At 48.5% G+C, this 450,775-nt stretch overlaps 8 protein-coding genes, 1 long non-coding RNA gene, 3 other non-coding genes and 3 pseudogenes across 42 annotated transcripts; 6 read left to right on the forward strand and 9 right to left on the reverse strand.

Annotated features, from left to right (window-relative positions):
- Positions 1 to 10,268: 10,268 nt before the first annotated feature.
- Positions 10,269 to 11,093, reverse strand: LOC112134421 (general transcription factor II-I repeat domain-containing protein 1-like). Its single transcript, XM_054560347.1, has 2 exons — positions 10,721 to 11,093; positions 10,269 to 10,506 (listed from the first exon to the last, which is right to left on the reverse strand). Exons 1-2 carry the CDS (start codon positions 10,917 to 10,919, stop codon positions 10,400 to 10,402), a joined length of 306 nt encoding a protein of 101 aa, XP_054416322.1. The 5' UTR covers positions 10,920 to 11,093; the 3' UTR covers positions 10,269 to 10,399.
- Positions 11,094 to 28,296: 17,203 nt separating this feature from the next.
- On the forward strand, positions 28,297 to 29,565 carry LOC100450595 (guanine nucleotide-binding protein subunit alpha-11-like; annotated as a pseudogene).
- Positions 29,566 to 34,099: 4,534 nt separating this feature from the next.
- Positions 34,100 to 143,652, forward strand: LOC112134402 (uncharacterized). 2 transcript variants are annotated; one of them, XR_008527404.2, is made up of 26 exons: positions 34,100 to 34,506; positions 37,636 to 38,968; positions 40,889 to 41,010; positions 41,113 to 41,329; positions 41,620 to 41,771; positions 42,249 to 42,426; positions 49,297 to 49,644; positions 50,603 to 50,720; positions 51,725 to 51,783; positions 57,260 to 57,347; positions 59,091 to 59,155; positions 73,224 to 73,418; positions 75,446 to 78,950; positions 91,888 to 92,054; positions 101,073 to 101,310; positions 101,436 to 101,514; positions 109,476 to 109,671; positions 109,840 to 109,944; positions 111,066 to 111,169; positions 113,778 to 113,886; positions 114,938 to 115,015; positions 118,192 to 118,256; positions 118,727 to 118,816; positions 126,148 to 126,337; positions 134,531 to 140,524; positions 142,143 to 143,652. It is a non-coding gene; the product is annotated as an uncharacterized LOC112134402 (long non-coding RNA). The 2 variants fall into 2 exon arrangements; XR_010140647.1 differs by lacking the exons at positions 34,100 to 34,506; positions 37,636 to 38,968; positions 40,889 to 41,010; ... (7 more) ...; positions 134,531 to 140,524; positions 142,143 to 143,652 and adding exons at positions 49,938 to 50,478; positions 111,275 to 111,406; positions 128,297 to 128,420 and having other exon boundaries at positions 50,584 to 50,720.
- Positions 96,877 to 96,975, reverse strand: LOC112134530 (small nucleolar RNA U13). Its single transcript, XR_002915940.1, has one exon. It is a non-coding gene; the product is annotated as a small nucleolar RNA U13 (small nucleolar RNA).
- Positions 115,599 to 115,702, reverse strand: LOC112134449 (U6 spliceosomal RNA). The gene has a single exon (XR_002915877.1). It is a non-coding gene; the product is annotated as a U6 spliceosomal RNA (small nuclear RNA).
- MDH2 (malate dehydrogenase 2) lies at positions 133,942 to 152,062 on the reverse strand. The gene is given in 9 exon segments (NM_001134205.1): positions 133,942 to 134,252; positions 135,576 to 135,727; positions 136,092 to 136,191; positions 136,942 to 137,019; positions 139,490 to 139,615; positions 141,900 to 142,009; positions 142,482 to 142,565; positions 145,098 to 145,266; positions 151,887 to 152,062. Coding segments are annotated over 9 exon segments (1,017 nt in total). The 5' UTR covers positions 151,953 to 152,062; the 3' UTR covers positions 133,942 to 134,120.
- Positions 152,063 to 152,124: 62 nt separating this feature from the next.
- STYXL1 (serine/threonine/tyrosine interacting like 1) lies at positions 152,125 to 211,818 on the forward strand. Of its 26 annotated transcripts, none has more exons than XM_054560352.1 (10): positions 152,125 to 152,301; positions 171,032 to 171,138; positions 172,859 to 172,920; positions 178,968 to 179,109; positions 186,993 to 187,138; positions 197,945 to 198,090; positions 199,499 to 199,596; positions 202,346 to 202,458; positions 207,674 to 207,828; positions 211,700 to 211,818. In XM_054560352.1, the coding sequence occupies exons 2-9, from the start codon at positions 171,036 to 171,038 to the stop codon at positions 207,803 to 207,805; spliced, it is 942 nt and encodes a 313-aa protein (XP_054416327.1). In that variant the 5' UTR covers positions 152,125 to 152,301; positions 171,032 to 171,035; the 3' UTR covers positions 207,806 to 207,828; positions 211,700 to 211,818. The 26 variants fall into 26 exon arrangements, with proteins under 26 accessions (XP_054416327.1, XP_063581729.1, XP_063581730.1 ...); XM_063725659.1 differs by lacking the exon at positions 211,700 to 211,818 and adding an exon at positions 207,962 to 208,444; XM_063725660.1 differs by lacking the exon at positions 211,700 to 211,818 and adding an exon at positions 207,962 to 208,444 and having other exon boundaries at positions 171,035 to 171,138; positions 202,394 to 202,458.
- On the forward strand, positions 208,967 to 216,715 carry TMEM120A (transmembrane protein 120A). Of its 2 annotated transcripts, XM_002817822.4 has the most exons (12): positions 208,967 to 209,768; positions 211,700 to 211,818; positions 211,997 to 212,113; positions 214,957 to 215,016; positions 215,158 to 215,253; positions 215,333 to 215,422; positions 215,526 to 215,591; positions 215,690 to 215,751; positions 215,896 to 215,988; positions 216,104 to 216,168; positions 216,274 to 216,342; positions 216,417 to 216,715. In XM_002817822.4, the coding sequence occupies exons 1-12, from the start codon at positions 209,688 to 209,690 to the stop codon at positions 216,528 to 216,530; spliced, it is 1,032 nt and encodes a 343-aa protein (XP_002817868.2). In that variant the 5' UTR covers positions 208,967 to 209,687; the 3' UTR covers positions 216,531 to 216,715. The 2 variants fall into 2 exon arrangements, with proteins under 2 accessions (XP_002817868.2, XP_054416326.1); XM_054560351.2 differs by lacking the exon at positions 216,104 to 216,168 and having other exon boundaries at positions 209,070 to 209,768; positions 215,333 to 215,591.
- A 125-nt stretch (positions 216,716 to 216,840) lies between these two features.
- Positions 216,841 to 288,934, reverse strand: LOC100452085 (NADPH--cytochrome P450 reductase). 2 transcript variants are annotated; one of them, XM_024249625.3, is made up of 16 exons: positions 288,839 to 288,934; positions 249,827 to 250,018; positions 231,029 to 231,077; positions 223,966 to 224,094; positions 223,074 to 223,223; positions 222,383 to 222,507; positions 221,994 to 222,083; positions 221,265 to 221,363; positions 219,991 to 220,107; positions 219,762 to 219,880; positions 218,716 to 218,897; positions 218,468 to 218,617; positions 217,836 to 218,106; positions 217,617 to 217,762; positions 217,449 to 217,531; positions 216,841 to 217,357 (listed from the first exon to the last, which is right to left on the reverse strand). In XM_024249625.3, exons 2-16 carry the CDS (start codon positions 250,012 to 250,014, stop codon positions 217,213 to 217,215), a joined length of 2,043 nt encoding a protein of 680 aa, XP_024105393.1. In that variant the 5' UTR covers positions 250,015 to 250,018; positions 288,839 to 288,934; the 3' UTR covers positions 216,841 to 217,212. The 2 variants fall into 2 exon arrangements, with proteins under 2 accessions (XP_024105393.1, XP_054416323.1); XM_054560348.2 differs by lacking the exons at positions 249,827 to 250,018; positions 288,839 to 288,934 and adding an exon at positions 235,367 to 235,688.
- LOC112134487 (small nucleolar RNA SNORA14) lies at positions 259,281 to 259,416 on the reverse strand. Its single transcript, XR_002915909.2, has one exon. It is a non-coding gene; the product is annotated as a small nucleolar RNA SNORA14 (small nucleolar RNA).
- Positions 278,980 to 281,848, reverse strand: LOC129060604 (ribosomal protein uL30-like; annotated as a pseudogene).
- Positions 288,935 to 315,640: 26,706 nt separating the features above from the next.
- RHBDD2 (rhomboid domain containing 2) lies at positions 315,641 to 325,323 on the reverse strand. 3 transcript variants are annotated; one of them, XM_002817824.6, is made up of 4 exons: positions 325,025 to 325,323; positions 322,051 to 322,458; positions 320,737 to 320,887; positions 315,641 to 316,575 (listed from the first exon to the last, which is right to left on the reverse strand). In XM_002817824.6, the coding sequence occupies exons 1-4, from the start codon at positions 325,200 to 325,202 to the stop codon at positions 316,218 to 316,220; spliced, it is 1,095 nt and encodes a 364-aa protein (XP_002817870.2). In that variant the 5' UTR covers positions 325,203 to 325,323; the 3' UTR covers positions 315,641 to 316,217. The 3 variants fall into 3 exon arrangements, with proteins under 3 accessions (XP_002817870.2, XP_054416324.1, XP_054416325.1); XM_054560349.1 differs by lacking the exon at positions 325,025 to 325,323 and adding an exon at positions 322,797 to 322,918; XM_054560350.1 differs by lacking the exon at positions 325,025 to 325,323 and adding an exon at positions 322,793 to 322,918.
- Positions 325,324 to 370,468: 45,145 nt separating this feature from the next.
- LOC100453937 (THO complex subunit 4-like) lies at positions 370,469 to 371,824 on the reverse strand (annotated as a pseudogene).
- A 20,061-nt stretch (positions 371,825 to 391,885) lies between these two features.
- Positions 391,886 to 394,880, forward strand: CCL24 (C-C motif chemokine ligand 24). Its single transcript, XM_024250211.2, has 3 exons — positions 391,886 to 392,049; positions 392,269 to 392,386; positions 393,732 to 394,880. Exons 1-3 carry the CDS (start codon positions 391,977 to 391,979, stop codon positions 393,898 to 393,900), a joined length of 360 nt encoding a protein of 119 aa, XP_024105979.1. The 5' UTR covers positions 391,886 to 391,976; the 3' UTR covers positions 393,901 to 394,880.
- A 28,973-nt stretch (positions 394,881 to 423,853) lies between these two features.
- On the forward strand, positions 423,854 to 426,346 carry CCL26 (C-C motif chemokine ligand 26). The gene is made up of 3 exons (XM_024250283.2): positions 423,854 to 423,926; positions 424,028 to 424,142; positions 426,250 to 426,346. Exons 1-3 carry the CDS (start codon positions 423,854 to 423,856, stop codon positions 426,344 to 426,346), a joined length of 285 nt encoding a protein of 94 aa, XP_024106051.1.
- Positions 426,347 to 450,775: the final 24,429 nt, after the last annotated feature.

A 450,775-nucleotide genomic window follows, 5' to 3' on the forward strand; every position in this document is an offset into this window, starting at 1 on the left:
CTTGCTCTGTCACTGTCACCCAGGCTGGAGTGCATTGGCACAATCTTGGCTCACTGCAACCTCCACCTCCTGGGTTCAAGCAATTCTCCTGCCTCAGCCTCCCAAGTAGCTGGGATTACAGGCATGCGCCACCACGCCCCACTAATTTTTGTATTTTTAGTAGAGACGGGGTTTTGCCATGTTGGCCAGGCTGACCTCAAGTGATTCACCGTCCTTGGCCTCCCAAAGTGCGGGGATTACAGGTGTGAGCCACCGTGCCTGGCCCCTCTTCTCTTCTTATAAGGACACCAGTCACATTGGATTAGGGGCCCACGCCACTCCAGCATGACCTCATCTTAACAAATGACATCTGCAAAGACCCTGTTTCCAAATAAGGCCATATTCTAAGGAATTGGGGGTTAGGACTTCAATATATGACTTTTTAGGGACAAAATTCAACCCATCCCACTAAATATATGGAGTAAAAAGTTGACAGTACACAATACACATTCCAAAGTCAATTTCCATCTCCATTCTAGAAGTTTGTCTTTCAAGACCTTTTTCTATTCGTTGATTCATTTATTTATTTGAGACAGGATCTTGCTCTGTTGCCCAGGCTGGAGTGCAGTGGCTCTATCATAGCTCCCTGCAGCCCCAGCTCCTCAGCTCAAGTGATCCTCCCATCTTAGCCTCCCAAGTAGCTGGGACTACAGGCACACACCACCACACCTGGCAAAATTTTTTTAGTTTTGGTAGAGACGAGGTCTCACTATGTTGACCAGGCTGGTTTTGAACTCCTGGGCTCAAGCAATCTTCCTGCCTTGGCCTCCCAAAGTACTGGGATTACAGGCATGAGCCACCGTGCCCAGCCTCTATGCTTTTATATTCAACTGCAAATACATTTTACCCCCATACATGGAATCCTACAATACACATCTGTTGTCATCTAATAGGCTGGGGAGAGGCTTTGGAGGCAGATCAGCACTTCGTTTATTAGCTTTGGCCTTGGGGAGAGAATAGGGAATAGTGAACCCACTGGGAAACCACTCCAAAGCCCGGCATTGGGACCCTCCCCTTGGGCCAAAGCTTGGTTGGGGAGGGGGCAGCTCTGTGGGTGTGTGCTGGGGGTCATAACCTTATTCTCAGGCCCCTTGATCTCCTGCTCCTCTGCAGGGAGGATGCTGGGTTTTTTGTTTGTTTGTTTTCGTTTTTGAGACAGAGTCTCACTCTGTCGCCCAGGCTAGAGTGCAATGGTGCAATCTCGGTTCACTGCAACCTGCATCTCCCGGGTTGAAGCAATTCTCCTGCCTCAGCCTCCTGAGTAGCTGGGACTACAGGTGCACGCCACCACGCCCGGCTAATTTTTTTTTTGTATTTTTAGTAAAGATGGGGTTTCACCATGTTAGCCAGGATGGTCTCGATCTCCTGACCTCGCGATCTGCCCACCTCGGTCTTCCAAAGTGCTGGGATTACAGGTGTGAGCCACGGCGCCCGGCCTACTGTGCTATTAAAATAATTACTCACTAGGCCAGGTAAGGTGGCTCATGTCTGTAATCCCAGCACTTTGGTAGGCTGAGATGGGTGGATCACCTGAGGTCAGGAGTTCGAGGCCAGCCTGGCCAACAATGTGAAACCCCATCTCTACTAAAAATACAAAAAATAGCGTGGTGTGGGCGCATCCCTGTAATCCCAGCCACTCCGGAGGCCGAGGCAGGAGAATCACTTGAACCCGGGAGGCAGAGGTTGCAGTGAGCCGAGATCGCGCCACTGTACTCCAGCCTGGGCGACAGAGCAAGATCCTGTCTCAAATAAATAAATGAATCAATGAATAGAAAAAGGTCTCGAAGTACAAACTTCTAGAATGAAGATGGAAATTGCCTTTGGAATGTGTATTGTGTGTAGGGTGCTCTCAACTTTTTACTCCATATATTTAGTGGGATGGGTTGAATTTTGTTCCTAAAAATTCATGTATTGAAGTCCCAAGTCCCAGTTTCTCAGAATATGGCCTTATTTGGAAACAAGGCCTTTGCAGATGTCATTTGTTAAGATTACTCTTCCATGGATGGGGTGGGGTTGGGGGGGCGCCCAGGGTGTCCCAGGGGAGGGGCCGCAGACTGGGGCCACCACTGTTGATGAGTCAGTTCAGACATTTCCCCATCTCACAACCATATCTGCTGTACTGGTACAAACCAGCCCCAGATCAGCCCACCTGGTCCTATCTCTCAGCATCTTGTTCTGCCTGACCCAGGGTGACCCCCTTAGACTCTGCGAGGAAACTTAAGCAACTAGAAGGAAATGAAGAGGAGGAAAAGAACTCATTTCTGGCTGGCCAGCTCTGGCTGATGCAGGAAGTTCACCCCAAATTGTGAGTCCGTGGGGGCCAGGGCGCAGGCAGGGGCGGGATATGGGCGGCCTCTGCGAGTGGGGAAATAGGAATTCCATCTCAAGCCCTAGGAGATTAGGAACTGGGACCCACAGAGGCAAGCACCGGGAGACCTGGGCCCAGCCCCCTGTAGGCTACAGCCTGCCAACGCCTGGATGGGGATTTTTATTTATTTATTTATTTATTTATTTATTTATTTATTTATTTTTTATTTTTTTTGAGATGGAGTCTCGCTCTGTCACCCAGGCTGGAGTGCAGTGGTGCGATCTCGGCTCACTGCAAGCTCCGCCTCCCGGATTCATGCCATTCTCCTGCCTCAGCCTCTCTAGTAGCTGGGACTACAGGCGCCCGCCACCACGCCCCGCTAATTTTTTTGTATTTTTAGTAGAGACGGGATTTCACCGTGTTAGCCAGGATGGTCTCGATCTCCTGACCTCGTGATCCTCCCACTTCGGCCTCCCAAAGTGCTGGGATTACAGGCGTGAGCCACTGTGCCTGGCCTATTTTTATTTTTGAAACAGAGTCTTGCTCTGTCTCCAGGCCCCCTGCAGTGTCATGAGCTTGGCTTACTGCAACCTCCACCTCCCGGGTTCAAGCAATTCTCCTGCCTCAGCCTCCCGAGTAGCTGGGACTACAGACACATGCCACCATGCCTGGCTAATTTTTTGTGCTTTTAGTAGAGATGGGGTTTCACACTGTTGGCCAGGATGGTCTCGATCTCTTGACCTCGTGATCCACCTGCCTCAGCCTCCCAAAGTGCTGGGATTACAGGCGTAGGCCACCATGCCCGGCCTCTGGATGGAGATTACTGCAGACATCCATAGTGGCTGCAGGGCAGGCTCCAGCTCTCCCTCCTTGTCCCCAGCAGCTTCCTCCCACCCTGAGTTTGGAGTAATTGATCCCTAACCCCTGGGCATGTCAGGCAGGAATGTCCTGTCCCTACTGTCCCCACAGGGCAGTGGAGCCAGAAGGGAGTCAAGGTTACCTGGTTAATGGAAGTTTCCCTGACAATTCATCTTGTGGGGCACTGCCTTGCTCCTCTCTCTCTTTTTAAAATTTAAGACAGGATCTGGCTTTTTGGCCAGGCTGGAGTGCAGTGGCATGATCATAACTCATTGCAGCCTCCATCTCCTGGGCTCAGGCAATCCTCCTGCCTCAGCCTCCCAAGTAGCTGGGTATATGGGTGACATGCACCACCATCCCCGGCTAATTTTTAAATTTTTTGTAGAGACATGGGAGGTGGGGGGCAGTCTCACTATGTTGCCCAGGCTGGTCTTGAACTGGGCTAAAGGGATCTTCCCACTTCGGCCTCCCAAAGCGCTGAGATTACAGGCGTGAGCCACCGTGCTTGGTCTTTGCCTTGCTTCTCTTGGGCAAGGTTGACAGCGTCTGCACTTCCTGCACTGATACTGTGTCTCCGGTTTCCACCGCCCTCCTGGATCCACTCCCACCTCCCTTCTCGCTGTCTGAAGGCGGCTGTCCCTCCTGCCTAGATGGGCAGAGACCAGACAGAGCCGGAAGCTGGATTTGGCTCTGGAATGCTAATGCGCACTCTGCCGACCGTGACCTCGTGGGGCTGGAGCAGGACTGGTGCAGCCTCAGCCTCTGGCTCCCTCTGCAGGCAGCAGGTGGGAACTGCAGGGGAGCTGTGGCCTGCGGGAGACCAGGTCCTCCTCGTGGAGGTCAGGGTTGTTCTAGGTTACGCTATTCATCCCGTCCGCGATCGCAGACGAGACTCGAGACTTGCTTTCCTTATAATTACCCAGCGTGGCTGGGTGGCCCCAGGACTTAACAGCAGCTTCTTTGCCGGATGGACTCTTCTGCTGTCTAATTACCTTCGCCCTGGGCGCCCCCAGCTCCCACACTCTGTTATTTAAAGACTGGTTCTCCACCTGGTGGGTGGCTTGTGCCTGTAATCCCAGCACTTTGGGAGACTGAGGTGGGAGGAATCCAGGAGTTGGAGACCAGCCTGAGCAACATAGAGCGACCCCGACTCTACAAAAAAAAAAATTACAAAAATTAGCCAGGTGTGGTAGCATATGCCTGTAGTCCCAGCCACTCAGGAGGCTGAGGCAGGAGGATCACTTGGGCCTGGAAGATGGAGGCTGAGTGAGCTATGATTGTACCACTGCACTCCAGCCTGGGAAACAGAGGGAGACCTGATCTCAAAAACAAAACAAAGGCTGGCCGCTGTGGCTCACACCTGTGATCCCAGCACTTTGGGAGGCTGAGGCGGATGGATCACCTGAGGTCAGGAGTTCAAGACCAGCCTGGCCAATATGGTGAAACCCCGTCTCTCCTAAAAATACAAAAATTAGCCGGGCGTGGTGGCATCCGCCATCACGCCCGGCTAATTTTTTTTGTATTTTTAGGAGAGACGGGGTTTCACCATGTTGGCCAGGCTGGTCTCGAACTCTTGATCTCGTGATCTGCCTGCCTCGGCCTCCCAAAGTGCTGGGATTATAGGCATGAGCTACCACACCCGGCCCTAGAGCCATTCTTAACAGGGTTTGTCGCCCTGGAAAGTACCCGAAGCCTCACCCTTGCAGGAATTCCCTGCTGAGTGCCACAGTCATCTCTTCACCACTCGGTTTCCACTCTCCCATCCTTGCACTGAGATCCCACTGTTAGGCCTTTTTCAAGCACGGACCTTCTCATGCTCAGTCTCTCTGTGGTGTGGAAGTGTCTACTGGGTGGGCCTCACAGAAGGTTCCAGGCCCTGGTGCAAGCCCAAGGGAAACGATGATCCAAAATGGACTCAGATAAAGTTTCTGCCACTCTGCACTGGGGGCTTTTGGTAGGAGTCCAGTTCAATTTTAGAAAAATAAAAATACATGTCTCGGACTTCTGAGTTTGCAGACTAAGGTCCATTCTGTATTTGCAAACGAGGACAAAAAGAAAGGTGGCTGGGTGCGGTGGCTCATGCCTGTAATCCCAGAACTTTGGGAGGTCAAGATGGGCGGATCACTCGAGGCTGGCCAGGAGTTGGAGACCAGCCTGGCCAACCAGCCTGGCCTTTCACCATGTTAGGGTGCCTAAAAATACAAAAATTAGCCGGATGCTGTGGCACATGCCTATAATCCCAGCTACTCAGGAGGCTGAGGCAGGAGAATCATTTGAACCTGGGAGGCGGAGGTTGCAGTGAGCCGAGATCACGCCATTGCACTCTAGCCTGGACAATAAGAGCTAAACTTCAACTTAAAAAAAAAAAGAAAAAAGGCAATTGGGGGAAAACAGTCCTTCCAGCTCACCTAGCACTGCCCATCTTTTTCCATATTCAGATCACATGGCGAGGCAGGTGTGCTTGTCCATCTTAGCGGTAAGGAAGTGAAGGCTCAGATTCCCACGGCTAGTCAGGCGGGTACAGGGACTTGAACAAGATGGCAGTTTCCCGTGGCCCACACACTGCCTGGGACCCTGAAGGCTGACTCCTGGGCACTGTCCCCGGCCACCTGCCTCTCTGCAACTATCTGCCACCCCCCACCTGCCCTGGAACAACTGCCTCCAGATGAAGGGGCCTGCTATTTCCTCTGCCTCCCCCAGCAGACCCCAGCTTCCACTCCGATTCACCTTGGAACTGCCGGTGCTGGCCCAGGCCTGGCTTTGGGAACTGTGTGAGGGAGAGTTTGAGAAAAGCCCATTCTGGTGCAGGAGTAGCACTCAGCGACCTCTGGTGAACCCTCGGAGACTCCCAGGAGCCTGGACATGTTCCCAGCCCAGCATGACTAGTGGCATGAGTAAGTGTGGAGCTGGTTCTCCAGGCAGATACCTGGCTTGGGTGCCAATGCCTGGAAAGGGGCTGGCAGGTCCATCCCTGAGGGCTGGGGCCACGGCCACCTGCTAGTCCTGGGACACAGAGTATTAATACATCACTCACACTGAGCCTCAGTTTCCCCCTCTGTAAGGTGGGCTCTAGCATCTACCTCCTAGCTATGAAGACTAAATGAGATGCCTCCTCTGTCTGCACTCTGCTGTAACCCTAGTTCCTAGAACACCGCCTTGCCCCAGCAGGACTCCCGAAATACATGTGAAAGGCACCCGCATGAAGCACCAGTGCAGGGCCAGAAACCCAGTGACCTCTCAGCCGGGTGTCCACCGGAGCCACACTCACCGCACTGTGGGGCTGCAGCTTCCACTGTCTCCACCTTTCCAACATCATCTGACCACTCTGCCCCTCCGAGAGCTCCGGAAACACACTTCTGGCATCCAGTGACCCCCCCAACCCCTGCCATTCACCCCACCAAACACAACCCACCCTCCTCTCTGCCTCTCAAAATCCCGTCTTCCCCTAAGGCCCAAGCAGGGCCTTCCTTACTCCAGGAAACCCTCTCCAACTACCCCTCACCCTCCTGATCCCCCTTCTGGGGGTTCCCGTGGCCTGTTGGCAGCTGCCACACCACTGTACCCTAAGTACTTTTTTTTTTTTGAGACAGAGTCTCGCCCTGTCACCCAGGCTGGAGTGCAGTGGTGCGATCTTGGCTCACTGCAACCTCTGCCTCCCGGGTTCAAGTGATTCTCCTGCCTCGGCCTCCCAAGTAGCTGGGATTACAGCTGCGTACCACCACGCCTGGCTAGTTTTTGAATTTTAAGTAGACATGGAGTTTTACCATGTTGGTCAGGCTGGTCTCGAACTCCTGACCTCAAGTGATTCTCCTGCCTTGGCTTCCCAAAGTGCTGGGATTACAGGTGTGAGCCACCATGCCTGGCCCACCCTGGAGGCTCTGGCCAGCCTTTAGGGCTCACCACGTGGCATGTCACCCTGCAGGGACAGCCCCTGCAAATCTGGTTTGGGAGGCTAGGACACAGCCCATGGTGGAGATGGAGGTGGATGGGTGGCTTAAAAAGGGTCAGGAGGCCAGGCATGGTGGCTCTTGCCTGTCATCCCAGCACTTTGGGAGGACGAGGCAGGAGGATCACTTGAGGCCAGGAGTTTGAGACCAGCCTAGCCAATATGGTGAAACCCCATCTCCACTAGAAATACAAAAATTAGCCGGGCGTGGTGGCATGCGCCTATAATCCCAGCTACTCAGGAGGCTGAGGCACGAGAATAGCTTGAACCTGGGAGGTGGAGGTTGCAGTGAGCAGAGATCGTGCCACTGCACTCCAGCCTGGGCAACAAAGTTAGACTTGGTCTCTCTCTCTCTCTCTGTCTCTCTGTCTCTCTCTCTCTCTCTATATATATATATATAATTTTTAAAAAAGGGTCAGGAGAGGCTCTGCACTGTTTAAGGCAGGGTAGGTACCCCCCACATCTTACCAACAGGCTTGTGGCTCCCATGCAGACACCCCTCCTTCTGTGATTAGGAACCCACTCGCCTCCAACCTCATCTATTCACTGAGGTCAACCAGACCCCCTTTATCAGGAGAAGGGGGGTGCACTGACCCGGCTTGGCCCCTCCCTCCTGAACCCAGACTGGGTAAAACCTAGAAGTCACTGGCACCACCACCCCTTTCTCTGCCCCAGGATGTGGGGCCACATTCACGCCTAGCCTTCCTCCATCTACCTGAGGCAGGTGCCCAGGTGAGGTGGCTAAACAGAAGGGCAGGAGCCTAGGCCGGGCACGGTGGCTCACGCCTGTAATCCCAATACTTTGGGAGGCCGAGGTGGGCGGATCACTTGAGGTCAGGAGCTTGAGACCAGCCTGGCCAACATGGTGAAACCCCATCTCTACTAAAAATACAAAAAATAGCCAGGTGTGGTGGCAGTTGCCTGTAATCCCAGCTACTCAGGAGGCTGAGGCAGGAGAATGGCTTGAACCCAGGAAGTGGAGGTCGCAGTGAGCTGAGATCGCACCACTGCACTCCAGCCTGGGTGACAGAAAAGGACTCTGCCTCAGAAAAAAAAACAAAGAAAGGCAGGGGCCTGGCTTCTGTTCCCAGACCCCAGAACCTGTGCCCCACAGCAGGCTTAGCTCCAGCCCCAGCACCATGACCAGGCCCTATTCCCAGTGACCCCTCCACAGCCAGTGCCTCTTACCAGGCTTTGGGATGAGTCCTTGGAAAGGCCTAGAAGAGAAACAGAGGCAAGGGTGTCAGGGGGAGGGCCTGGGGGATGAGGAAGACATCCCTGGGATGCAGTGGCCTCGGTCTCCCCTGGGAGTACCCCAGACCTACGGCAGCAGAATCTGCATTTTAACAAGCTGCCCTGGGGTTTTGTGTGCGCAGGACACTGAGACGATGTGGCAGGGTGCTGGCATTGGCAGTGTCGCTCTGCAGGACGCAGACCTGGGCCTTGGGCAGGCTCTGCCCTGGCTGGCCCTGAGACCTTGAGCTAATCCCTCTGATGGGGGCTAAAGGCCTTTCCTGGGGGCTGGGGGTGCAGTGAGCAGGTGTGGCTGAACAGGTTGAAGATGCCCTCAAAGGCTGCCCTTGCCATGGGGGGGTGACCAGTCCCACTTCTGAAGGGCTCCCTGCACTCGGGCTGGCCTGCAGTCCCTTTCCGGCCACCCCCAGGACCCAGGATGGTGCCAGGAGAGCCACCTTGTCCAGGGGGGAGGGCAATACCTAGGGAAAGGCTAAGGATTCGCAGGTGCAAGCCCCCATCTGAGTTAGTCCTGCCTCTTCACCCTCACCCTTCCCGCTGAGTACCTGGTGACTGTGAACTTGATCTTGTCGGCCACAGCAAGAATCCTCTCCAGGTTCTGGGAGCCGAAGGTGCAGGGCTTTCGGAACGGGATTCCTGGGGGCAGCTCCTCGATGATCACAGAGCCGGGGTTACTGTTGATCTACTTGTAGGGGACCTCGACTGGGTACTTGATCCCAAGGCTTCCCCTGTGGGTGAGAGGCAGGGTCCTGCCCATCAGGAGTGAGAGGCAGCGTGGGGTGTGTGTATGTGGGATTGCGGGGGTGTGATGGAAAGACATGCGTGCAGGAGAGTGAATGGTATGAGAAAGCTCTTATGTAGCACTGTGGAAAGGTATAGACATTACAATCTGAGCTATTTGATCAGAACATTAAAAAAAAAAGGCCAGCATGGTGGCTTATGCCCGTAATCCCAGCATTTTGGGGGGCCAAGGTAGGAGGATCACTTAAGTCTAAGAGTTTGAGATCAGCCTGGGCAACATAGCAAGATCCTGTCTCTACTAAAAATTTCTAAAAAATAGCTGGACATGGTAGTGCATGCCTGTAGTTCCAGCCACTCAGGAGGCTGAGGCAGGATTGCTTGAGCCCAGGAGTTTGAGGCTGTAGTGAACCATGATCACGCCACTGTACTCCAGCATGGGTGACAGAGTGAGACCCTGTCTCAAAAAAAAAAAAAAAGAAAAGAAAGAAAAAGCCACACCAATATGCTCCCATGTTGTATGCTCCCTTTTTTTTTTTTTTTTTTTTTTTGAGACAGAGTTTCGCTTTTGTTGCCCAGGCTGGAGTGGAATGGCACGATCTCAGCTCACTGCAATCTCCACCTCCCAGGCTCAAGCGATTCTCCTGCCTCAGCCTCCTGAGTAGCTGGGACCACAGGTGTGCACCACTGCACCTGGCTAATTTCTTTTTTGTATTTTTGGTAGAGATGGGGTTTCGCCATGTTGCCCAGGCTGGCCTTGAACTCCTGAGCTCAAGCCTCCAAAAGTGCTGGGATTACAGGTGTGAGCCACTGCACTCGGCCTCTGATTTCTTTTCTTAAAAATAGACATAGAGATGGGTTTTATGTTGCTCAGGCTGGTCTCGAACTCCTGGCCTCAAGCGAGACTCCCGCCTTGACCTCCTCAAGTGCTGGGATTATGGGCGTGAGGTGCCGCGCCTGGCTCTTATTCTGATTTCAAAGCACTAAGACCACAGCTGATTGCTGAATAAGGAGTGGGCGTGTCAGCTACCTTCCCGGAGGGGGGTAGGCAGGTCCTGGGCCCTGTACCCTCCCACCCCCCAATTCCCCCCACCGTCCACTTGTAGGCACTCCCTCTCCCCTGGAGTCTCTAACACAGAGCTGGCAGGATACAGCCGGGCCTGGGCTGCCAACCTGGCTTGCCTGGTCCCTTAGGCCCTGAAGTTGGGGGCCAGCTCCTCCCCACTTCCAGCCTGGCCCTCCAGACCCAAACCAGGTCAAGGTCCTGGTGCTGGGACAACAGACCTCCCCCTCAACTCAACCTTACCTTGAAAGCCCTGTCTCTTCAGGCTCTCGTCCACCAGAGGGTCCCCGGAATCCCTCTCTGGGGGCAGGGCAGGGGGAGAGAAGCCAAGTGAGGAGGCAGTTCCTGGGACCCAAGATGGCATCGTTAGGGGAAACCCAATGTGGGGGTGTGGGGAGAATGCCAGGGCCAGGATGGGAGCAGGACAGAGGCAGCAGGAGGAGGGGCTGGTGGCAGAGGCCTGGGGCCCTCCCTTGCCCGCCCACACCATGGCCCACGGCCCCGTGCTGGGTACCTTGACTATCCACGATGGGCTCTTTGACTCCCTCAGTGAGCAGCTCGGGCCCGGAAAACACAAGCGGGGCTATCACAGAGGTCCCTCCAAGCATCTCTGGGACTGCCCAGCCCTCCCCTCTGGGCCTCGGTCTGCACATCCCTACAATGGACCCTCCTGGCTCCACACAGTTAGGCCTGGAGTCCCTGCTGCCCCACATGTGGAATCTTGGGGGCTGCGCTGGGCTTGAAGGATCCAGCTGGGAGTGAGACCCGCCCAGTCCTGAACAGGTCTATCTGATATCTCACTCCTGCTCCAGAGACATTGCATGATTGTCACTGCCTGGGATTGGAGCAGGCGGCCTCAGGGGGCCTCCCGTGGAGCTGGTTTAAAGTGTAGAAACAAGGTCTGGTGCAGTAGCTCACGCCTGTAATCCCAGCACTTTCGAAGGCCGAGGAGGGCGGACCACTTGAGGTCAGGAGTCTGAGACCAGCCTGGCCAACATGGTGAAACCTGTCTCTATTAAAAATACAAAAATTAGCTGGATGTGGTGGCAGGCGCCTATAATCCCAGCTACTTGGGAGGCTGAGGGAGGGGAATAGCTTGAACCCAGGAGGCAGAGGTTGCAGTGAGCTGAGATAGCACCACTGCACTCCAGTCTGGGTGACTGAGTAAGACTCTGTCTCAAAATGAAAGAAAAGAAAAGAAAAGAGTAGAAACAGTTGGGGCCCACTACGTAGCAAGAACTCCAAGCTTCTGGAAAAGTCTGAGATCTATGGCTCACATCTGAAAGCTGCTGTGTCACTGCAGTCGGAAGCACCAGTGACCAAGCCCAGCTTTGTATTATACTGTCTTTAGCTCCACAGACTCCAGAAAGCCCTGCTCAGACATGAGTCAACCTTCTTTATTATACAGCACTGCTTCTGAAGTCTCCGTCTTTAGCACAGCTTGTCCTGTTAGAGCAAGCCTGTTGTGGGGTTGGGGTTTGCGGTGGGTAGAGGACACTGGGAAAATCATGCTGGCCAGAGGGCAGCTGTCAGGGGATGGCAGGGTGGGCCATGGAGCGGAGAGGTAATGAGCTCTCTGGAGAGGTAATAGGCCTGGAGAGGTAATGAGCTCTCTGTCACAGGGGTAATCAAGCAGCAGCACCGAGGAGTCTCTGCCCGGGAGTGAGCCCAAAGGCCAAACTCTCAGGGAGGGTACCCCCTGGGTCCCCAGTAGATGAGGATTTGGTGCCCGCTCTGGCAGTGGGCCTCTCTTAGACTTTTGTACAGTGCCAGGCACAGAGCTGGGGTCATGGGGCCAGGGCTGGGAGCGGGAAGCATAGCCCTGCCTTGAACCACAGTCTCAGGAGCTAGAAAAGGCTTTGGATTGGCCGGGCGTGGTGGCTCATGCCTGTAATCTCAGCACTTTGGGAGGCCGAGGTGGGCGGATCACGAGGTCAGGAGATCGAGACCATCCTGGCTAACAGGGTGAAACCCCGTCTCTACTAAAAAGTACAAAAAATTAGCCAGGCGTGGTGGCAGGCGCCTGTAGTCCCAGCTACTGGGGAGGCTGAGGCAGGAGAATGGCGTGAACCTGGGAGGCAGAGCTTGCAGTGAGCTGAGATCTTGCCACTGCACTCCAGCCTGGGCGACAGAGCAAGACTCCGTCTCAAATAAAAAAAAAAAGAAAGAAAAGAAAAGGCTTCGGACTGCATTTAGGCCCCTCCTCTTTATGGGAGAACTCAGGTTCTGAAAGGGGAAGTGACTTCTCAGCAGTAACCTTAGAGAAGCAGAAGCTGGGCAGAGCCCCTGAGTCCCAGGCCAGAGTAGCGATAGTGCTTCCCCTTAAATAGCACAGCCGGCTGCCAAGGCCACAGGGAGTAACAGGAGGAGCTGGCCTCAAGCCCGCCAGACGGCCTTTCCCGTCGGCCACTGCGCTAACCTGCCTCCCTTTCCAAATGACAGGTGGAGAAAGCTATCGTGACTTTAAAAAATGCTCAAGGCTGGGCGCAGTGGCTCAACCTGTAATCACAGCACTTTGAGAGGCTGAGGCAGGGGGATCGCTTTGAGCCCAGGCGTTTGAGACCAGCTTGGGCAAGATAGCGAGACCCCTTCTCTACAAAAAATGTAAAAATTAGCCAGGTGTGGTGGCATGCCCTTCAGTCCCAGCTACTCAGGAGGCTGAAGCAGGATTGCTTGAGCCCAGGAGTTTAAGGCTGCAGTGAGTTATGATTGTGCCACTAAACTCCAGCCTGGGCTACAGAAAGACTTGTCTCTTAACGCAAATGCTCATGGCCAGGCATGGTGGCTCACGCCTGTAATCCCAGCTACTTGGGAGGCTGAGGCAGGAGAATCGCTTAAACCTGGAAGGTGGAGGCTACAGTGAGCTAAGATAGCACGACTGTACTCCAGCCTGGGTGACAGAGCGAGACTCTGTCTCAAAAAAAACCCACAAAAGGCCAGGCATGGTGGCTCACGCCTCTAATCCCAGCACTTTGGGAGGCCAAGGTAGACGGATCACTTGAGGCCAGCCTGGTCAACATGGTGAAACCCCGTCTCTACTGAAAATACAAAATTTAGGCAGGCGTAGTGACATGTGTCTGTTATCCTAGCTACTCAGGAGGCTGAGGCCGGGGAATCGCTTGAACCCGGGAGGCGGAGGTTGTAGTGAGCCGAGATCGCGCCACTGTACTCCAGCCTGGGCAATAGAGTGAGTGAGACTTTGTCTCAAAAAATAGAAAAAAAAAAAAAAGCAACCACAAAAACAAAAAACCAATGCTCATGAGCATGAGGTATCTCTGCACAAAACCATAAAAAATGTCATTCATGAGGACTTGCTTTGAATTGGCACCTAACCTCAAGCTGCCTGGGTGACCCTGGTTTATGGTTTGAGGGAGTGGGTGTTGAAAGCAAAAACAAAAACAAAAACAAACCAGAATGAGAGCCTGTCTCTAGGAATTTCTTAAAAATAAAATAAAATTCAAACTCTTTAAGCTGGCCCCAAACCCATGTGATCTGGCTCCTGCTACCTTTTTATTTTTCTTTTTTGATATTTTTTTGTTTTGTGTTGGAGACGGAGTTTTGCTCTTGTCGGCCAGGCTGGAGTGCAGTGGCGCGATCTCAGCTCACTGCAACCTCTGCCTCCCAGGTTCAAGCAATTCTCCTGCCTCGGTCTCCCGAATAGCTGGGATTACAGGGCCCCCCCACCCCACGCCTGGCTAATTTTTGTATTTTTAGAGACGGGGTTTCACCATGTTGGGCAGGCTGGTCTCGAACTTCTGACTTCAGGTGATCCACCCTCCTCAACCTCCCAAAGTGCTGGGATTACAGGCATGAGCCACCACTCCTGGCCTATTTTTCTTTTTTATAGAGATAGGGTCTCACCATGTTGCCTAGGCTGGCCTCAAATTCCTGAGCTCAAGCAATCCTCCTGCCTCAACCTCCCAAAGTGCTAGGATTACAGGTGTGGGCCACACGCCTGGTCCCCTGCTACCTCTTGGGCCTCAACCTCACCATCTTTCCCTCACTCACCCTGTACCAGCTACAAGGGCACCTTGTGAGCCTTCAAACACCCAAGCACATTCTTGCCTCAGGGACTTTGCATGACTTTTTCTCTGTCCCAACAGTTTTTTTCTTTTTCTTTTTCTTTTTTTTTTTTTTTTGAGACAGAGTCTCCCTCTGTCACCCAGGCTAGAGTGCAATGGCACGATCTTGGCTCACTGCAACCTCCACCTCCCAAGTTCAAGTGATTCTCCTGCCTCAGCCTCCTGAGTAGTTGGGATTACAGGCACATGCCACCACACCCGGCTAATTTTTGTATTTTTAGTAGAGACGGGGTTTCACCATGTTGGTCAGGCTAGTCTCGAACTCCTGACCTCAGGTGATCCACCCTCCTCGACCTCCCAAAGTGCTGGAATTACAGGCGTGAGCCACCGCTCCTGGCCTATTTTTCCTTTTTACAGAGGTGGTTCTCACTATGTTGCCTAGGCTGGTCTCAAACCTGAGCTCAAGCAATCCTCCTGCCTTAGCCTCCCAAAGTGCTGGGATTACAGGTGTGAGCCACCGCGCCTGGCCTGCTCCCACACTCTTTATGCACCTGGCTGGCCCTCTCCCTTCATTGGGTCACTGCTTCAATATCACCTCCTTATCCAGGTTCCTCCTGTCCCTCTCTCCCCCTCACTCTGCGTTATATCCTGTCACAGCAGTTATCTCTACCTGACATGATATTTTGATTTTGTCTGGGTGACATTGGCAACTCCAGGGCAGGACTTGGTGGCATTTACTGCTGGGCTGTAAGCCCAGGACCTGGCAGGCGCCCAGGATTGTTTTTTAGTTTGTTTGTCTCTTTGTGTTTTATTTATTTATATATTTATTTATTTATTTATTTATTTTGAGAAGGAGTCTTGCTCTGTCACCCAGGCTGGAGTGCAGTGATGTGATCTCAGCTCACTGCAACCTCCACCTCCCAGGTTCAAGTGATTCTTGAGCCTCAGCCTCCCAAGGAGCTGAAACTACAGGTATGTACCACGACGCCCAGCTAATTTTTGGTACTTTTAGTAGAGATGGGACTTCACCATGTTGGCCAGGCTGGTTTCGAACTCTTGACCTCAAGTGATCCATCTGCCTCGGCCTCCCAAAGTGCTGGGATTATAAGCATGAGCCACCACGCCCGGCCTGTCTTTGTATTTTTAAAGGGACGAGGTCTTGCTCTGTCACCCAGGCTGGAGTGCAGTGATACCATCATAGCTCACTACAGCCTGGACCTTCTGTGCTTAGGCGATTCTTCCGCCTTCCACCTCAGCCTCCCAAGTATCTGGGACTACAGGCACATACCAATCCACCTGGCTAATTTTTTAATTTTAAAAATCAAGGCCAGGCACGGTGGCTCAGGCCTGTAATCCCAGCACTTTGGGAGGCCGAGGCGGGTGGATCACGAGGTCAGGAGATTGAGACCATCCTGGCTAACACGGTGAGACCCAGTCTCTACTAAAAATACAAAAAATTAGCTGGAGTGTTGGCAGGTGCCTATAGTCCCAGCTACTCGGGAGGCTGAGGCAGGAGAATGGTGTGAACCCGGGAGGTGGAGCTTGCAGTGAGCCGAGATCGCGCCACTGCACTCCAGCCTGAGTGACAGAGCAAGACTCTGTCTCAAAAATAAATAAATAAATAAAAATAAATAAATAAATAAATAAAATAATAATAGTAATCAAATAGAGATGGGGTTGCTATGTTGACCAGGCTGGTCTGGAACTCCTGGCCTCAAGCGACCCTCCTGTTTTGTCCTCCCAAAGTGTTGGGATTACAGGTATGAGAATTTTAAAAATTTTTTGTAGAGATGGGGTCTCGATACAGTGCCCAGGCTAATCTCAAACTCCTGGGCTCAGGCGATCCTCCTGTCTGGGCCTCCCAAGGTGTTGGGATTACAGGCATGAGCCATCACGCCCGGCCAGAATGTATTTACATTTTTTTTTTTTTTTTGAGACAGGGTCTTACTCTGTCACCCAGACTGGAATGCAGTGGTGCGTTCATGGCTCATTGCAGCCTCGACCTCCTGGCTCAAGTGATCCTCCCACCTGAGCCTCCTGAGTAGCTGGGACTATAGGTGCTCACCACCAAGCCTGGCTAATTTTTTTTTTTACCCCTAGACATGGGGTTTCACCACATTGCTCAGGCTGGGAATTTGTTGAACGAAGCTCTCCTTCAATCAGTACAGTACTATACATGTATACAGTAGAGCCAATTACTATACTATAATTATACATAATCTCTTGTGATTCTTTATTTCTGTATGTTTTCACACATCTGATGGGCTATATGTCTATCATGAGTTTATCCTTAAACCACCTAAACGTGATCTTCCCTTTTTATTTTATTTATTTTTTTGAGACAAGAGTGTTACTCTGTCCACCAGGCTGAAATGCAGGGGTGCGATCTTGGCTCACTGCAACCTCCACCTCTCGGGTTCAAGTGATTCTCCTGTCTTCGCCTCTTGAGTAGCTGGGATTACAGGTGCATGCCACCATGCCTGGCTCATTTTTTTTTTTTTGAGATGGTGCTTTGCTCTTGTTGCCCAGGCTGGAATGCAATGGCATGATCTTGGCAACTTGTGCCTCCTGGGTTCAAGCAATTCTCCCGCCTCAGCCTCCCGAGTAGCTGGGATTACAGACACCCACCACCACACCTGGCTAATTTTGTATTTTTTAGTAGACACGGGGTTTCTCCATATTGGTCAGGCTGGTCTCGAACTCCCGACCTCAGGTGATCCGCCCGCCTCAGCCTTTCAAAGCGCTGGGATTACAGGTGTGAGCCACCGCGCCCGGGCTTAATTTTTGTATTTTCAGTAGTCCTGATCTCAAGTGATCTGCCCACCTCAGCCTACCAAAGTGCTGGGATTACAGGCATGAGCCACCATGCCGGCTCAATCTTCCTTTTTAATATGGCTAGACACACTGGGCATGTGACTGCATTTCATCCTGGCCTGCTGAAGCCTTTGATTCTACTGCACGAGTCACTACTCTTGCTCTCCAGCCCTGTTGTGTAGCTTTTTGCTATCTGCAGCAGACTCCCCCTGCCATAGAGCAGGCCCTGCATAGAAGAGCTCCCTGTCCCAGCAGATCTCCTCACCACTGTGTGCAAAAATGAAGCTGTGAGTCTCCCAGTTTGAGAACCATCTATTCCCCTGGAGGAACAAACCCTTAAGAGTTTCTTCTTTCTTGCCACTTTCAACCAAACCAAGCCTAATTTTTTTTTTTTTTTTTTTTTTTAAGACAGAGTCTTGCTCTGTCGCCCAGGCTGGAGTATAGTGGCACGATCTCAGCTCAATGCAACCTCCGCCTCCCGGGTTCAAGTGATTCTCGTGCTTCAGTCTCCTGATGACAGGGAGATTACAGCTGGGATTACAGGCGTGAGCCACCACGCTTGGCTAATTTGTGTATTTTTAGTAGAGATGGGATTTCGCCATGTTGGCCAGGCTGGTCTCGAACTCCTGACCTCAAGTGATCTGCCTGCCTTGGCCTCCCAAAGTGCTGGGATTACAGGTGTGAGCCATCGTGCCCAGCCGTAAACCAAGCCTAAATGTATGCTATTACAGTAACACAGAAGTAACAAACACAAAATGGAAATATGATACTCCCATTCCCTGTTTTGTTTTTTATTTTTTTGAGGAAGAGTCTTGCTCTGTTACACAGGCTGGGGTGCAGTGGTGCAATCATAGCTCACTGGAGCCTCCAAACCCCTCCTGGGCTTAAGTGATCCTCCCACCTCAGCCTCCTGAGTAGCTGAGATTACAGGTGTGCACCACCATGCCCAGCTAATTTAAAATTTTTTATGTTGAGATGGGGTCTCGTTATGTTGCCCGTGCTGGTCTTGAACTCCTGGCCTCAAGTGATCCTTCTGCTTCAGCCTCCTGAGTAGCTGAGACTACAGGCATGTGCTGCCACACCAGAGCTTAAAAAAAAAAATTTTGTAGTGACAGAGTCTTGCTATGTTGCCCAGGCTGATCTTGAACTCCTGGGCTCAAGCAATCCTCCCACCTCAGCTTCCCAAAGTGCTGGGATTATAGGCGTGACCCACTGTTCCTGAAATCCCCAACCACATTTTTACTCAATAACTGCCACCACCTTCTCCAAAGGGACTTTTTATCCTAGCTGGGCACACAGGGTGTATCCACGGGTGCTGCCCCGGGCCCTTGCTGGCAAAAACACAACATGCGCAAAGAAACAGAAAGAGCCTGGAGAGGCCGCTGCCGGACTTTCCCATCCTGGGACGATGGGGCATTGCCCCCAGCCCCTGGCCCAGGACACCAACACGCCAGCCTGGAGAACCCGTGAGCTGATGGGACGTTCCCATTCTGCATCTGGGCAAACTGAACACTGCTCTCCTGAGACTGCGAGAGGGGTCAGCTTGGTGGCTTTGGGTCTGGCAGGCCCGGGGAGCCTCATGTCTGCCAACTGCAGCCAAACCCCATCTAACACCTTGCTGTCAAAGAAAAAAAAAAAAAAAAGAAAACGGAGAAAAGAAAGGAGGCCTGGTGGGGTGGCTCATGCCTGTAATCCCAGCACTTTGGGAGGCTGAGGTGGCCGGATCACTCGAGGTCAGTAGTTCAAGACCAGCCTGGCCAACATGGTGAAACCCCCATCTCTGCAAAAAACACAAAAATTAGCCGGGCATGGTGGCAGGAACCTGTAGTCTCAGCTACTCGAGAGGCTGAGTCAGGAGAATCGCTTGAACCCAGGAGGCTGTGGTTGCAGTGAGCCAAGATTGCACTACTGCACTCCAGCCTGGGAGACAGAGTGAGACTCTGTCTAAAGAAAAAAAAAGAAAAGAAATAGTGGCCAGGCACGGTGGCTCACGCCTGTAATCACTTTGGGAGGCCCAGGCGGGAAATGATTTGAGTCCAGGAGTTTGAAAACAGTCTGGGCAATATGGCCAGACCTTATTTCTAAAAAAATAAAATCAATCAATCAATCAATCAAAAAATTAGCTGGGCATGGTGGCACACACCTGTGGTCCCAGCTATTCGGGTGGCTGAGGCACAAGAATCGCTTGATGGCAATTTGGTGCTACGCCGGCCCCTGGGTGCTGAGCAGGCCTGGTGCTGTCTCCTGTGGACCTGGTCGGGCCTTACCTCTTGATGACAAACTGGATGCTGTTGCTGGCCTCCAGAATCTTCTAGAGCTTGGCGATCCCGAAGCAATTGGGCCTGCGGAGAGAGATGCCATCAGGCAGCCCCACAATAAACAGCTCCTCTGGGTGCATCAGAAACTTGGAGTACGGCACCTTGATGGGCTCCAAGATGCCAATGACCTTGGCTGCAGAGACATGGCTGCTGTACGGCCACCTGGTGCCACATGGCCAGGAATCTCAACCCCTGTGTCTCATGCCTGTGTAGGGGGCAAAGCTGCCAGAGCCCTTTTGAGGGCCTTCCTGGGAGCTGAGCCAGGCGTGAGCCACCTTGCCCTGCCTATATTACTTATTTGCTTACTGTTTATCTCTCCACACGAGGATGTGTACCCTAGGAGGTGGGGACATCTGTTTGGTCCACTGCTTTTTCCCCAGCCCCTTGCACAGGACCTAATACACAGTAGGTGCCCAATAAATATTTGTTGAGGCAGGGTGCGTTGGCTCATGCCTGTAATCCCAGCTCTTTGGGAGGCTGAGGCAGGAGGATCATTTGAGGTCAGAAGTTCGAGACCTGCCTGGCCATCATGGTGAAACCCCGTCTCTACTAAAAATGCAAAAAATTCAGCCAGGCATGGTGGCGGGCACCTATAATCCCAGCTACTCAGGAGGTTGAGGCAGGAGAAGTGCTTGAACCTGGGAGGTGGAGGTTGCAGTGAGCTGAGATCATGCCACTGCACTCCAGCCTGGGCGACAGAGTGAGGCTCCATCTCAAAAAATTTAAGAGATGGGTCTCTCTATGTTGCCCAGGCTGATCTTGAACTCCTGGCCTCAAATAATCCCCTCGCCTTGGCTTCCCAAAGTGTTGGGATTACAGGCATGAGCCACCTTAGCCTGCCTATTTTACTTATTTGTTTACTATCTATCTATCTCTTCACAGGAGGATGTGCACCCCAGGAGGTGGGGACTTCTGCTTAGTTCACTGCTTTGTCTCCAGCCCCTTACACAGGACCTGGTACACAATAGATGCTCAATAAATAGTTGTTGGATAAATGGACAAATTAATCCCAACAGGTGGCTCCTGGGAAGCATGCTGGGCCTTGTTAGAAATGGGGCCTATATTCGGGCGTGGTGGCTCACGCCTGCAATCCCAGCATTTTGGGAGGCTGAGGCAGGTGGATCACCTGAGGTCTGGAGTTCGAGACCAGCCTGACCAACATGGCGAAAGCCTGTCTCTACTAAAAATGCAAAATTAGCCAGGGATGACGGCACGTGCCTGTAATCCCAGCTACTCAGGAGGCTGAGGCGGGAAAATCGTTTGAACTTGGGAGGCGGAGGTTGCAATGAGCTGAGATTGCTCCAAGGTCTCTAAATAAATAAATAGAGCCTACTTGAGGTTTCCAAAAGGAACCCAGCCTTGGATTGGGGTCAGGCGTATATTGGGTTTCCTCTACTAGAGGTGGTCAAAATCAAGAAAAGCCTGGGGCCTGCCCGGCCCACCCCTTTCCGTTTGCTCCCTGGGGAGATGAGTCCCAAGCACCACCAGCCCTGGTCCATTTCTTACCTGTCAGCATCTCCATCCCGTAACCAGAATCCTCCGATGGCAGGTGCCCAGGCATTGAGTCTGTCATTTCCTCAGAGGTTGGCAAGGCGTCTGAAGACAAAACTCCAAATGACACGGGTGTCTTCTGCCTGTCGTACTCCTGTCACAGTCCCTCAGGGCCCACCCAGCCCAGTCTCCCCACAGGCAAGGGTCTTTTTCTTTCTCTCTCTCTTTTTTTTTTTTGTTCGAGATGGAGTCTCACACTGTCGCCCAGGCTGGAGTGCAGTGGCGCCATCTTGGCTCACTGCAACCTCTGCCTCCTGGGTTCAAGCAATTCTCCTGCCTCAGCCTCCCGAGTAGCTGGAACTACAGGCATGAGCCACCACGCCTGGCTAATTTTTGTGTTTTTAGTGGAGATGGGGTTTCACCATGTTGGCCAGGCTGGTCTCAAACTCCTGACCTCTGGTGATCCGCCCGCCTCCGCCTCCCAAAGTGCTGGGATTACAGATGTGAGCCACTGCGCCCAGTCATTTTTTTTTTTTTTTTTTGAGATAGGGTCTCGCTCTGTTGCCCAGGCTGGAGTGCAGTGGTGTGATCACAGCTCACTGCAGCCTCCAACTCCTGGTCTCAAGTGATCCTCCTGCCTCAGCCTCCTGAGAAGCTACACTGACAGGCACACACCACCACATCTGGTTAATTTTTTGTATTTTTAGTAGAGATGGGGGTCTTGTTATGTTGCCCAGTCTGGTCTTGAACTCCTGGCCTCACGCAATCCTCCCATGTCAGCCACCCAAAATGCCGGGATTACAAGCATGAGCCACTGTGCCCGGCACCCTCTTGGCTTCTGACAGTCACCCCATACTGAAGCTCCAGTGCCCAAATCTACCCTCTCCTCTGAAGAAGTGGAAAATGAGGCTCGGCAGGGGGTAGGGTCCAACTCATGAGCCTCTCACAGTCATGCCTTTTTCTTCTGCCAGCCTCACAAATCCCAGGGAAGCCAAGCCAGGGAGGTGAAGTTTGAGGGGACCTTCTGGAACGTCAGAGCTAAGAAGACTGATTCACAACGCAGGGGACGGATGTGGCCAGAAAAAGCATTCAAAATACCCTGATGTTTCTCAGAATCCACGGAGAGAAACAGTGGCTTGGAGGCCTCTTCTTCACCAGGGCAGACCCTCAGGAGGCTAATGGTACGGCCCTGATTTCTGCAGGGGGTGGTCAGACGCCCATCCCTTACCTGGGACGGTGACCTGAATGATGTCCAGAACCTCTGGCTCAATTTTGATCGGCCTCAGCCCGCCCAGCTCCCCGGAGGTTCATGCAAGGAGGAAAAGAAGGATCCGGTCAAGTCTGGCACGAGCCTGACTGGGCAGAGTGAGTCTTTCCAGAACATTCTGGTGTCTGTAACTTGTTATTGAGGCCCTACCTAGGACAAGTCATGTCAGTCCCCTGGCTCCTGCCCAGACCAGAACTGGAGGTCAGGGGGGCCCTCAGGCCAGGCTTAGAGGCTCCAATTTACAGACCCAGTGACTAAGGCCCTGTAGAGGGGGGGCTGCTGGTCCAAGATCCTGGAGCCTGGGTCTGGGCATCGACAGGAGGCAGTGGTGATGCCAGCACCCAGCTCTCCATGTCCCCGACCCCAGTAAGCTCCCAGCATGCCTTGCACCCTGGCACTGCAAGGCCTAGGGGAGGCAGGTGGGCAGAGGAGGCTCGTTAGCACTCCAGGCTCATGGGCTGAGTTGAGCTCCTCCCCAAGTCTGCCGGGTAGGGCTGGTGGTTGCCCTCCCAGCCCACGACACACACAGTGGGCCCTGTTCCTTCTCACCTGGCCCGCAGTCTTCAGACATGCTGCCCTTGTCTGATCTCTGAAGGGAAGCAGGAAATGACACCTGTCAGCCAAGTCCAGGGCCACCCTGCCCCAGCCTTGCCCCTCCAGGTGGTCGGGGCCCACCGCGGGTGCCACTGCAGAAGGCATCCCTGTCTGCATCAGCCCCTGGCCCTCCAGGATGGTGCTCCCCACCTCTATCAGGAAGACAGATTCCCCATGCGCCGTCTCCAGGGACCACAATTTCCAGGGGTGGCCGAGCCAGGCACCTGCTCACTGTCCTGGGGTGAACCATCTGGGGATCTCCCTTCTTAACCATCTGGGAGCTCTACGGCTCCTGGGCTTGACACAGTGGGGTTTTGATCACTGCTTGTGGGAGACTGAGACCTGCAGGGCCTGGAAAGGGTCCAGAATCTGGGGAGGGGACTGGGAAATGAAAGTGGCAGGAACCCTGGGACGGATGATTTGGTTAATTCCCTCCCTCCCAGGGAACTGCAGGGAGAGGCCTGATATGATGTGGGGATTCTGGGATAAACGGCCCACCCCTACCCCTAAGAGGTCAGAATGTGCTTGGGGGGTGTTGGTGGATGGTAGCCAAGCTGAGTGCTGGGGGCAGGGTCTGGTGGGCACTCAGGACAGGCATCAGACCTGGTGTTGGTATGTATGTATGCATGTAGTATGTATGTATATGTATATATGAATCCATGTAATTTTTTTTGAGACAGAGTCTTGCTCTGTTGCCCAGGCTGGAGTGCAGTGGCACAAATATTGGCTCACTGCAACCTCCGCTTCCGGGGTTCAAGTGATTCTCCTGCCTCAACCTCCTGAGTGGCTGGGACTATAGGCATGCACCACCACACCCGGCTAATTATTTTTAGTATTTTTAGTAGAGACGGGGTTTACAATGTTGGCCAGGTTGGTTTCAAACTCCTGACCTCAGGTGATCTGCCTGCCTCAGCCTCCCAAAGTCCTGGGATTACAGGCATTAGCCATCATGCCTGGCCTCATGTTTGTATTTTTGAGACAAGGTGTTACTCTGTTGTCCAGGCTGGAGTGCAGTGGTGCAATCACAGCTCACTGCAGGCTTGACCTCCTAGGCTCAAGCAATCCTCCCAAGTAGCTGGGACCACAGGTACCAGCCACCATGCCCAGCTAACTTTTTATTTTTTGTAGAGACAAGGGTCTCACTATGTTGCCCAGGCTGGTCTCAAACTCCAGGGGTCAAGAGATCCACCCAGCTTGGCCTCCCAAAGTGCTGGAATTACAGGAGTAAGCCACCAAGCCCGGCCTGGCATGGGCGTGTATTTATTTTGAGACAGAGTCTCGCTCTGTCACCCAGGCTGGAGTGCAGCGGCACAATCTCAGCTCACTGCAACCTCTGCCTTTCGGGTTCCAGCGATTCTCCTGCCTCAGCCTCCTGAGTAGCTGGGATTACAGGTGCCTGCCACCACGCCCAGCTAATTTCTTGTATTTTTAGTAGAGACGGGGTTTCACCATGTTGGTCAGGCTGGTCTCAAACTCCTGAACTCAGGTAATCCACCCGCCTCAGACTCCCAAAGGGCTGGGATTACAGGTGTAAGCCACCGCTCCTGGCCTTTCTTTTCTTTTCTTTTCTTTTTGAGACGAAGTCTCATTCTGTCATCCAGGCTGGAGTGCAGTGGCATGATCTCGGCTCACTGCAAGATCTGCCTCCCGGGTTCACGCCATTCTCCTGCCTCAGCCTCCCAAGTAGCTGGAACTACAGACGCCCGCCACCACGCCTGGCTACTTTGTACTTTTAGTAGAGACGGGGTTTCACCATGTTGGCCAAGATGGTCTCGATCTCTTGACCTCGTGATCCGCCCGCCTCGGCCTCCCAAAGTGCTGGGATTACAGGTGTGAGCCACCGTGCCTGGCCTATTTTCTTTTAATGAGAACCTCAGCCAGGCACAGTGGCTCAGCCCTGTTATCCCAGTCCTTTGGGAGGCCGAGGCAGGAGGATCACTTGAGGCCAGGAGTTCAAGACCATCCTGGACAACATAGTAAGACCTCCATCTCTGTTAAAAAAAAAAAAAGAGGGGACCTTACTGAGGGTATATAGGAAATAAAACTAAGGTATAATATATTTTGGCTTTGTAAATCAATGTTTTCACATATTGGTTTTGTTAGATTTATTTTTCCATCGGTGAAAAACATTTTTTGAACACAAATTCCTTTTCCAATTAAATAATTTGTAAGTAAAGTTTATTCAAGTGTATGTTAAAACATTTCATATTTGTCTCCTGAAGTTTGTCTTTATGTGCATCAAGATATTGGTTGTCTTGTTTTAAATGTATCATTGGATATCACATATTCTATTCGTTGTTTAATAAGGGTAATGCCCATCTAGGAATGAATAGTTTTTTAAAATCAAAAACAAGAAGACAAATGACAAACTCCAAGTGGCAGATAAAAGGTTAATGAGCTTCACATATAAAGAACTTCTTCAAATAAATGAAAAAAAAACATTTAGGCCGGGCACATTGGCTCACGCCTGTAATCCCAGCACTTTGGGAGGCCGAGACGGGCAGAGGTCAAGCGATCAAGACCATCCTGGCTAACACGGCGAAACCCTGTCTCTACTAAAAATACAAAAAATTAGCCAGGCGTGGTGGCAGGTGCCTGTAGTCCCAGCTACTCGGGAAGCTGAGGCAGGAGAATGGCGTGAACCTGGGAGGTGGAGCTTGCATTGAGCCGAGATTACGCCACTGCACTCCAGCCTGGGCAACAGAGCGAGACTCCGCCTCAAAAAAAAAAAAAAAAAAAAGAAAAGAAAAGAAAAAACATTTAAAACATTAAATAATGCACCAAGGACATGAATGAACAATTCACCATTTAGACATACAAAGGGCCAACAAGGGATGACAAATATTCATCTTCATTAGTAATACATGTCATCTGAGATTCGTCAAGTTGTCAAAAATGAAAAATTTAGTTTTGGGTTTTTTTTTTTTTTGGACTGGGGTCTCACTATGTTTCCCGGTCTGGTCTCAAACTCCTGAGCTCAAACGATCCTCCCACCTTGGCCTCCCAAAGTGCTGGGATTATAGGTGTGAGCCACCACACGGGGCCAAGATAAAAATTTAGGATTGTATTTTATGCCTATGAGTGTACAGAAAAATGTACCTCCCTGATAAGCAAAAATTGTAACATTTCCAGAAAGCACTTCAGTACAGTGTGTCACAAGCTTTAAAAATCTTTTTAGGCTGGGAGTGGTGGTGGTTCATGCCTGTAATCCCAGCACTTTGGGAGGCTGAGGCAGGAGGACCACTTGAGCTCAGGAGTTCAAGACCAGCCTGGGCAATATGGTGAGACCTCATCTCTACAAAAAGTTTTAAAAAATATTATTTGGGCATGGTGGTACACGCCTGTAGTTCCAGCTACTCAGGAGGCTGAGGTTGGAGGATTGCTTGCACAGCCCAGAAGATTGAAGCTACAGTGAGCTGTGGTCACACCACCACACTCCAGTCTGAGTGACAGAGTGACTGTGCCTCAAAAAAAAAAAAAGGAAAAAAATTTACTTTTTGGCACACTAACTCCATTTCTAGACATCTATCCTAAGATAATAATCAACAACATATAAAAAATGCACATACAAATATTGACTATAGGAATAAAAAATTTCAGTGTCTAAGTTGTACAGGTGAATGTTTAAATTATTGTACACCCATTTGTGTTATTTATTTTTAAAAATTTTTTGAAGTATAACTATGTAGAAAACTGTGCTAGCATAATGTTAAGCATTGTTCCCAATGTGTTTTAAAATCTGATGCAAAGCAAACAGAAGGCAGGCAGGTGGGAAGGAAGGATGGGGGAAAGAAAGGAAAGAAAGCAAGGAACAATGAAAAGGAGAAAAAGGAAGGAAGAGACAGAAAGAATGAAAAGAGAGAAAGAAAGAATGAAAAGAGAGAAAGAAAGAATGAAAAAAGAGAAAGAAAAAAGAAAGAAAAAGGAGGAAGGAAGAAAGGGAGGGAAGAGGGAGGAAGGAAGGGAGGGAGGCAGAGAGGGAGGGAGGGAAGAAAGAAAAAGAAGAAAGGAAGGCAAAAGGAAAGGAAAAAGAAAGAAAAATGAAAGAAAGGAAGCAGAGAAGGTAGGAAGGAGAGAAAAGGAAAGAAATAGGAAGGTAGGTAGGTAGGGAGGGAGGAAGGAAGGAAAGAAAAGAGAAAATGGGAAAAAAAGACAGCAAAATCTTAACAGTAGTTACCATTGGATTTGAGGGTTACAGGTGGTTTTAATTTTTCTTTTTAATATTTTCTAAATTTGCTATAGGGGTAGAATCACCCCCTCTTGGCAGGTTCCGAGACTTGTCCCTCCTTAATAGAATAATAAGTTGGGCCGGATGCAGTGGCCCATGCCTGTAATCCTAGAACTTGGGGTGGCTGAGGCAGGCGGATCACAAGGTCAGGAGATCGAGACTATCCTGGCTAACATGGTGAAACCCCATCTCTACTAAAAATACAAAAAAAATTTAGCTGGACGTAGTGGGATGTGCCTGTAGTCCCAGCTACTCGGGAGGCTGAGGCAGGAGAATTGCTGAAACCTGAGAGATAGAGGCTGCAGTGAGCCGGCATTGCACCACTGCACTCCAGCCAGGGTGACAGAGCCAGACTCCATCTCAAAATAAATAAATAAATAAATAAATAAATAAAATAAAATAAAAGTGAGTTGTCTGCGGGGTAGGTGTCTGGTTTACATTTCCTCTACAGAACTGCGCATCTGCAGAACGCTTTCACTGCCAGAGAAAATTGCTTGCTCCCTTAATAAAAAGTCAATGCAGCTGAAAGAAATCTACTTCTTGGATTTGGGGTGGAAGCCAGAAGACTGGTAAGCATTCTTAAATACCGAGGAAACTCACCCGGGCACTGAGAGGGGATGGTTGTCAGGATGGACCTGAAATTCTCATGACATTTGCTGTGGGGGCGGTGGGGCAGGGCCTCTAGTCACTGCCTCCTTATTTGAAAAGTTAGAGGAGTGAATGAATGCACAGGACCATGATTTCAAGTGGAAATGTTATCACTTTGTAAATAATAGCAACTCATCCTGAACTCACAACCTTGTCTGTGTGAATGTAGATGAATCCATCAGCGGGGGGCTGGGCTAGATGCACTTCCTTTCACACCGCATTAATTCTGTGCCCTAAGGCCAGGCACGGTGGCTTACACCTGTAATCCCAGCACTTTGGGAGGCCGAGGCGGGCGGATCACGAGGTCAGGAGATCGAGACCATCCTGGCTAACACGGTGAAACGCTGTCTCTCCTAAACATACAAAAAAATGAGCCAGGTGTGGTGGCCGGCGGCTGTAATCCCAGTTACTTGGGAGGCTGAGGCAGGAGAATTGCTGGAACCCAGGAGGCAGAGATTGCAGTGAGCCGAGATCGCGCCACTGCACTCCAGCCTGGGCAACAGAGTGAGTGAGACTCCGTCTCAAAAAAAAAACAAAAACAAAAACAAAAAAAAACCAAGTCGGGTGCTGTCGCTCGGTTGCAGTGGCTACGGTTGGCGGGGGCTACGGGGGCGGCGCAGGCTAAGCGGCCGGGCGGGAGTCCGCGACTGGCGCTGCCGCAGCGGGGACCTGGCGGCTCGCATGCAGCGGCCGAGGCGGGGCGGGGTGGGCCGGCCGGCGGCCGAGTGCCCGGGGCTGAGGCCTGAGGGCCGAGGCGGGCGGCGGCCAAGGCGGCTCCCGCCAGAGCCGGGCCGGGGGCCGGTGGGTGGCGGCCGGGTCCGGGACGACGACTCTGGAGTCCATGATGGCGTGTTGCCTGAGCGATGAGGTGAAGGAGTCCAAGCGGATCAACGCGGAGATCCAGAAGCAGCTGCGGGGGACAAGCGCGACTCCCGGCGCCAGCTCAAGCTACTGCTGCTCCGCACAGGCGAGAGCGGGAAGAGCACCTTCATCCAGCACATGCGCATCATCCATGGCGCCAGCTACTCGGAGGAGGACAAGCGGGGCTTCACCAAGCTCCTCTACCAGAACATTTTCACCTCCATGCAGGCCATGATCCGGGCCATGGAGACGCTGAAGATCCTCTACAAGTAGGAGCAGAACAAGGCCATTGCGCTCCTGATCCGAGAGGTGGACGTGGAGAAGGTGGCCACCTTTGAGCATCGGTACGTCAGCGCCATCAAGACCCTGTGGGACGACCCCGGCATCCAGGAGTGCTACGACCGCAGGCGCGAGTACCAGCTCTCGGACTCGGCCAAGTACTGCGTGACCGACGCGGACTGCATCGCCACCTCGAGCTGCCTGCCCACCCGGCAGGACGTGCTGCGGGTCCTCGTGCCCACCACCGGCATCTTTCGACCTGGAGAACATCCTCTTCAGGATGGTGGATGTTGGGGGACAGCGGTCGGCGCAGAGGAAGTGGATCCACTGCTTTGAGAACCTGACGTCCATCCTGTTTCTCGTCGTCCTCAGTGAATATGACCAAGTCCTGGTGGAGTCGGACAGCGAGAACCGGATGGAGGAGAGCAAAGCCCTGTTCCGGACCATCATCGACTACCCCTGGTTCCAGAACTCCTCCGTCATCCTCTTCCTCAACAAAAAGGACCTGCTGGAGGACAATATCCTGTACTCGCACCTGGTGGACTACTTCGCCGAGTTCGACGGGCCCCAGCAGGACGCCCAGGCGGCGCGCGAGTTCATCCTGAAGATGTTCGTGGACCTGAACTCCGACAGCGACAAGATCATCGACTCCCACTTCGCGTGCGCCACCGACACGAGGAACATCCGCTTCGTATTCGTGGCCGTGAAGGACACCATCCTGCGGCTCAGCCTCAAGGAGTACAACCTGGTCTGAAAGAGCCCAGGCCCAGGGAGACGGGACGGAGACAAGGGCCGGGACAAACCTTCCTTCACACCCAGCCCGCGGCTGCCAGCCAGGCGGCGCTGCTGAGCCCGGGCGGGGGCCTCTGCCCGCGGAGGATTTTTTTTTTTGTTTTTTTAAAACAAATAGTTTTTATTTCACAGTTATCAGGGGATGTATATTTATCCGCACACTTCGCGCACCTTCTCACCTTTTGTCAACGTCAAAGGCAGCCTTTTTCTGGCCTTGACTTATGGTTCGCTTTTTTCTAAAAAAAAAAAAGGAAAAAAAACCCAACGAAACCTAAAACACACGTGTGCCCCGTGTCCCCAGCGACTCTGGGCCTCACGGAGCCCCTTGCCAGCCAGCATGGGGGTCCCCACCCCGCAGCCTCCCGCGGCTGTCCTTCCAATCCCCCATGCTTTTTCTTTCTCTTCCCTGCTTCTTTTCTTCTTCATCACGAAAGGCATGGAGACTTGGGGACTGACATTTCCCCCCCTTTTTTAAGTTATTGACGCCCAGTGCGCCTCTCCTCTTCTCAACTCAATGCTGTGTTTTGCCCACTGGACTCCTGAAGAGTGGGTGGGGCACTCCCTCAGTCTCCCACTCTGGGAAGTGCCGAAACTTTTTTTTTTTTTTTTTTTTTTTTTTTTTTTAGTAAAAAGAACGCCTCACTGCACAGGTTGAAGAAATGCCCAGGGTCCTGTCTTATGGCCGGGTACCCTGTCCCTCTGCAGAGGCTGGGAAGGGTCCCTGGGCTGGAGTTATGGGGGCTCGAGGCTCCTCCGGGCTGTGCATCCAGGGGCAACATTGGCCGCTTGGGGCTGCCCGGGGGCTCCAGAGGGCTGCACAGCCACCCTGTCCCGGCTGGAGTGCACCCCACTGGAGCTCACGTGGGCTTGGCGGCTGGAGGGACGGTCCCCCAGTAACACCCAGCGAAAGGCCACTTGGATGGGGGCATTTCTTTTCGTTTTGTTCTGCTTTGTGTTGTCCCCAATTTGGAAACAGTGAGGGTGGGGTGGAGACTTTTACAGAATATTCTCAGGTGTGTACCTGAGAGATAGAGAGAAGGGACGTGGCAGGCAGCTCTGTGCGTGGCCTTGTCCCATGCACTTGTGCCCGCCCCCGAGGAGCGGGAAGCCAGCACTCGCACTTGGGCCAGGGGCTCCTGGAAGGTGGTGGCAGGCATCGGCCCTGGCAGCTTCCAGGCCTGGCTGGCCATGGCCACAGTCTGAGAGGGAGCCCGCCAGGCCACGGCCGTGCACTGAGCCACAGCCCCAGGGACTGCCTCCCGGGGCCTCTTTAGGCACTGAGGTACCCAGACTGGTTCTCCCCGAGAGACTCGAAAGGTGGGGAACGAGGGGACTCTTTCTGGGGAGGTGGCTTTTTCGTCTGCTGTTGACTGAACACTGTGGCGCTCTGTGGGTCTGGGCTTCTCATAGCTGTCCCAGGGATGGATCGCCCGTGCTGCCCTTGCCCGCTGCCATTCCGGGACCCTGCACGGCTGCTTCTGGCCTTGACGGATCACAAAAGAAACAGCCTCCAAATAAGACCACCCGGATCAGCAGTTCCCGCCTGCCACTGTCAGGCCTGCCCCGGCCTCCTCGTGCACAGGGGCTGTCTGCTGGCTTCTGGAGGGAGAAGAGGGGGAGCCCCGTGGAGGGGGCAGGCGAGACGCGTGCAGGTCAGGGCAGGTACATTTCTGGTGATCAGCCCCACTGCGAAACGGGGCGGTGCCCCCCCTCCCCTCGCTTCCCGACGCCACTTTTCCTCTTTTGTCTCTCCTGGAAGCGTCCCTTTTTTTGTGCCAAGTGTCTACTTAAGACGGTTGGCACCAGAAGCCCCCCATGGTGAGTGCTGGGGCCCGGCGGTGCCCTGGGGGAGCACATGGTGCCACCCCTGGCGGGGCCGGTGCATCCATTGCTGGCAGCGGACCCCTCTAGGGGGCCTGGACTTGTGGCATCTCTGAGGGCCCAGATCGCACAAGGGGACCTGAACCTGGCCGGAGGATGGAATTGCCCAGCATGCAGGCTGGGGTGCCGCCGGGCTAAGTATTAGCCCTTCCAGGGGAGGGGGCCATGCCAAGCATCCCAGAGCCAGGCTGAGGCCACCAAACCATCTTGGCCTGGGTCCTCTGGGTCTGAATGCCTGATCCCTTGACCCCTCAAAAAAGCAGAGGTGGGTGTTGCAGGCCCGGGGCAGGGGTGCCTGTCCCAGTAGAGTCCCAGGCAGTGGTTCTTGTGCCAGTGACACCCTCATGTCGGGTAAGGGGCAGCCGACCCCCATCCTTGTCATGTGTGGGGTGTGTGTTTTTACCTTGGTGAATCTCACCTGCCAATGCTTTCTCGTTAGTGCCGACCACCTTCTCTGACCATGTCACGCCCAGGCAAGCAGCAGCCCCTGGCCACCGCAAGACCCACGCCCTGGGTCCCCCCGGCTCCCATAGAAGAGCATTCCTGTGCCAATGTCCCCCAGTGGTGGCAGCAGATCCTGCAGCTGGCCTGGCAGACAGGACCCAGTGATAGTTATATATTACACTGTCCTGATTTCAGACAATTTCAACCTTATTTAAGAAAGAATCTTCTATACCATACTGTTTTTACACCTTTTACCATTTGAAATGCATGTGTCGTGCGTGTTGGGGGATGGGAGGGGCTGAGGAGTGACTCAGTGTCAATTCCCGTGGCCACTGGCCTTGACCCTTAATCCAGACACCGATGGAAGTTGAGTTTTCATATCTTTCTCCTGAAATGAACTGTTTTAAATTGGAACATATTTTGTTAAAAAAAAAGACCCCCAAACCCCAAAAACAAAAACGAAAAACAAAATACCCACTAAGAGATCCTTCTATAGAGTCACCCAAAATCCTAAAGCTGAAAGCACTAACAATGCCAAAGATTAGGAGGATGTGGTATAACAGAAATTCATACAGCTCTAATGGGAGTTTACATTGGGTGTACCCACTTTGGAAAACTGTTTGGTAGTGTGTGGTGGTGTTGGTAACACACTCAGATCTCCCTATTTTATTTTTTTGAGGCAGAGTCTCACTCTGTTGCCCAGGCTGGAATGTAGTGGTGTGATCTCGGCTCACTGCAACCTTCGCTTCCTGGGCTCGAGTGATTCTCCTGCCTCAGCCTCCTGAGTAGCTGGGATTAAAAGTGCTCACGACCACGCCTGGCTGATTTTGTATTTTTAGTACTTATGGGATTTCACCATGTTGACCAGGCCAGTCTCAAACTCCTGAGCTCAGGCAATCTGCTCACCTCAGCCTCCCAAAATGCTAGGATTACAGGCATGAGCCACTGCGCCCAGCCAGTTCACTCTTTAGTAAAATTTTTATAGCAATTTCTCATTCCAGGGTGATTTCAGTCACTCTCAACAAATTCAGTTATAGTTATCAGTATTTGAACTTTTGCAGGTGTTGTCATAGATAAGAAATTTGGCCAAATGGACTCTTGATTATTGCAGTAAAAATCCTCCTCAAATTAGGTAACAGGCATTTGAAGTTTTAAAATTATGCAAACTGTGTTCCAAAAATTTAACTTCTAGGGATTTAAGAAACAGTCATGATTGTACAAATAAATGTGCTGCAGGGATGTTCATTTAACAAAATGTATAAAACAGGGAAAACCTGTAAACAACCTCAGTGTCCTATAATAGAATTCATTAAATAAGTTATGACACATACATATGATGAAATGTATGCAACCATTAAAAAAAGTTATGAGGGGCTAAGTGTGGTGGCTCATGCCTGTAATCCCAGCACTTTGGGAGGCTGAGGTGGGTGATCACTTGAGGTCCAGAGTCTGAGACTAGCCTAGTCAACATGGTGAAACCCTGTCTCTACTAAAAATACAAAAAAATTAGCTTGGCCGGGCGCGGTGGCTCATGCTTGTAATCCCAGCACTTTGGGAGGCCGAGGCGGGTGGATCACAAGGTCAGGAGATCGAGACCATCCTGGCTAACACGGTGAAACCCCGTCTCTACTAAAAAATACAAAAAATTAGCCGGGCGTGGTGGCAGGCGCCTGTAGTCCCAGCTACTTGGGAGGCTGAGGCAGGAGAATGGGGTGAACCCAGGAGGCGGAGCTTGCTGTGAGCCGAGATCGCACCACTGCACTCCAGCCTGGCTGACAGAGCGAGACTCCGTCTTAAAAAAAAAAAAAAAATTAGCTCGACTTGGTGGCTCATGCTTGTAATCCCAGCTACTAGGGAGGCTGAGGCAGGAGAATCGCTTCAACCCGTGAGGCAGAGGTTGCAGTGAGCAGAGATCGCACCATTGCACTCTAGCCTGGGTGACAAGAACGAAGTTCCATCTCAATTAAAAAAAAAAAAAAAAGGAAAGAATATTTGACATGAAAGGTATTTTTTATAATACATACATTAAGTGAAACAGCAGATTACACCACAGTATATATAGTGTATTTATATTTTGAGAAAATATATATTTTGAATATTGGAATTATATACATCCAACTAGTAATGTTATCCATTGATTCATGGAATTACAAGTGACTTTTTTTTTTGCTTGTCCCTAGTTTCCAATTTTTCTACAGTGACCGTACTTGCAATAATTAAACACAGTATGGTCATTTAAAATATGTCCCCAAATTCTCTGATACTCTCTTCAAAAGGCGGAGCCCAGTTCCTATCCCTTTTAGTGTGGGCTGGGTTACATGATTCCCTTCTGACAGATAGGAAAAAGCAAAAGTGATGGCTTGCAACTTTACAAACTACATCATAAAAGGTACTGTGGCTTCCTCCTTGGTCACTCTTTGATTACTCACTTGGGAAAGCCAGCTGTCACACCATGACACCTAAGCAGCCTGTAGAGAGGCTCATGTGACAGGAACTGAGGCCTCTGGTCAGCAGTCACATGAGTGAGCCATCTTGGAAACAGGCTTTAGATGACTGCAGTCTCAGTGGACAGCTTGACTGCAATGTCATGAGACACCCTGAGGCCAAATGACGCAGCTATGCCACTCCTGAATTCCTGACCCACATAAATGGAGATCCTAAGTAAGTATTTTATTTATTTATTTATTTATTTATTTATTTTTGAGACAGAGTCTCACTCTGTCACCCAGGCTGGAGTGTGGTGGTGTGATCTTGACTCACTATAACCTCTCCCTCCCGGGCTCAAGTGATTCTCCCACATCAGCCTCCTGAGTAGCTGGGACCACAAGTGTGAACCACCACGCCTGGCTAATGTTTGCATTTTCTGTAGAGATGGAGTCTCACTATGTTGCCCAGGCTGATCTTAAACTGCTGGACTCAAGCGATCTTCCCACCTCGGCCTCCCAAAGTGTTGGAATTACAGGCATGAGCCACTGTGCCTGGCCCTAAGTATTTATTTTAAGTCACTAGGTCTGGAGTGATTTGCTACATAGCAGCAGATAAATAATACACATATTTTCTATAGCGATCACATTTATAATTTAAATTGAATTAAAAAGGCTGGGAGCAGTGGCTCATGCCTGTAATCCCAGCACTTTAGGAGGCTGAAGCTGATCGCTTGAGCCCATGAGTTTGAGACCAGCCTGGGCAATATGGCAAAACACTTTCTCTACAAAATACAAAAAAAACATTAGCTGGGTGTGGGCCGGGCGCGGTGGCTCATGCCTGTAATCCCAGTACTTTGGGAGGCTGAGGCGGGCGGATCACGAGGTCAGGAGATCCAGACCATTCTGGCTAATAAGGTGAAACCTCGTCTCTATTAAAAATACAAAAAATTTAGCCGGACATGGCAGTCGCCAGTAGTCCCAGCTACTCAGGAGGTGGAGGCAGGAGAATGGCATGAACCCAGGAGGCAGAGCTTGCAGTGAGCCGAGATTGCACCACTGCACTCCAGCCTGGGCAACAGAGTGAGACTCTATCTCAAAAGACAAAACAAACAAAAATTAGCCGGGCGTGGTGGCATGCACCTGTAGTCCCAGATACTTGGAGACTATGGTGGGAGAATCACCTGAGTCAAGGAAGTCGAGGCTGCAGTGAGCTGTGACTGTGCCACTGTACTCCAGCCTGCATGACAGAGTGAGATTTTGCCTCAAAAAAAAATTTTTTTTTGGCCGGGCGCAGTGGCTCATCCATTTTGGGAGGCCAAGGCAGGCGGATCACAAGGTCAAGAGATCAAGACCATCCTGGCCAACATGGTGAAACCCTGTCTCTACTAAAAATACAAAAATTAGCTGGGCGTGGTGGCATGCGCCTGTAGTCCCAGCTACTCGAGAGGCTGAGGCAGGAGAATCGCTTGAACCCAGGAGGCGGAGGTAGCAGTGAGCCGAGATCATGCCACTGCACTCCAGCTCAAAAAAAAAAAAAAAAAATTTTTTTTTTAAATTAACAAGTTCTAGTATCTAAAAGGAGCAAAATCGTCACGTGTGGTGGATCACACCTGTAATCCCAGCACTTTGGGATGCCAAGGCACGTGGATCATCTGAGGTCAGGAGTTCAAGACCAGGCTGCAGTGAGCCAAGATTGTACCACTGCACTCCAGCCGGGGAGACAGAGTGAGACTCCATGTCAAAAAAAAAAAAAAAAAAGTAAATATGCATTTGAAAAGAACAGCATCAGCCAGGTACAGTGGCTCACGCCTGTAATCCCAGCACTTTGGGAGGCCGAGGGTTGAGGATAGCTGAGCCCAGGAGTTTGAGACCACCCTGGGCAACATGGTGAAACCCTGTCTCTACAAAAAATACAAAAATTAGCCAACTATGGTAGCACACACCTGTAGTCTCAGCTACTTAGGAGGCTGGGGAAAGGATTGCTTGAGTCTGGGAGGTCGAGGCTGCAGTGAGCCATGATTGCGCCACCTCACTCCAGCCTGGGCAACAGAGCAAGACCCTCTCTCAAAAAAGAAAAAAAAAACACGCAAAAAGAAAACAAAACAGAACAGCATCATTTCCTTATCATTAGTTTGGAGGAAGGGAATCACTGGTAAAAGTTTCCATTTTCTTTCTTTTTTTTTTTTGAGATGGAGTCTCACTCTGTCGCCCAGGCTGGAGTGCAGTGGCACGATCTTGGCTCACTGCAAGCTCCACCTCCCAGGTTCACACCATTCTCCTGCCTCAGCCTCCCAAGTAGCTGGGACTACAGGCACCCGCCACCACGCCTGGCCAATTTTTTGTATTTTTTAGTAGAGACGGGATTTCACCACGTTAGCCAGATGGTCTCAAGCCTCCCAAGGTGCTGGGATTACAGGTGAGAGTCACTGCGCCTGGCCAAAAGTTTTCATTTTCAAAAAAAGCATTAAAATATAGTGTGAGGCCAGCCATGATGACTCATTCCTGTAATCCCAGCACTTTCGGAAGCTGAAATGGATTGCCTGAGCCCAGGAGGTTGAGGCTGCAGTGAGCCATGTTTGTGTCACTGCACACCAGCAGCCTGGGCAACAGAAGAAGACCCTGTCTCAAAACAAAACAACAAAACATGGTTTACCATAACCAACAGGAAAAGTCTGGATAAAGCTATTTATGAAATATTTACTGCTGTGCTCAACACAGTAGTAAATATTTAGTAGTAAATATTTAGAGTAAATAATTAGTAGTGTAGAGGTCAAGGGCAAAAGTCCTGGGGTCAGTCGCCTAGTCTGCTGTGTAATTAGCTGTGTCATCTTTGGAAAGGTACTTGAACTCTCTGTGCCTTAGAATTCATTTTCTAAAATGTGGGCAGGATGCAGTGGCTCATGCTTGTAATCCCAGCACTTTGGGAGGCCGCGGGTGGATCATCTGAGGTCAGGAGTTCGAGACCAGCCTGGTAAAACAAGGTGAAGCCTGGTCTCTATTAAAAACACAAAAATTAGCCAGGTGTGGTAGTGGGCACCTGTAATCCCAGCTACTGGGGAGGCTGAGGTTGGAGAATTGCTTGAACCCAGGAGGCAGAGGTTGCAGTGAGCCGAGATCACGCCACTGCACTCCAGCCTGGATGACAGGGCAAGACTCTGTCTCAAAAACAAACTAACAAAAAAGTGGATAGCAGTATCTACCTTGAAGAATTGTTACGGGATCAACAGTGCAGAGAACCTAGCAAGTATAAAATAAAAAAAAGTTTCATAAATTCTATAAATTTATCATGCCAAGAGGGAAGTTACACTGACTGAGTCACATAGCATGTTTGCAACTTCTGCTTCTGTTTTTTTTTTTTTTTTAGACGGAGTCACGGTCTGTCGCCCAGGCTGGAGTGCAGTGGCGCGATCTCGGCTAACTGCAGCCTCCGCCTCCCAGGTTCAAGCAATTCTCTGCCTCTGCCTCAGCCTCCCGAATAGCTGGTATTACATGTGCCCGCCACCACGCCCGGCTAATTTTTGTATTTTTAGTATAGACGGGATTCACCATGCTGGCCAGGATGGTCTTGAATTTCCGACCTCGTGATCCACCTGTCTCGGCCTCCCAAAGTGCTGGGATTAAAGGCGTGAGCCACCGCGCCCGGCCCGATCGCTTATGTTTTTAAAAAGATGTTTTCTTGGTTTCCTAGCCCCTCGTACCCCCTACAAAGTTCCAAAGGCTTTGATGTTGTTGCAACGGCCATCAGAGGTCAAGCCGAGGGGTGCAGCTCCCTAATGCGGTGCAGTCTCAGACGGGGCCGATCCTGCCCAGGATGAGCGGCGCCGGGCGGTGGGGGACGCTGCCGGTGTCCCCGGGACCTGGCTGGGGGAAGAGTTGGGGGGCGCACCTACACAGGCTCAGGTGACGCGAGTGTGCGGCAAGGGCTGTAGCCGGAGCTAGCGGGCTTGTGGTGGCCACTGAGGAGCTTCTGCTCGACGGTGCCCCCAGGCCACAGCCGCTTGGTGCGCAGCGCCTACTCGCTCAGCGTCAGGCCCTTGCTGCGCCCTACGCCGCAGGCTGGAAAGTCGCGCAGGTAGCAGTAGTACAGGCAGTGGTAAAGCTCGTCCTTGTAGCTTACTGGTGTCGGCTGCCGGGTCGGAGCCTGCGGACACTTACCCGCCCCCTGCTGACACTGACCGACAGTCTGCGGCCGCGCGTCTGCGCATGCGCTCTCCTGGAATACCCAGCCGCCGTGCCTCGAGTTCCGATTGGTTCTACAGAAGGGGCGGGCCTCTTATGTCACAGGGGGCGCGCCTCCGCTGACGTCACAGGCGCGGGCCTTCCGGCGTCGTAATAGCGCCGGCCTTCGGCGACGTCACAGTGACGCTACAGTGCCTGGAGCTGAGCTGTTTTCTTCTCAGTTTGGAACTTGGTAACCGCGACTTCCCCGCCATGTTCTGTGTGTTGCTGGCTGGAGAAGGGTAGTTGACAAACTCCGACCCAGCACAGTGTTTCTGTGGGTCAAAACTAGAAATCTATGTCTGGGCTCGGCCGAGGCGGAAGAATCCCTTCAGGCCAGGAGTTAAAGAGCAGCCTGGGCAACATGGCGCGACCCCATCTCTGTAGTCCCACCTCAGCTTCCCAGATACTTGAACCCCAAGGTTCAAGGCTGCAATGAGCTGTGATCCCATCACAGCACTCCATCCTGCGAGACTGAGGTAAACCTTGTCTAAAAAAATAAACTATCCAAGTGTGCAACAGAGAGGGACCGCTTAAAGATAACATGATAATTGTATGTTCGAATACTTTTAACAAGTGTAAAATGTATAGGCTTAAATAAATAGGGCTGGCCGGGCGCGTTGGCTCACGCCTGTAATTCCAACATTTTGTGTGCCCGAGGCATTCCGATCACTTGAAGTCAGGAACTCGAGACCAGCCTGGCCAATGTGGTGAAACCCCATCTCTACTAAAAATATAAAAATTAGGCCAGGCACCTTGCATCGTTTCAGGGGGCTCGCACCTCCCTAAGGGCCCGGTAATTGAACCCTTCGGACCTGAGGGTGAGAAACCTTGGCTTAGTTCTTCCCAGGGTGATCAGCCCAGGGGTAAGAGAGGAGAGGCCAGAAAGCAGGACCCATGAGAAGGGCCACCTCTTGGAGTTTGAGGCCCATTTCTTCCTGCCCCTGCGTCTCCTCTGTCCAGGATTCCTCCCTGCTCTGCCCCACTCCTGGGGCCATGGCCGTGGGGGGGCTGCTTTTGGGTACAGGCCCCAGCGGCAACCCTGGGCCCAAAGTGGGCAGGCTCACCTGGAGGGGATCGGAATAAAATGGCAAGAAGCGAGGGGAAAAGCCGCCCTGGAAGCGCGCCTCTCTGCCCCCTGACGTCAGTGGGTGCACTCTTCCCTCGCCTCACTCAGGCAGCGGCATGAGTTACCTGGGAGCACTGTCCTGCTCCCTCTGCTGCCTCTTTTTAGTCTTGGGGCTACCATAACACTTTCCCTTCCCCAGCCCTGCCAACCTGGTGGGAATTTGGGCTTCCCTCTTACAGGGTCCTGGGGACAGGCGGGTCCTGGGGATAGGCCTGTCCTGTATCATCCCTGCAGCGAGACCCTTTTTTTTTTTCCAGGACCTGGGGAGCAGCCAGGCTTCATGAGTTAAATGCAGATCTGAACCATACCAAGTTGGGATTGGGGTACACACTCTTCTCCTCTGAAAACTAGCTAGGGGTTCCAACTTGGTGAGAGGGAGAGTGGGACAAAGCCAGACCAGACAAGAACTAATCACCTGGAAAAACCTGCCATCAAAGACCTTGACGAGTGTTGGCTGCCGTGGCTCACTCCTGTAATCCCAGCACTTTGGGAGGCTGAGACAGGTGGATCACTTGAGGCCAGGAGTTCAAGTCCAGCCTGGGCAACATGGCAAAACCCTGTCTCTGCTAAAAATACAAAAATTAGCTAGGTGTGCTACGCTCCTGTAATCCCAACTACTCAGGAGGTTGAGGCAGGAGAATCATTTGAACTGGGGAGGCAGAGGTTGAAGTGAGCCGAGATCGTGCCACTGCACTCCAGTCTAGGAGACAGAGTGAAACTGTGTCTCAAAAAAAAAAAAAAAAAAGGAAAAAGAAAATGGCTTTGGCAGAGGGGCTGGCCCGGCAGTGCCTTCCCTTGGGTTTCTCCTGGGTAGGCCTCTGCCATGAGGAGGCGCTTCCTTCTGTCTGTCCATGGCCCACAGCAAAGGAATGTCTGCTTCTAGGGGTTGGGTGGGGGACTGCTGGCAGAACTGGAAACCTTCTTCAGGTGGGGTTTTTTTTTTTTTTTGAGATGGAATCTCACTCTATCACCCAGGCTGGAGGGCAGTGGCGCAATCTCAGCTCACTGCAACCTTCACCCCCCCTCCCCCCCTCCCCCCCCCTCCTCCCCCTCCCCTCCCCCCTCCCCCTCCCCCCTCCCCCTCCCCCTCCCCTCCCCCCTCCCCCTCCCCTCCCCCCTCCCCCTCCCCCCTCCCCCTCCCCCTCCCCCTCCCCCTCCCCCCTCCCCCCGCGGCCCTGCCGGGTTCAAGCGATTCCCCTGTCAGCCTCCTGAGTAGCTGAGATTACAGGCATGCGCCACCACACCTGGCTAATTTTTGTATTTTTTGTAGAGATGGGGTTTTACCATGTTGGCCAGGCTGGTCTGGAACTCCTGACCTGAAGTGATCTGCCCACCTCGGCTTCCCGAAGTGCTGGGATTGCAGGCATGAGCCACTGCGCCTGGCCCCTTCAGGTGGGTTTTGAGGCTTCACTACAATACTAGTTCCCCGTTGCTGCTGCAACAAATTACCACACACGTAGTGGCTTAAAACAGCACGGAGATATTCCCTTCCAGTTCTGAAGGCCAGAATTCTAAAGTCAGTCCCACTGAGTCAAGGTGGGAGCAGGCTCAGTGCCTTCCCAGGCTCTGCGGGAGAATCGGTTTCCTGGCCCTGGAGGCGGCCTGTACTCCTCAGCTTGTGCTGCCCTTCTCGAATGACTCGAGTTTCCTGCTTTCATCACTACATCTCCCACCACTCTCCATCACCTGCTCTGCTCTTATAAGGATCCAGGTGAGTACATAAACCCTGTGGGGACAAGCTGGCCAAAGACTCTCAACTTCATTATACGTGCAAAGCCCCTTTTGCCATATAAGGTCATGTTCATCGGATTATGATGTGGGCATCTTGGGGGCATCAGCCTACTACAGCTAGGCTGCAAAACTATTACACACTCCTGGTGTTTCAATGATTGGGAGAAAAAGGGTTGGGATTTTTTGCTTTGGGGTCCCTGTTAAACTTGTATCTGTAAGGTCTGGGGTTCCTCTTAACCTTGTGTTTTTGTTTTTTCTTTTTTGAGACAGAGTCTTGTTCTGTCATCCAGGCTGGCAGTGGCGCAGTCTCAGCCCACTGCAACATCCGCCTCCTGGGTTCAAGGAATTCTCCTGCCTCAGCCTCCCGAGTAGCTGAGACTACGGGCGCCTGCCACTACGCCTGGCTAAGTTTTGTATTTTTGGTAGAGACGGGGGCGGGACTGGGGGGTGGGGGAGGGGAGGGGATTTTCCACTATGTTGCGCTTAGCTCAAAGCGATCTGCCCAGCCTCTGCTCCCGAAGTGCTAGGATTATAGGCCTGTACCACCGCCACTGTAAAATCTTATTTCCATACAGCTGAGACATGTTTTAGGAAGTTTGCTAAAAGACCCCTGGAGACCTCCTCATTGTGGCCTCCCTGTTGTCATGTTTAATTTGATTGATCTTTTCTGCCCTCCTGCTTTTCATAAATTAAAAGGCTAAAAAGAGGTACTAAACTTTAAAACTTCTCTTATAGTCTCCCATTAAACTAATTCTAAGAACCACCAAAAAGGGGAAAATTTTTTTTGAAAGCAGTAAAATGATATGGTCTGTTAGAATGTAAAATACAGGAAATAAGTCATTATATGTTATTGCTGCTGTGATATAGAGATGTATTATTGAGAATCAACTTCTGGTCAGTTTTCAGAGAAATGGAATAGTCGTATCACTGATCTACGTAAACAGGTTGAAGAATTGTCTGAAAGAAAATATGGTGTGTCTAAACTGGAAAAGTCCTGTAATAGTTTGTTCATGAGCATTTACACAGTGGAGTTGCTGTTTCATCATGGGGGTACTGTGGACAAGCCCAGGGCTGCTGGTGAGTCATGCCATCCTTACACGTCTTTCCATGTAAGGTACTTTGTAGTGTCTGTCTAAATATTAGAAACTTTCTTTGTTTCTAGATCACTAGAAAGCTAAGGAAAAGTTGTATTTCTCTAATTGTCAATTAGCATTCCTTTTATACTTTCAGGGTGGATATTTGGGATTTCTTTATATATTTATTGCAAAGCCCTGGATCTTAGGGATTTGATTGAAAAAATATATATATACATATATATATATGTATATATATATATATTTTTTTGAGATGGAGTCTCGCTCTGTCACCGCGGCTGAAGTGCAGTGGCATGATCTCAGTTCACTGCAACGTCTGTCTGCCAGGTTCAAGCAATTCTCTGCCTCAGCCTACCGAGCAGGTGGGATTACAGGTGCCCACCACCATGCCTCACTAATTTTTGTATTTTTAGGTGAGCCAAGGTTTCACGATCTTGGCCAGGCTGGTCTTAAACTCTAGACATTGTGATCCACCCACCTCGGCCTCCCAAAGTGCTGGGATTATAGGCGTGAGCCACCGTGCCCGGCCAAATAATATTTTTTTAAACTAATTGTTTCTCTCAATCTGCTATGTTAAATTCGTTATTCGGCTGGGCGCAGTGGCTCACACCTGTAATCCCAGCACTTTGGGAGGTCGAGGCAGGCAGATCACCTGAGGTGGGAGTTCGAGACCAGCCTGACCTACTAAAAATGCAAAATTATCCGGGCGTGGTGGCACATGCCTTTAGTCCCAGCTACTTGGGAGGCTGAGGCGGGAGCACTGCATGAACCTGGGAGGCGGAGGTTGCAGTGAGGCAAGATGGTGCCACTGCATTCTAGCCTGGGCAACGAGCAAAATTCTGTCTGAAGAAAAAATTCGGTATTCACCAAGATGCCTCTATTGTTTCTGCCTTTGTCTTGATGCATCGCTGAATTGACGTTAGATTTCAAATTCTTCTTTTCCCTTATCCTATTCTATCCTAAAGCCACCTTTATATAATGATGAAAGAAATTAGCAATTTGTTATTATCATCTCTCTAATGGTATATAGTAAATGCTCACCTAAAAATAGCAACAACCAGTGAAAAACATCATGTGTTTTGCCGTTTTTATTTGGATGACTATTTATTTTGCAATCTATTAGCAAGCTATAGAATTGTATGACATGCAGAATTTTAACTGAAGTGATTTAAGTGAATATTAAACGTGATAAACCATATTGATGGTGTTTATGTTAATATACTTGAACACTTTTTCTTCATCGTGAGTAATATAACCTACCCCTCAATGAAAGTCTAGAATTAGAGTAAATTTACTAATGAATTAAATAAGTTTTCCATAATATTTTTAGTTATGAGCTTAAGGTTCTTTTAGTGTTTCTTCCACTTTTTAATAGCGTATGCCTTTTTTGCCTTTGTTTTTTATTGGTTCATTTTAAAGCAAAAACCTCATAACATGTGCTATTTGGAAGCACTGTAACCTAGTGGTAACGTCTTAGGCTCTGGGGACACAGCCTGGCCACATCTCTTCTCCTTTCTGAGCCTTAATATCCTCTTTTGTGTTCATGAGAACTGAAGATCTATCCCGAAGATTTGATAAGATAGTAAAGTGCTTCACATAATACCAGGCATATAAATACATAGTAAATGTTTCCTTCTTATGTTTTTATTGGTTGATTGATTGAGACAGAATCTCGCTCTGTCACCCAGGCTGGAGTGCAGTGGTACTATCTCGGCTCACTGCAACCTCTGCTTCCCGGGTTCAAGAAATTTTGCTGCTTTAGCCTCCAAAGTAGCTGGGATTACAGGCGTGCACCACCACGCCCAGCTAATTTTTGTATTTTTAGTAGAGACAGAGTTTTTTGTCTTGTAGGCCAGGCTGGTCTCGAACTCCTGACCTCAAGTGATCCACCTGCCTCCCAAAGTGCTGGGATTACAGGCGTGAGCCACCATACCTGGCCTATGTTTTTATTATAGTTAGTACTATTCTGAGTAAAAATAATTTGCTATTAAAGTTTTATAAATTGACTATGACCATTTTATAAATGTCAGTGCTTTTTATAAGGTGAAACAGATTATGTTGTGGGGCTTTTATTGTGATGGTGATTTATTAGATTATTTTGTTTAAAGACAATAATGTTCACTGTTGTGAAATTATAAAAACAATCTTCACATTTCATAATTTTAATGCAATATTAATGGTAATTACCTTAGGGAAAGATAGTTTTGTTGTGATATATAATACTGAAGTTTAGTGTACAGCAAAGGATATTAAACCTAAGTCAGCACTAATGTGTTATATGGTACACTTGAAACTTTAGTACAAATATCAATGTTTAGCAAATAGACATTAACACAATGATAGCAAAAAAATGGAGCTGTTCTGATTGGAGACCATTGATTATGTTTGATTTTAATACTTCCCATACTCTTGACTTTTTTTTTCTTTGAGAGAGTCTTGCTCTGTCACCCAGGCTGGAGTGCAGTGGCACCATCTCAGCTCACTGCAACCTCCACCTCTCAGGTTCAAGCAATCCTCTCGCCTCAGCCTCCCCAGTAGCTGGAACTACAGGTGAGTGCCACCTCGCCCTGCTAATTTTTGTATTTTTAGTAGATACGGGGTTTCACCATGTTGGTCATGCTGGTCTGGAACTCCTGACCTCAGGTGATCAACCTTCCTCAGCCTCACAAAGTGCTGGGGTTACAGGCGTGAGCCACCGCGCCTGGCCAGCTCTTGACTTTTTATAGCTGTTGTATTATTTTAATTTTGAGTAAATAAATGCTTGCTGAAATGTTGCAGTTCACAAGAATCTTCAGCTTCTGTTGTGTAAAAAATTATTTGTAAAAGTCCAATAAGGTTACACTAATGTTTATGTTTTGAAAATATTACCTCTTCCATTTAGTACTATATGTATTAAATAAAATTAGATGGTGATTTTTTTTGGCTTTATAATGTGGTTCAGATTTTTGTAGAAAGTCTGGGTGTGTCTACATTGCCTTAAAGCAATGGGATATTTCTTTCTTTTTTGAGCTAGAGTTTCACTCTTATTGCCCATTGTGGAGTGCAATGGTATGATCTCGGCTTACTGAACATCTGCCTCCCAGGTTTAAGCAATTCTCCTAGCTCAGCCTCCTGAGTAGCTGTGATTACAGGCACCCACCACCACGCCTGCCTAATTTTTGTATTTTTAGTAGAGGTGGGGTTTCACCATGTTGGCCAGGGGGGTCTCAAACTCCTGACCTCAGGTGATCCTCCTGCTTCAGCCTCCCAAAGTGCTGGGATTACAGGCGTGAACCACCTCGCCCCGCCAGGAATCTTTTTTAAGAAGGCTATCTACTTATGGAATTCCTTGCAAAGGAAAGGATTCATTTTGTGATTAAAAAGTAAGACTCTTGGGTTCTTGTTGGACTCCTATCTCTGTTCTTAGTAATATATCTTTGTTATTGTTGACAAATATTCATTCACCACTAGGGTTATATTTAATTGTTTGAGTTATTTTATGTTTTTTTGTTGTTGTTTTGAGACGGAGTGTTGCTCTGTAGCCCAGGCTGGAGGGCAGTGGCGCAATCTTGGCTCACTGCAACCTCCACCTCCCAGCTTTAAGCAATTCTCCTGCCTCAGCCTCCCGAGTAGCTGGGAGTACAGGTGCCTACCAACATGCCCAGCTGATTTTTGTATTTTTAGCAGAGACGGGGTTTTACCATTATTGGCTAGGCTGGTCTTGACCTCCTGAGCTTGTGATCCACACGCCTCGGACTCCCAAAGTGCTGGGATTACAGACTTGAGCCACCACGCCCGGCATATTATATGTATTTTTATCTACCATTTTTTAATTTGTTTGGGTCCAGCATTGAGTCAGTCATGCCAGTGTTAGCTTTTGAAACATGAACACTGCCCGCACCTGACTGGCATGCAACTGACATTTTCTTTCACAATTTTCTGCTACTTATTGCTAAAAATAATAGTATCCATGTCTTGCTTTTAGACCTGAGATTTTTATAGCATATATGGGAATATATGATTGTTTTTCTAGATGTGTAGAGGAAGATAGTGTTGAATGCAATGTGATATTAAAGGATCCCATTTAAGATTTTTGTAATATGCTTCAAAGACCTGTAGGTTGTAAAGTAGGTCACTTGTGAGAACACATGCTCCATGAAGCACCTTGTGAGATAGTTTACAATTATTATTTTGTTTTGTTACTCTGTAGAAACCTCAAATGAAGTTTTAGTGGTGCTCAAGCATCCAGATTGTCTTTTCTTTTCTTAATTTTTTTTCCCCCGAGATGGAGTCTTGCTCTGTCACCCAGGTTGGAGTGCAGTGGCATGACCTTGGCTCACTGCAGCCTCCACCTCCTGGGTTCAAGCAATTCTCTTGCTTCAGCCTCCTGAGTAGTTGGGATTACAGGCACCTGCCACCACGCACAGCTAATTTTTGTATTTTTAGTAGAGACAATGTTTCACCACGTTGGCCAGGCTGGTCTAGAACTCCTGACCTTGTGATCTGCCAGTCTCGGCCTCCCGAAGCGCTGGGATTACAGGTGTGAGCGATCGTGCCCAGCCTGTCTTGTCTTTTCAAAACCACCCTTGGTGATTCAGTGTTAAATATGTATTAGTGGATGTTACTTTGCTGAATATTGCCTAGTGAATATTAAGTAGTCTCACCTTTCAGACATGAACTTATGAATTTAAGACATGAAGATTTACAGCTTGATAAACCAGCTTCAGGAGGTAGGTCTTCAGTCTTAAGTCAGATTAGAAGATTATGTGCAGGCCGGCCGTGGTGGCTCACACCTGTAATCCCAGCACTCTGGGAGGCCGAGGTGGGTGGATCATGAGGTCAGGAGATCGAGACAATCCTGACTAACTGGATGAAACCCCATCTCTACTAAAAGTACAAAAACTTAGACGGGCATGGTGGTGGGCGCCTATAGTCCCAGCTACTCGGGAGGCTAAGGCAGGAGAATGGCATGAGCCTGGGAGGCGGAGCTTACAGTGAGCCGAGATCCCGCCACTGCACTCCAGCCTGGGCGACAGAGTGAGACTCCATCTCAAAAAAAAAAAAAAAAAAAAAGATTATGTGCAATAATTATTTAATGCTTGACATTGTTTTTTTAAAATGGTACCTTCCACATGAAATAATATGCTTGTAACTATTAATTATGTTCCAGGACAGGAGAATTGATGTTGTCAAAATTCTTTTTTTTTTTTTAATTTTTTTTTTTTATTTTTGAGACGGAGTTTTGCTCTTGTTGCCCAGGCTAGAGTGCAATGGCACAATCTCGGCTCACTGCAACCTCTGCCTCCTGGGTTCAAGCAATTCTGCTGCCTCAGCTTACTGAGTAGCTGAGATTACAGGCATGCGCTACCACACCCGGATAATTTTGTATTTTTAATAGAGGTGGGGTTTCTCCATGTTTGTCAGGCTAGTCTCAAACTCCCAACCTCAGATGATCCACCCATGTCGGCCTCCGCAAGTGCTGGGATTACAGGCCAGAGCTACCCCGCCCGGCCTCATTTGTCAAAATTCTAATACTTTCTAAAACAGTGAACTCATTTTCTTTTTTTAATCCATTATAAATACATGTAAATGTTGCATTTATGGGTAGACAGAACTAAAAGAACAAAATTTGGCCTACTTTTGAGATGCAAGATTTATCTGGCATAGTGCATTGAACAGGTTATTACTGAAGTCTACATCAGTCACCTGAACAAGCATTCATGAAATGTCCATGAAACCCAGGACACAAGAATGTTTCCTTTTAGAGTATAGAGCCATGCATATCATCTCTTAATTGTTTAGATGTGTTTTGAAAGAAATAGAAATAGAATTGGTTTTCTTGCTTGTTTTGCCCCTGGAGTGAAGTGGGGACAAAACAGAATGGAATCACACTGTTAAGATTTACTAAAACGGAAGGATTGCCGCAAGATCATATCCCTAGTCTCCCCATAGCAAATGGCACCTGCTAGCTTTTCTTTTCTTTTCTTTTTTTTTTTGAGATGGAGTCTTGCTCTGTCGCCCACGCTGGAGTGCAGTGGCGTGATCTCGGCTCACTGCAACATCCATCTCCCAGGTTCAGGCAATGCTCCCTGGCTCAGCCTCCCAAGTAGCTGGCATCACAGGCACCTGCCACCAGGTCTGCCTAATTTTTGCATTTGTAGTAGAGTTGGGGTTTCACCGTGTTGGCCAGGCTGGTCTCAAACTCCTGACCTCAGGTGAGCCTCCCACCTTGGCCTCCCAAAGTGTTGGGATTACAGGCGTGAGCCACTGCGCCCGGTCATATGTTTTTTGTAATGTTGTTTTATTTTAGGAAAGTAAATACAATGAGCAGGACTCAGCTCCATCAGCTCCACAATTCTCTTACTTTTTTTTTTTTTTTTTGAGATAGAGTTTTGCTTTTGTTGCCTAGGCTGGAGTACAATGCTGTGATCTCAGCTCACTGCAGCCTCTGCCTCCTGGGTTCAAGAGATTCTCCTGCCTCAGCCTCCCGAGTAGCTGGGATTACAGGTGCCTGCCACCTTGCCCGGCTACGTTTTTATTTTTAGTAGAGACGTGGATTCACCATGTTTGCCAGGCTGGTCTCGAACTCCTGACCTCAGTTGATTCACCTTTCTTGGGCTCCCAAAGTGCTGGGATTACATGTGTGAGTCACTGCACCTATCTGTAATGGGATATTTCACTGCAGACTTTGATGAACAGAACATTAGCATTTTTGGTGGTGTTTTTATTTTACTCATAATATTTTTCTTTGGACTCAGTTACAGTAACAAGTAAAGATCAAATTATAAAAATTAAAGAGCAATACAGATTCAGTAATTATTCTTTTCTACATGTTGTGTTTAAATGATACCCTTTTTTCTTTTTGTCTTTATAGCTCAAGCTGTAAAAGCCAAAGGTCCACCCGTTTTTTCCAGTCTCAAGCTGAAGATCTTTATGTAGAAGGCCTTCCCCACAGGATTTTTTTTTTTTTTTTTTTTTGCGACGGAGTTTTTACTCTTGTTGCCCAGGCTGGAGTGCAATGGCATGATCTAGGCTGGAGTACAATGCTGTGATCTCAGCTCGCTGCAGCCTCTGCCTCCTGGGTTCAAGCGATTCTCCTGCCTCAGTCTCCTGAGTACCTGGGATTACAGGCTCCCGCCACTACACCAGGCTAATTTTGTATTTTTAATAGAGATGGGGTTTCACCATGTTGGCCAGGCTGGTCTGGAACTGCTGAACTCAGGTGATCCTCCTGCCTCAGCCTCCCAGAGTGCTGGGATTACAGGCATGAACCACTACGCCAGGCCAGGAATTTTTGTTGTTGTTGTTTTTGTTTTTGTTTTTGAGACACAGTCTTGCTCTGTGCCCAGACTGGAGTGCAGTGGAGCAATCTCGGCTCACCGCAACCTCCGCCTCTTGGGTTCAAGTGATTCACTTGCCTCAGTGTCCTGAGTAGCTGGGACTACAGGTGCAAGTCACCATGCCCGGTTAATTTTTTTGTATTTTTAGTAAAGATGGGGTTTCTTTTTTTTTTTTTTTTTTTTTTTTTGAGATGGAGTCTCGCTCTGTCGCCCAGGCTGGAGTGCAGTGGCATGATCTTGGCTCACTGCAAGCTGCACTTCCTGGGTTCATGCCATTCTCCTGCCTCAGCCTCCCAAGTAGCTGGGACAATAGGCGCCCGCCACCACGCCTGGCTAATTTTTTGTACTTTTAGTAGACATGGGGTTTCACCGTGTTAGCCAGCATGGTCTCGATCTCTTGACCTCGTGATCCACCCACCTCGGCCTCCCAAAGTGCTGGGATTACAGGTGTGAGCCACCGTGCCTGGGCAAGACAGGGTTTCACTATGTTGGCCAGGCTTGTCTGGTAATCCTGACTTCATCATCCACCCGCCTTGGCCCCCCAGATTGCTGGGATTACAGACGTGAGCCACTTTGCCCCACCAGAAATTTTTTTTAGGAAGGCTATTCACTTACAGAATTCCTGGCCTTGAGAGGATATTACTTGCAATGGAAAGGATTTGTTTTGTGATTAAAAAGTAAGACTCCTGGATTCTTATTTGACTCTTATCTCTCTTGTGAGTAATACATCTTTTTTATTGTTGACAAATATTTACCACTACGGTTATATTTACTGAAGTTTGACTTATATTATGGGTTTTTTTTTTTTTTTTCGGATGGAGTTTCTCTCTGGTTGCCCAGGCTAAAGTGCAATGGTGTGATCTCGGCTCACTGCAACCTCTGCCTCCCAGGTTCAAGTGATTCTCCTGCCTCAGCCTCCTGAGTAGCTGGGATTACAGGCATGTCCCACCAAGCCCAGGTAATTTTGTATTTTTACTAGAGACAGGGTTTCTCCATGTTGGTCAGGTCTCAAACTCCTGACCTCAGGTGATCCACCTACCTCAGCCTCCCAATGTGCTGGGATTACAGATGTGAGCCACTGCACCTGGCCTATTTTAAGTATTATCATCTTCCACTTTTTAATATATGTGGGTCCAACATTGAGTCAGTCATGCCAGTGTTAGCTTTTGAAACGTGAACACTGCCCACACCTGACTAGCATGCAACTGACATTTTCTTTCACAGTTTTCTGCTACTTTTGCTAAAGAAAATAGTATCCGTGTCTTGTTTTTAGGCCTGAGATTTTTGTGGCATATGTGGGAATATATGATTGTTTTTCTAGTTGTGTGGAGGAAGATAGTCTTGAATGCAATGTGATATTAAAGGATCCCATTTAAGATTTTTGTAATATGCTTCAAAGACCTGTGGGTTGCAAAGTTACCACTTTACTTGTGAGGACACATGCTCCATGAAGCAGCTTATGAGACAATTTACCATATTATTTTGTTTCGTTACTCTGTAGAAACCTCAAATGAAGACTTAGTTGTGCTCAATCATCTAGATTGTCTTTTCTTAATTTTTTTTTTTTCCAAGATGGAGTCTCTTTCTATTACCCAGGCTGGAGTGCAGTGGCATGATTTCGACTCACTGCAGCTTCCACCTCCTGGGTTCAGGCAATTATCCTGCCTCAGCCTCCCGAGTAGCTGGGATTACAGGCACCTGCCACCATGCCCGGCTGAGTTTTGTAATTTTAGTAGAGATGGGGTGCCACCATGTTGGCCAGGCTTGTCTCAAACTGCTGACCTCGTGATCTGCGTGCCTCTGCCTTCCAAAGTGTTGGGATTACAGGCGTAAGCCACCGTGCCCAGCCTGCCTTGTATTTTCAAAACCACCCTTGGTGATTAAATGTGAAATATATACTAGTGGATATTACTTTGCTGAATATTGCCTAGTGAATATTAAGTGTTTATTCTTACCTTTCAGATATGAACTTATGAATTCAACACATGAAGATTTACAGCTTGACAAACCAGCTTCAGGAGGTAGGCATTCAGTCTTAAGTCGGATTAGAAGATTATGTGCAATAATTACCTAATGCTTAACATTTTTTAATGATACCTTCCATATTAAATAATATGCCTGTAACTATTAATTATGTGCTAGGACAGGAGAATTCATGTTTTCAAAATTCTAATACTCTCTAGAACAGTAAACTCATTTTATGTTTATTAACCCATTATAAATACATGTAAATATTGCATTTATGGGTAGACAGAACTAAAAGAACAATGTTTGTCCTACTTTTGAGATGCAAGATTTATCTGGCATAATGCATTGAACGGGTTATTACTGAAGTCTACACCAGTCACCTGAACAAGCATTCATCAAATGTCTATGATACCCAGGACATAAGAAGTTTTTCTTTTACAGTATGGAGCTGTGCATATCATCTCTTATTGTTAGATGTGTTTTGAAAGAAATAGAAATAGAATTGATTTTCTTACTAGTTTTGGCTCTGGAGTGGAGTGGGGATAAAACAGAATGGAATCACACTGTTTAGATTTACTAAAATGGAAGGATTGCAGCAAGATCATATCCCTAGTCTCCCCATAGCCAATGGTACCTGCTAGCTGTTTTTTTTTTTGAGATGGAGTCTTGCTCTGTCACCCACACTGGAGTGCACTGGCATCATCTCAGCTCACTGCAACCTCCTCCTCCCGGGTTCGAGCAATTCTCCCTGGCTCAGCCTCCCAAGTAGCTGGGATTACAGGCAGCTGCCACCAGGCCTGCGTAATTTTTGTATTTTTAGTAGAGATGGGGTTTCACCATGTTGGTCAGGCTGGTCTCGAACTCCTGATCTCAGGTGATCCGCCTGCCTCGGCCCATCGAAGTGCTGGGATTATAGTCGTGAGCTGCCATGCCCGGCCGTCTTACCGTTTTTAATATGCACTGATTATTAAAGTTTTAATCCTACGTAAGAGGAGAGAGTCAGGTAATGGAAGCCCATATGCTTTTTACTGAGTACATTTTTCTGTACAGTCAAGGATTTTATGCAGGAGGAGTGACACTGTTGGGAATCCTTTTTATTGGGCTGTACTTGTGGCTGGGTGCCGCTCTGTGGTAACAGAGAGAGCTTTGACAGCAGCCACCGCAGCATTTGAAGATGAAGCCTCAGCGAAGCTCTCTTTTCTATCTTGCTCCTTAGACACTTCATCAACACCTCAAATACTTAGTTTTGGTATTTCCTACAACATGTTCTGCCTCCCAAAGTCGCTCTCTGCCCCACTTTTATTCTGCTTCTCAGCAGAATTCTAGGTGGTTGTCACCTGCTCCCCAATACTCTTTTAAAAACTATTTTTATGGAAATTTTCAAACCTTGTGGGCTCTTGCTTGGCTCCTCCCTGTCTCATTTTCAGTCTCTTGAGGCCCCTGCCCTTATCCTCTCTACACTGGGGAGTGCCAGCCAGCAGCTTCACCCTGAGCCCTCTTTCTTTTTTCTTACTGTGTCTTCTTTACAGACAATCCCACCCTGCCCACTTCTTAAAAATATTATATTGTCTGTGTCATTGAGACCCTCATTTCTGGCCCTGAAGATGCCCCTCATACTAGACCTTTGTATTTGCCTACCTGTTTGAGTCCTCCTCAGACTTCATGTGTCCCAGGCAGTCTCCATTCCCCTTTTCAGGAGCTCCTCTCAGGGTCTACCAGCTGCCCAAGCCAGATGCCCAGGAGTTACGCTGAGGTATGATTTCCTCCCTTCCCACATCCAGCCTAGCAAGGCCTCCTGACTCCGCCCTGAACAGAAAGCTCAGATCCTACCCTATCCTCCTTCACTGCCCTCCAGTGCTCAGTGGGAGTCATGCCACAGCGCAGCCAGGTCAGTCTCATTGAAAGTAGGAGGTGGAGCCTGTCATTCTCTGGACTGTCATCTGTAGTGGCTTTCACTATACTTGGAGTAAACCTCACAGCCCCTGATGGGCTCTGCAGGGGCATGGGGGAGCTGCTTCCTGCCATTTCTCTGCTTTCCTGCATCCCCTCTGTGGATCACTTGCTGTGTGCCAGCCACCATGGTCATTTGTGTGCCCTTCTTCCTCTCAGATCACAGCCTCCTGGCACTGTTGGGCTGAGGCCTGGTGTTTGTGGAACGCTCTTACTTGAGGGCTTTCTGTGCCTCTCATTTCTATTTGTGTCACAGTTTAAATGTCACCATGTTGGAGAGGTCTTCAGTGAGCACTGTCTCACCTCAGCCGTGAGGCTCACTGACTCATCCTCCTTTCATTTCTCACAAAGCGCTGCTGGCTGACTTTTTCCTCCCACTGCAATACAGTAGCACTGACAGCACAGATCATGCCTGTCCTGTTCACTTCTCAAGCAGGTGCTCAACAAATACTCACAGAGTGAATCCATGGCAATAAACTGTTCTCTAAGCTGGCAGAAATGTCTGTGGCTTTTGGTCAGGTAGCATGCACTGTGACACTTTAAGGGTGCAGGAGGGACTGCAGGCACCACATCTGGAAGGGCCACAGGCTGTCCCGAGCAAGGAAGGCTGCAGTGGGGATCCATGTTCCCTTGACCCTGGGGCCCTCATCTTCTCCTGAAACAGACCCTTTGAGTTGTAGTGCACAGAAGCCAAGTCTCCTGGGTTAGGAGTCCTGCCCTCCCTATGGATTTGAAGCGGGGTGCATGGCACTCACTGAGTCTTCAGAGACCAGCTTCTAGGTGCTACTCAGTTGGCAACTACAAACTTAGGTCACTAATTGTATGTTATTTGCAGAATTTGTGTACTTAGTTTTTGAACTACTTATCCTATTTTACGTCTCTAAGAACTTAATGTATTGAACAAAGTCAAAATGTTAAGTTTCTTCTTCTCATCAGCATTTTTTGTGATATTTTATCTCCCCTTATATCTGATTATAAATCAGCCAGTGATCAATAAACTAAATAGTCTTTCCCACTCTTTAAGTCATATGTTTCCAAGTGATGTAATAAAATAGATGAGGTGGTGAAAATTGTTTATCATTAGCGATGCCACCATAATGTTACTGGGATTCATGACACCTGAGAAGGAGGAGGATGTCACTAGGAGATGACGCCTGGAAGGAGGATCTGCATGAGAGGCCCCACCTCTGCCCTCCTGTGTTTTTTGGAAATTGAGCATGGTAAAAGAATCGGCTAAACTTGACCAGGCACAATGGCTCATGCCTGGAATTCCAGCACTTTGAGAGGCTGAGGCAGGAAGATGGCTTTAGGCCAGGAGTTTGAGACCCGCCTGGGCAACAGAGGGAGACCCCATCTCTGCAAAACAATTTAGCAGTTAGCCAGGTGTGGTGGCATGTACCTGTAGTCTCAGCTACTCAGGAGGCTGAGGTAGGAGGACTGCCTGAGCCCAGGAGGTGGAGGTTACTACACTTTGCCCTGGGGCATCGACAATGACCCTGCAATGTGTGGAAAATCCCAAAGGTTGACCACTGTGAATAGGAACTACCCTAGATGTGTCAGGAGCACCGCAGGCACACTCACTCCTCCGTTTGCTGGAGCCGTGTAGGGTGGAAGGAAACCCAAATCAAGACCATTTGCTGCTTCAGTTCTTTTATTGCATGTGACAGTCCAATGTGTCTCCATTTAAATTCAGATTTTTTGATGAATGGTCAGACCAGCTGCAGGCAGGCCCTTTGGGCCAGAAGTCTTGATCTCGCCAACTGTTCATTTTCCTGAGGGGACTGCCTTACTTCAGGCATTTGTGTGTAGCTGGTCTTTTGTGGAGTTCAGAGGGGTATAGAGCCCTCTCTTTTTGGGACAGTCAGTTCTCCCCATGCAGCATGTCCTGAAGCTGGCCTGTCTCTATCCTGTTTCTAAGTGTGTGAGGTCTTTTATTAAGCAGGGTAAAGTGAGAGAGGACTCCTAAAGAGAGAAAAACTCCTCCAGCATTTGCTGAAACATGTTTGTGAACTGATCAAGATGTGATTGGGATGGCATGAAAACAACTAAAATTTATTTAATTTCTTGCCATCTGGTTTGTGATATATGGTGCCCCAAATTGAGTTTAGAAGGAACTTTGATCATAGGTCAAGAAGGTGTTTTTTATATATATGTGTATATATATGTGTGTGTATATGTGTGCGTGTGTGTATGTATATACACATATATATACACACACATACACACACACACACACACACACACACACACACACACATATATCTTTTTTTTTTTGAGACGGAGTTTTGTTGTCATCCAGGCTGGAGTGCAGTGGTGTGATCTTGGTTCACTGGAACCTTTGCCTCCTGAGTTCAAGTGATTTTCCTGATTCACTTGAACTTCAACGATTCTCCTGCCTCAGCCTCCCGGGTAGCTGGGCTCATAGGCGCCCACCACCACGCCAGGCTAATTTTTGTATTTTTAGTAGAGACAGGGTTTCACCATGTTGGCCGTGCTGGTCTTGAACTCCTGACCTAAGGTGATCTGCCTGCCTTGGCCTCCCACAGTGGTGGGATTACAGGCATGAGCCACTGCACCCAGCCGAAGGTGTCATATTTAATTCTCCCTGTGGCTTGTCTTACAATACCAATCATGCATGAAGCCCATGGGTTTGCTGCATCTAGTTTTACTCAAGCAAAGGCTCTGGACTTTCTTAGTTTACACTGAAGTATTCTAGTTTGCATCTGAAATGTACTCTGAGGATGCTGACTTCCAGATAGCCATTTTTGGGTCAAGGATAGTTCAGGTCTCTGAGTATAGTAGCCATACCTCCCAGAGAGCTTCCTTTTGGTTTGGTTACAAAATTTATTTTAGCTTAGTTTTCTTACATTAGGTGGGCAAAATAAGAAAGAGCAGAAGGCCAGATGTGGTGGCTCATGCCTGTAATCCCAGCACTTTGGGAGGCTGAGTCAGGTGGATCACCTGAGGTCAGGAGTTCAAGACCACTCTGGCCAACATGTGGAAACCCCATCTCTACTAAAAATGCAAAAATCATCTGGGTGTGGTGGTGTGTACCTGTAATCCCAACTACTTGGGAGGCTGAGATGTGAGAATCGCTTGAACCCAGGAGGTGGAGGTTGCAGTGAGCCGAGATTGCATCACTACACTCTAGCCTGGGGGATAGAGCAAGACTCTGTCTCCAAAAGCAAACAAACAAAACAAAGAAACAAAAAACCAGAAAAGTTTAGGGACACTCAACCAAACTATAAGGCCTAGAATTGGAAACTGGGAATTACTGTTTGTAGATGATTTCTTTTCAGGATGGGCTAGTGGAGTTTCTGAGCAGCAGCTATGTTCTCCTTTCACGTCTTCAGGTTTTATTAGGTTACCTTTCACCCTCTGAGTGATCATATCTGCCTCACAGTCACTCATGGGAGCCCTTGATCTCGACAAAATGGACCTTGAGTAGCTGAGTTCAAAGAACTCAGGTGGCAAGAGGAGATCTCCTTCTTGGTTCTTATATATTTTTTTAAATGAAAGAGCTAGAGAAGCAATCTCAAGGTCAGGATAACTCACCCTGATGTTCTTCTCACTTGTCAGGGATTGTGCTGCATTCGAACATAGGTTCTGCCATCAAACACAGAATGCTCTGATCCTTAGAGGCAGAGGCAGCTCTTCAGCCTATGGGGTAAGTAACCAGGGAATGGAATTCTCACCAATTTTTATTAGACAATAAGTTTTACTTTAAGATTTGGGCCTACTTTTTTTTTTTGAAATGGAGTTTCACTCTTGTTGCCCAGGCTGGAGTGCAGTGGCACTACCTCAGCTCACTGCAACTTCCGCCTACCGGGTTCAAGCAATTCTCCTACCTCAGCTTCCCAAGTAGCTGAGATTACAGGCATGCGCCACCACGTCTGGCAATTTTTAAAAAATTTTTAGTAGAGATGACGTTTCACCATGTTGGCCAGGCTGGTCTCCAACTCCTGACCTTGGGTGATCCACCCGCCTTGGCCTCGCGAAGTGCTGGGATTACAGGCATGAGCCATTGGGCCCGGCCTAGGCCTGCTTCTTTCTTTCTCTCTTTCTCTCTCTCTCTTTTTTTTTTTTTCTAGTAGCAGTTTAAAGTTGGTGCCTCATTTAGACAAAAGCAAAAGGATATCAGCCCAGCTTTGGAAATAGGTGTGAGCCCACACATGATTTTCCTAGTTTTTCCTCTCCCTTCACTTTTTGCTCTCTTGGTAGTATGTTAATTGTATTCTCTCTCTGAATCTTTTTTCCCCATTTCTTTGGCACACATTTTTACTTGTCTTGGATGAGTAGGTGAAGAGCTGTTTTTAGGACTCTTTGAAAGGATGGATGACAGTCTTGGCTAATGGTAACCAGTTCCAGGGAGCTAGGGTCAGCGTGAGCTGGAATGAGTTCAAATTAGAAAGCACTGGCACTCAGTGGCAGGACTACAAGTGACCGCAAAGTGTTAAACACATCTTGAAAGGGATAGTGACATCATTCTCAGAATCTGTTGGGAATACACATATCCTGTAGTCTCATTCCTGTTTGACTCTATAAAGATATTTTAAAGAGTAATACCCTGAGTGGTTTTCTGGCCAGCTTGCCTGCTCATTTATCTTTGAGGACAACATCCCTCGTGGAGCTCCACAGGCCCCAGGGGTGTATGGATTCTACATTTGAAAATGCTGATGCTGAGAGACTGGGTCTTGGCGGACCTCAAGGAGTCTGCTTTTCCTCTACTTATTGTCCCCACTTTTCCTGGCAGCTGGCATTGCTGTTTAAATGGGTTGTTCTTTGCTGTTTAAGTTGTTTGGTAGTGGTGTGTCAGGATGCAGGTTTCCTGAATACTTTTTCAGCTGGTTACTTGAGTGGTGGTTAGGGAGGAGCTGTCCTAGGGCTGTTCTGGAGCTGTTGAGGTCGGTTGTCTGTCTGGATACTCACAGCTCATCTGTTGAGGAGAATGCAGTTCTCATTGTGCTGCCTTTGGTGGTGCTGTGTGTGGCTTTTTAGATGTGGGTGGAGGTGAGTTTGGGGAGTTAATGAGATGTTTTTTAGGTGCTTTTGATAGTCTGCGCTAGAGGATTCATTGTGACTTTTTCCCTTAACCTGCACATACTTCTCTGCTCACCCTTGCTGTCTTTCTCATGTCTTTGATTTTCCAATCTCCTCTTGGTTGAATTTACATAAAGGCTCTGCTATGGTTTAAATGTGTCCCCCAAAGTTTATGTGCTGGAAACTCAATCCTCAATGCAACAGTTGAGATGTGGGGCCTAATAAGAGAGCCCTAATGAATGAATTAAAGTTGTTATTGTGGTAATAGATTAGTAACACAAGAGTGGGCTTATTGTAAAAGAGAGTTCAGCCCCTCTTGCCCTCTTGCTTTCTCGCACTCTCTTGTCCTTCTGCCTTCTGCCATGGGAAGATGCAGCAAGAAGACCCTCACCAGATGCAGGCCCCTCAAACTTGGACTTCCAAGCCTCCAGAACTGTAAGAAATATATTTTTTCTCTTCCCTTTCCCTTCCCCTTCCTTTTCCCCTTTTCTTCCCTTCCCCTTCTCTTCCCCTTCCCCTTCCCTTCCTCTTCCCTTCCCTTCCCCTTCCCTTTTCTTTCCCTTCCCTTTTTCTTCCCCTTCCCTTCCTTTCCCCTTCCCTTCTCTTCCCTTTTTTCCCTTCCCTTCCTTTCCCCTTCCCTTCTCTTCCCTTTTTTCCCTTCCCTTCCTGTTCTCCTTCCCTTCCCCTTCCTTTTGCCCCTCCCTTCTTTTTCCCTTCCCCTTCCCATCCCCTTCCCTTTTCCTTTTTCCCTTCCCTTTCCCCTCCCTCCCTTCCTTCCTCCCTCCCTCCCTTCCCCTCCCTCCCTTTACCTCCTCCCTCCCCTCCCCTCCCTTCCCCTCCCCTCCCCTCCCCTCCCCTCCCCTCCCTTCCCTTCCAAGTTATGCAGTCTGTGGCATTCTTTTATAGCAGCATGAAATGGACAAAGACAGGCTCCATTTTCAAGAGCAAGCCCTTTTGTAGTTTCCGAGCCAATTATGACTGCAAAGGAAGTTCTATAGATAGATAGCCTCAGATCCACCACCTAGGAAACCTGCTACCAAGCAGACCTAGGATCTAGAATTCTAGATGAAGTGCTGGGCAACATGATACCACTGCAATTTAGTACCTCCCTATATACCTCCAGTTGGCTCAGCCCATCAGGGCTAAAACTACCCCTCATATCCTAGTGTCTTTTGTAGGCAGAAACCTTGCCTAAACCCTAAGCTGCTTAGCTTACATTGTCTTGTACTTTTTTTGGAGGGGGTTCAAATATACCCAAAAGAAATAAATGAACCTCCATGTACCCAACCCCCAGATTAAGCAGTTGTCTCCATTTTGCCAGACTTGTTTCATCTGTTTCAGTCTCCGTAAACATTTATGTTTGTACAGGAAAAACTGGATAAATACATGATTCTCCACCCCACCTCCCATTTTAAGTCACTTTTCAGAATAATGAGTCAGTGACCTAGTAACTTATACACTTCAGTGACCAATAGTTTTTTTTTTTTCTAAATATCATCATGAACTCATAGATTATTGTTTGCATTTGATGTATTTCAGGCCATTGCAGTCATTATTTATTAATTGTTTTGGATACTTACATTGTCTCATCTAGGTTAATAATTATCTCTTCAAGTTGACTCTCATGTCTTCTTGATATGATCCTGCTGGACTTTGATGGCTTCCTTGCTTTCTGACAAAAAAGATGTTCCAGGATCTATATACTGCACTATGTGTGGAGTCAGCCATTTCTCCAGGGGGCCTTGATTCCTTTTAGTAGAGAACACAGTTTGGGCTCTTGGACTGAATCACTTTTGTGAACCTCCTCGCCTGCATCCCTGCTTACAGCCAGTATGCTCTTGCTGGGCATCAGCAGATCTCCTAAAAGTGCCATGTAGTTCTGCCTCACTCTTACAAAGACTCATCTCTTGAGAGTTTTGTGCTCTACCCCAGATGTGGTCTTTCTGGTTCTGAAGCTTTTGCTCCAGTCACCCTGAATTTTGCCAGCCCTATGCATGTCATACCTTGGATTGCCAACCCACCCTCACTGGAGCCAGTTTCTCCGGTTAGAATAGTTGCCCCTATTCTAATACTCTAATAAACAAGTTACCTTGTAGAGTATTAGTTGCCTAATACTTTAGTAAACAAGGTTCTACCTGGGTTTAGTTAACTTTTGCTCCTTTGGGCCCTGTGTTCTACCAGCATTCCATTTATCTGAAACCCTTCCTCACCTCATCAAGATCTTATCTGTTCTTTAATGATTTACTGCTGCTTCCTGGGTTCTAAAGAACCCAGTTCAGAAGTTTCTGTTTTAGTTTGAGATCTTATAGGCCTGTCCATCAGGTTGCTATCATTCCAGCTAGGATTAGGCAGAATTGGGTGGGGGTTGTAGTGCATTTTTGGCACAGCATGTACCTGGCTGACTAATTCTCTGTCTTTTCTTTCCTATTGTAATTCATGGGTCTCAGCATTTTCTGAATGCTGTTTAGCAGGTCATCCTGTTGATTTCCTGCTAGGGAGTAGCGTACTCTGGCTCTGTACCATTGGCAAAGGGACTTAAGGATAGATGATGGGCAGCAGTTTTGTTAAATGGAACAATATGAAGAGATGGCATTATTAAAAAGGCTTGGCAGCAGGGCCCATTTGAATGGTTGGTCCTTGGCTCCCATGTTGATATAGGCGGATCCTTGGTGGGAATTTGGAATGATCCCAAATATTGTAGATCACTGGTGCATCAAGTCATCATCAGGGTTGTCTGTGTAACAATCTTGAGTGAAGTTTTGTGAATCTCTGGAGATTCTCTGTATAGGATTTAATCATTTAATTATTCTAGTTGAACCTGTTTAGTTTCTTTGCAAGGAGATAAGAAATGTGAAAGAGATGCAGACACTAGGGAAAAAGCCAGGAGCCTTGTTTCCCACCCACTTCTTGGGTTCTGGAACTGAACTTATAGTTGAGTAGTGAGGAGTAGGCTCAAGTGCATTAATCCTGGATCTAGCTCTGCTTTGCGCTCGCTCCAGTTCTTGTGTCAAATTCACTTCAAGCCACTCAGAGTAGTATGTAGAGGGGTCATGCAGGACTGTGCTTATACTTCATTATATCAAACGGGAGATCCAGTAATTTATAGCCTATTATTTCTGGAGTCTGGAGATGGCTCCACATAAGCTTTGCTGAAGCAGATTTTGTTACATTAGAAGAGAACCTAGCTGGCTGCATTCAACACTGGTAGCTTTTAGATGCTAATAAGGAGGTCATGTAATAAAGGTCACAGAGTGACTCTGGAACCCATTTCTCCAACCCAAGAAAGAATAATGACATTCTAGGTTGGCCTCTTTTCATTTCCCTTTGATTTTGAGTAATAACTTCCCTCCTTACTTCCCAGCTGAAGAATTTGGGAGTCTGTATTCCCTAGAAAGACTCTGTTCACATACCCATCAGATTAAATTAGGTGAGAACTCTTTGGCCTTAATGAATGTTGAAGGATTTCAAAGGGCTAATGGAAATTCTTCCAGAAGTAACAATTCCCATTCTATTGGTGAGACCATTCTGAAGAAATTTCCTGAATCTCTTAGATTATTTTATACAGCAAAACAGCCAGCATTGCGTTCTCTTTGCTAATAGATGACAAGGAGAATGTAGACACTTGGAATCTATGGAGAATCCCTAAGTTGCATTTTAGGCTGCATGTTAGGTCTCCTTTCCTAACCCTTTTACAAGTCAATCAGTGTGAAACAGCATGATAGATTTGCGTGACTTCTCTCCCTGCCTCCTCCCTCCATTCTTTTTTTTTTTTTTTTTTTTTTGAGATGGAGTCTCGCTCTGTCGCCCAGGCTGGAGTGCATGGCGCGATCTCGGCTCAGGGCAATCTCTGCCTCCTGGGTTCACGCCATTCTTCTGGCTCAGCCTCCCCAGTAGCTGGGACTACAGGCGCCCGCCACCAGGCCCGGCTAATTTTTTATATTTTTAGTAGAGACGGTGTTTCACTGTGTTAGCCAGGATGGTCTTGATCTCCTGACCTCGTGATCCACCCGCCTGGGCCTCCCAAAGTGCTGGGATTACAGGCATGAGCCACCGCGCCCGGCCCCTCCATTCTTATGGAAAGTAGTGAGTGACTGCCTGCCAGGTAAAATCTTGGTGACAAAATCCAAAGTCAGATTCAGAGTTATAAACATAGCCCCCACCCAAATAACTTCCAAAGAAAAGAAAGAGGCCGGGTGTGGTGGCTCACACCTGTAATCCCAGCACTTTGCGAGGCTGAGGCAGGCGGATCACGAGGTCGGGAGTTCGAGACCAGCCCTGCCAACATGGTGAAACCCCATCTGTACTAAAAATACAAAAATTAGCCAGGTGTGGTGGTGCTTGCCTATAATCCCAGCTACTCGGGAGGCTGAGGCAGGAGAATTGCTTGAATCCAGGAGGTGGAGGTTTCAGTGAGTGGAAATCATGCCACTGTACTCCAGCCTGGGCAACAGAACAAGACTGTGCCTCAGTGGGGGAAAAAAAAGAAAGGAAAGAGTTGTGCAAAATCTTGCTTCATTGCTTTTAAATTGGGTACTTAACTGAGTTACTGCATTAGATTTGTGCATTGTGCTAGTTGTTGTACTAATGTTGATTGATTTCATTCTCCATTTATGGAACACCAACAGTGTTCCGGTACTGTGCTGACCACTTGAGATAAAAAGATAAACAGGAGTTGGTCCTTGCCACTTAGAGCTCACAGTCTACTACTGGGAGAGTGTGGGAAGGTGTGATAAGAACTGTAGTGATCTTGCCACATAATTTGCGTTTGTATCTTAAAGCCAGTGGGGAGCCATGGAAATACTTTAAGCAGGAGAGTGACATGATTCAGTGATTCATTTGTATTTTATTTTTTCTTTTGAGATGGAGTCTCGCTGTGTCACCCAGGCTTCCAGGCTGGAGTGCAGTGACAGGATCTCAGCTTACTGCGAACTCTGCCTCCCGAGTTCAAGTGATTCTCTTGTCTCAGCCTCCTGAGTATCTGGGATTACAGGCATGCGCCACCACACCTAGCTAATTTTTGTATTTTTGGTAGAGATGAGGATTCACCCACGTTGGCCAGGCTGGTCTTGAACTCCTGATGTCAGGTGATCCATCCACCTCGGCCTCCCAAAGTGTTGGGATTACAGGCATGAGTCACTGTTACTAGCCCACTTTTTCTAGTTTTTGAGACAGAGTCTTGTTCTGTTGCCCAGGCTTGAATGCAGTGGTGCAATCATAGCTCATTGTAACCTCAGACTCCTGGGCTCAGTGATCCTCTTGCCTCAGCCACTCAAGTAGTAGGGTCTACAGGTGTGCACCACCATACAGTACAATTTTTTTTTTTTTTTTTTTTAAGACAGGGTCTCCCTCTGTATCCCAGGCTGGGGTGCAGTGGTGTGATCATGGCTCACTGCAGCCTCCTGGGTTCACGTGATCCTCTCACTTCAGTCTCCCAAGGTGCTGCGATTACAGGCGTGAGCCAACGTATTTGGCCCCATTTGTATTTTTGAAAGATCACTAGTGGTAATGAGGATACCAGTGAGTTGGAGGGAGTGAGACTAGAGGCAATAACAGTTTAGATAACAGATATTTTTTGAGCCCCTGCTAAGTGCCAGGCACAGATCTAGGTGCTGGGAACTTGGGGGAGAATGAGTAAGACAGTCTCTGTTCTTGGGGAGCTTCTGTTCTAGTGGTGGTGTGCTGGTGGGGAAGCAGACTATATACGTGCCACAAATGATATTTTTTCAGATGGTGATAAGTAATTTGAAGAAAATAAATAGAGCTATGGGAGTTGGAATGTTTGGGCTTTGGGATGGGCACTGACCTATTGGGGTGGGCAGTGAAGACCTCTCTGAGGAGGTGACATTTGAGATGAGGCAGCTCAAAGAAGATCTGGGCAGAGTGGTTTGTGATGGGTAGGACATCAGGTGCAGGGACCTGAGATGTGAACGGACTTGGCACGGTGTTTAAGCACCGTAAAGATGGTCAGGGTGGCTGGAGCATAGTGGAGCCTGGAGGAGCAAGTAATACTCAGATGAGGATGGAGCGCCTTCTAGGCCATGGAAAGGATTCTGGATTAATTCCAATGGAGTAAGAAGCATTGCGATTAAATCAGGTGTTGGCAAACTGTGGCCCATGGGTCAAATCTGGCCTGGTGCCTATTTTTATGAATAAACCATATTGGAACACAGTATCACCCATGGATGTACATATTGTCCATGGCTGTTTTTAATGTTACAAGAGCAGACTTGAGTAGTTTCAACAGAGCACATATGGCCCAGAAGCCTAAAATATTTACTATCTGGTTTGTATAGAAAAAGTGTACTGACCCCTGAATTAAATGATCTAATTTAAATTTTGAGGAGGTATGGTTTAGGGAATGAATGATAAGAGACATGGCTCATGCCTGTAATCCTAACACTTTGGGAGGGTGAGGTGGGTGGATCACGAGGTCAGCAGTTCGAGACCAGCCTGGCCACCATGGTGAAATCCCGTCTTTACTAAAAATACAAAAATTAACCAGGTGTGGTGGTGCGTAGCTGTAATCCCAGCTACTTGGGAGGCTGAGGCAGGAGAATTGCTTGAATCTGGGAGGCGGAAGTTGCAGTGAGCTGAGATCGCGCCACTGTACTCCAGCCTGGGCGACAGAGCAACACTCCATCTCAGGAAAAAAAAAAAGAAAGAAAGAAAAAAATAAGTAATTGTTGAGCCACCAGAAAACAAAGATCACACTGTTTTTGTTCTGTTTTAAAACAGAATAAATGCTTTATACTCATTAAATATTGTTGAATGAGTGATGAGATGCTGAAAAAGGGGTGCCAGTGAATATGAAAGGGAAGTGAGGTTTTGAGAGGTATTTAGGAGATAAAATATCAAGGACAGCTTATTGTTGACACGGTGAATAGAAATAGTAGTAGGGCAGAAGGAGGACTGTAGGATGCCCTTCAGGTTTCTGGTTCAGGTATCTTGGTGCATGGCAGTGCCATTTATTGAGACAGGGAAAGTGGAGATACAGAGAACACACGTTGCCAGGGAGAAGGAATTCACCTTTGGACACACGATGCTCAGGACATCCAGGCAGAGATGTCTAAAAGGTAGTTGGAAAGACAGAGCTCAGCGACGTCATATCCAGACTCATGGTAACCAGAATTCCAGAGTCATCAGCTAGTGTGGGCTCTCCTAAAAAGCGTGTATGATGAGGAGGGCAGGGATAGGTCTCATATGGCATTCACTTCCAATACATTTTGGCTCAAGAGAGGAGGCAAAGATAAACTAGCTGTATGGACAGTTTGCATCAGTCAGTCAGGTCATCCCATGACCATGGAATATTTTTTCTGCAGAAGCTGATGGTCTCAAATGAAGGCTTGCCTTACCTGTTCCTCTGGCTGCCAACCTCTTTCTCTTAGTTGGGTTGACTGGGACAGACGTGGAGGCTTCTTCCCTCCTAGACTCCCTGCTAACATTGGAACATTTGTGGCCTTTTAACTCTGTAGGTGATTCAAATTTGCATTTATCTTTTTATTTTATTTTATTTATTTATTTTTTTTTGAGATGGAGTCTTGCTCTGTCACCCAGACTGGAGTGCAGTGCTGCGATCTCAGCTCACCGCAAGCTCCACCTCCCAGGTTCATGCCATTCTCCTGCCTCAGCCTCCCGAGTAGCTGGGACTATAGGTGCCCGCCACCACGCCCGGCTAATTTTTTGTATTTTTAGTAGAGATGGGGTTTCACTGTGTTAGCCAGGATGGTCGTGATCCACCCGCCTCGGCCTCCCAAAGTGCTGGGATTACAGGCGTGAGCCACCATGCCTGGCCTATCTTTTTAAGAGACAAGGTCTCATCCTGTTTTCTGGGCTGGAGTCAAGTGGCAGAATTGTAGCTCACTGCAGCCTCAACCCTCTAGGCTCAAGTGATCCTCCCACCTCAGCCTCCCAAGTAAGTGTGGGATCACAAGTCTATGCCACCAAGCCCAGCTAATTTTTTATTTTTTTGTAGAGACAGCGTCTCCCCCATGTTGTCCAGGCTGGTCTCGAACTCCCGGACTCAAGTGATCTTCTTACCTTGGCTTTCCAAAGTGCTGGGATTGCCAAATACGGTGGCTCATGCCTATAATCCCAGCACTTTGGGAGGCCAAGGCAGGTGGATCACTTGAGCTCAGAGTTCGACACCAGCCTGGGCAACATGGTGAAACCCTGTCTCTACTAAAAATACAAAAAATTAGCCGGGCGTGTTGGCATGTGCCTGCAGTCCCAGCTACTCAGGAGATTGAGGCAGGAGAATTGCTTGAACCTGGAGGCGGAGGTTGCAGTGAACTGGGATTACACCACTGCACTCCAGCCTGGGTGACAGAATGAGACTCCGACTCAAAAAAAAAAAGAAAAAACAAAGTGCCGGGATTACAGGCATGAGCCAACATGTTTGCATTTATCTAGTTGAAGCTGCGAGGAGGTAGGAGGGCCTAGTTGTCCTTGGTGTTTTGATGTAAGGGCTAGACGGTGGATTAATTTTATTAAATATTGCTGAATATTAATAAATTTATTAAATCCATTAAAGATTGTTAAATATTAATACATTTATTAAATTTATTAAATATTAAGTATTATTAAATTAATTATTACAGGTTCTTTTACACCACAAAGCTAGATAAACCCTTTACCGGCCCTGAATAATGGCTTCCCCTTTCTTTTTTCCTTTTTTCTTTTTGTCTGGGGCAACGGGACCACAGAAGTATTTAATAAAATAGCACTTGTGGCCAGGTGCGGTGGCTCACGCCTATAATCCCAGCACTTTGGGAGGCTGAGTTGGGCGGATCACCTGAGGTCAGGAGTTGGAGACCAGCCTGGCCAACATGGTGAAACCCCATCTCTACTAAAAATACAAAAGATTAGCCAGGCGTTGTGGCGGATCCTGTAGTTCCAACTACTTGGGAAGCTGAGGCAGGAGAATCGCTTGAACCGGGAGGTGGAGGTTGCATTGAGCCGAGATCATGCCATTGCACTCAGCCTGCGTGACACAGTGAGACTCCGTCTCAAAAATTAAAAAAAAAAAAAGCACTTGTGCGGAATATGGTCTTAAAATAGTTGCAATCCAGGCCGGGCACAGTGGCTCATGCTTGTAATCCCAGTGCTTTGGGAGGCCGAGGCAGGCAGATCACTTGAGGTTAGGGGTGACTAGCCTGGCCAACATGGTGAAATCTTGTCTCCACAAAAAATACAAAAATTAGCTAGTCGTGGTGGCAGGTGCCTGTAATACTGGGGAGGCTGTGGCAGGAGAATCACTTAAGCCCGGGAGGCGGAGGTTGCAGTGAGCCGAGACTGCACCGCTACATTCCAGCCTGGGTGACAGGGTGAGACTCTGTCTCAACAAAGAAACAAATAAACACTTATAGTTGTAATCCTAGACCTAGATGCATATCTACCCTCTTTCCATTATGAAAAGCCAGGGATGAAATCAAAATGAGAGCAGGGAAGGAGGACCACTATCTTGCTCTCACTCCCCTTATGTATTTTTTAGCGTATTCTCACACCTCTGCTCTTTGTACATTTTTTATATGTTTTAAAGATATTTTAACCCAGTCTTGCATTTAAATGTTCAAATTTTAGGGGCCCACATGTTTTATCAGTTTTTCTTTGTTTTTTGTTTTTGTTTTGTTTTTTGAGACGGAGTCTCGCTCTGTTGCCCAGGCTGAAGTTCAGTGGCACGATCTCAGCTCTCTGCAACCTCTGCCGCCTGGATTTCAGCCATTCTTCTGCCTCAGCCTACTGGGTAGCTGGGATTACAGGCCCGCGCCACCATGCCTGGCTAATTTTGTATTTCTTTCTTTCTTTTTTTTTTTGAGACGGAGTCTCGCTCTGTCACTCAAGCTGGAGTGCAGTGGCACTACCTCGGCTCACTGCAAGCTCTGCCTCCTAGGTTCACACCATTCTCCTGCCTCAGCCTCCTGAGTAGCTGGGACTACAGGTCCCTGTCACCATGTCGACTAATTTTTTTGAATTTTTATTTTTTTATTATTATTATTTTTTTCTTTAGAGAATGTTTTAATGGGGTGTTTTTTTTTTTAATAAATCTTTTATTTTAATGAAGTTTACTTAACACCGAAAACTTCAGTCCAGAGATGTGAAATCTTACATTATAAAGAGTTATGGCAAATAGAAACACTAACAAACTGAGCCTTTAGCTGTCATATCTGAAATACTATACATACACATATTCATGGATGCTAACATGCTGTAACATAATTTTACATATTAAAATAGGCTCAATTTTCTTTTTTTTCTCTTGGCAATACATTTTTATTTTATTATTATTTTTTTCTTTTATTATTATTATTATTATTATTATTATTATACTTTAGGTTTTATGGTACATGTGCGCAATGTGCAGGTAAGTTACATATGTATACATGTGCCATGCTGGTGTGCTCCACCCACTAACTCGTCATCTAGCATTAGGTATATCTCCCAATGCTATCCCTCCCCCCTCCCCCGACCCCACAACAGTCCCCGAAGTGTGATGTTCCCCTTCCTGTGTCCATGTGTTCTCATTGTTCAATTCCCACCTATGAGTGAGAATATGCGGTGTTTGGTTTTTTGTTCTTGCGATAGTTTACTGAGAATGATGATTTCCAATTTCATCCATGTCCCTACAAAGGACATGAACTCATCATTTTTTATGGCTGCATAGTATTCCATGGAGTATATGTGCCACATTTTCTTAATCCAGTCTATCATTGTTGGACATTTGGGTTGGTTCCAAGTCTTTGCTATTGTGAATAATGCGGCAATAAACATACGTGTGCATGTGTCTTTATAGCAGCATGATTTATAGTCCTTTGGGTATATACCCAGTAATGGGATGGCTGGGTCGAATGGAATTTCTAGTTCTAGATCCCTGAGGAATTGCCACACTGACTTCCACAAGGGTTGAACTAGTTTACAGTCCCACCAACAGTGTAAAAGTGTTCCTATTTCTCCACATCCTCTCCAGCACCTGTTGTTTCCTGACTTTTTAATGATTGCCATTCTAACTGGTGTGAGATGGTATCTCATTGTGGTTTTGATTTGCATTTCTCTGATGGCCAGTGACGGTGAGCATTTTTTCATGTGTTTTTTGGCTGCATAAATGTCTTCTTTTGAGAAGTGTCTGTTCATGTCCTTCGCCCACTTTTTGATGGGGTTGTTTGTTTTTTTCTTGTAAATTTGTTGGAGTTCACTGTAGATTCTGGATATTAGCCCTTTGTCAGATGAGTAGGTTGTGAAAATTTTCTCCCATTTTGTAGGTTGCCTGTTCACTCTGATGGTAGTTTCCTTTGCTGTGCAGAAGCTCTTTAGTTTAATTAGATCCCATTTGTCAATTTTGGCTTTTGTTGCCATTGCTTTTGGTGTTTTAGACATGAAGTCCTTGCCCATGCCTATGTCCTGAATGGTAATGCCTAGGTTTTCTTCTAGGGTTTTTATGGTTTTAGGTCTAACATTTAAGTCTTTAATCCATCTTGAATTGATTTTTGTATAAGGTGTAAGGAAGGGATCCAGTTTCAGCTTTCTACATATGGCTAGCCAGTTTTCCCAGCACCATTTATTAAATAGGGAATCCTTTCCCCATTGCTTGTTTTTGTCAGGTTTGTCAAAGATCAGATAGTTGTAGATATGTGGCATTATTTCTGAGGGCTCTGTTCTGTTCCATTGATCTATATCTCTGTTTTGGTACCAGTACCATGCTATTTTGGTTACTGTAGCCTTGTAGTATAGTTTGAAGTCAGGTAGTGTGATGCCTCCAGCTTTGTTCTTTTGGCTTAGGATTGACTTGGCGATGCGGGCTCTTTTTTGGTTCCATATGAACTTTAAAGTAGTTTTTTCCAGTTCTGTGAAGAAAGTAATTGGTAGCTTGATGGGGATGGCATTGAATCTGTAAATTACCTTGGGAAGGATGGCCATTTTCATGATATTGATTCTTCCTACCCATGAGCATGGAATGTTCTTCCATTTGTTTGTATCCTCTTTTATTTCCTTGAGCAGTGGTTTGTAGTTCTCCTTGAAGAGGTCCTTCACATCCCTTGTAAGTTGGATTCCTAGGTATTTTATTCTCTTTGAAGCAATTGTGAATGGGAGTTCACTCATGATTTGGCTCTCTGTCTGTTATTGATGTATAAGAATGCTTGTGATTTTTGTACATTGATTTTGTATCCTGAGACTTTGCTGAAGTTGCTTATCAGCTTAAGGAGATTTTGGGCTGAGACAATGGGGTTTTCTAGATATACTATCATGTCATCTGCAAACAGGGACAATTTGACTGCCTCTTTTCCTAATTGAATACCCTTGATTTCCTTCTCCTGCCTAATTGCCCTGGCCAGAACTTCCAACACTATGTTGAATAGAAGTGGTGAGAGAGGGCATCCCTGTCTTGTGCCAGTTTTCAAAGGGAATGCTTCCAGTTTTTGCCCATTCAGTATGATATTGGCTGTGGGTTTGTCATAAACAGCTCTTATTGTTTTGAGATATGTCCCATCAGTACCTAATTTATTGAGAGTTTTTAGCATGAAGGGTTGTTGAATTTTGTCAAAGGCCTATTCTACATCTATTGAGATAATCATGTGGTTTTTGTCCTTGGTTCTGTTTATATGCTGGATTACATTTATTGATTTGCATATATTGAACCAGCCTTGCATCCCAGGGATGAAGCCCACTTGATCATGGTGGATAAGCTTTTTGATGTGCTGCTGGATTCTGTTTGCCAGTATTTTATTGAGGATTTTTGCATCAATGTTCATCAAGGATATTGGTCTAAAATTCTCTTTTTTTGTTGTGTCTCTGCCAGGCTTTGGTATCAGGAAGATGCTGGCCTCATAAAATGAGTTAGGGAGGATTCCCTCTTTTTCTATTGATTGGAATAGTTTCAGAAGGAATGGTACCAGCTCCTCCTTGTACCTCTGGTAGAATTCGGCTGTGAACCCATCTGGTCCTGGACTTTTTTTGGTTGGTAAGCTATTGATTATTGCCACAATTTCAGCTCCTGTTATTGGTCTATTCAGAGATTCAACTTCTTCCTGGTTCAGTCTTGGGAGGGTGTATGTGTCGAGGAATTTATCCATTTCTTCTAGATTTTCTAGTTTATTTGCGTAGAGGTGTTTGTAATATTCTCTGATGGTAGTTTGTATTTCTGTGGGATCGGTGGTGATATCCCCTTTATCATTTTTTATTGCATCTATTTGATTCTTCTCTCTTTTTTTCTTTATTAATCTTGCTAGCGGTCTATCAATTTTGTTGATCCTTTCAAAAGACCAGCTCCTGGATTCATTGATTTTTTGAAGGGTTTTTTTGTGTCTCTATTTCCTTCAGTTCTGCTCTGATTTTAGTTATTTCTTGCCTTCTGCTAGCTTTTGAATGTGTTTGCTCTTGCTTTTCTAGTTCTTTTAATTGTGATGTTAGGGTGTCAATTTTGGATCTTTCCTGCTTTCTCTTGTGGGCATTTAGTGCTATAAATTTCCCTCTACACACTGCTTTGAATGCATCCCAGAGATTCTGGTATGTCGTGTCTTGGTTCTCGTTGGTTTCAAAGAACATCTTTATTTCTGCCTTCATTTCGTTATGTACCCAGTAGTCATTCAGGAGCAGGTTGTTCAGTTTCCACGTAGTTGAGCGGTTTTGAGTGATTCTTAATCCTGAGTTCTAGCTTGATTGCACTGTGATCTGAGAGATAGTTTGTTATAATTTCTGTTCTTTTACATTTATTGAGGAGAGCTTTACTTCCAAGTATATGGTCAATTTTGGAATAGGTGTGGTGTGGTGCTGAAAAAAATGTATATTATGTTGATTTGGGGTGGAGAGTTCTGTAGATGTCTATTAGGTCCGCTTGGTGCAGAGCTGAGTTCAATTCCTGGGTATCCTGGTTGACTTTCTGTCTCGTTGATCTGTCTAATGTTGACAGTGGGGTGTTAAAGTCTCCCATTATTAATGTGTGGGAGTCTAAGTCTCTTTGTAGGTCACTCAGGACTTGCTTTATGAATCTGGGTGCTCCTGTATTGGGTGCATATATATTTAGGATAGTTAGCTCTTCTTGTTGAATTAATCCCTTTACCATTATGTAATGGCCTTCTTTGTCTCTTTTGATCTTTGTTGGTTTAAAGTCTGTTTTATCAGAGACTAGGATTGCAACCCCTGCCTTTTTTTGTTTTCCATTTTTTTGTATTTTTAATAGAGACAGAGTTTCAGCGTGTTAGCTAGGATGGTCTTGATCTTCTGACCTCATGATCCCTCCCCCTGAGCCTCCCAAAGTGCTGGGATTACAGGCATTAGCCACCATGCCTGGCCCTAATTTTGTATTTCTAGTACAGACGGGGTTTCGTTATGTTGCACAGGCTGGTCTCGATCTCCTGACCTCGTGATCTGCCTGCCTCGGCCTCCCAAAGTTCTGGAATTACAGGTGTGAACCACCTAAGAAAGCCTAGAAATTGCTTTCTTGAGTTCTCCTCAGCAATTTTTCCCACACTTTTTGTTCCCAAAGGGCTCATATTTTCTTTCTTTTGTCCAGAAAACTGTGGATTTAGTTACTCCACTCTGCCATGTCCTTCCACCACCGCCTGCACATTTGAGACCAAGGATAGAGATTGGCAAAAATCGATAGTTCTCCTGACTCAGAATTTGGCTCCTGCACTCTGATTTCAGCCATAACTGCAGACAAAGCACACGATTGCTGGGCACTGTGGCTCAAGAGAAGGGGGAGATGGTAAGTGGGGGGATCCCCATATTCTCTCTGGCTGTTAAGAGTTCCTTTTCGCATGCCTGGAGCCGGAACTAGAGGAGCTTTCTCTGTGCTGTGGGGCCCATTTCCAGTTTGGCTAGTGGTATTGGATGGGAGAAAGTGGTAATCTGTTAGACAGCTGGGTGATACTTTCAATTCTGGTCTTCCCCACTTCTCCATTTTGCTTTTCAGAATCCTCAAAAGTAGTGCACATTGCATACTGTCAGGTTTGATAGCTGGTGACTTTCCATCTGGACTCGGTAGCTTTGAGTTTTAAAAATCCATCATGATTTGACTTTACACCTAACTTCTTTAGTTTACCTTCTGTCTATACTATATCATTCATATTTTACATTTGCCTTCCTGCTTCTGAGCTTTTTGTGAAAGGCATTCTTCCTGTCCAGAATATCCTTCCTCTTTCTGTCATCTTTCCAAGACCCTTTCAACACAAGGCTCTTTAAGGTCTATCACCAGCATCCCCAAGTGGTCTCTCTATACTCCCTAGGTCAGAATTTGTATGTGTGTTACTCCCCAACAGTTTCCTAACACTTTTTCTTTTTCCGTGTTTTTCATTCTGCCTGTACTTTTGGTTATGAGCTTCGTGAGGGCAAGGACGTGTTCTATCAGTTGCATCACCAGTGCCATCTAGCTCAGTTCTCTGCACACAGTTGGCACTTAGTAAATGTTTGAGTTAAATTAATGAGACCTCCAAGATATAGGGCCTAATTTTATCTGCACATGTGAGTCTCTTGAGTGAATGCTGTAGAGTGCTGCTTTTTTACTGTGCTTGTTTGGCAGTTTGTTATTGTGGAGAAGAATGAGGACCATGTGGTTTCAGTTTGAAAGGAAATTGTTGCATAGCGATTTACCATACAGCTGTGAGACTATGAACCAGTGAGTTTAAATATACAGTAGAAAAGAAAACTGACTTTGGAAATTATGATATTATTTCAATTTTTTTCTCTTCTCTTCTTTCTGGACAAGGCCTTGCTCTGTCACCCAGGCTGGAGTGCAGTGATGTGATCATAGCTCACTGCAGCCGCCACCTCCTAGAGAGGCTATCCTCCTGTCTCAGCCTCCTGAGTAGCTGGGACTACAGGCATACACCATCACACCCCACTAGTTTTTGTATTTTTTTGTAGAGATGGGGTCTTGCTGTGTTGCCCAGGCTGGTCCTGAACTCCTAACCTCAAGTGATCCTCCCACCTTGGCCTCCCAAAGTGGCATGAGCCACTGTGCCCATCCTGGGTTTGTTTTTTTTTTTTACAGTAGCCATCCTAATGGGTATGAAGTGATATCTCATTGTGGTTTTGATTTGCATTTCTGTGATGATTAGTGATGTTGAGCATTTTTTCACATGTTTGTTGGCTGTTGGTATATCTTTGGAGAATTGTCTATTGAAGTCCTTTCCCATTCGTTAACCGGATTATTATTATTATTTTTTTGTTATTGACTTGTAGGAGTTCCTTTATATTCTGGATATTAACCCCTTATTAGATATGTGGTTTGCAGATATGTTCTCTCATTCTGTGTGTTGTTCCTTTTTACTCTGTCGGTTGGTTCCTGTGTTGTGCAGACATTTTAAATCTTGATGTAATTAATGTATTTGTCTGATTTCGCTTTTGTTTCCTGTGCTTTTGGTGTCATATCCTAGAAGTCATTGCAAAATCCAGTGTCGGGAAGCTTTTCCTCTTAAGTTTTCTAGTTTCCGGGCTTTACATTTAGGTATTTAATCCAATGTTAGCCCTTTCTTAATGGGTTCTGTGTATTTTCGGCAGGGAATAAGTCTTTAATATGACTGTTTCAGGAATTTACCATAGTTAACTTTTCTTTTTTCCTTCTTCCTTCCTCCCCTCTTTCCCTCCCTCATTCCCTCCCTCCTTCATTCCCTTCTTCCCTCTCTTACAGCTTGAAGATAATGGAATCACTCACTTTTTGTTCATAATTGGTAAGATTTTAGTTAGTAGAATGATAATTCCTTTTCAACAGCACTTTGTTTGTTCATTGGTTAGCAGGAAGAAGATGAGCCTTAAGTCTGAACGCTGAGGAATTCATGTGCATCAGTCAGACCTCCTGTGCAAGAAAGGATGTGGTTACTACGGCAACCCTGTCTGGCAGGGTTTCTGCTCCAAGTGCTGGAGGGAAGAATACCGCAAAGCCAGGCAGAAGGAGATTCAGGAGGACTGGGAGCTCATGGAGCGGTAAAAGGACTTAACTAGGGGTAGTTGAACAGTGACGTGACTGGATACGTACTTTTGTCACCGTCCAGATAAGTTTTTTAAAATTTCTGCTTTGACCTATCAGCAAGTCAGTTTAAAATTAAGGAAAAGGATGTTTTCTCCCCTTCTTCTCAGTCAACCTTTAATGAACAGCTTTCAATAGTTTCTTCATTTTGTGTATGTCTTAACTTCTGATTATATTCTTTGGGTTGTGTTAGTCTTAGTTCTCAAATTTAGACAATAAGCTCCCTGGAGTGGAAGAATGGAGATAGGCATATTTCCTGGTGAAGATTAAATGAGCTAATAAATATGATGTACCCAGTGCAGGGCTTGCAAATGGCACTCATCAAGCATTATTTCGCTTGTTCTTTTAATATATTCAGCGTGGCACTAGCTCAGTGATAAAACACAGTAGTAGAAATCTGTTGACTTGTATACATAGTCCTTGCATTATAGAAATTTAACTTTTCCTTAAAAATTAGGTTAGTCAAAGGCAGTTTATATTATCTGGAAATACAGTGATGTTAAAAATTAAATAATGAGCCAGGCGCAGTGGCTCATGCCTGTAATCCTAGCACTTTGGGAGGCTGAGGCGGGAGGATCACCTGAGGTCAGGACTTTGAGACCAGCCTGACCAACATGGTGAAACCCCATCTCTACTAAAAATATTTAAAAAGTTAGCCAGGCGTGGTGGTGCGCACTTGTTAGTGACTCAGGAGACTGAGGCAAGAGAATTGCTTGAACCCAGGTGTCGGAGGTTGCAGTGAGCCGAGATCGTGCCACTGCACTCCAGCCTGGGTGACAGGGTGACACTGTGTCTCAAAAAAAAAAATAAATAAATAAATGATGGGATGGCTAGTGAGCATAGGAACTAATAAAATGCCATGAATAATGTTAATTCTTTGCCAGAGCATTTTAGAAATTCTAAAACTGCTTCAACAGAAGAAAGTCAAATGGAATTCTGCCAACTCTTCTTGCTAGTTTTTTTGTTTTTTCATCCAGTCAGCCAATATTTGTTGAGTGACTACTTTGCTGGCATCTGTGGTGAACTCAGAGAATTAGAAATTACACATTGCTTTCAGTGACTGTGGTCAATCAAAGAGAAAATTTTAGCCGAGAACATGAATGATCTCCTCAGGGTTTCCACTGCATGCCTGATGTTGTCAGTAGCAGATCCTGTTTCAGAAACAGAGTAGAGGCCACTGGGCACGAACTGCCTCAGGTTCTTCCCCTCGCCACATAAAAATGTCCTAATACCTTTATATTAACTTCTTGTCTGTCCCAGAGAAAGAGGTGTCCTGATTCCATCCTCAGGCTTAGCACCTCCACCTGTGATTTTTGTTTCTATTTCTTACTGCTTTTAATTGTGACCCTGCTAAATCTCTTGGAAAGCTTGTAAAAGCAGTGATTGCTGGACCTTACCCTTAGAGTCTCTGATTTTAGTCATTTGGGAGTAAGACTAGAGAATTTGCATTTCTAACAAGTTGTCTGGTGATGCTGCGGCTGCTGTCTGGGGAATCACACTTGGAGAACCACTGTCTTATAGATAGTGCTTGAGTTTTTTGTTTTGTTTTGTTTTGTTTTGAGACAGGGTCTTGCTCTGTCACCCCAGCTGTAGTATAGTGGTGCAGACTCAACTCACTGCATCCTCTGCTTCCTTGGCTCAAGTGATCCTCCTGCTTCAGCCTCCCAAGTAGCTAGGACTACAGGAACATGCCACCATGCCCAGCTAATTTTTGTATTTTATGTAGAGACAGGGTTTCACCATGTTGCCCAGGCTGGTCTCAAACTCCTGAGCTCAAGTAATTCGGCTGCCTTGGCCTCCCAGCATGCTGGGATTACAGGCGTGAGCCTCCGCACCCGGCCTGTGTTTGTTATTTATTACAGATGGTTCACATGCAGCTAATCCAAAGCCAAATTTATTGCTTTTATTTATTATTCTCCCCATTCTGAACATTTTCCTCCTAACCCTTCTCCTGAGTCAATTAATGGCATCATTGTTTACCAAGTTAGCTAAAAAACCTTGGTTTCACTCTTGATTTCTCTTTAACCTCCCTTGGCACCTACAATTTGACCAAGTTCTGTTTGTTCCAACTCAGAAAAGTCTTTTGAATTTTACCTTTTCTACTCCTCTTTTCCAGGTATTTATTTTCTTTTACTTAAACCTTTATAATATACTCTTAATTCCTGTCCGTGTCTCTGGTTTCTCTATCCTTCAGGTTGTTCGTACAGCTACCTGCATGATCTTTCTGAAGCACAGATCTGAAAACAATAACTTCTTGGATTTACAGTCTTTCTTGCTTCCCCACCACATGATGAAATCCAGAATAGGCTTAGCAATGAGCTTAGCAATCAAGATTCCTTACCCTCTGGTGCCTTCCTGTGTAGCCAGCATCACAGTTCATCGCACCCCCAGTGCTCTGGCTACATTCAGCTTGTTGTGAAGCAGACCACAGGCTTGCAGATTTGTAGTTCCTTCTTCCCGGAATATCCTTTCACTTAGAATCCTAATCATCCTTATCAGTCAGGCGTGGTGGTGTGTGCCTGTAGTCTCAATAACTTGGGAGGCTGAGGGATGAGAATTGCTTGAACTTGGGAGGCAGAGGTTGTAGTGAGCTGAGATCGTGCCATTACACTCCAGGCTGGGTGATGGAGTGACACATTGTCTCAAAAAAAAAAAAACAGAGACAAAAAAAGGATCCTGTTTGTCCTTTAAGACAGCACTGTTGTAAAGCCTCATCAGACTCCTCCAGCAGATTGTGTTGTTCTTTCCTGTGTTCTCACAGCACTCCATTTTTACTCTCTGATGTAGCAGCTGTCCCATTATATAGCAGTTGTTTACTTACCTTTTTGTTTGTTCCAACCTTGAGCTTGTTAGGGAAAAGGACTAGACTTGATTTCTTTCATGTAACCCTAGAGCAGTTGCTGAATGAGCATGAGAAGATCCCATTTGAAATCTGTAGTGCATGAAGAGCCGTCCATCCTGTAGCTATGTGAGACCTCAGACTGATTTGGCATATTTAGTCTCTAGTTCTAAAATCTTTAGATCCTCCTGAATAAATGGAGTAATAACCTTCAGCTACAGAGAAATCTTGGAAAATATCTAGATCATTCTAATCCTCTCTTGAATTGCAGACTTCAGCAGGAGGAAGAGGCCTTTGCCAGCAGTCAGAGCAGCCAAGGGGCCCAATCCCTCACATTCTCCAAGTTTGAAGAAAAGAAAACCAACGAGAAGACCTGCAAGGTTACCACAGTGAAGAAATCTTCAGTGCGTCTTCCAGGGTCGTATCAAAGAAGGGTAATGTTCTGATACTCTTTTTTTTCTTCTCTGCCTGAGTGAGACACAGAGTAGATCCACAATGCTTATAGGCTCAGCTTTGTAATTTCTGTCAGCTTTTTGAGAATATCAGCTCAGATTTGAGACTGAAATTGGGTTTGAGGGTCAGACAATATATGAAACCCATACTCTATTTGGTTGAAAGACATTGTGTTTTAGAGAAATTTGTTTACTCTGTAGGAGGAATCAGGAGAATTGAAATAGGTAGTTTTGTTTATGAAATTCATCCCTATCCAAGCGACTGTCTCTTTGGATGTTTTGTTTTTTGTGCCTTTATTTGTGGATCTTGGTTTGTTCTGTGGCATAATACCCTCACTGTTCATAGCTTGTCAGAAGTGGTGATTTCTAGGCTTGAAAGTCATCTGAGAGAGAGATTTTCTGCCCGAGAGCTTATTTGAGAGACAGCTTGTGTCTTGAGGAAGTGTATTGAGAGCATATAGGAAAAAGCCCACGTTGGGCTCTTGGGGGGATGAAAGTGAGCCATAGTAGCTATTTTCCAGTGCATGGATTTGTATGTAGGTGATCATATTCACCCGGCTTCTTAAAGTGCCATATAACTAGCAAGAAGATTGTCACATAAGTCACAGGTGTTCTACAATTGAGGAGACAAGCCAGTTGAAATGGCCCAACATGAAGCAAGAAAGAATCTTTGTCATTAGGCCTCAGTCTCTGAAAATTTATGTTGGTACTCAGAGTTATGCAGTCAATGTGAAATAATGAGGGAGACTGGGAACCAACACCGATGCTGTCGGAAGACCTGTTCTCTGGGAGGCCCCCCTCTTGCTCCCCAGTTCCTATCCTGGGGTAATTGTAATGAGGTCTCCCCTGGAGGCAGGGGAATGAATAATAAGACAGTGTTACCCCTTAAGACCCTTGCCAGTCTTCTAGGTTTTGTGACTTTTGCTGTTTCCTTTTGTTTTATTATAAGGAAATAAAAGGAAATGTTGCTTACCAAAAACACGCTTCTCCTTAAGACATGGATACCAGGTGCGGTGGCTCATGCCTATAACCTCAGCACTTTGGGAGGCCACGATGAATGGATCACCTGAGCTTGGGAGTTTGAGACCAGCCTGGGCAACATGGTGAAACCCCATGTCTACAAAAAATACAAAAATTATCCGGGCACAGTGGCATGATTACATGATTAATTTGAAGTTGTTTCTTGGTTGGCTGCCAGTTGTAGCTATTTTGTCTCTACTAAAAAGGGGAAAAAAATTAGCACCTGCCAGAGATTAAATAAGAATGTATTCGGCTCATGATTTATTTATTAGGAGGTGAAATTTCCAGGTGGTTAGTAAGGTGACTTTGGAGTCACTCCTGGTTTGAGTCCTAGCTTTGTCATTTACCACCTTTATGACCCTGGGCGGACTAACAACTCCAAGTCTTGTCCACACTGAGGGACAGTAATACCTATCAGAGACATGTGATGAGGATTCGATGAGTTGACATATGTAAAGAGCTTAGCATGGTGCCCGACACACACGTGAGATCTCCAGTAAGTGTTAGCTTTTTTAAAATGCAAGTTATTCTTCTGATAGAATAATCTTGCAGGGAGCTCAAGGCCATTTATTATTAAGATTCTTCATTTCTATTTAGCTTAAAGTCTGTTTCTTGATGATATGTAGTGAAATGGTAAGTATTTATAACAGATGAAATAGTAAAAAAATTATAAAATTATCAGCTCTAATAGCCTCATTTTGCAGATGACAATATGAAAGTCCATAAAGGTTAACTGATTTACCCAAGGTTGCACAATGAGTTTGTGCATGAGAACTCAGGTCTCCTAACTCCTGGGTCAATATTTTTCCATTATATTCCTTTATTCAATGTGTATACTTCAGAAACCCAGGTTATTTAATGTGTATAATAAATAGTAAATATATATATAATTAAGTTTCTGTTACTTAAGTACGTAATTGTCATTTATATTCGCTGACTCTCCTTGGTGGTTTTAAAAACCTATGTCCCAAAAGCCTCTGTACAGTGTGCATGATACTATGGAAAGAAGATTTACAATTTAGTGCAGAGTCTGTACTTTAAAAAGAAACAATTCTGGAGCTGGGTGCCGTGGCTTCTACCTACCTATAATCCCAGCTACTTGGAAGACTAAGGTAGAAGGGTTACATGAGCCCAGGAGTTAGTGGCTCCAGTGAGCTGTGATTGTGCCATTGTATTCCAGCCTGGGCAGCAGAGTGAGACACCATCTCTAAAATAATTAATTAAAAAAAGAAACAATCCAAGTGACTTTTATTTTAAAAATATGTATGCAGAACGGTTTTTACCTTTGTTCTTGTTTCCCCCCGCCCCCCATCTTTTTGAATGGTAGATTTGTATTTCCTATTTTTTGTTCTTTAGTTGCTTTTTGTCAGTAGAAAGCTTTTGGGGATAAAGACCTTAAAGCATTTAAAAATTTATGTTAGAAAAGAAGATTCCATTATGTTTTTGTTTCACAGATCACTTAATATAACTTAGCCAGGTAAATTTTGCATTTCACACTGATTACTTGTTTGGCCATTGTGTTTGGATAAGGTTAGCCTAAGTGCAGTTTTAATGTATTGGGTCTAGACTAGAAACAGACTTTTTGGATTCTGTATTCTTTATCTTCTTTAGTCCATGATGCCCTTGCTCTTGGTATTTTACTTGTTTCTATTAGTAGCATAAAGGAAAGCTTTTACGCCATACATAGCAGCTTGGAAGCAGACAAAATACAAATAAACTTCTATGGAATTTGAAGAATATTTTCACATTCTTTTAGAGTTGGATATGCCTTCAGAGAAAGTAAATGGATTATCTTGACTGTAAAGACTCAGTTAAAGTGTTTTAGTCTCCACAGTCTGGGTGAGTGAGGAAGTCATGGTGGTTGGCCAAGCTGAGATACTTGCTTATACATTCCAAAGTGCTCTTTTCTTTCAGAACTCCTGTAATCTTGTCATCCCAGGTAGAATCTTGTGTACCTCTTTCACAAACGGATCTGAAGACAGTGATCCTACAAAGCATATCTTTTCTTTTTTAGAGTTAAAATACCAATACCACCCAGACCTTAGACTCTAAACACTTTATTCGTTAAAGTAAACCAGGGCTTCTTAGAGAAATGACTAATTCTGGGGCTGGGGCAGGGAGAAAAAGGCCCCTTCAATATTTCGGGGACATTTCAGAAGATCTAGAAGCCGGCTTGGAGGGGTTTCCACTGGCCAAGTCTGGGATAATTTGAGTGTCAAAATAAATAAGGACAATAAGGCCGGGCACAGTGGCTCACAACTGTCATCCCAGCACTTTGGGAGGCCGAGGTGGGCAGATCACTTAAGGTCGGGAGTTCAAGGCCAGCCTGGCCAACATGGCGCAACCCCGTCTCTACTAAAAATACCAAATCAGTCAGGTGTGGAGGTGCGTGCCTGTTATCCCAGCTACTTGGGAGGCAGAGTCAGGAGAATTGCTTGAACCCAGGAGGTGGAGTTTGCAGTGAGCTGAGATTGTGCCACTGCACTCCAGCCTGGGCAACAAAGTGAGACTCCGTCTTAAAAAAAATAAAATAAAGTGAAGAAATCAATAAATAAGGACAATAAATGAAGTATAACTGATTGAACAAAATCATAATCCATGTGTTAATTTAACTAGTAAAATAAGAAATACGGCCGGCACAGGGGCTCACGCCTGTAATCCTAGCACTCTGGGAGGCCGAGGCAGGCGGATCACCTTAGGTTGGGAGTTTGAGACCAGCCTGACCAACATGGAGAAACCTGTCTCTACTAAAAAAAATACAGAATTAGCCGGGTGTGGTGGCACATGCCTGCAATCCCAGCTACTGGGAGTCTGAGGCAGGAGACTCTCTTGAACCTGGGAGGCAGGGGTTGGGATGAGCTGAGATCATGCCATTGCACTCCAGCTGGGGCAACGAGCAAGACTCCGTCTCAAAAATAAAAAAAAGATAAAAAAATAAAATAGAGAAATACATAAATGAGAGGTTACAGTCATGTTAGTAGTAAAAATTGACTCAGGTAAAGTTTATCTGGGTGCTAAATCTGGGATGAGGGGGGCGAGTTTCCTAGGAAACAAGTTATGAACATGATCTCAAATTCACTGCCTATGAATTATTTATGTATTTATTTATTTTTCTTTTTTTCCTTTTTTTTTGTGGAGACGGGAGGTGGGTCTTACTATGTTGCCCAGGCTGGTCTTGAACTCCTGGCCTCAAGTGATCCCACCACTGCAGCCTCAAAGTGCTGGGATTTCAGGCACGAGCCACCATGCCCAGCCAGATTATTTATTAATTATAAATAGAGAAATGGTAACTATAAAATGGGGATGTATGAGGCAAGGATAGATGTTATGTGCTTCCAGACACAACACTTTGAGAACACAACATCATTTATGAAATATGTAAGCCGAAAATTTTTAACAACCTGAATCCAGTCATGAGGACACCCAGTCTAAATGACATTCAACAAGATACCTGGCCTGTGTTCTTCAGAAATGTCATGCCGAGAGAAACAAAGGCTGGGAAAATTGTGAACTGCTCATTGTGAACAATTGAGAAAATTGGAATATGGATTTTCAATTGAGTAAAAGTATTGTATCAATGTAAATTTTCCTGAATTTGGTAACTATCCTGTAAGGTACATAAAACAATGACTTAATCCCTTTGCATTGCTACAGAAGAATACCTGAGGCTGGGTCACTTACAAAGGAAAGAGGTCCATTTGGCTCACGGTTCTGCAGGCTGTGGAAGAAGCAGGGAGACGGCCAGGTGCAGAGGCTCATGCCCCTAATCCCAACACTTTGGGAGGCTGAGACGGGCAGATCACTTGAGGCCAGGAGTTGGAGACCAGCCTGGCCAACATGGCAAAACCCTATCTCTGTTGAAAATACAAAAATTGGCCAGGCATAGTGGCCCATGCCTGTAATCCCAGCTATTCGGGAGGCTGAGGCAGGAGTATCACTTGAACCTGGAAGGCAGAGGTTGCAGTGAGCCGAGATTGCGCCGGTGTACTCCCGCCTGGGCTGCAGAGTGTAAGACTCCTTCTCCAAAAAAAAAAAAAAAAAAAAGAGAGAGAAAAATTGGGCAATGGAAGGCTTGATAATCATGGTCTACTTGCTATTCCTGAAATACAAGCTTTGTTTCTGTATTAAAAACATAAAGTGCAGCCTGGTCCAGCGGCTCATGCTTGTAATCCCAGCATTTTGGAGACTGAGGCAGGAGGATTGCTTGATCCCAAGAGTTTAAGACCAGCCTGGGTAACATAGTGGGATCCCGTCTCTTAAAAATAATAATAGTAATTAGCCCGGCTAGTGCCTGTAGCCCATCTACTCTGGAGGCTGAGGTTGGAGGATCATTTGAGCCAGGGAGTTTGAGGCTGCAGTGAGCTGTGATCGTGCCACTGTACTCCAGCCTGGATGACAGAGGGAGACCCTGATTAAAAAAAAACAAAAACAAAAACAAAAACGCAAGGTGACTTTAAGTTGAAGAGCAAGCACTTGCCATTTGAGCCCTAGGCAAAACTATAAACTGTAATGTGGGTGAGGTTGTTCTTTTCCCTATTTCCTTCTTCTTCACTTCTTTCACCTTACACACTGAATCCCTATTGGCTGTTCAAACATAACTCACCTCCTCCCTGTGTACCAAACACCTGAACTGTCTCTCACTTTCCCCTCTCTAATCCAAACTTCTGGCCTCTTAGTAGGGGTTGATTTTTAGGAAGCTTAGAGAAAAACAACAAAGTGTTGATTTTAGTAACTTGTATGATCATAACTAGCTAATAGAATTAATCTTCATTTACATTTTAAAAGGAGTTTTTTTCTTTTTTAAGCAAAAGTGTCTCTTTGGAAAAGTATGTGTGGGAGGGAAGCATGTTATAAGCAAAGCAATAAAGGAAATGAGTAGGGTTTTCCTGTCTTTGACTGGTGTACAGACCTCTAAAGTCAGAGGGATTGGTGTTATTCTAAGAGTCTTCAGTCCTCTCTTTGGCTTACTGAGGTAGTTGTAGCATAGTCAACAGCTCAGGCTTTGGATTTAAGCGCACAGACCTGCGTTCGAATTCCAGTCTTTATAAGTGACTGCAACATTATTCAAGTTACTTAACATATTCAAGCCTCGGCTTCCTCATTTGTAAATATCATAAGTGTACTACCTGATAGACTTGTGAGGATTATACAAAATAGCATTGTAAAAGTACCTAGTGCATAATAGGCATTACCTATATGTAAGTTTATACTACCATTATTATTTTGTCAGATGGAATATGTATTATGTTTTTATTGGGTTGAGTGTTCTATCAATGTCAGGTAGGTCAAGTTGGTTGATAATATCAGGCCTCTGAGCCCAGGCCAGGCCATCGCATCCCCTGTGACTTGCACGTATATACCCAGATGGCCTGAAGTAACTGAAGATCCACAAAAGAAGTAAAAATAGCCTTAACTGATGACATTCCACCATTGTGATTTGTTCCTGCGCCACCCTAACTGATCAATGTACTTTGTAATCTCCCCCACCCTTAAGAAGGTTCTTTGTAATTCTCCCCACCCTTGAGAATGTACTTTGTAGGATCCACCCCTTCCTGCAAAACATTGCTTTTAACTTCACCACCTAACCCCAAACCTATAAAAACTAATGATAATCCATCTCCCTTCGCTGACTCTCTTTTCCGACTCAGCCCATTTGCACCCAGGTGAAATAAACAGCCATGTTGCTGACGCAAAGCCTGTTTGGTGGTCTCTTCACACGGACACGCATGAAAGATAACATCATTCAAGTTTTCTGTCTTTACTGACTTTTTAAAAATCATCTCTCTGTCAATTACTAAGCGAGGAGTATTGAAATCTCCAAATATCATTGTGAATTTGTTTCTCCTTTCAGTTCTACCAAATTTTGTTTTATGTGTTTTGAAGCAGTGTTATTAGTATATACAAATTTAGGATTGCTGTGTTTTCTTGAAGAATTAATCCCTTTTTTATGATGAGATACCTCTCTGTGTTCTTGATAATATGGTCCATGTTCTTTTTTTTTTTTTTTTTTTAATACTTTAAGTTTTAGGGTACATGTGCACAATGTGCAGGTTAGTTACATATGTATACATGTGCCATGCTGGTGTGCTGCACCCATTAACTCGCCATTTAGCATTAGGTATATCTCCTAATGCTACCCCTTGCCCCTCCCCCCACCCCACAACAGTCCCCAGAGTGTGATGTTCCTATTCCTGTGTCCATGTGTTCTCATTGTTCAATTCCCATCTATGAGTGAGAACATGCAGTGTTTGGTTTTTTGTCCTTGCGATAGTTTACTGAGAATGATGATTTCCAATTTCATCCATGTCCCTACAAATTACATGAACTCATCATTTTTTATGGCTGCATAGTATTCCATGGTGTATGTGTGCCACATTTTCTTAATCCAGTCTATCATTGTTGGACATTTGGGTTGCTTCCAAGTCTTTGCTATTGTGAAAAGTGCCGCAATAAACATGCGTGTGCATGTGTCTTTATAGCAGCATGATTTATAGTCCTTTGGGTATATACCCAGTAATGGGATGGCTGGGTCAAATGGTATTTCTAGTTCTAGATCCCTGAGGAATCGCCACACTGACTTCCACAAGGGTTGAACTAGTTTACAGTCCCACCAACAGTGTAAAAGTGTTCCTATTTCTCCACATCTTCTCCAGCACCTGTTGTTTCCTGACTTTTTAATGATTGCCATTCTAACTGGTGTGAGATGGTATCTCATTGTGGTTTTGATTTGCATTTCTCTGATGGCCAGTGATGATGAGCATTTTTTCATGTGTCTTTTGGCTGCATAAATGTCTTCTTTTGAGAAGTGTCTGTTCATATCCTTCGCCCACTTTTTGATGGGGTTTGTTTTTTTCTTGTAAATTTGCTTGAGTTCATTGTAGATTCTGGATATTAGCCCTTTGTCAGATGAGTAGGTTGTGAAAATTTTCTCCCATTTTGTAGGTTGCCTGTTCACTCTGATGGTAGTTTTGCTGTGCAGAAGCTCTTTAGTTTAATTAGATCCCATTTGTCAATTTTGGCTTTTGTTGCCATTGCTTTTGGTGTTTTAGACATGAAGTCCTTGCCCATGCCTATGTCCTGAATGGTAATGCCTAGGTTTTCTTCTAGGGTTTTTATGGTTTTAGGTCTAACGTTTAAGTCTTTAATCCATCTTGAATTAATTTTCGTATAAGGTGTAAGGAAGGGATCCAGTTTCAGCTTTCTACATATGGCTAGCCAGTTTTCCCAGCACCATTTATTAAATAGGGAATCCTTTCCCCATTGCTTGTTTTTGTCAGGTTTGTCAAAGATCAGACAGTTGTAGATATGCGGCATTATTTCTGAGGGCTCTGTTCTGTTCCATTGATCTGTATCTCTGTTTTGGTACCAGTACCATGCTATTTTGGTTACTGTAGCCTTGTAGTATAGTTTGAAGTCAGGTAGTGTGATGCCTCCAGCTTTGTTCTTTTGGCTTAGGATTGACTTGGCGATGCGGGCTCTTTTTTGGTTCCATATGAACTTTAAAGTAGTTTTTTCCAATTCTGTGAAGAAAGTCATTGGTAGCTTGATGGGGATGGCATTGAATCTATAAATTACCTGGGGCAGTATGGCCATTTTCATGATATTGATTCTTCCTACCCATGAGCATGGGATGTTCTTCCATTTGTTTGTATCCTCTTTTATTTCATTGAGCAGTGGTTTATAGTTCTCCTTGTTCTTAAGTTTACTTTGTCTAACATTGGTATAACCACTTAAGCTCTATTTCATTGTTTCAGAGTATCCTCTTCCTTTCATTAGTTTTTAACATATTTGTATCTTTATATTTAAAGTAAATTTCTTACAGACAACATGAAGTGAGGTCTTGTTTTTTAATCTAATCTGATAATCTCTGACATTTAATCAGACTGTTTATAGCACTTATATTTAATGTGATTTTTGGTAAGGGAAGTTTTACCCCTGTCATCTTGCTCTTTGTGTTTATCTCATCTTGTCTTAGTTCCTTTTCTCCTCTTTTCTTGCCTTCTTTATGACCACACCTTTATCTCCACTATCAGCTTGTTAGCTACACCTCTTTGTTCTGTTTGTTTGGTTTTGTTTGGTTTTTGTTACTGGTTGTTCTGGGGTTTACAGAATACATCTTTAACTTACTTGCCTTCAAATAATATTTATACCACTTTACAGAAAAAAATTTTTTTAATAATAGTATTATACGACTTTACATATAAGAATCTTAAACAAGATTCTTATATTTCTTCCTCCTGTCCTTTGTGCTGTGGTTCTACATGTTACTTGGTGGTTCCTTCTCTCATCTTGGGTAGTTTCCTCATACGCATGTGCAGTACTCAGCCACACTCAAGGGAACCCTCTGCAGATACCTGGAGCTTTTTCTGTGTAGCCCTCTCCCCTCCATAGCGTTTGCATGATATTTTGCCAGCAAATTCTGGTCACATTGGCCTGCCTGAACTCCAAATGCTATCTGCTCAATTCAGCAAGTCAGCTAGGCTCTGTTTGAGTGGTCTCTCCCTGTGCCATGACTTTAAAACTCTCCCAGCAGTGAGCTGGGACACTCTAGGACAGGCTGTGTTTGTTTCCCTTCTTTCAGGAGTTAATCTGCTGTTTGCTTGTCATCCAATGTCTGAAAACCTTTTGTTCATACATTTGTCTGACCTTCCAATTGTTAAGATAGTAGGGTGAACCTGATGTCATCAGAGTATTCCATCATGACTAGAAGCGGAATTATCAGACAGAGAAGGATTTTTGATAAAGAATTTTTTCCTAATCATACAGATGTCAGCACAATCTTTGGTTTTTTATTTACATAAAAAAATTTTAGAAAATATGTTGCCCTTTTTGTTTTGAATTAGAGTGTACCTGATTTATTTATGTGCTTAAAAAAATAGGTAGTATATCCAAATGACTCAAACATAACAGGTATGGTTAGAAGTTTCCTTTCTACTTTGTCTCTTGCCCATCTAGTTCCTAAGTACCACTGCTATTGTTCCCTTACTTTCTTTTTTTTTGAGACAGAGTCTCACTCTGTCGCCCAGGCTGGAGTGCAGTGGCACGATCTCGGCTCACTGCAAGCTCTGCCTCCTGGGTTCACGCCATTCTCTTGCCTCAGCCTCCCGAGTAGCTGGGACCACAGGTGCCTGCCACCACGCCCAGCTAATTTTTTGTATGTTTAGTAGAGACGGGGTTTCACCGTGTTAGCCAGGATGGTCTCGATCTCCTGACCTCGTGATCTGCCTGCCTCGGCCTCCCAGTGTGCTGGGATTACAGGCATGAGCCACCGCGCCCGGCCTATTGCTCCCCTGCTTTCACAGAACTTTTGTTATTAGTTTCTTGTGTATCCTTCTGTGCTTTTATTCTAATTTATAAACGCATATATTCTTACCCCACTACCCCCTGTTTTATATAAAACAGCACAGTGTACATACCTTACCTTACTTTTTTTTTTTGAGACCAGGTCTCACTCTGTCACCCAGGCTGGAGTGCAGTCAGACTCCTGGGCTCAAGCAGTCAGACTCCTGGGCTCAAGCGATCCTTCTGCCTCAGCCCCTCCAAATAGCTGCCACTATAGGTACACACTACCATGCCGGGCTAATGTTTTTACTTTTTGTAGAGAGAGCATCTCACTATGTTGCTAATTTATGTTTTTGCTTCAGTACATTTATGAGCTCCTTACATATCAGTACATAAGAAGCATACTTTTTAATTTTAAAACTCTATGGCATTTTATTTTATGGATTAAAGGATAATTTATTTAGTCCGTCAGTGATGGCCAGTTATTTCCAGTCTTTTGCTATTACAAGTAATGCTAAAATGTACATATTTCATTTGGTACATGTAAAATTTTATTAGTAGAAAATTTTGGAGAAATAGAAATGTTAGGCCAGGCACAGTAACTCACACCTGTAATCCCAGCACTTTAGGAGGCTGAGGCAGGCGGATCACCTGAGGTCGGGAGTTCAAGACCAGCCTGACCAACATGGAGAAACCCCTTCTCTATGAAATATACACAGTTAGCCAGGTGTGGTGGCACATGCCTGTAGTCCCAGCTACTTGGTAGGCTGAGGCAGGAGAATTGCTTGATCCCAGGAGGTGGAGGTTGTTAACCGAGATCGCGCCATTGCACTCCAGCATAGGCAGCAAGAGTGAAACTCCGTCTCAAAAAAAAAAAGTCCTGAAGATCAAAGATTATAAGGAATTACTCTGAGAGCCAGACGTGGTGTTTCGTACCTATAATTCCAGCACTTTGGGAGGCTGAGATAAGAGGATCACCTGAGGTCAGGAGTTTGAGACCAGCCTGGTCAACATGGTGAAACCCTGTCTCTATTAAAATACAGAATTAGCTGGGCGTGGGGGGGCATGCCTGTAATCCTAGCTACTTGAGAGTGAGGCAGGAGAATCATTTGAACCTGGGAGGCGGATGTTGCAGTGAGCCGAGATCCACTGCGCTCCAGCGTGGGCGACAGAGTGAGACTCCGTCTCAAAAAAAAAAAAAAAAAATAGAAATTACTCTAAGAAACTGTAGAATAGGCAGGTTAATATCTTTAAAACATACTTTTTCTGGCCAGATGCAGTGGCTCATGCCTGTAATCTCAGCATTTTGGGAGGCCGAGGTGGGTGGATCACCTGAGGTCAGGCGTTCGAGACCAGCCTGACCAACATGGCAAAACACCATCTCTACTAAAAATACAAAAAATAGCTGGGCATGATGGCATCATACCTGTACTCGCAGCTACTTGGGAGGCTGAGGCAGGAGAATCGCTTGAATCCAAGAGGAGGAGGTTGCAGTGAGCCGACATCACACCACTGCACTCTAGCCTGGCGACAGAGTGAGACTCCATCTCAAAAAAAGAAAAAAAAATACAAAAATTAGCTGGGTGTGGTGACACTCACATGTAATTGCAGCTAGTTGGAGACTGAGCCAGGAGAATTGCTTGAACCTAGGAGAGAGAGGTTGGAGTGAGCTGAGTTCTTGCCACTGCACTCCGGCTTGGGCAACAGAGCAGTATTCTGTCTCAAAAAAAAAAAAAAAAAATCAAATAAAACATACCTTTTTAAAAAATTATTTTTAGGAAATCATTGGGATATGGGGAACTTAAATTCCTTATAAACATTGGAGAGCATAGTTCAAAATCAGGAGGCTTAGAATGTGGTCAAAGACCAAGTGGTAGTTCATACTTTCTGAAAGCGCTTACTGCCTGTTACAACATCCTTACCTCTCTTGTGTAAATGTCCCATTTTCCTTTCAGTGTGTTTATCTGAAGAGGGGAAAGAATTGTCTGCCCAGCCGGTGGGATAGTGTAGTGCATGTTTCCCTTGTCTCTTCATTGTATGCTTTGTTGTCTTCATCATGCTATTAATACTTTGGATGCATTCTTTCACTTTGATCAGTATGACTCACCAACGAAATGGTGGGTAAATAATTGTGAGTCTTCACATAAACACATTAACCTTTGCCTTTTTGTCAAGTAAAATGGGATTTGGAAAGGTTGTCTAACATTTATAAGTCATCTAACATTTCAGTGCTTCTATTGATTGTTATTCTATTTGTTGACTAGTTTTATAAACTCCAGCAGTCTTTGAGAAGCCTAGTGGTGCCATTTCAGTGTTCATGATTGAATATATAGATCAAAGCATGGTAGATTTTGGCAAAGAAAATACTAATAGAACAACTTTTATTTCAGTAGGAATATCTTTTAGATAATGTAGTTTTGTCTACTCATACTTCCTACTTGTAAAACAGATTTAGTTTACTTTAAGGAAAGTTGTCCAATCATTCAAACATCAAATGATTTAAATTCAAGTTTAACCTTGATGAAACATAATTTAAATAACCTTAGGTAAGATACTTAAAGTAATTCCATGCATGGATCTTTTATGTCATGAAACTTTCTATGTTTAATTTTCCCAGCAGAAATTCAGGAAGCAAAAGCCAGTCCTTCCATAAACCGGTGAACTAGCATTGAAACGGATAGAGTGTCTAAGGAGTTCATAGACTTTCTCAAGACCTTCCACAAGACAGGCCAAGAAATCTATAAACAGACCAAGGTGTTTTTGGAAGGGATGCATTACAAAAGGGTAGGTTGAGAATAACCACATAGAAACATAGAGTTTTGGTTTGAGAAAAGGTCTTAGAGATAATATAGTGCAACCTTGTCATTTTATACTGGAGAAAATCAAGACCAAGAGATGTTAAATTACGTACCTAAGAAAAGCCTCTGAATCAAGCTAAAACCCAACTCTCAGGTTAGTACTTATCCACTGCAACTCAGTGGTGTTTGGATCATCTTTGTGTAGAAATTCTGACCTTGAAGCCACTTGAATTATGTGCTTTTAGTAACAGGCCTTTTTGACTTGTGACCTTGTAAATAGTATAAACTGCCATAGTAGACCTTTAACTCTGTGTGACCATTGTTAGGCCAGTGGCAGTAATTTTAAGGGTTGTTGTTGTTGAATTCTGTTTTGTTCTTTGTATTTTGATTTTGAATTTTTTCATTCAGTTAGAGAAAGGACAGAATTTAGACAATGAAAGGGACTTTAGCAACTATGGAGTTTCAGTCCCTTTATTTTATAGATGAGGAAGTTGAGAGCCAAAGAGAATAAGTGACTTGTCCAAGGTTACACAGCTAGATTTTGCCAGTGTCAAGTAGTTGTGACTTCCACACCTGTTTCTTTTATCCATAATTTCTGACCCATAATTTCAGTGGCAATAATTCATAAGACTGCCTGTAAAGGAATTCATTTTGTAAATAGGGATTAATTCTGTTGTAACATTCTATAACCATTAAACTCAGAATTAGCTCCAAAAGTTCCTTCTATGCAGTAAGGAAGTCTTAGAAAGAAAAAGGAAATTAGAAAAGCAGCAGGGTGTTTAACTGTTTAGCTATATTCTAGCTGGGGTCAGTAATCACTAGGCTAATAAGCAGTGGACTTGTGTTGAAATAATTTTTAGATATTGAATTCAGTTTGTAAAGGAGAAAAGCTTGCTTTCTCGCCCTTCAGAAATGTAATTAGACTGTGTAAGTAACTAGCTGTCTTTCTCTAGGTATTTTTTCTCTCTAGAGTAAAACATTTGGGGTTAAAACAAGTGAGCTGTTATTGATTTTTTTTTTTAAGTTAGGAACCATGATAGATATCCTTAATATGGAAAAATTCAGAGTTCATGTGACATACGTCTTTCATTTTTATCAGAACTAAAAACTGAGGTTTTGTATTTATTCTTGAGTCCACATGAAATGTTGACGGGATAGCTATACTAACTTAGAATATGTATATTGTAGTACTTAAGCATATATGCTGTATAATAATATGTTTTAGAAAATTGCTTAACTTGGATTTGATGTTTTTCTTTTGCTCAGAATTGTGATGTGTTCTTGTTCTGTAGTAATGTAGTAGACTTCTAAATTAGTGTACTAAAGTAAAGAGGTAATTAACTAGTACAAATATCACCATGCCTATTTGTAAGGCATCACTAGTTTGTATCAGAGACCTGGATATGGCCTCAGATTTCTCCTGTTTGAAGAGCCACTAAGCCACCTATTTTCCATTTCTACACTATGTGTTTCATGGTTAGGTGGCCAAGTCCTGTGCATGTATCTCAGGTATCTTTAGTGTCCAGCATGAAGTCTGCACATACTGTATATGAAAGAGATGTTTTAAACTGAATGTCCCTGGAGAAGCCCTTTTGGCCTTTGGCTGCAAGTTAACGTCCTTTCAAATAAGAAAATAAACCCTCTTTACACCTGAACCAGCCTAACTAACTTCAGATCGGTAATCATATAAATTTCTTGGGGCAGTTCCGCTGACGTTGCGAAGAATGTGGTAGTATAAAATAGCCTTTGTACTCAATTTATCACAACTGCTTAAAAACTTTAAATTCATGTTATTCCCACCAACTAAACTTTCTAGATGGTATCCTAAGGGCTTGTGCAATATGAGAATTCATTCTTACCTGTTTAAAAACTGCCCAGGCAGCCTTGCCATAAATGGATAATTGTTCCTACTGCATCCCACAGTATTATACTTTCTAAAATTTCTGAGATCCAGAAGAGTGATCCGCTCTTGCCCACATCTTTTCCCACATCATTTCTGTTTTCTCCAATCCCTGTATATGCTGGCAGTGAGCAGCCTTTTCAGCATATGGGTCAACTCCAGAAAAATCTTTTCCGAACTGCATTAAATTTTTTTTTTTTTGAGACGGAGTCTCGCTCTGTTGCCCAGGCTGGAGTGCAGTGGCGTGATCTCAGCTCACTGCAAGCTCCGCCTCCCAGGTTCACGCCATTGTCCTGCCTCAGCCTCCCGAGTAGCTGGGACTACAGGCACCCGCTACCACGCCTGGCTAATTTTTTTGTATTTTTAGTAGAGATGGGGTTTCACCATGTTAGCCAGGATGGTCTCCATCTCCTGGCGTTGTGATCCGCCCACCTCGGCCACCCAAAGTGCTGGGATTACAGGCGTGAGCCGCCGCGCCCGGCCTGCCTTAAAATTTTTAAGCCATTTTATCTTTATCAAGAAACACTTTATCTACACTTAGATGTTTTCTGTTTTTAGAATTTAAATTTCAGCACCTACATAATTTTCATACCCACTACGGTATTTCCGTGTAATGCTTTACTATGCAACACATCTCTCTTTTTTTCTTTCCTTTCCTTCCTTCCTTTCTTTTTTTGAAGCAGGGTGTTACTCTGTCTCCTAGACTGGAGCCCAGTGGCACAGTCACAGCTCACCACAGGCTTGACCTCCCAGACTCAAGTGATCCTCCTGCCTTAGTCTCCTGAGTAGCTGGGACTATAGGCGCACACCACCATGTCTGGCTGATTTTTTTAGTTTTTGTAGAGATGGGATCTCCCTATGTTGCCCAGGCTAGTCTTGAACTCCTGAATTACAAGTGATCCTCCCAACTTGGCCTCCCAAAGAGCTGAGATTACAGGTGTGAGCCACTGCACCCAGTGCTATTCAGCAAATATTGTTGTTTGCTAATACTTTTCTGAAGCTTGTTTATTTTGCTCTGTTTTCTTTCTTGCTATTCTTAGTAGCTATTTAATGTTAAAACATGTATACTCTTATAGTACCTCTATAGGTCCTTTAAACAAGATATTTCCATTGCAAATGAGACAGGCAGCTATGTCATTAACACAAAATCCTTTTATGTTGAACATATGATTGTCACCAGCTACTTTTCTGTTCTTACAAATCATCATAGCAAGAATTTAAATTGATGAGCCAAATTAATAAAGCTTAATTTTTAAATTTTTAAATTTTAAAACCTAATATGTACAACATAACTTGAATAATAATAATTATTATTATTAAAATGGGCTGGAGTGCCCATTTTTTGGGTTTCTCTTATTTTTATTTTTTTAATTTTTATTAATCCCTTAATACTCCCTTCAGGGCAATCAATTCAGTTTCTACAACAAGACTTCTTAGTAGTCATTCTGAATAAGCTCTTTTTTCTCAGGAAGCAGTTAAGCACAACATAACACCTTTTGCTTGTTTCATTGTTCTTTTTCTAGCCAGTCCTTCTGTAAAAATCTGATACTGAGCTTGGCACGGTGGCTCATGCCTGTAATCCTAGCACTTTGGGAGGCCAAGGTGGGTGGATCGCCTGAGGTCAGGAGTTCGAGACCAGCCTTGCCAGAATTGTGAAACCCTGTCTCTACTAAAAATACAAAAAATTAGCTGGGTGTGGTGGCAGGCGCCTGTCATCCTAGCTACTAGGCAGGCTGAGGCAGGAGAATCACTTGAACCTGGGAGGCGAAGGTTGCAGGTAGCCGAGATTGCGCCATTGCACTCCAGCCTTGGCAACAGGAGCAAAAAAACTCTGTCTCAAAAAAAAAAAAAGTGATACTGATTATATATTATGTACTTAAAGCCTTGTACCTGAATGAGGACAAAAAATATACAGTTTAAGACATGACTGTATCTTCATTTCCATGATCTTTCCCAGAATAAGTAGAAAGATAAGTGTCCTTCTATATTTTAAAATGACTTCATTATTCTAAACTATATATTTATGCAAGGAGTAATTTGCCCTGCTGTGTAATTAATGTAAGAAGAACAGAAGTATGTATCCAAAACAAAGCAACTTTAACCAGCAAATAGGCTTTAATTATTGTGAGAACTTCAGCAGGGGTAGCAACCCAGGACCTAATTTTAAAACTAGAAGCAGTGAGGATGAGAGGTGAGGCAGTGGAAATATCTCTGAGCTCTCAGAATCTGTAAGTCATAAGGAAAAAAAGTAGATAAAAGATGTATTTGCTAATTATGCTGAAGGAATAAAAATAATTAAAAACATTTCATAGAAGCATATAGTGATAGGCGAGGGGAAACTTAAATCATCATCCCGGGGCAGCCACGGCGGCTCTATGCGTGAGGCTGGTGCCACGCGGTCTCCCGGTGTTGGCATTGTCTCCAGGCCTTCTCCTCAGTTCTGCACACAGCTACAAAACAAAAGAACAGTTGCCAGCACTTGGAAGAGGATGTGGATCCAAACCAAATGGGGGACAGATACTCCCTCTATGGACGAGATACTCATGGAAGAAGTCAAGTTAGAAGAGCAGCTGAAGGAGGCTGTGGAAGAAGATAAGCAAGCACTGGGAGATACTGAGGGCTCGCAGCAGATCAGCCAAAAATTGGTGGAGGAGGGAAATATGTATAGCATTCAGGGCTTCTGCAAGGACTCGTTAGAGGTTGCAGATGTTTTGGAGAAGGCAACACAGTGTGTTCCAGAAGAAGAAATTAAAGACAATAACCCTCACCTGAAGAACCTCTCTCTGTGAGACTCTCACAATGAGTGAAGTCCGGATTCAGGAAGTGTTCAGCAAGCACTGCCAAGATGAACTCTGTCACAGCAAGTTCCACCCTTATGAGCGTGAGGGTCTTTTTTTGTCTTTGTTCACATCCGACGGGCAATGTGCCAGTGTTGTAACAAGGTTTGAGTGAGGCATATCTCACATGTGAAAACCTAGTCATCACACTCCCAGTGCTTTGGGAGGCTGAGGCAGGCGGATCACTTGAGGTCAAGAGTTACAGACCAGCCTGGCCCACATGGCGAAACTCTTTGTCTACTAAAGATACAAAAATTAGCCAGGCGTGGTGGCGTACGCCTGTAGTCCCAGCTACTCAGGAGACTGAGGCAGGGGAATTGCTTTAACCTGGGAGGCGGAGGTTTCAGTGAGCCAAGTTTGCACCACTGCACTCCAGCCTGGGCAACAGAGTGAGACTCCGTCTCAAAAAAAAAAAAAAGAAATACTTTGCAGGTCAGTATAAACACTTAAAATATCATTTGAATTACAGTGTTACATTATTTATTATAGAAAAACAAGGAAACAAATATACCATATGATTTTTTTGTGAGGGGGTAAAAAGCAAGAATTTGTGAAGCGGGGATGTTTCTAAATCCAGCAGAGTTTTTAATACATTCTAAAATGAAAGTCATCACACCTAGATGAGATTTGGGTAAAAAATGAAAATACAGAACAGTGATATCAGCCAGAGATTTCAGAAATAGATTTAATTTATCAGGAGCAAGTTACATGACACCTGGGAGGACGAGGGGGAACAAGGTTGTGCTTTACTAACTGCTGATGGTAATGACAGATACACTTGTATAGAGTTTTCGTTCTGTGTTTCATACCATGCACCTTACATTCCAGCCAAATTAAAGAGCTTGACATGAAAAAATTGAGAAGAAAGTAGATTAGGATATGAGCTGGGTATGGTGGCTCATGCCTATAATCCCATCACTTTGGGAGGCCGAGGCAGCCAGATGAGTTGAGGCTAGGAGTTCCAGACCAGCCTGGTCAACATGGGGAAACTCCATCACTACTAAAAATACAAAAGTTATCTGAGCATTGTAGCAGGTGCCTGTAATCCCAGCTACTCAGGAGGCTGAGGCAGGAGAATCACTTGAACTGGGAGGTGGAGGTTGCACTGAACCAAGATCACACCATTGTACTCCAGCCTGAGTGACAGAGCGAGACTGTCTCAAAAAAAAAAAAAAAAAAAAATAGCTGGGCATGATGGTTCATGCCTGTAATTCCAGCTACTTGGGAGGCCGAGGCAGGAGAATCGCTTGAACCAGGGAGGCAGAGGTTACAATGAGATCACACCACTGCAGCCTGCGTGAGAGAGCGAGACTCCGTCTTGGGGGAAAAAAAAAGAAAAGAAAAGAAAAAAAAAATATATATATATATATATATATGAACAGTACCTTTGGATAAGTATTTCAGCTGTAGAGAGGAGCAAAAATTGAACTATCAAAAAATTGTTTTACCTGGGCATAGTGGCTCACACCTGTAATCCCAGCACTTCTAGAGGTCAAGGCAGGAGGACCAGTTAAGCCCAGGAGTTTGAGACAAGACTGGGCAACATAGTGAGACCTTGTTTCTATATATTAAAAAACAAATAAAATAAAAAGAGAAATAAAATTAAAAACTTACAAAAAATTTGTTTGTTTGTTTGTTTTGTTTGTTTGTTTTTGGGACAGAGTATTGCTCTGCCACCCAGGCTGGAGTGCAATGGCGTGATCTTGGCTGACTGCAACCTCCACCTCCCGGGTTCAAGCGATTCTCCTGCCTCAGCCTCCCGAGTAGCTGGATTACAGGTGTGCAGTAGCACGCCCAGCTAATTTTTGTATTTTTAGTAGAGACGAGGTTTTGCCATGTTGGCCAGGCTGGTCTTGAACTCCTGACCTAAGGTGATCCACCCGCCTCGGCCTCCCAAAGTGCTGGGATTACAGGTGTGAGGCACTGCGCCTGGCCAAAAGAATTGTTTTTAATGACCAGATAAAAGGCTTAATAGTATTAACTTTTTAAAAATCTGTGCAATAAAAAACATGGGAAGTCATGAATATAAATAAGAGCTTAGTACAGTGAAATATCTAAACTTTACTAAAGGTAAAAGGGATCAATTTTAATTCAACCAAATGGCATGTATATGGGTAACTAGTTGACAGTGATTAGGGCTGCAGTCAAGGTGATCACAAAGTGCCATGAGTGCTTGGCCATTTTCACTGAGGGAATGAGGTGACTGCCTCTGACCCCATATCCTGCCATCCTTTTAGAGTTAAGCCAGACGGTCAGACTGCTGTGGGCTTCCACAGGATGTATCGGCGCTTGGCGTGTGATGTCAATGGCCTGTGTAGATGAGGTCTGTGACAGCCAGTCCTGGGGGTTTGTTCTCAGCCTTATTCGTGCTCTTCTACTGTGACATCCTTGTGAGAACCCTTGAGAGAAATTTCTGATTTTGGTGTCAGAATTTCACCTGAAGAATTTGTTTGCTTTCATCTTTTGAACCCTGAATTATGTAACTGTTTTCATCTTAGTGACGGTTGCTAAAAAGTTTAGTTAGAGACAGATGTATGGGCTGACTCTTGACTAATTTAGACATATTCCAGGAGAACATTTCTGTCTTGTCATCTGTGGCTCTGCTTTAGGCCTCTCTCCATGTGTGATTTTTTTTTTTTGATATGGAGTCTCACTCTGTCGCCCAGGCTGGAGTGCAGTGGTGCAGTCTTGGCTCACTGCAAGCTCCGCCTCCCAGGTTCACACCATTCTCCTGCCTCAGCCTCCTGAGTAGCTCGGACTACAGGCGCCCGCCACCACGCCCAGATAATTTTGTTTTTGTATTTTTAGTGTAGACGGAGTTTCACCATGTTAGCCAGGATGGTCTCCATCTCCTGACCTCGTGATCTGCCCGCCTTGGCTTCCCAAAGTGTTGGGATTACAGCGTGAGCCACCATGCCCAGCCTAAAATTTTTTAAAAAATTTTAAAATATCATAATCTGTCTATCTATATATATATCTCTATATCTATCTATCTATCTATCTTTACTGGAGGTGGGTTCTCACTATGTTGCCCAGGCTGGTCTTAAACTCCTAGGCTCAGTCGATCCTCTAGCTGCATCCTCCCAGAGCACTGGGATTACAGTTATTTGTTATTCTTTTTATTTTCTAGTCTGTTGTGCTGAACTGCATTTATCTTTTAAATAGACTTTAAATATTCTTTGGCAGAAAGTGGGGAATAAATACGTATATTCTGCGTGTAAAATCAGTAAAATCAAATACAAATTATCAAGCCCAATGTTGTAAGGGCCATAGGGAAATAAGCGCATACACATGGTTAATGACAGTGTGCACTGAGTTTCTGAGGAGTGTGGCTAGCAATAGATACTTAGCACTATAACGTTGTTTATTATTATTAAGTGGTTAATGCCACTTTTGGAAATGTATCACAGAGAAGTCACCCAAAAGAAGATAGTCCTTACAAAATTATTTATAGCTATGACGCACAACAGTGAAAGAGTGGAAGCAACCCAAATGCACAGTGGCAGAGGAGAGTGGAATAAGTCAGTTAATATAATGGAATGTTATAAAGCCACCAGAAATGTTCAGTGGTTTAGATAAATAGAAGTGTCTGTAAAATACGTAAATTATCAAAACATGCATTAAATCTATTTAAGAATATGTAGATATAGCAAAAAGAATGAGATGGTCATGGTGAGACTGCTAGGTAGGAAAGGGTCCCTGGAAAAACTGCAACCGGCCTGTGTAGTGGGGTGGAGCTCCCCGGAAAAACTCCAACCGGCCTGTGCACTGGGGTGGAACTTCAGGAAGTTTGCGCCATTGATAGCGGGGAGGAGCCTGGCACCTCTTCTTACTGTGTAAAACCCAGGATCCTAGCTGCTGGCGGAAAGCACTGTAGCAGGGACTCTGGCCTTGTGAGAGTCCCAATAAAACCCTGTCTTACTCACTATTCAAACCGTCTGCGAGCCTAAGTTTTTGTGGCCTTGAGACGAACAAGGACCCCGTCTTTAGCTGAGCTAAGGAAAAATCCTGCAACACTGGATATTGGAAATAATATTAATGGATAGGTTTTACTCTCCTGAAGGATTAATATAATTTATGAGTACTTTTAGGCTTACTGCCAGTACAAGGAGTGGCTTACTTACTACCAGTACAAGGAGTATATATACTCTCTTGAGCTTTTCTGTCTGTTTGGCTATTTCATTGCCTCCAGAAAGAGTTGAGAAGATAATGGATCAGATTGAAAAGTACATCATGACTCATCTCTATAAATACGTGTTCTGTCCAGAACCCCAGTGAGCCTGGAAGACTGGGTGCTATGGGAAATGTCATCAATCCAATGCTAGTGAAAGACGTGACTGGAGAATGCTGCAAAATGCGCACCCCTGGGAGGAATGAGGAAAGATGACATCCACTGACTTGTTATTTTTTTGAGAGGGAGTCTTGCTCTGTTGCCCAGGCTGGAGTGTGGTGGCACGATCTCGGCTCACTGATGATGAGAAGAAAGATCTTGCCAAGAGGATCAGGTAGTTACTTATTTTGTTTTGCTTTATACTTACTACCTACTAATGGAAGAACACATTGGGGGAAATAAGGCACCTGAGTTTCAAACCTTAAGAGAAAGCAACAGCTCATGTTTCTGCTTCCTTAGAGTGGAAGCTGCTCTGTGGTGTCAGAAAGACGAGGAATGTGGTGACCTCACCAATCCATCTCCCTCAAGGCAGCTTTTGGTAAGTTGTGTTTGGTGTTTGAGATTGTTTTCAATTTCTGAAATCTCCAAGGAATAGGGGGACTGTGTTCTTGGTCCATTAACATTTCCTCAAGCAGGAAGCTGTGAATATCTGTATCAAGGCAGGGGATGTCGGCTGGGCCTGGTGGCTCACACCTGTAATCCCAGCACTTTGGGAGGCTGAGGTGGGTGGATCACTTGAGGCTAGGAGTTCAAGAGTAGCCTGGGCAACATGGTAAAACCCCATCTCTACTAAAAATACAAAAATTATCCAGGCGTGTTGGCGCACGCTTGTGATCCCAGCTGTTTGGGAGGCTAAGGCACGAGAATGGCTTGAATCCAGGAGGCGGAGGTTGCAGTGAGCCGAGATCGTGCCACTACACTCCAGCCTGGGCAACAGAGCAAGTCTCCTTCTCAAAAAAATAACAAGTCAGTGGATGTCATCTTTCCTTATTCCTCTCAGGGGTGCGCATTTTTCAGCATTCCCCAGTCACATCTTTCACTAGCGTTGGATTGATGACATTTCCCACAGCACCCAGTCTTCCAGGCTCGCTGGGGTGAGCCCCAGCACTCTGTAGTCCAGTTGCAGTGGACACTGAGGAAGAGACCACCCAAGTGTGGGAACAGGGCCAAGGCTGAGCTGATGAGTTGTTTTAAGAGGAGAGGGGACTCGGAGTCCCAGGTTCCAGCAAGGGGCTGGTACTTGCTAGATCTGTATTGGAAGTTTCACAGCTGAAGTGAGGAGTTGATACTGGGCAGGTTGGAGATGTGGAGCCCAAGGTCAGGAGCCAGAAGTAACCAGAGGGGTGCTGGACCAAGATGCAGAATGAAAGCAGTAACCAAGCAAGAGGGGAGGCCTGCAGCAGGGTACTTGGAGTGCAGTTAGGGTGGGACCAGGAAACACACAGTGATTCAGCCATGGTGATCCTGCCCGTGGCTTCTTACACAAGCTGCAGTGTGCCTCAGAAATTGAGGGCTGAGGCCAGGTGTGGTGGTACACGCCTGTAATCCCAGCACTTTGGGAGGCCAAGGCAGGCAGATTACCTGAGGTCAGGAGTTCAAGACCAGCCTGGCCAACAGGGTGAAACCCCGTCTCTAGTAAAAGTACAAAAATTAGCTGAGCTTGATTGTGGACGTCTGTAGTCCTGGCTACTCGGGAGGCTGAGGTAGGAGAATTGCTTCAGCCTGTGAGGCAGAGGCTGCAGTGAGCCAAGATCGTGCCACTGTACTCCATCCTGCGCAACAGAGTGAGACTCCATCCCCCACAAAAAAAGAAGTTGAGGACTGAGTGTAAAAGGACATTAACACAGTAGACAGTGAGAGGACAGGCAGCAGCCAATTCTCAAATGGTCACTTTCAAATACTGAGTGCATTTCAGTCTTGGTAGCACTGCATAACGTCACTTCAGTCAGCAAGATGACCTTCCATTCTTGTGATAAGTACAGAAGAGAAGTCTCATTTTAGGATCCTAGCTGCTTTGTCACGTCATTTGACCTTCTAGTACTTGGAAGGGTGATGTGTGTGGGCCTGGGATTGTCTGAGTGGTCAATGATGCCTCAAGCTTTCCCTAAACTGAAGGAGGTGACAAAACGAATGGTCACAGTTCGTCCTTGGAGTGCTTGTTTACTGTCTCTCTCCCTTTAGAGCCCTGCACTGGGTTACGTCTCAGATGTTGTGTGTCCCTGTTAATGAAGACATCCCAGAAGTGTCTGATATGGTGGCGAAGGCTATCATAGGTCAGTGAAACCAAGAGCCTTTTTATTGGGATGTTTTCCCCTTAAAATTAACATTTCACTGTAATATTAGTCTATACCTTTGTAAAATGCAGATTGTTGAGGATACATTGGAATGTAGTAAAAGTGATTTGTAAGATTGTTAGTTTTATGAATTTCATGGCATTCAGAAGAGCAAGTTAACTCTTTTCCCCCTTTATTTTCAGGGATTATGGTCTCGTTTCTTGGGCATTGAATTAAACTAAGGTCAAGGACAGATAGAATAATTTTTTTTATTTTTTTATGTAGTTTTTTTATTCAGCTGACTGTTCCCATGATAGAACAAATTTCTTAAGACTCAGTTGCATTTATATATTCAAAATAATTTTGGAGAGAGGAAGGGAACTGGTAAGGCAAGGTAATCCCCATGCTGGAGTAACATGTTAAAATGATGCCTCTGACTGGTTGTTAGAGAAGCGCTGTGAGTTATTTTTCTGGCTTAATCAGGAAATAAATGAAGTGCCCCAGGTTGATGTGGCGCTGCCATTCTAGACAGGTCCAGCCTCTTAATAAGGTTTGTTTCTCAACCTTATTGGGTCAAACCCAATTAAGAGGTCCAGCCTCTTAATAAGGTTTGACCCAGCAAGAGTGCAACACAACGTTTCAATTAAAAAAATCTTAACAGAGAGATGTTCAACTTTGGCCAGTGTCTCCTTTATTAGAAAGAGGCCTTGGAAAGGCTTGTTCATGTAGACATTGTTAATGAAATTCTACTGGAAAGGAAGTGGGTTAACTGATACTAGTAGTGTTGGAGGCTGGCCATCGAGTAGGCTCCTTTTGTTACAGGAACCAGAGACTCACTCAAGCTACAGGAAGAAATGGAGATTTGCTTAAGGTAGTATCAGGGTTATAAAGAATCTGGTGGAGTCTTTCAGGACCCTAGCCCCACGGGTCTTCTAGGGAGTGGGCTATCTTACTGCCTCTACACAGAAGAAGGTCTGCTCCAGGCGTTCTGTGCTGATGTGATTTTTCCACTGTCTCGGGTTCTGCTTCTTTATATATCTTCCCATGTCAGCTCCTGTTGTTAAGTAAATTACTGGTTTCTGTAATTTCCTGTGCAAGTTCTGGAGGTAGAATCCAAGTGGCCCAGGTCAATACTATTGTGTTTTCTTCTTGGAAGCTTTTCTGCTAGGCTATGGCATAGGTCGTGACTACTCTGCCCCCCGCACCTTTTGCTCGGGGACCCTCATAAGAGATTGAAGCTGGAGGCCTTCTAAAAGCCTGAATATGGACCTGGGACTTATTTTTTCCTGACTCTTACTAGAAAGTTCAAGATTGGCTGGTTTACGTTTAGGGTTCCATGGGAGTTTTGTCCCAGCCAATGTAGCCTTTACGACCTGTTGGTAATAGGGAAGTCCCCGGCCTTCCTGGCCTCTTTCACCCAGGTAGGGCATGGTTCACTGGGGCGTCAGCTGGTGGCAAGTGTTTGTGTGACCCATCAGTGGTGAAAGTGGAGGTGGGTGGCCCAAGGGATCAGGAAAGCGTAGCTGTGTTCCAAAAATAGTGAGGCTCAATAGGAGAGGCTGCCTGTCAAGTTACGCAGTGTGGGTCACATTCTTCTAGGGCTGAGAACTCATGTTCTGGGCTGACAAGTAACAAATATGAGGTCTGTTGAAGAGAACTGCATAAAATTTTGAGAGTCATCAAGTCCTCTGCCCTGAGGTCAAACACTCTTCAGGACTTCTGAAAGGAAGAGTGTGTTACCCCAGGAAGGGGACTAGAGAGTCCATCATCAGCATCTCTTAGCTCCAAGAGTTTAGGACAAGGAGAGTGTCAGGGCCTGTGGCTGATGGTGGAAGTTTCCCTTTCTCTCTGTTTTGTTTTTTTAATTTTTAATTTTTGTGTGTACATAATAGGTGTATATATTTATGAGTTCCATGCGCTATTGTGATCAAGGCAGGTAATGAGTCGTAATCACCTTAGGGGAAATGGGGTTCATCCTCTGAAGCATTTAGCTTTTATGTTACAGACAATCCAGTTATATCCTCTTAATTACTTTTAAATGTACAATTAAATTACTTTTGACTACAGTTTCCCCTCTGTGCTAGCAAATACTAGGTCTTATTCATTCTTTCTAACTTTTCTGGTGCCCCTTGGCCATCCGCACTATCCCCCCATGCACCTCACTACCTTTCCTAGCCTCTGGTAACCATCCTTCTGGTAAAACATCCTTCAGTTGTGTTAATTTTTTAGCTCTCACCAGTGAGTGAGAACATGCGATGGTTATCTTTCTGTGCTTGGCTTATTTCACTTAACATAATATCCTCCTGTTTCATCCATGTTGTTGCAGATGAGCTCAGGAGTTCAAGACCAGCCTGGGCAATATAGTGAGACCTCATCTCTACACATTTTTTTTTTTTTAAATTATTTGGGCATGGTGGTACACACCTGTAGTTCCAGCTACTCAGGAGGCTGAGGTTAGAGGATTGCTTGCACAGCCCAGAAAGTTGAAGCTACAGTGAGCTGTGGTCACACCACTGCACTCCAGTCTGAGTGACAGAGTGACTCTGTCTCAAAAAAAAAAAATTTACTTTTTGGCACACTAACTGAATTTCTAGACATCTATCCTAAGATAATATTCAACAACATATAAAATGCTCCATCCTGCTGAAGCATAAGACATGTCTCCATCCAATTATAAGTAAACAAAATGCAGCATGAGCCCTGCCTGCACCCACAGTCAGGAAAAGCAAGAGGCTTGTTTTGAATCCTCGCAGAATTTTGCATAAGTCTCTTGGTTTTAAAAACGATGACTTTTAAAATAATAAAGTAAAATAAAGCACAAACTCTGAGGCCAAAGTGATAGGATTTAAATCAGTGCTCTGCCACTTAGAAAAATTAAATTCTCTATTGTTTAGGTTGCACACCTGTAAAATGGGAGGAAGAAAATAATATTTGACTCATGTTTTTTAAAATTTGAGATGTTATTTATTTAATAAACAGCTGCTATCATTTGAGAACACTTGCTATTTAGGCACTTAGGAATTTTTCATTAGAAGGGATGTAAAGAAAGATGATGGGCATTTGTAATGCATTTAACATTCATCATTTGACTGCCTGACTGACCCCCAGAGCTGTGATTTTACTAATGAATTTTTCAGAAGTACCTTAGCTAGCAATGAGCCTAACCAGCCTCTCACTCTCACCATTCATTGCTCTTGTTCTTATCTGTTTCTCTACAAACTTGGTTACTCTCACAAAGTAATAAAAACTTGCATTTCTTTTCTTTCCTTTTTAGAGACAGGATCTTACTCTGTCACTCAGGCTGCAATGCAGTGGTGTGATCATGGCTCGCTGTGGCTTCAAACTCCTGGGCTCAAGCAATACTCCCGCCTCAGCCTCCCAAGTAGCTTGGACTACAGACGTACACCACCATGCAAAGCTAAATTTTTTATTTTTTTGTTGTAGAGATGGGATTGTGCTATGCTGCCCAGGATGATCTCAAACTCCTGTCCTCAAGTGATCCTCCTGCCTCAGCCTCCCAAAGTGCTGGGATTATAGGCAGCCATGGGCCACCTGTGTCCAGTCCGCTATTTTCTTTTTTTTATATAACAACTTTATTGAAATGTAGTTCACATACCATGCAATTTATTTATCAAAGTATGCAATTCAGTGGTTTTTAGAATATTCATGGAGCTGTGATCTATCACCACAATCCATTTTAGAAGCTTTCATTACCCTATAGAGAAATCCACTGTTCTTAGCCACTAGCTAAGAACATGGTGGGGAGTAAGCCACTAGCTTACTCCCCGCCATGCTTCTGTGTTCCCAGTAGGCAACCACTGATCTATTTTCTGTCACTATAGATGTGCCTAATCTGGACCTTCTATATAAATAGGATTGTGCAATATGTGATCGTTTGTGGCTGGCTTTTTTTTCCCTCTTAGCACAGTGTTTTCAGAGTTCCTTCCTGTCATAGCATGTGTCAGTATTTCGTTCCTTCTATGGCTTAGTAGTATTCCACGGTAGAGACACACCACATTTTGTTTATTCTTCAGTTGATGAACATTTGGGTTGTTTCCATGTATTGGCTATTATGAATAATGCTGCTATGAAGATTCATGTACAAGTATTTGTGTGGACATACATTTTTATTTCTCTGGGATATATATCTAGGAGAGAAATTGTTGCATTCTATGATACTGTACATTTAGCCTTTTGAGAAACTGTTTTCCAAAGTGGTTACACCAGTCAGGTGCAGTGACTCACACCTGTAATCCCAGCTACATGAGAGGCTGAGGTGGGAGGATCGCTTGAGCCTACGAGTAAAGGGAGACCAGCTTGGGCAAGATAGCAAGACCCTGTCTCGGTTTTTGAAAAATCAAATTAAAATGACAAGACAGATGCGGTGGCTCACGTCTGTAATCCCAGCACTTCGAAAGGCCGAGGCGGGTGGATAACTTGAGGTCAGGAGTTCAAAACCAGCCTGGCTGGCCATGGTGGCAGATGCCTGAAATCCCAGCTACTCGGGAGATTGAGGCAAGGAGAATTTTTTGAACCCAGGAAGTGGAGGTTGCAGTGAGTCAGGATCACACCACTGCATTCCAGCCAGGGCAAAAGAGTGAGACTCTGTCAGACAAAAAAAGTAAAAATATAAATAAATAAATAAAATGACAAGAAAAGAAACACCCAAAGTAGTTAAACCATTTTGTGTTCCCACCAGTAATGTATGTGGGTTCCAATTTCTCCACATTTTCACCAACATTTCTTTTTTTGAGACATGATCTCTCTGTGTCACTTAGGCAGGAGTGCAGTGGTGTGAACATGGCTCACTGCAGCCTCGAACCCCCAGACACTCATGATCCTTTTATTTCAGCCTCTTGAGAAGTTGGGACTACAGTCAAACTCCACCACACTCAGCTAATTGCTTTTATTTTTAGTAGAGACAGGGTTTCACTATGTCGCCCAGGCTGGTTTCTAACTCCTGGACCCAAGTGATCCACCTGCCTTGGCCTCCCACACTGCTGGGATTATAGGTGGGAACCACCATGCCTGGTCCTCTCTCTCTTTTCTCTCTTCCCTTTCTTTCTTGGTAGAGGGAAATATGTCATGTACCAGCTATCCATCCAATGACTGCCCATCAGTTCCAAATTCACCCTTCACTGCCTGATCTGCAAACATAGAGGTGGGTTCCTTAAATGCTTGCTCTGTCAGCTGGTACATGATTAAATGTTGTCAGTACATAGTACTAGAGGGACCTTGTAAGAGGCTTTTCTTTCTGGTTGTTGTGTGCAAATCTCCACAGGCACTGAGCTTCTCCAGCACCGGGCTGCTGCCCTGCACGGTGCTCAGCAGCACCCAGTGACCAGCAGTTTCTCTGCACCTGCCTGGGTGGATTTGTAGTGAGACAACTGTTCATTAATAGCTTAATCTAGCACCCCAGAGGGTGAATTTTCAGCACATTCCAGAGGGCAGATTGCTAGCATGTTCGACCATGTGGTAATGCAGCAATTCTGCTATTGAATTACCTGTGACTGTGCCTTCTCCAAGGGGGTGCTGGATCTCAGCCCTAGTGGGGAGTCTTTTCCTTGATCACGGTATCTCAGCGTTGGGACAGTAGGGACAGTTACTGCTTGTTATATCAGCTGGTCCTATACTCTTTTTTTTTTGGAGGCAGGGTCTCCCTCTGTTGCCCAAGCTAAAGTGCAGTGGCGTAATCATGGTTCACTGCAGCCTTGACCGCCTGGCTAGAGCAATCCTCCCACCTCAGTCTCCTAAGTACCTAGGACTATAGGTGTGTGCCACCACACCCAAATTTTTTTTTTTTATTAGTTTGTTTGTTTGTTTGGGTAGAGACAGGGTCTCACTGTGTTTCCCAGGCTGGTCTCAAACTCTTGGCCTCAAGGAATCTTCCTGCCTTGGCTTCCCAAATTGCTGAAATTATAAACATGTGCGACCATGCCTGGCCTCTGCTAGTCCTGTATTCTCTAGCGTTCTCTTTACTTTTTGGTAGCCAATCTCTGCTTATGCTGTTGCCCTGTTATAATTAATAATTTTTTATTTTAAATTTAACACTTTAAACTTTTGAGTGGTTTATGTCTCTTGTTAGAACTCTGAAAATACAGAATTGATGCTAGGAAGGGTCCCGGGAGATAGACCCAGACAACTGGGATTTGGGCATAGGTTTGGTTTTCCAAGGGGCAGTGCTGAGCTCCTTGCCAATGGGACATGGGATGCTGTTGATTTCCAGGACCTCACAATGACTCAAGCTACCACTTACTGTTGATTGTGATGAAATGCCAGCTGAGGCACATGCCTTGGGAGCTAAGTGGCTGCTGCACTTGACCACTATGAAGGCTGGTGTGGGAAGAATCCTTTTGGATGCACTTGAGCAGGGGCCTCTAATCCCTGGGTCACAGGCCTATACTGGGGCCACATGGCAGGAGGTGAGTAGAGGGTGTGCGAGTGAAGCTTCATCTGTATTTACAGCCGCTCCCCACGTTACCACCTGATCTCTGCCTCCTGTGAGATCAGTGGCAACATCAGATTCTCATGTGAGCACAAACCCTGTTGTGAACTGTGCATGCAAGGGATCTGTCCTGCTCTGTCCTTAGGAGAATCTAATGCCTGATGGTCTGTCACTGTCTCCCATCGCCCCCAGATGGGACCATCTAGTTGCAGGAAAAGAAGGTCAAGACTCCCACTCATTCTACATTATGGTGAGTTATATAATTATTTCATTATATGCTACCATGTAATAATAATAGAAATAAAGTGCACAATAAACATAATGTGCTTTATATATCCCAAAAGTGACCTTCGCTGCCCCCAGTCTATGGAAAAACTGTCTTTCACAAAACTTGTCCCTGCTCCCCCAAAAATTGGGGACCGCTGCACTTGAGCACTTACAGAGAGAAAAACAAAAAGCTCAAGTCTTTACCTCTCAGCGTAAGTCATGGTCTAAGATCCAGAGAGTGTCCATGATAGCCCAAACACAATTCCTTATTTCTTGTATCCACAGAGCTGATATTATTGGAAATCAAACACAAACTTAAATGTGTTGGTTGCTGAATTACAATGACAGTTGAATTCACTGTGTCACCAAGGTTCTCATGAGACTGTTAGGGCACTAATAAGTGAAGAATGGGATTTTTTTCTTTTTTTCTTTTTTTCTTTTTTTTTTTTTTTTTTGAGGCAGTCTCCCTGTGTTGCCCAGGCTGGAGCACAGTGGTTTGATCTTGGCTCACTGCAGTCTCAACCTCTCAGGCTCAAGCTATGCTTCCTCCTCAGCCTCTGGGGTAGCTGGGACCACAGGTACGAGCCACCATGCCCAGCTAATTTTTGTGTTTTGTAGAGATGTGGTTTCATCACATTGCTCTGGCTGGTCTCAAACTCCTGGGCTCAAGCCATCCACCCACCTTGGACTTCTAAAGTTTTGAGATTACAGGCAGGAGCCACCATGCCCGGCCCTATTCTCTTTTACACTGGTTTATTGTGAGGGCCTCCAATTGTCTTCCTGACTATTAGGCTTGCTCACTTCGGCCTATTCACTGAAGCCAGAGGAATTCTCCTAAAAGGCAGATTTGGGTCAAAATAGTTCTTGATTAAAACCTGCTGGTGACTGCCCATTGCCTTTAAGTCCAAACTAATTTGGCCACAGAGCCTGGTAAGAGCTGGTCTCCGCTCACCTTCCCAGTTTTATCCTGCACCACCCTCCCCAAATCCCTACCCTCCAGCCACAAGGAATGTTAGTTTCCTTGGGGGACTTTACTGGTCCTTCAGGAGACCCTCTCCCTACCTCCATCATCACTCTTTCACTCTCATCTTTGCTCATTTTTAGCCTCAGCCAAGATGTCTCACCCCACTCTCTATGATGCAACAAGAAGCCCCTGGAGAACGTTTCAGTCCCACTCTGTACTTCTGTCATGTGCTCATCGTAGTCTGGTAAGTGTTGGCCTGTGATTCCTAGATTAGTCCATTTTGCATTGCTATAAGGAAACACCTCAGGCTGGGTAATTTATAAAGAAAAACAGTTTATTTGGCTCACAGTTCTGCAGACTATACAAGTAGCATGGTGCCAGGCTGGGAGCAGTGGCCCACACCTGTAATCCCAGCACTTTGGGACGCTGAAGCAGGAGGATTGCTTGAGCCCAGAAGTTTGAAACCAGCCTGGGAAACATGGTAAGATCTTGTCTCTGCTCAAAAAAAAAAAAAAAAAAAAAAAAATAGCCATGTATGGTGGTGCACTGATGCATGCCTGTGGTTTCAGCTACTTGGGAGGCTAAGGTAAAAAGACCTCTTTAGCCCAGGATGTCAGGGTTGCAGTGAGCCATAATTACACCACTGCTCTCTAGCCTGAGTGTCAGAGTGAGACCCTGTCTCAGAAAAAAAAAAAAAAAAAAGCATAGTACCAGCATCCGCTGGTGAGGACCTCAGGAGGCTTCCACCCATGGCGGAAGGTGAAGGAGGAGCCGGCATGTCACTTGTTGAGAAGAGCAAGGGAGAGGGGAGGAGGTGCCAGGCTCTTTAAACAACCAGCTCTCACGTGAACTAGTAGAGAGAGAACTCACTCATTACCTTGGGGAGGGCACCAAGCCATTCATGAGGGGTCTGCCCCCATGACCCACACACCTCCCACCAGGCACCACCTCCAACATTAGGGATTCAATTTCAGCATGAGATTTGGAGGAGACAGACTTTCAAACTCTATCAATTTCCTGCTACTCTATAAGCTCTGTGAGGGCAGAAACTTTTTTTTTTTGGATACGGAGTTTCACTCTCATTGCCCAGGCTGGAGTGCAGTGCCACGACCTCAGCTCATTGCAACCTCCGTCTCCTGGGTTCAAGTGATTCTCCTGCCTCAGCCTCCCGAGTAGCTGTAGCTGGGATTACAGACATGCACAACCATGCCCCGCTAATTTTTGTACTTTTAATAGAGACAGGGTTTCACTGTGTTCGTCAGGCTGGTCTCAAACTCCTGACTTCAGGTGATTCACTGGCCTCAGCTTCCCAAAGTGCTGGGATTACAGGCGTGAGCCACCACGCCCGGCCAAGGGCAGAAACTCTTATACCTTGTTCACTGCTGTTTCCTGGGCACCTATTATAGTGCCTGGTATATAGTAGAAGCTCAAGAAGTGTTTATTAGGGCCTGATGTGTTGGTGCAAGCCTGTAATCCCAGCTCTTTGGGAGGTGGGGGCCAGAGGATTGCTTGTGCCCAGGAGTTCAAGGCCAGCCTGGGCAACATAGTGAGGCCCTGTCTCTAGAAAAAATAATAAACTGGCCAGGCATGGTGGCTCACACCTGTAATCCCACCACTTTGGGAGGCCGACGTGGGCAGATCATCTGAGGTCAGGAGTTCAAGACCAGCCTAGCGAACATGGTAAAACCCCGTCTCTACTAAAAATATAAAAATTAGTTGGGCATGATGGCAAGCACCTGTAATCCCAGCTACTTGGGAGGCTGAGGAAAGAGAATTGCTTGAACCCAGGAGACAGAGGTTGCAGTGAGCCGAGATCATGCCACTGCACTCCAGTCTGGGTGACAGAGCGAGACTCCGTCTGAAAAAAAAAAAAAAAAAGAAAAGAAAAAATAATCTTGAGCCCAGGTGATGGAAGCTGCAGTGAGCCATAATCATCCGGCTGTACTTCAGCCTGTGTGACAGAAGGGGACTCTGTCTCAAAAAAAGTAAAAAAAAAAAGAAAAAGAAATATTCATTGGGAAAATAAAAAAAGAGTGAACAAGCAAAGTTTCAGGAGAGTACTGTGAATGTGGGTCGTGTCAGTAGAGTGTAGGGAGTTGGGCAGGAGCGGCTGGACTTGAAGAGCAGGTTGGTGGAGACCAGGTCATTTATCGTAAGCAGTTTGCCCTGTAGCATGTAGATCAAATATCCCACATTGGCTGCTGGCGACTGAACTGGGCTTCCTGTTTCTGTGTTTGGTTTGACCATCGCAGTGTTGAAGAATTATTGAAGTGAATACCTTGCAGTTTGCTACAGTTCCCCCTGGTCTCCCACATTACTCTGGCCTCATTCCCTCCTGTAGGTTGCCTGACCCTCTGAGACCTGTGTTTGCTATCCCTGCAGATGGGTGGGTAGGAGGTGATTTAAGGAGGAAGAGTTAATATATGAGTTATAGAAAGATAAATAGACTGGGCACAGTGGCTAAAGCCTATAATCCTAGCACTTTGGGAGGCAAAGGCGGGAGGATTAGTTTGACCCGGGAGTTCAAGACCAGTCTGGGCCACATAGTGAGACCCCGTCTCTACAAAAAATTAAAAAATTAGCCAGGCATGGTGGCATGCACCTGTAATCCCAGCTACTCAGGAGACTGAAGTGGGAGGATAGCTTGACCCCAGGAGTTGAAAGCTGCATTAAGCAGTGATCTTGCCACTGCACTCCAGTCTGAGTGACAGAGTGAGACCCTATCTCAGAAAAAAAAAAAAAGCAAGAGAGAGATAAATAGATCTAGCATTGGTGGGAGTGTGCTTTTGAGTGCTCTTTAGGAGAAAATTTTATTTTAATTTTTTTTCTTCTTTAAATTTTTTATATTCCAGCAGGCTGGGTCCATTCTCTCCCCTTTAATTTCTCAAACACAAAGCGCCCTGCCAGAATCTCAAGTTGGATCTGCAGTAGATCACCATTAACATAGCAGCCTGATATGTTGTAAGTCCTTATGCCAGGAACTGTGCGGGATACAAAATGTAAGAGAAGGCTGGAATAGAGCATCTCCGGGGGAAACGAGCCAGAGATACGGCAGTGTCCCATGGAGACAGCCAGCTGATGTTTGGTAGTGCTTTGTGGAAAGGCTGTACTTTGGTAAGGTCTCCACATCTGCAATGTGGCCTTCAATATTATAGGTCCCCGAACTCCAGGTTTTTACATTCCCTGCATAGGTCAGAGTTGTAGGGAGTGATTCACCCTAGCAGAACTCCCTGGTTTTTAAGGCAGGTGTTCCATTTATTAATTGACAAAGGATGCATATTTCTCCTTTGGTAACCTGATGAGTTAGGTCTTTTCCCCAGGGACTCCCTTTCCACCTGAAGTTTCTTGGAAAACTAAGCAGAGGATGAGGGAAAGGCTGTGAACAAGCCTGCTGGTCCCTCCCTGTCCTAAAAAAGAGCATACCTCTTCTGTAACCAGAAGACCCTTTTCACTAGTCAAGGCTGGGCAGACTGAGATGAGGTGTGTGTGTGTGTGTGTGTGTGTGTGTGTGTGTGTGTGTGTGAAGGCTGGGCAGACTGAGATGAGGGGTGTGTGTGTGAAGGCTGGGCAGACTGAGATGGGTGTGTGTGTGTGTGTGTGTGTGTGTGTGTGTTTTCTCACTCTGTCACCCAGGCTGGAGTGCAGTGGGATCAGAGCTCACTGCAGCTTCTACTTCTGCAGCTTCCACTTTGATCCTCCCACTCCAGCCTCCAAAGTAGCTGGGACTATAGGAATGTGCCCCCGCACCCAGCTCATTTTCTAATTTTTTGTAGAGATGAGGTTTCACTGTGTTGCCCAGGCTGGTCTTAAACTTCTGGCCTCACGGGATATCCTCCTGCCTTAGTCTCCCAGTGGCCTGGGATTATAGGTGTGAGCCATCTCACCTGACCTGCGATGAGTTTTCAACAATGTGATTCCTCTTTTACAGAACCACCTAAGCTAAATATTCTTTTGAGAACAAGGGCTAGCCTGTAGTTTCATGGCCTTTTTTTCCATTTGTGGTTTTTGCCAGGTGGAATTTAAATGATCTCTTATCAAGATGGATAAACCCAAGTTTCCCAGTGCTGGAATTTAGAAAATGGATGGACAAGTAAGTCCCACTCAGCACCCATAGCCCAGACATGGGGACCTCAACACACCTGGGCCCCAGACATCACCTTTCATTGTGAGTAGCTCAGAGATGACACTTTTGGTTAAGTGCCCCCTGGCAATAGTTTCTATAACAGCAAGTGAAGGAATAAATAGTCACCAAAACATTTTCTGTTCCCAATTCCAACATTAATTGGATGAGATATTTTATGAAGAATTTTCATATGGCACAGTCCTGGCCATATCTTCAAGTCAACAGAAAAATTCTATTAAACCGTCAACCTTCTGTCTCACTCTGTTGCCCAGACTGGAGTGCAGTGGTGCAATTATGTCTCACTGCAGCCACAACTTCCTGGGCTCAAGCAATCCTCCCACCTCAGCCTCCCAAAGTGCTGGAATTATAAGCAGACAGCCACCATGCCTGAAAGCTCAACGATTTACATCAAGTGTAATAAGAATGCTCACGCCCTGTGACTCACAGTACTCTCACTTCTGGAAATACCATCTTTGGATATAATTCAACCTAAACAAAAGGTCATATGCACACAGTGAAAATCCGGATATAATTTTTTTCTCTTTTTAAAAAAAATATGGAATGATTCACAAACTTGCATGTCGTTCTTGCACAGAGGCCATGCCAATCTCCCTATTGTTCCAACTTTAGTATATGTGCTACCGAAGCAAGCATGAGTAATTTAAGATAAAGTGGTTAAGTGGAATAAGGAAGAGTTATGGGGAATTAAAAAATTTATGGTATTTATAGGCACCTAGTAACAGCTCAGTAAATATTAGCTGCTACTTTTATTATTTTTATGGTAATTCCACTCAATTAAAAACTGTCATTAAAAATTACCATTGTCACGGAACATAATGTATCCTACAGTATAATTGTAAAAACAGGTACAATTTGTCTCTTGGTATATGGGGGGGGATTAGTTCCAGCTCCCCCATTTCTGTGTACACCAAAATCCACCCATACTCACTGTTTCCTAGACTTTTCAGGCTCAAGGGATCTTCCCACCCCAGACTCCAAAGTAGCTGGAACTATAGGTGTGCACCACCACCACACCTGTTTAATTTTTTTTCTTTTTTTGGTAGACACAGGGTCTCACTATGTTGCCCAGGCTGGTCTCCAACTCCAGTCCTCAAGCGATCCTCCTGCCTAGGCTTCCCAAATTGCTGGGATTACAGGCATGAGCCACCATGCCTGGCCTCTGCTAGTTTTGTATTCTCTAGAGTTGTCTTTCATTTGTGCTAGTGTGTCACTAATTACGCCGATCCTCTGTTACAATTAATACTTTTTATATTAAATTTACATATATATTTTTTTACTTTTTTTTGTTTTTTATTGATACTGGGTCTCACTTGATCACCTAGGCTAAAGTGCAGTGGCACGATCTCTGCTCACGGCTACCTCCACTTCCCAGGCTCAAGCAATTCTCCTTCCTCAGCCTCCCGAGTAGCTGGGATTACAGATATGTGCCACCATGCCTGGCTAATTTTTGTGTTTTTTGTAGAGACGGCGTTTCGCCATGTTTCCCAGGCTGGTCTCAAACTCCTGAGCTCAAAGCGATCACCCGCCTTGGCCTCCCAAAGTGCTGGGATTACAGGTGTGAGCCACTGTGCCCATTTTAGTTTAAACTTCTGAGTGGTTTATATCTCCTGATTGGACTCCTAGAAATACAGAATTGATGCTAGGAAGGGTACCAGGAGATGGACACACACAGATGGGATTTGGGCATAGGTTTGGTTATCCAAGGAGCAGAGCTGAGCTATTTGCCAATGTGACATGGGATGCTGGTGATTTCTAGAAAGTGACCTCACAATGACTCAAGCTACCACTTACTGTTGATTGTGATGAAATGCCAGCCGAGGCATATGCCATTCAAGCTAAGGGGTGCTACACTTGACCACTGCGGCAGTATAGATGAGTCTGAAGAATGGTATGGGATGGATACTTTCGAATGCACTCCAGCAGGGGTCTCCATCCACAGGGCCACAGAACCGGAGGTGAGCAGCGGGCAAGTGAGGGGAAACTTCATCTGTATTTATAGCCCATCCCCATCGCTCACATGACCACCTGAGCGCCATGTCTTGTCAGATCAGCGGCAGCATTAGATTCTTATAGGAGCATGAACCCTGTTGTGAAGTGTGCAGGTAAGGGATCTAGGTTGCGCGCTCCTTATGAGAATCTAATGCCTGTTTCTCCCATCGCCCCAGATGGACAGTCTAGTTGCAGGAAAATAAGTTCAGAGATCCCACTGATTGTACATTATCATGAGTTGTAGAATTATTTCATTGTATATTACAATGCAATAATAATAGAAATAAAGTGCACAATATATGTAATGCACTTGAATCATCCTGAAGTCATTCCCTCCACCCCCAGTCTGTGGAAAAAATTGCCTTTCACAAATTCACTCTGTTTTTTTGCATAGAGACAGAGTCTTAATGTGTTGCCCAGGCTGATCTCAAACTGCTGGGCTCGAGTAATCCACCCCTCTCAGCCTCCCAAAGTGTTGAGATTACAGGCGTAAGCCACCACGCTCAACCAAGACTGAGTTTCTTAAATAAAAATTAGGGGGGATTACTTGAGCCCAGGAGGTCGAGGCTGCAGTGAGCCCTGATTGCACCACTGCATTCCAGCATAGGTAACAGAATGAGACTCAGTCTCAAAAAATAAGATAAAATAAAATAAAAATTAGACTGGGCATGGTGGCTCACGCCTGTAGTCCCAGCACTTTGGGAGGCCGAGGCAGGCAGATGACGAGGTCAGGAGATTGAGACCATCCTGGCTAACACGGTGAAACCCCATTTGTACTAAAAGTACAAAAAATTAGCCAGGTGTGGTGGCAGGTGCCTGTAGTCCCAGCTACTCGGGAGGCTAAGGCAGGAGAATGGTGTGAACCCAGGAGGCAGAGCTTGTAGTGAGCCGAGATTGCGCCACTGCACTCCAGCCGGGGCAACAGAGCAAGACTCTGTCTCAAAAAAAAAAAAAAAAAATTAACCGTTTATGAAGTTCCCAGTAATTCTTTCCTTCCTAAGTGTTCCCCATAAGCCTTTGAATTTTGTTTGCTTTTCACATACCATTTAAAATGTTTAAGAACTTGTGTCTGTCTGTGTCATCCTTTTTTTTTTTTTTTTTTTTTTTAAAGAATATCTTTTTGTCACTTCCAGCTGGATCTACCATGAAAGACTTCAGAGTCCAGGAAGAGAGACTGATTGGGCAACATGTTATTCAGGTACAAAAAGACTTGGACTATGACTCAAAAATGATCAAATAATAGTGCATGTATCATATGCAATAAGAAGCACTTCTGGAGGGTGAGAGAAGCATCCAGTTAAGGTGACATTGAAGCTGGGTCCTGAAAGATGAGGAAGAATTGTATGAGAGTGGGCAGAGAAGGGAGAGGTAGAGGGATGGGGAATGGGCTGGGATGGAGTGAGCTGCTCAAGCAGGGAAACCAGCACTGTAAAGACCTGGTCAATAAAGATGGCACATTTTATTCAGGGAATGGTGAATTAATTGTGGCAGGAATGCTTTGGAGAGATAGTAATTTGCTTGTATGGAATTTTGCCCGAGAGACCTCATTACAGTTTCTAATCTTTTGATGTTATCATCTATTACTGTCCTTGTCAAATAGTTTGGAATAGGTATAATGATCACAATAACATCAAGCATAATATTTCATTAATTCTCACAAAATCACAGGTAGGTGCTACAGTTATCCCCATTTTGTGAATGAAGTGATGAAGACTTAGGAATGACGAGTGATTGCCCAAGCTCACCTGGATATTAAGAGTGAGTCAAATGTCGGGTCTGGTCTGACTTTAATGTTTGCTTTGTTCATGAGCACCACGTGTTGCCTCTCCTATGCAGTTAAGCAGGTAGACAGGTGAAAGAAAAGCCCGTGTGTGTCTCTACTCACACACTTCTGACTGAATGTGTGTGTGGAATTTCCACACCAAGTTCTCCAATGCTCTGGATATTAACTCGGTATCCCACAATTTTATTCTGACACTTCTTGGAGTTGGCGTAGACCCCACAGGTTACGGGCTCAGTCCCACGAGACCACCCTCGCTTCACATGCCAATGGCAAGTCCTAGGTTGTCACCTGTACTTTTGACCAACCTGTTACAAATCAGGGGTTCCCATGACCCCCTTCTTGGGGTTTAAACATTTGCTAGAACAGCTTACAGAACTCAGAAAAACAGTTTGTTTCCTTTTTTTCTGAGAGACAGGGTCTCATTTTGTTGCCCAGGCTGGTGTGTATTGGTGCAGTCGCAGCTCACTGCAGCCTTGACTGCCTGGGATCAAGTGGTCCTGACCACCTCAGCCTCCCTAGTAGCTGAGACTACACGCTTGCACCACTATTTCTGGCTAATTTATTTTTTGTAGAGATGGGGTCTTGTTATGTTGCACAGGTTGGCCACAAATTCCTGGGCCCAAGTGATCCTCCCACCTCAGCCTCTTTGAAGCACTGGGATTACAGATGTGAGCCACCACATCGGGCCAGTTCATTTCCTATTACTGGTTCCTTGTAAATGATACATTGCAGATCCAGTGGTGTAAAGGATACATCCTTGTAAAGGATACATCGCAGATACATTATCCAGCTAATGAAAGAGATGTACATGCCAGATACAGTGGCTCATGCTGTAATCCCAGCACTTTGGGAGGCCGAGGTGGGAGGATTGCTTAAACTCAGGAGTTTGAGACCAGCCTGGGCAACATGGTGAAACCCTGTCTCTAAAAAATTTTTAAAAAGCTGAGCACGGTGGCTCAAGCCTGTAATCCCAGCACTTTGGGAGGCCAAGGTGGGCGAATCACGAGGTCAGGAGTTCGAGACCAGTCTGACCAACATGGTGAAACGCCGTCTCTACTAAAAATGCAAAAATTAGCCAGGTGTGGTGGCACGCTCCTATAATCCTAGCTTCTCAGGAGGCTGAGGCAGGAGATTCACTGGAACCCGGAAGGTGGAGGTTGCAGTGAGCTGAGATCACACCACTGCACTTTAGTCTGGGCGACAGAACTAGACTCTGTCTCAATAAATAAACTGAGTGTGGTGATGTGCACCTGTAGTTCCAGTTACTACAGAACTAGACTCCGTCTAAATAAATAAATAAATAAGCGCAGTGGCATGCACCTGTGGTTCCAGTTACTAGGGAAGCTGAGGTGGGAGGATGTTTTGATCTGCGGACTGGGGAGGCTTAGGTTGCAGTGAGGTAAGATTGTGCCATTGCACTCTAGCCTGGATAAAAGAGCCAGACACTTTCTCAAAAAAAAAAAAAAAAAAAAAAAATGCCCGGGGCAAGGTAAGTGGGGAGGGGCATAGAGCTCCCATGCACTTTGTTGAACATGCTACCCTCCCAGCATCTCCTATGTTCAGCAACCCAGAAGCTCTGCAATCCCTGTTGTTCAGGGTGTTTATGGAGGCTTTATTTTTTTTTTTTTTTTTTTTTTTTTTTTACTGAGCAGGTATTTCTTTTTATTCTTAGGTACTTATTTAACTTTCTTTTTTTTTTTTTTAATTTCTGAAGTATTTATTGATCATTCTTGGGTGTTTCTCGGAGAGGGGGATATGGCAGGGTCATAGGATAATAGTGGAGAGAAGGTCAGGAGATAAACACATGAACAAAGGTCTCTGGTTTTCCTAGGCAGAGGACCCTGCGGCCTTCTGCAGTGTTTGTGCCCCTGAGTACTTGAGATTAGGGAGTGGTGATGACTCTTAAAGAGCATGCTGCCTTCACGCATCTGTTTAACAAAGCACATCTTGCACCGCCCTTAATCCATTTAACCCTGAGTTGACACAGCACATGTTTCAGAGAGCAGGGGGCTGGGGGAAAGGCCATAGATCAACAGCATCCCAAGGCAGAAGAATTTCTCCTAGTCAGAACAAAATGGAGTCTTATGGAGGCTTTATTATGCAAGCACAACTGATAAAATCCTTGGCCACTGGTGATTAAGTTAATCTCCAGCCCGTCTTGCCTCCTGGAGTTAAGTGGGTGAGGCTGAAAGTTCCAAGCCTCTAATCATGTAGTTGCTTTTTCTGGCAATCAGCCCTCCTCCTAAAGAAATCTAGGAGCTTGCAGCCACTCATCATCTCAACAATACCCTCAAATGCATTCTTATCATGCTGGAGATCCCAAAGTTCTTAAAGGCTCTTGTGTTAGAAATCTGGGACAAAGACCAAATATTAAAACAAAAGATGCTCCTATCACCTCTAACACTGAGGTCTTTATAAGAGCTTTAGAAGCTCTGTGCTAGGAACCAGGGACAGAGACCAAATATATTTTTCTTTTCTTTTTTTGAGACAAAATCTCCCCGTGTCATCCAGGCTGGAGTGCAGTGATGTGATCATAGCTCACTATAGCTTTGACCTCCTGAGCTCAAGCGATCCTCCCACAGCAGCCTCTCAAGTAGCTGGGACTACACATGCATGTCACCCATGCCCAGCTCATTTTTGTAGAGATGAAATTTAGTTATGTTGCCCAGGCTGATCTCAAACTCCTGGGCTAAAGTGATCATCTCACCTCAGCCTCTCAAGTAGCTGGGAGTACAGGCACACACCACCATGTCTGGCTAATATTCATTTTTATTTTTTTGTAGAGGTGGGGGCTCACTATGTTGTCCCAGCTAGTTTCAAACTCTGAGCCTCAAGTGTTCCTCCTGCTTTGACCTCCCAAAATGTTGGGATTATGGGTGGCAGCCACCATGCCCAGCAATTACAAGGATTTTTTTTTTTTTTGAGACGGAGTTTTGCTCTTGTTGCCCAGGCTGGAGTGCAATAGCACGATCTTGGCTCACCGCAACCTCTGCCTCCTGGGTTCAAGCAGTTCTCCTGCCTCAGCCTCCAGAGTGGCTGGGAATACAGGCGTGCGCCACTATGCCCGGCTAATTTTTGTATTTTTAGTGGAGACGGGGTTTCTCCCTGTTGGTCAGGCTGGTCTCGAACTCCTGACCTCAGGTGCATCACAATGATCTTTATAAAAGAAAGAGGGTAGGAGAGTCAGAACGGGAGCAGGAGATGTGGTGATGGAAGCCGAGGTCAGAGAGGGAGATTTGAAGATGCTTCACTTCTGGCTTTGAAGATGGAGTAAGGGGCCGTGATCCAAGGAATGGGGGTGGCTTCTAGAAGCTGGAAAAGCCAAGAGAACACATTAGAGCCTTCAGAAGGAATGCAGCCCTGCTGACAGCCTGACTTTAGCTTTAATAGACCTAGTTGGGGCTTCAAGGCCCCAAGAATTGTAAGATGGTCTATTTGTGGTGTTTTTAGCCACTAAATGTAGGAAAGTTTGTTGCAGCCACAAGAAGAAATGAACATAAAGCCAGGCATGGTGGCTCATGCTAGTAATCCCAGCACTTTAGGAATCCAGGCAGGAGGATCACTCAAGGCCAGGAGTTCAAGACTAGCCTGGGCAACATAGTGAGACCCTGTCTCTACAAAAAAATTTAAAAAATGGCTGGGCGCGGTGGCTTGCGCCTGTAATTTCAGCACTTTGGGTGGCTGAGGCAGGCAGATCACCTGAAGTCAGGAGTTCGAGAACAGCCTGGCCAACATGGCAAAACCCCATATCTACTGAAAATACAAAAGTTAGCTGGGTATGGTGGCATGCGCCTGTAATCCCAGTTACTGGGAAGGCTGAGGCAGGAGACACCCTTGAAACTGGGAGGTGGAGGTTGTAGTGAGTCAGGATCGCACCATTGCACTCCAGCTTGGGCGAGAAGAGTGAAACTCCATCTTAAATAAGATAAAATAAAATAATAAAAGAAATCAGCCAGGCATGATGACATGCACCTGTAGTCCCAGCTACTAGGGAGGCTGAGGTGGGAGGATTGCTTGAGCCTGGGAATTAGAGGTTGCAGTGAGCTATGATTGCACCACTGTGCTCCAGCTTTGGTGGCAGAGTGAGATCTTGTCTCCACAAAAAAAAAAAAAAAGAATAAATGAGCATGGTGGGCAAGGGGACAGATGGCAATAGAATAGTCAGGGGTGGCCTCCTAAGTAAAAATTAAGCAAAGACTTGAAGGAGGGGAAGGAGTTGGCCAAGGTGCTGAGGGAAGAGCATTGTAGGCAGAAACAACAGAATAAGGTGTCTGAGGTGTGTCTGAGGCTCTGGAAGGAGGCTAGTGGAGCAGAAGGAGAGAGGGAGAAAATTAGGGCAGCAGGCCAGAGATTTGCTGGGCAGGGATCGGTACAGACTGTGTAAGCCCTGGGAGGTTATTGCTGGGCTAGATGGGAAATTCAGGAGGGTTCTGAGCAGAGAGGCGACATGATCTGTCTGCCTATTTAAAAGCATTCTCTGGCTGCTGAGTTGAGAAAGGCTGTGGGAAGATGTGGGTAGAAGGATGGGGGCCAAGCTGTGGCAACATCCAGGCGGGATATGATAGTGGTCCTGACCAGGGTCTTGGTGGTGTTGAGAGATGGTCAGAGGAGAGAAGTAGGGGAGGAGGCCAGGGAGTTGCTGGGTGGGGATCTTCAGTACATGTTGAAGACAGTCAACAGGATTTCCTGACAGACTGGATGGTGGGGTGTGAGAGAAGGCAGGGGTCAAGGTTGTGTTAGATTCTTACTGAATTATTAAGTAATTTTAAAAAACACTACTGCCTTTCCCAGTCCTATTAAGTATGGGATACTAGATTAAAGAAATCTCTTCAGGCTCAGTGCAGTGGCTCATGCCTGTAGTCCCAGCTGTTTGGGAGGCAGAGATGGGAGTATCTTTTAAGGGCAGTAATTCGAAACCAGCCTGGGCAACATAGCAAGACCTACTCTCAATAAAAATATTTTTCAAAATTTAATAAAATGAAATGTAGCTAGGCATGGTGATGCGTACTTGTAGTCCCAGCTACTCAGGAGGCTGAGGTGGGCAGATCTCTTGAGGTCAGGTGTTTGAGGCCAGCTTGGGCAACATAGCAAGACCCCTCACTCTACAAAAAAAATTAAAAAATAGCCAGGTATGGTGGCACTCAACTGTGGTACCAGCCAGTGGGGAGCTGAGGCAGGAAGATGGCTTAAATTCAGAAGGTTGAGGCTTCAGTGAGCTATAAGTGCACAACTGCTCTCCAGCCTGGGCGACAGAGCAGGACCCTGTCTCACAATACAAATAAAGTAATGAAATCATAAGTTAGAGCCTTTTGGCTCTGTAGCCCTTGCAACCCTGGAGCCGTGCAGTGGGGTTTGCATCGCTGGGAATGAGGAGACCCCTCCCCAGTATTGTTGCCTGACTAATCAGTGTTTTAAAAATATGAATCTGTTGGGAGGCTGAGGCGGGCAGATCACGAGGTCAGGAGATCTAGACCATCCTGGCTAACACGGTGAAACCCTATCTCTACTAAAAATACAAAAAAATGAGCCAGGCGTGGCAGTGGGCACCTGTAGTCCCAGCTGCTGGGGAGGCTGAGGCAGGAGAATGGCGTGAACCTGGGAGATGGAGCTTGCAGTGAGCCAAGATTGTGCCACTGCACTCCAGCCTGGGGAACAGAGCGAGACTCCGTCTCAAAAAAAAAAAAATATATATATATATAATATATATAAAAATATATGTGTGTACATATATATTTACATAAATATATAGTTACATAGTTATATAAATATATATGTACACACATACATATATATTAATATATATATTAGCATGAGCGCAATGGCTCACGCCTGTAATCCCAACACTTTGGGAGACCAAGGTGATCACCTGAGGTCAGGATTTTGAGACCAGCCTGGCCAACATGGCAAAACCACATCTGTACTAAAGAAAACACAAAAATTAGCCAGGCATGGTGTTGGGTGCCTGTAATCCCAGCTACTTGGGAAGCTGAGCCAGGAGAATTGCTTGAACCCAGGTGGTGGAGGTTGCAGTGAGTCAAGATCGTGCCACTTCACTCCAGCGTGGGTGAAAGAGTCAAAACTGTTTCCCAAAAAAAAAAAAAAGTATTACTTACGTCAACTTGTAATGGTTTTATTATTCATGTGTAATGAATATGTATTTTAAAAATTTGTTCTGTATTATATCAACATGAAATGGTTTTATTATTAATATGTAATGAATATTTTAAAATTTTTGTCTTATTTTCTAATTTTAATATAATTATTTATATAAAGAAAAAGTCTTAAGAGGTCTTCAATAGAGTTAAAAAATGTAAAGGGATGCTAGACCCGAAAAGACTGAGAACATGGTAGTTTAGACATATTCAGAGTAAGCCACATACAACTTGCTACTTTACCTATTTTCGTTCTTTCTTTCTTTCTTTCTTTTGTTTTGTTTTGTTTTAGGAGATGGGGTCTCCTCTGCAACCCAGGCTAGAGTACAGTGGTGCAATCACAGCTCACCGTAGCTTTGAACTCCTAGGCTAAGGCTCCTCCTGCCTCAGCCTCCTTAGTAGTTAGGACTGTAGTTATACATGATGACACCTGGCTATTCTTTAAATTGTTTTGTAGACATGGGGTCTCACTTTGTTGGCCAGGCTGGTGTCACACTCCTGGCCTCAAGTGACCCTTCCACCCCTGCCTCCCATCCTAGAGGTATGAGCCACCACAGCAAGCACTTGTTCGATTTTCTAAAAATAAGCAAATTTCCGAATTAAGGCTGTGGGTTGATGGCCGGAAGATAAAAGTAGAAAAACAGAAGAATAAGTTCTAATGACTTACACATATTTTTTTGAAAGCAAGAAGAACTTTTAGTAAATACATTCCTTACAAACAGAAGGCAAATAAACAATGTTGTACAGGAACTTCAACACACACTGTACAATATTCCCACTTTGCTGATGTCAGTTATGGAAATTCTTCGTGGTTTACTTGACTATCGCTATCAGTATTTAGCATCTCTCATCATTTTTGTCAACTTCCTCATCTGCTAACTTCTCTCCAAGGTATGTCATATTATGACATACTCCTGCTGCATGAACATGGCTAGTGTCATCCTATTTAACACGTAGAATCCTTCCCTAATTTGTTTTTTTACCCTCTGTCTCTTTGTTTTGCATTTTTCTTACCTTTATTGTCAGAAACTCCAGAAAGTCAGTCGTAGTGATTTATCACCAATTGCTTCAGTAATTTATACTTTGCTTATAGGGAATTTTGCCCAACAGACGTCATTACAATTTCTAACCTTTTTTCTTTTTTTCTGAGACAGGGTCTTGCTCTGTTGTCCAGGCTGAAGTGTGGTAGTGCTATCACAGCTGACTGCATCCTCGACCTCTCAGGCTCAAGCAGTCCTCCCACCTCAGCCTCCCAGGTGGCTGAGACTGTATGTGCTTGCCACAATGCCCAACTAATATTTGGAATTTTCCTATACGTGGGTTCCATAGGGCTGACTGTGAAATGTGAGTATGCATGGATTTTGGTATATGCAGAGATGGGGGGCTGGAACGAATCCTCTCTGTATACCGAGGGATGACCGTATGTTTTTACAGTTATGCTGTAGGACACATATTGTTCCATAGCCTTGAAAATGATAATTTTTAATGACAAATAATTTTGAATTTAGTGGTATAATATAAAAATAGCGGCTGATCAGGTGTGGTGGCTCACACCGGTAATCACAACACTTTGGGAGGCTGAAGCAGGAGGATGGCTCGAGGCCAAGAGTTTGAGACAGGCCTCAGAAATCAAGGGAGTCACCATCCCTACAGAAATATACATGAATTAGCCTAGTGTGATGGCATGTTCCTGTAGTCCCAGCTACTTGGGAGGCTGAGGTGGGAGGATCACTTGAGCACTGGGAGGCTTAGACTGCAGTGAGTCATGATCAGGACTCTGCACTCCAGCCTGAGTGACAGAGTGACCCTGTCTCAAAACAACAAAAAAGTAGCAGCTAAGATTAACTGACCTTCTACCAGGTGCCTATAAATACCATAGATAGTTTAATTTCTTATAACTGTTTCTTATTTCGCTTAACCACTCTGTCTTCAGTTACTCCCAGATTTTCACTGTGTTTGTGCAGATGACTTTTTGTTTAGGTTCAGTTGTCTTCCAAGGTATTTCCAGAAGAAAGATTACTGTGAGTCATGGTGAATGGACATTCTCATTGTCCTTGATGTAAATTGACAAGGTTTTGGGTGCCTCCCAGGTATAATCCCAGCACTTTGGGAGGCCAAGGCAGGAGGATTGCTTGACCCCAGGAGTTGGAGGAGACAGTATGGTGAGACAGTGTCTCTATTATTAAAAATAATTGCCAGTCAGGCGTGGTGGCTCATGCCTGTAATCCCTACACTTTGGGAGGCTGAGGTGGGGTGAATCACCTGAGTTCTGGAGTGCGATACCAGTCTGACCAACATGGAGAAACCCCGTCTCTACTAAAAATACAAAATCAGCTGGGTGTGGTGGCACACACATGTGATCCCAGCTACTCAGAGGCTGAGGCAGGAGAATCGCTTGAACCCAGGAGGTGGAGGTTGCAGTGAGCCGAGATCACACCATTGCACTCCAGCCTGAGCAACGAGAGTGAAACTCCATCTCAAAAAATAAATAAATAAATAAATAATTGGAAGCTTTACCCTGAAAGGCTTATATACAGTTTAAACACCCCTCATTGTATAAGAAAGTGCCCATTTCACTGCATCTTTGCCAGCACAGGGTATTATAATTTAATAAGTTATTTTTTGTTTGATGATTTTAAATGGATAAAAGCCCTCATATTACTTTGTCACATTTCAACATCTTTCCTTATACCTTATTAACTTTATTTCTTTTCTGTCTGTAAATTGTTATTGTTGTTTTGTTCTTTGAGACAGGGTCTTGCTCTGTCACCCAGGCTTGACTATAGTGCCATAATCATGACTCACTGCAGCCTTGACCTCACAGGCTCAAACTACCCTCCCACTTCAGCTTCCCAAGTAGCTGGGATTATGAGTATGCACCACCACACCCAGCTAATTTTTTTCTTTTTTTGGATAGAGACAGGGTCTCACTGTGTTGCCCAGGCCGGTCTCTAGCTCCTGGCCTCAAGCAATCCTCCTGCGTTGGCTTCTTAAAATGCTGGCATGAGCCACCATGCCTGACTTTGGCTAGTCCTATATTCTCTAGGATTCTCTTTACTTTGTGCTAGCCAGTCTCTCATTATGCTGTTCCCCTGTTGTAATGAATAATTGTCTGTATTAAATTTTAGGACTTTGGACTTTTGAGTGGTTTATATCTCCTGATTGGACCCTAATACAGAGTTGATGCTGGGAAGGGTCCCAGGAGACAGACCCACACAAATGGGATTTGGGCATAGGTTTGGTTATCCAAGGGGCCGTGCTGAGCTCCTTGCCAATGGGACATGGGATGCTGTTGATTTCCAGGAATTGACCTCACAGTGACTCAAGCTACCACTTACTGTTGATTGTGATGAAATGCCAGCTGTGGCACATGCCTTGGGTGCTAAGTGGCTGCTGCACTTGAACACAATAAAGACTGGTGTGGGAAGGGTCCTATTGGATGTACTTGAGCAGGGTCCCCAATGCCAGAGCCATGACGACGGCCTCTCCCGGCCCAGCTGTGGCCTCATGTTGGCCTCCCCAGGCCACGTTTCCGCTTGCCTCGGCAGGCCCAGCTCCTGCCTCCCGACAGCCTTCTTAGGCTCATCTCGTGCCTCACCGCGGCCTCCCCCAGGCCAGGCTCCTGCCTTTCGGCAGCCTCCGCAGGCCCAGCTCCTGCGTCCCGATTGGCCTCTTTAGGCCCGGCTCGTCCCTCACCAACAGCCTCTGTTTCATAGGCCTGGCTTTTCCCTCGTGGCGGCCTCTGCAGGCCCAAGTCGGCAGGCCACCCCCATGGCCCGGTGGCTGCCTCCCGGCCTCCTCTCCAGGCCCAGCGCTCTCTTCGCGGCTGCGCCTCCATGCCCAGCCCCTGCCTGCAGACAGTCGCTTTGGACTCGGCTCGTGTCCAGCTCCCGGCGACCTTCGTAGGCCTGAAACCTCCTCCAGCCCAGCTCTCTGGGCCCACATGTGGCCTCGCAGCGGCCTCCCACGGCCCAGCTCTTGCCTCACAGCTGCCTTCCCCGGCCGTGTTTCTGCCGGCCTCCCGGCGGCCTAAACAAGCCCAGCACCTGCCTCACACTGGGCTCTTGAGGCCCAGCTCACGCCTTACGGTGGCCTCTCCAAGCCCAGCTCCCGCCCGCCCCGATGGCGTCTCCCGGCTCAAGGCTTTCTCCAGTGGGCCCCTCCAGGGCCCAGCTCCTGCCCCGCCGCCGATGGCTTGTGCGGGCCCAAAGCGTCCTGAAGTCGGCCTCGCCAGGCCCTGCTACTGCCCGTTGTAGGCCCCTAGACTAGAGGCACGGCCTCTGCCTCCTCACAGTGGACCCCCGCCAGGCCCAGCTGTTGCCTCAGTGTGTCCGCCTCAGGCCAGTCTCGTGCCCTGCCTGTGGGCAGCCTCCACGGGCCCAGCTCTTGCCTCTCGCCGTCCTCTCCAGGCCCAGAACTGTTTCCAGCCGGCCTCTCCAGGCAATGTTTGTTTTTTTTTTTTTTTTTTTTTTGACAGAGTCTGACTCTGTTGCCCAGGCTGGAGTGCAGTGGCACAATCTCAGCTGCGTGCAACCTCTGCCTCCCAGGTTCAAGCGATTCTCCTGCCTCAGCCTCCCAAGTAGCTGCGATTACAGGCGTGTGCCACCATGCCCAGCTAATTTTTTGTTTTTTTTTTAGTAGAGACGGGGTTTCACTGTGTTAGCCAGGATGGTCTCGATCTCCTGACCTTGTGATCCGCCCACCTTGGCCCCCCAAAGTGCTAGGATTACAGGCATGAGCCACCGCGTCCCTCAGGAAATGTTATTACTTTTCTATGTCTTTTCATAAGCAAGTTCCTCTTTTTCTTTATTCTCAGTAGTTTTACCTGTTTAGAAGAGTTAAGTTGTTAGCCAATCAGGTTCGGTTTAAATTGTAATTTCTAGCTCCAGTCAATGGAGACAAGACACAGTAGCAAGGACAAGCTGCATAAAGGATAAAAATTGTTTCCCTCTTTACTGCAGAAAGTAAAATTACCTTATTGAGAAAACTTCTTTGTCTAAATGCTGATTTTTCCTTGCAGTACTGGGTAACAAGCATTTTGTTTCTGAATAAACATTTTACTCATAACACAGAGGCTGCAGTGAGCCGAGAGCGTGCCACTGCTCCCCAGCCTGGGCGACAGAGCGAGTCTCCGTCTCAACAAAATAAAAAACAAAGACTAGTTCTTGGCTTCCCGTGACAAAGGCCTCGGCCACCTCATTTTGGTCCTTAACACCATACATGCAGCCACTGGTCTTTTTTTCCTCACAGAGGAGGACAGTAGTTCTGTGTGAGGAGGTGGCCAGAAGGATGGGAGGACGGATAATTGGAGCTTGGAAGTAGAGGTGTGGTGGGTTTCATCCACACTGACAACTGCCTGATGGAGTTCTGGGTGGCAGAAATGGGGCTGGGAGATGCTGTTTCTCCTCCATGTCCCTATCATCCCCCCTCCTACTCACCGCCACCCCATCTCTGGTCTTTAGCATCCGAGTGGTCCCTGCCTTCACGTCACTCCTACTTTGTGTGCACCTGCAGCTCAGGCATTGCTGGGAAGCTGACTAGAAAATGCAGAATCTGGGCCAGGTGCGGTGGCTCACGCCTGTAATCCCAGCACTTTGGCAGGGCGAGGCGGGCAGATTACTTGAGGTTAGGAGTTTGAGACCAGCTTGACCAACATGGAGAAACCCCATCTCTACTAAAAATACAAAAATTAGCTGGCTGTGGTGGTGGTACGCATGTAGTCCCAGCTACTCGGGAGGCTGAGGCAGGAGAATTGCTTGATCCTGGGCCACAGAGGTTGCAGTGAGCCGAGATCACACCACTGCACTCCAGCTTGGGCGACAGAGCAAGACTCCGTCTCAAAAAAAAAAATTTAAATTAAAAAAATCAGAATCTGGGCCCAGCAGCAGGCTCCAGGGTCAGTGAGACCCCCCCGCGCCAATCCACCCTTGGTGGAGTGTGAGCAGCCTTGGCCACCGTGTCACCATCCTGCTCAGCTCCTGGGACGCCCTGTTCCTGCCATCCACAAGCTTTTCAGCCTGTCTTCTCCAGCAGCTGCCTATGACTCCCATCCCACCCTCCCTGCTGGTTGAAATCCTGCCCAGCCTGAAGAGCCAGAGCGTATGCCATCTCCTCCTCCTCCTTTTCCCTCCTCCTAGAGATCTTGATAGGGGCAGTCCTCCTTGACGCTCTGCCAAGACATGAAATAATCTTGCCCTCCTCTGGAGTCCCACGGTACTTCCTCTGCATTTGTCTTGTGGGTTCTCAGTACCTGACTCTTCTGTAAGCCCTGGAAGACAGGAGCTAGAGGGTGAATAGCCCAGGGACGGCCAGTATCTCCAGGCCCCTTCATCATCATCTGAAAGAATCTAGGATATTCTGTGTTTCAGGTCTTCCCTTTAGGATGCTAGAGCTGAATTTCTGAGATGGAACCAGAAATGGGCTTCTTTTTTTTTTTTTTTTTTTTTTTTGATACAGGTCTCGCTCTGTCTCCCAGGCTGGAGTGCAGTGGCACAGTCACAGCTCACAGCAACCTCAAGCTCCTGGACTTAAGCAGTCCTCCCACCTTAGTGGGAGTATCCTGAGTGAACTCTGGGAGGTTCTTAAGGGGTACCCCTGGTTTATGGAGAGAGGTAGTGACCACCCTCAACCAAGACACAACCTGACTTACCTTGAGTCCCAGGTCCTGTCAGGGTTGTTGCAAGGATCCCATAAAATGGCAAATGCACCCCCAAATACAGCCAGCATAGTGCTCTGCATATAGAACCACCAGGAGGAAACAATGCTAAAGTACCACGCTCAGAGTTCTGCTCTCTACAGCAGTGAAAAACGAAAACACTGAGTTATCTACCCTCAAGGTTATCTAGCTGTGAAAAGAATGGCAGGGCACAGTGGCTCATGCCTGTAATCCCAGCACTTTGGGAGGCTGAGGTGGGAGGATTGATTGAGGCCAGGAGGACCAGCCTGGGCAACAGAGCAAGTCCTCCCACCCTGATCTCTTTTTTTTTTTTTTTTTTTTTTGAGATGGAGTCTGGCTCTGTCGCCCAGGCTGGAGTGCAGTGGCACGATCTCAGCTCACTGAAAGCTTCGCCCTTCAGGTTCATGCCATTCTCCTGCCTCAACCTCTTGAGGAGCTGGGACTACAGGCACCCGCCACCACGCCCGGCTAATTTTTTGTATTTTTAGTAGAGATGGGGTTTCACCATGTTAGCCGGGATGGTCTCGATCTCCTGACCTCGTGATCTGCCTGCCTCGGCCTTTCAAAGTGCTGGGATTACAGGCGTGAGCCACCACCCCCGGCCACCCCCACCGCAATCTCTACAAAAAATTATAAAATTAGCCAGGCGTGGTGGCAGGCACCCATAGTCCCAGCTACTGGGGAGGCTGAGGTGGGAGGATCACTTGAGCCCAGGGATTGGAGGCTGCAGTGAGCCATGATCACACCACTGCACTCCAGCCTGGGCGACAGAGACCCTGTCTCTAAAGAAAAATTTAGAAAAGTGACAAGGGCAAATACACACAGTGAAAGAAGTAGGGGGCAGCTCATCTCCATAAATGGCCACCAGTCAGGTATCCCGCAGCCACACCCTTGTGTGGTTCCTGCTCACGTCAGTGGGGGCCTTGTAACTTACTGTAACCTAGACAGTGCAGCACAAGTGAAGCTGGGCCAGTTCTCAGCCCAAGCCTTAGAGCCTGGCAGCTTCTCCTTTTGCTTGTGGGAACTGAGTCATTCAACAAACCTGTGGACCTTGCTGTAGAGGCGTTGCGAAGAATGAGAGGCCCAAGACCTCGGGGAAAAGGCCAGCTCTCCGGGCATCTCCCAAACACCAGCCTCGCATGCTCCAGTCCAGCCAAGCCTCCAGTGACTGCAGTGGGAGCTGTGGGCATGTAACCACCCAGCTGAGCCCTGTCAACCCCCAGCGTCGAGAGATAGGAACAGAAATAGCCTAAAAGCCACCAGAGTGGAGAGGGCTGGGATTGTTACAGTAGCAGATAACCTGCAGAGCAGGCTTCATTCTCTCAACCTATGAAATATGCGAGAGAGGACAAGTATTACCAGTAGTTCCTTTCCCGCTTTATTTTTTAGCTGCTTTTTGGGTTTTATACAATGAACATGTATTACTTGTAGAAAAAAACGATGTCATCCTTTATGATAAAACCCATTTCCATTTTAGCTTTTTTAAAAAAACAAAAAGCTGTCGTGGACAGATGAACGTCCAAGTACTGGGCACACCTCCAGCCCTCCCTCTTCCACTGAAGGCCATTGCCTGTTGCTAGAAAGTTCTTTCCCAGGTATGCAGCTTTCAGTTTCCACTTCAGAGGCCACAGTGTCTGGGGAACGGACTGCCCCCAATACTAAAGGGAGTCAAATCTCTTTAATTCCCCACTCCTCAATACAACAAAGTCCCTTCTTTAGGCCACTGATGGAAACCTGGAACCCCCTTTTGATGGCGGCACGGCGTCCTTGGCCTTGACACAGCGGCTGGGGTTTGGGCTGTCCCAAACCCAATACCCCAACCCTGGTCTCCCCACAGTTCTGGCCATGGGCTGTCTCTGCCACTGAACATCAGGGTTCGGTCAGAAGATGAAATCCCAAGGGGCACAGAGGTCAGCAGAGGAAGCTCAATGAGAAAGGTGCTGTTTGCTCAGCCAGAAAACGGCTGCCCGGCATTCACCGCTGAACTATGACCCCGTGGGGGTGAACCACCCCCAGGAGGAATCAGGCCCGGGCGATGCAAGGGTGCCAACAGGAGGGACAGGAGGAGCATGTACGGGTAAACTGAATACTGTGTCCAATTCCATAAATTAACAATTTAGACTTTCTTGAAGCTACTGATGAAAGCATCACGCTTCAGTCTAGCAGTTAAACATCATCTAATTCTGATTGGTAATGAAGAGGTAGCAGACACTCTAAAGTTGGCTCTCATGGGGAAGAAAGCACAGCATTTACAGAAGGGACCTTGAAAAATAAAATCAAGGACGGCTTTTATTGATGCGCCCACAGAGCCACCCACAATTTGGAAGGGATGATGATGTTAATACAGTAATCATCACCAAAGCAAATTAAAATACAAAGTTTATCTGCAACGGCTCTGCAGTGACATGATGCCTTCATGAATTAAGGAAACTGGCCACCCGTCACAGCGGCTCACTTCAGGGTCTTCACGAAATCTTCCCCCTTCTTGATGGAGGCCTTCAGCTCGGGGATGGCATCCGAGATCATCTTCTCCTCAAAAGAGGAGACTTTGCCGATGCCCAGGTTCTTCTCAATGCCCTTTTTCTGAGGGAAATGGGAACATGTTAAAATGAAGTTTCCAGGAAAGTGCTTGTTAGAGAAACCCCGACCTGTCGCTCCATCAGCCTCGCCGAGGAGTCTGTCTATACATGCGGGTTCTGGGTGCCTTGCTGGGGGCGCCTTGCTGACCAGGTGGGTGGGACTGAGCTGCGGTCAGGAGTGCGAGGCTCAGAGTCAGAGGGTGCCAGGCAGGGGTCCCAGCACTGTGATTGTCTAGGCAGGTACCCTGGACAATGACTGACCTTCCAAATGTGTTTCCTTAGCTATAAAACAAGCACCATCCACCTTCGTGCACACGAGGACAATGCAACAAGCACCTGGACGCCAGGCACTCAATCATCAGGAACACTTCACCGTATTCTCCCCAACAGAGCCTGTTTCTGGGTTCTTGTCTCTCCCCTCAAGTTGGTAAAGGACTGAAAACATTGTCACAGTCACCTGAATCAGGTGTCACTAAGTAGGTAAATGTCTGACATTGGCAAAAACAGGCATCTCTGCCACCGTCTCACCTGCAGAAACTGAGCACGGTTTGTGTGGCAACAGCCTCAGTCCTCACCTCGACTGAATTCCCTCCTACTGCTTCCCCTGGCTCGAGGGCCTGTAAGAACCGGGTGCGTCTCACCTGCAGGCCCTGCCATTCCACACACCTGCACCGACGCGGGGACAGAACTACACCGTCGAGTGCCTGTCTCTTACCAAGGCCTGGGGCCATAGCTGAAGGATCTTTCTGTATCGGAGCATCTCTGAGAAAGGTCCTGGGGTGGCCCAGCGAAGCCATATTACTTTCTGGCCACGTGATGAAGGCAACCACACATCTGCCTGATTTCTGCCCACAGGTGAGAAATGGAAACTCGGCTTGAGGGGGTATGAGTAAGACCTAAGGGTTTCTGTTTGCTGAAGACTCAGGCTGTCTGGATGCGGCACACTCTGGAAGAGGAATTGGGCCTGGCCGCCCCCGCAGTCCGAACAAGACGAATAAGGAGCGACAGGGAGGTGTTCAGGCGGGGTAGGGAGGCCTCCCTGGGCTGCCTGGAGATGGAGCGTCTTATCAGTCAATACTCCTGCAGCTACTGGGCACCCGCTGTCAAACTGCAGGGAAGGAGACCCACTTGCTGGGAGGTTCACCCTTCACAGTCTGATCCTCCCAGCTCTTTTTTCTCGGGTGTGCGTCCACCCTTGAAAACAACAGCACTCGCCAGGCAGGCACATGAGCTTACTGCACAAAGGGCCGGGGAGAGCTCCTGAGGCTTAAGCAGAAGGAACGCCCCCTTCTTGCACAGTCAGAAGGACCCACGCCCGGATACGTACCCCAAGCAGCAGCGGTGTGGAGAAGTAGGTACATTCCGTTTCCTGTGACTTAACGAAGGAACATTCCACAACACCTTCCTTTCCATTCATTGCATCCACAAGGGAGAAGACGAAGCGGGCACCGGCATACGCCATGGAGAGGGTGGCAGAGCCTAGGGGGGCACAGGCAGGTCAGCCTGGCTGGTGCCACAACCGTGACGCCCAGGTGAGCCGGCCCTGCCAGCCAAGACACCTGCACACCTTCCAGCCTAACAGTCGAGAATTTCAGTCGGCACCCCTGATTTCTTTTTACTTATACATGAATGGTGTGGAATTGACTCTGCCAGCCTCAAAAATGACTCTCAACCCCACAAAGCAGGCCGAGCTGCCCTCTCACACAGGGATTTCCCACCAGGCAAATGCAAATCAACACTGAAAAGGATCATCCATGCTCAGGGACAAGCAGCATTTCTCCCCAACCCTGAGCTCTCGCAGGGCCTCACTGGCACCCAGCCCCGGGGCTGCCTGAGACTCTACCTGCTCCGGCTTTAGCCTTGACCACCTCCGTGCCGGCCTCCTGGATCCGCCCAGTGAGTGCTGTCAGCTGGTCCTGGGGAAAGTCCACCTTGGGGGTGCACTGCAAGCCAAGCCGTGGGATCAGTGAGTGGCTTCCGGCCCACGACCCCAGACCCACTGCCTCCCACCCCCACTACTCCCGACCTCTCCTCTCCCTCCCATCACCAGGGCATGGGAAAGGTTTTCTATAAAGAAGAAAAAACCTTTATAGAAAAATGACATGCTACTCTGGGCACACTGCCTATGGGGCAGCCCTGCTCCACAAGAAGCAGCAAAAAAATAATAATAAAAAGATTAAAAAAAAAAAGACGAAGTCAAATCAACTCTGTTAGGAAGTGTGGTAAGTCCTCTACTCATTTGTTTTTTGAGGCCAGGGTCTGGCTCTGTCGCCCAGGCTTCAGTGGTGCAGTGGTGCATCACAGCTCGCTGCAGCCTCAACCTCCCAGGCTCAAGCAATCCTCCCGCTTCGGCCTCCCAAATGCTGGGATTACAGGTATGAGCCACTGTGTCCAGCGCTGGACTCATTTTTGAAAAAAGCACCTCACCTGCTCCGGCCTAACCAGTAACCCGGTGGGGTTCCCAATAGTGGTTCTCCTTGCGTGCTGGAGCTGCGCCCTGAGCAGCTTCCACCCACATTCGCTCCAGGACTGACACCGCCCTGCAGCAGAGGGGCGGGGCTGTCTACAACGGGAGCCCTTCCAAAACCTGGCACATGGCCAGGCCTTCTCCAGTCTACCGGGATCACCTCAAAGCAGGGCCTGGTAAAGGGAATCCTGACCTCGAAGCCCCTCACAAGGTCATATGCACGTACCTGAGAGATCAGGGGGATGATGGTCTTCCCGGCATGGCCACCAATGACAGGGACGTTGACTCGAGCTGGATCCAAACCCTGGTGACCAAAGTATGAAGCTGGATGAGTTAACAAGCTCTTTCAGTGTAAAACATGTCACAGCCGCCCACAGCCCCAACACTGGAAAAGCTCCCAGAACTCAGGGTGGAACAGAGCCAGCTGGGAGGAAGCCCTGTCCAGCCCCTGCTGCGCTTGATCTCCTGCCACGGTGCCCCAAAAGGCTGAGCATGAGCGCCAGCAGGTGCCGTGAGGGTTCGCTGCTGTCTGGCAAGGCCACCGCAAGTCCTTCCTTCACAGTGAGTATTTGTGCCCACTGCGGATGGGCACGGGAGGATGCTGCCTCCTGTGGAGGCCCCCCCCGGGCCTGGCATCCTCTTTCCCAGAGCCGGCTTCACTCCCCATGCACAAGCCCAGACTCCTCCGTACACACAACAATCCAAGTTCCCTTTTCTTCAGGCCCCACAGAACAAAATTCAAATCCATTCCAGGATACCCATGAGTGAGAAGTCTGGCACCTCAAACAGTGATTGGGACAGAAAGAACAAACTGACTCCTATGGCTCCAAACACCACAGTTCAAGGCCGCCTCATTTCTTAAACTGGAGGTACTACACCCCCAAGAATCTGTGAACCAGGTTTTTGTTTTGTTTTTTGAGACAGGGTCTCTATCCCCCAGGCTGGAGTGTAGTGGCACAATCTTGGCTGGCTGCAACCTCTGCCTCCTGGACTCAATGATCCTCCCACCTCAGCCTCCCAAGTAGCACACACCTCCACACCCAACTTATGTTTTTTAAATGTTTTGTAGAGATGGGGTGTTGCCATGTTGCCCAGGCTGGTCCCGAACTCCCGGGCTCAAGCCATCCTCCTGCGTTGGCTTCCCAAAGTGCTGGGATTCCAGGCATGCACCACTGCGCCCGGCTGAACCAAGTATTTCTTAAAACGGACAATAACCTGGTGGGAGTAATGGTAGCGAGGGAACAGCCATCTGCCCCGATGGCCATGGCCACTGAAAAGCCCAGTCCTAGGTTGGGAAATGAGCCTGGTCTGGGAGAGGGAGGATCAGCCTCACGCACGGGAAAAGCAGGATCAGCTTCATGGAGCCAGGAGCCAAAGATCCGAGAGGCTTAGCTTGGCGGTGTGTAAGCACACACGTGCGGGCCCTGCACGGTCACCAGGGACGCAGGGCTGAAGGTACACAGCCTTGCTTTCCAGAGGCTTGCCCTCAAATAGAAGACTCCTAGAAACGTATGTTCCAATGGTGCATGCTAAGACAGGGGACAAGGCGACTTTGCAGCAAACGGGAACATGGCATTGGCCTGGGAGGTCCTGGAGCCACGTTGAAAGGGAATATGGTGGGTGAGAGGATGAGGGAGGAACCAGCCATCGGAAGTTTAAGGATTGATATGCATTCTTGATATGATCCAGGAAACTTCCAGAATGTCAGGCAGCCAGGGGTAATGATAGTCCACTTCACTGTTGGAGGTGGGGGACAGGGGCTCTCCCAAGGGCCAAGGTACCCTGTCCCCAACTCTAACAGTGAAGCTTCAAGGCTGAGACAGGACTGCCTAACAGGACTTTCTCTGAGGACAGAGGAGCCATATGTGGCCATGGAGCATCTTAAATGTGGTTTGTGTGGCAGAGGGATATAGTTTTAATGTTATTTAACCATAAATAGCCAAATGTAGCTAGTGGCAGCTATGGTGCAGGGCAGGACTAGGGCCTGGGGTGTGCCCAGCCCTGAGAGCCCACGAGAATGAACTGTTGCCTCCAGGACGCCAGGGGCTGCGCCTCTGGAGGTGGGAGGTGGGAGGTGGGATCCTGCCTGGTGTGTCCACTTCCATACTGCAGCAATCCCGGGGGCCTCTGGACATACCTGCGCTCACCTGCTCACTCAAACTGGTTTTTTTGTTTTGTTTTGTTTTTTGTTGTTTTTTTTTTTTTTAAAGAGACAGGGTCTTGCTCTGTCACCCAGGCTGGAGGGCAGTGGCGCAATCACAGCTCACTGCAGTCTTGAACTCCTGGGTTCACACAACCGTCCCACCTCAGCCTCCCAAAGTGCTGGGATGACAGCCGTGAGCCACCGTGCCAGGCTTAAACTGTCTCTTCGATTCAAGTGTCTCTCCCATTCCATGGAACTCTAAGGCCTGGGGCCATGGCTTTTGAAGCTCTGTGACCCCCACACCCGTAACAGAGTCCCACTACCAGGCCCTCGGGTACATGCTGCCGTGTCTGTTACAGTGGGGCGTGAACCCACAGTGCTCTTGGCGAGAAGGAAGACAGCGAGAGCTGGGAGACAGACACTGGCCAGAGTAGACGCCTATTGGGCCGGGTGCCTGAACCCACAGGAAACACGGGCTGCTTCCATCAAGAAGGCGAGCTCTAAAAACATTTAAAACCCCCAAGTGACACGTGACCTGGGCATGCCCTCGTGTCTTCCATGCCCGTAAATGAGCACGGGTGGCGGGAGAAGTTCAGAAAGGTCACCTGAGCAACACCCACGCCGCCCTTACCTTCAGCTCTGCAACAAAGGTGTTGGCTCTGACGATGTCCAGGGTCGTCACGCCGAAGATCTTGTTGGGGTTGTACACTCCGTGCTTCTTGAAAACTTCTGCTGTGATGGGGATGGTGGAATTAACCTAGGACATCCAACAGACAGGCGTGGCTTGCCCTGGGTTCCGAGAGCAGGGCCCAAGCCACAGAAGGAAAAGGGCTTTTTGTCAGACCTTCCCAAAGGTCTAACTAGTCAAAGACGCCACATTAAACTGCCCTGTCTGATAACTCCGTACTGGCAAGCCACCCGCCACAAAGGACAGGCCACACCATGTGAACAAAGAAACCCTTTGCTGTAGAGGATGCTTCTTCCCTTGGTGGCCCTTCAGCTATCAACTGAAATGTGTGATGATGCCTCCATGGGTCACCTTCTGCTAGGCCGGGACTCACAGCTGCAGGGCCACTCCTGATGGGACAGCAGTGCACAGCGGCTGTGTGCTCCAAGGAAGCAGGTCCACTGGCAGCTTGGTCCCTCTGTGCTACGACCCTGGGCAGGTCACCCTAACTCCCTGGGACCCGTTTTTTTCTTCTGTAAGTGGGGGAAACGACAACCTCATGAAGTGATAAATACTAAATGACTTCACACAGGGCGAATGCTGAACACGTCACCCGGGACACCAGAAGATGACAGAACGGCCAGGTTTCTATTAGGCACTGGTTAGCTCCCCAACAAAGGGAATAGCAGCTCTCTATTTGTGACCCACTACCCTGAGGAGCTTTTGGGGAAGGCAGGACCCTCAGAGGCCAGGAGCACGAGCTCTGCATGCCTGCTGGCATCCGTGCCTCTCAGTGACATCATGGTCCCTGCCCCTTCACCCCAGTCGATCCTCATCCTCAGACACCAGGACACAGGCTCCACCAGGAAGGAGCAGTGAGGGGGCTGCTGTTAAATGAGCACAAGGCCCTGCAGGTCAAGCTGGGGAACCATGGCCGCCCTCTCAGTGAGGGCGCGGCACTCAACGTTTCTGAGAGTAAGCAGCTACCTGCAAAAACCAGTGAGTGGGGCCTGGGGTGGCTGTGTGTGAATGAGGAGATGGGGACAACAGGGGACCAGGAATGGAAATCCTGAGTAGAATGCAGATAGTCCCACCTTATCCATGGTTTCACTTTCTGCTGTGTTAATTACCAGCAGTCAAATGAGGTCTGAAATTATTACACGGAACATTTCAGAAATAAAGAATTCATGGGTTTTAAACTGGCTGGGCGCAGTGGCTCATGCCTGTAATCCCAGCACTCTGGGAGGCTGAGGCGGGAGGATCACCTGAGGTTGGTTGTTTGAGACCAGCCTCGCCAACATGGCGAAACCCTGTCTCTACTAAAAATACAAAAATTAGCTGGGCATAGTGGCATGCACCTGTAATCCCAGCTACTCAGGAGGCTGAGGCAGGAGAATCGCTTGAACCTGGGAGGCAGAGGTTGCAGTGAGCCAAGGTCGCGCCATTGCACTCTGGCCTGGGCGACAGAGCCAAAAAAAAAAAAAAAAAACCACAAACAAAAAAACTGCATGCCATCTGAGTAGCAGGATGAACTCTGGCTCCATCCCGCTCAGGACAGGGGTCAACCCTTTGCCCAGCATACCCATGCGTCCACACCACCTGCCTGAGTCACTTAGGAGCCATTTTGGTTATCAGATCAGCTGTTGAGGGATCACGATGCTTGTGTTCCAGTCGCCTTATTTTACTTTACAATGGCCCCAAAGCGCAAGAGTAGTGATGCTGGCAATTTGGAGACACAGAAACCAGAGAAGCCATTAAGTACTTCCCTTAAGCGAGAAGGCGGAAGTTCTGACTAAAGGGAAAGAAATAACTTTTATTATAGTATCTTGTTATGATTGTTTTACTATTAGTTGTTGTTGTTAATCTCTTACTGTGCCTAGTTTATGAATTAACTTATCACAGGTGTGCATGCCTAGGAAAACACATGGTATATACAGGGTTCCGTATACACACGGTATATACAGGGTTCAGGGTTCAGGCACCTACTGGGCTCTTGGAATGTACTTCCCTGGCTAAGTAGGAGCTACTGTGTCAAAAAGGGAATGGAGGCCACCACAATCATGGCTGAAAGGAGCCTTGAGAATGGACTTCTCTTCAGGTGGGGAAACTAAAGCAGAGAGAGACGTGGTCTGCCCACAGCATGAGGCTGGCTGGGACAACGCTCATTCAGTTCATGCCAGAAGGAGTCCTTAGGAAATGCACGGACGGGCCTCTGCTTAGTGTGCCCGACCTCTCCATTTCAGCCCCTTCATCTGTGTACCCCCCCATCCCCCCAACACATCAGCAGCCTTTGCTGCAAATCGTGAGCTTTTCACGCACTGTCAGCACCTAAACACCTGCCATAGCTGCAAGAGCTAGGTGCTGCCACACTCACCGGATTGGCAATGACGCAGATCATGGCTTCCGGGCAGTGCTGGGCACAGGCAGAGGTCAGGGTGGCCACAATCGTGGCATTGGTGTTGAACAGGTCGTCCCGGGTCATGCCTGGAAATGATCCAATATGAGATGTTAACAGAGAACACCACAAATTTCCAGACAGGCGGCATGTGCTGAGCGCCAGCTGTTACAGGAAATTTAGCCACTCAAGATCCCCGTTTCAAGTCAGTCTCTCTTGCAGGGTAAATGATCCAGCATGATGAGTGCCAGAAGCGAGGTCTGTATGGGTGGAGCAGGAGAGGACAACATCTGAGAAGGACCGTCGAGGTTTAATAAGAACCCCAAGGTAGAGTGGGGCTGAGGAGAGGGAAGGGCGTCTGCACAGAGGCACAGGGGAATGGCAAGACGACTTTGACCCCAGGCCAACAAAGAGATGTGACCTTTACCCCACAGGCAAGGGGAGCTGGTGGCATTTTTCCTACAACAAAGCAACCAGATTAAATCCATTTTTAATAGGAAATGGGTTTAATCCCCACATCTTCACGTGGGGAGGTACCAGACAAGGCTTTCAAACACAAACCTGGCTTTCTGGGTACTCCGGCCGGAATAACTACCACATCACAACCTTTCAGGCAGTCAGGCAGCTGTTCAGGTCCGAGGTAGCCTAGAACAAACACCCCAAAAGAGAAATGTCACCGTTTCTGATTCAGAGAGGCCTGGAAAGTTCAGCCCTGGCCTTAAGGCCAACTAATGGCCTCGTAAAGGCTAGAAGCCCTGCCTGTAACGTGATTCCTTCTGTTGACGACTACTGCCCTGCGAGCTGACAATCCCCGTGGCAGGAACCCTCCCCTTCTACCCTGCTTTCCCCAGCCTCTCCTTGCCCAGGCCCCAGCTAGAATGGGTCAGCCCTCCAGGTTTCCACAAAAGCAAACTGAGCCACTGCTTGTCTTCATCCTACTTGTGAGCATTGTAAGTCACTCTTGGCCTCCAGTTAGAATGAGAGGAGCTGCTCATTCCCCATCACCACAATCCTGATGAAAACTCCTTTTTTTTTTTTTCTTGAGAGGGAGTCTTGCTCTGTCACCCAGGCTGGAGTGGGATCTTGGCTCACTGCAACCTCCACCTCCCGGCTTCATGTGATTCTCCTGTTCCAGCCTCCTGAGTAGCTGGGATTACAGGCATGGACCACCACATTTGGCTAATTTTTGTATTTTTAGTAGAGAAGGGGTTTCACCAGGTTGGCAAGGCTGGTTTTGAACTCTTGAACTCAAGTGATCCACCCACCTTGGCCTCCCAGAGTACTGGGATTACAGGAGTGAGCCACTGTGCCAGCCCAAACTCCTTGATCAGAAGGCACTGAAGGCCAGGAAAGAAAATGTCCTGTGCTGAAAGACTCTAAATATTACTATTTCGTTTACTCCTATCATCTGAAGGAAAAAATATGTTTTCAAAGATTTCAGGGAAATTTGCTACAATATCCAAAATCTGCTTTGATCTTGACTTTTTCCTTAATGCAAGAGCCTTCTTAACCTGAATGTATAGCCCAAAAGAAAACGGGCAACCCATTCAGAGAACTCGAAGGTGCATGAACATAAAATTTGCCAGGCAGCCTCCCCAGCTGTTCACACCAACTTAAGACTCATGTAAACACCATCAGACACCGTATCGCATACGCTGTCGGAGGGGAAAGAAATCAGTAGAATCTTTCTGGACAGCAATTTGGAATTTTATAGTAAAAGCTTTGAAATATTCATACCTCCTAATTCTGTGTTTAGAACTCTAAGATTTAAACAAGATGTAAAGATAAAGATACGTACTGCAACTTATATTAATATATTTATATTTACAGAAGCAAACAGGAAACAGCCAATGGTCAACAGCAGAGCTATCATAAACGATAAATTACAGCTTTAAAAATAATTTTAACAAGATGTAAAGATAAAGATACGTACTGCAACTTATATTAATATATTTATATTTACAGAAGCAAACAGGAAACAGCCAATGGTCAACAGCAGAGCTATCATAAACGATAAATTACAGCTTTAAAAATAATTTTATCAAGAATTCGGGCTGGGCGCAGTCGCTCATGCCTGTAATCCCAGCACTTTGGGAGGCCAAGGTAGGTGGATCACTTGAGGTCAGGAGTTCTAGACCAGCCTGGCCAACATGGTGAAACCCCAACTCTACTAAAAACACAAAAATTAGCTGGGCATGGTGGTGCACATCTGTGGTCCCAGCTACTCGGGAGGTTGAGGCAGGAGAATCACTTGAACCCAGGATGGGGAGGTTGCAGTAAGCCAAGATTGTGCCACTGTATTCCATCCGGGAGACAGAGGAAAACACGGTCTCAAAAAAAAAAAAAAAAATTCAGTGACATGGAAACATGTTGATACATTGTGAAGGTTAAATAAGCAGCATATATAAATATGTATATTTATGAATTTTTTTTTTTTGGAAACAGGGTCTCACTCTCACCTAGGCTGAAGTACAGTGGTGCAATCAGGGCTCACTGTAGTCTCAACCTCCTGAGCTCAAGTAATCCTCCCACGTCAGCCTCCCAAGTAGCTGGGACCACAGGTGTGCACTATCATGCCCGGCTAATTTTTGGACTTTTTGTTGAGATAGGGGTCTCGCCATGTTGCCTGGGCTGGTCTTGAACTCCTGGACTCAAGCAATCCTCCTGACCTGGCCTCCCAAAGTGCTGGGATTACAGGCATAAGCCACTGCACTGAGTCCAGTGAATCATTTCCCAGACAACATTTACTGAATATCCGACACTGCCTTCCACAGACGGGCAGGTTTCCCAAAGAGGCCGTGCTTTTTGAGAAGCTGGCAAGATAACCCTGGGGTAGAGGGAAGGTGGCCCGCAGCTGAGAACACCATCTTACTGTCCCCACATCCTCACCAGAGGTTGCCGACACTTCCCTCTTCCCCATCCTCATACTACTTTTCAAATTAGAAAAAGTAGAAAATGGGATGATTAGACTACCTCACATTTCTAAAAGACGCCGCTGTTTCAGTTTTTATAGACGCAAGTCTAAAAGGGTGTAATCACTTGTAAAATTTAAATTTAAAACAAACAGAGAAACCCCAGTCTCTAAACATTTAGTTTCATCTAAGAATCTTACTCAAAACTCGGATCCTGGCCTACTGGGGACAGGAAGCAAGTCTCTAGGGTCAGCGCGCCCAGTACCTTTCACAGCGGCTTTGGTCTCGATGTGGCTCAGATCTGCAGCCACTCCAGGTGTGTGCGCGATATCATAGAGGGTCAGGCGGCTCACCAAGGGGCTGTTCTTCAGGAGAAGTGAAAGTGGCTGCCCGATGCCTCCAGAGGCCCCTAGCACAGCTACTTTAGCATTGTTCTAAAAAGAGGCACAGAGAAAGGACTCTTAGGACGAAATGAACATGAAATAGATTCACATGGTATCCTGTAAAAAATATTGCATTGGGCCTCTTTTTACTGCAGTTGCCAAAGCAAGATACAATCATTGTATTTATATCAGTCTCATTCTGGAAGAATTCAGGACCTTCATTCCAAAGGTCCACTTTCAAATGGGGAGAATTTATGTCTGTAGAGGCTGTGATACTCAGGGTACTTCAAAACCCTCCTGAAAGATGAAGAGCAAGCTGGACTCCATCAGACAGCTGGACTGGTAACAGCAGCCTTCCCTTCAACCTGCAGCTTTGAAACTATAAACACACACTGAGTGCCTAGCAACAGGCCCTCCCGGTAACTGAGGATGCAGGAAGATCCCTGCTGGCTCTGTAGGAGACAGGTAGTGAAATGCATTAGGAGCGGAGAGAACACTGTCACAGAAGCCCCTTGTGCAAGAGGGCAGACGGGGGTGCGGCAATCAACTCCCTGCGGGGGTGGGGAATCGGGGAAGATTCATCCAGGCAGCAAACTTGTGGCTGGAGCCTCAGGCAGGACGAGGAGCTGCCTAACGAGGTGGAAGGGCTTATGTACGTTGCGAAAGACTCCAACCCTCCTGGTGAGTCAGATCTGTCATCTCGGGCTCCAGTACCTCACACTGGTTCTCCAGCCTAGGTGTGTATCAGAGCCACCTGCTGAGCTAATGAAGCCCACTCAGGACTAGGCTCCTGGAAGCGGGATGGGGCTTAGGCCTTGGCATTTTTGCCATTTTCCCCAGATGATTTTGATACCAAACAGTTTGAGAATCACTGTTTCATACCAGGCTAATCAGAAGAACAGGCAGCAAAGTAGCAGCTGGCCCTGGGCATTTCAGCTTGGAACAGTTAGGAAAGTGATGGGGTGAAAGTGACCCGGCCCCGCATCCGGCAATCATTCCCGTTATTCGAAGGTACTCTTCCCCTCTAGGTCTCACTCAAGGTCTGACCAAAATTCCAGCCACACCCAGGGAGCTTGTTTCTGATCTAAACTCACAAATGAGAAGCAGAGCCGATTCCTGGCAGGCAGGCAGGCAGGCAGGCAACTGCCAGTGAGGGAAGAGGCAAACAAAGTGGCCGACACAGGAACTCTCAGCACCGTGTGTGGTCATCTGGGGCCTGACAGCATCACTGCACAGTCTTCTACAGTAGCTGAGGCCAGCTAGTAACAGGCTTTGGTTATCAGAAACCAAAACAAAACAAACCAAAATCCGAACCAAGACGCTTACACAGTGGGTTTCTGCTCAGGAAATTAAACTGTGGAAGCATACACAACCAACATTTGAATTCAAACAGGTTTTTGAGTTTCAAGTTGGTGCTTTAAAGGTGAACCCCTGGCTGCCTGGAAACTTGAACCTGTCAGACCCACTCAGAACCTGAGATCGGGCTGCCTCAGCCTCACCCACTTCTGGATTTTCAACTCTCACTCCCACATCTTGTGTGAGTCTCAGGGACTCCCAAATCCCAGCTCTGCATTCCCAGTTCTGTTAGCCGTTGCGTGGGTTCCACAAACCCAACTGTCCATTTATCCTGCCCCCCTCCCTCCATCCCTGGTCCCAAATGGCACTTGTGTTCACTAAACGTAAACTTCTAGAACCATCTTCTGCCACCTCCTTCTTATCAGAGACATCAAGTCAGGACATGAAGAACTTAGCAGCTCAACCACCCTCCCGACCCGCTCCTCCTCTTCTTTCTGTTCCATTATCTAAATTAGGTACTCAGCAACACCTCCAAAGCATGCTTTCCCAAAATCAAAGTCTTAATCATTTCACTCTCATGCTCAAGCTGGCATGGTGGTATGCACCTGTAGTCCCAGCTACTCAGAAGGCTGAGGTGGGAGGATCACATGAGCCCAGGAGTTGAGGCTGCCGTGAGCCATGATGGTGCCATTGCACTCCAGCGTGGGAAACAGAGCAAGATTCCATCTCTTTAAAAAAATATCTTCTGGGCTGGGCGTGGTGGCTCACACCTGTAATCCCAGCACTCTGAGAGGCCGAGGTGGATCACCTTAAGTCAGGAGTTCGAGACCAGCTTGGCCAACATGGCAAAACCCCATCTCTACTAATAATAAAAAAATTAGCCGGACATGGTGGCACGCACCGGTAATCCTAGCTACTCAGAAGGCTGAGACAGGAGAATCGCTTGAACCCAGAAGGAGATCACACCACTGCACTCCAGCCTGGGTGAAAGAGCAACAGTCTGTCTCAAAAAAAAAAGAAAAAAAAAAAATCTTCCAAAGCTTTCATGCGTCCATCATTCAGCCAGGGCAGTGGTTCCACAGGGGAGTGGCCAAGACAGTCCCACCAGGGTGGAGGATGAAACTGCTGCAATGAGTGTATCTTTTTTTTTTTTGAGATAGGGTCTCCCTCTCTCACCCAGGCTGGAGTGCAGTGGTGCGATCTTGGCTCACTGCAACCTCTGCCTTTTCGGTTCAAGCCATCCTCCCCACCTTAGCTGTAGCTGGGACTACAGGTACACACCACTCATTTTGTAGAAATGAGGTTTTGCCACATTGCCCAGGCTGGTCTCAAACTTCTGAGCTCAAGTGATTCTCCCACCACAGCCTCCCAAAGTGCTGGGATTGTAGGTGTAAGCTACCACGCCCGGACTGTCTCTATCTTTATCTAACAAAGAATTAATCTCTACCAAGAAATGGACCGACCTGTGCCCTCACTAGGGTGCTTAAATGGATCGGTCCCACGTGTACATAAGGTGAACACAACATGGGGGAGGGAGGGGAAGAAGACTGCCTGACTGGTTTCTTTGCTTTCACTTTGTCAAGGTGATGTCACTGTTTGTATATTACAGGATGTCATCAACTTAATTTTTACAAAACCACGATCCTTAAGTAGTATAATCTTTACCACGCTTAGCAATGAGATGAAAATCTTTGGTGGCCCGGAGGTTAGATCATGATCTCCTTGTCAAAGAGCTGTCTTCCAGACCCGCTGACCTTTGCTGGGTGGCAGAGTGGCTATCAACAGCACACTGCTTGGCAACTGTGTTGAAAACTGTGTTGAAACGGACATACAGTAACACTGCCTTCATTTATAAGTTTTAACACTTTACAACGTGTTATGGTTTGTTTTAAAATTTCTACTTGAGTTTATATTGTAATGTATATATTAGTACATATATCTATAAGTAAATACATTGGGGCTATATGCTTCCTACACTTTTACTGTTAAAGATACAGGATCCAGCTAGGCGTGGTGGCTCACGCCTGTAATCCCAGCACTTTGGGAGGCTGAGACGGGCGCATCACCTGAGGTCGGGAGTTTGAGACCAGCCTGACCAACATGGAGAAACCCTGTCTGTACTAAAAATACAAAATTAGCCAGGCATGGTGGCACATGCCTGTAATCCCAGCTACTCGGAAGACTGAGGCAGGAGAATGGCTTGAACCTGGGAGGCGGAGGTTGCGGTGAGCTGAGATCACACCATTGCACTCCAGCCTGGGCAACAACAGCGGAACTTCGTCTCAAAAAAAAAAAAAAAAATCCAAAGTCTGGAGACCACTGCACCATGGGCTCAAGCCCATCTTTCTTTCTGCTTTCATCAGCTGCCTTCTCAACAACGTCGCTTGTATGCCCAACAGGCATTTTAAATTGAACATATCAAAAACAGAGATCCTGACCGGGTATGGTGGCTCACGCCTATAATCCCAGTAATTTGGGAGGCTGAGACAGGTGGATCACCTGAGGTCAGGAGTTTGAGACCAGCCTGGCCAACATGGCGAAACCCCATCTCTACTGAAAATACACAAAAATTAGTTGGGCGTGGTGGCAGCACCTGTAATCCCAGCTACTCAGGAGGCTGAGGTGAGAGAATCACTTGAACCCAGGAGGAGGAGGCTGCAGTGAGCCGAGATCCCGCCACTGTACTCCAGCCTGGGCGACAGAGCAAGACTCTGTCTCAATAAATAAATAAATAAATAAAAACTGAACTCCTGATATCTTCTCCCTGCCTAACTAAACCCACTGTCTTCTATAAGTCTTGCCTATTTCAGCCCAACTCCAAGGCCCAAAACCTTGGTGTCATCCCTGACCCCTTATCTAATCACACATCAGCAAATCCTTCTGGTACCATCAACAAATACCCAGAATTCAACCATTTCTTACCAACTGCACCTAGATAACCACAATGAACTCCTAACCCACCTTTCTCTCACTCCTAAGACCATTTTGTTAAAATGGAAAGAAGAGCAAATCATTACGCAGCTGAAAACCCTCAACTGGCCACCCCATTTCTGAGAAAATACCAAAGTTTTACGAGGCCTGTTCTGTTACCTCCACTGCCTTCTCTGGAACTACCCTAGCCTCATGTTCTCAAACCTTCAAGGCATGCCCTATGCTTCTCCAAGGGCTCTCAGCTACATCCTGAGACATATCCCCTACCTGGAATACTCTTTCCATATGATGTGATCTCTGCTTCCTTCGGACTTTACTCAAACATCTCACTCTGGGTGAGGCCTACCCTGGCTGATGTAAAACTGCTACCCTCGGCTGGGAGTGGTGGCTCATGCCTGTAATCCCAGCACTTTGGGAGGCCAAGGAGGGTGGATCACTTCAGGCCAGGAGTTTGAGACCAGCCTGGCCAACATGGTGAAACCCCATCTCTACTAAAAATACAAAAATTAGCCGGCTGTCGTAGCCCTTAACTGTGATCCCAGCTACTCGGAAGGATGAAGCAGGAGGATAGCTTGAGCCCAAGAGTTGGCTGCAGTGAGCCAAGATGGCGCCAGTGCACTCCAGCCTGGGCAACAGAGTGAGACTCTGTCGGGTCCATCCTGCAACATGGTGAAACGCTATCTCTACTAAAAACACAAAAATTAGCTGGGCATGGTGGTGCGCGCCTGTAGTCCCAGCTACTCGGGAGGCTGAGGCAGGAGAATCACTCCAACCTGGGAGGTGGAGGCTGCAGTGAGCCGAGATTGCGCCACTGCACTCCAGCCTGGCGACAGAGCGAGACACTGCCTCAAAAAAAAAAAAAAAGTAAATAAAATTGGTACCCTCTTCCCTAACACAAGCACCCTACAATCCCCATTTTTCTTGCATATTCATCACTATTTTAAGATACTTTATAATGAGTGGGGCAATAAGTAAAATATCTAGTAATTTCCGTGAGAGCAGGGACTTCTGTGTTTTGTTCACCACTGTATTTCCAGTACCTAGCTCAATAAATATGTCGAATATCTGAAGGTCCTACCAAAACTCAACCTCTCCCTGGACACCCCTGTCCTATCTTTGGTCGGCTGCCCCTCCCCCACACCTCATCTCCTCCTATCCTGTTTACTCATTCACTAAGACCTTCATCGCCTCCACCTGTCCTAAGTTTACTCATTCCCTAACACCTTCATCGCCTCTACCTGTCCTGAGTTTACTCATTTCTGTCCCATCTCAAGTGCCACTTCTCACTTCTCTTGGTATCCCCTGCAGCACCCAGCATAGTTGCTGGCAAGCACAGGTACTTAATGTACTTATCTGTATACAGCTGGGCCCCACTTTACCGTAGCGCAAAAGTATTTGGTACATTCAACTTACGATGGGGCTGCCTGTGGGAATCCATTGCAAGTTGAAAATACAAAGTTAAACTCGCCTTTTGACTTAGGATATTACCAACTTGCGATGGGTATGGGAAGTAGCCATCAATCCAGGAGCATTTGTATTTATTTTTCAAATAAACTGGATGTACAGGAAACTGGAGAACTTCAATGATACATTTGGATTCCCCTTTAAAATTACCTCCCTCTTGGGCGTCGTAATTAAAATGCAATGCGGGCACCTCCTGGGTTCTCAAAATTAGGTTTAATTAGATTCACTTGGTAAAAATGCGGAAACTCCAGTCTTAAGCTTCTTCAATGAGCCCAGGCCTCTGTTTTTTATTAGCTTTCTGGTGATTCTGACACACAGCAGAGTTTAAGAACCACCATTCTAGAAGATGGCTAAAAATAGCCCAGGCTTAAGTGGTCGCGGGCCAAGTCAAGCACTGTTAAGACACCTGGCGGCAGGCTCAGTCCACCCACAGCAGGAGAGATCCTCCAAAAAGGTTAAGAGAAAGCCGTCTTCAGGTCAGAAGCGCTGAATTCTAATCCTCTGGCCAAATGAGTGTGTAACCCTGGCCCAGTTCTCTAGCCTCGGTTTGTCCATACTATGCAATTAGGAAGTATACAATTTCTTTTATACACGGATGCTGCAAGGAGATTAGCTACGTCAAAGCAATGGAAAGCTGCAGAAAACGTAAGTTTACTTTCAGATGCAGAGCCCTGGTTTCCCAACCTTGAAGGCGTGCAAGCCAAGAGCAGGTCCTCTGGGGAATCTGGGAGACCTGGGGGAGCCCTGCCAAATGGACCGGCCCTGGAGCGGGACTACCTCGCCCCCTTCTCCCCGGCTATCTCCCCCGCACCTCCAGGCCAGTGTCAGGGCCTGCCCCGGGCGCCACAGTCTCCAGCCAGTGCCGGGCAGCCCTGCGGTCCAGGCTGGCCTGGAGAGGGTCAGAGCTGCCCGCGAACCGGGGACGCACGTGGCCCGGGCTGGGGGGCCTCCGCCTGCAGGCCGCCCCTCGTCGGGCCTACCTGGGCCGAGGTGCTGAAGCTGCGGCGGAGAACAGCGCTGGCAGGCCGGGCGAGGGCGGAGAGCATGGCTGAAGCGGGAGGGGCGCCGACTGACAGGCACAGGAGCTGGTGACGGGGAAGTGACTCCAACGACCTCCACACTGCGCAGCGCCTGCTCCCTGGGGCCTCGCGAGAGTGAGCGGACTTCCGGTTGCGCTCGCCTCCGGGATATCGTGAGATCACGGCCACTTCCGGGAGTCGGAAAGGAAGGCTCCGGGACGCACCTGGAAACCGTGGTGTTTGGCTGGGTTCCAGCGTGGCCGTCTGTGTGGCCGGTGGGGGACCTGCGGTCGGAGTGGGAGGGACAGTCTGCACCCAAGAGGTAGAAGAGGACGGGCGTTAGGCTGGAAGCGCCTTAGAGGAGCCATTTTTCCAGGTGGGGCCCCAGGCAGAGGCTCCGACAAGGAGCCTGGCCATAGTCGCGCAGCTGGGGAGGTGGAGTGCGTCCCAGACCCGAGCTCCCGACCTCAGCCAAACCCATTCCTTCCACCCTGGGAGGCCAGAGGGGACTCTGAGCTCCGGAAAGGCGGGGTCAGGCAGGCTGAGAGTCCTTAGGCGGGGTGGGAGGAAGGGGCCATCTCCTCAGATCCGGGCCGTCGTTTCCCAAGTTGCAGAGACCCTTGGGTTCAGGTTTAGTGACGCCACTGCTGATAATGGCGACCCCCAGCCCTGCGAGCTTTAGAGGACCAGTATTCTGTGTTCCGGATGAGCAAATAGGTTGTAGGGACAACAACTTCCGTGGTCATACAGTTCCTACCTTTTCTCGCTCGCCGGGCAGTGTTCTGACGGTCCCACTGTTGCTGCTTTACGAATAAAGACCCCGTGGCTGAGGCCAAGTGGATTTGCAGAGTTTACGCAGACAGAAAGTCGAGTAGAATTCCTTGCTTACAATGAGTTTGTCACTTAAATGTATGAATTTATTTATTTTTTTGAGACGGAGTCTCACTCTGTAGCCCAGGCTGGAGTGCAGTGGCGCGATCTCCGCTCACTGCAACCTCCTCCTCCCGGGCTCAAACGATTGTCCTGCCTCACCCTCCTGAATAGCCGGGACTACAGGCGTGCGCCACCACGCCCGGCTAATTTTTATATTTTTAGTGGAGACGGGGTTTCACCATGTTGGCCAGGCTGGTCTCAAACTCCTTACCTCAGGTGATCCGCCCACCTGTGCCTCCGAAAGTGCTGGGATTACAGGCGTGAGCCATTGCGCCCGGCCTAAATCTGTAAATTAGGAGCTTTATTTTCCCCCCCCCTCTATTTTCTGGGCATACAGAGATTTCTCAGACACAGACCTTGCCCTGAAAAAGTTTCACAGTTGAGTGGAGCCCATAGATGTGCCACAGGTTGCCACCCTGATAGAGGAATGTGTAAATCCAGGGGGGACCAATGACTAAGGCAGCCTGGGGGCAGTGGTTGGGAAAACAGTGGCAATAACAGCAGAAGTGCTAAAGAAGGTGTCAATACGGCCGAGAGCGGTGGCTCAAGCCTGTAATCAGAGCACTTTGGGAGGCCGAGGTGGGTGGATCACCTGAGGTCGCGAGTTCGAGAACAGCCTGACCAACATGGAGAAACCCGGTCTCTACTAAAAATACAAAAAAAATTGGCTGGGCGTGGTGGCCCACGCTTGTAATCCCAGCTACTCGGGAGGCTGAGGCAGGAGAATCACTTGAACCCGGGAGGCGGAGGCCAAGATCATGCCAGTGCACTCCAGCCTGGGCAACAAGAGCGAAACTCTGTCTTGAAAAAAAAAAAAAAAGGTATCAATACAAGAGAGTTCATGGCGACTGCTGCACTCTGCTTCCTCTCTTCCACTTCTTTATTGAACTGCTAAGATATGCCAGCCTGGCTGGGGTCAGTGGCTCACGCCTATAATCCCAACATAGCAAGACCCAATCTCTATATTTCATTTTTAAGAGAAAATTTTTCGAAAAAGACATGCCACCCCAATTTGGGAGCTGAGTATTCAACTGTGAACAGGATCTACACATTCTTTGCCTTCAGGGAGCTCAGAGTCTAGTGGGAGAGACAGGTAAATTGCAAGCAGCACAAATGAACAATAGAAGTGTGAAGTGCTGTGGGGATGCAAAGGAGGTACATTTAACACAGGATTGGAATGGGGGTAGGCACTGTGTGAGAGAGGACCTTCCAAAGCTGAGATGTGGCCAGATATGGTGGGTCATGCCTGTAATCCCAGCACTTTGGGAGGCCAAGGCGGGAGGATCGCTTGAGGCCACAAGTGTGAGACTAACCTGGGCAACATAGCGAGATCCCTATCTCTCTCTATAGTTAGATTGATTGAATTTTTTTTTAAATTTTTATTTATTTTTGAGACAGAGTCTTGCTCTGTCCTCCAGGCTGGAGTGCAGTGGCGCGATCTTTGCTCACTGCAACCTCTGCCTCCCAGGTTCAAGTGGTTCTCCTGCCTCATTCTCCTGAGTAGCTGGGATTAGCACACCACCACACCTGGCTAATTTTTTATATTTTTTTTAGTAGAGACAGGGTTTCCCCATGTTGGTCAGGCTGGTCTCGAACTCCTGACCTCGTGATCCACCCGCCTCGGCCTCCCAAAGTGCTGAGATTACAGGCGTGAGCCACTGTTCCCGGCCTGATATATATTTTTAAAATTAAAAAACAAAAACACCCGCAGGCAAGGTGGCTCATGCCTGTAATCCCAACACTTTGGGAGGCTGAGGCGGGCGGATCACTTGAGGCCAGGAGTTCATGACCAGCCTGGCTAACATGGTGAAACCCCATCTCTACTAAAAATACAAAAATTAGCCTAGCGTGGTGGTGTACACCTGTAGCCCTAACTACTCCGGAGGCTGAGGCAGGAGAATCGCTTGAACCCGGGAGGTGGAGGGAGGTTGCAGTGAGCTGAGATAACCCCACTGTACTCCAGCTTGGGCGACGGAGAAAGACTCTGTCTCCAAAAAAAAAAAAAAAAAAAAAAAAAACCGGGTGTGGTGGCTTATGCCTGTAATCCCAGCACTTTGGGAGGTCGAGGTGGGCAGATCACCTGAGGTCAGGAGTTTGAGACCAGACTGGCCAATGTGGCGAAACCCCATCTCTACTAAATATACAAAAATTAGCCGGGCATGGTGGCGTGTGCCTGTAGTTCCAGCTACTCCGGAGGCTGAGGCAGGAGAATCCCTTGAACCCAGGAGGTGGAGGTTACTGTGAGCCAAGATTGTGCCATTGTACTCCATCCTGGGTGATAAGAGCTAAACTCTGTCTCAAAAGTGCGCGCGCGTGCTCGCGCACACACACACACCTGGGTGATAAGAGCTAAACTCCGTCTCAAAAGTATACACACACACACACACGCTGAGAAGGTATTTCACACACACACACACACACACACACACACACACACACACACACACGCGCACACGCTGAGAAGGTATTTCTCAATGGAACATTCAACTCCAGAGGAGGAAAAGATCCCTTGCCTTGGAATCAGAATTCTCAAAGGAGGTGCACTAGGGCCTGGGAATTTAACAATGGGAAATGTTTAGACAGGAAAGGAGGAGAAAAAAGGCCAAATAAAATCCTAGCGGGAAAAAATAAGCATAAGCCAGTATTCAGGGGACAGTGAATAGATCATTTATTTTGAAGTGGGGAGATTAGGGCAAGCAGTGTCCTTTATCTTATCACCTACTGCATCCTCTGGTAATTATTTACTCCTCTGTCTTGTCATTAGAACTGAGAGCACCTCACAGCCAGGTACTAAGTCTTGCCAGGTACTGAGTCTGTCATCTGTTTTTTTTGTCCAACATGCGACTGGGCTGAAAGGGCCTCAGTGAATCTGTGGAGAGTTGAGTGGTTTTAGGTACAGCTGGAAACAGCAGGTTGGGAAAAACTAGATTGTGCCGGTCCCATGAATGTTAGCTGAGAAGTTTGTATTTCATTTCTTGGGAAGCAAGTGTTTATCAAAGGTTATTTATTTATTTGAGATGGAGCCTCGCTCTGTTGCCCGGGCTGGAGTGCAGGAGCGCGATCTTGGCTCACTGCAACCTCCACCTCTGGGTTCACGCAGTTCTCCTGCCTCAGCCTCCCGAGTACCTGGGATTACAGGCGTGCACCACCACACCTGGCTAATTTTTGTATTTTTAGCAGAGACAGGGATTTGTCATGTTGGCCAGGCTGTTCTTGAACTCCTAACCTCAAATGATCTGCCCGAGTCATCCTCTCACAGTGCTAGGATTATAGGCATGAGCCACTGCACCCAGCCAATCAGGCTTTTGTGACACCGCTGGAACTGTGTTTGAGGAAGATTAGACTGACCTTGTATGCTAAGAATTCCCAGGAAAAAAAATGGAGATTGTTTAGGAATCTATTCAGGGAGATTGTTTAGGAATCTATTTTATGGGTGACAAAGGTCTGAATTACGGTGGTGGCCATAGAAATGGAGTGGGTAGGGCCAGTGTGGGAGAAGTCTCATGGGAAGGATGGGTAAGAGTCTGTGCTCATCTGGGTTTGAGGAGTGAAAGAAAGAGGTGTGGAAAATGCATAAAGAGGGAAGTCGGGTTATACCAAAGGAGAGGAGGAAAATAAAGGAGGTTATACCAAAGGAGAGGAGGAAAAATAAAGAGTTCCGTTTTAGATGGGCTTAATTGGGAGTTATGCTGAGTTGTCCATATAGAACTATCAGTGGTCTGGGCCAGGTTCATGCCTGTAATCCCAGCACTTTGAGCAGCCAAGGCGGACGATCACTTGAGCTCAGGAATTCAGGACCAGCCTGGGTAACATGGCTAAACCGTCTCTACAAAAAGTACGAAAATTCTCTGGGCATGATGGTGTGTGCTTGTAGTCCCAACTACCCAAGAGGCTGACATGAAACGATCGCCTGAGCTCAGGCGATCAGGGGAGGTCAAGGCTGTAGTGAGCCATGATTGTGCCACTGCATTCTGACATGGGTGACAGAGCAAGATATGTCTCATTTGAGGGGGGAAAAAAAGGAACTGTGGGATTGAAACTCAGAGAGGCCAGGGCGGAAGTCACCTCCTGTAGAGGGGGAGAGTTGAGACCATGAGCAATAAACTGGAATCACAGATTGTCAGGCTCGCTCCCACATCTGGAATTCAGTTTCCTCCACATCCCTCCCAAGTCCTCATCTCCACAGAAGAGGAACTTGCTACCTCCCAAGCCTTCTATTTGGGCCATCCCAAACAACTTGACTGCTAGAAAAGCCTCACATTTGGCCCAGTGCGGTGGCTCATGCCTGTAATTCCACCACTCCGGAAGGCCAAGGTGGGAGGATCGCTTGAGCCCAGGAGTTCAAGACCAGCCTGGGCAACACAGGGAGACCCTGTCTACAAATAATAAAAATTAGACAGGCATGGTGTTATGTGCCGGTGGTCCCAGTTACTCAGGAAGCTGAGGCAGGAGAATTGAGCCTGGGAGTTTGAGGCTGCAGTGAGCTGTGTTTGCACCACTGCACCCCGGTCTGGGTGACAGAATGAGACCCTATCTCAAAGGAAAAAAACATAAAAAGCCTCACACTCAGCTCCTATCTGCCTCTCTCTAAGGAAATACCAAGGTAATTAACGACAGTCTTATTGGCTGCTGTATCAAGCACTGTGTGGTAGGCATTGATTTTACTTGGTGTTTTGCAAGTGAAACTTATATTGAACAAGCAGGGTTTCCACAGTCAAGAAGTAGAATCCAATCATGCAACAGCTTTCGGTCTTTAAATCTTTGCTTGCCCTTGGATTGCGTCTGGTTACCAGGACAGACTTACTGTCCAGTTCACGTTAATAATCAAAACTAGGAATTTAATTCAAAGGTAAAGCTGCTTCTCTTCCCCTCTCAAGCTTTCTTTGGGCTCCCACATTTGAAGACAGTAGTTGACTTCTGTTTCTTTATTTTGTTTCCTCTTCCATCCCACCCCAGCCCAGGCCAACTATGGCTTCTGAGGCATCCTGTGTTGGTGGAGGGGGTTGTAAGAGAGTAGAGATGGGGCAAGAAAAGCCCCTTCGACATCTGACCTTGTTACTGTCTCAGCTTGATGGGAATTTGTAACTGACTTTCCCATGGAGCGCAGAAATTCTGGGGTCTTTCTTACCTCCAGTTCCCATGATGAGGTGGTCATCTCAGTCTTGCTGCTTCAATTCCTCCCTCAGCCCCTGGCTTCTGGAATCCTCCACCACATGCCATTGGTCCATTTTCCCTCTAGGTGGCCCTCTTGGGCAAAGTTCCTTTAAAATGGCTTCTCGGCTGGGCGCGGTGACTCACGCCTGTAATCCCAGCACTTTGGGAGGCCAAGGTGGGTGGATCACCTGAGGTCAGGAGTTTGAGACCAGCCTGCCCAACATGGTGAAACCCCATCTCTATAAATACAAAAAATTAGTTGGGCATGGTGGCGGGCGCCTGTAATCCCAGCTACTGGAGAGCCTGAGACAGGAGAATCTCTTGAACCTGGGAGGCGGAGGTTGCAGCGAGCCGAGATCGTGCCACTGCACTCCAGCCTGGGCGACAGAGCGAGACTCCATCTCAAAAAAGCAATACTAATAAAAATAAATGAGTAAAATAGCTACTAGTTGGCCTTCTCCCCTGCCTGGTCCATATCTGATCTACAGGAAACAGGTATCCTTTGCCCCAACAATTTCTTGGGGTGCAGGCCATTTCAAATGCAGCTACCTCTTCTTGCTTTGCCAACAGCTCGCCAGCCTCATGCCAGCCTCAGATTTCCAGCCCAAGGCCTATTATCAGCCTCTGTGCCTGCACAAGCTTCAGAGGGCACAGGCCAAGCTACCCTAGGGGCTGGCTTCTGGTTTCATGAATTGTTCCAAGAAAGCAGAGACTTGTGAATATTTGGAATCAGAAAGATGCCAATAGGGAGAGCTTTGAGATTCTGAAAGGAGAACAAGGGAGATTAGGTGAAATTGTATGAGATCAGAGGGTGCTTATCCCTTGGACTGTGGAGAAAAGCACATAAGGGCCTGGTGCGGTGGCTCATGACTGTAACCCCAGCACTTTGGGAGGCCGAGGCAGATGGATCACCTGAGGTCAGGAGTTCGAGACCAGCCTGGCCAACATGGTGAAACCCTGTCTCTACTAAAAATACAAAAAATTGGCCGGGAGCGGTGGTGCATGCCTGTAGTCCCAGCTACTCGCAAGGCTGAGGCAGGAAAATTGCTTGAACCCTGGAGATCGTGCCACTGCACTCCAGCCTGGGTGACAGAATGAGACTCCGTCTCAAAAAAAAAAAAAAAAAAGCACATAAGGGCACCCGGGGAGCAGTTGGTGGAGGAGGGCGACTCACAGCCAGTGGCCTTAACTTTCCCGGGCAAGAATAGAAAATTAGAGAAGTTGCTCCCAAAGAGGATTTGGTTTGGATAACAGTTGTGATCACTAGGAAAATGCTGGTCAAATGTGGAAAAACAAGAGCGGGATTAGCTAGTGGCTGTGAGGGCCAAGCTGAAGTTCTGTAATGTGTACTTGCTGTGTGCCCAAGTCCACATAGTTTTCTACAGCCCAGACCCCATACCAAGGTCACAGACATATACACAGACTCACACACATGCATACATGCACACACATGCACCTGCAGATTCCCATCCTGGAACACTTAAACACATCAATCTCGACAAGGGAATTATTATTTTATATTGATCTATGGTTTTCATACAATGAAGTATATAGGTCTTAAGTGTTCCGTTTGGTTTTGACAAATTCCACCCTTGTAACAACCACCCAAAACAAACTATAAAACATTGCCATTATTCCAGAAAGTTCTCTCATGCTCCTTTCCATTCATCTGCTAAGACACCTATTTCCTGATTTCTATGATCGTAAAGTTGCTTTGCCTATTTGTCATCGGATAGGAAAATATACAAATACATTGACAGCCTGTCTTAGTCTCTTTTCTGTTACTATCACAGAATGCTTGAGGCTGGGTAATTTATATAGCAAAGAAGTTTATTTAGCTTACTGTTCTGGAGGCTGGGAAGTTCCAGATTCAGCAGCTGCATCTGGTCGGCTTCTGGTGAGGGCTGCATCTGCATCATAACATAGTGGTGGAGACAGGAAATTAGGTGTGGAAAAGGGAAAATGCAAGAGGCAACCTCGCTTTATAACAACCTGCTCTCAAGAACTAGTCTGTTCCCTGGAGAAGACATTCATCCATCTTAATAGCCAAATCACCTCTTAAAGGCACCACCTCCCAATACTACCACATTGGGGACCAAGCCTCAGCATGAGTTTTGGCGGGGACAAACCATATTCAAACCATAACACACCCTCCTCACCCCACCCCTACACACCCACATGTACTGATCATTTTGCACCTTACAGTGGGCTTAGATCACAATCATGTGCTATCAGATTTTGGTATTAGGTGCATACATTATATACTAACCTACCTTCTCTTCAATCCTAAAGTCATAGATCAAGTGAAGTATTTTACTATTTTAATTTAATTTTTTTTTTTTTTTTTTTTTTTTGGAGATTGGTGGGGGGGAGGGGGTTCTCACTATATTGCTCGGGCTGGTCTTGAATTCCTGGCCTCAAGTGATTCTCCCAGCTCAGCCTCCCAAAGTGCTGGGATTACAAGTGTGAGCCACTATGCCTAGCCAAGTGAAGTATTTTAAACCTCTCCTTTTGGATCCCTGGAGCTAAAACAAAGGGTTAGAAAGGTGGTTATCATCCTGCCTTGCCTGGGAGTTTTACTCATTTATCTGTAGCTGCTCTAGGATATTGGAAGTTGGGGACATGTATTTTTAAAACAGAACCATATTTAGATAAATACCTTTTTTTCTTTTTCATTTTCTTTTTTTGAGATGGAGTCTTGCTGTGTTGCCCAGACTGAAGTGCAATGGCACGATTTCAGCTCACTGCAACTTCCGTCTCCCAGGTTCAAGCGATTCTCCTGCCTCAGCCTCTGGAGTAGCTGGGATTACAGGTGTGCGCCACCATGCCTGGCTAATTCTGTATTTTTAGTAGAGACCAGGTTTTACCATGTTAGTCAGGCTGGTCTTGAACTCCTGACTTTGCAAACCTCCTGCCTCGGTCTCCCAAAGTGCTGGGATTGCAGGCGTGAGCCACCGTGCCCAGCCTTAGATAAATAGCTTTAACTTTTACTTGGGCCTCCTACCTGCTGGAAGTCAAAGGAGTTGGCTTTCCAGGATAGATCCCAGCAGAACAACCGGGAGGTGTTGGACTGGCCACAGCAGAGCCACCAAGGGGCTTCCAAGAGCTGAGAGTCACTGATTGTGGCAGATCTGAGTCTGCAGTGAAGCCTTCTGTCAGGCAGACCAGCCTGAGGCCTGAGAAGGGAGAGCAAAGCCAGGTCACAGCCTGGTCAGGGCCATGAACTCATGTCAGAGAAGTGGAAGGTGGGGCCTGAGCCCAATCAGGGAGCAGAGGAAAAGCAGGCCCCAGAGACAGAGTCAGAGGAATTGGGCCAGAGGTGGTGGTCACAGTCTTTGGAGACTGTGTTGTAGTTCCCAGACCCCACCACCCACTCCCGACAGCCTAGTTGCCATATGAGTAGACCTGTTACCCTCACAGGACCACTAGGGCACCTCTCAGGGGTCTAGCGGGCTTAGGTTTGGGGACATGGAATTGATAGCAAGATCTAAGGCAAGGAGCAGGGATGTGGACGGCTGGATCTAGGCCTCTGATCCATACCTGCTGTCTCTAAAATATAGAGGTACTAGCGATGGAGGCCAGGCACTGTGGCTAACGCCTGTTATCCCAGCACTTTGGGAAGCTAAGGCAGGTGGATCACCTGAGGTCGGGAGTTTGAGACCAAGCTGGCCAACATGGTGAAACCCCGTCTCTATAAAAATACAAAAATTAGCCTGTCATGGTGGTGTACGCCTGTAGTCCCTGCTACTGGGGAGGCTGGGGCAGGAGAATTGCTTGAACCTGGGAGGTGAAGGTTGCAGTGAGGTGAGATCACACCACTGCATCCCAACCTCGGCAACAGAGACACTGTCACAAAAAGAAAAAAAAGGTGATAGTAGATACTAGTGATGATCAAGGCAAAGTTAGGAGGTTATGATGGCCCTGGCCTCCTCCTCCTCCTCCTTCCTCTTTCTTCTGTGCCAGTGGGACCTGGTGTCCCTCTGAGCTAAGAGACAGATTTCAGGCCCACTTCTGCAGCCTCCACAGCTCTGGGGGTGTCGTGGCCTGGGACTGTATTATCCAGCTTTGTCAAGGTTCAGGCCACAGAGAATGTGTCAAGCTGGGATTGAGGAAAGACTGTACAAATCCCTTAAGATCCTGACCCTTGGCTGGGCACAGTGGCTCACGCTTGTAATCCCACCACTTTAGGAGACTGAGGCGGGAAAATCACTTGAGCCCAGGAGTTCGAGACCAGCCTGGAAAACATAGTGGGACCCCGACTCTACAGAAACTAAAAAAAATTAGTTGGCCGGGTGCGGTGGCTCACGCCTGTAATCCCAGCACTTGGGGATGCCAAGGTGAGCGGATCACGAGGTCAGGAGCTCGAGACCAGCCTGGCCAACATGGTGAAACCCCGTCTCTACTAAAAATACAAAAGTTAGCTGGGAATGGTGGCGCACGCCTGTAGTCCCAGCTACTTGGTAGGAGAATTGCTTGAACCTGGGAGGCGGAGGTTGTGGTGAGCCGAGATCGCACCACTGCACTACAGCCTAGGCAACAGGGCAAGATTCTGTCTCAAAAAAAAAAAAAAAAAAAAAAAAAAACTGGGCATGATGGTGCACACTTGTAGTCCCAGCTACTTGGAAGGCTGAGGTGGGAGGCTTACTTAAGCCCAGGAGTTTGAGGCTGCGGTGAGTGAGGATCGCGCCACTGCACTCCAGCCTGGGCAACGGAGTGAGACGCTGTCTCTAAGAGAAAACAGCAAAACAAAATGTAACCCAAATATGACAAGAGTTAATTAGCTCGCCTTGAGGCCATTCTCAAGAATGTCGTTCAACGGCGGCTCACGCCTGTAATCCCAGCACTTTGGGAGGCCGAGGCAGGTGGATCATGAGGTCCGAGGCAGGTGGATCATGAGGTCAGGAGATCGAGACGATCCTGGCTAACACGGTGAAACCCCGTCTCTACTAAAAAAATACGAAAAAGCCAGGTGTGGTGGCCGGGTGCTTGTAGTCCCAGCTACTCGGGAGGCTGAGGCAGGAGAATGGCGGGAACCCAGGAGGAGGAGCTTGCAGTGAGCTGAGATCGCGCCACTGCACTCCAGCCTGGGTGACAGAGCAAGACTCCGTCTCAGAAAAAAAAAAAGAATGTCATTCAATTCCCAAACATAAAGCGGGTCCTGACGGTCTTGAAGTCACATAACGAGTAGGGAGGTTTTTCTGGGACAACAGAGGAGAGGCTCATGTCATCCCACAGAACCAAACACCCCCACATTCCTTCAGACCGCTCTGTTCTTCCCCATTGTTCTCTTCCGGAAGCGAGACCCTGTCTCTACAAAAAAATTAAAACTTAGCTAGGTGTGGTGGCATGTACCTGTAGCCTCAAGCTACTCAGGAGGCTGAGGTGGGAGGATCGCTTGAGCCCAGGAGCTTGAGGCTGCAGTGGGCCATGATTGTGCCACTGCATGCCAGCCTGGGCAACAGAGTGAGCCCCTGTTTCAGGGAAAGAAAGTGAGAGGGTAGGAGTAAAGGAATTTCCTAAGCTACTGCCATGTGTCAGGCCCACTGCTAGGCAATTTATATCATTTAGCTCTTGAATGATCCTATAGCTTTGCCAGTGTGTATTATCTCAGCTTACAGGTGAGGGCATTGATGCATGTCACTATGTTTAAGCCTTGGTCATGCTGGCACAGCCTGAGCTTCCCACTGTGAACCAGAACAGTGGTGGGGATTGGCTGTGGACCCTGACCCTTACCTGTGCTGGTCAGCCTGAGCCAAGGTCCCAAAGTGAAGCTCATGGTCTGGCTTCTCCAGGATCATCAAGTGTTGTCTCTTCTCCACCAGAAGCAAATGCCCATCAATTGTGTCCACCTGGACTGTCTGGGGGGGTTCGGATGGCTTGGCAGTTGAGCGCTGGGTCAAGCCTGCGGTGTCCTGGAACTCCTACAAGAAGCCTATGGTCAGGCCCAGCCTCTGACACCTCCACTGTCAGTCAGGATGGAAGTCCCCTGGGTGTTGGGCAGACACAGGGAGGCAGGGAGATGAGCTGGATCTGGCTGGGTCCCTGCTTAGTCACAGGCTCTGGCAACCTCTAATGAAACATCCCTTCCCAGTTGGCTGTTTTCCCCAAATATAGACACGTGCTGTCACTAGAGGGGAGCTTCCCAGCCCAACTGCTTCTGGACCACGCTGGGCTGACTCGGGGAGAGAGCCACCCACGAACCCCTGGTTTGAAGGCCAGACTAGGTCATCATATGGAAGGTGACAGACCTTCCCCCTGGTGGGTGTACTGTGTGCAGGGACAAGGCCTGTGCTAGCACCCTGCTGTCTTGACAGTAAGTGTCTTTGGGCTAGGCATGGTGGCTTATGCCTGTAATCCCAGCACTTTGGGAGGCTGAGGCGGGCAGATCACCTGAGGTCGGGAGTTCCTTCTGCCTTGGACACCCAAAATGCAGGGATTACAGGTGTGAGCTACCACACTCCACCAAGGGTCTCTTAAGAAGAGCTGGCCGGGCGCGGTGGCTCACGCCTGTAATCCCAGCACTTTGGGAGGCCAAGGCGGGCAGATCACAAGGTCAGGAGATCGAGACCATCCTGGCTAACACGGTGAAACCCCATCTCTACTAAAAATACAAAAAATTAGCCGGGTGTGGTGGCGGGCGCCTGTAGTCCCAGCTACTCGGGAGGCTGAGGCAGGAGAATGGCATGAACCCGGGAGGCAGAGCTTGCAGTGAACAGAGATCGCACCACTGCACTCCAGCCTGGGTGACAGAGCGAGACTACATCTCAAAAAAAAAAAACAAAACAAAACTATACTGTGTTGAAAGAGTCCTGTATAAAGGAGGATATCTTAAATTTGCCATTTTGACTCTGTTTTGAATAGGTCACCAGGAAAATGAGACTTGGTAGCCTGGTGAGGTGGCTCAAAAAAAAAAAATCACATGTAAAAGACTTGATCTTGGGATAAATAAATTTAATCAAAATTGAAAGTGGAAAAAAATGGAAACTGGCTAATTGTGACATACAGAAAATCGAGGAATTAAAGTGGCTTAATGGATTCACAAAGGAAAATACTTCTGGCAAAAACTCATCTATATTACTTTAGTATTTTTATGTAAATGCACAATATATCAGAATATCCTTGAGGGCTCAAATGGTGGAGCTAAAGACAGCTAAGCTCTTCAGGGACCAGGCACGGTGGCTCACGCCTGTAATCCCAGCACGCTGGGAGGCCAAGGCAGGCAGATCACCCGAGGTCAGGAGTTCGAGGCCAGCCTGGCCAACATGGTGAAACCCCATCACTACTAAAAATACAAAAATTAGCTGGATGTGGTGGTGGGCGCCTGTAATCCCAGCTACTCAGGAGGCTGAGGTGAGAGAATCGCTTGAACCCAGGAGGTGGAGGTTACAGTGAGCTGAGATCATCCCACTGCACTCCAGCCTGGGGGACAGAGCAAGACTCTGTCTCAAGAAAATAAGTAAATAAATAAACTCTTCAGGGTTCAGAATAGCACCAAATGGGATGGTTACTCGTGCTCAGTCCTCAACTTACCCAAGGCTAGAGGTGCCCTAATTTCAGTTCACAGGGATGCATCTTCTCTTGGAATCATGCTGTTAGGTTCAGGGACCGCTCTCATCCTTCCAGCACTTTACCAGTGGGTGAGGGGCAGTTCCTGCTTGACCAGGTAGAGTCCTTTGAGAAGGAGAAGGATCTGCAGAAGGAGATCCTTGGGGCTGGGTTTTTATCTATAGGACCAGAGATGATTCTTTGGCTAGTGAATAAGGAGATAGAGTTAGCAATGGGGGAGAGTACGTAGGAGCTGAGGATGGGCTATGAGCCATAGACCAGATGGGTTAGGAGCCAGCTTTTAGTTTTGCTTAATGAGGTTGTAGGACTAGACACAAAGCCCACCTCTCTCCTCTATATTTACCACTGCCAAAGTGGCCTGGCTTTCAGAGGCAGAGGATGTGGAACCTGAGTTGGGGGGTGGGAGTAAGGAGGTCCTTAAGAGGAGTCCACACGTGGAAAAAGTATGACGGCAGTGTTGGGAAAGGCCATAATGGTAACTGACAATAATGTATTCGTTCCACATGTGTTCATTGACTATTACTTTGCAGTACATAAATCTGAGGTATTGGGTGAGGACCTAGCAGTGGACAAGACAGGCAAGACCTTTCCTGAGAAACCAGGAGACAATAAACAAGCAAATAAGCGTAATAACTTCAGGTGATAGTGAGGTGAAGACAAGGCCCTACTCAGATTTTAAAGATTTCCCAGACTACTATGTGAAGGTGAAACTGGAGGGAGGAAGGAGGAAGCAAGAAATCCAGTTGGGCAGTACTGCCTCATCAGGAGAGAGATAGTAGTGTCTTGGACCAAGACGGCACCCCTGGAGATGGAGAGAAGTGGATGGACTTGGAATAAATGAAGGAGGCATAGCTCAGAGACTGGATGTGAGGGAAAGGGGAATGAGGTCATTGGGCCCAAGCAACTGGGTGGATCATGGTGCTGTTGATTGAGACTGAGAAGGCTAAATGAGGAGCAGGTACTGGAGGTGTGGGCACGAGAGCATTGAAGTTGTATTTCGGCCATGCTGTATTTACGATGTCTACCAGGCACCCTGGTAGAGTCTGCAGCTCAGTAGACAGGTGAAGGTGGGATAAAATTTGGGAATCATTGGTATGTGTGTGGTATTCAGGGAACTGGATGAATCACTGTGACTCTAGGTCTTAGAGTGTTGGTCCTCAGCTAGGGGTGATCTTGCCCCCTTCTTCCAGGGGACCCTTGGCGATGTCTGGAGATATTTTCTGTTACTGGTGATGGGAAGAGGTACAGTTTGCTTCCGGCATCCACTAGGTGGAGACCAGGGATGCCACTCAACATAGCAGTGCACAGGCCAGCTCCCCACACATAGAGTTACCTGGCCCCGGATGTCAGTGGTGTCAAGGTTGAGAAACCCCCTACCCTAGAGTGAGTGTGTAGATAAAGCAGAAAAAAAGGAAAGTAAGCCCGGGGGCATTCTTCCATGCAGAGCTGGAGAGGAGCGGTCTGCGAGGAAGAAAGGAAGCTTGGAGAGTGCGGTTTCCTGGGAGAGGAGAGTGTCTGGGGAAGAAACCGTGCTCAACCGTGTTACATGCTCCTAAGAGGCTGAGGCGTTTGAGCACAGAGAGAAGTGACCAATGACTTAGGCAAGATGGACATTGTTGATGACTTTGATACAGAGCAGTCTTTGTGGTTTGGTAGGGTTGGAAGCTCCAGGGGAACCAGCCTGGGCAACATAGTGAGACCCCATCTCTTAAAAAAAAATCAGCCGGCCATGGTGGCATGTGCCTGTAGTTCCAATTACTCAGGAGTCTGAGGTAGGATCACTTGAGCCCAGGAGGTTGAGGCTGCAGCAAGCTATGATAGTGCCACTGCACTCCAACATGGGCAACAGAGCAAGACCTTGTCTCAAAAAAAGGCAGCAGCTCCAAAGAGTAGGTTATGCCAATGGCCAATACTCACTGAGTATTTCCTCCCTGCTTAGAATGCCTGACAAATGTGACTTCATGAATCCACACACACCAGGCAGGTGCTGTCACTCTCATTATATAGAAGTGGCAATATTATTCTCACCCCCATTTTACAGAGGTGGGGACTGAGGCACAGAGAGGCTAACCACTCCTTAGGGCCAGGCAGCTGATAGTAAATGGCAGAGCCAGGATTCAGACCTAAAAGAGTTTGACTCCAGGGTCAGCGTAATTGGAGGTGAGGAAGTGGAGGTGGTAAATGAAACCACACTTTTGAGAGGTGGTGTTTCTCTTTCCACACTTCTGCTGGAAAGAAGAACAGAGATAGGTACAAGAGGATGTATGCATGTCAACAGGAAGGACCCATGTGGAGGCTGAAACTGATGATGCTGTGGAGCGGGTGCTGAGAACTGAAGTCTTTGAGGAGGTGAGAAGGATCTGAGGTTTAAGTTGAGGTGCTGGCATTTCCCAGGAGCATCGTCTGGTAACTCTGAAGTGGAGCCTAACCATTTAGAGCAAGATTACCCCTGGACTCAACTTCTCCCCTTCGCTGTCTCCCACTGGTCTCCAGAGGCTCCACTCTGCTGTCCTTCTAGCCTTCTTGCTAAAAGATAGCTGGCCAGGTGCAGTGGCTCATACCTGTCATGCCAGCACTTTGGGAGGCCGAGGCGGGAGGATCACTTGTGGACAGGGGTTTGAGACCAGACTGGGCAACATAGTGTGAGACCCCCATCTCCACAAAATTCAAAACTTAGCCGGGCATGATGGCATACACTTGTAGTCCCAGCTACTCGGGAGGCTGAGGCCAGAGGATTGCTTGAGCCTGGGAGTTTGCAGCCACAGTCAGCCATGATCACACCACTGTACTCAAGCCTGGATGACAGAAAAAGACCCTGTCTCAAAAACAAATAAAATAAAAGCCTTCCTGCAGGAAGCTGCTGCACAGGCCTGACCCTTCCAGAAACAATTGGGCCCAGGAGCCAGTGTCCCAAGAGCAGCTCTGCCAACTGGAGCCCAAGCCTAGCTCTGTACACATCAGTGATTCTCTACCCAACATGACTGTCGGGATCCTTAACATAGAGGCCACCTGTGTTGGCCTGTGCAGTGTCTTATCAAGCTTTTAGTGGAGCCACACCAGGCTCCTTTGAACTCTCTTAGGTACTGCACTTGCCCCTGCTCCTGGCAGAATGTTCTTACCCTTTGTTTCGTCGTCTCTCCCTCCTCCTCTTGCCCAACCTCCTGCCTCAGTTTAGCAGTTACATCCTCAGACAACCCTTGTCCCATTCCCCCAACTAGGTGAGAACGTCCTGTTAGGTACTCTGTCACAATGGATCCCAGTTTTTTTTTTTGTTTTTTGTTTTTTTTTTTTGAGACAAAGTTGCTCTGTCACCCAGGCTGGAGTGCAGTACTACAGTCTGGGCTCACTGCAACCTCTGCCTCCTGGGTTCAAGAAATTCTCCTGCCTCAGCCTCCCGAGTAGCTGGGACTACAGGCATGCACCACCACACCCAGCTAATTTTTGTATTTTTAGTAGAGATGGAGTTTTGCCGTGTTGGCCAGGCTGGTCTTGAACTCCTGACCAAAGGTGATCTGCCTGCCTGAGCCTCGAAAAGTGCTGGGATTACAGGTGTGAGCCACCACACCCAGCTGATCCTCCTCCTCCTTTTTTTTTCAAGACAGGGTCTCACTCTGTTGCCCAGGCGGGATTGTGGTGGTGTGATCATGGCTTACTCAGCCCCACCTCCCAGGCTCAAGTGATTCTCCCACCTCAGCCTCCTGAGTTGCTGGGGCCACAGGCATGTGCCACCACAGCTGGCTAGTTGAAAAAAAATTTTTTTTTTAGAGATGGGTTCTCACTATGTTGTCCAGGCTGGTCTTGAGCCCCCGGCCTCAAGCAATCCCCTCTACCTTGGCCTCCTGAATAGCTGAGACTATAGGTGTATACCACCATGCCCAGCTAATTTGTATTACAGGGTCTTGCTATGTGGTCCAGGCTGGTCTTGAATTCCTGGGATCAAGTGATCCTCCTACCTAGGCCTCCCCAAGTGCTGAGATTGCAGGCATGAGTCACTATGCATGGCCCCAAGATCTTTTATAGTGCTCTTGCATCTTGCAATTCTTTCTGCAAGTGTCTGCATTCCATGCTAGACTATAACCTTCGTGAAGGCAGGTTTTGTTTACCACAGTTATTTCCAGTGCCTGGGACATAGTAGGTGCTCAGTAATTATTTGCTAAATAAGCAAATGAACTGGTAACTGTTTTACAGCCCATGTGGTATGTATATGGCTCAGATAACGTTGTATTCAAGATTTTATTTTCTGCCCACATTTCACTACACATTTTTTTTTTTTTTGAGATGGAGTCTTATTCTGTAGCCCAGGCTGGAGTGCAGTGGTGCAATCTTGGCTCACTTCAGCCTCCGCCTCCCGGGTTCAAGTGATTCTCCTGCCTCAGCCTCCCAAGTAGCCGGGATTACAGGCACCTGCCACCATTCCCAGGTGATTTTTGTATTTTTAGTAGAGATGGGGTTTCACCATGTTGGCCAGGCTGGTCTCAAACTCCTGACCTCAGGTGATCCACCTACCTCGGCCTCCCAAAGTGTTGGGATTACAGGCGTGAGCTACTGCGCCCAGCCAACTACACATTTTTTGAAGCCCTCCTGATCACTTCCTTGATTACTCTCATCTTTGTCTGAAGTTCAATATATTACTTTTTTTTTTTTTTTTTTTTTTTGGAGACAGAGTCTCACTCTGTCCCCCAGGCTGGAGTGCAGTGGCATGATCTTGGCTCACTGCAACCTCTGCCTCCCAGGTTCAGGTGATTCTTTTGCCTCAGCTCCCGAGTAGCTGGGATTACAGGTGTGCACCACCATGCCTGGCTAATTATTATTATTTTTTTAGACAGAGTCTCACTCTGTCACCCAGGCTGGAGTGCAATGGCATGATTTCGGCTCACTGCAGCCTCCGCCTCCTGGGTTCAAGCGACTCTCCTACCTCAGCTCCCTGAGTAGCTGGGACTATAGATGTGCACCACCATGCCTGACTAATTTTTGTATTTTTAGTAGAGACAGGGTTTCACCATGTTGGCCAGGCTTCTCTTGAACTCCTGAGCTCAGGTGATCCACCTGCCTCAGCCTCCTAAAGTGCTGGGAGTACAGGTGTGAGCTACCACGCCTGGCCAATTTTTTTTTTTTTTTTTTTTTTTTTTTTTAGTTGAGATGGGGTCTTGCCATGTTGGCCAGGCTGGTCTTGAACTCCTGGCCTCAAGTGATCCACCCGCCTCAGCCTCCCAAAGTCCTGGGATTACAGGCGTGAGCCACCACGCCTGGCTAGATATGTGTATTTAAGATTTTATTCTCCTCTGTGCACTATATTTCACTATACAGTTTTGAAGAATTCCTGATAACTTACATGATTACTGTCATCTTTGTTTGAAGGTATGTTAAAAAAGAGTTTAATTCATTATATTACTTTGTGGTCATTCATCTAAAATAGAGGTGTGTTACCCTTGTGTGTTATTAATTCTTCCCAGCAGGATGCCTGGTTTGCTTCTGTGTGAACCGACAGAGCTTTACAACATCCTGAATCAGGCCACAAAACTCTCCAGATTAACAGAACCCAACTATCTCTGTTTGTTGGGTAAGTACTTGGAAAAAAGCGGAGGAAGTCGAACACAGTGTCCTTCAAACATTATTTTTGATGAGTTAACAAACTTTTGGGAGATAGGGATGAATGACTTTAGAACAGGGGTCCCTGGGCCGGGTGTGGTGGCACACGCCTGTAATCCCAGCACTTTGGAAGGCCAAAGTGGGCGAATCACTTGAAGCCAGGAGTTCAAGACCAGCCGGGCCAACAGGGCAAAACCCCATCTCTACTAAAAATACAAAAAAAATTAGCTGCAGTGGTGCACGCCTGTAATCCCAGCTACTCAGGAGGCTGAGACATGAGAATTGCTTGAACCTGGAAGGTGGAGGTTGGAGTGAGCCAAGATTTGGGCCACTGCATTCCAGCCTGGGTGACAGAGTGAGACCCTGTCTCAAAAAAGAAAAAAAAAAACAAAAAAAACAGAAGTCCGCAACCCCCAACCCCCTGTACCAATCTGTGGTCTGTTAGGAACCAGGCGGCACAGCAGGAGGTGAGCAGCAGGCAAGCAAACGAAGCTTCATCTGTATTTACAGCCACTCCCCATCGCTTGCATTACCGCCTGAGCTCCACCTGCTGTCAGATCAGCAGCAGCATTAGACTCTCACAGGAGCACAAACCCTACTGTGAACTGTGCGTTCAAGGGATCTAAGTTGTGCTCTCCTTATGAGAATCTAACGCCTGATGATCTGTCTCTATCTCCTCTCACCCCCAGCAGGGACTGTCTAGTCGCAGGAAAACAAGCTCAGGGTTCCCACTGATTGTACATGATGGTAGAGTTATTTCATTATATATTACAATGTAATAATAATAGAAATAAAATGCACAAAAAATGTAATGCACTTGAGTCATCCCCAAACCATCCCTGCCCCCCAGCCCACTGCCCTGTTCCGTGGAAAAATTGTCTTCCATGAAACCAGTCCCTGGTGCCAAAAAGGTTGGGGATTGCTGCTTTAGAAAGCTGTTAAGAGGCCAGGTGTGGTGGCTCGCACCTGTAATCCCAGTGTTTTGGGAGGCCGAGGTGGGCGGATCAACTGAGGTCAGGAGTTCGAGACCAGCCTGGCCAACATGGTGAAACCCTGTCTCTACTAAAAATACGAAAATTAGCCAGGCGTGGTGGCATGTGCCTGTGGTCCCAGCTACTAGGGAGGCTGAGGCAGGAAAATTGCTTGAACCCAGGAGACGGAGATTGCAGTAAGCCGAGATCATGCCACTGCATTCCAGCCTGGATGGGGATTTAGTGTGAGCTCACTTCAAATTTGATTTCTTCCTTCCCCTTCCTGTTTTTATTTATTTATGAAACAGAATCTTGTTCTGTTGCCCAGGCTGGAGTGCAATGGTGTGATCTTGGCTCGCTGCAAGCTCCACCTCCAGATTTAAGTGATTGTCTTTCTTCAGCCCCCTGAGTAGCTGGGACTACAGGTGTTGCCACCACACCCGGCTAATTTTTGTATTTTTAGTAGAGATGGGATTTTGCCGTGTTGGCCAGGCCGGTCTTGAACTTCTGGCCTCAAGTGATCCACCTGCCTCGGCCTCCCAAAATGCTGGGATTACAGGTGCACGCCACCACGCCCAGCCCCACATCTCAAGTTTTAAACTGACAATGACTATCCCTTAACTGCCAAACAAATAGACGTTGATGACGACGTAAGTCCTCTAAGTAGTTTGGTCATATGTTCCTTTGCAAATTCAGTTCTTAAATACTTTTCCTTTCCAGATGTCCGTTCCAAATGGGAGTATGATGAAAGCCATGTGATCACTGCCCTTCGAGTGAAGAAGGTACATGGGCAGCGTCGGGATCTGGGGCAGGCTGGCTACCTTGCAGTGGGGTGGGGAAGAGTGGGAGGTTTCACCCTCAATCCAGGGGGCAACAGAGGCAGGACTGTTTTCTCTGTACCCACTGTGGTGGTCTTCCACACCTCTCACCCTCACACATTTTCTCAGGTGTCCTCCCATCCCCCAAGAATGGTCAACAACTCCATTAGACAAATATTGATTTATTTTATTTTTCGAGACTGGGTCTCGCTCTGTCATCCAGGCTGGAGTGCAGTGGCGCAGTCATAGCTCACTGCAACCTTAAACTCCTGGGCTTGGCTAGGCGTGGTGGTTCATGCCTGCAGTCCCAGCACTTTGTGAGGCTGAGACAGGCAGATCACCTGAGGTCAGGAGTTCGAGACCAGACTGGCCAACATGGTGAAACCCCATCTCTATTAAAAATACAAAAATTAGCTGGGTGTGGTGGCTCACACCTGAATCCCAGCTACTTGGGAGGCTGAGACATGAGAATCGCTTGGACCTGGGAGGTGGAGGTTGCAGTGTGCTGAGATCACGCCACTGTACTCTAGCCTGGGCAACAGAGTGAGACTTGGTCCTAAAAAAAAAAAAAAAAAATCCTGGGCTCGAGCAGTCCTACCCCGCTCAGCCTCCAGAGTAGCTGAGACTACAATGGGGAATGCCACCAGGCCTGGCTAATTTTTGTATTTTTTGTAGAAATGGGGTTGCACTGTGTTGCCCAGGCTGCTCTTGAACTCCTGGACTCAAGCCATCCTCCCGCCTTGGCCTCCCAAAGTGCTGGGATTACACATGTGAGCCGCCTAAGCCTGGCCAAATATTGATTTAATTCCTTGATATGCCAGGTACCGTTCCAGACCCTGGGGATACAACAGAATACAACAGCCTGAGTTCATTGTCCCTGCCCTCATGGAGCTTTCTTTTTTTGTTGTTTTTAATTATTTTTTCTGTTTTTATTTTATTTGTTGTTTTTATATATTTTTTTTTTCATTTTTATCTTTATTTTTGGAGCTTTATTTTTAAAATTTTTAGGGACAGGGTCTTGTTCTGTCACCTGGGCAGGAGTGCAGTGGCACAATCATGGCTTGAACTCCTGGGTTCAATCAGCCTTCCTACCTCAGCCTCCTGAGTAGCTGGGACTGCAGACTTGTGCCAACATGCTATTTTTTTTTTTTTTTTTTGTATCTTTAGTAGAGACAGGGTTTCACCATGTTGGACAGGCTGGTCTGGAACTCCTGACCTCGTGATCTGCCTGCCTTGGCCACCCAAAGTGCTGGGATTACAGGCGTGAGCCACTGTGCCTGGGCCCCCTGGTTTATTTTCTATCTCATTGGTTCACCTTCATTTTCTCCTTTTGCTGCCTGAATGTAACTACTGGTCTGTCCTTGATCTCCGTATCTGTCAGGGTACTTTCTTGACAGAGATTTCACTGGAGCTTACAGCTGCAATGACATATCCACATGCAATTAGCAGTCCTGGCAAATTTACATCTAAAATTTTGGGCGGGGCATGGCGGCTTACTCCTGTAATCCTAGCACTTTGGGTGGCCGAAGCAGGAGGATTGCTTGAGTCCAGGAGTTCAAGACCAGCCTGGGCAACATAGCAAGACCCCTGTCTCTACAAAAAAATTGAAAAATTAACTCAACGTGGTGATGCACCTCTGTAGTACCAGCTACTCGGGAGGCCGAGGTGGAAGGATCACTTGAGTCCAGGAGGCCAATTGCACCACTGCACTCCAGCCTGGGCGATAGAGCAAGACCCTGTCTCAAAAGTAATAAAATAAAACTTTGTCTTCTAAAATTCCCCTTTCCTCCCCATTCCCGCTGTACTTGTCCACATCCCGTCTCTGCTGCTTTTTTTTTTTTTTTTTTTTTTTTTTTTTAAGATGGAGTCTCGCTCTGTCCTCCAGGCTGGAGTGCAGTGGCGCGATCTCGGCTCACTGCAAGCTCCGCCTCCCAGGTTCATGCCATTCTCCTGCCTCAGCCTCCCGAGTAGCTGGGACTATAGGCGCCCGCCACCATGCCTGGCTAATTTTTTGTATTTTTAGTAGAGGCGGGGTTTCACCGTGTTAGCCAGGATGGTCTCCATCTCCTGACCTCGTGATCCGCCCACCTCAGCCTCCCAAAGTGCTGGGATTACAGGCGTGAGCCACCACGCCTGGCCTCTCTGTTTCTTTTTCTGCACATAACTTGATAACTCAGCAGGGAGCATGGGCAGGCTGTATTTTTCCAGGATATTTCCCCATACAAATCCATCATTATTGTCTTTTTGTCTTTTTTTGTTTTTGAGACAGAATCTCGCTCTGCCTGCCTGCCCAGGCTGGAGTGCAGTGGTGCAATCTCAGCTCACTGCAACCTCCATCTCCCAAGTTCAAGGGATTCTCCTGCCTCAGCCTCCCTAGTAGCTGGGGTTACAGGCACCTGCTACCACGCTTGGCTAATTTTTATATTTTTAGTAGAGATGGAGTTTTGCCGTGTTGGCCAGGCTGGTCTTGAACTCCTGACCTGAGGTGATCCACCCGCCTTGACCTTCCAAAGTGCTGGGATTACAGGCATGAGCCACCACGCCCGGCCCATAATCTTACTCTTAATCCCCATTGCAGGCCTTTTGCTGCAACGGGTTCAGAGCCCCTCATGATGTATGCGCCTCTGTTCCCACTCAGCTTTCAAGTCTGTGCATTTCTTTGATTCTGGCAGCACCTCCTGCTCTGGGCCTCTGCCCCTCAGCACCTCCAATTCAGACTGATAGCTTTTTTTTTTTTTTTTTTTTTTTTTGAGACAAAGTCTCGCTCTTGTTGCCCAGGCTGGAGTGCAGTGGCGCAATCTTGGCTCTTGCCTTCCCTCTCTAGCTTCCCAGTTAGCAGATTGAGGCCTTCAGGGCATTCCCAGCCCCAGCAGGACAGAAAGGCTCCCAGCCTGCCCCCCAGCCCCGTTCTCAGCCTTCTTGGATCTGACCACCTCTGTCTCCAGCCTCATTCCCAGTTCTCTTCCACTCTCACCTGACACCTTAGCAGCACCGTGCTGCCATGTTTCCTTCTATGATGCACATGTATCCCATACTGTAACTTTTTTTTTTTGAAAACAGAATATGTCCTACTGTTGATTTTTTTTTTTTGAAACAGAGTCTCACTCTGTCGCCCAGGCTGGAGTGCAGTGGTACGAGGCTCACTGCAACCTCCGCTTCCCAGGTTCAGGCAATTCTTCTGCCTCAGCCTCTCGAATAGCTGGGACTACAGGCGTGTACTACCACACCTGGCTAATTTTTGCATTTTTAGTAGAGATGGAGTTTCACCATATTGGCCAGGCTGGTCTCAAACTCCTGACCTCGTGATCCGCCTGCCTCGGCCTCCCAAAGTGCTGGGATTACAGGCGTGAGCCACCGCACCTGGCCGATTTGTATGGCTTTGTTTTTTTTGTTTTGTTTTGTTTTGAGACAGGGTCTCACTCTTATCGCTCAGGCTGGAGTACAATGGCACCATCACAGCTCACTGCAGCCTTGAACTCCCAGGATCAAGCAGTCCTCCTACCTCACCCTTCCCAGTAGCTGGGACCATAGGCGTGCACCACCACACCCAGCTAACTTGTATTTTTTGTAGCGATGGGGTCTCGCTATGTTACCCAGGCTGGTCTTGAACGCCTGGGCTCAAGCAGTCCTCCCTCCTCAGCCTCCCAAAGTGCTGGGATGACAGGTGTGAGCCACCAGGCCTGGCCTGTTTTGTACTTTTAATATGGTAGTGTCTTTTTCCCTAAAAGTGGGTGTGGTGAATTTCGGTGGTTTTTCTGCCCAACACCTCCCCGTTTTTGAGGGGAACGTCTCCTCTCTCTGCTCAAACCATGGGTTTCTAGTGGTGCTCTCTAAAGTAATATTCTGGCCAGGCGCGGTGGCTTATGTCTGTAATCCCAACACTTTGGGAGGCCGAGGTGGGGAGTTTGCTTGAGCCCAAGAGTTTGAGACCAGCCTGAACAGCACAGTGGGACCTGAGAAGGCATCTGTTTACTGCCTTCTTTTTGAGTGGTGGTGGTGTTCTTGTTGTTGTTTTGAGACAGTTTCACTCTGTTGGCCAGGCTTGAGTGCAGTGACATGATCTCGGCTCACTGCAACCTCTGCCTCCCGGGTTCAAGCCATTCTCCTGCCTCAGCCTCTTTGGTAGCTGGTACTGTAGGCGTGTGCCACCACGCCTGGCTAATTTTTGTATTTTTAGTAGAGATGGGGTTTCACCATGTTGGCCAGGCTGATCTCAAACTCCTGACCTCAGGTGATCTGCCCGCCTTGGCCTCCCGAAGTGCTGGGATTACAGACATGAGCCTCCGCCCCTGGCCTTGTTGTTGTTTTGAGACAAGTCTTGCTCTGTCACCCAGGCTGGAGTGCAGTGATGCAATCATAGCTCACTGCAGCCTCCACCTCCCAAACTCAAGTGATCTCTCACCTCAGCCTCCCGAGTAGCTGGGACTACACGTGCACCCCCCACACCGGGCTTTTTTTGTCTCTACAAATATATCTATATATAGAGATATAAATATATAAATTAGCCAAGTGTGGTGGTGCATGCCCGTGGTCCCAGCTACTCAGGAGGCTGAAGTGCGAAGATCATTTGAGCCCAGGAATTCAAGGCTGCAGTGAGCTATGACTGCACCAGTGCAGTCCAGCCTGGGCAACAGAGTGAGACCCTGTCTCTAAAATAAAATAATATCCAGAACCCTGGCCACAGTGATTGGTCATGGGTCTGGCATGAAAGCTGAGCCAATCAGAATTGGAATTAGAGAAAGGTGTCTCTGTCCAGCCTGGTGGTGGAATTGGGAAGATGGGACTCTGAGCATTGCTGGGGTTTGTGGCTCAAGCCTCTGGAGGAAGCCATCTGAGAAGGGGAAGTCAGTGTGGAGGGATGGAGGGGGAAGCAGAGAGGAGGAGAGCCCGAAGGAGGTCTGGGCTTTAGGGTCTCTGGGTCCTAGAGCCAGCTGCTTTAGGTTTGGAAACCGGCTGCATCTTTGCCTTGCCTGGAATGTTATCTGCCAATAAGTCGCTCTTTTGTGCACACTCCTGGTTAAATTGGTAGTACATCTTATAATCCATGAGGTTTTTTGTTTGTTTTGTTTTGTTTTTGTTTTTTTGGGACATAGTCTCACCCTGTTACTCAGGCTGGAGTGCAGTGGTGCAGTCATAGCTCACTGCAGCTTTGAACTCCAGGGCTCAAGCGGTCCTCCCACCTCAGCCTCCCAGGTAGCTGGGATTATAGGCATGAGCCACCATGACCAGCCACATTTGATCTTCTAGTCCATCTCATTCCTTCTGCTCACTCATGACTTCTGCTTCTACACACTGTCTACTTACTGCCGCCTTTTTGAGTGTTTTTTGTTCTGTTTTGTTGTTGTTTTGGGACAGGGTCTTGCTCTGTCACCTAGACTGGAGTGCAGTGACACAATCACAGCTCACTGTAGCCTCCACCTCCTGGGCTCAAGTGATCCTTTCACTTCAGCCTCCTGAGTAGTTGGGACTACGGGCACATGCCACTATGCCTGGCATTTTTGTATTTTTTTTTCATAGAGATGAGGGTCTTGCAATGTTGCCCAGGCTGGTCTCGAACTCCTGGCCTCAAGCAATCCTCCTGCCTTGGCCTCTTGAAGTGTTGGGATTACAGGTGCAAACCACTGCATCCAGTCTGGTGTTTCTGGATTCAGTCTCCACTGCCAAACACTCTCCCCATGAGAAAGGATGTCACTAATTCAATTGACCATGGTTTCTCTGACACCAGGGTACCTAATAGGCTGTGGATCAGTCAGACCAGCTGTTCTTTGGTCAGGCACTTCTCTCTGGTCCAGTCAGCTGTGGTCAGCTTTTCTCAGAAGGGAACATAGATGCAGAGGATCCTTGGGATTTAACAGACTCTCCATCCACTGTCTCAGTGCTTCTGGGCCTGTATGTATAGTCAGGGGAGAGAGTGCAGTCTTAGCTCCTCCCAGTGCTGCTATGCAGGGAGTCTCTGCTCAACCGAACCTGCCCACCAACAGGCCTCTCTTGTGTGTTGTTTTTTTTTTAAGAAAAATAATGAATATCTTCTCCCGGAGTCTGTGGACCTGGAGTGTGTGAAGTACTGCGTGGTGTATGATAACAACACCAGCACCCTGGAGATATTCTTAAAAGATGATGATGATGATTCAGACTCTGATGGTGATGGCAAAGGTGGGTTTTATGCAACAGTAGCAAGAATAATAGTTAACGGCTATTGAACAAATTTGTTATAGGACCAACAGGTTCATATGCCCATGGCATGGGAACAGGCCAATGACACTGAGACAGCAGGGTTTGCATCAGAGAAAGAGCTTCGTGATCACTGGATACCAAGCAAGGAGATGGGAAGAGGCCCTCAAATACATCTCCCCAAGGAGTTTGGAATGGGGTTTTTAAGGGGATTGGGGAGGGTGAGGGACTGGAAAATTGGGATCATTGATTGGTGGAGGAAAGGGGGATGAAATAATCAGGACGTGGAAACTGCATTCTTTGGTGAGTCAGCTCCTGTGGGGCCCTTCAGATCAGCTGATGTCAGTGGTTTCATCAGTATGCAGGACCTGAAAGAATATCTCAAAGAGAAAACAGTGTTCCTTGACGTTCAAGTTGTCACCTACAGAGCAGTTAAGGGAAACTGTGTTCTTGGCCGGGCACGGTGGCTCATGCCTGTAATCCCAGCACTTTGGGAGGCCGAGGCGGGCGGATCACGAGGTCAGGAGATCGAGACCATCCTGGCTAACACGGTGAAACCCCATCTCTACTAAAAATACAAAAAATTAGCCGGGCGTGGTGGCGGGCGCCTGTAGTCCCTACTACTTGAGAGGCTGAGGCAGGAGAATGGCGTGAACCCAGGAGGCAGAGCTTGTAGTGAGCGGAGATCATGCCACTGCACTCCAGCCTGGGTGACAGAGCGAGAGACGACTCCTCAAAAAATAAAATTCTTGTAACAGGGTCTATGTGATTCTAGGACAATACACATCAAACAGCTGTGAGCAAGCAGGTTGGAGAGCAAGCAAGGTGACTTAGTGATGAATGCTGAATGTGCTGCAAGCTTGCTTTATTTTCATTTGTTCCCCTCCCTTCTTTGCTGATTAATTTCACAAAGTTTATGGGGACAGTTCCATGTGTGCCATGCACCAGGAACCAAGGGCTTTACTTGGATCTGCAGAACAACTTACAAGGATGCTAACTAACATCAAGAGCTGTGAGGAAGCCAGGCCCAGTGACTCACACCTGTAGTCCCAGCACTTTGGGAGGCTGAGGCAGGAGGATCACTTGAGCCCAGGAGTTCAAGACCAGCCTGGGTGATATGGCAAGATAAGGTACCCAGCTCATTTATTTACTTTTTGTAAAGACAGGGTCTTGCTGTGTTGCCTGAGACTTCAGCTTTTAAAAGTGTTGTGGACATATTTTTAAACCACCACACCTGTAAGTGGTGGGGCCAGGATTCAAACCCAGGCCTTTTGGCTCTGTCCTGTCCCCCAGGGATTGGGTAGTGGCACGAGAGCATGCAGCCCCAAGTCAGAACATTAAAGCGTGGTCAGTTCCAATGTGCTCCATCGAACCTCTGAGGCTCTGCTGTGTTCTTCATGAGCCCCTAGTTTTGGGCTGACCACCCCTTGCCATTGGCACTGGGAGCTCTGCTTCTAGGAATCAGAACTGCACCTGTGGGTGCAGTTCCAGAAGCTGGGGGCACTCACACCAACTGCCACTGGGTGGCGCTATGCTCCCACCTTTCATAAAACCAGCTGTCTGGACTTTTGTCCTAGGAGGTCCTTGGCCAGGAAATTGTCCCTTCTTCCCTAAGCTCATTCTGTTGGGCTCTGGTCTGCAATCCTAGGACTGTAGGCTAGGCCTTGAAACCCTAGGAGATGGTGCTTAACACGGATAATCCCCTTTACATTCTGTAACTGACCTTACTTTGCTATGGGGCCCCCATTCACAGGAAACCACAACCACACAACTTGTGCATTCAAGGCAACTTTTCTTGTTTCAAATGGCATCTTTCAGGTCAATGAAAAGTCTTTGGGTGTACAAGACCATCTCAAGGCTTCTCTCAACACCCTCTTCTTTCCTTTTTTTTTTTTTGAGTCAGGGTCTCGCTCTGTTGCCCAGGCTGGTCTCGAACTCTTGGCTTCAAGCAATTCTCTTGCACTGGCTTCCCAAAGTGCATGGATTACAGGCATGAGCCACCATGCCTGGCCTGAACTCTCTGACTTCTGAGCCAGGCCCTGTGGGGTGAGCTTTGGCTCCTGTCTTGACAGCTGCAGATTCTCTCTCAGCCTGGCTGCAGATTCCAGATTCTTCCTGCCAGTGCCATCTCTCAGATAGGTCCCAGCCACTTATATCCTCCACAGCCCCTTCTGGAATTGTCTTTGTCTCCCTGAACAAAAATTCAATATGGAAGCAGAGTTAGCCAGGCACGGTGCCTCACACTCTTAATTCCAGCACTTTGTAAGGCTGAGGCAGGAGGGTTGCTTGAAGCCAGGAGTTTGAGATCACCCTGGTCAACATAGCAAGGCCCCGTCTCTACCAAAAATACAAAAAAAAAAAAATTTAGCCAGGCGTGGTGGTGCATGCCTGTAGCACCAGCTACTCAGGAGGCTGAGGCAGGAGGATCACTTGAGCCCAGGTGGTCAAGGCTGCAGTGAGCTATGACTGTACCACTGTGTTCCAGCCTGGGTGACAGCGTAAGACCCTGTCTCAAAAAATAAAAAAACTTTTTTTTTTTTTTTTTAAAAGGAAGTTAGAGTCCATGCTCTTTTCTTTCTCCTTTTATCTGGCTCTCTGAAGTCTGCCACACACTATTTCTCTTTCTGGGCCAGAACCTGGCCTCAGGATATCTTGGTTTAAGGATGTCTTGGCTTAGCCCTAATTATGCAAACTTCCTGTCACATATATCTAATTTACATACAGTCTGATTGTGATTCTGCAGATCAGTGAAGGTGTTTAAGATTAAATTGATGTCAAAACCACAATGAGATATTATTCACACCCACTGGGATGGTCATAATCAAAGAGACAGATGATAATAAGTGTTGGTGAGAACATGGAGAAATTGGAAGCCTTTCGTACACTGCGAACCAGAAAGTAAAATGGTGCAGTCACTGGAAAACAGTGTGGTGTTTCTTCAGAAGGTTAAGATATAGACTCTGAAGTAATGAAAACACATCCACACCAAAGCTTTTACGTGAATATTCATAGCAGCGTTATTCATAATAGCCAAAAAGCACAAACAACCTAAGTGTCTATCAGCAGCTAAACAGGTAGAACAGAATGTGGTCTGTCCACACAATGGAATATTACTCAACTATAAAAAGGAATGGGGCTGGGCGCTGTGGCTAATGCCTGTAATCCCAGCACTTTGGAAGGCCAAGGCGGGAAGATCACCTGAGGTCAGGAGTTCAAGACCAGCCTGGCCAACGTGGTGAAACCCCATCTCTATTAAAAATAAGCTGGGCATGGTGGCACGTGCCTGTAATCCCAGCTACCAGGGAGGCTGAGGTAGGAGAATCACTTGAACCTGGGAGGCAGAGGTTGCAGTGAGCCAAGTTTGTGCTATTGTACTCTAGCCCGGACAACAGAGTGAAACTCGCTCTCAAAAAAAAAAAAAAGTACTGACATGTGCTATAATGTAGATGCACACTAAAGAGGTCCTGGTAAGTGATAGAAGTCAGATGCAAAACATCACGTATTAGTCCATCTATATGAAAAGTCCAGAATAGGCAAATCCATAGAAATGAGTGGTTAAGTGGAGCTGGGAGTTTGGGGAAAAACGGATGTGGCTGTTTAGTGGTACAGGGTCCTTTGTAGGGGTGATGAAAATGTTCTAAAATTAGGCCAGGCACTGTGGCTCACACCTGTAATCCCAGCACTTTGAGGAGCCAACGTGGGAGGATTGCTTGAGCCCAGGAGTCGAGACCAGTCTGGGCAACATAGTGAGACTCTGTCTCAAATACATACTAAAAATAGAAGAAAACATTCTAAAATTGATTGTGGGGGATGGTTGCATAATTCTGAATATACTAAAAGTCACTGAATTGTATATTGAACCCATCACCCAGGTAGTGAGCATAGAACCCAATAGGTAGTTTTTCTTTTTTCTTTTTCTTTTGGCTTGTCTTTTTTTTTTTTTCTTTTTTTGAGATGGAGTTTTGCTCTTGTTGCCCAGGTTGGGGTGCAGTGGTGTGATCTTGGCTCACTGCAGTCTCTGCTTCCCCTCAGCCTCCCAAGTAGCTGGGATTACAGGTGCGCACCACCCCACCTGGCTATTTTTTGTATTTTCAGTACAGACGGGGTTTCGCCATCTTGGCCAGGCTGGTCTCAAACTCCTGGCCTCAGATGATACGCCTGCCTTGGCCTCCCAAGGTGTTGGGATTACAGGTGTGAGCCATCGCGCCCAGCCCCAGTAGGTAGTTTTTCCAACCCCTGTCCCTCTCTCTGTCCTCCTCCTCATATTCTTCACGGTCTGTTGTTCGCGTCTTTATTTTTATATGCACCTGATGTTTAGCTTGCACTTATAAATGAGAACATGTGGTATCTGGTTTTCTATATCTGTGTTAGTTCGTTTAGGATAATGGCCTCCAGCTCCATCCATGGTGCTGCAGAGGATATGATTTTGTTCTTTTTTTATAGCTGTGTAGTATTCTGTGGTATATGTGTACCACATTTAAAAAATCCAATCTGGGGCCAGGCACGGTGGCTCATGCCTGTAATCCTAGCACTTTGGGAGGCCAAGGCGGGTGGATCACTTGAGGTCAGCAGTTTGAGACCAGCCTGGCTAACATAGTGAAACCCCATCTCTACTAAAAATACAAAAATTAGCCGGGCATGGTGGTGCATGCCTGTAATCCCAGCTACTCGAGAGGCTGAGGCAGGAAGATTAATTGAACCCAGGGAGGTGGAGGTTGCAGTGCGCCAAGATCGTGCTATTGCACTCCAGCCTGGGCGACAAGAGCGAGACTCCATCTAAAAAAAATTAAATAAATAAATAAATAAATACAATCCGTTGTTGATGGGCCCTTGAGTTGATTCTATGTCTTTGCTGTTGTGAATAGTGCTGCCGTGAATATATGGGTGCAGGTATCCTTTTGGTGTAACAATGTATTTTCTTTTGGATGTGTACGTACTAATGGGATTGCTGGGTTGAATGGTAGTTCTATTTCTGGTTCTTTGACAAATAAATCTCAAACTCCTTTCCACAGGGGCTGAACTACTTTACATTCCCACCAACAGTATGTAAGTGTTCCTTTTCTCCATAGCCTTGTCAACATCTATTATTTTTTGGCTTTCTAATAAAAGCCATTCTGACTGGTATGAGAAGGTTATCTCATTGTGGTTTTGATTTGCATTTCTCTGATGATTAGTGATGTCAAGCATTTTTTCATGTTTGTTGGCTGCTTGTATGTCTTTTGAAAAGTGTCTGTTTATGTCGTTTGCCCACTTTTTAATAGAGTTGTGTATTAGAGTTCTCTAGAGGGACAGAACTAATAGGAGATATATATATCTATGTGTGTGTGTATATATATATACACATATATGTGTGTGTATATATACACGTATATATGTATATATATATGCATATATATGTGTATAGATATATGTATATATACACACACGTATAGGTATACATATATACACACATACGTATAGATGTATGTATATATACACACATATAGATATACGTATATAGATATACGTATATATACACACACGTATAGATACACACGTATAGATATACATATATATACATATGTATAGATATACATATATACATATGTATATGCACATGTATATACACATGTGTACATATATACATGTATATACATATATACACACACGTGTATATATATATATATATATGGGAGTTTGTTAAGGAGTATTAACTCATGTGATCACAAGGTCCCACAATAGGCTGTCTGCAAGCTGAGGAGCAAGGAAGCCAGTCTGAGTCCCAAAGCTGAAGAACTTGGAGTCCGATGTTTGAGGAGAGGAAGCATCCAGCAGGGGAGAAAGATGTAGGCTGGGAGGCTAGGCCAGTGTAGTCTTTTCATGTATTTCTGCTTGCTTTATGTTCTAGCTGTACTGGCAGTTGATTAGCTGGTGCCCACTCAGATTGAGGGTGGGTCTGCCTCTCCCAGTCCACTGACTCAAATGTTAATCTCCTTTGGCAACACCCTCACAGATGCACCCAGGATCAGTACTTTGCATCCTTCAACTCAATCAAGTTGACACTCAGTATTAACCATCAGAGGTTGTTTGTTTTTCGCTTCTTGATTTCAGTTCCTTATAGATTTTGGATATTGGATATTTGTTGGATGCATAGCTTGTGGATACTTTCTCCCATTCTGCAGGCTATTTGTTTACTCTGGTAGTTTCTCTGCTGTGCAGAAGCACTTTCATGTCCTTAGGTCCCACTTGTCAATTTTTGTTTTGTTGCAATTGCTTTGGAGGACTTAGCCAAAAATTTTTTGCCAAGGCCAATGTCACGAAGGATATTTCCTAGATTTTCTTCTAGGATTTCTATAGTTTTGAGGTGTTACATTTAAGTTTTTAATCCATCTTGAGTTGATTTTTGTATATGGTGATAGGGGTCCAGTTTCATTCTTCTGCATATGGATAGCCAGTTATCTTAGTAGCATTTATTGACCAATAAATGGAAGTCCTTTCCCCGTTCCTGTTCTTTGAGACAGGGTCTTGCTCTCTCTCCAAGGCTATAGTGCAGTGGCACGACCATTGCTCACTACAGCCTCAACCGCCCTGGCTCAGGTGATCCTCCTGCCTTAGCCTCTCTAGTAGCTGGAACTGCAGGTGCCCGCCACCACACTCAACTAATTTTTTGAATTTTATTTGTGGAGGCGGGGTCTTGCCATGTTGCCTAGGCTGGTCTCAAACTCCTGGGCTCAGGCAATCCTCCTGCCTCTGCCTCCCAAGGTTCTGGGATTATAGATGTAAGCCACCATCCATCCCCAGCCTCCATTGCTTATTTTTGTCAACTTTGTTGAAGATGAGATGGTTATAGGTGTGTGGCTTTATTTCTGGGTTATCTATTTTGTTCTATTGGTCTATATGTTTTGAATTGTACACTTTAAATGGGTGAATTGTATGATATACAACATATAGTTTACATATATATGGTATAAATATATATAATATATACATGTATATAATATGTAAGCCATATGTATACATATGAGTGGTTAACTGGAGCTGGCAGTTTCTGTAAACTCTGAGATATGTGTATTGTATGACATCATACAATACACATATCTCAGAGTTTGCAGAAAAGAAGATTAACTTAGGCTGAGCACACCTGTAATCTCAGCACTTTGGGAGGCTGAGGCAGGTAGATTGCTTGAGCTCAGGAATTCAAGACCAGCCTGGGCAAAAAAGTGAGACCCTGTCTCTACAAAACAATACAAAATTTAGCCAGGTGTGGTGGTGCGCACCTACAGTCCCAGCTACTTGGGAGGCTGAGGTGGGAGGATGGTGTGAGCCCAGGAGGTGGGGGTTGCAGTGAGCCGAGATTGTACCACTGCACTCCAGCCAGATGGAGTGAAGCTCAATCTCAAAAACAAAAACAAAAAACAAACCTGGTGGTAAGCTACTTTTAAAATTTTAATATAATGCATCTCTATACTTGCTTCAGCTTCCTAAATAATTGCATTTCAGGCCGGGCATGGTGGCTCACGCCTGTAATCCCAGCACTTTGGGAGGCCGAGGCTGGAGGATCACCTGAGCTCAGGAGTTCAAGACCAGGCTGGCAAACATGGTGAAACCCTGTCTGTACTAAAAATAAAAAATTAGCCGGGCATGGTGGGCGCCTGTAGTCCCAGCTACTTGGGAGGCTGAGGCAGGAGAATCGCTTGAACCCAGGAGGCAGAGGTTACAGTGAGCCAAGATCATACCACTGCACTCTAGCCTGGGCAACAGAGTGAGACTCCGTCTCAAAAAATAAATAAAATAATTGCATTTCAGAAGAAAGTGGTCATCTATCCCAGCTCTAGACCAATGGCAGATACACAGGAGACATTCATGTCTTTGGTCTCCACTCTCAGATCTGGTGCCTCAGGCAGCTATTGAGTATGGCAGGATCCTGACCCGCCTCACCCACCACCCCGTCTACATCCTGAAAGGGGGCTATGAACGCTTCTCAGGCACGTACCACTTCCTCCGGACACAGAAGATCATCTGGATGCCTCAGGTAGGGCCAAATGCTGAGCACAGGCAGGCCCAGATGGGAAGGATGGGCCTAGAAACTGACTTGTGGGTGACTGAGTGGGAGAAACAGGAGGATGGGATAGAAGATATAGAGAAAGTAGAGGAGATACTGTCTATACTAAAAACACAAAAATTAGCTGGGTGTGGTGGTACGTGCCTATAGTCCTAGCTACTAGGGAAGCTAAGGCAGAAGAATCGCTTGAACCCAAGAGGCAGAGGTTGCAGTGAGCCAAGATCATGCCACTGTACTCCAGCCTGGATGACAGAATGAGACTGTCTCAAAAAAAAAAAAAAAAAAAAAAAAACTAGATCTGGAATCCTGGCAGCCTTAAAGTTCATGTCTGCAGCCCAGTCTCCCTCATCTCCTCCGCTCCTCTGCTTTCTGTGTTTTTTTTTTTTTTTTTTTTTTGGAGACGGAGTCTCTCTCTGTCGCCCAGGCTGGAGTGCAGTGATACCATCTTGGCTCACTGCAAGCTCCGCCTCCCGGGTTCACGCCATTCTCCTGCCTCAGCCTCCCAAGTAGCTGGGACTACAGGCGCCCACCAGCACGCCTGGCTAATTTTTTGTATTTTTAGTAGAGACAGGGTTTCACCCTGTTAGCCAGGATGGTCTCGATCTCCTGATCTCAAGTGATCCACCTGCCTTGGCTTTCCAAAGTGCTGGGATTACAGGTGTGAGCCACCCTGCCTGGCCACAGTTCTTTATAAGGAACTGATGGCTGTCTGGTTGAAACAGTGAGCAAAGGTGGACCCATTCAGAGGGCAGGCTGGATGGTGGACCGATACCAAGGTCAGAAAGGCAGGGGCATGGCGGCTCAAGACCACCTCTTTTTTCTTGGCTGTCTGGTTCCACAAATCCTAGCTGGATCCAGAGGATACAAAAATACACAAAAGTGGGAAGGATTGGTCAGGCACAGTGGCTCACACCTATAAGCCTAGCACTTGGGGAGGCCAAGGCAGGAGGATTGCTTGAGCCCAGTACTTTGAGACCGGCCTGGGCAACATAGTGAGACCTTGTCTCTACAAAAAAATCAGTAAATGGAGCTGGCTGTGGTGGCTCACACCTATAATCCCAGCACTTTTGGAGGCCAAGCTGGATGGATCACTTGAGCTCAGGAGTTTGAGCCCAGCCTAAGCAACATGGCAAAACCCTGACTACCAAAAATACAGAAATTCACCAGGCATAGTGGCCCACCTGTCCTGTAGTCCCAGTTACTCAGGAGGGTGAGGCAGGAGAATTACTTGAACCCAGGAGGCAGAGGTTGCAGGGAGCCAAGATCACGCCACTGCACTCCAGCCTGTGTGACAGAGTGAGACCCTGGCTCAAAAAAATAATTTAGAAAAGAGATGGGTGGATTGCTTGAGCCCAGGAGGTCGAGGCTGCAGTGAGCTGTTGCCATGCCACTGCACTCCAGCCTGGTTGACAAAGCAAGACGCTGTCTCCAAAAAAAAAAAAAGGAAAAGAAAATCAGCCAGGTGTGGCAACTCACACCTCTAGTTCTAGCACTCTGGGAGGCCAAGGCAGGAGGATTGCTTGATCTCAGGAGTTCAAGACCAGCCTGGGCAGTATAGTGAGACCCCCATCTCTGTTATAATTATTTTTCAGTAGAGACAGGGTTTCACCATGTTGGTCAGGCTGGTCTCCAACTCCTGACCTCAAGTGATCCACCTGCCTCGGCCTCCCAAATTGCTGGGATTACAGGCCTGAGCCACTGCACTCAGCCTATTACAATTTTTTTTAATACAAAAAGAGAATCAGATATTAAACCCCTTTTGTCCATCACCTAGCTCCAAACATTGTCAACTCATGGTCAGTTTTGTCATAACAAAACAATTTTGAGATACCAGTTCCTGCTGATGACTGGTCCTGTCTGTAGGGAAGGCAGTGGCTGGAAAGCTGGACTGTGTCAAGGGACGCCCCAGGTATCTGGAGCCCAGAGAAGGGGCACTTGAGCTTCCCAGAGCCAAATCTGAAGAAGGAGGAGATTTTGAGGAAGAGAACTGGGTGGAGTTGTCTAAGGCTAGCACCAGACTATGCAGAGATTTGCAGGCAGGGCCTGGTCCCTGGAGAGTGCCGTGTACAGATGTCTGGCTTATTGAAGCATCTGAACATAATGGAATGTAAACAGAAAGTGGTTTTAACTTTTTCTAACAGTTGCCTTCAGCTGTGTTCCCCTTCCTGCCCTTAGCAACATTGTGAGCAGATTCCATACTTTCTGGCCACTTTCGGTTACAAAAAACTTCAATCGAAGTCATAGTATAGAATGACTGGGCAAATGTGCCTATTCACAGGATGTTTGATTGTGTTTAGGAATTGTTGCTTTTTGAAGGTTGTAGTGACATTGTTATGGTTTTTATAAAGTACAAGTCCTTATCTTTTAGAAATACAGAACAAAATATTTACAGGTGAAATGACATGATGTCTGGAATTTCCTTTCAAATAATCTGGGGTGAGGTGAGAAGGCAGTGAGGGTATAGAGGAAACAAAATTGGCCAATGAGTTGTTAATGTTTGAAGTTGTGTGATGTATGTTTTAGAGACAGGGTCTCACTCTGTTGCCCAGGCTGGAGTGCAGTGGTGCAATCACAGCTCACTGCAGCCTGCACGTCCTGGGCTCAGTATCCTCCAGCCTCAGCCTCTTGAGTAGGTGGGACTACAGATGCATGCCACCACAGTCGGCTAAGTTTTAAAATTTTTTGCAGAGACAGGGTCTTGCTATGTTCCCCAGGCTGGTCCGAAACTCCTGACCTTAAGCAATCCTCCTGCCTTGGCCGATCTCAAAGTACTGGAATTATAGGCATGAACCACAGCACCTGGCCAACTAGTGTATAGTTTTGAAATAATGTTAAAGGAAGTAAAAAGACAGTCTAGTAGAAGCTAGGGCGGTTTAATGTCCCAACCTCAAATCTGAATCAAGTCTCATCTCTTCCCATGCCCCAGAGCTGGGCAGCCTAGGATTTGCTGGGGGCACTCAAAGTAGGGAGGGATGGGGGTTAGCTTTAAGGACAGCTGCCCTCTTCCCCTCTTCTGGGCAGAGTACCTTTAGCAGTAGGGCCCAGAGTGGACCTGTCTGTGTGCCTGGCTGCGTCTTAGTGGTGGGAAAGTGCCTGCTCTCTGGCCCCATCTGGCTCTGTGAGCTGCTGGTGGTCTCTGCTGCTGGGTTTCTCGGGACCCAGCTCAGCCTCACCCTGGCTCCTTCTGGAGCTGAGGATCTCCCAGAGAGCGTAGCCAGCAGTGACTCCCTTCAACCCCTGCCAGGCATCTCCTCCAACTTCCTCTCCTTAACTTGGAAGCCCATGACCCGTCCCCTGCCCCGCAGGCCCACATTCCTTCACCGGAATCGCAGAAGGCAGGGACTCGTGCCTGAGGTCAGACATGTTCCCAGATCCAGGGTAGGCATGTCTGGCTCCCAAAGACATCCCTTTCTTCCACTGAGATAACAGCACTGTGAATTTCAGCTCAACAGGTGTACAGTCAGTTAAATAAAGGAAGTAAAGACCATCAGTCTGGTATAAGCCAGGGCAGTTTAATGTTCCAACCTCAAATCTGAATCAAGTCTTATCTTGATTGGAACTCCTCCTTGCTCTTGGAGGACCCTTTCCTGGCTTTGCAGGGTGCAGAGAGATTAATTTCTTCTCTGCAAACCCTACACTGCTGATAACTCATCACCGCCACCCCCTCATTTCTGAAACTTTAGTAAGGTGTAATTGACATGATGAACTGCACATATTTAAAAGGCCCGGTATGGTCCGTTTTGACAGATGCATATTCCTGAAACTTGCCTTTGCTCCTGGTCTAGTCACATTGGGAAGAAGGCGCAGGGTTGTGGCTGGGGTAGCTATGAGGGTTGGATTGGGTTACTTGTTTGCGGCTGTCTTTAGAATGTAGGTGACTGGCCAGCTGTGGTGGCTCAAGCTTGGAATCCTAGCACTTTGCGAGATCAAAGAGGAGGTGGAAGGATCACTTGAGTCCAGGAGTTTGAGACTAGCCTGGGCAAAATAGTGAGACCTTGTTTGCACAAAATTTTTTTTAAAAGGTTGGACTTGGAGGCTCATGCCTGTAATCCCAGCATTTTGGGAGACCAAGGCAGGCAGATCACGAGGTCAAGAGATCAAGACCATCCTGGCCAGCATGGTGAAACCCCATCTCTACTAAAAATAAAAAATTAGCTGGGTGTGGTGGCACATGCCTGTAATCCCAGTTACTCAGGAGGCTGAGGCAGGAAAATCAATTGAACTCAGGAGGCGGAGGTTGCAGTGAGCTGAATCACACCACTGTACTCCAGCCTGGGTGACAGAGTGAGACTCCATCTCAAAAAAGAAAAAAGAAGAAGAAAGAAAGATTTAGGAGGTAGCACTGATCAGACATGAGGGCATAGGAGAGAGAGGGGGCTGGGATGATGCCCTGGTTTTAGGCGTGGGTGACGGGGGCTGTGATGTGGTTCATTCTGGGGAACACTCGGGAGGGGGCGGGGTGGGGGAAGGAGGAGGTGGTTTTGGGGGAAGGCAGTGTACCCAGTTTGGGCATATTCATTTGAGATACTGGTTTCCTTTGCATTGTGTCACTGAGCATTTACACACATTTTACAGTACAGTGTGTTTTTATCCACGTCACACCCTCTTCGCAGCCAAACCCACACAACCGCAGAAAAGGAAGCTGGTTTCAAAACAGCAGGAAGAGGGGTTGATAGATTTGCTATGGGATTTTTGTGAGGTTTTTTTTTTTTTTTTTTTTTTTTGAGACAGCATCTCTGTTGCTCAGGCTGGAGTGCAGTGGCACGATCTGGGCTTACTGCAACCTCCGCCTCCTGGGTTCAAGTGATTGTCCTGCCTCAGCCTCCAGAGTAGCTGGGATTACAGGCATGTGCCACCACGCCTAATTTTTATATTTTTAGTAGAGATGGGGTTTCACTGTGTTGGCCAGGCTGGTCTTGAACTCCTGACCTCAGGTGATCCACCTGCCTCAGCTTCCCAAAGTGCTAGGATTACAAGCATCACTCACCATGCCTGGCCTTTTAGTGAGATTTTTCAAGTGGGAATTGAAAGGGGGATTTCATTTGGCACCAGCAAGCTGAGCATCCGTCCGGGTTAGGGGCAGCCCACATGCTGGAGTAAATTGGGCCTGCCCACAGGCAGTGGGGTCATGCATCTCCATGTCACAGGCTGGAGAACTGGCTCAGCTTGGTTGTCTGTTCTTTGCTAGTGGCTTTCCAAGCTGGTAGCTTGGGAAGGATGTGGGCTTGCAGAGGGTTCACTGCCGTGGGGAAGGGAGTGAGATGTGCTGAGTTCAGGTGGCTCTGAAGGACCCACACGCCTGAGGTCCTTAAAATGTTATTTCTGAGTCGGACTTAGAGGCAGGGGACTTTCGGAACTGATTGATCTTTGGCAAAGGTCAGCATTTTCTATGGTGTAATAATGGAGAAAGTGGTCTCTAATCAGAGCCTCATGGAAACATCAAGTTATCCAGTGGGAGTGGATTTCTCTACTGCAGAGCTTCTTTGAGATTTTTTTTTTTTTTTTTTTTTTGAGATGGAGTTTTGCTCTTGTTGCCCAGGCTGGAGTGCAATGGCGCGATCTCAGCTCACTGCAGCCTCCGCCTCCTGGGTTCAAGTGATTCTCCTGCTCCAGCATCCCGAGTAGCTGGGATTACAGATGTGCACTGCCACACCTGGCTAATTTTTGTATTTTTAGTAGAGACAGGGTTTCACCATGTTGGTCAGGCTGGTCTCAAACTCCTGACCTCAAGTGATCCACCCACCTCAGCCTCCCAAAGTGCTGGGATTATAAGCATGAGGCACCGCGCCTGGCTTGCTTTCTCTTTTTTTTTTTTTTTTGAGAGACAGGCTGGAGTGCAGTGATGTGGTCATAACTCACTGTAACCTCAAACTCCTGTGGGATCCTCCCACTTCAGCTTCCTGCGTAGCTGGGAGTACAGCCATGTGCCACCATGCCTGGCGAATTTTTTATTTTTTGTAGAGACAAGGGTCTTGCTGTGTTACCCAGGCTCGTCTCGAACTCCTGGGTTCAAGTGATCCTCCCACCTTGGCCTCCCAAAGTGCTGATATCACAGGCATGAGCAGCCACTGTGCCCAACTTCTTTGAACCTTTGATTGCTAACGTACACCTTGTTTCCGAGAGAGGAATCATAGATACAGCTGTCCGTTTGTACAGTTGTCCTTCAGTATCCATGGAGATTGGTTCCAGGGCCCCCAATAGATACCAAATCCTTGGATCTTCAACTCCCTGATATAAGATGGTGTCGTATTTGCATCTAACCTAAGCGTATTCTCTTGTAAACTTTATTTATTTGAGACAGAGTCTCACTCTGTTGCCAGGCTGGGGTGCAGTGGCATGATCTCGGCTCACTGCAACCTCCATGTCCCAGGATCAAGTGATTCTCCTGCCTCAGCTTCCCGAGTAGCTGGGACTACAGGCATGCACCATCATGCCTGGCTAATTTTTGTGTTTTTAGTGGAGACGGGGTTTCACTTGTTGGCCAGGTTGGTCTCAAGCTCCTCACCTCAGGTGATCCGCCTGCCTCGGCCTCCCAAAGTGATGGGGTTACAGATGTGAGCCACCTCACCTGGCTCCTCTTGTATACTTTAAATCATCTCTAGATTATTTATAATACCTAATACAATGTACATGCTATCTAAATAATTGTTATACTGTATCGTTTAGGGAATAATGACAAGAAAAAAAGTCTATACATGTTCTGTACAGATGCAACCATGAATTATTTTTCTGGATATTTTTCATCCAAGGTTGCTTGAATATATGGATGTGGAACACACAGATATGGGGGCAGATTGCATTTGGTTATCTGAACTCCTGAACCCTTTTCTCATAGTGCCTTATGGGGGACTAGTGTTTCTTAGAACACACTTTGGGAAATGTAGAGATAATGCTTGTCTGTGTTTCAAATAAACGAAAGTTTTTTTTTGTTTGTTTTTTTTTTTTTTTGAGACGGAGTCTCATTCTGTCGCCCAGGCTGGAGTGTAGTGGCACAATCTCGGCTCACTGCAAGCTCCGCCTCCCAGGTTCATGCCATTCTCCTGCCTCAGCCTCCCGAGTAGCTGGGATTACAGGCGCCCGCCACCACGCCCGGCTAATTTTTTGTATTTTTTAGTAGAGAGGAGGTTTCACCGTGTTAGCCAGGATGGTCTCAATCTCCTGACCTCGTGATCCGCCCGCCTCAGCCTCCCAAAGTGCTGGGATTACAGGCTTGAGCCACTGCGCCCAGCAAACGAAAGTTTTAATGATAACTTTGGACCTGGAACTCAGGAAGCTCCCATTTAAGTAGGTGTCTTGTTCTCTCTACCCCTCTGCACATACGCTGGCTTCATTTCTGGGCATGCAGGTGGCTCACATGTGTATCCCAACAGTTTGGGAGGCTGAGGCAGGAGGATCACTACAGGCCAGGAGTTCCAGGCCAGCTTGGGCAACATAGTGAGACCCCATCTCTACAAAAGATAAAAGTATCAAAATCAGCTGAGTATGGTCGTGTGCACCTGTAGTCCCAGCTACCTGGGAGGCTGAGGCAGGAGAATCATTTGAGCCCAGGAGGATAAGACTGCAGCAAGCTATGACTGAGCCACTTGCACTCCAGCATGGGTGACAGAGTGAGAGACCCTGTATCTTTAAAAAAAAAAAAAGAAAAGAAAAGAAAAAGATGTATTGAGCACAGTGGCTCACGCCTGTAATCCTAGCACTTTGGGCGGCCGAGACAGGTGGATCACCTGAGGTCAGGAGTTCAAGACCAGCCTGGCCAACATGACGAAACCTCCTCTCTCCTCCTCCTCCTCCTCCTCTCTCCTCCTCCTCTCTCCTCCTCCTCTCTCCTCCTCCTCTCTCCTCCTCCTCTCTCCTCCTCCTCTCTCCTCTCTCCTCCTCCTCCTCTCCTCCTCCTCTCTCCTCCTCCTCCTCCTCCTCTCTCCTCCTCCTCCTCTCCTCTCCTCCTCTCTCCTCCTCCTCTCTCCTCCTCCTCTCTCCTCCTCTCTCTTCCTCCTCTCTCCTCCTCCTCCTCCTCTCTCCTTTCTCCTCCTCCTCTCTCCTCCTCTCTCCTCCTCTCTCCTCCTCTCTCCTCCTCTCTCCTCCTCTCTCCTCCTCTCTCCTCCTCCTCTCCTCCTCCTCTCCTCCTCCTCTCTCCTCTCTCCTCCTCTCTCCTCCTCCTCCTCTCTCCTCCTCCTCCTCTCTCCTCCTCCTCTCTCCTCCTCCGCTCTCCTCCTCCTCTCTCCTCCTCTCTCCTCCTCTCTCCTCCTCCTCTCTCCTCCTCTCTCCTCCTCTCTCCTCCTCTCTCCTCCTCTCTCCTCCTCCTCCTCCTCTCTCCTCCTCTCTCCTCCTCCTCCTCTCTCCTCTTCCTCCTCTCTCCTCTCTCCTCCTCCTCCTCTCTCCTCCTCTCTCCTCCTCTTTCCTCCTCTCTCCTCCTCTCTCCTCCTCTCTCCTCCTCTCTCCTCCTCTCTCCTCCTCTCTCCTCCTCTCTCCTCCTCTCTCCTCTCTCCTCCTCCTCCTCTCCTCTCCTCCTCTCTCCTCCTCCTCTCTCCTCCTCCTCTCTCCTCCTCTCTCTTCCTCCTCTCTCCTCCTCCTCCTCCTCTCTCCTTTCTCCTCCTCCTCTCTCCTCCTCTCTCCTCCTCTCTCCTCCTCTCTCCTCCTCTCTCCTCCTCTCTCCTCCTCTCTCCTCCTCCTCTCCTCCTCCTCTCCTCCTCCTCTCTCCTCTCTCCTCCTCTCTCCTCCTCCTCCTCTCTCCTCCTCCTCCTCTCTCCTCCTCCTCTCTCCTCCTCCGCTCTCCTCCTCCTCTCTCCTCCTCTCTCCTCCTCTCTCCTCCTCCTCTCTCCTCCTCTCTCCTCCTCTCTCCTCCTCTCTCCTCCTCTCTCCTCCTCCTCCTCCTCTCTCCTCCTCTCTCCTCCTCCTCCTCTCTCCTCTTCCTCCTCTCTCCTCTCTCCTCCTCCTCCTCTCTCCTCCTCTCTCCTCCTCTTTCCTCCTCTCTCCTCCTCTCTCCTCCTCTCTCCTCCTCTCTCCTCCTCTCTCCTCCTCTCTCCTCCTCTCTCCTCCTCTCTCCTCCTCCTCTCTCCTCTCTCCTCTCTCCTCCTCTCTCCTCCTCCTCTCTCCTCCTCCTCTCTCCTCCTCCTCTCTCCTCCTCCTCTCTCCTCTCTCCTCCTCCTCTCCTCCTCCTCTCCTCCTCTTCTCCTCCTCCTCTCCTCCTCCTCTCCTCCTCCTCTCTCCTCTCTCCTCCTCCTCTCTCCTCTCTCCTCCTCCTCTCTCCTCTCTCCTCCTCCTCTCTCCTCCTCCTCTCTCCTCCTCCTCTCTCCTCCTCCTCTCTCCTTTCTCCTCCTCCTCCTCCTCTCTCCTCCTCTCTCCTCCTCCTGCTCTCTCCTCCTCCTCTCTCCTCCTCCTCTCTCCTCCTCCTCTCTCCTCCTCCTCCCCTCTCCTCCTCCTCCCCTCTCCTCCTCCTCTCTCCTCCTCCCTCCTCCTCCCCCCTCCTCCTCCCCCCTCCTCCTCCCCCTCCTCCTCGTCCTCCCTCCTCCTCCTCCCTCCTCCCTCCTCCTCCCTCCTCCCTCCTCCTCCCTCCTCCTCCCCCCTCCTCCTCCTCCCTCCTCCTCCCTCCTCCTCTCCCCCCTCCTCTCCCCCCTCCTCTCCCCCCTCCTCTCCCCCCTCCTCCTCCCCCTCCTCTCCCCCCTCCTCTCCCCCTCCTCTCCCCCCTCCTCTCCCCCCTCCTCCTCCCCCCTCCTCCTCCCCCCTCCTCCTCCCCCCTCCTCCTCCTCTCCTCCTCTCTCCTCCTCCTCTCCTCCTCTCCTCCTCTCCTCCTCTCTCCTCCTCTCTCCTCCTCTCTCCTCCTCCTCTCCTCCTCTCTCCTCCTCCTCTCCTCCTCCTCCTCTCTCCTCCTCCTCTCTCCTCCTCCTCTCTCCTCCTCCTCCTCCTCTCTCCTCCCTCCTCCTCCTCTCTCTCTCTCTCTCCTCCTCCTCTCTCTCTCTCTCCTCCTCTCTCCTCTCTCCTCTCTCCTCCTCTCTCCTCCTCTCCTTCTCTCTCCTCCTCTCTCCTCCTCCTCTCCTCCTCTCCTCCTCTCTCCTCCTCCTCTCCTCCTCTCCTCCTCTCTCCTCCTCCTCTCCTCCTCCTCTCTCCTCCTCCTCTCCTCCTCTCTCCTCCTCTCTCCTCCTCTCTCCTCCTCTCTCCTCCTCCTCTCCTCCTCCTCTCCTCCTCCTCTCCTCCTCTCTCCTCCTCCTCTCTCCTCCTCTCTCCTCCTCCTCTCTCCTCCTCTCCTCCTCTCTCCTCCTCCTCTCCTCCTCCTCTCCTCCTCCTCTCTCCTCCTCCTCTCTCCTCCTCCTCTCTCCTCCTCCTCTCTCCTCCTCCTCTCTCCTCCTCCTCCTCCTCCTTCTCTCTCTCTCTCTCTCATTGCTTAAATTCTGATGCTCTGCAGGTGTAATAAGAGAGCTGTCCCTCTCCATCCTCCTGAGCCCCCAGTACATACTGGGTCGTTACAGTTCTGGGCCACAGCATCCTCACTGCAACCTTTGTGCACCTGGCCAAGTGTAAAGAGGTTCCACGGAGGGAATGGACACCAGTGCTGAGACCCAGTGCTCTGCACCGTGAGGCTCAGTCCTTTCGTCATGACTCGCCCTGTGCCACCCCATGCAAGTTACCGTGCGCCAATCTCTTTCAAAGTCTGGATCTGCGTCACATTCACTGTCCTGGAACTGCCCTCTTCCGCTCGTTTGCTGAGCTGTGTTTCAAGAGATAGACATGCCTCTTCCCTGAGGAATATGCTCATAGCTGCTTTCTCCCTCCACACTTCAGGAACTGGATGCATTTCAGCCATACCCCATTGAAATCGTGCCAGGGAAGATCTTCATCGGCAATTTCAATCAAGCCTGTGACCCCAAGATTCAGAAGGACTTGAAAATCAAAGCCCATGTCAATGTCTCCATGGATACAGGGCCCTTGTAAGTAAAGAGAAACTACTGATTTATATTTCATTTTATTATTTATATTATAATTAAATTTATTTTATTTTATTATTTTATTATTATATTTTAAGTTTTAGGGTACATGTGCACAATGTGCAGGTTTGTTACATAGGTATACATGTGCCATGTTGGTGTGCTGCACCCATTAACTCGTCATTTAGCATTAGGTATATCTCCTAATGCTATCCCTCCCCTTTATTTTTTATTTTATTATTATTATTATTTTTTGAGACAGAGTCTCACTCTGTCGCCCAGACTGGAGTGCAGTGGCGCAATCTCGGCTCACTGCAAGCTCCGCCTCCTGGGTTCACGCCATTCTCCTGCCTCAGCCTCCCCAGTAGCTGGGACTACAGGTGCCCGCCACCACGCCTGGCTAGTTTTTTGTATTTTTAGTAGAGACGGGGTTTCACTGTGTTAGCCAGGATGGTCTCGATCACCTGACCTTGTGATCCTCCCGCCTTGGCCTCCCAAAGTGCTGGGATGACAGGCATGAGCCACTGCACCTGGCCTATTTTATTATTTTTTGAGATGGGGTCTTGCTCTGTCATACAGGCTGGAGTGCAGTGGCACAATCTTGGCTCACTGCAACCTCCGCCTCCAGGGTTCAAGTGATTCTCCTGCCTCAGCCTCCCGAGTAGCTGGGACTAAAGGTGTGTGCCATCATACCTGGCTAATTTTTGTATTTTTTAGTAGAGACAGGGTTTCCAAATGTTGCCTGGGCTGGTCTCGAACTCCTGACCTCAAGTGATCTGCCTGCCTTGGCCTCCCAAAGTGCTGGGATTACAGATGTGAGCCACCATGGCTGACCAAGGTAGGTACTTAAAAAAATTTTTTTGGCTGGGTGTGGTGGCTCACACCTGTAATCCCTGCACTTTGGGAGGCCAAGGCGGGTACATAAGCTGAGGTTGGGAGTTCGATGACCAGCCTGGCCAAAATGGTGAAACCCCATCTCTACTAAAAATATAAACATTAGCCGGATGTGGTGGCACATGCCTATAATCCCAGCTACTTGGGAGGCTGAGGCAGGAGAATCGCTTGAACCTGGGAGGTAGAGGTTGCAGTGAGCCGAGAACATGCCACTGCACTCCAGCCTGGGCAGCAGAGCGAGACTCTGTCTCAAAAAAAAAAAAAAAAAAAAAAAAAAACGCGAGGGTCTTGCTATGTGATCCTCCCATCTCTGTTTCCCAAATTACTGGGCTTAGTAATGAGCCACCACACCCAGCCTGGATGTTTTTTTCCAGGAGAGGTTGAGTTACCTGTGCACATTCCCCCTTACACAAGCTCAGCGTCCTCCCTGTGGCCCTTCTGCTGTGATGAAAACCCCACAATGGGGCTGCCTGCATTCTGCGTTCCACCCGATGACCTGTGTGGTCCTTCCGTGTAGTTTTGCAGGCGATGCTGACAAGCTTCTGCACATCCGGATAGAAGATTCCCCGGAAGCCCAGATTCTTCCCTTCCTACGCCACATGTGTCACTTCATTGGTAAGGGGCGTTCCTTGGCTGGGTAGCAACTGGCCTGTGTCTGGGAAGCAGAGGGGCAGTGGAGCCTCCTTCACAGGCTTATTCTGGACCGTGACTCCCCATGCTCTAGAGAGAAAGGGCCCAGCTCGGCATATGCCCCACCTGAGTGGGACGAGCTCCAGGACACGTCCAACTTCTGGGGAGCCCTCAGTGAAACGAGCAACTGTGGTGTTTACCTCGGGGGCAGTGGGGCCCAAGGCTCTGGCCCTGGCTAGATGGCTGTGCCCTTCTGGGCTTGTTGTAAAATGAGGGTGATGGCTACCCACAAGCGCACATGCTCATAGAGGCTCTGGGCTGAGCTCTGGGGACCAGTAGTAAATCTCTCTCCATCCCCGCCTTCATCCTTGGTCTGTGGGATGCGGGTGGAATGGAAGGAAGACTACAAAGCTCTTTTCAGTTCTGACTTCGAAGATTTTGTTTTTGTTGGTTGGTTGGTTGGTTGGTTGGTGGAGTTGGGGTCTTGCTATGTTGCCTAGGCAGGTCTTGAACTCCTGGCCTCAAGCGATCTTCCTACCTCAGCCTCTCAAGGTGCTGGGATTATAGGCATGAGCCACCACACCCAAGTGATGCCCACCAGTTACTTAACTCATCAAGAGTAGATTTTTTACTCATTCCTGGGGCTCCAGATTGCCCGAGGAGAGTAAGATCTGTAGAGAGAGCAGGGCTGAGTCAGGTCAGAGTCCCCACCCCATGCCTGCCTGTCTGGCACCAACAGCTCCTGGCCTGAGCCACTGCACCAGGGGCTGGAGCGTGGCATTTTGGCCCAACCATCCCTTATTTTAAATTTTATTTTTTTGAGACAGGGTTTGGCTTGTTCACCCAGGCTGGAGTGTAGTGGCACAATCTTGGCTCACTGCATTCTCTACTTCCTGGGCTCAAGCAATCCTGCTACCTCAGCCTCCCAAGTAGCTGGGACTACAGGCATGCACCACCACGCCCAACTAATTTTTGCATTTTTAGTAGAGATGGGGTTTTGCCATGTTGCCCAAACTGGTCTTGAACTCCTGAGCTCAAGCAATCCACCCGCCTCAGCCTCCCAAAGTACTGGGATTACAGGCGTGAGCCACTGCACCCAGCCCCAACCATCCTTTATTTGCCCAGATGTCAGATGTCGCTCGACCAGGGCCTGAGGCTGAGACTTCCCATGTGTCCCACCTCAAGATGGCAGAGCCTTGTAGCCCAAGGAGGGCCCCCATCGAGTCTGCCTCCCTGGGTAGCACTGAGCCAGTCAATGAATTAAACTGCATGCTCAGTTCCTTTATTCAGATGGTGAGGAAGGTGACCGTCATCATCTCTGCGTCCTCCTTCAGCCCCGGCAATCTGTGATTTTTGCACTTGGTATGCTTATCTTCAGTTCCTGAGGGTTGCCAGACCAGCCTCGGGTGCCAGCTTAGATTTCCTCTCCCTGGGCAGGACTCACAGCTTCAGGGGTGCTGTGATTAGAGCTGATATTTCTGTGGCAGGCACTGGGCTCAGCACAGAACAAAACCAAACTGTATGGAGTAGGTAATACACTGTGATCCCGTTTGCCAGGTGAGGACACCGTGGCTTCAAGTAACTTACCCTCCAGCCCGGGCAACATTGTAAGACCCCATCTGTACAAAAAAGTTAGCTGGACATGGTGGCGCATGCCTGTGGTCCCAGCTACTCAGAAGGCTAAGGCGGGAGGGTTACTTGAGCCCAGGAGTTCAAGGTTGCAGTGAGCTGTGATTACACCACTGTGTTCCAGCCTGGGCAACAGAGCAAGACTCAGTCTCTAAAATAAAATAAATAAAAATAGGCTGGGCACAGTAGTTCTTAGCTGTAATTCCAGTACTTTGAGAGGCCAAGGTGGGCAGATCACCCGAGGTCAGGAGTTCAAGACCAGCCTGAACAACATAGTGAGACTGCATGTCTATATTAAAAAAAAAAAAAAAAAAAGTCGGGAGCAGTGGCTCATGCCTATAATCCCAGCACTTTGGGAGGCCAAGGCGGGCAGATCACCTGAGGTCTGGAGTTGGAGACCAGCCTGGCCAACATGGTGAAACCCCATCTCTATTAAAAGTACAAAAAATTAGCTGGGCGTGGTGGCAGGTGCTTGTAATCCCAGGTACTCGGGAGGCTAAGCCAGGAGAATCACTTGAACCCAGGAGGCGGAGGTTACAGTGAACTGAGATCGTGCCACTGCCCTCCAGCCTGGGCAACAAGAGTGAAACTCTGTCTCAACAAAGAAAGAAGGAAAGGAGAGGAGAGGAGTAGAGAGGAGAAGGGGAAAGGAGAGGAGAGGAGGAGGGGACAGAAAGGAAAGGAAGTAACTTGCCCAAGCCCCATGGCCAGTGAGTGGCAGTCAGGATTGGCACTTAGGCTACACTGGCTCTGTCAGCTCCTGACTGTTTTTGGGATGATGATGGTCCTGTCTGCCCCATACTGGGAGGCCAGTTGGTAGAAGAGCTTCCTGGGCTAGAAGCCTGGAGTTCAGGAGAAGGTCTTTGCCTGGTGATGCTGGTTGCCCAGGCATGATTCTCTGGAACTTCCAGCCAGGTCTGAGGGTTGCCCACTTGCTAGACAATGAAATGGGCTCCCAGAGAAATCATGGGACTTGCCGAGGTCATGTGGGCTGGTCTTGAACTCATGCTTGGACCACGGGCCCATGGAGGCCAGTGTCTGACAGCAACCCAGGCCCACAGGGAGGAGGGCCAGGCATGACCCAGCCCCCCACTTCTTTTTGCAGAAATTCACCTTTACCTTGGCTCTGTCATTCTGATCTTTTCCACCCAAGGTATCAGCCGCAGTTGTGCCGCCATCATAGCCTACCTCATGCATAGTAACGAGCAGACCTTGCAGGTACGCGTTCCGCGGGCCAGGCTCGCACCACGGCCACCCCGTGGGAGGTGGGTTCAGAGTGCAACCTGGGAGGAGTGGGGCCCCGGCACTGCTTTGGGAGGAAGAATCCCAGATAACTCCAAGTCTAGGGTGCTCCCCAGCCTGCGTCACCCAAGGGTAAGGCCCCAGTGTTGCAGGCTTGAGGCCTGAGGCTGGATACGCAGGGCTGGCCCAGGGACTCAGGCCAGGTCAGCCTGTCCTGCAGCCCCCTCGGCGTGGCCCCCACTGCTGTCAGGCTGTCCACCTGTGTCTGTTTGGTGTTGCCCAAGGGAGAACTGCTTGGAGTCCCAGAGCTGCAGCACAGGCGCCCACCCACTCCCGTCTATCTCCCTGTACCTTGGGCGCAGGGTCCAGAGAAGAGAGGGAAGCAGGGACCCATCGCAGCAAACCCAGGCGGAACTCGGGGCTCCTAACTCACAGCACCTTTCTCGGGGGCTGCCCTGCCTGTCACAGCCTGTTCGTGATCCTCAGAGGGCTTGATAGGACCTACAAAGCCCCAACATTTGCCCAGGGATGTTTTTGGGGGAAGGAGAGGGACAAAGAATAAAACTCATTGGCCAGTGGCTTCGGTTGTCACCCCCGTGTGCACTTTGGGGGTGAAGTTGTAGGCTACAAAGTCCTTTTTTTGAGATGGAATCTTGTTCTGTTGCCCAGGCTGGAGTGCAGTGGTGCAATCTCCACCTCCTGGGTTCAAGTGATTCTTGAACCTCCACTGCAACCTCTGCGTCCTGGGTTCAAGCGATTCTCCTGTCTCAGCCTCCCTAGTAGCTGGGATTACAGGTCCGTGTCACCACGCCCGGCTAATTTTTGTATTTTTAGTAGAGACAGGGTTTCACCATCTTGGCCAGGCTGGTCTTGAACTCCTGACCTCAGGTGATCCACCCGCCTTGGTCTCCTGGGATTATAGGCTTGAGCCTCTATGCCTGGCCTAGAAAGAGTCTTGGAGATCCAGGAATTCTGCTCCTGGGTGTGTGCCCAAAAGAAGTGGAAGCAGGCTGGGCGTGGTGGCTCACACCTGTAATCCCAGCACTTAGGGAGGCTGAGGTGGGTGGGTCACTTGAGCTCAGGAGTTTGAGATCAGCCTGGGCAACATGGCAAAATCCTGTCTCTACAAATAATACCAAAATTAGCTGGGTGTGGTGGTGCATACCCGTAGTTCCAGCTACTTGGGAGGCTGAGATAGGAGAATGGCTTGAACCTGGGAGGTGAAGGCTGCAGTGGGCTGTGATCATACCACCGCACTCCAGCCTGAGCAACAAAGCTAGACGCTGTCTCAAAGAAAAAGAAAAAAATCAATTTCAATGCCTTTAAACTTCTAGGAGTACCTTTGTCTTTTAAAGACCTTCAAATAATAACAAAACTCCAGAGGCACTATAATAACTAACATTGACTCCTACCTGCCTGGTAAGTGTTTCTATGTCATTAAAACACCTTCACAATGACCCGGTGGCATAGCTATTGCTATTATCCCCATTTTTTTGGAGGCCTGGAGAGGACAGGTACTTTGCCCTGAGCCCCAGAGCTGTAAATGGCAAAGCTGGAATCCAAAGCCGGATGGCCCAGCTGGAGAGTCTGGGCTTTCAACAGGGCCTTGAGGCGGCAGGGAGAATGCTGGCCTTGCAGCCTGAAGGGTGTGGCCTGGGCACTGCCCCTTAGTACATGTGACCTGAGAACACCCCTTCACCCTTCTGTCTCTTCAGTGGGTAGAATGAGGTCGACAGCACCTGTCTCTCCTGCCTGCTGCATTTGCTGTGAGAGTCCCAACAGATGCTTTGTGGGCTGGAAGGGGGATGTGTGGAGTGGCGGTGGGGGATGGGTGGTTTATGATTCTTCCTCCAGGGCCTGTTCTGACCCAGCGAGGACATAGTAAACCTTACAACTGCACAGCTCTGCCCCTCACACCACTTAAAAAAAATTGTGGTTTCTCACGCCTGTAATCCCAGCATTGTGGGAGGCCAAGGTGGGCAGATCACCTGAGGTCAGGAGTTCAAGACCAGCCTGGCCAACATAGTTGAAACCCCCTCTACTAAAAATACAAAAATTAGCCGGGCACAGTGGTGCGTGCCTGTAATCCCAGCTACTCCAGAGGCTGAGGCAGGAGAATCGCTAGAAGCTGGGAGGCAGAGGCAGCAGTGAGCCGAGATTGCACCATTGTACTCCAGCTTGGGTGACAAGAGCAAAACTCTGTCTCAAAAAAAAAAAAATATATATATATGTATATATATATATATATATACACACACACACACACACACATATACATACACAACAAAAAATTTACCATCTTAACTATTTTAAAATGTATAGCTTAGGAGCATTAAGTACATTCACATTATTGTGCAACTAATCTCCCAAACTTTTCCATCTTGCAAACCTGAAACAGCAACTCTTTACTTTCCCCTCTTCATTGCCCCATGGGAACCACCATTCTACTTTCTGTCTCTGTGAATTTGACTACTCTAGGTACCTTATATAAGTTACTTCCTTTTAAGGCTGAATAATATTCCATTATATGTGGAATTCACCAATAAACCCATCTAGGCTGGGTGCTTTCTGTTTTGGAAGGTCACTAATTATTGATTCAATTTATTATTGTTATTTTATTTATTTATTTTTGAGATGGAGTCTCGCTCTGTCACCCAGGCTGGAGTGCAGTGGCATGATCTTGACTCACTGCAAGCTCTGCCTCCTGGGTTCATGCCATTCTCCTGTCTCAGCCTCCCGAGTAACTGGGACTACAGGCACCCGCCACCACTCAATTTCTTTAATATATGTAGGCCTATTCAGATTGTCTGTTTCTTCTTGTGTGAGTTTTGGCAGATTGTGTCTTTCAAGGAATTGATCAGTCACATTTGTGGATAGGAATATTCTTTTTAATGTCTGTGGGATCTGTAGCAATGTCTTCTCTTTCACTTCTGATGTTAGTAATTTGTGTCTTCTCTTTAAGTTAGCCTGGCTAGAGGTGTATCGATTGTATTGATCTTTTCAAAGAACCGGCTTTTGGTTTTTTTTATTTTCTCTATTGATTTCCTGTTTTCAATTTCATTCTTTTGCATAGCATATCTAGTTTTCCTAGCACCATTTGTTGAAATAACTGTCCTTTCCCCCCATTGAATGGTCTTGGCATACTATCAAAAATTCCTTGACAGGCCCGGTGCAGTGGCTCACACCTGTAATCCCAGCAGGTTGGGAGGCAGAGGTGGGCGGATCACCTGAGGTCAGGAGTTTGAGACTAGCCTGGCCGACATGGTAAAACCTCATCTCTACTAAAAATACAAAAATGAGCCAGGCGTGGTGGCACATGCCTGTAATCCCAGCTACTTGGGAGGCTGAGGCACAAGGATCACCCAGGAGGCGGAAGTTGCAGTAAGCTGAGATTGCACAATTGCACTCCAGCCTGGGCAACAGAGTGAGACTCAGTCTCAAAAAAAAAAAAAAAAAAAAAAAAAAAAAAAAAAAAAAAATGCTTGACCATATATGTAAGGGTTTATTTCTAGGCTAGGCTGGCTATTCTATTCCACTGGTCTCTTTGTCTTCATGTCCATACCATACTGTTTTGATTACTGTAGCTTTGTTAGACTAAGGTTTGAAATCAGGAAGTGTGAGACCTACAACTTTGTTCTTTTTAAATATTTTTTATGGGGTCCTTTGAGATTCCATATGAATTTTAGGATGGATTTTTCTATTTCTACAAAAAATGTTGTTGGGATTTTGATAGGAATTGCCTTAAACCTGTGGATTGCTTTGAGTTGTATTGGCATCTTAATATTAAGCTTTCCAACCCATGAACACAGGATGTTTTTTCATTTGTTTGTGCCTTTAATTTCTTTCAGCACTGTTTTGCAGTTTTCAGTGTACAAGTCTTTTGCCTCCTTGGTTAAATATTTTCTTTTTGATGCTACTGTAAATGGAATTGTTTTCTTAATTTCCTTTTTGAATTGTTTATTGTTAGTATATAGACATGCAACTAATTTTTGCATGTTGGTTTTGTATCCTGCAACCTTGCTGAATTTATTAGCAGTGTGTGTGTGTGTCTTGTGTGTGTGTGTAATCTTTAGGGTTTTCTACATATGAAAGCATGTCATCTTCAAACCAGAGGTAAGGTTACTTCTTCTTATCCAATGTAGATGCCTTTTATTTCTTTTTCTTGCCTCATTGTTCTGGCTAGGACTTCTAGGACTATGTTGAACAGAAGTGATGAAAGCAAGCACCCTTGCCTTGTTCCTGATCTTAGAGGAAAAACTTTATCTTTCGCCATTGAGTGTGATGTTAGCTGTGGGCTTCTCATATATGGCCTTTATCAGGTTGACATCACTTCCTTCCTTTTTTTTTTTTTTTTGAGACAGAGTCTTGCTCTGTCACCCAGGCTGGAGTGCAGTGGTGCAATCTCGGCTTGCTGCAACCTCCGCCTCCCAGGTTCAAGCGATTTTCCTGCCTCAGCCACCCAAGTAGCTGGGATTACAGGCATGTGCCACCATACCTGGCTAATTTTTGTATTTTTTTAATAGAGACGGGGTTTCGCCACATTGGCCAGGCTAGTCTCGAACTCCTGACCTCAGGTGATCCACCCGTCTCTGCCCCCCAAAGTGCCAGGATTACAGGCATGAGCCACCGTGCCTGGCCATTTCCTTCTGTTCCTAGTTTCAGGCACCATTCTTGCCTTTCCCTTTTTCCTTTGTCCTCAATCCAGATGGAGACCAGGTGCTCACCATCCTTCATGCAGCAACCCTTCCTGTACTTTAAGGTGGATGCCTGAAGGGGAGCGGGGGGCAGCTTGAATTTTCCTTCTTCAGAGAATTTGCCCGCAATTCTCTTCCTGATTCCATTAATTTGTCCAGTCACAATGCAAACCTTTGTTGAGACTGCGCTAGGCTTGGCATAGTGTTTGCCATCCACAGGTGGTTTCATGTATGTTGTCTTAATCTTCCCAGAAGCTGTTTGAAATGGGAAATTGTCACCAGATTTAGAAGCAGAGGGGCTTGCCCAAGGCAGAGTCAGCTCCCATGACTCCCAGCACTGATGCATTCATGCCAGGCTGCCCTGTTTCTGCGTCCAGCCCTTAAGCCGTGTTGCTGGCACTGTGCAAGTGCCTCCTGTCTCTGAAAGCTGTCTCTGATCCAAGTGGAAAGGGCCCAGGACCAATCCTGAAGTTCACTTTCTGTCTTTGTATTCATAGAGGTCCTGGGCCTATGTCAAGAAGTGCAAAAACAACATGTGTCCAAATCGGGGATTGGTGAGTCAGCTGCTGGAATGGGAGAAGACTATCCTTGGAGATTCCATCACAAACATCATGGATCCGCTCTACTGAACTTCTCCGTGGCCCACTGAAGGGTACTGAAGAGCCTCGCCTGGGGGCATTTTGTGGGTGGAGGGCCAGAGTGTGTATACCCAGGCTTGTCTGGAAGGAGAAGGCCTTTGCTGCCTGAAAGTCTCATGTCAGCCTCCTGTACTGATTCTTCCCAAGTGCCTGTTCACACCACCTAGCTGATGCGCCCTGCTCAGGCTCACCAAGAACCCGCATCCCTGAGGTATCGTGGGCCATCCCAACTGCACCCCTGAGGCTGCCTCTGGAAGAGCATCTGGCTGCTAGAGCAGCTGCCCTGCATCCCCCTGGTGACTTAGACCCTTTGGAGGCTGCCTGGGGGTACCCAGAGGTTGCCTGTGTTGGTTCACAGAGGATGTCACAATAGCCACCAATAGGCAGTCCCCTAGTCCCAGAGATACCAAGCCCAGCCTTGTCTAGCCCCCAGGCTCCTAGAATGGGATCACACCCTTGCCTCATCCCCAGTGCTTCCTGCCATCCACCGCCTGAAACAGATTTTCTTTCCCTGCTCCCCACTCATTTCTGCCTGGCTGTGTTCACCAAGGAGAGATGCTCACCCCCTCCCCCATCTCCCTATCCACGTTTCTAGAAATTCTTAAGGTCTTAAAAGTTTTCCTTTTTTTACCCCCTTTCCTTTTTTTCGGAGGCACGGTCTTGCTGTGTCTCTCAGGCTGGAGTGCAGTGGCACAATCATGGCTCATTGCAGCCTCAACTTCCCTGGGCTCAAGTGATCCTCCCACCTCAACCTCCTGAGTGAGTAGCTGGGAATGCAAGCATGCACCATCACACCTGGCTAACTTATTTTTACTTTTGTAGAAACAGGGTCTTGCTCTGTTGCCTAGGCTGGTCTCGAACTCCTGGGCTCAAGTGATCCTCCAGCCTCGGCCTCCCCAAAGTGCTGGGATTACAGATGTGGGCCACGGCACCCAGTTGGAAGTTGTTTTCCGAATGCACTTCTCCAAAGCTGGCAGCACCCACAGAACAAACTGGGTATCAGGAGACGGCACAGACTAGGGGACTGGTAGGGGATTAGGATGTCCATCCATGCAGGGTCTTCCCCAAGTCCATTCGGCAACCATTCCCAGCCACCACGTGGGTGGGGCTGGGAACAGAGAGATGAATGCCGTCCCACCACCTAGCGCGCTCTGTGGAGGGATGGGGGTGGGGGGGGTGGGGGATTCCCCTCAACAGAAGGGCAGGCCTTCAAGGAGGAGTGGGGTTTTGCCAGAGGGGGAACGGCTTTACACGCAGCCCTGGCTTTCCTCAGGGTTTGAGTTGGGACAGAGCCCGGGATGGCTGCAGAGCTCCAATTAGGGACCTCCTGGTAGGCAGGACACAGCCGTTGGAAAGTTTTAAGCATGAACATGATGGGTAATCAGCCTTGTGTTTTGGGAAGGGCAGTCCGGTGGCCGCGAGAAGGGACAGTGGAAGTGAGGCAGGGAGAAAGGAGGCCGCTGTAAAAATCCAAGCGAGAAGCAGCTCTAACTCCCTTCCCCAAAGAGGCTCAGCTTCCCAAGGACGAAAATGTTGCAGGCAGGTGTCACCTCCCTGGACCTTGGTTTGCTCTCAGCATGACGGGCGAGAGCCCTGTTGGCTGCACCACGCGGCTGGCACAGTCAGTGCAGTCCAGCCCCGGGGGCTGTAGCCGTCCGAGTCCCGGTCCAGGCCGTGAGTCCCGGGGATAGCAACCGCCCTTGCATGCAGCCCCGCCCCTACCCCGGATTGGCTGGGGTGGGGGGCGTGGCATTTTCCCATTGGTGCCCGTGTCGGCGCGAGCCCGGAAGCGGACGGGGGCGGTGGCGGAGGAGCCTCGGATGTGCCGGGGTTGCTGCGCCGTCCTCCACTACTGGCTCCTGGCGCTGCAGCCATGCAGCCCCCGCCCCCGGGCCCGCTGGGCGACTGCCTGCGGGACTGGGAGGATCTACAGCAGGACTTCCAGAACATCCAGGTTAGCGCCGCTGCGGACGCCCCGGTCGCCCCCGAGCCGCGTCTCGCTGGCTCAGGGTCAAGGGTCGGGCAGCCCTGGGTCAGGCAGCGGGGAGCTAAGGGTCAGGGGTCGGAGCCCTGGCGTCACTGCCGAGGGGGGCGAGGCCCCGGGTCCTGGTGTCCACTGCCACCACCTCCAGTGTCCGGGAACCCCGGCGGGACCCCACCACGCTGGGCGACCTCGGCTTCCAATGAGGGCATTGGAAAGGGGCCCAGACCCCGACCCCGTCCCTTCCCAGAAGAGAGCGGCCGCCTGAGTCACACACGGGCGGGCCCAGCCTTGGGTCAGCCACTCAGCAGACGCGCAGCGGGCAGCGCCCGAGAGGCAGCCCAGGTCGGGGGAGCAGCGTTTAGGGGGAGTCCTCGGCCTGGATGGGGGGCGCCGCAGGCAGAGGGATACCGCGCGCCGCTGAGGCCTTTAGAAGGAAAGAGGGGACTTGACAGGCCCATGTGGCTGCATCAAGGAGAACTAGGGGAGGGGTGGGAGGGGTGGGAGGGGTGGTGGGCGGGGCCAGGCCCCGCCGGGACGCCCTGGCCTGGCAGAGATCAGAGTCCCTCCGAGGCCAGTGGAAAGCTACGGCAGGAATTGTCTGGACTGAGCTCCCCGGGGCCACTGTGGCTGTTCTGTCCAGAGGCCAGGGAGGAGGAGGCTGTTGGCCTCATCCAGGCAGGGAAGAGGGTGGTGGCTGTGGGTGGGCAGAAGTGGCACGTGCTGGGGCCCGAGGGGGCGTGGTGACCCCTCTTGGGCATGAGAAACAAGATCCAGAGAGAATAGAGCCCTGGCCAGCCGATGGCTTGGTTAGCCCTTCGCCTCTCCTGGACCGGTTCCAACCGCTTCCTGTGGGAAACCCAGCTGCCCCTGGCCCTGCCGAGCCCCCTGCCATTGGTGCTTCTCCCCAGAGACTGAGCAGACCCAGTCTCCCCGCCTGGCTGCCGCTGTCCTGGCCACAGCCCCTGCTTGGCTCTTCTCAGACTACTCCTTGCCCCATCTCTAGGCTGCGCCTTCTTGAGACTCACCTACCAGGGCAAAGTGCTCGGGGAAGCCTTGGGCCAAAGGTGCTGGGGGAAGGGAGTGGGGCTGGCCTTAGGGCAGGAGGCTCTAGGGCTGAAACCTGATGACCTTTAACCTGGGAAGAAGATGTCAGGGATTCCTGAGAACCTGAGTTCCTCCTGTACTGGAAGGCTAAATAGGCAGGAGGAGCTGAGAGGATAGAGGGGTGGCTCTGGGCTGCCTGCTTGGTCCAGAAGGTGGCCCTGGGGGCCTAAGCTCCAGACTCAAGGTAGGAAAAAGAGAGTCTGTCCTTGTAGGGTGGGGACAACTAGCAGATGGGCTGAGACTAAGAAAACCTTGGCTGGGCGTGGTGGTTTATGCCTGTAATCCCAGCACTTTGGGAGGCCGAGGCAGGCGGATCACCTGAAGTCAGGAGTTCAAGACCAGCCTGGCCAACATGGTGAAACCCTGTCTCTACAAAAATATAAAAATTAGCTGGGCATGATGGCGGGTGCCTGTAATCCCTTGGGAGGCTGAGGCAGAAGAATGGTTTGAACCCGGGAGCCGGAGGTTGGAGTGAGCTGAGATCGTGCCGTTGCACTTCAGCCTGGGTGACAGAACAAGACTGTCTCAAAAAAAAACACACAAAAAACAAAAACACCTAGTCTGTTTCTGGGGGAGGGGTGCTGTGGGGGTCTCTGGGCTCGCAGGAGGACACCCAGGTCCTTGCCTGCCTTGGGGAGACAGCCACCTCATCCCTGGGCAGGCACAGTTCTACCTCCTTTCCCGCTGAGCGAGACCCTCCCAGCAGCCCTGGGGGAGCCGGAGCCCCACGTCTTGCCTGCAGGCTCTGGCTCAGTGGCTCCCTAACTGGCCTGAGCTTTCTCCCCTCCGGCCCCCAGGAGACCCATCGGCTATACCGCCTGAAGCTGGAGGAGCTGACCAAACTTCAGAACAACTGCACCAGCTCCATCACGCGGCAGAAGAAGCGGCTCCAGGAGCTGGCCCTCGCCCTGAAGAAGTTAGGACCCCCTACCCCACCCGCCATGGGCTGAGTGTGGGGTGCGAGGGCTGGCGCTGTGAGGCCCTGGGCACCGCTCCTCCCCTCTCTGGGCCGTGTTTGCCCTTCTGCCCCTGTGGGAGTCAGGGAGGACACTCGGGAGTCCTCTTGCCCTGACTGTTCCTGGCCTTACCCGCAGATGCAAACCCTCCCTCCCAGCAGAGGCCGAGGGGGCCACACAGGAGCTGGAGAACCAGATGAAAGAGCGCCAAGGCCTCTTCTTTGACATGGAGGCCTATTTGCCGAAGAAGAACGGGTAAGGGCCCCCACCGCCGCCCCCAGCTCAGTTCCCAGCCACTCCTGAAGCCGGCTGCTGCCTCCTCTCGGTTATTATAGTCAGCACATGTTCTCTGGGCCCAGTACAGGCTGAGCAATGAGGCCCAGTGCTGACTTCAGGGGAGACACCTGGCTGAGAGTGACATTTCACTGTCATAGGTGCTTCGTAGCATGGGGAATGTGGTGGCACAGTGAGGGACACCTGACCCAGTCCAGGAGGTCGCAGAAGGCTTCCTGGATTAGGGGATGGGTGGGCTGAGTCTTACAGAATAAAGAGAGTGGGCTGGGCGCGGTGGCTCTCACCTGTAATCTCAGCACTCTGGGAGATGGAGGTGGGAGGATCACTTGACCTCAGTTCAAGACCAGTCTGGGTGACATACTGAGACCCTACATCTCTATTTATTGAAAAAGAACAAATAGGCTGGGTGCGGTGGCTCATGCCTGTAATCCCAGCACTTTTTTGGGAAGCCAAGACAGATCGCTTGAGTTCAGGAGTTCAAGACCCGCCTGGGTAACATGGTAAAACCCATCTCTACTAAAAATACAAAAATTAGCCGGGCATTGTGGCATGCGCCTGTAATCCCAGCTACTCGGGAGGCTGAGACAGGAGAATCACTTGAACCCGGGAGGCGGAGGCTGCAGTGAGCCGAGATCGCTCCACTGCACTGTAGCCTGGGCAACAGAGTGAGACTCTGTCTTGAAAAATAAATAAGTAAATAAATAAAAATGAGGCAGACACATGGACTGAGGGCGAGAGGTAGCAGCAGGTGGACAGGCCATGAGCAGAACTTGTAGTGGCCAGAGCTCGGGGAGGGAGGTGAGAGGGAGCGAAGAGACCAGAGGCTTTGCTGGGCTGCAGCACTTGCCTTGAGCCCAGTAGGCGGGCGGGGGCGGTGGAATGTGCACTTGGAAAGGCCAGCAGCTGTCACCCAGGAGGACGGACACCCCCCGCTGAGCAAAAAATCTCAGCAGAGGCTGCAGGCAGGGAGATAGCTGGAAGAGGGTGTGGCCCAGAAGGCAGGGAGAAAAGAGTGTCAGTAGCCTGGGGTCAGTCCTGTGATAAGGAAGGGGATGCGCTTCCTGGAAGTCGGGTCATCTTGGCAGAACCATTTGGTGGAACAGGGTGGATGTTGATCTTGGGGATGATAGAAGAGCCAAGGAAGGGAGACAGCCAAGTCTAGGAGACTTTTTTTTTTTTTTTTTTTTTTGAGACAGAGTCTCACTCTGTCGCCAGGCTGGAGTGCAGTCGCGTGATCTCGGCTCACTGCAACCTCTGTCTCCGTGGTTCAAGCGATTCTCCTGCCTCAGCCTCCGGAGTAGCTGGGTGGGCACCCGCCACCACACCCAGCTAATTTTTGTATTTTTAGTAGAGATGGGGTTTCACCATGTTGGTCAGGCTGGTCTCGATCTTCTGACCTCATGATCCAACCACCTCGGCCTCCCAAAGTGCTGGGACTACAGGTTTGAGCCACCGCGCCCAGCCCTTTGGGAGACTTTTTAGAGCTTGGCTGTGAGTGGAGGGAGAGAATTAGGAACTAGGAACTGGAAATTAGCACCGGGTTGAGAGGCAGCTACTGCCTGTTTGCAGGGTTACTTTGCCTCTGGGAAGACTCGAGCACATCCACCTGCTGAGAAGAGGGGCCGAGAGGGGAAAGACCCAGGAGAAGGGCAGGGGGTGATGGAGGGAAGCCCCGGGACAGCGAGAAGGGCTAGTGGGGGATGGAGGGCGCAGAGACGAGGGTGAGGAGTGCTCCCGGCTCAGTGCTCCCCACAGAGCAGAAGTTAGGCTGTCTTCTCTGCAATGTTGCAGGTGGGGCCTGAGGTGGGAGGAGACAGGATAGAGGGTTTCAGGGAGAGGCTGTGGAGAGGCCAGTGCTGGGAACCAGACGGGAGCTGAGTGGGGACACATCCGCAGCCTCGTGGGTTGGCAGTGGAGGCTGGAGCTGGCCTGCTTGGGGAGCACTGTGCCGGGAGCACTCTGTAGAGGGAGAAGCATGGCTGCCCCGGAAGCTCTTAGTGGCCTTGGGCAAATTGCCTAACCATGCTAAGCTTCTTGACTGGGAGCAAGAGCCCATGTGTCTGGGGCAGGTGCTGAGAAAGTGACCGTGACTTTGCTGTCACCTCTTTGAGTGTCTCTGGCAGAGAAGGGCAAGATGATCTCAGTTGGTAGGTGTGGAGGCTGGACATGAAGGGGATTGGCAAAAAAGTGGTGGAGTTGGCGGGTGGCCTGAGGACTCAGCAAGCTCCGATGAGATCTGGGACTGGAGAGCGTGGCGGCCTCGGTGAGGGATAAGGGGGGTTGTGGTGGGAAGAAACGCCCCAGGAGGCTGAGCACTTGGGGTCAGCCCACAGTCAGAGCTCTGAGTTTCTGTTCTGGCCAGATGTGGCCAGGCGTGTGGGTCTCTGAAGTGGAATCCAGTACTGCAGGTTCTGGAGGGGGAGGTGGCAGGGAGCGGGGGAGTAGGTGGTGGCCATTGCACAGGGGAGCAATTGGGGGCAGGGGGACGGCCCTAGCGGGGAGGGAGAGCCGGGTTCTCTTGGTGCCCCGAGGTGGGGAGTTTCAGGCAAGACTCCGGAGATGGGTGAGGGGAAACACTGTTTCCCCCAGGGGTCAGGATTCTGGAGCAGGCGGCGAGGAAAGCTGGGCATGGCAGGGAGTGGGTCTGCAGCCCCCAAGGTCAGAACCCGACGCCAAGGCCCTGAGGAAAGCAGCGGGTGAGGGGGTGGAGTGGTGGCCCAGGCTCTGGCCTGGCAAGCTTGGCTGAGTACCGGTGGCTTCTCTGTCACTCGGGCTTCTCCTCACCCTGCCATCCCCTTCCCTAGATTGTACCTGAGCCTGGTTCTGGGGAACGTCAACGTCACGCTCCTGAGCAAGCAGGCTAAGTAATCAGGCCGGGCCTTCACCCCGCAACCTCCACCCCTCCACCCGGCCTTCCCCCCAACCCAGCCTTCCCCTCCACCCCCCCACCCCACCTGGCCTTCCCCTCCACCCCCCTACCCATCTCACCGGCCTGCGCCCCCCAGGTTTGCCTACAAGGACGAGTATGAGAAGTTCAAGCTCTACCTCACCATCATCCTCATCCTCATCTCCTTCACTTGCCGCTTCCTGCTCAACTCCAGGTGGGCGTCCCACCCCGGCCGAGGACCCACCCCATCCCCAGTCACTGCAGTACCAACCCTCGGTCCCCTCCCTCCATAGGGTGACAGACGCTGCCTTCAACTTCCTGCTGGTCTGGTACTACTGCACCCTGACCATCCGGGAGAGCATCCTCATCAACAACGGCTCCCGGTGGGCAGGGCGGGCCCTGAGGGAGGGGAGCATGGAATGGGGCGCCAGGACCCTCTGGGAAGCAGGAACAGGCCCTGGGGGTGATGGTTTCTCTCTGCTCCAGGATCAAAGGCTGGTGGGTGTTCCATCACTATGTGTCTACCTTCCTGTCGGGAGTCATGCTGACGTGGTGAGTGGCTGGGCCCCGGCAGGGGCAGGAGCTGGGACAAGGAGGGGATACACGGCGTCCCCAAGGGTCCCCACACTGCCCTCCACTTTCTGTCTTAGGCCCGATGGTCTCATGTACCAGAAATTCCGGAACCAATTCCTCTCCTTTTCCATGTACCAGAGTGAGTGTCCCAGATGTCCGTGCTGAGCCCTGGAGGCACCCGTGGTGGGGGGTGGGGGCAGGGAACCCCCCTGGGCTGGGGGGTCGGGGCAGGGAACTCCCCTTCCGGGCTCAGCCCTGCTCCTCTGTCCTCCGCCCGGCCCAGGCTTCGTGCAGTTTCTCCAGTACTACTACCAGAGCGGCTGCCTCTACCGCCTGCGGGCGCTGGGCGAGCGGCACACCATGGACCTCACTGTGGGTGAGTCGGGCATGGCCCTGGCATCTGGACATTCTCCTTTCCTCCCATCCCGGGTCTGAGTGGTGGCGTCCCCTCTGTCCCTGGCCGTCCTGTGCCCTGACCTTCCTCCCCGCAGAGGGCTTCCAGTCCTGGATGTGGCGGGGCCTCACCTTCCTGCTGCCTTTTCTTTTCTTTGGACACGTAAGTCGTGCCTCTGTGTCCCTGCCTGTCTGTCCGTCCTCTGCGCCGGTTTCGGGCTCGAGCAGGGACTGGGTCTTCTGAGTAAAACGCCTCCTCCCTGCTCAGTTCTGGCAGCTTTTTAACGCGCTGACGTTGTTCAACCTGGCCCGGGACCCTCAGTGCAAGGAGTGGCAGGTGAGCCGGGGTCCCTGGAGAGGATGGATGGGGGGCCAGGCCCAGGTCCAGCCCTCACCCTATTCCTCCGGCAGGTGCTTATGTGCGGCTTTCCCTTCCTCCTCCTCTTCCTCGGCAATTTCTTCACCACCCTGAGGGTTGTGCACCAGAAGTTTCACAGTCAGCGGCATGGCAGCAAGAAGGATTGAGGCTGGGCCTTCCCCTGCTGGCCCAGAGGGGCTTCTGTCCTGTGTTGTGGGAGGGGATGGGAGGTGCCCCTCGAGTGTGCGTGTATCAGGGGGTCTCTTCTATTCTCCCTTGGGTTTTATGGGCTCTGTGGGCCCTGAAGGAAGACCTGGGCCCAGTGCCCTCAATAAAGAGAGGCCCAGAGGTGGCCTGAGTGTGTGTGTTCTCCTGGGGGAGGGCAGGGCTGGGTGGCTCCACCACATGGGTTCCTGGGGTCTGAGTTAAGTTGATCCAGGTGGAGGCCCCAGATCTACTCTCACAATACCAGGCAAATACAGAAAACAGAACTTTATTCCAAGGGCCAGAGGTTATTTAAAATTATTTACACTCATTGGAAATCACATGGAGGGGCTGGGCCCAGCTCAGCAGAGAGAAAGAGCCCTTCTGTGCAGCCACCGAGAGCTAGAGGCCTCCAGAGGCGTGGAGCCTGGCACCCCTGTGCTGTGCTGCCTGGGGCCGGTGGACCTCACCTAGCCTGGGGGGGCTGAGGAGGGTGCACCCCAGGCCCGGAGGAGTCTTTGTCACTGGGCCTGCGCCCATGCCAAGGCCAAGCCAAACACGCCCAGGAGACTGCGGGAGGGAGCCAGGAGAGTTGATTACAGGCCGGAGTCTGTGGGGTGGGGTGGGGTGGGGGCAGGCAGGCCCCTAGCTCCACACGTCCAGGGAGTAGCGGCCCTTGGTCATCAGTTTCTTGATGTAGTCCACTGCCTGCGCGTGCTCCATGGCCCCGAGCTCAGCCACGATGTCGTAGAAGGTGTTCTGCACATCCCTGGCCATGTTCCGTGCATCCCTGGGCAGGAAGAAGGGGTGCTGGGGGCTGGGCCAACTGCGGCAGGCCAGGCCTTGTCCTCCCTACCCCCTAGTCCAGTGACCCCACTCACCCACAGACGTAGATGTGGGCGCCGCCTTCGATCAACTTCCACAGGTGCTCTCGGTCTCGCTTTAACAGGTGCTGGACGTAGACCTGGGGCCAAGGGTGGTGCTGTCAGAGGGGGCATTGTGGCCCTGCCAGCCTCATGCCCGCCTTCGTGGGTGCCCGCCCGTCTCACCTTGTGGGACTGCTCCCGGGAGAAGGCCACGTTGAGCTGGGTGAGCGCACCGTCCCTGTGGAACTGCGCCAGCTCCTCCCGGTACAGGTAGTCCTCATCTGAGCGGCGGCAGCCGTAGTACAGCAGCGTCTCCCCCACCTCCTTGCCTGCGTGGCAGGGGCCGGGGTGAGCGTGGGACTCCCAGTCGTCACCCCCTCTCCCTCGCGGGACCCCACTCACCCTGCTGTCTCAGCCAGGCCCGCTCCTGGATGAAGCCTATGAAGGGTGCCACCCCGGTGCCGGGGCCCACCATGATGACAGGCGTAGTGGCCTTGAAGGGCAGGCGGAACTGGGACTTGCGCACGAACATGGGCACCAGCGCACGGCCGCCGTTCTCCCCAGCAGGCTCCTTGGCCCGCAGCCAGTTGGTGGCCACACCCTTGTTGATGCGGCCGGCCTTGGTCTCGTACTCCACAACCACTGCACATATGTGCACGGAGTTGGGGTGGACCTGTGGGGAGGGCCATGTGAGCTCCGCCGCCAAGCCAAGGCCCCTGCCGAGCCCCGACCCCGAGTCCCGTTCTGCAGGCCAGCCCCACTCACCCAGGGCCTCTTCCAGCCCACCTGGCACCCAAACCTCAGAGGCCCCCTCCCCAGCGGCTTCCCCGACTGGCTCTGGGGACCGGGGCTGGACAGATGCTGGGAATCTCACAAGCCAGCCCCACTGAGTCCACAGCCTGGGGAGGCATCTGGGGCTGGAACTGTGGCTCAGGGCTCAGCTCTCAGAGCTCCTGAGCCGGCCTTGCACTCTGCGTGCTGTGAGCAGGGCTGGGCCTCCAGCGTGTGGCTGGCAGGGCAGGGCCGGCCCTCACTTTGGAGGATGAGGCGATGGAGTAGTAGCGGGCCTGCAGGCGCGGCAGCAGCTCACACAGGTGGTCGATGGGGGGCCGCAGGGACGGGCAGTCCTGCAGAATGGCCAGGATGTGCCTCCGGGCCTCCACCACCCAGCTCAGGTACAGCTCCTAGGAGACACGGGGGTGAGATGGGGCTGATTGGGGCCCACGGAGCTCGGAGAACGGCGGGGTGAAGGGGCGGAGGTCGCAGGGCCAAGGGGGCGCACCTTGCCCTCGCCGGAGGAGGAGGCCATCTTGCGCAGCAGCTCCTGCTCCGAGGGCTCCGAGGCGTACTGCGCCAGCTCGTACAGCACGTTGGTGCGCGGCGGGTTGGTGATGTCCAGGTAGTAGGTGAGGGCCGTGCGGTAGGACGTGGGGCACGGGAATGGGTGCTTCTTGTTGGACTCCTCTGCGGGGAAGAGACAGGCAGGACTTGGGGTAGGCGGCCGGCTCTGCGGGAACAGGCGCCCCAGCTGGTGCTGGAAACAAGGTCTGCGCTCTCTGATGCCTCCCTGGCCCTGGGGCCAAGTCTGGGGCCTCCAGCCAGACAGGAAGTCCTCATCAGAGGCAGGACCCTGCTAGGGGAGGTGCGGGGGAGCCCCTGCACGCTAACGCACGCGCTGTGCTTTCAGCGCACACAACACTGACACAGCCCCGCCCAGGCTTCCCTCACAGGCGGGTTGCGGAAGCCGATAGTAAGGGCAGCCCTGGAGTGGCGGCTGAGGACCGGCAAGCAGGGGTGGGGCGAGGTGGGCTCGGCCCAGGTCGGTGACCAGTGGGGTCCGGGGGCCTCACAGCGGGAGGCTCAGGCTGGGCAGCCCCACCAGGCCCAGGCAGCCCCGCGCAATGGCTACTGCCACTCGGCACCACTGAGCACCCTTTGGGGGCCTGGGAGGGCTGACTCCTGACTTCAGTGAGGAGGTGGGGGCAGCCCCAGGCCCGCGGAAGTGGGTTGTGGAGCCAGGCCCTCCTTCCCAGCAGGACACAGTGGCCATGGGGGAGCCAGGGCTGCCTCTGCCTCCAGGCCTCAGCACCTCACTCCCTTAAAGGACTATGACAGTGACGGGGTAGGGGGAACCCCGACAGAGAGGGCTAGACCCCTACAGCCACTCCGCCTCCCGTTTGCTTGGGATCCTGTAACCGTGGAGTCTCGGTGCAAGGGCCTCCCAGGCACCAGGGCTTCAGGCCTAAGCAGAAGCTCAACCCAGGGCCTTCCTATAGGCCCAATCCTGCGGCTGCCTGAGCCCGGCAGGGCGCCCTGACTGGCACTCACCATCCAGGTTGTTCAGGGACATGATGACGTCCAGGTCGGCACCCAGGATTTTGCCCAGCTGGTTGACGAGAGCAGAGTCGTTGGCTGGGTATACAGCCACGTGGTCCCCAGATTCATACCTGAAGGGAGATGTGAGGCTCGGGAGGGGCGGAAGGCTGGCCCTGCCCGGGGTCAGGAGGCCCAGAGTGAGGGTTCAGGGGGTGATGGCGGCGATGGCGGCAGCTGGTACCTGATTTTGGAGTCCGAGATGTCCAATTCCAGGTGCATGAGGTGGCGCTCGGTTCCCTGGTTCAGCTTCCGGTTGGTGGTGACTGCAGCCAGGAACGGATTCTTGGCATCAAAGGGGCTGGGTGAGGAGGAGAGAAGCGCAGTGAGTAGCCAGGGCTTTGATCTGAGTCTCCATCTCCAAGGACCCTTCTGGTTGCACAAAGCACAGGGAATCTCAGAGATCTCCATGAGGAAATCTCACCAGTTACATCAAGGGCTCTCCCAGCCCGGTCCAATGCAGTTCTCTTTTTTTTTTTGAGACAGAGTTTCGCTCTGCCACCCAGGCTGGAGTGCAGCAGGGCGATCTCGGCTCACTGCAACCTCCGCCTCCCAGGTTCAAGCAATTCTCCTGCCTCAGCCTCCTGAGCAGCTGGAATTACAGGCGTGTGCCACCATGCCTGGCTAATTTTTATATTTTTACTAGAGACGGGGTTTCACCATGTTGGCCAGGCTGGTCTTGAACTTCTGACCTCAGGTGATTCACCCACCTCGGCCTCCCAAAGTGCTGGGATTACAGCTGTGAGCCACCTCGCCCAGCCCCAATGCGGTTCTCTCTATAGTCCCACCACGTGGGCAGAGCTGGGTCATCAGTGTCTGTTTACAGATGTGGAAACTGAGGCTAGCCCCTAAAAGACCTGTGAGGCCCAAGCTGATGGCCCCACAGGCTGGAAGGTGGCTGGTCCCCAAATGAGGAGCACAGCTCCCCCACCCCCACCGTGGACAAGAGAGAAACTTGCACTCCGGAAAGCCACTGACATGCGGGGCTTCTCGCTCCAGCCAGGCTGGGACAGGCCTACAGCAAGCAGGACAGCTGGTCTTGGATGCAGTGGCACGAGGACTTCCCTGGGTGGCTCGGGCAGGAATCTGGGCAGCAACCAGGGGCCAGCAAGGGTACAGAGAGGAACGCCAGGTTTCTCCCCCAAGTCTACCTATGGAGATAGATTCTAAGAAAATGAACCCTTCTGCCAAAGAGGAGCCTAGCCACAGATGCCAATGCGCTGTCCTTGTCGAGAAGTGGGACGTGTCCTGCTGCCCCAGGCAGTGCAGAGTAAGGTGGCTAAGTAAGCTCAGTACAAACTGGGCGAGTGCCAGTCTCCCGCCCCACTCACACCCACTCGTGGCACGGGGTCTGGTGAGAAGGGCCCTGTGGGGATATGGGGATACACAGCAGACTGAGCCTGGGGTGCACCAGTGGCCATAGAGCCGTCTGCCCCAAGCCACACTCCCTCCACTCACGGCTTCTGGTTCTCGTAGCTCTTCAGCCGGCCCATCTCCCCCATGTACACCTTGGCCGCGTCTATGTCCGTGTGGACCACGAGCTCGTACTGGCGAATGCTGGAAAGTGGAGAGCAAGGGTGAGGCCGGGAAGCGGCAGGGGTCAGTCCCAAGAGGGAGGGATCGGACTGCAGGGGAGACCATGCGTGGCCTTTGGGGCGAGGGCCCAGGTACATACAACAAGAAGCAGGGGAGCCCCTGCTGCAGATGCGCAAGGAGGGCAGGCAAGGGAGCAAGGAGGGAGGCAGCGTGGAGCTGCCGGGGGCCAAAGGCCCAGAGGCCCAGAAGCCGGGGCAGGGCTGGGCAGGCTTCCAGGAGATTCTGGGAGAAGGTAAGGAAGCCCGGGCAGCACCCAGGGGCCACCAAGGGCACCGAGAGGAACATTATGTTTTCGGCCGAGTCTGTGGAGGCAGATTTTAAGGAAATGAGCCCTTTTGCCAAAGTTGAACCTAGCCACAGAGCCCGACGGCTGTGTCCTTGTCGAGAGGCGGGATGTACCCCGTTGCCCCAGGGCAGTGCAGAGCAAGGTGGCAGAGTGAGTGCTTGGCTGGGACCAAGGTCCCTCCTCGACCCTATGACGGAGTGTCTTCTAACCTCGCTGCGACCCACTGCCAGCCCTCATTCCAGGGTAGCTGCCCTCGGCACAGGACTCACCCAGGCCACCCACTGCACCTGCGGGCACTCGCTCACCTGGACTCCTCGCCAGTGGCTTCCACCCCAAAGTGCTCGCACACGGCCGGCCAGAACTGCTCTCGCCAGGTGATGAAGTCCTCCTCCAAGCTGGGCCAAGGAGAGGAGATGGGGAGCGGCTCAGGGGAGGCCGATGTGGCAACAGTACCTGGTGCCAGGCACGCCCCGACCCCACCCCATCCCCAAAGCTCAGGACTGTGCACCCTGGGGTGCCCAGCGACATAAACCCAGAGCATCAGGAAGGCTCCAGGGAGTTGGGCAAGCCGAAAAACAGAACTGGCAGGGGCAGGGCAGAGGCTCAGCTGACACAATGGTGTGCGCGCCCCTCACGTTCCACGGCCCCTGCCTAAGCCCGCAGCACTGATCATGGTGGCAGGGTGGGCACTCACTTCCCGTCGTCGTCGCCCAACCCCAGCTCAAAGATGCGCTGGGCGCCGAGCTGCTCCAGCCGCTTGTCCACGTACTTGCCCATGGCATTGAAGTGCTCGTAGGTCTTGTTCCCGAGACCAAACACCTGTGTGGACACAGGGGCCACTCTGAGGCCTGGCCTTCGACCTGACCAGTGGGAGGTACCGTGGGGGCTGGGTGGGAGGCCCCACAGTGCTGGCTGAGCTGCTGGCAACAGCTGCAGGCCTCCGTCCCACCAGGCGCCTTGCACTGTGAGGAACACTGGGCCACTGTAGAGGCTTCATTTGGGTGACCTGCAGCCCACAGCCTGCCCCATCCAGTGCCAGCCTCAACCCACGGGGAAGCAGGGGTAGCCCACCCTCCCCACCGGGCTGGGGCTCCTAGGCCAGGCTCTCCTAGGCCAGGCAGGTCTCAGTCGTCCGGCCAGACCCTTCTTGCCTTTAGTCTCCAGCACCCAATACCCCCTGGAGCCAACTGGGGCTGGGGACAGGGAGGGGACATTCTCGTAGTGTTGGGGTCCAGGGCAGAGGAGAGGGTCTCACAAGCGGCCTGCCCTGGCTGCTGAGGACAGGGTGGGGGTCTGGAGGGCTGCCTTTCAGACACAAGGATCTGGAGTCCCCAGGGAGGCACCGCAGGCCACCGGGAGCCCATAGCAGTCTTTGGGTGACTCACCGCGAACTTGACCCCAGAGAGATCCACGTCCGTCTCCTGCAGCCAGTCGTAGAAGTCCTGGGCATTGTCGGTGGGGTCCCCCTCGCCGTAGGTGGCCATGCAGAAAACCACCAGGGCGTTGTCGATCTCTGGCAGGCTGCTCAGGTCGGCCTGCAGAAACAGGGACAGGACCGCGCCCCGGCCATGACTGAGCCTGTTCAAGGTTCAACCCGCACCAGACGGGGAAGGCCAGGTCCTGCCCAGGGTGGCACCAGGCCAGGGATGTCCGAGTGTCATGGGATCAGAGAGAAGGAACAACACAGAGGGGCTGGGGAATGGGCATTTGTGCCAGGTGGGCAGGACAAGGTCACCTGTGTTAGGCTGGAGCGGAGAGGATGTGTTTCTAGAGGAAAGTGAAGCTTGGCACAAAAGAGCCATCAGAATGCAGCCTCCTCTGCTGATGCAGGTCTGAGGCCACCCTGGGAACCTCATCATTCCAGGGCTCCCAGGCACCACATGGCCCCGGTGCACACTGATATCTAACTAAACTGTCCATCAACTGCAAATGCAGCCTGGAGATGGCTGTGGGGTGGTGCCCGTCACCAAGACCTCGGAGGAGGGGTTTGGGTTTGGTTTGGGAGATGTGGTGGCCGCAAGAAGGGCAGCCGGCGCTCAGGGGAGGGCCAGTCCTGGGGAAAGGACGCCTGGCACGTGGCTGCAACTGCAGGAATGGCCCTTCCTTCAGTCAGCCCGGGCAGGGATGGCACTGACCCTCACGGGAAGGCAACTTCCGAGGACGTCTTCCCAGGACCCCATTCCCTGCCGGCCTCCCCCTGCTGAGGGGCGCCCTACAGACCTGCTCCCTGTCCTGCCCACTGCCTTCATCTGGGGCCAGCGCGCGGTGGCAGCTTACCAAGTCATACTCCTCAGGGTCCGCTGACATGCCTCGCATCCCGTAGCGGTGGGCATCCTTGGACAGGCGGTTGGCAAACTCCTCTGCAGTCCCCGTCTGGGAGCCGTAGAACACGATGATGTTCCTCCCCTAAGGAAGGCAGACACGGGGTTGGTGAGGGCCACAGACCTCAGCCATGGCTCCGGCGGACACCCACTGGGCAGGCCCGGCAGGCCACCCCCCTTTCCTTCCTGACTTTGAGTCCCTTCTAAGTTCCTCTGGGACTCGCTTCTGACGGTCACAGCCACTGTGGCAAAGGAGGGCAAAGGTCACCAAGGCAATCTCACACACGCGGCTGCTCAAGATCACATTTCTGACATTTTCATGACACGGGGAAAAAACAAAGTTAAAAAGAGTAACCAATGTATAGCCCTTATCCATGGGGGAATGGTTCCAGGACCTCCCATAGATACTTAAATCCAAGGATGCGGCCGGGCGCGGTGGCTCACACCTGTGATCCCAGCACTTTGGGAGGCCGAGGCGGGCGGATCACCTGAGGTCAGGAGTTCGAGACCAGCCTGACCAACATGGTGAAACGCCATCTCTACTAAAAATACAAAAATTAGCCGGGCATGGTGGCGTGCACCTGTAATCCCAGTTACTAGGGAGGCTGAGGCAGGAGAACAGCTTGAACCCAGGAGGTGGAGGTTGCAGTGAACCGAGATCACGCCACTGCACTCCAGCCTGGGTGACAGAGCAAGACTCTACCTCCGGTAGCTCACACCTGTGATCTCAGCACTTTGGGAGGCCGGGGTGGGCAGATGACCTGAGGTCGGGAGTTCAAGACCAGCCTGACCAATATGCAGAAAACCCTGTCTCTACTAAAAATACAAAATTAGCCGGGCATGGTGGCGCATGTCTGTAATCCCAGCTACTTGGGAGGCTGAGGCAGGAGAATCACTTAGACCTGGGAGGCAGAGGTTGTGGTGAGCCGAGATCGCGCCATTGCACTCCAGCCTGGGCTACAAGAGCGAAACTCCGTCTCAAAAAAAACAAAAAAATCCAAGGATGCTCAAGTCCCTGCTATAAAATGATGTGGTATTTGTGTGTAGCCTACACCCATCCTCCAACATACTTTAAATCATCTCTAGATTACTTATTAATCTAATAATGTAATGTAAATTCTCTGTAAATAGTTGCTATGCTGTATTGTTTAGGGAACAGTAACATGAGAGTATGTGTTCAGGACAGACACAACCATCCATTTTTTTCTCCAAATATTTTCAATCTGCAGTTGAATTCATGAACTCAGAACTCACGGATATGCAGGGCTGGCTATACAATCTAATTGTGTCATATAAATAATAGATATGTATATCAAAACATACATATGTATTTTCTTTCTATACCCACAGGCACAAAGAAAACAGAATGGCAAGAAATATATCGAGAGTCCCTAAATGGGGCATTCTGGATGTGTTTTGCTGGTTAATTATAATACATATTCATTATAAAATTTTAAAACAGGGAAAGGTCCTAGGGGCTGGCTCACATACTCGTCAGTCCACCTTCCTCCTCCAGCAGCTGTTGAAAAGCCTGAAATCCTATTCCCCAGAGCCCGTTGGGGCTGAAGTTGCAGCCAATTCGGTTCAGCCAATTGAATGTTCTTTGCAAGATCTGAAGGGTGGAAGGGAGGCAAAGGGTTCCTGGCCCCTCAAGCACATGTGAGGTTCTCTGCAGTGCCTGGTCTTCAGTGCCTGAGGCATTTTTCTTTTTTTCTTTTCTTTTTTTTTATTTTTGTGTGTGAGATGGAGTCTCGCTCTGACACCCAGATTGGAGTATAATGGCACGATCTCAGCTCACTGCAACCTCTGCCTCCCGGGTTCAAGCAATTCTCGTGCCTCAGCCTCCTAAGTAGCTGGGATTACAGGCACCCACCACTATGCTCAGCTAATTTTTTTAAATTTTTAGTAGAGACTGGGTTTCAACATGTTGGCCAGGCTGGTCTCGAACTCCTGACCTCAGGTGATCTGCCCACCTTGGCCTCCCAAAGTGCTGGGATTACAGGCGTGAGCCACCGTGCCCAGCCACCTGAGGTATTTCTAATAGTTTTGGTAGCCAGACTGCAAGTTCCTAGTCCTGGCTACCGGCTTATGTGATGTTCAGAGGCAGCTGTAGCAGTAGCTTCTTATCCTGGATCACAGCTACACGTGGTGTGTCCTGAACTCAACAGTTTCAGGCTGGATTCGAACGGAGCAGCTACCTTGCAGGTCACTTCTGTGATATCTTAGAGACCAACCTAAAACCTGCTCCTTCAGCCCCTCCAGTAACCTGGAAGCGCCCCCTTCCCTGTGTGAAATCCTTTCCAGATTAAAATGCCTAAAGCAGTCTCTAGTTTTCACACTGAATCCCACCTCATACAAAATAAAACTTATGGGGCCGGGTGCAGTAGTTCACTTCTGTAATCCTAGTACTTTGGGAGGCCGAGGTAGGAGGATGACTTGAGCCCAGGAGTCTGAGACCAGCCTGGGCAACATGGCAAAACCCTGTCTCTACTAAAAATACAAAAAATTTATCTGGGTGTGGTGGCGCATGCCTATGGTTCTAGCTACTTGGGAGGCTGAGGTGGGAGGATCACTTAAGCCTGGGAGGTTGAGGCTGAAGTGAGCTGTGATCAAGCCACTGCACTCCAGCCTGGGTGACAGGAGTGAGACTGAGTCTCAAAACAACCACCAAAAAAAACTTAGGGATTACAATAAACGTTCTTATACTTTTTAAAGTTCCTGAATTTTCTACAAATCATTGTTAAATCATTAGAAGTTTTTTTTTTTTTTTTTCTTGAGACAGAGTTTTGCTCTTGTTGCCTAGGCTGGAGTGCAGTGGTGCGATCTCAGCTCACTGCAACCTCCGCCTCCTGGGTTCAAGCGATTTTCCTGCCTCAGTCTCCCGAATAGCTGGGATTACAGGTGCCCGTCACCATGCCTGGCTAATTTTTTGTATTTTTAGTAGAGACAGGGTTTCACCATGTTGGCCCAGCTGGTCTCAAAACTCCTGACCTCAGGTGATCCGCCCGCCTCAGCCTCCCAAAGTGCTAGGGTTACAGACATGAGCCACTGCGCCCAGCCAAAAGGATTTTTATTTTTTTTTAGACGGAATTTTGCTCTGTTTGCCAGGCTGGAGTGCAGTGGTGCGATCTTGGCTCAATGCAACCTCTGCCTCCCGGGTTGGGAGGCAACAGCCTCCCAAGTACCTGGGACTACAGGTGCGCGCCACCATGCCTGGCTAATTTTTGTATTTTTAGTAGAGACGGGGTTTTTGCCCAAAAGGATATTTTAAAATAATCACTGTAAAAATACTCAATAGAAGAGAAAGTGCTCATGATTATCAGGTTAAGAGAACAAAAGATGACCTAAGATAGCAGCTAAATATTTACAGGAGCATCAAAATACATAAAATACCTAGAAATAAACTTTATAAGAGATGGGTCAGAAGCTACTGAACGACACACAAAGGACTCACGCCAATGGAAAAGCACCCCGATTGTGGACAGGGAGTCTCGAACCACAGAAATGGCAGCTCTATTTATGTCACTAGAGAAATGTGGCATGATGTAATAGAAATCTGAACCAGCTGGGTGCAGTGGCTCACACCGGTAATCCCAGTACCCTGGGAGGCCACACCAGGAGGACTGCTTAAGCCCAGGAGTTTGAGAACAGCCTGGGCAACAGAGTGAGAGACCCAGTCTCTACCAAAAAAAAAAAAAAAAAAAAATCTGAACAGCTCTTTTTTCCTCAACAAATTGATCCTAAAAGTCATGGAAAAATAAGAAAGAATCCATATATTAAAACATTATTTGGCAATAAAAAGGAAGTACTAACATATGCTACAGTGTGGGTGAACCTTGAACACGTTGTGCCCAGCGAAAAGAACCCAGAGACCCAGCTATTATTATTATTATTTGACAAAGGGTGTAGCTCTGTTGCCCAGGCTTGAGTTCAGTGGTCACTGCAATCTGTGCCTCCCAAGCTCAAGCTATCTTCCCACTTCAGCCTCTCAGGTAGCGGGGACTATAGGCGCGCACAACTGTGTCCCGCTAACTTTTCTATTTTTTGTGGAGATGGGGTTTCGCCATGTTGCCCAGGTTGGTCTCAAACTCCTGGGCTCAAGCGATCTGCCCACCTCGGCCTCCCAAAGTGTTGGGATTACAGGCGTGAGCCACTGCGCCCAGCCCAGGAATTAAGTATATGATAAAGGTGGCATTTCAAACCAGTGGGGGAAAGATGGACTCTAATACATGGTGTTTAGACAGCTATGTAAAATGTAGAGTTGGATTCACACCTCACATCTTACATCAGGATAAATTCCCAATAGATGAGATTTTAAATTTTGAATATGAAAAACAAAACCCTAAAAGTACTAGAAAAAAAAAATACAGGAATATCTTAATCTCTTTAGCATGGGGAAGACCTTCAAATTATGAAGGTCCAGAAGTCACGAAAAGAAAGAATCATATAGTTGACTATATAACTTTTACACAGCAAAACAAATAAAAATGCGATCAGCTACGTTGAAAGACAAACTTTTTTTTAAGAGATGGAATCTCAAACTCTTTAATGGGCAAGATATTTTCAACTTATATCACAGACAAGAGATTCATCTCCCTAATAATTTCAAGGAGAAAGATCCATCCCAACAGAAAAGCGGGCAAAAGATGTGAAGAGAGAATCTATTAAAAAAAGAAAAAAGAGGCTGGGTGCGGTGGTTCAGGCCTGTAATTCCAGCACTTTGGGAGGCCAAGTTGGGTGGATGACCTGAGGTCAGGAGTTCGAGACCAGCCTGGCCAACATGGCCAAACCCTGTCTCTACTGAAAATACAAAAGTTAGCCAGGCATGGTAGCACGCACCTGTAATCCCAGCTACTCAGGAGAATGAGGCAGGAGAATTGCTTGAACCCGGGAGGTGGAGATTGCAGTGAGCCGAGATCACACCACTGCACTCCAGCCTGGGCAACAAAGCGAGACCCTGTCTCAAAAAAAAAAAAAGAAAGAAAAAAAGAAAAACGAAGCCATCTAGATCTAGATGGGTGAAAATCTACTGAATCTCATTCATAAAAATGTAAATTACAACTATACTGAGATTTTTTTTTTTAAACCTAGAAAACTGACAAAAATCTAAACTTTAATAACAAACTGTTGGCAAGGCTGTGGGGAACAGTTTTCTCACACGTCGCTATTCTTGAGCGCGTGCCACGGTGTGACTCCTATGGGGACGATTTGTAGCTTCTATCATGATTGCAAACACATCTACCTTCCGATCCAGCAATTCCCCTTTTGGGACTGCTTTGTATTTGAAATGTGCAAATCAAGCTACATATTCACAGTGACCAAAGAGTAGAAAGAGCCCCAGTGCCCATCTTTAACAGGACAGGGTTAAATGCATTACAGTGAATCCAGACGGCCATATAATGGAATCATGGTACAGCTAAGATGATGGCAGTATCTTCGTATTGATATGGAAGGATCTTTGAGACATATTAAGTTGTTTTGTGTGTGTTTTTTTTTAAAGCAAGGTCAGCCGGGCGCAGTATCTCAGGCCTGTAATCCCAGCACTTTGGGAGGCCGAGGCAGATGGATCACTAGGTCAGCAGTTTGAGACCAGCCTGGCCAACATGGTGAAACCCCGTCTCTACTAAAAATACAAAAATTAGCCAGGCATGGCGGCAGGCGTCTGTAACCCCAGCTACTCCGGAGGCTGATGCAGGAGAATCACCTGAACCCAGGAAGTGAAGGTTGCAGTGAGCCAAGACTGCGCCATTGCACTCCAGCCTGGGCAACAGAGGGAGACTCTGTCTCCAAAAAAAAAAAAAAAAAAAAAAAGCAAGATCTGGAACAGTGCACGTAGTATGCCACATTTTGTGTTTTAAGAAAAGTGTAGGCCGGATGCAAATGGCTCACGCCTATAGTCCCAGCACTTTGGGAGGCGGAGGCAGGATTGCTTGAGGCCAGGAGTTCAAGACCAGCCTGGGCAACATAGCGAGAACCTGTTCCTATGAAGAATAAATTTAAAAAGTAGCCAGGCGTGGTGGTGTGCGCCTGTAGTCCCAGCTACTTGGGAGGCTGTGGTAGGAGGATCACTTGAGTCCAGGAGTTTGAGGCTGCAGTGAGCTATGATGGCACCACTGCACTCCAGCCTGGGCAATACAGTGAGACCCTGTCTCTAAAATAAAATAAAGGTTTTTTTAAGTTAAAAATAAGAGTCTGTTTGTTTACTTGTATGTTCATACAGGAACTCTAGAAGGATCCATAAATAATAACAGTGGGGATGAGTGGGTGGCAGAGGGGAGCTTTCCACTGAATAGTGGATGTTTTTATTTTAACCATGTAAATGTACTACTGATGCCTACAATTAAATACTTAAATTGGCTGGGTGCGGTGGCTCAGGCCTGTAATCCCAGCACTTTGGGAGGCTGAGGCGGGTGGATCACCTGAGGTCAGGAGTTCAAGACCAGTCTGGCCAACATGGTGAAATCCCATCTCTACTAAAAGTACAAAAATTAGCTGGGCGTGGTGGCACGCACCTGTAATCCCAGCTACTCGGAAGGCTGAGGCACGAGAATGGCTTGAACCCGGGAGGTGGAGCTTGCAGTGAGCCAAGATTACGCCACTGCACTCCAGCCTGGGTGACAGAGCGAGATTCCGTCTCAAAAAAAAAAAAAAAGTAACAAAAACAAAGCAGAGATAAAATGGCAGTGGTGCCATGACTGCAGCTCTGTGAGATTTACCTCTGCTCCTGGACAGGCCAGGACCAGACGGGAGAAGCTTCGTGAGTTAGAGGGAGGGTCTGTTCTTAGACTTTGGTTTGTTCAAAAAGTAAAGATTCAAGGAAACAAACTGTCCCAGCAACAGCAGAGCTGCTTCAGGGCTTTGGTTAGGCAAGAATGACTCCCAGATGAGCCGGGCTGCGTTCCCTCTCCTGGCCCCCGGGACATCCTCTGTGCGGTGACGCCAGCCGTCTGCTAGACTTGCTCACATGCCCACCGGGGCCGAGGCTTCCTGAGAAGAGTAAAGACAAGCAGGAAACTCACCGTTTTCTTCATCTTTTCCACAAAGCTGCTCTCTCTGACAGAGGAGGTCCTGCAAGACAAAAGTGTGCAATGAGCGTGGGAGGCAGGTGTCATGGGACACGGGTGTCACGGGATGTGGGTGTCCTTAGATGCAGGTTTCACAGGATGATGTGGCAGCACAGGAAGGGGACATTCCAGCTTTGTCCCATGCCACTCCCCAGGGGCTAAGCCAGCAGCTGGCCTCTAGTCCAACACCAGGGCTCCCAGGCCTCCCGCACCAGCTCATCCTTCCCATTTCCCCTACAGTAAAGCCTCTTGCGACACCAGTGCTTTGCAAAGCCAAGAACTCTCCTGCACCCAGATAGATATGGGCTTGTTTCCCTCAAGGAAGAGCCAAGGTTTCTACTTCCCTCTTCCTCCCCACTCACAGCCCAGGTCCCCACAGCCTGACCTCGCCTCCACCTTCCACCTCTTCACCTCTTCCGTCTCCAGCCCCTGCCTCTCACATCTGCCACTGCCCTGCTCCGCTCTTCAACAGCTCCCACGACCCACGGGATCCGGGTACACGAGTCCCCTCAGAGTCTGTCTCCAGCGTCACCTGCCACTCCCCTCCACAAACCATGTTTGATGCACTGATTCACACCCCCTCCCTGCGCGGTGGCCTCAGAATCCCGTGCACACCATCGCTTCTACCCAGAGCCTTCCTGCCACACTCCCCTCACCTGGCTGACCCCTGCTCTGCCCTCAAGGTCCTGCGCAAGGGTCAGCTCCCCTGGGATTCAAAGACCCCCTTCGCTTCCCCTGCACTGGGGCCACATTTCATTTTTCCCTTCTCTGCGTTCCTGGGACTACAGCCCTGACCTGGGTCCGTTCCCTCCAGAGGGCAACCTGGTGCCTGCCAGCCTCAGGATCAGGCTGGGGTGACACAATCTTCTGTCCACTGTCCACTTCTGGCCTTCTACCCCCGTACCACCCCTCACCCCACCCCATTTTCTGTTCTTCTGTTTCCTTCTGACCCTTGCCCCAAGCCTGCAGGGCCAGAGGAACAAGCCCAGTGCCCCTTGCCCAGGACTTTTGCGCTGAATGAGGTGAAAAACCCTGGCCGAATACAGCAAGGTGGGAAACACCTTCCTCTGGGTGGCAGATATTTGAAATATGGCCATTCTGAATCAAGTGACAAACCTGAAGATGAAAATACATTTTTGTATTTAAAATGACATTTTTGGTCGGGCATAGTGACTCATGCATGTAATTCCAGCACTTTGGGAGGTTGAGGCGGGAGGATCACTTGAGTCAGGAGTTTGAGCCCAGCCTGACCAACATGGCAAAACCCCGTCTCTACTAAAAATACAAAAATTAGCCGGGCGTGGTGACGCGCATCTGTAATCCCACCTACTTGGGAGGCTGAGGCAGGAGAATCACTTGAACCAGGGAGGCAGAGGTTGCAGTGAGCCGAGATCACGCCACTGTACTCCAGCCTGGGCAACAGAGTGAGAATCTGTCTCAGAAAATAAAATAAGATAAAATAAAATAATAAAATAAAATAACACCATCAAAGGAAGGAAAGGCAAGCTGCAGTGTGGGAGAGGATATTTGTAATGTACTTATATGTGGGCAAAAGACTTTGATTGAGAATGTAAGAAAGCCCTACAAATCAACAGGAAAAAGACAAATCCTCCATCAGAAAAACTATCAAAAGACTTGAAGAGGCATTTTCTTTTTCTTTTTTTTGAGATGGAGTCTCGCTCTGTCGCCCAGGCTGGAGTGCAGTGGCGCCATCTCGGCTCACCGCAACTTCCAAGAAGAGGCATTTTCTTAAAGAGGGTATCCAAGAACCTAGCTCAGTGGCTGACACTTGTAATGCCAGCACTTTGGGAAACCAAGGTGAGAGGATCACTTGAGGCTAGTTTGAGACCAGCCTGAGTAAAATAGCAATACTCTATCTCTAAAAACTAAAAATAAAAAATTGTTTTAAATTAGCCCGGTGTGGTGGTCTGTGCCCGTGGTCCCAGCTACTCAGGAGGCTGAGGTGGGAGGATCGCTTGAACCTGGGTGTTTGAAGCTGCAGTGGGCGATGATCTCACCACCGTGCGATCACATGACCGTGCGGTGCCATCATAGCTCACTGCAGCTTCGAACACCTGGGTTCCAGCCTGGGAGACAGAGTAAGACCCTGTACATCAACCAACCAATCGATATAAATAAATAGAAGTGGTACATGTGGGGCCTGACTGATTGATTTTGAAGGCTCCAACAATAAGGATAATTAGAATAGCTAAACCCCGAGTAAGGAGACCCTGGCAGAGCAGATACTTTAAACAAGGGAAAAGTGGCCGATTCTGAACACCCCTCCTGCAGTGGCCCAGCCCCATGTCCCGCCTCTCTGGGCTACACTAAGCTACTCACATCTCCACGCGGCTCCCTGAGCCTGCAAGGCCCTTCCTGTGACCCCTTCCCACCTTCTACTCATCCTTCACCACAGAACTTAACCTTCCTCTCCGAGAGGCCGTCCCCGCCCCTCACGCAGCAACACCACCTGTCGCCGTCTTCGCTGTGGCACACACAGCGGTTGGCCAAGGCACTTTACTCTGCACATTCCCACGGCTTAACTGGAAGCCTGCGTTGAATAACCTTGGGGGGTGTCTGTGTATCCCTGCCATGAGCGTGACGCCTGGCACATGGCATAGGACGCCGTGTCTCCTCCTAGGGTGGCCAGCCCTGAGTTCTCTGTCCAGCACGAGGCTGGCAGGGGTGGACTCAGAGGCTGTTGAAGGCAATTCTCACTCCCTAGCCACCTCTGAGGTCTGATCTGGCATCAGCTGAAAAGCCAACCCCTATCTCTACTCAAAGGACAGATGCTTCCAGGGAAGTTCCATCTCCAACAAGGTGGATCTGAAGATTTGCTGAAGAAAAGGACAAGAGGCAAACCCCGGTGCCCAGTGAGTGCCTGGCGGGTACCACAGGCCAGCCGGGTGGGGGCACGGGAGGCACTGCGCCAGGCACCGAGGGCATGAGACTAGAACGAGACAACCTGTGACTTCACAGGCCCAATCCTCCAGCCAGGGGAAGACAGTCTCCGAGGAGGATCCCAGCAAGATGGCAAGAGCCACGTGGCAGGGCGGACCTGGCTTTAAATCCTGGCTCTGACACTAGACAGGCACGGGACTGCACAGGCCCCGCCCCTCTCGTGCCCACACTATTATTAAAGTGCATCTGGTTATTGCAGCCTCCCCGGTGCCTGACTGGGGAACTTGGTTAACACCCAGTAGAAAAAAGGGCATTCCCTGGAAGGCGGTCAGCCTGTGATTTCAAAGACATCCATGGCACAAGGTGCCATGTACTAAGACCACATAGATGGATGGCACGGTTCACGCCACAGGGACAGACGGGACAGGACAGGTTCACGCCACAGGGCTTCGAAGGGAGCAGACGCTTATGGCTGAAGAAACCGGCAAAGGCCTCTTGGACGAGCTGGGCTCTCTTCTCAGGAATAGAAAATGGCCCCCTGGAGAGACAGCCTCAAGGGAAGCGGGCTGCCAAGGGATGGCAACTTCCAAGCTCGGCTCCAGCCCCGGAAGCCCAGCGAGTGGGTGGGGAGGAGGGCTTCCATGTGACCTCCTGACGCAGCTGGACAAAGCAGAATGCCAGGCTGGCTGGCCCTGGGAGTGGAGAGGGGAGCCTCTGGGCTGGAACGTCAGAGTGGACAAGGTGTGCCAGCCTGCTCTGCCCCAAGGCAAGGGTTCACCCAGGAAGTGTGAGTGGTCCAGGGGGGAGAAAGGGAACCCAAGGAGACGGAGGCGGACCTGTGCCTCTAGGTCACCGGTGCAACACAGAACAATTCCTTTAAGTTCCTGCTGGTTAAACCCATCCTGCCGGGGAGCGTGCCAGGAAGCTCCCTTCCCAACCCAAGGCCCTGCTGGGGGCTCCAAGAAACAAAGTTCAGGGGCTTAGCCCGAGAGGGCCCACACTGGACTGCTCTGAATGGGCTCTATTCCATCGGAGGACTTCAGACCTGGATTTGCATGGGGGACCTGATTATTTATAGGCAGAGAAGAGGGTGCCTGAGGCCTTCCTGGTCTCCAGTCCAAATTCCTTCCTTTGGAAGCAGGGAAATGCGGCATGCAAATCCTGGACCAGAGGGGCCACCAGTGCCTAGGCCTGGCTGAGTCCCTCGCCAGAGACAGGGGCAACAACCCTGGGAATGGCTGACCTTGCTGTTAACTCCAGGCAGCCGCATCTTCAGGCCTCCAGCAGGTCCCCGCCAGGAGGAAGTCCGCATCCCCGCCAGGAGGGTGCGGGCGTCCCCCGGCCAAGGGGCATCAAGGCAATCTGCCGCCAGGGACAGTGTCAGGAACTGACCTTCTCAGAGCGGGCTCCTCAGGTGGAGACGAGTACGTGCACCCCATGGCTTCTCACTCTCAGCTTCAGGACTTAGGAAAAAAGGAGGGTCACAGCTCTCTCTTGGACACCAGCAGGGGCCAGCGGATGGAAAGTTCGGCCCTGTGCATCCCCTGTTCCGTGCTGGTGGGGAAGTTGCCTGGGCCCGTGGCCTCAAAGTGCTCCTGGACACCCCAAAGTCCTCTCGGAATCTCCCTGAGCTCCTGCCTGCGTCTGCCCCTACGAGCCCGAGAACTCTGCAACATCTGGAGCCCCAGCAGGCAGGACTCAGGACTCCAGACTGAAGCCTCCCTTGAGTCCCTGCACCGGGCACACACCCCTCCTCCCTCTGTATGGACCGAGGGAAGGAGAAAACCTTTCCAACCCCGACTCGGGTCTCCTTGGTAACTGTTTATATCAGAGCCCTTCTCCACACGCCCTCTCCCTTTCCCATTAAAAAAAAAAAGGAAGTCATGTCTGCGGAACAAAGCTCTTCCAGGCTCTAGAAGACAGCCTGCAGGTTGCTATGGCAGGGCTGCTCTCCATAAAGGAAGCCACACTGATCCTGCTGCCGGGGCGCCACACAATCACATTAAATTAAATCTGGTCCCCGTCTTCCCCCACACAAAAGAACTGCAGGCAAACAGAGCCTAAGACACTGGGTCGGTGTCAGCGGGGAGCATCCTGTGTGCCGTGAAAGACACACCTTCCCCTCCCATCAGGGCAGTTGGGGAAATGCCTGGCAAGGTGGGCTCCGTTTGCAGTGGCGATGTTCTGTCTTGGGGAGCACCCTTCCGAGGTTCCTGAGTGCAAACAGCCCATCCGAAAGCCCAAGGCTCGGCGGCGTGCGGTGGCTCACACCAGTACAGCACTTTGGGAGGCCGAGGCGGGTGGGCGCCATAGCTCAGGAGTTTGAGGCCAGCCTGGGCAACATGGCGAAATGGCCTGTCTCTACCAAAAATACAAAAATTAGCCAGGTGTAGAGGTGTGTGCCTGTGGTCCCAGCTACTTGGGAGGCTGAGGTAGGAGGATCACTTGAGCCTGAAGGCTGAGGTGAAGGTTGCAGTGAGCCAAGATTGTGCCACGGCACTCCAACCTGGCTGACAGAGTGAGATCCTGTCTCAAGGAAAAACAAACAGACAAACAAAACCAGAAAGGCCAAGGCTCCAGCCATACAGAGGTGGCAGCTCTCCCAGGCCTGGAGCACACAGACCACATGGCTCCAGAACGGAGCATGGAAGGTTCCAATTAGGGCTCTCCACGCCTAAATTGGGAGCAGGAGTCCTTCTGGGTTCAGGATAAAAGTCAGCTGTAGCCCACTGCGTGGGGAAGATGAGGAAGGGCGGGAAAAGCACTGCGTCACTTGGACCGAGATTAACCAAGATGTGCGGTTCATTTTGTTCCCGTCCCAGGCGACGCTGAGGAACATTTCCGGAAACTGCAAATCCGGTTGGATTTTCTGCACAGTGGACTTGATTTCTCCTGAGACTGTCCCCTGCCCTTAGCGACACATGGAGAAGCTGCTTTGGACCAGCTCCCTTTCAGAACCTAGCGTCTACTGCCAAGTTCTCCAGGCTCCAGGGTCATGGGTGCCCATGGCGAGAGAAGGGGTGACGGCTAGGCACAGAGGCACGATGGCAGCAGAGTTGGGAGCAGCCTGCTCGTGGCAGGATAGAGAGTGGGCTCTGCTAGGCGGACCCAGATTTCTTGACCTTCAGAGCCTTGTGGCCTGGGGCTAATGGTTTGAAACGCCAGCCTTTGGTGAAAACAGAAAGTGGTTTGCTGGAGCTTAGATAGAAGCCAGTAGCTGTCTCTGCAGACAGGGACTCTGATGAACACGTAGGGAGGGCAGCTGCTGGAGACAGCTGGCTACAAGCAGGGGGAGGTGAAAGCAGGTGTGAGTGGCCACAGGTCAGAGACAAAACAGGCGAAGGGTATGATTTCTTACTGAGTGCCCACTGTATGCCGGCTAGCATTCAAGAAGCTTTCTACTTTATTTTGTTTAATCCTCACCACCCTGTGCGTTGGGCAAGGGTTTCTATCCACCTTGACAGGGCAGTGAGGCTGGGGGTAGGTGAAGCGGGTAATTCAACTCCAGGCCTGTGAAAGCTCCAGGGCCCAGCGGCCCAGCACCCGGGGTTCCTGTCTGCTCCCCCAGCAAGGTGCACCTCCCCCAGCTTTACCCTGTCTCCAGTGCACCCCGGGCACGGTCAGGCAGCACATCTCACAGCCCTTCCCAAGGATCCTGGGGCTGTGTCCTCAGGATGCTCTAAGGCTCTGGTGGGCTGCCGCTCCCTCGTTCCCCCCGACCATGTCCTCCAACACGTGCTCACATCAGGACTCCGTGAGCAAGTCTGTGAAGCTCAGAAAGCCTGCTGTGCTGTTCCACACACACAAAAGCCTTGATGCTCTTCTGACGACCTCAGCAGTGACCCTGAGCCAGAGGGTGGCCAGGACTAGGGCTACTTTTCCGGAGACAGAGAAGAGAAACTCGGGTTATTCAGCCCATCGGTGACAGAAAGAAAAGGCCATACCCTCAGACAGTAAGATGATCTGATCTGGCAAAAAGTGGCTCTCCTATTGTGTGCAATCAAAGGGGATGGAAAGGAGGGGTGGGCTGGGGTGGCCATGATAAGAGCCAGGGGTCCGAGGAAGCAAAAGCGTGGTACAGGAAGCCCCAGGCTGGAATCCCAGCTCTCATGTGCTAATGTCAGCCTTGACCAGGTCACTCACCCTCTCCTGGGATCAGCACTGCCATTTGTAAAATGGGGATAACAACATCACCTCTGGTGGGTGATGAGGGTCCCAGAATTATGTTTTCAAAAGCCCTGGCTTGGAGCCCTTTCTCTGATCCACGGACACCTGTATTTGCACTCTTCATCTGTGACGAGCGGCCCTGGTCAATTTCTGCTAGGCTGAGGCCAGCAGCCTCCTGGTCCATCTTCCTGCTTCCCAGTCAGCTCCCTCCACTCCAGCTGCACATGGCGCTTCACGGGGCCACCGCTCTCCAGACACCGCCCTCCTACACAGGCTTCCCCAGCTCCCTGTTAGCGTCATCCACATATATATCATTTTTTTAAATTGATTTTTTAGTTTTTCTAGAGATGGGGTTCGCTCTGTTGCCCAGGCTGGAGTGCAGTGGCACGACCATAGCTCACTGCAGCCTCCAACTCCTGGGCTCAGGCAGTCCTCCCGCCTCAGCCTCCCAAAGTGCTGTGATGACAGGTCCACACCACCATGCCCAGCTAATTTAAGTTTTTGTAGAGTCGAGGTCTTGCTATGTTGCCCAAGCTGGCCTTGACCTCCTGGCTTCAAGTGATCCTCTCACCTCAGCCTCCCAAGCAGCTGGTATTACAGGTGTAAGCCACCATGCCCAGCTAAGATACGTATATCAGAACATCACACTGTATACTTTGAACTTACATAATTTTAAATATATGTATAAAATTTTTATTTGTCAATTATGTCATTTTAAAGCTGGGAAAAATAAAATTTACAAAGAAAGAAAAATGCTGGCTGGGTGTGGTGGCTCACGCCTGTAATCCCAACACTTTGGGAGGCTGAGGCAGGTGGATCACCTGAGGTCAGGAGTTCGAGATCAGCCTGGCCAATATGGTGAAACCCCGTCTCTACTAAAAATACAAAAATTAGCCGGGTGTGGTGGCAGGCACCTGTAATCCCAGCTACTCGGGAGGCTGAGGCAGGAGAATCGCCTGAACCCGGGAGGCGGAGGTGGCAGTGAGCCGAGATCGCGCCATTGCACTCCAGCCTGGGGGACAAGAGCGAGACTTAGTCTCAAAAAGAAAAATGCTTAGGCTGGGCATGGTGGCTCACGCCTGTAATCCCAACACTTTGGGAGGCTGAGGTGGGTGGATCACTGGAGGCCAGGAGTTCAAGACCAGCCCGGTCAACATGGTGAAACCCCATCTCTACTCAAAATACAAAAATTAGCCGGGTGTGGTGGCAGGCACCTGTAGTCCCAGCTACTCGGGAAGCTGAGGCAGGAGAATCACTTGGACCCAGGAGGCAGAGGTTGCAGTGAGCCAAGATTGTGCCGCTGCACTCCAGCCTGGGCAACAGAGTGAGACTCCATCTCAAAAAAAAAAAGAAAGAAAGAAAGAAAAAGAAAAAATTTCAGATGCTTTGATAAATATATATAATTTTTGTCATTTATACCTCAATAAAGCTGGGGAAAAAAATCCATACCCCTTGGAAGGTCCCAAGGCCCTCTAAGATGCTCTCCTGTGTCAGCTCCCTCCATGACCTGACTTCCTTGGTGACCCCAACTCCTTTTATGACCTCTGACCCCCCACGACCCCTGACTCCCTTGGTGACCTGTGCCTGGGCTCTACCAGCATGTGGCTCCCTCGGAGCAGCCCCACGTGTCCTCACCTCCCAGCCTCTACACGTGGCCTCCCAGGCTCCTGTTGGGGCATCTCATCCCTGACACATCCCCAATGGGGGATACCCCTCCTCTGCATTCCCACCACCCCCAGGCCGGTAGAGCACGTGTCCCACTGTGCCATCCACAGCTCCCTCTCCTGCACCCGACAGGGCCCAGTGAAGTCAGGTCAGACAACATGCACTCTGCACGGCAGTTCCTGACAGCCCATGTCTGGAGTTTCAAGCACTTGTCAGAGTGACAGAAACTACCCCCGTCTCATCAGGGACCAGGAAAGGAAGGAGAGGAGGCGAGGTCCCTTTGGAGGTCAGGTGGCAGCAGAAAACCCGGAGCTGTGCTTGCAGAAGTGGCAGAAACACCCTGGCCCATGTCCTGGCCGTTCCACAGCAGCGGGAGGCAGTGGGCCCCCTGCACCATCTACTCTCGTGGCCACCGGCTTCCCCGAATGCTTTCCTCTTTGTCAGTCTCATTTGTGTTTCTCTTCTCATGCTCGCTGGAGCCAAGGACCCTGAACTGGATGTGGCAAGACCTCCAGATCCACTTCCCATCTGTTGGCACTCAGGAGATAAAAAACAGACACGTGATGCTGGCAGCCCTGACCCCTGGCCTCCCGGGCTTTCTGTCAAGGGCAGGCCCCAAAAGGAAGGTCACTCAGGAAAATGAGATCTTTTGTGGCTTTTCAAGCAATCTCTAGGGGGACGTAATCAGGAAAATCCAGACTGTGGGAAACTGTGATACAAATGTTTCAAGGAAGAAATGGGATGGAAGGAAAGCTTAGGAATGGAAAGGGATCTGACGTGTCGCTAAGGAAAAACCGCTGGCACAGCAGCCCGTGATGCTATCATTCCATTTACGTGACGCTTTGGAAAATGTTCAACTACAGGGACAGAAATAAGATTGGCAGTTGCCAGAGGCTGATTACCCGATGGAGGAGAATGATTGCAAAGAGGTAGGACAGGAGTGTTTTGGAGTGATGAAATGTTCTAGATTTCGATTGTGATACTGATTATAGAATCGCATACATCTGTCAAGACTCATGAAATGGTGCACTTAAAGAGGAAAATTTGGGCCCAGCGCAGTGGCTCATGCCTGTAATCCTAATCCTAGCACTTTGGAAGGCTGAGGCAAGAGGATCACTTGAACTCAGACGTTCAAGACCAGCCTGGGCAACATAGTGAGACTTTGTCTCTACTAAAATTAAAAATAAAAATTAGCCGAGTGTGGTGGCACATGCCTGTAGCCCCAGCTACTCAGGGGGCTGAGATGGGATGATCCCCTTAAGCCTGGGAGGTAGAGGCTGTAGTGAGCCCTGATCACACCCCTGCACTCCAGCCTGAGTGACAGAGCAAGACCCTGTCTCAAAAAAAACGGAGAAGGGGGGCATTTTACTGTATGCAAATTATACCTTAAGATACCTGACCTCTCCCAAAAGAAAGATTTATTAATCAACTGCAGTGTATGGGTCTTGTTTAGATCCTGAATTAAACAAAAACTGTTAAACAAAATCAAACATTTATCAGTCAATCAGGGAACTATGAATAAATGTTGTCTGGGTATCTAACGATGCTGAAGAATTACTGTTGACTTTCAAGGTGTGAAGATGGCATTGTGTTATGTTCAGAAAGGAGAATCCTTGAAGTTTACTTTTTTTTTTTTTTTTTTTGAGACAGGGACTCGCTCTGTCACCCAGGTTGGAGTGCAGTGGCACAACCATGGCTCACTGCAGCCTCGACCTCCTGGGCTCAAGTGATCCTCCCATCTCAGCCTTCTGAGTAACTGGAACCACAGGCATGTGCCACCACACTTGGCTAATGTTTGTGTTTTTTGTAGAGATGGGGTCTTGCTATGCTGTCCAGGCTGATCTCAAACACTTGGCTTCAAGTGATTCTCCTGCCTCGGCCTCCCGAAGTGCTGGGATTACAGGCGTGAGCCGCCATGCCTGGCAAGTCCTTGAATTTTAGAGGACTGAAACATTTCCTGATGAAATATGACATCTGGGGATTGCATTAAAATAATCCAGGACTGGTGCAGCGGTGGGCGGCAGCGGAAAGAAACAAGATTGGCAAGGAGTGAGTAGTTATGAAAACTGGGGGCTGGAGGCATATGGGGTCCACTCTCCTGTGCCCAAACTCTGGTGTTTGAAATGTTCCATAAGAAGCTTTATTTTTCTTTAAAGCACTCTCGCGTTCCAGGAGCAAAGCAGAGGTGCCGGGGGCACTGCAGAACTTCTCAGGGCCAGTAGAGGTAACATGAGCACAGCAGCCTGAGCTGGCTGGAGGGTCAGAGTGAACACAGCGCACAGGCCTCGTGCAGAATGGGGCTGCTGCTCAGCTGCCTCACAGCTGATGGGCATCACCGCGGGTCCAGTATGACCAGATCCTCTGATTTTTTTTTTTTTTAAAGAAGCTATAAGTCTAAGTTTTTATTTGATACTGCCTTTTTTTTTTTTTTGGTCTCACTCTGTCACCCAGGCTGGAGTGCAGTAGCGTGATCTCAGCTCACTGCAACTTCCACCTCCTGGATTCAAGCGATTCTCCTGCCTCAGCCTCCCGAGTAGCTGGGATTACAGGCACGCACCACCATGCCCAGCTAATTTTTGTACTTTTTGTAGAGACAGGGTTTTGCCATGTTGGCCAGGCTGGTCACAAACTCCTGGCCTCATGTGATCCACCTGCCTCGGCCTCCCAAAGTGCTGGGATTACAGGTGTGAGCCACCATGCCGGGCCTGATACTGCCACACTTTTTAATGTTCTAATTAAAATATTTTTTAAAAAAATACTGTGTAAGCCAAACCCAGCCTGGAGGCCATGGGTTTCCCTAGAGGCAGCCACACATACAGATTTAGCCTTGGTTAATTCAACAGCCATTCTCTGAGGAGCTTCCCTCCGACAGGCGGCCCCACACTAAGGTAGGGACCCAGATGGAAATGGGATGCTCTCTGCACCATGGGAGGCAAAAATACAAATTCCATCACCAAGAGGGCACGCCATGCAGTGTTGTTCCACAAGGGTGAGCAAAGCTGCCGGGCCCACAGGAGAGAGAGCCCACAGGAGCCCTGGATCCCGTGGGACTTTGGATCCTACACAGTGAGTGAGCTCAGAACTTTGCGAGGCTGAGGCAGGGAGACTGCTTGAGGCCAGGAGGTTAAGACCCAGCCTGGGCAACAGAGCGAGACCATGTCTTTAAAAAAAATAAATAAATAAGCCAGGCACGGTGGCATGTGCCTGTCACCCCAGCTACTCAAGAGGCTGAGCATTCCCTGGGGCTCCCTTAGGGCACGAGCTGCCCTGGTGCTAAATGCTCTGTTCAGAGGTGCAACCTGAGTGAGTGGGAGTGGACGTGAAAGAGTTATTATTATTATTATTACTATTATTATTATTATTTTGAGACGGGGTCTTGCTCTGTCGCCCAGGCTGGAGTGCAGTGGTGTGATCTCAGCGCTCGGCAGCCTTGGCATCCCAGGCTCAGGTGATCCTCCCACCTCAGCCTCCTGAGTAGCTGGGACTACAGGCGTACGCTACCATGCCTGGCTAATTTTTGTATTTTTTCCGTAGAGACAGGGTTTCGTCATGTTGCCAGGCTGATCTTGAACTCCTGGGCTCAAAGCAATCCACCTGCCTCGGCCTCCTAAAGTGTGGGATTCCAGGCATGAGCCACCACAGCTGGCAGGAAGAGCCATTTATCATCATTACTGCCACTATTATTATGAAAAAGAACTTGTGGCTTATCACCACTCCTCTCTAACAAGTCGTTAATTGCTATTACAAACAATCCAAAAGACCTCCCCAGGAGGGATAAAACAATGTTCATGGAAGAGAAAGCTGAATATTGTAGGATGTCAACTCTTCCCATATTAATATACAGATTCAATCCAATTCCAACAAAAATCCCACCGGTTTTTTTTTTTTTTTTAAATGTGTTTGGCCCAGTACAGTGGCTCACACCTGTAATCCCAGTACTTTGGGAGGCCCAGGCAGATGGATCACTTGGGGTCAGGAGTTTGAGACCAGCCTGGCCAACGTGGTGAAACTCCATCTCTACTAAAAATACAAAAATTAGCTGGGCATTGTGGTGGGCGCCTGTAATCCCGGCAACTTGGGAGGCTGAAGCAAGAGAATCGCTTGAGCCCCGGAGGCAGAGGTTGCAGTGAACTGATATCGCGCCATTGCACTCCAGCCTGGGTGACAGGGCGAGACCCTGTCTCTGAAACAAAATAAATAAATGCCAATTCTAGAAGCCACCAGAAATCATGGTGCGAATTCCTGATATAGCCCTGGGCCACATACCTTCCCCACACTAAGCACTATTACTCCCTACTGCTGTGTGGCTAGAACAGAAATCACCTGTGCTCACTGAAATACCGGTAGCCAGGGACACTGATGTGGGATTTAGAATAGGAGGTCTAGGCTTAAGGCCTGGTTGTATCAGCTAGGTGACCTTTCTGAGCATCAGTTTTCTCATATTTGTTATAGAGACAGGGTCTTGCTACGTTGCCCAGGCTGGTCTCAAACTCCTGGGCTTAAGCAATCCTCCTGCCTTGGCCTCCCAAAGAGCTGGGATCACAAGTGTGAACCACTACACCCAACTTCCTGCTTTGTAAAATAACACCTACAGGCTGAATGTCCCTAATCTAAAAGTCTGAAATCTGAAACTTTTTGAGCATCAACATGATCCTCAAAGGGAAGAATCATTGCAGCATTTCAGATTTTCAGATGAGAAATGCTCAGCTGGTGAGTATAATGCAAACATTCCAAAGTCCAAGATCTGAAATACTTCTGGCCCCAAGCACTTCAGATAAGGAATACTCTCCTTGTAGGTAAATTAACAAATTAACACCATCCTTTTTTGTTTATTGTAGAGATGGGGGTCTCCCTATGTTGCTCAGGCTGGTCTTGAACTCCTGGCTCAAGCAATCTTTGTGCCTCAGCCTCCCTAAGCACTGGGATTATAGGCGCGAGCCACCATGCCAGGCCTATTAACACCATCTTAGGAGACTAACACTATCTTAGGAGGCCTATTAACACTAAATTAGGAGCAGCATGGCAAAGTAGAGAAAACATGGCTTGTGGAGCTTGCAGACTTCATTCAAAAGCCAACTCTGCTGCTATTTAGAAGTTAGGTGGCCTTGGGCAAACTCCGCAATCCCTGGCACCTCGGTTTCCTCATCCGCAAAATGGGCTGCTCATGCCTTCATGGAAGGGCTCTTGTAAGACTGGAGATGATATTAATAAAAAGGATAAAAATAATAACACACTCCAGGCACGGTGGCTCACGCCTGTAATTCCAGCACTTTGGGAGGCCGAGGCAGGCAGATCGCTTGAGCCCGGGAGTTTCAGACCAGCCTGGGCAACATCGTCAGATGTCCATTTGTACAAAAAATACAAAAATTAGCCAAGCGTGGTGGTGCGCACCTGTAGTCCCAGCTACTTGGGAGGCCAAAGTGGGAGGATCTCTTGAGCCTGGGAGGCGGAGGTTGCAGTGAGCCGAGATTGTGCCAGTGTATTCCAGCCTGAACGACAAAGTGAGACCCTGCCTCAAAATAAATAAATAAATAAATAAATAGTAACAATCCATAACATCTGAGAGCCTACTATGCACCAGGAACTGAGCAAAGAGCTCTATGATGGATTAAGTTTTCCATATGATGGATGAAGTTTTCCATATGATGGATTAAGTTTTCCATATGATGGATGAAGTTTTCCATATGATGGATTAAGTTTTCCATATGATGGATGAAGTTTTCCATATGATGGATTAAGTTTTCCATATGATGGATTAAGTTTTCCATATGATGGATTAAGTTTTCCATATGATGGATTAAGTTTTCCATATGATGGATGAAGTTTTCCATATGATGGATTAAGTTTTCCATATGATGGATTAAGTTTTCCATATGATGGATGAAGTTTTCCATATGATGGATTAAGTTTTCCATATGATGGATTAAGTTTTCCATATGATGGATTAAGTTTTCCATATGATGGATTAAGTTTTCCATATGATGGATGAAGTTTTCCATATGATGGATGAAGTTTTCCATATGATGGATGAAGTTTTCCATATGATGGATGAAGTTTTCCATATGATGGATGAAGTTTTCCATATGATGGATGAAGTTTTCCATATGATGGATGAAGTTTTCCATATGATGGATGAAGTTTTCCATCAGTTTTCACAGCCCTATGAGGTAAGTACTACTACTACCTCCAGCTTACAGTTGGGGACACAGACTTGGAAAGATCAAGTCACCTGGCTAATGTCAGATGGCTAATGTGGGAGAGTCAGTACTCAACCTTGGGCACCCAACTTCAGGGTCCAGAATGTAGCCATGGTACTAGAAATATTTGTCTTGTACAGCGTACAGGTAAAAGACCTGGCTGCAGCAGGCATCCAACGTGATTTAATGAGGGAAGAGAAAAAGACTCTGGAAACTGCAGAACTCTACACACATAAGGTTAGAGGATCATGATTAGGTGGAGGGAACAGAGTTTCAGCATTCTGCCAAAGAGGAACAGTGAGAATCAACAAAAAAAATACAAGTGCTTTGGGACCCCACAGCTCCCACCGTCTACAGGTTTTATGTCAACTTCCTCTTGTAAGGCCAGGGAGGTGACGGCGAGAACAGATGGGCTATGAGAGGAATGCTGCCTCCCTTGGTGGCAGCTCCGCAGGCTCCCAGGGCCAACCCACGTCCTCACTCAGGGAGGGGGGCGGAACTTCCATTTTACAGATAAGGGAACAAGGGCCAGTTCAGGAGCTGGGTCCTGGACCCTGGTCTCTTTATCTTGAGTACTACTACAGTTTTTTATCTAAAGTACTATTCCACACCAGGAATGCACCGTGTACCAGCCCTGGACAGGATAGGCTGGATTCCAGCTGATCTGCCCTTCCTATCTCGGGCCCTCTGCTCTAAAGTCCTTTCAGCTTCAGGGTGTGGCTCTACCTTTAAGAACCTGCCCAACATCCCTCCTGCAGGACACGGTCTGATCCCCGCACCAATTCCTTCTCTCTTAGAGCTGGCGGAGCCTGTCTCTCCAGCCTGTGCCCTGGGCACATCCCATAACCTCTCTGAGAGCAGAAATGAGGAAACCCACACTGCCTAACGCACAGTGCTGTTGCAAGGAGGCCCTGATTAGACAATGTGGGTTAAAGCAGTTCACAAAGCATTTCTAAAAAGCTCACTGTGGCCGGGTGCGGTGACTCACGCCTATAATCCCAGCACTTTGGGAGGCAGAGGCAGGAGGCTCACCTGAGGTCAGGAGTTTGAGACCAGCCTGGCCAACATGGTGAAACCCCGTCTCTACTAAAAATACAAAAATTAGCCGGGCGTGGTGGCGTGTGCCTGTAGTCCCAGGTACTCAGAGACTGAGGCACGAGAATCGCCTGAACCCGGGAGGCAGAGGTTGCAGTGAGCTGAGATTGCACCACTGCACTCCAGCCTGGGTGACAAGAGCAAAAGTCTGTCTCAAAAAAAAAAACAAAAAAAAAACTATGTTGCAACACCCTCATTTTCCAGCTTAACATAAATGCCTGCTCTGTGGTCCTGATCATGCCTGTCATAGTGCCTGGCACAAAATATGATCAACGCAAACACTACACAGCTCCTATCCCTCAGGGACAGTGCTGGGTGAGTTTATAAACTCTTCCTCATTTAAGACAAAAGCCCCACGAGATTGGGAATACTGCCTCCATTTAGCAGATGAGGAAACTGAGGCAGAATGAGGTTAAGCTCTCGCCCAGGGTTCACCCACCACTAGAGGGTAAGCTTGATGAAGACAGCATTCATCTATTTTCTTCACAGCTGCGGCCACACACCTTAGCATAGTGTCTGGGACACTGTAGGTAGGGCCTTAGGAAATGTTTGCTCAGTGAGTCAATGATGGAGATAAGATTGAACCCAGTTTTGTTTCGTTTTGTTTTGTTTTGTTTTGTTTTGAGACGGACTCTGTCTCCCAGGCTGGAATGCAGTGGCGCATTCTTGGCTCACTGCAACCTCTGCCCCCTGGGTTCAAGCGATTCTTCTGCCTCAGCTTCCCTAGTAGCTGAAATTACAGGCATGCACCACCACGCCCAGCTAGTTTTTGTATTTTCGGTAGAGACAAGGTTTCGCCATGTTGGCCAGGCTGGTCTCGAACTCCTGACCTCAAGTGATTTCTCCCGCTTAGGCCTCCCAAAGTGGTGGAATTACAGACGTGAGCCACTGTGCCTGGCCCTGAACCCAGTTTTTAAAAATGTAAAACTAATTCCCTGTCCATGGTATAAGAATTGTGTTGTGTGAATATCCGCTTTATGGTGTGAAGGCTGTTAAGTGTTCTGGCAGGGAAGGCTGATACCCAGATTGGAATAGGGAATCGGGATTTGATGTGAGCTGCATGCTTCACCATGCCCAGCCTTGGAGAATGACTTTTCTGTGTGGCTTGTTCCTGCCAAGACAGCCACAGCCTTGGACTGGAGCTGACATGACAGACGGCCCCCACTGGTGTCAGCACCAGCCCAGGGTGGTCCTGGGGTGCAAGCTAAGGCTGCAGCTGGGACTGGGTCCCCTGAAGACAGACAGAATGAAAGGGGTTCTGGTCTGAGAATGGCTCCCAATCCTGCCCCTGAGACCTGCCCCTTGCCAAATCCAGGGAGTCCCTGAAGGCAGCAGGCCCGTGCCCCTGGAGTTCCCTCGGCCCAGACCTGACCTGGCAGGTCCCCACTCAAACCTGGCTGCGGGCCCCTGGAGTCTGAGACTGATGTTAAACACAGCCAAGCGTAACCACAGGAAGTGATTCTGGCTGCAGGACCCTAAAATCTGGAGAATGACTTTTCCGTGTGGCTTATGGAAATCAATCTTGGAGAGACAGAGATGCAGTCACTTAGGCAGACCTTCGGTATCATTTTTTCCTATCTACATACCATCTGTACTATTATTTCCTTAACGTTTTCCTTTTAACTAATCCATCTTTTTCACTTATTCTTAAAAGGATGCTTCACGAAAAGTTTAAAAGAGCAACAAAATAAGGCCTGTCCAAAGATTTTGTGCTCATTAGCACACAGCCTTCCAGGTGGCTACAGCCTCAGAAAGACTTTAAAATGCCAATTCTAGGCTGGGTACAGTGGCTCACGCCTGTAATCCCGACACTTTGGGAGACCAAGGGGTGCGGATCGCTTGAGTCCAGGAGTTCGAGACCAGCCCGGGCAACATGGCAAATCCCTGTCTCTATTAAAAAAATAAAAAATTGACTGGGTGCAGCAGCTCACGCCTGTAATCCCAGCACTTTGGGAGGCCGAGGTGGGCAGATCACCTGAGGTCAGGAGTTCAAGACCAGCCTGGCCAACATGGTAAAACTCCATCTCTACTAAAAATACAAAAATTAGCCAGGCGTGGTGGTGGGCACCTGTAATCCCAGCTACTCAGGAAGCTGAGGCAGGAGAATTGCTTGAGCCTGGGAGGCAGAGGTTGCAGTGAGCCGAGATCGTACCACTGTACTCCAGACTGGATGAAAGAACAAGATTCTGCCTCAAAAAAAAATTAGCTGGGCATAGTGGTGCACACCTTTAGTCCCAGCTACTTGGGAGGCTGAGGTGGGAAGATTGCCTGAGCCTGGGAGGTAGAGATTGCAGTGAACCTTGATCGTGCCACCGCCGTTGCACTCCAGCCTGGGCAATACAGTGAGACCATGTCTCCAAATAAATAAATAAATACATAAAGGGAAAAAAGGGTTCCAGCTGTAGTGCTGCTATTGCTGGCTAATGACCCTGGCAGGCCCGTTAACATTCTTGAGCCCCCGGTTCTTAATCTGTAAACTGGTGTCATTTTCGCAATGCTTCCTGTGAAGGTCATATAAACAGCAGATAGAAAAGGGCCTTATAAACCCCACATAAGAGATGATTAAGGGAGAGCTCAAGCACAATCTAGCAAGAAGGCAAAACCCAAGAGTCGCCCCAAAATGCTACAAGGAGCCTTGCTTCTTTTAGCCTGAGGCCTGCGTGCAGGACATTGCTCGGAGTGGTGACAGAAGAGGGACAGAGAGAGGAGGCTGAGGGGTGGCACTTACGATGTCTGAATTTTGGTGAACTCGGGGACTTCTTCTTTTTTCTTTCTGAAGAGGAACCAGTAGGTTAGGAGACCCACGATGAGTGAAAACAGAATCATGTCCGTCATGCTGAAAAGAGATACTTCTTCGGCCACCGCCTCGGACACAGTGGAGCTGGTGTCCACGTGGGAGTCCCCCATGTTGATCATGAAACTGTTAGGAGACAGAAACAGCAGACGTCAGCAGAGGGTAGCAGGGTGCCCCTGAGGCTGGCTGGGGTGCCCACCTAAATGCTGGGCCTCATGCCCCTGGGGCTGCAGGAAATGGTCACTGCACTGGGTAGGAGAAGGGGCTCACTCAGCCAGGTTCCTGCCAAGACAGCCACAGCCTTGGACCGGGGCTGACATAACAGATGGCCCCCAGTGGTGTCAGCACCAGCCCAGGGTGCTCCTGGGGTGCAAGCTAAGGCAGCAGCTGGGACTGGGTCCCCGGCAGACAGAGAGAATGACAGCCACTGACTCTCAGTGTGCTGGAACATCCTCCAATCCCACAAGGACACTGCACGGGGGGCGGAAGGGAGTCCACGCGAGAGTGGACCACTTTACAGCAAACCCTTTCCCCAACTGTGTGGCTGGCGGGGGTTGCCCTAAACCCTGCATGTTCCAGAAGTCTCCAGGCCTGGCCCTTGAGTGGCTCCTGATATTCACAAGCCTTGGACTATCCTGCCTGGCAAGAGTGTCTCTGTATTCCTAAGACCTTGGGCTATGAAGGTAGCTCCTGTAAACAACGAGATTTATGGTGAATGCCTGCTTTCCTATGCCTGGGCGTCTTTTCTCGTTTGTTTGTTTTTTTAAGAGACAAAGTCTGGCTCTGTCACCCAGGCTGGAGTGCCATGGTGCGACCACAGCTCACTGTAGCCTCAAACTCCCGGGCTCAAGTGATCCTCTCAGCCTTCCAAGTAAAACTTCTATGATTACTGGGGTGCGCCACTGCACTAATTTTTTAATTTTTTTTCTACTGACAGGGCCTCGCTATGTTGCCCAGGCTGGTCTCAAACTCCTGGGCTCAAGCGGTTCTCCTGGCTTGGCCTCCCAAAGCACTGGGATTACAGGCGTGAGCCCATGTGCCTGGGGTTTTCAATCGCGCTGTATCAGTCCGACGTCTGTGGGTACTGGAGATGGAGCAGGTAAGCCTTGAGACCCAGACGCTCCACGCCTACACAACTGACCCACCCATAAACACCCGGACACCTTGGCTTGGGTGACCTTCCCTGGATGTCAGTTCTTCATATGTGCTCTCACACATCGTGGCTGGGAGAATTAAGTGTGACCAGCAATGATGGAAACTTGTGTGTGGCCACCTGGACACTCATGTCTGGCCTCTCCTGGACTCTGCCCTATGTGTCTTTGACCTTTGCTGGTATTAATTTCCATCATTTTGCTGTAATAAACTGTCATTGTAAGCAAAAAGCTTTTCTGAGTTCTGTGAGTCCTGGTGAATCACTGAATCAGAGGCAGTCTTGGGGAACCCCCGTCACCAGCCTAGTTCCCTCGTAAGATGCTCAACTGGTCCTTCCACCAACAACACCTGGTAGGCAGACGTGATATGAGTCAACAAAGGTCCAAGTGAGAGTCCCTGAAACAGCAGCTTCTGCTGCTTACCAAGGAGGCTGGGCTCAGCCCTGAAATTCACACTATTCCATTTTGCAATCATGGATATGACCGACTGGGTTTTTCACCACAACCAGAGCACCCAGACTCAATCAGGAAAGCCTTAGTCATGTGTCAGCAATTAGGCAATGAGAGACTAGGTTCTAGCCGACTGCCGATGGCTGTCACTATCACCAGGAAACCACGGGGCTGGTCTGGGAAGCCAGTGCATCCGAGGGTTGTGGGCGTTGGTCTACCGCTACACAACCTGCTGGGAACAGGCCATTCAGAACAGGCCTGCAAGCTTGGGTCTTTGCTTTCTCATTAATCTGAGATGCTTTTCCAATGGCTTGAGTTCATCTCAATTTAGCTTTTTTTCTTTTTTATTTTATTTTTTTGAGATAGAGTCTCTCTCTGTCGCCCTGGCTAGAGTGCAATGGCACCATCTCGACTCACTGCAAACTCCACCTCCTGGGTTCAAGCGATTCTCTTGCCTCAGCCTCCAGGGTACCTGGGACTACAGGTGCCTGCCACCACACCTGGCTAATTTTGTATTTTTAGTAGAGATGGGGTTTCACCATGTCAGCCAAGCTAGTCTCGAACTCCTGACCTCAGGTGATCCGCCTGCTTTGGCCTCCCAAAGTGCTAGGATTACAGGCGTGAGCCACTGTGCCTGGCCTCAATTTGGCTTTTTTGATATGACTTTTTTTTTTTTTTTTTTTTTTGGGGGGGGGTGGACAGAGCCTCGCTCTGTCACCCAGGCTGGAGTGCAGTGGCGTGATCTTGGCTCACTGCAACCCCCGCCTCCCGGGTTCAAGCAATTCTCCTGCCTCAGCCTCCTGAGCAGCTGGGATTACAGGCATGCGCCACCACACCCAGCTAATTTTTTGTATTTTTAGTAGAGATGGAGTTTCACCATGTTGGTCAGGCTGGTCTTAAACTCCTGACCTCGTGATCCGCCTGCCTCGGCCTCCCAAAAGTGCTGGGATGACAGGCGTGAGCCACCACACCTGGCCAGCTTTTTTGATATGACATTAAAGGACAAAGTGAATTCTGTTGTCCCCAGAGAAAACCATTTATATTTAATCTTATAAACACATTTAATATTTACTTAATGCTAGTCATATCAGGATCTCTGTCAAGCTTATGAGCCACCTGTCACATTTTCATAGAACCAGACAGAGAGGCATTTAGGATCTGCTCTGACGGATTCTGGAAGGACTTGTCCCACAGAGTCATGAGGCAGCAGACACTCAGGGCCCCACTGGAACCAGTCGGGAGTGCCATGGTGACACAGGAGCTCCCCTAGCTGTCTAGCTGTTATCCATCACAAGGCAGCAGCCAAGAAACTCACGCTCCCTGTCCCTCACCCTCCTCCCTTCTAACTCCCCAAGTGACCGGTCCAGGTCCCCCCATTTTCCAGAAGAGATCTAATGCCCATGATGCGAAGTCCTTCTCAACGCAGATTCAAGCTGATTGCATAACTCGTGGCAGTTTCTATTAATAAATCGACGATGCTGGGAGTGAGGTTAGCAGTACATCTGCACCTACGTAATCACCGCAAGAGAATCCTGACAGACGGGCCATTCCCCACACAGCAGACAGGAGAATGCTTTAAAAAGTCAGGTCGTCCGGGCATGGTGGCCCATGCCTGTAATCCCAGCACTTTGGGAGGCCGAGGCGGGTGGATCACGAGGTCAGGAGATCGAGACCATCCTGGCTAACACAGTGAAACCCCGTCTCTACTTAAAAAAAAAAAAATACAAAAAATTAGCCGGGCGTGGTGGCAGACACCTGTAGTCCCAGCTATAGGAGGAGGGAGGCTGAGGTGGGAGAACGGTGTGAACCCGGAAGGCGGAGCTTGCAGTGAGCTGAGATTGTGCCACTGTACTCCAGCCTGGGCGACAGAGCGAGATTCCGTCTCAAAAAAAAAAAAAAGTAAGTCAGGTCATGTCCCCTCCCTGATCAAAACCCTGAGATGAGCTGGGCACGGTGGCTCACACCTGTAATCCCAGCACTTTGGGAGGTCGAGGCAGGCGCATCACCTGAGGTCAGGAGTTTGAGACCAGCCTGGCCAACATGGTGAAACCCTGTCTCTACTAAAAATACAAAAATTAGCCGGATGCAGTGGCGCACGCCTGTAATCCCAGCTACTCAGGAGGCTGAGGCTGGAGAATCACTTGAACCCAGGAAGCAGAGGTTGCAGTGAGCTGAGATCACACCACTGCACTCCAGACTCCGGCCTGGGGAATACAGTGAGACTCCATCTCAAACAACAACAACAACATAAAACCCTGAGATATCTTCACATCACACTTCGTACAAAAATCTAAAGTGGCCAGGCACAGTGGCTCACACCTGTAATCCCAGCACTTTGGGAGGCCGAGGCGGGCAGATCACGAGGTCAGGAGTTCAAGACCAGCCTGGCCAACACAGAGAAACTCCGTCTCTACTAAAAACACAGAAATTAGCCAGGCGTGGTGGCGCGTACCGGCAGTCCCAGCTACTTGGGGAGGCTGAGGCAGGAAAATCGCTTGAACCTGGGAGGCAGAGGTTGTAGTGAGCTGAGATCACGCCACTGCACTCCAGCCTGGGCGACAGAGCGAGACTCCATCTCAAAAACAACAACAACAACAACAACAAAACCCATTACGATATGGCCCTCAGAAACCACTCCCACCACCCACATTTCTTACTACGCTCCCCTTCCTCACGCCTTGCAGGTCACACTGGCCTCCTTCTGTTTCGGGGCCTTTGCACATGGCCATCTCATTATTTGCAAAATTCACTCCCTCATTTAAGTTTCTGCTCAGATGTCACCATCTCAGAAAGACTTTGCCTGAGAACAGAATCTACAACTGCCCCCTGGCCACAATCCCCACCCTCTGACCCCTCACAACTGAGCTTATCCCTACCTGACATATTATACATTACCTCACCACTGGCTCTCTCCCTGACTAGAGGGTCAGCCCCACAAAGGCAGGGACTTGGCTTCGTTCACAGACGGCATATAATGAGCATTTATGTTGATTTGTTGAATAAATAAACATGTGAACAGAAGGCAAGAACCTTCCGATTTACGGGTACCTGGATTGGCAGTACCTGGCATACAGACTATGGAATGCCTTTATAATCTGAAAACCACACTGCAACTCTATCAGGACAGTCTGTGAGGCTGACTCTATTCCCTCCTCTTCACGTGGCCTGTCTCTAACTCACAGCTTCTTTTATCCTCTTCCCGGAGTTCAGTCAGGACCACACAGTCTCGCGCCTCTAAGGAAACTAACATGCAACACCAAGGAAAGGAACAGGAGCTGCTCATTGAGGCTGTGACTGACTCCCTGCAGCCAACAGGGGTGGGGCTTGGCCCTGAGTGCCCCCCCAGCCCCGACCAGCACACTGGACACTCCCAGAGCTCAGCCTGGAGGCTCCACAGAACGAGAATGTTCCCAGCAGCTTTGACTCTGAAATATCAAACTACTTCTGAGAGAAGACAGGTGCAGTGGGAAGGACCCGGCCACCACTTTATCCAAGGCCCTGAGCTACAGATGAGGCTACAAGGGGTAAGCACCTCACCCGAGGGGCAAAACGAGAAACAGGCCCAGCTTCCCACCAGGCTGTGCTCACCACCCTCTACTTAGGACATGGGTCTCTCTCACTCAGTGTGAGCTCCTTGAGGGAAGAACAGCATCTCAGGCATCTCTGTGTCTGGCAAGTGGTGGGAAAGGAAGGCCTCTCAAGGAGGTTAAGCTTGGAGGAATCCCAGGATCCAAGCAGCGTGCCTGGGGACTGAAGCCACAAATGAGCCCCTGGTTTAAGAAACTTAACCATTTTCCCCTCGACGCACACACAGACACACACCGATATCTCCAGCCCCACCCTGAGCCACTCTCCAGCTTGCACCTCTGAGGTCCTGCCCCAGAGCCTGACAGGTGTCTGAGATGCTCCTCCTCTCGAAGCTTCATACTCATTCTTCAGACCTCAGCTCCACCATCCCCTCCCAAGCGCACACTTCCTTGGTGCAGAATCCAGTGCGCAATAACTACGCAAGAGAATGAAGGGAATCAGTGAATGTATTATGACACGTGCAACATAAAATGTGCAGGGATCAAAAACATTAAGTGCAAAGATTTAAAACACACGTTGGGGCCGGCCGCGGTGGCTCACACCTGTAATCCCAGCACTTTGGGAGGCTGAGGCAGGCACATCACTTGAGGTCAGGAGTTTGAGGCCAGTCTGGTCAACATAGTGAAACCCCGTCTCTACTAAAAATACAAAAATTAGCTGGGCGTGGTGCTGCGTGCGGGTCATGGTGGCACACACCTGTAATCCCAGCTGTTTGGGAGGCTGAGGCAGGAGAATCGCTTGAACCCGGGAGGCGGAGGTTGCAGTAGGCCAAGATCGTGCCACTTGCACTCCAGCCTGGGCAACAGAGCAAGACTCTGTCTCAATCAATCAATCAACAAATAAAACACACATTGGGCTTCCAGTGTACCTGTCTGGAGAGATCCCAAATGTCCTTCATTTGTGGAGCCCCTGGTATCTCAGCAAATTTTTCATGGTATCCGGAAGCCAAAAGAAAATGCCTAACAGTTCCATGTATAGTTAGGTCTGAACAACCACTGCAAACCCAGCTTCGCAAAGATGTAAAATCCTAAGAAGGAATGCAGCAAGGATCTCATGTTGGAACTGTGAACTGTCCCAAGCTAGCACTTCACATGGAGTTCAACAGACTTGAGTGTCCGCCACATTTGAGAATGATCACTTGTGAGTTTGTTGCAGTGCCCTGGCAGTTTGGGAGCCACCTCTGCCATACCAAATACTCTGATGGGAAAACTCTGGCTGTCTTGACTGACAACTCTCTTCCGGGTCAGGTAGTCCCTTCAGGCGCTCCAAGGAGGTTCTGGAAGCCTGTGTGAGCCTTCTGCCCTGAAAGAGTCTTTAATCTCTGAGTTCCTTCTTTATACCTTCAGCAAAAGGAACAGGGAACAAGGCAGAGCTCATGGGGCCAAACACAGTATTAATCCAAACAGCAAACAAGAACTAGACCAGGCTCTTGCCACAGCCCTGCTACACCAGCTGGCTGGGACCCCAGACACACCCCTTACCAACAGAAGGCTTTGATGTTCTCATCTGTAAAATTAGGTACAGAGCTGGATGCGGTGGCTCACGCCTGTAATCTCAGCACTTTGGGAGGCCAAGGCAGGCAGATTACTTGAGCTCAGGAGTTTGAGACCAACCTGGGTAACATGGCAAAACCCCACTTCTACCACAAAATACAAAAGTTAGCCAGGTGTGACAGTGCGTGCCTGTAGTCCCAGCTATGTGGCAGGCTGAAGTAGGAGGATCACTTGAGCCCAGGAGGTTGAGGTTGCAGTGAGCCATAATCACACCACTGCACTCTAGTCTAGGCAACAGAGTGAGATCCTGTCTCAAGAAAAAATTAGGCACAGAAAAAGGCACATGTCAGAATACCAGCCAAATAGATCTCCCCAACTCTAAACAGAGCAGATCTGACTTTTATTATAAATTAGGTCTCTACATAAGTTTTCATTATTATAAAATACAACATATAGACAGAGAAGGGTAAAAACTATGCATGTATAGCTTGACCACGATTCCTTGTCAATTTCAGTAGCTGGCTGGTTCCCGCCAAGGTAGCAATCAAGGGCAACAGCTCCAGTCCCTCCCGCACACCACTGAGCAAGATGGACAAATAAATCAGGGAGCACACAGGCTGGGGGGCACTGGCAGGAGCCTCACCAGCTTCTGAAAGGGAGAATGACGCAAGAACACAAGGGCTCTCTGAGGCCCGTTTGCAACACTGGAACAGGTTATCTTCCAGGAAGTATTTGCAGTTTTGCATTTACTGTTTGCAACTTCTGGTCAGTAAAAAAGATTGAGCAACCAACTCAGCACTGATATTGGGGTGAGTCAGACACCCCAATCAAAGCAGTAACAAGAAAGGAAAGAGGAAGAAAACATGTAATTTAGTCAACCCTTTAGCTGTCACTGTCACGTCACGGCCACCTAGACAAGGCTCTGGCACCAGGGGCTGCACCTTCTGGCTGCAGTGGGAGCGGGGTCATTCAGGTTCACAAACCCCTCTGCCAAGGTTTAGTGGCTTCAATATGAGAGAAAACCCTCATGGAACCATACCCTACTGATGCCTGACAGCACAATCCCCAGAACTGAGAGGTACTCGGGGAACACTACACTCTCCAAGGTGACCTGTTAAAAAGCAGTGTCCAAGAGTGACTCAGACAATAGCTCCACAGCCAGAGTAGCCAGAGTGCCCAGGAAGTTTATTATCCATACTGAGATGTTGGTGCAGATTTCTTTGTGTTTACCTTCTGTGGGGTTCACTCAGTTTCTTGAATCTGTAGATTTATGTCTTTTGCAAAATACAGCAACTTTTCTTTTTTTTTTTTTTAAGGAGACAAGGTCTCGCTCTATCACCCAGGCTGGAGGTGTAGTGGTGCAATCACTGTTCACTGCAGCCTCAACTTCCTGGGCTTAAGGGATCCTCCGGGCTCAAGGGATCCTCCTGCCTCAGCCTCCTGAGTAGGTGGGACTACAGGTGTGCCTCACCACACCTGGCTAATTTTTGTATTTTTAGTAGAGACAGGGTTTTGCCACATTGCCCAGTCTGGTAACGAACTCCTGAGATTCTGCCCAACTCTGTCTCCCAAAGTGCTGGGATTATAGGACTGAGCCACCGCGCCCAGCCGCCATTATTTTTTAAATAACTTTTCAGCCTCACTCTCTTTCTCTTCTTCTCCTGGGACTTGGGTGACATGAAAGTCAGATCTTTTGTTATTAGTCCCACAAAATCCTGAGGCTCTGTTCATTTGTTTTGTTTTGGTTTTCAGTCTATTTTCTGTGTTTAGGTTAGGTGATTTCTACTGCTCTAACTTCAAGTTCATGGATTCTCTCTTCTGTCTTCTCCATTTTGCTGTGGAGTCATCCATTCAGTTTCCTATTTTGACTACTGTATATTTCGGTTCTAAGACATCTGTTTCATTCTTCTTTATATCTTAATTCCAACATCTGTGTCATCCTGATGCTGGTGTCTGTTGACTGTCTTTTCTCATTCAAGTAGAGAGTTTTGTGGCTCTTGGTATAGTGATTGATTTTTATTGTATTCTGGGCATTCTGGGTACTTTAAGATCCTGAATCTTATTTAAGCCTATTTTATTTTATTTTATTTTTGAGACAGAGTCTCTCTCTATTGCCCAGGCTGGAGTGCAACTGTGTGATCTCAGTGCACTGCAACCTCTGCCTCCCAGGTTCAACTGATTCTTGTGCCTCAGCCACCAGAGTAGCTGTGATTACAGGCGCGTACCACCACACCTGGCTAATTTATTTTTTTGTATTTTTAGTAAAGACAGGGTCTCACCATGTCGCTGGGGCTGGTCTCAAACTCCTGGCCTCAAGTGATCCACCCACCTTGGCCTCAAAGTGTTGGGATTACAGGTGTAAGCCATTGCACCCAGCCTCTTTTGATTTTATTAAATATTCTCTGTCATCTGCTTATAGGGAAGGAAGGTATCAGTTCATTGCTGTCAGGCGAGATTCAGTCTCCCTCCTGCGCCTCTGCTGACAAACCCTAGCTTGGAGAGGGAAGAGCGCAGATGATCTCCACTGACACATGGGATGGGGCTCCCTGGTTCCGCCAGGTAGTGGTGAAGTCCTGACTCACACTGGGCCTCCTCTGATGTCACTCCCAAGGAGAGTAGGTTTCCTTGCTTCCTTGAAGAGTCGAGGTTTCCTTGGCTATTTTTTTTTTAAGTTCATAATTCTCCCTTTTGCAAATTTCCCTTAAAAGATGTCGCAGGTATGAAACAAGACTGAGTCCACAGGAGACGTGCAGCCCTTTGGACTTCCCTACAATTTCTATAGCATTCGCTCATATCTTGGAAGCATTTAGAGGGAAGCCACCAAGAGGGTTTAAGAATGCAATTCCTTGGCTCTTGATGAATCTAAAGACGTTACCAATACTTTTCAGTTGTTGTTTACTTGGGGAGTCAATACCAAGTTTGAAGAATTAGCATGAAACAACTACAAATAAGAGCATTTTCAAAGAAGTTGAGGAAAGTTTAGTACAGTCTGAAGTGGAATCCACTAAGATGTGTTATAATGAATGTGGGGGGCAGAAAAAGGCTTAGTCAGAGCCTATGGTTGTTCACTATATTATTCACTGGCAGATATTATGCAAAAAATTTGAATCTATTATATGTGATCAAACAAGGGACTGTCAACAGTATCTGCTCTCATGGACTTAACCTAAGTTGGTCTTAAGGATTTTTGTCAAAAATAGAAGCTGAATATCCTAACTGGCCTACCATACAGCAGTTCAGCAGCTTAGCAGTGGTAAAGTCTGGTGTAACTATTTTGAGCTCAGAGTGAATATTAAATCTTTTCTGAACAAGAATAACTGAAAAGTACTGCCCTCTTAGTCTAAAAAAATAAATAAATAAAAAAAGAGAGGGCCGGGCACGGTGGCTCATGCTTGTAAACCCAGCACTTTGGGAGGCCGAGGCAGGCGGATCACAAGGTGAGGATATCGAGACCATCCTGGCTAACACGGTGAAACCCTATCTACTAAAAATACAAAAAATTAGCTGGGTGCAGTGCCACGCGCCTGTAGTCCCAGCTACTCGGGAGGCTGAGGCAGAAGAATCGCTTGAACCTGGGAGGTGGAGGTTGTAATGAGCCGAGATCATGCCACTGCACTCCAGCCTGGGTGACAGAGCAAGACTCCATCTCAAAAAAAAAAAAAAAAAGAAAAAGAAAAAAGAAAGAACTGCCCTCAACCACTATTACCAAATACTAAATTGCTTTGGAAATTAGCTTTTGCCGCAGACTTGATGTTTCTTAATGAGGCCAGTCTAAAATTATAAGGCAAAACAGCAGTTATATGCAAAACTTATATTGCAGTAAAGTCATTTCAATGAAATTAACACTGTATGAATCACAAGTAATGTCAACCTGCGTCATACAATTCCTAGACTGTCAAGGTTAGAACAAGTGAGAAACCTTTGCACATTTTTTTGAGCTCAAACCTTGAGCTCAGAAAAACAAAAACTTTGAGCTGCTAGTTCTAGCCCTAGCAGCGTTTTTCAGATCTTGATCTAAGTATGAAGGAAATTCCCATATTTTAAAATCCATTTAACTGTACAGTTGAGCAGCTCTCATCTAACCTTCAATTGGAAGTGGCTGATCTGCAATGCAATAATGCAAAAAGGCAAACATCAAGAGGGGAATCTAAAAAAAAAATTCTATAAATGCTGTCTTCCAATGATTAATATGCTCCCTCAAAATTTATGCTCCCTGACCCAATATAACTTGACAGTACCTATTTGTGTGAAAAGATATTTTCAAGGATGTCACCTATACAATCTCATTACAGATGAGCACTGACAGGTGGATATTTGCAACAGATTTTGATGTTTGGGAACACTAATTCAGAACCCCAATGAAACAAAATTGTTTTCTGTTTTTTGTTTTTTTGAGACTGGATCTTGCTTTGTCGCCCAGACTGCAGTGCAGTGGCACAATCACAGCTCGCTCCAGCCTCAACCTTCTGGGCTCAAGTGATCCTCCCACCTCAGTCTCCACAGTAGTTGGGACTACAGGTGTATACTACCTACCATGCCCAGCTGACTTTTTAAATATTTTTTTGTAGAGACAGAGGTTAGCCATGTTGCCCAGGCTAGTCTCAAACTCCTGGACTCAAGCGATCCTCCCACCTCAGCCTCCAAGAGTGCTGGGATTAGAGGCGTGAGCCATGGCACCTGGTCCAAAATTGTTATCCCTACAAAAATCATTCCATTCTTCTTATTAACAAACCTGTATTAAAAACTTGCACTCAACTGTTATTAGTTATTACTCGAATTTCTTTTAAAAATATATATTTTAAAATATAAAGACAAGGTCTGGCTAAGTTGCCCAGGCTGGTCTCAAACACTTGGGCTCAAGCAATTCCCCCGCCTTGGCCTCCCAAAGTGCTGGGATTACAGGTGTAAACCACCGCAACCAGCCTTATTTGAATTTCATCAACAAAAAACATGGAAACTTGTTGCCTCTCTTGTTGTATATAATATCCTAGATTTTACTTCTTGGCATGCAAAGCCTAAAAAATATTTATTACCTGGCCTCTGACAGGAAATAAGTTATTAGCGCCTACTCTAGATAACTGAAGTTCATGCACCTAGTTATTGGAGCTCTGTACTGACTGAGCAGTCCAGATGCCGCAAGCTCTAGTTGTGGGAGTCTGGACAGGTTACTTGACCTCCCAGGCCTCAGGTTTCTTCTCCATAAAGCAATATGGAGCTAGTCACCAAGGATCATCTTCAGCTCTAAAATTCTACACAGCTAGAGAAATACTTCTGGAATACGTGAACCATGTCCACGCTGTCTCGAGTCCATGCACGGTTCTTTTGGTAGACTACTCGGCGATCGTGTCACTGTACAGCATACTCAGGGCCTAAAGAGACAGGAGAGGTTGCTTGCACCCAGAGGGAACCCAGGCTGTGGGATCTTAGGTTCCTGCATCTTTTTGGTTTGCTTGTTTTAAGAGACACGGTCTCACTCTGTTACCCAGGGTGGAAAGCAGTAGCATAGTTCACTGTACCCTCATACTCCTGGCCTCAAGCCATCCTCCCACCTTAGCCTCCCAAGTAGCTGAGACTACAGGTATGCACCACCTTACCCAGCTAATTTTTTTAAAACTTTTATTTCTGTAGAGATGGGGTCTTGCTTGGTTGCCCAGGCTGGTCTCAAACTCCTGGGTTCAAGCAATCCTTGCACCTTGGCCTCCCAAAGTCCTGGGATTCCAGGTGTAAGCCAGCACACCCGGCCCCTGCATCTTTGTTGTTGATAGTGTTTGTCTTTTTTTGAGGCAGGATGACCCTCACCATTATGAGAGTGCCTACGTTTTTTCTTTCTTTTTTTTGTTTGTTTTTTTTTTTTGAGACGGAGCCTTGCTCTGTCGCCCAGGCTGGAGTGCAGTGGTGCGATCTCGGCTGACTGCAAGCTCCGCCTCCTGGGTTCACGCCATTCTCCTGCCTCAGCCTCCCGAGTAGCTGGGACTATAGGCACCTGCCACCACACCCGGCTAATTTTTTGTGTTTTTAGTAGAGATGGGGTGTCACCATATTAGCCAGGATGGTCTCGATCTCCTGACTTCGTGATCCACCCGCCTCGGCCTCCTAAAGTGCTGGGATTACAGGTGTGAGCCACCGCGCCCGGCCATGAGAGTGCCTACGTTTTTTCAAAAGTCTCTCACCCATTTCTAATTGGCTGCTTTGAATCTGCGTAAATTGGGAAATCAGCTGCTTGTTAGCGTGATATCTAAGATAAGAGTAAGCCAGGCACAGCAGCTCACGCCTGGAATCCCAGCACTTTGGGAGGCTGAGGCAGGTGGATCACCTGAGGTCAGGAGTTTGAGACCAGCCTGGCCAACATGGCAAAACCCCGTCTCTACTAAAAATACAAAAATAACTAGCCAGGCGTGGTGGCACGTGCCTGTAATGCCAGGTACTTGGGAGGCTGAGGCAGGAGAATCACTTGAACCCAGGAGGCAGAGGTTGCAGTGAGCCAAGATGACACCATTGCACTCCAGCCTGGGCAACACAGTGAGACTCTGTCTCAATAAATAAATAAATATAAAATAAGAGTAAAGAGGTGGGGAGTGTTGGCTCAGGTCTGTAGTCCCAGCTATTTGGGAGGCTAAGGCAGGAGATCACTTGAGTCCTGCAGGTTGAGGCTGCAGTGAGTATCACTGCACTCCAGCCTGAGCAACAGAGCAAGATCCCATCACTATATAATAAGAGTAAAGAGGGCCAGATGCAGTGGCTCACGCCTGTAATCCCAACACTTTGAGAGGCTGAGGCGGGTGGATCACTTGAGGTCAGGAGCTCGAGACTAGCCTGGCCAACATTGGGAAACCCAGTCTCTACTAAAAATACAAAAATTAGCCAAGTATGGTGGCGCACCCCTGTAATTCCAGCTACTCTGGAGGCTGCTGAGGCAAGAGAATCACTTGCACCTAGGAGGTGAAGGTTGCAGTGAGCCAAGATCATGCCATTGCACTCCAGCCTGGGCAACAGAATGAGACTCTGTCTCGCAAAAAAAAAGAAAAAGAGTAAAAGAGTAAAGAGGTTCTTTGAAGATTAGCATCTTCTGTATTTAAAAAAAAAAAAAAAAAAAAAAAAAAAGGCTGTTGAGTAGGGCCTGTGGGGCCCTCTTATTCACAGACTTTGTGAAATCCATTCCAGAAACTGAGTTGCTTCCGGATTCTCAGATGTGCTGGAGATGTGCTCCGAAAGCCTTGCAGGCTACTGCTCTGAGCACTCCCACCAAAGAGGCCTGGAACCCGCACAAGGGCTCCGCTAGCCTGTGGGGCCCAAAGCACTAAGGATGCCAGGGAGTGCGAGGCAGGCAGGCTCCTAATCCCACAGAGCTTACAGTCTGGAAAGCCTCTAGACAATGTTCACGTACAAAAACGTCATGTCGAAGGACACGCCTCTGTCACTTTTATGTCCACGCATGCAGCAAACAGCTGAGGAGCACCAGCTGCATGCCAGGAACTGTGTGGGTTCAGGCAGGAGCGGACACGCCAACCTTGCCCCAAGGTGCTCTCCTGCTATGAGAAAGGGCAAATCTATCCCAACAATCACGGCTGCATGGGGAGGCCAGGCGCAGGGGAAATAGAGCTGGAAGGAAAAAGCAGGCATGACAGTCCGAAACAGTCAAGGAAGGGGCGCCCAGAGGCCAACATCTGGGCTGGATTGTGAAGAATGATCAGGGTCCATCAGTCAGATTAGGGGGATGAGCGAAGCTACCGATAGAGGAAGCGTGTACCAGAGCCTAGAACACGGGAAACTCGGGGTCTGGGGTAACTCAAGTGTGGTGCAATGGGATGTGTTTATATGTGGGGATGCATAGATGGCGAATAAGAGATAAGCATTCATTCATTCACTGAACAGGCTGGAGTCACCAAGGCTGGACTGCAGTGGTGTGATCATAGCTCACTGCACCCTCCAACTCCTGGGCTCAAGCAATCCTCGTCCCTCAGCCTCCTGAGTAGCTGAGACCATAGGCACGCACCACCATACCAGCTGATTTTTTAAATTTTTTTGTAGAGATGGGGTCTCACTAAGTTGCCCAGGCTGGTCTCAAACTCCTAGGCTCAAGCAATCCTCCCACCTTGGTCTCCCAAAGTGCTGGGATAACAGGTATGAGCCACCACACTCGGCCGAGATAAACTTTTAAAAGAGACACCCAGATGAGTGCGTAAGGGCCTAGGGGCCTGTATGCCAGTCTAAGGTGTTTGGCCCCGGGGAAGCTGTTGAGGACAGGGCAAGGGGGTGATGTGATCAGAATGCAGCTACAGGAAGGTAATACTGTACAACGATGCCTGCACCCCTAATATCAATGCAGGCACGGGGCCTTGACCAAGGTATCCTGGAGAACATTCTCCACAGAAGATGGCCAAATGCTCCCAGCTGATGGCCTTTTCCCCACACAACAGGACTTAATTTAGAAACACATGACCAGCATGTGCCCGATGCAATGACGTGAAAGAGGAAGGCAGCTGCTGAGTCAGATCTGTGCAAGCGTGACTGGGGGACAGGGGGGACAGCAGGCGAACAGTGGGCATGACTCAGCACAAATCGAGCTGACCAGGCCCACAGGGGCTGATGCTGCAGCTGCAGCTCCCCGTGCCCGCTTCTAGCAGCATCTCTGCGGCCTCGGCTCCTTGGCTTGAATGCCAAGGGGGCAAGACCACAGCTCCCCTAAGCTCCTGGGCATTGCATGGATATAATCCAGCGTCAACATTAAAAGGTGGCACAAGGTGATTTACAGGCACAAAACTCTCCATAGGAGTTCATGCTGGTTCATCCTCCTGACCATCCCCACTTTTGCCTCAATTTTTTTTTTTTTAGATGGAGTTTTGCTCTTGTCACCCAGGCTGGAGTGCAATGGCACGATCTCGGCTCACTGCAACCTCTGCCTCCCAGGTTCATGCAATTCTCCTGCCTCAGCCTCCGGAGTAGCTGGGATTATAGGTGCCTGCCACCACGCCTGGCTAATTTTTGTATTTTTAGTAGAGATGGGGTTTCGCCATGCTGGCCAGGCTGGTCTCAAACTCCTGACCTCAGGTGATCAGTCTTCCAAAGTGCTGGGATTACAGGCGTGAGCCACCAAACCCAGCCTTCTTTTTTTTTTTTTTTTTTTTTTTGAGACAGGATCTGGCTCTTGTCCCCGGGCTAGAGTGCAGTGGCACAATCTAGGCTCACTGCAACCTCCGCCTCCCACGTTCAAGCAATTCTCCTGCCTCAGCCTCCCAGGTAGCTGGGATTACAGGCACCCGCCAACATGCCTGGCTAATTTTTGTAATTTTTTTTTTTTTCATAGAGACAGGGTTTCACCATGTTGTCCAGGCTGGTGTCAAACTCCCAACCTCAAGTGATCCACCTGCCTTGGCCTCCCAAGTGCTGGGATTGCAGGCACGAGCCACCAAGCCTGGCTGATTGCCTCAATTAATTTTGAATAAAAATATAGAAAAGAGAAACAGAGGCCAGATGCGGTGACTCACACCTGTAATCCCAGCACTTTGGGAGGCCGAGGTGGGCGGATCACGAGGTCAGATCGAGACCATCCTGGCTAACACGGTGAAACCCCGTCTCTACTAAAAATACAAAAAAATTAGCCGGGAGTGGTGGCGGGCGCCTGTAGTCCCAGCTACTTGGGAGGCTGAGGCAGGAGAATGGCATGAACCCAGGAGGCGGAGCTTGCAGTGAGCCGAGATCGCGCCACTGCACTCCAGCCTGGGCGACAGAGCGGGACTCCGTCTCAAAAAAAAAAAAAAAGAGAGAGAAACAGAGCGAGCCAGGGGTCTTGCTTTACTTTTCTCAAATTCTGGGCAGATCAGTTCTAAAGTCGGCTTCTGCCTCTAGCGCAGGGGCAACAGTCTGGAGAGATCACCTGGAGGCAATCAGAACGCCCCCCGCCCCCCAACGCCCTGTCCACACACGCATGTGTTACAATTCCTACAGCAAGTCCACGGCAGCAAGCCCACAGCATGGGCAGTGCTACTCCCTCCTCCTTTACCAAAATGAGAATGGGATGAGCCGAAGTCAACATGGCCTCCCCAAAAGGGAATGCCCACTAAGGATTCTTTAATAGAATTCCAAATGAGCTCCACATTGAACATCAAAGACAAACTGCAACAGTCAGAAAGTGGCTCTATGGCACAGTAGTCCCCAACACCTGTCACAAGAGAAACAGTAGGCCAGGCATAGTGGCTCACACCTGTAATCTCAGCACTTCGGGAGGCCGAGACTGGAGAAGTGCTGAGGCCAGAGTTTCAGGACCAGCCTGGGCAACAAAGTGAGACCCCCTGCCCCATCTCAAAAAAAAAAAAAAAAAATTATCCAGGTGTCGTAGCATGCACCTGTAGTCCCAACTACTCAGGAGGCTGAGGCAGAAGGATTACTTAAGCCCAGGAGTTAGAGGCTGCAGTGAGCCATGATGATTGTGTCATTGCACTCTAGCCTGGGTGACAGAGCAAGACCATCTCTCCAAAAAAAAAAGAGAGAAAAAAAAAGAAACAGTAAAGGCACTGGACAAGTTAATCCTAAGAAAAGAAGATTCACAGGTACTTGATCCCTTCTTTAGGTGGTCAGAAAACTGCCAAAGGGAAAGGCCTGGCATTCAGAAATAGGAGTGGTCACACAGGACACAGGTTTACATCCCCTCCAAGCAAAGACGTTCTAATAAAGAAGTCTGAACATAGAATGCGCTGTTGGGGGAGTGGCTCCCCATCATGGGAGATGCGTCACACAAGGCTGGGTCACAAGGACTTAATGACAGAAGGTGCCTGCACCCCAAGGGCCTGGGAACAGACCAACCAAATTAATGTTAATTAATCTGAGCTGGCTGATTGGTGACAATACCTGGTGAAAAATCCCAAGTGTCTGACCTGAGTTAATAAATACAGATCTCTGTCTTTGAAACACACACACACACACACACACACACACACACACACACACACGAGCAGCCCTTGGAAAAAGGCAGGAAGGGAGAAGTACCAACCCTCTCAATTAAAAAACTGATCCCTCCAGCCAGGCACAGTGGCTCAAGCCTATAATCCCAGCACTTTGGGAGGCCGAGGGGGGCAGATCACCTGAGGTCAGGAGTTCGAGACCAACCTGGCCAACATGATGAAACCCTGCCCCTACTAAAAATACAAAAATTAGCTGGGCATGGTGGTGGGTGCCTGTAGTCCCAGCTACTTGGGAGGCTGAGGCAGGAGAATCGCTTGAACCCAGGAAGTGGAGGTTGCACTGAGCCGAGATAGCGCCATTGCACTCCCACCTCGGCCTCCCATAGTGCTGGGATTACAGGTGTAAGCCACCGCACCTGGCAGACAGTCATTAAATCTTAAAGCTCCCAAATAATCTCCTTTGACTCCATGTCTCACATCCAGGGCATGCTGGTGCGAAGGGTGGGCTCCCAAGGTCCTGGGCAACTCTGCCCTGGTGGCTTTGCAGGGTTCAACCCGAGGCTGCTCTCACAGCCTGTGGCTTTTCCAGGGACAGGTTGTAAGGTGCTGGTGGATCTACCATTCCGGGGTCTGGAGGACAGTGGCTCCCTTCCCACAGCTCCACTAGGCAGCGCCCCAGTGGGAACTCTGTATGGGGCCTCCAGTCCCACATTCCTCTCCTACCAGAGGTTCTCGGTAAGGGGTCTGCCCCTTTCCCAGGCTTTCCCATACATCCTCTGAAATCTAGGTGGAGGCTGCCAAGCCTCCCTCACTGTTGCATTCTGTCCACCCACAGGCTCACCACCACATTGAAGCCGCCAAGGCTCATGGCTTTCACCCTCTAGTTCAGCAGCCTGAGCTGTATCTGGGCCCCTTTGGGCCAAGGCTGGAAGCTGAATGGCCAGGGATATGAGGAGCAGTGTCCTGAGGCTGTCCCTGGCACTGGGTCTGAACCACAAAGCATTCTTCCCTCCTAGGCCTCCACAACTGTAATAGGAGGGGCTGCCGGGAAGGTCTCTGAAATGCCTTCAAGGCCTTTTTTTCCCCACAGTCTTGGCTATCAGCAATTGGCTCCTTTTTAAATGTGCAAATTGCTCTAGCAAGTGGTTGCTCCACAGCCTGCTTGAATTCTCTTGAAAAAGTTTTTTCTTTCTCTGTCACATGCCCAGCCTGCAAATTTTCCAAACTTACACTCTGCTTCCCTTTTAAATATAAACTCCCAACTATAAGTCATTTCTTTGCTCCCACATCTGAATGTAGGGTATTAAAAGCACCCAGGTCACCTCTTTTTTTGTTGTTGTTGTTCACTCTTTTGCCTCAGGTGGAAGCTGGATCTTGTTATGAGGGAACATTATACAAACTCAAACCAAACTGTGAGACATTGACAAAGACACGGCCTCACATTTTCAAAAATGTTAAGGCCAACATTAATGTTAAGATAAACAAAGACTGAGTGATCTAAGACACACACACACACACACACACACACACACACACACTGAGGTCTTGGACCAGGAAAAAACATATTTTTTCTGATGTAAAATATATTAACGGCAAAATGTAAAGAAACTCTATGATTAGACAACATAGGATATCAATGTTAATTTCCTGCTATTGATCACTGTATTTTGCTTACCAAAAGAAAAAAAAAAAAAAACTGTCCTTGCCTCGGAGAAAATACACACTGAAGTACTTAGGGGTAACCAAGTATCTTGGTTATATCTGCAACTCATTCTCAAATAGTTCAAGAAAAAATATATCTACACACACACACATTGATAAAGCAAATATGGTAAAATACTAACAATGGGGAAGTCTGGGTAAAGGGTGCTCAAGAATTGTTGGCACTGCTGTTGCAACTTTTTTGCAAATCTGAAGCTATTTCAAAACAAAAAGTTAAAATTAAATACAGTTCAAGAGACCTACTGAGGCTGGGTGCGGTGGCTCACGCCTGTAATCCCAGCACTTTGGGAGGCCAAGGCAGGTGGATCACCTGAGGTCAGGAGTTAGAGACCAGCCTGGACAACATGGTGAAACCCCCATCTCTACTAAAAATACAAAAAAATTAGCCAGGCGTGGCGGCAGGTGCCTGTAATCTTGGCTGCTCCAGAGGCTGACGCAGGAGAATCACTTGAACCTGGGAGTCAGAGGTTGCAGTGAGCCGAGATTGTGCCATTGCCCTCCAGCCTGGGCAACAAGAGCGAAACTCCACTCAAAAAAAAAAAAAAAAAAAGCAGAGAGACCTATTGTATAACATGCTGACTATAGTTAGTAGCAATATGTTGTACTCTTGAAGACTGCTAAGAGTAGATTTTAAGTGTTCTCACCACAAAAAAAGGTGTGAGGTAATGCATATGTTAATTAACTCAATTTAGCCATTCTACCAGACTTCAAAACAATATGCCATACACTATAAATATATACAACTTTGTCAATTAAAAAATTTAAAAGCATGTTTAGTGAAGAAAATGTGCTACATTTTAAAACATAAAATTAAAGAAAACATAATCCAAACTCTTATTTGGCTTCATTCTACCAGTTTTTTACATGTATATTACAGGACATACTTTTCTTTCTTTTTTTTTTTGAGATGGAGTCTCGCTCTGTTGCCCAGGCTGGAATGCAGTGGTGCCATCTCGCTCAGCTCACCGCAACCTCCGCCTCCCGAGTTCAAGCGGTTCTCCTGCCTCAGCCTCTCGAGTAGCTGGGATTACAGGTGCCTGCCACCATGCTCGGCTAATTTTTGTATTTGTAGTAGAGATGGGGTTTCACTATGTTGGCCAGGCTGGTCTCAAATTCCTGACCTCGTGATCCACCCACCTCGGCCTCCCAAAGTGCTGGGATTACAGGTGTGAGCCACTGTGCCCAGCCATGTTTTTAACATGATTGGTTTTATACTACATATAATTTTGTTCTACTTCTTTTCATATATTAAATTGTGAACATTTTCTCATTATAAATTCTCAAATGTCATATTTTCACTATTACAATGTCAAGTTACAGTGCATTTTCTAGTACAGAAAAAAGAAAAAAATTAAAATTGTTTTAAGAAAAAGTCATGAAAAACAGGATTGATATATTTCCAACATAAGTCTTTGTAAGCCACTGATAAGTTCCTTAAAATAGAAATTCTGGCCCAGGCACAGTGGTGCATGCCTGTAGTCCCAGCACTTTGGGAGGCCGAGGCAGATCACTTAAGCTCAGGAGTTCAAGACTAGCCTGGGCAACACAACAAATCTCTGTTTCTACAAAAAAAATACAACAATTAGTTGGGCGTGTTGGTGCACACCCACAGTTCCAGCTACTTGGGAGGCTGAGGCATGAGAATCACTTGAACCTGGGAGGCGGAGGTTGCAGTGAGCCAAGATCGCGCCACTGCACTCCAGCCTGGGCGGACAGAGCCAGAATTTGTCTCAAAAAAAAATAATTTCTAAATTTGTCTTAGAAATATTTCTGAATCAAAGGGAATAAATATTTTTAAGGTCCCTGACTTACTGTCAAATTATTTTTCAAAAAGCAATTTATTTTTAAATTCTAGAATTTAAACACATGCCGTGAATATCCAAGCACAGGTCACAGAGATGACCTAGAGTTGGTGCTCAGTACACTTTTTTTTTTGAGACCAAGTCTTGCTCTATCGCCCAGGCTGGAGTGCAGTGGTGCGATCTCAGCTCAGTGCAACCTCCGCCTCTCGGGTTCAAGCGATTTTCCTGCCTCAGCCTCCTGAGTAGCTGGGATTACAGAGCGTGCACCACCATGCCCAGCTACTTTTTGTATTTTTAGCTTCACCATGTTGGCCAGGCTGGTCTTGAACTCCTGACCTCAAGTGATCTTCCCACTTCTCTGCAACATTTCTCTGCAGCTCTTCCTCTTCAAGGCACACTGCTAAGCTGAAGAGACAGGAGCAATTCCACAAAGCACTGTGTGCACAGAGGCCTAGCAGCAGGTGGAAGGATGAAAGCTGAAACACAGGAATTAATAAGCACTTAAGGGAGGCCATGACACCTGTGCCCCAGCAGGGAGGGCAAACTGAATCGAGTAGTGGCCTCTGCTTTTCTGGTGGAAGACACATCTTTATTCCTTACCAAAATAAACAGAACAGATGGCGGAAGCCGGTTCATGTGTGGGTGAGTCTGGTAGTGGTTAAGGAGAGCTTCCTGATGGAAACGACTCAAAAGGGAAAGAGACAGAGTGGGGAAGAGCACACACCAAGGCCAGAAGGGAAAATAGGGTGACAGCTTTAAAAGGAAAAACAGGCCGGGTGCGGAGGCTCACACCTGTAATCCCAGCACTTTGGGAGACCGAGGCGGGAGGATCGCTTGAGGACAGGAGTTTGAGACTAGCCTGTCCAACATGGTGAAACCCGGTCTCTACTAAAAATACAAAAAAATTAGCTGGGCGTGATGACAGGCACCTGTAATCCCAGCTACTCGGGAGGCTAAGGCAGGAGAATCTCTTGAACCTGGGAGGTGGAGGTTGCAGTGAACCAAGACTGCACCATTGCACTATAGCCTGGGTGAGAGAGGGAGACTCTGTCTCAAATAAATAAATAAATACATACATAAATAAAAAAAAAATAAAATCACACAATAAGTGGCCCTTTGTAACTGGCTTCTTTCACTTAGAATAATGTCTTCAAGGTCCATCCACGTTGTAGCATGCATCAGCCCTTCATTTCTCTTCATGCCTGAGTAACATTTCATCGTATGGATATACCACATTTTGTTTATCCATTCAATGGGTGATGGATACTTGGATTGTTTCCTTTTGGGGGCTGTTATAAATATTGTTGCTGGACAGGCACAGTGGCTCATGCCTGTAATCCCAGCACATTGAGAGGCTGAGGTGGGAGGATCGATTGAGGCCAGGAGTTTGAGACCAGCCTGGGTAACATAGTGAAACCCCATCTCTACAAAAAATTAAAAAATTATTGAGGTGTGGTGGTGCACACCTGTAGTCCCAGCTACTCAGGAGGCTGAGGTTAGAGGATCACTTGAGCCCAGGCATTGGGGGCTACAGTGAGATATGATCCCAATACTACACTCCAGCCTGGGTGACAGAGCAAGACCCTGTCTTTAAAAAATAAATATATAAGGGCCAGGCAAGGTGGCTCATATCTGTAATCCCAGCACTCTGGGAGGCCGAGGTGGGCGGATCACCTGAGGTCGGGAGTTGGAGACCAGCCTGACCAACACGGAGAAACCCTATCTCTACATTTACACTGTTGGTGGGACTGTAAACTAGTTCAACCATTGTGGAAGTCAGTGTGGTGATTCCTCAGGGATCTAGAACTAGAAATACCATCTGACCCAGCCATCCCATTACTGGGTATATACCCAAAGGACTATAAATCATGCTGCTATAAAGACACATGCACACGTATGTTTATTGCAGCATTATTCACAATAGCAAAGACTTGGAAGCAACCCAAATGTCCAACAATGATAGACTGGATTAAGAAAATGTGGCACATATACACCATGGAATACTATGCAGCCATAAAAAAGGATGAGTTCATGTCCTTCGTAGGGACATGGATGAAACTGGAAATCATCATTCTCAGTAAACTATCGAAAGAACAAAAAACCAAACACCGCATATTCTCACTCATAGGTGGGAATTGAACAATGAGAACACATGGACACAGGAAGGGGAACATCACACTGTGGGGTGGGGGGAGGGGGGAGGGATAGCATTAGGAGATATACCTAATGCTAGATGACGAGTTAGTGGGTACAGCGCACCAGCATGGCACATGTATACATATGTAACTAACCTGCACATTGCGCACATGTACCCTAAAACCTAAAGTATAATAAAAAAAAAAAATTACAAAATTAGACGGGCGTGGTGGCGCATGCCTGTAATTCCAGCTACTTGGGAGGCTGAGGCAGGAGAATCACTTCAACCTGGGAGGTGGAGGCTGCAGTGAGCTGGGATCGTGCCACTGCACTCCAGCCTGGGTGACACAGCGAGACTCCGTCAGTATAAACGTTTTCTATTTCCTTGTTTACATTTATTTATTTATTTTATTTATTTATTTTTAGACAGGGTCTTGCTCTGTTGTCCAGGCTGGAGTGCAGTGGTGCAATCATAGCTCACCACAACCTCTACCTCCCAGGATCAAGTGATCCTCCCACCTCAGCCTCCCGAGTTGCTGGGACTACGGGCGCACACCACTACGCCTGGCTAGTTTCTGAATGTCTCTAAAGCAAGGGTTAGTACCCTTGGTTCTTAAGAAAAAGCACTCAATTGCAGAAGAGAGAAAGGCCTGCCTAGTCTACACAGCATTGTGTTTACTGCAGGCTCACTAAGGAGAAGCCAAGCAATGCAACCAATGTTCACTCAGTACCTACTATGTGCCAAGCACCCTGGCTAGGCCCTTTCTACAATTTCTTTTGATTCATATGATAAACCTGTTTAGAGAAATATTATTTCACCCATTTTATAGACTCAGATTCAAAGCTCTAAGAACCAAGCAAATTACTGAAATTCCCACAACTTACAGAGGGAGATTTAAAGACCTTGTGGGACCCTCTCTGTCACTTCTTGTTGCAACCCTAGACAAGGAAGGGGTGACCCGACTCCTGGCTCACAATGGTCTTGGTGGTTCTCATGCTGGCTACTGTCACCCCACATTCAGCTAGTAGTGGGCTGTGCCATTCAGCAAAAACTGAGTTTCTACTAGTGCATAGAGGACCACGGAGTCACAGGGCGTGCTCTGGGCGACAGCTTCACCCACAGAACAGGTCTTGGTCAGTGGCTTCCTTCGGTCCAACAAGTGGTTTCAAAGCAGCTCTTCCACAGACTGACAGGGAACAATGGTACTAATGAGACAGACAGGCCAGATGGCCCCTGGGCTGAGGCCTCAGAGGGCACCGTATTGGTCATTCCCTCCCCAGCGTTGCTTGTGTTTCACCTTGACGTTCGGTCATTGCTATGCATTTAAGGCTGGTGTCAATCAAATGTGTATTGAGGCCGGGCGCGGTGGCTCACACCTGTTATCCCAGCACTTTGGGAGGCCAAAGTGGGAAGATCACTTGAGGTCAGGAGTTCAAGACCAGCCTGGCTAACATGGTGAAACCAAAAATACAAAAAGTAGCTGGGCATGGTGGTGCACGCTCTGTAATCCCAGCTACTCAGGAGGCTGAGGCAGGAAAATCGCTTGAACCCGGGAGGCGGAGGTTGCACTGAGCTGAGATCACACCACTGCACTCCAGCCTGGGTGATACAGCAAGACTCGGTCTCACAAAAAAAAAAAAAAAAAAAAAAGTGTACTGAGCACCAACTCTAGGTCATCTCTGTGACCTGTGCTTGGATATTCACAGCACGTGTTTAAATTCTAGCATGTGGGCAGTAGGGTTACTAAAAACCCACAACGTGAACAGGTCAGTAATAATTAGATCCCATCGCTATGGTGACTAAAGGACGGTCATGCAGTGTCTATAAAAGCATCATAATTACTACACCATTTACAAGATTGCCCATACAGAGCTTTCTATTGCCCCATGTTGTCTTACAAGGAAGACAAAAATCCTTTGGTGCTGGCCTGACATCGTACTATGCCTGCTGCTTGAGACAGGTACACTAGGTTACCCAAGATGCTCCTTTAGACTGAGGGCTTAATGCTCCATTTGTCAGACACCACCAAGAGAGCTGCGTACTTGACTGCAGCCAGCTGTGGGCCACGGCTCTGCTGCACCCGCTGGGGCTTCCTGTTAGAAAAGAGACCCACCACATCACACAGTACACCTGCATGAGAGGCTAGAGGGAAAGCCCTCCAGGCCACAGCACTAGAAAAAAGTCCTCCTGGGCAGTGACCCACATCGCATGGCTTCAAGCTGAACTCTAAGCAACGTCTAGTGTGGGCAGGGTGACTCTGCTAGGCCCTTGGCCTCCATAAGGTGACTCAGTGGTTCAAGCAGGTTTTTCTCTTGTCATTCCACCATCTCAATGTACAACTTCTGGGGCCGTCCTGATGGCAAGAAGATTGTTGGAGGGCCCGGCCCTGGCTCTTAAATGCTTCCATCCAGAAGTGACATACGTGACTTCCTCTCACAGACCATTACCCGAAGTTAATTTCGAGAGGGCTTAGAAATGTGTGGGAGCCCAGAAACACGCAGTCAACATATGCCTGCTGCAGGTGTCCAGGACTAGCTCAAAGTGACAGGGAAACTGGCGGCACAACTGGTAGGAGTCTAGTTGCTCAAGAACTCATGACCTATAAACCTGATTTTTAAAAACTGAGATAGAAGCCAGGCGCAGTGGCTCACACCTGTAATCCCAGTACTTTGAGAGGCCGAGGCGGGTGGAACACAAGGTCAGGAGTTCGAGACCAGCCTGGCCAACACAGTGAAACCCTGTCTCTACTAAAAATACAAAAATTAGCTGGGTATGGCAGTGTGTGCCTGTAATCCCAGCTACTTGGGAGGCTTAGGCAGGAGAATCACTTGAACCCAGGAGGTGGAAGTTGTGGTAAATGGAGATTGTTCCACTGTACTCCAGCCTGGGCAACAGAGCAAGACTCCGTCTCAAAAAAAGAAGACTGGAAGCAGTGAGTGGCTCATGCCTCAGGCCGAAGAGGGCAAGATCACTTGAGGTCAGGAGTTCGAGACCAGTCTGGCCAACATGGTGAAACCCCGTCTCTACTAAAAATACAAAAATTAGCTGGGCATGGTGGTGGGCACCTGTAATCCCAGCTACTCGGGAGGCTGAGGTAAGAGAATCACTGGAACCCGTGAGGCAGAGGTTGCAGCGGGCTGAGATTGGGCCACTGCACTCCAGCCTGGACCACAGAGCAAGAGTCAGTCTCCAAAAAAAACTGAGACAGAATTCACACACCATAAAATTCATCATTTTAAAGTGTAAAATTCAGTGGTTTTCACTATATTCACCCACTGTGCAAGCATCACCACTACCAGATTCCAGAGCATCTTCATACCCCCAAAAGGAAATCCCACACTCATCAGCAGTCACTCCCCGCTCCTGACCTGGTTTTTGGGGGTTTTTTTTTTTTTTTTTGAGACAGGGTCTCACTCTGTCAGCCAGGCTGCTGTACAGTGGTGTGATGACAGCCCAGCCTCCTGCGTTGCTGGGACTACGGGCACCCACCACCAAGCCCCGTTAATTTTTTGTATTTTTTGTTAAGATACGGGGTTTTGCCATGTTGCCCAGGTTGGTCTCGAACTCCTGGGCTCAAGCCATTAGCCCGCCTCAATCTCCCAAAGTGCTGGGATTACAGGTGCGAGCCACCAAGCCTAGCCCTGATTTGTTTTTAACTAATGAACAGTGTTTTAACACTGCTCTGACATACAGGAGCTGTAATTATCACAAAGGTTAAAGGACCTTGTCCTACATCAGGGAACTGATAAATGGCGGAACCAGGATTCAAACCCAGACCAACTGTCTCCAGAGCTATTCTATCCACCATCTGTCTGCCCTTCAAGACCTTTTTAGGACACGGCAAAGTTACAGGTAGACGCAGCCTCACTGAATGACCTGGGGTTTATTTTGCAGCTGACATCCTGGCCACATCATCAGATGACAGCATTGCCCAAGATGGAATAATCCCTGCAGAAGGACACAGGATTGGTCTCGTGTCTGGGTGGAGCCATCCTGCACCCCTGTAACCCTGGTGCTCATACTTGGCATAACATGAGTGCTCAATATTTGTTTTTGTTTTTGTTTTTTTTGACACGGAGTTTCGCTCTTGTTGCCCAGGCTGGATGGAATGCAATGGCGCAACCTCAGCTCACCACAACCTCTGCCCCCCGGGTTCAAGCGATTCTCCTGCCTCAGCCTCCCAAGTAGCTGGGATTACAGGCATGCGCCACCACGCCCGGCTAATTTGTATTTTTAGTAGAGACACGTTTCTCCATGTTGGTCAGGCCGGTCTCGAACTCCTGACCTCAGGTGATCTGCCCGCCTTGGCCTCCCAAAGTGCTAGGATTACAGGCGTGAGCCACCATGCCCGGCCGGCACTCAATATTTGTTTGCTGAATGACTAAATGAACAGAATCTCCCAGACCAGAGTCAATGCTTCTCCCTCAATGGCACAGCACACTGGCCCTTCAGCCAGGAGCATCGGAACAGAGCCGTACTGCTTTCTAAGACCTCTTGGCTCTGCCTGAAATCACCTACTAAAGGGCAAGAAACCAAGCCAAGCTTTTCAAATATCACAGGAAAAATAACAGGGGGCCAGGTACAGTGGCTCATGCCTGTAATTCCAGCACTGTGGGAGGTCAACAGGAGGATCGTTTGAGCACAGGAGTTTGAGATCGGCCTGGGCAACATAGCAAGACCCCATCTCTGCAAAAAGAAAGAAAGAAAAACTAGCCAAGTATGGTGGCATGTGCCTGTAGTCCCAGCTACTTGGAAGGGCTTAAGGAGTTTGAGATTGCAGTGAGCAATGATCCTGGGTGACAGAGCAAGTGTCCTGCCTTTAAAAAAAAAAAAAGAGAGAAAAGAAAAAGAAAAAAAAGCAGGACACTGTACGTGGGAGGTACTAAGAGCTTCAGAATCTTCACTTTGGACTGGCTGCCTCTCACTCTGGCACAAGATCGCTCCTCACTCTGCCAGATTCTCAAGATTCACTCCTGCCTGCTAAAATAATCGCTCTGATTCCATTCTCTTGCTCACACCTCCCAAAGAACTGCCCTTACAGAATTTACAACTGAGCCTGAACCTCTCAGCCTCTTACCTAGATGGGACCCAGAAAGGGTCACCTGTGGGAACACTCGTGTTCTTGAAAACAGCACCTCCACCCGGGCCCAGGCCAACATCATCTTTCATCTTGTTGGTCTTTTCCACACACAAGAGTAGTCCCAGCACCTCGAAGAGAGCTTGGCACATACATGGCGCTCTACAAATACTTGCTGAGTACACGGGCTGCTGACCATTGCTTTATTCAATGATCCTCGTGTAAAGGCCCAGGGAAAAGCACTTTTTAAAAAAAAATTTAAGAGATGGGGTCTTGCTCCATCACCCAGGCTGCAGTGTAATGGTGCAATCACAGCTTACTACAGCCTTGAACTCTCAGGCTCAAGTGATCGTCCTGCTTCAGCCTCTTCAGTAGCTGGGACTACAGGTGCACACCACCATGCCTGGCTAATTTTTTAAATGTGTATTTTCTTGTCGAAGGGACAGGGTCTCTCTCTCTCTCTCTTGCCCAGGCTGGTCTCAAACTCCTGGCCACAAGTGATCCTCCTGCCTCAGCCTCCCAGAGTGCTGTGACTACAGACATAAGCCATCCCGCCCAGCTGAAAAATACTAACGAGAAACTGGTCGGCTTCCTTTTTCCAGTAATGCTTGCTATGTAACCCCATCCTTCTTTGCCTTGGCATCTAGGAAGCTCTGGGCAGAGCTGTGTGCTCAACCACAAGAGCTTCCCTGGACTGCTTTTTGACACCATCACCTCCCAGAGTCCTTTTCTCAATTACCAGGCTCTCAGCTTTCAGTTCCCCCTCTGGTTTTTGGTTTGGTTGGGGAAAGCATGGAACGTGAAATTCAACAAACTCACAACCCAGTTGAGCTACAAAAGGCCAACAGACCTTGGTTCAAAACCTAGATATGCCACCTATGCACTCTCGGATCCTGGGCACACGATTTATCACAGTCCATCTCCGGGATGACCATCCTCACAGTGCTACGTTGGTTACATGAGACAGAAACACCCAGCGCAGACATTCAATGGTTACACTCAACTCCTTTTATTTTCGTTAGAATTTTCTATTATTTATTTATTTGGGGAATTTTCTATTTTTCGTTTATTACTGTATATTTTGAGATGGGGTCTCACTCTATCACCCAGGTTGGTGTGCAGTGGTCTGATCATGGCTCACTGCAGCCTCAACCTCCCTGGGCTCAGGTGATCCTCCCACCTCAGCCTCCCGAGTAGCTGGGATGACAGGTGCACACCACCACACCCAGCTAATTTTTAAACACCGATGTTTAAAAACACTAATTTTTAAATAGAGATGGTGTTTTGCCATGTGGTCCAGGATGGTCTTGAATTCCTGGGCTCTAGTGATCCATCCACCTCAGTCTCCCACAGTGCTAAGATTATAAGCATGAGCCACTGCGCCAGGCCCTAGAATTTTTAAAATAAACAAATTTATTCACGTCTTCAGCATCCAGGTAACTGATCTAGAAAGATTTAGAAAGAGTCAGAATATTCTTCTTCAATTATAAAATGATTACTGAATAAATTATCAACTACAGAAGGAACTTGAGACACAATTTTTCTTTTCTTTTTTTTTTTTTTGCAAAGACAAGTGAGCATTTATTTTTGTGCCTTTCTTCCTATCTATATTTCAAGTCTTTTTCAAGGCCCCAGGAATCTCTGGATTCAATTATGTCCCCGGGCTTGGTCGACTGCTGCAGGAATCTTAGGGAGCCTTATACAAATGCTAGAGTTACTCATTTACCAACATTAAACCCTAGGATAGAAGATGCAACAAAGCAGGACTCCCTTCTCCACGAAATGTGATTTCAGACGAGGCAGCAGACAATGTAGAAAATGCTGGAATTTTTCCTTGGAACTGGACTGTGATGAGAAGTTCCTGCCATGAACGTAAGCTACTGTCTTTTCTTTCTTTTTTTTTTTTTTTTTTTGAGATGTAGTTTCACTCTTGTTGCCCAGGCTGGAGTACAAAGGTGCGATCTTGGCTCACCACAATCTTCGCCTCCCAGGTTCAAGCGATTCTCCTGCCTCAGCCTCCCGAGTAGCTGGGATTACAGGCGTGTGCCACCACGCCCAGCTAATTTTTGTATTTTTAGTAGAGACGGGGTTTCTCCATGTTGGTCAGGCTGGTTTTGAACTCCCGATCTCAGGTGATCCACCCGCCTCAGCCTCCCAAAGTGCTAGGATTACAGGCGTGAGCCACCGGGCCTGGCCAGCCACTGTCTTTCCTTTGACCCTTCCTTTCCAGTTTTTGAAGATAAAGCAGGAAATAATCTTCTCTGAAGATACTTGATAAAAATTCCGCCCCACCCCCCGCCCCCAAAAATAACACAAGCTTCCGGTTCATTGATAAAAATTTACTGTAGTTTGGCACCTGGCTGTAGTTCAGCTGGCAGATGAGCAGATTGATGCACACACTCCAAGGAGATGGAGGTGTGCCAGTCTCCTTCAGGAAGTGCACTCTATTTTTAGTAGCATGACGAGCCACTGAGAGGTGGAAAGGGGACAAGAACCATGAGATCTCCTGGAAATGCTTCCTTGGGAAGGTCTTCCAAGCAAATGACACCAAACTTTCCCAGGTGCTCCTCAATCACTGTGTTGTCAGAGGGATGGTCTTATTCTTGACCTTGCTTGTCTATGTTTCAAAATGAGTTCCCGGACAGATTTCAGATTTGGAAATGCCCAGGTCACATAAGGTTACATACTATACGCTGCATTTTTAGGTTCTGGGGGGTGACTTTTACAAAGACACCACTAAAAATTTTCTTTAGGTGAAGTCTTGCAATGGTTCTCTGCACCAGTAAACTCACACCATCAGTCCTTTCCATGTGTACAACAAAGGCCAAGGAATGTTTATCTGGTGATTCCAAGGCGTGAGGTTTTATTTCTAGTCGTCTGAGACGCACCTTGTCATGTTTCTGCTGCCAGGAATCATGTAGGAATGATTCCAGTCGTTTAAACCTGAGCCCTTTTCCTTTCCTCTGCTCCTCCTTTGCCAAAAGTGCCTGCTTTGACTGCGTGGCTTTGAGGCCTTGATAAGCCTTCTGCTTTTAGGAGATTTTCTGGAGCCAAAGGGATTTTTCCTTGCTCCTGCTTTGCCATCTTTCTAGTGTTGCAGCTACTGAACATGCGCAACCCCACCACTGACATAAAATTTTATACCTGGATGGAAAACTAAAGTCCTACCAAAAGTTCCTACTGTACCTTGGAATAATCTTCAAAAGTACAGACCAGGCCAGGTGCAGTGGCTCATGCCTGTAATTCCAGCACTTCGGAAGGCCGAGGCGGGCAGACTGCTTCAGGCCAGGCATTCAAGACTAGCCTGGGCAACATGGTGAAACTCCATCTGTACTAAAATTACAAAAAATTAGCCAGGCGTGATGGCGCACACCTGTAATCCCAGCTACTCAGGAAGTTGAGGCATGAGAATTGCTTGAACCCAGGAGGCAGAGGCTGCAGTAAGCCGAAACTGTGCCACTGCACTCCAGCCTGGGTGACAGAGTGACAGGCTCTGTCTCAAAAAAAAAAAAAAAAAAAAAAAAAAATACAGGTCAGACCCAGTTTTGACATCTGAGCTCAGTCAATATGCAGAAGAAAGCTCAGCAGTAAACTTGGGGGACAGAAGCCATATTTATTCATTCATCCATTCATCGAAGTACCTACCTTATGCCTGGCGTTGTTCTATGCCCCAGCTTACACTCGCAGAAATGATAGGGAGGTTCCCTGTTCTCAACTGAATTCACCTTCTAGTCCACCCGTATTGCCACTAGGGAGGGGAGAATTAGACACCTTTTATTAAGTCACTGTTTATCCTCTATGAAAGCAGATGGAGAAGAAAACATGCAATAAGACAGTGACAGGGCACAGTGGCTCATGCCTATTATCCCAGCACTTTGGGAGGCTGAGCTGGGTGGACCACTTAAGGCCAGGAGTTTGAGATTGGCCTGGCCAACATGGTGAAACCCTGTCTCTACTAGAAATACAAAAATTAGCTAGGTGTGGAGGCACGTGCCTGTAGTGCCAGCTACTCGGGAGGCTGAGGCAGGAGAATCACTTGAACCTGACAGGCAGAGGTTGCAGTGAGCCAAATCGTGCCACTACACTCCAGTCTGGGCGAAGAGCAAGGAGGGGTGACCAAAGCAGGGTTCCAAGATCAACTAGCAATGGTACCATGGACAGATCTTGGGACGTGGTTGGGAGGGGAAGAGAGGGAGAATTACGGGTCAATTAAGGGTCAGTGCAGCAGGAAGTGACAAGGGGCTACAGTAAGACCACAGCAGTGGAAAGAGATTTAAAGGGCCGGGCGTGGTGGCTCACGCCTGCTGTAATCCCAGCACTTTGGGAGGCTGAGGCAGGCAGATTGCCTGAGGTTAGGAGTTCGAGACCAGCCTGGCCAACACAGTGAAACCCTGTCTCTACTAAAAATACAAAAATTAGCTGGGAGCGGTGCCGCGCGCCTATAATCCCAGCTACTTGGGAAGCTGAGGCAGGAGAATCACTTGAACCTGGGAGGCAGAGGTTGCAGTGAGCTGAGATTGTGTCACTGCACTCTGAACAACAGAGCGAGAATCTGTCTCAAAAAAAAAAAAAAAAAAAGACTAAAAACTTACAGGACTTGGTGGTGGTGGGAGACCCAGAATGGAGAGGAAGGGAAAAGGGACAGGAGTCTTTTGTCCTTGGAGCTTCAGGGCCCAGGAAGTCGGTGAGGCCACTGACAGATAGAGCTCTTGTTGTGGAGGTTTCGGGTAGATGGGCTGGGAGCTTTTGATCACTGCTGTGACGCTGAATGACTCCTGAGTTTGCAAATCATGTTACGTAAGGAATGCGTCCAACGTGTCCATGTTAAGACTGTGTGGTTTCGTGAGAAGTCAAAGGGTCTGAAGCCCTTCACCAAAACCAACAGTGGCTTTTCTTCACAAGACCACAAATACCTGATGGAACGTTTTCTGATGCCTGGACTGCGTACCAGCCAAACTGCACTCTGAATGATCCCGGGCACCACTGGCTAATGCACTCTCCTGTGTATTCAAGAACTGCCATCCCTGTTTGCAGTGTTGAAAACTCAACCCAGGTGACCTACAGTCACTATATATGAGTTCAGAAAGTTCAGAAAGGTGACCGTAGTTCACGTGTTCCTAACCAACCCTGCAAACCTTTGTACAGGCCCGGCCTACCCAATGCACTGATGATGGATGCCCACGAAGATCAAAGTATCACTAGGACACAGTGCTCTAAGAACACCGGCATCACCACCGCAGAGGTGATGTGACGCTGAGCTCAGAAACAGGGCTGTAGGAAAAAGTGCTGAAGATAAAACGAGGGCAGATAAATAGAATGAGTAAGCACTGTTCTTAACTTTCACCTAGAAATAAATTACATCTGTTCCAAGTTAGAGGACACGCCCCCCAGTGCCCCATCTTCCTCCTCATTATTACATCCAAGTAGACAAAAGGCAACTTTTCCCCTTCTATTCTCCTACCAGATGTCTCCTAAAGAATTCAATTCTTATAAGCTGGGCATGGTGGCTCATGCCTGGTAATCCCAGCACTTTGGGAGGCTGAGGCGGGTGGATCACTTGAGGTCAGGAGTTTGAAACCAGCCTGGTCAACACGGTGAAACCTCATCTCTACTAAAAATACAAAAAAAAATTAGCCGGGCGTGATGGCACGCGCCTGTAATCCCAGCTACTTGGGAGGCTGAGGCAGGAGAATTGCTTGAACCTGGAAGGCAGAGGTTGCAGTGAGCCAAGATCACACCACTGCACCCCAGCCTGGGCAAAAGACTGAGACTCTGTCTCAAAAAAAAAAAAAAGAATTCAACTCTTGGAGAACAGTCCACAGCTGACAGCACTACAGTCTGGCCACCAACATATTCTAAGTTAGCCTTGAAACTGACGCATTTCGGGAAACTATGTGTACAATTCTCTCAGCTATGTACAGATGCTGCACAAAGGAGATCTGAATGCCACACCCTCCAGCACTCCAATTAAAGGACAATTCTTAGATATCCCCCTATCCAAGTCACCTCTTTACCAAGTGAAATAAATAAGCTTCACACATCAACAGTTTGCTGCACAAGCCACCAGAAGGATCAGGTTCCCTGGGGGTTTGTTCACAACACGTCCGAGCATCAACTGAGTTGCCACACCGACGAGCGTCAGGAGTAACAGTTACTGGGCTGGGCGCGGTGGCTCATGCCTGTAATCTCAGCGTTTTGGGAGGCTGAGATAGGAGGCTCACTTGAGGCCAGGAGTTTGAAACCAGCCTGGTCAACATAGCCAGACCCCACTTCTACAAATAACAATAAATAAATAAATATATAGAGAGAGAGAGAAAAGGAAAGAAACAAACAAACTGATGAACGTGGCTCCAGTGAACCCAACCACCTGGAGCCACCAATCTGCAAAGAACCATGGTCTGCCCCATGGAATTCCACCATCTTCTCTCCCTCTTTTATGCATACACACACACACACACACACACACAGATGCAGACAGGCGTGTGCACACTAATCCCAACAAGAACACAACTGACGTAAACGTCTCGCGTGAGGAGGAAAAACTTTTAAGATGTAGAGCTCTAAAACAGTATGATTACAAATTTAGACACAGTAAAAATTTCCCAAATGGTTGTTCATTCACCCAGAGAGGATATTAGGCAGTAAGAGAATATTCAGTACAAAAAAACACTGTTCCTGAGCCGGACATGGTGGCGGACGCCTGTAATCCCAGCTACTCGGGGGGCTGAGGCACAAGAATTGCTTGAACCCAGGAGACAGAGGTTGCAGTGAGCCAAGATCGCACCACTGCACTCCAGCCTGGGTGACAGAGTGAAACTCTGTCTAAAACAAACAAACAAAAAAATACTGTTCTGAGCTAGTCACACAGCTCTGGCCTTTTAAAACACCGCCCCATCTCTTCGCATGGTTCCTAGGACCATTTCAAACAAGTGCCACCACGCGACCTCAGCCTCATGCAATCTGCACCCTACATGCCCCCAGAGCTGGTGTGCCTGGGTGGGCTCAGAGAACTCCTAGCAATCCTCCGAGACCCAACTCAAATATCACCTCTCCCCTGGAGCTCTGCTGTGGAAACAAACAGCAGGCTCAGTACTAATAAAAGCCTCACCCCATCATCTTGAGAATGAATGCAACACACCGTGCCATTCTTGTTGAATTGTATGCTTGCTTCCCTCCCTGTGAGAGTTCTCAAGTGCCCGAACCAGAACCTACACGTATCCTAAGGTGGGATGTGTGCTTTTTTATGTGTCATGCTACAGGGATCCAAACAGCGCCAAGAAGATGAAGAAGGACCCACTGTTGAAAGGGTAACACATTCTGAGCTGTCCCAGAGGCAGGTGGAGTGGGGATTCTTTCTCTGACTTTAGTGATGAAGAAACTAAGGCTTGGTATAGGTAAGTGACCTCTGACTCAGATGCTTCTCCCACCTGCCCGGCGGGTCCAAATTTCTGCCCAATGCCAGATGACAAAACTGCACAGCAAAACAAGTTGTTGTTTTTGGGGTTTTTTTTTTTTTTTTTTTTTGAGACAGAGTCTCACTCTGTCACCTAGGCTGGAGTGCAGCGGCGCGATCTCTGCTCACTGCAACCTCCGCTTCCCGGGTTCAAGTGATTCTTCTGCTTCAGCCTCCCGAGTAGCTGGCATTACAGGTGCACACCACCACACCCGGCTAATTTTTGTATTTTTAGTAGAGACGGGGTTTCACCATGTTGGCCAGGCTGGTCTCGAACTCCTGACTTCAAGTGACCTGCCTGCCTCAGCCTCCCAAAGTGCTGGGATTACAGGCGTGAGCCACCGTGCCCAGTCAATTTTTGTATTTTTTTATAGAGACAGGGATTCGCCGTGTTGCCCAGGCTGGTCTCGAACTCCTGGACTCAAGCAATTCACCCACCTTGGTCTCCCAAAGTGCCAGAATTACAGGTCTGAGCCACTATTCCCAGCCTAGAATTGGCATTTGAAAGTCTTTTAAGGCTGTAGCCACCTGGGAGGCTGTGTGCTAATGAGCACAGAATATTTGGCCAGGTGGTGGGTACTTGTAATTCCAGCTACTTGGGAGGCTGAGGCAGAATTCAAGCAAGGAGAATTGCTTGAACCTAGGAGGCGGAGGCTGCAGTAAGCCTACTGTGCTCCAGCCTGGGTGACAGAGTGAGACTCCATCTCAAAAAAAGAAAAGAAAAGAAAAGAAAAGAAAATTGTCATTTCTCCATTTCACCTTTTTCTAACTTTAATTTTTAAGTGAGTCTGACATATAATAAAAAGTTAAATCCCAACATGCTCAATTGAGGCCACACACAGTGCTAGTGCCAGAGCTTGACCTCTGTTTCTCTGGCTCCTCCCTAAAGCACAAGGACATCGAGGCTCTTGTAGGGGTGGCCAGCCTCTCTGGAACCATGAAAGGTCCTATAACTTCATTAGCTCCCATCAGAAAAAAAAAAAGAAGTAAGAAAGCCAGGCACGGTGGCTCACACCTGTAATCTCAGCACTTTAGGAGGTCAAAGCAGGAGGACCACTTGAACCCAGGAATTTGAGACCAGCCTGGGCAACATGGCAAACCAAATCTCTGTAAAAACACTTAAAAAATTAGCTGGGTGTGGTGGTGTGTGCCTGTACTCCCAGCTACTTGGGAGGCTGAGGAGGGAGGATTGCTCGAATCCTGGAGGTTGAGGCTGCAGTGAGCTATGATTGCACCACTGCACTCCAGCCTGCACGACAGAGTGAGACCTGTCTCAAAAAAAAAAAGTTACTTAAGAGCTAAATTATTTTTAACTTGAAATGTTCCACGGACTTCACGAGTAAATGTTCTGGATTTGCCAAGCAGTTTTATTTCAATTGGCCTGTCTCCTAATTATACACACACTTACCTAACACAGATCCTGATTTTCAAGGGATTAAGGGTGGATCAACCCAGAGTCAACCAATAGCAGGTCCTAAAATTCAGGTATGTCTGGCAGCAAACATCCTTTGTGGCATTTACAAACTCCTACTACCCAGGACGATCCACACCTGATTTACGTTGGCTGCGGTCAATGATGCTGCTTTCAGGAATATCCCTGGGTTGTTTCATTTCAAATCTACCTATTATTTTTTCAAGTGCTAGACCTGAAGAATTTTGGAAAATTAAGATCACTCCTAAGTTTCCACACCACCACACAACTGGCAGCTAGCATCCCATTCTCTGAAATGCGGATGTTGTACAAATACTTTTTATAATAAGCTATCTGCTCAGCGAAACAGTCTCCAACATTAGATGGTATGAAGGTCATAAGTAGCTCAAAAACCACTCTCTTAAAAGGAAACTAAGAACTCCTAAGACAGCCCTCCTCCCAAAAAAAAAGGAAGTGGACCTTTCTGGGTTCCCTGGTTTACTAACTGGGCCTTTGGAGCTGTTCTCCTGACCAAGCCAACCCCATAACCACTCAAAAGGGATTTCCGTAGGTAGAACTTGCAAATGGTTAATGAATCAATGCCTTCTCCATAAAACAAGTCCCGAGGAATTACAGCAGTGAACAACGGTGGGGATACTGGATCCCACAGGGTTCCATAAACGTTCTGCTTACAAGGAGGATTAAAGTTCTTGATGCCACTCTCTGGGACCCTGTCTTGATCCTCAGAATCTCAACCCTGTGGGGAGAGCAGGGTGGCTGTCTTAATACCAGACCCACTGATCAGAAAACAGAGGCTCCAGGAGGTATCTTGCTATTGTGTCAAGAATCAAACTAGGGCCACCTAGTCCAGTCCTGTCTCCTTTTGTGCTGGCATCGTTCTCCAGCTTGGCCAAGCTCAGAGGCAAGGCAAAGGCTGCAGCTTTAAGGGTTTAAGAGAGGAGACAGCCACTTTCATTGAAACAGTCCGAAACTCCTTATTACTGGTCACCAGTTTACACAACGGTAACTCGCTTTGAAAAACAATACGCAAAAAGTCGAGGTCAAGCTCACTGAAACCTCCACTCTCCTCCCCCTGGCGCCCAAGAGACCGTGAACTCTTACCCAATTGCTCCCCCGAGCTAAGGGTGTCCCGGCTCCCCCAGGAGAGCCGGGTACCTGTGTTGTGGGGGCCGCCGAGACACCTGCCTGCGAGGGGCACTGCCCTCAGGGATGCAGGCCGGGCTGGGGGGCTCCCGTGATCCATCGACTCAGCCCACCTGATGCTGCAGGGTTAGATTCGGGTCCTATTAGCATGCGTCGAGCGCCTCTCACGTTAAGTACCCCTAGAATTCGCTGCCTCCCGAGGCCCATTCATTGTACAGATGGGGAAACTGAGGCTCGGAGAGTTAAAGTGGCTTAGCCCGTGGGGGGCGGCGGCGCGGGGACTGGACCCCGAGCCCTGAGATACCGAGCCCTAACCCTCAGCCGAGGGCCTGCCGGGCTCTCTCGGACCAGGCTGTGGAAAAGTCGACCCTCAGGCCGCCGCGGGAGGTCAGCTCTAGGGGAAGGGCGACGCGGAGGAGGGCCGGGGTGGGAGCCATGCCTTCCGCCCGAGCGTCGGGCCAGACGCGCAGCGCCCCAGCCCGAGGGCCCACCCCGACGCAGAGAGCCAGGCGGCCGCGGCGAACTGAGGCGCCCGGCAAACCCCGAGTCCCGGGGCCCGACCTCACCCACCCGGCCGTCCCCGCGAAAGCTAGCACTCACCGCTGGCAGCCCGGCTGGTCTCTGCGGGCACCTGGGCAGGGCGCAGGCCCGCACCACTGAGGCGCTACCACCGCCTGCGCCGGCCGCGGGGGTGGGGGCGTGGCCATTGGGCCGCCGACCCGCCCATTTGAGCCGCGCGTGCATTCCCGGAGCCCTGCGTTTCCCCCTGCAAATTTGCGCTCTTGGTATGGCCCGGCCCGGCCACGCCCCCTCGCGGCTCGGCTGGGTCGCCCCGCGGAGAAATGAAAGTGCGTGGCTCCGGGGGTGGCGGAGTCGCCTGGCGACGGCGGCTGCGGCTTCTACAGCTCCGACCCTGCAGTTCACCGGGCCGGCTGCCCACCTTCCCGGGGATCACCGCAGAACCGTGGCTGTGCGCCCGCCGGTCTAGCCTCCTCCTTCGGGCCGCCGCTTGCTTGTGATCGCCACATTGTCTCCTCCACGGCCCTGTTTCCTCACCTGAAATTGGCGAGGCTTCAGGCCCAGGTCGTCTCCCTGGGTTCCCTCCATCCAGCCTGACGGCGGAGGGCGCGCGTTTGTTTTTAGAGACAGGGTCTCATTCTGTCGCCCAGGCTGGAGTGCAGTGGTGCAGTCACAGCTCACTGCAGCCTTCAACTCCTGTGCTCAGGCGATTCTCCCACTTCAGCCTCCCAGTAGCTGGGACTACAGGCGCGCCACCACACCTAGCTAATTTTATTTTATTTTATTTGCAGAGATGCGGTCTCGCTATGATGCCCAGGCTGGTCTCGAACTGGTCTCAAGTGATCCTCCCTCCTCGGCCTCTCAAAGCGCTGCGATTACAGGTGTGAGGCCCCACACGCTGCCTAGAGTTCGCATTTGAAGGCTGGCCTGTTGGGGGTGGGAAGTGACCAAGCAGGAGGCAAGCCCTGGATGGAAGAGGAGTGGGGGGATACAGAGAGCTTCTGGGGTTTGAAAAGTCTGGCAGCCTTGCTCAGGGTATGAAGCCCACCTCTGCCTCCTGCTATGGTTTCTACTTTACAGTGTCATGAAGATTAAGTGGTGTAACCTTTGTTCCTAAAGGATTTAGAGCAGGGCATTACTAAGTATTCTCATCGCCATTGTTATTATTACTACTACTATTATTATTACTAGCTGTGCTGTGAATTCCTTTTGCAACACTGTGCAACTCACTTCTCTCAGAGTCCCTTCTCCATCTTTTAAAAATACCCCAGGCGCGGTAGCTCACGCCTGTAATCCCAGCACTTTGGTAGGCCGAGGTGGGCGGATCACCTGAGGTCAGGAGTTCGAGACCAGCCTGACCAATATGGCAAGACCCCCGCCTCTACTAAAAATACAAAAATTAGCTGGGCATGGTGGCGGGTGCCTGTAATCCCAGCTACTGGGGAGGCTGAGGCAGGAGACCCTCTTGAACCCGGGAGGCAGAGGTTGCAGTGAGCCCAGTTCACACCACTGCACTCCAGTGTTGCCAACAGAGTGACACTCCATCTCACACAAAAATATATAAATTAATATATAAAATAATACATTATATATATAATATATATAATATTATATATAATATATATAATATATATTATTATATTATATATTATATATAATATTATATATAATAATATATATTATATATTATATAAATGTTATATTTGTTATATTTATATATTATATAAATAATAACATATATATTATTTATTTTTTGAGACAGGATCTCTCCCTTTGTTGCTGAGGCTGGAATGCAGCCTTGACCTCCTGGGCTCAGGTGATCCTCCTGCCTCATCCTCCCTAGTAGCTGGAATTACAGGCATGGGCCACCACACCCGGCTAATTTTTGTATTTTTATTTTTCATTTTAAAGAAAGTTGATTGAAATGTTTTTGTAGAGATGGTGTTTTGCCGTGTTTCCCAGGCTGGTCTCAAACTCCAGACCTCAAGCAGTCCTCCCACCTTGGCCTCCCAAAGTGCTGAGATTACAGGTGTGAGCACTGCACCTAGCCTGATTTTTAAATTTTTTGTAGAGACAGAGTCTCACTATGTTGCCCAAGCTGGTCTTGAACTCCTGGCCTCAAGGGATCCCTTGCCTCGGCCTCCCAAAGTGCAGGAATTACAGGTGTGAGCCACCATTCCCATCCACTCTTCATCTTTAAAATATTGTGAAAATAGCAAAATCCTATATAAAGAGATTATTACCATGGCCCCGGTGCCAGGTTTCCTATGTCCAGGAACCAGTCCCTCCAACAGGCTGGATGAATACAGTAGCCCTCAGGGTGGGGCACAATACCTGTCCAATGAAGGAACTGAACTCCACACTCACCCCGGGAGAGAGCTGTGGAGAAATTCACCCAGATATCTGATACTCTGTGCCATCTTTTCAACACCCTGTTGGACATCTCCCCAGGATGTCCCAGTGAGGCTTCAAATTTGGACTTTGACTCCATGCCCCCTGCTTTTTTGTGAAACCAGAACTCCTAAAACACTGAGTCTTCTCTGTCTGCTAATAATATTATAACATCACTAAGGAAACATCAGGAAACAGGCATTTTACCTCTTTGGCCTTTTCCCATTGAACCAATAACTGGGTCCTATGGATTCTATCTCCAGAACCTCCTCTTGTCATCTTTTCTGCTGTCCCTGTTCCAGTTGGGGCCACGTGGGTTCACCGTTCACCTGGATGATCTCAGCAGCTTTTTGACTTTTTTGGGGGGGATGGAGTCTCACTGTGTCACCCAGGCTGCAGTGCAGTGGCACCATCTCAGCTCACTGCAACCTCTGCCTCCTGAGTTCAAGCTATTCTCCTGCCTCAGCTGCCTGAGTAGCTGGGATTACAGACTCGTGCCACCACAACTGGCTAATTTTTGTATTTCTAGTAGAGATGGGGTTTCACCATGTTGGCCAGGCTGCTCTCGAACTCCTGACCTCAGGTGATCCATCTGCCTTGGCCTCCCAAAGTGCTGGGATTACAGGTGTGAGCCACCGCACCTAGCCGGCTTCCTGACTGTTTATGTCACTTCTGGTTTCTGCTACACCCACTGGCAAGGAAGCTTCTCTCTCTTTTTTTTTTTTTTTTTTTTTTTGAGACAGGGTCTCACTCTGTCACCCAGGCTGAAATGTAGTGGTGAGATCTAGGCTCACTGCAACCTCCACCTCCTGGGTTCAAGTGATTCTCCTGCCTCAGCCTCCTGAGTAGCTGGGATCACAGGTGTGCACCACCACACCTGGCTAATTTTTGTATTTTTAGTAGAGACAGGGTTTTGCCATGTTGGCCAAGCTGGTCTCGAACTCCTGACCTCAGGTGATCCGCCTGCCTCAGACTCCCAAAGTGCTGGGATTACAGGCGTGAGCCACCGCACCGAGCTGAAAGCTTCTTTTCTTCAGTTACTGTCCTCCTCATTGTCCTACCTTCCTCTCCTTCCCCCTCCCCACCCCTACCCCAAAAAAACACTCTCACTAGCCAGCTGGGGGGAGAAAAAGTAGGTTGCATCCACATCTCACATATTACACTAATATAAATTCCAGATAGATAAAATATGTAAATGATTTTTTAAGAGAGAAGGAAAAAAGCCCCCAAAAGTCCGTGGGAGAATTGGTGTTAATAATCCCCAAGAGGCATTTCTAAATTATGAAATTATGACATAAACTCCAGAAGCCATAAATGAAAAGATTGAGAAATAATCTGGGCTGGGTACAGTGGCTCACGCCTGTCATCCCAGCACTTTGGGAGGCTGAGGTGGGAGGATCACTGGAGCCCAGGAATTCGAGACCAGCCTGGCCAACATGACGAAACCCTGTCTCTACTAAAAATACAAAAATTAGCTGAGCATGGTGGCGTATGCCTGTAGTCCCAGTGGGGGCTGAGACAGGAGAATGGCTTGAACCTGGGAGGCAGAGGTTGCAGTGAGCTAAGATTGCACCACTGCACTCCAGCCTGGGTAACAGACTGAGACTCCGTCTCAAAAACACAAAAACAAACAAACAAGGGGCCGGCAGGGCACGGTGGCTCACACCTGTAATCCCAACTCTTTGGGAGGCCGAGGTAGGCAGATTACTTGAGGTCAGGAGTTTGAGACCAGCCTGGCCAACACGGTGAAACCTCATCTGTTAAAAATACAAAACATTAGCTGGGTGTGGTGGGCGCCTGTAATCCCAGCTAATCGGGAGGCTGAGGCAGGAGAATCGCTTGAACCTGGGAGGCGGAGTTTGCAGTGAGCCAAGGTTGCACCACTGCACTCCAGCCTGTGTGACAGAGTGAGACTCTGTCTCAAACAAACAAGGAAGGAAGCTCATTGCTTAAACAGAACAATCTCTGAGACAAATTGATAAAAGAAATATGTAAGGCACAGAACAGTAGGTATAGAATGTTACCATTTGTATGTTCTCAAACAATTGTGGTGGGAAATGAGGGAAGAACATATATACTAGGTATACATATTTGCCTGTATGTGCATGAAATACCTCCTGAAACAAAAACAAACAAAAAAAAAAAAAAAGGGGAGGGGGGTAAGGTTGGTTGTCTCTGGAGAACTGGGAGAAGGGAGACCAGGGACAAAGGAATATATTTCACTATATACTACTATGTATCATTCAAATTTTGTACCTTATGAATGTATTACTTATTCTAAGTCAAATACGTAAATACTTTTTTTTGTTTTAAATTAGAGACTGGGTTTCGCTCTGTCACCCAGGATGGAGTACAGTGGCGTGATCATGGCTCACTACAACCTCTGCCTCCTGGGCTCAGGCAGTCCTCCCACCTCAGTCTCCGAGTAGCTGGAACTACAGGTGAGCACCACCACACCTGGCTAATTTATTTTTTATTTTTTATTTGTTGTTGAGAGAGGGTCTCGCTATGTGGCTGGTCTTGAACTCCTGGGCTCAAGTGATCCTCCCACCTCGGCCTCTCAAAGCGCTGGGATTCCAGGTGTCAGCCTCTACACCCAACCCATAAATACTTTTTAAATACCCAAATAATCTTGCTGCTGGCCAAAGAACAAACTCTTTTACTTGCTCCCCAAATCTGAAGCATAGTGACTATAAACTTGATTTTCTTTTTTTTTAAGGTGGAGTATTGTTCTGTCGCCTAGGCTTGAGTGCAGTGGTGTGATCTTGGCTCACTGCAACCTCCTCCTTCTGGATTCAAGCGATTCTCCTGCCTCAGCCTCCAGAGTAGCTGGGACTACCGGTGCGCTCCACCACGCCCAGATAATTTTTTATATTTTTAGTAGAGATGGGGTTTCACCACTTTGGCCAGGCTGGTCTCGAATTCCTGACCTCAAGTGATCCACCTGCCTCGGCCTCCCAAAGTGCTGGGATTATAGGCATGAGCCAATGCATCCGGCTGAAAGGATAACTTCTTATCTTGTTTAGCATTTTCTTCTGGTCATTACAGCCATGCTGGTACATACATAATTGTTTTTCTGGCTGATTTTGACCTGTGACTTTCTTTTCTTCTTCTTCTCTCTTCTTCTTCTTCTTCTTCCTCCTCCTCCTTCTTCTTCTCTTCCTCTTCCTCCTCTTCTTCTTTTCTTCTTCTTTCTTCTTTTCTTTTCTCCGTCTTCTCCTCCTTCTTCTCCTTCCTCTCCTTCCTCTTCTCCTCTCCTTCCTCTTTTCCTTCCTCTCCTTCTTCTCTTTCCTCTCCCACCTCTCCCTCCCCTCCCTCTTCTTCTTCTTCCTCTTCCTCCTCTTCGTTCTTCTTCTTCCTTCCTCTTCCTCTTCTTCTCTTTCTTCTTTCTCCTCCTCCTCCTCCTTGTTCTTCTTTTCTTTTCTTTTTTAAATATAGAGACAGGCCAGGTGCGGTGGCTGACACCTGTAATCCCAACACTTTGGGAGGCCAAGGCAGGCGGATCACTTGAGGTCAGCAGTTCAAGACCAGCCTGGCCAACATGGTGAAACTCGATCTCTACTAAAAATATAAAAATTAGCTGGGTGTGGTGGTGGGTGCCTGTAATCCCAGCTACTCAGGAGGCTGAGGCAGGAGAATTGCTTGAACCCAGGAGGCAGAGGTTGCAGTGAGCCGAGATCACGCCACTGCACTCCAGCCTGGGATATATAGAGAGAATCCATCTCAAATAAATAAATAAATAAAGAGACAGGTTCTCACTATGATGCCCAGGCTGGTCTCAAACTCCTGGGCTCAAGCAATCCTCCTGCCTCAGCCTCACATAGCACTGGGATTCCAGGCATGAGCCACCATGTCCAGCCCTGTGCCTGATATTTTAGATGTTACCTCTGGAGTCCCACTGATGTGAGTTAGGCCATTTAAACCACAGCTCACCTCTCCTGCCCACACCCTTCCAACATTATTTATATACCTAATTTAATTCCTCTGTTAATCACTTTTATAATTTAAGTAGTAGCCTGGGGCCTTTGTTTTTTGATCCATGAACAGTATCTCTTAATATTGTACGATGAAGCTTCCCTTTCCCTTTGCTCTGTCCCTCTAAAACTTTAGCCGTCTGAACCTCTACATTTTCATTATTGAGCTTGATAACATCTATATTCTAAATATGTTTTCTGGCCAGGTAAGGTGGCTCCCAACACTTTGGGAGACCGAGGTGGGAGGATGGCTTGAGGCCAGGAGTTCAAGACCAGCCTGGGCAACACAGCAAGACCCTATCTCTACAAAAAAATTTTTAAAAATTAGCCAGGCTGGGCCAGGCATGGTGGCTCCTGCCTGTAATCCCAGCACTTTGGGAGGCCGAGATGGGAGGATCACTTGAGGTCAGGAGATCGAGACCATCCTGGCTAACACAGTGAAACCCTGTCTTTACTAAAAATACAAAAAAATTAGCTGGGCTTGGTGGCAGGCACTTGTAGTCCCAGCTACTCGGGAGGCTGAGGCAAGGGAATGGCATGAACCCGGGAGGCGGAGCTTGCGGTGAGCCAAGATTGCCACTGCACTCCAGCCTGGGCTACAGAGCGAGACTCTGTCTCAAAAAAAAAAAAAAAAAAAAAAATTAGCCAGGCTCAGCATGGTGGCTCATGCCTGTAATCCCAGCACTTTGGGAGACAGAGGTGGGCATATCACCTGAGGTCAGGAGTTCGAGACCAGCTTGGCCAACATGGCAAAACCCTGTCTCTACTAAACAAATACAAAAATTAGCTGGGCGTGGTGGCGGGCGCCTATAATCCCAGCTACTTGGGAGGCTGAGGCAGGAGAATCGCTTCACCCCAGGAGGCGGAGGTTGCAGTGAGCTGAGATCGCGCCACTGCACTCCAGCCTGGGCAACAGAGTGAGACTCCATCTCAAACATAAATAAAATAAAAGCAGTGGAGCCAGGCATGGTGGCTCACACCTGTAATCCTAGCACTTTGGGAGACTGAGGCAGGGGATTGTTTGAAGCCAGAAGTTTGAAACCAAACTGGGCATCATAGCAAGGCCCCACCTCTACAAAAAATAAAAAATCAGCCAGGTGTGGTGGCACGTGCCTGTAGTCCCAGCTACTCAGGAGGTTGAGGTGGGAGGATCGCTTGAGCCTGGAGGCTGAGGCTACAGTGAACTGTGATTGTGCCACTGCACTCCAGCCTGGGCAACAGAGCTCTCGGCCAACCCCATCTTTATGTTTTAAAAAAATAAAAATAAAAGATAAAATGAGAGCAGAGAAACAGGAGCGGGGGGTGGCAGTTGCTGTCAAGTGCAAAGCACAGAGAATTGTTGACCCATCTGGCTCTCTTCATTGTCCAAATAACTTCCCCAGACCTTCTTCCTGTCTCCTTGGTACCCCACACCCCTAGGTCCTCCTAACATGGCCATAGTTGAACCGTGTTACACAACAGAGCCAAACTCTGTCTCTGAAAAAAAAGAAAGAAAGAAAAGAAAAAGAAAAAGTGGATCCCAGATTAGCTTGGCACTGAGAGAAGCTGGATCGGCTTCCCCCATAGATGCTAGAGGGGTGTGGTTGATCCATAGAGGAGGTGCTCCCACTTCCCCAGAACTCCAAACGTCACACCGGCCTCCGACACCGTGTCTCATGTGTCTCCAGTACCACACCATGACCTTTGGACAGGACAGTTCATTCCCCTTGAGAGGCGTCCATGAGGGTGCAAGGCAAGTGAGTTTGCAGATTTCCTGGGTTGAGATAACCCTACAGGGTCAGGGATGAGAACATCACCAAAGTGCAGAAGCGCAGAATCTCTCTCTGGAGATCAGGGGACAAATTCCAATTAGACGGAACCAAATGCATGGCCTTGGCCAAGTATCTTTTTTTTTTTTTCTTTGAGACCAAGTCTTGCTCTGTTGCCCAGGCTGGAGTGCAGTGGTGCGACCTTGGCTCACTGCAACCTCTGCCTTCTGGGTTCAAGCAATTCTCCTGCCTCAGCCTCCCAAGTAGCTAGGATTACAGGTGTCTGCCACCATGCCCAGCTAATTTTTTTGTATTTTTAGTAGAGATGGGTTTCACCATGTTGGCCAGGCTGGTCTTGAACTCCTGACGTTGTGATCCACCCGCCTCGGCCTCCCAAAGTGCTGAGATTACAGGCGTGAGCCACCATGCCCAGCCCTGCCAAGTATCTTCATTACACTTCCCGGATAAGAAGTCAGTGATGGCTAGGCATGGTGGCTCATGCCTGTAATCCCAGCATCGGGGAGGCTGAGGTAGGAGGATCACTTGAGGCTGAGGGTTCAAGACCAGCCTGGACAACATAGTGAGACCCCCCCATCTCTCTCTCTCTCTCTTTTTTTTTTTTTTTTTTAGTGAGACCACATCTCTCTCTCTCCTTTTTATTTATTTATTTTTTTAGTGGTGTGATCTCGGCTCACTGCAACCTCCATCTCCTGGGTTCAATTGATTCTCCTGTCTCATCTTCCCAAGTAGCTGGGATTACAGGTGCACGCCACCCAACCTGGCTAATTTTTGAATTTTGAGTAGAGCTAGTGTTTCATCATGTTGACCAGGCTGGTCTCGAACTCCTGACCTCAGGTGATCCACCCGCCTCGGCCTCCCAAATTGTTAGGATTACAGGCGTGAGCCACTGCGCTCGGCCAACCCCATTTCTATGTTTAAAAAATAATAATAATAAAAGAAAATTAGAGCATTTAATAATAAAAGAAAATGAGAAACAAGAGGGAGGCGGTTGCTGTCAAGTGCAAAGCCAAGAGGATGGTTAACCCACCTGGCTCTCTTCATTGTCCACATAACTCCCCCAGACCTTCTTCCTTCCTCCTTGCTGCCCCACACCCCTGGGTCTTCCTAACACGGCCAAAGTTTAACCGTTTCAAAGAGGCGGCCCTGAACTGAGAAAGTAAACATGGCCTTTAGCTACAGCAGATCAGGTTTCTGGCTAGCTGTGTGGCCATGGATGGGTCCTGGGCATACGGACCCAGGCAGTTGCGTGAGGATTAAATGAGTTGCTGTGTGTGTGATGTGGCCTGGTGCCCGCAGCGGTTCTCAGAGCCCAGGATGGCTTCTTTCTCCTTCCTACTTCCCGCATACCCCCCCAGTTTCACTCCATCCTTTGTTCGTCTCTGTTATGCAATCAAAGTTTCAACTCTTCTGGGTTTGCATGCGGGAGCCAGAGCGAGCTTGTGGGGAAATGAGAGGGTGTTCAGGTGAGAGGGGGCTTCGGAAGCCACACCCTTTCTCCCCCTCTTCCTCCCCATTCGCGTCCACATGCCAGTGGGCCAGAACCTTTGCCCTGTCTCCCCAGTATGACACAAGCCCCAGGATTCTGTGCCCAAAATTGCTTGGCTGCTGCTGGCTGTTGCCAAGGCAACCAGCACCATTGTGCAAGGCCCAATGAAGAGAAGCCTGCCTGGCTTCCACGAACTGTTCAAACAGCGCTGTGGAGGACACCTGCCTGTGCCTCTGAGCAGTCACTTAGCAGAAATGGAAGTTGATGAGAGCTGATCCCTGGCCTCTAGGGGATGGGAGTCTCCAGGCTGACTCACATCCCAGCCTGTACTGGTCTAGTTCAGTGATTCTCAAGCAGCAGCCTTACCTGGGAACTTGTTAGAAATGTCAAATTAGGCCAGGCATGGTGGCTCAAGCCCATAATCCCAGCACTTTGGGAGGCCGAGGCAGGTGGATCACTTGAGGTTAGGAGTTGGAGACCAGCCTGGCCAATATGGTGAAACCCCCCCCCCCCCATCTCTACTAAAAATACAAAAATTGTCTGGCATTGTGGAGCATGCCTGTAGTCCCAGTTAACTCGGGAGGCTCAGGCAGGAGAATCGCTTGAACCCAGGAGGCAGAGGTTGCAGTGAGCTGAGATCATGCCACTGCACTCCAGCCTGGGCAACAGAGCGAGACTCTGTCTCAAAAAAAAAAAAAAAAGAAAAGAAATGTCAAATTAAGGCCTGGTGCAGTGGCTCAAGCCTGTAATCCCAGCACTTTGTGAGGCAGGAGTTTGAGACCAGCTGTGGAGAACACAGCGAGACCCCATCTCTATAAAAAATTGGCCAGGCAAGATGGCGTGCGCCTGTGGTCCCAGCTACTCAGGAGCTTCAGATGAAAGGATTGCTTGAGCCTGGAAGGTTGAAGCTGCAGTGAACTATGATTGTATCACTGTACTCCAGCCTGGGTGACAGAGCAAGACCCTGTCTCAAAAAAAGAGAAATAAACAAAAACGGGTTGTGGCTCATGCCTATAGTCCCAGCACTTTGGGAGGCTGAGGCAGGTGGATCACGGGGTCAGTAGATTGAGACCATCCTGGCTAACATGGTGAAACCTCATCTCTACTAAAAATACAAAAGAATTAGTTGGGCGTGGTGGCAGGCGCCTGTAATCCCAGCTACTTGGGAGGCTGAGGCAGGAGAATCGCTTGAACCTGGGAGGCGGAGGTTGTAGCAAGCGGAGATCACGCCACTGTACTTCAGCCTGGGCAACAGAGAAAAAAAAAAAAAGGAAGGGAGAGAGGGCGAGAAGGAGAGAGAAAAAGGAATGCCAAATTTCAGGCCACTTCCCAAATTGATTGAATCAGAAACTCTGGGGGTGGGGCCCTGCCATCTGTGGCTGAACAAGCCCTCCAGGTGATGCTGATACAGGCTGAAGATTGAGGACCACAAATCTGTTCTTTTCTTTTCCTTCTTTTTTTTTTTTTTTTTTTTTTGAGACGGAGTCTCGCTCTGTCGCCCAGGCTGCAGTGCAGTGGTGTGATCTCGGCTCACTGCAAGCTCTGCCTCCTGGGTTCATGCCATTCTCCTGCCTCAGCCTCCCGAGTAGCTGGGACTACAGGCACCCGCCACCACGCCCGGCTAATTTATTTTTAGTAGAGACGGGGTTTCACCACGTTAGCCAGGATGGGCCCGATCTCCTGACCTCGTGATCCTCCCGCCTCGGCTTCCCAAAGTGCTGGGATTACAGGCACAAGCCACCGCGCCCGGCCTCTTTTCCTTCTTTTTTTTCCCTCCTCAAAACAGGCTCTTGCACTGTCACCCAGGCTGAAGTGCAGTGGTGCAATCATAGCTCACTGCAGCCTCGATCTCCTGGGCTTAAGCAAATCCTCCCACTTCAGCCTCCTGAGTAGCTGGGAATACAGGCTCACACCACCTCGGTCAGCTAATTTTTTTTGCAAAGACAGCGTCTCACTATGTTGCCCAGGATGGTCTTGAACTCCTGGGCTCAAGTGATCCTCCTGCCTCAGCCTTACGAGTGGCTGGGACTACAGGTGCACACTACCACACCTGGCTAAGTTTTTTTATTTTTTGTAGAGATTGGGTCTTGCCCTGTTGCTGAGGCTGGTCTCGAAGTCCGGGACTTAAGTGATCCTCCTGTCTCATCCTCCCAAAGTGCTGTGATTACAGGCATAAGCCACCATGCCTGGCCTAAATCCTAGTCTTGAGATCTCACCGACATGCCAGGTTGATCTCTTTCCACACTTCCTCCCCCACAGACTCTCAGGGTCCCATCTCTTTTTTTTCTTTTTGAGAAGGAGTCTTGCTCTGTCGCCCAGGCTGGAGTGCAGTGGTGCTGTCTCGGCTCACTGCAAGCTCCACCTCCTGGGTTCACGCCATTCTCCTGCCTCAGCCTCCCGAATAGCTGGGACTACAGGCGCCCGCCACCACGCCCAGCTAATTTTTTGTATTTTTTAGTAGAGACGGGGTTTCACCGTGTTAGCCAGGATGGTCTCGATCTCCTGACCTTGTGATCCGCCTGCCTTGGCCTCCCAAAGTGCTGGGATTACAGGCTTGAGCCACCGCGCCCGGCCCTCAGGGTCCCATCTCATACAACATATGCCTGAACTCCCTACTCCTTCCCACAATTTTTTTTTTTTTTTTTTTTTTTTTGAGACAGAGTTTCGCTCTGTTGCCCAGGCTGGAGTGCAGTGGCACAATCTCGGATCACGGCAACCTCTGCCTCCCGGGATCAAGCAATTCTCCTGCCTCAGTCTTTTGAGTAGCTGGGATTACAGGCGCATGCCACTGTGCCTGGCTAATTTTTGTATTTTTAGTAGAGATAGAGTTTTGCCATGTTAGCCAGGTTGGTCTTGAAATCCTGACCTCAGGTGATCCGCCCACCTCAGCTTCTGAAAGTGCTGGGATTACAGGTGTAAGCCACCGTGCCCAGCCCCTTCCCACAGTTTGGAAACTCTTTTTCAGCAACTAATAACTTTCAGACTGTTTTTGCACACGCCCCGTGACTAGGAGCTGCAGACCTATTCAGGCAGCGTATCAGCTTATGAAATCTCCAACTGGTTTAGGTTTCCCTTTGAGTGAGCTGAAATATATCCTCATGTAAATCCACATTTTGTAACACAAGTGTCTAATCCCCTGTAACAGAGATTACAGGATTATTTTATTTATTTTTGAGATGGAGTCTCACTCTGTTGCCCAGGCTAGAGTATAGTGGTGAGATCTCAGCTTACTGCAACCTCTGCCTCCCAGGTTCAAGCGATTCTCCTGCCTCAGCCTCCCAAGTAGCTACATTACAGGTGTGTGCCATTATACAGCTGGCTAATTTTTATATTTTTAGGAGAGATGGGGTTTCAGCATGTTGGCCAGGCCGGTCTCGAACTCCTGACCCCAGGTGATCTGCCCGCTTTGGCCTCCCAAAGTGCTGGGATTACAGGAGTGAGCCACAGCGCCTAGCCACAGGATTTTTAAAGTAAGAGAGAAAGGAGGGATATCTGTCAATTTTTAAAGTATGAGAGGAAGGAGGAATATCTATGCTATCCATTTCCCCTGAACCCACCACACTCCTCTGCAGGTAGACAAAGCAGGTAGGCCAGGTGCAATGGCTATGCCTGTAATCCCACCACTTTGGGAGGATGAAGAGGGAGGATCGCTTGGGGCCAGGAGTTCAAGACCAGCTTGGGCAACAAGGCAGATCCCACCTCTACAGATAATTAAAAAAAAAAAAAAAAATTTAAAAGGCCAGGCGCAGTGGCTCATACCTGCAATTCCAACACTTTGGGAGGCAGAGGTGGGAGGATCACTTGAGGTCAGGAGTTCAAGACCAGCCTGGGCAACATAGCGAGACCCCGTGTGTACAAACTTTTTTTTTTTAATTAGCTGTGCTTGGTAGCACATGCCTATAGTCCCAGCTATTCAGGAGGCTGAGGTGGCGGGATCACTTGAGCCCAGGAGGTTTAAGCTACAGTGGGCTATGATAACACCACTGCACTCCAGCCTGGGTGACAGAGCAAGGCTCTATTTCTTAAAAAAATAAAAAAGATGAATTTTTGGAGTCTGGCTATAGGAGGAAAGGGTAGGTTGATGGATAGTAACTAAGACAAGGGGAGAGAGACGGGCATTTCAGCTTAACACTGCATGTGGACAATCTCCAAAAAAGCCTGCTGGGAGAATCAGTGAGTCCAGCTGGCCAGAGGATTCGCTCTCTATCAAAAGACAATGCAGTGAGCCAGATGTGGTGGTTCATGCCTGTAATCCCAGAACTTTGGGAGGCCAAGGTGGGCAGATCACCTGAGGTCAGGAGTTTGAGACCAGCCTGGCCAATATGGTGAAACATCGTCTCTACTAAAAATATAAAAGATTAGCTGGGCATGGTGGTGGACGCCTATAATCCCAACTACTCAGGAGGCTGAGGCAGGAGAATCGCTTGAACCATGAGGCAGAAGTTATAATGACCCAAGATCGCACCACTGCACTCCAGCCTGGGCGACAGAGCAAAACTCTGTCTCAAAAAATAAATAATAAATAATTAGTTTTAAAATGCTATCTACAGTGCATGCTTTTTGCAAGCAGTTGCAGGGTTGCAGTCCCCTGTCCAGCCCACTGCCATTGGACTCTGTTGCCACATGGAAGCCCCCAGTAAAACCCCATGTCTCATCTGCTGGCTCTAGGGCTATTCTTCAGCCTCTTGAACCTGGTGCCATCTCCACTGGAGCTAATATAGGTTCAGCACAGCATAATATGGGTTCAGAGAGACTTTTTTTTTTTTTTCCTGAGATGGAGTCTCGCTCCTTCGCCCAGGCTGCAGTGCAGTGGCAGGATCTCAGCTCACTGCAACCTCTGCCCCCACAGTTCAAGCGATTCTCCTGCCTCAGCCTCCCAAGTAGCTGGGATTACAGGTACCCACCACCACGCCTGGTTAATTTTTTGGTTTTTCTTTTTCTTTTTCTTTTTTTTTTTTTTTTAGTAGAGAGAGGGTTTCACCATGTTTGCCAGGCTGGTCTCGAACTCCTGACCTCAGGTGATCCACCTGCCTCAGCCTCCCGAGATGCCATCCCGAGATGGCGCCCAGCCAGGAGAGACTTTTTATCCCAGAGGCAGCTCTCAAGCTCTTGGGGCCTAAGAGAATCACTTTGCTTCTGCTGTTGGGGGTGTGCAGCTAGTGTCCCACAAAAGAAGAAACCTGATCTGATCAGGGCCCTTATGTAGATCCTTGGGGACAATGACAGGATTATTTTAATTGTTTTGGCAATGTTGGTTCTGTCAAGTGTGGCAAGAGAAACAGATGATGCCGTAGCTCAGAAAAGAAAAAAACAACCATCCTGGCCTCATTCCCCAGAACATGTTTTTTCAGAGGGATTAGTGTTTTGCATGAGAAGGAAGGAGCCCCAGAAACTACCCATCTTTGCCTTGGGCTTCCAGAGGGCATGTGGCTGTCCGAACCTTCGGTTTGAAGATGATGTCTCCGTTTTTTGGTGATTGTCTTCTTCCTTCCCCCTTTTTATTTAAATTTTTTGTTTTTATTTTTATTTATATTTTTTATTTTATTTTATTTGAGACAAAGTCTCGCTCTGTCACCCAGGCTGCAGTGCAGTGGTGCAGTCTCAGCTCACTGCAACCTCCGCCTCCTGGGTTCAAGCCATTCTCCTGCCTCAGCCTCTGTAGTACCTGGGGTTACAGGCCGCGTGCCACCATGCCCGGCTAAGTTTTGTATTTTCACTAGAGACAGGGTTTCACCATGTTGGCCAGGCTGGTCTCAACCTCCTGACCTCAGGTGATCCTCTCATCTCAGCCTCCCAAAGTGTTAGGATTACAGGTGTGAGCCACCGCGCCCAGCCTATTTTTTATTTTTTTAGAGACAGGGTCTCTGTCATCCAGGCTGGAGTGCAGTGGCGCGATCATAGATAGCTCACTGCAGCCTCAACCTCCTGGGCTCAAGCGATCCTCCTGCCTCAGCCTCCCAAAGTGCTGGGATTACAGGTGTGAGCCACCCCAAATTTTTTTACAAGCATTTCCACCCTGCAGGCAGTCCTGGAAGCATGGAACTGGAGAAATAATTATAGGTGGTTCCCCAGGGACTCAGTGCCAGTCCCTGCAGCTGGGCGAATATTCTGAGACCCCTCACTGGAATCATGTAGGAAGGACAGGCCTCAATGGGCCAGCTGTGTGCTCCTCCAGCTCTGTGGCCTTGTCCCCTCCGTTGCACTTCCTTCAGCTGGTAATAGCCACCTGGCTGCCTCTCTGTGCTCCACAAGGCCCTGGAAAATCCCCAAAGTCGCCAGCCCTTGGCCCAGGGGCTCAGGGCTGGAAATCAGAAATGGCTGCAGGGTAGGAGCAGGTGGGGTGCAAGGTGGACCAGGAAGGGGCGCCAATGTCCATTCCCCCACAGACTTAAAGCAGAGGCGGTCAGCATGGAGGAACCTTCCAGATCATCACACCAGCATCCTCATTTTACAGATGTGAACACTCAGTCCAGAGAGGTTGAAGCACTTGCTCAAAGTCAACAGGAAAACAACAACAAGGCTGGGACTGGGGCCCTTGGTTCAGATCCCTATTCAGGGCCTGTCCCTGTGACACCATCCAGGCCTCGGCACAGCTGTGGAGGCAGGACCTGCACCAGCTCCAGCCCCTTCCCCACTTCCAGGCTGGGACAGGAAGGATGGCATGGCCATGCCTGGTCCATGCTGGGCCTTATCACCAAGGCTCGGAGCTGGTGCCATCTCCCACCAGCTGCACTTCAGGGCCTGGCTCCAGCTGACCTGTAGGTATACAGCCAGCCTGCTCTCTGCCCTCCTTCCCTGGAGCCATTTGGAGGGACAAGGAGGGTGGGGCAGCAGGACCGCCACCTCCTAGGGCTCCGCTTTGGCCCCCATACCCCCATCCTGCCCTGTCCCCATGCTGAGGAGGCACCCACCTGGACAGCTGGGGCTGTGGGTGCCCCAGGCAGGGCTGACCAGCCAGGGCAGGTCCTGTGCTGAGGGCGGTCTTGGCTTCCCTGCACTTGAGCCTCTTTATGGGCCAGAGAGGTGTGGTGTGAGGGATTAGGTGTGTAGGTCATGATATCTGCACCTGAGAAATGCTCCACCTTCAGTGCCCCTGCCAGGCACGGAGAGCAGCAGCTGAGGCCAGGTCTGGCTCCGGAACAGCCTCTGCCCTGACCGAGGCCCTTCCCTCCTCATGAAAGCAAAGAGAAGCCATGGGGCTGGGCAGGGCCCCGGGAGTGAGGCTTATTAGGTACCAATGGCCTCTCCAGCTCCCTTTAGTCCTCTCTTCAAGGCTCGGGCCCCTACATGAGGAACAGGGACCTCTGGAGCCAGCCAGACCTGACAATTGCCACTTACCCTGAAGCCTCAAACAAGTGAGGCTCCTCTGAGCCTTGGTTTTTTCATCCCTAAAATACAAATAATAAGAATAGGCCTGGTGTGGTGGCTCAGACCTGTAACCCCGGCACTTTGGGAGGTCGAGGCGGGAGGATCGCTTGAGCCCAGGAGTTCGAGACCAGCCTGGGCAACATAGTGAGGCCCTATCTCTTCAAAAAATAAAAACTTAGCTGGGCATGGTGGCGCACACCTGCGGTCCCAGCTACTTGGGAGACAGAGGTGGGAGGATTGCTTGAGCATGGGAGTCAGAGGCTGCAGTGAGCTATGACGACACCTCTGCACTTCGGCCTGGGCTACAGAGTGAGACCCTGTCTCAAAAAAGAATCTATCCATCTATCTAGCTAGCTAGCTAGCTATCACTGTATATAATTACATATAACTATAAATTTATAACTATATTATATATATACATTGTCATTTTAACTGCTGGGTCTAGGAATAATGTATTATGCAGCAATAGATAACTCATACAGGAACTTGAACCATCAAGATCTTATTCTCCTCACTGTCCTTTCTAGGATAAGGGAGGTTTATTTATAGCAGCACTGGGAGTGAGCTCACCAGCCATTCAGCCCACCACTCTTTACTGCTTATTTTATTTTATTTTATATTTTATTTTATTTTATATTTATTTATTTATTTATTTATTTACTTATTTATTTTTTCATCCATTTATTTTTGAGACAGAGTCTCACTCTGTCACCCAGGCTGGAGTACAGTGGCAAGATCTTGGCTCACTGCAACCCCCGCCTCCCAGGTTCAAGCAATTCTCCTGTCTCAGCCTCCCCAGCAGCTGGGACTATAGGCACACACCACCACACCTGGCTAATTTTTGTATTTTTAGTAGAGACAAGGTTTCACCATATTGGTCAGGCTGGTCTTGAAATCCTGACCTCAGGCCTCAGCCTCCCAAAGTGCTGGGATTATAGGTGTGAGCCACCACGCCCGGCCTACTATTTTTGTTATTATTATTATTTTTGATTAGAGTCTCACTCTGTCACCCAGGCTGGAGTTCAGTAGCACGATCTTGGCTCACTGCAATCTCTGCCTCCCAGGTTCAAGCCAATCTCGTGGCTCAGCCTCCCGAGTAGTTGGGATTACAGGCGTGCGCCCCCACGCCCGGCTAATGTTTGTATTTTTAGTAGAGATGAGGTTTTGCCATGTTGGCCAGACTGGTCTCGAAATCCTGACCTCAAGTGATTCGCTCCCCTCGGCCTCCCAAAGTGCTGGGATTACAGGCATGAGCCACTGCTCCTGGCCTTTTTTTTTTTTTTTTTTTTTGAGACAGGGTCTTGCTCTCTCGCCCAGGCTGGAGTGCAGGGGCACGATCTGGGTTCACTGGGCTCAGGCAATCCTTCCATCTCACCCCCCTGAGTAGCTGGGACCACAGGCACACTAATTGGGCATTTTCACATAAACAAGCTTTTCACTGTTACAACCAACTACAGATGGGGAAACTGAGGCTCAGAGAGGCTGAGTGACTTGCTTAAGACTATGTATGCAGTTTGTCCCTGGTGGGGCCTGAATCATAACATTGCAACCAGGCTGTGGGTGGACCCCACACAGTGGGCCTTCAGCACAACTGGATATCTGGGGAGCAAAGGTTGGAACTGCTGACAGAGCCCGTGCTGACAGAGCCGCTCTGGCCTCCAAGACAGCTGCCAGCGGAAGCCCCTATGTGGACCTCTCCTGGGGGGGTGGTGGAGAGGCGGCTCTAGGCTGTGACCTTCTGAGGATGACCTTCACTGCCAGGCAGGTTCAGGATGAAAGGTGGCCCTGGCATTTGCAGTGATTTTGACCAGCCTGGGTCAGATAGCACCCGCGTGTCCTACATTCTAGATTTAGTGAACAAAAACACAGGACTCAGCTTTCTCTCCTTCCCTGGGACTCATGTCAAGGCCTAGGAGTCCTTGAGTGCAGAAATCCAGGGCCTGGTCCCATCCTTTAAAAATGTGTGAAATGCAGGGGTGAGGGGAGGGAGCCATGCTCCTTAGCTGGTGCTGGAGGAAACTGACCATTCCCTGCTTCCTGGCTTCAAACTCATGTTCATTCACAGGGCATGGGGCTGTGGGCTGCAAAGAAAGAGCCCCAAAGAACTTGGAGGAGAGTAAGGAAGGCACACAGATACCTGCCAGCTTACTGAGAAGGACAGGTGCTCTGTGGGGCATTGGAGATGCCCTGGGTTAGCGGGGACAGAGTGGAGCAGACACTAACCTGTCATTTCATCCAAGCCACAGCTGGTTGGGGGAGGTCTCCATGCTTGTCCCTGCCATGGGACATAAAGGGCCTGGTCTCAGCACTGCCCTGTGCAACGTCTGATCTACCATCCTCAAAGCCTCCGTACATCCTGATGGTTCTCCTGGCACTGGCTTCCGTTCCCAGTGCACAGCGCGGCTTCTCACCCACCTCACTCTTACTCGTTCTGCAGCCAGAAAGCCTGCAAGACCCCCCAAGTCATCCCAAGCATTGGCCCTGGGAATAGTACCTCCATCTCGTTTTTTTTTTTTTTTTTTGTGAGCCAGGATCTCATCTTGTTGCCTAGGCTGGAGCGCAGTGGTGTGATCATAGCTCACTGCAGCCTCAACCTCCTGGGCTCAAGTGATCCTCCTGCCTCAGCCTCCCTAGTAGCTGGAACTACAGGTATGCCGCCACACTTGGCTAATTAAAAAATTTTGGGAGATGGGTGAGATGGCTTACACTTGTAATCTCAGCACTTTGGAAGGCCGAAATGAGTGGATCACGAGGTCAGGAGTTCAAGACCAGCCTGGCCAACATGGTGAAACCCCGTCTCTACTAAAAAACACAAAAATTACCTGAGTGTGGTGGCACACGCCTGTACTCCCAGCTACTCAGGAGGCTGAGGCAGGAGAATCGCTTGAATCTGGGAGGCAGAGGTTGTAGTGAACTGAGATTGCGCCACTGCACCCCAGCCTGGGCGACAGAGTAAGACCCTGTCTCAAAAAAAAAAAAAAAAAAAAAAATTTGGCCAGGCACAGTGGCTCACACCTGTAATCCCAGCACTTTGGGAGGCCAAGGTGGGTAGATCACCTGAGGTCAGGAGTTTGAGATCAGTGTGGCAAACATTGTGAAACCCCATCTCTACTAAAACCGCAAAAAAAAAAAAAAAAAAGAAAAATAGCCGGGCGTGGTAGTGCGCACCTGTAATTCCAGCTAGTTAGGAGGCTGAGGCAGCAGAATCACTTGAACCCAGAGGTGGAGGTTGGGTAAGTTGATATCATGTCACTGCACTCCAGCCTGGGCGACAGAGCAAGACTACTCAAAAACAAAAAAAAAAATTTTTTTTTTTTGGCTGGGCATGGTGGCTCATGCCTGTAACACCAACACTTTGGGAGGCCTAGGCGGGAGGATTGCTTGAGCCCAGGAGTTCAAGACCAGCCTGGGCCATGTAGAAAGACCCAACCTCTACAAAAATTAGCTAGGTGTGGTGGTGTGCACCTGAAGTTTCAGCAACTTGGGGGGCTGAGGTGAGGTGAGAGGATTGCTTGAGCCTGGGAATTCCAGGCTGTGGGGAGCCATGTTTGTGCCACTGTCACTCCAGCCTGGGTGACAAAGGGAGACCCCCATCTCACATAATTTTTTTTTGTAGAGTTGGGGGTCTCACAATGTCGTGCAGGCTGTTCTCAAACTCCTGGTCTCAAGAGATTTTCCCACCTCCACCTCACAAACCGCTGGGATTACAGGCATCGGCCACCGTGCCCAGCCTGTAACAAATTGTTAACAGACAACTATAATTTCATGACAACTTGGGGCATGGTGGCTCACTTCTGTAATCCCAGCACTTTGGGAGGCTGAGGTGGGCGGATCGCTTGAGGTCAGGAGTTCAAGACCAACCTGGCCAACATGGTGAAACCCCACCTATACTAAAAATACAAAAATTAGGCCAGGTGCGGTGGCTCACGCCTGTAATCCCAGCACTTTGGGAAGCTGAGGTGGGCAGATCACGAGGTCAGGAGTTCAAGACCAGCCTGGTCAATATGGTGAAACTCTGCCTCTACTAAAAATACAAAAATTAGCTGGGTGTGGTGGCGCGCGCCTGTAATCCCAGCTACTTTGGAGGCTTGAACTCAGGAGGCAGAAGTTGCAGTGAGCCGAGATCATGCCACTGGACTCCAGCCTGGGCAACAGAGCGAGCCTCGGTCACAAAAAAAGAAAAAACAAAAACAAACAAACAAACAAAATTTAGCCGGCCATGGTGGCAGGCGCCTGCAGTCCCAGCTACTCAGGATGCTGAGGCAGGAGAGTTGCTTGAACCCAGGAGGCAGAGGTTGCAATGAGCCGAGATCGTACCACTGCACTCCAGCCTGGGCAACAGAGCGAGACTCTGTCTTGAAATAATAATAATAATAATAATAATAATAATAATAATAATAATAATTTCATGAGAAACCATAAGGCCGAGTTCACATTCCTAGTCCTCAGAGTTCCATGCTTGGGGATGTGGTGTCACTTGTCCCCACTCCCCGGCCCCATGGGCCACTGGCTGCCTTTCTCTTCCCACCGCTGCTCAGTCTGCACCATTTGGGGCCTCCTGCACCCTCCCCCCTTAGATGTCCCGGCCCACACACTCACACTTGGGACACACCCTCTGCCAACAGCGGCCCCTGGGCCTGGGATGGGCATGCTGCTGGGGGATTTGTCCTCAGGAGGATGGACTCAGGTTGAGGTCCGCAACACCCCTGGAGCCAGGCAGGGGACCCTAAGAGCAGAGAATTCCAGGATCCCAGGGCGTGCTCTAGAAGCCAGGAGTGTGGGTTTCAGGCTAGCATGGCCCTGAGAAGCACAGGAACCAGGCAGGGGCCCCTTTGCTCAGGCCCAAAGACTGTAGTGTGCAAAGGCATGCATGCATATGCACACACGTACACACACTCACATACACTTCCCATGCCAAGGTTTGTCTGCAGAGGGAGCTTCACCCACCCATTTTCCTAGCTCATCTGTCCAGCTCTCCCTATCCTGTCCTGGACCTCTGGGCCTTTCCCCAGGACCTTCTCCCCTACCTTTTGTGTTTGAGAGAGTCTCGCTCTGTCACCCAGGCTGGAGTACAGTGTCACGATCTTGGCTCACTGCAACCTCTGCCTCCCGGGTTCAAGTGATTCTCCCACCTCAGCCTCCCGAGTAGCTGGGACTATAGGCGCCTGCCACTACACCTGGCTAATGTTTTTTGTATTGTTTGGTAAAGACGGGGTTTCGCCATCTTGGCCAGGTGCAGGTCTCCAACTCCTGATCTCAAGTGACCCACCGAACTCCGCCTCCCAAAGTGCTGGGATAACAGGCGTAAGCCACCACACCTGGCCTAAATTAGCCAGGTATGGTGGCACATGACTGTAATCCCAGCTACTCGGGTGGCTGAAGCACAAGGATTGCTTGAACCTGGGAGGTGGAGGTTGCAGTGAGAAAGCAAACCTCCTTCTCTTTGCTGACTTCCTCGGGAGGGCAGAGGGGGGAAGAGTGTGGGGCACTCAGGTCGTGGGACATCTGGGCTCCCTCCTTTCAGTGGGTAGTCTGGCTCTGTCTTCCCCCACCTCTACAGGTAGGTAACCTTTCTGTGCTCCTGGAACCCTGTGAGTGAACCAAATATGGACCACAGCTGGGAGCTACAAAGGACTCACAGGATCCTCAAGGGTTTTAAATTGCCTTTCCTGCCAACCACAGGAATGCGCCCTGGCCAGGCATAGAGAGGAGGAGAGGCCTGTCACATGGCACTAAGAAAGTGCAGCTCACCTTTCTGCCGAGATGCCAGCCACGTGAAAGAGCCAGTCCCCCCGGGGTGAGGCCTGGGCCTCAGGCACTGGGCTCAGACTCCCTAGCCCCAGTTCTGTGCACAGTAAAATGATCAGAGAAACCTTATCATGGTCACTACCACCCACAGCGTCAAGTTGAAACCCTCGGGCTGGCCTTCCAAGCCCTTCCCACCCCGGCCTGGGTGGCCTCTCCACGTCCTCTCTGAGCCAGCCCTGTGTAATCTCCCACACTCCACTTTCTTGTCCTAACAGGCGGGACACAGCTGTTTTTGGTGCACACCACCCTCGTCCCCTGGAACGTCTTTTTCTTTTCTTTTTCTTTTTTTTCTGAGACAGTATTTCTCTGTCACCCAGGCTGGACTGCAGTTGCACAATCTCGGCTCACTGCAACCTCTCGTGTTCAAGCAATTATCCTGCCTCAGCCTCCTGAGTAGCTGGGGTTACAGGTGTGCACCAGCACACCCAGCTAATTTTTGTATTTTGAGCAGAGATGGGGTTTCGCCATGTTGGCCAGGCTGGTCTTGAACTCCTGACCTCGTGATCCACCAGCCCCGGCCTCCCAAAGTGCTGGGGTTACAGTCGTGAGCCACCACGCCCAGCCTGGAACATCTTTTTCTACGTTCCATAGGTCTGGTCAGCCCTTGAGGCCAGCAGAGACCTTGCCTAGGTCCTACAGGACTGACTGCTTCTCCCAGAACTGGTGCCTCCTGGCATTACCGTGGGTTTCTGTTTCCCTTAGACTGTGCTGGGACCAGGTCTTAGTCATCTCTGTGTCCCCAGCCCCTGGGATAAGGCCAGAATGTAGTACATTCTCAGTAATTATTTGATGAGAGAATGAATGAGTGAGCGAATGAATGAATGCATGAAAGGGTGAGGGAGGGGGTGACCAGGACTCAGGCTCCTGGGATCTGTGGCCTTTGGCCGTGAGTTCCCCATTAGGCCAGGCAGACAGGTCATCAGGGCGCAGAGCACCAAGCAATGAGCGTGGGTGGGGCCTCCTAAGCCCACGCTGTCCTTGTGCAGATGTCCAGGGCTGTTTGCATCACCCGTGCCATGCTCCTGCAGCCACTATGTCATGTTGGGTGGGCGTGCTTGGCCCATTTCCTCCTGGCTCTCTGTTCTCCCTGTCCACCTGGAAGCTCTTTACCTGCTTCTCTTCTTGGATTCCTTCAGGTCTCAGCAGAAATGTCACCTTCCCAGGGAGGCCATCCTTGACCACTGGATTTACAGTTGCTGCTCTTTTTTTTTTTTTTTTTGTGACGGAGTCTCACTCTGTTGCCCAGGCTGGAGTGCAGTGGTGCGATCTCATCTCACTGCAACCTCCACCTCCTGGATTCGAGTGATTCTCCCGCCTCAGCCTCGCAGGTAGCTGGGACTAGAGGCGCCCGCCACCACGCCTAATTTTTTTTTTTTTTTTTTTAGAGGTTTTTCACCATGTTGGCCAGACTGGTCTTGAACTCCTGACCTCAAGTGATCTGCCCACCTCAGCCTCCCAAAGTGTGGGATTACAGGCGTGAGCCACTGTGCCTGGCATGTTCTTTAAATGAAAGAATGATTCAGTAAACAAATGGGCGTGTGAAGGAATGACACAGCTCGACCCACGGCTCCCACAGCCTTTATCTTGCCTTGTAATTACCTGCACATCGACTTCCTACACGGTACTCAGTTCCTTAGACCAGGGGTTCGCAACCTCAGGGACCACCAACTGGCACCGGTCTACCCATCTGTCACTGTCTCTCATCACCCCCAGATGGGACCCTCTAGTTGCAGGAAAACAAGCTCAGGGCTCCCACTGATTCTGCATTATGGTGAGTTGTATAATTATTTCATTGTATATTAACAATGTAATAATAAAGTGCACAATAAATGGAACGCGCTTCAGTCATCCTGAAACCATCCCCATCCCTGTCTGTGGAAAAAGTATCTTCCATGAAACTGGTCCCTGGTGCCAAAAAAGTTGGGGACCACTGCCTTAGAGTATAAGGGCAAGCCTTTCTTCTGTCCATGCTGAGGAGCAGAGCCTACCCGAGGTTTGCAGAGCGAGCAGGGCATGATTCTGCTTCTCTGCTGCCCTCTGCCAGCCGAGCAGGGAAACTGATAATGTCTGAAGTTTCTGTGGCTGCTGTGGGTCCTGCTCTGTCTGGGGATGGGAGGGGAGGGGTTTCCGGCATGTGGGGGTAATGCTTTCACTTATGCTTAATGAGCTATGCTCTCCATCCTCCTAACAGCCAGAGGACACGGTTAGTACCCTCCCACCGTCCCTCCACAACCCCCCTCTCTTTCCATGGAAGGGTCGGTCCTCAGGATCCAGCTGATCCCCAGCTTGTCAGGCCACGCTGGACTGGGGGCCTCCTCTGCGCCCCTGAAGTGTTGCTTCGCCCCATCACAGCTTTGCAGGGCACTGAATGACAATGTTTTTTTTTTGAGAGGGAGTCTTGCTCTGTCACCCAGGCTGGAGTGCAGTGGTGTGACCTCAGTTTGCTGCAACCTCTGCCTCCTGGGTTCAAGCAATTCTCTTGCCTCGGCCTCCCGAGTAGCTGGGACTACAGGCATGTGCCACCATGCTCAGCTAATTTTTTTTTTTTTTTTGAGATGGAGTCTCACTCTGTCACTCAGGCTGGAGTGCAGTGGCATGATCTCGGCTCACTGCAACCTCCGCCTCCCTGGTTCAAGCAATTCCCTGCCTCAGCCTCCCGGGTAGCTGTGATTACAGGCGCCCACCACCACGCCCGGCTAATTTTTGTAAATAGAGACAGGGTTTCACCATCTTAGCCAGGCTGGTCTTGAATTCCTGACCTCGTGATCCACCAGCCTTGGCCTCCCTAAGTGCTAGGATTACAGACGTGAGCCACTGCGCCCGGCCAATTTTTGTATTTTTAGTAAAGATGGGATTTCACCATGTTGGCCAGGCTGGTCTTGAACTCCTGACCTCAAGCGATCCGCCCACCTGGACCTCCCAAAGTGCTGGGATGACAGGTGTGAGTCACTGAGCCCAGCCTAAATGACAATTATTTATTTTCCATTTCTTCTGCTCCAATGAGCTCCCCAAGGGCGGGCATCACCTATTCATCCGTTCATTCCACTCATATTTATTGAGTGCCAGGCCCCGTGCTAGGGGCTCCCTGCACACATGGGGCTCATCATCATCGAGTAGCTCTGGCCCCAGCCTCCGGCTTGGCACAGAATCAGTGAATGGTTTCCGGACATGGGCATATTAGTGGATGATTTGACAGGCAAATGGGAGAAGGGGTTGGGATGGCCTCCAGAGCTTCCAAAATGCATGTGAGGGTGAGAAAGGGTCCCACTGTGAGCTGGCTCCAGGCTGCGTTGTGCATTGTGGCCAGACTAAGGAAAAGTCCCAGGGAACAAAGAGATTTAAAAACCAGGGCCACGCACAGTGGCACACCCTCTCACCCCAGCGCAGGCCCCTTCTTGCTCATGTCTGAGGCCCCCCAGGCGTGGGCCCATCACGGCCCCACCCTCACCAGGCTGGATGGGCTTGGGGTTCTGTCTTATACATGTCCAAAGACCTAGAACCTATCAGAAAGCCAGTCTAGAATGGGCCATCCAGCTCCTGGGATAAATGAAGGACACGTGTTATTAGGTCCACAAAACACCAGGCAGCTGGCATGCCTTCTCAACACCGCCTGCTGTGAGGAGCCCCAAATGTCCTCAAGGGCTGGCCAGGTGAGTGACAGCTCAGCCACACTCCTCATCAGCGCCCTGCACTGTCTCACAGAGGCCCCCCACCCCTCACTCCCGGTTCCCGGCCAACACAGCCAACAGGAGACACTGGTGGTAAAGCCAGGGTCTTCTCCCCTCCGTCTTGCTTCAGGGACATCGCCAGCAGTGCCCATGTCCTTCTTGGCACAGCCCTGCCAGCAGCCCTCCTAACTGTAGTCCCGGCTTCTGGGCTCTGGCAACACCCCCCTCCCTCGGGGCAGCAGTGGCTCCTGCTGGTACCCATCTCACAGTTGCCTGCTCCCCACGAGACCCCCACTCCTGACCCACTGGGCCCTGGTGCATCTCTCCTCTCTGCTGCCACACCACACATTGCCACTGCCCAGATCTCAGCGCGCTCCCTCTTCCCCAGCCAGACCACAAAGGAAGCACACGCCAGCACGGCAGGTCAGAGGCTGTTTCTTTATACAAAGGCAGACAACATGGACCCCTCAGCATGCTGCTGCAGTTCATGGGGGCCCATCCCACCGCTTCTGGGGAGAGGAATCGGGGCGGGGGCGCCCACGGGAGGGGAGAGACACTACACAGGCCTGGGACCGCCAGGCACACCAGCTGCAAGCTCCTGAAGGGCAGACACATGGACACACAGACACTGTAACCACGAGCACGGCACAGCCACAGGGAGGAATGGTGGAGCTGGGGACAGACATCGGCAGCCACTGCCAACTGCTGCCCTCTTCTGCCACGAGTTCCTTGGCGAGGAGCCTTGTCTGTGTTACTAAAGAGCCACGTGACTTTATTTAATGGCAGAACATCTCGCTTTCTGCATCTGTAAGCTGGGCCAGTACACCGTACTCCACAGGGCTGCCGTGAGTACAGATGAGACTGAAACAGGGACACTGATCAAAGTACCCAACACAGAGCCTGGCACATAGAGGTGTTCAATAAATAACTTTTGTCAGGAGAATCTTAGGGAGGACCTTCAGACGGCCAGGTGAGATGACTTCCCTAGAAATTCTCTCAGGGCATGGGGACCCTGGAGGACTCCTTGGAGCCTGCAGCCCCTGGTGTGCCCAAGACCCCAGAATACACCGTGCCAGGGCTGTTCACAGGCGTGGGGGGCTGGATGCCCAGGGAGGTGCCCGCAGAAGCTGGGTAGACACTGGAGGAGGTGGGGTTTGGACCAAAGTGGTTCTGCACATAGCACAGGCCGGAGGCAGGCTGGTACGGAGGCAAGGTGGGCATGTGCCCGGGGGTGCAGGAGGGCCAGGAGGCCAGCTTCTGACCACTGGCGTGCTGCGTCTGGGACACAGGGTGGCTTGGGGACAGGTGAGGGTGGCAGCTCTGTGTGGGGTAGGAGCCAGGCACCGGGTTCAGCCTGGAATGGAACAAGAGAGAAAATGGTCCTTCAGCAAGTCATGGCGAGGTCATGGCATCTTGTTGTGCTTGAGGTTGCCCCTGCTTTCTAGTACAACATGCCTTGGATGTTTTCTGTGACTTGCTCTAAGTAGCAAGTGAGAGAGAGGTTAACCTCAACCAATCAGACCACAGATGCCCAGAGAGGGTAGGGCCAGTTGCAGTCCTACAGCAAGGGAGTTGTATGAAAGGATACTGGACCTGCCACTGAGACCACTGGAGGGGTGACCTGCTCACAGCAGCTTCCAAATCAGATGGAGCGTCGGGACCAGGTCACAGCTGCCAGTGCCTGTGTGGCTGGCTCAACAATTCTGCCCAAAGAGAAGGGATTCAGGCTGGGTGTGGTGGCTCACACCTGCAATCCCAGCACTTTGGGAGGCCGAGGCGGGTGGATCACCTGAGGTCAGGAGTTCGAGACCAGCCTGGCCAATATGGTGAAACCCGGTCTCTACTAAAAATTAAAAAAAAAAATTAGCCAGGTGTGGTGGCAGGCGCCTGTAGTCCCAGCTACTCGGAAGGCTGAGGCAGGAGAATCGCTTGAACCTGGGAGGCAGAGGTTGCAGTGAGCCAAGATTGAGCCACTGCACTCCAGCCTGGGCAACAGAGTGAGACTAATTAATTTTTTTAATTAGCCAGGCCTGGTGGCATGTGCCTCTAGTCCCAGGTACTTGAGAGGCTGAGGTAGGAGGATTGCTTAAGCCCAGAAGTTCGAGGCTGCAGTGAGTTATGACTGTGCCACTGCACTCCAGCCTAGGCAACAGAGCAAGACTCTGTCCAAAAAAAAAAAAAAAAAAAAAGAATTTATCTATCAAGAAGAGCCTCTGAGGAGACACGCTGTCCAAACGGCCATCTTGCTGCTAAAATAAACATGCGCGTCGTGACATGGCCCGGGACCCCGTCAGGCTGCCTGAAACACAATATTCTGTTCCGAGTGTCTGCAGCAGGCCCCAGACCTGAGGGACTGGACTCCATGTCACGTGGGGAACACAGAAGGAACACCATCTTCCTCTTAAACCCTAAAATCTGCCTGTCACAGTGAGGCAGGATCAGACCTGGCACTGTGTGTGGCAGTGTCTGTGGGGCTGATTGCAATTCAGCATGGAAGAACTTTCTTTTTTTTTTGGAGACGGAGTCTTGTTCTGTCGCCCAGGCTGGAGTGCAGTGGCGCGATCTCAGCTCACTGCAAGCTCCACCTCCCGGGTTCACGCCATTCTCCTGGCTCAGCCTCCCGAGTAGCTGGGACTACCGCACAAGGCTAATTTTTTGTATTTTTAGTAGAGACGGAGTTTCACCATGTTAGCCAGGATGGTCTTGATCTCCTGATCTCGTGATCCACCCGCCTCGGCCTCCCAAAGTGCTGGGATTACAGGTGTGAGCCACCGCGCCCGGCCCTTCAGCATGGAAGAACTTTCTCATCAGGGCCAGTCTTGGAGAGTGAGCTCTTGTATGTGACATACAGCTGGAGACCACCATCAGCTATTACAGAGGGGATTCTTTGGTGACAGACAGTTCTCCAGATTCAATGCGAACAACTAAAACCCACAAAACACCTAGTCCTAAATGTACAGTCTCCCCCACATTGAGACACCAAGAATTACTTGTCTGAAGCAATAATGCGGTGAGTCCGCATTTCTGTTTTCCCAGCAGCCCTCCTGGCCTTTTAGAAAAATAGTCCAAGGGCTCTGAGCTGTTGACAGCTGGGAGCACCTCTTGGAAGAAGCTCCAAGGGGCAGCTTCCTATTCAACAAAAACTCCACATCCAGGCCAGCGTGCAGGGGAAAATTTACTCCACAGCTGGTGGCAGGCCAAAAAGGGCCAATGACCAAGCACCTTGCCTTCTGATACACTTTGGACGTTTCCTCTGCTCCAAATTACGTGCTGAAATGGATCTTTAGCCGGGTGTAGTGGCACGCGCCTATAATCCCAACTACTTGGGAGGCTGAGACAGGAGAATCTCTTGAACCCAGGAGGTGGAGGTTGCAGTGAGCTGAGATCACGCCACTGCACTCCAGCCTGGGCCACAGAGTGAGACTCCGTTTCAAAAAAAAAAAAAAAAAAAAAAGAAACGTGGTTCCCAGTGTTCCAGCACTGGAGATGGAGCTGACTGGGAGGTGTCTGGGTCACGGGGGCAGATCTTGCATGAGTGGCTTGGCTTCTTCCCCGCAGTAATGAGTTCTCCCTCTGAGTTTACGTGAGAGCTGGGTGTTTAAGAGCCCAGCACCTCCCTCCCTCTCTCAATGTGTGGTGCCGCCTCCCCGTCCCCTATGATTGGATGCTGCCTGAGCCCGGTGCCATGATTCTAGTGTAACCTACGAAGCCATGAGCCAAATAAACCTCTTTTTTTATAAATGACCCAGGCTCAGGTATTTCTTTATAGCAATACAAAATGGATGAACACGCCTTTCCCAGCGAGCTCCTGTTTTGGGAGGAGGACCACTGAAGGAAAGAAAAAATCCTACACTGTGAGGTCTCAGCATGGACAGAAACCAGCGGAGAACTCAGAGGCAGGAGGCACTGGGAACAGGCGAGAGGGAGGGAGGTGGCCTCCTAAGCAGGGGATGTGCTTCCAGATGGCCCTTCTCCTGACTCTGTTACCTGGAAACAGAGTGGGTGAGAAAGACCCTTGTCCTCTTTGGGCCTCCTCATTTAACTCGTGGATGAGAAAGACCCTTGTCCTCTTTGGGCCTCTATAAAATGAAGCAGCCAGGCCACACAAGCTCTGGTGGCTTACCAGCACTTTCCATCTGCGAGTTAATGAGCCAACTGGAAAATAGTAAACCTCACCAGAAAACCTGGGCCAGGCCACCTCCTAAGAAGCCTAGTTGGCTGTGTGGACTGTCTGCACCTTTTTTTTTTTCTTGGGAGAGTGTCTTGCTCTGTCAACCAGGCTGGAGTGCTGTGGTGCGATCTCAGTGCACTGCAACCTCCACCTCCCAGGTTCGAGTGATTCTCCTGCCTCAGCCTCCTGAGTAGCTGGAATTATAGGCACCCACCACCACGCTCGGATCATTTTTGTATTTTTAGCAGAGATGGGGTTTCACCACGTTGGCCAGGCTCGTCTCAAATTCCTGACCTCATATGATCTGCCCACCTTGGCCTCCCAAAGTGTTGGGATTACAGGCGTGAGCCACCGCACCCAGCCCTGTCTGCACTTATCAAGGTGACTGTTACAGCCCAGGCTGACCTGCAGCGGGTATGTGTCTAATGTCAATTAGATAGGGGCCCTCCTGCCCAGCCTGTCTACAAGTCACTCAGGATCACACGTTAAGTGTCCTCAAATGCCTTCCCTTTCCTGCTGTCGCTACTTCAGAAGCAGTTGTGCAGAATCCAGAATGCTCAGAAGACATCTGTGCATGATTTTCCAATCTGCCGCACCTCATTTCTTTATCACTTATGGCAATAAACCAGCCACACCCTCTACATGCCCTGGAGTTGCTTTAATAATAAGGTTAGGCCAGGCTCAGTGGCTCACACCTGTAATCCCAAGACTTTGAGAATCAAGGAAAGATTGTTTGAGACCAGGAGTTTGAGACCAGCCGGGGTAACACAGTGAGACCCTGTCCCTACAAAAAATTTAAGTTAGCCAGGCATGGTGGTATGTGCCTGTAGTCTCAGTTACTTGGGAGGCTGAGGTGGGAGGATCACTTGAGTCCACGAGTATGAGGCTGTAGCAGGCTATGATCATACCACTGCAATCCAGCCTGGGCAACAGGGCAAGAGCCTGTCTTCAAAAAAAATAAATAAATAAAAAAACAGAGTAAGATTTGACAGCATTTGGCCGTGGGCAGTGGCTCACGCCTGTAATCTCAGCACTTTGGGAGGCCGAGGCAGGTAAATCACAAGGTCAGGAGTTCAAGACCAGCCTGGCCAACATGGTGAAATCCCATCTCTACTAAAAATACAAAAAAATTAGCTGGACGTAGTGGTGTGCACCTGTAATCCCAGACACTGAGGAGGCTGAGGCAGAAGAATCACTTGAACCCGAGGCAGAGGTTGCAGTGAGCTGAGATTGCACCACTGCACTTCAGCCTGGGCGACAGAGTGAGACTCCATCTCAAAAAAAATAAAATAAATAATTAAAAAAAAAAAAGATTTAACAGCACTTAAGAGTTCCGTCACTTACTTCCGGCTCTGGGCTGCCCTCCTTTCGGCTGAAGACCCTGAGACATACTTGAACACGGATATCCTCCTCATCAGGCTGAAGGGGAAGGTCTGATCGAGCTTCAGCGCCACTCGCTCTGAGAGGTCGATGGAATAGCAGTAGGTGAGGCCATCTGAGGTTGGCGTGTTAAGTGAAACTGGAGGCAGCAAAGGGAGGAGGGCCGAATACTCCCCGGAGAGAACACAGGTTCCCACTCACTCTACAGAAGCCTTCATGCTTAGCACACTGCACACTCTGGCTGGAATTTGCAGCTCAGGAGAAACCCAGAGCCAAAGATTTCCTTTTTTTTTTTTTTTTAAGATGGAGTCTTACTCTTGTAGCCCAGGCTGGAGTGCAGTGGTGAGATCTTGGCTCACTGCAAGCTCCCCCTCCCAGATTCACACCATTCTCCTGCCTCAGCCTCCCGAGTAGCTGGGACTACAGGTGCCCGCCACCACACCCAGCTAATTTTTGTATTTTTAGTAGAGACGGTGTTTCACCATATTGGCCAGGCTGGTCTCAAACTCCTGACCTCGTGATCTACCTGCCTCGGCCTCCCAAAGTGCTAGCATTACAGGCGTGAGCCACTGCGCCTGGCCCCAGAGCCAAAGGTTTCTATTCACTGTACCTCACCGGGAATGAATGTGCCCAGCAGCAGGGTGTATTAATGCTGTCCCTTCTCCTACACCCACCTGTGCCATCACTTGCACCCTTCTAGCCACTGCAGTCAGAAGCCAGCACATGCCTCTGCTGGTGTAGCGGGATGAGGCAGGAGGCTGTACCAATATCATCCCGAGAGACTAACACCTCTTGTCCTTTTATCCCAAATAGAGGGCACCTGCCTCAGTGCGACCACGTGAGCTTCATGTGGGCCTCTCTGGCTGTGCTTCCTCCATACCCTGTCACCATCCCCAGCGACTTGGTGGCATCCTGGTCGTCTGACCTAAGTCACCCACCACTGATTACGCAGCCACAAAGATTCAGCCTTTGAATAAAGGCTATGCTAGACTCTCCCAAAAAGAGCTTAGAAACAAACCTCAAGTTTCAAGCCAAATCTTCAAGTAAGTTAACTGCCTATCAGAACAAAAGTCAACATTTTTTAAAGGAAAACAACAAAATCTAGAGCCCCTAATACAGCATTCAGTGTCTAGGATAAAATAAAAAATTCTAGATATGAAAAAAAAAGTAAAAAAAATAAAAAATAAGCCCAATATTATCTAGTTGACACCCCAGACCCTCCAGCCTGGTTCACCCTTTGACATGCATTGTTCTATAGCTCTCTGCCAGGAAGGATACAGGCCAGCCCGATGGACAGCCCGCAGACATTACTGAGGAAAGAGGTCTGGGGAATGAGCCATGAGGCACCCAGCAGCAGCCACGGAACCAGGACTGAGGGCACAACCATGCCAAACACCAGGGCCCGCCTCATCCGAGAACGGACGGTGGTGACTCCCAGCATGGCAAAGGCCACTGGGGTGAAACCTCTGGCATCCTCCACTTCCCCCAGCTTCGACAGTGATGACACAGCCTCGAATGACAGGAAGATGATAGCGGAGAAGATGGCGAAGATCACGGTGAAGAAGCAGTGGCGGACGGTGCCCACGGTTCTCTCGAAATTGCCAGCAAAGCGCCAGATGATGATAGCGCCGCAGAGCAGGGAGATGGGATTCTCGTAGACAAAGATGTAGGTTACCAGCCTGTAAACTGCAGAGGGAGCCGGGTTAGAGGCCTGGCGGCGGGTTGCTCCCAGGAGGGAAGCCAGGTTATAAGCTGCCTAGGAAAGGCAGAGAGCCCCCCGTGACAGAGAAGTGAAAGCCAGCGAGTCGTAGCAGGAGGCAATACAAGCAGTGTGTTCAACAGTGAAGGACCCAGAGCCTCAAAGGAGAGGCATGAATATCTAATCCCTACGCTTCCCCAGGCCTGGGCAACTCTTAGCAGTAACTGACTTTCAGAGGGAAAAAAATAATACTTTTCGATAGAGGGCGGTCTCTGAATTTGTAAAGTGCTTTATAATCCTTTTTTAGGTTTTCATACTGACCTACCTCACTGGGCAGTTTGAGGGTTAATTAAGTGTAACAGCTTCGGGGTGGATTGAGTGGGTGTCACTTAACACTCTGTGTGCCAGTCTCCTCTGCTGTAATCCTGACCCCTCCTTCCACAGTGGCTGTTCGGAGGAAGAAAAAAGGGACCATGAATTATTTTGCAGCTGTAAGAATTATAACACTATCATTAACAATAAAGATTATAGGAATTATAAGTCTCCTCAGAAAGTGCTTATCCGATCTTACAGGTAGACTGATGCTTTATATGTAATAAGACATCAAAGAATCCTCCTTTTTCCTTTTTTTAAATTTTTATTTGTAGAGATGAAGTCTTGCTATGTTGCCCAGGCTAGCCTTGAACTCCTGGCCTCCAGTGATCCTCCTGCCTTGAATTCCCAAAGTGCTGAAACTACACATATGGACCATCATTCCTGGCCTTTTATTTTTCTAAAAGCAGTTATCGCCAGGCATGGTGGCTCACACCTGTAATCCCAGCATTTTGGGAGGCTTAGGTGGAAGGATCACTTGAGCCCAGGAGTTCAACACCAGCCCAGGTAACATAGTAAGACCCCCGTCTTTAAAAAAAATTTAAAAATTAGTCAGGTGTGATGATGTGTACTTGTAGTCCCAGCTACTTGGGAGGCTGAGGCAGGAGGCTCGCTTGAGTCCAGGAGTTGAAAGCTGCAGTGAGCTATGATTGCGTCTCTGCACTTCAGCCTGGGTAAAAGAGAAAGACCCTATCTCTAAAAAAATTTTATAAGTGGCTATCTCTAAGTACTTTTATGTCCCTGCAGGCCAAAACACGACTAAACTCAAGGAGAGAGACCAAAGAACTGATGGTAATATTGGACTTGGGAGTCTAAAGACTTGGAGTGGAATCTCGGCTCTATTACATCCAGCCTGGCTGAGTTTAATCATGTCACAGGTCCTCTAGGCGTCAGTTTCCTCACTGTCAAGTAACAAGAGTTAGATTGAGGACTTCAAAGTTCCCTTACGTCTCTAACGCTCACATATCCACGAAACCCACACCCAGGGAAGCAGTGAACCCCAGAAAGTGGGAGGTTAAAGTTAGGTTGGCATTTTGCTTCTGTCTGTGAGGTGGTGCTGTGTATACCTAGGGTGCGGGGAACAGTTTTAGATTGGAGTAGGGAAGCAGGCTATGGAACCATATACCTCAGTCTGGCCATCTCCAGAGGCTTCATTATCTTAAGAGTACTTCATTATTTGTTGAGTATTTCCAAAACTGAAATTCCAAGTATAAACATGAAAAGATTCTAGAAGCAACTCTACATGATTTGGAGATTACCTACCCGAAGGCTCTAGTTCCAAAACATCACAGAATAAAAAGAAAAATCTAGATTCCTATCTCAATTGTATGACGCAACAGCTCTGCGATTCTCTGCATGAAACCTCAATCTTATCTAGATAACGGGCCAATAACAGGTCCTACGTCATGGGATCCTTGTGAGGGTTAAACGAAATTAATACATATCAGTGTGTATGCTTTGCAAAATAGCAGGAGATATACAAATTTCCTGTGTTCCTCTCGAGAAAATGAGGAAGACACGGAGACTAGAAATGTCTTTTAGGAATGGATGTTTATACTTAATTGGTCTGCAAAATTTCTCTCCCCTAGAGAAAAACAAACACTTCTCTCCAAAGGCAAAAGACACCCTGGTACCCCCATGAGCTGGGAATGGCAGTCAAGATTAAGATACAGATGAAAAAGCAGAAGAAATTCGAAATCTCAAGAGGGCAGGACGTTTATAGGGCTTATAGGGGTTTGTAGATAAAGTCCAATTGTCGTGATGTAGGTGAGAGAACAACGTTTTTCAGTGGGGCTTAGGCCTAAAGCAGACGTAGGTGTGTATGTGAAATGGGAGGGGGAGACGAAAAATCTTTACCCTTGGAGAGCGAGCATGGATTTGCTAGCGAATGGATTTGGGGCCTTGACCAGTCTGGTGGCGACAGGGAAGGGAACCAATTCGGGTAGGGAAGGGATTACAGTGATGACGAAGATGGGGTCTGCAGACAAAGGTGTGGAACGTGGAGAGCAAGAGACGGTGCTGGAGGTCGGTCCTCCGGGGGGCGGGCATGGTGATGAGGACCGAGACAGGGGGAGACTGGCGGTGAGACCTAAAGGGGCGAGTCCTGGAGGCTAGAGCCCAGGGACCGGCAAAGTCGGAGGACAAGGACTCGCCCCGCGATCCCGGCCCGCCCCTGCTCACCTTGCCAGTTGCGAAGGGCCTCGGACTTCAGCGTGAGGCCGGAGGGCGCCAGGGGCGGCTGCAGCAGGAACAGGCGAGGCCCGGAAACCAGCAGCGAGAGCAGCGCAGTGAAGAAGGTGGCGGATGGCACCTCGGGACACAAGCACCAGCTGCGACACCCGGGCCCCGAGGCCGCCATGGCCGCCGCCGTTCCCGCGCTCCGCCTCGACGCCGGCTGCCGGTCCTCTGCTCCTTCCGCCTTCTCGCGGCAGTTTCCCTTGGCAACAGCAGAGGAGCCGGCCGGAGGCCACGCCTCCCAGAGTCCCCGCCCCATGCCAAGTTGCCCAATCCGGTCGCGCCGATCAGCCCGCCCCCGTGCGTGGGAGGCCGGGAGGAAGGGGGGGGGGTCGGGGCCACTTCCGGGTAGGAATGTTCCAGCACCGTGTTTGATTCCATTCTACTCGGGCTGGTACTGAAACTGCTCCTATAAACTTTAGGAAATTAATCAGGGAAGAAGGGAGGGGGAAAAACGAAAATAAACGAAGCTTGCAGTACACTCAGCGTTCACTAGGTCACCTTACTCTCCGACCTGCTTGCTCGTAGCTCTGCATATCAGCTATGATAGGTGCCCATCGTCTATCCTAGAATCACGTAGACCCTGTCACAAGATTACAATTCCCCTTAACTCCATAGGTAACAACTTGAACATTATGAAACGTTTTCCTTTGGAGATATTCTTTCAGGTCCCGCATACCAGCATAATTACTGACACCAGTTGTTCTGAAGGAGCCCACAGAAGCAAGACTCAATGAGGACTGCAGTTTCCATATCCTGAGGATTTCATCCCCCTTACCCTGACCTGTCGATGACCCCAATTTTCCAGCCCCTCACCCTTCACAATGCCCTTTAAAATCCCAGCCCGGAACTCCTTGAGGAAGATGGATTTGATGGTCTCCCCCCGTCTCCTCCTAGGCACCCTGCCATCGTTAAACCCTTTTTCTGCTGATAACCCTGCTTCTTCAGTGTAACTGGTCTGTTATTGCACAGCGGGCCTAGGCCCCTGTTGGTCCTGTAACAATACCTCATGATTATTATGCCTTACGGCTCACAGAACTCTTTCATATCACGATTTCCCCATCTGTATTCATCCGTATTACACCAAAGAGGAAACAGGACTAGGGAGGGCCCTGGGTAATTCAGTTACATGGCAAAGACAGAATTACAAGTCAGTTCCTCCTGCTGTGGCCCAGAATTGGCCTCCAGTACAGCCAGGGGCAGCTTTATCTTCAGATTGAAGAAAAGGGGCAGGAGGCTGGGCACGGTGGCTCACGCCTGCAATCCCAGCACTTTGGGAGGCCGAGGCGGGAGGATCACGCGGTCAAGAGTTGGAGACCAGCCTGGCCAACATGGTGAAACCCCGTCTCTAATAAAACTACAAAAATTAGCCCGGCATGGTGGCACGTGCCTGTAATCCTAGCTACTACTCCGGAGGCTGAGGCAGGAGAATCGCTTGAACCCAGGAGGCGGAGGTTGCAGCGAGCCGAGATCGCACCACTGCGCTCCAGCCTGGGTGACAGAGCAAGACTGTATCTCGGAAAAAAAAAAAAAAAAAAAAGGAAAAGGGACAGGAAACGGGAGAGGTATTCAATGGAACGGACTCAAAAGTTAGGGATGTAATAGAACACTCATAACCGAGATCTATTTCAGCACTTTACAGTTTGAAAAGTGCTTTTACTGGAGAACAGCTGTTTAAGGTAGACAGCTGGAATGTCATTCTCCCAATTACAGATGTTTCTAAAGGGGAGGTAACTTGCCCAAGGTCACCAGTGGGAAGTAGTAAAACAAAGATTTATGGGTTTTTTTGTTGTCGTTGTTTGTTTTGTTTTTTTTTTTTTGAGACAGAGTCTCACTCTGTTGCCCGGGCTGGAGCACAGTGGTGTGATCTCAGCTCACTGCAACCTCCAACTCCCGGGTTCAAGTGATTCTCCTGCGTCAGCCCCCCGAGTAGTTGGGATTACAGGCACCCGCCACCATGCGCGGCTAATGTTTTGTATTTTTAGTAGAGACGGGGTTTCACTATGTTGGCCAGGCTGGTCTCGAACTCCTGACCTCATGATCCACCCGCCTCAGTCTCCCAAAGTGCTGGGATTACAGGCTGAGCCACCACGTCCAGCCCTAAAACTAAGATTTGAATACAAGGTTGGTGAGTCCCAGCCTTCTGATCTTTTCACTGTTTTCCTGAAATATGTTGCCCACCAACTGTACATAAATTTGACTTGAGGCTGCATAGACTACTGAAAAAATACCAGTGGCTTCACTCTCTGTGCTAATGTGGTGGATAACAGGTCTATTCCTTTTTTTTTTTTTTTTTTTTTGAGATAGAGTTCACTCTTGTTGACCAGGCTGGAGTGCAATGGTGCGGTCTCTGCTCACTGCAACCTCTGCTTCCTGGGTACAAGCGATTCTCCTGCCTCAGCCTCCCGAGTAGCTGGGATTACACGCGCCTTCCACCATGCCAAACTAATTTTTTTTGTATTTTTAGTAGAGACGGGGTTTCACTGTGTTGGCCAGGCTGGTCTTGAACTCCTGACTTCAGGTGATCTGCCCACGTTGGCCTTTTTTTTTTTTTTTAATGGAGTTTCGCTCTTGTCACCCAGGCTGGAGTGCAATGGCACAATCTCGGCTCACTGCAACCTCTGCCTCCTGGGTTCAGCCGATTCTCCTGCCTCAGCCTCCCGAGTAACTGGGATTACAGGCACCTGCCACCACGCCCGGGTATGTTTTGTATTTTTAGTAGAGATGGGGTTTCGCCATGTTGGCCAGGCTGGTCTCAAACTCCTGACCTCAGGTGATCCGCCCGCCTTAGCCTCCCAAAGCGCGACAGGTCTATTCTTGACCCTACCCTTCCCATCCACCCCTCCTGCAGTTCAAATAGTGTTTGCCTTCCTCTCCAGCCACATATCCTGTCACCCAGCCCCTCTTCCACAACGTTACCTCCTATGAGCTCTGAACCCATCATTTCCTCTTCTTCTCTTTCAGACTAGGGGTGCTAGTGGCTCTCTGCCAATGCTAGTCCCTGAATCCCCCCACCGTCTGTTCTTTGTTCTCCTTAACTCTGCTACACATTTTATTTTTTTTCAGTTAGATCTTCCTTTTTTTTTTTTTTTTTGAGACAAGAGTCTCACTCTGTCACCCAAGCTAGAGTGCAGTGGCGTGATCTCCGCTCACTGCCACATCTGCCACCCAGGTTCAAGTGATTCTTGTGCCTCAGCCTCCTGAGTCCCAAGTATCTGGGACTACAGGTGTGCATCACCACGCCCGGCTGATTTTTGCATTTTTAGTAGATATGGGATTTCACCATGTTGGCCAGGCTGGTCTCGAACTCCTGACCTCAGGTGATAAGCCTGCCTTGACCTCTCAAAGTGCTGGGATTACAGACATGAGCCACTGTACCCAGCAGTATCTTCAAGGGTACTACCTTTTTCTCTTCTCCAGTGACCCTGCGCAGTACTGCCTCCCCTCACATGGTAGAAGTATTTGGCTCCTTCCCCATACACCCACCCTAGTGTTATCAGCTCCTTGCCCTTGGCTGCAGGCTTTGATTTGACTCAGCTGTAACTGCTGCCCCCCGCCCCCCCATAGCTTAGAAGCTCCTGCTGGCTCTGAAGGAAGAAGGCTAAATTTTGGGGCTTGTGTGTCGTGCTTCAGTAGCACAATCATAGCTCACTGCAGCCTTGACCTCCTGGGCTCAAGGGATCCTCCTGCCTCAGCCTCCCAAGTAGCTGGAACCACAGTTGCGTGCTACCACACCTAGCTAGCTGCTTCTTTTTTGTAGAGATGGGATCTTGCTCTGTTGCCCAGGCTGGTCTTGAACTCCTGGGCTTGGGCAATCCTCCCGCCTTGGCCTCCCAAAGTGCTGGGATGACAGGTGTGAGCCACCATGCCCAGCCTGTTGTGTGCTTTTTATGTAGTTACTCATTAAATTTTCACAACCCTTGTGAGGTTGGTTCTGTAATTACCCCCATTTTACAGATGAAGCAATGGAGACGCAGAGAAGTTAAGTAACTTAAAATTAGGCAACAAGTCTTCCAGGAATTTTTTTTTGAGACGAAGTCTTGCTCTGTCACCCAGGCTGGAGTGCAGTGGTGTAATCTCTGCTCACTGTAACCTCCTCCTCCCTGGTTCAAGCAGTTCTCTGCCTCAGCCTCCAGAGTAACTGGGATTACAAGCGTGCCACCACACCCAGCTGATTTTTGTATTTTTGTAGAGACGGTGTTTCACCATCTTGGCCAGGCTGGTCTTGAACTTCTGACCTCGTGATCCACCCGCCTTGGCCTCCCAAAGTGCTGAGATTACAGGCATGAGCCACCACACCCGGGCTCTTCCAGGAATCTTTTCAGACTTCTTCCCACTCCCGATCTTCCCTGAGTTTCCATCATGTGTTCTGTGACATCATAGCTGTGGTAGCACTTCCCATGTTATACTATCATTGCGTATTTGTTCCCGTAATTGTGAGCTTACCAAGGGCAGAAGCCATGTCTGATTTATACCTGTGTCTGTATCCACAGCCCTGGCACCTAACACACAGTGGGGCCACAGAAAATGTTCAATGCAAAGTTCTTAGCCCTGATGCCTTTGGGATGTGACCTACTTCCCTTCCTTGTCTCTTCTCCAGAAGCCGAGGGTTCTCACGTAATCGAGACCCCTGGGGACTGTTATAACAACAGCCGGCATCCCAAATGCATTTCACACTGGATTTCTGGCAAGAATTTCAAGATATTTTTTGAAGAGGAGACCTGAGGTACACCAGTCTAGGATGGCATGGCCAGTCAGCCCACCTAGCTCTCTGTAGAAAGAGTTTTCTGCATTTGCTGTGCAGAGGGTTTAGGCTCGGAGAGGGCAGGGGATATATTCACGTTTCCCTTAAGGGAAACCTAGGATTACAGGTGAGAGACACTGCATTTTTTTTTTTTTTTTTTTTTGAGACGGAGTTTAGCTTTTGTTCCCCAGGTTGGAGTGCAATGGTGTGATCTTGGCTCACCGCAACCTCCGCCTCCCTGGTTCAAGCAATTCTCCTGACTCAGTGTCCTGAGTAGCTAGGATCCCGAGTAGTAGTAGGTTAATTTTGCATTTTTAGTAGAAACGGGGTTTCACCATGTTGGTCAGGCTGGTCTCGAACTCTCGATCTCAGGTGATCCGCCCACCTCAGCCTCCCAAAGTGCTGGGATTACAGGCTTGAGCCACCACGCCCAGCCCACTGGGCCTTTTTGTTGTTGTTGTTTGTACAGACAGAGGTCTCACTATGTTGCCCAGGCTGGTCTCAAACTCTTGGGCTTAAGTGATCCTCCTGCCTGGGCCTCCCAAAGTGTTGGGATTACAGGCATGAGCCAAGCCAAAAACCAGGACATAAATACCATGTTATACTGGCCATTTCCTTTAATATTCCCTTAAAGGAGACGTTAATGGCTCCTACATTAGCATTTGAGAAGCAGCCAGTGTGGAGCTGGTGGAGCTCAGGCTGGAAGTCAGGAAGAAGCAGGACCTCACCCTGGCTCTTTCACTCATTGCCTGAGTGATCTTGGGTAAGGAAGCCTCAGTTTCCCCATCTGTAAAATGGAAACTAAGTCTTATCTTGCAGGGTTTTGATGAAGAAAACAGATAAGAAGATTGACTGAGGGGCGAATAGGATGTGAGGAGGTCACACTGCTAGTTAGTGGAAGAGCTAGGATTTGAACTTGGGTCGTTAGATCTCTAAAGTTGTTCTACTTCTTTTTATTTTTTTGAGACAGAGTCTCACTCTGTCACCCAGGCTGGAGCGCAGTGGCGTGATCTCGGCTCACTGCAACCTCCACCTCCCAGGTTCAAGTGATTCTCCTGCCTTAGCCTCCCCAATAGCTGGGATTACAGGCACACGCCACCACATCCTGCTAATTTTTGTATTTTTAGTAGAGACAGGGTTTCACCATGTTGGCCAGGCGGGTCTCAAACTCCTGGCCTCAAGTGATCCACCTGCCTTGGCCTCCCAAAGTGCTGGGATTATAGGCGTGAGCCACTGCACCTGGCCAAGTTGTTCTATTTCTTTTTTTTTTTTTTTTTTTTTTGAGACGGCGTCTCGCTCTGTCGCCCAGGCTGGAGTGCAGTGGCGCGACCTTGGCTCACTACAAGCTCCGCCTCCTGAGTTCACGCCATTCTCCTGCCTCAGCCTCCCGAGTAGCTGGGACTACAGGCGCCTGCCACCACGCCTGGCTAATTTTATTGTATTTTTAGTAAAGACGGTGTTTCACCATGTTAGCCAGGATGGTCTCGATCTCCTGACCTCATGATCCACCCGCCTTGGCCTCCCAAAGTGCTGCGCCAGCCAGGTTGTTCTATTTCTACCACTACACACATCTCTACCATGGCAGGTATAACATGGTATTTATGTCCTGGTTTTTGGCCAGTTGCAGTGGCTCACGCCTGTCATCCCAGCACTTTGGGAGGCCCAGGCAGGAGGATCACATGAGCCCAAGAGTTTGAGACCAGCCTGGGCAACATAGTGAGACCCCTGTCTGTACAAACAAACAAACAAACAAAAAAGAAAGGCTGAGTGCAGTGGCTCACACCTGTCATTCCAGCACTTTGGGAGGCCAAAGCAGGAGGATTGCTTGAGCCCACGAGTTAGAGACTAGCCCTTGGGCAACATAGTGAAACCCCCATTTCTATTATATTTAAAAAAATATTTTTTAAAAAAGTCCTGTTTGTTGTGTCTGTCTCTCTTCCCAGACTGTGAGCTTCTTGAGGGACAGGACCATGTAGAGTTCTGCACATAGTAGGCCTTCAGGAAATGTCTGGAAGGAAGGAAGGAAAGAAGGAAGGAAGGAAGGGAGGGAGGCAGGCAGGCAGGCTCTTTGAATTTTTTAGCTTTTGGCCGAAGTTCTTACTCCTTTTTGTCATATCTGACATATCTGATGAAACCTAGGGACTCCTCATGTAAATGATGCTTTTTTTTTTTTTTGAGACAGGTTGTCATTCTGTTGCCCAGGCTGGAGTGCACTGGTACAATCATAGCTCACTGCAGCCTCCAACTCCTGGGCTCAGGCGATCCTCCTGCTTCAGCATCCCGAGTACCTAGGACTACAGACACGTGCCACCACGCCTGGCTAATTTTTGTTATTTATTTATTTATTTTTGTAGAGATAGGGGCTCACTATGTTGTCTAGGCTGGTCTTGAACTCCTGGCCTCAAGCAATCCTCTTGCCTGGGTCTCTCAAAGTGTTGGAATTAAAGGAGTGAGCCACCACGCCTGGCCAAGAATGTTGCTTTTTAAATGGATAAAATAAAATACACTGAATTACCAAGGAAGCCTGTAGTTATCAAAATGTTAATAAAAACAAAATCGTGCCTGTAATCCCAGCACTTTGGGAGGCTGAGGCAGGTGGATCACCTGAGGTTGGGAGTTCAAGACCAGTCTGACCAACATGGAGAAATCCCCATCTCTACTAAAAATATAAAAATTAGCTGGGTGTGGTGGTGGGCACCTGTAATCCCAGCTACTTGGGAGGCTGAGGCAGGAGAATCGCTTGAACCCAGGAGGCGGAGGTTGCGGTGAGCCGAGATTGCACCATTGCACTCCAGCCTGGGCAACAGGAGCAAATCTCTATCTCAAAAAAAAAAAAAAAAAAAAAAAAAAAAAAATCATACTCTATGTGCTGCTTTATGGATGCATTAAATAAAAAGATCTAACAGCAGGCTTGATAGCTACCATAATTTTGAAGCATAAATGATTTTTTTTGAGTTTTTTATAAGTGGAACATGGTATGAACATACCTGTGACTTCTACTGGTGACACAGTTACTGGTACTGGTAATAGGACAGTGTTTCATTGCCTATATCCATAACTGATAAAATTGCTAAAGTTCAGTTAAAGATTAAGTTAACATTGCTCATGACGCAGCAGTGAGCATGAAAAATAATTTTTTTTTTTTTGGAGACGGAGTCTTTCTCTCTGCCCAGGCTGGAGTGCAATGGCATGATCTCGGCTCACTGCAACCTCCGCCTCTCGGGTTCAAGCAATTCTCCTGCCTCAGCCTCCCAAGTAGCTGGGATTACAGGCACATGCTACCAAGCCCGGCTAATGTTTTGTATTTTTAGTGGAGACGGGGTTTTGCCATGTTGGCCAGGCTGGTCTTGAACTTCTGACCTCAAGTGATCCACCCGCCCCGGCTTCCCAAACTGCTGGGATTATAGGTGTGAACCACCGAGCCCAACCAAAAAAATAATTAAGGTTTTACCCAGCAGGAAGCAGAATATGAATCAGGAGCGGGCTGAAAATAGCATCTTGAGAACTTGGGATCCTGAGCTGTAGTCACTGAGGTCTGGGGCTTGGAAAAAGGAAGAGATGGGGTGGTCCCTTCCTCTTTGTGCCAGTCAGGTCACCCTAAGAGTTCTGGTTCTTCTTCTAGACATATACTCTGAAAAAAGATGTAGGCAAATTGGAACTTATGCAATAAAAAGTGACCAGGACTGGGACAGAGGGGAACCTTCCAATGACGTCTCATGAGGAACGGTTACAGGGACCAGGAGACCTCCCTGGAGAAGCTTCAGGGGTCCTGGCCACTGGCTGAACTATCTGAAGGGCTCACTGGGAGGAGAGGAAGACGATTGATTCTGTGTCACTCCAGAGGGGAGAGCTAAGGCAGAAAGCTAGAAATGATGCAGAGACACACTTGACTTAAGAGATAACTTTCTTCCTATTTTTTTTTTGGAGACAGAGTCTCACGCTGTCGCCCAGGCTGGAGCGCAGTGGTGTGATCTTGGCTCGCTGCAACCTCCACCTCCCGGGTTCACGCAATTCTCCTGTCTCAGCTTCCTGAGTAGCTGGAATTACAGGCATGCACCACCAGGCTCGGCTAATTTTTGTATTTTTAATAGATACGGGGTGTTCACCATGTTGGCCAGGTGGGTCTCAAGCTCCTGACCTTAAGGGATCTGCCCGCCTCGGCCTCACAAAGTGCTGGGATTACAGGCGTGAGCTACCGCATCTGGCCACTGATTTATTAATTTGGTAAGTATTTATTTAGTGTCTCCTGTGTGCCAGGCCTTGTGCTGAGCATTTTGGGTTTACAAAAGGAGGACAACAGAAGAGTCTTTGTAGAGGACTCTCTAGTTTACAAAGCACTTTCCAAAAGCACCACTTACCACTTTTTTTTTTTTTTTTTTGAGACAGTTTCACTCTTGTTGCCCAGGCTGGAGTACCTTGGCAAGATCTCTTGCTCACTGCAACCTCCGCTTCCTGGGTTCAAGCGATTCTCGTGCCTCAGCCTTCCAAGTAGCTGGGATTATTACAGACGTGCACCACCATGCCTGGCTAATTTTTTGTATTTTTAGTAGAGACGGGGTTTCACTGGGTTGGCCAGGCTGGTCTCAAACTCCTGACCTCAGGTGATCCACCCACCTCAGCCTCCCAAGGTGCTGAGACTGCAGTCATGTGCCACCACACCCGGCTAATTTTTTTTTTTTTTCGTAGAGAAGGGGTCTCACTATGTTGCCCACGCTGGTCTCAAACTTCTGGGCTCAAGCCATCCTCCCACCTCGGCCTCCCAAACTGCTGGGATTACAGGCATGAGTCAGCACGCCTAGCCCATGTTTAATTTTTACAACAAATCTGGAAATTGGATATAACATTTCCATTTTAGGATAATCTAAAGGCTCAGAGAGGTAAAGTGACTTGGCAAGCTCACACGGCCATAGAACGGCAGAATCCACATCAGCTCACCTGACGGTAGGTTCGTGGTTCTTCTTGCTACACCAGGGGCTCCTAAACTTTGTGGATTGATAGGCCCCCTGCAACCTGCCTACACGATATGTTTTCACTTTGTAACTTGGGGAGGAAGAGGAGGAACTTGGCATTTGCAACTGAGTCACTGCACAAGGGAAAAAATGTGGGTGGGAGGGTGGGGGGCTGTGATATATCTTTTTTTTTTTTTTTTTAATCAAGAGAGTCTCTCTCTGTCCCCCAGGCTGGAGTGCAGTGGTGAGATCTAGGCTCACTGCAACCTCCGCCTCCCGGGTTCAAGAGATTCTCCTGCCTCAGCCTCCTGAGTAGCTGGAATTACAGGTGCATGCCAGGACACCGGCTAATTTTTGTATTTTTAGTAGAGACGGGGTTTTGCCATGTTGGCCAGGCTCGTCTTGAACTCCTGACCTCAAGTGATCCATAGGAGTATAGGCAGTTCATATTTGAAATGTGACATGTCTTCAAGTTTACTTCCTGGAAGGTTATAACCAAAACTAATTTTTTTTTAAATTTTGAAACAGGGTCTCATTCTGTTGCCCAGGCTGGAGTGCAGTGGCATGATCATAGCTCACTGCAACCTCCACCTCCTGGGCTCAAGTGTTCCTCTTGCCTCAGCCTCCCAAGTGGCTGGTACTACAGGCACATGCCACCATGCCCAGCTAATTTTTAAAATTTGTTTTTTTTTTTGTAGAGATGGGGTTTCGCCAATCTGGTCTCAGACTCCTGGGCTCAAGCCATCCTCTTGCCTCAGCCTCCCAAAGCATTGGGGTTATAGGTGTGAGTCACCGTATCTGGCCCCAAACCACTTTTGAAGCAAATAGGTCTTACTACACATTGTACAGCAGGACAAGCAACCCACCACAAACGAATCAATCATGATGAAGCTAAATGAACAGCAGTCTATAATATAAAAACAAGAGCAGCTCAAGTGTAGAGTATAACCCAGGCAGAAAAGGCATTGGTCCTGTATTTGTGGGCACATGTGCTGAAATTCCTGCAAGGCAGCCAGCCTTCTTGGAAAGATGTTGAGGAAGCATTCTAAATACTAGAAATGTGCTGGTTCTATTTATTTTATTTTTATTTTTGAGATGGAGTCTTGCTTTGTCACCCAGGCTGGAGTGCAGGGGAGTGATCTTGGCTCACTGCACCCTCCGCCTACAAGATTCAAGAGATTCTCCTGTCTCAGCCTCCTGAGTAGCTGGGATTATAGGTGCCCATCACCACGCCTGGCTAATGTTTTTGTATTTTTAGTAGAGACAGGGTTTCACCATGTTGGTCAGGCTAGTCTCAAACTCCTGACCTCAGGTGATCCGCCTGCCTTGGCCTCCCAAAGTGCTGGGATTATAGGCGTGAATCACCATGCCTGGCCACAGCCAGACTTCTTGGAAAGGTGTTGAGGAAGCATTCTAAATGCCAGAAAGCTGCTGGTTTCAATTTATCAATCCTAAACCTATATGACGCTCTATAATCCAGAAAGTTATCAATAAGTAGCTCACGTCTGTAATCCCAGTGCTTTAGGAGGCCGAGGCAGGATCGCTTGAGGCCAGGCGTTTGAGACCAACCTGGGCAACATAGTGAGACTCCATCTCTACAAAAAAATTTTAAAAATAAGCCTGGCATGGTAGCGCATGCCTGTAGTCCTGGCTACTAAGGAGGCTGGTGGGAGGATTGCTTGAGCCCAAAAGTTGGAGGCTGCAATGAGCTGATATCGCACCACCTCACTCCAACTTGGGCACTAGACTGAAAAAAAAAAAAAAAAAGGTAACCTTTAGCATATAGATAAATGAAAGTAATGTAAATGGAATTGGTTGTAATTCACCCATAAAGACCAAAGTTCTGTCTCTAAGATCTGAGTGCTAAGGGGGATTTAAAGCTGACAAACACCAAGCATCACAGAACAGAGTAATTAATTTCTCCATTCACTCAAAAACATTTATAAAAATGTTATAGGCTGGGCATGGTGGCTCACGCCTGTAATCCCAGCATTTTGGGAGGCCGAGGCAGGTGGATTACAAGGTCAGGACTTCGAGACCAGCCTGACCAACATGGTGAAACCCCGTCTCTACTAAAGATACAAAAAGTTTGGTGGACGTGGTGGCACGCGCCTTTAATCCCAGCTACTCAGGAGGCTGAGGCAGGAGAATTGCTTGAACCTGGGAGGCAGAGGTTGCAGTGAGCTGAGATCATGCCATTGCACTCCAGCCTGGGCGACAGGGCGAGACCCCGTCTCAACCTTGTTCTGACTTTGCTGTAATAAGCATGCATGGTTTCAGCAATGAAAGCAATATATTGTAAAATTGACACTGAGCCTTGATCATGTTTACTTTCCCAAATTATTCCATTTCCCCATTCCCTACCTCATGCAGTATACATGGCAAAGGAAGATACTAAAATTTGAGCCAGTGATGAAAAATATTTATTTTTGACACATCAGCATTTTTTTGGTAAACAGAAGATCTAGCTATATTGCCCAGGCTGGTCTCAAACTCCTGGCCTCAAGCAATCCTCCTGCCTTGGCCTTCCAAAGCACCGGATTACAGACATGACTATATTGGCATTAAAAAAAAAGTTTTATTAAAATTTTATTTACTGAGGCCGGGTGTGGTGGCTCACGCCTGTAATCCCAGCACTTTGGGAGGCCGAGGCAGGAGGATTGCTTGAGGTCAGGAATTCAAGACCAGCCTGGTCAACATGCCAAAACCTTGTCTCTACTAAAAATACAAAAATTAGCCAGGCGTGGTGGCAGGCACCTGTAGTCCCAGCTACTCGGGAGGCTGAGGCAGGAGAATCGATTGAACCCAGAAGGCGGAGGTTGCAGTGAGCCAAGATTGTGCCACTGCACTCCAGCCTGGGCAACAGAATGAAACTCTGTCTCGAAAAAACCAAAAAGTTTTAATTTACTTACAATAAACTACATGTAATTACAGTATAGATTTTGATACATTTTGACAGATATATACACACACACACGAAACTATCACAATTTAGATAATGACATACCTACCACCCCCAAAAGTTATCTCTCACCCCTCTATAACCCCTTCTACTCTATAATCCCTGCCTTCTTTATCCCCAGGCAACCAATGGCTGCTTTGTGTCACTGTAGATTTGTTTAGATTTTCTAAAATGTTATATGAATAGAATCATATAATATGCACTTGTGGTTTTGGCCTAGTTTCTTTCACTCAGCTGGATGATCTGAGATTCATCATGCTGTTGCTTGTATCAGTACTTCTTCCCGGCCGGGCGCAGTGGCTCACGCCTGTAATCCCAGCACTTTGGGAAGTTGAGGAGGGAGGATTGCTTGAGCCCAGGAGGTCCAGGCTGCAACAGTGAGCCATGATCGCGTCACTGCACTCCAGCCTGGGTGACAGAGCAAGACCCTAACACACACACACACACACACACACACACACACACACACAAAGAGAGAGAGAGACAGACGGACACAGGGAGAGAGTGTATTGAGTGACTCAGCCTTTAAGCTTTGGTTTCCCTTTGGCATAAGTTTCGGGGGTCCTGAGATTTCACATTTTCCCTTTACAGGTGCATCATAGGGTTTAGGAGGTGATATCTCACTTTGCACAGCTGAGACAGCTCTGGGACCGGTGCCAGGCACCCCACTTAGCCAGTTCTCGGGTGGTTCCTAGATTGACCCCCCACCTCCATTGCACATCTGCAGACCCCTTGGGAAGGCACGGAATGACTGCAGGGATGGAATGGTTGAGGGTCGGGTGGGACCTGGACCTCATCCACCACCTGGGCATCCCAGGGGAGCAGATCATCAGGTCCCTCCAGCCCCCCATCCCGGGTGGTCCCAGACTCTCAGGCCTGTGCCCCAGGGAGCAGTGTGGCTCCTTGTTCAACAGGAGGCTGTCATCGGTAGAACACAGGGGTTGACTGCCAACTCCGGACTCCGGCTCATTTAACTGCTCTGCAGCACCCCCGCCGGGTCCTCACTCCCCCGTGGTGGATGGACAGCTGGGTTTGGCTTCCTCTGGTCTGATGGAGAAATGGCCTCGTCCCAAAGCAGAATACTGTCCTCTGCTGGCTGGCCTGTGACATGGCTCACTTACGGACGATGGCTTTAAACAGGCACCCCAATGCCCCAATTTCCCCAAGTCCATCGTACCTTCGGGCAATCCCCCGAAGTTATGAAACTGCAGCCTGTCTTCCCTAGCATTCATGTGCCATGCTCTCTTTCCCCACATTCATAGGATGGGCACAGTCTGCAGGTCCACTGCCCAAGCACACATCCCCTTGGGAAGAAATGCCAACTCCCTCCCAACCCTTCTGGCTGGCATCCATTAGATGTTCCCAACACTTGCCTTCAGCAGGGCACGGGAAGCGAGATGGGCAGGAGTCACATAGTGTAGGCAAGCCCTTGGAGGCCGTGACAAGGAAAGTAGATGCTATTTCCAAGGACAGTGGGAAGTTGCTTAGAGAGGTTAAGCTGGGAGGGTAATGACTAATGACCCACTTATGTTTTCGAAGGAATGGGAAACAAGCACTCAAAAACATTGCTGATGAGATCAAAAATGGGTGCAATTTTTTTTTTTGAGACCGAGTCTCGCTCTGTCACCCAGGCTGGAGTGCAGTGGTGCAATCTCGGCTCACTGCAGCTTCCATCTCCCAGGTTCAAGTGATTCTCCTGCCTCAGTCTCCTGAGTAGCTAGGATTACAGGTGCACGCCACCACGCCTGGCTAATTTTTGTTTGTTTGTTTCTTTTTTGAGATGGAGTCTCCCTCTGTTGCCCAGGCTGGAGTGCAGTGGCGTGATCTCGGCTCACTGCAACCTCTGCCTCCTGGGTTCAAGCAATTCTCCTGTCTCAGCTGCCCAAGTAGCTGGGACCACAGGCACACACCACCACGCCTGGCTAATATTTGTATTTTTAGTGGAGACGAGCTTTTACCATATTGGTCAGGTTAGTCTCGAACTCCTGACCTCAGGTGATCCACCAGCCTTGGCCTCCCAAAGGGCTGGGATTATAGTCATGAGCCACTGCACCCGGCTGGGTGCAATTTCTATAGAAGGGAATCTGACAATATCTATCAAAATGATAAATGTACATATCTTTGATCAGTTTCACTTCTAGGATTCTAACTTGTAGATATCCTTGCTTAAGTGCAAAGTGGTTTAAGAAGTTATTCATTGCAGCATTGACTGCAGTAATAAATGATTAGAGATGACCCAGATGTCGATCAATGTGGGAATGATTAATAAATTACAGTGAGTCTTTTTTTTTTTTTTTTTTTGAGACATATTTCTGTGGTGGGATCTCCGCTCACTGCAACCTCCACCTCCCGGATTCAAGCGATTCTCCTGCCTCAGCCTCCAGAATAGCTGAGATTACAGGTGTGTGCCATAATGACCGACTAATTTTTTGTATTTAGTAGAAACGGGGTTTCACCATGTTGGCCAGGCTGGTCTCAAACTCCTGACCTCAGGTGATCCACCCACCTCGGCCTCCCAAAGTGCTGGGATTACAGGCATGAGCCACTGCACCTGGCCAACAAATTATGGTGTGTCCTTTTGAAGGAGTCATAAAAACAAAACCAAAAAACAGCCTGCAGTCATCATAACAAAACCAAAAAAAAAAAAAAACCCAAACTAGGGAAGCTAGTATCCATGTGGAATGCTACCTAAAATATTTTATTGAGAGAGTCAAGGTTCCTAACAGTGATTATAGTATGTTACATAAATAACAAAAGGCTTTAAAAGGTATAGGAGAGGCCAGGCACAGTGGCTTATGTCTGTAATCCCAGCAGTTTGGGAGGCTGAGGTGCGAGGATCACTTGAGCCTGGGAGTTTGAGGCTACAGTGAGCTATGTTCACAACACTACACTCCAGCCTGGGTGACAGAGAGAGACCCTGTCTCAAAAAAAATAAATAAATAAAAAATAAATATATATATATAATTTTTTTTTTTTGAAACAGGCCAGGCACAGTGGCTCATGCCTGTAATCACATTGCTTTGGGAGGCTGATGCAGGAGGATCTCTTGAGTCCAGGAGTACAAGACCAGCCTTGGCAACATAGTGAGATACTATCTTTACAAAAATATTTTTTATGTTAGCCATGCATGGTGATGTGTGCCTGTAGTCCCAACTACTTAGGGGGCTGAGGCAGGAGGATTGCTTGAGCCAAGGAGGTCAAGGCTACAGTGAGCTATGATCATGCCACTGCCCTCTAGCCTGAGTGAGACACAGTAAGACCTTGACTCAAAAAAAATAATTAATTTAAAAAGAAAAAAAAAGATTACTCTGGCTGTTGTGTGGAAGGAGGCAAGAGTGAAAATGGTTCATTTCACCATTTTTTCTTTCCTTTTTTTTTTGAAATTAGAGTCTTGATCTGTCACCCCGGCTGGAGTGCAGTGGTGCGATCTCGGCTCACTGCATCCTCTGCCTCCCAGGTTCAAATGATTCTCCTGCCTCAGCCTCCCAAGCAGCTGGGACTACAGGTGCCCACGAGCATGAGCTTTTTTTTTGCGAGTTTTTGTATTTTTAATAGAGACGGGGTTTCACCATGTTGGCCAGGCTGGGCCTGGCATGAGCTACCATGCCTGGCTCATCTCACCATTTTCTTAGGTGGTGCAGGAATCCTGGAAAGAGATGACCATGGTTGGATGAGGGGAGTAGCAGCTGAGGAGGGGAGAAGCAGGTGGATTTCAAATATATCTAGAAGTGGAGCCTATGAGATGGCTGATGAAGTGGGTATGGGGGTAACAGAAAGAGAGAAATCAGGCCGGGCGTGATGGCTCATGCCTGTAATCCCAGCACTTTGGGAGGCCGAAGTGGGTGGATCACTTGAGCTCAGGAGTTTGACACTAGCCTGGGAAACATAGAAGACCTCATCTCTACAAAAAATACAAAAATTAGCAGGGCATTGTGGCATGCACCTGTAGTCTCAGCTACTTGGGAGAGTGAGGTGGGAGGATTGCTTGAGCTCGGGAGGTCGAGGCTGCAGTGAGCCCTGATTGTGCCACTGCACTACAGCCTGGGTGACAAGAGTAAGACACTGTCTCAAAAAAAAAAAAAAAAAAAGAGAAATCAAGGAGCCCTCCTACATGAATGGTTGTGCCCTTGAGTTTGGGGGAAGCTAGAGGGAGAAGAAGATTGGCATTGGGGTAGGGGCAGGAAATGTACCATTGCATTTTGGAGAGGACAGATTGGGGGAAGCTGGGAGGGCAGGGAAGGCATGGGGACAGAGAAGCAGGATAATTGAGAATGAATCTATTTAGGCCAAGTGCAGCAGCTCACACCTGTAACCCCAGCACTTTGGGAGGCCGAGGCAGGTGGATCACCAGAGGCCAGGAGTTCGAGACCAGCCTGGCCAACATGGTGAAACCCCGTTACTATTAAAAATACAAAAATTAGCCGAGTGAGGTGGTATGCACCTGTGATCCCAGCTACTTGGGAGGCTGAGGCAGCAGAATGGCTTGAACCTGGGAGCCAGAGGTTACAGTGAGCTGAGATAGTGCCAATGCACTCTTCAGCCTGGGTGACAGAGCGAGACTCTGTCTAAAAAAAAAAAAAAAAAAAAAAAGAGCAATGAGTCTATTCAAAGTGATTCAAGGTGACAAAATGGTGTAGAACTGGTGCAAGGACAGAAATGTGGACCAACGGAATAGAAGAAAGAACACAGAAATAAACCCTCACATTTACGGTCAATTGCTTTTTGACATGAGGACCAAGACCATTCAATGGGGAAAAGGCAACGTTTTCAACAAATGGCGCTGAGAAAAGTGGGATATCCATGTGCAAAAAAAATGCCATTTGACCCTTCCCTCACACCATATACAGAAATTAACTCCAAATGGATCAAAGACCTAAATACAAGAGGTAAAACTTATAAGACTCTTAGAAGAAAAAACATTGGCTTTGGCAATGATTTCTTGGATGTGTCACCAAAAGCCATAAAAAGGCAATAAAAGAAAAAATAGATAAGTTGAACTTTATCAAAATTTAAAACTTAAAAATTTTTTTTTTTTTTTAAATACAGACAAGGTCTCACTATTTTGCCCAGGCTGGTCTCAAACTCTTGGGCTCAAGCAGTCCTCCTGCCTTGGCCTCCCAAAGTGCTGAGATTACAGGTGTGAGACACTGTGCCCGACCACCAAATTTTCAACCTTTGTGCATCAAAAGAAACTTATCAAGAGAGTAAAAAGACAACCCACAGAAAGCGAGGGAATATTTACAAATCAAATCCAAAATATATAAAGAATTCCTACAACTCAACAACAAACAAACCAATTGAAAACTGGTGTTGGGTACAGTGGCACATGCCTGTAATCCCAGCACTTTGGGAGGCCAAGGCGGATGGATCACTTGAGGTCAGGAGTTTGAGACCAGCCTGGCCAACATGGTGAAACCCTGTCTCTACTAAAATACAAAAATAGCTGACCCCATCTCTACTAAAAATACAAAATTAGCCGGGTGTGGTAGCACAAGCCTGTAATCCCAGCTACTCAAGAAGCTAAGACAGGAGAATCACTTGAACCCTAGAGGCGGAGGTTGCAGTGAGCTGAGATCACGCCATTGCACTCCAGCCTGGGCAACAAGAGCGAAACTCTATCTCAAAAAAAAAAAAAAAAAAAAAAAAAAGAAAGAAAGAAAGAAAGAAAGAAAATTGGGCAAAGAACTTGAATAGATATTTCTCCAAAGAAAATAGACAAGTGCCAATAAGCACATAAAAAGATGCTCAACATCACTAATCATTAAGGAGATTCAAATTGAAAAGACAATGAGATACCACTTCACACCTTATTAGGATAGCTATGACATATTTTTAAAAAACCAGAAAATAACAAGCGCTGGCAAGGATGTGGCAAGACTGGAATCCTTTTGCACTGCTGATGGAAACGTAAAATGATGCAGCTGCTATAGAAGACAGTTTGGCAGTTCCTCAAAAAGCTAAGACATAGAATTACCATATGACCTAGTAATTCCATTACTGTGGGTAATTCCACTAGTGTGTGTATTTCCACTTGCAATAATGGATAGGACAGCTAGACAGAAAATCAGCATGGTTATGGAAGACTGGAACAACGCTATCAACCAACTAAACCTGACAGGCACAGATAGAACATTCAACAACAGCAGACTATATAGTCTTCCCCAGTATACGTGAACATTCTCCAGGATAAATAGAACACCCATTAGGCCATAAAGTGAATCTCAATAAATGTAAGAGGATTGAAATGATGTGGCTCATGCCTATAATCCCAGCACTTTGGGAGGCCAAGATGGGAAGATTGCTTGGGCCCAGGAGTTTGAGAGCAGCCTGGGCAACATGGCAAAACCCTGTCTGTACTAAAAATACAAACAGTTGGCCGGGCGCGGTGGCTCACTCCTGTAATCCCAGCACTTTGGGAGGCCGAGGCGGGCGGATCATGAGGTCAGGAGTTGGAGACCAGCCTGGCCAATATAGTGAAACCCTGTCTCTACTAAAAACACAAAACTTAGCCGGGTGTCGTGGTACGCGCCTGTAGTCCCAGCTACTTGGCAGGCTGAGGCAGAAGAATCACTTGAGCCAGGGAGGCAGAGGTTGCAGTGAACCGAGATCACACCACTGCACTCCAGCCTGGGCAACAGAGCGAGACTGCGTCTCAGAAAAAAAGGAAAAAAAAAAGCAAACAGTTAGCCAGCTGTGGTGGCACATGGCTGTAGTCCCAGCTACTAGGGAGGCTGAGGTGGGAGGATCTCTTGAGCCTGGGAGGCAGAGGTTGCAGTGAGCCGAGATCCCCACCACCGCACTCCAGCCTGGATGACAAAGTGAGACCTTGTCTCAAAAAGAAAAAGAAAATTGGCCGGGCGTGGAGGTTCATCCCTGTAATCCCAGCACTTTGGGAGGCTGAGGCGGGTGGATCACGAGGTCAGGAGATCGAGACCATGCTGGCTAACATGGTGAAACCCCGTCTCTACTAAAAAATACAAAAAATTAGCCGGGCGCGGTGGCGGGCGCCTGTAGTCCCAGCTACTTGGGAGGCTGAGGCAGGAGAATGGCGTGAACCTGGGAGGCAGAGGTTGCAGTGAGCCGAGATCGCGCCACTGCACTCCAGCCTGGGTGACAGAGCGAGACTCCATCTCAAAAAAAAAAAAAAAAGAAAAGAAAAGAAAAAGAAAATCATGCCAAGTATGTTCTCCTATTACAGTGAAATGAAATTAGAATTCAATAACAGAAAAAAATGTGGAAATTAAACAACACACTTCTCAATATCCAATGGATCCAAGGAGAAATCACCAAGGCAATTAGAAAATATAGCTGGGCGCGGTGGCTCACACCTATAATCCCAGCACTTTCAGAGACCAAGGTGGGAGGATCGTTTGAGACCAGCCTGGGCAACATAGTGGGACTCCGTCTCCACACACACATAAAAAAAGCAAGTGTAGAATACTTCCAGATGCTTAAAAATATAACATACTAAAACTTGTAAAATGTATTAAAAACAGTGCTCAGAGGCCAGGTGCAGTGGCTCACGCCTGTAATCCCAGCACTTTGGGAGGCCAAGGTGGGTGGATCACTTGAGGTCAGGAGTTCAAGACCAGCCTGTCCAACAAGGTGAAACTCCATCTCTACTAAAAATACAAAAATTAGCTGGGGGTGGTGGCATGCCCCTATAATCCCAGCTACTCAGGAGGCTGAGGCACGAGAATCGCTTGAACCTGGGAGGTGGAGGTTGCAGTGAGCTGAGATCACACCACTGCACTCCAGTCTCGGTGACAGAGTGAGACTCCATCTGGAAAAAAAAAAAAAGATTAGAGTGGAAATAAATGAAATAGAGAATAGGAAATCAAGACACAAGATGAATGAAACCAATATTGGCATATTAGTTTTCTAGGGCGCTGCTGTAAAAAAAAATTTACTACAAACCAGGTGGCTTAAAACAACAGAAATTTAGGTTTCTCACAGTTATATAGATATCTGTAATCTAGGTGTCAGCCAGGTTGGTTCCTTGGAGAGGTTCAGAGGGAGAAACTATTCCATGCCCCTCTCCTAGATTTGGCGGTTGCTAACAATTCTTGGCATTCCACGGCTTGTAGACACATCACTCCGTTCTCTGTTTCCATCTTCACACAGCATTCTCCACTATGTGTCTGTGTCCACATTTCTTTTTTTGTTGTTGTTGAGATGGAGTCTTCCTCTGTCACCCAGGCTGGGGTGCAGTGGCATGATCATAGCTCACTGCAAGCTCCACCTCCCAGGTTCACGCCATTCTCCTGCCTGAGACTCCCGAGTAGCTGGGACTACAGGCGCCCGCCACCACGCCCAGCTAATTTTTTGTATTTTTAGTAGAGAGGGGTTTTGCCATGTTAGCCAGGATGGTCTTGATCTCCTAACGTTGTGATCCACCTGCCTTGGCCTCCCAAAGTGCTGGGGTTACAGGTGTGAGCCACTGCGCCCAGCCTCTTTCTTCTTATAAGGACATCAGTCATTGGATTAAGGCCCACTCCACTCCACTATTCCCAAATAAGATCACATTTGCATATTCTGGGGGCTAGAACTCAAACACATCTTTTTGGAGGACACAATTTAACCCATAACATTGATTCTCTGAAAAGATAAACATAATTGACAAACCTTTAGCCAGACTGAAGAGAGAGAGAGAGAGAGAGGATTCAAATAAGAAAATCAGGAATGAAAGAGGAGATATTACTACGTACCTTACAGAAATAAAAAGTATTGGAAGGGGGTCAGGCACAGTAGCTCATGCCTGTAATCCCAGCACTTTGGGAGGCTGAGGTGGGAGGATCACTTCAGGCCAGAAGTTCAAGACCAGCCTGGGCAACATAGGGAGGCCCTGCCTCTACAAAAATAAAAAAATTAGCCAGGCATGGTGGTGCACACCTGTGGTCCCAGCTGCTTGGGAGGCTGAGATGGAAGGATTGCTTGGGCCTGGGAGGTTGAGCCTGCAGTGAGCTATGATCATGCCACTGCACCCCAGCCTGGGCAACAGAGTGAGACCCTGGAAAAGAAAAGAAAGAAAGAGAGAGAGAGAAAGAAAGAGAAAAAGAAAGAGAAAAAAAAAGAGAAAAAGAAAGAAAAAGAGAAAGAGAGAAAGAGAAAGAAAAATGGAAGAAAAAGAAAGAAAGAGAAAAGGAAAGAGAAAAAAGAAAGAGAAAAAGAAAAATGAAAGAAAGAGAAAGAAAGAAAGAAAAATGAAAGAAAGAAAGGCACTACCAAAACTGACTCAAGAAGAAATAGAACAGACACATAACCAGCAGAGTTATCAAAAAACCTCCAACAAATAAAGGTCCAGGACCAGATGGTTTTATTGGTGAACTGATTTTGACAACAGTGCCAAGACCATTCTAGGTGAAAGAGTCTTTTCAACAGACGGTGTTGGGACAACTGGATATCTACATGCAAAATAATAAAGTTGAACTCATCTCGTGTGCAAAATCCATTCAAAATAGAAGAAAGAGCTAGATATAAGTGCTAAAACTATAAACTCTTTTTTTTTTCTTTTTCTTGTTTTTTTTTTTTGAGATGGAGTCTCGCTCTGTTGCCCAGGCTGGAGTGCAGTGGCACGATCTCAGCTCACTGCAAGCTCCACCTCCTGGGTTCACGCCATTCTCCTGCCTTAGACTCCCAAGTAGCCTGGGATTACAGGGCATGCACTACCATGCCCAGCTAATTTTTGTATTTTTAATTTCACCATGTTGGCCAGGCTGGTCTTGAACTCCTGACCTCAAGTGATCTTCCCACTTTGGCCTCCCAAAGTGCTGGGATAACAGGCATAAGCCACCATCCCTGGCCTAAAACTATAAATTCTTAGAAGAAAATTCTCTGTGACCTTTGATCAGGCAGTGGTTTCTTTCTTTTGACCCCCAAAGCACAAGCAACTAAAGAAAATATTGATAAGTTGGACTTCATGAAAATTAAGAATTTTTGTGTGTCAAAGGACACTATTGAGGCTGGGTGCAGTGGCTCACGCCTGTAATCCCAGCACTTGGGGAGACCGAGGTGAGTGGATCACTTGAGGCCAGGAGTTCAAGACCAGACTGGCCAACATGGCAAAAACCCATCTCTACTAAAAGTACAAAAATTACCCAGAAGTGTTGACGGGCACCTGTAATCCCAGGTACTCAGGAGGCTGAGGCAGGAGAATCACTTGAACTTGGGAGGTGGAAGTTGCAGTGAGCCGAGATTACACCACTGCACTCTAGCCTAGACAACAGAGCAAGACTCTGTCTCAAAAAAAGAAAAAAAAAAAAAGAACCCTATCAGGAAAATGAAAAGACAACCCATCAAATGAGAGAAATGTGTGTAAATCACCTATCTGATAAAGGCTTAGTATCTACAATATATAAAGAATGCCTACGACTCAACAATAAAAAGACAACTCAATTAAAAATTGGTCAAAGGGCTGGGCAGTCTGTCTTACATCTGTTATAATCCCAGCATTTTGGGAGGCTGAGGTAAATGGATCACTTGACCCCAGGAGTTCAAGATCAGCCTGGACAACACAGCCAGATCCTATCTCATTAAAAAAAAAAAGAAGAAGAAAACGAAAACTCAGATAGAATTGTACACCAAAAGGAATAAATTTCCCTGCATGTGGATATTCAAGTAAAATTTAAATATGAAGGTATTTCCAGTTTCTTGAGACTAGACCCTAAATCTGGATCAATTTCATTCCTCTCAGGGAGCCTAGTACACTGCCTGATGTTTAGTAGTTGCTTATTAAAGTAAATAATAATTAAATGGACATTATTTTCTATGGGTAAGCATTAGCAGCTTTAGGGCAATTACTTTTTTCATTCCCAGAGCCCATGGGGCTAGGAAGAGGTTCCTATTTCTTAGCAGTTTTGACAACCGTTTAATGACAGTGAGAACATAATGATTTATCGAATCATTTTCTGAAATGTTGCCAGTGGCTGACGTAGGTCAGAGTATCCTACGTTTTTGAGAGAAACCACAATCGGACTATACAGACTTTCCTCTACTCACAACTTCTTCTTCTTCTTTCTTCTTCTTCTTTTTTTTGAGGTGGAGTCTTGCTCTGTTGCCCAGGCTGAAGTGTAGTGGTGCAATTTTGGCTCACTTCAACCTCTGCCTCCTGGGCTCAAGCGATCCTCCCACCTTAGTCTCCTGAGTAGCTGGGACTACAGGCACACACCACCATGCCCAGCTAATTTTTTATAGAGATGAGGTTTCGCCACATTGCCCAGTCTAGTCTTGAATGAACTCCTAGACTCAAGTGATCCTCTCTCCTCAGCCTCCCAAAGTGCTAGGACTACAGGTAGCCACCACGCCCAGCAAACCTTTGCTTCTATAAGCTTGCTGAGGTTTGAAGTTGTTATTGTAGCATAATAGTGAATACTGATCTATACAAAAATTGATACCTAAGTACAAAAATCTAGAGGCAGCATTAGCTTTGGGGCCAGGTGGTGACTGTCAATGGAGGTTGGAAAAATGGCAGCCCACGTCATGCGGTGGTACAACCTTTGTCAAAATCCTCACTTGAAATAACACGGAAAGAAGATAATTTAGCAAATGAATTTTTTGGCTTTGGGTAAAGAAATGGGAAAAGGAATTTTGGTAACATGAGTTGGTTTCTACTGGTTACATTTGACAAACTGCAATAAGAAAGAATGGGCCAGTTTGCAAGCAGGATTTTTTTTTTTTTTTTTTTTTTTTTTTTTTGAGATGGAGTTTTGCTCTTGTTGCCCAGGCTGGCGTGCAATGGTGTGATCTCAGCTCACTGCAACCTCCGCCTCCTGGGTTCAAGCGATTCTCGTGCCTCAGCCTCCCAAGTAGCTGGGATTACAGGTGCCCGCTACCACACCCAGCTAATTTTTGTATTTTTAGTAGAGACAGGGTTTCACCATGTTGGCCAGGCTGGTCTCGAACCCCTGACCTTAAATGATCTGCCCACCTTGGCCTCCCAAAGTGCTGGGATTATAGGGTGAGCCACCGCACCCGGCTGCAAACAGAATTTAAAGGTAATATAGAAAGTCCAGAAATTCCAGGGCTTACAAAGTTGAAAGATGATTCTAATTCCCAAAAGGTGAATGATAAAACTGTGAAATCTTTGTGAGAAAAAGCCTTATTTATAATACTCAGCCTTGTGGTTATGACCAAATCAAGGATAAACAGGTTGAACTCTGTTAAAACTTCCGAATCCATTAATAGGGTACCAAGTAAATACTTTTTTTTTTTTTGAGATGGAGTCTCACTCTGTCACCTAGGCTGGAGTGCAGTGGCGTGATCTCGGTTCACTGCAACCTCCGCCTCCCGGGTTCAAGCGATTCTCCTGCCTCAGCCTCCCGAGTAGCTGGGATTACAGGCGCCTGCCACCGCGCCTGTCTAATTTTTTATTTTTAGTATAGATGGGGTTTCACCATTTTGGCCAGGCTGGTCTTGAACTCCTGACCTCATGATCCACCCGCCTCAGTCTCCCAAAGTGCTGGGATTACAGGTGTGAGCCACCGTGCCCGGCTGTAAATACTTTCAACTGGACAAAATGGCCAAGGATTATGAGGCCAAGAGTGCACCCAGACACTGTGGCTCACATCTGCAATCTCAGCACTTTGGAAGGCCAAGATGGGTGAGTCACTTGAGCCCAGGAGTTTGAGATCAGCGTGGACAACATGGCAAAACTCTCTTTCTACAAAGTACAAAAAATTAGCTGAGCATGGTGGTGCATGCTTGTAGTCCCAGCCACCTGGGAGGCTGAGGTGGGAGGATCACTTGAGCTCAGGAGGTCGAGGCCGTAGTGAGCTGTGATTGCACCACTGCCCTCTAGCCTGGGTGGCAGTGTGAGACCCTGTCTCAAAAAAAAAAAAAAAAAAAAAAAAAGAGGCTGGGTGCGGTGACTCATGCCTGTAATCCCAGCACTTTGGGAGACTGAGGCGGGTGGATCACGAGGTCAGGAGATCAAGACCATCCTGGCCAACATGGCAAAACCCCATCTCTACTAAAAATACAAAAAATTAGCTGGACATGGTGGCGCATGCCTGAAATCCCAGCTACTCAGGAGGCTGAGGCAGGAGAATCGCTTGAACCCGGGAGGTGGAGTTTGCAGTGAGCCCAGATGGTGCCACTGCACTCCAGCCTAGGCGACAGAGTGAGACTCCATCTCAAAACAAAACAAAACAAAACGAAACAAAACCGAGAGAGACAGAGAATGGCCCTCCCAGGAAAACTGGAAGTTCAAGGATCTGCAATGAAGTCTAGAGAGGCATGTCTCAGAAAGCATCACTACGACTTAGAGCTGGCTAGAACCACATATTTGTGAAACCAATAAAAATTTTTTTTGAGACACAGTCTTATTGTTCTGTTGCCCAGGCTAGAGTACAGTGGCACAATCATGGTTCACTGCAGCCTCAGCCTCCCGGGCTCAAGTGATACTCCCACCTCAGCCTCCCAAATAGCTGGGACTATAGGTATGCATCACCACACCCAGCTATTTTTTTTTTTTTTTGTAGAGATATGGGGTCTTGCTATCTTGCCCAAGCTGGTCTTGCTCTCCTGGGCTCAAGTCGTCCTCCCTCCTTGGCCTCCCAACGTGTTGGAATTACAGATGTGAACCACCATACCTATCCCAAAGCCATCTCAATTTTTGGGAAATGTATATCACCCAAAGAAGCATTCATCTGAACTCCAAGAAACAGTGACCATTTCAATACTTAAAATGACTCTTTGACTTGCCAACATTCCACAGCAGGAAGCAAGGTGAGAAAGCCACTCAGCTCCATGGAGAACATACAGGCAATGGTGACCTCAGATACGGCCATTGAGTTTAATGAGCCTCCCAGTAGGTGGACCGGAGAGAGCCATCAAGAACAAGGGACCTGGCTGGGCACGGTGGCTCATGCCTGTAATCCCAGCACTTTGGGAGGCTGAGGGTGGGCAAATCACTTCAGGCCAAGCCAAGGCAGGTAGATCACTTGAGCCCAGGAGTTCGAGACCAGCCTGGCCAACATGGCGAAACCCCATCTCTACTAAAAATACAAAAACTAGCCGGGCGTGGTGGTGGGCACCTGTAGTCCCAGCTACTCGGGAGGCTGAGGCAGGAGAATCGCTTGAACCCAGGAGGCGGAAGTTTCAGTGAGCCGAGATCGTGCTACTGCACTCCAGCCTGGGTGACAGAGTGAGACTCCATCTCAGAAAAAAAAAGAAAAAAAGAAAGAACAAGGGATCAGGGAGCCACTTCCAGGGACAGATCAAGACCTAGTCAATAAATTTTCCCCATTCCCAGGTAGGGAGTTTTGGCAAGGGATGCCCAGGGCATATGCCTTTTTTTTTTTTTTTTTTTTTTTTTAAGAGATGGAATCTTGCTGTGTTGCCCAGGCTGGTCTCAAACTCCTGGGCTCAAGTGATCCTCCTATCTTGGCTTCCCAAAGTGCTGGGATTGCAGGCATATGCACAGCCACTGTGCCGGGCCAGCATATGCCTTTTAGAACTGCTATGGGCCAGTTGGCTCCTGCATTCCACCCTTCCGGTATACGAGTGGGAGTGACCAGCAGGGCTAACCCTTTCTGTTTCACTGTTGTATGTTGGTGAATACTGCAGAGGAGATCAGATAACTTGCCTGTTTAGTTCATTGCTCCATGGATCAAGGATAGCCAAAACTGATCTGAAATGGAGACTATCATGAGATCCTAGACTTTGAGCCTCATGCTGTGACTGGGTGGGATTTGGGGTATTTTCCTTGAAGAGGGGAATGACTGTATTTTCACGTGTAGGGCGGGAAGCAAAGCGCTCACCAAGAGGGTGGACTGTGGTCTGTTGCCTCATCATTCCAAATATTTGCTGCTCTTCCCTATAAAAGGAGCATCAGCCCTGCCCCTTGGTATACTACTATGGTAACCCTTTATGTGGGAGAATCACATGAAGAATTATCTGCCTGGCGTGGTGGCTCACGCCTGTAATCCCAGCACTTTGAGAGGCCGAGACGGGAGAATTGCTTGAGCCCAGGAGTTCAAGACCAGCCTGGGCAACATGCTGAAACCCTGTCTCTATTAAAAAAAAAGAAAAGAAAAGAAAAGAAAAATTAGCCTGGTGTGGTTGTCGTGCACCTGTAGTCCCAGCTACTCAGGAGGCTGAGGTGGGAGGACTGCTTGAGCCCAGAAGCTCAAGGCCTCAGTGAGCTGTGATCGCACCACTGCATTCCAGCCTTGGTGACTGAGGGAGACCCTATCTCAACCCTCCCCTATCCCCCCCAAAAATATGAACAAATGTCAAGGTTATTGGGGTAGATCCTAAATCTGAATCATCTTTGTACTTCCCAGAGAGCCTGGGACATTATCTATGCACAGTAGTTATTAAAATAAATGATAATCAGAATCAACCCTAGGTGCCCATCAACAGTGGACTGGACAAAGAAAATGTGGTCCAGCCAGGCGTGGTGGCTCACACCTGTAATCCCAGCACTTTGGGAGGCCAAGGTGGGCGGATCACCTGGGGTTGGGAGTTCGAGACCAGCCTGACCAACATGGAGAAACCCTGTGTCTACTAAAAATACAAAATTAGCTGGGCGTGGTGGCACGTGCCTGTAATCCCAGCTACTCGGGAGGCTGAGGCAGGAGAATCGCTTCAATCCAGGAGGCGGAGGTGGCAGTGAGTGGAGATCGTGCCATTGCACTCCAGCCTGGGCAACAAGAGCAAAACTCTGTCTCAATGAATAAATAAATTTAAAAAAAAAAAAAAAAGAAAAAGTGGTCCATATATACCATGGAATACTATGCAGCCATAAAAAAGAATGAAACAATGTCATTCGCAGTCACAAGGATGCATCTGGAGGCCATTAGCCTAAGCAAACTAATGCAGAAACAAAAAATTAAATACCGCATGTTCTTTCTTAGAAAAGGGAGCTAAGCAGTGGGTATACATGGACACAAAGATGGGAACAATAGGCCGGGCACAGTGGCTCACGCCTGTAATCCCAGCACTTTGGGAGGTCGAGGTGGGTGGATCACTTGAGGTCAGGAGTTTGAAACCAGCCTGGCCAACATGGTGAAACCCCATCTCTACTAAAAATACGATAACTAGCCAGACGTGGTGGTGGGCACCTGTAATCCCAGCTACTCCAGAGGCTGAGGCAGGATAAATTGCTTGAGCCCAGAAGGCAGAGCCTTCAGTGAACCGAGATCGCGATGCTGCACTCCAGCCTGAGCAACAAAGCAAGACTCTGTCTTAAAAAAAAAAAAAATGGGAGCGATAGACATTGGGGACTACTGGAGTGGGGAGGGAGGGAGGCAAGGACTGAAGAACGACCTATTGGTCGTTCACTACCTGGGTGATGGGATCATTCATAACCCAAACTTTAGCATCCAGAAGTATGCCCATGTAACAAACCTGCCCATGCACCTCTGAATCTAAAATGAAAGTTGAAATAAAAAGTAATTTAAGGGGGGGTGGGGGGAGGGGGGAGGGATAGCATTAGGAGATATACCTAATGTAAATGACGAGTTAACAGGTACAGCACACCAACATGGCACATGTATACATACGTAACAAACCTGCACGTTGTGCACATGTACCCTAGAACTTAAAGTAAAATAATAAAAAAAATTAAGTTAAATTTAAAAAAAAGGTAATTTAAGGCCAGGCACGGTGGCTCACGCCTGTCATCCCAGCACTTTAGGACACTGAGCTAGGTGGATCGCCGGAAGTCAGGAATTTGAGACCAGCCTGGCCAACATGGAGAAACACTGTCTCTACTAAAAATACAAAAACTAGCTGGGTGTGGTGGTATGCACCTGTAATCCCAGCTACTTGGGGGGCTGAGGCAGGAGAATCGTTTGAACCTGGGAGGTGGAGGTTGCAGTGAGCTGAGGTCGCGCCCATGTACTAAAGCCTGGGCGACAGAGTGAGACTCCGTCTCAGACAAAAAAAAAAAAAAAAAAGTCATTTAACTTATTTTTAAAAATTTCAAAATAAATACAATAAATGATAACTAAATTAAAAATCATCTTCATTGGGTGAACGTTAGCAAGTTTAGGGCAAATATTCTTTCATTCCCAAGGCCTGGTGCTGACAAGAGGTGGCTATTTCTCAGCGATTACAAGCCTTCAATCACAGTGAGTACATGCTGACTTAGGAGAGTTCCACTCTGAGATATTGCTGCCAACCAAGGTCAATGTACCCCATGCCTTCCAGAGAAATAGACCCTCAGCCATAGTCCTGCAACCACAACTTCTTGTATACATTTTGACCTAACTTCCTCTGCCTCTTTCCAGCCGCAGCTGAATTGCTAAACACACACACACACACTCCTACCTCAATCACTTGAAAATTCCCCAGACCAAAATGTTTTCTTTTCTTTTCTTTTCTCTTCTCTTCTTTTCTTTTCTTTTCGAGATGGAGTCTCGCTCTGTCACCCAGGCTAGAGTGCAGTGGCGTGATCTCGGCTCACTGCAACCTCCCAGGTTCAAGTGATTCTCCTGTCTCAGCCTCCTAAGTGGCTGGGATTACAGGCACATGCCTCCACGCCTGGCTAATTTTTGTACAAAATGTTCCTTTCTTGCTAGATAGTCCCAAGATCAGCTCTCTGGTAAATCACAAGTCTACTGACAACCCAACTTTTGATTTATCTCTGTCTTTAAAAAATTTTTTTTTTTTTTAGAGATGGGGTCTTGCTATGTTGCCCAGGCTTGTCTCCAATTCCTGGCCTTAAGTGATCCTCCTGCCTCAGCCTCCCAAAGTGCTGGGATTACAGGTGTGAGCCATTCCACCTGGCCTCAATTTATCTCTTCCTTGTTAAATACTTGCAAATACCTTTTCACAGAGAGTCCCAGAGTCTGGGACTCAGAGTCTGAGTCACAAGTGGAAGTACAAGGTGTGCAAAGCTTGCCTACTACAAGGAGGTGCTGGAAGAAAATATCCCAGCCCAACACACTTGGCCAACAGTGGGTGGAGTCTTTTCTTTGAAACTGTATGAAATTACAATTGGTCTTTAAACAACACAAGTTTGAACTATATGGGCCAGTTATACACAATGTTTTTCTTTCAGAGATGGGGTCTTGCTATGTTGCCCAGTCTGGTCTCAAACTCCTGGGCTCAAGCAATCTTCCTGCCTTAGCCTCCTAAAGCACTGGGATTATAGAAGTCCCTTTTATAATCAACCAAAGTCCTGAATTGTCTTATGTGGGCTACAGTTAAGCTATAATTACCAAGTAGTCTACTGGGCTTATGGGCTTAGGTTTAGGTGTTTACAAACCTCTCTGTTAAAATTCTTTTTTTTCTTTTTTTTGAGACAGGGTCTCACTCTGTCAACCAGGCTGGAGTGCAGTGGTGCGATCTCGGCTCACTGCAACCTCTGCCTCCCGGGTTCAAGTGATTCTTCTGCCTCAGCCTCCTGAGTGGCTGGGATTACAGGAGCGCACCACCACGCCTGGCCAATTTTTGTATTTTTGGTTGAGACGGGATTTTGCCATGTTGGCCAGGCTGGTCTCGAACTCCTGACCTCAGGTGATCCACCCGCCTTGGACTCCCAAAGTGCTGGGATTACAGGCGTGAGCCACTGCGCCTGGCCTCTGTTAAAATTCATCTTACCAGTTTCACACCACTGTTTTCACTGCCAAGATTCATTTGGATCCCACTGTCCTACAAAACTGCTCACCTGGCAGAGTGGGCTTATTTTCAGGTTGGCCAGTGGATCATTCAAAAGTCTATCCAGGCCAGATGCTCATGCCTGTAATCTTAACACTTTGGGAGGCTGAGACAGGAGGCTCGCTTGAGCCCAGGAGTTTGTGACCAGCCTAGGCAACATCATGATATCCTGTCCTACAAAAAATTGTAAAAACTTAGCTGGGCATGATGATGCACACCTGTAGTCCTAGCTACTCAGGAAGCAGAGGTGGGACGATCTCTTGAGGCTAGGAGCTGGAGGCTGCAGTGAACTATATGATTGCACCACTGCACTCCAGACTGGGTGACAGAGTGGGAACCTGTCTCAAAATAAAATAAAAAAAAAAAAAAAAGAAGGCCGGGTGTAGTGGCTCACGCCTGTAATCCCAGTACTTTGGGAGGCCGAGGCAGGCGGATCACCTGAGGTCAGGAGTTGGAGGCCAGCCCGGACAACATGGTGAAACCCCATCTCCACTAAAAATACAAAAAATTAGCCGGTCACAGTGGCACGTGACTGTAGTCCCAGTTACTTGGGAGGCTGAGGCGCAAGAATCACTTGAACCCAGGAGGCAGAGATTGCAATGAGCCAAGATCGTGCGTCTAGGCAACAGGGCGAGACTCTGTCTCAAAAAAATATAAATTAATAAAGAAAAGAAGAGAATGTGCCACTGCCCTCTTCAGCCTGGATCATGGACCAAGATCTCTCTCTCAAAAAAAAGAAGGCTAAGTACTCAAAGATTTCTTTTTTTAAAAAAAATAGAGGTGGGGTCTCTCTACGTTGCCCAGGCTGGTTTCAAAGTCCTGGGCTCAAGGGATCCTCCAGCCTCAGCCTCCCAAAGTGCTGGGATTACAGGTGTGAGCCACCGCACCAGGCCTCAAAGCTGCATCTTGAGGAGAAACGACAATCTAAGCAGACAGAATGGCACAACGAATGTTTGGAGGCGGCCTCTTTGGGGAAGTGAAAGCAGCCAGTTTAGCCCTCCCTCCATTCCCAGCATGGCTCAGGCTCTCCTCTTTATTTCAGCCTCTGCTGCCGTCTGGATTCTTGCCCTTTTTCCATTGCCAGCTCTTGGTGACAACATGCAGCTCACCAGTTTGACCTGTGGTGCTCTCTAAAGCCGTCACTCCTACTTCCCTTCTTGCTCTCTCTAGTCTGAGACAGTTCGAGTAACCTCCCTGCCCGGCCAGTGTGGCCCCTTGGGACCACAAGCCCAGTCCTCTAACAGAGACAACCAGACAGATGCAAACCAGGACACCTAAGGATGGACAGCAGGGCTCCATCCTCCTGTTCAATGCTGCCACTGGGATCTCAAATGAAGATGGAGAAGCTCTCATTTTTGCCAGACACTGTGGCTCACGCCTGTCATCCCAGCACTTTGGGAGACGGAGGCAGGAGAATTGCTTGAGGCTGGGAACTGGAGACCAGCCTGGGAAACTTAGCAAGGCCCTGTCTCTACACACATGAAAAATAGCTGGGGGTGGTGGTGTGTGCCTGTGGTCCCAGCTACTCAGGAGGCTGAGGCAGGAAGATCGCTGGAGCCCAGGAGGTTGAGGCTGCAGTGAGCCATGATCGCACCGCTGCACACCAGCCTGGGTGATGGAGCAAGACCCTGTCTCTAAAAAAAAAAAGGCCTGATTTTCAAGAGTGTGTGCCCAAATCTGGGGGTGGGAGAGGAGACATTCAGGATCCTAACAGGCTAGAGAAAAGGTCCAAATCTTAGGAGATGAAATAGCTAAGCCTCTGGTCACAAAGCCATGACCAAATTCCAGAAAGGAGAGGCAAGGCACTGCAGGAAAAGACTCGGGGGTTTTAGAAAAGAAGCTGTGAACTGGGTGCGGTGGCTCATGCCTGTAATCCCAGCACTTCGGGAGGCAGAGAGGGGCGGATCAACTGAGGTCAGGAATCCAAGACCAGCCTGGCCAACATGGTGAAACCCCCTCTCTACTAAAAATACAAAAATTAGCCGGGTATGGTGGTGGGTGCCTGTAATCCCAGCTACTCAGGAGGCTGAGGCAGGAGAATCGCTTGAGCCTGGGAGGCCAGAGGTTGCAGTGAGCTGAGATGGGCCCACTGCACTCCAGCCTGTATGACAGAGTGGAAAAAAAAAAAAAAAAACCAGCCTGGACAACATAGTGAGATCCATTTCTACAAAAAATTTTTAAAAATTAGCCAACTGTGGTGGTGCATACCTGTAGTCCCAGCTACTAGGGAGGCTGAGGTAGGAGGATCGCTTGAGCCTGGGATGTTGAGGCTGCTGTGAGCCAAGATTGCACCACTGCACTCCAGCTTGGGTGACAGAGTGAGACTCTGTTTCTAAAAGAAAAAAAAAAAACACCAATAATAAACATTGATTATTTTACATACTTTTTTGGGTCAGGGATTCAGAAATGACTTAGGTACATAGTTTGGATTTAAGGTTTCTCTTAAGGTTGTAGCCAAGATGTTGTCCAGGTCTACAAGCCATCTGTCAGCGTCGCTGAGCTGGAGGCACTGAGGCATTCCTGCCCTTTCACAGTCTTGACACTTTTGAAGACTACTGGACAATTAGTTTGTAGAATGCCCATCAATTTGGGTTTTTCTGATGTTCTCTTGTGGTTAGATTGAGGCTACGCATTTTTCTCAACGAGACCGTAATAGTACAGTTGTGTCCTTTTTATTTATTTTTTGAGACAGGGTCTCACTCTGTCACCCAGCCTGGAGTACAGTGGTGCAATCATAGCTCACTGCAGCCTCGACCTCCTGGGCTTAAGTGATCCTCCCACCTCAGCCTCCCGAGTAGCTGGAATTACAGGCACACATCACCGTGCCCAGCTAATTTTTGTATTTTTGTAAAGACAGGGTCTCATTATGTTGCCCAGGCTGATCTCAAACTCCTGAGCTCAAGTGATCCTCCTGCTTCAGCTTCCTAAAGTGCTGGGATTACAGGTGTGAGCTACTGTATTCAGCCTCCAAGCTGTGTCCTTTTTAGTGTATCACATTAAAGGGTTCATGATGTCATTATATCTCATTGCTGGAGATGTTCACCTTGACCATTTGGTTCAAGTGGTGTCTTCTGAGATTTTCCACTGTTACATTACCATTTTTCACTTTGTATTTAATAAAATCATGAAGTCTCCTAAAGATTTCTCAGGCATCTACATTTGTTAAAGCTCCCTGAGTGATTCCATTGTGCTACCGGGGTTGAAAACCACTGAATAGGTAGATCAAGTTCATGGAGGAGCTAACAAGATGGGTGAGATGGGGACTTGAAAAGAGGTGACATGAGGAATGGCTGAACACCTGCAGAATATAAGAGTCAGGGACTGGCTGGGCATGGTGGCTCATGCCTCTAATCCCAGCACTTTGGGAAGCCGAGATGGGTGGATCACCTGAGATCAGGAGTTTGAGACCAGCCTGGCCAACCCCATCTCTACTAAAAATCCAAACAAAATCAGCCAGGCGTGGTGGTGGGTGCCTGTAGTCCCAGCTACTCAGGAGGCTGAGGCAGGAGAATTGCTTGAGCCTGGGAGGCAGAGGTTGTAGTGAGCCAAGATCACGCCACTACACTCTAGCCTGGGCAACAAGAGCGAAACTCTGCCTCAAAAAAACAAAAACAAAACAACAACAACAACAAAAAAAACAAAGTCAGGGACTAACATGTTTGAAAATATCTGAAGAGTTGTCAAGTGTGAGTAGTTGCTGTGCAAACCAAAAATAAAATTCTAAGCACCCCAATCAACAGAATGGACTCCTCTTTCAGCCAAGGATATTCCAAAGTTAACCTGAAACACTAGTACTGGCCATCATGGGAATGGGTGTTTGGACATGCCTCATTATACCCACCTCCCTTTGAAATTCAAGTATAGCCAACAAGCATGAACATTAAAAGAGAGACCTTAAGGCGGACAAAACAGACTCTTTAGCAATAAGATACCAGCATGACAGATAGCAGGCCCTGAAAGAAATCAAAGTATTTTACCCACAAATATATTTCTTTGAGATACATACATATATGTATATATACACACACACACACATATATATACACACACATATATATGTGTGTGTGTATATATACATATATATATAAACTTTTCTTTAGGTCGGGCACAGTGGCACATACTTGTAATCCCAGCACTTTGGGAAGCTGAGATGGGTGGATTGCTCGAGCTCAAGACTTTGAGAGCAGCTTGGGCAACATGATAAAACCCTGTCTACAATTTTTTTTTTTTTTTTTTTGATACAGAGTCTCACTCTGTCACCCAGGCTGGAGTGCAATGGCATGATCTCGGCTCACTGCAACTTCCACCTTCCGGGTTCAAGTGATTCTCCCGCCTCAGCTTTCTGAGAAGCTGGGATTACAAGTGCACAGTGCCACGCCCAGCTAATTTTTGTATTTTTAGTAGAGATGGGGTTTCACCATGTTGGCCAGGCTTGTCTTGAACTCCTGACCTCAGGTGATCCACCCGCCTTAGCCTGCCTCCCAAAGTGTCAGGATTACGGGCGTGAGCCACCAAACCCAGCTCCAAATTTTCTTTTTTTAAATTAGCCATGTGTGGTGGTGAGCACCTATAGTCCCCACCACTCAGGAGGCTGAGGTAGGACGACTGCTTGAGCCCAGGAGGTCAAGGCTGCAATGAGCTGATTGTGCCACTGCACTCCAGCCTGGCAGTGAGAGTGAGATTGTCTCAAAAAACACAAAACAAACAAACAAAAAATAGAGACAGGGTCTCCCTATGTTGCCCAGGCTGGTCTCGAACTCCTGGGTTCAAGCAATCCTCCTGCCTCAGCCTCCCAAAGTGCTGGGATTGTAGGCGTAAACCATCGTGCTAGCCTCTATGGGAGCCATAAAGTGGTCTATTTAATCACACACTTGTCAAACCAATTCTATCTGTGATTCTTGGGGAAATCTGTGAAGTCCCGTCTATCTGGAGAGATGTTGTGGAGGCTGAAATAACTCCATCTTGGTTCCAAGAACGCCTCTAAGATTTCCAGTTTATCTATCATTCCTTGTATAAAAGCGCATACTTACCATTAATCCTGCCCTTATGCCAGAGGTGTTCGAACCAGAGTGACTCCATCTTGAGTGAGGGCTAAGAAAAATGAGGCTGGGGCTTGCTGGGCCGCATTCCCAGAAAGTGAGGTATTCCTAGCCTCCAGATGTTTACAGTTAAGGGAACAGATTGATAATGTTTACTAAACAGACCCAGACTTAGGAGTGTCCTGATATCCCAGTATCTTGAGAACAGAAGCATTCCTATGATCATTTCGATTCTTGCGAAATACAGTAAGAAAATTAATCCTTTATCACAAACCCTTGTAGCAGAACACATCTCCCCATAATCTTTTCTTATGCTATATATAAACAAGTATTATCTCTAGGGTGGACGTGTTCCTCCTCTTCCTAATCTGTCTGTGGAGTAGCTGTGTCCTTGATCACGTTACTTTCCTAATAAACTTGCTTTTACTTTATGAACTCGCCCTGAAATCTTTCTGGCGCGAGATCCAAGAACCCTCTGTTGGGGTCTGGATCGGGACCCCTTTCTGGTAACACTTAGATCAAATCAACCTTGATGAACTCCTACTTACTGTAAATCCTGCCCTTAAGCAAATTCCTACACATTCCTTCTGGAGCATGTGCATTCTTTCCTTATGGTATATAGTTCCTGAGTCCGGGATGTAACAGCATGGAGGTCTACCTGCCTTGTGGCCACCCAAGACGATGCTTCTGTCCATAGCTCCCCCAGTGAAACACCCCATGATGACAAACTGGATTTGTCTGCCTCGTTCTTTGGTTTCTTGGCTCCTTCTGTACTTAGGGGTTGTTTTGCATATAAGGCCCTATTGCGAAACAGATGTTTAATGTGAGTCACTGTTCTGTTTAGAAATATACATTGCTGTTCCTGTTGATCTCCACTTCTGCAGGGGTGTTTCCTGTTCTGGAAATCACTCTGCTGGCCCCTGGGGCACCTCCGTGAATAGTGAAATCAGAGGCTGGCACGGTGACACATCTGTAATCCTAGCACTTTGGGAGGCCAAGGTGGCAGGACTGCTTGAGGCTAGGAGTTCAAGACCAGCCTGAGCAAAGTAGTAAGATCTCATCTCTAACATATATATATATAAAATATATATATAAAATATATATTATATATAAAATATATATATAAAATATATATATAATATATATTATATATAAAATATATATATAATATATATTATATATAAAATATATATATATAAAATATATATTATATATAAAATATATATTATATATAAAATATATATATAATATATATATAATATATATATTATATATAAAATATATATATAAAATATATATATAAAATATATATTATATATAAAATATATATATAAAATATATATATAAAATATATATTATATATAAAATATATATATAATATATATAAAATATATATTATATAATATATAATATGTATTATATATAAATATATTTATATATAAAATATATATTATATTTTATATATAAATAAATTATATTTATATATTTTTATATATTTATATATTTATTTATATTTATATATAATATTTATATATAAATATATATTTATTTATATTTATATAAATATTATATATAAATATATATAATTATATAAAAATATATTAATATATAAAAATATATTTATATATTAATATATTTATATATATATAAATATATATATTTAATTAGCCAGGTGTGGCGGCGATCTCTTATAGTTTCAGCTCCTTGGGAGGCTGAGGTAGGAGGATCGCCAGATCCCAGGAGTTCAAGGCTGCAGTGAGTTATGAATGTGCCACTGAACTCCAGCCTGGACGATAGAGTGAGGTCCTATACCAATTAAAAAACAAAAAACTGCCAGGCATGATGGCTCACGTCTGTAATCCCAGCACTTTGGGAGGCCAACTGGGGCAGATCACTTGAGGTCAAGAGTTCGAGACCAGCCTGGCCAACATGGTGAAACCCCGTCTCTACTAAAAATACAAAAAAATTAGCTGAGTGTGGTAGCTCACGTCTGTAATCCCAGCTACTTAGGAGGCTGAGGCAGGAGAATCGCTTGAACCTGGGAGGCGGAGGTTGCAGTGAGCTGAGATAGCGCCATTGCACTCCAGCCTGGGTGACAGAGTGAGACTCAGTTTCAAAAACAAAACAAATAAACAAAAAAAACCAACAAAGTGACAGCAGGATGGTGGCGTCTGTCTTGCTTACAGGCTGTCTTGAGGGTTAGATACAGTGTCTGGCACGCAATAGACACTTGCCAGTGGTAAATGCTCATTACTTGGCAGGGAGACTTTCAGCTCTGAGTCCAGCCTGCAAACACCCCAATATCACTCTTTGCACAGAGATACAGGCACTGTGACACTAAGCTGAAGGCAAGGTATGTGGGGAGGGCTGGCCTGGGGAAATAAAGCTATTTTCAGATCCAATAAAGCTTCCTAAAGCTGAGGCCACCTAAGAGGTATCCGTCAAATACTTACCTTGTAAAGGATTCTTCTGTGTATTTTGGTCCAGTGGTCAGCGAGAGGCCGGGAGCTACAGAACTACCCATCCAGGGCCCCAAGGAGGGTTAAGGACAGGGTTAAACCAGACTTCAATTCTCATCATCCTGACACAGCAAGAAGGAAATGTCTATTATCGGTGTGGGTGGGAGTTGTGCTTCCCCTGAAAGGAGTGGAAATTTCACCGAAAGTCATCCTGGAAAGAGGCCAGTCTTTGGAGACAGAAAAAAAAAAAAGAAAGAAAAGGCTGGGCGCAGTGGCTAATACCTATAATCCCAGACCTTTGGGACACCAAGGTCTGCGGATCACTTGAGGTCAGGAGTCCAGGGCCAGCCTGGCCAACATGGCAAAACCCTTTCTCTACTAAAATTACAAAAAAAATTAGCCAGGTGTGGTGGCACACACCTGTGGTCCCAGCTACTTGAGAGGCTGAGGCACGAGAATCGCTTGAACCCGGGAGGCAGAGGTTGCAGTGAGCCAAGATCGCACTATAGCACTCCAGCTTAGGTGACAGAGTGAGACTCAGTCTCAAAAAAAAAAAAAAAAAAAAAAAAAATGAAGCTTGGGGAGGTGGGTCTCAAATCAAAGACAAAACAAAAGGTTTTTCTTTCCCCAGGGCTGCTAAACCTGGATTTTGAGGCACAGACAAAAGATCTATGTTGTAGCTAATTTTCTGACAACTTGGCTACGCTAAGGTGCCTGTCTAGACATCAGTTTAGATGCTAACACCAGTCTAGGTGCTACTATGAAGGTAATTTTCAGACATGATTAACTTTTTAAATTTTTATTTTAGAGACAGAGTCTTGCTCTGTCGCCCAGGCTAGAGTGCAGTGGTGTGATCATAGCTCACTGCAGCCTCAACCTTCCAGACTCAAGTGATCCTCCCACTTAAGCCTCCCAAGTAGCTGGGACTACAGGCTCACACCATCATGCCTGGCTTTATTTTATTTTTTTGTAGAGACAGGGTCTCGCTATATTGCCCAGGCTGGTCTCAAACTCCTGAACTCAAAGCGATCCTCCTGCCTTAGCCTCCCAAAGTGCTGGGATTACAAATGTGAGCCACTGTGCCTGGCTGTGATGAACATTTAAATCAGCAGAATTTGAATAATGACGATGACCCTCCACAAAGCAGGTAGGTCTCATCCAATCACTTGAAGGCTTTAAGGTTAAAGAGTGAGGTTTCCTGAAGAAGAAGGAATTGGGCCTCGATTCCACTGCAGCATAGAAACCCTGGCTGGGTTTCCAGCCTGCTTGGCCTGCCTGAAGAATTTAGACACGAGGCTGCAACACCACCTCTTCCCTGGATCTCCAGCCTGCCAGCCTGCCCTACACATTTTGAACTTGCCAGCCTCTGCAATTACAGAAGCCAGTTTTCTTTCTCTCTTGAGACAGAGTCTCACTTTTGTCGCCCAGGCTGGAGTGCAATGGCATGATCTCAGCTCACTGAAACCTCCGCCTCTCAGGTTCAAGTGATTCTTCTGACTCAGCCTCCCGAGTAGCTGGGATTACAGGCACCCACCACCATGCCTGGCTAATTTTTGTATTTTTAGTAGAGATGGGGTTTCACCATGTTGGGCAGCCTGGTCTTCAACTCCTGACCTCAGGCAATCCGCCTGCCTTGGCCTCCCAAAGTGCTGGGATTACAGGCGTGAGCCACCACGCCTGTCCTAAGCCAATTCTTATTTATTTATTTATTTTTTGAGATGGAATTTCGCTCTTGTTGCCCAGGCTGGAGTGCAATGGCATGACCTAGGCTCACTGCAACCTCCATCTCCCGGGTTCAAGCGATTCTTCTGCCTCAGCCTCCCGAGTAGCTGGGATTACAGGCATGCACCACTATACCCAGCTAATTTTTTGTGTTTTTAGTAGAGACGGGGTTTCTCCATGTTGACCAGGCTGGTCTTGAACTCCTGACCTCAGGTGATCTGCCTGCCTCGGCTCCCAAAGTGCTGGGATTACAAGCATGAGCCACCACGCCCAGCCTAAGCCAGTCTTTTAAAATAATGAAAGGATTATTTTTCTCTCTCTGTATGTATATCCTATTCATTCTGTTTGAGAGCCTTGACTAATACAGTTTCACTAGAAATTGACTCCTATTGCAGTGACCGAGGCTGGGAGTTGGGGAGGAATCATATTGGAAGAGATCCTGTGGGCAGGTGGTGCCTGTGGCCTCTGACTGCAGCCCCTTCCAAGACTCAGCTGGAAGCGTCTGGATCAGGGATTGGAAAACTCTAGCCTGTAGGCCAAATCCACTCCTAGGCCACAGTGTACAGCCCACAGTGTTAAGATTGTTTTTGTATTTTTAAAGGATTGTTAAAAACAAATAGACAAGCCGGAGGCAGTGGCTCACACCTTTAATCCCAACACTCTGGGAGGCCAAGGCAAGAGGATTGCTTGAGCTCAGGAGTTTCAAACCAGTCTGGGCAACATAGCAAGACCCCATCACTGTTAAAAATCAATCACAGGTGAGTGAGGTGGTGCATGCACCTGTAGTCCCAGGTATTCAGGAAGCTGAGGCAGGAAGATCGCCTGAGGCCAGGAGTTTGAGACCAGCCTGGGCAACATAGCAAGACCCTGCCTCTATAAAAACTGTTTGAAATAGCCAGGTATGGTGTTACAGGCCTGTAGTCCCAGCTACTTGGGAGACTGAAGCAGAAGGATCACTTGAGCCTGGGAGTTCAAAGCTGTAGTGAGCTCTGATTGCACCATCACACTGCAGCCTGGACAACAGAGTGAGACTCTGTCTATTTTTTTTTTTTTTTTTGAGATGGAGTCTTGTTCTGTTGCCCAGGCTGGAGTGCAGTGGCACGATCTCGGCTCACTGCAAGCTCCACTTCCCGGGTTCATGCCATTCTCCTGCCTCAGCCTCCCGAGTAGCTGGGACTACAGGCACCCGCCACCACGCCCTGCTAATGTTTTTGTATTTTTAGTAGAGACAGGGTTTCACCATGTTAGCCAGGATGGTCTCGATCTCCTGACCTCGTGATCCACCCACCTCAGCCTCCCAAAGTGCTGGGATTACAGGCATGAGCCACCGTGCCTGGCTACTCTGTGTCTAAAACATAAAAAATCAGAACAAAACAAAAAGGTATACCCCCAGCCATCAACCACCTCCACACTTCAGCCTACTCCAAAACCCTGAAAATCTCCTAACTATGAGTTGTTTGGTATCTCTCAGTATTAGCTAACCCTGGGAGGGTCAGTTTCCTCCTCTAGCACCAGCAAGGCCCCAGATGTCAAAAAATAGAATCAAAATACAGGCCAGGCATGGTGGCTCATGCCTATAATCCCAGCACTTTGGGAGGCCGAGGCAGGCAGATCACCTGAGGTCAGGAGTTCAAGTTCAAGGAGGTCAAGGAGCCTGGCCAACATGGTGAAACCCCACTCTACTAAAAATACAAAAATTAGCTGAGTATGATGGTGTGTGCCTGTAGTCCCAGCTACAAGAGAGGCTGAGGCATGAGGATAGCTTGAACTCAGAAGGCAGAGGTTGCAGGGAGCACTGCACTCCAGCCTGGGCGACACAGCAAGACTCTGTCTTGAAAACAAAACAAAACAAAAAGAATCAAAATACAGAAAATAAAGATACATGCTTAATATACTGGGTCATCTAGTGATTCTGGGTTTGTTTGTTTGTTGAGACAGAGTCTCGCTCTGTCACCCAGGCTGGAGTGCAGTGGCACGATTTCAGCTCACTGCAACCTCTGCCTCCCAGGTTCAAGCAATTCTCCTGTCTCAGCCTCCCCAGTAACCGGGATTGCAGGCACGCACCACCATGCTCAGCTACTTTTTTTTTTTTTTTTTGTATTTTTGGTAGACACAGGGTTTCACCATATTGGCCAGGCTGGTCTTGAACGCCTGACCTCAAGTGATCCACCCACCTCAGCCTCTCAAAGTGCTAGGATTACAGGCATGAGCCACCACGCCCAGCCTAGTGATTCTATGTTTAACATTTGGAGGAACTGCTTTTCCACGGTACTGGACCATTTTACATCGCCACCAACAATGTAGAGTACCTACAGATAGGTCCTTTGTCTGATATTCATGGCAAGTCAATACACAGATACACCAGGTTGCAGTAGAGAAGGAGGTTTCTTCATAAGGCCACCAAACAAGGAGATGGAGGAAACCTCAAATTCATCTCCCCCAGGAATTTGGAGTTAGGGTTTTTCAGAGTTTTGGAGTGGGCTGAAGTGTGGAGGTGGTTGATGAGTAGAAGCGTGCAGGGTGAAGTCATGGGACAGGGAGATGAAGAAGCTGGGTTCTCATGCTCATTCTCTTCCCCTGCAGAGGTCTTCAAACTGGTTGGCATCAGCTGTTTCGCTGGAATTCAGGATCTGAAAAATATCTTAAGCAATTCTTTGTTTTTTTTTTGTTTTTGTTTTTTTTTTTTTGAGACAGAGTTTTGCTCTTGTTGCCCAGGCTGGAGTGCAATGGCACGATCTCAGCTCACTACAACCTCCGCCTCCCCAGTTCAAGCGATTCTCATGCCTCAGCCTCCCCAGTAGCTGGGATTACAGGCACATGCCACCATGCCCAGCTAATTTTTTTTTTTTTTAGTAGAGACGGGGTTTCATCACGTTGGCCAGGCTAGTCTCGAACTCCTGACCTCAGGTGATCTGCCCACCTTGGCCTCCCAAAGTGCTGGAATTACAGGCGTGAGCCACTGTGCCTGCCCAGCAATTCTTAAGCAAAAGTCTTATGATTTTTTTTTTTTTTTTTGAGATAGGGTCTTGCTCTGTTGCCCAGGCTAGAGTGAAGTGGTGAGATCATGGCTCACTGCAGCCTCGACTTCCTGGGCTCAAGCGATTCTCCCACTTCAGCCTCCGCAGTAGCTGAGACTACATGTGCAGCCACCCTTCCTGACCCCAATTTTTTTTTTTAATTTTTCTTATAGCCTCCTTATCCTTTTGAAATAAATTTCAAGTGTCACAAGGCAGAAAGATCACTTGAGGCCAGGAGTTTGAGACAAGTCTGGGCAACATAGTGAGACCTCATTCCTATTAAAAATTAAACAAAATTAGCCAGGCATGGTGGTGCACGCCTGTAGTTCTTCTCAGCTACTTCTGAGGTTGAGGTGGAAGGACCACTTGAGCTCAGGTGTTGGGGGCTGTAGTGAACTACAGTCATGCCATGGCACTCCAGCCTGGGTAACAGAGAAACAAATTTATGCCTATATTTCTTCCCTATGTTTTATAGTTTTGGCTCTTACGTTTAGGTATTTGATCCGTGTTGAGTTAATTTTTTTTTTTTTTTTTTTTTTTTTTTTTTGAGATGGAGTCTCGCTCTGTGGCCCAGGCTGGACTGCAGTGGCACTATCTTGGCTCACTGCAAGCTCTGCCTCCCGGGTTCACATCATTCGCCTGCCTTAGCCTCCCCAGTAACTGGGAATACAGGCGCCTGCCACCATGCCCGGCTAATTTTTTGTATTTTTAGTAGAGATGGGGTTTCACCGTGTGAGCCAGGATGGTCTCGATCTCCTGACCTTGTGATCCGCTCCCCCTCGGCCTCCCAAAGTGCTGGGATTACAGGCGTGAGCCACTGCGCCCAGCCGGGTTAATTTTTTTTTAAATAGATGAAGTCTCTCCATGTTGGCCAGGTTGGTCTTGAACCCTTAGCCTCAAGCACTCCTCCCACCTCGGCCTTCCAAAGTGCTAGGATTACAGACATGAGCCAGCGCGCCCAGCCAAGTTAATTTTTGTATATGGTATGTGGTAGCAGTTGCACTTCTTTCTTTTGCGGGCAGATATTCAATTGTTCTAGACATCTGTTGAATATACTTCTTTCTCCATTGAATGGCCTTGGCACTCCTGTCAAAAATCAATTGACTGTAAATGTGAGGGTTTATTTCTAGACTGTCGATTCTATTCCATTGATCTATATGTCCATCCGTATGCCAGGATCAAGCTGTCTTGATTATTGTATTTTTGTATTAAGTTTTGAAATCTGGGTCCTTTGAATTTCCATATGAGTTTTAGAGTCAGCTTGTCAAAGAACTGGTTTCTGCAAAGAAACCAGTTGAGATTTTGCTAGGGGTTGTGTTAAATCTGTAGGTCATCTGGGGACTATTGTCATCTTAACAGTATTTCAGTCTTTTTTCTTTTGGGATGGAGTCTTGGTCTGTTGCCCAGGCTGGAGTGCAGTGGCGCCATCTTGGCTCACTGCAAGCTCTGCCTCCCGGGTTCATGCCATTCTCCTGCCTCAGCCTCCCGAGAGTAGCTGGGACTACAGGTGCGCGCCACTGTGCCCGGCTAATTTTTTGTACTTTTAGTAGAGACGGGGTTTCACAGTGTTAGCCAGGATGGTCTCGATCTCCTGACCTTGTGATCTGCCCGCCTCGACCTCCCAAAGTGCTGGGATTACAGGCGTGAGCCACCGCGCCCGGCCGGTATTTCAAACTTTCAACACGTGAAAGTGGGATTTTTTTTTTTTCTGTTTCAGAATTTAAAAACAAAGAAAGAAAGAAAAAACATCTTTACATGAGTTTTTAAATCCTACTTTAAAACATAAAAGAAACAAATCCATCATTGGCCGCACAGCTCCAGCCACAGCCTCCCCACCATGGAGCGAGAGAAGTCGCCTGGGTCCTGTTGCTCACGCGGATTTGCTGGTCTGCTTAACTGGTGTCCATTCTGGCATTATAGGTGTCCAGCTCCGCTGCCGAAAACCTGCTGCTTTGAATTCCTGCTGGCGCCTCTGCCTTTTTCCCGGTTGCCTCCACGGGTGCCTCCCCGGGTGCCTCTGTTACCACCAAAACCTCCAGCGCCACGGTTTCTAGTCATGCCACCTCTGTTTAAGCTCTGTGCAGGTGTCTGCTGTGTATCAATCTGATGTGACAAGCTGAATGTTCACGGGGCGGCCAGCCAGAGGGGCGCCGCAGTACTGCTTCATGGTCTTCAGGGCGTGTGCCTTCCGCTCAAAGTGCATGTCTGCTGATCATAAGCTGCGGCCAGAGCGTTCCAAATTCTGCAAAGAGTTCCCAAATATCGGTGTCTGACACTCCAAAATCTGGACTGGACAGCAGCAGTTTCCCATCCGTCTCCACGCCGGCACCACCGCTGGTCCACAGCTGGGGAGGCCCAGAAGACAGGGAGTTCCAGGACAGAAGGCGGCAGGAAGCCCTAACCACCCGCTTTTCCTGTCATGCCCTGAGACTAGGGGTCATCCTTCTGCTTGTAGAAATAACTCCTGAGCCGGGCGCAGTGGGTCAGGCCTGTAATCCCAGCACTTTAGGAGGCCGAGGCAGGCATATCACCTGAGGTCGAGAGTTCGAGACCAGCCTGACCAACATGGGGAAACCCCGTCTCTACTAAAAATACAAAATTAGCCGGGCATGGTGGCTCAGGCCTGTAATCCCAGCACTTTGAGAGGCCGAGGCGGGTGGATCGCCTGAGGTCAGGAGTTCGAGACCAGCCTGGCCAACATGGGGAAACCATGTCTCTACTAAAAATACAAAAATTAACGGAGCGTGGCGGCAGGTGCCTGTAATCCCAGCTACATGGGAGGTGGAGGCAGGAGAATCGCTTGAACACGTGAGGCAGAGGTTGTGGTGAGCCGAGATCGTGCCATTGTGCACCAGCCAGGACAACAAAGAGCAAAACTCTGTCTGAAAATAAAAGCAAAAAACAAACAAACAAACAAACAAAAAACCCTGATTGGAGGCCAAGAAAGGACCAGATTCTGCTAATCCGCAAAATCTGGTGGTCAAGAACTTCACTAAAAGAAGAAGTGAAAGGATTTCCTTCCTGAAGGACCCACACAGTTGGATTGCTTCCCTAAGACCAAAAAACCCTGGAGCCCTGCTTGCAGAGACCCAGCCCCCTCACCCCACTGCCGCAGGACACTGACGGCCTGAGGCTGGAGATGGACACACTCTGCCCACTTATTTGACCCCAACACTCACGGGGTTGGTTGGAATAGCCAGGAAACGTGTGCATTCGGGGTCCCAAGAGACAGCGTGTGGGCCAGGCATAGTGGCTCTCGCCTGTAATCCCAGCACTTTGGGAGGCTGAGGTGGGTGGATCACTTGAGGTTGGGAGTTCAAGACCAGCCTGACCAACATGATGAAACTCCATCTCTACTAAAAATACAAAAATTAGTCGGGCGTGGTGGGGTGCCTGTAGTCCCGCTACTTGGGAAGCTGAGGCAGGAGAATCACTTGAACCTGGGAGGTGGAGGTTTCGGTGAGCTGAGATCGTGCCACTGCACTCTAGCCTGGGCAACAGAGTGAGACACTGTCTCAAAAAAAAAAAAAAAATAAGAGAGAGAGAGAAAGAGACAGTGAATGGCAGGAAAGCCCTGTGTGGTGGAGAGCTACCGGCCTCTGGAGCCAGGGCCCTGACTCTACCCTTTAGGAGGATATGAATTTGGACAGCACTTTCTTCCTCCACGCGCTGGCACTAATGGTGCTTGCTTGCAATACCTTATTTTACTGTTGGGAGGCTTGAATGAGACAGAGTCACAGGAGCACTTTGGTTTTTGAGACAGGATTTCACTCTGTCGTGTAATAGCAGCTCACTGGCAGCCTCAATCTCTCCGGGCTCAATTGATCCTTCCACCTCAACCTCCTGAGTAGCTGGGACTGTAGGCACATGCCACCACGCCCAGCTCATTTTTGCTTTTTTTTTGTAGAGATGAGGTTTTGCCGTGTTGCCCAGGTGGATCTTGAACCCCTGGGCTCAAGCCATCTGCCTGCCTTGGCCTCCCAAGATGCTGGGATTATAGGCGTGAACCACCACACCCGGCCGACACAGGAGCACTTTGCAAACATTGCAGAACAATGAACAGTGAATGACGGTGATGCCCCAGCCACCCAACCCCCCTGGGAATCAGCTTCTGTTCATTAGCTCAGCAGCTCAGGCCACAAAGGAAGTCTTTGGACAAGCTGGATAGTTAGTCACCCAGTGAGTTTGGAAGCTTAGGGAAGGTAGAATCCCCAGGGAGCCCCAAGGGGAGGCAGGACACACCAAGACAGACAAAGGCACTGAGAGGGGAGATAGGAAGATTCTCAACACCAACCCTGCCGCTGCATCCGGGAAGCACCTCTGCCCTCACAAGGCTTTTAACCTCGCCAGGAAGGCAAGGTGCACACGACAGCCCGCTTTGCTCATCCTCTTCTCCAGAATGTCTGAGAAATGCCTAGTGATTCCCGCCTCCCCTGCCCTCGTCTCTCTCCCTGCTTTCTGCCACTATGGACCACAGCCCTAAAGAATGACTCCTCCCAAGGAATGGTCTTCTTAGGAACACAGTCCCTCAGAATATGCCAACTCCAATCGGAGGACATCTATGCGACATGAGAGGTTCTGACTACTTTGCAATTCTTTTTTGTTTGTTGTTGTTGGAGACAGGGTCTTTCTCCGTTGCCCAGGCTGGAGTGGAGTGGCGTGATCTCAGCTCCCTGCAACCTCCCTCTCCCAGCCTCCCAGGTCCAAGCGATTCTCATGCCTCAGCCTCCCGAGTAGCTGGGACTACAGGCACACACCACCACACCCGACTAATTTTTGTATTTTTAGTAGAGGCATTTTTTCGCCATGTTGGCCAGTCTGGTCTCGAACTCCTGACCTCAGGTGATCTGCTCGCCTCGGCCTCCCAAAGTGCTGGGATTACAGGCGTGAGCCACTGCACACAGACATATTTTGCAGTTCTTGAGAGGTCCACAGCTGAAACATCTGAATGTGAGATTTTAAAAACTTTATTTAGGTTCCTTAATGTCTTTCAACAATGTTTTGTAGTTTTTGTTTGTTTGTTTGTTTTGTTTTGTTTTGAGATGGAGTCTTGCTCTGTCGCCCAGGCTGGAGTGCAGTGGCGCAATCTCAGCTCACTGCAAGCTCCGCCTCCCGGGTTCACGCCGTTCTCCCGTCTCAGCCTCCCGAGTAGCTGGGACTACAGGCGCCCGCCACCACGCCTGGCTAATTTTTTTTGTATTTTTAGTAGAGACGGGGTTTCACCGTGTTATCCAGGATGGTCTCGATCACCTGATCTCGGCCCGTCTTGGCCTCCCAAAGTGCTGGGATTACAGACGTGAGCCACTGCACCTGGCAAACATTTTTACTTTTGACTTAAATTGTCACATATATTTTAAATAAATTAAGCGTAAAAAGATTGCCTTTCATATTTACTCACATTTATTGTTTGTCATATCCTTTCTTCTTTCCTGAAGATCTGGGTCTTCTTTTTTTTGAGACAGGGTCTCACTCTGTCACCCAGGCTGGAGTAGAGTGACACAATCATAGCTTACTGCAGCCTTGACCTCCCCAGCTCAAGCCATCCTCCCACCTCAGCCTCCCAAGTAGCTGGGATTACAGGCACACACCACCACACCCAGCTAATTTTTTAAATTTTTTGTAGAGATGGAGTCTGACTATGTTGCCCAGACTGGCCTCAAACTTCTAGGCTGAAGTGATCCTCCTTCCTCAGCTTCCCAAAGTGTTGGGATTGTAGGCATGAGCCACCACTCCCAGTCCTCAGCGAAGTTCTTGACATGACAATGCTGTCCAGCCAGAACACAGGGTGGAGATCACTATGCCCATCTTACAGATGGACAAACCAAGGCCTCAAGAGAATTAGCCACCTCCCCTCTCAGCTAGTAAGCAGCAGAACTGGAATCAAAATCTGGGTCTATCAGCTGGGCGCGGTGGCTCCGTCCCGTAATCGCAGCACTTTGTGAGGCTGAGGTGGGTAGATTGCTTGAGCTCAGGAGTTCAAGACAAGCCTAGGCAACATGGTGAAACCTGATCTCTACTAAAAATACAAACAATTAGCCAGGTATGGTGGTGGGTGTCTGTATTCCCACGTACTCAGGAGGCTGAGGTGGGAGGATCGCTTGAGCCCAGGAGAATGAGGCTGCAGTGAGCCAAGACAGCACCACTACACTCGAGCCTGGGCGATGGAGGAAGACCTTGTATCAAAAAAAAAAAAAAAAAAGAGAGAGAAAGAAAAAAGAATCTAGGAATCCACATCTATCAACTCTCAGTCCAGCATCTCCCCATGTATCTCAAGAACTGCAAAATATGGCTGTGTGCAGTGGCTCACGCCTGTAATCCCAGCACTTTGGGAGGCTGAGGCAAGCGGATCACTTGAGGTCAGGAGTTCGAGACCAGACTGGCCAACATGGCGAAACCCCGTCTCTACTAAAACTACAAAAATTAGTTGGGTGTGGTGGTGTGTACCTGTGGTCCCAGCTACTCGGGAGGCTGAGGCATGAGAATCGCTTGGACCTGGGAGGCTGGGATGGGGAGGTTACAGTGAGCCGAGATCACGTCACGCCACTCCACTCCAGCCTGGGCAACGGAGAAAGACCCTGTCTCCACCCCCCGCAAAAAAAAAAGAAAAGAAATAATTGCAAAATAGTCAGAACTTCTCATGTCGCATAGATGTCCTCCGATTGGAGTTGGCATATTCTGGGGGACTGTGTTCCTAAGAAGACCATTCCTTGGGAGGAGTCATTCTTTAGGGCTGTGGTCCATAGTGGCAGAAAGCAGGGAGAGAGACGAGGGCAGGGGAGGCGGGAATCACTAGGCATTTCTCAGACATTCTGGAGAAGAGGATGAGCAAAGCGGGCTGTCGTGTGCACCTTGCCTTCCTGGCGAGGTTAAAAGCCTTGTGAGGGCAGAGGTGCTTCCCGGATGCAGCGGCAGGGTTGGTGTTGAGAATCTTCCTATCTCCCCTCTCAGTGCCTTTGTCTGTCTTGGTGTGTCCTGCCTCCCCTTGGGGCTCCCTGGGGATTCTACCTTCCCTAAGCTTCCAAACCCACTGGGTGACTAACTATCCAGCTTGTCCAAAGACTTCCTTTGTGGCCTGAGCTGCTGAGCTAATGAACAGAAGCTGATTCCCAGGGGGGGTTGGGTGGCTGGGGCATCACCGTCATTTCACTGTTCATTGTTCTACAATGCTTTACAGTTTGCAAAGTGCTCCTGTGTCGGCCGGGTGTGGTGGTTCACGCCTATAATCCCAGCATCTTGGGAGGCCAAGGCAGGCAGATGGCTTGAGCCCAGGGGTTCAAGATCTACCTGGGCAACACGGCAAAACCTCATCTCTACAAAAAAAAAAAAAAAAAAAGCAAAAATGAGCTGGGCATGGTGGCATGTGCCTACAGTCCCAGCTACTCAGGAGGTTGAGGTAGAAGGATCAATTGAGCCCGGAGAGATTGAGGCTGCCAGTGAGCTGCTATTACACGACAGAGTGAAATCCTGTCTCAAAAACCAAAGTGCTCCTGTGACTCTGTCTCATTCAAGCCTCCCAACAGTAAAATAAGGTATTGCAAGCAAGCACCATTAGTGCCAGTGTGTGGAGGAAGAAAGTGCTGTCCAAATTCATATCCTCCTAAAGGGTAGAGTCAGGGCCCTGGCTCCAGAGGCCGGTAGCTCTCCACCACACAGGGCTTTCCTGCCACACACTGTCTCTTTCTCTTTTTTTTTTTTTTTGAGACAGAGTCTCACTCTGTCGCCCAGGCTAGAGTGCAGTGGCACGATCTCAGCTCACTGAAACCTCCACCTCCCGGGTTCAAGTGATTCTCCTGCCTCAGCTTCCCAAGTAGCGGGACTACAGGCACCCCACCACGCCCAACTAATTTTTGTATTTTTAGTAGAGATGAGGTTTCATCATGTTGGTCAGGCTGGTCTTGAACTCCCGACCTCAAGTGATCCACCCACCTCGGCCTCCCAAAGTGCTGGGATTACAGGCGAGAGCCACTATGCCCGGCCCACACGCTGTCTCTTGGGACCCCGAATGCACACGTTTCCTGGCTGTTCCAACCAACCCCGTGAGTGTTGGGGTCAAATAAGTGGGCAGAGTGTGTCCATCTCCAGCCTCAGGCCGTCAGTGTCCTGCGGCAGTGCAGTGAGGGGGCTGGGTCTCTGCAAGCAGCGCTCCAGGGTTTTTTGGTCTTAGGGAAGCAATCCAGCTGTGTGGGTCCTTCAGGAAGGAAATCCTTTCACTTCTTCTTTTAGTGAAGTTCTTGACCACCAGATTTTGTGGATTAGCAGAATCTGGTCCTTTCTTGGCCTCCAATCAGGAGCTATTTCTACCTACAAGCAGAAGCATGACACCTAGTCTCAGGGAGTGACAGGAAAACTGGGCAGTTAGGGCTTCCAGCCCCCTTCTGTCCTGGAATTCCCTGCCTTCTGGGCCTCCCCAGCTGTGGACCCTCAGAAAGAATCTTGTGTGTATGCTTGTAGCTCTTCTTTTCTCCTGCATACAAGTGTTTTCAGTGAGCCTCTGGTTAGTCAATATCTTCCGACCTCCTTCTCAACGCCATTCTTTTTTTTTTTTTGAGACGGTGTCTCGCTCTGTTGCCCAGGCTGGAGTGCAGTGGTGTGATCTTGGCTCACCGCAACCTCCGCCTCCTGGGTTCCAGCGATTCTCCTGCCTCAGCCCCCGAGTAGCTGGGATTACAGGCGCCTGCCAGCCTGCCCGGCTAATTTTTGTATTTTTAGTAGAGACTGGGTTTCTCCATGTTTGCCAGGCTGATTTCAAACTCCTGACCTCAGGTGATCCACCCTCCTTGGCCTCCCACAGTGCTGGGATTACAGGCGTGAGCCACCGCGCCTGGCCTCAATGTAATTCTCTTCTCTCCACATGTGTTTCAGGACTTACAGAGCAGGAGCTCCCTAAGACGATGTCCTGGGCCCCACCAGTGGTACATCATAGCCAGCCCACACCGACCTGGGAGAGCTGACTGTCAGCATCTCTTCCCAACTCCACTTTCAGGGACATCTAGTTGGTGGCTTCAATTCAGCCATGGTGAGAGGATTTACACCATGGCAATTGGCAAACGCTGCCAATCACACTTGTCCCCACAGAGCCAGTTTGTTAAATATTTGCCAAAATAACCCTGGCTTCACCTTACCTTGGTCAACCAGACCTGCCCAGGTGTTGGCCAATAATCCTTTGTGTTGGTATCAGTCTCTCCCGTGTGGCATTCTTGTGTCCACCTCCCCAGCAAGTCAGCCTGGCCCTGGGGGACCAAGCCAGCCAGGAGGTGGCAATTGAGGTCAGACCAGCATCCCTGAACTGGGAAGGACAAGAGGATTTACATGGAGCATGGATAGTTTCTGTGACAGACATCACATGTGTGCACACACACACACACACACACACACACACACCTGGTTTACTTTATGTTTTAATTATTTTTTAAAAATTGAGACAAGGTCTTGCTCTATTGCCCAGGCTGGAGCACAGTGGTGCAAACATGGCTCACTGCAGCCTCAACCTCCTGGGTTCAAACAATCCTCCTGCCTCAGCCTCCCCAGTAGCTGGGACCACAGGCACGTGCCACCATGCCTGGCCAATTTTTTTTTTCTTTGGGATGAAGTCTTGCTCTGTTGCCCAGGCTGGAGTGCAATGGCGCAATCTCGACTCACTGCAATCTCTGCCTCCCAGGTTCAAGCAATTCCCCTGCCTCAATATCCCAAGAAGCTGGGATTACAGGCATGTGCCACCATACCCGGCTAATTTTTTTCGTATTTTTAGTAGAGACGGGGTTTTGCCATGTTGGCCAGGCTGGTCTTGAACTCCTGACCTCAGATGATCCGCCCGCCTCAGCCTCCCAAAGTGCCGGGATTACAGGCGTGAGCCACCGTGCCTGGCCCCAACCAAATTTTTAATTTTTGGTAGAGTAGGATCTCACTATGTTGCCCAGGCTGGTCTCAAACTCCTGGGCTCAAGTGATTCTCCCACCTCAGCATCCCAAAGTGCTGGGATTATAGCTGTGAGCCACCATACCTGGCCTGGTTTCCTTTAATACTTGTGGGTTTATTTTAATGGTTATGGGGGAAAACACAGCTAGTGCACTAAATCTGTGATTTTTTATTTATTTATTTTTTTGAGATGACATCTCCCTCTGTCACCCAGGCTGGAGTGCATGGCACAGTCTCGGCTCACTGCAAACTCTGCCTCCTTGTTTCAAGCGATTCCCCTGCCTCAGCCCCCAAGTAGCTGGGACTACAGGCACCTGACACCATGCCCGGCTAATTTTTGTATTTTTAGTAGAGAGGGGGTTTCACCATGTTGGCCAGGCTGATCTCGAACTTCTTACCTCAGGTGATCCACCCGTCTTGGCCTCCCAAAGTGCTGGGATTACAGGTGTGAGCCACCGCACCTGGCCCTAAATCTGTGATTTTGTGGCTATTTTTGGATGAAGTCCATTTTGACAAAACCATTAAGTGTACAATAGATTGGGTGGTGGGAAGAAATTGTAAAAAAAAAAAAATATATATATATATATATATATATATGAAGGTTATGAGCGAATGGATGAAGTTTGGGTGTTGGCGATGGAGCACTGGTGAAAAATTTTAGGCAGGGGGTGACCAGGCTGGTGTGCATTTGAGGAGGGGCTTTTGTTTTGCAGCTGTGCACAGAACAGATTGGAGAGAGGTGAGTCAGGAGGCAGTGGAACGGGCCAAAGAGGAACAGGTGGATCTGGGAGGTGTTAAATAGGTAAGATCAACAAAATGAGAGGCCTGATTGGGGTGTGTGTGTGTGTGTTTTGGGGGTGGGGATGGCAGGGAGTTGAGGGGGAAGCGATGGTGCCCTCCCTGGAGGATTTTTAAGGAATGATACAACTAGTTGCATTTGGAGCAGGAATGTGAGATACCACATGATAGATATTCCTGCCTCCTGTCGCCAGCCTCCCAACCTCACCTCTTCCTTTTTTTATTTTTTATTTTCATTTTTTGAGACAGAGTCTTGCTTTGTCACCCAGGCTGGAGCGCAGTGGCACTGTCTCGGCTCACTGCAACCTCCAGCTCCTGGGTTCAAGCAATTCTCCTGCCTCAGCCTCCCCAGTAGCTGGGATTACAGGTGCACACCACCACACCTGGCTAATTTTTTTATTTTTAGTAGAGATGGGGTTTCACCATGTTGGCCAGGCTGGTCTCGAACTCCTGACCTCGGTGATCTGCCCACTTCGGCCTCCCAAAGTGCTGGGATTACAGGTGTGAGCCATCATGTCTGGCCTGGTCATGGACTCTTATTGGCCGCCTTCCCTTCCTCTTGTCAGAGCAATTAGACAGGACAAAGAAATAAAAGGCATCCAAATCAGAAAGGAAGAAGTTAAGGCCGGGCGTGGTGGCTCACGCCTGAAATCCCAGTCACCATGCCCGGCCCACCTCTTCCTTTTGCCTTCCAGAAACTCAGCCACATCCACCGTTCACCTGGCTTTCCTGCCCCTGGTCTTCCCTTGTCCTGGAACCCCCTGCTTCCTTTTCCACCTGGGAACTCCTACCTGTCCTGTTCTGAAGCTTCCCAGATCCCCCACGCAGAGCCCTTTCAACCTGGTAGTTACCTGGCAATAGCAACGATTACCCCTTACTAACTGGTCCTTATCCATATTTACTGTAGGCTGGGAGCTGTGCCTGGACCTTGAGGGACAGTCATTCAGTCACTCTTTGTGATACCCAGAGGAGGGACAAGGACTTGTCTCCATTTCCCAATGACAAAGCCAAGGCTGGGGTAGAGCCAGGATCGGAATCCAGGACTAATCGCCTCCAAAGTGTATGTTCTCAATGAATCTGATTCCTAAATCTTATGCTGTATTGTAATTATTATTGTTATTCCTTTGAGACAGAGTCTCACTCTGTCTCCCAGGCTGGAATACAGTGGCGTGATCATAGCTCACTGCAGCCTCGACCTCCTGGGCTTGAGTGATCCTCCCACCTCAGCCTCCTGAGTAGCTGGGACTACAGACGCGTGTGACTGCACCTGGTTAATTTTTTTTTTTTTTTTCTGAGATGGAGTCTCTTTCTGTCATCCAAGTTGGAGTGCAGTGGTGTGATCCTGGCTCACTGCAACCTCTGCCTCCCGGGTTCAAGCAATTATCCTGCCTCAGCCTCCTGAGTAGCTGGGATTACAGGTGTCTACCACCACACCCCGGCTAATTTTTGTATTTTCATTAGAGACAGGGTTTCACCGTGTTGGCCAGGCTGGTCTCGTACTCTGGTTCACACTTGTAATCTCAGCACTTTGGGAGGCCAAGGCGGGCGGATCACTTGGGGTCAGGAGTGCACCTGGCTAATTTTAAACATTTTTTTGTAGAGACATGGTCTTACCATGTTGCTCAGGCTGGCCTTGAACTTCTGGGCTCAAGTGACCCTCCCAAAGTGCTGAGATTACAGGCATGAACCACTATACTCGGGTTCTAATTATTTCTGTGTTGGTTTTTCTAGTGGACTCTGAGCTCTTATAATATGAAATCTGAAACACGTGCTTCACTGGATCCCAGAATGCCTTGGCCGAATGGAGCTCCCTCATCTGAGACTTCAATTTCCTACATGGAGATCTGCCACAGGGTGCTTACATACCTCTCTTGGTGGGGCTCTCACTATCATCCAAGGTGATCAGATCTGTCTCTGGACAGCTTTACCTGCTTCCTTCCCCTTAGGCCTTTAACATCTAAGAGGCAGCTGTGACACTGAGACGTACAAAAAGATCCTCTCAGCTGGGCATGGTGGCTCACACGTGTAATCCCAGCACTTTGGGAGGCCGAGGCAGGTGGATCACCTGAGGTCAGGAGTTTTGAGACCACCCTGGCCAACATGGTGAAATCCCATCTCTAGTAAATATGCAAAAAATTAGCTGGGCATGATGGTGGGTGCCTGTAATCCCAGCTACTCAGGAGGCTGAGGAAGGAGAATCGCTTGAACCCAGGAGGCAGAGGTTGCAGTGAGCCGAGATTGCACCACTGCACTCCAGCCTGGGCAACAGAGCAAGACTCTGTCTCCCTTCCCTCCGCGCACCCCCCCCCAAAAAAAAAAGAAAAAAAAGATCCTCTTGGCCTCTTTGATCTGCAGCATCCCCATTTACCATCCATACTAGGCTGGCTGGTTGGCAGTGCCCTGGGCTTCAGCTGCTATATATGCCTCCTGTTCCCGTCCCTGTTGAGCTGTTGAAAACCCTCCCATCCGGAGATCAAAGGGCAAGGCGCTCCATAGCTGCCACCTGTTTTCCTCCCCAGCTCCATCTGGGACCACACCCTTTCCAGGGCAGAAGTCTGTCCGTGTGGACAGAAGTCTGTCTGACAATAGGCTTACTGTGCTCTTCTGACGGGGACCGCCACCCACCCTGCACATGGGCCCCCATCAGGGCCTGCCTGTTGCCACAAAGCCAACCTCTCAGAAGTCCTTGTGAACCTTGGAGTCCTGAATTTCCCAGCTAAGCCAGGCGAGATGCAGGGGAGGTGCCTTTCCCTCCCCAGGCGCCCCTCCTCTCGTCCCATTCTTCCTGCCATCCCAGATCGGGTGAGTCAGAGGAAATCATTTCTGCTCTGCACTTGGCACCAAGGCTGTCACCCTGTTACCTCCAGGTAAGTGGCTCCCCTGTGCCCAGTATTCTGGGACTTTGTGTGTGTGTGTTTGGTAGCGAGAAAGCAGGATATCCCAGGAAGCAGTGACACCCCCAGTCTGCACACCTGAATCCAGCCCCTTGCACTCCCCACCACAGTGCCCATTCATCCTGGCACCCCACTGCCCTCTCCCCGCTGCACCACACCCCAGATGTCCACCCACTTCCTTTAGGAGGCTGGGATAAGAATGCAAGAAAGAAATAATGGAGGCTGTGCAAAGCTGGTGGCCGTGAGAGTCTAAAGCAAGGGGTGGATTGGAGAGCAGCTCAGAAAGTGAACTCGGTATGGTGGCATTGGTGCCACTCAGCAGAGCATGCTGCCTGGCACCATGACAAGGGCATAGGTTCCTTCCCAGGAAGATGTAGGATGAGTTTTGCCCCATCGTGGCTTAGGAGTCTTGAGCAAGTCATTTAACTCTCTAAACCTCAGTTTTCTTTTCTTTTTTTTCTTTTTGGAGATTGAGTCTTGCTCTATCACCCAGGCTGAAGTGCAGTGGCACAATCTTGGCTCACTGCAACCTCCGCCTCCTGGGTTCAAACAATTCTAATGCCTCAACCTCCCGAGTAGCTGGGATTACAGGCACCTGCCACCACACCTGGCTAAGTTTTGTATTTTTAGTAGAGACGGGTTTCTCCATGTTGGCCAGGCTGGTCTCGAACTCCTGACCCCCGGTGATCTACCGCCTAGGCCGCCCAAAGTGCTGAGATCACAGGCGTGAGTCACCATACCCAGCCTGAACCTCAGTTTCCTTACTGGTGACATGGGGACAATAAGAGGATAAGATGAGTTCAGAGGAGCTATGTAGGGCTTTCGGGGAACAGCTGAAGGGATGCCGGTCTGGTGGCGTTTCATGGAGTCCCTCACTCAGGCCTGAGGCCTACTCCCTCCACCATCCTGGGAGGTGCACAGTCACATGCCCATGTTTTAGTAAATGAATTAAGCTTCACAGAGGCTAAACACCTTGCCTGGGCCACCAAGCAAGCATATGGTTGGGACAAGGCTCAAACCCAGGAGTGTCTACCTCTAGGGCCATGCCCTCCCCATGGTACTACACTGGGTCTTGAGCTGGGTGGGGCAGTTGAGGCTGTCTAATCTCCCTGGGCTTCCAGTTCCCAGCCACAAAGTGTCGGGACAGGTGAGACTCTAAAGGGTCTTCTTGTTCTGATTTTTTTTTTCTTTTTTTTTTTGAGATGGAGTCTGGCTCTGTCACCCAGGCTGGAGTGCAATGGTGCGATCTTGGCTCACCGCAACCTCTGCCTCCCGGGTTTAAGCGATTCTCCTGCCTTAGCCTCTGGAGTAGCTGGGATTACAGGCATGCGCCACCACGCCTGGCTAATTTTGTATTTTTAGTAGAGACAGAATTTCTCCATGTTGATCAGGCTGGTCTCAAACTCCTGACCTCAGGTGATCCACCTGCCTCGGCCTCCCAAAGTGCTGGGATTACAGGCTTGAGCCCCTCCCTTGTTCTGATAATTTACTGGACATCCAGACCTCTCCCTACCTGCCCTGCCTGCCTTGGGCATCTACTAGAACCCCTGGTACTCCAAGCCCCACAGCCCCTGCAGACTGTTTTTATCCATGAATTGTCCCCCCAACACATGCACTCAAGTTTGAAACCCAAGTGTTATCCTGGACAATCCTTCCTTTTCCTCAACCAGTATGACATCAGAGCTCAGCAAATGGAATCCTGAGTAATTCTCAAATCCATCCCCTTTTTTCCATCCTAACTTCCTCCACCTCTCCACCCTAGATTTCCTACCACAGCCTTCCCAACAGTTCTGCCACACGACTTACTGCAGCCAGAGTGATTTCTTTAAGGCTCCAACCTGACCAAGTCACCCCTCTGCCTTGACTGCCCTGACTTCATCTCTGTGGCTTCCAGGGCATGAAATACCCTTCTCTGCCCAGTTTCCTCCCTGCCAAGCCCCACTCCCCTTGGTCAGCCTAACTCAGCACAAGGGGCACCTCCTCCAGGAAGTTTTCTATGACTTCTGCTCTCCACTGTGGCCTCGGTAGACCTCCTCCATCTGGACACTTATCACCTGTGTCATAATTGCCTCTGTCTCTCAGGGCTAGTGTGAGAGTTCCCCAAGGCAACACCCGTATATAGTTTTTCTTGGCATGCCTGGGATGGGGCACCTGGTATATAGCAGGGTTCGATAAGGGATGGATGGATGGATGGATGAACTGATGGATGGATGGATGGATTAATGAATGGATGGATGGATAGATGAGTGGATGGATGGGTGGATGGATGGATGGATGGATGGATGGATGGATGGATGGATGGATGGATAGATGGATGGATGGGTGGGTGGGTGGATGAATGGATGGATGGGTGGGTGGGTGGATGAATGGATGGATGGATGGATGGATGGATGGATGGATGGATGGATGGATGGATAGATGAGTGGATGGGTGGGTGAATGCATGGATGGGTAGAGGGGTGGATGCATGGGTGGGTAGGTGGATGGGTGGATGGATAGATGGATGATGGGTGGATGGATGAATAAGTGGATGGATGGATGGATGATGGATAGATGGGTGGATGGATGGGTGGATGAGTGGGTGGATGGGTGGGTGGATGGATGGATGGATGGATGAGTGAGTAGATGAATTAATGGGTAGGTGGATGGATGGATACCTGAAACGCCTCCCTTGGGGCTGAATTCCTCTAGCTTAAGGGTCTGGTTCCTGCTAGATGGTGAAGACTTGCATGTGCACTGCCAGGTGAGGTGGCTCATGCCTGTAATCCCAGCACTTTGGGAGGCCAAGGCCGGCAGATCATCTGAGGCCAGGAGTTCGAGACCAGTCTGGCCAACATGGTGGAACCCCGCCTCCACTAAAAGTACAAAAAAATTAGCCAGGTGTGGTGGCGTGCGCCTGTAACCCCAGCTATTCGGGAGACAGAGGAATTGCCTGAACCAGGGAGGTGGAGGTTGCAGTGAGCCAAGATTGCACCATTGCCTGGACGACAGAGCAAGATTCAGGGAGGAGGAGGAGGAGAAGAAGAGAAAGAAGAGGAGGAAGAAGAGGAAGAGGAAGAAGAGGAAGAAGAGGAAGAAGAAGAGGAGGAAAAGGAGGAAGAAGAAGAAGAGGAAGAAGAGGAAGAGGAGGAAGAAGAAGAAAGAAGAAGGAAGAAGAAGAAGAAGTTTACTAAAAGCCCTTACATCCATAACTTTCTAGGATTCTAGAACCACATGAGATCATGGGTAAAATGTGGCCTCATCCTCCCCGCCCCCACCATTTTATAGATGAGGAAATCAAAGCTTGGGAGGAGTGAGCAAGTTGCCCAGGCTCATACAGCCAGTTTTTAGCAGGTCAGGGACTAAAATATGTCACTACACCATAGCTGCCCATCTATGGGCCTATGGTTTGACCTAAAATTCAGTTTCAGACCTTAGTAAGAAGACACAGGATTTTTTTTCTTTCTTTGTGTGTGTGTGTGTGATCTACTTTTACCCTAATTAGGGCCATCGGATCCAGTGCCCCCTTTCTGGGACCCTTCCTCAGGTATTTAAAGTCATTTATCATCAGAGATGACAGCCCTCTTCTTTTATTTATTGAGAGATGGGGATATGTTATGTTACCCAGGCTAGTCTTGAACTCCTGGGTTCAAGCGATCCTCCTGCTTCAGTCTCCCAAATAGCTGGGACTACAGGCATGCACCACAGTGTCTGGCTAATTACTCGTTTATTTTTTGTAGAGTTGAGTTTTCACTGTGTTGCCCAGGCTGGTCTTGAACACCTGAGCTCAAGCAATCCTCCTGCCTCAGCCTCCCAAAGTGCTGGGATTACAGATGTGAGTCACATCGCCCAGCCTACTAATATATATATATATATATATATATATATATATATATATATGTATATATACACACACACACACACATATATACATACACATACATATATACATACACATACATATATACACATACACATACATATATATACATACATATATATACACATACATATATATATATATATTTGTTTGTTTGTTTGTTTGAGATGGAGTTTCACTCTTGTTGCCCAGTCTGGCGTGCAATGGCGCGATCTCCACTTACCACAACCTCTGCCTCCCAGGTTCAAGCGATTCTTGTGCCTCAGCCTCCCGAGCAGCTGGGATTACAGGCATGCGCCACCACGCCCAGCTGGTTTTGTATTTTTAGTAGAGATGGGGTTTCTCTATGTTGGTCAGGCTGGTCTCGAACTCCCGACCTTGGGTGATCCGCCCACCTCAGCCTCCCAAAGTGCTGGGATTACAAGCATGAGCCCTGACCCTCATATTTCTTACCTTAGGGAAATCTTGTATTACTATAACATACATACATATATATAAAGTTCCTTAAAGTCCCTTACTAAAGAGGGTGACCATAACAAAACATTTAAATAAAATGAGAAATGTTCCTTCTTGTATCACGGCTGGTGGTCCTACACTTGGGGAGAGGCTGCTCTGGCCAACACCCTACTTCTCAGATGGAGAAACTGAGGCCGAGAGAGGGACAGGGTCTGCGCTGGAGCCATCAGGGGTTCTAAGAGCCTCACACTGCTGTGGGTCACCTCCCACCCACCCTCCACCCTCCTCCACACATGCTCTTTCTGCCCCTGCCAGGTTCCCACTTCTACTGCTTTCTTCTTCCTCTAATTTTTTTTTTTTTTTTTAAAGAGTCTGGGTCTTGCCATGTTGCCCAGGCTGGACTTGAACTCCCGGGCTCAAGCAATCCTCCACCTCAGCCTCCCAAAGTGCTGGGATTACATGTGTGAGCCATTGCACCTGGCTATTTCTCTTTTTATCTATCCTCTTTTTTTTTTTTTTTTTTTGAGACCGAGTCTCACTCTGTCCCCAGGCTGGAGTGCAGTGGTGCGATCTCGGCTCACTGCAACCTCCGCCTCCCAGGTTCAAGTGATTCTCCTGCTTCAGCCTCCCGAGTAGCTGGGACTACAGGCGCGCGTCACCACGCCCAGCTAATTTTTGTATTTTTAATAGAGATGGGGTTTCACCATGTTGTCCAGGCTGGTCTCGAACTCCTGGCCTCAGGTGATCCTCCTGCCTTGGCCTCCCAAAGTGCTGGGATCACAGACCTGAGTCACGGCGCTTGGCTTTCTTTTTCTCTTTTTACCTATCCACTCCCTTTCTAGTCAGCTTTCCTAAGACCTCCTCCTCCCTCTCTTACCTTATGTCTCTGGGTGCTGGATTCCCCACTTCAAGGGGGAAGGATGCAGTTTCCCATTTTGGGAGCTAAGTGGCCCTGTGATGGTGTCTGCTCACTTATCCTTGTAAGGCATCAGCTCTTCCATCGTAAAACAGGGTTGGTAATCCCTGCCTTAACAATTTCCCTGTATAGAGCATAAAGATTGGGTGTTTTGGTTGGGCGAGGTGGCTCATGCCGGTCATCCCAGCTCTTTGGGAGGCTGAGGAGGGTGGATCACTTGAGGTTAGGAGTTTGAGACTAGCCCAGCCAACATGGTGAAACCCCACCTCCACTAAAAACATAAAAATTAGCCAGGCATGGTGGTGTGCACCTGTAATCTCAGCTACTCGGGAGGCTGAGGCAGGAGAATTGCTTGAACCTCGGGGGGGCGGAGGTTGTAGTGAGCCAAGATCATGCCACTGCACTCCAGCCTGGGTGACAAAGAGAGACTGTGTCTCAAAACAAAACAAACAACAACAACAAAACATTGGGTGTTTTGGCCCAGTGCGGTGGCTCATGCCTGTAATCCCAGCACTTTGGGAGGCCGAGGCGGGTAAAACACTTGAGGTCAGGAGTTGGTGACCAGCCTGGCTAACATGGTGAAATCCCATCTTTACTAAAAAAACAAAAACTAGCTGGGTTTGGTGATGGGTGCCTATAATCCCAGCTACTCAGGAGGCTGAGGCAGGAGAATTGCTTGAACCCGGGAGGTGGAGGCTGCAGTGAGCCGAGATCAGGCCATTCCACTGCAGCCTGGGTGACAAAGCTAAACTCTTCTCAAAAAAAAAAAAAAAAAAAAAAAAGAGATTGGGTATTCTGTGTTTTTTTAAGGCCTTGGAAAAGCCCTTAAAGGGTATTACTAATCTGGGGTGAAGCACCCCATCCCACACACTCCCATCCAATGACCTTCTGCTCACCCACTCCTGTTGCAACATGGGGATGGCCCGCATCCCCGCCCTATTTATCCCAGCCTCACTCTTCTCCTGAGTGCTGCCTCTGCCTGCCTGGCCATCCTTTCTCCCCCCCACTTCCTCCTCCCCACACACCACACTCCCAGCACCCACTGAGTGAGAAAATGCAGGCAGTCAACCGTCATCCCCTCTGAATCACTGGGGAGCAAAAATTAGAAGAGCTGTCATAAGACATCATGATGAGCTGGGCACAGTGGCTCATGCCTGTAATCCCAGCGCTGTGGGAGGTCGAGGTGGGAGGACTGCATGAAGCCGGGAGTTGGAAACTAGCCTGGGCAACATAGGGGTACCCCGTCTCTACTAAAAATTTAAAAAATTAGCTGGTCATGGTGGCCTGCACCTGTAGTCCCAGCTACTCAGGAGGCTGAGGCAGGAGGATCGCTTGAGTCCAGGAGTTGGAAGCTGCAATGAGCTATGATCACGCCACTGCATTCCAGCCTGGGCAACAGACTGAGACCTTGTCTCAAATTTTTTTTTTTTTGGCCAGGTGCAGTGGCTCACACCTGTAATCCCAGCACTTTTGGGAGGCCGAGGTGGGTGGATTATCCGAGGTCAGGAGTTCGAGACCCGCCTGACCAACATGGTGAAACTCCGTCTCTACTAAAAATATAACAATTAGCAAGGCATGGTGGCAGGTGCCTGTAATCTCAGCTACTGGGGAGGCTGAGGCAGGAGAATCGCTTGAACCTCGGAGGTGGAGGTTGCAGTGAGCCAAGATCGCGCCACTGCAGCCTGGGCAACAGAGAGAGACTCCGTATCAAAAATAAATAAATAAATAAATAAAATTTTAAAGAAAAAAACCTCTGCATGTATAAAGGGCCTTCCCATGACTTTTCTCACTTAATCCTCCCTAATTGCTCTGCCAGCAGAGGATAATTATTGTTGGCTGATGGGGAGGTGAAGGCAGAGAGGGGTAGGTGCCAGGCTAATGAAGCCCTGAGTTGGGCTCTCAGCATTTTTCACTCTGTAAGCACAGGCAGTGAGATCAGGTGCTACCAGCCTCCCCGACTTCAGTCTTGCCTCCATCAGGGGACCTGCCTGCTGACTTACCTTGTGTACACGCTGGACCCAATTGTGCTCTGTGGGCAAAACCCACAGAGGAGTCTCTGGTCCAGAGGAAGTTGTCTCAGAGTTGATCCATCATCTATTCATTCTGCAAACGCTGGCCATGGCACAGGTGATTTGCTGGGCACTTGGCGGGTATATAAATTTATCTCAAGGTGTTCAGGTCAAGCATGAGACTGAGACGCAGACACCCAGCTGGCCACCAAGTGACGAGTACCACTGTGCTCCCACTATGCCACTGTGTGGGTCCTACATCGGTGTGTGCCCTGGAATCCCAGAGCAGGGAGGTTGGAGAAGGTGAATGGAGAGAACCGTAGGGAGGGGTTGGGTATGGGAGTGTTGGAGACTGCACAAATGTTTCTTATGATTAGGCATAATTGAAGCCTGTCAGTAACAATATGAACCTGTGAGCAATTAAGCAGCTAACCAATTGTTACCTCCTCCTCCTTATTCTTGTTACCCAATAATTGCAAAGGGCTGTAGAGGCTCCATGGCAGTCAGCCACATGGGAGTGGCGGGTGAAGGGAGTCTCTGATCATGAGGTCCTGACCTGGGATCCTGGAATGGGGGATGGAGTGAGGTGGGGGCCATGTCCCACTCTGTCTCACAAAGTCGCCTCAGTCCCTTACAACTGAACTGGATGTTATGACTTACAGGCTTCCACATAGTTGCCGGTGCCTTCCATCCTCCAACCTCAGTGCAGCTGTCAGCTATGAGTCCCTCCTGAACTTTCCTCCTAGCACAATTGGCCGGTTTTCCCATAGTTTTGTTTCTTTTTCTTTTTCTTTTTTTTTAAAGATGGGGTTTTGCTATGTTGAGTAGGCTGGTCTTGAACTCCTGGGCTCAAATAATCCTCCCACCTTAGCCTCCCAAAGTGCTGGGATGACAGGCATGAACCACCTCACCCAGCCTTTTTTTTTTTTTTTTAAGAGACAGGATTATGCTCTGTCACCCAGGCTGGAGTTCAGTGGTGCTCACCTAGCTCACTGTAGCCTCAAACTCCTAGGCCCAAGCGATCCTCCCGCCTCAGCCTCCCGAGTAGCTAGGACTACAGGTGCATACCACCATGCCCAGCTAATTTTTCTATTTCTTTTGGAGACAGGGTCTTGCTATGTTGCCCTGGCTGGTCTCAAACTCCTGGCCTCAATCAATCCTCCTGCCTCAGCCTTCTAAAGCGTTGGGATTACAGGCATGAGCCACGGCTCCCGGCCCCTGGTTTCTCCTATGTTTCCCTTGCTCCCACCCACCACCCCCACACCTTGTCCTGGGTCAGGGTCCCCAAAGCAGACTCTGAGGCAGGGATTCATGGGCTTGTGGTTTATTAAGAGATGCTTCCACGAGAGACCATCAGGGGACTGGGAATCTGGTTGGGGGGAAGGGGCCAAGCGAAGTTCTGCTGCACAGAGAGTCTCAGATTTGACCGAGTTGGAAACTCAGGAAACAGGGTAGGTCATGCTGGACCTGGAGTCAGCATCCCTCTGGCAGACATTGGCCACCCCAGAGGATGTGAATTTCCAGGCATTTCCCACTTCCCTAGAGCCTTGGTGACTAAGTGGCTTCAGCAACCTGAGGGTGCAGGCGATGGCCGTTGGGACTTCAAGGCCACCGAGAGCTGATGGAAAGCGGTCCTGACAGTGTCTGCTTTGCTCTGTCAAGACTTGTCATGGACTGATTGATTGGTTGACTGATTGATTTTAAGACAGGGTGTTGCTCTGTTGCCTAGCCTGGAGAGGCAGTGGTGTGATCACAGCTCACTGCAGCCTTGAACTCCTGGGTTCAAGTCATCCTTCCACCTCAGCCTCCCCAAGAGCTGAGACTACAAGCCTGCACCACCACGCCTGGCTAATTTTTAAATTTTTTTGTAGAGATAGCGTCTTGCTTTGTTGCCTAGGCTGATCTCAAACTCCTGGCCTCAAATGGTTCTCCCACTTGAACCTTCCAAAGCACAGGGATTACAAGCATGAGCCACCATGCCCAGCTGACCTCTCATTGTCTGTTACACGCACTTGATCACAAATCTGTCTCCCCATTAGAATCCTCCCAGTGCCTGGCACAGACCACATGCCTAATAAATAATTGGGTGAATGAATGAATGAATGAATGGAAGGGAGAAGATGGGGATGACTCTGCCCATTTTCAGCTGAAGTAACTGAGGCTCAGGGAGGTGAGTGACTTATCCAGGATCCCACAGGGAGTGGCCAACACAGCCAGGATCCCATGGACCTTCTGACAATGCATCCAACATCTTTGAATTTGGCCTAGGTGGGGTGATGCCCCCTCCCCCAGCTCTTTCGTTCGGAGCACAAAATAACTCTTGACTCAGCTGGGCAACAACGGGACAACAACTTCCTCTTTCCAGACCACAGGCCTCAGGATTTTCAAGGAAGCGTGGAGGGGGCTCGGGGGCGTGTTTCCTTCTAGTTGCCCCATAAAGGGCAGAGGGAGGGAGTTTGGGGTACTCTGCAAGGACCCGAGCTCTTTATCCCCAGGTCCTTTCCTCCTGCACGTCGGCTTTGAGCCCCGAGCTGGTGCTTCTGCTCTCTGAGACATGGCAGGCCTGATAACCATCGTAACCAGACTTCTGTTCCTTGGTGTCTGTGCCCACCACATCATCCCTACAGGTAAGACCTCAGGCAGGATGCAGTTCCAAGGGCATGGCTGGGATGGCACAGTGGAGGGTGCAGGACTGACCAGCCTGGGGCTGGAGGGAAGCGCTGGGGAAAAGGCAGCCCAGTGAATGGACTGGTGGTGTTTGGTGCAGGGTTCAAGTTCCAGCTCTGAGGCCCAGAGCCAAGGGGAGGCTGAGAAAAGACGTGGCTCTTCTCTCTCTCCTCTTCTAGGCTCTGTGGTCATCCCCTCTCCCTGCTGCATGTTCTTTGTTTCCAAGAGAATTCCTGAGAATCGAGTGGTCAGCTACCAGCTGACTAGCAGGAGCACGTGCCTCAATGCAGGAGTGATGTAGGTATCCTTCATGGGCATGTGGCAGGAGAGGGGCGGGGGCAGGTGCAACTCCAGGGTCCCTGAGAAGCAAGGTCAGCCAGCCCCAGCTCTGTGCATCCCTGGAGAAGTCACCTCCCCATTCTGGTCCTCAACTTCCTTGCCCATAAAACTAGGAGGAGGATATATTTATTTTTTAAATTTCATTTTTCTTTTTAGGAGATAGGGTCTTGCTCTGTCACCCAAGCTGGAGTGCAGTGGCACGATCATAGCTCATTGCATTGCAGCCTCAACCTCCTGGGCTCAAGTGATCCTCCCATCTCAGCCTCCCAAAGTGGTGCTAGGATTACAGCCATGAACCAGCACACCCAGCCAGGAGGAGGATTTTTTTTTTTTTTTTTTTCTGAGACAGAGTCTCTATCACCCAAGCTGGAGTGCAGTGGTACGATCTTGGCTCACTGCAACCTCTGCCTCTCAGGTTCAAGCAATTCTCATGCCTCAGCCTCCTGAGTAGCTGGGATTACAGGTACACACCACCATGCCCAGATAATTTTTGTATTTTTAGTAGAGACAGGGTTTCACCATGTTGACCAGGCTGGTCTCGAACTTCTGACCTCAAGTGATCTGCCCATCTCGGCCTTCCAAAGTGCTGGGATTACAGGCATGAGCCACCAGGAGAAGGATTTAGATTCAATATCTACTGAGCACCAAATATACAACGAGGCACCATTTGGGGGCACAGGACAATATCTTATCTAATTGTCTCAACAATTCTATGGGGTAGGAATGATAGTTCCCATTTTACAGAGGACAGCTGAGGCTCAGGAAGGTAACTTGCTCAAGGTCACGTGGGTCGACATGTGTCTGTCCTCCAAATAGCTTCATAGGTAGTAACTGTGAACTCATTTTGTAAACAGAGGCATGAAGTAGAAATACGATGAGAAGGCCATGTGCAGTGGCTTATGTCTGTAATCTCAGTGCTTTGGGAGGCTGAGGCAGGAGGGTTGCTTAAGGCCAGGAGTTTAAGACCAGCCTAGGCAACATCGTGAGACTCTGTTTCTGCAAAAAAATAAAAAAAATTAGCTGGGCATGGTGGCATGTTCCTGTAGTCCCAGCTACTCAGGAGGCTAAGGCGGGAGGACCGCTTGAGCCTGGGAATTTGAGGCTGCAGTGAGTTATGATCGCCACTGCATTGCAGCCTGGACAACAGAGTGAGACCCTGTGTCAAAAAATGAAGATGACATCATCTCAGCAACTTGCAAGGAAGCCTTACTGTCTCTGGGTGTCCACATCCTCCCCACCATGAAGTGGAGTGGCCCAAGGTCCCTGTCGACCTCAGCTGATCCCCTGTCCCTTTCTTCCGCAGCTTCACCACCAAGAAGGGCCAGCAGTTCTGTGGCGACCCCAAGCAGGAGTGGGTCCAGAGGTACATGAAGAACCTGGACGCCAAGCAGAAGAAGGCTTCCCCTAGGGCCAGGGCAGTGGCTGTCAAGGGCCCTGCCCAGAGATATCCTGGAAACCAAACCACCCTCTAATCACCGCCCAGCCCTCCAGCCCTGAGTTTGGGCCTGAGCTGCTTGGCGGGCTACTCGGGGCCTGGGGAAGCCATAGTGATGGGGGGAAGAGCTAATTTTCCTGTTTCTTAGCAACACTCTCCAGGGATGTGTCTCTTCTATGAAAAACCCGAGGGAGCAGGTGATGTGGTTCCCGGGGGCTGAGCAATGGCTCCAAGCATCCAAGGCCCCTTGCCTTTCTGGAGCTGGGTGAGAAGATCCCAGAAGGAGAGCAGTGGCAACTCTTTGCCCTTCTCCTCCTGACCTAGTTCTGATGCTTTTTCTTTTTTTTTTTTTTTTTTTGAGACGGAGTCTCGCTCTGTCACCCAGGCTGGAGTGCAGTGGCATGATCTCGGTTCACTGCAACCTCCACCTCCCGGGTTCAAGTGATTCTCGTGCCTCAGCCTCCCGAGTACCCGGGACTACAGGTGTGCACCACCACGCCCAACTAACTTTTGTATTTTTAGTAGAGATGAGGTTTCACCACATTGGCCAGGCTGGTCTCAAACTCCTGGCCTCAAGCGATCCGCCTGCCTCGGCCTCCCAAAGTGCTGGGATTACATGTGTAAGCCACCACACCGAGCCTACTCAAATATTTATGTTGAAAAAAAAAAGAAATAACTCATAATTTTTTTTTTAAAAAAGAAATGAACATGGAGGACCAGGGTGAAGGGCCAGCCTGGGTAGTTTAATCTTTTTGGGAAGATATGACTTTAAGGAGATTCCCTGCTTTGTGACAGTTTGCTCCATGCTGTCTTGGGGACAAGGGCCTGTTCTGCCTTTAAATCTGGGCTCACCCCACATTTTGGTGAGGGGAGGATAGGGTGGGGGGATAAGGGAGAGAAAAGACTCTAGCTTTTTTTTTCTATGCATGATATACTGTGTGGGTTTATCAAGAGTGTAGACACAGTTGCTGTTCTCAAATAATAGGCCAAATAAAATGCGATTTTTTTTTCTTTGAAGGTTGTTGTGTCTTGCGTGTTCTTTTTTTTTTTTTTCTTTTCTTTTTGAAATGGAGTCTCGCTCTTGTCGCCCCAGGCTGGAGTGCAATGGCACGATCTCAGCTCACTGCAACCTCTGCCTCCCAGGTTCAAGCAATTCTTCTGCCTCAGCCTCCTGGACAGCTGGGGCTACAGGTATCTGCCATCACACCCGGCTAATTTTTTTATATTTTTAGTAGAGGCAGAGTTTCACCGTGTTGGTCAGGCTGGTCTCAAACTCCTGACCTCAGGTGATCCACCCGCCTCAGCCTCCCAAAGTGCTGGGATTACAGGTGTGAGCCACTGCGCCCAGCCTACAAAAAATTTAAAAAGTAGCTGGGTATGGAGGTGGTGCAAGCTACTTTGGAGGCTGAGGTGGGAGGATTGCTTGAGCCCAGGAGGTTGAGGCTGCAGTGAGCCGTGATCACGCCACTGCACTCCAGCCCGGGCAACAGAGTGAGACTTTGTCTCCAAAAAAAAAAAAAAAAAGGGTGCATGATGATCAGAGGGGCATGGATGGTGGCTCATGCCTGTAATCCTAGCACTTTGGGAGGCTGAGGCAGGCACATTGCTTGAGCCCAGGGGTTTGAGACCAGCCTGGGGAACATCGCAAAATCTCATCTCCACAAAAATAAAAATAAAATTAAAAATTAAAAAAACAAAGTGCATGATTTAGCAGAGGACAATCAGAGCTCAAACCACTGGGAAGTGGCATGAGACCCTGTCATGGAGAAAACTCGCAATTGTCTAGAAGAACATTCTCCCAAGCTGGGAAAGAGCCGAGACCAAAGAACTCAGAGAAGTCCAGCATGGCGCGTAGGTGAGTGTATGAGGATTTACATACAGGGACTCCTACCTAGCAGCAGGACCACTGCAGAGATCCGCCCCACTACCCTTCTCTACGCTGCTTTGAAGCTAATTTTCTGCTCTTTGCCTATTGTATGCAATGAGACTGTCTGCCTTGGCTATGTTCCCAGATATGCTCTGGGACATTTGGGTTCTCTGTGACACCTGCCCCTTGGCTCAGCACCATGGCCTGGGAGGTGAGGTTTAAGCAGCAGACATATAAGGGGTCCCGATCCAGACCCCAAGAGAGGGTTCTTGGATCTCACACAAGAAGGAATTCAGGACGAGTCCATAGAGTAAAGTGAAAGCAAGTTTATTAAGACGGTAGACGAATAAAAGAATGGCTACGCCATAGACAGAGCAGCCCCAAGGGACACTGGTTGCCCATTTTTTATGGTTATTTTTTGATGATATGCTAAGCAAGGGGTGGATTATTCATGCCTACCCTTTTTAGACCATATAAGGTAACTTCCTGATGTTGCCATGGTGTTTGTAAACTGTCATGGCGCTGGTGGGAGAGTAGCAGTGAGGACGACCAAAGGTCACTCTCATCGCCATCTTGGTTTTGGTTGGTTTTGGCTGGCTTCTTTACCACAATCTGTTTTATCAGTAAGGTCTTTATGACCTGTGTCTTGTGCCAACCTCCTGTCTCATCCTGTAATTTAGAATGCCTTAACCATCTGGGAATGCACCCAGTAGGTCTCAGCATCATTTTACCTAGCCTGTATTTAAGATGGAGTTGCTCTGGTTTGCATGCTTCTGACACATATACTCTTTTTTTTTTTTTTTTCTCATTCTAGACTGGAGTGCAGTGGGGCAATCTCACCTCAGTGCAGCCTCCGCCTCCCAGGTTCAAGCTATTCTCTGCCTCAGCCTCCTGAGTAGCTGGGATTACAGGCGTGCGCCACAACACCCAGCTAATTTTTGTATTTTTAGTAGAGACAGGGTTTCATTATGTTGGCCAGGCTGGTCTCAAACTCCTAGCCTCAAGTGATCCGCCCACCTCGGCCTCCCAAAGTGCTGGGATTACAGGTGTAAGCCACCATGTGTGGCCAACATATACCCTTAAATAACCTGGTGGGGATCCGTCAACCTACAGATCCATCCTCCTCGGAAGTACACACCCACTCCATCAGTCTTTGCCAGCTGTGTGTGAGGGGTGGGCTTTCAGCAAGTGGGAGCAGAGTAAGTTCCCATGGTTCAAAAAAAGCCCCAAGGCACAGAGAGCCACATACTGGCAGCCAGGAGTCTGCAGAGCACACAGAGGCCCAACAGTAGGCATTGCATATACAGTAGCTACTAAAGTTACTGTAAGTCTAATGCAAAGCAGAATAAGTAGCAATGCTAAACAATACACAGCAGGGGACATTCTGATGGGAAGAAGGAGCCTGCAGAACCAGCTTCGCAGAGTTGGCACCTGAATTGTGACTTGGGTTCCACCCTGGAGAGAGAGCATGTTCCTAAAGAGGGAGGAGAGCCAGAGCATTCAGGGATGAGACTGAAATACAGACAGTGTCCCAACTGCATGTGACAATAGGACTCTCACCACCGCCTCTGCAGCATTTGGCCTGGACAGCCAGTGCTTGGTCCGTAGTGTAACCACCCAATGCATTCATTTTGCCCACTACCCAGATAAAGCCAATTTATCAAGACAGGGGAATTGCAACAGAGAAGGAGTTTAATTCATGCAGAGCTGGCTGTACAGGAGACTGGAGCGTTATTATTACTCAAACCAGCCTCCCCCAAAGTTCAGAGACTAGGGTTTTTCAAGAATAGTTTGGTAGGCAGGGGGCTAGGGAATGGGAGCTGCTGATTGGTTGGGGATGCAATCATAGGGGTGTGGAAAATGGTCCTTTTACATTGAGTCCGCTTCTGGGTAGAGCCACAGAGGAGTCACTGGTCTGGGTGGAATCATCCAACAGTCAGAAATGCAAAAGTCTGAAAACACATCTTTTTTTTTTTGGACATGTCTCTCTCTGTCCCCAAGGCTGGAGTGCAGTGGCGCAATCTCGGCTCACTGCAAGCTCCGCCTCCTGGGTTCACACCATTCTCCTGCCTCAGCCTCCTGAGTAGTTAGGAATACAGGCACCTGCCACCACACCTGGCTATTTTTTTGTATTTTTTAGTAGAGACGGGTTTTCACTGTGTTAACCAGAATGGTCTCAATCTCCTGACCTCATGATCCGCCTGCCTCAGTCTCCCAAAGTGCTGGAATTACAGGTGTGAGCCACTGTGCCCGGCCTGAAAACACATCTTAAAAGGCCTATCATAGGCCAGGGGTGGTGGCTTTCGCCTATAATGCCAGCAATTTGGGAGGCTGAGGCGGGCAGATCACTTGAGGTCAGGGGTTCTAGACCAGCCTGGCCAACATGGTGAAACCTAGTCTCTACTAAAAATACAAAAATTAGCCAGGCGTGGTGGCAGGCGCCTGTAGTCCCAGCTACTTGGGAGGCTGAGGCAGGAGAATCACTTGAACCCGGGAAGCGGAGGCTGCAGTGAGCTGAGATTGTGCCACTGCACTCCAGCCTGGACAACAAAGCAAGACTCCATCTCAAAAAAAAAAAAAAAAAAAAAAAAAGGCACTGGTTCGAATGACGGCCTTTGGGGCACTTAAACTGTCCACCAGACAGCCTGGCCTGCCCTTGCCTGGCCTTACAACAGAACATGAGCCTTGGACACGCATGGCCAGTCGATTTGTGTGGAGATCATACGCTGACCACCCTGTCGGGCGTCAGAGCAGGCCACCAGCATGATGACACTTCCACAGAGTCACCACACTCTTTCTCGAGCCACTTTGTGAAGGAGGAATCTGAAGATGGAGGGGGTGTCAGGGGTTGGCTGTGGTCAGGGAGGGGCTGGGCCTGGTCTGTAGCCAAGTTAAGCCAAAACTGGCCCATGTTTGGGGGGAGTCCTCTTTTGTCCTCAGGTAAACTTGTCACATGACTCATGAAAACTGATTTTTTTTTTTTTAGGGTCTCCCTCTGTCACCCAGGCTGGAGTGCAGTGGTGCGACCTTGGCTCACTGCAGCCTCCAATTCCCAGGCTCAAGCGATCCTCCCACCTCAGCCTCCTGAGTAGCTGGGACCACAGGCGTGCACCACCACGCCTGGCTAATTTTTGTATTTTTTGTAGAGACAGAGTCTCACTATGTTGCTCAGGCTGGGCTCAAACTCCTGGGCTCTATCGATCTGCCCCCCTCAGCTTTCCAAAGTGCTGGGATTACAGGCATGAGCCACACTGCGCTGGGACAGACACTGATTTTAGTGTGCTGTAGTAAATACAAGGCTAGTGTATCACCAGGTACCATTGTAACCCGAGGCTAGGAGGGGAAAGAGAGCAAACATGAGTCCTTGAGCACAGTGGATGAGAAAAGGAAGGAGAGAGACACACAAAACTGCAGTTCTCAACCCTTCCTGGGCTTCAGAGTCAGCTGTGAAGCTTAAAAAATGCAGATTACGCCGGGCGTGGTGGCTCATGCCTGTAATCCCAGCACTTTGGGAGGCAGAGGCAGGAGGATCACCTGAGACCAGGAGGATCACCTGAGACCAGCCCAACCAACATGGTGAAAACCCATCTCTACTAAAAATACAAAAATTAGCTGGGCATGGTGGCGGGCGCCTGTAATCCCAGCTACTTGGGAGGCTGAGGCAGGAGAATCGCTTGAACCTGGGAGGCAGAGTTTGCAGTGAGCCGAGATCACACCACTGCACTCCAGCCTGGGCAACAAGAGAGAAACTCCGTTTCAAAAAAAAAAAAAAAAAGTTACCCAGGTGATTGCGATGTCCAAGCAGGGTTAACAGACTTTTCTACACCGGGAGACAAAGAACTGTGAACAACCCAGGGACCCAGGGCTTCATGCAGTTGGAAGAGGTCCAGGGAGAAGTGCTGAGCTGGGTTGGGTGTCTGACTCTGAGCCCTTGCCAGGTAATTGTGGCAGCTGGTGGGCACAGTTCTGGTCTCAGTCACTTCTTCCTCCAGGTGGCAACTGGAACTGCCAGATAAAGAAAGGTCAGCATAAGGTCTTACCTTGTTCGAAGCCTTTGAACTTTTCAAAGCTTTCAACTCCTCGCTTCCCCTCCTCCTCTCCTCGTCCCTGGCTTTTTGTCCTCTCTCCACCAGCCAGCCTTCCTGCAAGGGATGCCAAGGCTCCATCCATCTTTTGATAGAACATGCTTCTAGAGAGCCATGCAGTGATGGGCCTCCCTACCCAGTAAATCCCAGCTTATAATTTTTTTTTTTTTTGAGACAGGGTGTCGCACTGTCATCCAGGCTGGAGTGCAGTGACGTGATCACAGCTCACTGCAGCCTCGACTTCCTAGACTAAAAAAAATCCTCCCACCTCAGCCTCCCAAGTAGCTGGGACCACAGACATGTGCCACCACGCCTTGCTAATTTTTGTATTTTTAGCAGAGACGGGGTTTCACTATGTTGCCCAGGCTGGTATCGAACTCCTGGCCTCAAGCCATTCACCCGCCTCAGCCTCTCAAAGTGCTGGGATTACAGGTGTGAACCACTCCACCTGGCTTCCCAGCTCATCAATTCTTTCTGAGACACAGTCTCTCTCTCTTCTTCCCATTCCCATGTCCTTCTGGGAAATATCCTGCCGGGAGAAGTTGCCAGAATGAATGTTTTTTTGACCGAGAAAGATGTTTTGCTGTCAGAACTGCTGAAATTCTATCCCGGTTCTAGGTCCCAACCCTTGCAAAGTTATTGATTCCAAAGAATTCCATGACCTTGTTTCTCTAGGTCAAACCTCTTTATTAAAAGGGTAGTTATACTATCTCACTTCCCAAAATTCCCAGATCTGTTCATTTCCAGGAAGCCCCTTAAGAACACATGGGCCTGGGCACAGCGGCTCAAACCTGTATTCCCAGTATTTTGGAAGCCAAAGCAGGAAGATCACTTGAGGCCAGAAGACCAGTCTTACTATGAGCAATATAGTGAGACCTTATCTCTATTTTAAAAAATTAGCCGGGCATGGTGGCACGTACCTGTATTTTCAGCCTCTTAGGAGGCTGAGGCAGGAAGATTGCCTGAGCCCAGGAGTTGGAGGCTTCAGTGAGCCATGACCGTGCCACTGAACTCCAGCCTGGCAACAAAGCAAGACTCTGGCCGGGCATGGTGGCTCACGCCTGTAATCTCAGCACTTTGGGAGGCCGAGGCGGGCAGATCAGTTGAGGCCAGGAGTTTGAGACCAGCCTGGCAAACATGGCAAAACTCTGTCTCTACTAAAAATGCAAAAATTAGCCACACGTGGTGGCACATTCCTGTAGTCTCAGCTACTCAGCAGGCTGAGGCAAGAGAATTGTCTGAACCTTGGAGGCAGAGGCTCCAGTGAGCCGAGATGGCGCCGCTGCACTCCAGCCTGGGCGACAGTGTGAGACTGTCTCAGAAAAAAACAAACAAAAAAAAAGCGAGCCTACCTCTAAGAAAACAAAAGAACTTATGGAAGTTTCCTTCTTTTTTTTTGAGATGGAGTCTCGCTCTGTCGCCCAGGCAAGTGCAGTGGTGCGAACTCAACTCACTGCAACCTCCACCTCCCAGGTTCAAGTGATTCTCCTGCCTCAGCCTCCTGAGTAGCTGGGACTACAGGCGCCCACCACCACGCCTGGCTAATTTTTTTTGTATTTTTAGTAGAGACAGGGTTTCACCATGTTAGCCAGGATGGTCTTGATCTCCTGACCTCGTGATCCGCCCACCTCGGCCTCCCAAAGTGCTGGGGTTACAGGCGTGAGCCACCGCGCCTGGACTGTTTTTTTTGTTTTGTTTTGTTTTGTTTTTGAGACCAAGTCTTGCTCTGTTGCCCTGACTGGAGCGCAGTGTCGCGATCTCGGCTCACTGCAACCTCTGCCTCCTGGGTTCAAGCAATTCCCGTGCCTCAGCCTTCCCAGTAGCTGGGATTACAGGCACATGCCACCACGCCCAGTGAATTTTTTGTATTTTAGTAGAGATGGGTTTTCACCGTGTTGCCCAGGCTGGTCTCAAACTCTTGAGCTTGGGCTATCCACCCAACTTGGCCTCCCAAAGTGCTAGAAATACAGGCGCGCCCGGCCAGAAGTTTCCTTCTCAGAAAGCCGTATGTGGCCCTGTGTGATGGCTCGTGCCTGTTATCCTAGCACTTTGGGAGGACAAGGTGGGAAGATGCTTTGAGCCCAGGAGTTTGAGATCAGCCTGGGCAACATAGGGAGACCCCCATGTCTAGAAAATTAAAAATTGAAAAAAAAATTATCAGGACATAGTAATGTGTGCCCGTGGTCCCAGCTACTCAGGAGGTTGAGGCAGGAGGATCGCTAGAGTTCAGGAGTTGGAGGCTGCAGTGAGCTGTGATTGCATCACTGCACTCCAACTCAGACAACAGATCAAGACCCTGTCTCATCACAAGAAAGGTGGTCATTTGGGTCTTCCAGTTGCTTATTCTGCCTGGGACACAGGCAAGATTTAGAGGAAATTGTTCTGTTACTGACCATAGTTGAGTAGGGGAGACTAATACTTCCCGAATGCTCAGTGTAAGCAGGCCAGCAAGAGGACCCCAGGACCCCTCCTCTGTGGCTCCTACTAAATCCCATCTTCCGCCTTTTGCCACTAGTTTTTTTTTTGAGATGGAGTCTCACTCTGTTGTCCAGATTGGAGTACAGTGGCATAATCTCGGCTCACTGCAACCTCCGCCTCCTGGGTTCAAGCAATTCTCACGCCTTGGCCTCCCAAGTAGCTGAGATTACAGTCGTGCACCACCACGCCTGGCTAATTTTGTATTTTTAGTAGAGACGGGTTTTCTCCATGTTGGTCAGGTTGGTCTATGAACTCCCGACCTCAGGTGATCTGCCTGCCTCGGCCTCCCAAAATACTGGGATTATAGGCGTGAGCCACCGTGCCCGGCCAGCCTGCTGCTTCTTTTTTGCCAAGGGAAATAACCACTTTGCAGATACAGCTTTTCAGCCTCTAAAAAGACATTCCCTGGAAGTCTCTCTCCCCAGCCTTCTAACTTCTGAATAATCTCACGCCCAAAGGAACATTCAGTTCTTGCTATGGGTCATGCCCGGTCACAACCTTGCTTGGGGAAACTTCTCTCAAGACTCAGAATGGGGAAGAGTTGCGCTTCTCCCAAGTAACTGGCAGTTTGTTGTTATGTTCTGGAAGCTGGTGGGATGGGCTGCATTTCCCTTTTTTTACTGGCCGATTGAAAGTTTGGAAGGGAATTTGCTGACTTTTGCTAACCCGCAGATGCCTCCCCTTATCTATCTAGCTGCTATTTACCCTTGGCTCTGATATCGTCCCTTAACTACAGAGTAGTTTTAGCTTCGGGCCAAAGCCTGGGGGAAGCCACCCTGAAGGTTCATTCTCAGCGTTAAGGGCCAAAGCCTGGGGGAAGCCACCCTGAAGGTTCATTCTCAGCATTAAGGGTTGGGGGGTAGGACTCTGAGACTCTCAGAGGCAGGACAAGGCACAGGCATGACACAGACCCAGCTCTGAGCCTTGGTTCTGCCATCCATGATTTTTGTGCCCTCGAACAAACCACAGTTTTCTAGGCTGTAAAAGGGGATAAGAAAACCTCCCTTGGCTGGGTGTGGTGGCTCATACCTGTAATCCCAGCACTTTTGGGGGCTGAGGCAGGTGGATCACTTGAGGTCAGGAGTTCGAGACCAGCCTGGGCAACATGGTGAAACCCTACCTCTACTAAAAGTACAAAACTTAGCCGGGCGTGGTAGTGCGTGCCTATAGTCCCAGATACTTGGGAGGTTGAGGCAGAAGAATCGCTTGAACTGGGGAGCTGGAGGCTGCAGTGAGCCGAGAATGCGCCACTGCACTCCAGCCTGGGTGACAGAGGGAGACCCTGTTTCAAAAAAAAAAGAAAGAGAAAAAAAGAAAGAAGAAGGCAAGAGAGCAAGAAAGAAAAAAGAAAGAAAGATTAAGAAAGAAAGAAAGAAGAAAGCAAGAGATCAAGAAAGAAAGAAGAAAGAAAGAGAGAAAGAAGGAAGGAAGGAAAGAAAGAAAAAAAGAAAGAAAGAAAGAAAGAGAAAGAAAGAAAGAAAGAAACCACTCTCCTAGAACCACTTTCAGGGTAAATGGATTAACTGGTAACAAACAAGCAAAAAAAGTTTGTTTTTCTTCCAACTCCAGGAGACATGGTTTTTTAGTTGTTTGTTTGTTTGAGACAGGGTCTCACTCCGTCACCCAGGCTGGAGTGCAGTGGTGTGATCGTGTCTTACTGCAACCTCAACCTCCTGGCCTCAAGCGATCCTCCCACCTCAGCCTCCCCAAGTAGCTGGGACTACAGACATGTGCCACCATGCCCAGCTGATTTTTAAGATTTTGTAGAGACAGGGTCCCACTATATTGCCCAGGCTGGTCTTGAACTCCTGGGCTCAAGCAATCCTCCTGCCTCAGCCTCCCAAAGTGCTGGGATTACAGGTGTGGGCCACGGCGCCTGGCCGAGACATGTTTTTATTTTCCTGATTCGGCTTGGTCTCTGTTGCACACAAGCCAGGACGCTGCTTCCTCCAGGAAGAGCTTCCCAGGGCTGGGGAACCCCACCTAACACACTGTGCCTCCTCTGGCTCCCCTCACTAGCTCCCCATGTTTAGGTCTCACTGGGAGAGCAGATAAGGAAGTTTCTTTACATCCACTCCTTACTTCTCTTTTTTTTTTTTCCTTTTTTCTTCTTCTTTTTTTTTGTTTGAGATGGAGTCTTGCTCTGTTGCCCACGCTGGAGTGCAGTGGTGCGATCTTGGCTCACTGCAACCTCCGCCTCTCAGGTTCAAGCGATTCTCCTGCCTCAGCCTCCCGAGTAGGTGGGATTACAGGCACGTGCCACCACACCTGGCTAATTTTTGTATTTTTAGTAGAGACGAGTTTCACCATGCTGGCCAGCCTGGTCTCAAACTCCTGACCTCAAGGGATCTGCCCACCTCAGCCTCCCAAAGTGCTGGGATTACAGGTGTGAGCCACTGCACCCGGTCTCTCTTTCTCTCTCCCTTTCTTCCTTCCTTCCTTTCTCTTTCTCTCTTCTTTCTCTCTCTCTCTCTTTCTTTCTTTCTTTTTTTTTTGACAGAGTCTCACTCTGTCGCCCAGGCTGGAGTGCAGTGGTGCAGTCTTGGCTCACTGCATTCTCTGCCTGCTGGGCTCAAGAGATTCTCCTGCCTCAGCCTCCCGAGTAGCTGGGATTACAGGTGGGCACCACCACACCTGGTTAATTTTTTTATTTTTAGTAGAGTCGGGGTTTCACCATATTATCCAGGCTGGTCTCGAACTCCTGACTTCAAGTGATCTGCCCATGTAGGCCCTCCAAAATGCTGGGATTACAGGTGTTATCCACCTCACCTGGCCCGCTTTCTTTTCTTTCTTTTTCTTTATTTTTCTCTCTCTCTTTTCTTTCTTTTTTTTTTCTTTCTTTCTTTCTTTTCTTTCTTTCTTTTTCTTTCTCTCTCTCTCTCTCTCCCCCCCCTTCCTTCCTTTCTTCCTTCCCCTTCCTTCCTCCCCTTCCCCTTCCCCTCCCTCTCTCCCTCCCTCTCTCTCTCTCTTTCTTTCTTTCTCTCTCTCTCTCTTTCTCTCTTTGTTCTTTCTCCACTTATGCTCAAATTCTATACTTACCTTTCTTAAGGACAGGGATGGTGTCCTGTCCACCACGGTGTCTCCAGAGCCTTGGACAATGCTGGGGCTATAAGAATTCAGCAAACATTTGGCTGGATGCGGTGACTTATGCCTGTAATCCCAGCACTGTGGGAGGCTGAGGTGGGCAGATCACTTGAGGTCAGCAGTTTGACACCAGTCTGGTCAACATGGTGAAACCACATCTCTACTAAAAATACAAAAATTAGCTGGATGTGGTGGCGGACACCTGTAGTCCCAGCTACTCGGGAGGCTGAGGCAGGAGAATTGCTTGAACCCAGGAGGTGGAGGTTGCAGTGAGCCGACCAGCACTCCAACCTGGGTGACAGAGCGAGACTCCATCTCAAAAAAAAGAAAAGAAAAAAAAAAAGAACGCAGCAAACATTTGCTACGTAAATACATTCCAGAACCCTGTGCTGAAGGGTTATGGAGACAAAAGGAGGCTTCATGCTGGGCCTCCACGTCCCTCTGTTCCTCTCTAGTATTGTGTCCTTACAGCAGCCAGACTCATCTTTATCAACGAGTCCTCTCATCGTGTGACTCCCCTGCTTAAAACTCCTTACTGTTGGCTGGGCCTGGTGGCTCACGCCTGTAATTCCAGCACTTTGGGAGGCCAAGGCAGGCGGATCACTTGAAGTCAGTAGTTCCAGACCAGCCTGGCCAACATGGTGAAACTCTGTCTCTACTAAAAATACAAAAATTAGCCGGGGGTGGTGGTGGCGCCTATAGTCCCAGCTACTTGGGAGGCTGAGACAGGAGAATTGCTTAAACCCGGGAGGCAGAGGTTGCAGTGATCCAAGATCGCACCATTGTACTCTAGCCTGGGTGACAGGGCAAGACTCCATCTAAAAAAAAAACAAAAACAAAAAACAAAACAAAACAAAAACCTCTTTACTGTCTCCCTGTTACATTTATTTATTTATTTATTTATTTATTTGAGATAGGGGTCTTGCTCTGTTGCTCAGGCTGCAGTGCAGTGGTGTGATCACAGCTCACTGCAGCCTTGAACTCCTGGGCTCCAGCAATCCTCCTGCCTCGGCCTCCCAAGTAGCTGGCACTACAGGCATGTGCCACCATGCCTGGCTAATTTTTGTATTTTATGTAGAGATAGGGTCTCACTACATCGCCCAGACTGATTTCAAACTCCTGGGCTCAAGGGAGCCTCCCACTTCAGCCTCTTGAGTAGCTGGGACTACAGGCGTGCGCCACTATGTCTGGCTAATTTTTATTTTTTGTAAAGACGGGATCTCACTATGTTGACCAGGCTGGTCTTGAACTTCTGGGCTGAAGCAATCCTCCCACCTGGGAATGCTGGGATTACAGGCATGAGTCACCCATGCCTGATGGCTTCTTTTCTTATAAGGACACCTGTCATATTGGATCAGAGTCCCATCCTTATGACCTCATTAAAACTTACAGCCAGGCATGGCGGCTCATGCCTGTAATCCCAGCACTTTGGGAGGCTGAAGTGGGTGGATCACCTGAGGTCAGGAGTTCGAGACCAGCCTGGCCAATGTGGTGAAACCCCATCTCTGCTAAAAATACAGAAAGTAGCCGGGCGTGGTGGCACATGCCTGTAGTCCTAGCTACTCGGGAGACTGAGGTAAGAAGATTGCTTGAGCCAGAGGAGATGAAGGCTGCAGTGAGCTGAAATCGCGGGTAACACGCCTGGGTAACACAGCGAGACTCTGTCTCTAAATAAATAAATAAAAATAAAAACAAAGTAGCCAGGTGTGGTGGTGCATGCCTGTGGTCCCAGCTACTTGGGTGGTTGAGGTGGGAGAATCACTTGAGCTTGGGGAGGTGGAGGCTGCCGTGAGCTGTGATCACACCTCTGCACTCCAGCCTCGGTGACAGAGTGAGACCCTGTCTCAAAATAAAAAAAGGGTGGAAAAAAAACCTTACTTACTTGTTGAACTTCTGGGCTGAAGCAATCCTCCCGCCTGGGAGTGCTGGGATTACAGGCATGAGTCACCCAGGCCTGGCTTCTTTTCTTATAAGGGCATCTGTCATATTGGATCAGAGTCCCATCCTTATGACCTCATTAAAACTTACAGCCTGGCACGGCGGCTCACGCCTGTAATCCCAGCACTTTGAGAGGCCGAGAAGTGGGAAGCCCAGATGGCAGCCTAGAGCCTGGGAACCACAGCAAATGGGGGCTCCTGGGAGATCCACACAGAGGAACCTGGAGCCCAGGCAGCAACCTGGAGGGTACAGGGAAGGGGCTTCAGCCACAGGGAAGGGTCTGGAGGGAAGAGAGCAGGAGCCAGGGCCACCAGCTATGGGCTGACATCAAGGGCATACTCAAGGTCCTGACTGAGGGGGCCTCGGACACAAGTACCAAGAAGGAGTTTCGGCCAGGTGTGGTGGCTCATACTTGTAATCCCAGCACTTTGGGAGCTGAGGCAGGCGGATCACGAGGTCAGGAGTTTGAGACCAAGGCGGGCGGATCATGAGGTCAGGAGTTTGAGACCAGCCTGGCCAACAGGATGAAAATTCGTCTCTACTAAAAATACAAAAATTAGCCAGATGTGGTGGTGGGTGCCTGTAGTCCCAGCTACTCGGGAGGCTGAGGCAGGAGAATTGCTCGAAGCCGGGAGGCAGAAGTTGCAGTGAGCAGAGATCATGCCATTACACTCCAGCCTGGGTGACAAGAGCAAGACTCTGTCAAAAAGAAAAAAAAAAAAAGAGAAGTTTCAGCAGAAGCCATTTATAGACAGACATGCCCCTTAGGTGAAGGGACTCAAATTTTTTTTTTTTTTTTTTTTGAGATGGAGTCTCTATCACCCAGGCCAGAGTGCAGTGGCGTGATCTTGGCTCACTGCAACCTCCACCTTCCAAACTCAAGCTATTCTCCTGCCTCAGCCTCCCGAGTAGCTGAGACTACAGGCACTCACCACCACACCTGGCTAATTTTTGTATTTTTAGTAGAGACGGGATTTCACCATGTTGGCCAGGTTGTTCTTGAACTCCTGACCTCAAGTGATCTGCCTGCCTTGGCCTCCCACAGTGCTGGGATTACCAGTGTGAGCCACCATGTCCAGCCTCAAATGTTTTATAAACAGGGTATAATCACTTACCCATACAGGACGAAAGTTGATAAATAAAACTATATTAAAATCCATTAGAAGACATCCATAAGAGGCCAGGCACAGTGGCTCCTGCCTGTAATCCTAGCACTTTGGGAGGCCAAGGTGGGAGGATCGCTTAAGGCCAGGAGGTTGAGGCCAGGAATTCAAGACCAGCCTGGGCAACACAACAAGACCCCATCTCTACAATTTTTTTTTTTTAAGTTAGCAGAGCATGGTGGTGCATGCCTGCAGTTCCAGGTACACAGGAGGCTGTAGTGGGAGGATTGCTTGAGCCCAGGATTTTGAGGTTGCAGGGGGCTATGATCACACCAGTGAGAAGAAAAGAAAAGAAAAAGGAAAAGAAAGAGAGAGAAAGAGGGAGGGAGGGAGGAAGGGAGGAAGGAAGGAAGAAAGAAGAAAGAAAGAAAGAAAGAGAAAGAAAGAAGGAAAGAGAGAAAAGAGAAAAGGAGGGAGAAAGAGGGGAGGGAAAGAGATGGGGAAGAAGGAAGAAAAGAAGGGAAAGAAAGAAAGGTAGGGAAGGACGGAGGGAGGGAAGGAAAGAAGGAAGGGAGGGAGGGAAGGAAGGAAGGAAGGAAGGGAGGGAGGGAGGGAGGGAGAGAGGCAGAACCGTAAGACGTACAAAGGCAATCTGTAGGGTGGGAGATTATTTCCGCAGTACATCTGTACTGGGTTGAATAACATACCCCAAGAATTCATTGTCCACCCAGAACCTCAGAAATGTGAGTTATTTGGGAATGGCTGTTTGTAAATGTCCTTATGTAAGCCAAGAGGAGGTCTTGACTTGGGGTCCCAGGGGTACCGCAGATCCCAGGGACTGGAGCGGCACTAGCAAGCTCTGGAGGATGAGCCAGGAGTCTGGAATTGAGGCTGAGCCAAAGACCCTGGGTAAGGGTCAGGGACTTTGTTTCTGGGAACCTGCCAGGTTGGGATTTGGAAGGAAGTAATGGGCCTTGTTTGGTGGTGGTGGAGGGGCAAAGTGTGGGGGTTTCTCATCGTAGAAGAGAATTTTCAGAGGATAGACTCCATTGCCAAAGGCAGGGAAAGGCAAAAGTAGGGAAAATAGCTGGGGGCTGACATGCTGTAGCCAGCCAGCACTTTCCCTTGAAATGCGAAACATTCTGGCAAAAAAAAAAAAAAAGAAATGAAAAAGAGAAATGCATGTTCCCAGGAAAGCGGCAGAGAGAGAGAGAGAGAGAGAGAGAAATATTCTCATCTCAAGGAAGGAGGGAGAGAACGTAGGGAGGCCATGGCTCCCATATAACATTTCCTTAACTGCAGAATTATTTGTTTTGTTTATTTGCCATATCATTTCATTCCTCTTTACTAATTTATTGAAATATAATATACATATAGAAAAGTACACAGGTCAGGCCCGGTGGCTGGCACCTATAATCCCAGCACTTTGGGAGGCTGAGGCAGGAGGATCACTTGAGGCCAAGAGTTCAAGACCATCCTGGGCAACACAGAGAGACCCCCATCTCTACAAAAAATAAAAAATAAAAAAATAAAAAAATTAACTGGGCACGGTGGTGCGCACCTGTAGTCCTGGCTACTCGGGTGGCTAAGGAGGGAGAATCCCTTGAGCCTTGGAAAGTTGAGGCTGCAGTGAGCTATGACGGCGTCACTGCACTCCAGCCTGGGTGACAGAGTGAGATCCTATCTTAAAAAACAAGAAAAAGAAAAAAGAAAGATATGCAAACTCTAAGAGTACAGCTCAAAGAATTTCCACAAGGGTTAAAAGGTGAACCAGCACCCAGATGAAGGAACAGAGCATACCACCCCCCAGAACTCCCCCTTGAAACCCCTTTAAGTCAGTTGCCCCAAAGGGTGACCACTCTTCTGACTCCCATCTTTGTTTTTCTTCTTTTTTTTTTTTTTTGGACAGAGTCTTGCTCTGTTGCCCAGACTAGAGTGCAGTGGTGCGATCTTTGCTCGCTGCAATCTCTGCCTCCTGGGTTCAAGCAATTCTCCTGAGTAGCTGGGATTACAGACGCACACCACCACACCTGGCTAATTTTAGTATTTTTAGTAGAGATGGGTTTCACTCGCGTCCGTGTGAAGAGACCACCAAACAGGCTTTGTGTGAGCAATAAAGCTTTTTAATCACCTGGGTGCAGGCGGGCTGAGTCCGAAAAGAGAGTCAGCCAAGGGAGATAGGGGTGGGGCCGTTTTATAGGATTTGGGTAGGTAATGGAAAATTAGTCAAAGGGGGGTTGTTCTCTGGCGGGCAGGGACGGGGGACACAAGGTGCTCAGTGGGGGAGCCAAAAAGCCAGGATGAGCCAGGAGAAGGAATTTCCAAGGTAATGTCATCAATTAAGGCAGGAACAGGCCATTTTCACTTCTTTTGTGATTCTTCAGTTACTTCAGGCCATCTGGATGCATATGTGCAGATCACTGGAGATATGATGGCTTAGCTTGGGCTCAGAGGCCTGACATTCCTGTCTTCTTATATTAATAAGAAAAATGAAACGAAATAGTGGTAAAGTATTGGGGTGGTGAAAATTTTTGGGGGTGGTATGGAGAGATAATGGGTGATGTTTCTCAGGGCTGCTTCGAGCAGGATTAGGGGAGGCTTGGGAACTAGAGTGGGAGAGATTAATTTGAAGGAAGATTTTGTGGTAAGGGGCGATATTGTGGGGTTGTTAAAAAGAGCATTTGTCATATAAAATGATTGGTGAAGGCCTGGATGCCGTTTGGTATGAATTGAGAAACTAAACAAAAGACACAAGGTCCAAATAAGAGAAGGAGAAAAACAGGTATTAAATGACTAAGAATTGGGAGGACCCAGGACATCCAGTCAGAGAGTGTCCAAGGGGGTTCAGTGTAATTATGTGTTTGGTTGGTGAGTTTTTGGGCTCTATTTTTGACAGAGTCCTTTTTTTTTTTTTTTTTAAGTTGGAGGCTGAGCTTGGCGAGGTGTGTCTTTAAAAGACCATTAGTCCGTTTTACCTTTTCCTGAAGATTGAAGATGGTAAGGGGTACGAAGGCTGCACTGAATACCAAGGGCCTGAGAAACTGCTTGGGTGATTTGACTAATAAAGGCCAGTCCGTTATCGGACTGTATAGAGGTGGGAAGGCCAAACCGAGGAATTACGTCTGACAGAAGGGAAGAAATGACTGCAGTGACCTTCTCAGACCCTGTGGGAAAGGCCTCTACCCATCCAGTGAAAGTGTCTACCCAGACCAAGAGGTATTTTAGTTTCCTGACTCCGGGTATGTGAGTAAAGTCAATTTGTCAGTCCTGGGTGGGGGCAAATCCCCGAGCTTGATGTGTAGGGAAGGGAGGGGGCCTGAACAATCCCTGAGGAGTAGTAGAATAGCAGATGGAACACTGAGAAATGATTTCCTTGAGGATAGATTTCCACGATGGAAAGGAAATGAGAGGTTCTAAGAGGCGGGCTAGCGGCTTGTAACCTACATGGAAGAGGTTATGAAATGATGACAGAATAGAATGGGCCTGTGAGGCTGGAAGGAGATATTTTCCTTGGTTTAAGAACCATTTGCCTTGTGTGGGAAAAGACTGATAGGTTGAAGTTTCAGTGGGAGAGTAGGTGGGAGTGACCGATGAGAAGGAGAAAAACTGGCTGTGAGGGACAGAAGTTGGAATGTTAGCTGCTTCTTTAGCTACCTTATCAGCATAAGCATTGCCCTGAGCGACGGGATCTGATGCCTTTTGATGGCCCTTGTAGTGTATGACTCCAGCTTCCTTTGGAAGTAAAGCGGCCTTGAGAAGAGTTTTCATTAAAGAGGCATTAATGATGGAGGACCCTTACGTAGGGAGGAAACCTTTCAGCCCATAAAACAGCATGGTGGTGCAAGATATGGGGTCAGTATAAATATTGACGCGTAGTCCCTTTGCAAGAGTGAGGGCCCGAGTTAAGGCAATGAGTTCGGCTTGCTGAGAGGTAGTGGAGGGAGACAGAGCAGTAGCCTCAATGATAGATGTGGAAGAGACTATAGCATAGCCTGCCTTTGTTGGTGAGTGGCGATCAGGCCTGGTGGAACTGCCATCAATAAACCAAATGTGATCAGGGTGAGGAACAGGAAAGAAGGAAATATGGGGAAATGGGGTGAATGTCAGGTGGATCAGAGAGATACAGTCATGGGGGTCAGGCGTGGTATCCAGAATAATGTGGGAGGCCGGATTGAAGTCTGGGCCAGGAACAATGGTAATTGTGGGAGACTCAACAGAGAGTGAGTACAGCTGAAGGAGCCGGGGAGCAGAAAGTATACGTGTCAGGTGTGAGGAAGAAAATAGATTTTGGAAGTTATGAGAACTGTAGAGAGTGAGTTGAGCATAGGTTGTGATTTTGACGGCCTCTAAAAGTATTAGGATGGCAGCAGCCGCTGCACGGAGACATGATGGCCGGCCTAAAACAGTAAGGTCAAGTAGTTTGGACAAAAAGGCTACAGGATGCGATCCCAGTCCTTGTGTAAGAATTCCGACTGCACAGCCCTGCACTTCGGCTGTGTGTAATGAAAAGTGTTGGGATGAGTCAGGGAAAGCTAGAGTTGGGGCAGTCTCTAAAGCTGTCTTCAAGGAACGGAAAGAGGAATGGGCAAAGGATTTAGGATCTACAGGGTCAGCTAGGTTTCCTTTTGTGAGTTTATATAACAGTTTTGTTAGGATGGCAAAACCAGGTATCCAAAGGTGAAAGTATTCCACCGTGCCTAGGAAGGAAAGGAGTTGTTGTTTTGTAGAAGGTGTTGGGGTTTGAGAGATCAGTCGGACACGATCGGCAGGGAGAGCATGTGTGTTTTTATGAAGAATTATGCCAAGGTAGGTAACAGATGGAGAAGAAATTGGAGCTTTGGAGGGGGATACCTGATATCCCTTGGAGAACAAATGTTGAAGGAGCAGGAGAGTGTCTTGTTGAGAAGATTCAAAGGAGGGGCTACAAAGTAGAAGGTCATCAATATATTGAATAAGGTGAGAAGCGGAGGGGTAGAAAGAAAGTAAATCATGGGAAAGAGCTTGGCTGAAGTAATGAGGGCTGTTCCTGAAGCCTTGTGGTAGCACAGCCCAGGTAAGCTGCTGGGACTGATGGGTGTCAGGGTCAGTCCAGGTAAAAGCAAAGAGAAGCTGGGATGAGGGGTGCAGGGGAAGAGTGAAAAAGGCATCTTTAAGATCAAGAACGAAATCGTGAGTTGTGGAGGAAGGTATTGAGGACAAAAGAGTGTATGGGTTGGGCACTACAGGGTGGATAGGCAAAACAATTTGGTTGATAAGGCTCAGATCCTGAACTAACCTGTAAGACTTGTCTGGTTTTTGGACAGGTAAAATGGGGGAATTGTAAGGAGATCTTATAGGTTTTAGAAGCCCATGCTGTAAAAGGCAAGTAATAACAGGCTTTAATCCTTTTAAAGCATGCTGTGAGATGGGATATTGGCGTTGAGTGGTGTAAGGGTGATTAGGTTTTAATGGGATGGTAAGGGGTGCATGATCAGTCACCAAGGAGGGAGTAGAGGTGTCCTATACTTGTGGTTTAAGGTGGGGAGATAGAAGGGGAGGATGTGAAGGAGACTTTGAACTGGGGGAAAAGGTGGCAATGAGGTGTGGCTGTAACCCAGGAATAGTCAGGGAAGCAGATAATTTAGTTAAAATGTCTCGACCTAATAAGGGAGCTGGACAGGTGGGGATAACTAAAAAGGAGTGCATAAAAGAATATTGTCCAAGTTGGCACCAGAGTTGGGGAGTTTTAAGAGGTTTAGAAGCCTGGTCATCAATACCAACAACAGTTATGGAGGCAAAGGAAAAAGGCCTTTGAAAAGAAGGTAATGTGGAGTGTGTAGCCTCCGTATTGATTAAGAAGGGGACGACTTACCCTCCACTGTAAGAGTTACCCAAAGCGTCTGTGATGGTCCAGGAGGCTTCCGAGGTGATCAGGCAATGTCAGTCTTCAGCTGCTAAGCCGAGAAGATCTGGGAAGGAGTCAGTCAGAGAGCCTTGGGCCAGAGTTCCAGGGGCTCTGGGAGTGGCTGCCGGGTGAGTTGGACAGTCCAATTTCCAGTGGGGTCCCACACAGATGGGACACAGCTTATGAGGAGTCCCAGGCTGTGGGCATTCCTTGGCCCAGTGGCCAGATTTCCAGCACTTGTAGCAAGCTCCTGGGGGAGGAGGTTCTGGAGGAACCCCTGGCAGCTGCGGTTCAGGCGTTTGGAAGCTCTTGTATGGTGGAGATGTGGCTGGGGTTTGTCTCACAGTGGAGGCAAGGAATTACAACTTAGAAATACGTTGCTACTTGGCTGCCTCTACTCTATTATTGAACACCTTGAAGGCGAGGTTAATTAAGTCCTATTGTGGGGTTTGAAGGCTGGAATTTAATTTTTGGAGCTTTATTTAATGTCGGGAGCAGATTGGGTAATAAAATAAAATGCATATTGAGAATAAGATGGACTTCTGACCTTTCAGGGTCTAGGGCTGTAAAGCATCTCAGAGTAGCTGCTAAGCGGGCCGTGAACTGGGCTGGGTTCTTTACCTTGGGTAGTTTCTTTTTTTTTTTTTTTTGAGCTGGAGTCTCGCTCTGTGGCCCAGGCTGGCGTGCAGTGGCATGATCTCAGCTCACTGCAAGCTCCATCTCCCGGGTTCACGCCATTCTCCTGCCTCGGCCTCCCGAGTAGCTGGGACTACAGGTGCCTGCCACCACTCCCAGCTAATTTTTTGTATTTTTAGTAGAGACGGGGTTTCATCGTAGTCTCGATCTCCTGACCTCGTGATCCGCCCACCTCGGCCTCCCAAAGTGCTGAGATTACAAGCATGAGCCACCGTACCTGGCCGGTAGTTTCTTTAAGTTTGTCATAATTAACAGCTTTGTAAGCAGCCTTTTTAAGCCCTTCAACTAGACAAGAAACCATGTAACCTCGCCTAGCTATACCTGGGGAATTGGCCTGATCCATTTTGGATCTCCTAGGGGAACTGCTCTAATACCTTCCTGGAGGTCTGGCTCATGAAGCCGGCGGTTATCAGCGTGAGATTGGGCTAGAGAAAAAACTCTTTGCCATTCATCTGGGGAGAGGGTAGAAGTTAGGATGACATTTAAGTCACTCCAGGTTAAATTGTAGGACAGAGTTAGATATCGGAATTCCTGTATATATTTAGTGGGGTCTGATGAGAAAGAGCCTAAACACTGGCTGATTTGGGAATGTCTGACAGAGAAAAAGGCACATGTACCCTGACTATGTCTTCAGCTCCAGCCACCTCTCTAAGAGAAAATTGTTGGACAGGTGAGGGAGGGCTAGTCGTGGAAAGAAACTGTAAGCCAGACCAGGTGTGATGAGGGGAGGTGATAGAAGGATTATAGGGTGGGGGAGCAGAGGCTGAGGAAGAATTGGGACCTGGCTTGGCCTGGTGAGGAGTTGCCTGGGGAAAAGGGGAGAGGTCAGATGACTCCATACAAAAGAAGGATTCAAAGGACTCAGAGCTTGGGGTGGAGACTGAAGGAACAGACAGGAGAGAAAGAAGAAAGATTTGGGATGAGTCTCATTGGGAGCAGAGACTAGGGAGGGACTAATGTGTAAAAGAATGTCTGGACGTCAGGCACCTCAGACCATTTGCCCATTTTTCGACAAAAATTATCTAGATCTTGTGGGATAGACAAATTGAAGGTGCCATTCTCTGGCCACTTGGAACTAGTGTTGAGTTTGTATTGGGGCCAAGTGGTATTGCAGAAGAAAATAAGATGCTTAGATTTTAGGTCAGGTGAGAGTTGAAGAGGTTTTAAGTTCTTGAGAACACAGGCTAAGGGAGAAGAAGGAAGAATGGAGGGTAGAAAGTTGCCCATAGTGAAGGAGGCAAGTTTAAAGAGAAGGGTAGAGACACGGAGAAGGGGGGTGGGGAGCAGCCCTGTTTGCAACGTGGGTGAGCAGCGAAAGCAGGCATCCCCGCAATTGACTTGCCACCAAGGGAACGTGGGTCAATGACCAAGGCAGGCATCCCCATGGAGATCAGACACCAGTGCAACGTGGGTGAATAATCAGAGAGGCATCCCCGCAATGATTAAACACCAAGGGAAGGCTGCCTTCCCAAGTCCATGACTGGCGCCAGAGTTTTGGGTCCACGGATAAAATGTGTCTCCTTTGTCTCTACCAGAAAATGAAAGGAATTGAAATTAAGAGAAGGGAGAGATTAAAGGGTGGCGCCAAGATTGAAAGGAAAAAGAGGTTGAGGGATACTGAGAGAGGGTGGAGAAGAGAGTAAAAAGAGGCTGCTTACCCGATTTTAAATCGGTGAGATGTTCCTTGGGCTGGTTGGTCTGAGGACCGGAAGTCATAGGTGGATCACTTCACGGAGTGAGGGTGAGGACAGGGGACTGGTCTCCCGAAGGAGTCCCGCTGACCCGGGTCTTTGGCACCAAATGTCTCACATGTCCATGTGAAGAGACCACCAAACAGGCTTTGTGTGAGCAACAGGGCTGTTTATTTCACCTGGGCGCAGGTGGGCTGAGTCCGAAAAAGGAGTCAGCGAAGGGAGATAGTGGTGGGGCCGTTTTATAGGATTTGGAAAGGTAAAGGAAAATTATAGTCAAAGGGGGTTGTTCTCTGGTGGGCAGGGGCAGGGGTCACAAGATGCTCAGTGGTGGAGCTTTTGAGCCAGGATGAGCCAGGAAAAGGAATTTCACAAGGTAATGTCATCAGTTAAGGCAGGAACAGACCATTTTCACTTCTTTTGTGATTCTTCAGTTACTTCAGGTCATCTGGATGCATATATGCATGTCACTGGGGATATGATGGCTTAGCTTGGGCTCAGAGGCCTGACAATGGGGTTTCACCATGTTGGTCAGGCTGGTCTCGAACTCCTGACCTAGTGATCCGCCCCCCTTGGCCTCCCGAAGTGCTGGGAGTACAGGCATGAGCCACCGCGCCCAGCATGACTCCCATCCTTTAAAGATTAGTTTTGTGGGCTGGGCATGGTGGCTCAGGAGGCTGAGGCAGAGGAATAGCTTGAGCCTGGGAAGCAGAGGTTGCAGTGAGCTGAGATTGAGCCACTGCATTCCAGCCTGGTCAACAGAGCAAGACTCCATCTCAAAAAAAAAAAAAAAAAAAGCGCAAAGAAGCCTTAATACACATTTCTCAAAGACATACAAATGACCACCAGGTACATTAAAAAAAAAATGCTCAATATCACTAATCATTAGAGAAATGCAAATCAAAACCACAGTGAGATATATCACTTCACACCATTAGAATGGCTATTTATCAAAAAGACAAGTGAAGCCTGAGCAACATGGCAAAACCTCGTCTCTACCAAAAAAAAAGCTACTCAGGAGGCTGAGGTGGGAGGATCGCTTGAGCCCAGGAGGTCAAGGCTGCAGTGAGCTATGATCGTGCCACTGCCCTCCAGCCTAGGTGATAGAGCGAGACCATGTCTCAATTAGAACAAAACATTTAAAAAGGACAAATGATAAGCGTTGATGACATGTGGAGACAAGGGAAACCTCGACTCTGTTGGTGGGAATGTAAATTGATTCAGTCATTACGGAAAACAGCAGGGAGTTTCTTCAGAAAGTTCAAATAGGCAATAGGAGTGCCAGTACATCCCAGCAACCTGACTTCTGGGTACCTATCCAAGGTAATTGAAATAAATATGTCGGCCAGGGGCAGTGCCTCATGCCTGTAATCCCAGCACTTTGGGAGGCCAAGGCGGGTGAATCACCTGAGGCCAGGAGTTCGAGACCAGCCTGGGCAAACATGGTGGCAACATGCAGAGGCTGCAATGAGCCGAGACCGTGCCACTGCACTCCAGCCTGGGCAACAGAGCAAGATTCCATCTCAAAACAAAAGATTAGTTTTGCTTGTTTGGTTTGGTACTTTACACAGGTGGAATCCTACAACATTATTCTTTCCTATCTAGCTTCTTCTTTTTTCTTTTTTCTGAGACAGGATCTCACTCTGTTGGGCAGGCCTGAGCTTTGAACTCCTGGGCTCCAGCAATCCTCCCACCTCAGCCTCCCAAGTAGCTGAGACCACAGGCATGTACCACCAAGCTCAGATAATTTTTCTTACTTTTTGTAGAGATGGAGTCTTGCTATATTGCCCAGGCTTGTCTCCAACTACTGGGCTCAAGCGATCCTCCTGTCTTGGCCTCCTAAAGTGCTGGGATTAGCAGTGTGAGCCACTACACCTGGCTTATATCTGACTTTTTCCCCTCAGCATTAGGTTGTGAGTTGCCTGTAATTGTAGTTCATTCTCACTGCAGAATAGTATTGTATTATGTTATTAAATAACAATTTATTTTCCATTCTACTATTGACAGACATGAGGGTCGTTTCCAGTTTGGAGCTATTATAAATAATGCTGCTATGAATATTCTAGTGTGTGTCTTTTGGTGGACATAGGAACATGTTTTTGTTTTTGTTTTTTAAGATGGAGTTTCACTCTTGTTGCGCAGGCTGGAGTGCAGTGGTGCAACCTCGGCTCACTGCAATATCCACCTCCCAGGTTCAAGCGATTCTCCTGTGTCGGCCTCCTGAGTAGCTGAGATTACAGGTGCACACCACCACACCCGGCTAATTTTTTGTATTTTTAGTAGAGACCGGGTTTCACCATGTTGGCCAGGCTGGTCTCAAACTCCTGACCTCAGGTGATCCACCCACCTTGGCCTCCCAAAGTGCTGGGATTACAGGTATGAGCCACCACGCCCGGCCATGAACACGTTTCTGACGGGTGCATGCCTGGGAGTGGAATTGCTTGATTATAGAGTGTGCATATGTTTGGCTTTATAAATACTGCCAGTAGTTTTCCACTCCCCCCAGAAGTATGACTTGCCATGCACCACATCCTCACTAACGTTTGATGTTTTCCTACTTTTTCCATTGTAGCCATTCTGGTGAGTGTGTGGATAGTGGCACATTGTGGTTTAAGTGTGTATTTCTGTGATGACTAATAAAACCAAGTTGCTTTTTATATTCACCATGTGGGTTTCCTTCTCGTAAAGTGTCACGCCTCAGCCATTATCTTTCTTTTTTTTTTCCTTCCTTCTTTTTTCTTTCTTTCTTTCTCTTTCTTTCTTTCTTTGTTTCCTTCCTTCCTTCCCTTCCCTTCCCTTTCCTTCCTTCCTTCCTTTCTTTCTTTTTGGAGTGCAGTGATGCAATCATTGCTCACTGCAGCCTCCACCTCCAGGCCTCAAGCGATCCTCCTGCCTGGGCTTCCCAAAGTGCTAGGATTACAGGAGTGAGCCACCATGCCCAGCCCCAACTAATTAAAAAAGTTTTTGGCTGGGTGTGGTGGCTCACACCTGTAATCCCAGCACTTTGGGAGACTGAGGCAAGTGAATCACATGAGCTCATGAGTTCAAGATCAGCCTGGCCAACATGGTGAAACCCCATCTCTACCAATAATACAAAAATTAGTCGGGTATGGTGGTGTGCACCTGTAATCCCAGCTACTTGGGAGGCTGAGACAGGAGAATCGTGTGAACCTGGGAGGTGGAGATTGCAGTGAGCCGAGATTGTGCCACTGCACTCCAGCCTGGGCAACAGAGTGAGACTCTGTCTCAAAAAAAAAAAAAAAAAAAAATAGTGTGAACTAATTTGAAAATAGGGCCTTTGCAGAAGTAATTAGTGAAAAGGAGGACGTACTGGATTACAGTGGGCTCTAAATCCAATATGTCTTTATAAGAAGGCCATGGATGGTGGTGGCTCACCGTTGTAATCCCAGCACTTTGGGAGGTGGGAGGATGGCTTCAGCCACTGCACTCCAGCCTGGGTGACAGAATGAGACTCAGTAAAGAAAAAAAAAATTAAAAAAAGGAAAGTTCAGCCTAAAGAAGAGAACATCCAGGGCAAACATGATCATGGCTTCAGCAGATACCGTCGGGCAACTCCCTGTATCCCTTCAGCAGTCGCTTTTGTAAACCAAAGCTCACTTCCTGGGGACTCTTCCTGAGGGCCTTGTTCCTGGTCACAGAGAACCCTCAGTTTGCTCATAACATAAGCCAGGAGTGTGGGGTACAGCCCTCAACCAGTGACAGCAGGGAACTGGGGGGTACCTGACCCCCGCCCCGCTAAGCCAGCTCTGAGGTCTGCCCTGAACAGGCTCCCAGAACTCCTTGGCTGATCACGCCATGCCCTGCTTAGTAACTCCCCTTGCGTTGCTGCCTCTGCTTCCTTGCCTCAGTTTCCCCCTCCTCTCCTGGGGCTCCCATGGAATCACCTCCCAAATAAATGACTTGCACCAGAATCCTTGTCTCAGGGCCTGCTAGAGGAACTAAAATAAAAACAACAGTCTTCAAATCTGCCTAAGCCTCAATTTCCTTTATCTTCCAAAATAAAAGACAAGTTAAGCATTTTTGTAAAGAACAAGGTCAATAGGTAAAAGAAATGGGAATATAGATTTCAGTCAAAAAAAAATTTTTTTTTCCTTCTGAAATGGAGTCTCGCTCTGTCGCCCAGGCTGGAGTGCAGTGGTGTGATCTCGGCTCACTGCAACCTCTGCCTCCTGGTTCAAGCGATTCTCCTGCCTCAGCCTCCCAAGTAGCTGGGATTACAGACACGCGACACCATGCTCGGCTAATTTTTGTATTTTTGGTAGAGACAGAGTTTCACCATGTTGGCCAGACTCATCTTGAACTCCTGACCTCAAGGTATCCACCCCCATCAGCCTACCAAAGTACTGGCATTACAGGGGTGAGCCACCGCGCCCGACCAATACATTTTTTTTTTTTTAAAGAGACAGAGTCTTGCTCAGTCACCCAGGCTGGAGTGCAGTGGCATGATCATAGTTCACTGCAGCCTTGAACTCCTGGGTGCAAGTGATCCTCCTGCCTCAGCCTCCTGAGTAGCTGGGCCTACAGGTGCACGTGCCACCATACTCAGTTAATTTTTATTTAATTAAAAAAAAAATAGGCCGGGTGGAGTGGCTCACACCTGCAATTTCAGCACTTTGGGAGGCCAAGGTGGGCAGATCAATTGAGGTCAGGAATTCAAGACCAGCCTGGGCAACATGGTGATACCCTGTCTCTACTAAAAATACAAAAATTAGCCAGGCATGGTGGTGCATGACTGTAATTCTAGCTACTCAGAGGCTGAGGCAGACGAATCATTCGAACCCAGGAGGTGGAGGCTGCAGTGAGCTAAGATCGTGCCACTGTACTCCAGCCTGGATGACAGAGCAAGACTCTGTCTCAAAAAAAGAAACAAACGGCTGGGCATGGTGGCTTATGCCTGTAATCCCAGCACTTTGGGAGGCCGAGGTGGGTGGATCACCTGAGGTCAGGAGTTCGAGACCAGACTGACCAAAATGGTGAAACCCCATCTCTACTAAAAATACAAAATTAGCCGGGCATGGTGGCGCACGCCTGTAATCCCAGCTACTTGGGAGACTGAGTCACGAGAATTGTTTGAACCTGGGAGGCAGAGTTTGCAGTGAGCTGAGATTGCGCCGTAGCACTCCAGCATACGCAACAGGAGCAAAACTCCATCTCAATAAAAACAAAAACAAACCACCCTCTCATGATCATCCAGACTGTTCTGCCTGGTTTGAGTGACAGGCAACTCACCATCTATCCTCTTTCCACCTACAACAGCTCTGACTATCACAAACTTCTGTTAAGTTCTTTTAAAAATTCGGCTGAAGCCAGGTATGGTGGCTCACCCCTATAATCCCAGTGCTTTGGGAGGCTGGAATGAGCAGATCACCTTGAGGCCAGGAGTTTGAGACCAGCCTGGCAACCTTTGGGCTCTACAAATTTTTTTTTTTTTTTTGAGACAGAGTTTCACTCTTTTTTCTTAGGCTGGAGTGCAATGGCGCAATCTTGGCTCACTGCAACCTCTGCCTCCCAGGTTCAAGTGACTCTCCTGCCTCAGCCTCCCAAGTTGCTCGGATTACAAGAATGAGCCACCGCAAAATTCGCCTGGCTAATTTTTGTATTTTTAGTAGAAACGGGGTTTCACCATGTTGGCCAGGCTGATCTCAACCTCCTGACCTCAGACGATCCCCCTGCCTCTGCCTCCCAAAGTGCTGGGATTACAGGCATGAGCCACTGTGACTGGCCCCACCAAAAAAAGAAAAAATTAATTAACCAGGTATGGCCAGACGTGGTGGCTCACTGTAATCCCAACATTTTGGAGGGCCACGGTGAGACAGTCACTTGAGCCAGGAGTTTAAGACCAACCTGGGCCACATAGAGAGACCTCATCTCTATTTTTTTTTTCTTTTTTGAGACAGAGTCTTGGTCTGTCGCCCAGGCTGGAATGCAGTGGCGGGATCTCGGCTCACTGCAACCTCCGCCTCCTGCGTTCAAGCGATTCTCCTGCCTCAGCCTCCCTAGTAGCTGGGATTACAGGTGCCCGCCACCATGCCCGGCAATTTTTTTTATTTCTAGTAGGGATGGGGTTTCACCATGTTGGCCAGGCTCCCTCTCTCACTATATATATATATTATTTGTTGTTGTTGTTTGTTTGTTTTGTTTTGTTTTAAGCCTCGGGTGATCGTGATGATCTGTCAGGTTTGGGATCTGTTAGAAGAGATCTCTCAAATGCTCCCAGCCAGCCCTGGCCCTACAGGTGTGGCCCCAAGAAGATGGGCTGGCACCTCCTGGACCATGTTTTTAAATATCCATTGTCGAGGTTGGGCTACTCTATGCTCACATCTTGAGACCATCCAGAGCTCCCCACAGAGATAAGCAACGTTTAGAAAGGAAACGAAACTTTGCCCAAGAGCCAGAAACCTGTCTTCAACAACCGATTGTGCTATAAGGTAACTTAGTTCAGTTCACTGGAATATTACTTAATTTCCTCTGCTTTTTCTTTTTAAACAAGAAAGTGTTGACTCAGCCAACAGCACTGGGAACCAGACTCCCTGGGGCCTGCCTGCCCCTGCTCTTCTCCCAAATTCTCTTCCTTTTTTGTCCCCGTTGATGGAATTCAATAAAGGGATCTCTACCATCTGTCACTTGTTTTTTTTGTTGTTTGTTTGGTTGTTGTTTTTTTTTTTTTTTTTTGGCAGTCTCACTCTGTCGCCCAGGCTGGAGTGCAGTGGCGCCATCTCAGCTCACTGCAACCTCCACCTCCCAGGTTCAAGTGATTCTCCTGCCTCAGCCTCCGGAGTAGCTGGGATTACAGTTACCTGCCACCATGCCCGGCCAATTTTTGTGTTTTTAGTAGAGACAGGGTTTCTCCATGTTGGCCAGGCTGATCTTGAACTCCTGACCTCAAGGGATCCGCCCACCTCAGTCTCCCAAAGTGCTGTGATCACAGGCGTGAGCCACCACACCCAGCCCCAGATTATCTTTCTTCACTGTCTAATTTCATTCCTATGAGTATTAGATTGCTTTTCCTGGGTCAAAAGTGCTGCTTCTGTTCCCAACCACAAAATTCTCTGGAACTGTTTTCAGGGCCGTCTCAGTCTCATAAAAGGGGATCAGGCAGGAGGAGTTTGGGAGAAACCTGTGAAGGGCCTGATTTGCAGCATCATGACGTGCCTCTCTTTGGCCTCTGCTGTGCTCCTGGCCTCCCTCCTGAGTCTCCACCTTGGAACTGCCACACATACGTAGCTGGCCAATTCCCCTCCTGGGGTTCCTTCCCGGACCGCCTGGGAGTGGATAGAAAGGAGTATCTCCAAAGCCCTTCCTCTCCCTGATTTTTAGGTGGGAGTGACATATCCAAAACCTGCTGCTTCCAATACAGCCACAAGCCCCTTCCCTGGACCTGGGTGCGAAGCTATGAATTCACCAGTAACAGCTGCTCCCAGCGGGCTGTGATGTGAGTATTTCTCGGATGTGCTTTCAGGGGCCCTGTCAGCCATGGAACAGGATGGGTGCTGGGCAGACCCCCAGGATGAGCCTTGGGATGGGAACCTGGAAACCCCACCTCTACACACTAACAAGTGTGACTCTGAGCTTCAGGTAGAACCTGACTCTTTTTTTTCTCTTTTTGAGACGGAGTTTCTTTCTTGTTGCCCAGACTAGAGTGCAATGGCATGATCTTGGCTCACTGCAACCTCCCCCTCCCAAGTTCAAGCAATTCTCCTGCCTCAGCCTCCCAAGTAGCTGGAATTACAGGCACATGCCACCATGCTCAGCTAATTTTTGTGTTATTAGTAGGGACGGAATTTCACCATGGTTGGCCAGGCTGGTCTTGAACTTCTGAGCTCATGTGATTTGCCCGCCTCAGCCTCTCAAAATGCTGGGATTACAGGTGTGAGCCATTGGGCCCAGCCAACCCCCACTTTTAATAAACTCACAGTGAAGTAAGGAGCTCAGGAATCATCAGCTATGTTGAATAACCTTGAAAATGTGGCTAACAATTAAACGACATGTTGAGTGCAGGGTTCCTTTCTGGGGTGATGAAAATATCCTAAAATTGATTGTGGTGACGGTTGCATCATCTATGACTATACTAAAAACCACTGAATTATAATTATAGCCTTTAAATTGGTGGAGGTGTACATGATGGGGAGGTTTAGACGATCGCTTGAGCCCAGGAGTTCAAGGCTGCAGTGAGGTATGATCGCACCACTGCACTCCAGCCTGGGTAACACAGAGAGACTTCATCTCTAACAAAAGAAAAAAGAAAAGAGTAAATTACAGTTATCCCCCAGTAACCACAGGGGATTGGTGCCAGGATTTCGGCATACGATTTCCCCTGCATTTATGCAGGTTTTGCATCACTGAGTTTCGTATTTTCTATCCTCCTTTGGTTGGAAAAAGGCTGCCTGTGAGTGGACCCACAGAGTTCAAATCTGTGTTGTTCAAGAGTCAACTGTATGTGCCGTATGAACTATATCCCAACAAAGGTGTTCTATTACAATGAAAGAATCAGCCGGGTGAGGTGGCGCAGGCCTGTAAGCCCAGTTACTCCGGAGGCTGAGTCAGGAGAATCGCTTGAACCCGGGAGGCGGAGTTTGCAGTGAGTAGAGATTGCGCCACTGCACTCCAGCCTGGGTGACAAGAGAGAAACTGTTTCAAAAAAATAAAATAGGCCGGGCGTGGTGGCTTACGCCTGTAATCCCAGCACTTTGGGAGGCCGAGGCGGGCAGATCTCCTGAGGTTGGGAGTTCGAGACCAGCCTGACCAACATGGAGAAACCCTGTTTCTACTAAAAATACAAAATTAGCTGGGCATGGTGGCGCATGCCTGTAATCCCAGCTACTTGGGAGGATGAGGTGGGAGAATCACTTGAACCTGGGAGGCAGAGGTTGCAGTGAGCCCAGATCGCGCCATTGCACTCCAGCCTGGGCAACAAGAACGAAACTCTGTCTCAAAAAAATAAATAAAAAATAAAATAAAGGCTAGGCATGGTGGCTCACGCCTGTTATCTCAGCACTTTGGGAGGCCGACACAGGCGGATCACCTGAGGTCAGGAGTTCGAGACCACCCTGGCCAACATGGCAAAACCTTGTCTCTATTAAAAACACAAAAATTAGCTGGGCGTGCTCCTGCGTGCCTATAATCCCAGCTACTTGGGAGTCTGAGGCAGGAGCATCACTTGAACCTGGGAAATGTAGGTTGCAATGAGCTGAGATCATGCCATTGCACTCCAATGTGGGCAACAGAGTGAGAGTGCGTCTCAAATAAACAAACAAACAAAAAAAGTGTCCTGGTGCAGGTTACATGCTGCAGGCTAGAACTGGTGGAAAACAGTAAATGGTACCTGGGAGAGGTGGATCTGGAGGCATAGTTTCCAGTGGAAATCAAGGTAGCAAAGAGGAGGGAGGCAAGGCCCAGGAGAAGAAGGGACAGGGACAGAGAGCAACAAGTTTGTGGCAAGGCCAGAAGACTAGTGAGAGAGCTGCCCCTCCTTCCCTTTCTATCCCATCCCAGGAGGCAAAGAGTCTCAGTATTGACTTACCCGTGTCTCTTTTTCACAGATTCACTACCAAAACAGACAAGAAAGTCTGTACCCATCCAAAGAAAAAATGGGTGCAAAGATACATTTCTTTACTGAAAACTCCGAAACAATTGTGACTCAGCTGAATTTTCATCCGAGGACGCCTGGACCCCGCTCTTGGCTCTGCGGCCCTCAGGGGAGCCTGCAGAATCTTTTCTGAAGGCTACATGGACCCACTGGGGAGGACAGGGTGTTTTCTCCCAGAGTTACTTTAATAAAGGTTGTTCATAGAGTTGACTTGTTCATAACATTTTTTGTCCATAAAACCCGAGTTTTCTTTAAGGAAAGAAAATTGATTCAATATGGATGTCTGGTTGCCTGGGAGGTCCCCAACCCCCGAGGAGACCCTGATACTGTATTCTGCCGTGGGTTTTTGTTTGGGCAAAAAAAAGCAAGGGTAATTTTAATACACTTTGGTAAAATGTTCACTGAATGTTTTAACATTATTTAGAGAAAAAGTTTAGTTTATTTGGAAAAGTAGGTTCTGCGCAACACCTCACAGCCCGTCAGTGCCGTGTAAATGTAGTAGCTCCGTGTTTAGCAGCGTTTTCTCTTAAGAAAGCAAGACACTAATTAGTAAATGTGAATATTATCTACTTACCAAACTGAGGGTGCCTATGTCTATAAAGCTTAAACAAGCTTTTTACAAAAATAATCAGCCGGGTACAGTGGTTCACGGCTCTAATCCCAGCACTTTGGGAGGCTGAGGTGGGAGGATCACTTGAGCCCAGGAGTTTGAGATCAGCCTGGGCAACATAGTGACACCCATCACTACAAAAAAATTTAAAAGTTACTCAGACGTGGTGGCGTGTGCCTGTAGTCTCAGCTACTTGGGAGGCTGAGGTGGGAGGATCGCTTGAGCCTGGGAGGTCGAGGATGCAGTGAGCCATGATCATACCACTGCACTCCAGTCTGAGCAACAGAGCAAGACCCTGTCTCAAATAATAATAATAATAAAGACCAACCTGGGCACCACAGTGAAACCCTGTCTCTACCAAAACACAAAAAATTAGCCAGGTGTGGTGGCACATGCCTGTGGTTCCAGCTACTCGGGAGGCTGAGGCAGGAGGATTACTTGAGGCCAGGAGTTGGAGGTTGCAGTGGGCTAAGATCACACCACTGCACTCCAGCCTGGGTGATAGAGTGAGCCCCTGTCTCGAAAATATTTTTTTAATAAAAAATAAAAAGTCCAGGCACGGTGGCTCATGCCTGTAATCCCAACACTTTGGGAGGCCGAGGCAGGTGGATCACGAGGTCAGGAGATCGAGACCATCCTGGCTAACACAGTGAAACCCTATCTCTACTAAAAATACAAAAAATTAACAGGGCGTGGTGGCGAGTGCCTGTAGTCCCAGCTACTCGGGAGGCTGAGGCAGGAGAATACTGTGAACCTGGGAGGCAGAGCTTGCAGTGAGTGGAGATCGCTCCACTGCACTCCAGCCTGGGCGACAGAGCGAGACTCCGTCTCAAAATAAATAAATTAATTAATTAATAATAATTAAAAAATCAAATAATTATTTTTGCAATTTCTTGCAACTTTTTGTGAATCTACAATTATTGTTTATAGTTATTAATTATTAATATCTATAATTATTATAGATTTACAAGAAGTTGCAAAAATTGTATGGGGAGGTCAGGTGTATCTTTTTTATTATTGAGACAGAGTCTTGCTCTGTCACCCAGACCGGAGTGCAGTGGCATAATTACAGCTCCCTATAGCCTCTACCTCCCTGAGTTCAGGTGACCCTCCCACCTCAGCCTCCCAAGTAGGTAGGACTACAGGCATGGTCCACCACACCCGGCTAACTCTTGTATTTTTGGCAGAGACAGGGTTTCACCATGTTTCCCAGGCTGGTCTCAAATTCTTGGGCTCAAACCCTCTGCCCACCTCAGCCTCCCAAAGCGCTGGGATTACAGGTGTTAGCTACCATGCCCAGCCCCCAAATCTATCTTTTATTTAGTTTACCCCAATGGCTACAGCTTACATAATTATAATGCATTATCAAACCCAGGAAATTGACATTGGTATAAAGCGTGTGCATAGTTCTGTCATACTGTCGTTTTATCACGTGTATAGATTTATATCATAGCAAGTGAGATCCCGATCTATTTCAACGTCACGATCTCCCTCCATTTATCCCTTGACAATCACACCTCCCCTCCACCACCATTTTAGCTCCTGGCAACCACCATCCTACTCTTTGGTATTATGAATTTGACTTTTTAGATGCTATGTAGGTATAAGTGAGATCATGCAGTATTTGTCTTTCTGTGTCTGGCTTATTTCACTTTGCATAATGTCCTCTAGGTTTATCCATGTTGTTGCAAATGGCAGGATTTCCTTCTTTTTTAAGGCTGAATAATATTTCTTTTTTTTTTTGAGACGGAGTCTCACTCTGTCACCCAGGCTGGAGTGCAGTGGAGCGATCTCGGCTCACTGCAAGCTCGGCCTCCCGGGTTCACGCCATTCTCCTGCCTCAGCCTCCCGAGTAGCTGGGACTACAGGTGCTGGCCACCACGCCCAGCTAATTTTTTGTATTTTTAGTAGAGATGGGGTTTCACCGTGTTAGCCAGGATTGCCACGATCTCCTGACCTCATGAGCATCTCGGCCTCCCAAAGTGCTGGGATTACTGGCGTGAGCCACCGCGCCCTGCAAGGCTGAATAATATTTCATTGCCTGTGTAGATCACATCTTCTTTATCCATTCATCCATTGATGGACACTTAGGTTGTTTCCATATATGGGCTGTTGTGAATAATGCTTCAATACACATGGAAGTACAGATACCTCATTGACACGTTGTTTTTTTTTTCTTTTTCTTTTTTTTTTTTTTTTTTTTGAGACAAGAGTCTGGCTGTGTCGCCCAGGCTGGAGTGCAGTGGTGCAATCTCAGCTCACTGCAACCTCCGTCTCCCAGGACCTCTGCCTCCCGGGTTCAAGCTATTCTCCTTCCTCAGCCTCCCGAGTAGCTGGGACTACAGGTGTGCGCCACCACGCCTGGATAATTTTTGTATTTTTAGTAGAGACAGGGTTTCACCATATTGCTCAGGCTAGTCTTGAACTCCTGGCCTCAGGTGATCTGCCTACCTCGGCCTCTCAAAGTGCTGGGATTACAGGCACGAGGCAATGCCCCTGGCCGACATATTTATTTCAATTACCTTGGATAGGTACCCAGAAGTGAGGTTGCTGGGATGTACTGGCACTCCTATTGCCTATTTGAACTGTCTGAAGAAACTCCCTGCTGTTTTCCATAATGACTGAACCAATTTACATTCCCACCAACAGAGTCGAGGGTTCCCTTGTCTTCACATCTCATCAACGCTTATCATTTGTCCTTTTTAATTGTTTTGTTCTAATTGAGACATGGTCTCGCTCTATCACCCAGGCTGGAGGGCAGTGGCACGATCATAGCTCACTGCAGCCTTGACCTCCTGGGCTCAAGCGATCCACCCACCTCAGTTTCCTGAGTAGCTGGGACTACAGGTGTGTGTCACCACGTTTGGCTAGTTTCTGTATTTTTTTTTTTTTTTTTTTTTTGGTAGAGACGAGGTTTTGCCATGTTGCCCAGGCTTCACTTGTCTTTTTGATAAGTAGCAATTCTAATGGTGTGAAGTGATATATCTCACTGTGGTTTTGATTTGCATTTCCCTAATGATTAGCGATGTTGAGCTTTTTTTTTTTTTAATGTACTTGGTGGTCATTTGTATGTATTTGAGGCTTCTTTGCTCATTGGTTTTTTTGTTTTGTTTTGTTTTGTTTTTGTTTTTGTTTTTTTGTTTTTTTGAGACAGAGTGTTGCTCTGTTGCCCAGGCTCGAGTGCAGTGGCTCAATCTCAGCTCATTGCAACCTCTGCCTCCCGGGCTCAAGCTATTCCCCTGCCTCAGCCTCCTGAGTAGCTGGGATTACAGGCGCCCGCCACCACACCCAGCTAATTTTTGTATTTTTAGTAGAGATGGGATTTCACCACGTTGGCCATGCTGGTCTCAAACTCCTGACCTCAGGTGATCCACCCGCCTTGGCCTCCCAAACCAAAGTGCTGAGATTACAGGCATGAGCCACCGGACCCATTTTTTGCTTTTTGTTTTTTGGTTTTTTTCAAATGTAGTCTTGTTCTGTTGCCCAGGCTGGAGTGCAGTGGCGCCATCTCAGCTCACTGCAACCTCTGCCTCCCAGGTTCAAGCGATTGTTATTTACGTTTACATTGTAAAAACACAAAATCATTCATGAGAGCTATTGGCTATTAGTACTTGGCATTTAGGAAGCACTTACTGCTCAAAGTCCAATCTTCTTAAAATTTTTTATCTCAGGTCTTGGATGATGTTTTAGATGTTGTTTCCCCAGAAATAAACCTTAAGATAAGAATTTGCATGTAATGTTTTGAAGGTGATCTCAGGAGACACCAGTAGGGAGTGGGGACGTGAGACAGAAAAGGGAAAGCCTCCAATAAGTGTGTATTATCAAGCAAGGTACCAGTGTGGGCTACAGTGCTTAACGGTGTTGAGGAGCTCTGGGCAATGATGTAAAACCCATGTCTCAGAGTTAGCCCCACCCATGGGGCAAGGGAGCAAGGGTATTTATACACCAACTCCGGGCAGTCATTGGCTGATGGCTGATGTGGTGGGGCAGGGGTGAGTGTTAATTCTCCAGGACTTCCTGCCAGCTGCGTGTAAGGGCAGAGTGGACCACTAGAGTTCCAGATTCTGCAGGCTGTAGAATATAATTAATTGTAAGAGGCCAGGAGTGGTGGCTCACGCCTGTAATCTCAGCACTTTGGGAGGCCGAGGAGGGCGGATCACTTAAAGTCAGGAGTTCGAGACTAGCCTGGCCAACATGGTGAAACCCCATCTCTACTAAAAATACAAAAAAATTAGCCAGGCGTGGTGACAGGCAACTATAATCCCAGCTACTTGGGAGGCTGAGGCATGAGAATCACTTGAATCCAAGAGGCGGTGGTAGCAGTGAGCCGAGATCATGCCATTGCACTCCAGACTGGGCAACAAGAATGAAACTCCATCTCAAAAAATAATAATAATAATAAATGAAATAAAATTCTGCTTGCCAAACTAGACATAAAAGGGCAAAATGCCTCTTCCTTTTGATAAGAATGTCAAGGTTATGGCCAGGCATGGTGGCTCATGCCTGTAATCCCAGCACTTTGGGAGGCCGAGGCAGGGGGATCACCTGAGGTCAGGAGTTCGAGACCAGCCTGATGGGGTGAAATCCTGCCTCTACTAAAAATACAAAAATTAGCTATGTATGGTAGCTAGCGCCTGTCGTCCCAGCTACTTGGGAGGCTGAGACAGGAGAATTGTTTGAACCTGGGAGGCATTGCAGTGAGCCGAAATCGCACCACTGCACTCCAGCCTGGGTGACAGAGAGAGACTCCATCTCAAAAAAAAAAAAAAAAAAAAGAATGTCAGGGTCACATTTTTCAGAAGGCCTTGGTGATTTTTGTCATGTCCCCAAACAGCAGTGGCTGTCTGGCCTCTGGCACCTTTTGTTTCCCGTGTACAGCGCTTTTATACAATTGTAATATGGTTATTGATGTTCTTAGCTCTGCTACCAGACTGCAGCCTCCTTGCGTTTGGGGATTAATTCATTTTTTTAGTTAAAAAAATTATTATTGGCTGGGTGTGGTGGCTCATGCCTGTAATCCCAGCACTTTGGGAGGCCAAGGTGGGCGGATCACGAGGTCAGGAATTCGAGACCAGCCTGGTCAATATGGTGAAACCCTGTGTCTACTAAAAATACAAAAATTAGCTGGGCGTGGTGACACATCCCTGTAATCCCAGCTACTCGGGAGGCTGAGGCAAGAGAATTGCTTGAACCAGGAAGTCGGAGGTTTCAGTGAGCTGAGATCGCGCCACTGCACTCCAGCCTGGGCAACAGAACGAGACTCTGTCTCAAAAAAAAAAAAATAATAAATTATTATTACGAAGCCTGATGCAGTGGATCACACCTGTAATTCCAGCACTTTGGGAGGCTGAGGTGGAAAGATCATCTGAGCCCAGGAAGTTGGAGGGTGCAGTCAGCAGAGATTGCGCCACTGCATTCCAGCCTGGGTGACAGAGGGAGACCCTGTTTTTTTTTTTTTTAAAAAAAAAAAGTACTATTATTATTACAAAAAAACTTTTTGGGGCCAGACCCAGTGGCTCATCCCTATAATCTCAGCACTTTGGGAGGCGGAAGCTGGCAGATCACTTGAGGCCAGGAGTTCAAGACCAGCCTGGCCAACATGATGAAACCCCGTTTCTACTAAAAATGCAAAAATTAGCCGGGTGTGGTGGCACCTGCCTGTAATCCCAGTTACTTGGGAGGCTGAGGCAGGAGAATCGCTTGAATCTGGGAGGTGGAGTTTGCAGTGAGTTGAGATCACACGGCTGCACTCCAGGCCAGGTGATGGAGTGAGACTGCATCTTGAAAAAAAATTTATAGAGACAGGGTTATGTTGCCCAGGCTGGTCTCAAACTTCTAGCCTCAAGTGAGCCTCCCGCCTCAGACTCCCAAAGTGCTGGGATTACAGATGTGAGCCACACCACCCAGGCTTCGGGGATTAATTCTATCTCGCACAAATGAAAGACTTGGGAAACATCTGTGTAATATGCCGCCAAACACAAATACTGCCAGACACCCTTTGCCCAGGCTCAACTCTGAATCAGAGCAGAGTACCTAGGGGAAGAGATCCAGACATCCAAGCTTGCAAGACAATCAAATTCCTGGTTGAGAGCACTATAAAGAAAAGGGACTTCTAGCTGTAGTTCTATAAATTTACCAACAGATGGCAACAGTCTCCTACCATCTTTTAAAGTTTCCTGCCACTGCCCTGTTGACAGCTGGCAGATTTACAGAAAAGTCTATTCTGTGAGTCTTTACCAAGGATCTACTTGAAATCTAGAGTCATGTGCAGTCTCGTTGGGAGGCGGGCAGGGAAGAGACAAAAGTAAAGGAAGTCTGAGCTCAATCTTCAGAGGGTACGTTTCATTGGAGAGCAATGAAATACACACAAAGCAATTAAGATACCCTACAAGATAACACACCTGAGAGTTTGACGGGAGACACTATCTCTTTGGGCTTCAGTTTCACGAAATGAGGAAGGAGGAATTGAAGACATTCATGGTGGCTGGCGCGGTGGCTCATGCCTGTAATCCCAGCACTTTGGGAGGCCGAGGCGGGCAGATCACCTGAGGTCAAGAGTTCGAGACCAGCCTGACCGGTATGGTGACACCTCATCTTTACTAAATACAAAAAAATTAGCCGGGCATGGTGGCACATGCCTGTAATGCCAGCTACTTGGGAGGCTGAGGCAAGAGAATTGCTTGAATCCAGGATGCAGAGGTTGCAGTGAGCTGAGATTGCACCACTGCACACCAGCCTGGATGACAAGAGTGAAACTCCATCTCAAGAAAAAAAAAGAAGAAGACATTCATAGGGTCCCAACCTAGGTGCACATCAACAGTGGACTGGATAAAGAAAGTAGGGTACATATACACCAAGGAATACTATGCAGCCATAAAAAGAATGAAGTCATGTCCTTTGCAGTAACATGGATGCAGCTGGAGGCCATTATCCTAAGCGAATCAACACAGAAACAAAAAACCAAATATAGCATGCTGTCATTTACAAGTGGGAACTAAGCACTGGACACATAGGGACATAAAGATGTGAACAATAGCCCAGGTGCAATGGCTCATGCCTGTAATTCCAGCACTTTGGGAGGCCAAGGCAGGAGGATGACTTGAGCTCATGAATTCAAGAGCAACCTGGGCAACATGGCGAAATGCCATCTCTACCAAAAATACAAAAAATTAGCTGGGTGTGGTGGTACACACTTGTGGTTCCAGCTGCTTGGGAGGCTGACGTGGGAGATGGCTTGAGCCCAGGAAGTGGAGGTTGCAGTGAGCTGTGTTTATACCACCGCACTCCAGCCTGGGTGACAGAGTGATACCTTATCTCAAACAAACAAACAAACAAACAAAAGTTTAACTTTTTTTTTTTTTTTTTACAGAATCTCGCTTTGTCACCAGGCTGGAGTGCAGTGGCGCAATCTCGGTGATTCTCATGAGTAGCTGGGATTACAGTCATGTGCCACCATGCCCAGCTAATTTTTGTATTTTTAGTAGAGATGGGGTTTCGCCATGTTGGCCAGGATGGTCTCGATCTCTTGACCTCGTGATCTGCCCGCCTTGGCTTCCCAGAGTGCTGGGATTACAGGCATGAGCCATTGTGCCTGGCCAAAAAATTCTTTTATAAAGATGGGAATAGGGCTGGGCACGGTGGCTCACGCCTGTAATCCCAGCACTTTGGGAGGCCGGGGCAGGTGGATCACCTGAGGTCAGGAGTTCGAGACCAGCCTGGCGAACATGGTGAAACGTGTCTATACTAAAAATACAAAAGAAATAGTTGGGCGTGGTGGCAGGTGCCTGTAATTCCAGCTACTCGGGAGGCTGAGGCAGGAGAATCGCTTGAACCTGGGAGGCGGAGGTTGCAGTGAGCCGAGATTGCACCACTGCACTCCAGCCTGGGTGACAACAACGAAACTCTGTCTCAAAAAAAAAAAAAGATGGGAATAATAGATATTGGAGACAATATTATACAAAAGTAGGGAGGGAAAGAGAGGGAGGCAAAGGTTGAAAAACTTCCTATTGGGTACAATGTTCACTATTTGGGTGATGGTATCAATAGAAGCCCAAGCTTCAGCATCATGCATATACCCTTGTAACGAACCTGCGCATGTACCCACTGAATCTAAAAACAATTTCTTTTTTGAGACGGAGTCTCACTCTGTCTACCAGACTGGAGTGCAGTGGCACGATCTCGGCTTACTGCCACCTCTGCCTCCTGGGTTCAAGCAATTCTCATGCCTCAGCCCCCCAAGTAGTTGAGACTACTTGGTGTCTCACCACAATGCCCGGCTAATTTTTGTATTTTTAGGAGAGGCACGGTTCACCATGTTGGTCAGGCTGGTCTCAAACTCCTGGCATCAAGTGATCTGCCTGCCTCGGCCTCTCAAAGTGCTGGGATTACAGGTGAGAGCCACAGCAACTGGCGTCTTTCTTTTCTTTTTACTTTTCTTGTTTTTTTTTGTTTGTTTGTTTGTTTGTTTGTTTTTTGAGACAGAATCTTGCTCTGTTGCCCAGGCTGGAGTGCAGTGTCATGATATCGGCTCACTGAAACCTGGGCCTCCTGGGTTCAAAGAAATTCTCATGCCTCAGCCTCCCAAGAAGCAGGGACTACAGGCATGCGCCACCACACCCAACTAATTTCACACTGTGGTCTCATCGGAGGATTTGCCCAACAAAGGGCAGCATGCAGATGTAGTACCCTTGAGATCCATGTGGTTGGTGTCCCAAGGGAGACTCCTGGAAGGAACTCTTGGGGCCCCTCAACTCTGGACCTTTAAGTCTCAACATTTCATGTGTTAGTCTAGGTTTGCGCTTAGTCATTTCAACCTTGAAGGCCTTGGTTTCTTTAACTTGCAGTAATCTCTTGCATATATACGCAATTTTAAAATTTAAAATTAATAAAGTACTTCCACATGGTCTTAGTTCATTTGTGCTTTCACAACAGACTGCCACAGACTAGGTAATTTATACAAACCAGAAATGTATTTCTCATAGGTCTAGGGGCTGGGAAGTCCAAGATCAAGGTGCTGGCATCTGGCATGGGCCTTCTTGCTGCTTCCTCACATGGCAGAAGGCAGAAGGGCAAAATGAGAGCAAACCCACTCCTGCGAGCCTCTCTATAGCAACCGTAATCCATTTGTGAGGGTAAGGCCAACATGATCCAAACACCTTCCAGAATGCCCCACGTCCCCACACTGTTGCATTGGGGACCAAGTTTCCAACACACGAATTTGGGGAGACAGATTCAAATCAGAGCACAATCCCTGAGATTTTTTTTTTCATTTCTTACAACTCCATGAGGAAATTTTTTCTTCTAATTTATGAATTTAAAAAAATTGAATGATTATTTAAATCCAATCATTTAAAAAATAGTTCAAATGACAGAACTCCATTTCAAAAAATTACTTGATTTATTTATTCTGCAAACATTTATTAAGAACTATTGGCTGGGTGTGGTGGCTTATGTTTGTAATCCTGGCACTTTGGGAGGCCGAAGTGGGTGGATCACTTGAGGTCAGGAGTTTGAGACCAGCCTGGCCAACATGGGTGAAACTCCACCTCTACTAAAAATACAAAAATTAGCCAGACATGGTGGCATGCACCTGCAATCCCAGCTACTCAGGAGGCTGAGGCAGGAGAATTGCTTGAATCCAGGAGACAGAGGCTACAGTGAACTAAGATCTCACCACTGCACTCCAGCCTGGGCAACAGAGTGAGACTCCATCTCAAAAAAACAAAAGAACCATTGGCTGGGTGTGGTGGGTCACACCTGTAATCCCAACACTTTGGGAGGCTGAGCTGGGAGGATCCCTTGAGGCCAGGTGTTTGAGATCAGCTTGGTGAACATAGTGAGACCCCATTTCTAGAAACAATTTTAAACATTAGCTGGGCATGGTGGAAGGTATTTGTAGTCCCAGCTACTTGGGAGGCTAAGGCAGGAGGATCACTTTAGCCCAAGAGTTTGAGGCTGCAGTGAGCTATGATTGTACCACTTCACTGCAGCCTGGGTAATAGACCCTGTCTAAAACAAAACAAAACAAAACATAACAAAACAAAACAAAACATGGAATGATTGCATGCTATTTGAGAATATGAATCAGGTCCCTAGCCTTGTGACACTCACATTCTAGCAATACATATAAACAGAGTAACACATTATTATGATGCAATTTAAAACTACTACATTAGGGGCAGGCACATTGCCTCATGCCTGTAATCCCAGCAATTTGGGAGGCTAAGCTGGGCAGATCCCCTCAGCCTGGGAGTTTGAGACCAGCCTTGCAACACAGTGAAATCCTATCTCTACAAAAAATAGAAAAACTAGCTAAGTGTGGTGGCATATGCCTGTGGTCCCAGCTACTTGGGAGGCTGAGGCAGGAGGATTGCTTGAGCCCAAGAGGTGGAGGTTGCACTGAGCTGAGATTGTGCCATTGCACTCCATCCTGGGTGACAGAGAAGACTCTGTCTCAAAGATGAATAAAATAAAATAAAATAATAAAATAGTACTACATTAAAATGTGGGGGAAGGAAGGAACAGTGATTGAGTGATTTCTACACACTAGGCCAGGGGTCCCCAACCCCTGGGCCATGGACCAGTACTGGTCCAGTCTGTGGCCTGTTAGGAACTGGGCCTCACAGCAGGAGGTGAGTGGCAGGTGAGCAAGCGAAGCTTCATCTATAGTTATATTCGCTCCCCATCACTCGCACTACTCCCTGAGCTCCTCCTCCTGTCGGATCAGTGGCAGCAATGGATTCTCATAAGAGTGCAAACCCCACTGTGAACTGCGCACGTGAGGGATCTTGATTGCGTGCTCCTTATGAGAATCTAATGATAATTGTAATATGCTTGAATCATCCCAAAACCATCCCCCATCACAAGACTGTGAAAAAGTTATCTTCCACAAAACTGGTCCCTAGTGCCAAAAAGGTTGGGGACTCCTGTTCTCTCTCTTTCTTTCTTTCTTTTTTTTTTTTTTGAGACAGTCTTGCTCTGTCACCCAGACTGGAGTGCAGTGGCGTGATCTTGACTCACTGCAACCTCCGCCTCCACAGTTCAAGCAATTCTCCTGCCTCAGCCTCCCGAGTAGCTGGGATTACAGGCGTGCACCACCATGCCCAGCAAATTTTTGTATTTTTAGTAGAGACGAGGTTTCACCATGTTGGCCAGGCTGGTCTTGAACTCCTGACCTCAGGTGATCCACCTGCCTCAGCCTGCCAAAGTGCTGGGATTACAGGCGTGAGCCACCGTGCCTGGCCAAGGGGACCGCTGTTCTAAGCCCTGCAGAAAGTGCGTTCTCTGCAACTTCCACTGAAATCAGTCAGGATAAGTTAAGTTATGCTGCAGAACAAAAAGCCCAGATCTCTGTTTATGTTCCACCCATACTGCATGCTGAATATGGGCAGCCAGAAGTTTTGCTCACATAGTCACTCAAGGAGCCAGGTGAACAGAGGTTCTGTCTCAACCACCCTTTCAGTGGCAGTGGCAGGGTAAAATGAACTCCCAACAAGCAACTATATGTCCTGAGCCATAAGTAGCATCGGTCCATTCTCACGACTGATTACAGATCAAGCTACAAGACCTCACTCAACCACAATGGGGCCTGAAAATCCACTCTCCCCTGAGCCCAGAGAGAGGAGGAATAAATATTATTAAGGACTAAGGACAAGTAGAGAAATATTTATACTTCAATAAAAAACTATGCATTGGGCCAGGCATGGTGGCTCATGCATGTAATCCCAGCCCTTTGGGAGGCCGAGGCAAATGGATCACTTGAGGTCAGGAGTTCGAGACCAGCCTGGTCAACACGGTGAAACCCCATCTCTACTAAAAATATAAAAATTAGCCAGGTGTGGTGGCACATGCCTGCAGTCCCAGCTACTTGGGAGGCTGAGGTGGGAGGATCCCTTGAGCCTGGGAGGTCAAGGCTGCAGTGAGCTGTGATGGCACCACTGCACTCCAGCCTGGGCAATAGAGCAAGACCCTGTCTCATAGGAAAAAACGACAACAACAATAACCCTACACAGTGGCTATCAGTCGGCAACAGGGGAGAGGCAGCTGCATCTTAGAATCGCTAGGAAGCTTTTCCTAAATAAACTTGTCCCTGTCTGTGAGCTAATCCTCTCCAACCCTCCAGACCAAATTCCAATATGTTCCGGGATAGGACAGAAGCTGGGGGGTGAGGACTCAGGTGAGGTGAATCTCTGGCAGGAGAGGAACCCGGGCACAAAGATGAACTTTGGCCTCAGAAGACACGGGATACCTGGAGCAGAAACGGGAGAAGTCCTGGCTGGGAATATTAGAGCCGAAGATCGGCTGGAATGAGGCTGCTTCCATAGAAACCACTCTTTTTATTTTTTTCCCTGTCCTCTGCCTTCCTGCTGTGTTTGGTAATGACCTTGTCTTCTCCATTAAGAATCCACTGTTTCAGCTGAGGCTGTGACTCTACGGTTCCATTAAAGCTCTCCTGGGGCAGTCAGACATCCACCAAGTTCATAAGAGCTGAGACAGGGCAAGCTGGGAGGCACCAGGCTGGATATCCACCCTCCTGGGAGGAGTAGGGTGACAGCCTAGATGACTTTTCCTCCCTGCTCCCAACCAGTGGCTCCAGTGCTTCATGAAGGGGTCACTGTGACAAGGAGGACACTGCCCCTTCTTGGACCTCAGTGTCTTAAGCAATGATAACTCCTTCCGTGTATAAGCAGTTTTTTTGTTTTGTTTTGTTTTGGGTTTTTTTTTTTTTTTTTTTTTTTTTTTTTGAGATAGGGTCTTGCTCTGTCGCCCAGGCTGGAGTACAGTGGCACCATCTCGGCTCACTGCAGCCTCGACCTCCCAGGCTCAAACGATCCTCTGGCTTCAGCCTCCTGAGTAGTTGGGACCACAGCATGTACCACCACGCCCGGCTAATTTTGTGTGTGTGTGTGTGTGTGTGTGTGTGTGCGCGTGTGTGTGTTTAGTAGAGATGGGGTTTTGCCATGTTGCCCAGGCTGGTCTCGAACCCCTGAGCTCAAGCAGTTCGCCCACCTTGGCCTCCCAAAGTGCTGGGATTACAGGCGTGAGCCACCGCGCCCGGCCACGAGCAGTTTTCTTATAGTGAAACCTGCTGCACACATGCATGATCTCTATGTTGCAGGCGGTGTTGAGCATGGCTGGGAGCACAAGCTTGGACTCCAGTTGCCTGGGCTTGGATCCACCATTTATCAGCTGTGTGATCTGAGCTAAGTTCTTGAACCTGAATCCTCCATTAACCCCGGTTTCCTTACTGGTAAAATGGAGATTGTAATGATACTAGGCTCATCGGGTTGCTACAAAGACTTCATGAGATAATGGATAAAAAGCTCAGAGACAGAGCCTGCTATGTAGTAAGTGGTTAACAAAAGTCCATTACAGGCCAGAGGTGGTGGCTCTTACCTGTAATCCCAGCACTTTGGGAGGCCAAGGCAGGTGGATACGAGGTCAAGAGATAGAGACCATCCTGGCCAACATGGTGAAACCCCGTCTCTACTAAAAATGCAAAAATTAGCTGGGCATGGTGGTGCGCACCTGTAGTCCCAGCTACTCAGGAGGCTGAGGCAGGAGAATCCCTTGAACCCAGGAGGCGTAGGTAACAGTGAGCCAAGATCGTGCCACTGCACTCCAGCCTGGCAACAGAGCAAGACTCCATCTCGAAACAAACAAACGAACAAACACAAAAAAAAACCTCCATTGCTGTGTCAGCTCTTGTTGTTTTTTTCCTTTTTTTTTTTCTGAGACGAAGTCTCGGTCACCCAGGCTGGAGTGTAGTGGTGTGATATCGGTTCACTGCAACATCCGCCTCCTGGATTCAAGTGATTCTCCCTGCCTCAGGCTCCCTCCCGAGTAGCTGGGATTACAGGCATGCACCACCACGTCCAGCTAATTTTTGTATTTTTAGTAGAGACAGGGTTTCACCATGTTGGGCTGGCTGGTCTCAAACTCCCAACCTCAGGTGATCTGCCTGCCTCAGCCTCCCAACTTGCTGGGATTACAGGCGTGAGCTACCGCACCCGGCATTTTTTTCCCCCCGTTTTTTGGAGAGAGGGTCTTGCTTTGTCACCCAGGCTGGAGTGCAGTGGCACAATTATAGTTCGCTCAACCCGGGAGGTGGAGGTTGCAGTGAGCCAAGATTGTGCCATTGTACTCCAGCCTGGGTGACAGTGCAAGACTCTGACTCTTAAAAAAAAAAAAAAAAAAAAAACTAGCCGGGCGTGGTGACATGTACCTATAGTCCTTCCTACTCGGGAGGCTGAAGCAGGAGGATCAATTTGACTCCAGGAGATTGAGGCTGCAGTGAGCTGTGATCACACCATTGCACTCCAGCCTGGGTGACAGAGTGAGACTGTAAAAAAATAGAAAAAAAAAAAAAAAAGGCTGAGTGAGGTGGCTTATGCCTGTAATCCCAGCACTTTGGGAGGCCGAGGTGGGCAGATCACAAGGTCAGGAGAGTGAAACCAACCTAGCCAACATGGTGAAACCCTGTCTCTACTAAAAATACAAAAATTAGCTGGGGGTGTTGGCGCATGCCTGTAATCCCAGCTACTCGGGAGGCTGAGGCAGGAGAATCGTTTGAACCTGAGGGTTGGAGGTTGCAGTGAGCTGAGATCGTGCCACTGCATTCCAGCCTGGCGACAGAGTGAGACTCCATCTCAAAAAAAAAAAAAGAAAGAAAGAAAAAAGAAAAAGGTAGGGTGGTGGCAGTGAGATGAATGACTGCCTACTTGTGCCCAGTGAGTCTACATTTTACATAAGATAAGGTGTGCATTTGAAGGTAAAGGGAATAGAGAAGGCAGGTGTCTTGGGGAGAGGTGCAGAAGGGATGAATCTCATCTCGTCTTTGCTCTGTATCTGTGAGGAAGAGCTAGTAAGGGACATTACTGGTAATAATGAAAAAGGGCTGCTTTCTGTTTAGCCCCTGGGGAAGAAAGTCTAATGGTAGTTAGTGAGGGAGTGGGGATAATGAGCTGTGTCTGATCTCCCTTTCTGTCACAGCCGTGAACTCAGCCTCCAAGCTTTCTCTGGGGCTTCCTGGGCCAACAGGGGTTGAGTTTGTTGAGGACTTAGAATTTTATTTTTAGGTCGGGCGCAGTGGCTCATGTCTGTAATCCCAGCACTTTGGGAGGCCGAAGTGGGAGGAGGGCTTGAGCCCAGGATTTCAAGACCCCGTCTCTATTTTAAAATAATGATAATAATAATAATAAAGAGTTCCCAGGGCTGCTCTGAAAAGTGAGAGTCGGAGAAAAGAGGGGAAGTGGGGGAAAGGAAAGAAGGAGAGGAAAGGAGGGGAAGTGAAAGAGGCTGCTTTTGTTTGTTGTTATTAGCCTTAGAGAACTATTTGGAATTTTTAAACAAATTTTTGCTCACGCCTGTAATCCCAGCACTTTGGGAGGCCGAGGCGGGTGGATCACCTGAGCTCAGGAGTTCAAGACCAGCCTGGACAACATGGCGAAACCCCATCTTTACTAAAAATACAAAGATTAGGCGGGGCGCGATGGCTCACGCCTGTAATCCCAGCACTTTGGGAGGCCAAGGAGGGCGGATCATGAGGTCAGGAGATCGAGACCATCCTGGCAACACGGTGAAACTCCATCTCTACTAAAAATACAAAAATTAGCCGGGCATGGTGGCGGGCACCTGTAGTCCCAGCTATTTGGGAGGCTGAGGCAGGAGAATGGCGTGAACCCAGGAGGCGGAGGTTGCAGTGAGCCGAGATCATGCCACTGCACTCCAGCCTGGGCTACAAAGCAAGACTCCGTCCCCGCGCCCAAAAGAAAATACAAAGATTAGCTGGGTGTGGCAGCACATGCCTGTAATCTCAGCTACTCAGGAGGCTGAGGCAGGAGAATCGCTTGAACCCAGGAGGTGGAGGTTGCAGTGAGCCAAGATCGTACCACTGCACTCCAGCCTGGGCGACAGAGCGAGACTCTGCCTCAAAAAAAAAAAAAAAACAACTTTTTTTTTTTTTTTTTTTTTTTTAGAGGTAGAGTCTGACTCTGTCGCCCAGGCTGGAGCGCAATGGCACAATCATAGCTCACTGCAGCCTCAAATTTCTGCCCTTAAGTGATCCTCCCAACTCAGTCTCCCCAGTAGCTAAGACTACAGGCATGCACCACCATGTCCAGCTGATTTTTTCTTTTATTCTTTGTAGAGATGGGGTCTTGTTATGTTGCCCAGGCGGGTCTCAAACTCCTGGCCTCAAGCAATACTCCTGCATTGGCCTCCCAGAGTGCGGGATTACTGATGCAAGCCACAGTGCCTGGCCAGAGGCTGCTTTTACTGGTTGTTATTAGCCTTAGATAACTATTTGTTTTAAAAAATTATTTTGAGATAGCATCCAGCTCTGTTGCCCAAGTCAGAGTGCAGCAGTGTGATCATAGCTCACTGCAGCCTCGGTTTCCCAGACTCAAGTGATTCCCCCGACCTCAGCCTTTGGAGTAGCTGGGACTACAGGCATGTGCCACCATACTCTGCTAATTTTAGAAAAATTTCGACCAGGCACGGTGGCTCACACCTGTAATCCCAGCATTTTGGGAGGCCGAGGCAGGTGGATCATTTGAGGTCAGGAGTTCGAGACCAGCCTGACCAACATGGTGAAACCCCATCTCTACTAAAATACAAAAAAAGTTGGCTGGGCGTGGTGGTGCATCCCTGTATTCCCAGCTACTCGGGAGGCTGAGGCAAAAGGATCACTTGAACCCGGAAGGCGAAGGTTGCAGTGAGCCGAGATTGCGCCATTGCACTTCAGCCTGGATGACAAGAGTGAAACTCCATCTCAAAAAAAAAAAAAAATTTGTAGCCACCAGCATCAGCTAATTCTTTTTATGTTTTGTAGACACAGTGATCTCACTATGTTGCCCAGTCTGGCCTCAAACTCCTGGCCTCAAGTGATCCTCCTGTCTCAGCTTCCCAAAGTCCTTTTTTTTCTTTTCTTTGAGACGGAGCCTCACTCTGTCGCCAGGCAATCCTAGCTCCCTGCAACCTCTACTTCCTGGGTTCAAGTGATTCTCCTGCCTCAGCCTCCTGAGTAGCTGGGATTACAAGTGTGAGGCACCACGCCTGGCTAATTTTTGTATTTTCAGTAGAGACGGGGTTTCGCCACGTTGGCCCAGCTGGTCTCAAACTCCTGACCTCAAGAGATCCACCTGCCTCGGCCTCCCAAAGTACTGGGATTACAGGCGTGAGCCACTTCGCCGAGCCTGTAAAGTATACGAAGTATACTAATCTTAAGTGTATAGCCTGAAGAAGCATTACATAGTTATATACCCATGTTACTATCACAGAAGATGTGCAACATTTTAGTTCCTTAGAAGATAACTTCATGCCAATTTTCCACTCAGTCATGCTTACTGCTTGAGTTCCAGTTTATATCCTGGGAGACATATGATATCCCAGAGGTATCCACTTTTTTTTTTTTTCCTATTTTGACTTATATCCCTATCAGTTAGTGTTTGTTTGTTTTTAAGATGGAGTCTTGCTCTTGTTGCCCAGGCTGGAGTGCAGTGGCGCAATCTCAGCTCACTGCAACCTCCACCTCCCAGATTCAAGCGATTCTCCTGCCTCAGCCTCCCGAGTAGCTGGGATTACAGGTGCCTGCCACCACGCCCAGCTAATTTTTGTATTTTTGGTAGAGATGGGGTTGCGCCACGTTGGCCAGGCTGGTCTCAAGCTCCTGACCTCAGGTGATCCACCCACCTCAGCCTCCCAAAGTGCTGAGATTACAGGCGTGAGCCACCACACCCAGCCCCTCTTCTCTCTAATCCAGGCCCACTGCTTCATCTGTCATCTCTATGAGGGTAACACTCAGCTGACAGCTCTGACAACCCTTTGGATGGTCCCACTGCCTGACGGCCATCTCTGTGTGGCATTTGAAACTCAGCATGTCCACAAATGATCTTGTTGTCTTTCCCTCAAAGGATGCCTCATCTTGGGCCATGGCATTACTTTGCTAGTGTAGGACGAGATCAACTTGTCCTGCGGACACTTGATCCCCATCCATCACCTGGGCCAATTCCAAGCTGTCTCCCCACTCCTGGCTTGTGGGCTGCCTGTCTGGCTGGGGTTCCCATTTTGGCTCAGTTCCTGCCTCCCTGCCTCCTGACTTGGTACAGCTCCTGGCTCCAGTTTCAGGTTCTGCCCCAGCTCCTTGTTCGACTTATAGAGGAATGGGGTGCCAGGCTGGTCTGAAGGTAGTTGAGTTATCTCTTATCTCAGTTGATTGTTCATAGTCAGTTACAGATCAAACTCCTTTTTCTACTCTTTTTTTTTTTTTGAGACAGAGTCTTGCTCTGTCACCCAGGCTGGAGTGCAGTGGTGCAATTTTGGCTCACTGCAACCTCCGCCTCACGAGTTCAAGCAATTCTCCCTGCTTCAGCCTCCCGAGTAGCTGGGATTACCGGTGACCACCACCATGCCTGGCTAATTTTTGTATTTTTAGCAGAGACAGGGTTTCATCATGTTGGCCAGGCTGGTCTCAGAACTCCTGACTTCAGGTGATCCACCCAACTTGGCATCCCAAAGTGCTGGGATTACAGGCATGAGCCACTGCACCCAGCTTTTTTTTTTTTTAGACAGAGTCTTACTTCACTCTGTCACCCAGGCTGGAGTACAGTGGCATGATCTCCACTTACTGCAACCTCCACCTCCTGGGTTCAAGTGATTCTCCTGCCTCAGCCTCCCGAGTAGCTGGGATACAGGGGTGCACCACCACACCCGGCTAATTTTTGTATTTTTAGTAGATACGTGGTTTCATCATGTTGGCCAGACTGGTCTCAAACTCCTGACCTCAAGTGATCCACCTGCCTCCACCTCCCAAAGTGCTGGGATTATAGGCATAAGCCATTGCGCCTGGCCTTGTTCTACTGTTTAATGCCTTCTCACTACTCCACTTGACTAGTCTAAAAAATAAAAAAATAGGGCCAGGCGCATTGGCTCATCCCTGTAATCCCAGCACTTTGGAGGCCCAGGCAGGAGGATTGCTTGAGCCCAGGAGTTCCAGACCAGTTGGGGTAACACAGCTAAACCTCGTAGCTACAAAAAAAAGAAAAAATTACCCAGGGGGATTGTGCATGCCTGTGGTCCCAGCTACCCAGGAGGCTGGGGTAAGAGAATCACCTGAGCCCAGGAGGTTGAGGCTGCAGTGAGCTGTGATCTTGCCACTGCACTCCAGCCAGGGTGACAGAATGAAACACTGTCTCAAAATAAACGTACACAAAAATTAAAATAAAAAATAAAAAAATAAAGGTATGGGGCACCCAAGACCACTCCTGGCAGGTCTCTGCTGACCCCTTACTGAGCACCACCCTTGTCTCCAATCTACCCTGACTCTTTCTATGCACACCTACACGTGCAGACAGACACACACAATTAATACTTTGAGTACTGACATGAACATTTCAAGATCTGGCAAAGACTTGCTGGGCGCAGTGGCTTATACCTGTAATCACAGCACTTTGGGAGGTTGAGGAGGGAGGATTGCTTGAGCCCAGGAGTTCGAGAGCAGCCTAGGCAACATGGTGAAACCCTGTCTCTCTTTTTTTTTTTTTTAAAAGGATCTGGTAAAGACTTTAGATAATACAACTTTCAGTCTTGGAGTTCCTGATATACACTAGCTAGTAATAAGCCGAGAGTACTTTTCTTTTAGGCACAGGATCTTGCTATGTTGCCCAAGCTGGCCTTGAACTCCTGGGCCTGAGTGATCCTCCCCTCAGTCTCCCAAGTAGTGAGACTACAGGTGTGGGCCATCATGCTCAGCTGCTTCTTTGGGTGTGTTTTTATTGTTTCTGTGTTTGTCAACTATTTTATGTTTATGTTTTCTTGCCTTTATTTTTAAAGTATATATAAAGACAATAACCTCTGTATATAAACCCTCCCTCCATCTTATAACCAAAACTAGCATCTGGGATTATATCCTTCCATGCCTTGTGTGTGTGTGTGTGTGTGTGTGTGTGTGTGTGTGTGTGTGTGTATTCTTTCACATACAAAAGGATATGTACAGCTATATGGGATTTTTCTTTTGCTTGTTTTTATCAAAGTAGAATCATTCTATTCACTCTACTCTGCAACTTCCTGCTTTTTCACTTGACAATTTTCAAATTTCATGGACATCCCTACAAGTCAGTATTTTTAGATCTAACTTTATCTTTTTTTTTTTTTGAGACAGAGTCTCGCTCTGTCGCCCAGGCTGGAGTGCGGTGGTGTGATCTCCGCTCACTGCAAGCTCCGCCTTCCGGGTTCACGCCATTCTCCTGCCTCGGCCTCCTGAGTAGCAGGGACTGCAGGTATCCGCCGCCACGGCTGGCCGATTTTTTTGTATTTTTAATAGAGACAGGGTTTCACCGTGTTAGCCAGGATGGTCTCGATCTCCTGACCTTGTGATACACCCGCCTCGGCCACCCAAAGTGCTGGGATTACAGGTGTGAGCCACCGCGCCTGGCCACTTTAAACTTTTTTCATATTCACACACACAAACACAGAGAGATACCTTTTTTTTTTTTTTTTTTTTTGAGACAGGGTCTCACTCTGTCACCCAGGCTGGAGTGCGCTGGCACTGTCTCAGCTCACTGCAACCTCTGCCTCCCGGGTTCAAGCAATTCTCGGGTCTCAGTCTTTCAAGTAGTTGGGATTACAGGTGTACGCCACCTGTATTTTTTGGTAGAGACGGGTTTCACTACGTTGGCCAGGCTGGTCTCAAACTCCTGACCTCAGGTGATCCATCCGCCTCAGCCTCCCAAAGTGCTGGGATTACAGGTATGAGCCACCGTGCCCGGCCTTGAGAAATATACTTTTGAATAAATGAGACGCTCTTCTTGTTTAATCCCCCAAACATCTGGAGAAACATGGCATTCTCATCATTCTATTTTAGCACTTACTTTTTTTTTTTGAAACGGAGTCTAGCTCTGTTGCCAGGGCTGGAGTGCAGTGGCACGACCTTGGCTCACTGCAACCTCCGCCTCCCGCGTTCAAGCGATTCTCTTGCCTCAGCCTCCCAAGTAGCTGGGATTACAGATGTGCGCCACCACGCCCAGCTAATTTTTGTATTTTTAGTAGAGACAGGGTTTCACCATGTTGGCCAGGCTGGTCTTGAACTCCTGACCTTAGGTGATCTGCCCGCCTTGGCCTCCCAAAGTGCTGGGATTACAAGTGTGAGCCACTGCGCCTGGCCTTTCTAGCACTTACTTTCTTGTGTAGGATGTGCTTTTTGTTTGTTTTTTATTTATTTTATTTTTTATTTTTATTTATTTTTAGACTGTGTCTTGCTCTGTCACCCAGGCTGGAGTGCAATGGCACAATATCGGCTCACTGCAACCTCTGCCTCCCAGGTTCAAGCAATTCTCTTGCCTCAGCCTCCCAAGTAGCTGGGACTACAAGTGTATGCCACCACGCCTGGCTAATTTTTGTATTTTTAGTAGAGAGGGGTTTCATCATGTTGGCCAGGCTGATCTTGAACTCCTGACCTCAAGTGATCTGCCCACCTCGGCCTCCCAAAGTGCTGAGATTACAGACTTGAGCCACTGTGCCTGGCCTGTTTGTTTTTTTAGACAGGGTCTTGCTCTGTCACCCAGGCTGGAGTGCAGTGGGACAATCATAGCTCACTGCAGCCTTGAACTCCTGGGCTTAAGCGATCCTCTTGCCTTAGCTTTCCAAGTAGCTGGGGCTACAGGTACCTGCCACCACACCCAGCTATATTTTTGCTTTTTGTAGAGATAGGGTCTCACCATATTGCCTGGGATGGCCTCGAACTCCTGGGCTCAAGTGAGGATGTGCTTTCTAAAAAACACATATATCCATGACCAAACAGTAAATGTATAATCTTTTTAGTATTGTGCCTCCTCCAGAGTAAGAGCCCAAGGAATGTTTGCTGAATGAATGAAAGCTTACATTGTTACTCTTCCTAATTTACTGTTGGGTAAGAGGCTCAAAGCATTCAGCAACTTGTCCAAGAACCCACAACTAAAATACTCACTTATTAGTTCCAGAAGAAGACAAACAGTCCAATTTAAAAATGGGCAAAAAAAGTTTAAGAAGAAACAGCACTGGCTGGGCGCGGTGGTTCATCCCTGTAATCCCAGCACTTCGGGAGCTCGAAGCGGGCAGACCACGAGGTCAGGAGTTCGAGACCAGCCTGGCCAACATGGCGAAACCCCGTCTCTACTAAAAATACAAAAATTAGCCAAGCATGGTGATACATGCCTGCAATCCCAGCTATTCAGGAGGCTGAGGCAGGAGAATCGCTTGAACCTGGGAGGTGGAGGTTGCAGTGAGCCGAGATCGTGCCACTGCACTCCAACCTGGGTGCAACAGGGCGAGACTCCAGCACATTTGCACAGCCTAAAATTATCTCCCTGTCAAAGGTAAAGCAACTCCATCTTGGATGCTAACCCACTATGTTGACTTCTGATTAATCCCTGTTCTAGGAATGCCTGTAAGATGTCTACTTTATCTACACTTACCATAAATCCTGCCCTTAGGTCAAAACAACTTTGACCATAAGTCCTTCCCTTAGACAGGTTCACATAGCATTCTTGCCTTTCTCTGAGGAGTCAACTTCAATTGCCCTACACATTCCTTCCCTGTGGTATATAAGCCTTGGGTCTGGGTGGTAATGGCGCAGGTGTCCGCCATCTTGTCTCTTAACCACCTACAATATGGCTTCTCTTCTTAAGTCCCCATTAAATGTCTTTTTTTGGGCCGGGCGCGGTGGCTCATGCCTGTAATCCCAGCACTTTGGGAGGCGGAGGCGGGTGGATCACGAGGTCAGGAGATCGTAGACCATCCTGGCTAACACGGTGAAATCCCGTCTCTACTAAAAATACAAAAAAAAATTAGCTGGGTGTGGTGGCGGGCGCCTGTAGTCCCAGCTACTCGGGAGGCTGAGGCGGGAGAATGGCGTAAACCCAGCAGGCAGAGTTTGCAGTGAGCGGAGACTGCGCCACTGCACTCCAGCCTGGGCGACAGAGCGAGACTCTATCTCAAAAAAAAAAAGTCTTTTTTTTTTTTTTTCTGAGAGACAGCAGGACAGCATGTGTTAGCATCTTTCTAAAGCCTCGCAGCTTCCTCAGCCTTTAGGGGTGGGTTTGCATACAGCTGCTTCCTGTGGAACACACTCTCAAAGAAGAAAATAATAACTTTACAGTGAAGAAATGTGACAGACGCCACCTTAACCAAGTGACTGAGGTGAACGTCATCAGTAATAACACGTATGTATGTATCCTTGAGAGAATGTGCTAAAAGGACACATCACTTCTGTGGTATTTTACCAAAAATTAATAGCATCTATCTAATTATGAGAAAAGACAAGGTAAGCCCAAATGGAGGGAGATCCTATAAAATATCTGATCAGTACTACTTAGAAGTGTCAAGGTTTAGCCCCGCACAGTGGCTCACGCCTATAATCCCAGCACTTTGGGAGGCCGAGGCGGGCGGATCACTTGAGGTCAGGAGTTTGAGATCAGGCTGGCTGACATGGTGAAACCCGCCTCTATTAAAAAAAAAAAAAATACAAAAATTAGCCAGGTGTGGTGGCACATGCTTGTAATTCCAGCTACTCGGGTGGCTGAGGCAAGAGAATCACTTGAACCTTGGAGGCGGAGGTTGCAGTGAGCTGAAATCGCGCCATTGCACTCCAGCCTGGGCAAGAGAGTGAGACTCTGTCTCAATTAAAAAAAAAAAAAGTGTACTTGGGCTCCAGAAACCTGATGGGACAATGTGGCCATCTTCATATCAGATGCTAAACCAGATCCAAACCGAGTGTGAAATGGGTCATATTTCACCTGTTATAAAAGACAGGTGATAGGACACTTCCCCTCTGGGTTTCTAAGAGATTAGGATTTTATGTCTGGAAACCAGCATCCCTCAAAAGTACAAGAGGGGT

Source organism: Pongo abelii, chromosome 6, assembly GCF_028885655.2.
Source record: "Pongo abelii isolate AG06213 chromosome 6, NHGRI_mPonAbe1-v2.0_pri, whole genome shotgun sequence".
In the NCBI taxonomy this organism is placed as follows: domain Eukaryota; kingdom Metazoa; phylum Chordata; class Mammalia; order Primates; family Hominidae; genus Pongo; species Pongo abelii.

Excerpts from the sequence above, each read along its gene's own strand:
- LOC112134421 (XM_054560347.1), bottom strand. The coding sequence starts at position 10,919 with ATGTGGGGCAGCAGGGACTCCAGGCCTAACTGTGTGGAGCCAGGAGGG. Across the intron at positions 10,507-10,720 it reads GCCCATCGTGGATAGTCAAG|AGAGGGATTCCGGGGACCCT; the intron begins GTACCCAGCACG and ends CCCTGCCCCCAG.
- STYXL1 (XM_054560352.1), top strand. The coding sequence starts at position 171,036 with ATGCCTGGTTTGCTTCTGTGTGAACCGACAGAGCTTTACAACATCCTG. Across the intron at positions 171,139-172,858 it reads CAACTATCTCTGTTTGTTGG|ATGTCCGTTCCAAATGGGAG; the intron begins GTAAGTACTTGG and ends TTTCCTTTCCAG. Across the intron at positions 172,921-178,967 it reads CTGCCCTTCGAGTGAAGAAG|AAAAATAATGAATATCTTCT; the intron begins GTACATGGGCAG and ends TTTTTTTTTAAG.
- TMEM120A (XM_002817822.4), top strand. The coding sequence starts at position 209,688 with ATGCAGCCCCCGCCCCCGGGCCCGCTGGGCGACTGCCTGCGGGACTGG. Across the intron at positions 215,017-215,157 it reads CTCCTGAGCAAGCAGGCTAA|GTTTGCCTACAAGGACGAGT; the intron begins GTAATCAGGCCG and ends TGCGCCCCCCAG. Across the intron at positions 215,592-215,689 it reads TCGGGAGTCATGCTGACGTG|GCCCGATGGTCTCATGTACC; the intron begins GTGAGTGGCTGG and ends TTTCTGTCTTAG.
- LOC100452085 (XM_024249625.3), bottom strand. The coding sequence starts at position 250,014 with ATGATCAACATGGGGGACTCCCACGTGGACACCAGCTCCACTGTGTCC. Across the intron at positions 222,508-223,073 it reads TCTCTGGGGTCAAGTTCGCG|GTGTTTGGTCTCGGGAACAA; the intron begins GTGAGTCACCCA and ends GTGTCCACACAG. Across the intron at positions 218,898-219,761 it reads GTCCCTGAACAACCTGGATG|AGGAGTCCAACAAGAAGCAC; the intron begins GTGAGTGCCAGT and ends TCTTCCCCGCAG.
- RHBDD2 (XM_002817824.6), bottom strand. The coding sequence starts at position 325,202 with ATGGCGGCCTCGGGGCCCGGGTGTCGCAGCTGGTGCTTGTGTCCCGAG. Across the intron at positions 322,459-325,024 it reads GGCCCTTCGCAACTGGCAAG|TTTACAGGCTGGTAACCTAC; the intron begins GTGAGCAGGGGC and ends CTCCCTCTGCAG. Across the intron at positions 320,888-322,050 it reads GCTGTCCATCGGGCTGGCCT|ATGGCCTCACCTACTGCTAT; the intron begins GTATCCTTCCTG and ends CGCCAACCTCAG.
- CCL24 (XM_024250211.2), top strand. The coding sequence starts at position 391,977 with ATGGCAGGCCTGATAACCATCGTAACCAGACTTCTGTTCCTTGGTGTC. Across the intron at positions 392,050-392,268 it reads CCACCACATCATCCCTACAG|GCTCTGTGGTCATCCCCTCT; the intron begins GTAAGACCTCAG and ends CTCCTCTTCTAG. Across the intron at positions 392,387-393,731 it reads TGCCTCAATGCAGGAGTGAT|CTTCACCACCAAGAAGGGCC; the intron begins GTAGGTATCCTT and ends TTTCTTCCGCAG.
- CCL26 (XM_024250283.2), top strand. The coding sequence starts at position 423,854 with ATGACGTGCCTCTCTTTGGCCTCTGCTGTGCTCCTGGCCTCCCTCCTG. Across the intron at positions 423,927-424,027 it reads CCACCTTGGAACTGCCACAC|GTGGGAGTGACATATCCAAA; the intron begins ATACGTAGCTGG and ends CCTGATTTTTAG. Across the intron at positions 424,143-426,249 it reads TGCTCCCAGCGGGCTGTGAT|ATTCACTACCAAAACAGACA; the intron begins GTGAGTATTTCT and ends TCTTTTTCACAG.